Raw genomic sequence first — 543,319 nt, 5'->3', positions numbered from 1 at the left:
AAAAAGGAATGCTATTGCAGCAGGAATGTGCTGCCCAAAGGCAGGGAGAGATGAGCTCATGGTGTTTTCAGCAGGTAATCAAAGCGGGGCCTTAAATTGCCCTTTCTTGCCATTCGCTGAATGTTTGTTCCAGGGAAATAGCCAAGAAAGGGAACTCTAAAGCCTGTTCTCTGAAAATGAGGTGCCTCACAGATCTATGGGTTCATTAATTAGGTCAGTCTTTAATAGTTTCTGCAGGACGGCAAGAGATTTACTCTGAAAGACCTCTAGCCACTTCTTTATTAGTCATCCCAAGGATATGTCACAACTGTGAGCACTCAGAAGGAGCGGCTGAAATCAAGCGAAGTTGCTCTTGGCGGGACATCAGACACCAGGGAGAGTCTGATGGCCTCCTGCCATTGGCAATATCCTTTGAGGATGCGGGAGGGTGAGAGCAGGAAGAACTCTAAGAAAGAGGGCATTGAGGCTTATAAAGGAACAGTATCTCCCTGGTGCCCAGGTGTTTTTAAATATCTCTTTGACAGAGCACCAGAAACATTTCCCCGGTAATGAAGGTAGGAAAGAGGTGCCGTCCCAGATGTTAAATATAACATTTGTCGAGCTTGTGTATATGTGTGTCTGCATCTTCATGCTAAGTATTTGCAGAATGCCTCGCAAACCACTTCCAAAAAACTATGGAGAAAGACAGAAGTGTTCTGGAAATAAAAGGTGCGTAAGATACACTTTTGATTCACTTAGAAAAATCTGTAGTTTTTCCAAGGTTTCAAAATGTTTTATGCTTTTTTTTAAAAAATAAGTATTTATTTGGCTGTGTCCAGCCTTAGTTGCAGCGTGTGGGACCTTTGTTGCAGCATGCAGGATCTTTCGTGGGGCCCACAGACTCTCTAGTGTGGCGCAGGGCCTCAGTAGTTCTGGCCTACAGGCTTAGTTGCTCCTCAGCATGTGGGATCTCAGCTCCCAGACCAAGGATGGAAGCCATGTCCCCTGCATTGTAAGGCAGATTCTTAACACCTGGACCACCAGGGAAGTCCCTCAAAAAGAGTGTAAAAGCCTCTCATTTTGAAGTTAATTTTATTAACATTTATTACATGCCTACTGTGTACTGTGCACTGTGCTGGGTGATTTTACAAACAGTATCTCATTTAATTTAATCCCCTTAATCACCCCCACAGTTAGTTATTGTTATCTTCAAAGGCATTGTTATTCCCACGTGTAGATGAATAAAATGGGACTCAAGAGTTTAAATGACATGAACTTGGTGACAAACAACAGAAGTCTGAGCCAGAGTCCCACATGATAAGGAAGAGTCTCGAGGGGTCCGAAATCTACAACGATTCCATTGCAGAAGTTCCACTGGCTTTGACATAACACGAGGAACCAGCCAAATGCAGCCTGTTTAAATGGCTTATATTTACTGTATTTACCGTAACAAAGATGTATCACATATAACGTTATGCATCCTAGTAATCTATCCAGAATAACCTCCTCCTTAGTATGCATTCTGACCCATGCGTGCCTTTTTAGAAAGTGAGTGGAAACCACAGTACCTCAGTCTCCCTGTGGGTCCCTGTTGTGATCCGAGAAGGAGTTCTCTCTCCCCAGTGGCCCCTGGGCTTTTGTGTGCTTTGGATCTTATACAAGGCTTTCAACAGAATGAGGGTCATAATGTCTGGCCAGGAACTCGAACTTCCTACCTCCAGAGAGCAGAGGGACAGCATAGGGCCCTGCAGATACAGCAGCTGCCCTCAAGCTGTGGGCCCAAGGGACCACGCTCTGGTGGGGCACCCTCCCCGCATGAGGCGGGTTTCCCAAGAGACGCCGCTGTTTACACCCTGCTAGGATGCAGATACACAAATGAAACAACCCTAATATGATTAGTTTACACGCTGACACCTATCTGACTGTAGGTCTCATGGGTGAGCAAATTATACATGTTGATCTTTCTAAGGTGTGGTGACCCTTACATGCTGATGCTGATGAATGGCTGTGACCAGAACTGGGACCTCGAATCTAAATTATACATGCAATATGTAAAAGAACATATATGTAAAAGTACATATGGCAGAGTTAAATAAACAAAAAATAGTCTTGAAAAAAAATTATACACACATATTTCACACCATGACCTTGGGACTGTCAGACAATTTTAGGTGATTTAAAAAAAAAAGTAAAAGTACTTTAAAGTATGCAATCTGGAAAGCGTTCCAAATATCTTTGCTGTAGACGTTCCAGATGGTCTGATGGGGAAATGCAGTGTCTGATCAGTGAAGCGTCTGGTAGGTTACAGCACAAGGGTAGGAGTGAAGGGCATCATCCACGGAAATCCTCTCGGGTCAGCTGTTGGTGACTGCTGCTTAGGGGTCCTACCCCATGCAGACCCTGTGCACACAGTGTATTTAAACCTTGCCGCAACTCAGCCACAAAGTTGTCATTAATCCCTTTTATTATTTATTTTGTATTTTTTTAAACCTTTTTATTTTATATTCGAGTAGAGCCAATTAACAATGTTGTGATAGTTTCAGGTGGACAGCAAAGGGACTCAGCCATCCATATACACGTACCCATTCTTCCTTATCCTCCCCTCCCATCCAGGCTGCCACATTACATTGAGCAGAGTCCCCTGTGCACAGTAGGACCTTGTTGGTCCTCCATTTTAAATTCAGCAGGGTTTACATGTTGATCCCAAACTCTTTAACCACCCCTTCCTCCCATCCTTCCCCACCGGCAACCGTTAAGTTTGTTCTCTAAGTCTGCATTTTTTATTTTTTGCCACCCCACATGGCATGTGGGATCTTAGTTCCCCAACCAGCAATTGAACTCATTGATCCTGCCTTGGAAACATAGGGTCTTAACCACCAGACTGCCAGTAATTGCCACTAGACTGTCCGTAACCCCTTTTGTAGTCAAGAAAATGGAGGTTCCTCAAGGTTTGGACCTTATTCAAGCACATGCACAGCTAGGAAATGGCAGCACCAAGCTGTGCAGCCCACACTCTTCCTGGGTGCCCTGGGCTCTGCTTTCATCACCCAGCTTTTCTGAGCCACCCATTCCACACATCCTTAAAAAAAGATTTCAAGTTTTTGCCTGCCAGCACCCCCCATGCTCTGACTCTTCTCACCTTCACGGGCTTTCTGTACTGGCCTCATCCTGAAGTGGTACCCACTTTTTTGGAAAAAAATTAACTTTATAGTTTCAATTAAAAAAAAGTTTTTTTTTTAATTTATTTGGCTGCACTGGGTCTTAGTTATGGCATGAGGAATCTTTTTTAGTTGAGATCTATGTGATTTATGTGAGCTCAGTTCCCTGAGCAGGGCTCAAACCTGGGCCTCTTGCATTAGGAGCATGGAGTCTTATCCACTGGACCACCAGGGAAGTCCCTCACTTGCACTGGTACCCACTGCCCTGCCCTAGGCCGTCTCCCTCTCCCTGAGTGGGCTCGTGGAACCGACTTGTCTGTGCTACCCATGTCCAAATCTCATCTTATTTCCTTATCCTTCCATAAATCTTATGAATTAAATGTGTATGCTTTTTTCCTATTTACCTGTCCTACAACAGTTTTAACTCTTAGGTCCAGCCACAGAGTCGAGAAGGGTAGAAGGAAGTTTTTCCCTTCCTATGACGTGTCCGTGAATCCCTGAGGGTCTTGTTAAGATGCAGGTTTTGATTCAGAAGGTCTGCGGTGGGCCCTGAGACTCCACTTTCTAACCAGCTCCCAGGTGAGGCCCTACCCCTACTGGTCCAGGGATGACTTTTTGCTTTCCCAGAGCCTGCTGCTGCTAAGTCACTTCTGTCGTATCCAACTCTGTGTGACCCCATAGATGGCAGCCTACCAGGCTCCCCCGTCCCTGGGATTCTCCAGGCAAGAACACTGGAGTGGGTTGCCATTTCCTTCTCCAATGCGTGAAAGTGAAAAGTGAAAGTGAAGCCTCTCAGTCATATCCGACTCTTAGCGACCCCATGGACTACAGACCACCAGGCTCCTCCATCCATGGGATTTTCCAGGCAAGAGTACTGGAGTGGGGTGCCATTGCCTTCTCCTTCCCAGAGCCTAGATGGTATTTAAAGTTCCTGCAAGAGTTTTCCTTCTTTTCCAGCAGATGAGCCCCCAGGAGATTTGAATCAGTCAATGAGCTCTGAATTTCTGGATGAGACCAGTCCTGAGGGTGGGAGCAGATTTGGGCCAGGAGGGAGCCTACAGCTGGAAGCCCTGTACCTGAGGAGTAAGGCTGGATGCCTGAGCCTGGGCAGACGGGGGTTCTGGGTAGACTGACGGCACAGTGCAGGTGCTGGGTGTCTTGAGAGGTAATGGGGTATCTGGAATCAGGGGAGGCCAGCAAGTAACAGGCAGATAGAAACAGAGGTTGGATAAATGCCTCTTACCTTAAAATTGTGTTGAGAGATCTAGATGCTGCCTGAAACATTTTAGGAATAAAGTGAGTAGAAAAAAAAAAAGAAAAAAAAGGTAGGTTTGGGTTTAAGGGGCTTTTACTTGGGGGATACCATTTTATTTGACTGACCTCCATAAGAGTTTGGCAAAAATATATTCACCCAAAGTCACAGTGGACACAGCTGTAAAATGACCCTGGGGTCCAAGTCTCCAACTTGTCCTAAAAATCCTCCTCTCTATGCTTGTGGGATGATCAGACCGCAGAAAATGGGAACAAATCTCATTCCCAACTCCCACCTCCCAGACTTTCTATTCCTCAAGCTGAAAGTGTTTTTAAACATTTTAAACTCGGAAATTGTGAAAATTTTGAGTATAGCACAGGCATTTTAATTACATGTAAACAAACAAACAAAAGCTCATGACTACATCAAAAGAATTACATTAGTAACACACAATCAAAGCTGATTTCCAGTTAACTGGGAAAAAACTTGTGGGTCCATCAGGATTACCAAACCTGAATCCCCTCACCAGATCTCTTAGCATATTACCCTTGACTTAGGGAAGAGAATATTCAAAGTTGAAATAGAAGTGGACAAAATAACCCACAGACTTTTTTTTAATATTTTGATTTGAAGCTTGAATAATATCCAGTAATAGCACATAATAAGGGGAAATTATTATATTACAAATATTTCATAAAGTACCCCACCACTTAAACTAATTTAAAATTTAAAAGTTTAATTTAAATTTAAAATTATTTAAACTTTATTAAAATTAAAATTTATTGAAATTAAAATTTTACATTATTTAAAATTTGGGGAGAGGTAAATTTATTGTTCAGAAGGTAAAGTTATTCAACTGAAATAATTTGTGAGACATTTTTTTAAAAGAAATTTAGAAGCATAGTCCAACAGTTCTTTTTCTCCTCCAGCAGCTTCACACCCCAAAGGCATCAAATATTATGTCCATTGGGGTACATTATAATATTGCAGCTGGCCAGAGAGACTAGAAGACATCATGTCCAAAAAAAAAGAATCATGACCTTAAGTTTATTCAAGGATCCAAAGAGCTGGGAAGAATTACTATTTAGACATAACTATAAATGAACCATCTTCTATTTGATCCCTTTGTAAGAGAAGGCTCTAGGCTGAAAAAATAATTCTCTGCTTTCAACTCACCCATTTGAGGCAAACGTCATCCAGTTCCATGTAGTCTGGAAGACCAGACCAGGAGAACATTCCCCCTCCCATTTTCCTTTCCTTCTTCCTCCTTCACCCTCTCCTCTCCTCTCCCCTTTATCTGCCATCTCCAGGCTCAAGTCAAACCCTTGAAACAAAAGTCAGAAAATAGGGACAGGTATTTTTTCGTTGTTTTGTTTTTTTCCTTTATTTCTGAAGTTTCCTTTCTATCGGTGAATTTGTCTAACTTCTTACTCGCAGAAAAAGTCAATATCCTAGGGAAAAAAAAAAAAAAAAGCAAAAAAAGACTGAGCTGAGCATGCAGGACCAAAAAACAGATGTACATTCTTTATTTAAAATCATACATAATCAAAGGGAAATTTGGAGTTAAAATAAGTAAAGCTTGAACCCCAAGAGTATGACTCAAGTTTTACTTTAACTCAAAAACTACTTAAAATGAAAATTCTCAAATACACTTTTAATTTATGATTCTTTGACACATTCAAGTTCAGTGCTAAGACATGATGACAAATGAGTTGCATTTGTGTAGGTTTGTCAATGTTTTAAAGTTTTTTTGCACAGTGATTAGCTCCAGAAGAATTATTTCAAAATAACCACCTTGCACAGTCACTCAAAAAGGATCTTTTATTTCTGTTCTGGTTATACAAGACCCCAGGGCATTAGGAAAAGGACAGTTCTTTTTCATACATAAGTAGAGTCTCTCTATCACAAAAACAGGCATTCAAATTTTTTCCAGAATGTTTTGATTTTATTAAATAAATAATAAATACAGTTGCCGATATTTTTCTCAGACCAAGTGTTTAGTTGATAAGTGAGCCTGTCAGTAAGAGTCAGTCAATACTATTTTGGCTTCTTTCTTTGTGACGTGGAGTCATTTCCAGGATAACTTACAACTAAAACATTTTCTCTAGTGACAGAAAGAGTTCACTAACCTTTCAACATTGATAGTAGGTATAAATGCTCTCCCAAGTCTCGTTGTCTAGAGATGTCACCCTTGGAAGTGGGAGATTTTACTTGATGCAGCTTGTAAGTTGCATGATGCATCTTTTTACACCTGTCTACGTCTACATTCTGAGTCCTTCTCTCCCCTCTCTCCAGCCCCAGAGACGCTTACCGTGGTAGGAACTTCCTTGGTGGCTTCTTGGTATACATGTTGTTCCTGGACCAAGTTGCTGGGAAAATAACCCACGGTTCCCATTTCATCCTCAGACTGGTTGCCATAGACCTGAGTGCCCAGAAATGTAACAGAGGGGAAAGCGGATGTGATACTCTTTTAGAAACCCTCAGGCATCCTCTCTGTTGTCCATGAGAATCATATAACTACCAATGTCTTGCTTCTCAAGTTCACTCCCAGCAACTGAGTCAACCCACAGAAACTGTGTGTCTATTCTTTTGTGGCCCACTCTTACTGGTCTCTCTACTTTAGCATTGCATTGTGCCATCTGTGAGCTGCCCAGAAATCTTTTTTGGAACCCATAAATGAAGTCTGTGTCTTTTTTTGTTTTGTTTTTAAGTAAATAGACACTGTTATTTTAAAGAACTTTTAAAGGACTCTCCCCATTTTTTAAAATTCAAGTGAACAGATTCTTGAGTGCATTTCAGATTTAATTCTCCATTACTTGAGAATATATCTCTGGAGCTGGAGTTGCAGTGGGGGACAGTAAATCACTTCAGCTTCATCCCTCCCCAGGGCCCACCCATGTGTGTTTTAACTGAAGAAAGCAGATTCTTTGGAGTGAAAGAGGGTGCTAAAGTTTCCTTAAAAATATTGAAATGTAGCCTGACTGCCAGCACACATGCCTTTTACTTGGCAAATCCACTCAACTATTTTTGAATAAGGTTCAAACTCTTTGGGATGTTCATGCCCCCATGTGTTGGACTAGATTTTCTTGCCAAAACAGCAGATAAACCTATATTGGGTTTTATGATGAAGTTTTCCTTGTTTCTTTAAAATGCAATAAAAGCAAATATACATGAAGTTTTGCATAGCCACAGCTCCTCTATTGTTCTTAACAGCTAGTTTTAAATATTAAAAGGCATCGAAGATAGGTAACAGAGGAAAAGTTAAGGGCAACATATGTCAAGATATTTTAAATAATCTCGTCTTACGCTGCCAGCCCAGAATTCTCCAGCTTCATTTTCTTTTACCAGCTTTGAGTAAACATAGATCCACTGCCCCTTTTTAACGTTAATGAATCTACAGTCTGGAGCATTGTAATCTTCTTGAGCTCTCGCCAGAGAAATAGTATCTAGAAGGAAAAACCATGAAATAGTATCTTGAAGAAGAAAGCATTGACGCCTGGGTTTTATAACAGGAAAAACCACAGAGCATATCAGAAGACTAGGAAATCACAGTGACTAACACCTCCTGGTTTATAGCTCACATTCAATTCCAGAAGATAACTAAGGTTATTAAAACAGCATCCAACAGAATCTTAGCCAAGTGAATTCTTCATGCTGAGACACAAAAGGCACAGACCGGGAGAAATGACGCTAATCGCATGCACATTAGAGAAGATTCACTTCCAAATACAATTAGATTCTACGCTATTAGTGGATTTTTTTTTTCAATTATATAATAGAAAGGTAATAAAAGGCATAAAAAAGTCCTTACAGACACATTCATCATCTGCACACAGCTTCTTGGAACCAAGTCTGTCCATAAATATTCCATGCACGGCACATATGGCCACAAGACCTGGGAGGAAAAGTAACAACAGTCTTGCCATCTTCCTCTTTTGCTGTTTTTGCTTTAGCCCTTTGAGTGGAAGTGGAGACTGACTTCAGTGCTTCCTGTCTTTTATGTGAAAGCCAGACATCTGGGCGAGTCCCCTGCAGCCAGTGGGGAGGTAGCTACCCGTGCCTCGGCCTTCACAGCAGTGACGGGACTCTAGGGATTGCTCAGCATTGGATTTTCTAAAGAGACTCAAACGCTGTGTCTTTTTTTTTTTTACATACAAATGCTATCCAGAATAGTCCACTATTTTAAAAACACTTTTTATTTTATAGTGAAGTATAGCCGATTAACAATGTTGTGATAGCTTCAGGTGGACAACAAAGGGACTCAGTTATACACATACGTGTATCCTGACTCCCCCAGACTCCTCTCCCATCCACCCTGCCACATAACATTGAGCAGACTTCCCTGTGCTATACAGTATGTCCTTGTTGGTTATCCATTTTGAATTCATTCTCGAAGTCCGTAGACCTATATCTGTTTTGTAAATAAGCTCATTTGTATAATTTCTTTTTAGATCCTTCATATAAGTGATGTCATACAATATTTCTCTTTCTCTGTCTGACATACTTTACTCAGTATGACAATCCTCCACCCTTGTTAGAGTCACTTTTGCTGTGGTTTATTGCATCAGGAAGACACTGTTGAAAGAACTATGAGACTTTTAAATCATTTTAAAAATGTTTTTAGTTCAAACATCAAATGCTTTCAATGTATGAGAAGATGTACTAACCATAGAAAACTGTTGAAAATGTGATATCTATATCCTTAATACAAATAATTTTGTTTAAACATCTAATAACATCTGGATTTATATAATAGATAAGTAGAGGATGCTTACATTGACAAATCATTCATGATGGGCTCCTTAGGAGTCATGTGTATCGGGTCAGACATGGATTGTAACATGTTTAAGACCTTAGTAATGTGGGGAGATGGGGTAGGTGGTTTGGGAAAATGGAACTGGCTTTTTTCTGCCTCCTATCTTGGAGATCTTTGAAATTCAGTCTCCAATGTGCATGGCTAATAGAGAAGGGAGTAAAGCTGGAGGTTTGTGTTTCTCCTTGAACCCCCATCCCTGCCTGGCCTACTTCCAGGCATCTTTCCTGTGGGAAGAGGGGCACCGCTACAAGTCATCAAAGCCGAAGCGCTAATACCTGGCTCCATCTATTCAACAACTACTTCCTGAGCGCCTGCTATGTGCCAGGCACTGTTGTAAGCACTGGCGACAGAGTGAATTTAAAAAGACCCGGGCCCTAGGGTTTACTGTCGGGAGAAAGACACACTTGGCTGGCTGCTTGTCAGAGGGTGTTTGGGGCTACTTCTCTCTCTTAAAGTGCCCTCTCCCCCATTATTTCCAGGTTTTTTTTTTTTTTTTTGGCTGCACCATAAAGTTTGTGCCATCTTAGTTCCCCGATCAGAGATCAAACCTGCACCCTCAGCTGTGAAAGCCTGGAATCTCTAACCACTAGACCGCCAGGGAATTCCCTAGAAATCATCTTTTTTTTTTTTTTTTCCTAGAAATCATCTTTGAAAGCAGAATACCAGTGCGGTTTTTCTTTCTATAATCTGGAGGCCTGAGAGGATCTCGGGGAAAATGAAAGCATCGATCAAACCCTCTTAATCCTGATCCAGCAGCTGTTTCACAGACTGTAACAGTCTCCAGCCAGCCCTTGACACAGGCGAGTTCAAAGACAATTGCCACGTAAGAGGCACTTTCTGAAATGACTGCACAAACTCAGCCAGGCCCCCTCAAAGCAGAGTGAAACGTTGAAAAAAGCCACGCCTGAGCAGTCAAAACTAAGCCAACTAAGCTGAGGCTCAGAAGCCATCGTAGGCCGTTCAAAGGCCAAGAACTAAGAAAAGAGAGACCCCAGCCTCCCGAGGGCCACCTGAGCAGGCCTGCGATGTCCTAGGGTTCTGCAGCAGGAAGAGATGGGGTGGAAACTAGAAGCTTCTCTATAAAAGTCTACTCACAAATAGGAATTCAAACTTACAAGCCATTGTGCCTGGTAGCACACCATTTAGGGTCTGGTGGGGTGGGGGTAGGGTGGGGCTGGTGGTCCAGAGATGGACTGTGTCCTGAGCTTCCTTCCCTCCTTCTTCTGGATTTTCAGATGGACTCTCTGAACCTTTAATCCCCCAAAGACATTTTTTTTTCTTTAGTTCCTAAATTAGCTTCTCAGTCTGGGGTTCTCAAAAGTGGGGGCTGTAGCTCCTTTAGGATGCAAAAATAGGCTTGGACAAGGGGATGGGATGGAGGCAGCCTCTTTGCTGTGATGTTCAGGGCCCTGCAGGATCTGCCCACCTCCCCATGCCCTCCGGAATCATCTTCTGTCACTGTCCTTCCCTGGCTCTGTTCCTGCCACACCAGCCTCTCTGTCTTTTTTTGAAGCTCATGTCTACTTCATGCCTTTTGGGATTATTGTCTTTTCCTCCAGTTACTGGCCTTCAGGCCTCTGATGGTCAAGATGGCTCGACAGACAGACCAGTTTAACAGAGACAGTCTTGCACTCCCCCAACCCAATCTGTCCATCACGCAAAACCGTGGGACCCTGTCCTGATACATGTCTCACTGCCTGACGTGGCTTGTTCACTTTCTTGGTGGCCATTTGTCCCCCGACGCCACAGTGAAAACTCCACAAGGTGGGGACCTTTTCCATCTTGTCCATTGCTCTACCTTTAGCACCCAGAAAAATGCTTGGTATTCATAAACTGGTATTCATTGAAAGCATGCATCATCCCCCAAAATTATATGCTCAGGTGTGTACATGCATGTATATGCTTTTCCACCCCCCCGCCCCGGGAAAGTCCCTAGGTTTTATCAGACCTAAAGAGAGGCTCAGGCTTCCCTGGTTGCTCAGTGGTGAAGAATCTGCCTTCAATGCAGGAGATGTGGGAGACCTAGTTTTGATCCCTGAGTTGGGAAGATCCCCTGGAGGAGGGCAAAGAAACCTACTCCAGTATTCTTTCCTAGAGAATCCTACGGGCAGAGGAGCCTGGCGGGCTGCAGGCCATAGGGCCGTAAAGAGTGGGACACCACTGAAGAGACTTAACACACACACACACACACACACACACACACACAAAGAGAGCTTCATTACACCCTTCAAATTGAGACTCATTAACTAAATGATCAGGGCAGAGATGCTGGGGTCTTGCCACCAAAACATGGTGCCCAGACTAGCAACTTTAGCATCATTTTATAAAGTCTCTCAGACCCTACCCCAGACCTGCTAAATTGCAAACTACTTTTTACATGATATAGAAGTGATCTGTATGGACATTAAAGTTGGAGAAATGCTGCTTGCTGCTGCTGCTGCTGCTAAGTCGCTTCAGTCGTGTCCATAGACGGCAGCCCACCAGGCCCCGCCATCCCTGGGATTCTCTAGGCAAGAACACTGGAGTGGGTTGCCATTTCCTCCTCCAATGCATGAAAGTGAAAAATGAAAGTGAAGTCACTCAGTCGTGTCTGACTCTTAGCGACCCCATGGACTGCAGCCTACCAGGTTCCCCCATCTATGGGATTTTCCAGGCAAGAGTACTGGAGTGGGGTGCCATTGCCTTCTCCCAAGTGCTGCTTGAGGGCAATCAAGTACGGCACAGATTTTTAGCCAGGATTTCACATTCACTATTACGTCTTTGCTGGATTCATTTTCAAGAGACAAAATGCCTATTAAATACCCTAACAGAAAATACTTTAATAAGAACCTACTGTATAGCACAGGAAACTCAATACTCTGTAATGACCTATATGGGAAAAGAATCTAAAAGAGTGGATATACATAACACTGATTCACTTTGCTGTACAGCAGAAACTAACACAACATTGTAAACCAACCATACTCTAATAAAACTTAATTTGAAAAACATGTCCATACAGAAACCTGATTAAAAATACTTTAAGCCTTTTTACAAATTTGGCTGCGTTCAGTGTTAGCTGCAGCAGGCAGGATATTTGATCTTCATTGCGGCATGTGTGCATGCAAACTCCAAGTTGCAGCATGTGGAACCTAGTTCCCTGACCAGTGACCAAGCCCACGGTCCCTGCACTGGGAGTGTGGACTCACTGGATCACCAGAGAAGTCTCAAGCCTTTATGTTTAAAATGGAGATAGCAGGGGGAGGAGGGGATGGGACCAGCTTATAGAGCAGCACTGAAATATACACACCGCCATGTGTAACGTAGACAGCTAACAGGAAGCCACAGTATAGCACTGGGAGCTCAGCCTGGGGCTCTGAGACGACCTAGATGGGTGGGATGGGGGCGGCGGGGGGGAGGTCCAAGAGGAGGGGGTACATGGATACTTATGGCTGATTCTTGTTGTTGTATGGTGAAAAACCAACACAACATTGTTTTTTTTTTTAATTAATTAATTTATTTTTTGGAGGCTAATTACTTTACAATATTATAGTGGTTTTGCCATACATTGACATGAATCCACCACGGGTGTACACATGTTCCCCATCCTGAACCCCCCTCCCACTTCCCTCCCCATCCCATCCCTCTGGGTCATCCCAGTGCACCAGCCCTGAGCACCCTGTATCATGCATCGAACCTGGACTGGCGATTCGTTTCACATATGATAATATACATGTTTCAATGCCATTCTCCCAAACCATCCCACCCTTGCCTTCTCTCACAGAGCCCAAAAGACTGCTCTATACATCTGTGTCTCTTTTGCTGTCTTGCATACAGGGTTATTGTTACCATTTTTCTAAATTCCATATATATGCATTAGTATACTATATTGGTGTTTTTCTTTCTGGCTTACTTCACTCTGTATAATAGGTTCCAGTTTTATCCACTTCATTAGAACTGATTCAAATGTATTTTTTTTAATGGCTGAGTAATATTCCATTGTGTATATGTACCACAGCTTTCTTATCCATTCATCTGCTAATGGACATCTAGGTTGCTTCCATGTCTTGGCTATTATAAACAGTGCTGTGATGAATATTGGGGTACACGTGTCTCTTTCAATTCTGGTTTCCTTGGTGTGTATGCCCAGCAGTGGGATTGCTGGGTCATATGGCAATTTACTTGTAGTTTTTTAAGGAATCTCCACACCGTTCTCCATAGTGGCTGTACTAGTTTGGATTCCCACCAACAGTGTAAGAGGGTTTCCTTTTCTCCACATCCTCTCCAGCATTTATTGCTTGTAGACTTTTGGATAGCAGCCATTCTAACTGGCATGAAATGGCACCTCATTGTGGTTTTGATTTGCATTTCTCTGTTAATGAGTGATGTTGAGCATCTTTTCATGTGTTCCAACATGACATTGTAAAGCAATTATCCTCCAATTTAAAAAAATACAGATGTGAGCCTCTCACAATAGTTTCTGTTTTGACACTATCTTCTATTTATCAGTAGCCTGCATTTAAATCTAATCATGTAACCTACTTCATAAAGGTAGAAATCTGCTTTGTTAATTCTTAACTTTGACTCACGTTAGAATTACACACTGAGCTTGAGAAGCATTGACGACTGGGTTTCACTCCTGAAGATTGGGATTTAGTTGATGTAGTTGTAGGTTATTGTTGTTGTTAAGTCATGTCTGACTCTTTTGGGACTCCATGGACTGTTGCCCACCAGGCTCCTCTGTCCATGGGATTTCCCAGGCAAGAATAACTGGAGTGGGTTGCCACCTCCTTCTCTATCTAGATCTTCCCCAACCCAGGGTTGAACCCGAACCTCCTATATTGGCAGGCGGATTCTTTACTGCTGAGCCACCTGGGAAATCCTGTTGTAGGTAAGGTCTGAGTATTTGCAAATATCTTCCAGATGATTCTAATATGTAGCCAAAGTTGAAAGTTAAATTCAAATTGAAAACCACTATATTTAATGGTGACAACATCTGCTCTCTTCAGACATTCTGTACAGCTCCCACAGATGAGTAAGGTAAGAACAGTCAGAAGATCCTAGTTTGATTGAATCATCTTCAAAATATAGCTAATAAATATAGGAAGATTAATGGGCCTGGAGGAGAAAAATAGATTACAAGTAAGGAGATGGGGAAGGCAAGAATAAACCCAGTGCCATGGGGTTGCAGTCAGAGATACTGTTGCAAATTCATTACTTTTTAATATAATTGAATCGATATATCCATAGACATAGAGTTGTGATATCTCTATAAAATTAGGATCCTGAAAGGCTTAGGACAGGCTGAGGAACTGACAGGAGACTAAAGAGACATGACAACTACATTCAACACATGATCCTGGATTTGATTCTTGGGTCATGATTGGGACATCAATAAATCAGATGGATGCTATTTCTTGATGTTGCTGGTCATCTTAGAGTTATGTGAGAGAGTGGTCTTGTACTTAGAAAATACATCCTGAAAGATTAAGGGGTGATGAGCAACTAGGTCCACACACTCTCCCATGGTTCTGCTAGGGTGCAGGAGGGCTCCCCAAGTAAGCCACAATGGCATAGTGATTAGTTTGAATTAAAGTTACTTAAAACACAACCAGCAAGAGTGACACTCTGACCTTCATTTTTGTCCCCCAGAAAGCAGAAAATAAATCTCTCATGAGAAAGGTGTACCACTTGCATCCAAGGGTAAGACACCCTTTCCACCAGAGAGAGGGAATTCGGGTCAAGAAACTTGTATAAACCTTATTACTTCTTGAATTTACTACCAGGGACAAACTGCTTAGATTCCTCACTAATTGAGCACACAAGACCCAAGTTTCTCTGTTCTGTCAATTCATCTCTATTGTTTCTTTCTCTAAAAGGTATAAAAGTTGCCTGCTTCGACTGTTTTTATAGCTTAAGTTACAAAGGTAATATTATATTAATATTATATACAATTTGTTGAAAAACCAAGCAGAGAAAATCCTATGGATCATCTGTAAAGTAATACAATTATTTCCAAAGCAGACTTAAAAGTTGCCAAAATTAAATTTAGCATTTGCCACTAATTTAAGACAAATACTGTAATTTATAAAAAAAATTTTGAAAAAGTAAAAAAGTTTGCTTTGGCCACTATTTAGGTTCTCATTTTCATGGGACCTCTGTGCACATGAATTAACATTTGTATTTTCTGTTAATCTGTTTTGTGTCACTTTCATTATTAGTCCAGCCAGAAGAATTCAGGAGGGGTGGCGGGGAAATTTCCCCTCCTTGACAGCTCAAAAACATTTATGGGAGTTCTATGTACTTTTTCAGCTACTTTCATATAAATTGGATTTTTTCCCAAAATAAACAGCTTTCAAAAGCAATCAGATGTCACTTCTCTGTTTGAACTCTTCTCACAGAACCTACGTCCCACACAGACTTGCATGTGAATGTTCAGAGTCACTTTATTCACAATGGTCCCAAACCAGAAAGAACTCAAAATGCCCATCCACTTGCAGAACAAACTGCTGACCCATGCAATAGAGATACACCTCAAAAGCATTCTAGGGGACTCCCTTGGAGATGCAGTAGATGGGAATCCACCTGCTAATTCGGGGGTGCAGGTTTGATCCCTGGTCTGGGAGGATTCCACATGCAGAGGAGCATCTAAGCCCATGTGCCTACAGCCTGTACTCCACAGCAAGAGAAGCCACCACAGTGGAAGTCTGATGAAGCGGAGCCCCTGCTTGCCACAGCCAGAGAAAGCCTGTGTGGCAACAAAGATCCAGCACAACTAAAAATAAAAATAGCAATAATGACAACAACAAAAAAGCATTCTACAAACTTCCCTGGTGGTTCAGGGGTTAAGACTTCACACTTCCACTGCAGGCGGTGGGGTTCAATCCTTGGTAAGGCAACTAGGATCCCACATGCTGCCCAATGAGGCCAAAAAATTAAATAGGAGCATTCTAGACAGGGCACAGTTGCAGTGATAGAAAGCAGATGGGTGGTTGCCTAGGGTTGGCATGGGGACACTGCAAAGGAACACAAGAGAGCCCTTTCTCTGAGGCGTGACGGAATGCTCTGTATCTTATGACCTTAGCACAGCTGTATAAACTGCCAAAACTCACCAAATACTAAAACGGGTGAATGCTATCACTGTAAGAAACTCAGTTTACAAAATCCTCCAATAGTTCCCCATTTCGGAGTGTAAGCATGCCCTTAAAGTGGCCTACACAATCCCCTTTGCCATCCACCCTCTCCCTCCCTCCGACACCAACCACTGTGGCCAACTTCCCCTTCAACAGCCACTCAGAGCAGGGCCAGTCTGTGCTCTGAGACTAAGTACAGTCACCAAGAGCAAGCAGTGAGAAAGCGTACTAGCCACTGGGACTGCTGTGAACATACAAGAGCAGTCTTTTTTCTAATGGCTCAGTTAATATATTTTATGGACGTACATGAACTTGACAACTAAAAAGTTATTCGTAACAGTCAGACTCTGCAAGTGGTGAAGTTTAAGGAATAAAAAGTATTTTGCTTTTTCCTTACATATACATGTGGTAAAAATCTACATAAGCCTAAAAACGGTCTTTTTTTAACTTTACAATATTGTATTGGTTTTCCCATATATCAACATGAATCCGCCACAGGTATACCTGTGTTCCCCATCCTGAACCCTCCTCCCTCCTCCCTCCCCATACCATCCCTCTGGGTGGTCCCAGTGCATCAGCCCCAAGCATCCAGAATCCTGCATCAAACCTGGACTGGCAACTCGTTTCATATATATTATACGTTTCAATGCCATTCTCCCAAATCATCTCACCCTCTCCCTCTCCCCGAGTCCAAAAGACTGTTCTATACATCGGTGTCTCTTTTGCTGTCTCATATACAGGGTTATTGTTACCATCTTTCTAAATGCCATATATATGCGTTAGTATATTGTATTGGTGTTTTTCTTTCTGGCTTACTTCACTCTGTATAATAGGCTCCAATTTTAACATAAATATATTTCACAAATACATAAAAAAAACTAAGTGATAAGGAAAAGTCTTGTTTCAGAAAATATTAAAACAGGAACACAAAAAGTGATCGATAATGTCACTTTACCATGCGCTATACATAAAAAAGTGTCTACTTCTAAAAGACACCCATGGTTTTGCTAGCAGGGGATTAAACTGATAGCCTTAAGCAGAAATCAAACACTATAGAAAATGAACTTTGGAAATACCCAAGTATTGGTGTTTAAGCAGCACAATGAGGCAGCAAGATTAGGATTGGCAACCATTGGGTTAGACTGCTAGTCTTCAAAAAGATTAAACATCTTTCCTTTGGAGGTCATTCAATCAAGAGGTATTAACTGAGCAGGTATTCCTTAGGAAACACCCTATCTCAAGAGGGTAAGAGTATAAGATGTGAAGTCTGAAGACAATATTCCCTTTTTCTGTTTTCCCAGAAAACATTTAATATAGTTACTCTTAAATGGTCTTTATTCAAGTAAAAAATGAATGAAAAGATTTGTGAAATGCCTACTACTGGCTCGTTTATTTGACTCTGAAGATGAAATTCAGATCCTGCCCAGGTCTCGTTTTCTTCTAATATGCAGGATGATCATCATTACTATTAGTACAAGTAAAAGTATTAGTATTAGTACAAGTATTAGTAAAAAAGGGACTTCCCTAGTGGTGCAGAGGCTAAGACTCTGTGCTCCCGAAGCAGCAGGGCCCAGATTCGATTCATTCTCAGGGAACTAGATCCTACATGCCACAACAAAAGATCCCACATGCTGCAACTAAGACTCAGTGCAGCCAAATAAATAAATACATGAATGAATAACACACAAAAATGAGCTCCAGGATGGCAGTTCATATGCATAAAAAAAAACACAGAAAATCTAAACAAGTGCTTGATCTAATTCTTTTATTAAAGTGTCTCTACCATTAGCTGTTCCGAGATAACACTAGAAAAGCATCCCATTACAGTTTATACCTTAAGATGTGTCCTAGACTAGCACCGGCATTTGATGATAGGGCAGTGGGTCAATAAATGAAATACTAGGTAAGGGATACAAATAAAAATTTTATTGTACAAAATTAAGGCCTTCACAGTTCACTAAGGCTAAACAGAGACTAGGTAATCTTTTAAATCCTTTACAAAAAGCTCACATACACTTCCGCTTTCCCAACTATTAAAATGAACTGACCAAATGTTATAAAAACGAAAGCTATAAATAACACTGAGTCCTTTAAAGACAGCTATCCCAAATGTTATTTTTTGGCATAGGTGATCTTCATGGCATGGGACGGTGTGATCTTAAATCCCTGCAGAGCATCCCTGGCAGCTCCAGCCTGTCCATCATTTTCAAATTCAACAAAAGCGATGTCATGCCTCCCAGGTACCAAACGTACTTCCTTGAAACCAGGGAACCTATAACGAATGAAAACAATGCTTATATATGTAAACAATTTATATATACGCAAATACAGAAATGACATCAAATACAAAGTGTCTATTCTGTATTTAAATTTGTTAAGCAACATCATGATATACGTCCAGGAAAATGATCACATCCCACCAAGAATCCTGAGTGGGATAAAAGAGCCTGAAATATAATTAATACCATGAAAAGAACTGCAGGAATCATGTAAGCTAATTCTATTCCTGTCACTTCATCAAAGCTTTGTCTCCTATTTTACTTATCAACTAGAATTAATAATTCAAACATTAGAGGTAATTTAGCTTCTTATTTGCTTACTCTGCATACTGGTTTCGATTCATGATTAATCCAGGAGCAAATCAATGAAGCCGTAGGAATTACTGTGTGATATACAAATGGATTCAACCCAGGGAAGTGCTATCTGTCCTGTCAGGAGGCTCTCAGAACACAGACTTGTTTATGAAATACTTACTGGTTAAACAGCATGGATAGCATCATCTCATTAGTCTCTTCTGGTAAATTATTAAGGAATAAAATATAGTTTGGAGGGTAATCAGGGACCTATTAAAAAGAAAAGGCCAAGTTAACTTATAAGTATTAAAAGTATAATAAGCCACTTTGGCTCTTACATTTAAATCTAAACTTCAGAGAATTACATTCCACAGTTTAAGGCTTATGAAATCTTACCACATCAAGCACTAAAGGTGAAAAACAGTGACCCCAGAGAAGTAAACAAAACCTAACAGTAATTAAGATTGACATTCAAATCACTTAGGAAATATTTGGAAGATTATACATCTTATCAACAGTTTTTAAGTATTAAGTATTTAATTAACAGTATTTAAAATAATATTTAAGTTTTCAGCATCTGGAGGCAGCTGGAATAGAAGGCTTTTGTCATCTGGATTACACCCCTGGTCCTAACAAACCAGAGATGGCGTGGGTGTCGCCCGCCCTCAGCTGCTTAACCCTCAGACACTCAATCCTACTGCATACTACCTCCCAGCGTGGGAGACAATTTGGGAAAAAAAAAAAGATTTCCGCTTAGTGCTACCACTACGGAGCCCTGCTCTGCAACAAGAGAAGCCACTGCAATGAGAAGCCCACACACTGCAGCTAGAGAAGAGCCCCCACGCACCACAACTAGAGAAAGTTTGTGCACAGCGACAAGACCCAACGTAGCCAAAAATAAATAAATTAAAAAAGAAAAAGATCCCATGTAGAACCTATATTTGGCAATTTTTAATGTTTTTCCCAAGTAAATGAGAGAAAATTTCATGGGAGAAAAAAAATGAAATGTAAAGAACTTAGGGCTTAGAGAATTATGTGCTGGACTATAGTTGCTGAAAGACTTCAAAGTAGTAGATAACGCAAGAAAATGCAAGTAACTTAAAATCAGAGGAGGAAACCTCAGTGGTGCAAGGAATTCCCTGGATGTAAGGATGAGTTTCCTGATAAATCTATATTGTGCTAAGTTGCTTCAGCTGTGTTTGACTCTTTGCAACCACATGGACTATAGCCACCAGGGTCCTCGGCCCATGCAATTCTCCAGGCAACAATACTGGAGCAGTTGGCCATTTCCTCCTCCAGGGGATCTTTCCAATCCTGGGATTGAACCCATGTCTCCTGCTGCTCCTGCACTGCAGGCGAATTCTGTACTGTGGAGTCACAGGGTAAAGATCTGTATCAGGAGACTTAAATATATATGTACCGAGGAAATAAGAACAAAGGTAACTATAGAACAACTTTGTTCTTTGAAAAAAGACGGGTTAGTGCTTTAGCCAATGGGAATGGATTCCAAGCAACAAGCCTGAAAAGCTTGGGGCTATATCATGTGAAGAAAACAAGCATTCTGCTTCTTATCTTTATAGAACTTAGAATATATTGTTTAATCCTGTCATTGGTCATTGTGGGAAGCAAGGAATAAAGTCAGGTTTTGTTTTCTTCTTCTTAAAGAAAAATAAAATGTTTTGAAGAAGGAGGTTCCACATTGTTGTGGCTTATACATGGAACCATTTTCAGTTTTTGGAGACATGAGGATTGTTGTACATTACTGCTATTGTTTTGTAATTTTATTTTAAAGTAAGTATCACATGAGAAAAAATATTACCTGAGGATTTGGTGTTGCATTTCCTTGGGTATTAGCTGAATTTGGTGTTCCCTAAATGAAAGAGAGTGAGAAACAGTTAAAACTTCCAATCCCTCTAAAAAAGTAGCAAGTGTTTAAAATTACTGCACTAAAAATAAGATTAACATAGATTTTTTTTATTCCATTTTATTTTGAGAATTTACATCTTAAAACTCTGACTCAAACATTTATGTATTTATATCTTGTCAAATATTTTTGAAAGGTCTATATCATAAAACTCAACCTTTAAGTTTCAAAATTATGGAGAAATATATAGGAGAAAAATCAAGGATCAGCCTTTCTCACTTTTTTTTTTTAAACAACTAGAAAAAACCCAAGCATTATACTTATTAAAACTGATTTCTAATTACTTTCAATCTGAAAGTAACTAGTTTTTGGATAATTTCACCTTTATCTGGAATTTTTAAATTAGATTTTTGAATTTATAAACTGTTCAAAGAAGGCTGATTTCAGTGGAATACTAAATAAAGATAAAATCTATAGTATTATTTATACACAGAACTTGAAAAATAAGCCAACAGATATTAACATATTTTGGATAATGATGGAGTTAAACATCATGTGAATTCAAATAAAACTGCCTGATATACAACGAAATATGAACTTTGCCCATCTTACCTGACCAGGCTTTTTGTTCACAGTTGTTGCAGTCTGTTCCACAGTTTTGGCTTTTTTCTTTTCTTTTTTCTTTTCTTTGTCAGCAAAAGTGCCACGCATTTTAGATATTATATCAGAATCTGTTTTGGCATACTGGATTCGCTGTTTTAATTATTTTTAAAAAAGTTACTTTTCATTATGCTGAAGGCTATTTACACTTGTCATTAATATTTCAAATTTCATTACACAAATATAATTTTCCTGAAGGAAATCTGTCAAGTATGCTGAGTGCCAAAAGAAAATAAATTGTGGCCCTGATTTGCAACTGAGACAAAGTTAGATTCAACTGTGTTTATTAGAAGAACAATAGATTTTCATATGGGAGAAACAGGACTTTGAAAAATCTGCACCACTGATCCTCTCTATTAAAAGATAGAGAGGAGTGCACTGGAAAGCCGTCTATGCCTTACAGGGACACTCGACAGGTCAAGATGTGCATGGAGTTTGTTACTTCTCAAGTTAAAGTTCTGAAGACTGAGAATGACTTTCCTTTGAATCTGGAATATTACTTTTAAACAAAATAACAAATAGTGGCATCAACTTAAATTTAAAAAGCTTTGAAAGGAAATAAGATGGCATCACAGCTGTGCAACCAGGCCACTTGCGTGAATAATACGCCACAGGCAGTGTAGAACTTTTCTTTCCTGGGGTCCAGAAAGCTGAAACCACCTCTCTGATCATACTGATCATACCGAGACACCAGTTCTGCAGTTCCTCTCTATAGTTGTCTTCTATGGCAAGAATTTGACCTCAGTATGAAGAGAAAAAGTGACATTTTACAATACGCAGGTTTGCTAATGTACAGCTCGGGGAACTCTACTCAGTACTCTGTGACCTAAAATGGGAGGGAAATCCAAAAAAGAGGGGATGTGTGTATACGTAGGGCTGACTCACTTGGCTGTATAGTAGAAACTAACACAACACTGCAAAGCAACTATACTCCAATAGAAACTAATTTTAAAAAATAATGAAGGTTTGAAAACAAAGAATTTGTTAAAACCAAGAGCAGCTCTTTCCTTTCTTTTATGTTAACTAGAGATGACTATATGGGGTAAACAAGAGGAGAGCAAGCCTTTCACAACATCTCCATCCCTTCAGTCCCTCAGTTGTCTCCAATTCTTTGCGACTCCATGGACCACAGCATGCCAGGCCTCCCTGTCCATCACCAACTCCCGGAGTTCACTCAAACTCACATCCATCGAGTCAGTGATGCTATCCAGACATCTCATCCTGTCATCCCCTTCTCCTCCTGCCCCCAATCCCTCCCAGCATCAGAGTCTTTTCCAGTGAGTCAGTTCCTCGCATGAGGTGGCCAAAGTATTAGAGTTTCAGCTTCAGCATCAGTCCTTCCAATGAACACCCAGGATTGATCTCCTTTAGGATGGACTGGTTGGATCTCCTTGCAGTCCAAGGGACTCTCAAGAGTCTTCTCCAACATCACAGTTCAAAAGCATCAATTCTTTGGCACTTTCTTCACAGTCCAACTCTCACATCCATACATGACCACTGGAAAAACCACAGCCTTGAGTAGATGGACCTTTGTTGACAAAGTAATGTCTCTGCTTTTTATATGCTATCTAGGTTAGTCATAACTTTTCTTCCAAGGAGCAAGTGTCTTTTAATTTCATGGCTGCAGTCACCATCTGCAGTGATTTCGCTGCCCAAGAAAATAAAGTCTGTCACTGTTTCCACTGTTTCCCCATCTATTTGCCATGAAGTGATGGCACCAGGTGCCATAATCTTAGCTTTTTCAATGTTGAGTTTTAAGCTAGCTTTTTCGCTCTCCTCTTTCACCTTCATCAAGAGGTTATTTAGTTCTTCTTCACTTTCTGCCATAAGGGTGGTGACATCTGCATATCTGAGGTTATTGATATTTCTCCTGGCAATCTTGATTCCAGCGTGTGCTTCTTCCAGCCCAGCATTTCTCATGATGTACTCTGCATATAAGTTAAATAAGCAGGGTGACAATATACAGCCTTGACGTACCCCCTTCCCTATTTGGAACCAGTCTGTTTTTCCACGTCTAGTTTTAACTGTTGAGTCCTGACCTGCATACAGATTTCTCAAAAGGCAGGTCAGGAGGTCTGGTATTCCCATCTCTTTAAGACTTGTCCACAGTTTACTGTGATCCACACAAAGGCTTTGGCGTAGTCAATAAAGCAAAAGTAGATGTTTTTCTGGAACTCTCTGGCTTTTTTGATGATCCAAAAGATCATCTGTGTAGTCTCGCCACCTCTTCTTAATATCTTCTGCTTCTGTTAGGTCCATACCATTTCTGTCCTTTATTGTGCCCAACGTTCCCTTGGTATTTATTGCTAATTTTCTTGAAGAGATCTCTAGTCTTTCCCATTCTATTGTTTTCCATTTCTTTGCATTGATCACCAAGGAAGGCTTTCTTATCTCCTTGCTATTCTTTGAAACTCTGCATTCAAATGGGTGCATCTTTCCTTTTCTCCTCTGCCTTTCACAGCTATTTGTGAGGCCTCCTCAACCATTTTGCTTTTTTGCATTTCTTTTTCTTGGGAATGGTCTGGATCCCTGTCTCCTGTACAATGTCACGAACCTCCGTCCACAGTTCTTCAGGCACTCTATCAGATCTAATCCCTTAAATCTATTTCTCACTTCCACTGTAAAATCATAAGGGATTTGATTTAGGTCATACCTGAATGATCTGGTGGTTTTCTGTACTTTCTTCAATTGAAGCCTGAATTTGGCAATAAGAAGTTCATGATCTGAGCCACAGTCAGCTCCCGGTCTTGTTTTTGCTGACTGTATAGAGCCTCTCCATCTTTGGCTACAAAGAATATGATCAATCTGATTTCAGTGTTGAACATCTGGTGATGTCCATGTGTAGAGTCTTCTCTTATGTTGTTGGAAGAGGGTGTTTGCTGTGACCAGTGCATTCTCTTGGCAAAACTCTATTAGCCTTTGCCCTGCTTCATTCTGTACTCCAAGGCCAAACTTGCCTGTTACTCCAGGTGTTCCTTGACTTCCTACTTTTGCATTCCAATCCCCTATAATGAAATCTTTTGGGGGTGTTAGTTCTAGAAGGTCTTGTAGGTCTTCACAGAACCATTCAACTTCAGCTTCTTCAGCATTAGTGGTCAGGGCATTACAGTGGTCATCTGAGTTAAATTCACCCACTCCAGTCCATGTTAGTTTGCTGATTCCTAAAATATTGACGTTCACTCTTGCCATCTCCTGTTTGACCACTTCCAATTTGCCTTAATTCATGGACCTAACATTCCTGGTTCCTATGCAATATTGCTCTTTACAGCATCGGACTTTACTTCCATCACCAGTCATATCCACAACTGGATGCTGTTTTTGCTTTGGCTCTGTCTCTTCCCTCTTTCTGGAGTTAGTTTTCCACTGATCTCCAGTAGTATACTGAGCACCTACCAACCTGGGGAGTTCATCTTTCAGTGTCCTTTTTGCTTTTTCATACTCCATCCCTTAGGCTCCCTCTGATTGCAGGACTACCTCCAAGTGGACTTAACCCTGCCAGCCACTTTGTTATTCTTGCACATCATCATCTAACCAAAAGGAGCAGATCTGGGCTAACTGTGACTTGGTCCAGGGATTCTCTCCCAACTCCCCTGAGTCCTCATCCTTCTTCCTGACCTGAGAAGATCCTGGGTGATCTTGTACTTGTCCCTATGGCCTGTGAAAATCTCTCACCTCAGCCCTTGCTCTTAGCTGGCATCTAGAGCAGCAGTTCTCAACTTGAGGAGAATCTGCCCACCAGGACACAGCTGGCACTGCTGACTGGAGACACTGCATTGTCACGCTGAGTGGGCAGAGGCCAGAGACGCTGTTAAACACTCTCCGATGAACCACAAAGCCCAAACAATAAAAAAAAGTTATTCAGTTCAAAATGTCAAAAGTGCCAGTGTTGAAAAACAGTAGACTAAATACTGATGAGGGATAAAAATTCACCCACAGCTTAGAGAAGGCACAAGATTTATATTTATACCAGAGGTTTTATGACAGACACCCTTCGGAAGATGGTTTCACTTTACTGAGGTATTTTTGGAATTAACGAACCAACTGTACTTGAATCACAGAGAATAATTTTGTTCTGAGTTCCAAGTCATAGACAATTTTGTTCATTTCTGATCTGGTATGTTGGTGTTAAAATAGAAGAGCAACTGAAACCACCCAAGTAAATATAAACAAGATAGCTCAAGGAACATTCTTTCCCTCTTCCAGGATGCTAGAGATCTGGCAGTACCTCCTACTTTCCTGAAGCCAGAGAGGAGACCTAAAATACCTCCAATATGAGATCAGTCTAATGGGCTTGTCCCTTTGATTTTCAGTAACTAGCTGGCAAGGTGAAGCCAGTGCCAAATGCAGCAAACAATTTCCAGCTTTCCTGGACTTCAATCCCAGGCATATGCAAACGTGTCATCCCAACTTAACAAACCGTCCTAAAACCCTTTATGGGAATAAATGGCTTCTTCATACTAACGTAATTTCAGATTTAAACTAAAACCCAGTCTTATGCTACTACCAGCTGAGTTCTCAATTATGCTAATTCGTCATGCTACTGAGAAAGATAAACTGGTTTCAGGTAATGCCAATTTACTGTAAGTTGGGGTAGGTAGGTAGGTACTACCCCTTCTCAGTTTTTCTGGAATATGACTTTCCAAACATACGATGGTGGGAAACAGTCAGGTGGGAAATGATGGGAAAAGGAGAGTCGGATAGAGGATGGGCAGAAAATGTGTGGCAGTTTAACAGAAAAAAAGTGCTCAGTCCTGAATTAAACAGTGCAGTACCAAGGTCCCTGGAGCGCTGACTATGCCAACACTGCCTGCTATCGTGCGTTAGGTCTTCTCAGGACACAGACACACCCTTCCATGTGCACACGTTCTGTGGCTGCTTCTCCAACTACAAAGGCAGTTTAAGGAGCTGCAAAAGAGATCATCTGGCTCATAAAGCCTAAAATATTTACTATCTGGCCCTTTACAGATCAGATGCCTATCCTAATTGGGGGGGGGCAAATCACAATATTGGATGTCAGCAGATTAGCTTTCAAGTCCTGACGATGCCACTGGTTACAGTAACATAAGATTTCTGTGCCTGATTTTTAATTTGTAAAAAGAGATCACAGTGGTGATCTGCACTACAGATTATGGGCCAAATCCAGCCCATGGCCCATTTTTGTATGGCCTATGAATTAAGAACTTTCTTTCTTTTTACAATTTTTAAAGGATTATTTAAAAAACTACATACAAACCCAAGAATGTGCAATACAAACTCTATGTGGTCCACAAAGCTTATATTATCTGGTCCATTATAAAACAGTTTTTGCTTGCCTGTAAATTTGACCGAAAAATATTCAGTCTGCTTATTCTTTTTTTTTTTTTTAACAGGTGGTGAAATGGAACATGCACAAAAAGCCAGTTAATGGCAGAACAGAATGAGAATATGGGACCCTGAAACTCTCGGCCTTGGCTCTTTCCCCAAAACCCCTTCCCATCGCATTCCAGTTCCAGAAGAAAAGCACTAAAATCCATACCCAATGTAGAATGTACCCATTCAAACACCAAGAGACCTCTGGATTACATACTCTGTCTCCAGCCTGATCCAATCCTCTACTATCTCTGACTTATACCAATGCCTCCTGAGTTCCTTACTTTCCTTCTCACAATTCAACTTTGACCCAACACCTAAATGTGAAATCTCAGGTCACTCCTGAGTTTAAAACTGTCCTTAGATCAGTGCTTTGACTGCATAGCTTCTAAAGTACAGTATTTCACTCTAGTATTTTTTTGAAACTTCAGACTGGATTTCCTCTTTGACTCACCATTTTTGTGTTGTTTTACAAGTTTACAAGCAGAGTTTTCTTTTTAATCTTCTGAGTAATTAATCACAGGATGGTATGATCATTGACCTAGAGCCAGACATCCTGGAATGTGAAGTCAAGTGGGCCTTAGAAAGCATCACTACGAACAAAGCTAGTGGAGGTGATGGAATTCCAGTTGAGCTATTTCAAATCCTGAAAGATGATGCTCTGAAAGTGCTGCACTCAATATGCCAGCAAATTTGGAAAACTCAGCAGTGGCCACAGGATTGGAAAAGGTCCGTTTTCATTCCAATCCCAAAGAAAGGCAATGCCAAAGAATGCTCAAACTACCGCACAATTGCACTCATCTCACACACTAGTAAAGTAATGCTCAAAATTCTTCAAGCCAGGCTTCAGCAATATGTGAACCATGAACTTCCTGATGTTCAAGCTGGTTTTAGAAAAGGCAGAGGAACCAGAGATCAAATTGCCTACATCCGCTGGATCATGGAAAAAGCAAGAGAGTTCCAGAAAAACATCTATTTCTGATTTATTGACTATGCCAAAGCCTTTGACTGTGTGGACCACAATAAACTGTGGAAAATTCTGAAAGAGATGGGAATACCAGATCACCTGATCTGCCTCTTGAGAAATCTGTATGCAGGTCAAGAAGCAACAGTTAGAACTGGACATGGAACAACAGACTGGTTCCAAATAGGAAAATGAGTACGTCAAGGCTGTATATTGTCACCCTGCTTATTTAACTTATATGCAGAGTACATCATGAGAAACGCTGGACTGGAAGAAGCACGAGCTGGAATCAAGATTGCCAGGAGAAATATCAATAACCTCAGATATGCAGATGACACCACCCTTATGGCAGAAAGTGAAGAGGAACTAAAAAGCCTCTTGATGAAAGTGAAATGGAAAGTGAAAAAGTTGGCTTAAAGCTCAACATTCAGAAAACGAAGATCATGGCATCTGGTCCCATCACTTCATGGGAAACAGATGGGGAAACAGTGTCAGACTTTATTTTTGGGGGCTCCAAAATCACTGCAGATGGTGACTGCAGCCATGAAATTAAAAGACGCTTACTCCTTGGAAGGAAAGTTATGTCCAACCCTGATAGCATATTCAAATGCAGAGACATTACTCTGCCAAGAAAGGTTCGTCTAGTCAAGGCTATGGTTTTTCCTGTGGTCATGTATGGATGTGAGAGTTGGACTGTGAAGAAGGCTGAGCGCCAAAGAATTGATGCTTTTGAACTGTGGTGTTGGAAAAGACTCTTGAGAGTGCCTTGGACTGCAAGGAGATCCAACCAGTCCATTCTGAAGGAGATCAGCCCTGGGATTTCTTTGGAAGGAATGATGCTAAAGCTGAAACTCCAGTACTTTGGCCACGTCATATGAAGAGTTGACTCACTGGAAAAGTCCCTGATGCTGGGAGGGATTGGAGGCAGGAGGAGAAGGGGACGACAGAGGATGAGATGGCTGGATGGCATCACTGATTCGATGGACGTGAGTCTGGGTGAACTCCGGGAACTGGTGATGGACAGGGAGGCCTGGTGTGCTGTGATTCATGGGGTCACAAAGAGTCGGACACGACTGAGTGACTGAACTGAACTGAGTAATTAATTTCTAGTTCTTAGTTCTTTTGAGATGACAGTATTGCCTATACTGCCATTGTTCTTAAAATATTCTACATCTCCCTGTATTTTGGTTTTGCCTGTCTGAACTATCATAACTCAAGAAGTGAATATTATAAACTCTACTTCTAATGTGTTTCTATAAAAATAAATACATAAACCCCAACCCACTACACAGAAGGCAGAAAGCAATAGCCACACTGTCAAGGGTATATTTACAAATCTACCATACCATTAACAGTGATTAAAGCCAAAAGAAGATTGATTTACCATTGGTTTGCCATAAAATGGAAATCCTTGTAACTGTCTCAAGGCATTTGTAGATGAGCCCAGTTCCTTAAATATAACAAAGGCTTGTCCCCTCATCTTCATGGTCTTCAAAGCAACGATATCTACCACGTGGCCAAACTGAGAAAACAGGGCGTACAGGGATCTCTTCAATTCTGCACAAAATTAGAGGGGAAACAAGTCATTTGTGGATGCAACTATGACTGAACTTCTTCTTTAAATGAGACTGCACTGAGCGCACCCCGCTCATTTATTTATACAAAGTTACATATTTTAATCACATACTATTCCCAACGGCTGTTTAATTTTAAAAGTTTCTGAAACGATTTCATCTGAGTGAAAACAGATTTAACACATCTTCAGCCTCTACTTATTTTTAATCTTTAAAGCCTTAAAGTCTTTACACAATAAGGGATAAACCATTATTTGAGGCAGTGAGAAAGATGACTAGATGAGAACTTTTGAAGCTGTATAATTTTTAAGATGGTAGTAAATAAACACACTAGTTATTTTTAAAAAAAAAAAAAAACACTTACCTTCCTTTTTAATTTTGTCATTCATATTGTTGATATAAATTGTATGATTTGGTCTGATATCCATGTTTTGGGTTAAACTGTTCCAGTAGCCTAAAGAGACAATAAATATTCTGTTACTAAATAGGGAGGATTTGTTCACGTCATAGGGTGGCATTAAGGACACAGAACAAAGGTACTGACTTTTCAATTCTTTCAGCCCCAAATGTCAGTCTGAAAACTGAAAATATCAGTTTGGCGGTAGTCTTTAAAACCTCTCCAAAACTTGCTAGCCCTCCTTTTTAAAGAACAGAACAGTTCTCAGGCCGAAAACTTGGTGGCGCACCATATCTAGTCAATTTTTAATAATATTCCTTTATTCCATACTTTTATTTTTATAACCTATTTCTTTTATGACAAGCAAGACTGTTTTTTCCATCTGCCTAATGAAACAACTTTCCTTTTTAAACAATATTTAAAAATTGAATAGATTTAGTGAAAAATGAAAAAACAAGCTAACAAAGGCACATTCAGTAAAAATCATAAGATACAGAACATTAATGAAGTTTGCTAAGAATCCTTTCATGAGTACTCTCATAAAGCACTTCCATATTATTCCTTTATTTATATACACCATCACCGACAGTCCTGACTCCAAAGTCAAATGGAACCGACTTGAAACGCTGGTATAGTACCGCATGATGGTTAAAAACTCAGATGCTAGTGCCAATGGATCTGAATTCAAATCTTTCTATGCTTCTTACTAGCTGCTTGACTGATGGCAAGTTCCTTAATTTCACAGGTTCATATCTGTAAAATGGGGATGGTAATTTGCCCAAGAGAGCTCAGAAGACTAAATGAGATAAAATTCTTTGCAGCTTTTAGAATGAGCAGGAAGCACTTACAACAGCTGTCACTGCTGTCTGTCACAGAAGAAAGCAGGGATTCCCAGGTGGCTCAGTGGTAAAGCATCGGCCTGTCAACGCAGGAGACGAAGATCCCCTGAAGAACGAAATGGGAACCCACTCCAGTATTCCTGCCTGGGAAATACCACGGATAGAGGAGCCTGGCGGAATATAGTCCATGGGGTCGCAAAGAGTGGAACATGATTTAGCGACGAAACAAGAAGTTAATGCAAGTTCTTGCCCACGGTTACACAGGTGATACGCAGGAGGCCTGAAAATTCAACCCTTGTTTTCTGTCTCCTGCACTTTTATTTCACACCCACCACACTATTTCATTTTTCCCACTGTTTTAGTCGCGAATTGGGACCTTGCTTTATTGCCTTGGTAACCCACATATTGCTTCATTTCACGAACATTTACACTCATAGTACGTGCACAGCATAGGATGTCTGACAAGCGAAACACCTAAAGACGAGGACTGTCCTTGTGCGGGTTAATAGGTGAAAGGTAACGCTTCTCAAAGGTTTGAGACCCCTAAACTGAAACCTGGTGGACTTGAGACTCGAAGACGATGAAGAGAAGGAAGTGACAAGGATCAAACTGAGCAGGGGCGCCGGGAGTCGCCTTCCGGATTCAAAAGGGGCCTCTGGGAGGCCCCTGAGAACGCACGGCGCGCTGTAAACGCCTCGCATCCGCGAAAGTTATCCATTAACTTCACACGCGCGAGGGTGCCGCCTCTCCAGACACAGCAACATCCGCCCACGAGCTCCGCCCGAAGCCCCAGGAAGCGGCCACGCCATGCCCGGCCCCGAACTGTCCTGCCTAAGACAAGCTCTGAAGTCCAGGGGCCTCGCCAGACCCGAGCGTCAGTTTCCAGGCCTTCCTCGGCGACCCACCACGAACCCTCGGATGCATACATTCCGGCCCCAGCGCTGCGGCCCGGTTATTCTCGGCTCCCGCCAGGGGAAGGTTTGACTAAAAAGCAACCCGCAGCCAAAAGAGAGGAGAGAGCGAAGAAAAAAACCCCACCAACTCACCGAACAGGTCCACCACGTCCCGTAACAATCACGTCAGAAGCCGGAAGCGGAACCAGCCACCGGAAATTACGACACCAAGCGCCTCAATAGAAAGCCGATCAGTCAAGAAGCCGAGCCCAGAGTGGATCGATGCCCGTCGGTCTAGACCACAGTAAGTAATCGCTCTGAGCATGCGCACACCTGGTGGACGGGGAGAAAGATGTCAAGGGGAAACGGGGTAAAGGGAAAGAGGCTTGGGGGAATTCTGTGGGTTTAACTCGAATTCTAGGGGAGCGCAGTAAGAGTATAAGGACAGACGGTGATCAGTTCCGTAACCATGAGTTAGCGCTGTTCAACACAGAACATCCTGATAAACACATCTGTGGGCTTCCCTAGTGGTTCAGACGGTAAAGAATCAGCCTGCAATGCGGGAGACCTGGGTTCGATCCCTGGGTTGGGAAGATTCCCTGGAGGAGAGGGCATGGCAACCAACCCCTGTATTCTTGCCTGTGAAATCCCGTGGACAGAGGAGCGTGGTGGCCTGCACTCCATGGGGGCGGTACAGTTGGACACGAGTGGACACGACAAACACATCTGTAAGTTGAAAGCATCTGTAAGTTGCATCTGTAAGATGCAAATGAGAACACATGTAATAACACCTAACCTACCCAGCATCACACATTTAATCCAGACCTATCACAAATGTGCTCAGAACACTCACATTAGCCTTTTTGTTGTTCAGTCGCTCAGTCGTGTCCGACTTTTTTGCAACCCCATGGACTGAAGCACGCCAGCCTTCCCTGTCCTGCAGCATCTCCTGGAGCTTGCTCAAACTCATGTCCATTGAGTTGGTAATGCCATCCAACCATCTCATCCTCTGTCGTCCCCTTCTTCTCCTGCCTTCAATCTTTCCCAGCATCAGGGTCTTTCCTAATGAGTCAGTACTTCACATCCGGTGACCACCGTATTGGAACTTCAGCTTCAGCATCAGTCCTTCCAATGGATATTCAGGATTGATCTCCTTTAAGACTGACTGGTTGGATCTCCTTGCAGTCCAAGGGACTCTCAAATGTCTTCTCCAACAACACAGTTCAAAAGCATCAATTCTTCGGTGCTCAGCCTTCTTTATGGTCCAACTCTCACATCCATACATGACTACTGGAAAAAACATAATTTGACTAGATGGACCTTTGTTGGCAAAGTAATGTCTCTGCTTTTTAATATCCTGTCTAGGTTGGTCATAACTTTTCTTCCAAGGAGCAAGCGTCACCATGGGCAGTGATTTTAGAGCCCAAGAAAATATTCTCTCACTGTTTCCATTGTTCCCCCAAATGCTTGCCATGAAATGATGGTACTGGATTCCAAGACCTTCATTTTTTTGAATGTTGAGTTTTAGGCCAGCTTTTTTAGTCTCCTCTTTGACTTTCATCATGAGGCTCTTTAGTTCTTTGCTTTCGTCCATAAGAGTGGTGTCCTCTGCATATCTGAGGTTATTGATATTTCCCCCGGCAATCTTGATTCCAGCTTGTGCTCTATCCAGCCTGGCATTTGGTATGATGTACTCAGCATATAAGTTAAATAAGCAGGGTGACAATATACAGCCTTGATGTACTTCTTCCCCAATTTTGAACCAGTCCATTGTTCCATGTCCGGTTCTAACTGTTGCTTCTTGACCTGCATACGGGTTTTTCAGGAGGCAGGTCAGGTGCTCTGATATTCCCATCTCTTTAAGAATTTTCCACAGTTTGTTGTGATCCACATAGTCAAAGGCTTGAAGGTAGTCAATGAAGCTGAAGTAGATGTTTTTCTGGAATTCTCTTGCTTTTTCTATGATCCAGTGGATGTTGGCAATTTGATCTCTGGTTCCTCTGCCTTTTTAAATCCAGCTTGAACATCTGAAAGTTTTTGGTTCATGTACTGTTGAAGCCTAGCTTGGAGAATTTTGAGCATTACTTTGCTAGTGTGTGAGATGAGTGTAATTGTGCAATAGTTTGAACATTCTTTGGCATTACCTTTCTTAGGGATTGGAATTAAAACTGACCTTTTCCAGTCCTGTGGCCACTGCTGAGTTTTCCAAATTTGCTGGCATATTGAGTGCACCACTTCAGCAGCAGCATCTTTTAGGATTTGAAATAGCTCAGCTGGAATTCCATCACCTCCACTTATAGTTGGGCAAAAATCATCCATACAAAGCCAATTTTATAATAATGTGTTGAACATCACATGCAATTTGTTGAATACTACACTGAAAGTGAAAAACACAATAGCAGTACTGGTACAGTTCACCCTCATGGTCACATGACTGACTGTATTGGCGGGAAATGGAAGGATGGTCATAACTCAGGTCTCCAGGGAGTCCCTGGGAGGGGCCACCAAGTAAGCATCCTTGGCTTCATGCAGGAAAGATTTCAAGAGTCATGGTGGTAACGTGAAAGCAGGTTTATTGAGAAAGATAGACATTCCACAGGCAGAATACAGTCCTTCTCAGTTGGTGAGAGTGGAGCTGTGGTGGGGGGGTTAGTTTTTTATGGGCTAGATAATTTCATAGGCTAATAAGTGGGAGGAATAATCCAACTATTTTAGGGAAGGAGGTGTTTCTAGGACTTGGGGTATTGCCCACTTTTTTAGTCTGCGTTGAAGCTGTCATAATGGCTGTGGGCATATTATTTAGCATATGCTAATGTATCACAATGAGCATATAATGAGGCCCAGGGTCTAGTAGGGGCTTCCCAGGTGGTGCAGTGGTAAAGAACCCACCGCTAATGCAGGAGATGTAAGAGATGTGGGTTCAATCCCTGTGTCAGGAAAATCCCCTGGAGGAGGAAATGGCAATCCACTCCAGTATTCTTGCCTGGAGAATCCCATGGACAGAGGAGCCTGGTGGGCTACAGTCCATGGGGTTGCAAAGAGTGGGACACAACTAAATGACTTATAACAGCAAGGTCTACTAGATGTTGAATCTTCTGCCATCTTGGGTCTCATAGTTTCTAACCAGTTTTTGTCGTGTCTTTGATGGCTACATCATTCTTTTAATGGTTGTGCCCTGCCCCTTCCTTCCTTCTAAACTGGGAGCTGTGGTTTGCTGCCCAGCATTAGGACACAGTACCTACTGCATGTTGTTAGTACAGGAAAAGCTCAAAATTCAAGATTTGAACTTTGGTTTTTATTGAATGTGTGTCACTTTCACATCTGCATAAAGTAAAAAAATCATAAGTTGGATGATCATAAGTTGGGGGCCCTCTGATTGAAACAGAACTGGACCCTATTTTCCTTAGCCCTCACCTGGCTGTCCTGGGTCTTCCAGAGGAGCGCTGTGGTCATAACAGTATATGAGCCTGGTGCTGCTTATGGCTAGCTAACCCAAGTAGGGAATTTGGGGGACATTCCTAGCAGCTGCAAAAATCATTTGTTTTGAGGATCCTCCCTGTTTCTCCCCTCAGCACTGGCTGCCAACTTACACTTTTCCTTGGTAACATGGAACTTTGCATTTGGGTTGAGCTGATGAGCTCCAAAGCCAGGTAAGTTCACTGGTGTGCACACAGGCACCATTCCCATCTGTGAGTTCTAGCTATGTTTGGGCATTCTTGCCAATTGGTTCTAATGTCTATCTGCCATTGACGAGCATTTGTAAGTGCCAGTGCTATTTGGGAATTCTTGCCAGTTGGTTCTGATGTGTGTCGGATGTTGAGGACCATTTGTGAACACTGACTGCTATTTGGGCACTTTTGCCAATTGGTTCTGAATGATGTCTGTCTGCCGTTGAGGACCATTTGTGAGCATGAGGTGCTAGTTGGGCATTCTTGCCAATTGGTTTTGACGTCTGTCTACCGCTGAGCACCGTTTGTGAGCACTGAGTGTCATTTGGGTATTTTGACAATTGGTTCTGACATCAGGCTACCATTGAGGATCATCTGTGTTGGGCAAGTGTTCGTTTGGGACTCCGTACCAGTAACTCTCAGAGAGGGTTTATGATAGATCTGTCGTTTGGTCTGTGAGTGTATATTCCATTTGTATGATTGGTACTCTTGTTGCCTTATGTAAAATGGGCCATTTAGGTTCAATTCATTAAGAAAAATTTTAGCTATGAAATTATGACAAAAAAAGAAAGATGATTTTTTTGGACAAAGTATGGCAGCAGTATTCTTTAGACTCTTGAGAAAATTGGTTAAGATAAAACTCTTGAAGTTAAAAAAAATTGATTCTTTTGGCATATGAAGTTAGGGAAAGCTGGCTTGATAAAAAGTTTTTTTAAACCCTGAGAAATTAAAATATGACTAGGAGAAACTTTGAAGTTAATGCTTATCAGGTCCTTGAAATACAAACACAGTCCACTTTGCCTGGATCTTTAGCCCTATACTTTGCCTGGATCTTCAGCCATTACATCTACTATTGTGGGCAAGAATTGCTTAGAAGAAATGGAGTAGCCATTATAGTCAGTAAGAGTCCAAAACGCAGTATTTGGATGCAATCTCAAAAATGATAGAATGATCTCTGTTCATTTCCAAGGCAAACCATTAAATATCACAGTAATCCAAGTCTATATCCCAACCAGAAATGCTGAAGAAGCTGAAGTTAAATGGTTCTATGAAGAACTACAAGACCTTCTAGAACTAACACCCAAAAAATATGTCCTCTTCATTATAGGTGACTGGAATACAAAAGTAGGAAGTCAACAGCTACCTGAAGTAATAGGCAAATTTGGGAATAGAAAGAAATGTAAAGAAAGCTTTGGAGTACAGAATGAAGCAGGGCAAAGGCTAACAGAGTTTTGCCAAGAGAATGCACTGGTCATAGCAAACACCCTCTTCCAACAACACAAGAGAAGACTCTACACATGGACATCAGCAGATGGTCAATACCGAAATCAGATTGATTATATTCTTTGCAGCCAAAGATGGACAAGCTCTATACAGTCAGCAAAAACAAGACCAGGAGCTGACTGTGGCTCAGATCATGAACTCCTTATTGCCAAATTCAGACTTAAATTGAAGAAAGTAGGGAAAACCACCAGATCATTCAGGTATGACCTAAATCAAATCCCTTATGATTATACAGTGGAAGTGAGAAATAGATTTAAGGGATTAGATCTGATAGAAAGAGTGCCTGAAGAACTGTGGACAGAAGTTAATGACATTGTTACAGGACGCAGGGATCACGACCATCCCCAAGAAAAAGAAATGCAAAAAGGCAAAATGGTTTGTCTGAGGAGGCCTTACAAATAGCTGTGAATAGAATAGAAGTGAAAAGCAAAGGAGAAAAGGAAAGATATACCCATTTGAATGCAGAGTTCCAAAGTATAGCAAGGAGAGATAAGAAAGCCTTCCTCAGCAATCAATGCAAAGAATTAGAAGAAAACAATAGAATGGGAAAGACTAGAGATCTCTTCAAGAAAATTAGAGATACCAAGGGAAAATTACATGCAAAGATAAGCACAATAAAGGACATAAATGATATCGACCTAACAGAAGTAAAAGATATTAAGAAGTAGCAAGACTACACAGAAGAACTGTACAAAAAAGATCTTCATGACCCAGATAATCATGATGGTGTGATAATTCACCTAGAGCCAGATATCCTGGAATATGAAGTCAAGGGGGCCTTAGGAAGCATCACTATAAACAAAGCTAGTGGAAGTGATAGAATTCCAGTTGAGCTATTTCCAGTCCTAAAAGATGATGCTGTGAAAGTGGTGCACTCAGTATGCCAGCAAATTTGGAAAACTCAGCAGTGGCCTCAAGACAGGAAAAGGTCATTTTTCATTCCAATCCCAAAGAAAGGCACTGCCAAAGAATGCTCAAACTACTGCACAATTGCACTCATCTCACACACTAGCAAAGTACTGCTCAAAATACTTCAAGCCAGGCTTCAACAGTATGTGAACCGTGAACTTCCAGATGTTCAGGCTGATTTAGGAAAGGCAGAGGAACCAGAGATCAAATTGCCAACATCCACTGGATCATTGAAAAAGCAAGAGAGTTCCAGTAAAACATCTACTTTTGCTTTATTGACTATGCCAAAGCCTTTGACTGTATGGATCACAACAAACTGTTGGAAAATTCTTCAAGAGATGGGAATACCAGACCACCTGAGCTGCCTCCTGAGAAATCTGTATGCAGGTCAAGGAGCAACAGTTAGAACTGGACATGGAACAACAGACTGGTTCCAAACAGGAAAAGGAGTACGTCAAGGCTGTGTATTGTCACCCTGCTTATTTGACTTATATGCAGAGTACATCATGAGAAACGCTGGGCTGGAGGAAGCACAAGCTGGAATCAAGATTGCTGGGAGAAATATCAATAACCTGATATATGCAGATGACACCACCCTTATGGCAGAAAGCAAATAACTAAAGAGCCTCTTGATGAAAGTGAAAGAGGACAGTGAAAAAGCTGGCTTAAAACTCAACATTCAGAAAACTAAGATCATGGCATCCGGTCCCATGGGGAAACAGTGGAAAGTGACAGACTTTATTTTTTGGGGCTCCAAAATCATTGCAGATGGTGACTGCAGCCATGAAATTAAAAGATGCTTACTCCTTGGAAGGAAAGTCATGACCAACCTAGATAGCATATTGAAAAGCAGAGACATTACTTTGCCAACAAAGGTTCGTCTAGTCAAAGCTACAGTTTTTCCAGTGGTCATGTGTGGTTGTGAGAGTTGGACTGTAAAGAAAGCTGAGTGCCGAAGAATTGATGCTTTTGAACTGTGGTGTTGGAGAAGACTCTTGAGACTCCCTTGGACTGCAAGGAGATCCAACCAGTCCATTCTGAAGGAGATCAGCCCTGGGATTTCTTTGGAAGGAATGATGCTGAAGCTGAAACTCCAGTACTTTGGCCACCTCATGTGAAGAGTTGACTCATTGGAAAAGACTCTGATGCTGGGAGGGATTGAGGGCAGGAGGAGCAGGGGACGACAGAAGATGAGATGGCTGGATGGCATCACTGACTCGATGGACATGAGTCTCAGTGAACTCCAGGAGTTGGTGATGGACAGGGAGGCCTGGCATGCTGTGATTCATGGGGTCACAAAGAGTCAGACACGACGGAGCAACTGATCTGATCTGATCTGATCCTGAGGTTTCCCTGGTGGCTCGACAGTAAAGCATCTGTCTGCCATACAGGAGACCAGGGTTCTATCCCTGGGTTGGGAAGATCCCCTGGAGAAGGAAATGGCAGCCCACTCCAGTACTCTTGCCTGGAAAATCCCATGGACAGAGGAGCCTGGTGGGCTACAGTCCATAAGGTCGAAAAGAGTTGGACACAACTAAGCAACATCACTCTCTATGCAGAGGGTAGGGGTTCAATCCCTGGTCAGAGAGCTAAAACCCCACATGCCTCCTGGTCAAAAAACCAAAACATAAAACAGAAATAATAGTGTAACAAATTCAATAAAGACCAAAAAAAAAAAATGGTTCTTTAAAAAACAACGAACAAAGGCTCTGACACCAAAAAATTTGCAGCAACTAACCACGCCCCTCCCTCACCTTTCCTAGGAAGGGGCTTTGCTGAGAGGTTCCAGGGAGTTTGGAGTTTTAAGGCACGAGTCACCCATCTCCTTTCGGGACCCTTGATAAACCTTTCTCTGCTTCAAAGCCATCATTTTGGTATTGTTGTGCCTCACTGTGTGTTGGGCACATGGACTGGTGTTTGCATAACACGTTCACTCAAGTACCTTAAGTAATTAGGAAAGTGGCTGATATGTATTGAGTAAGTGAATGAAGTTTCATTAGGCAACACTGAACAAATGTGATGTGTTAGGAAGATGCACAAGTGTAGGAAATAATATTATGCAGTCACAGAAAAGCATTGTTTTATTACTTAGATGTAAAAATTTAAAAGAATGTAAACAATCCTCAGGGAAGGAGTTATGAGAAGAATAAAAAGAATATCCTTAACTCATTAAAAGAGAATATAAACTAAATAAAACCACTCTGAATAGCAAAAGACAAATTGCCCTGCGCATTAATTTTTGCATCTGAGCAATTAATTAATTCTGTTTGATGATAATGAGGAGGGTGAAACTTTATTATGTAAGTGGTTCTGGCTAAGAGCTCATTATAACTTAAAAAAGAGTAAGATAAGACTTTGCAAAGACACTCTACCAGAGCAGAAAATACCACAGGAAATGCAGAGACCTGTGGAGCCCTATACCAAAGTCATGAGTGTGGGAGTCCTGTACCAGGGTCACAGGACGAAAATCTGTGGAACTGAACAAGCCCCATAGCAACTGTTGCAGTGAACCTCCAGATCTAAACTGGCCACTTCCCTGACCCCATATGAGGTAAAACACCCACCCTATTATCCACCCTATAGCATCCTAATCAATCACCTTTCCAGCAGGAATTTTCTCTGTCATGAGGCTATAGCCACCTTGGGCTTCCCAGTTGGCACCAGTGGTAAAGAATCCGCCTGCCAATGCAGGAGACATAAGAGATGTAGGTTCGATACCTGGGTTGGGAAGATCTCCTGGAGGAGGGCACAGCAATCCGCTCCAGTATTCTTGCCTGGAGAATCCCATGGACAGAGGAACTTGATGGGCTACAGTATATAGTATTGCAAAGAGTTGGACAAGACTGAAGCAACTTAACACACACACACAGCCCTTGAAAGGCTTCGGCTCTCCCTGGATCCAGCCTGCAGTTCTAACAGCGTCCCAGCTCTAAATTCCACCTCTTGTCTGAAAATTCTTTTCCAGCCCTCGCACAGATCATGACAAGACCTAAAGACAGAGGCCTGTGGTGTTCTGTTAACCACTGAACAATGGCTACTATATATTATACTGTGAGAAGAAAATCTTCTAAGGTCACCTCAGTGGCAATGATCTGCAGGCTCCTTCCCAAGTTCTGAGAGAGCCAGTGCGTTTTCCTGTCCTTGGGCAGTTGCTGTGGGCTTTTCAATAGCCTTTTAATGGTCTGCAATGGTTTCCCTAGTGATTCGGAGAAAACAATCATTGAAAGAAGGACTGGGAAAAAAAAGGTGGGGAGATAGGAGCTTTACTGGTTTTGTGAGAAGCACTGTACCACCTGGCTACATAACTATATTAAGAGTGTTATAACACCCAAAATTGTACTGTAAAGCAACCATCACTCCGTTATAGCAAAATTCACTTGTTGAGAGGGTCAAATGTCAAAAATTCACTTTAAAAATTTGAAGAAGAGTTGATTTACAATGTTTTGTTAGTTTCAGGTGTACAGCAAAATGAGTCATATATGTATATGTTATATATATATATATATATATATACACACACACAAATATCTTTTTAATATTCTTTTCCATTACAGGTTACTACAAGCTCTTGAATATAGTTCCCCCTGCTATAGAGTAGGTCCTTGTTGTTTATCTTTTTCTATAGTAGTGTGTATCTATTAATCCCAAACCCTTAATTTGTCCCTCTCCCTGCCTTGGATAACCATAAAGTTAGTTTTCTATGTCTGTGAGTGTATTTCTGAAAAACTTGTGTTTAAAAAAATCCCAGAAGAACAAATGGATTTGCTCTGAGTTCTGCTGAGTCCAGTATCTCAAATTTCAGTTAGGCAACATGATTTACTTTACTGTGAAAGAGGATTTTTTATCAAACTAAGCCCAGAAGCAACACTATAACACTAGCTAAGCTTAATGTAGCTACTGATGATGAAACTTCTTATTTTAAGGGTAGCAGAAAAATTACCACCAACAGTTGGGAATAAAACTGTGTCAAGATATCTATATTGTAAGGCTAACTGAGGCATCTCTTGGTAACTCTGAATACAGAAGCATTTTTGTAGCTTATCTGCACGTGTTTTATGTTTCTCATTAGTGTTTTCAGTATCTTGCTGCAGTAATTTTGAGATGGAGCCATGTTTAAAGGAAAATGCATCATAAAACTGGTGGATAAATTTTGGCTTATTTATGTTACATAGAACCACAAAATCTGTGACAATTTGCTTGTATCGTCTTTTTCTCCCCAGACGGTGATTACATTAAGAAATTTATGTAGAGTGAAATTATTTTCACAACAAGCATTAAACAAATTGAGGCATTATTGTTGAGCCTCAAATCAGGTTTAACTTTCCTAGGTTGTTGGGATTATGTAGTCTGAAACTTCCTAAAACTACCCAACCCCTTGATTCAGGGAGGAAATCATTTTGTGCAACCATTTCTTTTTATTTCACTTCAGTCATTCTGTTTTACTCTTTTTGGAAATAGTCTTATATTTAGGAAAGAAAAAAAACCCATAAATGATGACTATCACCTCTGATATGTACTACTTTGTTAATAATAAGATGTCTTTCACATACATGAGAATAAGACCCTCTCCCCAGAATAGGTAGAATCTGAGACAGGCTCTGATACTGTCGGTTTCCTGTCATACGATTGTATGTCAGTATGGGTGTCAGTATGATACTGTCAGATACTGTCATACGATTCCTTACAGTTTGGAAGCAGTCGTTTGCCTTTGTAGATTCAATGACTGGGCTTTCCTGGTGGCTCGGCTGAAATATGGGAGACCTGGGTTCGATCCCTGGGTTGAAAAGATCCCCTGGAGAAGGGAAAGGCTACCCACTCCAGTATTCTGGCCTGGAGAATTCCATGGACTGTGTAGTCCATGGGGTCGCAAAGAGTTGGACACGACTGAACAACTTTCACTTTTACTTTTTTGGCAAATTGTGGGGGAAAACCTGAACTTCTTTGCTGTTCATCATTATGTATAAGTTGTGCATCTGTATGATGTATTCTGACCTCTCCTTGAAGTCCACTAAGTAACATCACAGGACTGCCATTCCCTTCAAGATTGGAAAAATATTAATAAGATGCCAGTCCCATGAGGCCCACCTAACAAGCAAGATGCTATGCAGATAAAATTATTAAGTGTAGCAGGTTTTGCTTCTATGATTCAATGCTGTAAAATTTTTTGAGTCTTGAGCCCTATGATAATTTAAAAATCAAAATTTCTAAAATGGAAAATTTAATTTCAATTATATAATTTCAAGCATAGTATGTCATTGATTTCATGGGCATACCCTAGATGTCCTAATCAGTCCAGTGCTTCTCAAATACTAACGTGTACATGGATCACCTCACCATTTTGTTAAAATCAAATTTTGATTTGGTAGAGCTGAGATAGGGGCTGAGAACTGACATTTTGAAATGCTCATGCTGCTGGTACCACATTTTAGGTTGCAAGACCCTAAACATTTCCTCTTTAAGAGTGTGTTTGGTCTACTATCCAGCGTTCCACAATAGTTAACTCTGGAGACAGAATATTTTCTTCCTATGCAAACTTTGTTGTTGTTGTGCAGTCACTCAGTTGTGTCCAACTCTTTGCGACCCCATGAACTTCAGCACCCCAGGTTTCCCTGTCCTTAACCACCTCCTAGAGCTTGCTCAAACTCATGTCCATTGAGTCAGTGATGCCATCCAACCATCTCATCTTCTGTCATCGCTTCTCCTCCTGCCTTCAGTCTTTCCCAGCATCAGGGTCTTCTCTAATGAGTCAGCTCTTCACATCAGGTGGCCAAAGTATTGGAGCTTCAGCATGAGTCCTTCCAATGAATATTCAGGATTGATTCTCTTTACAATTGACTGGTTTGATCTCCTTGCAGTCAAAGGGACTCCCAAGAGTTTTCCCCAACTTTACAGTTCAAAAACATCAATCCTTCGGCAATGCACACACAATGAAAACACAAATCAATTATTTCTTTCCAAGAGGTGCTATTTATTCTGAAACTCTCCTTTATTTGAATAGCCTTCCCCTGAGCATTTGGCTATCAGTCTTAAGTGAGAGTGAGAAAGTCCAGACTTTTTGTTCCCTCGTGACAAGAGATTGCCTAGTTGTTTGTGAGGTCCCAGGTCACCTTCTAGTTTTTGGTAGTCATTGCAACTATGCACAAACATGCTGGTTCTTTGTCTCATGAAGGGCTTCCACTTTTTTGCACTCTTGCAAATTGGCATGACCATGTAATTTGCTTTGGCCAACAAAGCATGAGGACATGAGATATGTATCACTTTTCAGGCAGCAGCATTAAAAGCCAGTGCACAATTTACTAAGTGTCCTTTTTTCTGTCTCTGTGATCTTAGAAACATGTTCGAGATGGGACCTCTGTCAAGCTTAGGTCCACGAGTGACTACAGAAATCAGAGGACAACTCCCCCCACCACAAACGTCAATTCAAATTGGTCATGTAACATAAGCAAGAGATAATTAACTAAGATTTAGGGGATATTTGGTAATGTGGCATAGCCTAACACTTGCATGCATCGGAGAAGGAAATGGCAACCCACTCCAGTGTTCTTGCCTGGAGAATCCCAAGAACGGCAGAGCCTGGTGGGCTGCCGTCTATGGGGTCGTACAGAGTCAGATACGACTGAAGCGACTTAGCAGCAGCAGCAGCAGCAACCCATCCTGACTTATGCACTAATTTAAACCATCTCTGAGAACTAATTCTTAGAAGGTTCAAAAGAGTTTTATAAAGCAGCCTCACAATTACAGACTACTTTTAAGTACATGAGAGGCTGTGTATGTGAGATCATTTCTCTTGAAAGGGAAAATCAAAGTAATGAATTTATAACTATTAATACATGATCTACCTTCTGAGTGACCTTCATTGAATAATTTAATCCCAGATTTTTTAAGCACCTATGTAAGAATAGTGTGTAAGAAAATATTTTGAAACTTAGCTGAGATAAGAATTAGTGGTTGGTAGCATTCCCACATACCTTCAGAGAAGGGTTCTGAGGAAATAAAGAGGTGTCATGCTCACATTCTAATTTTACAGTGGTCAGAGTCATCTTGAAACAAAAGACCAGGATATGTATAAAACATTTCAGGCAAGATTTAACATCATGAGACAGTTAGGATTCTTATCACAAGGAAGTTGAAAGAAAAAAAAAATGAAGCCTCCAGTTTAAATTGCAGATTATGTTCAGACAAGACAACCGTGGAAATTATTTCTGTCTGGGGAATCCAAAACAATTATGTAAATGAAGCTGGTACTTCCTATTCTATTTTGCTTAAGGTGAATGTGGGTCAGTTCAACCATTGTAAATTTCTTCAATATCCACTGGCAGAACATCATCACATGGGTTAATGAGTTTATTTAAATGGATGGCGAAAAAAATAAAAAATATAGTGTTTATCTCTTACTGATATTGAATAGTGTCCTTTTAATCACAGTCTTTTTTTTTTCAGCTTTAATATGAAGCTACTTTCTGACATTTAGAATTACCAAATTACTTCAGCTCCTGAAAGATATTAATAGAGCTTATAATACATTTTGTCACTTCAGTAGAAGGTGCTAAATAAGACTGGTCAGCATAGAAGCCTGAAAAAAATTAGTTCTAAGTTATTTCCTCATGCCTGAAATTGCAAATGTCAGGTTCCATTACAAGTGGCTAAGACAAGAGCTCCTCCCTGGCTCCCCTCAGTACAGGGTAGCCCAGAAGTCTGAGCACTCAGGCTTTGGGGTCCTCTTACCTTTATTGACCACCTACCACATTGCGCTTCCTATGTTAACTGCTGAGGTGCCACCTGCCCTGATGGAGCTTCTGGTGTCTTGGAGCTGTCAGACTAGTAAGTCAACATTTGTGAGTTGTGAGTAGCTACTGTGGATAACAAACTACCCCCAAACTTAATGGTTTAAAACAACTGCTTGATTGTATCTCATGGATTCTGTGGGTCAGGAATTCCGAGTCAGGATGTGGCTGTAGCTCTTCTTCTCCTTCGGGAGGTGCTGCTGTCACTCCACGGGACTCAGCTGGTGAGAGGGCTGCTCTAAAGGATCCCAGCAGCTGAACTCAAATGTCTGGAAGGAGGAGTGGCTAAAAGACTGAGCTTGCAATGGACTGTCAATTGGAGTGCCCAGGCATGGTGTTTTCAGCCTGGTGGTTTCAAGGCAATTGGATTTCCTACATAGGGTCTGCTTCCCTGGTGGCTCGGATATTAAAGAATCTGCCAGCAATGCAAGAGACCTGGGTTCAATCCTGGGTTGTGCAGATCCCCTGGAGAAGGCGATGGCAACCCACTCTGGAAAATCCCATGGACAGAGGAGCCTGGTGGGGCTGCAGTCCATGCGGTCACAAAGAACTGGACATGACTGAGGGACTAACACACACACACACACACACACACACAACATAGGGGCCAGATAACCCTAGACTAAGCATCTCAAGAAAATTAGGTAGAAACTTCATGGTCTTTTTGGCCTTGGACTGGAGAGTCATACAACAGAACTTTTAACAATTTCTTCTTGGTTATGAGTGAATCGTAAGGTCAGCCTAGATTCAACTGAAAGGAAACTGGATTCTATTTCATGGTATGGATGGGAATGGCAAATTCACAGTGTACAAAGTTTGTGGGAAGGAGTTACCATTATGGTCACCTTTTTTTTTATGGTAAAAAATTTATATTTAGTTAGCTGGACTCAGATGATCCCAATTTTTGGCAATATCTAAAGAATCATAGAAAGGAGCCAATTGAACATGTGTCTTCTTCTCTCCATCAGGCCTAATCAGTGTTGACCTTGGCCACATCATGGTCATAAAGCATCTGCACAGCCTGTTTGATCTGGTGCCTACTGGCCTTGACATTCAGTGAACATAAGTGAGCTGTTGCCTTCTATCTCCTTCATGGCTGACTCGGAGTTCAGGAGAAACTTGGTGATGGTATGGTGGTCAAGCTTATTTCTCCTGGGGGCGCTCTTTTGAGGATATTTGGAATGCCTTCAGAGCGCAGTGTCTTGGACCATCGAAAGGTGGGTGATATGTGGATCTTATTTATGATCATCTTTGAAAATGCAATCTATCAGAGAAAGGAAAAAGCAGAGATGGAGGGAAAGGTTTTATAAGACCTAAAGGTGAGAAGGAGCAGACAATTGAAAGATAATAATTAGGAGGAAGTCTGTAGAAGGTTCCCCAGGCAGAGTACTTCTGGCAAAGGTCCTGAGATGAAAAAGAACTTGCCAAATTTGATGAACTATAAATAAATAAACAAATAAAAAATAAACAATAGCTAGAGCATGGAGGGAGAAGGTGAGGCTTTAAAGATTAGGAGCTTAGGTAGCATCTTGTGAGCCATGTTAAGACACAGAGGCTATACTAAGAGCAATGGGAACCAGATGTTTGAGTAATGTGATCTGAGGGTTTATGTGGATCCTTCTGAATGAACTGGAATGGTCAAGTATGGACCAGGTAGGAGATGGTTGCAGTGTCCATGCTGCTGATGAGAGTGGTCTGAATTACTGTGGCAGCAGAGAGGCAGACAGATTTGAGTTCTATTTGGAAACATAACTAATAGGTCTTGCTGGTGGGAAAAAACATGATGAGGCTAGGGACTGTGAGATGTGTTAGTTTCCTAGGACCTGTAACAAATGATCACAAATTAGGTGGCTTAACAACAACAGAAATTTATTCTCACACAGTTTTGCAAGCTAGATGCCTGAAATAAAGGTGTTGGCAGGCCATGCTCTCTCTGAAGCTCTAGGGGACAATCTACTCCATGCTGTTCTCTTGGCTTTTGTGGTTTCTGGCAGGCCTGGATGCTGCTTAGCTTTGCAGACACATTGTTCTAATCTCTGCCTCAATCATCATATGGCATCTCCCCCATGTTTCTCTCTGTCTCTTCTTCTCTTTTTATAATGACACCAGTCATATTGGATGAAGCATTTACCCTACTCTAGCATGTCAAATAGACTGCCAGATATGTCTCCAAAAAGATGGGTTTGTTCAGGATCAGCAGAGAATTGCAGTTCTGCAGCTATGCCGAGCCAAGTGCAAGAGCAGAAAAGTGCTTTTATAGAGAAGGAGAGGGATGTCGGAGAGTCATAGCAAGCAAAGAATCCATGGCTTTTCACTGGCTGAGTCCTCCCCAGGAAAGAGGAGAGTCACTCTTCCTCCTGTTGGGCTCTGCTCTTGTCACAGGGCGTCAGAGCTTCCCTTTCTGGTCTCCCGACTCCATTTGATTGAGGCTTCTGTTCATTAAGTCTTTTACAAGTATGGTCTCGACTTATATCTTAATTACATCTACAAAGATTCTGTTCCTAATAAGGTCACATTCACAGGTACCAGGGGTTAGGACTTCTCAACATATCTTTAGGGGGTACAATTTAATCCACAATATGAGGAAAAGAAAGGAATAATCACGGATGCCTCCCTGTTTTCCAGGGTGAATCTTTGGGGGAATAGTGGTGCATAGTGTTGAGGTGAGAGCAAGCTGGAGGAGGCAGCTGGGAAATCAAGCATTTTATTTTGAATATATTGATCTTCAGGTGACTATGAGACACAGGTTTTGGAGGGAATCTTAGATGGGAAGCCCTATGTTGTAGGAACTGTACCCTGTTGAGGGCAGGATATCTGGCTGACAACAAAGAAAAAAGCCTAGAGCCCAGGGGACCTCCATTCCATCTCTCAAGATAAGAGAGAACATTAGGGCAATGGTGTGCAGGCAAACATGTAACAGCTAGCTTTCCAGGGGAAGGAGAGGAGAGGAAAGCCCTGAATTGGAAAGGTTGCCAATTCCCCTGGTATAAATATTCCTGTCATGGTCACAGACCTGCAAAATTCCTGAAAATGTCCAAATTGATCCTTGCATGCTGGCACAAGCTGGCTCTGGCACAGCTCGGAATTGAAGACCCTGTTTTATGCTACTAGTTATGTGAGCTGAACAATTAATTTACCCTCTCTGGGCACTGGTGTCTTTATCTATAAAACAGATGGCTGCTCCTAATGCTCCCTGCCTGCTCTCACAGAGCATGAATCCCAACAGCAACATTTTGGTTCTGTCCTGATAATAATGAGGCCCTTTGAATGGAGCACGTGGTATTTTACAATAAAACAGCTGAGCGGATAAAGTGTGGGCAGTGACACTCCTGTTCAGTGACCAGTTCCTAGAACTAGAAATGCAACATGGGGTGGGGGTGGATATTGAGGAAGGGGACATAGACTCCATTTGAGAGACGTGAAAACTTTTTCGAAGTTCATGCGAGGCCAGAGATATTCTTGTGTTCACTTTTGGAAAAAACAAACTGCCACATGAGCTTTCTAGAGGAATGTTTTTCTCATCTCTCTGGGTAGGATGTCAAGGCAACATAATCATTACTCCTTCAAGGTATCTCAAGTCTTTTGGGCTAAGGATGTGTCTCTCAGTTTTGTTTTGTTTTTTTTTTAATTTATTCTTGGCTGTGCTGGGTCTTCATTGCTGCTTGCGTTTTTCTCTAGATGTGACGAACAGTGGCTACCCTGTAGTGGGCTTCTGGTTGTGGCGGCTTCTCTTGCTGCAGAGCACTGGTTCTAGGATGCTCAGGCTTCAGTAGCTGTGACACAGGGGCTTAGCTGCTCCATGGCATGTGGGGTCTGCTGGGACCAGGGATTGAACCTGTGTCTTCTGCATTGGCACGCGGATTCTTTAGCATTGAGCCACCAAGGAAGCTTATGGATGTTTCTGATATAAAGGTCATGACAAAGGTCTTCAGTCTTTATGGGAGGATATATACTTCCTGTCCCCACAGTCTTGAGATCCACCCAGAGTCGAGAGAAGGGGGATAAACCAGACTGACCCCATAGTGACTTTCGTAAATCGTGCAGGAAGCCAAACAGTTCAGTTCAGTTCAGTTGCTCAGTCGTGTCCGACTCTTTGTGACCCCATGGATCGCAGCACGCCAGGCCTCCCTGTCCATCACCAACTCCCAGAGTTCACTCAAACTCACGTCCATCGAGTCCGTGATGCCTTCCAGCCATCTCATCCTCTGTCGTCCCCTTTTCCTCCTGCCCCCAATCCCTTCCCAGCATCAGAGTCTTTTCCAATAAGTCAACTCTTCGCATGAGGTGGCCAAAGTACTGGAGTTTCAGCTTTAGCATCATTCCTTCCAAAGAACACCCAGGACTGATCTCCTTTAGAATGGACTGGTTGGATCTCCTTGGGCTGGGTGCAAATCCCTCTCTACTAGGACACCTGTTGGGAGGGAAATGCCATTAGGAACCAGTGATTGGCCATAGTGTGCAGGCTAGGAAAGTATGGATTATACATTTCTATCCATCTGTATCAGTGGAAATGTTATGTTCCACTGCTAACAACAGAAATTCATTTGCAGTGCCTTAAATTCACAAAGGTTTATTAGTAAAAGACAACTGAAAATCAGCAGGCTAGACCAATTCCACGGTCTTCATAGATCAAATTTCCCTCTATGTTTCTGCTTTATTTTGTTGCTCTATTTTTCCACGTCCCTTCAAAAGATCATCTCTTGTTCAAGGTGGCTGCTGGAGCTCCAGCCATTATATCCACATTTCAGGTAACAGAGAGAAAGAAAAAGGAAGGCTTATCTCACTGTCTCTTAGGTGGTCTTCTCAGAAGTTTCAGTCTTTCTGTTTATATCATTTTGGACAGAACTTGGTTATATGGGATCACCTAGTTACAAACAAGGCTGGGAAATGTGCTTTGTAGTAGGAGATGTTGCCTAAGGTTTTGTTTTCTAAAGATAAAAAGTGAAAAATTAATATTTGGAGATAAGGTCCTCTTTGTCACCTTTCCTACTTGGTGGGTAAGATACCCATCAAGTTAAATGCATCGCAAAGATATATAATTGTGGTAACATTTATTCCTTTTAAGTCTCTATAAGAAATGAGAGGTTTACTTCAAAATGTGAGGTGAGAAGATTTTGTGGAATCTATTTCCCTGCTCTAAACAGTTGATGACAGCATACAAACCATGTTTTAAGCCTCCTGTAATTTCAAAGCACCTTTTGCTCTAAATGGCTGAAGTCACAGCTAATGCAAGATACATGAAGGCAGTCTGGAGTTTGGAGGATGACCCTAATTCTGAAATGTTCCATGGCTGATGCCTATGCCTTGTGTTTCTTACATAATCATGCCTCTTCTTGAAGTGCTGGCAGTTTAGGTAATTGTCAGTATTAAAATATTTGCTCAGTGTTATATAGATACAAATGTACACTCCCATCTGCACAGAAGATGTCATGAAATGTTCTAGTTTTCTCTGCCTGCAAACGTCCTACACTTACAGGCCCAGCAGAAGTCCACTTCATTCTTGAAGCTTTTCTTGGCCCCAGTGCTCTTGTCCTCTCTCCCTTCTCTGCACTCGGGGACCAACTCTACTATTTGCGTTTAACAATTAGGATCCAACACTTAGGGCTTTCCTGGTGGTTTAGCAGAAAAGAATCTGCCTGTGATGCAGGAGACATGGGTTCAATCCCTGAGTCAGGAAGATCCCCTGGAGAAGGAAATAGCAACCCACTCCAGTATTCTTGCCAGGGAAATCCCATGGACAGAAGAGCCTGGAGGGCTACATGACTTAGCAACTAAAAAAATAACAAAAACAACAACCCAACATTTAACACACAATAAGAAAATATTTAATATCAGTCCCAAACACTTGGGTGGTTAACTGTGGCCTGTTAGAGTCATATGTGTGCTGTGCTTAGTCACTCAGTCATGTCCAACTCTTTGTGACCCCATAGACTGCAGCCTGCCAGGTTCCTCTGTTCATGGGATCCTCCAGGCAAGAATACTGGAGTGGGTTGCCACACCCTCCTCCAGGGGATCTTCCCAACCCAGGAATTGAACCCAGGTCTCCTGCATTGCAGGCGGATTCTTTACCAGCTGAGCCACCAGGGAGGCCAAATGTAGAATTTTTAACTTCCCAAGTTGAGTGTGACCTATTCCTCTCATACTTTTTCTAATTACTCTGCCTTAGGCATTAAATATTTCCAGGTTGATAGTACTGTAGATGATTCTGGCAGTAAGCATCAGAAACCAGAGGAGCATAGACTAACCAACTCACTGCTTGTTTCCACTAACGGAATAAAACCCCTCACTCCACATCTCTGAATCTCAAAAGCACCACATTCCAGAATAGCTAAAATGGAAAACGCAGTCAATATTCATACATTGTTGTTGTTTAGTCACTAAGTGCAACCACTTTTGAGAACTGCTTGACTGTATTTACTAAAGCTGATCATAGGAATATTTTATGACCTGGCAACTCCACTCCAAGTTTAATGTTCAATAGACATGCAAAATTAGCAGCAACAAAATAACAAAAAATGCACTAGAAGGTTCAGAGCACTATTCATAATATTCCTGGAAACTACCCATATGTCTTTCAACAGTGTAATGCATAAGGAGATTGAGTATGTTTTTACACAATAGAACATTATATGATAACAAAAATGGACCAAGTATTGCTACATGCAACAAGATGGATAAATCTCACAAATATAATGTTGAGTGAAAAAGTCAAACATAAAATAGGCCTGTTTGGTTTCATTTATATAAATTTCAGAAACAAGCAAATCAATCTATTAGAAATCAGGATGGAGGTTGCCTGAGGTGTAAGGGGGTTGCCTTTGGAAAGAGGCACAGTGGACGCTCCTGGGCTGCTTGGGATGCTGTATTTCTTAATCTGGATGCTGCTTCCATGAGTATGAGGTCTTCCCTTTGTGAAACACAGACTGAGCCACACATTTATGATGTGTACATTTTTATCTGAGGATGTTATGCTTCAATAAAAAGCATACTAAAAAACAGACAGAAATGGTAAGTTGTGGTTGGCACGTAGTAGGTAATCACCCATCCCGACTTCTCTGTGTGCTACTAGGAAACATGAAATGAAGGGTTTATAAGAAAATCTCCAAACTTGCTTGTAGCTCTAATATCCTATGCTTCTATGATTACACTGGAAAAAGACGAGAAGAAAATTCTGACTTTAGTTCACGGTAGGAAATTCCACTTGCCAGGAAGAAGGCCCTGGGGCCAGCCAGTCTGGGCCTGAGCTGATTATGGACATGTCCCAAGCCTTTTGGGACAAGCGGTGTGTGGTGGAGCAGAGAATCTTTTTTTTTTGGTGGGGGGCCATGTGGTATGTGGAGTCTTAGTTGCCACACCCCCTTCAGTGGAACTGCAAAGCCTTAACCACTGGACTGCCACAGAAGTCCCTGGGGCAGAGCATCATTTTCTGAAGAGGTGAGAGGCAGGAGGCTGTGCCGCAGCCGTTCTTTCTGGATTTCTCCCTCACCTCTTCCGTCATCCTCTTTCTCTCTTCCCTTGTCAGCAGCTTTCCTGGCTGGCACCCTTTGCTTTTAGGGCTGACAGTTGGCTGGGACAAGGTCCCCTTTTCCTCTTACCTCGTTGGCACCTGTCTCAATTCACCTTGTTATGGTTGCTGCTCTGAGCTCATGCATCCTTTGTGTCCCACGTTCCCCACCCACCTAGTAGCTGAACCTGCCTTGTTTGCTTTTCCCGGAGGCACAAGGCGTTTCAGAATCTAAAACTTGAAACACTCTCCCTTTCTGCCTTACCTCTCAATGGCATACTTGTCAATTTCAGTGTGCTACACTACACTGAGTGCTTAGAAAAGAATAATTGAGGGAGAAAATAAAGAATTGAGGTGCTACAGATGGGCAGAGGGATCAAAGGCAGACATGGGCAGGGCACCAGCCCCTCCTATCACTTGGTGTGCAAGCAGCCTCTGCTCACACCTGGGTTACAGAAAATGCAATCACTGCCACAGGTGCTTTCCACAAGCCCCTGACCTAACAGGGATGAAGGATGCAGGCAAATGTATAGGTAATTAACAGGGAGAAACCTCAAATGAATAATAATGAATGAAACAGAAATGACACAGGGACACAGAAGGAACATGGGGTCCTCTAAGAGAGCATCGCATAAACAAAGCCTCCTGGAAGGCAGATAGGTTAAAGTTGGAAACACTTTCATTGCAATCCAAATCTGAAGTTTTTTGAGAGATTAATGGAGAATGAAAAAGGCTGGCTCCGTAATCAAGAAATACAGAGTCCAAAAGTTGGCTCTATTAGCTTTACTGGGATGGGGGCTTGTGCTGTGGAAGGGAGCAGGGACAACTGATGTAACCATATGAAGCTAAGGAAAGTTGTGAGCAAGAAGAAGTAAAATCTAGTCCACAGAGGAAGCATTATTAAAAGAAAAATCATGGACTCTTTATACTTAATGCATTTCTGTAGGAACTTGGTCACCCAATGCACAGTCCAGGCCCAGGTCCTGCCTGCTTTAGGTCCAGTCATCTGCTCGAGAGGTGGGGGAGTGGGGAAAGTGAAGAATATGGGTTTATTCCTTCCTTCTGTTCCTAAAGAATCTCTTGATAAAAGTGAAAGAGGAGAGTGAAAAAGCTGGCTTAAAACTCAACATTCAAAAAACGAAGATCATGGCATCTGGTCCCTTCACTTCATAGCAAATAGATGAGGAAACAATGGAAACAATGAGAGACTTTATTTTCTTGGGCTCCAAAATCACTGCAGATGGTGACTGCAGGCATGAAATTAAAAGATGCTTGCTCCTTGGAAGAAGGAGCAACATAGACATGACCAACATAGACAGCATTATTTAAAAGCAGGGATATTACTCTACCAACAAAGGTCCATCTAGTCAAAGCTATGGTTTTTCCAATAGTCATGTATGGATGTGAGAGTTGGACCATAAAGAGAGTTGAGAACTGAAGAATTGATGCTTTTGAACTGTGGTGCTGGAGAAGACTCTTGAGAGTCCCTTGGACTCCTAGGAGATCCAACCAGTCAATTTTAAAGGAAATCAGTCCTGAATATTCATTGGAAGGACTGATGCTGAAGTTGAAACTCCAGTACTTTGGCCACCTGATGGAAAGAACTGACTCATTGGAAAAGACCCTGATGCTGGAAAAGATGAAGGCAGGAGGAGAACGGGATGACAGAGGATGAGATGGTTGGATGGCATCACCGACTCAATGGACATGAGTTTGAGCAAGCTCCAGGAGTAGGTGATGGACAGGGAAGCCTGGTGCGCTGCAGTCCATGGGGTTGTAAATAATTGGATACGACGGAGTGACTGAACTGTGTGTCTATTCCTACTCCTGATATAAAACACCAGACAGTCATAAAACAACCTAACCCAATGCTGAAGAATGAGATAAATGTGATGGGACCTATCACATCCATTTCTAATTTCTGTGCTTTTCTGGTCCACAAACCAACTGAGGATAAACAGGGAAAAACAGCCTGAGTTCTATTAGAGCTGCATGAAGTAAAATCCTCTTGGCACTCAAGAATGCATCTCATTGCCTACTTTAAGGCTCGTTGTCTATAAAGCCTCCAAAAGATGAAAGCGATTACAAAGCTTAATAGTAAAAGTCATAAGAGCAAACACTTTTATGGGTTTCTAAGCACTTGACAGGTATGTCCTTGACAGCCACAGCTCCGTGATGGAGTTACTGGAACTGCACCCGTTTTAGAGAAATAAGGAGAGGCATATACATTTCATTCATTCTTTCACTCATGCATTCATTAAACAAACATTTCTCTTATTGCATGTCTGGATGTAGTGGGTTTGTTGCTTTGCAGGTGAGTGCTGAATGCTTGGAAGGATCAAAAGCTGTCCTTAGTCAGCTTGGGCTGCTTAACAGAGTGCCACAGACTGGGTGACTTAAAGAGCAAGATTTTATTTTCTTAAAACTCTGGAGTCTGGAAGTCCTGGAAGATATGGTTTCTACCAAGGCCTCTCTCTATGGCTTGCAAGTGGCCACCTTCTCTCCATGTCCTCACTTGGCTTTTGCTCTGAGCCTGTGTATCTCTGATGTTTCTGTGTCCTAGGACATCAGTTAACCTGATGTCCATTAGGGCCCAACTCTCAGGCATCATTTTAACTTCATCATCCCTTTAAAACCCATCTCCAAATATAGTCACTTTCTGAACATATGAAGGAGGGAAGGGCATGGACACCATTCATGCCATGACAGCTGGGAAGACAATTAGATTCCTTGACCAAGGTCATGAGACTTTAACTGCATCCCTGTAAGCTGGAGCTGGAAGCTTCCTCTTCCCTGGCGACATCAAAACTCACAAGGCTTGCAGCCTGAAACCCCAAGGACTGAGGCGGATGAGCTATAAGAAAGCATCCCACAAGTTGTTTGTTAAGCAGCCGTCCACCAGCTGCAGTACAGTGGCGGCCTGTGTGGACCAAGGAACGCAGCTGTGTCCAATTGCTCGGAGTGTTTGCTAAAAACATTGAAAAGGAAACATCTGCTTATACTATATTTTTCTTTCTTTTTTTTCCTTTGAATGGTTCAAAAGGGAATAAAGCAGATTTCAGTAACTCTGCCACCCGGAGCTGGATTTCTGCCTTCAATAATTCTTCTGTGCTTGTCACATTCATACTTGCTCTGAGGCACTTCGAACACTGCTGATTTATTCTTCCATGAATTTGAATGAAGGTAGTGCTGAGGAGCCAAGTTGTTCCTGCTCTTCAGATGGGATTTCACGGTCTATCTGCCAACTTATTAAGAGAACCTACTCTTTCCAGTTTTCCAGATTCATTCCGATTACAATTTCTCTTAGTCTTCTTAATCTTGAAATAAAGAGCTGTGGGACCCAATAGTGTATTATATCCACCAAAACATTTACTTTATTTACTTTGATCCCTCAAGACAGTGTGGAAGAACCACTTAAAAATATTTTAAAAATCATAGTTGTAAATGTGGCTGGGCAATCACAATGCACAATGCTCTGAAAATCTGCTCCCAACTTCAAATTTCTAGTTCCCTATGAAGGCAGCCAGTGATAAGAAAGTAAAGATCAGTGTATCTTCATATACAACCATTTCTCCCTCTCATTTTCAAGCCCTTTGTAAGTAGTCAACACTGGGAAACCCAGGTGTGACAGGGCATCAGAGCTACTTGTCTCAAAAGTCTGCAGAAAATGTAGTGCAGAGTCTAACTCCCTCTTGCTTTAAGTTGAAAAGGCTGCCTTTGGTGGAGAGTGAAGTGCAACCATCTGCTTAATGAGAGGTGCCCCTCTTTGCAAGGAGAGGGTCTGGGAGGACCAGAGAACGAGCATTCTGCACTGGTTCTAACATGGATTCATTCTGACTTAAGAGATCATTTTACATCCTGTTGCCTCCTGTTCCTTCTCATTAAGATGGCAGGGCTTTACCAGCTTTCTCTCTCACAGGAGTATCATGTGGAACAATTAAGGGTTAATTAACTAATTGGAGGACAACTGTGCAAGAGAGAGAATGAAGATTTATATTGTGTTTCCCTGGCTTTGGGTAAGGCCACTCCTAAATCAACTTTAATCAGAAGCTTAAGGCCTCAATTTTTCATTAGTAGTCACAACTTGAGGTTTAAAATGAACATGAATCTCTTGAATATAAAGTTTCCAAATCAGATATTTTTTTCCCTCTGCAAGACTGGTTTCTAGTACCGACTTCACTGGGTTAATCAATAAGTTATCTTGCATTAAATTTAATAACTCTTGAGTCAATGAAAATGACAAGGATTTTTTTTCTTTGCTGAATTTTGTTGTTGTATTGTTGTTTATTTAAGATAAATGGAAGAAGTCTCATTTTCAATATGAGTTTGCTTATTTCCATCTTAAAAGATGAAAACTTTCAGAGATAATCTTGGCCAAAACCCAGGATAAAGTAATGACAGACCTTGGATGGCAAGTCAACTACTTAAAAAAAAAAAAATGCTGGTTACCTGCTGATTATCCAAATGCTGGTTTTCTTGGGAGAACATGAAGCCGTATTCCCTCCCTGCTCCAACCCCCCCCACCACCGTTTTCGTCCTGGTGCGCTGTCCGATGATGGGGGATGGGCCAGGGCATACATATGTAGATCAACAGGGCTCCGTGGATGGACTTGTCTCCCTTCTGTTGAGAAGGCTCAACCTTGTAGAACTGAGGTTCAAGGGCCTGTAGCAGCTCCAGATCAGTGATTCCAGGTGGTGGCTGAACTCTGATTTCCTCACCACTTCCTACTCCAATGATAAAGGGATCTCTGACTCATGTTCTGGAGAACACAAGGCCTACTCCATTTTACAGAGCGAAGTACATTCCCACTCCCATGGCCATAACAAAGCAACTCACAAAGAAACATATGCAGAATCTACTCACTATGGAAAATCAGGTTAGTTTTATTTCATTCATTCAACCAATGTTTATTGATGATTGACATGTGACACCAACTACTAGGAGCAAAAAGAAGGTAAAGGACATGGTCTGTCTCAGTGAGGTCAAGGTTAACTCGAGGTAAGACAGCACAGCAGGCAAGAAGGTCAGGCTCAAGTCCACTGCTTTGATCTCTTCATAGGAAATCTAGTCAAAGACTAAGTGGACAGGTCGGAGGAAGAGAGATTTAAGTTTTTCTTTGGGGATTAAGTATCCACAGGCCAAATCTGGGAACACTTAGGGCTTATATTCTTGGAATAGAAATTCCTATACTTTTGCTGGGTGTGGAAGAATTTTTGTTTATGTAAATTCTCCCAGATAAAGAGTGTGTTTGCTTTTATATAACTTATGTCAGATTTCTTTTCATTAATAATGGAGTGAGAAGAGCAGCCTCCAAGATATTCCCATCCAACTCCTTCATTTTAAATGTTCAGTTCAGTTCAGTCGCTCAGTCGTGTCTGACTCTGTGACCCCATGGACTGCAGCATGCCAGGCCTCCCTGTCCATCACCAACTCCCAGAGCCTACCCAAACTCATGTCCATTGAGTTGGTGATGTAATCCAACCATCTCATCCTCTGTCATCTCCTACTCCTCCTGCCCTCAATCTTTCCCAGCATCAGGGTCTTTTCAAATGAGTCAGCTCTTCACATTAGGTGGCCAAAGTATTGGAGTTTCAGCTTCAACATCAGTCCTTCCAATGAACACCCAGGACTGATCTCCTTTAGGATGGACTGTTTGGATCTCCTTGCAGTCCAAGGGACTCTCGAGAGTCTTCTCCAGCACCACAGTTCAAAAGCATGGTTCTTTGGTACTCAGCTTTCTTCACAGTCCAACTCTCACATCCATACATGACTACTGGAAAAACCATAGCCTTGACTAGACAGACCTTTGTTGAGAAAGTAATGTCTCTGCTTTTGAATATGCTGTCTAGGTTGATCATAACTTTCCTTCCAAGGAGTAAGCGTCTTTTAATTTCATGGCTGCAATCACCATCTGCAGTGATTTTGGAGCCCAAAAAAAAGTCAGCCACTGTTTCCCCATCTATTTGCCATGAAGTGATGGGACCGGATGCCATGATCTTCGTTTTCTGAATGTTGAGCTTTAAGCCAACTTTTTCAGTCTCCTCTTTCACTTTCATCAAGAGGCTCTTTAGTTCCTCTTCCCTTTCTGCCATAAGGGTGGTGTCATCTGCATATCTGAGGTTATTGATATTTCTCCCAGCAATCTTGATTCCAGCTTATGCTTCATCCAGCCCAACGTTTCTCATGATGTACTCTGCATATAAGTTAAATAAGCAGGGTGACAATGTACAGCCTTGACGTACTCCTTTTCCTATTTGGAACCAGTCTGTTGTTCCATGTCCAGTTCTAACTGTTGCTTCCTGACCTGCATATAGGTTTCTCAAGAGGCAGGTCAGGTGGTCTGATATTCCTATGTCTTTCAGAATTTTCCACAGTTTATTGTGATCCACGAAATCTAATTCTGAACCTATATGGTTTATCCAAAGTCACACTGATTAAAAAAAAATGGTGGACTGAGTCTGGAACTCAGTTTTCCTACCCAATCTTATGATATTTCAGAATAAGAAATTACTAAGTAATTGCTGTAATTTCTCCACGATATTCTTCTCTTAATCACTTAAATTTTGTGGAGAAATCTTCAATGTGTCTGGCGGAACTGAATTCATAGATTCAATTAAAATGCGTTGGTAGATTGCAAAATGGCCATAAATTCTTTCACTCTTTGATATAGTCTTTACCTTGTGAGTGATGGTTTTTAAACAATGGGATATTAACAAGTGTGAGGCTAGCTCAGGCCTCAAGGGGGTTCATGCTTTGGGTTTTACCCTCTTTCTGCTGTTGGGGCCCAGCCTCCTCTTGAAGCAGTGGAAGCTAGCATGCAGGCTGATAAGAGAGTGGATCAGTCAGACCAGCTTTTCTATCACCTCTGCCAATAGCCCAGGCAGCCCTTGGCCAAATCATCCACTGACTACAGATGCATGAATGAGGCCAGCTGAGTTCAGCCAAGCCTCACCCAGACAGAAGAGCACCTGGTCAGTGCTTGAGCTAGATGAATGACTTGTTTTAAGCCCCATGATAGGAAGGGTGGTTCATTGCAAAACGAAAGTTAGCTAATACAGTGAATGTAAGAATGAATGATGGGGCTTCCCTGGTGGCTCAGTGGTAAAGAATCCGCCTGCCAATGCAAGAGATGTGGGTTTGATCCCTGGGTCAGGAAGATTCCCCTGGAGAAGGAAATGGCAACCCACCCCAGTCATCTTGCCTGGGAAATCCCATGAACAGAGGAGCCTGGCGGGCTATAGTTCATGGGGTCACAAAAGAGTTGGACCCTGCTTACAACTAAATATCAAAGAATGAATGATAAGCACAGAAGCAAGTTCAAGAGGGAGGAGCAGACTGTTGCAGGCAGAATAAATGGTCAAAGGATTCTTTTGAAATTGAGCCTTCCCTGGTGGTTCAGGGAACTAGATCCCACACGCTGCAACTAAGACCTGGTGCAGCCAAATAGACATTTAAAAAAACTAATCTTTATATACGAGAGCAGAACCTTCATGCTGAATTTGCTATTTTATGGAGGAAAAGGAAAAATCAGACTTTATTTTCTCTCTGTAAGAGAATCTTCCTCATGGGATGGATACAAGTTCTCTTTATACTTATTTCCTAATTTAATATCAAGTCTTGGCTAATAACTGGTCACAATTAGCATGAAATTGCAAATAAAACTTTCTATCAAAAGCACACAGACTTACACACGCGCACGCACACACACAACATGTCAGATGCAGAACTGTGCCTCCTCTTACAGGTCATTTATCTGGAAGACTGCATATTGTGGTCTTTTTTGAGCCAGAGCTCTGTTTACTGTGGATTTCTGCCAAGATAACTCTTGGCATTCTTCAAAGATTTCTCTTCTAACAAGAGCATCTCTATAATGCAATATGCTTTCAAGGAGTTGAAATATAACCCGGATAGAATATAAAGATAACTCCTTGTAATAAATAAATACAACACTATTTCCTGTTATCCCTGAGAACAAAACTTATAAAACAGTTTTTTAAAGTCTGATCAGAAAGACACAGGCTCCTGACAATATTCTGTAATTTCTTCTTGTTGCACGAAAATACAAATTATAGGAGAAATATATATTGAAAAATGAATACATAATCAGATTGGAAAACAAGAAGAGATATTTTTGGTAGATTAGAAGGAAAATAAGATTTTACCATGCAAAGTGAAAACTCATATAGGAAAGGACTTCTATAAAATGTGGGGCATTTCCAGCCTAGAGGTGGCAAAGACAGGAGTGGAAGAGGACCTAGCTGAGACACTGCAAACAGATAAGCTCAACAGGACTGAATTAGTCTGAGCAGAAGAATCTGGCATTTAGATGGGAGAGAGGGACAACACTCAGGAGGATAGAGACCAAAAGTTTTGGAAATTGCTCCTGTCCAGAAGGTGGTATGCCCTGCCCAGCAACACATCCTGTGCCCACCTGCTGCTCTCAGACCTGAAGAGACTGCGGTCCACCCCATCTGGAAGCAGATCTATGAATCCCTGAAAGGGTTGCCCTGTGAAGACAAAGTATTCCCAGAACCAGGGCAATAGGAAATCAGCAAGAATCTGCAAATATTTGAATGAATCAGCAACTGAAAAAGGGGCACCAAATGCAACAAATTAAGAAACTGAGTTACGATGGTAAACGGTAGAAGATTTTGGAATTATTATAATTCCTATTCTCAGACAGATTTAAGAAGATACTGTAGCCATGAAAACTGCTCAATTAGAGATCTAGGAAATTTTTTTAAAATATATTTTTGAAATTAACAACTAACTAATGTTTTGAGCAGCACATTAGACATTGGTGTAACATAAATCAGTGGCCTGAAAGATTAAGGTGAGGAATCCTACCAGAAAGCAGGATAAAAAGACAAAAAACAAAATTATGAGGTAGAGAAGAAAAATTAAGGGGTTTGAAGGAACAAGCCAGAAGTGCCAACGTCTAAAAAGAATTTTAGGAGAGAATAGAGTGAATGGAGTGTGAGCTCCGAAAGCAATACTAGAAAAAGAAATCACAGAATAAAGAAAAACATCACTCAAGTTGAAGAGGCCCAGTGATGTGTTATTAACAGGAGATGTATCAATAGCATAAGCATGTCAAAAGGTTGAAAATACGTAGATATAAAAGCTATAGGAGGTAAACACTACCAAAACAGAACAGAAAATCAGTATCTCTAGGCAAGTTTAGAATTGGAAAGCATTAAACGGACGAGAGAGAAGTTTTTCTGGACAATGCCACACAGTGTGTAGGTTCCTAATTCCCCAGCCAAGGACTGGAGCCACTCCCGCTGAACTGGAAGCTCAGAGTCTTAAGCTCCAAGTCTTAATCACTGGACCCAGGAGATATTCCATATGGATAAAAGGAACAACTAACCAACACAACAGTCACAAACACTAGGCCCTTTATTTCCTAGCTTTAGAATTTGTAAACAAAAATAAATAGAAGGACACAGCCTTTTAAAGAACTCATCCCAACTGATAACAGTGATTATATCTGTGGAGGATAGTGAGACTTGGTTAAATAATACTTTTTATAACTCTATATTACCTGAAATTATTTTTTTAAGTTCGATGCATCTGTGTATTGGTTTTACATTTAATACATTTTAAAATAAAGATTTTACACATATATTTTTCTTATTCCATACTTAGTAGTACCTTGAATATTTAAGCCAAGAATAATTCCAATCCTGGCCAAAACTTTCTCTTTCACCTATTAAAACCTTGTTTGTCTCTGCCACATAGACTTTATCACTAAATTTCTTATCTTTCTGCATTGCTGTTGGGTTGTTAAATAAACTTCAGTCATGTAACTTCAATCAGAGTATCGTGGACGAAAGAGTTTTTTTTTAATTATTTAGGGCTGTGCTGGGTCAATTATTAAATTATTTGAATTATTATTTTTTAATTATTTAGGGCTGCGCTGGGTCTTGGTTTTCTCTAGTTGCAGTGAGTGGGGGCTTCTCTCTTGCCGCAGTGATGGGCTTCTCACTGGGGTGGCTTCTTGCGTGGTGGAGCGCTAGCTCCAGGCATGCAGGCTTCAGGAGTCATGGTGCGCCGGCTTAGCTGCTCTGCCGCATGTGGCAAGGGATCGAACCCGTGTCCCTTGCATTGGCAGGTCTCAACCACTGGACCATCTAGGAAGTCCAAGGGATTCTTCTTACATTCTAATAGAATATTATTAATAGTATTTAGAAATACTGTTTTTAATGAATACTCATTATGTGGTACCATATGCATTATTTCATTAATCTTCTCAATAACCTTTTAGAACAAGTACTGTTAAACAGTTCCCATTTTACAGATGAGACAACTGAGCTTTTAGGCAGAGTAAATGACTTGTCCATTTACTGAGAGCAAATTCTGAGAGCAAGTAAGAACTGAAGGAACCAGTATTTGAAAGTAAATCTGCTTGACTCAGGACTCTGAGTTATAATCATTGTGAACAAGCCTGGGCTCATAGAAACTGCTCATCACGTTTCACTGATTAATCTATTATTTCATGTCTCATGGACAGTCATCAGATTGCAACACCATATGGTGTCATGAGGAGGGAGTTGAATCAGAGAATCTGAAGGGTCATAATGAATCAGAGAATCTGAAAGGTCAATAATTTTAAGCCTAAGTATCTTGAGTTTGATTATTTGACTGCTGAGGAGAGTGAGAGTAAGAAAGTAGTTCAAGGTCACAGAGCTGGACCCTGAAACAGCTAAGATGGGAACTAGGCTCCCTTGGATCCAAGTGCAGCTCCGTAGAAAGAAACATCAGAGGCCGTGGCTCCTGCAGCTTCTTGGCAGCCCTCCTTCAGCATTCCTCCCTGCAGCCCTTCTTGCTGCCCTGTCCCTCTGGGATACCTTGTGGGGCACCCTTCCAGTCTTGGAGCCCCAGCACGTAAATCACTGTGTGGAGTGTCTGTAAGGGCACCATAGGGATTCACTGCAGGTGACTTTTTTTTAAGGTGCTAAAATAAAAAATGATTCCCAGAGCAGAATGCAAGACTGTCAGATACTCAGAGAGTTGCAGAGGGGAGAAAACCAGAGAATAATCACAAATCATAGAGGGAGAACAGAGAGATCCTGAAAAGTTCTGGAAGGCAGAAGAACGGGGACTACATATGGGACAGAATGGATTCAGATGTCAGCATGCAGACTGGATGGGAATAATTCCAGAACCTTCTGCTGGGATTTCTGGGCAGTTTCTCCTTGTGCTTTTGTGGTTTCGTTGTGTGTGAGCAGTCACAATTAGAAATTTTGGTGTTTATCCAATGTAGAAACAATAGTCAGACTTATAAAGGAAAATGGCTTTTTCTTTTTATTTAATTTTAAAACGTTCTATTTAAGCCATGTATTTCAAATGTATAGAAGAATTTCAGAAATGAAACAATGAAGACCTGCATACCTTTTGTCTAGATTTGCCAAAAGTATTAGGTTGGCCAAATATTCATTTGGTTTTTTTTCATAAAATGTTATGGAAAAAACTGAACTTTTTGTCCAACCCAATATTTTGCCTCACATATCTATGCATTTTTTCCTGTGTCTTTTTTTTTTTTTAATCTTGCTGAACCACTTCAGAACTTCAGACATCATAACCCTTTACCTGTAAATACTTTAGCCCACATATCCTAAGAAGGAGGGCATTCCCTTCTGTAATTACAATACCATTATCAATTCCTGGTTGTTTTACTACATTGATAAAATATGATTATCAAATAGACAGCCTGTATTCAAATTACAGCAATTCTCTCAATTGTGTTCTTTCATCTCTGGTCAAACATTGCATATAGTTGACATTTCTCTTTAATCTGGAGTAGTTCCTCAGCCTTTCTTTGTTCTTTACAACCTTGACATTTTGAAGAGGATGATTTGGTTTTGTCTGGTGTTTTCTCACGATGAGAGTCATTCAGTATTTATGGCAAGCATGCCACAGAAGTGAGGCTGTGCCCAAAGGAAACAGCTTTAATCACAATATTTTTATATGATATTCATCCTGTCGGATACACTGTTTATTGAGTTCCAGGAGTATGGTGCTAAATGACATCGGATTAGCCATAAAGCAAGCCCAGAAGAGAGAACACACACTCAAAAGGCAGGTCCTGCCACTGACTATATTTTCAACTGCATTCAGTATGGAAAGCAACTCACCCTCTACCCAAGTCATGTTACACTGACCTCTTTGTTTCTACCATAGTGACATCACTGATTAATTAATTCTCTTAAGAATTAATTCTCTAAAGAAGGAAGGGAAGGGTCTACTTGGAACATTACTCCCTGTTTTAATTGGTCCATAAATGAAAAACTTGGAACTTTCATCACCAAACATAGTAATTTCCTTTTGGAATCATCAATCCTCAAAGGATTTCAAAAGTTAGAATAATTTAATCAACTTCCCATTTCTCTCCACTTAAATTTAAAAAATGATGAGGTGAGATATCACATGTAATGATAGCCATGTCATTATGTATTTATAGGGTGTTTGTGTTAAGGGCACATTTCATCTGAGAAGCTCATAATACTGAGTTCTGAAGACTGAAAAACGCCGCCTCTGTTGACTGGTTTCTGTTTTCCAAGCTTGTCCTCTTCTCTCCATGCACCTGCCACACCCTTGCAAGCCTCTACCATCCTACTCAAGATTCTTCTGTTTCCTAACTGCATCCAGCACTCTTGCTCCCCACAATCCAATTTTCACCCAGCAGGCATCATGACTCCCCTAAAATGCACCTCACGTCATGCTGCTTTTCTGCCTGATACTGTTCAGTGACTTCCTCTTTATTGCATTTACTTAAAACCCAGATGCCCTACCACAGGCAACAGGACTGACCCTCGTACCTTTCCCTGCCTCTCCTGTTCTCTCCTGTCAGCCAGGTCCAGCCACATTAACTCTTCTGTTCTTTGAGTGAACCTGTCTCCTCACCTAAGGGCATTTACACTTGCTGATCTGTCTGCTTGGAATCTACTTTCTTTGACTTGATCCTTGAGGGTTCCTTCTTGACATTTGGATTTCAGCCCAAATGTCACCTCATCACAGAGGCTTTCAAACATACTGGAGTCCCACAAGCAACAAATTTAATTGGTTTAATTAGTTCATGATTTTGTTTTTAAAGCTGTCCAAGTGACGCTAATATGCATCTTGAATAACTGTACTAATGTAATGAAACTAAAGTTATAAAAAATGACCAGTGCAGCTGAAAAAGCATTTATGGGAATCCGTGTATTTGTATCTTAATTCTGATTCCACTACCTTCTAGCTTTTTGGCCTTGAGAAACCTCAGTGTCCTCATCTGCATAATAGGGCAGTAGTAATATTGGGTTGGCCAAAAAGTTCATTTGGGTTTTTCCATAACATCTTACAGAAGAACCTGAATGAAATTTTGGGCCAACCCAATACCTAATGCATAGGGTTTGCCAGTATAAGAAATAACATTTTTAAAGTGTATATTAAAAGAGAATTAAAAGAAATAGTGTATCAAAATTGTAAGAAATAGTCAAGACCAAATTAAAGTGCTTGGATATGCACAATGGGATGATAAAACTATTTTTTAAATAAATTTATTTAAAATATTAATTAACTAATTTATTTTGGCTGTGCTGGGTCTTCATTGCTGCACAGGCTTTTCTCTAGGTGTAGTGAGTGGGGGCCACTCTCTAGTTGCGTGCACAGGCTTCTCACCGTGGCGGCTTCTTTTGTTGTGCAGCAGGGGGCTCTAGGCTGTGCGGGCTCAATAGCTGCAGTCCCTGGGCTCTAGATCACAGGCTCAATAGCTGTAGTGCATTGGCTTAACTGCTCCATAGCATGTGGGATCTTTCCAGACCAGGGATCACATCCCTGTCTCCTGCATTGGCAGGTGGATTCTTGACCACTGAGCCATCAGGGGAGCCCGATAAAAGTATTTAAAAAGTGTTTACTATGAAAGTCAAGATACATATTTGTACATATGCATACATATGCCATGTTTATAGTAATGTTATTCACAATAGCCAAAGTCAGAAGCAACCCCAGTGTCCATCAACAAAATGAATGGATAGACAAAATGTGCTACATACATACAGTGGAATATTATTCAGTCATAAGAAGGAAGGAAATCCTGAAACTTGCTGTAACCTGGAAGAAACTTAAAGCCATGATGCTAAGTGAAAGAACGATAAATACTGCATGAGTTTATATGAAAGACCTAGAATAGTCAAATTCATAGAGACAGAAAGGGAATTGTGGTTGCAAAGAACTAAGGGGAGGGGGGCCTGGGGTATTGTTTAATGAGGACAGAATTTCAACAAGGAAAGATGAAAAAGGTCTGTAGATGGAGAATGGTGATGGTTGAACAAAAATGTAAATGTATGTAATGCAGCTGAATTGCACACTAAACATGGTAAATTTTGTGCTATTGTATTTTACCACAGTTTTTAAAAAGTTAAAATAATGGTTTTGTTTTATGGGGAAAGGAAACAAGACATCCTAATTGGGATGAGACTGTGGGATCCATAGTCACTAGGGAGGTTCTGTTCATTGAGGTGCGTGGTGTTCACAAGGGCATTTGCTTTGTAATAGCTCATTGTCTGTTTTATTTGATTTTCTGTCTACGTTTTATTTTATAGCAAAAAGGTTTTTTTGAAATAAAATAATAATATATAAAACACTTGGAATCGTGCTTAGCATAGAGACAGCCCTCCATGCACGTGAGTTATTATTGCTGTTACTCTGTGAATCATCGCCGTCTCTGCCTCTTTCCACCCACCTCCACCACCACCTCCCAGCACGGTGATCTGCTAAATTAATGGGGACAGCACTGGACCCAGAGAGCCTGCCTGACTGAACCTGAGGCCTCCTAGCCTGATGGAAGAGGCAAAAAACCCCCAAGCTGGACCTCAGTGCTGGGAGCAAATGGTAATCATATGGGGTCATGGGGTGGCATCAGTTCGGGTGCCTTCTCAGGGGGAAGGAGGGAGGCCATGCCTATTCTTAACAGAAAGAAGCTGAGTTAATCTCCAGGGTACATTTTCTGTTTTGGCACTCCATGCTCAGCTTGGATGAGGGGCATGAAAATTGGTGACCAATCTGAGATGAGGAGCTAATAAATATGTCAGGTTATCAGTGCTGGAGGCATTCAGAGCAAAAAGAAATAGCCTTGAAAAATGAATGAGGTTTGGAAGGACACAGGGAAGATGGCAAAGGAATGGCTTTCCAGGAGCCAACATCAAGAGGAACTGGCTGGCATATTATAATTGGTGAAAAGGCCAGCTGGCACCAGAGGGACACACGGGGGATATCATTAGACAGGTCGCCTGGAGCCAGATGCAGGATGGCCTTGGATTCAGGTAGAGAAATTCACATCTGAAATGATGGGATATAGGGGGTCCATGGGAATTTTTTGAGCAGATGTAGTGAAAAGATTTTTTTTCAGCAGCTGCCCTCAAGAAAGTTGGAAGGGGCTGGCAAGGGACAAGCTTGTGAGACACAATAAAGACTTATTTGGAAAGAAAATCAACAAGACTTGATACCTAACTGGATATGAGGAATGAGGAAAAAATATTTCTAGTCTGAATTAAGGAAGATGAGCCGTGTCCGTCACAAGATTAGACTCTATTGTTTTTTTCTGGGTTCTAGACAATCTCAACTTGGCCTGCACAATTGAATCATCTAGTGAAGCGAGTGGAGTTGCTCAGTCATGTCTGACTCTTGGTGACCCCATGGACTGTAGCCAAGGCTCCAGTCCATGGAATTTTCTAGGCAAGAGTCCTGGAGTGGGTTGCCATTTCCTTCTCCAGGGGATCAAACCTGGGTCTCCCACATTGCGGGCAGATGCTTTACCGACTGAACCAGCAGGGAATCATCTAGAGACTGTATCAAAATACAGATTGATTCAATGTATCTGGGGGAAATTCTCCATTGTTTTTCTGGCCATGCCTCACATCATGGGGGATCTTAGTTTTCCATCCAGGGGTCAAACCTGCACCCCCTGCATTGGAAGCACAGGTCTTTATCCATTTGACCTCAAGGGAAGTCCCAGAATTCTCCATTTCTAACAGACTCCCTGGTAGCTGAGATGGTAAAGAATCTGCCTGCAATGCAGGAGACCTGGGTTTGATCCCTGGCTTGGGAAGTTCCCCTGGGGAAGGGACTGGCAACCCGTTCTAGTATTTTTGCCTGGGAAATCCCACAGAGGAGTCTGGCGGGCTATGCCCCATAGGATGGCAAAGAATCCGACACAACTGAGTGACATTCACACTCACACAACAGGTTCCCTGATGCTGCTGGTCCACAGATCAACCACACTTTGAGATACAAAGGTTTAAAATAGTCATTTCCAACTTGGCAGTGCACAGAGTCTTCTGGGGAGCTTTAAAACATTCAAACAGCCAGACCAGACCCCTTCAGTCAGCATCTCTGGGTGGTGAGCTATAGGCATCAAGGTTTCTAAAGCTCTCCAGGAGGTTCACACCCACAGCCTAGGTGAATTGGGCTTTAGTCCTTCTGGATTGTGGAGGTTAAAATAACACATTTAAAGTCTTCAACGGTTTCCTGGATATATTCTCCAGGGAAAATGACTTGACTGAGATTCTTTTTGGAGTGGTTCAATAATTAGCCTATTTAAACCTGTGTGCATCCAATAATCTATAACAACAAAAATCGAATTGTCCCTTAAAATGAAGGTACCTGAGCAAAATAACTGGTAGTGGATCGTTAATGCTGCTGCAGCGAGCACATTTCTTTTAACTGCATGGTGGGAGATGTCCTACAATGCCTGCAAAGCTGTGTGATTTAAGAGCGTGAATGCACGGTGCAGAAGCCGCTGAATCACCTCAGCTCATCAAAGAAGCTTCTCTGAGGGCTATTTTGAAGACTCCCTGCTGGGTCTTCAGTCCACATTTCTGTACATCCATCTCTGAATGGTCAGGCCACTGCTCCCAACTCCACAGGTTCCTGGACTCAGCTCCCCGTTAGCCTTACCATGCTGCAGACACACACAGGCAAGTCCTGTACCGTGAAGCAATTAAAGTCCTTTGCAACAGACTGCAGATTGTGGTTGTGAAAGAGTGCTTCACCCAGAGCTTTCTCCTAGCACCTTGGGATTTATAGCAAGTGGCTATAAATCTTTCTTTCTCCTGGGTAGTAGAATGACACAATGCCCATGCTGGGCAGAGAAATTTACGAGGCGGGGCCTAGACCCTCAGCACACAAGCCCTTTCAATCAGATTTCTGCTGGGCAGCCTGGCATTGAGATGCAGAGCGAGAGCAGTTCCTCCCTAGTGCACAGAGAGGCAGTGTGGTATCATGCCAAGAGCCTCAGTGCAGGAACCATTGGGCCTGTTTCTTGCTTGAGTCTTGTGTTTTAGTGGCCAGAGTTTCCTCAATTATAAATCTGGAATTAGATGGCTTTCTTTGTGAGATTATTATGGTCAGAGATATGTTGGTAAATGTTTAACAACTATCAGCATGGCAAAAAACCCTGACTTGTACAGTTTGCCCATTTCCATGGTGTAAATATCCCCAACCTGGCCTGTTTCAAACTGTCAACCCGTGGGAGCATGCTGTTATGCAGTATTTCCTCCATTCAGATACAACAGACATAAATTCAAGGACACAGATAATAGTAATATGTAGTAAAATAATTAGGATGTATTGAGTTTTGCAAATTCATCATCTTTTAAAAATATAATTTGTTTCATTTTAAGTTGCTGCTGCTGCTGCTATGTCGCTTCAGTTGTGTCCAACTCTGTGTGACCCCTTAGATGGCAGCTTAACATAGCTTAATTTTTGCCACAATTTTGGACGGTAAAGAATCTGCCTATAATGGCAGGAGGCCTGGGTTTGATTTCTGGGTCAGGAAGATCCCCTGGAGAAGGGAATGGCAACCCACTCCAGTATTTTTGCCTGGAGAATCCCATGGACAGAGACACCTAATGGGCTACACTCCATTGGGTTGCAAAGGGTCAGACCTGATTGAGTGACTAACACATACATAGCTTAATTTTTAATAATGGATGTCCTAAAAATCAGCTCACAAAATTCCTAAAATTTTAAGTTGGCTCTCACAAGCCAGCAGAAGATGGTTCCAGGAATGTCCCGGATGTGATAATTTAATCAAACGACGTGTAAAAACATCTAGCACACTCACTAGGCATTTGTTTGCTAGGGCTGTCGTAACAAAATCACAGATGAGGAGACTAACAAGAGAAATTTATTTCTTCACAGTTCTGGAGCCTGGAGACCCAAGTTTAAGGTGTTGGCAAGGTTGTTTTTTCCTGAGGCCTCTCTTTGGCTTGCAGTTGGCAGCCTCCTTGCTATGTCCTCACATGGTCGTTCCTCCTGCTTATACAACCCTGGTGTTTCTTCCTCTTCTTAAAAGGACACCAATCCAGTTGATTTAAGGCCCCACCTTTATGAATTCATTTAACCTTAATTATCTCTTTAAAGGGCCTATCTCCCAATATAGTCAGTCATATTGAGAATTAGGGCTTCAACATAGAAATTGGAGGAGGTTGGTGGACATGAGTCAGTCAATAGCATCATTTGGTAAATATTGGTTGTATGTAAATAGAAAAGGTTCAACGATGAGCAGAGAAGGCCTCATCTCTTCTTTTACAGGTATTACGTCTCTTATAGATCTTATGTTGTTGTTCAGTCGCTAAGTCATGTCCGACTCTTTGTGACCCCATGGACTGCAGCATGCCAGGTTTCTCTGTGCTTCACTATCTCCTGGAGTTTGCTCAAGTTGATGTCCATTGAGTCAGTGATGCCATCCAACCATCACATCCTCTGTTGCCTCCTTCTCCTCTTGCTCTCAATTATTCCCAGCATTCCCAGGGTCTTTTCCACTGAGTTGGCTCTTCCTATCAGGTGGCCAAAGTGTTGGAGCTTCAGCATCAGTCCTTCCAATGAATATTCAGGGTTGATTTCCTTTAGGATTGACTGGTCTGATCTCCTTGCAGTCCAAGGGATTCTCAAGCATCTTCTCCAGCACCACAGTTCGAAAGCATCTGTTCTTCAGCACTCAGCCTTCTTTATGGTCCAACTCTCACATCTATACCCAACTACTGGAAAAACCATAACTTTGACTCTGCGGACCTTTGTCAGCAAAGTAGTGTCTCTGCTTCTTAATATGCTGTCTAGGTTTGTCATCGGAGAAGACAATGGCACCCCACTCCAGTACTCTTGCCTGGAAAATCCCATGGACGGAGAGGCCTGGTGGGCTGCAGTCCATGGGGTCGCTAGGAGTCGGACATGACTGAGCGACTTAACTTTCACTTGTCACTTTCATGCATTGGAGAAGGAAATGGCAACCCACTCCAGTGTTCTTGCCTGGAGAATCCCAGGGACCGGGGAACCTGGTGGGCTGCTGTCTCTGGGGTCGCACAGAGTCGGACACGACTGAAGCAACTTAGCAGCAGCAGCAGCAGGTTTGTCATAGCTTTCCTTCCAAGGAGCAAGAGTCTTTTAATTCATGGCTGCAATCACTGGTGGTGGTGATTTTGGAATCCAAGAAAATAAAATCTGTCACTGCTTCCTCTTCTATTTGCCATGAAGTGATGGGACTGGATGCTGTAATCTTAGTTTTTTTTAATGTTGAATTTCAAGCCAGCTTTTTCACTCTCCTCTTTCACCCTCATCATGAGGCTCTTTAGATCCTATAGGTAAAGACAAGACGTAGGCTATGCCAAAATAAACTTTGCCTGGGGGTCTGACCTCGCCATGCTCTCAGGCTCATGTGCATATGGTCCAGTAAAGTACAAAGGGCTGTACAAGTGGGATATTGCTGTTGTGGGTCATTATTTCCTTTCTGCCATGGCTGGTTGCTTTAGTACAAACTAAAAATTTTCTCTAACTGCCCTTAGGGATGTTGTGTGTACAATAGTCTATCGTGGGTAAGTCCATTATGGGTGTATAATTACTTATGTTTTGTGCTTTCTAGTTCTTTATAGAGGCTATGAAGCATGGAGGTTATGAGTTCAATCTCTAAATCCAGAATGCCTGGATTTGAATCTCAGCTCCACAGTTATATTGTGGTTTTTTTTTTTAACTTGGATAGACTTTTATTTATATACCAAAAGGAAAACCAATATTTACTTAAAGTCACCTAATCCATATTTCCAACAGTGAAAGTGTTTAGTTTGCACATATTACATTTTCACATCTCATTACAGTTGCCGTAGAAGTTAAAGCCATCATCCAAAGACCACCAGGAATACAAACATCATTCAAATGTTTAGGTTTATTTAGCTTCCTGTAGCAATGGAGAAGGCAATGGCACCCCACTCCAGTACTCTTGCCTGGAAAATCCCAAGGATGGAGGAGCCTGGTGGGCTACAGTCCATGGGGTCGCTACGAGTCGGACACGACTGAGTGACTTCACTTTCACTTTTCACTTTCATGCATTGGAGAAGGAAATGGCAACCCACTCCAGTGTTCTTGCTTGGAGAATCCCAGGGATGGCGGAGCCTGGTGGGCCGCCGTCTATGGGGTCACACAGAGTTGGACACGACTCAAGTGACTTAGCAGCAGCAGCAGCAGCTTCCTGTAGCAAAGGAAAGCATACCCCAAAGAAACCACAGACTTCTGCGTAAGAAGGAATTAGGATGGGATTGCAGTGGGGTTGGGCTTGTTGTGAGTATTTCTAGAAAGTTTGAAGGAAGTTGGGGGTGACAGTTTTGGATAGGACCTGTCAGTACTAGTGGATCATGCAGTGATTGGGCATCAGAATCATTTTTATTTGGAGGACAAGAGTATTAAGGCAAGGCTAAAGTTGCAAGTGGTAAAGAAGCTATAGTCACTTGTCTTCATTGTAAGAAGAAAGTGTTCAGTCATCTTTGTGTTTCTAGAGTGTCCTTGTCTTTGTCTTATTTAAAATATTGTCACACCGTGAACTTATATGATGATCATGTGTATTTGAGCACTGTTCATTTCAACTGGGATCATTACAGCCTATTGCCTCCTGGGGTGTTTCTTACAAGTATCTCAATATAGCATTCTTAGCACTACTTAGAAATAATATTTATTAAACAGGCAACTATTTAATACATGAGTATATTGTGATTATCATTGCATGATATATGTAGGTCAAATCATACTCTACAACTTATACAGTGCTGCATGTCAATTATATATCAATGAAACTGGAGGAAAAGACGAGTAAAGAAGCATATGCAATACCATTTCACACCTATCTTGTGAGATACACACACACATATTATCGTGATAAGTGTACTTCAATACAATTGTGGGTTTTGTAATTCTATATGTATTTCATTTTTTGCATTTAAAAACATTGTTCTGAGAAAGAATTTGTAGGTTTCTTCCAACTGTCAAAGAAACCCATGGATTTCAGAAGTTTAAGAGCATCTGATAGCCCAACTCTGATTCTAGAAGTCGGGAAACATGTGCAAGAAGACAAGTAGATTTCCTGAAGTTATACCAAAAGTCAGGGGCAAAGCAGGGATCAAGATCCACTTCTTCTCCCTCCTTGCTGGTGCTGCTAAGTCGCTTCAGTCGTGTCCGACTCTGCGACCCCATAGATGGCAGCCCACCAGGCTCCCCCGTCCCTGGGATTCTCCAGGCAAGAACACTGGAGTGGGTTGCCATTTCCTTCTCCCTCATTAGGAGGCAGCAAATAAAAGGGAAAAAAGCACAGGCTTTGGAGACCAATAGACCAGCATTTGTTGGGATAATAATACTTTCTTAGCTTGGGTCTCTTTAAGAATAAAACACTTGGCAAAACTTCCTCTTAATGTTTTATCAAGGGGTGCAACCCCAGGGTGCCAAGAGGGAAGGGGAGAGAAAAGTGAGACTGAGATGGAAGAAAAGCGAACGCCAGGAGTTGGATTACTAAATTCGCTGCAAGAAAAAGCAGACAGATGTTCAGTCATAAGGATGCCCACCAGCAACAAAGCATCAAAGTCACAGTAAGAGAGAAGACACCGAGGGGACACCAAGTCCCACATCAACAGCCTGGAACATGCTGTTTTCCCACCCCATGGTAGGGGAACACAGGGAAATTTGGCAAGAACACATTTGTGAGTTAACAGGAGATAAGTTGATAGTGGCAACAAGATTCTCCATCAGGAGATATTTGGAACTCAGAAAATTTGGAAAGGTGCATAAATTGGACCTCACTTGAATCACTCTCTTATATCATTGTGGTTAGGATCAGAAATAGAGCACTGAGCTAAAAAACAAATCCCCAAATATGCAATGTAATTGCAGCACACACCTGCTCTGTGTTCTTTCCACCGTAACTTAGAAGCTTCCCTTAATGACCTTTCCTCAAGAAGGAGCTCAGAATGTGACAGTCTCTTCCTTAAAAGTGGTCCTCAGACATGGTTGCACGTTGAACTCAGCGGGAGAATTTTCAAAAATAATGATGACTGGGTCCCACCCTGGTGATTCTGGCTCTGTTGGTTTGTGGTTTAAGCTGGGCATCAGCCGATCTCAAAGGAGGGTTTGGGTTATGATCGCACTTGCTTAATTGACAAACTGACAGCTTGGAGTTCTTTAGTGGATCTTAATTTTATTCTTTAGTTCAATTCTCTACATTCCTTGGATTCATTTTACTTGAAAATTCCACTCTGATTGCACCTTCTCTGTGGCCTAGGCTAAAAGTTCCCTGACATTCTTACTGTTCCTTTCTGTCTCCATAGCTATGTCTGAAGGCACTCAGGGATGGGTCAAGAGGGCCTCAGAAAGCAATTTCTGCTTGTATCCACTTCATAGCATGCAGCGCACGCAACGCTACCATTTCTTCCATCACTGCTGTCTGTGCATGCAAACGTCCCACCTGCTGATTGAGACCCTGCTCTAGGCATTTCAATAGGAATAAATCTAAAGCATTAGCGGCCATTGCCAATAGAAGGTCACTTGGCAATGAAAGGGACAAATCTCTAAAGTTATCAGTAAAATTGAGAATTCAGGATACCTAAACTCATAAGGGAGAAGGCCATGGCACCCCACTCTAGTTCTCTTGCCTGGAAAATCCCATGGATGGCGAAGCCTGGTAGGCTGCAGTCCCTGGGGTCACTAAGAGTCAGACGCGACTGAGCGACTTCACTTTCACTTTTCACTTTCATGCATTGGAGAAGGAAATGGCAACCCACTCCAGTGTTCTTGCCTAGAGAATCCCAGGGATGGGGGAGCCTGGTGGGCTGCCGTCTCTGGGGTCGCAGAGTCGGACACGACTGAAGCGACTTAGCAGCAGTAGCAGCAGAAACTCATAAGATCTCAGACTTTAGGGAAAAGGGGGTGAGTTACTTGGACCAATCCTCTCCACATTGTATAAGTTCTCTTCTACAACATTCTTGCAGATACCAAATGCCAAAGCATTTTATTTATGTAAATAAGGTTAGGGACTTCCTTGGTGGTCCAGTGGTTTAGACTCCACTCTTCCAATGCAGGGGGCGCACATTTGATCCCTGGCTGGGGAACTAAGATCTCACATGTATGTGGTGTGGCTAAAAAATATAAAATAAAATAAGACAGAATCACACAGCTTTAAAAAAGCAAGTTTAAGCCCCAACTTTTCAAAAACATACCTAGTGGATAAAATGCAGACCAGTAGAGGTCCTGATGAAGTTCACCAGATGGTGAAAATGAAAGTATTAGTCACTCAGATGTGCCTGACTCTTTTCAACTCCATGGACTTTAGCCTGCCAGGCTTCTCTGTCCATGGATTCCTCCAGGCAAGAATACTGGGGTGGGTTGCCATTTCCTTCTCCAGGGGATCTTCCCAACCCAGGACTGAGCCCAGGTCTCTTGGATGGCAAGCAGATTCTTTACCATGGGAACCACCAGGGAAGCCACGCCAGGTGGTAGTGACGCAGAGCACAGCAAAGCTGCTGGGTGTGATGAGAAGCACCCAAGACACTGCGAGTCTGCATACAAATGCAGGAGATTGTTATTCAGGATATGTGCAAAGAGTTGCCTTTTTGCTATTCAAAAGGCACCAAAATTGAAAAATGGGATACATGTATCCCATTGTTCATTGCAGCGCTATTTACAATAGCTAGAACATGGAAGAAACCTAGATGTCCATCGACTGATGAATGGATAAAGAAGTTGTGGTACATATACACAATGGGATATTACTCAGCCATGAAAAGGAATTCATTTGAGTCAGTTCTGATGAGGTGGATGGACCTAGAACCTGTTGTACATAGTGAAGTGAGTCAGAAAGAAAAAGATAAAAATTGTATTCTAACACATATTGAATCTAGAAGAATGGTACTGAAGAACTTATTAGGGCAGCAATGGAGAAAGAGACATAGAGAATAAACTTATGGACATGGGGAGAGGGGAGGAGAGGGTGAGATGTATGGAAAGAGTAACATGGAAACTTACCTTACCATATATAAAACAGATAGCCAATAGGAATTTGCTGTATAGCTTAGGAAACTCAAACAGGGGCTCTGTATCAACCTAAAGGGGTGGTATGGGGAGGGAGTTAGGAGGGAGGTTCAAAAGGGAGGGGCTATATGTATACCTATGGCTGATTCATGTTGAGGTTTGACAGAAAACAACAAAATTCTGTAAAGCAATTATCCTTCAATAAAAGAATAAATTTTTAAAATGGCACTTTCTCATTTGAAGTGTTGAGGAAATCAGTATGCTGTAGTGACTGAGGCATTCAGAAGCTCAAGGCACAATAGAGAATGACCTCCCCCCCCACCCCGCCCCCAAATACATGGGTCAAAATCAAAGCTCTAGTCCTGTGTATAAGAGCAGAGGCTTGGGAAGTCCACAAGGCAAGAACTTAGCCTTGCTCCCGAGAGAGATGGAAGGTTATTGTTGGTTCAAAGAATGAGAGAAAACATCAAAGTTTAAAAACAAACATTCAAACTTTAGAATAGTTATCTGCTACATCCAGATCAGTAAGACATAATTTCTTTTTATTCTCCACTTGGAAATAACATTCAAACCAGATGTGGAAATAGAAGAGAGGTTGACTGGCATAACACAGTTCCCTCCACCCCTTCCACTTCCACTTCCTTAGTTTGCTATTTGGGCATAAGGAAGTGTATGCAAGGGCTTCCCCGGTGGCTCAGCGGTAAAGAATCCTCCTGCAAAGCAGGAGCCACATGAGATGTGGGCTCCATCCCTGAGCCAGGAAGATCCCCTGGAGAAGGGCATGGCGACCCACTCCAGTATCCTTGCCTGGAGAATCCCACGGACAGAGGAGGCTGGTGGGCTACAGTCCGTACAGACACACAGAGTCAGACATGACTGAAGTGACGCAGCACGCATGCAGAAGCATATGCAAAGTTTATCACCCTTTATTTTTGTCATAAAACTGAAACAAGCTTTTATGCAGTACCTACAATACTCAGCCGACTATGGTAAGAATGGTGACTGAAACACATCTTTACTATTTTAATATTCAATTCAGTTCAACCTGTGAACTCAGCCTTTGGCTGGGCCCCTGGGTGCCCAGCTGTCCCCATGTCTGGGACTAATCCTGGTTTGGGCTCTGAAAGTCCTGCATCCTGAGAACCTCTCACTCTCAGGCAAACTGGGACAGTTGGTCACTCTGGGCACTGAGGAAACGACCAAAGAAATGTTTCTAAACTTAAGGAATTTACAACTTACTTAGATTTAAAATTAAGGAGTTTACAACTTAGATTTTCTTAAAAAGAAATGAAAGCTGTACATTACACTGACAGATAGCAATTCAAGAAAGAGTGTGATTAATACAAGCTTGCTGTGTGATTAATATGGAGTAATATTGAAAAGGGGGCTATGGAAGTGCTTATGAAAATAAGTGCTTCAAAGGAAGGAGAGATGAGTTAGCTTTGACGTTCTTAGAGTTTTCAAGTGTTGAGTCAAGTATTTATTGAGGGACAAACAGTGCTAATGTCAAACAAGGTACACCTCTGCCTCGAGACGTGGTTTCTAGTCTCTGTACCACTAATCCTCCCATTATTGTGAGAAAATCACTTAAACTCTCTGAATTCTGGTTTTCATATCTATAAAACGGGTGTTATAACCTTATTTGTCTATCTCTTAAGGATGTTGGGAGGCTCATATGAGATGAGAGGTATATATAGGAACATTTTGAAAACTATAGAATGGAATACAAATTTAAGGGGGTAGGTAATGTTATAATTGCTGATGGATAATAAATCCATAGTGTGGATTTCAGTGGTCTAGAACTATGTTGGCCAATACAACATAGCCACTAGTGGTTATTTGAATTTAAATTTAAGTTAATTAAAGCTAAATTCAAATTTAAACATTTGTTGCTCAGTCACCCTACTCACATTCCAACTGCTTGATAACTATACCTGGCTGGAGGTTGCTCTATTGGTCAATACAGAGAATATTTCCATTACTGCAGAAAGTTTTACTGGACCAAGCTGATCTGGAAATAAATGATTGAAATTTTATATCTGAAATATGGTAATACCGTGTCTTTGAGGTGGGACATTTCTGCATAAGAGCGGGACAGTTATAATGACCCCAAACCCTCTGGCCACAATCAGGTTGAAGTGGCTATGACTTCTGTTCACCAGATGGTTCAGTTCTCTTTCTCTTCTGGGTACATGGTGGCATGCTACTTCCTAGAGCCCCAGGTGGTCGATTGGCAACCATGATCAATTCTGGGCGATAAGCTGTGAGCACAACTGATGCATGTCACTGCTAGACTGAACATGTAATTATTGTTATTATTGGTTGCACTGCAAGGTTTGTGGGATCTTAGTTCCCCAAGCAGGGACTGAACCTTCACACTCGGCAGTGAAAGCGTGGAGTCCTAACCACTGGACGACCAGGGAACTGCCAAGCATTTAATAACTGATGGAAAGACATCCAGGGTGCTCGCTTGCTCTCTTTCTCCTCTTCTATAGTTACTAAAAACTTCCCAGATGATGGCTGTTGACCATCCTGGGTCCTGAAGGGAGACTAGATGAACAAAGGCAGAGATCATTTCCCAGCTGACCCTTGAGGGACACACAGAAGGGGCAGTAAATCAACCTTTGCTTGTGTAAGCCACTAGAATTTAGGGACTGTTTGTTATCATGGCATGGCTTAGCCTTTCCTGACTGATACATTCATCTTGAGGTACGAACAGAAAGAGACATAATGGGTTAGATTTCTGATCCCAGTTATTCTCTAGCCCAGATCATTCACCAAAACACACACACTCAGACCCAAATGCACCTGTAATAAAAACAGAACAAAACAAGAACAACACAGCACAGCCCCGCTACCCACAAATGCACGCAAGCTGCACTGTCTCACTTCTTTGCCAAGGGAGGATTCAAAGCAATTTGTAACCCGTTTACCACAGCTCGATTTCAGAAATAGACTATGATGTTCCCATTTTCTTTTATGAGGCTCTGGATATTATCATGTCATGAGGACTCAAATTGATGTAACTGGAATCTGAGTTTCCCAGGGCGGGCTTCATACCCTGTTTACCAAGATGTTTACCCTGTTTACCTCTTGTCTTGGTCTCTGCAACTGCCAAAGGAGGAAGCAAGAAGGATAGTCTTCTCAAGTGAGATGATTTCCCCTCCCCTAAGGAAGTGTGGGATGCCTTGAGCTAATGGCAGAAAATACTTAATTTTTGAAGAATGGAAGGGAATATATTGGTTCAAATTATACATATTTTGCTGCCTGATCCCAAAGCAAAGATTCCATTTTAAGACGCCAGTCAGCAATTTAGCTTTTGAAACACATCATGTATTATACTAAAGAGGTGCCGTTGGGAAAACTTTATGAAGAAACTGCACAAATCTTATCTTTCTATGCAAATGTGTTGAAGCATCCCCATGGACGAGGATGCAATACTCTACCTGATGCTTCTCTTCCTGTTCACCAGCAATGCTCAACCCAGCGTCTACCCCCCATTTCCACCCCACCCCCGCCTTCCACTCAATTCTGTAAAGCACAGGGCCTGTTGGCAGGATTATCTGCTGTCATAGCTATGGAGAGTCCACAAGAAAAAGGAAGGTACCTAGGGCACTGTGCCAAGCGCTCTCTCACATGAGCTTTTCTCTTTCACAAGACTCTGGAAGAGTAGCTGCCGTGATCTCCACTCTCCACAGGAGAAAACCAAGGCTTTGAGACATTGCCTAACACGTCTGTGGTAGACTCGCCACTCACATACACCTGCTGACATCAGATCAGAGGCATCTGTCACCTCTGGCCTGGTTTTCTCCGGCTGGAGAAGCAAACAGCCCACACAGAGCAGCACAGAAAGGCTAGAGTGTTTGCACCCCTGGGAGCAGTCCCTGGGCCACATGGAGAGATGTCAATGGATAAAGCCTCCAGCTTCCTCTCCTCCTGTGTGGGGTGATGCTGAGGCATGCTCTGCACAGCACCCTGGAGTCCCCCAGCAGGAAGGAGACAGTTGCCCATAGCAGTAAATTTCTCATTCCCGTGCCTTTTCGAGGTCTCCTTCCCCTCCCCTCCTCTCTTTCCCATCCTGTATGTGCACTTCTTGGAAGCACCTCCCCAGGTAACTACTTGCCCTCAAGACTTGTTCTCAGAACCTCCTTTCAGATAGGACCCAACATTAGACAATGTAATGAACAGATGCTAGAGCCAAGATTCAAATTCATTTGACTCAATATTTTCTACATCAAGGAGGAGAGAGAATTTTTCATATGGTCTCTTGTCTCCCCTCCAGGCCATTGTGGTGGACACTCCACTGGCCAGATTAGAGCAGGGGGTCACCATCCTCACCAAGGACCCCTGTGCTCCCCAGGGCCCTGACTTGATCCTTCCCAAGAAGCAGCCTCAGAAAGACTTCTTGGCCCTTGAGCATCTGGGAAAATGGGTATCATGACAGACAGGTATCATTTCTGAGAATGCATGAAGAGTTTGGAGGGAAGGTTTCTGGAAACTGGGCATATGACTCATGTATAAACAGCCAGCGTGGTTGGGAAGGAGAAACGTCACTCTGCTCATACCTGTTTCCTCGTAGTCACAGCATAGCTGCAGGGCCATTGACAGTGGCATCTGCATTTGCCCGCTCTGGTCAGGGGCCAGGAACCCAATGACCTGTGGTTGGAAACTCCCTGCAAGGATGAAGTTCCTTTACAGATCAATCACAGCAAGTCATTTCAAGATGGAAGGATTACCCAAACTACTGAAGAATGATTACCTTTCACTGTAGCTTTTAGTGTTGACACCTCGCCCAATTTAATCCTACTAGTCAAGTCTAGTTGGGAAAAATCACCACTGTGACTGCCTTCACAAGCAATGGGGACACATTAGGGTTAAGAGCCCAGCCACCAGAGAAGGCGGCATTGCCTGGCACAATTTGGACCAGACTTGGAACTTAATAAATACACAGGAAATTTAGTCAAGGTTTTACTTTAAGTCTGGTAAGTTGCGTGAACTAAGGCCAAATGATCTAGTTTTTGAAAAAGAGGGATGATAGGAAGAGGTGATAAATAGCCAGAAGAATGTCAGTTCACAGATGTCTGCTGCCTTGATATCCTTGAGATTCTATCTTTCTACAGCTACCCTTTTCCCTTTAAAAAAAAAAAATCATGGGAGTATAGTTGATTTAAAATGTTGTGTTCCCTTTTCCTTCATATTCAAAAAATGGTTTAAAATGGCTTCATATTAAAAGTGGTTTGTGACATTTAAAAATCATTTAAGTAGATCTTATAATTTTTCATTACTAGAAAAACTAATTTGTAACCAGTGTTTGCTGATGGATGTTAACTAAATTTATTGTTGTGATCATTTTGCAATACATACAAATACTGAGTCTTTACACTGTAAACCTGGAAATAACGTTAAATGTAAGTTATATCTTGTTGTTTCATCAGTAATTTGTGTCTGATTCTTTGCAACCCCATGGGCTCCAGATTGATAGGCTTCCCTGTCTTTCACTGTCTCCCAGTGAGTGAGTGAAGTCACTCAGTTGTGTCTGACTCTTTGTGACCCCATGGACTGTAGTTTGCCAGGCTCTTCCATCCATGGGATTTTCCAGGCAAGAGTACTGGAGTGGGTTGCCATTTCCTTCCCCAGAGGATCTTCCCGACCCAGGGATCAAACCCAGGTCTCCTGTGTTGTAGGCAGATGTTTTACCATCTGAGCCACCAGGGAAGTCCCCAGAGTTGGCTCAAACTCATGTCCATTGAGTTGGTGATGCCATACAACCATCTCATGCTCTTTTACCCCCTTCTCTTCCTGCCTTCAATCTTGCCCGGCATCAGGGTCTTTTCCAATAGGTCAGCTCTTCGAAGCAGGTGGTCAAAGTATTGGAGCTTCAGCTTCAGCATCAGTCCTTCCAATGAATATTCAGGGTTGATATCTAAAATTTTTAAAATGGCTTGTGTAATTTCAAGAAGCTCCCTTGGGCCAGAGATGGGATAATCTGAGCACCTAATAAATAACAGGATAATGACAAATATAATAACTTGACAAATTTGTTTGAATACATGAGTTCATAATAATTTAAAATTATTTGGAGACCTTTGAGGGGTTGAAGTGAACCAACACACTGTTCCCTGGTGGCTCAGCTGGTAAAGAATCTGCCTGCAGTACAGGAGATCCTGGTTCAATCCCTGGCTTGGGATGATCCCCTGGAGAAGGGACAGGCTACCCACTCCAGTATTCTTGGGTTTCCCTGGTGGCTCAGCTGGTAAAGAATCTGCCTGCAGTACAGGAGACCCTGGTTCAATTCCTGGCTTGGGATGATCCCCTGGAGAAGGGATAGGCTACCCACTCCAGTATTCTTGGGTTTCTCTGGTGGCTCAGCTGGTAAAGAATCTGCCTGCAGTACAGGAGACCCTGGTTCAATTCCTGGCTTGAGATCATCCCCTGGAGAAGGGATAGGCTACCCACTCCAGTATTCTTGGGTTTCTCTGGTGGCTCAGATGGTAAAGAATCTGCCTGCAGTACAGGAGACCCTAGTTCAATTCCTGGCTTGGGATGATCCCCTGGAGAAGGGACAGGCTACCCACTCCAGTATTCTTGGGTTTCTCTGGTGGCTCAGCTGGTAAAGAATCTGCCTGCAATACAGGAGACCCTGGTTCAATCCCTGGGTTGGGATGATCCCCTGGAGAAGGGACAGGCTACCCACTCCAGTATTCTTGGGTTTCTCTGGTGGCTCAGCTGGTAAAGAATCTGCCTGCAGTACAGGAGACCCTGGTTCAATTCCTGGCTTGGGATGATCCCCTGGAGAAGGGATAGGCTACCCACTCCAGTATTCTTGGGTTTCTCTGGTGGCTCAGATGGTAAAGAATCTGCCTGCAATACAGGAGACCTGGGTTCGATCCCTGGGTTGAGAAGATCCCTTGGAGAAGGGCATGACAAACCACTCCAGTATTCTTGCCTGGAGAAACCCATGGACAGAGGAGCCTGGTGGGCTACAGTTCATAGGGTCACAAAGAGTGGGACATGACTGAGCAAGTAAGCACAGCATGCACACAGCACAAGTGAAGGGAATGAGTCAGTTAGAAAAGGGTGAAAACAGCAGAAACTAACAGAAAAGCAACTACACTCCAATAAAAATTAATTTTAAAACTATGAAAAAGTCCTATGCCCTGTATAAATTAATAAATATGAAACCTTGTCAATTAAATAGAGTTGGGTGACCAGAAGGGCAGCTGTCATACCCTGTAACAATAGCAGAGCTCAACAGAAGACAGAAAGACTCTTCATTCCTGGCAAGAACTCAGACAGTGAAAACTCAATAGTCTCTCTCTTCCCTACAGCCCCCCCAACTTCCTCATCCCTTCTATAAAAGCGCTCTCCTTGCCTTGCTATCTGGGGAGCTAGCATGAGGCTCATCATAGTTGCAGACCTTGAATTGCAATTCTCTGCTGATCCTGAATAAACCCATCTTTACTGGAGGAATATCTGGCAGTCTATTTGTCTCATGTCAACAGCCCCATGCCATGCACTCACAGAGGTTCTGGCAGGTCACCACCGAGTCTTGTTGGGGAGGCAGTCTTTCTCCTGAAGCAATCCTCCCTGCCATATGCCCTTCCTTCCCCACTGTTGCCTTTGACACCCAGCTCCTCCTGCTTCCACAGTTGCGACCTTCCTTCTGTGTCCTCAGCCCATGCTGGACACAAGGGTCTTCCTTCTTTTCCCAAACACTCCACTCTCATGAGGCAATTCCATTTAATTGAATTCTTGGGGAAATGGGGGCAGAAGGAAGCACAAAAAAACAAATTAAAACTGAATCTTCATTTTGAACTACATTGACCGCATTCGCTCCTTGGGAAATTTCTTCCATCTTTGGTCGATTTTCGTTATCTACAGATGGATGAATACATGTCATCTGTGTATCTTGGGTTCCCTCCCCACCCTTTAAAAATGTTTACTTATTTGGATGCCTTGGGTCTTTGTTGGATCACGTGGGATGTCTTGTTGAGGCAAGCATACTTAGTTGCTTCATGAGGCACATGGGATGTTATTTCCTCACCAGAGATTGTACCAGCGTCCCCTGCATTGGCAGGTGGATTCTTAAATACTGGACCCACAGGGAGGTTCCTGCCCCCACACCTTTTTATTAACTTCTTTTCAAATATCCTTCAAAATCCTTCTCCCAGTTACCACTAGCCCCTACCAGCCTCTTCAAACTTTCTTAAGCTTTTTATTTTTTTTTAATTTAACTTTATTTATTTTAATTAGAGGCTAATTACTTTACAATATTGTATTGGTTTTGCCATATATCAACATGAATCCGCCACGGGTGTACACGTGTTCCCAATCCTGAACCCCCCTCCCACCTCCCTCCCCATACCATCCCTTTGGGTCATCCCAGTGCACCAGCCCCAAGCTTCCTGTATATCATATAAGAAATGAATTGCCAGGCCAGGTTCAATGCAGGATACAGGAAGCTTTTTATTTTTAAAGGCAAACATGTTAACCCTTCCTTGATTAAATCTCTTCTCATCCAGATTATGCCCTGGAGAACTTGGCGTATATATAATCAAATATGCCCATTAAAATTGCTTTTCTTAAAAACAAGATGCATTTCTCACTAAATAGAATTCTGGTTTCTTGAGGGTCTGACTCAAACCCCAGTCAGGTTTCTTATTTTCAATTTTCTCATTATAGTGAAAAGTCTCTAAAATTTTTAAAGGCTTAATTTCAAGTACTCGTTGGTGCTGTTAATCAAAGATGCAGTATGTATACATTTCAAACAAATGCTGTTCATCAGCCGCCAACTATGTTTTATTTTGTGTGGTCTGTTTCCCCCACAGGCACCAGCCCTCACCTTTTACCCAAACGGCAGGTTTCCAGCTTTGTTCATTGTAGTATTAGTTTATGACCTTTGAAAACAGACTGTTGCTTTGCTTGGGAAAAAAATCTAATTACTGTAGTTAAATGAACTGGAATTAATTAAGTTGTGGGTACTTGACATTTATAGTTAATTAGTCTTATCTATCATAAAAAGAAAAATTGGGCTTTTTAATCTTTCTGTTTTATCAACCATGCTGAAAATCCATATCGTTTTTAGAAGCATGTGTGCATGGGGTGGGGTGAGAGGACCAAGTCTCACAGCCTGTTTGACCCCGAAGAAAACACAAGATGCTACTGAACTATGGCTAGAAACTTCTTAGCTGGAGAGAATCCTCGAAAAAGAATCATGGGCTTCTGCATTGCTGAACAGGGACTTTGGAGACAGCCTAGACTAGGGACCTTTGCACAGAAAATTTGCTCAATTGAGGAAAGGAGCACTGTCCTCAGTGCTTACTTGCTTGTTTTTTTTAAATATTAAAAAATTATTTATTCATTTGGCTGTGTCAGGTCTTAGTTGTGGCATGTGGGATGTAGTTCCTGACCATGGGTCAAACCTGGGTCTTCTGTATGGGAAGCATGGAGTCTTAGCCACTGGACCATAGGGAAAGTCCCAACGATTTTTTTTTTTTTCATGTGGACTATTTTTAAAGTCTTTATTGAATCAACCCTGAATACTCTTTGGGAGGACTTATGCTGTAGCGGAAGCTCCTAGACTTTGGCCATCTGATGCGAACAGCTAACTCACTGGAAAAGACCCTGATGCTGGAAAAGATTGAAGGCAGAAGGAGAAGAGGGCAAAAGAGTATTAGATGGTTGGATGGCATCACTGATTCAATGGACATGAACTTGGGTAAACTCCTGGAGATGGTGAGGGACAGGGAAGCCTAGAGTGCTGCAGTCCATGGGGTCTTGAAGAGTTGGACATGACTTGGTGAATGAACAACATTTTTAAATTCTTTATTGAATTTGTTAGAATATTGCTTCTTCTTCTTCTTTTTTTTTTTTTTTTACATTTTACTTTTTGGGCCATGAGGCAGATTAGCTCCCCGACCAGGGGTCAAACCTGCACCCCTTGCGTTGGAAGGGGAAATCTTAGCCACTGGACCACCAGGGATGAGCTTATGTGTTGAGTCTCATTTCCTTGAGAGTCCCACACTTTCTTTCCATCCCCATGTGTCCAATGTGAACAGCATCCCACCACCAACCAGGGGATGAATTTCTAAGAGCTCATGTGAGGTTTGCTGAAGGTACCTGAAGTCCATGATCCTTCAGCCTTTCTGGTCCACTCCCCGGGGGTGGAAGGGATAATCTGCGAGGGAGTGAGTCTATAGTGTCATCATGTCTTTATTTGTTCACAGAAGTGGAAAGAAACATGAAAGGACAAGGGACTTGTCTTGTTTCTGTGACCCTATAAATAAGCCATAACTGCCTTCCAGGAAGGCTGGGACACTTCATATTTTCATCAGCAGTGTATGAAATGATGCTTCTCCCTGGTGTTATATTGATGTTATAGCTCTTTTTCTTTATAGGTTTTCAATCTGATGGATGTAAAATAAAACTTTGTTGTTAGGGTAAATTGCATTTCCTTGATGACTAGTGAATTTAGCATCTTTTCATATGTGTATTGACCATTTGACAGTAACCATTAGAGTCTAAACTGTATATTCTTGGGTTTTATTATTAAGAATCATTATTTGGCTGGTGTCAGGTCTTGGTTACAGCATGTGGGATCTTAGTTCCCTGACCAGGGATTGAACCCATGTTCCCTGCATTGCAAGGCAGATTCTTAACCACTGGACCACCAGGGAAATTTCCCTAAACTGGTTTTTGTTTTTGTTTTTAATTAATTTATCTGGCTGCTCTGGGTTTTAGTTGTGGCATGTGGGGTCTTTAGTTGTGGCATGTGGGCTCTAGTTACCTGACCAGGGATTGAACCTGGGCCCCCTGCATGGGGAGCACAGAGTCTTAGCCACTGGACTACTGGGGAAGTCCTTAAATTGTATATTCTTGATAAATCAGTTCCATTCCCAGAAACACAAAAATCCACTGAAATAACACCAACATATGTAAATACTTATATTATAACAGCATTGTTCATAACTAAAAACTAGACATGGGTCAGTCAATATCCACTAACAGAGAAGAGCTTGGAGAAATTATGATGTATCTATACCATGAAATGGGGCTTCCCTGGTGTCTCAGTGGTAAAGAATCTGCCTGCCAAGGCAGGAGATGCAAGAGACATAGGTTTGATCCCTGGGTTGGGAAGATTCCCTAGAGAAGGAAATGGCACCCTACTCCAGTATTCTTGCCTGAAAAATTCCATGGACAGAAGAGTCCATCAGGCTATAGTCCTTGGGGTCACAAAGAGTCAGACATGACAGCAACTGAGGACAATACCATGAAATAGTATACAGGCATTAAGAAAGAACAAATTTTTAAAAAATTTAAAAAAGAAAAGAAAGAACAAATTGTGGCATACAAAGACTTCTGTACAGTGTTATTGAATGAGTAAAGTAAGAAGCAGAAACTAGGTATAATATCATCCCATTTGGGGATGCAGTACCGTCCTTGGACCCAGAGCCCTGGGTCTTGTACATCAGAGGCCTTGCTCTGGTCCTTTTCCAGAGTGGATGTGTGCAGGGCTCAGGAAATGTGCCCATGAAGATACCCTGTGCTTCCATTCAGACCCTGGGACCCTCTGCATGAACCTCTTCCCTTGGTCTTTACTCTCAAGTGTGACCATGCTAAGTTAGGCACCCCTAGGCCTGAGGGGTGGCTTTTGGTGGAGGATGTGAATGGGACTTAAGCTCGAAGGCCAGGTATCCATGTGTATTGGTACAAGGTCCTTTGCTGTGCGGGATGGAATCAGGCTAAGAAGCCAAGGAGGCGACCACAGGCTGAGTCTCCATTTGGGTTCTTGCCACAGTCAAACAAATATGGCAGGCAGGCCACCCACAGACATGGTGCCATGGACCAACAACCAGGACACTGAGTGAGTGAGCGTGGGAAGTTGTTCCGTGCTGCCACCCAGGAGTTGTCCAGTCCAGCCCGAACATATTGTTCTTTTTCTGTTCATTGTTTAGGCAAAGATACTGTTCCTAGCAGAGTGTCTTTCAGGATGCTGCACACTGAGAGAATGTAGGCCCCAGACAATAACTGTACCTCTAGAGAGGAAGGATGCCGCACACTGAGAGAATGTAGGCCCCAGACAATAACTGTACGTCTAGAGAGAAAGGATGCCGCACACTGAGAGAATGTAGGCCCCAGGCAATAACTGTACCTCTAGAGAGGAAGGATGCCGCACACTGAGAGAATGTAGGCCCCAGACAATAACTGTACCTCTAGAGAGAAAGGATGCCGCACACTGAGAGAATGTAGGCCCCAGACAATAACTGTACGTCTAGAGAGAAAGGATGCCGCACACTGAGAGAATGTAGGCCCCAGGCAATAACTGTACGTCTAGAGAGAAAGGATGCCGCACACTGAGAGAATGTAGGCCCCAGGCAATAACTGTACGTCTAGAGAGAAAGGATGCCGCACACTGAGAGAATGTAGGCCCCAGGCAATAACTGTACATCTAGAGAGAAAGGATGCCGCACACTGAGAGAATGTAGGCCCCAGACAATAACTGTACCTCTAGAGAGGAAGGATGCCGCACACTGAGAGAATGTAGGCCCCAGGCAATAACAGTACCTCTAGAGAGGAAGGATGCCGCACACTGAGAGAATGTAGGCCCCAGGCAATAACTGTACGTCTAGAGCTGTGAGCATCTGCACAGTTGGTCCTTCCTGGAGCCGCAGGCACAAGCCCAACACAGCACAAAGAGGGTGATCCAGGGGGCAGAACAGGCCTGTGATTCCAGGAAAATACCTGAAAAAGTCCTGTTCAGACCCAGAGCATGCCCCTCACCCACCTGGTTAAAGATGGGAGTTGCATCTCAGGACCCACTGAGCATCTTTCTATTCATTGACATATATGTTTACCCAGTGCAAGGTACAGATTTCTCACTCCAGACTATAAATCCATGTGCCGATGGACCTCTATACATATGTTTACACGTGGGTATCTGCATAAGGTGGTTCCTGTCTGAAGAGAAGAGTCAGGATATTGACCAAGAAAATCCAGATAAAGAACATCCCTCCCAGACTCAATTTTTAATGAGATTCTTTTCTCTCTGGTTTTATTGTGCTTCACATAAAACCTATTACAGTTCCATGGAAAAAGATGTCCCCCAATATCTTGTGTCTTACTCAAAAAGTTCAGACATTTATTTGGGCTTACAGATGATGAAAGCATTTTAAACTATTACATAATCATGACGTGTTTTAGTTGGAATGAAGCTTTTAGTTCAATAATTTTTCAAAGTTTTTTTTTTAATTCTTCCTCAAATAAGAAATAGATGATGATATAGAATATAGATCTAGCTGAATTAGAGCTGAGGACTTCTATCTTCATACACTGACTCCCCCTTCTCCATTCCCCTGTGGAAACTTCTAAGGTGAGGAGAGAACACTTGTCATCGCTAAACCCTTGACTCCTTTGAGCCTGGTCTAAATACCACTCATCAATTTACTTTTCCTTACTTTAGACAGAAAAATATAATTATTAAGAGGTTAACCTTTGGGAGTAAGTAAAGATTTATTATCGTTCAAAGTATATAAAATTTTAGGATTTTAATATAATAATAGAAATAGTGGCCAGTACTTGATGAGCACTGTAGGTCAGGCCCTGTGCCAAGCGTCTTCCCTCTGGTACCTCATGGAACTGTCTTGACAACCCTAGCAGACAGACACTAGTATTATCCTCATTTTCAGATGAGGAAACTTAGGCTTCAGTTCAGATCTATGGACCTTCATGCCAGAATCTTCACCTCTACTGTCTCCAGCAGGGGTTCTCAATTGTGGTACCACTGACCTTCGGAATCAGGTAATTCTTTGGTCCGGAGAACTGTCCTGGGCGTTGCAGGATGTTGAGCAGCAACCCTGGCCCCTCTCTACCTTCCAGATGCCAGTCTCATCCTCTCAGTTGTGGTGATCAAAAGTGCCTCCAGACTTTACCAAATGTTCCATGGAAGGCAAAATCACCCCCAGCTGGAAGACACTGGCCAACAGATAGACCAAGTGTTCATAAAATTGTTTTATGGAGTACCATCTTCACCCAGCTGCCCACATGGATCTGTCACAGGGACCGGCTAAGTCGCTGACAGAGGGCACCAAGCAATACTCTTGGGGAATTGTTGATGAAAGAAGTTTGTCCTGTGTACTCAAAGCAACAGGTGTAGGTATTGAATGTTTCCTCTCATTTCTCCATAAATGTTGGTACAAGTGTCTCACTCATGATAATTTCTTTTGGCAAAATTATATCCAATAGGAGGCAGATCCCAATCTGGGAGCCTAGAGGTGGAGCTAATGTGGGGGTTCATTGTATTTTACTTATTTTTAAAAGTATTTATTTATTTAATTTATTTATTTGGCTGTGTCATGTCTTAGGTATAGCACACTGCTGCTGCTGCTGCTAAGTTGCTTCAGTCGTGTCCGACTCTGTGCGACCCCAGAGATGGCAGCCCACCAGCCTCCCCCGTCCCTGGCATTCTCCAGGCAAGAACACTGGAGTGGATTGCCATTTCCTTCTCCAATGCATGAAAGTGAAAAGTGAAAGTGAAGTCGCTCAGTCATGTCCGACTCTTCGAGACCCCATGGACTGCAGCCTACCAGGCTCCTCTGTCCATGGGATTTGCCAGGCAAGAGTACTGGAGTGGGGTGCCATTGCCTTCTCGCATAGGGATCTTCATTGCATTCTTCAGGATCTTTCATTGCAACACACTGATTCTCTAGTTGTATCACATGGGCTTAGTTGCTCCTCTGCATGTGAGATCTTAGATCCCTGCCCAGGGATCGAGCTCATGTCATCTGCATTGAAGGCAGGTTCTTAACCACTGGACCACCAGGGAAGTCCCTGGGGGTCCATTTTAGAAGAAAGGAATAAAAATGTCAATGAGCAAAGAATGAAGCTGAAGCTGAAACTCCAATGCTTTGGCCACCTGACTCATTGGAAAAGGCCTGGATGCTGGGAAAGACTGAAGGCGGGAGGAGAAGGGGATGACAGAGGATGAGATCATTGAATGGCATCACTGACTCCATGGACATGAGTTTGAGTAAGCTCTGGGAGCTGGTGAAGGACAGGGAGGCCTAGCGTGCTGCAGTCCATGGGGGCGCAAAGAGTCGGACACGACTGAGCAACTGAACTGAACTGAAAGAAGGAAGTACAGAGCCATGGAGGCACTCATGTAAGTGAGGGGCCGCTAAGCTGAAGCTTCATTTGCTTTACAGTGGATCTGCCTCTGTGTACACAGACAAGGCCTTGGAATCCTGCCTATTTTATTCACACATAGGAAGACTTGACTCCACCGAGCATAGTCATTTAGCATTCTTTCTCATTCAGGCAGCATCACCGTTTCCTCTTTTGTGATGGCCTTGCTGTATCAGGGTGATGGAAGCTTCCTTGTCATTACCAGGATTTATGTGATCTTGTCCCAAAATATGCAATCCAAATTATGGAAGGAATTTGTCTTGCTTAGTAGCAGTTTAATATAGCTGGTGGAAAGTAAAATGGGGTAAATACTTGAAAAAGTGAGTTCTGTTTCACTGATGAAAATCATACTGCAGCTTTGAAGTAGCCAACTTTCTGACTATTAAAAAGAATTATGCTTTGCTACCCTGCTCATAAAGTGTCCCAGAGAAGTTTCTGATCAATAACTTTTCCTTTGCTTTATTAAGCACAGAAAGTGATTGGGTGGAAAAATCAACTTGATAAACCTCAGCAATAATTTAATTTGTCTTCTTTAAAATTTCTCATCCAGTCAGCGAGAGTAAAAAATGTGGTAAAAACATTAGAAAAGAGAGTGGATTGTGGTAACAAGGAAAGACAGTCTGTCCAGTAACACCATCCGCATGTCATTAATATGGTTCATACTTCATCTGGTGTTGGAAGAGAGGTGGCAGATTGCTGAAGACTGTCCTTTCCTACCCAGCAGGTCCTGCCACACTTCCCAGTTAAGAAAAACAAGCCACATCCTCCTCCTCCTCTGTTTCATATAAGCCTCCATCTGCCTTCCATTTCTGCTCTGAGAAATGTGAAACCATCGATTTCCATTCTCCCCTTGTCCCTCTGTGTCCTCTGAGAGTGGCCCAGAGTAGAAGGTAAATATTGGTAAATAAAGTTGGTTTCTAAAAGCTTGTGGAGCACCCTTGAGGAGGATGCCCCTTGGTGCCACTCCATAACCTTAGCGGGTGGATCCCTTTACCAACCAGGACATCCGTCCTCCAGCTGCTGGGCATGGTGGCAGGTGACACTGAGCACAGCTTCTGTAGAGAACTGCCCTTGGTCAAATTCCGTTCGTTTGCTAGGGCTGATGTAACAAAACACTACGGACTAAGTGGATTAAACAACAGAAATTCATCTCCTCATCGTTCTGAAGGTCACAAGTCCAGCCGAGACCACGTGTCAGAGCACTGGTTTCATTCCTAGGTCTCTCTCCTTGACTTGGAGGCGGTCATCCTCTTCTGCTATTTTCCATGGTCTTCTACGTGCGCGCGCATGTGTGTGTGTCTTTGTTCAATTTTTCCCTTCTTATAAAGACATTAGTGGTGTTGGATGACATTTTAACTTAATTATCTCTTTAAAGACCTTATCTCCAAATACAGTCACTTTCTGAGGGACTAGGAGTTAGGAATATGAATTTCAGGGAGGCAAAATTCAGCCAGTAACAAAAGGCCACCATGGTGACCCAGCTGCCCACAGCCAGTGGCTGCGATGGAGTTCAAAAAGTAGGCCCTTTTGCCTCAAGGTTAGACCAACTCTGTGGTGGTCTGTGCTCCTGAGTTCCAGGTGGGGACACGCGCCTGCTTAGCTTCTATTCCTTGTCCTATCCAGCTCCCCTCATGTCCTTTCTCCTGATTATTCTTCTCCAACAAATCACCTTCCCAAGAATATCCATCTCAGCCTCTGCTTCTAGGAGACCCTGTAAGCATATACTTATTAAGACTGATCTTAGAATCCAGGAGATGCATTTTCCAGCCATGGTTCAGCTTGCCATTTACCTTCGGACACCCTGAGCATCATTTTCCTCGCCTGTAAAATGATGGTGATGGTCAGATGCCCTCTTTAGCTCTAGCCAGCTCCTACCACCATATATGTCCAAATAGCCAGGCCAGTACCCCTTTATTTCTGTTGTTACTAAGGCATCCACTGCAAAGCTTACCTCCATAGAATTGGAGTCCTTAGCTGACACCAAGGCTCTTTTCTGATATTTTCTTCTGCTATTTTAAGTGGTTAAGCAAGAGAAATGATGAGCAGCTATGTAAACCTGCCACCAAGGTTGCCACCAGAGAGGCCCCCAGAACCTTCTCTGTCTTGACGAGACTTTAGGTAAGATCATCATATAAACTCAAATCTGTAACTGGCAAAAGAATCTCTCAAAACCCACCAAATTGCTAAGTAAGAATATACAGTACTTGTCAATGGATTAAAACCAATTTCTTTCCCCATTGGACAGGAACAAATCACTGAGGCTAACCAGGCCACTCTAAGTTTTATATTTTATCAAAACTAAAAAGTTATCAATAGCACACTACTATTTTATATACCACTCAAGAAAAAAAATTATCAATCCCAACTCAAGTAAATGCATTTTTATCAGTTAGAATTTTTTGTCCTAATGAAAGAGATTTTTTTTTATCCCTATTGAATTTTTAAACAATGGCCTTGAATTTTTTTAGCCCTGTTGAATGAATTAGATTCATTTAAGCATTTTTTTCATCAATCACTCTCAAACATTAGAAAAGCAAAGTGTTCAGGAAAAACTGTTTAAAGTACTCTTAAAAACTGTTCACATTTGGAGTTTAATTCTGAATCACTTTGTTTCCATTTTCCCAATGACTGTATTGATATTTTGTACCAGAAGAACGGGTTATGAGGCACTTGTTAAAATGTGTGCACCATGATTGTCTGTTGGATTTTCTTCCAAGCCATTGACACCATATTATAAGGTTAAAATTTTTTTCTTTTTTACTTTTCATTATGGAGAATTCTGAACAAATACAGAAGCAACAGAATAGAATAATGAGCCACAGTTCTGCATATCCATCACCCAGCAAATTCACTCACTTTCACACCTTTATCTGCCTTCTCCTCTTCTGTATAATTTTGAAACAAATGTCTGACAAATCATTTCATATGGCACATCTTTCTGACATATGTCTGAAATATCATTCATCCATAAATCTTTTAGTATATATCTTTTTTGAAAGTTTAAGTGTTTATTTTTAAATATCCAGATTCAAAGAAAGAAAATAACAAAGGTTATTAATAATCATTCCACCCAGAGATTAAAATTATTAACATTTTGGTGAGTACTCCACCAAATGTATGCTCACTTGTGTGTTCTTTATACGTGTACAGTCATCCCTTAGTATTTGTGGGGAATTGGTTCCAGGACCCTCATGGATACCAAAATCTGTGGTTGCTCAGGTTCCTCATTTAAAAAAATCTTTTAGTATATATCTTTAAAAAAATAGGATTGCTTTTAGCATACTCTTAATACCTTTTCAAACCCCCAAAATAATTCTTTAACATAATCAGATATCCAGGCAATATTCAAATTTCCAACTATCTCATAAGCGTCATGACACTTCTTGAAACTTTTTTTAAAAAAATTAGAATTCAAATCATGTTTTCACATGATAGTTTTCTGATATGTCTTTTTTTTTAAACTACAGGCTCCCTTTCATTCTCTTTCTTTTTTTCCCTTGAAATTTATTTCCTGAAGAAATTGGGTTGTTTGCCCTTGCAGAGTTTGTTGCCATCTGAATTTTGTTGATTTCATCCCTGTGGTGTAATTTAAAAGATCGCTTTGTCCCCTGTATTTCCTGTAAATTGTTTTTTTTGATCTAAAAGCGGATCACAGATAGGTTTGAATTGGGGGCAAGCACTTCATAGGTAACGCTGTATTCTTCCAGCAGGTGGCGCTATGCCTAGTTGTCTCTTATGATTAGCAGCCACTAAAGTTTCATATCAGAGCCCATTAGTTCATTAACAGGTATGCTGCGGCTGCTAAGGCGCTTCAGTTGTGTCCGACTCTGTGCGACCCCATAGATGGCAGCCCACCAGGCTCCCCCGTCCCTGGGATTCTCCAGGCAGGAATTAACAGCTATAAAATGGTGATATTCCGAATCTATAATTCCTCATCATTAAATGGTTGAAAGCTTCTGTAAAGAGAAAGTTTTTCTCATCTCCCATTTCTGCAAGTCTTAATACATGCACCAGTCAGGAATAGTCATTTCAGCAACACAGCCTGACCATGAGTGGTTGAAATAGTCATCAGCATGTATTTAAGGACCGTATGGTATGAAGATCACTGTTTCTTTAAGCACTGGGAGCTGAGAACATGTGATGCATCTCCTAATTTGTGCTCCCTTCCAGAGCACTACGTGTGTGCCTGTGTGTGTGTATTTGCCAGATGTGTATAGTGCAACTCATATAAGTTAAATGCAAATATGATGTATAATATTATACATTATAACCATTACCATGGTTGGTTTTATGTATATGTTTCTATGCCCTTTGATTATGAGCACATTACATAATCTTTGTCAACCTTGAAGTCCTCAAAGTCAAGTTTCTTACAAAAGCAATTTGCCTTGAATCCCCACCCCCAGCCCCATTCTCACCTCCCTTAACGTTAGAGCAGCCCTTAGTAGTATTCTCCCAACAGCCGAAACTGGAACCCTACGCAAAGGTGTCCTGGCTCTAGTGGCTGATGATCTCTTCTGTATTGTATTGTAAGCACTGTTTCTATGGCCCCATGTTCCTCAAACAATCCAAGCCAAGTAACTATTATTGCCTATTTTTACACATGAGAAAACTGAGGTTAAGAGATGTAAAGTGCCTCACCCATGGTAAAAGGGTTTAAAGTGAGTTCAGTGTTATTTTTTTTTTCTCTTTATTTTCCAAACATCCTCTCTAGTATCCCTATTTTTATTAATTCCATTGGAGTATAGCTGTTTTACAATGTTGTGCTAGTTTCTGCTGTACAGCAAAGTAAATGCCATGTGTATAAATATAGCCCCCTTTTTTGGATTTTCTTCCCATGTAGGTCACCACATCAGGTCAGAGCATTAAGTACAATTCCCTGGGCTATACAGTGGACTCTCATTAGTTATCTGTTTTATACATAATAGTGTACATATGTCAATCCCAGTCTCCCAATTCATCCCCCCTCTCTTCCCACCCTTGGTATCCATACATTTGTTGTCTACATCTGTGTCTCTATTTCTGATTTGCAAATAAGTTCATCTGTACCATTTTCCTAGATTCCACATATAAACAGTGTTATAGTATCCCTATTTTTAGTGTAAAAATTTTAAATTGTTACAGACGTTTAAAAGTAAATATTTTAACTTGTTACAGACAAGCATAAAAATCATAAGTGCACAGCCCAGTGAATTTTTACAAAATGAACACATCCATGTTCTTAGAAACCAGCTTGAGAAAGAGAACATGAGAACTCTAGAAGTTCCCTAGCATCCCTGCAGTTACCAGTTAACCTATAGGCAACCACTACCCAAGCTTCTGACAGCAGAGGTTCCCTTTATAGATTTTTGAACATTATATAAGTGGAAGCATGCCAAGTGTACTGTTTTCTGTCAGGCTTCTTTCACACATTATGAGATTCACCAAGCCAGGAGCTACATTTTCCAGGCTCTCTTACAGCTAGGTGGGGTCATGTGACTAGTTTGGGCCAATGGAATGTGAGGATAAGTGGATATGTATTGCATTGGAAAAGACCCTGATGCTGGGAGGGATTGGGGGCAGGAGGAGAAGGGGATGACAAAGGATGAGATGGCTGAATGGCATCACCGACTCGATGGACATGAGTTTGGGTAAACTCCAGGAATTGGTGATGGACAGGGAGGCCTGGTGTGCTGCGATTCATGGGGTTGCAAAGAGCTGGACAAGACTGAGTGACTGAACTGAACTGAACTGATCCCTATCAGACATCGGTGGGTAGTGCCTTCTCCGTATTGTCCTCAATCTTTCTGTGAAGACTCTAGAGGGTAGGTACTGGGACTGGCAATGTTGAAGCTCAAAGGAGCCTGAATTCCTGAGATACCTCTCAGATCAGGCGAGAAACCAACCAGAAATATCCACATTTGACTTTATATCACCAAGAAACAAACTTCTATTGTAGTGAGCCATAAAGGCTTGGGGTATGTTTGCTTTAGCAGCTGCCCTACCCTGATTGATATGGTTGGGTTCCTGGGTCTCTCTGTTTCTCAAAACAAAGATTGATAGGGAGAGATCCAATGTGGCAAAGAGTACTTTTTCCTCATTTTTTTTTCCCTCTTAATGAAGTGATTTCTTTAGTAAAGGAAGAGAAAACTGAATCCCTTGAGTGGCAGTCCAGGGTTAGGACTCTGAGCTTTCACTTCAGGGGGCACAGGTTTGATCTGTGGTCAGGAACTAAGAACCCACATGCCCAACGAAACTACAGAAGCCCATGCACCTGCCAGCCACAAATAAAGAAATAGTGAATGTATGAAAGACCTGAGAAACATGATTGTATTATGATGTAAAAGGTTCACATCTTGCTTCCTCTGCTTTTAAAAATTAGAAATCTTTCTTTTCTAGATCTTTGTATTTAGCCCATTCAAACATGGTGTGTGCAAGGATTATTCCAGATTTCTCATGGGTTGATTTCCTGTTTACTCCTGAAAAATATGCCTGGAGGATCCTTGTTTTTCTAGTGGCACAGAAGACAACTGAGAAGGGCATTTGAGTTTTTAATCTAGAACAGAGGTTAGCAAGCTGTTTTGGTCAAGGGCCAGATAATAAATATTTTAGACTATGTGGGTCACATACGAGCTCTGTCACATATTCATCTTTGTCTCTTTGTTCATTTATAAACCTTTAAAAATGTAAAGCTGTCTGAGCTTAAGGACTATACAAAAACAGGATGCAAGCTGGATTTGGCCTGTGGCCCATAGTTTGCCAACCCTTGGTCTAGAGCATGGATCACTTTTCTCTGGTTCCTTCTCATCTGGAGCTGAAACATTGCAGAAACAGTTTGCCTCCTAATCCGTAATCTAGAGCAAAACTCAACAGGGTCATTTACTCAACATTCTTTAGATGCTGTTGGAGACTTGAAAGTGATTCCTTTCCAGCCTCTCAGTTCAACATTCCTCAGTGAGATTATTGGTGAAGAGACACCAATAGCCAGAGGCCCAGCTGCTGTGGCTTTGAACAGCTCCTGTTTCTCATGGTGGGTTGGTCTGGACCACAGAACCCACAAAATCATGTTCTAAAGCCCTCCTGAAGCGGAGCACATCCTGGGGTATATCAACAGGAAAATGGCTCATTTCAGATGCTGGTGTACTCCAGCCTAGGACCCCTTCATCATAGTGATGTTTTCATTCAGTTCTAGACCTGGGGCCTGGAGGTAGCCTCTCCGTTCACTGTGACCTCTGAATTGGCAACCACTGGCTTCCCACACCCTTTGTACTTCTTCCCCAGGGTCCAATGTGAGGCCCTCAGGCAGGTACTAAAAAGCTACCGTGGACACTGTATAGATGTTTCTGTTTCCTCTTCCCGAGCACTTTATCTCCTCGCTGGCCCAAATGTGGTTCTGGAATAAGCAGCATCAGTTTCCCCTGGAAATTCCATAGAATGCAGACTTGGGGTCCTGCCTCAGAATTACTGAGTCAGAATCAGCATTTTTAACAAGCTCCCTTGGTGACTGGTATGCACATTGAAGTTTGAGAAGCATGGTTCTAACCTTCTCTTTGTAGATAGATTAGATACAAAGTTCTCAATTCTGGTCATATAGTTGAACCATCTAAGGAACTTTGAGACACACAAATGCCTGAACCCCAACCTCATAATTTCTAATTGTTTTAGGTGCAGGTGAGTTAGAATTACTTGGCTGCACATTAGTATCACTTGATCTGAATTAAATCAGAATCTCTGGGAGTGAGTTTTTGGTTTAGCATATCTCCCTCAGTCCCAGACCCAGACATGTGGCCAAAAACCTCCCATGTATTGTAGTGAGGGCTGAAGGGAGCCTTTGGGATGGGGCTGCTTTCCAATTATTTGTTGCTGTATTACAAAACTCCACGGCTCAGTAGCTTAAAGCAACATACTTTTTTTTTTTTTTTTCCTAGCCCATGGATCCACAATTTGGCAGGGCTCAGCAAGGGCAGTTCATCTCTGGTCCACTAAACGTCAACTGGGACCGCTCACCTGGGAACTGTAGGATTCACTTCCAAGATGGCACGCTCACATAGCTAGCAAAGTGGTGCTCTCTGTTGGTTGGGAACTCAGCCAGGATTTTGAACTGCAAGGCTTGGTAACTTTCCATGTGGTCCTCTCCGTAGGCTGCTTGAGCTTCCTTGCAGCATGGTGGCTGGGTTCCTAGAATGAGTGCTCCACCAAAGAACCAGGCTCTATGGTCTTTTATGACTTAGCCTCAGAAGTCATATTGCATCACTTCAGCCATAATCACAAGATTGAAGGAGGTGAAGTTTGATAGAATTGCTAAAGCCTGTCTATTCCAGAATTTTCCCTCCCAGTCCACTAAGGCCTGGGTTCTGATTCTGACCACTCAGTATCTTTCTCAGAATCTATGCTCAGTTGGGCTGTCAGCAGGAAGACCTGCTCACGTCCTCTTCATGTGGCTTAGGCTCCCTCACAGCATGGCAGCTGGGCTCAGAGAATGACCGTCCATCCCAAGAGCAAACATTCTGAGGAGCAGGAAGCAGAAGAATCTGGTTCTCTTACAGACCAGGTCTGGAGCAGGCCCTGCATCATTTTGCCACATTCTACAGGTAAATCAGCCACTGGGCCAACCCAGATTCTAGGGGAGAAGAAAAAAAATATCCACCTCTCAAAAGCAAATGACAAAGAATCTGTAGCCATCTTTAATCTCCCACACAAAGTGGAGCAAGTGGAAGAGCAAGCAGACTCCTTTAGGTCTTGCAAGTTTCAGAAACAGAGGGAATGTGGGATTGCTCATATAGGGCAACAGCTTGATGCTAATGTTGCCCTTTTCCTCTGCCTGGAAAAGGAACATTGTACTGTTTATCCTTCATTCATAATTTTACCAGGAAGTGCAGAAGTGTATTTTTTCATTAATCACATTTGGAACTCCATGAGCACTTTTATCTAGAAACCAAGTCTTTTGACAAATGAGCAAAGTTTTCAATTATGTGAGTGATTAACTCCCTCCCATCTGTCCCGGATCCTCCATCTGGAATGCCTATTAGTCTCGCTTAGGTCTCTTAGATCCAGCCTCCAAATCTTTTATTTATTTTTTTTAACTTGTGACTTCTATTTCTGTATTATTGCTTCTGTTTAGAGAGCAATTTTTCACTTTGTGCCCCATCTTTCCAGCTACTAACTCAACTGTCAGCAGTGACCCCTGTTTTCTATTAAATATGTCTCTTTACCAGAGTGGGGGCTGGTGAGGGTTGGAAGAGGCAGGGATAGGCACTACATCCAACATTTTTTTAATCTCTAAGATATGAAAAAAATACTATTAATTTCAAGGAGGCCCTTTGCCTATACGTGTATGCACACCCATATGTGTGCCTGTGTGTATTAACATGTGTACACAGAGATTTCCACTTACATGTGGCATTTATGAAAGATAAGTGAGCACCCCTCCCCCCTTTTTCTGGCTTTATCGAGATATGATTGACATGGAACACTGTTGAGTTTAAGGAGTACAGTGTGATGGTTACATTTATATACTGCAAAGTGATCACTGTTAGCTACCACACCTCTTACCTGTCACATCGTTATTTATTCTTTTTTTTTTTGTGGTGAGAATATTTAAGATCTACTCTCTTAGCAATCTCCAGGTAAATAGTAGAGGGTTATTAGCTATAATCATCACTAGGGCATCTTCCCCTTTTGCTGGTGTTAGGACATACCCTTCAAAACTAATTATAGCCTCTCAAAATACCTTTTAATATAGTTAACACGAATAATTAATGCTTTAATATAAAATCTAAGCCCTTAAAAATGTACACATCTGGAAAGAGCAAAACAAGTATCTTCCCACATAAGGGATACTGTATGTACCACTCAATAAAGGCAAAATTATAGTATTTTAATAGAAATGCAAGGATACAAAACAGATACGATGAACAAAATTATTAAATACTTGTTCCTTGGAGATTAATCCTGTGTAGGCTTCCTCATATCTGAGTCTCTGCCTGTAATTACTTGTGTGAAAAAATGATCTGTTTACTTGTTGAGTTGCTGAGAATAAAAAGAGAAGGTGTAGGGTGGGGTGAGTGACTGAAGTATTAGCAGTCTTGTACTGAGGGCCTGCTCTCAGTGTGACCTGGGCCAGCAGCAGCAGCATCTGGAGACTTTTTAGGGAGGAAAAGCCTTCACCTCCTCCCTCAGCCTCCCACCCCCCTGCCCCAGATCTATGGACATCAAAACACCTGGAGGTGGGGCCCAGCAACGAGTGTCTTAACAAGTCTTCCAGGAGCTTGCAAGGCACGCGCAAGTTGGAGAACAATCACTCTAATTTTAGTGTGGTCAAATAAGGGGAGGATTGCCGCTTGCAGGACAGGAAGCTGAGCTAGTAACAACGGCCAGGCTTCCTTTTCCAGCCTCAGTGCTGCACATCTTGGCGCTCATCAAACCTCTCCCAGTTCATCCTTCTACACCCTTGCGTAACTGCTTAACTCATTCTTGACATTGTTTAAAAATCACTTTAAAAAAAATATTCACTTAGACACATTTTCTACCTCTCTAGTGTCAGTTTTGGTCGTGTGTTTTCATAAACATCTATGTCTTTATTGTAGATACCCTTCTGTATTATTCATCACTAATTATTTTTATTTCCTTTTGGTTATATCTAAGATCCTTTATTTGACACAGTAATTACTTTGCTTACATTTTCCCCAGTATTTTATTATGAAAACCTTCAAACATTAAACACTTTTTTTGAAAAATTGTACAGTGAGCTCCAGACACCCACCATCTAGGTTCTACAACTTTTGATCCTTTGTTTGTTTTATCACTAACCTATCTGTCTAAACATCCCATCTTTTTCTTTTTTATTTTGGCTGCCCTGGGTCTTCGTTGCAGCCTGAGAGTTTTCCTTTGTGGTTGGAAGGCTTTTTTTTTTTCCTCTCTACTTGCTTTATGCAGGCTTCTATAGTTGCGGAGCACAGCCTCTACAGTGTGAGGGCTCAGTAGCTGCTCTGCAGCGTGTGGGATTCAGTTCCCTGCTCAGAGCTTGACTGAGGTCTGGATCCCAGCTGTGGCTGGCAATGCATCTCCAGTGAGCTCTCTCCAAAGCATCTGAGTCATTAGAGTGGTCTGGAATAGGGCTAGAAAGTCAAGGTCCATCATTACGAACGATTGGCAGTTGGCCGGGATTCTGGAGGTGACCCTGAAGCAGTAATCATTTATAACATCATCAGTCATTGGCACCTTGGTGTGCAAATGTGTATTAGATCAGCATTGGGATTAGAAGGGAAGGGGCAGGTGGAGAAAGGCTGATGGTGTGTAGGAAAAAGGGAGGGACAATTATTTTCTACAGAAAAGTCTTTGAAAGCAGAACTATAGGAAAGTGCATTGTAAGTAAGTAAGCACATGGAGTAGCTCTGGGCAGCTGGAGAAAGGATGTGATGTGTCCCTGCATTCACTCACCAGGCAGACAGAAGCGTAGAGAAAGGGATGAGGACAGCTGGACTTGCTTTAGCTTGTGTCTCATTCATTTTTCTGGCCTCATTTTCTTCTGGCTCAGCTGGTCCAGAAAGAATTGTGTTTATTTTACATTGAGAGGCTGGATCCCTTGGGTTTCTACTTGCTTTGAGCAACAGGAGAACCAAAAAAGAATGAATTCTGAATACTCTGAGAAAACAGATTTGTGGAAATACACCGGAGATGGTGTTCAAGAAGAGTTTATTCAAGCGAAACTGGAACCTTTATAACCCTGCCAAGGCCAGTGGATCCCATGGTGCTTCCCCACGGATGGGCATCCGTGCTCTGAGCCAAGAGGGGCCCATTCTCCCCTTCCAGTCTCCTCAGGAAGGCCCTAGCTCAGTCAGAAGGTAGGTAGCAGGGGAAATTCAAAGAGCTAAACCATGGACCCAACATTGTTGCCACTGCTTAACAGACCTGACGAATGATTGGGAGGAAAGGGAGGTGAAAACCCTGCCCCAGGTGAAGGCTCAGGATATTCTGAGAATTTGGGGGGGGGCTCATCCTTTCACGGTCACATGGATATTTGACAGCTGACCATCCATAGGTCAGAAGTAAGACAAGACTCAGATCAGACAGGTGAAAAGGAAATTTGTCCTACACAATTGCTTTGAGGATTTGACTTTGGAGACTAAAGGAAGAAGGGAGGGAAGAAAAGTTGTAGGTCTGAGTCCTGGGAAGATCACCCTCTTCTAGGAAAAACTGCCCAGAGTTCCATGATGCTAAACTGGCCAAATGATTTCTATCATGTCACCCCCAACTCACCACTTAGGGTGGTGTTTGTCCTTATTTGAAAATAGTCACGAAAAAGATAAAGATAAAAAAGGAAAAAAGGAACAAAAAGAAGAGAAAATATGCACAATAAAAATGCAGATTCAAAAGACAATCTGAAGAAAATGGTAAGATGGGAAATAGACCTATTTGTGTGTGCCTGAACCACACTTGTGGCAGCGTGAAGAATCCCTACACTGGTGTCCCTGGAACTGTCTTATGAATTTGCATTTTTGTTTGTGCATATATTCAAACAGCTGTTGTTGTTCAGTTCTAACTTGCGTCTGACTCTTTGCAACCCCACTGACTGCAGCGGGCCGAGTTTCTCTTTCCTCCACTATCTCCCAGAGTTTGCTCAGATTCATGTCCATTGAGTCGGTGACGCTGTGTAAATATCTCATCCTCTGCTGTCCCCTTCTCCTATTGCCTTCAGTCTTTCTCAGCATCAGAATCTTTTACAATGACTTGGCTCTTCACATTATGTGGCCAAATTATTGGAGTTTCAGCTTCAGCCAACAGTCCTTCTGATGACTATTAAGGGTTGATTTGCTTTAGGATTGACTGGTTTGGTCTCCTTGCAGTCCATGGAGTGGCTATCACTGAAATACAAAATAACAGAATATCGAAACACATCCCTAGGATGACTTGTCCAGGATGATAGAGTGGGGACATCTGCTCTGAGGGGAGCAGACACTGCCCCTTAACACTCTGAAAGCTGATGACTATTCAACTACCTACACTGTCTCCCCCTACATGTTCTATAGAAAATGATGATCCGGTGGGGTGGGGTTTGCCACTCGGCAAGTCAGGACACAGGTGAATTTTGTCTCCTGTCTTCTATATAGTTTTCCTTTTTTACATTATACTTAATATTTTATTGAAGAATAACATACATATAGAATAAACCCTAACTTTACAACTCCGCAAATTTTCACAAACTGAATTTACCAGTTTAACAAAGTAACCAAACTCAGGTCAAGCAATAGACCACCACTCACCCAGGAGCTGCTCCCCTGAAGCCCATTTTCAGGCACTAGCCCATCCCTGGGGCAAAGTCACCACTCTTCTGACATTCAGCAGTGTAATTAGATTGGCCAGAACTTTTTTCCTTTATATGAATGAAATCAGAAAGTAAGTACTTTTTCGGGGCCTAGATTCTTTCAGGGTTGTGGTGTGAATTACCTGTGTTGTTGCCTGTAATTACAGATCTCTTCTGATATTACTACTATTTTTAGTTGTATTATTTTGAGAACACTCCTAGCGGTCGATAGCCCTATTAGCTAGTAGCATTCTACTACGTGCTGTGCTGTGCTTAGTCTCGGTCGTGAATGTACCGCAGTCATCCATTCCACTGTTGATGAACCTCTGGGTTGTTTCAGTCTGGGGCTATCACAGTAATGCTGTCTTCATCTTTTCTGTATTTAATTTTTGCTGAACACATGTAACTTCGTTGGGCGTATTCAGTGAAGTGGAATCGCTGGATAATAGAGTGTTCAGGTGCTTAATTTTCATGGACATCACCAAAGTCTTCCAACGTGGTTGACCATTAGCTCTCTCTGTAATGCTTCCTTATCCCTAGTTCAGCTCCTACATTTTTGTCTAGTCCTGAACTCGAAGTTTGTCTGCTGCCTCTGACTGCCCAGGGTTTGGCTACATAGATGTACATACACCCAGACATTACACAACATCAAATATTCCAGACATTTTCCTTTGGGGAAAAAAAAAGTCTGAAAACCTACCTCTATTCCTGCAGTTCCTAAGATGTTTGGCTTATTTCCGCTAAGATCAAGTCTGTCTTCAAACGTGGGCTCTTAAAGACTAAGGGCACGTTATATCTATTCCTGCTGCAATTCTGTGCCTGGAGTTCTGGTCATTGTCTTTTGTGACTGACCTGATCACAGGCCCATCAAAGCTAGTGTGTCCTGTGCCCCAGGGCTACTGCCCCTGCCTTACAAGAGCTAGTGTGCATCACCCCGTTTACCCTGATTTCATCAACATGCGATGCTTCAGTGTCTCATCCGTTGTTCCTCCTCTCCCAGTGCCTACCCTCTGAAGATTCAGTGCCCACCAAGCAGTGTCAGGAGGCTGAGCGGCTTCTTTGGGAGAGGCAGCATCTTGCAGTCTTAGATTATGGCAGCTTTGATGAGTGGGCCTTTGGGTTCTCACCAAGGGCTCTGACAATGCTGTGCATTTCCTTGACCTCGTCACCTACCTACATAAAAAAGAGTGCTCACAGAGGAAATATTTTAGGAAGGCAGATCTTTTATCATACCTCAACTTCCATCTTTCTCTCTCTCTCTCTTTTTTTTTCACTATGCTGGGTCTTCTTGGCGGTGCACAGCGGGTGAGGGCTGAGTTGATGCACAGCATGTGGGATCTTAGTTTCCTGACCGCAGATCGAATATATGTCCCCTGCGTTGGGAAGCAGATTCTTAACCACTGGACCACCAGGGATGTCCCTTCAACTCCCATCTTGAAGCTGCTTCATTTGTGCTTCAACAACATTTAGCAGGACTCCGAGTTCCCACATTTTATTAATTCACTAATTATCTAACGATGCTGGGACTGGTTCCAGAGTAGTTTTGAGGCATGATTGAAATGCTTTTTTGTTTCTTGGGTTTTCTTTGCTGTTAAAAGTGAGTAACCTAAGAGTGCCTCATTTAGTTTATAGTGCTGTGTTGTGCTTAGTTGCTCAGTCATGTCCAACTCTTTGAGACCCCATGGACTGTAGCCTGCCAGACTCCTCTGTCCATGGGATTCTCCAGGCAAGAACACTCGAGTGGGTTGCCATGCCCTCCTCCAGGGGATCTTTCCAACCTAGGAATCGAACCAGGGTCTCCTGCATTGCAGGTGGATTCTTTACCAGCTGAGCTATCAGGGAAACCCAGTTTAGTTTACAGTAGTAGGTACGGAGGAGCCTGGTAGCCTGCAGTCCATGGGGTCGCTAAGAGTCGGACATGACTGAGCAACTTCACTTTCACTTTTCACTTTCCTGCATTGGAGAAGGAAATGGCAACCCACTCCAGTGTTCTTGCCTTGAGAATCCCAGGGACGGGGGAGCCTGGTGGGCTTCCATCTAAGGGGTCGCACAGAGTCGGCCATGACTGAAGTGACTTAGCAGCAGCAGCAGCAGTAGATACTAAACAAATTTAATTTTTATTAATAGTTATATTACTTATACATAATTTATGCTTCCATGTACAATTCAATTCAACAAATATTTATTGACCATTTATTATGTATTAAGTATTGCAAATAGGCCTTCCAAGTTGACGCTAGTAGTAAAGAACCCGCCTATCAATGCAGGGTTGGGAAGATCCCCTGGAGGAGAGCATGGAAATCCACTCCAGTATTCTTGCCTGGAGAATCAATCCCATGGACAGAGGAGCCTGGGGGGCTATGGTTCAGAGGATCAAAGAGTTGGACACAACCTAAGCAGACTTAACACACACACATTGCAAATAAGTTGTAGTTCCAGAGAATGGCATTGAAATACGTATAATATCATATATGAAATGAGTCGCCAGTCCAGGTTCAATGCACAATACTGGATGCTTGGGGCTGGTGCACTGGGATGACCCAGAGGGATGGTATGGGGAGGGAGGAGGGAGGAGGGTTCAGGATGGGGAACACATGTATACCTGTGGTGGATTCATTTCGATATTTGGCAAAACCAATACAATATTGTAAAGTTTAAAAAAAAAATAGTCCTCAGGGAAATGATTATCCTTGAGGAATTAGGAACCATCAAGGATTAGAGATACCAAGGGAAAATTTCATACAAAAATGGGCTCAATGAAGGACAGAAATGGTATGGACCTAACAGAAGCAGAAGATATTAAGAAGAGATTGCAAGAATACACAGAAGAACTGTACAAAAAAGATCTTCACGACCCAGATAATCACAATGGTGTGATCACTCACCTAGAGCCAGATATCCTGGAATGTGAAGTCAAGTGGGCCTTAGAAAGCATCACTATGAACAAAGCTAGTGGAGGTGATGGAATTCCAGTTAAGCTCTTTCAAATCCTGAAAGATGATGTTGTGAAAGTGCTGCACTCAACATGCCAGCAAATTTGGAAAACTCAGCAGTGGCCACAGGACTGGAAAAGGTCTGTTTTCATTCCAATCCCAAAGAAAGGCAATGCCAAAGAATGCTCAAACTACTGCACAATTGCACTCATCTCACACGCTAGTAAAGTAATGCTCAAAATTCTCCAAGCCAGGCTTCAGCAATATGTGAACCATGAACTTCCAGATGTTCAAGCTGGTTTTAGAAAAGGCAGAGGACCAGAGACCAAATTGCGAACATCTGCTGGATCATGGAAAAAGCAAGAGAGTTCCAGAAAAACATCTATTTCTGCTTTATTGACTATGCCAAAGCCTTTGACTGTGTGGATCACAATAAACTGTGGAAAATTCTGAAAGAGATGGGAAAACCGGACCACCTGATCTGCCTCTTGAGAAATTTGTATGCAAGTCAGGAAGCAACAGTTAGAACTGGACATGGAACAACAGACTGGTTCCAAATAGGAAAAGGAGTATGTCAAGGCTGTATATTGTCACCCTGCTTATTTAACTTATATGCAGAGTACATCATGAGAAACGCTGGACTGGAAGAAACACAAGCTGGAATCAAGATTGCAGGGAGAAATATCAATAACCTCAGATATGCAGATGACACCACCTTTATGGCAGAAAGTGAAGAGGAACTAAAAGGCCTCTTGATGAAAGTGAAAGAGGAGAGTGAAAAAGTTGTCTTAAAACTCAACATTCAGAAAACGAAGATCATGGCATCCAGTCCCATCACTTCATGGGAAATAGATGGGGAAATGGAAACAGTGTCAGACTTTATTTTTTTGGGCTCCAAAATCACTACAGATGGTGACTGCAGCCATGAAATTAAAAGACACTTACCCCTTGGAAGAAAAGTTATGACCAACCTAGATAGCATATTCAAAAGCAGAGACATTACTTTGCCAACAAAGGTCCGTCTAGTCAAGGCCATGTATGGATGTGAGAGTTGGACTGTGAAGAAAGCTGAGCACTGAAGAATTGATGCTTTTGAACTGTGTTGTTGGAGAAGACTCTTGAGAGTCCCTTGGACTGCAAGGAGATCCAACCAGTCCATTCTGAAGGAGATCAGCCCTGGGATTTCTTTGGAAGGAATGATGCTAAAGCTGAAACTCCAGTACTTTGGGCACCTCATGCGAAGAGTTGACTCATTGGAAAAGACTCTGATGCTGGGAGGGATTGTGGGCAGGAGGAGAAGGGGATAACAGAGGATGAAATGGCTGGATGGCATCACTGACTCGATGGACATGAGTCTGAGTGAACTCCGGGAGTTAGTGATGGACAGGGAAGCCTGGCGTGCTGCGATTCATGGGGTTGCAAAGAGTCTGACACGACTGAGTGACTGAACTGAACTGAAGGATTTTACCAACAATGTTCTACATTCGACTTGCCCAGAAATTGACCTTGAGACAAAATACGAGGGCTAGCTGTTTGCGAGCAATCGTAGATGTTGTTATGTTGTTGGTATCTGCCCATACCCATTACCTTGTATTTATCTGGGTAAACAGCCAACAGCTGAATAGTGGAGGATGAGGGTGGGGAGGTTGCAAAGGTCAGTCTCCTGTAACTCCAGAGTGTTACAAAGTCTTGGTCTCCAGAGTGTCCCACAGAATCCAGCTGAGGTCAGACTCTTCCTAAAACCATGCCCTTGCTCCCCGCTCCCCACCTCCATCCTGCTTCCCAGCATTCATTCAGGTTTCTGCTCAGAGCATTCCCTCAATAAAACTCTTGGGTAAGAACCCCTTGATCTATTTCTAAGGAATCTGAAAGTGGGAGGGAGTCTCAGGAAGCACAGGTGAGAGAAAAGTGAAGTGATTCCAAGAAGGAGGCCAGAAACTTCTACAATATCAATAGGTGACCGTGTGGGCAACTGGGGTTCAACTTTTCTGGGGTAGAGTCATTACATTTAGCAAATAAAAACACTCCATGAAATTTGAATGCCTGATAAACAACAAATACTTTTTTTGATTCAAGAATGTCCCATGCAATATTTAGGATAGACCTAACTGAAAAATTTTTCATTGCTTAACTGAAATTCACATTTAACCAGACATCCTGTATCTTGTCCTGCAAATGTTGTCTGCAGGTCCCTAGCTGAGAAGATGATCTGGAGCATACCTTGTCCTATTCAAGGGGTGAGGGAGCTAGGGGTATTTATCCTCCAATCCTATCCATCACTGACAAAGTGATACTCCTGATAGCATTAACTCTTTGGTGTTTCTGACTCAGTCTAGACACAGGCTGGGAGAAAGCCATCAAGTTGTGAGAAGCAAACTTACAGAAGAATGCTTTCAACAAGTGCTGGGATGGGGGGTGCGAGAGGATGTGAGCAAGACACGCACAGTGTCTGCTGCACACCGCAGCTGAAGTGAGAGGTTTTCTGAACTCCCACAAGCAAAGCAGGATGAAAAGGCCATTTGTCTTTCCTGATTTCTCTGGATGAGTTCACATTATAACCACTGTATGCAAAAGAGAGAGTCAGACTGAAAGGAATTAACTATTACATTGAATTATGGCAGGTTGAAGCGTGTGTGTTTGTGCGTGTATGTGACAGGGAGAGAGGAAAGGCAGTGTTTACTAGTCCAGAAATGGCATAAGAAAATGAAGATTTCCTGACCTGTCGTTTTCAGCAAAATAATGGTGCAATTATAGGAAGTGTCTGGGTAGTTCTAAAATTCTTTCTGAAACTAGGGACCAAGTTCTCTTTCCATCTTTAATTAGAATAATGAAGCCAAATGACTGTCTTTCCATCAGCAAGGCCAATTAGATTTTCAAAATTCTCTTTACACCAATAAGTGTCAATACTATGGATATGTATTTTTATCAGCAGTTCATTGAGTTTCCATATGCCATCTGCTCTAACACATGGGGCTTGTATATTTTCTCTTGTTTTTACAGTTCTTTGGGAATTGTTTAATCTCTAATCAAAACCAGAGAAAATGAGCCAGACATAATTTTAGTGTTATTTCTTCATTCACTGGGTAAATGTGTGTGTTCTTCTGGTCTGAAGGGCCATGGCCTCACTTGGGAAGAGTACAACTCATTCAGACAGTGGTAAAAAAGCATTCCTTCCTTTCTGGGTTTTCCTGGCTCAAATTCCAGTTTTAAATTATTGGGAATAAATGTAATTTGGTCTTGTGACATGTGATATATTCAATTGCTCTAGGGAAAAGGCATAAAATATTAATGAAGTGAAGTGTCTTTTAGTAGTATGGCAGAGGTTAGAAGTTGAATCCCATTGTTTCTTAATAACATTAATGACTTTCAGATTCTCCCCTCCGCCTGTTTTTTTGTCCTTAAAAGGACAAGGTGAGATTCTGTTAGATTAATTTTGAAAGGCAGGGTATGGACCATAGCCCAACAATGGGCCATAGCCCATTCAAACCGATCTGTGAGCCAGCTAGATTGCTGCCTCACTTGTACCGTTTCAGTCTCTAGAGGAAATATAAGCAAACGGTAGCAAAGGCCATCATGTACAATTGTACAGGTTGTCTACAAAGACACCCAGTCAAGCAGATGAATTGAAATCAAGCCATGTACCCTGGGGCAGGGCTATTTATTTCTCTGAAAAAGGGATACTTTTTCTTAATAAACACGGAGGTGGGCAGATGGACTAATGAAAATCTTAGCCATAGCCTTCAAAAAGCATGAATTCTTCTGATTTTGAGAACAAGTTATTTAGGCTTTGCTGGTGGATTTTTCACTATTACCAGTTCCACTACTGTGCTTCACTTCATGGCAGTTTATATGCAATATCTAGGATCTCTGTGCCTTGTTGCAGGGTCCTTCCCTGTGCCTCCAGAAAAATTCAGAGCAGCCTAGTTGTCCCACAGTGCAGGGGAAATTGCTGCCTGATCTCTGAGGTAGGTAGGTAACCCATCCTGGACTGCCTGTCTGCAGATTGCTTCATTAAAAAAAAATAATATTTATTTTTGATTGTGCTGGGTCTTTGTTGCTGCGCGTGGGCTTTCTCTAGTTGGGACAAGCGGGGGCCACTCTCTAGTTCCAGTATGTAGGCTTCTCATGGCGGTGGCTTCTCTTGTTGAGCACAGGCTCTAGGCACACGAACTCCATAGTTGCAGCTCAAGGGCTCTAGAGCTCAGGCTCAGTAGTTGTGACGCATAGGCTTAGCTGCTCCCCGGCATGTGGAATCTTTCTGGACCAGGTACGGAACCCATGTCCCCTGCGTTGGCAGGCAGATTCTTTACTACTGAGCCACCTAGGAAGCCCTGAGTTAGGTAGGACTTCATTCTCACAGATACATTGGAACAAGGAATTTTCCAGGCCATTTAGAACTGTCCATCACCACAGATTTCTTGACCCTCAGAGCTACCATAACAGCCTTTGCAGCTCAGTCCTTCTGGGGGATGATTTTGTGGAGACATGCTGGGATTGACTGGGGGAGACAATCCTAAGTGCCGTTTTGGTGAGTTCCATAATATAGAGTGTCCAGGAGGCTAGTGCCAATTTAAGCTTTAATTATTAATACACGGGAAGTGTAAATGCTAGAAACCTACAACAAATAGCATCTGTAAGATCAGTTATTAAAGTTTTACAGTAGTAATATGTTCCTTTTAAGTTCAACATCCCCACCTTCCTGTACTAGGTATCACTCCAGTCAGTTTCGAATGTTGTAAACTTTCATCAGCAACTGCTCAGTCATTTAGTAACTGAGGCTTCGCTTCATCCATAGGAGTTTTAATTAATTAATTAATTTTGGCTGCACTGGGTCTTAGTTGCAGCTCTTGGGCTCTTCATTGCAGCATATGTGAAGGATCAAGTTCCCTAGCCAGGGCCCGAACCCAGGCCCCTGGCATTGAGAGCTTGGAGTCTTACCCACTGGACCACAAGGGAAGTCCCCATCTGAGAGTCTTGACGCGACTCCCACAAGAAACAGCCTAATGGGACTACATGAGGCAATGGCACTGCCAAGCCAGAGGACGCTCCTGCCCATCCACCAGCCTGAGAAAGCATCACCCAGAGACGGTGGCACATGAAAACTACATATAGAATGTATTATTTAAAATGTGTGAAAGTAAGCAAGTGTCAAGTAAACGTAAGCAATCGGACTTCTGAAGGATGGGTTTTGTAGGTTGTAACGTTGATACTTCCGAAGCTGTTAAAGCTTAAAACTGCAAGAGGAGTTTTGTGCCACCCCGCGAGATCCTTTAGGAATGACATAGAACCTCCATAGATAATTGCATCTCATCTGCACAGCACATCAGGAGGGCAGCTTTTTGTCCCCACTTTACAATCCAGTAAACTGGATCTTTAGACCCGTAATGTCAACATGGTGGCCACTAGCCCTGTGTGGCTACTGAGCATCAGGTATGTGATAAGTTGGAATTGAGATTGGCTATAAACCTAAAATATATCCAAGATTTTGAAGACTTGGTAAGAAAAAAATAATATAAAGTATCTCATTAATAATTTTTTTAAAAATATTGATCACATATTGAAATAAAAAGAGCTTGGAATTGGGTTAGATAAAACATTTAAAAATTAATTCCATTTGTTTCTTTACAGTTTTCAATGTAGCCACTAGAAAATTAAAAATTATATCTGTGGCTCACATTATTTCTCTTGGACAGTGCTGTTCCAGATCAATACATCAACGCTGAACAAAAACCAATATAAATCTACTCTATGTCCTGCTATGAAGTAAGAAATTAACTGGATTGATGTGTTGTCCTTTCAGGGAGATTTGAAATTTCTAGATTTTTAAATGCTACAAAGTTTAACCAAAGGAATGTGTTTCTGATAATAGAAATTGGGGGTCTTTTGGGTGTGCAGTAACTTATTCCACTGAAAGACAAAGTCAGCCAGAATCAGGGTTGCGAGGACATCAGAAAGATCACCTCGCATCTAAGCTCTCCGGACCAGCAGCCACCAGGAGCTTCCGTTCCTTGGTTGGCCTGGAAAGTGACACCAGTACATCTGCAAAGCCATCAGTGGTGACCAGTAGCGTCAGATGAGAAACTGTCGCCAGCCTCCTTTGTTGAGGTAGGAGAGGAGAGAGGGCTAGTTTGTAAGCTCGTTTCCTCAGCTCAGTCATGCTTCTTTGACTATATTCGAAAAGCTCACAGATACCAAGAGATCCCACATAGGATCCTACCTGAGTGGAGAGATTTTTCATCTGAGAACACTGTTTAAATATGCCCTGTGCTAATATCCAGAAAAGATGAAAACTCTAGTTGGAAGAGATATCAATATTAGCACCCTTGTGTTCTTAGCAGCACTATTTACAATAGCCAAGACATGTAAACAACCTAAATATCCATCGACAGAGGAATGGATAAAGAAGACATGGTACATACAAACAACAAAATATTACCCAGCCATAAATAAAAATGAAATAATGCAATTTGCAGCAACATGTAATTTGCAGCTGCTGCTGTTGCTGCTAAATCGCTTCTGTCGTGTCCAACTCTGTGCAATCCCATAGATGCAGCCCACCAGGCCCCACCATCCCTGGGATTCTCCAGGCAAGAACACTGGAGTGGGTAGAAAGTGAAAAGTGAAAGTGAAGTCGCTGAGTCATGTCCGACTCTTAACGACCCCATGGACTGCAGCCTGCAGCTCTTCCATCCAACATGGATGGAATAGAGATTATCATACCAAGTGAAGTCAGATAGAGAAAGACAAATACCATATGATATTACTTACATGTGGAATTTAAAAAATGATACAAATGAACGTATTTACAGAGCAGAATCAGACTGATAGACATAGAAACAAATTTATGGTTACCGAAGTGGAAGGTGGGGGTAAATTAGGAGATAACAGATACACACTCGCTCAGCTGTGTCTCTTTGTGACTCCATGGACTGTAGCCTGCCAGGCTACTCTAGTGAGAAGCTACTCCCTTCTCCAGGGGATCTTCCCAACCCAAGGATAGAACCCAGATCTCCTGCATTGCAAGCAGATTCTTTACCATACACACTGCTATTGTATATGGAAAATAGAGAAACAACAGGGATCTGCTGTATAGCACAGGTAACTATATTCATTATCTTGTAATGACCTATAATAGAAAAGAGTCTGAAAAAAACATATATATTCAGCCATATTTATATATATGGCTGAATCACTTTGCTATACACCTGAAACTATCCCAACACTGTAAATCTACTATACTTCAATTTAAAAAAATTACATAAATAAGTAAATATGCCCTGTGCCTTGCTCTTCTTCCTCAGCAACTAGCTGAAGGATCTGGACAACCAAGGAGATCCGTACGTTAGCCTTGAGCCTCCACTTCCTCATCAGTAAAGTAGAAAATAACATCATCTGCCTCACAGGATTATTGTGTGATTTAACTAAGACAACAGTTATGAAAGCAGCTGCCTTGAGTTTATCAGTTAACCTTTGCTGTGTAACAAATGACTCCAAAGCTTAGTAACTTAAGCAAAAAAAATTTTCTCAAAATTCCATCATTAACCTCATTGTATTCCTGCCCTGAGCTGGTCTCACTTGGGTAGCTGCATTCAGCTTCAGGGTTGGCTGGACCATTCTCTCTCTCTCTGTCTCTCTCTCTCTCTCTCCATGTGGCCCTTCCTGCTCCAGTGGGTTAGGTTGGGCTTCCTTACATGGTTGGGGGCAGCTTTCCCAGAGGGAAAGCCCCAGTACACAAGCTCTTATCAAGTCTTTCTTCCAGTCACATTTGCTGATGTCCATTGGTGAAGGCAAGTCACACAGCCAACTCTAGACTATGACTGATGTCAACACCAGGAAGCAGGTCATTGGGGCCATTGATTAAACAATTAAACAATACCAGGCGACCGTTTATTGAGTCCTTACTATGTACCAGACACGGGGTTAAACATTTCAGATACCTATATCATCTAACTTGTTGGCAACCTGGGGAGTTGGGGGCCTTTGGCTACATTTTACAAATACAAAACTGTGGCTAAGTGAGACTGAGCAACAAGCCCAGGAATCCACCAATAGGGAGTCAATAAGCCATATGTTGTCCTGATCCCTCTAAAGTTTGTGTTCTCAAACCACTGATTACACCTCTCACTGCATATTAGGACAAGGAAGGGAAAAGGAAAGGGAAAGATTCTACTCTCTGCAGTGCCTTAAAATTACTCTCAAGGACAACCTCTGGCCAGTGTATTAGAGGGACAAAGCAAAGGGACTTCCTTGGTGGTCCAGTTGTTAAGAATCCACCTTGTAATGCAGGCGACATGAGTTCGATCCCTCGTGGAGAAACTAAGATCCCACATGCCGAGGAGAAACTAGGCCCGCATGCCACAACTGCTGAAGCCCATGCTTTGGAGACCCAACACTGCTGCTACTGAGCCACAGCTAGAGAGTCTGTGCAATGCAGCGGAGGATCTTGCACAATGCAATGAAGATCCCTTGTGCCACAGCTAAGACCCAATGCAGCCAAATGGGTAAATATTTAAAAAAATAAATAAATATAAGAAGGAAACAAAGCAGAGCGCTAAAGGAACTAGGCAGCCCAGCCTGGAGCATTTTCATCTGCCTCGCCATTTAAAGGTACATCCCTTAGCGTGAGAAACGGAGGGACAGCAGACGGATGAGGTTGGGGCGACCGCTATTTCAAGCGTCACTCCAGCCCTGAAGTTGTTGGAGGCTGATAAGGACTATGAAACCCACTGAGATTTTAGTACTATTTGATTTCCCCCTTTGCCCAATTGCATATTTATTTTTAAACCTCACACATGAGGAAGCAAAGATATTAGACAAATTACAGATTCCAACCAGCAGATAAAGTCAACAAAAGCCATCACAGACAAGCTCCAGCAGAATGGGCCTGCCGTTATCTTCCTTAGAAAATGGGATTTGACTTGAAAAGTGAGCATCTCCATAGAGAAGTAAAAATCGTCTCCTTAGATAAAAATCTCATTAATAATTCTTTTCTCAAACAAGAGGAGAGGAAGAAAAGATTTGTGGAGCTGGAGCCCACAGAAGCAGATAGCAGTGGTCCCCCGCTGCAGCCCGGAGGAGCTGGAGGAAGGCACTAAAGGTTACATGAATGAAGATCGTTAATATTCATGGCAGCATCTGGTGCTATGTTGCCAGGAGACAGTAATGAGGAAAGAGCATCTTCCAGGTCTAATGGCACCGCGGCTGCCACATCAATCCCTATGTCCCCAGAAATGAGATCTCTATCATTTGCAAACAGGGAAGTGCTGGTGGCTTGGCTGTCATTCTGGAAGGTCACTAAAAGATATGCAGATGAGCTGCTCATATTTCTCAGGCTGACACCCACCAGGCTCCCCGCATGGCTTCTCCTTTTCAGAGACACTGTCTGACACAGCAGCTCTACACACGTACAGGGAACTGGGGATCTGCTCTCGGTCTTCAGCACACGGTGAAATTCTGGCTTCTTGGTTTTCCATCCAAATATCTGCTACATACACTTTTGGGGAGGCATTTAGCCTTGTCAGGCTTGTACTCTCATAACTCCAGTGAAGGGCTTAGTTTGCCCAGCTGTGAACGTCCTAAAGATCAACAAGCTAAACACATAGTCAAAACCCCTTGGCCCTATGTTGCGTTCGGTCTCTCCCAGGAGCAGACCCTGAGACAAAGATTTGCCTTAAACAAAATGTTTGGTTCTCTCTGTGGTTATTGAGATTCTAAATGGAAGAGATGTTTCTAGATCTTTTCTGTCTTTACTTCTTGCCTATCAGGCTGAAGCTTTCCATTATATATGTTTAGAGGCCAGGTAGGTATAGAGTGCCTGTTACATTTCTATCCCCATTTCCCACTTTTCTTAGCACTTTTATGTTAACTTCTCTGCAACTTCATGGATCAAAAACTATCTCTTACTTGCTATATGTGGATGAGCACACAACGGTGAACAAAACTACACAAAATTTACACCCTTTTGGAATTACAGACTATGAATGAATATGCACATAAATTCATTCATGCAGTCAACCAGTAGTTTTTTAATCAATTGATATTTTGTTTTATTGAAGCAGAATTGACTTACAATGTTGTGTTAATTTCCTTTGTACAGCAAAGTGATTCAGTTATATATGTATACACACACATATATATATACTCTTTATTTTTAATATTCTTTTCCATTATGATTTATCATAAGATATTGACTATAGTGTTCTGTGCTATACAATAAGACTTTTTGTTTATCCATCCTATATATAAGAGCTTACATTTGCTGAGCCCAACCTCCCACTCAGTCCTTCTCCCAACCCTCTCCTCCGTGACCACCACCGGTCTGTTCTTTATATCCATGATTCTACTGCCGTTTTGTACATAGCTTCATTTGTCATATATTAGATTCCACATATAAGTGATATCATTTGGTATTTGTCTTTCTCTTTCTGACTTACTTCACTTAGTATGACAATCTCTAGTTGCAACAAATAGTTATTGATCACCTATCCTGGGTCAGGGATCCTTCTAGGCACTGAGGACCCAGCTTGGAATGAGACAGAAAATTGTGCCTTCTTGAAGATTACAACTCAGTAGGGGACAATGAAGCTTAGGAATAGAAATGCATCATCGGTGGAAATAAAGGCAATGAACTAAAATAAGAGAAGAGCAATTGATTGGGGAATGGTTATAGGATTTTCTCCTGTTATCAGGGAAGCCCTCTTGGAGGAAGTGACATTGAGCAGAGACGTGATAACATCACCTGATCACTGATGCATTGAGTCAGCTGATGCTGGCTCTTGAGAAGAGGAGACACAACTCTTCCCAACTTCACCTTCAATGACCTTACACAGGCAGCTTAAAACCAGCCATAGTGGGAAGATTTGCACGCCAGAAATCAGCAAATGCTGTGAATGAAGAATTTTTTTTTCAGATAGTCAGTCATTAACTTGTTTTTTTGTTTTTTTGTTTTTTTTTGGCTACACCATGAGGTATGTTGGGGTTTTAGCTCCCCAACCATGGATTGAACCCACACTCTCTGCATTGGAAGTTCAGAGTTTTAACTACTGGACCACAAGGGAAGTCCCAGTCATTAAGTATTTGTCAGAACTCAATTACGTACAAATATCCAGGGAAAGTGTCTTCCTGGAAGAAAGAGCATCCAGTACGAAGGCCCTGGACTGGGAGAGTCCTTTGTATGTTGAGACATATCAGGAAGGCCAGCAGACCAGCATGTCTAGAGCAATGGTTCTCATCATCTGGGAAATTTTTAGAATTACAAATTATTGGGCTCTATCTCAGGCCTACTGGATCAGAAACTCTAGGGCCAGGGCCTGGAAATCTGTTTTTAAAAAGTGTTTCTGCCACACAGAACATTTAAGAACCGCTGATCCAGAATGAGCACAATTATCAGGTAGGAAGGTGGCTTGGGTGAAGTTTGGAGACAAGGGTTGGGATTCAAATGGCAGAGTCAGAGAGGATGAGTAATGATTCCAGGGGGATAAAATCTGAAGTTAAAGCTGATGTAACTTGTTGACTACATTAGAATTCTTGAATTTGTAAATGAGAGTCCTTGTACTCAAAGAGACATATATGAAAAAGAGTTTGTTGCCTCAAGTAACAGAAAAGTCAGATAGCAGGCGTGATTGGATTCATGAACTCAAATAACATCATCCTGGCTCATCTCTCCCTTTCCCCATGGCCCATTTCCACTCTCCTCTATGTTGACATAATTCTCAGGTTGGCCATCATGTCTTTAAGCTTGCATCCTTTCTACGGTTAGCAATAACATAGGGAAGATGGTTTCTCTTTTCCAAGTGGTTCCAAGAGGAGTCTCAGAATTTAGTAATTAGGCTCACCTTAGGTCCTGTTCCCTTTGCTGGACAAACTTTGAAGGAAATAAAAATTTGTCACCCTCTTTGGTATATGCCTCTTTGGTATAAAAATTATTTTTACCTGAAAGCAATTGCTGCTGCTGCTGCTGCTAAGTCACTTCAGTTGTGTCCGACTCTGTGCAACCCCATAGACAGCAGCCCACCAGGCTTCCCTGTCCCTGGGATTCTCCAGGCAAGAACACTGGAGTGGGTTGCCATTTCCTTCTCCAATGCATGAAAGTGAAAAGTGAAAGTGAAGTCGCTCAGTTGTGTCCAACTCTAGCAACCCCATGGACGGCAGCCTACCAGGCTCCTCCATCCATGGGATTTTCTAGGCAAAAGTATTGGAGTGGGGTGCCATTGCCTTCTCCATGAAAGCAATTAAAAGTAGTAAATGCATAAAAATCTCCCCCTTTCTGCCTAAAAGCAGGAAATCAATTCTCCTTTTACTGGAGACAGACTTATCAACCCTGCAATGGTACCAGTGGAATCTGCAAGCAAATGTTAAATTTACCTAGTTGTTTCTTCACCATTTATTAGCCACAGCCCAAACCCCTGTATCTAACCAATTCTTCACAGATGTATTATTTCTTTGTCTAAAGGGTTTAAAATCTGCCCATTCTGGTTACTTCTTCAGCTCTTCATTCTCTTTGGAAGGTTCTAATGCACATATAAAATTTTTATAAAATGAGTATGTTTTTCTCTTGTTAATTTCTATCGGCTTAATTTTCAGACCCAGCCAGCCACCCTAACAGGACTGAAGAAAGCTTTTTCTTTCCCAACAACTTCTTGGGGGACCCATAGAATACACTGATTGGCCAGTACTGGATCATGTGACCACCATTAAGGAAGTGAGGGTCATCTTCAAGTAAACTCAAGGCCAAGAGGAGGAGTAGTTTCCTAAAAGAAAAGATAATTTACCTGGAAGGGTAAATGATGAAAGATCAAATTAACCAACATCCAGATGGTAAAGTAGGTAAGACAAATATTTTAGTATTTGTGGGCAAGTCAAGGTAGGGGCTTCCCTGGTGGCTCAGATAGAAACGAATCTGCTTGCAATGCAGGACACCCAGGCTTGATCCCTGGGTTGGGAAGATCCCCTGGAGAATGGCAGGGGATGGCAACCCACTCCAGTATTCTTTCCTAGAGAATTCCATGGACAGAGGAGCCTGGCAAGCTACAGTCCATGGGGTTGCAAAGAGTTGGACACAACTGACCGACTAACACATACACACAAGATGACTGACTTAGACTGCTAATGACGAATAAATGTCTAACCACTCTCAGAATTCTTTCTAGTTCACTTTCTCATTCAGTCAGTCTTGGAGATCTCTTTTTAGATGGTTCTATGTCAACTCTCATAAAGAAAGTGTTTAGAAACCAGAGTTGAGAAATAAGATTACTTACATTTTCTTTACTTGCCAAAGTGTTTAGTGCAGACACCAAACTAATATAAAATTTTAAAAGTCTTGGAATTTGGAAATCTTAACCCTTCCTTCCTTCACAAAGCCCTGAAAGTAAAACTCTGGTTCACTCTCCCCACCCTCCATCTGTTATCCTGACATTCAGTTACCACTAAAGGGAAATGGGGGAGCCAAATTGATGCCCTCCAGGAGACCAAAGCTCTGCAGAGCTCCCCACAGCCCAGTGAAGTCATCAATCTTCGAGTCTGCACAGCCCACAGTGGAAACAGGGGACTAAGAGTCTGAAGCTGGGGCAGCAGGACTACAAACGGGATGTGGCTGGACGGGATTAGGAAAGCTCCCCACCAGGAGCTAACTCAATTTTGATACATGTCAGCTTGCAGAGCCCTGCCCCACGGTGCAGTGATGACCACACAGCAGAGAAAGAGAGAGGAGCAAGCTAGGTTCACGGGTTGGCAGGCTGGCTGCCCTAGCAGGACCTCCCAAGGGGTCTGCCCTTGATGTGGACAACATGGGCTTGTGGTCCAATCCTCATCTGTGAACGTACAGGGTTGACTTACTTATTTTTCACTTCTAATCACAAACCCAACCTATCAAAGATTAGAATGTATGCCAGAATGAAGCAGTTTATTGATTTGCAGTAAAGATGCCTTTGCAGTATTCAGTGTTCAAATTCTCCATCCAAGATAGCTCTTTCCCAGGATCAAGGTAGTTGGAAAGCTAATTCAGTCACTAGAAGGATGCTCACAAGTTTTATGAGAAGGCAGAGAGAGCATCAGAGCAAAGGGATGTGGGAACTCGTGTACGATCCTTTATCCTGCACATGGTAGAGTCTAGCAGATTCACTCTGCCACAGAAGGGCAAAACTGGGGCCAGATAAGGTAGGCACCCTCTGTACTTCATATGGGTGGAAGCCGGATGAATTTCAACTGTCTCATTTTCAATTGTATTCTTATCAGCCACAAACATCCCCTGGGCATGGACTTGCTACATATAGTCTCCAAGAATGTAGTTTATCTCAAATTAATTAACTGTTCAATGATGCCTTCTTGGTGAGATTCTAGGTGACACCTTTGAGCCCTTTCAGTAATGCAGGAAACATCTCGGCTTCATCATCCAAGAGTGTTGTTCTGAAAGTCCAGTGACCTTTACTGGATTTGTCCCCGAATTCTACAGTAAACTTTGAGTCATGAAAGTTCCTGGGTGTTGGATTCCAGACCTAGGTGTTGGTTCTTTATCTAACTCCTTCTCTCCCCTCTCTTTCTTCCTTGAAGCAAGATAACTAAATCTATTCCTGTGTATACCCTCCTCTGATGGCACTGTCTCTGGCTCCAAGGGGATGGAAGGTGGGGAATCTCCTTGATGGTGATTTAAGTAATCCTGGCTAATAAAATGTGTAATTTAGGTAATCCTGACTAATAACATATAAGAGTTATGTAATCCAGGCTAATAAAATGTGAGGTCTAAGAGAAGTCATTTGGGAAGGATTCCTACTAACCTCAGAGTAAATAGCTTCATTTATTTCCACTGAACAGTTAACTGCAAATAAGATGTGGCATTGGGAGCCATTTGGAAACCATGAAGGAGTTAACCTGAAGATCTGAAAGAAAGTCGACCTTGGTGCCACTCTCTGGCAATAGTCCTTATGAGGGGTAAGATTCCCCTCACTGCTCAAGCCATTTTAAGTTGAGACTTTTGTTTCTTGTAGCTTGCAGCTCCCTCACAGGTTCATTTGGTTAATGGGTCTAGACCTACAACCAGTTGCTCTGTGTGTCTAGATCACTGAAGAGAGATCAGTTAACTTCTCTAGACTCCCATTGATTCATTTATGAAGTTGGCAAGTTGAAGGAAAGTCTTTCTTCCTTCTCTTTTAACCTTGGCATTTGGAGTTTCTGATTTCTCTTCTGTGAGATACAATGAAGAAACCCCTATTCATCTCTGCTTTTTGTTTTCTGGATTCTCAAGGCAGACAAGCTCTCTGCTCTGCTCCTTTATTCTGAGGTCTGAATTAGATGTTTGATATGTCAGGATGACCTCCTATATGATTCGTTTCTTTTGGATCATCTTAGAACCTGAAGGGGATCAGAATATGCCACCCCAAATATGCCACTTTGGTATAAGGATTATTTTGAGCTGAAGGCAACTGATTCATGAACGGTTCTCTGCTCTATCCATATCTCCTAAACTAGACATTAATTTTTCTTTGGGGAAGGTGTCCCTCTATACCAGGACAGAGAGACTGACTCTCATCTCTGGAGAAGGATTGGGAGTGGTCACACTGAGATGAATTTGCTTAAACAGACTTTACTAAAATAACCCTTCTCTTCCAATAGATTTCCTTATATATTTCCTAGCTGTTTCCCCATAATTTATCACCCCTAAGAGCCCAAAGTGAAAGTGAAAGTCACTCAGTCGTGTCTGACTCTTTGCCACCCCATGGACTATACAGTCCATGGAATTCTCCAGGCCAGAATACTGGAGTGAGTAGCCTTTCCCTTCTCCAAGGTATCTTCCCAACCCAAGGATTGAATCCAGGTCTCCCTCATCAGGTCGATTCTTTACCAGCTGAGTCACAAGGGAAGCCCAAGAATACTGGAGTGGGTAGCCTATCCCTTCTCCAGCAAATCTTCCTGACCCAGGAATCGAACCAGGGTCTTCTGCATTGCAGGTGGATTCTTTACCAACTGAGCTGTCAGGGAAGCCCAAACCCTCTTTCTTTTTTCTAGTTGCTCCTCCACAATTTATTACCCATTTGTCTAAATGGTCTATAAGCAGCCCCACCACCACTTCTGCTTAAATTCAAACTGCTTCTTTAAATTTTTACTTCTTTTTTGAGAATCTTTCATGTGTGTAAAAAATATTAGCATCAGTTTTAAAATTGTATATTTTCTTTGTTAATGTCTTTTGTCAGCTTAATTAACAGGATTCGGGAACAAAACATAAGAGGGTAGAGAGAAGTTTTTCTTTCAGACAAATTCCAACAGCTCCTAGTTTTTCTCACAAATAAAATTAGGACCTAACGACTCTAAGACACCTTCCAATCTAAACATTCCACAGATTTTAAAAATCATGGTAGGATTCATATTCAGTGATAACCTCTATTAAAATGTGGTTATGAAGTAATGTATTTATGTTTTCAAACATTCCAACTCTTACTCCACTTCTCCAAGCTCAGCTTCACGTGAAGATAAAAGATCCCCTCAGCCTTTAACCTTTCACCCAATTGTTCCAGCCACAGAAATACACTTTCTTTAGGAAGGTGAAGCCAGCCTGGAATATTCCAGTTAGTTCATGACATAGCTCATGGGGACTGGAAGAAAGGATGTTAAAGGTGGCAAATGTGTCCACCCAGGAATCAGTCGAGGAGGGAGGGTTTTGGAAAGGTACTGTAATTCATAGCCATTTTGACAAACATTGGAGCTAGACCAATGCCCTCAACACACACACACATACACACCTACACACACACACACACACACACACACACCCCTAACCAACAACCACTAATAGAGTATTTCTGGCTCTTAAGCACACCAGCCGCTTGGCCAAAAAGCTGACTAGTTGAAATATCCTGCCAACTCACAGAGAAAACCTAGCCGTTTTAAGACTGGTATTCCCCACACAGTCGCAAAGGTGAATATCTAGTTCTCGCATAAGAAAAAAAAAAAAAAAGGTCTATTGACTTCTCTGAATTGGGAAGTTAAATGCTTGAGAATCAACAATACCTCCCCAAATTACAGATTTAATATCAGATAACATTTTGATATCTAACTACCCCTTTTTCTCTTTAATTCTAGCTCCTTTTTATTTAGAAAGTTATGTAACTTGCAAGATTTATGCTCCTGCTGACTGTGTTGCAGTTTATTCAGAACACATGGGTTTTTGAGTACCAAACAGGTGCAGTATAGAGAGAAAGCTTAAAAATAAATCAACAGGAAATAACATAATACAGTTACACTAATAGCTTTTTCAGCCAGTTTCTATAACATCTTCAATTAGGTCAGGGTCCCATGAACCATTGAAAGGGGAAAATAATCATGAGCCTTTTGAAAGAACATGTTCACAATCTGATTATCTACAGGTCTGCTCTGTATGGAGTATTTTCAACTTCTCTGCTTTATGCTAGTATTGACAATGGATTTTTGTTATTCAATCTACATAAAGCAACATGGAGAAGAGTAATTTGCAAATCGGCTATTGATAATGATTTTAGATAGTTCGGTGAGAAGACGGCAGTAGGGCCATGATTGATTTGATATTAATGGGTTTGTGAGGACCGCTGAAATGGAAACAATGCTGCAGCTCAGACTGCTGCTGTCTCCCTCACCTCACCAAGGCCATCAACATGCAGGTTCCCCACTGGAAGTTAGGGTTGGGCATCTGAAGTTTGGGAGGTTGCATTGTTGGTCAGCCTGGTCTTGCCTCGTAAACACAGTCTGAGAAAAGTGCTTAGGAAGTGTGATGTAGGCTGGGGTCCCAGCAGAAGCCAACTCCTGATGCAAGTGTTGTTTGGAAGGTGATCCCAAGAGCACCAGTGGTAAAGGACCCGCCTGCCTGCCAGTGTGGAAGACATAAGAGACATGGGTTCAATCCTTGCGTTGGGAGGATCCCCTGGAGGAGGGCACAGCAACCCACTCCAGTATTCTTGCCTGGAGAATCCCCATGGACAGAGGAGCCTGGCAGGCTACTGTCCATAGGGTCACAAAGAGCTGGACATGACTGAAGCCACAGCACACCCAGGAAGCCTCCATAGTGGAGGGGAGGAGTGAGAGAAGGAGAGGAAGGAGGCTGTGCTAGTTTGGGTCCTCCAGGAAAAACAGGATAAGATGTGCAAGAGATATATTGAGAAACCACTTGTGAGGTTGAAAGTGCGGATGGAAAAAATGCAGATGGAGCAGCAGCTTGGCTATTTACAATAGCTGAGACAGGGAAGCACCCTGAGAGTTCACGGACAGATGAATGGATAAAGAAGAAGTGGTACGTATATATGATGGAATATTATTCAGCCATAAAAAAGAATGAAATATTGTCATTTGCAGGGACATGGATGAACCTAGAGATTATCATACTAAGTGAAGTGAGTCAGACAGAGGAAGACAAATGTATGATATTACTTATATGTTGAATCTTAAAAAATCATATAAATAAACTTCTTTACAAAACAGTGACTGACTCGCAGACATAGAAAACAAATTTATGGTTACCAAAGGGGAAAGGGAGGATGGGGATGGATAAGCTGGGAGTCTGTATTAACAGATACACACTACTATATATAAAATGGATACACCATCAGGTCCTACTGCGGAGCACAGGGAATTATATACAATATTTTATAATAACCTACAAAGGAAAAGAATCTGGAAAATATATATATATACGTGAATATTTAACTGAATCACTTTGCGGTTCATCTGAATCTGACACAACATTGTAAATCAACTATACTCCAATTTAAAAACTACAGGTGGAACTGCAGGTATCAGCCCTGTAGAGCAGAAGGGAGGAGGCTTGGATGGGAAAGTCTGAGACCGTGGTGCAGCTCTGAGGACGTTTTGGCGAAGCCAGTGGCAAGTCCCTGAGCCACAGTCAGCAGTTAGAAGAGCCCCATGTCTCCCACCGCTGGGTCTGCCTCAGCTTCCCTGCTGTGCTGCGCCCCGGCAGCACACAGCCCTTGGGAGGCCCAGACGTGGGGCCTACACAGTGCTGGATTTCAGAGTGCCTTTGTGGGACGTGCATCCTCCATACTCTCTGCGGTCAGAGGTCTAAGAGGTGCATTTTCACGGACAACACAGAAATCACGTCAGAGTGGGAGGGTGGGGAAGACTGAGCTTAAAACTACAGGTGAAGCACTTCCCTGGTGGTCCAGTGGTTAAGACTGCCTGCTTCCACTGTAGGGGGCAAGATCCCACATGCTGCATGGCAAGATCAAAAAATAAATAAAATAATAATAATAAGAAGAAAATAATTGTAAAAAGCTCCTGGTGAGCTCTTGGAGCTTGTGCAGCACTCACATTAGAGATGTCACATCTAAGAAGTGAGGAAGCTGGATTATTTAGTGGCTCTGGCTTATTCCTCAGGCACTTCCCACCCTGCTCTGGAAGGGCTCACAGACAGCCGCCAGGAAGAGTCCAAGATGCTTGCAGCTGGAACTAGGAAGGTGTCCACTTACACAAAGCGAGGGGTTACGGGGGTACTGCAAGTGTCCTGTGTTTCCCTGCCAAGAGGGAAGCACAGCATGTGCAAGCGTTACGTAATCTGCCCTGGGCATGTCATGTGACTGGACAGCCTGCACTGTCTTCCGCGGCCGGGTCAGCCCAGGACTCTGGGCAGTGTGTACTGGTCACTCTCCCACGTAATGAGCCAGCAGAATTCAGAGCCGTGAGTCCAGTCACAGTGAGGCAAGAGTCAGGATCCAGTCCTTCATACTGTGGGCAGCTGGGCTCACAGACTGAAATACAGGGAGAAAAACTTCCAAATGAATGTGCTTCATGTGGTCTGTCCAGCAGGGCACATACACACTTATACTAATCACTATACTTATACTCATCAGTTCCAGATCTCATTCAGGCCAAGGCTTAAACACAGCCTGATACATCCAAACATCCACTGTTGGAGGTGGTACATGAGCTGCTCTCTTTTAGGTATATACATACTTAGTTGGAGAGGAACATTTTTTTTCCTTTATCCTTCTCCAGGTTCTTTGGTTGATCTAATAATTAAATTGACATAAGACAGATTAACAGGAGAAAAAAAGATTTAATTACATATATAAAGAGGACCCCACAAGGATAATGAGACCCAAGGGTGAGTTCGAGATCGAGGCTTATATGCCATGCGAGTTGAAGAATGAGCTAGGGGCTTCAAAAGGAGAAGGGTGACCTCACAGGATGATAAGAGCAGGTCTTTAGTAATTAGATGTTTGTCCTGCCACAGAGATGGGTCATTCAGATAAAAAGTTATCTCTTAGTAATAGCTCTCCTTCTGGGTCAGGCCCCCCTATCTAAATTCTTTTAGGGACTTTAGGGTAAAAAGTTGTTTTTGTTTTGTTTCTTTGTATCTGCTGGGCTTTGACTGCTTTCATCTCAAAACAATCTGCATGCCAAAGTGGCACATATTTTTTGGGGGGACTCATTCTGATCCCCTTCAATCTCTTTAGGTATATGTTTCATATATATATATATATATATATATATATATATATATATATATATATAAACACTTAAAAATTATTTATTTATTTAGCTGCACTGGGCATGTGGGATCTAGTTCCCCCACCAGGGATCAAACCTGGGCCCCTTGCATTGGGAGCTCCGAGTGTTAGCCACTGGACAACCAGGGAAGTCCCAAACATATTATATATATGTGTGTATGTATATATATGTGTGCATATATGTATGTATATATATTTTAGATATGTATATCTCTTTTGGGTATATATATATGATATATATGCATATTTCAAGTGTTATGTATCTCTTTTAGATATATAAAATATATATCTTCATTTATATATTATAGTATATTTTATATATTATATATATATTTGTTTGAGGATAGTAACAAATTTGGCCTGGGAGTCATAGCTTTCCAATCCCTGCACTAAATTATAAAAGTTATTTCTAAGTATAGAAACTAGACTAAAGGGAGTGCATTTCTGGCGCAGGACCAAGGCAGCAATGTGGAATGTGGGTATTACAGATAATGTGGATAATATCATGACTGAGAATATTAAAGGTATTCAAGGTAGTGAGACCTGGCAGAGTCTACACTTAAATCTCCACATAGGAAGAGAGAGGTCGTGGGTAAGCGTCAGCCTCAGGGGATCAGCATCTTCTGTTTTAATTAGCGTGAAAATGGAGAAGTTAGAAGCCAGAGTCCGGAGACCGAGGTGCCAAAGTCTTAACCTTAGTTATTTTATCTTCTCCTGTTGGTTTCTCCTTTGTGACACCAGTGAGAAAACCACTATCAATGTACATTCCGGGCTTCAGAAATGCTCTGGCGGCTGTGGGGTAAGAAGATGAATTTCTTCTCTTCAGAGCCAGAAATGAATCTAGATCCAATTTAGAAACTGCAGAGAACAGAATCCTCAAAGACTCTATAGCTGTAAGCAGGGCACGCTCGATTAGAGGCACCCTAGGGTTCTCGTGCCCACTCTCTTTCTCTCTTTCTCAGTGAGATTCACAATGAAACACTTTCTTCACATGTACAGAACTTACGGAGAGCAGTTTTGGTGTTGTTATACTCCATTAACTTTGTAAGGCTACTCTTTTGGAAAATTGTTTTTGTTTATGTGCTTGAAGACAGGGGGGGAGGAAATATTCTTTTGGAAAGCTGCAGAAGCTTTTAATAGATTCAACAGCTTTTCAAAAGTACTTTAGACCACTCTGGAATAGCACACATGTTGACATAAGCTCTGTAGCACCCACTTCATAACATCTTCAAGTTTGGGCCAACAAATTCTCTTCTTTTTCACTCTGGACAGAAATAGAAGAAGTAGAAATGAAGATGAGTCAGATCCTCTGGCATATTCCCAACAGTCAGGTAATTTGGTGTGGAGATGATTCTCTTTTAAAATTAAAAAAAAAAAAAGGAACCAGAAGACACCTGTGATACCATGATGCCACACATGTTGGAAATTTACCTACAGGCTCGCCAAGCTTAGAACTTATTCTGAGGGATGACTTTGGTCATTGTCATCCAGGGAGCTGTCCAGTGAGGAGAAATGTTGAAAAAGAGAAGGGATGTCACACATTCCCAGGGTGGGAACTCCCAACAGCAGTATGAACTTCCAGGGCCTGAAACATTGGTATTAAGTTCTAATACAATGTTAAAAGCCAGTGTTTTCAGGTCATCTGTTGTGTATTACTTATTTCATTATCGATTAATGAAATGATTCATTTCCACTAATGTAGGTGAATAATTTAGAGCCATTGTCCCAAAGCAGAACTTTCCAGTCTTCTCTGCCCTTCTCTGTCCTTCCTTCTTTTTTTCTGTAATAGTTTAATTATGGTTGTCAGAAGTCACCTGATTGTAAATAGAAAGGAATTTGAGGCAGGGAGGTAGATGTTTGTAAAACCACTGGGAGCACAGCAGAAAGGCTCTTGGCTGTTTCCAGGAATGACACCAAGAACAGTCCTCCCAAAGGAGCTGCTTCCTGGCCATGGTCAGAATGCCACAAACCCTACCCACGGTCCCCCAGGACACATGGGCTCTGAAGTGATCTGGGCTCAGGAGGCCATCCTCACACCCCTTCTGCCAAGAACATGTCACCTTGGCTGTGACCCATCCTGATAAATGGGTCCCTCTGGCCTGGGACCTAGGGACCCCTTCATCAGGAGGATAAACAGAGCCTGGGACTTCTGCTGCCTCAGCGGCTGGTCAACTGCGCTGTGCTGTGGCCACAGCTCTCTGCAGAAACATCAAAGGAAAAGAAGGACTGGAGGTCTCTGTCTCACAGCTACCTTCCAAGCACCGCAGGTGTCCCTGGAGGTAACTTGGTTCCCCAAAGTGCAAGGGAGTCTTTCAAATGTGGGCTTCATCTTTCCAGCCTCTACTACTAAGGTTATTGGGGTGTAACAGAGTGGAGTGGAGTGGGCCAAACCGGAAAGTCTGCTCCACTCTGTTTTCTTGCCCAGTGACTTCATTTAGAGATCTCTCTCCCACTAAAGTAGAAATGACTGGTGGCAGCCCAAGTATTATGCTTTCCAGCTAGGTCTATATGGACTGAAAATTTAAAAATAGCAGGACTTTCAGTGTGATGAAATAAAATTTATATTTTAATGCAGGACTAAACATAAAATCTGTGCATTTGTTTGGCCCCCCTGTGCTTCCCTGGTGCCACTGGTGGTAAAGAACCCACCTGCCAATGCAGGAGACATAGGAGATGTGGGTTTGATCCCTGGGTTGGGAAGATCCCTTGGAAGAGAGCATGGCAACCCATAGTATTCTTGCCTGGAGAAGCCCATGGACAGAGGAGCCTGGTGGGCTACAGTCCATAGAGTCGCAAAGAGTCGGACACGACTGAAGCGATTCATTACAGCCCCCATCCCCCTGTGCAATGTGTATCTGTGTTACACATTAACCAGGGCTCCTCAAAGATGAGAAGATTGCCCAACCATAAAGATCAATTTTTTTTCTTTTTTCTAATGCCAGCAATGTAACTTCTTAAAACAATAGTGTTCTTTCCCAGCTCTGTAAGGAGACATGGTGACTTTCTGCTTACTTTGTATGTGCTTACCGGGACTGTGTGTCCTTGGTGAACTTTATGTGAAATATCAGTGTGTCATTTTGGTGTACAAATCTCAAAAATGTATGTGACCACACCTTCAACTTCTAACAGGGAGAACAGAGCTCAGAGCTTTCCGAGAATCTGCTTCCTGGGTTTTAATCCTTGGTTTGACTCAAATAAAATTCTTTGTTTCCCCTTAACTTGACAGTTAATTGAATTTTTGTCTATAAGTGAAAAGATAGGAAGGTACAGGATATTTATAAAATTATAGCATTTTGGGAAAATGATGTGGGTGTGCATGCATGTGTGGTCATGAATATAAATGTGTTTGTACATGTATGTGCACAAACATATACATGTATAAGACATATTTGCTTACACAAGACTATGTATGTATCCACATATGTAAATAAAATACAACATAGAAAAGGCCTAGAAGAATATACACCTCACACAGTAACAGTGATTAATGCTGGATGAAGGAATAAGGGATGATGTGAGAGGGAAATTATTAATTTTCCTAGCTTTGTTATGTTTTAAAGTCCTGTAAAGAATATATATGACTTTTTGTAATATTTTAATATTAAAACATGGTAGGGTCTTCTAGGGTGCCGATCTGTGTGATGTTCACATATGTAAGAATTCACTATACTACATATATATATATATAAAAGAATATACCTCTATACTAAGCTATGCATTCATATATATGTTTGCATAGTTTACTATAGTGGCATCAGTTCAGTTCAGTTCAGTCGCTCAGTCGTGTCCGACTCTTTGCGACCCCATGAATCGCAGCACGCCAGACCTCCCTGTCCATCACCATCTCCTGGAGTTCACTCAAACTCATGTCCATCGAGCCAGTGATGCCATCCAGCCACCCATATTCTTCAATAAAACAAAGTTGAAAACTGATGGATGATTTAAGTGAAATAGTAAAGAAAAACCTCAGACACCAGGTGTAAAAGAACCTGAGGCAGCCACACCCAAACAGTAAAAGTCACACGCCCTAAGCAAGTCATGTGACTTCTCTGAGACTCGGTTTTACTCATCTGCAAATGACATATCACAATGGTACCTATCCCAGTGCTACAGTGAGAATAAAATGAATTAATCTGTATAAATTGCTTACTGAGTGCCTAGGCACCCAATAGTAAATATGGAAAGGGTCTTCATTCTTCTCCATCAGAGTCCTTGTATTACTTTCCTAGGGTGACCATAACAAATGACCACAAGTTGGAAGGCTCAAACCAACAGAAATGTATTCTCTCATAGTTCAAGAGTCCAGAATCCAAAATAAAGGTGTTATCAGCAGGGCTGATTCCGTGTGAATATTCTGACGGAGAACCTCTCCACGCCTCTCTGTTAGCTTCTGGGGGCTGCTGGTACCCTTGGCGTTCCTTGGCCTGTATTCACATCTCTCGTCTCTGCTTCCATCCTCATGAGAGCTTCTTCCCTGTGTGTCTGTCTCCCTATGTGTCCTCTCCTCTTCTTATAAGGATGCCAGTTAGCCCACCTTCACCTAGTATGACTTCATCTTGACTAATTATATCTGAAAAGACCCTATGTCCAAATAAACTTACATTCTGTAGTTCCAGGTAGACTTAAATTTGGAGTGACACTGTCTTACTCGGGCTTTCCTGGTGGCTCAGTGGTAAAGAATCTGTCTGCAATGCAGGAAACACAGGTTCAGTACCTAGGTCAGGAAGATCCCCTGGAGGAGGGCACGGCAACCCACTCCAGCACTCTTGCCTGGAGAATCCTGTGGGCAGAGGAGCCTAGTGGGCTACCGTCCATAAGGTTGGAAAGAGTCAGACACAACTGAAGTGACTTAGCATACACACTATCTTACTCATTGCAGAAAGGCATCATTATTCAGAGATAATAAACATTTAAGGGCAGGGCAGGGGGAGTATCTCATTATCCAAACAGGCTGCCTGCAATCAGAATCTCTGACTACCCAATATTTGCAGACTTCTATTTTATTGTTTTTAATAAAAAATAAAAGTGCCAAGTGAGTATAAATCACAAAACTCTTATGGCTATGATCCAGCCTGTTGTGTTGACAGCAATATCATTTGGCATAAATAAAGCGCAAACTTTTCACCACGATCGATAATAAACAAATATTATTAATCTCCCAAGTCTTGGGTAAACTCTCTCTATTTGTTTCCCTTGATTTTAATAGGCAAGACCAGCCTCTGTGATACTTGAGGTTGCTTTTTAAATGTGCCACTAGAGGGAGAGAAGGTTGTATGTTTGTTTTTGAAGTGCATATTGCAGGATAATGAGGTTTTCTTTGTGCAATTACTGAGAGTATGAGCTCCGTGTGTGATTGCAGAGTAATTTCATCTTAATGTTGATGATGCATGCTGCACTGCAGATCAAAGCGAAACAGTATAAATCACAAGCTGTGTTCCTATTAAAAGCATATTGTTTGGATGGAGATGGGAATCTATAACAATTCAAATGCTTTCTTTAATCACTGAAGTTCAAATGCTCTCTTTAAAACTGAACTTTTGCAAAGTGAAGATGGGCGTTGCATTATACACAGAATAGCTTCTAAAAAGAACTGTGGTATAGAAATTTGAGAAGATGGAAAATGCCATCAAAAAGCTTCAAGGTATGACCTCTCAGCATTGTTTTTGGGCAACTTTGGGCACCAGGTAGCAAAGCAGTGGTCCAGCCCTGGGTAAAATAAAAGCAATAATAATTATCACTAAGTAGTACTTATTCTGTACCAGTGCTTTACATATATTAACTCATTTAACCTTCACAACAACCTTTTAAAGGAGATATTCTATCATTATCCTCATAAATGTGGAAACTGAGATCCATGTTTACAAAGGTTCTGAGCACCCAGGCTGACAGCAGGATCTGGACTCAGCCATGATGCTCTGCAGCTTCTAAGGTGAACATACGTACATACATCCTTCGTGCGCCCTAAATGCTTTCATGACATACTATACCACAGCATACTTATTGGAGTTCCTGAAATTAAAAAACAAAACTGACGATGACAAGTGCTGACAAGAATGTGGAGCAATTGAAACTCGCATCCACTACTGGTGATAATGCACAATGATTTAACCCTCCAGAAAACAGTTTGGCCATTTCTCTTGCAAAGGTAAATATAAAGGATCACATAATAGAAAGCCCAGGACCCACATCACAGGTTGCAAAAGATCATATAAAAGTCAGTATCTAGAAAACAAAAGCCACACAAGGTATTTTAACAGAGAGAATGTAATTACACAGATATTGGAAGAAAGCAAAAGGAAATTCTGAGGCAGTAACTGCAGGAAGCAGCTGCAGTATGCAGCTCCTTAGGGCTAGGGGAACAAGGGGAAGAAATCAGAGTTCGGACAGATTCTAGGAGGAGGAGCCCCATGGAGCTGGATCCAGACCTCTAAAGTGTGCGGGTGTACCGCACAGCTGTGGCAGGTCCTTCGGTGTGTGTGCGCGCGTGTGGTGGGTCCTTCTAAGGGGAGATGAGGCTGATTCTGGGAGAGCAGGATGAGGCTGAAGACTAGAGCCAACCGATGGACGCTGCTGGGGAAAGGGCTCTGGCGGGGCCATGCTGACATGCTGACAGGAATGGCAGCACAACAGGAACCAGGGCATCTCCCTCCCCCAGCTGCTGAGCACCACTTCCAGCCCTCCAATTTCCCTCTGGCTCTCTTCTTGGCAGAAGCTGCCCAGAAGCCAGGTGACAAGGAGCCTCACAGTTTGCAGAGCTCAGCGTCCCATAGCATAGAAGGGGTGGGTGGGGGCGCCCTCTGGAGCAAAGAACCTAGCATCAGTCGGAGGTGCACAGTCAGCACCCCTCACTCACTCATACGTTCAGTCATTCATTCCTCAAATATTTGTTGAGGATCAAGTACTCAGCTAAGACTCCCGTCCTGAAGGAATTACAACTAAATAAGAAAAATTAAAGCAGAATAAACTTATATGCAGAGTACATCATGAGAAACCCTGGGCTGGAAGAAGCACAAGCTGGAATCAAGATTGCTGGGAGAAATATCAATAACCTCAGATATGCAGATGACACCACCCTTATGGCACAAAGAGAAGAGGACCTAAAAAGCCTCTTGATGAAAGTGAAAGATGAGAGTGAAAAAGTTGGCTTAAAGCTCAACATTCAGAAAATGAAGATCATGGCATCCGGTCCCATCACTTCATGAGAAATAGATGGGCAAACAGTGGATACAGTGGCTGACTTTATTTTTCTGGGCTCCAAAATCACTGCAGATGGTGATTGCAGCCATGAAATTAAAAGACGCTTACTCCTTGGAAGGAAAGTTATGACCAACCTAGATAGCATATTGAAAAGCAGAGACATTACTTTGCCAACAAAGGTCTGTCTAGTCAAGGCTATGGTTTTTCCAGTAGTCATGTATGGATGTGAGAATTGGACTGTGAAGAAGGCTGAGTGCCGAAGAATTGATGCTTTTGAATTGTGGTGTTGGAGAAGACTCTTGAGAGTCCCTTGGACTTCAAGGGGATCCAACCAGTCCATTCTAGAGGAGATCAGCCCTGGGATTTCTTTGGAAGGAATGATGCTAAAGCTGAAACCCCAGTACTTTGGCCACCTCATGTGTAGAGTTGACTCATTGGAAAAGACTCTGATGCTGGGAGGGATTGTGGGCAGGAGGAGAAGGGGATGACAGAGGATGAGATGGCTGGATGGCATCACCGACTCGATGGACGTGAGTCTGAGTGAACTCCGGGAGATGGTAATGGATAGGGAGGCCTGCCGTGCTGCGATTCATGGGGTCGCAAAGAGTCGGACACGACTGAGCGACTGAACTGAACTGAACTGAAGCAGAGGTCTTTGTGGGTATTTCAGTCTGGTATAGTATCATTTCCATGGGGAAGGCACCTCTTCCAGGTGTCAAATACTTGGAACGGTAAAGCTGGAACAACATCACTTTGTATGGCATTGAGACTGGCTGTCTGCCTGGGGAAAGAAAGGACTCTGCATGCCCTCCTGACATCCCTGGGTCACTATAAGATTGGCAGGATCTGATAACTTGAGCAGCCTAGAAGGAATCTTACATGGGATTTTTAGCACAACAAATTGTATTGGCCATTTGCCCTGGGATCTCAAGTAGTCAGATCTTTCCAAATCCTCCCTATTTCCTTAAAAGGAAATTAAAAGACCTGTATTCTATTTGAAAACAGGGGTGAAATTCTGTTCCCTCTTGCCAATCATATATACAGATATTCATGTAGCAATCTTCATGAAGCTATTGATTTGACTCAATTCCCAGTTTGAGGATTGTTTTTGATTGTTCCAGCTGACGTTATGACTTTATTATGACTCCTGTAGGCAAAATGCCTTCTGGCTTAGCAGCCCTTCTTACACTCAAAAACCCTTGTTCCCCTTCCCAGTGAATTACCTTCCAACTAAAACCTGTCTCAGGCTTTGCTTTTAAGGAACCTGTTGCAAGACATCAGTTATTTCTACTAGTTCTCAAAGTGAACCCTTACAGGTACCTCCAAAGCAGTTAGGGATGGTCGTCACCTGCTGCTGGCGGGCACACTTGCATGAATGTCTCCACTCTAAGGATTACAACACTAGACGTGCTCGGAGGTTACAACCCTCCGGGACCTGGACTCTGTGCGGGGAGCTGGGAGATTGAACACATTGTACGGGCCGTCCTGGAAGGGTGACGGCCTCCATCCCATATGGAGTGCTTCCATCCTTGGCGGCCTGCGAATTGCTATCGACTCCGGGTTAAAACAGGTTTTCTAAAAGTTTCTATTGGAGTGTTGTCGATTTACTGTTCACGGGGTTCTCAAGGCGAGAAATCTGAAGTGGTTTTCCATTCTCTTCTCCAGTGGACCACATGTTGTCAGAACTCTCCAGCATGACCCGTCCGTCTCGGGTGGCCCTACATGGCATGGCTTATAGTTTCATTGAGTTGGACAAGGTGGTGATCCATGTGATCAGTTTGGTTAGTTTTCTGTGATTGTGGTTTTCATTCTGTCTGCCCTCTGATGGGTGAGGATAAGAGGCTTGTGGAAGCTTCCTGATGGGATGCACTGGCTATGGGGAAACCTGGGTCTTGCTCTGGTGGGTGGGACCATGCTCAGTAAATCTTTAATCCAATCATCTGTTGATGGGTGGGACTGTGTTCCCTCTCTGTAGTTTGGCCTGAGGCCAAACTATGCTAAGGGTAATAACAGCAGTAATGGACCTCCTTCAAAAGGACATATGCCAGCATGCCACAGCTCCCAGGACTGTTGTATTCTGTGCCCCTGACCCTGCAGCATGCCACTGTCGACCCATGCCTCTGCCAGAGACTCCTGGACACAAGGCTGAGCACCAAAGAACTGATGCTTTTGAACTGCAGTGTTGGAGAAGATTCCTGAGAGTCCCTGGGACTGCAAGGAGATCAAACTAGTCAGTCCTAAAGGAAATCAATCCTAAACATTCATTGGAAGAACTGATGATGAAGCTGAAACTCCAGTACTTTGGCCACCTCATGCGAAGGGTTGACTCATTGGAAAAGACTCTGATGCTGGGAGGGATTGGGGGCAGGAGGAGAAGGGGACGACAGAGGATGAGATGGCTGGATGGCATCACTGACTTGATGGACATGAATCTGAGTGAACTCTGGGAGTTGGTGATGGACAGGGAGGCCTGGCGTGCTGCGATTCATGGGGTCGCAAAGAGTCGGACATGACTGAGCGACTGATCTGATCTGATCTCACATCCATACATGACTACTGGAAAAACCATAGCTTTGACTAGATGGACCTTTGCTGGCAAATTGATGTCTCTGCTTTTTAATATGCTGTCTACATTTGTCATAGCTTTCCTTCCAAGAATCAAACATCTTCCAATTTCATGGCTGCAGTCACCATTCCCAGTGATTTTGGAGCCCAAGGAAAGTAAAATCTGTCACTGTTTCACTCTTTCCTTTCCTATTTGCCATAAAGTGACAGGACCATATGCCATGATCTTAGTTTTTTGAATGTTGAGTTTCAAGGCAGCTTTTTCACTCTTTCACTTTCATCAAGAGACTCTTTAGTTCCTCTTCACTTTCTGCCATTACAGAGGTATATCTGCACATCTGAGGTTGTTGATATTTCTTCCAGCAACCTTGATTCCACCTTGCGATTCATCCAGCCCAGTATTTTTCATGATGTACTCTGCATATAAGTTAAATAAGTCAGGTGACAATATATAACCTTTTACTCCTTTCCTAATGTTGAACCAGTTGGTTGTTCCATGGAAGGTTCTAACTGTTGCTTCTTGACCCACATGCAGGTTTTTCAGGAGACAGGTAAAGTGGTCTAGCAGTATTTCCCTTTAAGAATTTTCCATCACAGTTTGTTGTGATCCACACAGTCAACGGCTCTAGCATAGTCAAGGAAGGAAAAGTAGATGTTTTTCTGGACTTCCCTTGCTTTTTCTATTATCCAAAGGATGTTGGCAATTTGATCTCTGGTTCCTCTGCCTTTTCTAAACCCGGCTTGTACATCTGGAAGTTCTTGGTTCATGTATTGCTGAAGCCTAGCTTGAGGATTTTGAGCATAACCCTGCTGGCATGTGAAATGAGCACAAGTATAGGCAGTTTGAACATTCTTTGGCATTGCCTTTCTTTGGAATTGGAATGAAAACTGACCTTTTCCAGTCCTTGTGGCCAGTGCTGAGGTTTCCAAGTTTGCTTATATGGAGTGCATTATTTTAACAGCATCATTTTCTAGGATCTTAAATAACTCACCTGGAATTTGGTCACCTCCACAGAAAGAACTGTTCACACACAAATGAGCTGCTGTTGGCCTCTGTGATGCTCTGAGCAGTCTGAGAGGTGCCTGGTGCCCACCCCTAGGGTCAGGGGCAGAGGGCTGAGGGTGAAGAATGGGCTACTGGCTCTTTTCTGTTAGCTTGTTTAAAAGATGAGAATTGAAGGGAGAAGATTATGCTACCCCAAATATGCCTCTTTGGAGGCACAAGCTTGTTTTGAACTGCTAATTTTGAGAAACTGACGACACAGTTTGCAACTCTTTGCGACCCCGTGAACTGTACAGTCCATAGAGTTCTCCAGGCCAGAATATTGGAGTGGGTAGCTGTTTCCTTTTCCAGGGGATCTTCCCAACCCAGGGATCAAACCCAGGTCTCCTACATTGCAGACATATGCTTCACCAGGTAAGCCACCAGGGAAGCCCAAGGAGAAGCTCTAAAAACAGAAAAGTTACCCTTTCAGAAGGAAAATTTACATTAGAAAGAGGGCTATTGCCAGAGAGAACTTTTTGCTTGACAGACTTCCTTGCATGGCAAGGCGCCTTTGTTTATGAAACATTTACTCTTCTCACCTTCCCCTCTTGAAGCCCTGACTCCATCCATTAGCTCAGCAAGGTGTATAAGCCTCAACTGTCTGGATTTCTTTCTAGTCTCATATCTTTGTGGTGCTCTCATACATACATAATAAAAATTGTTGTTCTTTTTGTCCTGTTAACCTATCTTTTATTGCAGGGGCATCTCAGCCAAGAATTTAGCACAGAAAGAAAGTTATTCTTTCTCCTCTATGGAATAATCATGGAAGGTGTTGTCTGTGAGTGAGCTGGAGAAGCACTTTCAGACAGAGGCGGAATGAGAGAATAGAGTTTATTAGAGCGGGAGATGCTGTTAAAAGTGCAGGTTGGCTCAAGGGAGAGCTGAAGCCTTTTGAGGGCTAGTAATCAATTTGTATAGCCTTGAAACAGAGAAAATTCCTTTGGAAGGGTGGCAATAGGTGGTTGGTTAGGATGCTATTGGGTGGGAAATAGAGTGGGTGTTTTGCCTAATATGGGGTCAGGGAACTGGACAATTTTGATTAGGAGGCTCATGGCAACAGTTGCTATGGGAGATGTTTGTCCTGTGACCTTGGTATAAGGCTCCACATCTGTGACCTTGGTACAGGTCTACACAGAAAGCAAAAATAAAGCAAAATTAGAAGACAGACAGACAAGGAGGAAGGAAGGAGACAGGGAGGGAGAAAAGGAAAGAGCTCGCTACTCAGAGGCAGCATGTAGCACTCAGATCCAGCTGCAGGAGATGATCAGGGACTGAGGAGCACCATGTGAGGGCATCATCCTTTTCAGCACAGAATCCAGCCCGAAGCTTGAGAGAGACACTGAAGTCCTTTGTGAGAAGGGGACCGCATTCCCTCTAACAGGAATTCGTGGACAGGAAGAAGACACAGGAATTCGTGGACAGGACAAAGACACGGTTGCCTTAAAAGTCCACACAAAGTTGATAGTTTCCTTTCCACTTTAAAAATGTTTATTTTATTTGACTGCACTGGGTCTTAGTTGCAGAACTTGGGATCTTTAGTTAGGACACGTGCAATCTAGTTCCCTGACCAGGGATCGAATCCTGGCCCCCTTCACTGGGAGTGCAGAGTCTCAACCTCTCTCTGGACTATCAGGAAGGTCTGTCCTTTCCAGGTTGTTAAAATGCTGACTCGGCTCAAGGTTAACAACGATGCTTGGAGTGTAAGAAATCAACTAGTTCCTCAGCCTTTGGAGGAAGTTTTAATGGTATAAGTCAAGGCAGACTCAAAGCCATGCCTCTGTCTGTTTTTTAGTAATAATAATGCCATAGCTAAATTTATTTAGCACTTAACTGTGGCCAGGCTCTGGGGAAAGAACTCTCTGGGGAAAGCTCTGAGAGCTAATGTAAACCTTAACAGAGTAAAACCTTAACTCATTTAACTGCCCTTTAAGTGGATGCTTAGAATAGCAGGCAAATTAAGCCTTGGAGTACAAAATGAAGCAGGGCAAAGGCTAATAGAGTTCTGCCAAGAGAATGCACTGGTCATAGCGTTCTCTTTCCAACAACACAAGAGAAGACTCTACACATGAACATCACCAGATGGTCAACACCGAAATCAGATTGATTATATTCTTTGCAGCCAAAGATGAAGAAGCTCTCTACAGTCAAGAGAAACAAGACCGGGAGCTGACTGTGGCTCAGATCATGAACTCCTTATTGCCAAATTCAGACTTAAACTGAAGAAAGAAGGGAAAACCCCTAGACCACCCAGGTGACTTAAATCAAATCTCTTACGATTATACAGTGAAAGTGAGAAATAGATTCAAGGGATTAGATCTGATAGACAGAGTGCCTGAAGAACTATGGACGGAGATTCATGACATTGTACAGGAGACAGGGAAAAACCATTTCCAGGAAAAAGAAATGCAAAAAGGCCAAATGGTTGTCTGAGGAAGGCTTACAAATAGCTGAGAAAAGAAGAGAAGTGAAAGGCAAAGGAGAAAAGGAAAGATATACCCATTTGAATGCAGAGTTCCAAAGAATAGCAAGGAGAGATAAGAAAGCCTTCCTCAGTGATCAATGCAAAGAAATAGAGGAAAACAATAGAATGGGAAAGACTAGAGAAAATTAGAGATACCAAGGGAACATTTCATGCAAAGATGGACACAATAAATGACAGAAATGGAATGTACCTAACAGAAGCAGAGGATATTAAGAAGAGGTGGCAAGAATACATAGAAGAACTGTACAAAAAAGACCTTTATGACCCAGATAACCACAATGGTGTGACCACTCACCTAGAGCCAGACATCCTGGAATACGAAGTCAAGTGGGTCTTAGGAAGCATCACTACAAACAAAGCTAGTGGAGGCCATGAATTCCAGTTGAGCTATTTCAAACCCTAAAAGATAATGCTGTGAAAGTGCTGCACTCACTTCAGTTCAGTTCAGTCGCTCAGTTGTGTCCGACTCTTTGCGACCCCATGAACCGCAGCACGCCAGGCCTCCCTGTCCATCACCAACTCCTGGAGTCCACCCAAACCCATGTCCATCAAGTCGGTGATGCCATCCAACCATCTCATCCAATGTTGTCCCCTTCTTCTCCTATACTCAATCTTTCCCAGCATCAGGGTCTTTTGAAATGAGTCAGCTGTTCTCATCAGGTGGCCAAAGTATCGGAGTTTCAGCTTCAACATCAGTCCCTCCAATGAACACCCAGGACTGATCTCCTTTAGGATGGACTGGTTGGATCTCCTTGCAGTCCAAGGGACTCTCAAGAGTCTTCTCCAACACCACAGTTCAAAAGTATCAGTTGTTTGGTGCTCAGCTTTCTTCACAGTCCAACTCTCACATCCATACATGACCACTGGAAAAACCATAGCCTTGACTAGATGCACCTTTGTTGGCAAAGTAATGTCTCTGCTTTTGAATATGCTGTCTAGATTGGTCATAACTTTCCTTCCAAGGAGTTAGTGTCTTTTAATTTCATGGCTGCAATCACCATCTGCAGTGATTTTGGAGCCCAGAAAAATAAAGTCAGCTACTGTGTCCACTGTTTCCCCATCTATTTTCCATGAAGTGATGGGACAGGATGCCATGACCTTAGTTTTCTGAATGTTGAGTTTTAAGCCAACTTTTTCACTCTACTCTTTCACTTCATCAAGAGGCTCTTTAGTTCTTCCTCACTTTCTGCTGTAAGGGTCATGTCATCTGCATATCTGAGGTTATTGATATTTCTCCCAGCAGTCTTGATTCCAGCTTGTGCTTCTTCCAGCCCAGCGTTTCTCATGATGTAATCTATGTATAAGTTAAATAAGCAGGGTGACAATATACAGCCTTGACGTACTCCTTTTCCTATTTGGAACCAGTCTGTTGTTCCATGTCCAGTTCTAACTGTTGCTTCCTGACTTGCATATGGGTTTCTGAAGAGGCAGGTCAGGTGGTCTGCTATTCCCATCTCTTGAAGAATTTTCCAGAGTTTGTTGTGGCCTACACAGTCAAAGGCTTTGGCGTAGTCAATAAAGCAGAAGTAGATGTTATTCTGGAACTCTCTTGCTTTCTCAATGATCCAGGGGATGTTGGCAATTTGATCTCTGGTTCTTCTGCCTTTTCTAAAACCAGCTTGAACATGTGGAAGTTCACGGTTCATGTATTGCTTAAGCCTGGCTTGGAGAATTTTGAGCATTACTTTACTAGTGTGTGAGATGAGTGCAATTGTGCGGTAGTTTGGGCATTCTTTGGCATTGCCTTTGTTTGGGATTGGAATGAAAACTGACCTTTTCCAGTCCTGTGGCCACTGCTGAGTTTTCCAAATTTGCTGGCATATTGAGTGCAGCACTTTCACAGCATCATCTTCCAGGATTTGAAATAGTTCAACTGGAATTCCATCACCTCCAGTAATTTTGTTTGTAGTGATGCTTTCTAAGGCCCACTTGATTTCACATTCCAGGATGTCTGGCTCCAGGTGAGTGATCACACCATAGTGATTATCTGGGTTGTGAAGATCTTTTTTGTACAGTTCTTCTGTGTATTCTTACCACCTCTTCTTAATATCTTCTGCTTCTGTTAGGTCCCTACCATTTCTGTCCTTTATTGAGCCCATCTTTGCATGAAATGTTCCCTTGATGTCTCTAATTTTCTTGAAGAGATCTCTAGTCTTTCCCATTCTATTGTTTTCCTCTATTTCTTTGCATTGATTGCTGAGGAATGCTTTCTTGTCTCTTCTTGCTATTCTTCGGAACTCTGCACTCAACATGCCAGCAAATTTGTAAAACTCAGCAGTGGCCACAGGACTGGAAATGGTCAGTTTTCATTCCAATTCCAAACAAAGGCAATGTCGAAGAATGTTCAAACTACCGCACAATTGCACTCATCTCACACGCTAGCAAAGTAATGCTCAAAATTCTCCAAGCCAGGTTTCAGCAATATGTGAACTGTGAACTTCCAGATGTTCAAGCTGTATTTAGGAAAGGCAGAGGAACCAGAGATCAAATTGCCAACATCTGTTGGATCCTAGAAAAAGCAAGAGAGTTCCAGAATAACATCTACTTCTGCTTTATTTACTATGCCAAAGCCTTTGACTGTGTGGATAACAACAAACTGGAAAATTCTTAAAGAAATGGGAATACCAGACCACCTTACCTGCCTCCTGAGAAATCTGTATGCGGGTTAAGAAGCAACAGTTAGAACCAGATATGGAACAATGAACTGGTTCAAACTTGGGAGAGGAGTATGTCAAAGCTGTATATTGTCACCCTGCTTATTTAACTTATATGCAGAGTATAACATGCGAAATGCCAGGCTGGAAGAAGCACAAGCTGGAATCAAATTTGCTGGGAGAAATATCAATAGCCTCAGATATGCAGATGACACCACCCTTATGGCTGAAAGCAAAAGGAACTGAAGAGCCTCTTGGTGAAAGTGAAAGAGTAGAGTGAAAAAGTTGGCTTAAAACTCAACATTCAGAAAACTAAGATCATGGCTTCTGGTCCCATCACTTCATGGGAAATAGATGGGGAAACAGTGGAAACAGTGACACACTTTATTTTATAGGGGGGAGCAGCTCCAAGATCACTGCAAATGGTGACTGCAGCCATAAAATTAAAAGATGCTTGCTCCTTGGAAGAAAAGCTATACCAACTTAGACAGCATATTCAAAAGCAGAGATATTACTTTGCCAACAAAGGTCCATCTAGTCAAAACTATGGTTTTTCCAGTAGTCATGTATGGTTGTGAGAGTTGGACTATAAAGAAAGCTGAGCGCCAAAGAATTCATGCTTTTCAACTGTGTTGTTGAAGAAGACTCTTGAGAGTCCCTTGGACTGCAAGGAGATCCAACCAGTCCATCCTAAAGGAGATCAGTCCTGGGTGTTCATTGGAAAGACTGATGCTGAAGCTGAAACTCCAATACTTTGACCATCTGATGCAAAGAGCTGATTCATTAGAAAAGACCCTGATCCTGGGAAAGATCGAAGGCAGGAGAAGAAGGGGACGGCAGAGGAACAGATGGTTGAATGGCATCACCGAATCGATGAACATGAGTTTGAGCAAGCTCTGAGTGTTGATGATAGACTGGCAAGCCGAGCGTGCTGCAGTCCATGGGGTCACAAAGAGTCAGACACAATTGAGCGACTAAACTGAACTGAACTGAAGTGGGTGCTAGATTTATAGATAAGGAAACAAACAAAAAGGGTTTAATGACTTGCCTGGGGTCAGATGAATGAAGCCCCAGGAGCCCAGGAAGTCTGAGAAAGACCTTTCAGGCTGGCCCCTCCCAGGTCAGTGAAATGATGGTAAGGACCCCAGCCTGATTCTATGCCTAAGTTTTCTAGTTGATGGGGTTGAGATGGAGGAAGGAAGGAAAGGAGATAGGAGAGAGGAAAGTGGAGATCAAAGCTGGTCATTGGAATCCTGCAGACACTGAGCAGAGCAGATTGATGTGTTCTTGCCTCAGATCTCTTTAACCCACCCACATGGACGTGCTCACCTAAGCCGTATTTAACACCAAATGCTTACGGGGGAAAGAAAAAAAAAAGCATATTGGTCATGTGGGGAAAAGTAAAGAAAGAAGACCTTCCAGACGCCTCCTTCCCCACGGCCCGGGGCCAGAAGTAATTCAAGGCTCAGCTCTGTTTACCTTGGAGGGAGGAAGCGGGGGAACCTGCCTGGCCTCTCAGCCCTCAGTCTCCCCTAAACCAGGGAGAGCTGCACACCAGCTCAGGAGCCCGGGACACAGCTCACTCCCCGCGGTGGCCCACACTCAGTTCAAGCGCTGTCTCCTCGTTGAGTAGTTTCTGGTTCTCTCAAGAAGCCTTTGTCTCTCCTTTACATGTCCACCCTTCATCTGTAAAATTGATAGTTCATAGCTCTCATTCAGGTCACAAGGTTGCCCATGCCCATTGAATGGAAACCCCTCAGGCGTGCGGGCCCTTACCTGCCCCAGCACACCTGATGTGTGGTACAACATCCAGCACAAAGCAGGGACTAATAAATATTTGCTGAGTAAGTGTAGTTGGGTGGGTGTGTCAGTGAAAAAGCAAATTCATGCCAGTGCTTGGGGGAGACAAAGTGGGAACAGCGGCTTGTGCCCAGATTGTACAGTGCGTTTCTCAGCCGCCTTTGTACTTTGATGTTATTGCTCAGTCACTCAGTTGTAGTTTTGTGACTAAGTTCTAAGCAATAGGATATAAGTGAAAATTCTGCATGCGATGGCCAGGGGAGCTCCTCAGGTGCAGGGCCTGCCACTGTTTGCCTTTTCCCCTTCCTGCTGGCGAGAACAAGGGCGGAGCTCCAGCTGTCATCTAAGAGCAGTGCTGTCCAGCAGAAATACAGGGCAGGCTGCACAGGAACGCCACACACACAGTTTAAACTTTCTTGCAGCCACATTTTTAAAAGTAGAAAGAGAACCTCCCTGGTGATCCAGTAGCTAAGACTCCATGCTCCCAAATCAGGGAGCCTGGGTTCAATCCCGGGTCAGGGAACTAGATCCCACATGCTGCAGCATGAGTGCTGCAAGATCATGAGTGCTACAGTTAAAACCTGGTGCAGCCAAATAAATAAACAAATGTAGAAATAAACAGGCAAATTAAATTTTAATACTACATTTTTTCATCATAGGATTTCTTTGAAAGAAATGATGCTAAAGCTGAAACTCCAGTACTTTGGCCACCTGATGCGAAGAGTTGACTCATTGGAAAAGACTCTGATGCTGGGAGGGATTGGGGGCAGGAGGAGAAGGGGACTATGGAGGATGAGATGGCTGGATGGCATCACTGACTCAATGGACGTGAGTCTGGGTGAACTCCAGGAGTTGGTGATGGACAGGGAGGCCTGGCGTGCTGCGATTCATGGGGTCGCAAAGAGTCGGACACAACTGAGTGACTGAACTGAACTGAAGTTTTTAAAAATGTCAGTTAGGACTGTGATGTGGCTATTATGCTGGGCAGCACAGTTTCAGATCACAAGAAACAAGCTGTGCTTTAAAAATGGCAGAGCATAACCAGGACATGGAAGCAACTTAGGTGTCCATCAGCAGACGAATGGATAAGAAAGCTGTGGTACATATACATAATGGAATATTAAAAAGAATACATTTGAATCAGTTCTAAGGAGGTGGATGAAACTGGAGCCTATTATACAGAGTGAAGTAAGCCAGAAAGAAACATACCAATACAGTATACTAACACATATATATGGAATTTAGAAAGATGGTAGCAATAACCCTGTATGCGAGACAGCAAAAGAGACACAGATGTATAGAACAGTCTCTTGGACTCTGTGGGAGAAGGCGAGGGTGGGATGATCTGAGAGAATGGCATTGAAACAGGTATATTATCATATATGAAACAGATCGCCAGTCCAGGTTCGATGCATGAGACAGGGTGCTCAGGGCTGGTGCACTGGGATGACCCCGAGCGATGGGATGGGGAGGGAGGTGGGAGGGGGGTTCAGGATGGGGAACACATGTACATCTATGGCTGATTCATGTCAATGTATGGCAAAAACCACTACAATATTGTAAAGTAAAATAAATAAAATAAAATAAATAAATAAAATAAATTTTAAGAATAAATTAATAAAAGTGGCAGAGCACACAGTAGAAACAGCCTGGGTTCCTGAACATTATGGAGCTGCCCTGCCAGCACTGAGTAACTCATCTCTAGACTCCATTTACATTAGAGAGAGAGGGGAAAAAAAAACAAAAAACTTCTGTTCTCTTTTCATTTCAGTTCAGTTAAGTCACACAGTCATGCTCCATGGACTGCAGCATGCCAGGCTTCCCTGTCCATCACTAACCCCCGGAGCTTACTCAAACTCACGTCCATTGAGTCGGTGATGCCATCCAACCATCTCATCCTCTGTTGTCCCCTTCTCCTCCTGCCTTCACTCTTTCCCAGCATCAGGGTCTTTTCCAATGAGTCAGTTCTTCCCATCAGGTGGCAAAAGTATTGGAGTTTCAGCTTCAGCATCAGTCCTTCAGGCCTGATTTCCTTTAGGATGGACTGGTTGGATCTCCTTGTAGTTCAAGGGACCCTCAAGAGTCTTCTCCAACACCGCAGTTCAAAAGCATCAATTCTTCAGTGCTCAGTTTTCTTTATAGTCCAACTTTCACATCCATACATGACTACTGGAAAAACCATAGCTTTGACTAGACGGACCTTTGTTGGTAAAGTAATGTCTCTGCTTTTGAGTATGCTATCTAGGTTGGTCATAGCTTTTCTTACAGGGAGCAGCCATCTTTTAATTTCCTGGCTGCAATCACCATCTGCAGTGATTTTGGAGCCCAAGAAAATAAAAGTCTCTCGCTGTTTCCGTGGTTACCCCATCTATTTGCCATGAAGTGATGGGACCGGATGCCATGATCTTAGTTTTCTGAATGTTAATTTTTAAGCCAACTTTTTCACTCTCCTCTTTCACTTTCATTTTTCTTTAAACTTTCTACTTTGTTTAAACCATTATTATTTTTGGTTTTCCACTGCTTGTAGAGGAACTGAGTTCTAACCGCGGTCACTAACCTGTGTTTGACCTCAGCCGTGATATGAAGCACGCATGCTCAAACTAGGGGCTCTGCTGTGCTGAGCATGCAGGAGTCCATGAAAATGGACTACTGGAGACCCACACAGGGTTTGGTTTGCCTTCCCAGTGTTTGCTAAACATTTAAAAGTCCAGACTTTCAGGTGCTCTTATCAGATAACTGGCAATGCCAAGCCAGCTGTAATTGGCTGAGGCAGGGGTCCAGGTGACTCTTCCAGACAGAATCTGCCTCTCTCTTTTCTTTCTTTCATTTTTAAAAGTATTTATTTTTAGTTGTGGCCCATGGGATCTTTCATTGTGGTATGTGGACTTCCTCCTAGTTGTGGCATTCAGGCTTTGGTTCCCCAGCCATCGATCGAACCCACGTCCCCTGCACTGGAAGGAGTGTTCTTAACCATTGGACCTCCAGGAAAGTCCCCTGCCTCTCCCCTTCCTTAAAGCCGTAGGTATACCTCACTCTAACGCGTGCAGTAGACGCTGGCTCCACCCCAGGCCAATATCCCATCGTCCACCTGCCGTGAATACTACTGTTCACAGCTCTTCCTCCTCTGGGTCACTCTTCTCACTAAATGGGGGCTGCCTCCTGAGAAGTTGTGTGTCCTTCCCCACTAGGTGTTCTCCTAGCTAGTGATGGACTGACACGGATGTGCAAGAGGCGCACACTACTCCACCCTCCTCTGCTTCCTTGTCTCAAGGTGGGACCAACTCTGTGATATACCTCCTGCTCCAGCGTTCCACCTGGCACCAGGCTGAGTGCCCACCCCAGCTGAGGCCATGTTCTGGTTCAGCTCCTTCCCTCGCTCTGTCCTTTCCCCTCTCTCCCTCCCCTGAGAGTATGCAGGCAGCAAAGTAAATGCACCAAATTTCTTGTACCAGGTACAGCTTCTGAAGAAGAAGCCCCCTGTAGAAATTTGAGTTTTCAGTTCTTGGATTAGAGGGAGAACTGAAGTGTGCTGAAACAGTTAAAATATAACCTGTCTACCAGGCAGGGCTGTAGTAGCTGGCCAGCATGCTTCAGGTAGTCACAGTTAATCTTCAGAGATGAGTATAGGCTGCCAGGTTGATGGCATCATGCGGGACCCAGAATGCATTCCCACAGTGATCCGAGAGAGTTACCGTTCTGATCAAGCACTTGATTCTTTGTACTGGACACCATGGGCTTGTGCTGTGTTCAGTCACTAAGTTGTGTCTGACTTTTTGCAACCCCGTGGACTGTAGCCCACCAGACTCCTCTGTCCATGGGATTTCTCAGGCAAGACTACTGGAGTAGGTTGCCATTTCCTCCTTCAGGGATATCTTCCTGACCCAGAGATAGAACCCAAGTCTCTTTCATTGCAGGCAGATACCTTACCACTGAGCCACCTGGGAAGCCCACACCATGGGCTTACTTATCTCCTAATTATTGCCTGCCTTCTCTGTCATCAGCTAGGCAAACAGCCCATCCAGAGTCAACTCTATGAAACCAATAAGATCCCTGACTGCTGCCGGCGTGGTGTGGGTAGGAGGGAAGCCTTCCTTGACATGTGTCCTAGCAGAAGAGTTTCTTTTCTGGGTATTGGATGGCTAGCTCATTGTTCTACACTAATGAGGTCATGTTCCATCTTTGTACTCTGCTGGAAATAACTGAATCTCTGACAGCACGCCGAAGGCATCCAGGAATTTTCTAAGAGAACCTGCTGAGAGGAATGTCATTGACTGAGAGCCTCCAGCTGCTGCCAGCTTCAGATCACTCAGCATCCACGCTGAGGCCATGGTGAAACATGGCGGGGGGACTTGAGTCAGGTCATTTTTGCCAGGGGTCACCCCGCGAGCAGCTTTCTCTCTGAGGCTCCCCAGTGGTCTGGCTGTGACTTACTCAGAGCTGGAGTGCAGGCTGAGGCTCTCCTTACTCCACCCCACTCAGTTTCTCTCCCTCCCTTCCCAGGACTCCGGCAGATGCTCTCAAGGCTCTCGCCACCTACTCCTGTCTCCTCTTCCTGTTATTCTTTGCAGGCATTTCCCCCAGGAAACTTCTCAGCCTTTTCATTCTATCCTGGCATCTGTTTCTCACAGGACCCAAGCCAACATATGCAACTTAAACCTTGAGAGCTGATCCATGGAGTTGTGGGTGCAAAGTGAAGATCAAGCATAAACAAGGCATTACAATGGAATCCAAGGTAGCAACACTTAAAATTACAGGAAACACTCGTTAACTGGCATGGAAAGATGTTTATGATAAAGTAAATCGAGAAATTACATTAGTATATAGTGATGTATAATGTGTGTGTGCTTAGTCACTCAGTTGTGTCTGACTCTTTGTGACCCCATGGACTACACCCCTCCAGGCTCCTCTGTCCATGGGATTCTCCAGGCAAGATACTGGAATGGGTTGCCATTCCCTTCTCCAGGAGAACTTCCCAACCCAGGGATCGAGCCCAGGCCTCCTGAGTTCCAGGCAGATTCTTTACCATCTGCCCCACCAGGGCTAGCTCGCTAGCATATATAGTGTAAATAGTATATAGTGTATATTCCAAATTTGTTTTATGATATTTAAATATAAAAAAATTTTAGAAGACTCTACCTCAAAATGTTGTTTGCTTTGCAGAAGTCTTTGTTTTTGTCTTTTTTGCACATTTGCATTTTCAAATTTTCTCATAGTAAAAACTGTTTCAGCCTGGAAGAGGAATACCAGAGAATTTTGGGAAATTCACGCAGGTCTAAGATTCCATCGAGCCTCAGGGTTGCTCCATGAAGGGTTCCATGTAAGTACCCGGGACCGAGGGAAGAACTTGAGAGATGTGAGGGCATAAACCTGGAGGGAAGTCCCTGGAGACAGTGTGTGTGAGGTCTCCCTCCGGGTCGAAGCAGGGTGAGTCAACAGCTGTCCTCACCAGCACCGCCTGTTTGATTCTGATGTCTTTCTTCTAGGTCCCAATGGCTCTGGCTGTGTGTATTTATTACAGCTCTTTCATTCATTCAACCACAATTTATTAAGCCCTACCCTTCTCCGGTTCTGTTAAGTTCTGAGGATTCTAGAATATGGAAGACACCAACAGTGGCCTCTCGATATCCTCTCTCCTGTTAAGAAAATGCTGATTTTGTTCAAGGCAGCAGCCTGTCTGGTTACAAACCGCATGTCCCAGCCCTCCTTGCAGCTGGGAGGGGGCTGGCTCAAACTGTGGGCTCCTTTGCTCTTCATCCTCTCCCCTCTCTGGAAAGTAGATGGGGTGCTGGAGAGGAAGAGCCACCTTGGGACCCTGACATGAACATGCGGGACAAAGATTATACCAAAGACATTGGAACAAAACCTTGAAAGAATCAGTCATTGGCAGCAGCATCAAATCGCTGAGAAGGATCTCTAGACTTCTTGTTATGTAAGAGAAACAAACCTCCTAGTCTGTTTAAAGGACTGTTTGGGTGGTTTCTGTAACTTGCAACTTTACAGAATCCTAAGCGGTGCAAACAGAATGAGCCATAAACCCCGCCCTGTGTGTGGGCAGAGAGCAGACAACCAAAAGGCAACCAGGCAAACAGTGCTGTTAGCAGGGCAGAGGAGAAACATACCTGGCCCTCCGGGTGTGTGTATCAAGCACAACCCACAAGAACCAGGGGGTCAGAAAGGATTTCCTAGAAGATGCAACACTTGGGATAAGTCATGAAAGGTAAGTGGGGGTTTAGGGAGTGAAAGGGAGGGAGAGAGTGTGAATGAATGGTTCCGGGCAGAGGCTGTGTAGAATGGCTGGAGCATAGAAAGAGAGCAGTGATGCAGGAGATGAGGAAATGAAGTTGTTCAGTGGTGTGCAACTCTTTGCGATCCCATGGACTGTGTTACTTCCAGGCTCCTTCATCCGTGGAATTTTCCAGTCAAGGGTACTGGAGTGGGTTTCCATTTCCTTCTCCAGGGGATCTTCCCGACCTGAGGATTAAGCCCAGGTCTCCCACATTGCAGGCAGACACTTTACCCTCTGAGCCACCAGAGAAGCAGGAAATGAGGCCTAGGCTGCAAATCTTAGTACTCTGGCCACAGTAAGGAGCTAGATGTTTATCCTTAAGACAACGGAGCATTTCATTCTCATTTTATCAAATAGTGGCGAATGGATGGGTAGGGCAGGGTTGGGTGAAGAACATTGCTGATACTGTCACCCAGAAGAAAGGAGGCAGTGGCCAAAGCCTCAGAGGATGGAAAAGGATCGCAGGAAGGTTGAGGGGTCTGAGGGGCAGTAGGAAGCCATACCCAAGCAGCTTTGAAGCGCAAAAGTCACACAAAAGGGAGAAGCAATGATAAAAATGGAAGCATTCAGGGAGTGGCTGACCTGGGGCTGAGCCAGGAGGACTTGGTAAGGCCAGAGGTGGAAGGAACATTCAGGGATGATGCTCCATGTACCCGCACGGTGCTCCTGAGGTTTTATGGAAAGGTCAGCCGGGACAGGGACAATGGGCACGTGGTTGGAGTATATGCCAGAACAGTGTGGGCAGAGAGAAATAAAGGTGGACAGCTGTGTTTGACACAGATGACAAGGATGTCAGATGTGAGGGATTTAGCTGGTTTCCAAGAGAATTCATCTCTGCAATCCCAGCTTGGGATGAGTCACTCCACTACTAGGCAAGGGGTCCCTGCCATGTGCTCAGAAAGCTGGGTTTCAACAAGTCCTCTTGGGACTTCTAACACCTACCAAAGATTGAGCGTCACTGGGCTTGGCTGATGCTTCTCAGACTTAAATGTGCATCCCCAAGTTTCCTGGTAAGTGTAGATTTCGACTCAGTAGATCTGGGACTAGGGAGGAGAGTGTGTTTCTAATATACTTTAGGGGGACGCTGCTGTTGCTGGTCATGGACCACGCTTTGAGTAGCAAGGGTCTAGACAAAAGAACTTGTTGAGATAGTAGAGAAACAGCTTCTATACAGAGATCAGGGAATTGGCTTCTTAGCCTGCACAAGGCTGAAATGATTTACTGGCATTCTCCAAAGGACGTTGTTTCAATTTTTCTTTTTTTATTGAGGTCAAGGCACTAGAGAAATGGGCCAGCTTAGAAACAGGCGTAATTCAGGATTGTCTGCTTTTTCCTCAGCCTCGGTAATGAAATCTTCAGAGGGTGCTTGTCCCAAGGTTTCTGCCCACGTGGGATTTCCTGGGAGGTTTTCCCCTCGTCACCACCCTGCTGACATCTACAGTCTCTGCTGTATTAAGTCTGAAGGCGACACAGTGGAGGGAAGGCAGGACAAAGACACTGCTGGAGTGAGTTTACTGAAAACGGCGGAGGAGAAATGGAATTTTAAGTACAGTTGCCCCTTGGTGTCCATAGGTTATTGGTTCCAGGGCCCTGCAGATACCAAAACCCATGAATGCTCATGTCCCTTATAGGGAATAGTGTCGTATTTGTGTATAACCTCTGTACACATCCTCCCCTAGGCTTCATTTTTATTTTAAAAAGTATTTATTTATTTGGCTGCGCCAGGTCTTAGTGTATGTTCATTGTGACATGCAGGATTTTAAAAATGTATTATTACTATTTTTAGTTGCAGCACGTGTGATCTTTAGTTGTGGCACGTGGGATCCGGTTCCCTGACCAGGGATCGAATCTAGGCCCCCTGCACTGGGATCATGGAGTTTCAGCCACTGGATGGCCAGGGAAGTGCCCCTCATCTATACTTGACATCATCTTTAGATTACTTATAATACCTAATACAATGTAAATACTATGTAAATAGTTGCCAGCACATGGCAAATTCAGGTTTTGCTGTTTGGAACTTTCTGGAATTTTGTTTCCAAATATTTTCAACCCATGGTTGGTTGAATCCATGGATGTGAAACTCGCAGATTTGAAGGGATGACTGTAACTCCTGTGCTGACAAATGAACTAGAATCAATAACCAAGATTCTCCCAGTTCCTCGGAGAGCCCTCCCGGGCTGGGGGAGGGGCTGCAGTGCAGGTCACGAAGACCACTCCTCCTACGTAACTGTCAGCTGAACTTCAGTCAATTTAGTCGCTCAGTCGTATCCATCTCTTTGCAATCCCATGGACTGAAGCATGCCAGGGTTCCCTGTCCATTACCAACTCCTGGAGTTCACTCAAACTCATGTCCATCGATTTGGTGATGCCATCCAACCATCTCATCCTCTGTCATCCCCTTTTCCTCCTTTCTTCAATCCCTCCCAGCATCAAGGCCTTTTCCAATGAGTCAACTCTTCGCATGAGGTGGCCAAAGTATTGGAGTTTCAGCTTCAGCATCAGTCCTTCCAGTGAACACCCAGGACTGATCTCCTCTAGGATGGACTGGTTGGATCTCCTTGCAGTCCAAGGGACTCTCAATAGTCTTCTCCAACACCACAGTTCAAAAGCATCAATTCTTCAGTGCTCTGCTTTATTTATAGTCCAACATACATGACTACGGGAAAAACCATAGCTTTGACTAAGTGGACCTTTGTTGGCAAAGGAACATCTCTGCTTTTTAATATGCTGTCTAGGTTGGTCATAGCTTTTCTTCCAAGGAGCAAGCGTCTTTTCATTTCATGGCTGCAGTCACTATCTGCAGTAATTTTGGAGCCCAAGAAAATAAAGTCTGTCACTATTTCCATTGTTTCCTTTTCTGTTTGCCATGATGTGATGGGATCAGATGCCATGACCTTCATTTTTTGAAAGTTGAGTTTTAAGCCAACTTTTTCACTCTCCTCTTTCACTTTCATCAAGAGGCTCTTCAGTTCCTCTTCGCTTTCTGCCATAAGGGTGGTGTCATCTGCATATCTGAGGTTATTGATATTTCTCCCAGCAATCTTGATTCCAGTTTGTGCTTCATCCAGCCTGGCATTTCTGCATATAAGTTAAATAAGCAGGGTGACAATATACAGCCTTCACATACTCCTTTCCCAAGTTTGAACCAGTTCATTGTTCTGTGTCCAGTTCTAACTGTTGCTTCTTGACCTGCATATAGGTTTCTCAAGAGGCAGGTCAGGTGGTCTGGTATTCCCATCTCTTGAAGAATTTTCCACAGTTTGTTGTTAGCCACAGAGTCAAAGGCTTTGACATAGTCAAGAAAGCAGAAGTAGATGTTATTCTGGAACTCTCTTGCTTTTTCTTGGATCCAACAGATGTTGACCGTTTCATCTTTGGTTCCTCTGCCTTTCTTAAATACAGCTTGAACATCTGGATGTTCACAATTCATGTACTATTGAAGCCTGGCTTGTAGAATTTTGAGCATTACTTTGCTAGTGTGTGAGATGAGTGCAATTGTTCAGTAGTTTGAAAATTCTTTGGCATTGCCTTTGTTTGGAATTGGAATGAAAACTGACCTTTGCCAGTCCTGTGGCCACTGTTGAGTTTTCCAAATTTGCAGGCATATTAGGTGCAGCACTTTAATAGCATCACCTTTTATGATTTGAAATAGCTCAGCTAGAATTCCATCACCTCCACTATCTTTGTTTGTAGTGATGCTTCCTAAGGCTGAACTTGGTAAAGACAAAGCAAGACTTCTGTTCATACCAGCAGAACAATGGCCTCCAGATACCACAGCAGAGCCTCAGGCTAGGGAGAGACCCTTCCATCCCCATCCTCACCAAGGTTTTTTGTGTGTGCCTCTGGGCAAAGATTTCCTCACTCACAGCTTTCTCCAAGAGGAAAGCCAATGAGGAAAATGACTATAATAATAGCTCCCAGTTCAGAAAGACAAGCAGTCACAGATGCCAGTCTCTGAAATCACAACATCTCGGTTTGAGTACAAACTCCAGCATTTACTAGCTGTGTGTCCTTGGACAGGTTTCTTTACCTCTCTGTGCTTCAGTTTCTTTAACAACCAGCTCTATTTGTTCTCTCCCTTTTACCAGGCTGTGAACTAAGGACAGTAACTTCACTTTGCTCATTTTTGCCTTCTGGAAGCGTCTGATTGAGCTTAAGGTGCCTAAGTGACCATTTTAAGTTGGGACCTCCAGGCAAGAAGTGCCACTGACATTCGGGAGAAGGAGAAAGGGGTGCCTCTGTGATTGTGGCAGTTGTGTTGGGAAGGTTTGGAGAAGAAAAACTGTTCTGGCTAAAATGGCACAATCATACATTCCAGAGGAGGTGACAACTTGCAGGGGCTCAAATGATGTCATCGGGACTCAGTCTCCTTCTTTTCACTTCTAAGCCCAACTTGTCCCAGGGTAGGCTCCATCTTCCTGGAAGCTTCCTCTTCAGACCAAATGGAGTCCCCAGGCAACTCCAGCTGAAAGAGTTTCCTTTTTTAACAATTCTGAAACTCCAATACTTTGGCCACCTCATGCGAAGAGTTGACTCATTGGAGAAGACGTTGATGCTGGAAGGGATTGGGGGCAGGAGGAAAAGGGGACGACAGAGGATGAGATGGCATCACTGACTCGTTGGATGTGAGACTGGTGAACTCCGGGAGTTGGTGATGGGCAGGGAGGCCTGGCGTACTGCGATTCATGGGGTCGCAAAGAGTCGGACACGACTGAGCAACTGAACTGAACTGAACTGAAGGAAAGTCCTGGAATTGAGCCCTTAATGGGCTCTAATTGGTTCACAAGCCACGTCAGGGTCTCCTCTTATTGGTCAGGCCAGGGTCACATGCTCAGCCAGGATGCTGAATGGGGGTGGAGCCTGTTTCACCTACTACACATGGACTGAGGTTGGGGGAAGGTGATGCCCCAAGGAAATAGCAGTGTTGGTACCAGAAGTAGGCAGAAACACCCCCTGATCCTCAGAGCTTCCATCCCTGCGCCCTGGGCTTTCTGACTCTACTCACAACTCCATCCATCTTACCAGAGGAGTTGGCCATGAGCAGGCACCAGGTCACACTCCATGTCCCTCCTATCTTTCTACTGCCTGCATCTGATTCCTGAGCTCAGTAGAGTCAGGGATGATCAAAAGAGTAAATGACTCTACACACAGAGCAGCCCAGCCTAACTTGGACCTTATGGTCAACTTTTATTACATTGTTTCAATGAGAGATCCAACCAGTCGATCCTAAAGGAAATCAGTCCTGAATATTCACTAGAAGGACTGATGCTGAAGCTGAAACTCTCATCCTTTGGCCACCTGATGTGAAGAGTTGACTCATTTGAAAAGACCCTGATGCTGGGAAAGATTGAAGGCAGGAGGAGAAGGGGATGGCAGAGGATGAGATAGTTAGATGGTATCACCAACTCATTGGAGATGAGTTTGAATCAACTCCCAGAGTTGGTGATGGACAGGGAAGCCTGGCATGCTGCAGTCCATGGGATCGCAAAGAGTTGGACATGACTGAGCAATTGAACTGAACTGAACTGAATGAGAAAATGTACTGTGAGTTCCACACAACTGCTCTGCAGTTGAGATTTTGGAAAACCAGTATTAGAAGCTAGGATGCTCTTTTTCCATTTGGATCAATAACCATCGGTCAATTTTCCCACTTGGGAAAATAAAAGCAGCTGATCAGGGTGTCCTCAAGCAAAATCCATAACACTCAGTCTTGGCCCTGGATGGTAGTTTAAATGTTTCCTGCTCTGGTCACTTTGTCCACTTTTGTGACTCTCCCACTCTCACCTCTCTCCATCCGTTTCCTACTTTCAACCCCTACACCAGTCTTTCCTTCCCACTCACTCTAGCCCAACCAGGCAGCACCTCTGCCTGGAGGAAACAGTAAAGACTGTCCTCATCTTTAAAGGTCAGGGCCTCTGCTTTTCAAACAATTCTTCTGTTCATATCACAGCCAGGTCAGTCTTGGAAGCAGGAGCGGCAAGAAGAGTTGAGAAGCAGGTGTTCCAGAAGAAGGCAGCCAACAGGTAAATCACCTGAGTGAGGAGGACTTCCGGGAAAGCAGCTGTTGAAGCGGGGCCAGGAATAGAAAACAAGCTCTTGCATTGTTAAATCTAAAAAGGCTCTTTAAGCATAAGCAGGAGAAATCGTCTTTGGTGCCATGAAGGGAACAATGCACTTTGTCAGAGGGATGGGGGCGCCCACAAAACAGGAGGAAAATCTGACCAGCCATATCCCCAAAAGAACAGGAACTGATGAGAGAGTTAATTCTTAGGTAGCTTGATAAGGAGTCCTGGGCCCTCAAGGAAGATGGAGTACAGGGCCCTCAAGAAGGAGAAAGGGGTCTGGGGCTCTTAAGGTGGCGAAAAGAACAAACATTCTTTTTTTCCCTACCTTCTTTAGTCTCAGTCACATAAGATGTTATTTTCTTTAAGCCCAGAGCTGATGATTACACATCAAAACAACTCATCTTAAAAGCTGTAGTAAGGATTAAAAGATGCTTACTCCTTGGAAGGAAAGTTATGACCAACCTGCTGCTACTGCTGCTAAGTCACTTCAGTCGTGTCCAACTCTGTGCAACCCCATAGACGGCAGCCCACCAGGCTCTCCCGTCCCTGGGATTCTCCAGGCAAGAACACTGGAGTGGGTTGCCATTTTCTTCTCCAATGCATGAAAGTGAAAAGTGAAAGTGAAGTCGCTCAGTGGCATCTGACCTTCAGCGACCCCATGGACTGCAGCCTTCCAGGCTCCTCCATCCATGGGATTTTCCAGGCAAGAGTACTGGAGTGGGGTGCCATTGCCTTCTCCGTGTGACCAACCTAGATAGCATATTAAAAAGCAGAGACATTGCTTTGCCAACAAAGGTCCATCTAGTCAAGGCTATGGTTTTTCCAGTGGTCATGTATGGATGTGAGAGTAGGACTGTGAAGAAAGCTGAGCACCGAAGAATTGATGCTTTTGAACTGTGGTGTTGGAGAAGACTCTTGAGAGTCCCTTGGACTGCAAGGAGATCCAACCAGTCCATCCTAAAGGAGATCAGTCCTGGGTGTTCATTGGAAGGACTGATGCTGAAGCTGAAACTCCAATACTTTGGCCACCTCATGCGAAGAGTTGACTCATTGGAAAAGGCCCTGATGCTGGGAGGGATTGGGGGCAGGAGGAGAAGGGGTTGACAGAGGATGAAATGGCTGGATGGCATCACTGACTCGATGGTCATGAGTCTGGGTAAACTCCAGGAGTTGGTGATGGACAGGGAGGCCTGGCGTGCTGCGATTCATGGGGTTGCAAAGAGTCGGACACAACTGAGCGACTGAACTGAACTGAAGATCCATTCACATTTCACATTGCCAGGAGTCTGGTTGACCCACCTCTGAGAGCCCTTCAGTACTGTACGCAGTGGAGGGAAGTAGATTTCCCAAGGACAGCTAAGGGGCTGTTGCCGAGAGGCAGGCAAACACTGTGGTTCTCCTCTAGAGGTCTTCATGTTGTACTTAAGGTTTTCCCATTTATTTAGACTTTGGATATGCTTTTCTGAACTGTTTCTCTCGGCCTCCATGTGAACTCCAGAGACAAAGTTGTAAGTAATTCATTCAGTAAAGACATTCCCTGGGTATTTGACTAAGTGCCTGTGTCAGACCCTTGTGCTGGTCACTGCAACACAAATAAAACATCACTGTGGCCCCAAGGTTTAGATAGAGAAGGTCGATGCACTGAGACTCCGTGCAGGGGAACATGGGGCTGGTCTGCCAAGGCAGTGGAGGCTTGAGAAAACTGTGGAACCTGGCAGGTGGGGAGGTAGGGGCTCAGCTGGGAGACACTCAGGTCAGGAGTCAGCAGCATGGTGTTCTAGCCAGCTGTGGAGTACTCAGAGCAAGAACAAAGGGGGAGAGGCAGCCCCAGGCATTCTGGGTCCTTAGGAGGAGTAATATCTCAGATGCTGAGGAAGAAGTATAGTGTGGTGCTAGAAAAAGCTAGAGGGGAAATCATAGTTCAGGCCAGATCACAGGCGGCCTTTGCAGTCCATGCTAAGGACTTTGGAATGCATCTGTAGGTAAGGGGTGGGGGAGCCCTGCAAGGATTTGAGGCAGAGAAGTGATCTGATTTGCATTTCAGGACGATCCCGCTGTCCTAGGATGAAGGCTAGAAGTAGAGATAGATAACACGTTTATTGCAAAATTCTGGGCAGGGAACCAGAATTAAAGTCATAATCATGAGGGTGAAGAAGAGGCAACAGGTAGTGAGATGCGTAGCAGGAACCATCTAGGACGTAGAGCTGATTTGCTAGGAAAGGTGAGGGACAGGGAGCATCAGCCCCAGGTTTATGGCTTCGATAGAGGTGGAGGGTGATGCCATTCTCTCCAAACAGGGTCTTCACAAAAGAGGAAGAACAGGTTTAGGAGAGAAAAACACTAAATTCAGTGCCAGGTATTGGATCTTGGATGTCTGTGGGGCACCCAGGAAGTGCTTTCCCATAGAAGGTGGGATCTCAGCATCCCAGAGCTGAGAGACAGGGGTGAGTGGAGGTGGGTGTGGGTGTGGGAGAGGCTTTAGGCTTGAATGCATGGGAGTGAAGATGGAGAGGCCAGGGGAGACTGTCGGGGAGGAGGAGAGAAAGGTGTTCTCAGAAGAGGACATGCTCAACCTCAGATGCCTTGGAGAGAGCCCCTGCAGTGAAGCCTGAAAAAAGTCCCAATTGGATTTGACATTTATGAGGTCGCTGTTGACTGAAGCTAGAGACCCTTCAGTGGGGTGGTGGGGCCAGACGCTGAATTGGGGTGAGTGACAAGTCAAAGAGAGGGATCCGTGATCATAGGAAGCTAAATCCTAACCCCTCTACCTCTCACTTTGGGCCCCAAGCTGCTGGGACCAAGATGACCAGGGCTCTAGGGGATGATGAAGGTTTTCATTCATGTGTTCATCCATGGGTTTGTCAAGCGTTGTCTATAGAGGGTCTGTTGCATGCCAGGTACTGTTCTAGGCACCCAAACCCAAAAGATAAGTAAGACCAGTTGCTGCCCTAGAGACACTTATGATCTAATTGGAGGAACACACCCAAAGGTCAGACATGTAGCCGTGTGATGAAGTCCCTGCTATAACCGAGTTATTACTGAAAGGGGAAATCAAGGAAGGCTTCATGGAGAACGGGGAGGGACAAGATCAGCTTTTGTGGTTGTTTCATGCAGATAAGTGATGAATTTTCATAAACAGCACCCAGAATGAGAAACAGGCCATGACCACCCTCCAGAAGTCCCTCCTTGTCTCCTTCCAGTCACTGGTCCCTCACCGTCATGACTTCCCCACCCCCACCCTTTTTAGATTTTTTTTACACTTAAAAGGAGTATTCATTTCTCATTTGTGTTTTCTGTCTTTAGCTTGAGATTCCATTTATAAGATTCTTCTGTATCACTGCATATAGTACTGGCTGGTCACTCTCTGTTGGTCTGTTAGGAAGATGTGTAAAGATGTGAATGAGTAGATTGTGAAACTCAGTCTCTTCCTTTGCTCTGCAGTTCTGGTATATCTAATTTACAGGGAACCTTGGCTCCTTACCCGTCCCCAAATTTAAATGGGTAGGCCCAGCTCTCTCCACTCCTCACCTTTCTCCTTAAGATTCATCATCCATTTCTCACATTGCTTACAATGTTCATTTAAGTGTTCAGTTCAGTTCAGTCCCTCAGTCGTGTCCGACTCTTTGCAACCCCATGAATCGCAGCACGCCAGGCCTCCCTGTCCATCACCAATTCCCGGAGTTCACTCAGACTCACGTCCATCGAGTCAGCGATGCCATCCAGCCATCTCATCCTCTGTCGTCCCCTTCTCCTCCTGCCCGCAATCCCTTCCCACACCAGTCTTTTCCAATGAGTCAACTAACTCTTCGCACGAGGTGGCAAAGTACTGGAGTTTCAGCTTCAGCATCATTCCCTCCAAAGAAATCCCAGGGCTGATCTCCTTCAGAATGGACTGGTTGGATCTCCTTGCAGTCCAAGGGACTCTCAAGAGTCTTCTCCAACACCACAGTTCAAAAGCATCAATTCTTCAGTGCTCAGCTTTCTTCACAGTCCAACTCTTACATTCATACATGACCACAGGAAAAACCATAGCCTTGACTAGATGGACCTTTATTGGCAAAGTAATGTCTCTGCTTTTGAATATGCTATCTAGGTTGGTCATAACTTTATTTCTAAGGAGTAAGTGTCTTTTAAGTTCATGGCTGCAGTCACCATCTGCAGTGATTTTGGAGTCCCCCCCAAAAAAGTCTGACACTGTTTCCACTGTTTCCCCATTCATTTCCCATGAAGTGATGGGACCAGATGCCATGATCTTAGTTTTCTGAATGCTGAGCTTGACGCCAACTTTTTCACTCTCCTCTTTCACTTTCATCAAGAGGCTTTTTAGTTCCTCTTCATTTTCTGCCATAAGGGTGGTGTCATCTGCATATCTGAGGTTATTGATATTTCTCCTGGCAATCTTGATTCCAGCTTGTGTTTCTTCCAGCCCAGCGTTTCTCATGTTGTACTCTGCATATAAGTTAAATATGCAAGGTGACAATATACAGCCTTGACATACTCCTTTTCCTATTTGGAACCAGTCTGTTGTTCCATGTTCCATGTCTAACTGTTGCTTCCTGACCTGCCTAAAAATTTCTCAAGAGGCAGGTCAGGTGGTCTGGTATTCTTATCTCTTGAAGAATTTTCCATAGTTTATTGTCATCCACAGAGTCAAAGGCTTTGGCATAGTCAAGAAAGCAGAAATAGATGTTTTTCTGGAACTCTCTTGCTTTTTCCATGATCCAGCGGATGTTGGCAATTTGATCTCTGGTTCCTCTGCCTTTTCTAAAACCAGCTTGAACATCTGGAAGTTCACGGTTCACGTATTGCTGAAGCCTGGCTTGGAGAATTTTGAGCATTACTTTACTAGCATGTGAGATGAGTGCAATTGTGCAGTAGTTTGAACATTCTTTGGTATTGCCTTTCTTTGGGATTGGAATGAAAACGGACCTTTTCCAGTCCTGTGGCCACTGCTGAGTTTTCCAAATTTGCTGGCATATTGAGTGCAGCACTTTCACAGCATCATCTTCCAGGATTTGAAAGAGCTCAACTGGAATTCCATCACCTCCACCAGCTTTGTTCGTACTGATGCTTTCTAAGGCCCCCTTGACTTCACATTCCAGGATGTCTGGCTCTAGGTCAGTGATCACACCATCGTGATTATCTTGGTCATGAAGCTCTGTTTTGTACAGTTCTTCTGTGTATTCTTGCCACCTCTTCTTAATATCTTCTGCTTCTGTTAGGTCCCTACCATTTCTGTCCTTTATCGAGCCCATCTTTGCATGAAATGTTCCCTTGGTATCTCTAATTTTCTTGATGAGATCTCTAGTCTTTCCCATTCTGTTGTTTTCCTCTATTTCTTTGTGTTGATCGCTGAGGAAGGCTTTCTTATCTCTTCTTGCTATTCTTTGGAACTCTGCATTAACTTAACTGTAAGTTCTCTCAAATGTTCACATGTGCACATGTGTGTACATGTATGTGTGCATTTGTTTGTGTGCGTGTGTGCCTGTAGGGATGGAGCAGGGAGGGACTCTGCAGGGTTTACTCCAGCCCGTGTCCCTTTGGACAGGTGGCCGTCAGGCTGACAGGCTGTCCTGGAGAGAGACAGGCCAGCTTTCAGGCGGAACTAGGATGGACAGTGTGGGAAGTGGAGTGGTGGACGGCATGGCAGGGCGTGAATGATGAAGCCAGAGCCTAGTCTGTTGCGTAATGAAGGGACCACCCTCCAGGGAGGCCTGAGGCATTACTGTCATTCTAACTGCCAGCCTCTTGAATGCTCAGGAAGCTTGCAAATCCCAGAGCAATTCATTCCCCATTTTTGCTGGAAGAAAAATGATAAATCATACACTGGGAGGAATAAGTAATTCCTGCCTGTCTTCTTAAAAATACATCAAGACCCTACAGAGAATATGCTTTCAAACCGAGGCCTTCAGATTCCAAGCAGCCGGGTGGTTTCTTCTGCCAAGGTCTCTGCTATCTGACAGGTCCCTATAAAATTCCTGAAGGAAGAGGTTATATCACTAATAAAACCTACTCTTGGAGCCATTCTTGGCTGAGTTTTGCCCTAGGAGCCCTTTATTCTTTCCTTCATCTATTCGGAGGTTAATAAGCTCGTATTTTCAAGGGCAGCTCTAGATGTAAAGGAGCATTGGCTCTGTTCCCTCTCGACCTAGCATGAAGATTTGTTCTTTCTTAAGTTGACAGTAGAAATGTTTAGAGACCTGGCCTGCCATTTGAAAGGGCCCTCTTGTAAATTCTACAGGGCTGGGGGACTTTTGGGGAGTGGTGGGATGGGGCTCTGAAAGGTGACCAGGGACTCTTGTCTCTAAAATACATATGGGCTTTCTCTCCACAGGCATCCAATCTAGTGTTCTGCTTGCTCTGTATTTCTGAGTTTCCTTGTCTGCAAGAGTCTGATTATCTTAAAAGTTGGCAGGTTGGCCTCTGGCTCCAGCTACCTTAGAATATGGATGGAGCCAAGACCTGAAAAGTCTGTCCCAGAACTTCTAGCTCCTTAGGGGCAGAATCGGGCCTAGGCGGTTTCAGGAGTACACCCAGCATTTAAGACATGTTAATTGGGAGCAATCATTGACATGAAGGTGGAAGGAGTGTTAGAAAGTGAGCCCAGGCCACCAAACACCTGCTTCATTCCTCTTCAGAGCTAGACACCTCCAGACACCTGTGAGACCAGATAGACACTGGTGGTTAGGCCCAGAAGATGCCCGGGCTACAAGTCCAGGCTGTGTACATTATTGGATTATAATTGACATCCCTTTGCCCTCATTTGATTTTTCCCTACATTGCTTTTCTCTAAAAACATAAGTCTTTGCAGACAATGTTATAGGAGTCAGCCAAATCCATCCCTGTATATTCTCCAAGTCAACCATTGCAAATTCAGTCTCACAGAATTTTATTAAGAACCTGCTATGTGCCCTTAGAGATGACCCCTGTCTGAATTTTCATAGTCTAGCAGAGAAGATGGAACATTAAAAAATAATTAGGACAAAATGTGGGACTTCCTTGGCAGTCCAGTGGTTAAGACTTGTGCTCCCAATGCAGGGACTTGTGCTCCATCCCTGGTCAGGGAACAAAGATCCTGCATGATGTTTGGTGCAGCCAAATAACAGTAATAATAATGATAATAAATAAATACAAGTAAAAAAATAACTAGAACAAAATGTAAGCACTATATATAGCTCATTCATCCAATAAACATTTGGTGAAGATGTTGTGTCCCAGGTAACAGAGGTCATAGAAAGTATAGATGTATGAGTAGACAGTAATAGAAACATTTAGGAGCAAAGATCTCCTTTTGGGTGAAGGGAGGTGTTCTAGGTACTATAGTGCTTCCTAACAAACCCCCTGAAACCTCAGGACTTAAAATAGCCATTGTTTTAAATTCAGGCAGGGCACAGCAGAAATGGATTATCTCTGCTACTAACATCTTGAAGGACACTAAGTCTGTCCGTGACATCATGGCCCCGGACTAGAGTCATCGGAGAGTACTTCACTCAAATGTTTGGTGCCTGGACTAGAATGATCAAGGAGGAACTGACAACCTGCAGGTAGCCTTTCAGTGTGGCTTGAGCTTCTCACAGTATAGAATCTGGGTCCCAGGAGGGAATATCCCAGAACAAATGTCGGGAGAGTGAGGAATCCACAACAATTAGGAGCACACGGTGAGGCCTTTTATGACCTAGCCTCAGAAGTCTTACAGTGTCACTTCCTCTGCATCCTGCTGGTTATAAGACAGTCACTAAGGTCAACCCAGATTCAAGGGGCAAGACATGATGCCACCTCTCAATGTGAGGAACATACAAGAATTTGTAGACATGTTTTAAAACCACCACAGTAAGGGAGGATTCAGAACTTGCTATTGTCTTAATTCAAGTTTTATTTTTGCCTTCTTAGTAGCAGAACCCTTCTGTTGATCACCCAATATGCCAGAGAATAAAACCCATATACATTGTAAGGGATCAGCACACATCTAATAACTACTGATATAATCAGAATCAATGAAAAAACAGTGTTCCTGGACTGATGCTGCATTCATGTTTTCTGAAACAATACAGTGAGTAGTTTTTCTTACAACAGGGGATTATTTCTTGGGTACATTGTCCAAAAGAAAACGAAGGAAAGATAAACCAAACTCTGTATACTCAGTTTCTGAACACATACCCCCCTGTCACCTTCAACTGCTCTGCTGAGAGAGAATAAAGTGTGGTGGTTAATAGCTTAGCGCCCAAGGGCTGACTCCCTACATGACTGTGTGATCTTGCTTAGGTAACTTTGTCTCTCTGTGCCTCAGCTTCTTCAATATAGCGTGGTAATAATTTATGCCTGATTCAAAGAGTCACCATCAAGGTAAAAAGAGATCGGCCTTGAACAGTGTTTGAAAAGTAGGAAGAATTCAGTAAGTGTTAGAAATTGCAAAAAGCTAATTTTCAAAATACATAGCTTTAGAGCATTCTAGTTCTTTGGGGCATAAATCTTGCCATTTTCATGCAATGCTAGTGTAGCGTCATATGCTTAGTCAATTCTTGCTTGTTGGTTGAGTTTCATACCTTCTACAAGGAGTTGGCGCACATGTGTAATTGGAAAGGAGCAAGGCTGGGGAGAAATTTGATTTTTGAGATGTTATAGCACATATTCACGATCCAGAAATGTACTTTGATTCATTCATGACTCATTCTGTTTTCAAGGCTTTAAAAAGCAAAACTCAGTTTGAAAGTCTATTAGGGAATTGGGTAAGTAAACCAGTCTATTTTCTCACATTATTTGATACTGAAATAGTACTTGTCTAGGGAAGGCTTCTTGGAGAAGGCAATGGCACCCCACTCCAGTACTCTTGCCTGGAAAATCCCATGGGCAGAGGAGCCTGGTAGGCTGCAGTCCATGGGGTCGGTAAGAGTCGGACATGACTGAGCGACTTCACTTTCACTTTTCACTTTCATGCATTGGAGAAGGAAATGGCAACCCACTCCAGTGTTCTTGCCTGGAGAATCCCAGGGACGGGGGAGCCTGGTGGGCTGCCGTCTATGGGGTCGCACAGAGTCAGACACGACTGAAGAGACTTGGCAGCAGCAGGGAAGGCTTCTATTGTAGCTAATGTTGGGGGTGCCACTCTCTGCTCAACCTCTCCATCCATTCAGCCACTAAATCGTCACTGAGCTCCTCCACGTGCCATTGTCAATGCCAGGTGATGGGACTGTTTATGCCCATGTCCATGTCCTAAGTCCATGCCCTCGTGATGCTTACAAACTGATGGAAAGTCACAAGAAAGAAATGCAATGCTCGTAATTGCGACAAGTTCTCTGAAGAAAAACGGGTACCACGGTGATGTTTCCTGAAGAAGGCAGATGTGTATGCAGGTATGTTGGCATGCGCATGTGCGTGGGTGCTCAAACACTTATATTCGTATACATATGTGGATATCCCCAAACATCCAACATGTGCTTTAAGTTTAAGGGTATCATGAATTTTATTGTCAACAATCAGATTCAAACTGCTACTTTGATGTAATATTGTGTGTAGTCTCTTGGTATTGTGTGTGTCTATTGCTCTTTTCCAACTATTAATAATAATTGACATTTGTTGGGCACTAACAGATACTGTGTCAAAAGCTTGAATATTCCCAACACCACCCTGAGGCAGGAACTCCCATTAGCCCTAGTTCCAGATGAGGGATCGAGGCCAAGTGAGTTCAGTACCTTGTCCTAAGTCAGTCATGGGGCTTGTGTGTCTGCCCACCTGCTTTTGTGTTCCTTCAACAATCACAGTAGGAGAATGAATCCTGTGGGAGACACAGGCGTGCAGGATCTGCACAGAGAGGCAGGGAGCACACACGTGGCGACGGTTCAATGTAACGCACAAGGTGGTCTCGCGAGCAGCAGCAGTTGGCTCTTATGGGCACCACCTGGGCCCTGGCTCTCCTTGAGTGAGCCGGATTGCATCCACCATTTCAACAGCCTCTGGTGCTTGGACAGCCGCTCATCTCAGTCCGTTGCTGAGGTTAAAGACGTGAAATGCCAGATGTCTTCTGAAAACCTCTACCTGGTGGTGTCCAGCCCTTCAAGTTGAGCAGGACCACACTCGTCACCCCCCACCCCATCTCCTGTTTCTTTCCTGTTCTCTCATCACCACTTATAGCATGGGTTCCAGATTCATGTTCAAGCTTCCCCAACCCCAACACAAAGCAACTCACAAGGTGAGTGAGTGTATCTCAGAGATATTTTGTTCAAATGCTTCAACCCCGTGGCTCTTGTCCGATGATGGTGTGGCTGCCAGAGTCTTCTTGGAGATGTGTCTTTCCCCACTGACTTTTCTTGTCCCCTCATTCCTCGAAGTCTGGGTCCCTGCACAAGCACCCATCAATTCACCCGTGCCTCTCAGCTCAGGTGTTGAAAATCATTCCCATGCTTGAGATGTGAATGGCTCTGGCCACACTGAAGGGTCCAAGGGATTTCCATGGCAGAGAAACTGGGCCGAATGTCTCCTATGGGAGTGGATAACAGTGTCAGCAGATGTACCGCTCTCTGAAAACTGAACTTGCCAATTTCTCAAAAGCACTTGGATCCTCCCAGTGTCGTGCTCGCAGGTCCACCAAAGCTGGCTTCTGACTGCCCTGAAGTAATCTGTCAGGGAAGCCAGCTGCTCCAAGAGTCCAAGGCCAGCTTTCCAGAGGCCTGTGCTAAGTTAGGCTTCTGTGCAGTGTTTTGGGGCAGCTGTGTGCATGTGCCCAGTGGGTGGGCAGGCAGCACCTATAATTCCTGCGGGAGCAGGGAAAGGGTGTCCAGCCAGAGAGGAGTGAGAGGACTAAGACAGATAGTGATTGGGGTACTTTGAGAAGGACTAAATTTAAATGAAAACTGAGTTCCATATCTGCACCAAATATTAATGACCAGTAACATTTGTCAAGAAGTTAATGGGATTAACAGTATTTTACATATGGTATCGTTTAGTTCTTGTGAGAATTCCAGAAGAAGCTTCTGTTAGCCTGCTGTGTGCTTCACCTTGAGTATTTGTCATAATGACATCTATGCATTTCTTTTGAGATTTGTTAAATGGTTGTCTTCCCTATTAAACCATAAGAATCATGAGGACAAATCTTATTTTCACTCTGCGTGCTATGCCCAGCACCTACAGCAATGCCCTGGCATATGACAGGTGCTCGACTCGTACTCAGTGGATGAAGGAATTTAGTAAGTAAATGGACAACTGTATGATGAGGAAGTGATATTATATGGCAGTTACGTAAAAAATATTATCTAAGGTAAAACACATCCCTGACAAATATGCATACAGGATTTACCTTTTTGAATGAAGAGAGAGCCTATTCTTTTTATTATTATTTTACTTTATGCCTAATGCAACAGCAGACTTTTTAAAAACTTTTTGTTTTGAAATAATTATAGATTCAGAGGAAGTTGCAAAGAAATGTAACTTCCCATGTACCCTTCACTCCTCTGTCCCCCAATGTTGAAATATTACATAATTATAGTATAATTCTAAAAGAGTTTGAAAGAAGTTGTGTTCTAAAAAGAACCTGAAGACAACATCATCATCTCCAAAAGCTGTCTGCACCACACCCCTCTCCCTGACCATGTTCACTGAAGCCAAGATATGGAAACAATCTAATTGTCCATCTATGGATAAATGGATAAAGATGTGATGTGTGTATATATATATATATATTTCACCATGAAAAAGGAGATCTTGCCATTTGTGACAATATGGAATGGACCCTGATAGTATTATACTAAATGAAATAAATCAGGCTAATAAAGGCAAATACTGTATAATCTCACTTATGTGTGGAATCTAAATGAAACAAAACAACAACTACAAAATAAACTCACAGATACAGATTTGTGGTTGCTAGAGGTGAAGGGGTGGGGGGAGAGTAGGCAAAATGGATGAGGGTGGTCAAAAAGGATGTTTCTAATTATAAGAAAAATAAGTCCCAGGGATGTAACATACAGAACGGTGACAATAGTTAACAATACTGCATCCTGTATTTTATAACCGAAAATTCTTAAGAGAGTAGATCTTAAAAGTTCTCTTACACGAAATATAATGTTGTGACTTATATGTATGGTGATGGGTATAAACTAAACCTCTTGTGGTGATCATTTCACAATACATTCATATATCAAATCATTATGATGTGCCCCTAAAATGAATACAATGTTATAAGCCAATTATATCTTAAAAAAATAAGAACCCGAAGAATAGAGTAAGTGGTGCCTGACAAAGCAGATCATCTCTCTTTCACGGCAAGGCTGAGCTGCTCATCCTCTAAAACCCTCCCGTGATCTGCATGTTCCCCTCTGCACTCAACTCAGGTGAGCAAGGAGGGTGACTGACAGGCGCACATGGACCGGGACCCCAGAAGCACACTTAGCTGCTCCCACCTCTGTGTTCCCTGGAGCTTGAGAGCCAGGCCTCAGTGTTGGTTTTGCCACTTTCCTGCAATTACTGAGTCTGAGATCCTCACTCTCAGGACTCATTAACTCTAGGACTTAGAAACTAAAGCTGAGCTTTTTGCACCTGTGTGAATAGTATTTACAGTAATGGAAAATTGAATCTCTGGAGGCTGGCGTATGAGGTATTGTACCTTCCCCACCTGCTCCCTCTCTGTGTATATTCCTGCAACAAAAAATAAAAAAAAAAAACCAACTCTGGCAAACATTTGACAAATGGAAGCTTAGCACTTGTTTTTCATTTCCAGTGCACCTAAGGCGTTCTTAGTGAGGCGGACCGACCATCCATCCCATCTGCCACTCGTTAGCGTGACAGGAATTAAATGCTCTTTCCTCCAGCCAAATCAAGTTTCCCTGCGGAAGGCAGGCCTGAAACTCACAGATGGGTTGGAGGCACCTGATTTCTATAATATCCTGCTGCTGCTGCTAAGTCACTTCAATCGTGTCCGACTCTGTGTGACCCCATAGACGGCAGCCCATCAGACTCCCCCGTCCCTGGGATTCTCCAGGCAAGAACACTGGAGTGGGGTGCCATTTCCTTCTCCAATGCGTGAAAGTGAAAAGTGAAAGTGAAGTCACTCAGTCGTGTCTGACTCCTAGCGACCCCATGGACTGCAGCCCACCAGGCTCCTCCGTCCCTGGGATTCTCCAGGCGAGAGGACTGCAGTGGGTGCCTTAGCACTCATCCTGAGGTGTGGAAATTGTTTGTCTCCCTTCAGCAGACAAGATGAGAGCAGGGATCATGACTCAGGTAATTCTCTTAATGCTTGGGGATTCAGTGAAGCATGAATTAAATCAGTATTGAATGGCAATTCTTGATTTGTTCTGAATACAATTTGGGGTGATGAATTTGCCCATCTTTACCAGCCAGCTAACCTGGCTGAATTAAACCTTACGCCAACAATCCCTCATGTCTCATTATGTCCTGGCACCATCTTGCCGTTGCTTTGGGACCAGGACAGGCATGATCTGGTTTTTTCTCCTGTGTCTCTCCACTCTGCTTATGGATCAGTGTACAGGGAAGAAACGGTCCTGTCATGCAAGTGCCTTTTGGTTTCCTCAGGGTATATTCCTAGGAGTGGGATTGCTGGGTCATATGGTGGTTTTATTCCTAGTTTTTTAAGGAATCTTCATACCTTCTTCCATATGGGCTGTAAATGTAAATGTATCAATTTACATTCCCAACGATGCAAGATCATTCCCTTTTCTCTACACCCTTTCCATGTGGGCCTTTCTGGGTAAGCAAAATCTCAAGGAAATTATATATGGAGAGAATTGACTGTGCCGTTACATCCAGGGTCTATCCAAGCCTGGTAGTTTCCCAGAAAAGACAATTTAAAATTTGCTGTTTTAATTTTTTTTGTTTAGTTTATTTTTTTTATTGAAGGATAATTGATTTACAGAATTTTGCTGTTTTCTGTCAAACCTCAACATGAATCAGCCATAGGTATACATATATCCCCTCCATTTTGAAACTCCCTCCCATCTCTCTCCCCATCCCACCCCTCTAGATTGATACAGAGCCCGTCTTTGAGTTTCCTGAGCCATACAGCAAATTCCCGTTGGCTATCTATTTTATATACGGTAATGTAAGTTTCCATGTTGCTCTTTCCGTACATCTCACCCTCTTCTCCCCTCTCCCCATGTCCATAAGTCTGTTCTCTATGACTGTTTCTCCATTGCTGCCCTGTAAATAAATTCCTCAGTACCATTTTTATAGATTCTGTATATGTGCATTAGAATACAATATTTATCTTTCTTTTTCTGACTCACTTCACTCTGTATAATAGGTTCTAGGTTCATCCACCTCATCAGAACTGACTCAAATGCATTCCTTTTTATGACTGAGTAATATTCCATTGTGTATATGTACCACAACTTCTTTATCCATTCATCTGTCAATGGATATCTAAGTTGCTTCCATGTTCTAGCTATTGTAAATAGTACTACAATGAACAATGGGATACATGTGTCTTTTTCAATTTTGGTTTCCTCAGGGTATATTCCTAGGAGTGGGATTGCTGGGTCATATGGTGGTTTTATTCCTAGTTTTTTAAGGAATCTTCATACCTTCTTCCATATGGGCTGTAAATGTAAATGTATCAATTTACATTCCCAACGATGCAAGATCATTCCCTTTTCTCTACACCCTTTCCAGCATTTATTGTTTGTAGACTTGTTGATCATGGCCATTCTGACAAGTGTGAGGTGATATCTCATTGTAGTTTTGATTTGCATTTCTCTAATAATTCATGATGTTGAGCATCTTTTCATATGTTTGTTAGCCATCTGTATGTCTTCTTTGGAGAAATGTCTGTTTAGGTATTTTCACCGCTTTTTCATTGGTTGGTTGTTTTTCTGGCATTGAGTTGTATGATCTGCTTGTATATTTTGGAAGTTAATCCTTTGTCAGTTGTTTCATTTGCTATTATTTTTCTCCCATTCTGAGGTTTGTCTTTTCACCTTGCTTATAGTTTCCTTTGCTGTTAAAAAGCTTTTAAGTTTAATCAGGTCCCACTTGTTTACTTTTGTTTTTATTTCCTTTACTCTAGGAGGTGGGCCATGGGCTCTTACTTTGATTTAGGTCATCGACTGTTCTGCCTATGTTTTCCTCTAAGAGTTTCATAGTTTCTGGTCTTACATTTAGGTCTTTAATCCATTTTGAGTTTATCTTTGTGCGTGGTGTTGGAAAGTGTTCTAATTTCATTCTTTTACACGTAGCTCTCCAGTTTTCCCAGCACCATTTATTGACGAGGCTTTCTTTGCCCCATTGTATATTCTTGCCTCCTTTGTCAAAAATAAACTACCCATAGGTGCATGGGTTTATTTCTGGGCTTTCTATCTTGTTCCATTGGTCTATATTCCTGTTTTTGTGCCAGTACCATACTGTCTTGATGACTGTAGCTTTGTAGTATAATCTGAAATCAGGAAGGTTGATTCCTCCAGCTCCATTCTTCTTTTTCAAGACTGCTTTGGCTATTTGGGGTCTTTTGTGTTTCCATATGAATTGTGAAATTTTTTGCTCTAGTTCTGTGAAAAATGCCGTTGGTAAAAATGCCATTGGTAATCCACATTGAATCTGTGGATTGCATTTGGTAGTATAGTCATTTCACAATATTGATTCTTCCTACCCAGGAACATGGAATATCTCTCCATCTGTTTATGTCATCTTTGATTTCTTTCATTAGTGTCTTATAATTTTCTGTGTACAGTTCTTTTGTCTCCTTAGATAAGTTTATTCCTAGATATTTAATTCTTTTTGTTTTAATGGTGAGTGAGATTGATTCCTTATTTTCTCTTTCTGATTTTTCATTGTTAGTATATAGAAATGCAAGTGATTTCTGTGTATTGGTTTTGTATCCTGCAAATTTGTTAAATCTGCTGATTAGCTCTAGTAATTTTCTGATACTGTCTTTAGGGTTTTTTATGTACAGTATCATGTCCTCTGCAAACAGTGGGAGCTTTACTTCTTTTCTGATCTGGATTCCTTTTATTTCTTTTTCTACTCTGATTGCTGTACCTAGGATTTCCAGAGCTATGTTGAATAATTGTGGTGAAAGTGGACACCCTTGTCTTGTTCCTGATCTTAGGGGGAATGCTTTCAGTTTTTTGCCATTGAGAATAATGTTTGCTCTAGGCTTATCATATATGGCCTTTACTATGTTGAGGTAGCTTCCTTCTATGCCCACTTTTTGAAGAGTTTTAATCATAAATGTATGCTGAATTTTGTCAAAGGCTTTTTCTGCATCTACTGAGATGATCATATGGTTTTTATCTTTCAATTTGTTAATATGGTGTATCACATTGATTGATTTGTGTATATTGACGAATCTTTGCATTCCTGGAATAAACCCAACTTGCTCATGGTGTGTGAGCTTTTTGATGTGTTGCTGAATTCTGTTTGCTACAATTTTGTTGAGAATTTTTGCGTCTATGTTCATCAGTGATATTGGCCTGCAGTTTTCTTTTTTTGTGTTGTCATTGTCTGGTTTTGGTATCAGGGTGATAGTGGCCTCATAGGATGAGTTTGGAAGTGTTCCTTCCTCTGCAATTTTTTGAAAGAGTTTTAGAAGGATAGGCATTAGCTCTTCTCTAAATGTTTGATAGAATTCTCCTGTGAAGCCATCTGGCCCTGGGCTTTTGTTTTTGGGGAGATTTTTGATCACAGCTTCAATTTCAGTGCTTGTAATTGGGTTGTTCATGATTTCTGTTTCTTTCTGGTTCAGTCTTGGAAGATGGAACTTTTCTAAGAATCTGTCTGTTTCTTCCTGGTTATCCGTTTTGTTGCCATATAGTTTCTCATAATAGTCTCTTATAATCCTTTGTATTTCTGCACTGTCTGTTGTAACCTCTCATTTTCCATTTCTAATTTTGTTGATTTGATTCTTCTCTCTTCTTTTCTTGATGAGTCTAGCTAAAGGTTTGTCAATTTTGTTTATCTTCTCAAAGAACCAGCTTTTAGTTTTATTCATCTTTACTATTGTTTCTTTCATTTCTTTTTCATTTATTTCTGCTTGGATCTTTATGATTTCCTTCCTTCTACTAATTTTGGGGGTTTTTTGTTCTTCTTTTTCCAGTTGTTTTAGGTGTAAAATTAGGTTGTCTATTTGATGTTTTTCTTGTTTCTTGAGGTAGGATTGTATTGCTATAAGCTTCCCTCTTAGGACTGCTTTTGCTGCATCCCATAGGCTTTGAGTTGTCATGTTTTCATTGTCATTTGTTTCTAGAAATTTTTTTATTTCCCTTTTGATTTCTTCAGTAACCTGTTGGTTATTTAGAAACATGTTGTTTAATCTCCATGTGTTTCTGTTTATTATAGTTTTTTTCTTATAATTAATATCTAGTCTCTTAGCGTTGTGGTCAGAGGAGATGCTTGATACAATTTCAATTTTCTTAAGTTTACTGAGGTTTGATTTGTGACCCAAGATGTGGTCTATCCTGTAGATGTTTCATGTGCACTTGAGAAGAAGGTGTATTCTTCTTTGGAAGGAATGTTCTGAAGATAACAAGATCCATCTCATCTAATTTGTATCATTTAAGCCTTATGTTTCCTTATTAATTTTCTTTTTTGATGATCTGTCCATTGGTGTGAGTGGGATGTTGAAGTCTCCTACTATTATGGTGTTATTGTCTATTTCTCCTTTTATGTCTGTTTGTGTTTGTCTTATGTATTGAGGTGCTCCTATGTTGAGTGCATTCAGTTCAGTTCAGTCACTCATTTGTGTCCAACTCTTTGCAACCCCATGAACCACAGCACGCCAGGCCTCCCTGTCCATCATCATCTCCCGGAGTTCACTCAAATTCATGTCCATCGAGTCGGTGATGCCATCCAGCCATCTCATCCTCTGTCGTCCCCTTCTCCTCCAGCCCCCAATCCCTCCCAGCATCAGAGTCTTTTCCAATGAGTCAACTCTTCGCATGAGGTAGCCAAAGTACTGGAGTTTCAGCTTTAGCATCAATCCTTCTAATGAACACCCAGGACTGCCATCCTTGCATAGATATTTACAATTGTTATGTCTTCCTCTTGGATTGATCCCTTGATCATTTTGTAATGTCCTTTCTTATCTCTTGTAATTTTCTTCATTTCAGGGTCTATTTTGTCTGATATGAAGATTGCTACTTCAGCTTTCTTTTGCTTCCCATTTGCATGGAATATATTTTTCCATCCTCTCACTTTCAGTCTATATGTGTCTTTAGATTTGAAGTGGGTTTCTTGTAGACAACATATATATGGGTCTTGTTTTTGTATCCATTCAGCCAGCCTATGTCTTTTGGTTGGAGAATTTAATCTATTTACATTTAAAGTATTATTGATATATATGTTCCTATTGCCATTTTCTTAATTGTTTGGGGTTGATTTTGTAGATCTTTTTTATTCTCTTCTATTTCTTGACTATATAAGTCCATTTAACATTTGTTGTAAAGCTGGTTTGGTGGTACTGAATTCTCTTAACTTTTGCTTGTCTGAAAAGCTTTTTATTTGTCCATCAGTTTTGAATGAGATCCTTGCTGGGTACTGTAACCTTGATTGTAGATTTTTCCCTTTCAGTACTTTAAATATATCCTGCCATTCCCTTCTGGCCCACAGAGTTTCTGCTGAAAGATCAGCTATTTAACCATATGGGGTTTCCCTTGTATGTTACCTGTTGCTTCTCCCTTGCTGCTTTTAATATTCTTTCTTTGTGTTTAGTCTCTGTTAGTTTGATTAGATGTGTCTTGATGTGCTTCACCTTGCATTTATCCTGTATGGGAGTCTTTGTGCTTTTTGGACTTGATTGACTATTTCCTTTTCCATATTGAGGAAATTTTCAACTACAATCTCTTCAAAAATTTTCTCATGCCCTTTCTTTTTCTCTTTTTCCTCTGGGACCCCTATAATTTGAATGTTGGTGTGTTTGATATTGTCCCAGAGGTCTCTGAGACTATCCTCAGTTCTTTTCATTCTTTTTACTTTATTCTGCTCTTCAGAAGTTATTTCCACCATTTTATCTTCCAGCTCACTGATTCATTCTTCTGCTTTAGATATTCTGCTATTGATTCCTTCTAGAGTATTTTTAATGTCAGTAATTGTGTTGTCTCTGTATGTTTATTTTTTAATTCTTCTACATCTTTGTTGATTGATTCTTGCATTTTCTCCATTTTGTTTTCAAGGTTTTTGATCATCTTTACTATCATTATTCTGAATTCTTTTTCAGGTAGTTTGCCTATTTGCTCTTCATTTATTTGGACTTCTGTGTTTCTAGGTTGTTCCTTCATTTGGTAGTATTTCTCTGCCTTTTCATTATTTATTTTTCTAACCTATTGTGTTTGAGGCTTAAAGGTTGAATTCATTCTTCCTTTTGGTTTCTGGCCTAAGGTTGGTGCAGTGGTTTGTGTAAGCTTCATATAGGGTGAGATTTGTACTGAGCTTTTGTTTGTTTGTTTTTCCTCTGATGGGCAAGGCTAAGTGAGGTAGTAACCCTGTCTGCTGATGATTTGGTTTGTATTTTTGTTTTGTTTGTGGTTTAGATGAGGTGTCCTGCACAGGGTGCTACTGGTGGTTGGGTGATGCTGGGTCTTGTATTCAAGTGGTTTCCTTTGTGTGAGTTCTCACTACTTGATACTCCCTAGGGTTAGTTCTCTGGTAGCCTAGGGTCTTGGAGTCAGTGCTCCCATTCCAAAGGTTCAGGGCTTGATTTCTGGTCAGGAATGAAGATTTCACAAGTGGTTTGTTATGGCATTAAGTGAGATTAAAACAAATATCAAAAGGCAAGAAACCAAAGATGAACCCCAGACAAATGGCAGTTACAAAATCTGGCAAATATTAATTAAAATAATGGAATATACACATATGCATATATACCCATGAGCAAAGTCAAAACAGTCCAACAAAAATAAAGTACAGTAGACTGACCTGGCGAACAAAGTTAATCAAAAATTATATTTACCAGTTAAGAACAAAACTAACTAAAGCACAAATGGGAAGACAAGACTAAGGCAAGGTGCCAAGTGGGGAATAAAGCAATGAAAATAAAACTAACAAATATGTTGAGAGGAAAGCAAAGAAAGAAAGAATAGATGTGCAAAGTTAAATAGAGGTAGATAAAGAAGATTTATTACGTTAAAGATTAACTGCTTTAATGGGGGAAAAGAACAGTAGGGAAGGCAAACAAAGGAATAAATGTAGAAAAAATATAATAGGTTTTTTAAAAAATTAAAATTATAAAAAAGAAAAGAAAAAAAATGGAAGAAGAAAGAAAAACAGGAAAGAAAAGAAAACTCCACAGAGCTGCAAAAGTCCAACTTAGATGCAGAGGTTTATAGCAACAATAAAAAGTGTGAGTGAATATACACCTATACATACACACCCATAAGCAAAATCAAAACAGCCCAATATAAATAACGTAAATAGATCAACATGGCAAACAAAGAAAACCAAAAATTATATCTACCAGAACAAAACTAACTAAAGCACAAACTGGAAAACAAAACTAGAGCAAGGTGCCAAGTGGGGAATAAAGCAATGAAAATAAAACTAACAAGTATGTTGAGAGAAAAGCAAAGAAAGAAAAGAAAGAATAGATATGCAAAGTTAGAGGTAGATAAAGAAGATTTTCTCACTGGAAGGACTGACGTTGAAGCTGAAACTCCAATACTTTGGCCACCTGATGCGAAGAACTGACTCATTTGCTCCACATTTCCCGAACTCCAGCTCTCAGCCGCTGCGCCTTCCAGAGGACCCTCATCCCTGCCTGGGGTGTGTATGGCTGCGGCAAGGACTGTCTGATTCTCATTCTATTTAGGCTGCCACAGATCAGCTGTTTCACTCTCAGCCTTAAATGTTTCTCCTGTTACTCAGACAGTTGCCCCGACATGGGGATTGGACACCTGCTTCAGTTCCCCCGCCCGCTGAGGGCAGGTCCAGTCCTACTAACACTCCTGTTTTTCCCCTTAGTTCCTTTGTCCTACCAAGTTTTGCGTGGTTCTATGTATTCTTTTCCTCTGGTCAGGTCCTCCTGTCTGCTCTCAGCTGGTGTTCTGCATGCACTTCTGAAGGTGTAGTCCTGATGTATCATCTGTGGAGAGACATGTACTCCATGTCCACCTACTCCTCTGCCATCTTGTTCTCCTCCTGCCATTTTGCTTTAACTTAAATTATCTGACTTGGGAACTTCCCTGGTGGTTCACCAGTTAAGACTGCATTTCCCATGGAGGGACTAAATTTCAATCCCTGGTCAGAGAACTAAGACTCCACGTGCAGAGTGGCATGGCCAGAAAAGAAGATATTAAATTATCTGACTAGGTTGTCTATATAATGATCAAACTAGTCAAGGGCTTCCCTGATAGCTCAGTTGGTAAAGAATCCACCTGCAATGCAGGAGACCCCGGTTCAGTTCCTGAGTTGGGAAGATCCTATCCAAGAAGGGATAGGCTACCCAGTCCAGTAATCTTGAGCTTCTCTTGTGGCTCAGCTGATAAAAAATCCACCCATAATGTGGGAGACCTGTGTTTGATCCCTGGGTTGGGACGATCCCCTGGAGAAGGGAAAGGCTACCCACTCCAGTATTCTGGCCTGGAGAATTCCCAAGTTGTCTATATAATGATCAAGCTAATCAAATAGTTATCTATGTATTTTCATATGATTATATATACGGTGGGCCAATCTCAGATTGTACAAGGAAGTGGGACTTTTTTTCTGATTAGCTGAGAGTTTTTAAATTATTTTAAAAATATAGGCATTTTTCATTTAGTTTATTTTACTTGTGTCAACTGGGATATTCTGGGATACTTTGAAATCTTTATTCCAGGCAGCCTGCTAGGGTCACAAAAGCACAAAGGTAGACAGTCTGAATAATTCAGCTCTGTCCAAATGTGTGATTAGCCCAGAGGCTTCCCAGGCAGATAACAAGATGCCAAACTTTAAAATCAGAAATTCCTCATGCTGAGAAAAATAAGCTTGACAGTTGATTTTGTAAGCAATACTGGGTCATATCTTTTGGTACTTTTTTATTCCACAAATAATGTTACCTACCTGCCCTGTTGAACTTCTATAAACAAATACTTTTCAGGACTTCCCCAGTGATCCAATAGTTAAGAATCTGTGCTCCCAATGCAGGGGGCATGGGTTCAATCCCTGTTTGGAGAATTAAGATCTCACATGCCATATGGTGTGATCAAAATTTTTTTAAAAATTAAAACTAAATACTTGTCATGTTAGCAAAGGTCCCTAGGGCTGCCAGGGGTGAGCATCCCAAGAAGCAAAGTTGGTGTGTCTCTCAAAGACCACCCATCATTTCATTTCTTTGGTTTTGGTAGTCTGTGGTTCTACTTCATTCTGTACCATTTCTTACCAACTTATTAAGTACATATAGATCAATGGACCTCTTTCTAGGTTCCATTGGGTTAGGAGAACATGAAAAAACACCCACAGAGTTCTATCTCCTGAGGTGTTAATTTATTTAATTTAGATTAAGTTGAACCAACATGTCACCACTTGAAAGGAAATTCTTTTATAAAGGCCAGTATGTTGATTATAGAATGTGTTATATAGTTACTTTCAACATTAGCCTGAGCCTGATAAATATGGTACTCCACTGAATTAATAACTAAGTCGTTTACCAGTGGAAATGGCCCATGCAAGGTAAAGAATCCACCTGCCAATGCAAGAAACACGGGTTTGATCCCTGGGTCAGGAAGATCCCCTGGAGGAGGAAATGGCAACCTATTCCAGTATTCTTGCCTGGGAAATTCCACGGACAGAGGAACCTGGTGGGCTAAGTCCATGGGGTTGCAGAGTCAGACACCAATGAGCATACATACACACAAGTGGATGACACTGATAAAGACTTGGATTGAGCCATTTCGTGTAAAATGTGAGGCACAACAAAGATGTGGAAGTAAGCCTCCTGTTATCTTAGTGAAGAGGAGCAAGGTCTGCCATGGATAATGAATCCAGTCTTTCTGAATGTGCAATAGTATGATGATGGGTCTCTACTGGTGTAGAGTCCCAGCCAAGGGACAATTCTTTCCCAAAGTCACATACAGAACAACCACATTATTAATTTCCCTTTCCTAACATCTCCTCAATTTCTTCAAGGTGAATAGTATTACTATCAAATCTAGAAAAGTAATTCGAAGAGCCTTTCAGTATGGGTCCAGTCGCAGAGCTCTGAAATTTTTCCTGGTGCTATTAAATATAACTGTATATATTTTAGCCAAACATTATTGGAGTCTTCCTTTCCGTTTCCATAGCAGTCCGTGTGTTCATGTTATGGAACAGAAGGAAAAAATGCTTATTTCCATATTTATTTTGTGTGTCACTTCGCCCCCAAGTGATTGATCATTTAAAGCAAGTTATTGGGCATTCTTCCCTGAAAGCTGTAAATTTGTTCTCTTTCCTCTCCAATGCTGACTTTCAGTATAGCAATATATACAGTGATGTTAAAAACAAAGTCAAAACAAATAAAGCTTATACTTTTTAAAAGCAACTTTATTGACATAAAATTCATATGCCAATGCAACATAGACACTTAACATGTATAATGCAATGGTTTTAATATATTCACAGAATTATGCAAAATTCACTAATAATTTTAGAATATTATTAAAAGAAATATACCCATGAGAAGTCACCCCCCATTCTCCTTTTCCCCGACCTCTCTACTTTCTGTCTCTATACATTTGGCTATTTAACGTATTTCTTATAAATGTATTCCTATATGATCTTTTTTGATTGTTTTCTTTTCCTTATCATAATAGTTTCATCCATGCTGTAGCATGTGCTGCTGCTGCTGCTAAGTCTCTTCAGTCGTGTCCGACCCTGTGCGACCCCATAGACGGCAGCCACCAGGCTCCCCTGTCCCTGGGATTCTCCAGGAAAGAACACTGGAGTGGGTTGCCATTGCCTTCTCTGCTGTAGCATGTATTCATACTTTATTTCTTTTTATGGCTGAGTAGTATTCTGTTGTATGGATATAGCATGTTTTGTTCATCCTCTCATCAGTTATGGATATTTGGGTTGCTTTCACTTATAGGCTAATTTGAATAATATTGCTATGTATATTTGTGTATAAGTGTTTTTATAGACATGTATTTTCAGATTTCTTTAATTTTACCTTGTAATTGCTGAATTGTATGCTAAATCATACAGATTCCTTGCTGGTTCAGTGGTAAAGAACATTCCTGCCAATGCAGGAGACTTGAGTTCTATCCCTGGGTAGGGAAGATCTTCTGAAGAAGGAAATGGCAACCCACTATAGTATTCTTGCCTGGGAAATCCCATGGACAGTGGAGCCTGGCTGGTTATATTTCCTTGGGGTCGCAAAGAATCAGACATAACTTATCAACTAAACAACATTGGTAACTCTGTGTGTGATGTTTTGAGGAACTGGCAGTTTTCCAAAGTGACGAGACGTTCTCACCTGCAAAGGGTTTCAGTCTTTCCACATCTTTGCCAACATTTGTTACTGTGAGTCTTTTTGACTGCAACTGTCCTAGTGGATGTGAAGTGGGATCTCATTGCGGTTTTGATTTGCATTCCCCAATGAATAGTAATGCTGAGCATCTTTAACGTACTTGGACTATTGTATATCTTCTTTAAAGAAGTGACTATGCAGAGCCTTCGTCCATTTTTTAGATTGGGATCTTTTTACTGCCAGATTGTCTGATTCCTTTAACACACATATGATTTGTAAACATTTCAAAATATTTTCTGTACTTCTATGGGTTGTCTTTTCACTTTTTTAATGATTTACTTGGAAGAAAAAATGCTTTTAATTTTAATAAAATTCAGTATATAATTGTTTCTCTTTGACACTTGTGTTTTTGGTATCAGATCTAAAAACAATTGACTAACTCAAAGTAATAAGATTTATTCCTATGTTTTCTTCTGAGTTTTATAGTTTTTAGCTATACATTTAGGTCTAAGATTTATTTTGCATTAATGGTATAAGAAAGGAATTCAACTTCATTCTTTTACATGTGGAAATCCTATAGTCTCAGGACCATTTCTAAAGAGATTATTCTTTCCCCAAATAAATTGTCTTGGTACCCTTGTCAAAAATCAATTAACCATAGATATAAAGGCTTATTTCTGAATTCTCAATTCTGTTCCACTGACCTATATGTCTATCCTTATCTGGTACCACCCTGACTTAATTATTGTAACTTTGAAGTAAGTTTTTAAAATGGGAAGAGTGAGCCTTCTATCTTTTTTTTCTTTTTCAAGGTGGTTTTGGCTATTCTGGGTCCTTTGAATTTTCACATGAATTCTAGCATCAGTTTGGTCACTTCTGCGAGAAGGTCAGGTGGGAATCTGCAGATCAATTTGGAGTGTATTACCATATTTACTATAACATGTCTTTTATGCATAAATGCAATAGCTTTTCTTTACATCTTTTTAATTTTTTTTCAACAATGTCTTGTAGATTTCAAGGTACACATTTTTTGTGTGTTGGGCTGGATTGAAGCCTGTACTTGGGAAAAAAACAAAAAAACAAAAAACCCTGGGATGGAAAGAACTTTCGCAGCAAAGAGTCAGCAGCAACGTGATAGCTGAAAACTGCACAGTGAGTCTGGTGATGGGCTGCTGTTGATAAAGCAAGGTCAAGGGCCAGGATATTAAGGATGTGGCTTCCGAGTGAGCAGGGGTAACCTAGGGTAGCAAGTGTAAAAGTGAGGATACTGAGAGCTCTCCTGACATCCTCACTCTGTCCTGGCCCCCTTGATCCTACTGACCTGGGCATGTTTTAGCAATGGACAAGAAATGCACCAAGGGACCCTAAGTTCTTCAACATCAAGCATATCCTTAACCCTTTGCAGCAAACACTTGTCCCCACCGAGTCCATATGTCTGAGTGTCTCATTTCTGCTGACCCACCCACCAGCTAATGGGGGTCTCGGTCTCTCATAGATGGCCACCTGCAAATTCTTCAGGGTTCCTGGGTGTGTTCTATCTGACAGCTCTCTGCAGATAATGGATAAGTACAGCACCAACTTTTTCAAAAGGCAAAATACCCAGGGATAAGGTAGACCCAGAAAAGTCATTTCCCCTGGAAAGAGCTCAAGGAGATTGGAGACTGCCTGTGGTGATGAACTGATCTATAATTGTGACAAGCTGGTATTGTTCCTGAAAGCTGCAACGGGCTTCAGGCACGAGAGAGCTCAGGAAACAATCTCTCTGAAAAAGATGAAACACAGATAATGGTTTTATTTTGTCTGAAACAAACAGAAAACCACATCCCAAACCCTTTCAATCACTCTGCCATGTCATTATTCCCCTCCTTTAACACTGCTCATCACCCCTGATGGTGACAGGAAGACCTCCAGGATGGCATTTATTTCAGGGAAATGGATGTATCAGCTCCTTGTGTGACCTCGGAGGGGAAATATTTGCAAGCGGAGAAGTATCCACAGAAGCCATCCCTCTTGCTAGCTGTGTTTGGGAGTAAAGTTGACATCTTGTTGCTGGGATTAGATTTCTTTTTGAAAATAGATGTTTGGGAGAAAATGCCAATTTCTTTCCACCTTGCCCTGTCCTCTCCTCACCATCCCTATTTTCATTCAAGTTCTGCCTGGTCCCAGGATAGATATTGCTCTCTAGAATTAGCAAAGACAGAAACAGGACTGGGTATTCATCTCTGGAACTTCGCTGGTATCTGAACTTTAGGTAGCCCCTCCATGTCTTGACATCAGGCCACCCTGCTCTCATCCTGCCCCTGCCTTGGACCACCTGGTGTTGAGAACCCCCTGGGAAAGCTCTGTTTCTGCATCCCCCAGTGAGCCGATAATCTATTAGGCAAACTCTTCTTTTGGTTTCTCTTTACACTCCTATTTTCTATTAATTTTTTACAATGCAAAATCAGGCACACCCCACACTGAATATGAAGACTCTAACATTGTGAAACTTTGCAATTCCACAGTCCTCTCTGCAAAAAGAGGCAGCATGTCTAACGGATGTTTCAAATCTAGAATTTGAAGATTAGCATTTTCAAGAAGATGAAGTGTCCCTCTTGTTCTCAAAGAAGAGGTGAGTAAGCAAATTGCAAATAGATGAAATGATAGGAAATGCAGATGACCCTTGAAAAATGTGGGTTTGTGTGGGTTCACTTACATTTTTTTTTTTCAATAGCAAATACTACAGTACACTATGATCTGAAAGTTGTTAAAACCAGGGATGTAGAACTGTGGATACAAGGACTGCATAGATGGAGGGCAGACTGTAAATTTTCCACTGGGTGGAGGGTGGGTGCCCCTAACCCCCATGTTATTGAAGGGTTAGCTGTACTTGATGAGGCCCTAGTGACCATAGACACTCAAATAAATGGAGGCTCTTTTTACATAGGCATCATGAATATGTGAGTGTGTATATGTTTAGTTGTTCAGTCACCCAGTTGTGTCTGACTTTGCGACCCTGTGGACTGCAGATGCCAGGCCTCTCTGTCCCTCACTATCTCACAAAGTTTGTGAAGTTCATGTTCATTGCATCGGTGATGCCATCTAGCCATCTCTGACACCCTCTTCTCCTTTAGCTCTCAATCTTTCCCAGCATCAGGGACTTATCCAATGAGTCAGCTGTTCACATCAGATGACCAAAATACTGACGTTTTAGCTTCAGCATCAGTCCTTCCAATGAGTATTCAGGGTTGATTTCCCTTAAGATTACCTGGCTTGATCTCCTTGCTGTCCAAGGGACTCTCATGAGTCTTCTCCAGCACCATAGTTCAAAGGCATCAGTTCTTCAGCGCTCGAAGGTGTGATCACTCACATAGAGTCAAACATCCTGGAGTGTAAAGTAAAGTGGGCCTTAGGAAGCATCACTACAAACAAAGCTAGTGAAGGTCATGGAATTCCAGTTGAGTTATTTCAAATCCTAAAAGATGATGCTGTGAAAGTGCTGCACTCAATATGCCAGCAAATTTGGAAAACTCAGCAGTGGCCACAGGACTGGAAAAGGTCAGTTTTCATTCCAATCCCAAAGAAAGGCAATGCCAAAGAATGTTTAAACTACCACACAATTGCACTCATCTCACATGCTAGCAAAGTAATGCTCCAAATTCTCCAAGCGATGCTTCAAAAGTATGTGAACCAAAAACTTCCATATGTTCAAGCTGGATTTAGAAAAGGCAGAGGATTGCCAACATCCATTGGATTATAGAGAAAGTAAGGGAATCCCAGAAAAACATCTACTTCTGCTTTGTTGACTATGCCAAATTCTTTGACTGTGTGGATCACAACAAACTGTGGAAAATTCTACCAGACCACCTTACCTGTCTCCTGCAAAACCTGTATGCAGGTCAAGAAGCAATGGTTAGAACTGGACATAGAACAACAGAACTGGTTCCAAATTGGGAAAGGAGTATGTCAAGGCTGTATATTGTCACCCTGATTACATAAGTTAACTTATATGCAGAGTACATCATGCAAAATGCTGGGCTGGATGAAGCATAAGCTGGAATCAAGATTACTGGGAGAAATATCAATAACCTCAGTATGCAGATAACACTACCCTAATGGAAGAAAGTGAAGAACTAAAGAGCCTCTTGATGAAAGTGAGAGGAGAGTGAAACTTAAAACTCAACATTCACAAAACAAAGATCATGGCATTTGGTTCCATCACTTCATTGCAAATAGATGGGGAAACAATGGAAATAGTGACAGACTTTATTTTCTTGAGCTCCAAAATCACTGCAGATGGTGACTGCAGCCATGAAATTAAAAGATGCTTGCTCCTTGTAATAAAAGCTATGACCAACCTAGACAGCATATTAAAAAGCAGAGACATTCCTTTGCCAACAAAGGTCTGTCTAGTCAAAGTTATGGTTTTTCCAGTAGTCATGTATAGATGTGAGAATTGGACTATAAAGAAAGCTGAACACTGAAGAATTGATGCTTTTAAACTGTGATGCTGGAGAAGACTTCTGAGAGCCCCTTCAACTGCAAGGAGATCCAACCAGTCCATGCTAAAGGAAATCAGTCCTGAATATTCATTGGAAGGACTAATGCTGAAGCTGAAGCTTTAGTACTTTGGCCACCTGATGCAAAGAACTGATTCATTGGAAAAGACCCTGATGCTGGGAAAAATTGAAGGCGGGAAGAGAAGGGGACAACAGAGGATGAGATGGTTGGATGGCATCACCAACTTGATGAACATGTGTTTGAGCAAGCTCCAGGAGTTGGTGATGGACAGGGGAGCCTGGCGTGCTGGAGTCCATGGGCTCTCAAAGAGTTGGACATGACTGGGCAACTGAACAACAGCCACACAGTCAAAGGCTTTGACATAGTCAATGAAACAGAGGTAGATGTTTTTCTAGAATTCCCTAGCTATCTCTATGATCCGGTGAATGTTGGCAATTTGATATCTGGTTCCTCTTCCTTTTCTCAGTCTAGCTTGGACATCTGGAAGTTCTTGGTTCACATAATGCTGAAACCTAGCATGCAAGTTTTTAAGCATGACCTTACTAGCATGGGAGATGAGTGCAATTGTCTGATGGTTAGCACATTCTTTAGTACACCCCTTCTTGGGAATTGGGATGCAGATTGACCTTTTCCAGTCCTGTGGCCACTGCTGGGTCTTCCAGATTTGCTGACATACTGAATGCAGCACCTTGATGGCATCATCCTTTAGGGTTTTGAATAGTTCTACTGGAATTCTCTTGCATTCCCTAGCTCTATTAACAGCAGTGCTTCCTAAGGCCCACTTGAATTTGCTCTCCAGAATGTCTGGCTCTGGGTGGCTGATCACACCATCATAATAATCCGGTTTATTTGGATCTTTTTTGTACAATTCTTCCATGTATTGTTGCCATTTCATCTTGATCTCTTCAGCGTCTACCATGTATATACGTATGTATGTGTGCATGTATGTATGTATAATTCGTTTATGCAGACACCTGCACACATATATATATATATATATACACAGAGAGAGAGAGATCACTTAAGATTGAAGCATCCTATGATGTAGGTAATATTTATTTCTACTTTATAGATGAAACAGTTCAAACTACTTGCCCAAGGACACCCAAGACTGAGAATCCAACTCAGATGGCCCGGGTTCAATGTTTTCACCTGCTCGGTATCAGTCTCCTTTCTTCCATGGGTTCCTTTTTTTTCAGAAACAGCCTACCCCCATGTTGTGTAGTCTTCTGGGGACTGTCAGTCAAGGGGTCATGCCCTCCTCTGCCCAAAAGCAAGTAAGTGATCAAGGTCACTCTATCCTATGAGTCAGAATCCTGAAAGGAACAGCACAGTGATGGTTGGGGCCACTTCATCCCTGTGATTGTTGCACGAGAAATGGTCTCGTTTGTTCCTGCATTCCACACTCCCAAGGCCACTCCGTGCCAGCCCTTGCTGAGGGCTGCTCCTTCAGGCTGCCCCTCTGAGCTGTGAGCTTCCCTTCTGCACAGGGAGGTGGATGCGGGGGAGTGCCATCAGATCCCCTCTCCTGGGCCACAGTGGCGCTGGCCCTGAGGGCTCACAGCCAAGGCCCTCCCAGTGCTTGCCCTCAGCCACACAGAACTCCCTCACCTGGTTTAGGATCTCGTCCAGGGCACAGCCTTCAGGGGTACAAAGACCTGGCCCTCTTGGCTCAACCTGGATTACCATCAAGGGCCTCTCAGGTCCAGAGCTCCCCCTCGGATCAACGGAGTCTCCTGCTGCAGTTACAGCTCAGCTTCTTCTCCCCGCCGCCTTCACTGCCTCGCGGGTGCGGCTCCTGTGGCCACTCGCAGCAGACCTGCTGTCTGCAGACCTATACCTCAGAGTCCAGAGAACGTGGCCTAAGGCTGCAGCTCTGAGTAAACTGCCACAACCTGCTGCCAGAGAGCCCTAACCGACTCAGCCAGGCCTATGTACCTCTGCGTGAGTCTCCTAGAGCTGTCCTCACAAAGTGCCACAGACTAGGTGACTCCGACAGCAGACGGTAATCTTCTCACATTTCTGGAGGCTGAAAGTCTGAGGTGTCAACAGGGTCGGTTTCTTCTAGGCCACTCTCTGGCTCGTAGACGGCCGTCTTTCCCTTTGTCTTCCTGTGGACTTCCCTCTGTGTTCGTCTGCGTCCTGGTTTCCTTTTCTTATAAAGAAACCAGTTATGTAGGATCAGGGCCTACCTATATGACCTCATTATAATTTAACTTCCTCTCTCAAGGTCCCCTCTCCAAATACAGTTACATTTTGAGGTACTAGGGCTTCAACATATGAATTTGGGGTGGCCACTTGTCAGTCTAGAAAAACCTCTGTAGCCTGAATTCCTTCCCCACTCTACTGTTTAGCAGTATGTGGTTCAGAATCTAGGCTGTGAGTAGATGAGTCTGGATGCTTAACTCTCTTGGTGCTTAACTCTTCTCACTGCAAACTGGATACAACTGCAATGTGTGACTCTAAAAGGTAGTGAATAATATCACTGACAGTACAGGAGCTAACCAATAGAAAGTACAATTAAGATGCATCCATTTTAAGTGAATAAGAACTATTGTCTTCCTTTGAGATGTAGCCAAGCTGTCAAATCAGTGGAGGAAGGTGAATGGGTCAGGGTGCCAGGGTAACCAGCAGTCATGAAAAAATAAATCAGGTTGGAGCTTCTTTGTAATTATTATTAGTATGAAAAAGAATATCATAGGAGTTTCTTTTTGTTAATGACTTTGGTATGGAAAACACTTTCCTAAGACTGTCCCAAAGCCCAAAAGCATTTTTAAAGAGGGATCAATTTAGCCACATTAAAAACAAATTACCATCCACATCCTGAGTGATGTGCAGCTAATTAAGACTGGAAACAAAGGGAGAAGCCATGAAACCACACTGAGAAACATGCCGAAAATCGCCCCTTCTCCCCCAGACTCCTCATCCAGCATCTATAAGCCCAAGGTCCCTGACAGCACAAACTGTGTTCTTGCTTCCTGGGGGGTGTCTGCAGATCCGCTGCCCACCTGGGGCATTGCTAACCCATTCTGTCATCAGCAGGTCCAAGTGATCATGGCTTGGTCTGTGGAAACTGATGATACCTTTCCATTTGCTGCGAAAGTCAAGGCCTTTTGGCTGCTGCATCTGTATTTGTGGCTGCTGCTCCCATGGCTGCTGCCCCAGCTCCAGCCAAGGTTGTAGGATATGAAGTGTCAGACTGGAATGAGGATATGGAATTCGATCCCTCTGACTAATCACCGAATAGCAACCAACTCTGCTAAACTTTCCTTGTGAAACAAAGAAATAAAGGCTTCCATCGCTTAAAAAAGTCATGGGAATAAAAACAATAAATAAAATCAAAACTATGAAAAAATATTTATCATATGTACTACTGAAAATGTTTATTTCCCCAACTTATGAAGAATTTCTACAGGGCAACAAGGAAATGATCCAGTGAACAAATGGGCAAATGATGGAAACTATTCAGAGTTAAGGAAATACTATTAATAGAAATGATACATTTGAAAAAGTACTCAGCTTAACTAAAAATAAGAGAACGTCCTATTAAGTCAAGCTAAGACTATTGGGGGTACTGTATTTTAGCTATCACATTGGTAAAGATAAAGATCAAAAAATAAAAATTGTGAGCACTGTTGGAATTGTTCAGGATGTGGGAGCACTATGACAAAGTGTTGGTACAGGTATGCATTATTCCCTTGTCCGTGGGTGGCAACTGGTAATATCCATGAAAGTAAAAATGCACTCACCACATGACCTAGAAATTCTACAGATCTTCCCACATAGTGTGAAATAGAAGGTTCACTTCAGCAGTATTTGTAAAAGTTAATGAACCAGCAACAATTCTGGGACAAAAACTGATTGTTGAATCTCAGTATTCCTTCTTCTCTCCTTTTTTCTTAGTAGAACCCCCAATTATCCACTGATTCCCTGGATTGTGATGACATTTCCCATCTTCCCTTCCAGCTAGGTGTAGCTTCGTGACTAGTTTTGGAAAATGAGATATAACTGAACGGATTTTGTGAGCTGGGCTGTGTCCTTCTTGATAGGGAGCATGTTTGCCTTCAGGTTGGAATGCATAGATGAAGGTTGGTGCTCAAGCAGCCACCTTTAAACATGAGAAATCCATATGCTGAGAACAGAGGAACATCAAGATGAAAGCACATTCAGTCTCTGAGACTATAGTTACCAACACCCGCCCTAAGCCACCTAACTCTGCTCATCTTTCTCATGATATACACTTCTATCTTATTTAAGCCTCTAAGTCATTATTTTAGGTATGTTTAAAAAGACTTTGCTAAAATAAACCATGTGTACATATATAACATTGAGCATTAAATAACTTTTTTAAAAAATGAGGGAAATCTATTGAGGTTTACACAGTAGTACATGCAGATATGCTGAGATGAAACCTTTTACAAGATATACATTTTATGTGGAAAAAAGGCACATAAAGATGTTTTAAATTGTTATAGTTTCTGCAAAGAATAAAAATCTCTAGATTATGTGTTGTCAATTTGTAGACTACTTCTTTTTGGAAGGGCACGAGACACGGGTAACAGTAGTTAACTCTGAGCAAGGGAACTAGGGAAACAGGAAACAGAGACTTCTAGATCTATGCCCCTGGGTACCTTTAAGATTATGGGTTCCCAGGTGGCGCTAGTGGTAAAGAACCCGCCTGCAATGCAGGTGACATAAGAGACACAGGTTCGATCCCTGGTTCTTCCCAGGGCATGGCAACCCACTTCAGTATTCTTGGCTGGAGAATTCCATGGAGAGAGGAGCCTGGGAGGCTATGATCCATAGGATCGCAGAGTCTGACATGACTGAAGCGACTTAGCAGGCACTTGTGTACCTTTTGGATTTATCCTTTGTGTATGTATATCTTATTATTTATAGTAAGTAATATAATTTAGAAAAAATGAGAGGATGCAGCTGAGGATGTCTAGCATGTTCTTCTGTTTAGGGATGAGGCAGAGATATGGAAATTGCTGGGGCAGGGGGAGAGGAGGGACATATGTAACACATAGGAGGTGACCCATATGTCACAGCCTAAAGGCTGACAGGACAGCGTTAGAACCAGCAGACAGGGTGGGTGGCTATCAGCAAAGAGATGCAGAGAAAAGCCACAGGAGGGAGGAATTTGTGTAACAGTCTGAGAGGACCAGGTTCTGACTACGTGTGTTTTCTGCCCAAGACAGAAAAATCAGCCTCGGTTACTTCTAGAAAATAACACAATATGATCTGTGCATATTGTAAGGCAGAGCCAAAAAGTGATTGAATTCTCTAGGGACTGCCTAAGCGTGACAGCTTGTTTGCTGCAATGAAGCATGTTTTTCCTTCCTCCATCTTAGAGTGTTTTTGATAGATATATTCTTTTTTTTTTTTTTTTGGCTGAATCTTACAATTTTTTTTTAATTGGAGGATAATTGCTTTGTGTTGGTTTCTGCCGTACAGCAATGAGAATCAGCCATATACATATCCCCTCTCTCTGAGCCTCTTTCTCACCCCCCTACTCCACCATTCTAGATCATCACAGAGTATTGGGCTGAGTTCCCTGTGTTATATGGATGCTTCCCATTGGCTATCTATTTTTTGATAGATATATTCTTGAAAGTAGAAGCCGAGATGTTTCATCTTCTGGGTACAGAAAACACACATAACAGAGTGATTAGAGCTAGGTTACAAAGAGTTTTAAAGATGCCAGAGGAAGTGAGGAGCTGTGACATCGAGGCATCACCTGCAGCCTGGTGGCAAGTAGACTCTCACCCTTAACAAGTGTGCTAAGGAAATTGGCAAGGATGCTGCTTGAGTCATAAACAAACTAATCAAAACTGGACTGACTGAGTACAAGTAATTCCAGTCAGGATCGTTATATGAACTCCCTAATTAACAGGCACCCAAGTAGCTCTCATAAATATATATATATATATATATATATAGACAGAGATGTTTAAGATTGATTTAAGTCTTCTCTGAAGACAGCAATAAAGTCTGTGAACATGTTTATTCAGCTTCAAAAATCTGTACCACATACCTAGTGAAGTGACTTTAAAAAATTGGTGATGCCAAGTGCTCATGAGAAAACGGAGCAGTTAAAATCTCCTATGCTGCTGGTGGGAATGCAAAATGGCATAAGCTCTCTGAAAAACCATTCTGCTTAAAAAAGTAATAACGTTCAACATGGACTTAGCTAGACCAAGATATCCACTTCCTGGGTTTTTACCCCAAAGAAATGAACACTTAGATTCACATAAAACCCTATATGTGAACGTTTATAGTGGCTTTATTCATAATTGTCAAAAAACTGGAAACAGCACATGTCCTTTAACTGATAAATATACAGAATGTGGTATAATTAAGTACTACTTAGGAATCAAAAAGAAGGAACTATTTATTGATACACTCAACTACATGGATGGCTCTCAAATGTATTGTGCTTAGTGAAAGAAGCCTGACTCATACTGTATGGTCCATTTATAAGACATTCTAGAAAAGATAAACCATAGGGACAGAATACAGATTAGTGGTTGCCAGGGGTTGGAGAAGGAGGGAGGGATTTACTACAATGATGCAGACGGGAATTTTTTTTGCAGAGGTGGGTCTGAGTGATGGGACAGTTCTATATCTTGATTTTATTGGTAGCCACACAACTATAGGCATTTGTTAAGACTCATAGAACTGACTACAAAAAAGGGAAAATATTGCCATATTAAAATGTACCTCATTAAATCTGACTTTCAAATAAAAAGTCTGTAGCTTGATGGACGTTACTGTGATGATGGACGTGTTCTGAATCTCATCTGTGTGGGGGTTACATGAGTGTATATGCATGAAACAATTCATTAAGGTGTACAGTTAATATCTGTATACTTTGTGCATCCCACTGAATGGATTTTATATCTTATTTTAGAAAAAATGAAGAAGATAAAAGTGTCATAGTTGTTAAAAAACAAATTCACCCGAGTAAATTAGAAAGATCTTATTGGCTTTATTCAACAGTTCACGAGTTGGGGAACATCCCTTCTTAGCGGGAAGAAGAGAGCTTCGGAGAGCTGTACAAAGTAGAAGACTTGTATAGGCAGGAGGGGAGTGCGATGAGGAAGTTGTACTGGCAAAGAACTGATTGTGGCGAGGGCATCTCATTTTAGGGGATGTTAGGGGTTTATCAAGCAGCTTGCCTCACTAGAGCTGACAGTAGCCCTAGAAACTGGTGTAAGGTTCCATTCGGGCGTGAAGTGTGCGCTGGGACTGTAGTTACTCAGTTTAGTCACTAGGCTGTGTTTACTTTGCAGTCCTATGGACTGTAGCCTGCCAGGCTCATCTGTCCATGGGATTTCCCAGACAAAAATGCTGGAGTAGGCTGCCATTTCCTTCTCCAGGGGATCTTCCTGACCCAAGGATCGAACCTATTTCTCCTGCATTCACAAGTGGATTCTTTACTGCTGAGCCACCAGGGAAACTGTTATAAGGTAGGTATTAAATCTTGCTTTGGCCTTCCCAGGTAGCTCAGATGGTAAAGAACCTGCCTGCAATGCAGGACACCCGGGTTCAACCCGTGGGTTGGAACGATCCCCTGGAGAAGGAAATGGCAAATCCTTCCAGTATTCTTGCCTGGAGAATCCCATGGACAGAGAAGCCTGGTGGGCTACAGTCCATGGGGTTGCAAAGAGCTGGACACAACTAAGTGACTAACGGTGATCAGATGGTGACATGAGGCTTAGCATAAGTGACTCCATTTTGGGCCTATTGTCTCTCTCTCTTTCAACATAGTTAGGAGAGGAAGAGAGAGGGAGAGAGGAGGGGAATTAAATGAGTCTTTACCACCCTGATGGGGTTGATATAAGACCCCAAATATGATGTTTGATAATGACAGGTAGGAAGGTTGTGGACCCAGGACAGATGTCAACAATGTCACCCTTTGTATCGATGCATATTTGTGCTTTTTCTCTTTTTATTTAGTTCTGCTTCTGACAACTGCTTTTCCATTTCTAGCATTTTCTCCAACACATCCTGTGCTGAGGAGAAGGGCTAAAAAGAAAGAAATCCCAGCTCTGAGGACACAGACATTTGAATTCAGAGTCCAGTTTCCATACCTAGAAGCTATATGTCTTCAGAAAATTCTCCATATTTTTCATTAGGCAGGTTTTTCTAGATGAGGCACATGTGTATATAGAAGTCCTAGTAATTCAGGGATCTTCCTGAACATTATGACTCTTTCAATAACAAATTTGAAGCCTCCTATTCTGAACTAACACTTATTTTAGGGTTTTAAAGATTTCCACAGCAGTAACAGAAATCCACGGCCTCCTTATGAAGTCATCTGCACAGGGCCAATTGATTTGGATGGTAATGATTCTAATACTCTTTCCCTGGAGGGCAGTGGGGCAGAGTCCCATTTACATATTTTGTGCAGAACAGAAACTGCTGCAGCTCCTAAACAGCCCATCTCTATTCCTACAAACACAAATGTTCAACTGTGCCATCTCCACTGACTGTTGACTAGAGTCACAGGTGAGCCTGGTGGTGTACTCTTAACCCAGATGCCAAGAATACATCCATGGCCTCTGAGGTCAGAGAGAAAGGGAACTTAAACACAGTCTTGGATACATTGGAATATAGAGGTTTGGGTGGTGGTGGGGAGCGTCTCAGGTGGCCCAGTGGTAAAGAATCTGCTTGCCAATGCAGGAGATGCAGGTTCTATCCCTGGCTCGGGAAGATCCCCTGCAGGGGGAAATGGCAACCCGCTCCAGTATTCTTGCCTGGAAAATCCCATGGACAGAGGAGCCTGGCAGGCTACAGTCCATGGGGTCACAAAGAATCAGACATGACTGAGCACGCACAGGGATTTTTTTGCTTGTTTGTATTTTATATTCTGGATAGGCAGATAGTTTATTTTCAAGTAATTAGTCACTCAGAGCTTTTCGGATCCAATGTCTCTGGGTGCTGATCGTTGTGAAACTTCAACCTGCTGCCCTCAAGCCTTGGACTCAGCCCAGAGCTACGGAATGCCATGTTGGCTGCATCACTGTCTGTCACGAGCCTTGGGGCTGCTTTGCTGTGACTGGCCGCTCCTCCTTCCTTCCTTCTGTTGGTTTGAAATGCTTCCTTCTTTCGGACCAGTGATGCAGTAAAGCAAGTTACTTGGAGCTGTGCCTTCAGCAATTCGAGGTTTCAACAGTTGCAGATGGGTACACAGGGCAAAGGTTTAATCAGGTGAATCTGATGAACAAACTGTTTAGTTTCTAGGCTAGTGTTCCATGGTAGCAGATTTGTCTCCATATGTAAAGAGAGTGCAAATTACTACCCCATCATCTTCTATACCGTATTGAATTACCAATGTAATTGTCATCAGTGCTTCTGGATGTGCTGATGGCCTATTTCGTACTCGTTTGTGTTAATCAATGTTAATTACGAAGAAAGCACAGGGGTTAACGAATTATAATGCGCTTAATTAAGCCTGACAGTAACAAATGGCATAACCTTTATGTTATGACCTGGTTAGAGGAACAGAAAAGGACAAAAAATGGGCCAAAGAATCATCACATGGAAATTCATATTTATATACTGGCCATCTACAGAAACACAACTGTATAATGAGTTTACTAGTTTTGCCAATCTGGCATCACCAGGAATGCAGACAACTACTGAGACATGCTCTTTACCCTTCAAGGGTTTATACTCGGATTGGGAGAGAGACACAGAAAACCAAGTTTGAAAATTTTCCAGTGAGTAACAAGTGAGTCTGAATTCGGCAATAAGGAGTTCATGATCTGAGCCACAGTCAGTTCCCGGTCTTGTTTTTGCTGACTGTATAGAGCTTCTCCATCTTTGGCTGCAAAGAATATAATCAATCTGATTTCCACGTTGACCATCTGGTGATGTCCATGTGTAGAGTCTTCTCTTGTGTTATTGGAAGAGGGTGTTTGCTATGACCAGTGCGTTCTCTTGGCAAAACTCTATTAGGCTTTGCCCTGCTTCATTCCGTATTCCAAGGCCAAATTTGCCTGTTACCCCAGGTGTTTCTTGACTTCCTACTTTTGCATTCCAGTCCCCTATAATGAAAAGGACATCTTTTTTGGGTGTTAGTTCTAAAAGGTCTTGTCGGTCTTCATAGAACCGTTCAACTTCAGCTTCTACAGCATTACTGGTTGGGGCATAGACTTGGATTACTATGATATTGAATGGTTTGCCTTGGAAACGAACAGAGATCATTCTGTTGTTTTTGAGATTGCATCTAAGTACTGCATTTCGGACTCTTTTGTTGACCATGGTGGCTACTCCATTCCTTATAAGGGATTCCTGCCCACAGTAGAAGATATAACGGAGGTCCCTAACATTGTACAGGGGGCAGGGTTCAAGACCATACCCATGGAAAAGAAATGCAAAAAAGCAAAATGACTGTCTGGGGAGGCCTTACAAATAGCTGTGAAGAGAAGAGAAGCGAAAAGCAAAGGAGAAAAGGAAAGATATAAGCATCCGAATGCAGAGTTCCAAAGAATAGCAAGGAGAGATAAGAAAGCATTCCTCAGAGATCAATGCAAAGAAATAGAGGAAAACAACAGAATGGGAAAGACTAGAGATCTCTTCAAGAAAATCAGAGATACCAAGGGAACATTTCATGCAAAGATGGGCTCAATAAAGGACAGAAATGGTATGGACCTAACAGAAACAGAAGATTTTAAGAAGAGGTAGCAAGAATACACAGAAGAACTGTACATAAAAGAGCTTCATGACCAAGATAATCACGATGGTGTGATCACTCACCTAGAGCCAGACATCCTGGAATGTGAAGTCAAGTGGGCCTTAGAAAGCATCACTATGAAAAAAGCTAGTGGAGCTGATGGAATTCCAGTTGAAGTATTTCAAATCCTGGAAGATGATGCTGTGAAAGTGCTGCACTCAATATGCCAGCAAATTTGGAAAACTCAGCAGTGGCCACAGGACTGGAAAAGGTCAGTTTTCATTCCAATCCCAAAGAAAGGCAATGCCAAAGAATGCTCAAACTACTGCACAATTGCACTCATCTCACACACTAGTAAAGTAATGCTCAAAATTCTCCAAGCCAGGCTTCAGCAATACGTGAACCGTGGACTTCCAGATGTTCAAGCTGGTTTTAGAAAAGGCAGAGGAACCAGAGATCAAATTGCCAACACCTGTTGGATCATCGAGAAAGCAAGAGAGTTCCAGAAAAACATCTATTTCTGCTTTATTGACTATGCCAAAGCCTTTGACTATGTGGATCACAATAAACTGTGGGAAATTCTTCAAGAGATGGGAATACCAGACCACCTGATCTGCCTCTTGAGAAACCAATATGCAGGTCAGGAAGCAACAGGTAGAACTGGACATGGAACAACAGACTGGTTCCAAATAGGAAAGGGAGTACGTCAAGGCTGTATATTTTCATTCTGCTTATTTAACTTCTATATAGAGTACATCATGAGAAACACTGGGCTGGAAGAAGCACAAGCTGGAATCAAGATTGCCAGGAGAAATATCAATCACCTCAGATATGCAGATAACACCACCCTTATGGCAGAAAGTGAAGAAGAATTAAAGAGCCTCTTGTTGAAAGTGAAAGAGGAGAGTGAAAAAGTTGGCTTAAAGCTCAACATTCAGAAAACGAAGATCATGGCATCTGGTCCCATCACTTCTTGACAGATAGATGGGGAAACAGTGGAAACAGTGTCAGACTTAATATTTTTGGGCTCCAAAATCAGTGCAGATGGTGATTGCAGCCATGAAATTAAAAGACACTTATTCCTTGGAAGGAAAATTATGACCAATCTAGATAGCATATTAAAAAACAGAGACATTACTTTGCCAACAAAGGTCTGTCTAGTCAAGGCTATGGTTTTTCCTGTGGTGAGGTATGGATGTGAAAGTTGGACTGTGAATAAAGCTGAGCGCCAAAGAATTGATGCTTTTGAACTGTGTTGTTGGAGAAGACTCTTGAGAGTCCCTTGGACTGCAAGGAGATCCAACCAGTCCATTCTAAAGGAGATCAGTCCTTGGTGTTCACTGGAAGGGCTGATGCTGAAGCTGAAACTCCAATACTTTGGCCACCTCATGCGAAGAGTTGACTCATTGGAAAAGACTCTGATGCTGGGAGGGATTGGGGGCAGGAGGAGAAGGGGATGATGGAGGATGAGATAGCTGGATGCTGTCACCGACTTGATGGACATGAGTTTGAGTGAACTCCGGGAGTTGGTGATGGACAGGGAGGCTTGGCATGCTGCGATTCATGGGGTCGCAAAGAGTTGGACATGACTGAGTGACTGAACTGAACTGAATAGAAGCAGGAGATATTAAGAAGAGGTGGCAAGAATACACAGAACTATACAAAAAAGATTTTCATGACCCAGATAATCACAATGGTTTGATCACCAACCTAGAGCCAGACATCCTGGAATGTGAAGTCAAGTGGTCCTTAGGAAGCATCACTACAAACAAAGGTAGTGGAGGTGATGGAATTCCAGTTGAGCTATTTCAAATCCTGAAACTTGATGCTGTGAAAGTGTTGCACTCAGTATGCCAGCAAATTTGGAAAACTCAGCAGTGGCCACAGACTGGAAAAGCTCTGTTTTCATTCCAATCCCAAAGAAAGGCAATGCCAAAGACTGTTTAAACTACCATCCAATTGACCTCATCTCACACGCTAGTAAAGAAATGCTCAAAATTCTCCAAGTCAGGCTTCAAGAGTACATCATGAACTGTGAACTTCCAGATGTTCAAGCTGGATTTAGAAAAGGCAGAGGAACCAGAGATCAAATTGCCAACATCTGTTGGATCATCGAAAAAGCAAGAGAGTTCCAGAAAAATATCTACTTCTGCTTTATTGACTACGCCAAAGCCTTTGACTGTGTGGGCCACAACAAACTCTGGAAAATTCTTAAAGAGATGGGCATACCGGACCACCTGACCTACCTCTTGAGAAATCTGTATGCAGGTCAGGAAGCAACAGTTAGAACTGGACATGGAACAACAGACTGGTTCCACACAGGGAAAGGAGTACATCAAGCCTGTGTATTTTCACACTGCTTATTTAACTTATATGCATGAGAAACGCTGGACTGGATGAAGCACAAATTGGGATCAAGATTGCTGGGAGAAAAATCAATAACCTCAGATATGGAGATGACACCACCCTTATGGCAGAAAGTGAAGAAGAATTAAAGAGCCTCTTGATGAAAGTGAAAGGGGAGAGTGAAAAACTTGGCTTAAAACTCAACATTCAGAAAACTAAGATCATGGCATCTGGTCCCATCACTTCATGACAAACAGATGGTGAAACAGTGGAAACAGTGAGAGACTTTAGTTTTAGGGGCTCCAAAATCACTGTGGATGGTGACTGCAGCCATGAAATTAAAAGATGCTTGCTCCTTGGAAGAAAAGTTGTAATCAACCTAGACAGCATATTGAAAAGCAGAGACATTCCTTTGCCAACAAAGGTCCGTTTAGTCAAAGCTATGGCTTTTCCAGAAGTCACGTATGGATGTGAGAGTTGGACTATAAAGAAAGCTGGGCACTGAAGAATTGATGCTTTTGAACTGTGTTGTTGGAGAAGACTCTTGAGAGTCCCTTGGACTGCAAGGAGATCCAACCTCTCCATCCTAATGGAAATCAGTCCTGAATATTCATTGGAAGGACTGATGTTGAAGCTGAAACTCCAATACTCTGGCCACCTGATTCGAAGAACTGACTCACTGGAAAAGACCCTGATGCTGGGAAAGATTGAAGGCAGGAGGAGAAGGGGACGATAGGATGAGATGGTTGGATGGCACCACTGACTCAATGGACCTGGATTTGAGCAAATTCCAGAAGGTGGTGAAGGACAGGGAAGCCTGTTGGGCTACAATCCATGGAGTCACAGAGTCAGACATGACTTAGTGACTGAATAACAACAACACCCTAAACCAAATGGCTTAAATGACCACGACTGGTTTATTGTTCATGAGTCTTGTCAGGGTGGGAAAAAAAGAGCTTCCTTTACCTTCTTGAGTTGATAACCTGGGTGTGCAAATTAAACTGGCAAAACAGTTTAACAGAACGAAGTGTTCTTTTCACCATCCACTCTCAATTAAAGTTAAGGTTAGGTTATGTTAAGGGTAAGGTTAGATTAACATTAGGTTAAGGTTAAGGTTAGCTCAGGTTAGACTGAGAAGAAAGGTTTAGTTTTTATCTGCATGGAAGGCACCACTGAAAAGAAGTGAAAAAACCCAAAGCAATTAGGCACTGGAATTTATTATTTTAACAAAAGGCAGTACACTGTGGAGAAGTGACTACAAAAAGGAAAAGGGTTCTCATCTCCTAGTGGGTGTAAGGACTGGGTGGTTGTAAATCACGACAAAGTAAGTATGTGCGGGAAACAAATGGGAGATCAAAGTCAGTTTAGTAAGCTTTGTTGCCTTTCTACCTCTAGTAAGAAGGCATGTTCTTTTGGTATGGGGGAGGGAAGGAGGACCAGCTTCACCAAGGGAAATTTCTGTCCTGCTTTTTGGAAGATGTGGGAGGGCAAAAGCTCTTCCTGTGTTGGCTTATTTTTAATTGCCTTCAGATTTAAGATAATTCTTATGCCACAGTTGCATATTTTGGCATCCTGGTCCCCGTCCATCTACAGGTCAGCTTGGTGGTTCTGCTGGTCTGGACAGGCTCTGTCATTCTGGGCTGCTCCCGTACATCTCTGACCAGCTCATGAAGTGGCTGGGGCTGGCTGCTGCAAGGGGTCCCACTCCCATGTCTGGGGGTTGGCTGGCTACTGAGGGTGGCACTGGGTTTGACTGGTCATGCCATCATTCAGCAGACTAGCCTGAGCTTGCTTGCTTCACATGGCAGTGGTAGCGATCCTGGAGTAACAGGGAAAGCACAGGAAGCCTTTCCAAGCTGAGGCTGGAAGGTTAATTCTGCTGCATTCAGTGGGCCAAAGCAAGTAACCAGGCCAGCCATGCAAACAGGTGGAGAAACAGCCTCCTTTCCCTGTTTGAGCGCTGCAAAGTGACACTACCCGTACAGGGTTGTGGGGCGCGGGGAGTGTGAGAAAGTCTATCTTTATTTTTTTTTAATATTTATCATTTGGCTGTGACTGGTCTTCATTGCGGCACAGGGAATGTTCATTGCCAGGTGCTGGATCTTGGTTCAGCCTGGGGGACCTTGAGTTGTGGCATGTGGGATCCAGTTCCCGTCTAGAGATACTTCCCTGGCACTGAGAGTGTGGAATCTTAACCACTGGACCACCAGGGGAGTGCCCTGTATCACTATCTTTAAACCTCTAACACTATGCCCTAGGTAAGAGGCTCTCCTTCCTCACTATTTCTGGGGCAGAAAGAAAGAAAGGAAGAAAAGTTGCTCAGTCATGTCCAACTCTTTGTGACCCTGTGGACTACACAGCCCGTGGAATTCTCCAGGCCAGAATCCCGGAGTAGGTAGCCTTTCCCTTCTCCAGAGGATCTTTCCAACCCAGGGGTTGAACTCAGGTCTCCTGCATTGCAGGCAGATTCTTTATCAGGTGAGCCACCAGGGAAGCCCATTTCTGGGGCAGGACCCTACCTTTCCTGTCTCTGAATATTTGTTCAAGTTATTTCCTCTACCTCAGAAGTCATCTCCTCATCCATCTTCAGGCTCAAATACTGTCTGTCCTGTAAGACTTGTCTCTGCAACCAATTCATCCATGAAACTTGTCTTCATCCCTCCAACTAAATGTGGTTTCTCATTCAGAAGTTGAAATGCTTCCAGACTCTACAAAGTCCATCAATTCTGAACTCTTTTTGACCATAGGTCTAGTTATACACAATTGAAAACAATCTTTTTTTCTACCTTAGTGTATAAAATGACTGTGATTTAGGGTGATAGTTTCTATTAAATTGAATCTCTGTGATTTCTTCATTCACTTCTGCTCTAAAAGAAAACTGCCATTCATAGCTACCTGCCTATAGCTTGCCAACAAAATTACTATGTATGACTTTCAAGATTATCTTTACTGTTACTTTGGTGCTCAGGTTTCACTTTCAGGTCCCCAAGTACATTTTCTCAAATGATGGTTGCTTTCAATGTTTAGTATTTTAGGAGATTCTAAATTTACTTTAAAATTTTATGACTTAGAACATGAAAATCTTCCATGTTTGGATTTGATATCTATGATTTCTGTCTGTAATACGATTATGTATTTGTTTGAGAACCTGAAGAATAGTTACTTTAGTTTTTTGGCTCACTGCATACCTCCTAAATCCAACTTAAGTCCCATGATGTACACCCACATGAAGATATTAAGTGTGCTGTGTGATATAATGCTTGAAGTCCGTACTTGCAAATAGAAAAACAGATGGGTTTCTGAGATGTCAGTTGTATTCTATGTTCCAATTGAAGTGTGCCAGTCTGCTGTTTGTCAAGGTTTTGAAAAAGTCATACTGGTGAGAGAGTAAATCCACTTTGTTCCTTAGAGACTAGAGGAAAAATATATAACTGTACATATAGCAGATAGGAGTGTTTTTTTTTATTTTTTTCTGATAACGGCATTTCAAGATGATTCAAATATTTTGCAGTGGAGTAAACATTTCAATGCGATCTCACTTTGAAATGAAGAAGCTAGGTCTCAGGGAGTTTACATGAGTCACAGCTATTTGGCAGTACGGAGACTGTGAAACATTAGAGGAAAAAAAAGAATTCAACAATAAATGAAGACCCAAACAGGCTACATGAAAACAAGCAAACAAAAGCAAACCACACACACACACACACATGGCTTTAAGGGTGATGGGGTCAATATTCCATTCTTATTTGACAGCATTTGGGGTCTTATTAACAATTTTATTTACTTATTTTTGGCTGAGCTGGGCCTTTGTTGCTTTGCCCAGGCTTTCTCTAGCTGTGGTGCCCAGGCTTGGCATTGCAGTGGCTTGTGGAGCACAGCTCTAGGGCGTGCGGGCTTCGGTAGTCGCTGAATGTGGGCTCAACAGTTGCAGTTCCCATTCTCTAGAGCACAGGCCCAATAGTTGGGGTGCACGGGCTTAGTGGCTCTGTGACATGTGGACTCTTCTCCCACCAGGATTGAACTAGTGTCTCCTGCATTAGCAGGGGCTCCTTTTACCATTGAGCCACCAATGTTTTAACATAGGCCTCAGAATCTTTTCTTCCCTCCATCACCAATTTTTTTTTTTTTGAAACTAGAATTGCCCTTCACTCATCCAAGTGAAATGAATTTCCAAATTGTAGGTTCTGAAATGCTTTTGTGCCCTGGACCCTTTTGGTTGTCTGGTGAAATGTCATTTTCAGAATAACCTTTTTAAATGCACAAAATACACGGGATGGAAAGGAAAATCAATTTTAACGAAACACAGTGAGCAAGATATAAAAAAGATAAATTTGTGATAGACTAACACACGTGGTTATATTAAATAACAAGATGTAGTGTCAGTCTAATGAGGACCAATTTCAATGTAACAGTGACTTTTAACAATTTGAGAAAGCTGCAACAATTAAAATTGAACAGGAAATCCATAATTTCTAGAGGTGTCAAAATCTCTGGTATTACTAAAGTGAATGTTTTACTTAGAGTCTGTAACAGATATTTACACCCCGCCCCCCGGCCCCCCCCCCCCCCCCCCCCGCCCAATCCAAGTTCAGGGACCTTCTGGTAGATTTGTAATTTTGGTGTCTCTCATGAGTACCTGCTCCTGGTGAGGGACGCCCTCCACACCGATGGTGGACTTGCTGCCTTTGACCAATTCGGGAAATCGGCAAACTGAGCTACAACAGAGTCACGGGGCTTGCCATCCTGAAAGGCTGCCTCGCCCAACTAAGAAACCTCGGCTAACTTTTCGAGGCTAAGAAAGAGAAAGAAGCACAGGCTTCCCAGTAATCCCAATTGAGCCCAACCTCCAGCCCCGGGCCCCATAAATTAGGCCGCGTGAGACCAGCTGCACCCCGAGTTTGCTGGAAAAGCAGTATCTCAGGTTTCACACCAGAGCTGTCCAATCATAATCTGCCAGTTCATAAGTTTCCCCAGGTGACTTGTATAAGCGTTATTGTTTGCAAAGTACTCCAGAAACGTGTTGTTTACTTTTGACAAGTAGAGCCACCTCCTTATCTTGTCGTTCGTCTTCCCTTTGAGAGACTTCTTTCACTCTGGGTTAGAAAGAAATGTTCTCCGGCCAAGTCTCTGTCCCATCCTGCCCAGCGTGAGTCGAAGACTTTCAGCCTCACATTCAAAAGTTCCAGGAGTGCTGGGTGAGGCCAAAGTGTCTGCGGGACTGCTTTGGTCTGTTTCGTCAAATGGCGAAGTCACGAAGGGATAGAGGGCTTAGAGGCAAGAGCGGGGTGTTGGAAATGAATGAATGAACAAAACCTTCCGAAGAGCCAACCAGTGAAGCCCTAGACACAGAAAACAGCTTTTAATCTTGAACTCCTCCTGCAAGCTTGTGTAATTTGTTGTCTTTAAGAATTGGGCTGGCTTTGTCGGCTCTGGACCACTCGCGTGCTCTGTGCACTGAAGCCCCCGACCTTAATAGAGTGGTCGTTAGCAGGGGCGGCTGCGGCTCACGTAGACGATGGGACGCGCCCCCCTCCCTCGGGAAGGCGGCCAGCGCGCAGTTTGTCCCCGCGCAGCTCCCATATAAGGTTGGCTCCGCCCCTGCCCGGGTATCCCCGGCGCCGCGCTAGCTTCTCCGCCTTGTCTTTACCCCCGCCCGCCGCTACCGCGCATGCCCGGCCCGCTCCGGATTCCAGCGCGCCTAGTTTCTCCGCCTTTTGGCGGTCGAATCCGCACCCAGCTCTGCGCTCCCAAAGGGGAAAAGCCATGGGTCTCCGGGCTCTAGGAACTCGCAGGGTGCTGATTCCCGGCCAGCGTCAGGGCTCTAGGGGAACTGACGCTACGAATCCTTGTTTAAGTGTGTCACGTGTTTGCAGGCATCATCTCAAAGCATGAACCAACAACCAGGGGTTTTTCCTGATTTGTAGATAAAGCAAGAGCCTTAGAGGCGCCCAATAATGCAGACTGGGCTACCCAAAGCTAATGCTGGAGCCGAAGCTCAAACCCAGGAACCCAGCCTCCACTTTTTGTGGGCCCCCGTCATAGCTGGGCTTGTGGAAGAGCAGTGCCCCGCCCCCCGCCCCCTTTCAGCTCTCTGGGTGCCCTGGGGGTGTGAAACACCGGCAAGGAGGAGATGAGGGCAGAGCACCCTTTTGTGGCTCCATTAGGAACGTGGGAGCACATTGGCTGTTGAGTATGGGCACTGCCTTCTGTGGATTTTCCTGCCTGCCCCCACCCCCCTTCAGCTGTGAGACCGGAGGCAGGAAGGGTGGGTCGTGGGGCTGGGATGGGTGGGCTGAGAGGCCCAGAGTGGGGCAGCGGAGGAAGGCAGAATTGATGTCTTGGTTAATGTGGCCTGTGGCTCATAGATGGCCCTTGGGTGTGTGTGAACGAATGCCCCAAAGAGTGCATGCATGAGGGACTGACTGAATGAATGTGCATTCTTCGGGAGAGGGGAGCAGACAGGAGCCGGTATAGGACCTCGGACTTCACTTCTCCGACACCCTAAACCCCGGGAGAGAGTCGTTCCCACCCCTAATTCCTTGAAGATGGAACTGTAACATATATGTGCTCAGTCGCTAAGTCCTGTCGGACGCTTTGGGGCCTCATGGACTGTAGCCCACCGGTTCCTCTGTCCTTGGAATTCTCCAGGCAAGAATACTGGAGCAAGTTGCCATTTCTTTCTCTAGAGAATCTTCCCGATCCAGGGATGGAACCCCCATCTCCTGCACTGCAGGGAGATTCTTTACCACTCATTCACCTGGGAAGCCCCAACTGTAACATAAGTGCAAAAAAAGCCCAATTAAGATCTGATTTCAGACCATATAGCCATTCTTGCCGTACCCTTTTTATTTTCATTTCTTCGTATCCCTGAATTGAAGGGTCCAGAACACAGGCTCAGACAGCTTCAGAGTAGTAGAGAAGACCTGAGCAGTGGCCCACTATCAAGCTGTGATAATCTCTGTGCTCCAGTTTTAAATTGGATGAGTTAACTCCTTCCCGGTGGGGTAAAGCCAGATCCTTGGTTAGGGCTGAAAAACTGTTTTTGGTAATTTGACCTCAGGATTGTGGTTCTTGAGCTGGCCCTAAATTGCTGCGAACTCCTCTTCTTCTGCCTCCTCCCAGTTTTTTCAAGGAATGAGGTTGGGTTTTAGGCTTTCTTAAAATCGCCCCGTCCCTAGCAGCCCTGAGGCTCGAACTACCTGATTTCTTGACCTCGGAACCGGCTCCCAGGCACCCTGGCTCCGCCCCTGCGCGCCGCCCGGGCGCCGCCGGAGCGCGGAGCGCGTATCACGAGGGCCGGAGCCGCTCTGAGCATGCTCAGAGGCGGGGCCGGAGGGCAGCCGCTGCCGTGGAGTCCGGCCCGAGCGCAGGGGCGGGGGCCGGGGAAGGGGGCGGGAGCCGCGGGCAGAGTCTCGGGAGTCGCGGGCTGCGGCGGGCGCGGGATCGCGCGGGCGCACGCGGGCCGGGCCGGGATGAGCGATGGCCTCGGTCAAGGTGGCCGTGAGGGTCCGGCCCATGAATCGCAGGTGAGTACAGGGGTTGGGGCGCAGGTGGCTCCCGCACGCTTCCTCACCCGGAGGGAGCTGGTGTCCAGCTCCCCTCCAGAGCCGTCCTGGACTTGGGGTCCAGAGCCGTCCCCGGCACCCCGGGCCCGGTTGATGGCCTCTGGGGGCCTGGGGCAACTTGAAGCTTTGCTCTCGCTTTTACACTGCTCCGGAGGACACTCGGGGGGTAAAGAGTTTACGGCGCCATGAAGATTCCTGTCAACTCTTCCCGGTCCCGAAAATTTGAGGAAGTTTGCACCCTCCCCCTTTAAAAAGCATCAAGGGATCACTTTCCTGAAGGTGTAAATTCACGAGCGTGGTTACGGGGCACCAGAGCTGTGAGGCAAAGTCCCCTCAATTGTGCCAACTGAGAAGTTCTCTCACTATCATCGGTGTAACTTTTTAATTTCTTTTTTTTTTCTTAATTATTATTATTATTAATTTCTTAATAAGAGATGATTCACCGAACGTGAACCTTGACTTCTTCTGATCAGTAGTTTCGCCATCCTTAACTTCAGCTTAAAGAGTGGATGGGAAAACTTGAATAAGTTTTGCTTCCTGGGAGAAAAAATTCAAGGACACTTAAGTACACGTGTTTGAAATATGCCGATGTTAATAGGGAGGTGGTTATAATTTAATCTTGAATGTTTCTACTAAGTGATGCTTTTCAGAATGATTTGACTCTACATTCTCTGAAGAATAATCTGTTCTTCCTTTTCAGTGACTATAATCACTGGCTTTAGAATAGTTACTTTTTAAATTGGTTTAACTTTAAAGAATAAAGTGGATCCAAATGGGATATGTCCTTCCCAGTTGATAGGAGCAGTTCACCCAAGGCCATTTGTTTTTATTGGCTTCTCAAGCAAGTTGAGCATTTAACTTACCATATGACCTTTGCTACTTTTCTTGTGTTGACTTTGGAGGTCATTGTTTGTTAGTTCTGACAGGTGATTGAGGCATCAGAGGATTATTAAATCAAGAGATTGCTGGAACCTTCTTTAATTCACCTGAATCTGTTTTTCTGTTGGCAGATAGGGAGTCATTCTTCTGATTTGTAGCTATTGGAAACCCGTGCTTTTGTGATTTTTAAGTTATTTCTAAAGCTTTTTAGGGAAGAAGTTTGACTTTTTGCTAAGTCAGATACATACATTTCTATGTATATTCAGTCCTACAAAACAAATGGGCCCCATTTAGATGTTTTTAAAAGATTGTTCTTTATTTTGGATTTACATGTACAACATATGAAAGTTCTTTTCCTTCTTTGAACTAAAGAAGCTTTGGAGCACATGCTACAAGATTGTATTGAGTAATTAGAAAGCATTTATTTAGCGCCTGCCAATGCTGGAGACCTGTGTTTGATCCCTGGGTCAGGAAGATACCCTGGAGAAGGAAATGGCAACCCACTCTGGTATTCTTGCCTGGGAAATCCCATGGACAGAGGAGCCTGGCAGGCTACAGTTCATAGGGTCAAAGAGTCGGACACGACTGAGCGATTGAGCATGAGGAGGCAGAAGTCTGGCTACAGGTGGGGATGGGAAGGCTAGAAGGATCCACGGAGACAGTTTGCTGGCAGAATTGACAGGAGTTGGCAGTTCATTGGGTGGGAAGTTGGGGAGAGGGGAAGAATAGTCACTAACTGAGGTTTGATGCTTCAGAAGGTAGGAGAGGTTTGGGGAAGGTGTGTTCTCTTGGGTTTGTGAGTTTCAGGAGATGCAGTAAATGTCAAATACAAGCACAGTGTCCCACTAGAATGAGTGCTTCCCCAAGTGTTGACGAGGTTCACTGTCTGAAGTGTCCGAAGGACATCCAGTTCTTTGCTGTTGTTGAGGAGACTGGAAGAAAACACAAGTCTCAGGTGATCTGAGGATTGGCATTTGGAAATTTTTAGCATATGGATGACAGTTTAAGAATGTTACAGTGAGGTGGTGATTTCTCAGGAGGAGAAATTTTTTTTTTTTAACATTTTGTTTATCTATTTATTTGGCTGTGCTGGGTCTTAGTTTTGGCATGTAGGATCTAGTTTGCGGGATCTAGTATCTTGATACACTGACCCAGAGATCAGACCAAGGCCCCCTGCATTGGGAGCATGGAATCCTAGCCACTGGACCACCAGGGAAATTCCTAGAAACCTTATTTTTCTGTATAAAGCACAGATATACAGTAGATTAAAAAAGAAGACTGTTTACCATCAGAAGAAGAGGGAATTAGGCTGGGTGCTCGGATATGCTTCTCTGCGGGCTTCCAGGGAGATGATTGGCCTGCAGGCATGGAGGAGAACCAGCACAGCGCGTGGTCGTGAAGGGAAGGGAGAAGGGGCTCCCGGAAGAGGCAGTGGTTGCTGGTGTCTGGTGTTGCCAAGATGGAGCTCTGCTGTTGCCAGTACGTCTTTGGTCTTGGAGACGAGTGTTGATAACCTTCCAAAGAGCAATTTCAAGGAGAGAAAATGTTCCGGAAGTTGGCAGTGAAGTGGAAAGAGGTATGCTAATGGCTAACCAGAAAGGCTTGGCTTAACTCATAAGGAAAGAGTTGCAGGTTATAATATTTGTAAGAAACCATTTTTTCACCAATGAGATTGGTGGTTAGCTGAACTTCGAGTGTTGGTGACAGGATCATAAAGGGTCAGCACCTTTGAAACTTCCATGTTGGGAAATTTGACAGTAGCTGTCAAGATATGAAATTTATAAACTCTTTGGTTGAGAAATTTCATTTCTAAGATTTTATTTTATAGATTGTATTCCTATCTACCAAGATGTATGTATAAGGATACTTCTGCATCATTCTTTGTATAACAACAACAAAAATATCATAAATGACCTAAATGTACGGTAATGGGGGAATTTTAAAATTGTGGCCAAGTCATTTGGCAGAGTACAATTTAATACTTACAAAGACTCTTAGGATCTTTGTCCTAAAAAGAGTTCCAAGATAGAGAATTAGGTAAGAAAAGCAAGGTACTCACAGATGCATACACTGTTGTAGAGTTGTGTGAATGTTAAAAATGTTAAAAATGCACACACACGGCCGTATCTGTATAGAGTGATTCACAAGAAGCCTGACAGCTAACTCCGCGGAGGAGGGCTGATGAAGAGTGTATTAGGCCAGGATAGAAGACTGTTTGAGTTTTTACTTTGCTCTTGGTAGTTTTATAATTAATAATTCAAAACTTGTTTATGTAATTTTAAAGAGTTATCCAAGAAGTCATTGGCGCCACAGAAATAATTTTTAGCTCGTTGTTCAGGAGGTTTGAAGGAAGTTATTAAAAGAATTTTCCCCCAGTTTGATTGAGATGTGTTGACATATTTGTAAGTGTCAGATATACGGCCTAATAACTTGACTTGTATACATTGTGAAATAATTACCACAATAAGGTTAGTTAACATCCATCATCTCATATTGTTCCAAAAAAAAGAAAAAAATGTTTTTCCCCTTGTGATGAAAACTCTTAGGATTTACTCTCAAAACAGCTTTCAAATACTTTCCAGAGGTATTAACTATGGTCATCATGTTGTACATTATATCCCCAGGACTTATTTATCTTATAACTGAAAGTTTGTGACTTTTGACACCCATCATCCAGTCCCCCTGTTCCCTATCCCTTGCCTCTGGTAACTACAAATAGAATTCCTTTGACCTAGTTGTTGCTGTTTTTTTTTTTTTTTTTGATTCCACGTGTAAGGGCCATCTATACAGTAGTTCTCTTTCTCTGACTGTTTTCACTTGGCATAATGCCCTGAAGATTCATCTGTGTTGTTAATTTCCTTCTTCTTTTTCATGGCTGGGTAATATTCATATATTCATATTTATGTGTGTGTGTCGGTCATGTCTTCTTTATCCATTCGTCTGTTGATGGACCCTTAAGTTGTTCCTTGTCTTGGCTTTTGCAAATAAGGGTGCAAGCCCTGAAGGCAGGCAAACAGGAAGCAGCCAGTAGGAAGGAGAGGCCTGGGGTGATAGGGCGGTTGGGTTGCATCCTGTTGAAGGATGGGGCAAGGGGGTGAGATACTGACTCTAAGCCAGGAGCCTGTGTGGTCACCAGTCCTCTGAAGAGGCAGCCAGTGCTTGATTAAGGACAAAATGTGATGCGTTCTTTTTATTAATTGTCCAGGAGGAGGAAACTTCTTCCTCTCCCTCTTGGTGAGTTCTTAGTGGCTGGTCTAATAATGAAATTGACAGAAGGTTAACAGGCGGAAAAGAAACAAACTTGTAAAGAATTGACAGAGGTCAAAGAACCTTAGGTTTTGTGTGCCCAATTAGTGAGGAGTCTAAACAGGGTTTGTGGTTTCCCAGGCAAGAATACCGAAGTGGATTGCCATTTCCTTCCCCGGGGGATCTTCCTGACCCGCGCCTCCTATATTGACTGAGCCCCCAGGGAAGCCCCTTGGGTAGCACATTGAAGAAGAACAAGGTCCAGAATCCCCATCTTTGGCAGTAGGGGTGTCCTTCCACCTCCACAGGCAGGGGGTCTGCCTTTCATGTGGAGATTGGTTTCTTGCTTTCAGGGAGACAGGAGGGCCACAGTGTCCCTCATAGATTGGCCGTTTCTTAAGTAACTTTAATTTAAAACAATCAATATGTCATGGAGGTGAATTTTGGGGTGGCCCACCCTGAACCCCAGCACTACCTTGTGGTTTTTGGTTATGTGGCAGAAGTAGTAGTTTGAAGTTTGAAAAAGCCATTGCGTTCCATCAAGTAACAGCCCCTCCCTTTATTGAGCGTTTTCTCTGGACCAGTGGTGCAGAACCTCATTTAATCTTTCTCATAATATTAGCAGGTAGAGGCTGTGATTATCATGCCATTTTCCAGACTGAGGAAGATAGCTTGTCCAAAAGTCAGTTTCCTAGACAGTCACAGCTATGCTTTATAACACGAATAAAATGTCAGCAGACACTTCATTCATTCATAATTTTTGTGGGCAAAAGCTTACTATTTATGTACTGTCTCTGCCTTTTTCTTGGTGATTTCTCCCCCTGGTCTGATGCCTCATCTTTTCTTTTTCCACTGGTTTCATTTTTACAGTCTTACAAGATAGATTTTTTTTGTTTATTTACCTTCTGAAGAGCCAGCAAAATAATAATTGGGGAACTAATTTGTCCATTTCCTGTCGGTGTCAGTTGCCTGTTTTTTTTTCCTGGAAACACTAGGTGATTCTTCAGGGTCATCCATCCTATCTGGTTGATCTACTGGGGTTACATGTTCGGGGTCTGAGGGCAGACAGCCTGGGTTCCCGTCTTAGCTGTCATTTACCAGCTGGGTACCTTTGAACAAGAGACTTAATTGTCCTAAGCCCCAATTTTTACATCTGCAAAATGGTGACGATAATTATATATACCTTATAAAATCTTTTGTGAGACAAGGTCTTTTCCAAATACTTTTTACTAGGACTCACAATAAGAAACACATTTAAAATGGAAGCCCTGTAGATATGTAAAAGATTTATGAAGTGTTACATGCAATTCACTCATAGTTTCAATTTTATCCTATTCTATTCTATCTCTTTTAAAATTTTCTCTTAAAATTTTTTAAAAAGTTAATTTCTTGGCCACATCTTGGGACATGTGGGATCCTAGGTCCCTGACCAGGGATCACACCCACAGCCCCAGCAATGGAAGCCAGGAGTCTCAACTACTGGACCACTAGGGAAATCCCCCCAAATGTCTATTTTTAGGTCTACTAAATTGACTTTAAGATCTACTGATGAGTTGCAGCTGGCAGTGTGAAGAACACTCATGAGGTTCAGAAGAGATACGTGCATGGGGCAAAGCTCTACACGTGGTGCCTGGCATATAGCATGGGCTCTGTGAAGCCTGCTGCTGCTGCTAAGTCGCTTCAGTCGTGTCCGACTCTGTGCGACCCCATAGACGGCAGCCCACCAGGCTCCGCCGTCCCTGGGATTCTCCAGGCAAGATCACTGGAGTGGGTTGCCATTTCCTTCTCCAACGCATGAAAGTGAAAAGTGGAAGTGAAGTCACTCAGTCGTGTCTGACTCTTTGAGACCCCATGGACTGCAGCCCACCAGGCTCCTCCATCCATGGGATTTTCCAGGCAAGAGTACTGGAGTGGGTTGCCATGGCTGCTGTTATTATTAGAATTTCACAATTGTACCTTTATGCAATAACTTGTATTTGAAAAATGTCCCCTCCCCCCCAATTTTTTTTTGTTGGGTGCTGGCAGCAGACCAGATGTTAGCTTTGTAATGCGCTTTCTCATCTGACGAGGCAGGTCCACCCCACACCTTCTATCCATGACGGTTCTCAGCCTCTCTTCCCGATTAGCCTCTCAGGTAGAATTTGCTGTCATGTCTGTCAAGTTAAAAGGAAAAAATGCCAGTGGTTGTTTGGGGTTGATGTCGTTAGGCTCTGCTGAAGTCTTCCCATTGGAGAGCAGGTGTGGCGGGGAAGATAGCAATGCGGAGGCCTCTGCGATCTGTTTCCGCACCAGGCTCCGGTGGGCCGTGTCTGTTGAGCCGCTGCCTCGCCTTGCACCAGGCACGTGCTCACTTCTTCACCTTGGGGACTTCCTTTCCCCCTCCCACCAACTCACTGACAGAGGCTTTTCACCCCCATTTGACAGAGGGGAAACGGAACTGCCGCCCCAGATAATCAAGCGGGCTGATCAGGCTCCGCCTCCCTTCGGAGCCCTCCCCCCGGGGACTTGTTGTCCTGGGCTCGCTGATGACAGAGCTGTTGGCCTCAGGGGACGGCTGGGCTGCTGGCGGAGAAGTCAGGGCCACAGCCACACACGCTGGCAGCAACAGAACCTGCGTGTGGTTGTCAGGGGGACCTCGGGGTTCTGGAGGCTGGAGGCAGAGGTCTGTAGCTTCCCAGGGTCCCTTCGATGAGAGGGTAGAGACTCACTTGAGCCCTGAAGAAAGGGTGTCAGCGACCACCATTTAGAGAGGGTCTGTGAAGTTCTTGACTGATGCCCTTTGAAAGGCAGCACAGTCCCTCCATTCTGCAGATGAGGAGCAAGGCTCAGAGACCCAGAGAGCCTGCCTGAGGTCACATAGCTCGGTCATGGTGGAGAATGGGTTTCCCCCCCCATAGTACAGAAGGCTCAGATGAGGACACGCGGGGATGCCTGGCAGATGGCACCAAATACAGTTACCGGGGATCTTAGACAAACTGGAGATTTTGGTAAGGATTGGTTGAGAGGTTGGTAGGCAGGGTGTTCTGAGGACATTTCTTTGTTCAGCTTGGGAGTTGGGGCTTTTATAGTCCTGTCTTGTGCTGGTTAGCGTCATAGCCCTTGGCTGCGTGCAGCTGCTCATATTAACATTAAATAAGATGTAAAATGTAGTTTCTTGGCTGTACAAGTCACATTTCAAGTGCTCAGTATCTACATGTGGAACAGGGCATGTCCGTCCTTGTGGAAAGTTCCGTCAGACAGGAAGGCTGGGCTGGGCTGGGCTGGGTTTGAGCCCCAGTTCTCCTGCTTCCTCGCTCTGGGTCTTGGCGCTCTACTCAGGTGTTCTGTGCTTCCGTTTATTCACCTGTAAGGTGGAGATTGTCGCAGGAGCCCTCTCGTGGGGCTGAGATGGTTTTTGAATGAAGTAACCCTTGCTAACAGTATCAGGCCTCAGAGTAAGTGCTCTGTAAATATTGGTTGCTCTTTTTAGGCGCTGGGAGCTGCTGATGGATTTTCAGAAGTTTCATCCAATAGCAGTGTAGAGTAACACCACTATGGCTAGCAACAGTGAGCATTGGTTGACTATTTCCCAAGGGCGGTGCTAAGTGCCTTGTATGCACCGTTATCCCACTGACTTTGCTGCCACATTCTGGGCTGCAGGGCCCCGAGGCCTCAGCTCTCTGTGGAGTGGGCAGACGTTCAGGGAACTGGAGTGTGGCTGAGAGGGCTGGGACCCTGGATGAGGCTGGAGTTCTGAGTAATAGGAAAGGACATGAAATCGAAACTTATGAACAGGACCCTGAAAAAACTTTCACAATATTGTTTCGATTGTGAAAATACTGTGTGCTTATGAAAAATGTGTGTGATAAGTGTACCCAAGAAATCAAATCGAAAATTGATTGTAATTTCATGATCCAGAGATGATCCAAAATTCAGGTGCATTTGAATCCAGTCTTTTTTTTTTTTTTCCCCCTGATTGTGTAGCAACATAATGTATAACTGTTTTATATCCTGTGTTTTGCATTTGCAAGAAACATCTTGAAGACAGTCAGTAGGGCGTAGAGAGGGGAAGAGCCAGATGACTGAGTGGCTTGGGGCCCTGTTAAGTGGAGGCATGACCTTTCCCAAGGTTAGGATGTGGGCTGAGCAGGTCAGAGTAAAGGGCCACCGTGGTGAATTGAGTTGGCTTAGGATGCTGGTGGGGGATCCAGGCAGTAGGCACTCGGATGGGTAGCTGTGGGGCCCTGGGGAGACTCCCCGGGGAGCGCTGTGCTGGCGCTGACCCTGACTCATGGAGTCTGGAGCAGATGGAGGTGTTTTCCTTTCTTTTAGGAAAGACTTGACTTCCTCCGCTTTCAGGTGGACTTGACAAGTAACATGAAGCAAATGACTGGCGATGTTTTTCATACACAAAATTTAAAACTATCTTAATATGTGTGATGCACTTGCACATGTGAGTACCAGAAGTTTGAAATAATGTTAAGTGACTTGAGTATTTAGTAAGTGTAATTGGATATTAAACTTTGCTTTATTTTATTCATGACATCTGTGTGTGTGTGTTTGTGTCAGAGGTTATTTTGAAATGTCCAGTGGTGCAATGTAGAGAGAGCACTTTGGTCTAAAGCTGATTTAGCCTACACAGTTTCGTTTCACAATTAATTTTCTAAATTATTTCAATAGCTTTTTCTGTTTTTGTGGATCCTGGAATTGGGACGTAATCTTGCTAAGGCCTGTTTTGTGGGAGGAAATACGTTATACTTCTGGCCTGGGGCTGATGTGACAACGCCCCAGCACCTCCATCCCCTCCCCAGGGCAGGGCCTCCCTCTGTTCTCGATGGCCTGGATTGCCTTCTGTCTCGCTGTAGTTACAGACAGCGGCCCGCAGAAACCCCTCACGGAAAGGTAGTCCTTTTCCCCTTGGGTTCAGCCCAGTGACTCTCACCAGGCACAGGGGAGGGACTGCTGGAGGGGCCTGGGTGCGTTCCTTCACTTCCTCCGACTCTGCACCGAGCTTGTATTTCCTGCTCTGTTCTTTCCCAAGTATATTCATTATTCATTGTTGCTGCCCAGGGGAGGGGAAGGAACTGTTTCTGTGATCAGCAGTCCACTCATAGACACGTGGAGCAAATGTCAACACAGAATTTAAAGTCAGTTGAGAAAGTGCTTCACTGTAATAGTGTTGGTAAGTGATTTTTGGCACCAATTACTGTGTCTAGGCACTCACTCACTAGGAACTCTGCTAAATCCTTTACCATCATTATCTAATTTAATTCTTGACAACAGTCCACAGGAGTGAATATTTTTAGCTCCACTTTCTAGATGAGGAAACTGGGGATTAGAGAAAGATCAGGTCCTGGCTCAAATACCACTTCTTCTGAGAAGTCTTTATCAACTGCATTGGTCATCGGCTTCATGGCATTTACCATGATTGAGTTTTGTGCGTGTGCATGTGAAAGGATTTTTGTTTGGTTTCTTGTTTATCGTCTCTCTCCTTGAATGTAAACTCCATGAAAGCTGGTAACCTTGTCAGGTTTGTTCGTGGCTGTTTTCCAAGGGCCCAGAACGGTGCCTGGCAGGGATGGGCACTCAGAACATACTTGCTGCATTAATGACTGCCCCTCCTCCCAGTCGCTCAGTTCGTGGATGCATATAAGGAATCAGCATCCTTGGGATGCCTCGCGTTGCTCCCTGTGAGTGCAGGGGAATCTTGATGATCTTCCTGTCAGATGTTAGGTGATGGGGAGGTAGGAGCGGGCCAAGGAAGGGCCTCGGTAAGGACAGCTTTGGGCTTTCCCTGTGTATGAAGTTGAAAAAGTGAAACTGAAAGTGTTGGTCACTCAGTTGAGCTTGACTCACTGTGACCCCATGGACTCTTGCCTGCTAGGCTCCTCCATCCATGGGGTTCTCCAGGCAAGAATCCTGGAGTGGATAGTCCTTCTCTTCTCCAGGGGATCTTCCCAACCAGGGATTGAACTCTGGTCTCCCACATTGCAGACAGATCCTTTACCCATCTGACCCCCCAGGGAATCCTGTGTATTAAGTTAATTATACACAATATATGTCAAATTTGTTATGTATATCTCTTAAGGTTAGAGGATTGGTGGTAAAACACTCTTTCAGTGATATGTGGTTTATGGGACGGAACACTCTTGTTCCTTTGGAAAAAGTTTTTTTTTTTTTTTTTTTTTTTTAAACTTGAAATAGTTACACAGTAAAGTTCCCATATATGCTTCCCCCAGCTTCCTCTGAATCAGCATTGTATGTTACATGGTGCAGTTGTTAGGACCAAGGTATTAACAAGGGAAACCCTGGTAACTGGACATGGTTTTCCCACTAACATCTTTCTTCTGTTTTGGGATCCAGTGCAGGATCCCACATGCTATTTAGTTGCTTTGTCTCCTTAAACTCGTCTGGTCAGTGACAGTTTCTGAGACTCCAGAGAGTGCCAGTGAGTTATTTAGTAGCTGCTGTTGTTCAGTCGCTCAGTTGTGTCCGACTCTTTGTGACCCCATGGACTGTAGCATGCCAGGCTTCCCTGTTCTTCACTGTCTTGGAGTTTGCCCAAACTCATGTGCACTGAGTCAGTGATGCCATCCAACCATCTCATCCTCTGTCAGCCCCTTCTCCTCCTGTCCTCAATCTTTCCCAGCATCAGGGTCTTTTCCAGTGAGTCAGTTCTTCACATCAGGTGGCTCAAGTATTGGAGTTTCAGCATCAGTCCTTCCAATGAGTAATCAGGGTTGATTTCCTTTAGGATTGACTGGTTTGATCTCCTAGGAGATCAGCCTTCTTTATGGTCCAACCCTCTATATCTGTACCTGACTACTGGAAAAACCATAGCATTGACTAAACAGACCTTTGTTGGCAAAGTGGTGTCTTTGCTTTTTAATATGCTGTCCAGGTTTGTCACAGCTTTTCTTCCAAGAAGCACGTGTCTTTTAATTTCATGGCTGCCGTCACTGTCCGCAGTGATTTTGGAGCCCAAGAAAATAAAGTCTGTCACTGCTTCCACTTTTTCCCCATCTCTATGCCAGGAAGTGATGGGACTGGATGCCATAATCTTCATTTTCTGAATGTTGAGTTTTAAGCCAGCTTTTTCATGCTTCTTTTTCACCTTCATCAAGAGGCTCTCTTGTTCTTTTTCGATTTCTGCCATTAGGATGGTATCATCTGCATATCTGAAATTATTGACTTTTCCCCTGGCAGTCTTGATTCCAGCTTGTGCTTCATCTAGCCTGGTATTTCTCATGATGTACTCTGCATGTGAGTTAAATAAGCAGGGTGATGATATACAGCCTTGATGTGCTCCTTTCTCAGTTTTGAACCAGTGCGTTGTTCCATGTCCGGTTCTAACTGTTGCTTCTTGACCCGCATACAGGTTTCTCAGGAGGCAGGGATGGTGGTCTGGTATTCCCATTTCTTTAAGAATTTTCTATAGTTTTTTGTGATCCACAGTCAAAGGCTTCAGTGTAATCAGCAGAAGTAGATGTTTTCTGGAATTCCCTTGCTTTTTCTATGATCCAACAGATGTTCGATCTCTGGTTTCTCTGTCTTTTCTAAATCCAACTTGATATATGGAAGTTCTCAGTTCATGGAGTGTTGAAGCCCAGTTTGAAGGATTTTGAGCATTACCTTGCTAGCGTGTGAGATGAGTGCAATTGTGCAGTAGTTTGAGCATTCTTTGGCATTGCCCTTCTTTGGGATTGGAGTGTAAACTGACCTTTTCTAGTCCTGTGGCTGCTGCTGAGTTTTCCAAATTTACTAGCATATTGAGTGCAGCACTTAAACAGCATCGTCTTTTAGGATTTGAAATAGTTCAGCTGGAATTCCATCACCTCCACTAGCTTTGTTCTTAATGTCCCTCAGTTTGAATTTCTCTGACATTTTGCCATGACTAAAGTGAAGTTACTCGGTTCTGGCGTGTGGAGAATTTGTAGAATGCCATGTGAGTGCCCTTTGTCTCCTATCATGGGGGTTCATAATGCCAGTGTGTCTTTTTACTGGTGATGTTGACCTTGGTCCCTTGGTCAAGGTGGTGTCCACCGTATTGTTACATTTTTTTCCTTTTTGTAATTAATGCATATCTGAAGGAAATACTTTGCAGGAAAAGTTTTTGCCTTCCATTTCAACAGTATTTATTTATTTATTTATTTTTGCCTGTGGGAACATTTCAGATTTTCTGATAAAAGTTCTTGTGAGTGTAAGTTCATTTAAAACATTTTTCTACCTCTGAGTTAGTGAAAAAGGATTAATCATGTTTCCAATGAAGGACATTTGTGCTTTGGAAGGCTGATGACAATTGTGCAGGACTATGTACTTAAATGCTGGGCTGGAAGAAACACAAGCTGGAACCAAGATTGCTGGGAGAAATATCAATAACCTCAGATACGCAGATGACACCACTCTTATGGCAGAAAGTGGAGAGGAACTAAAAAGCCTCTTGGTGAAAGTGAAAGTGGAGAGTGAAAAAGTTGGCTTAAATCTCAACATTCAGAAAACGAAGATCATGGCATCGGTCCCATCACTTCATGGGAAATAGATGGTGAAACAGTGGAAACAGTGTCAGACTTTTATTTTTTTGGGCTCCAGAATCACTGCAGATGACGACTGCAGCCATGAAATTAAAAGATGCTTACTCCTTGGAAGGAAAGTTATGACCAACCTAGATTGCATATTCAAAAGCACAGACATTACTTTGCCAACAAAGGTTCGTCTAGTCAAGGCTATGGTTTTTCCTGTGGTCATGTATGGATGTGAGAGTTGGACTGTGAAGAAGGCTGAGTGCCGAAGAATTGATGCTTTTGAACTGTGGTGTTGGAGAAGACTCTTGAGAGTCCCTTGAAGTGCAAGGAGATCCAACCAGTCCATTCTGAAGGAGATCAGCCCTCAGATTTCTTTGGAAGGAATGATGCTAAAGCTGAAACTCCAGTACTTTGGCCACCTCATGCGAAGAGTTGACTCATTGGAAAAGACTCTGATGCTGGGAGGGATTGGGGGTAGGAGGAGAAGGGGACGACAGAGGATGAGATGGCTGGATGGCATCACTGACTCGGTGGACATGAGTTTGGGTGAACTCCGGGAGTTGGTGATGGACAGGGAGGCCTGGCGTGCTGCAGTTCATGGGGTCGCAAAGAGTTGGACATGACTGAGCGACTGAACTGAACTGATGCACTTAAAACGTCTGCAGTAAATCGTTTATCAGCTCAGTCCATGCTCATGTTTTGTACTCTCTACCGTTTCATTTTTTTTAAAAAAGATGGTTATTATCCACTAAACTGATTTTATAATTGGCAGTTTGAAAACCTTAGTGTAGTGAATCCATTATTCAGAGCAGAACTTGGTAAAATCTGATTTTTCTATGTGAGAGAACTTTGAAATTAGGATGTTACTAGAAAGTGAGTCCTCTTTCCTCTGGGAAGCTGGGGGTGGGGGTTGGGCTTTTGACCCCAAGAGGATAAGTAAAGCTTAGAATGAGAATTTTCAGCCGAAGAATCTAGGAACCTGAGCCGACCGTGGGATGTCCACTGTCAGGAGCTTTCTTTCTCAAGTCCTTGTGCCTCGTGGTCTTGGGGTCTCTTGCCTGGATGAACCTCCAGATCCTTATTTTCAGGGTTTATTAAACAGAGTCTAAGTCATCAAGGTGACTCAGCCTGGGGCACAGCTAAATTACTTTGTGAGTTCCCTCTGAGTGGGACTTAAACTTTGCCAGGGAGCTTTCAAGAAAAACCATTCAGGTTGATGGAGACTAGCTCAGAAATGAAGCACGTTGCAGAGATATAGCTTTTAAAATACTAGGTTTTGGCCTGTTCGCTTCCTTTTTGTAAAGTTAGTGTTTTTATAGGAGTTATCTCTGCTTGGTCAGATAGAAGGGCAACTATGAGAAAAAAGTCTGTAGTCCTGGGCTGGTGCTCATGTATGGTGATCCAGCTGAGATGTTTTTCTTCTGTTTTGAAAAATATTAAAAAATTTTTCATTTTGAAATAGGTACAAAAGTTACAAAAATAGCGCAGCGTTCCCATGTATTTTTCACCTTGTACAACTGTAGTATAATTAAAAACCAGGCAAGGAGCTTGATACAGTATTATTCAGTGGTCTGATGCATCCAGATTTCCCAAGTTGCCCCCATAGCACCTCTTTCTCTGGTCTAAGATCACACAAGTCATTTAGTTGTCTTGTAAAATATCTCCTTTTTTAGCTTTTCTTGTTCTTAGGGCCAACTTTGACTATACTGATACACTATATTAAAGGTGAGAATAGGTACCCACCTCCCAGGCCCCCAGTACCTCTGTCTCCTCAAAGGACTGAGGAATTCTGCCTCCTGGCATCCTTGATTATTTGAGCTGCTGACCCCTTGGTTGGATTAGTTGTTCCACGTGTCAATGAAAAGGACAGTTGGGGACCTTTAATCCTTGATGGGGCTTTTCCCCAAGAGAACCTTATTTCTAGTGTTAACTTGACCTGTACGTCCTACTAAAAGCTTTCAGATTTTCTGTTCTTTCTGATGACTAATAAATGAATTAAAGGACCAGTGGAAGGAATTTATTCTTTCTTTCCTGGAACCTAAGTGCTCTGGAATGGATTTGATTGTCTCTAATTTGATGTTGGCTGGAATTCCTCTCTCTTTTGATTATAAAGAGTCAGAGGATTTTGTGGTTGTTTCTGCTTTTACCATCTTTCTCCCTCTTCATTTTATTCTACTCTTGACTTTTGAGAGACAGCTGTTGATAATCAGTCTTGGATAAATCTGATTTATTTTCTCTACCGTCTTTTTCAGGCTTTGGCCCGTGTTTGTAGTTATTGATTTTCCATTTCTTATTCATTCCTGCCTTCACTCAGTAGACACTAAGTGCTCTCACATAAGAGAAACTGCTTTTTTTGTGTGGGATCTTTTCCTTGGAGGGACATCTCAGTACTGTGGCTGGATTAAATTAGCAGGACAGAAATTTCACTGCCTCATAATTCCAGACTTTCACACGGTGCTCAGTGAAGGTGCAAGAGAGGCATGGGTGTTGAAAGGTAGGGGAGTCAGATGCTCCCAGAGTTGCCTCCTGCTACTGCCAGTAAGTACCTGCATGGTTTTCTCAAGGATACTTTCATCTTCTGATCTCTTTTTCCTTCATCTGTACAACGAGGACAGTGATAACCTACTTGTAAGGTTATTATCACAGCGTAAGGAATTCATGGCGGTAAAGTGCTTGCACAGAGTGGGCAAGTCAGTGGTAACTTATAATTTCGTGTCGTGCCTTTTGGGATTTCACATGAGTAGTGTGATGATGGAGCAGAATCTTACATAACTCAGTAATGAGTGGACTTTGTCTGCTTGTCCCCTAGTGTTAGGGTCTCTGTGTAGATAATAACATCCAGTATATGTTGGGATAAAGGAGAATCAGTGTGAGCTCAAGTCTACAGGTAGATGTTATAACAGAAATGGAGCTCTGTGGTTTGTATAGGCTTCATGTGGTGAAGAGCGGATATTTTTCTGGTGACCTTGGCATCTGTCCAGCCATTGAGCTTTTATTGGGCTTTTTCTTTTGTCAGAGATGAACAGGCTCACGATCCCTGCCCTCCAGTAGCTCATGACCTAGTGGGAGCCATAGACACAAAGAATGTCCCCAGTTCTGTGGGTGATGGTGGGTTCTCAGGGCATGGTGGTGAGGGGCTGCAGAGGTATTGAGTGGAGCACCTTTTCAGGGCTGGGAGGGACAGCCCGGAGCACTCCACCACTGAGGGCAGGACTCTGTACACGAGTTGGCTGTGCAGACAAGGTGGGCGATGGCATTTTAAGCAGAAAGGGTCCACCGGCCCTGGGCTGGGGCGTGTGGCTGGGGAGCTGCAGTGTTGCCACGTGTCCGAAACTTCAGATGGCTGCTGCGTGCGGGCACAGGGCCGGGAGGCCCAGATTCTGGGGTCGCGCCGTCTGGACTTCATTATCGTTTCTTCCTTTTTGTTGTCCTGAAATGGTGTAACTTAAAGCTGATTCTGTAGGTAATGGGAACTGTTTTACAAATGGATGTAACACTTTTCTAACGTGTGTGAAAGCCAAGGAGTGAGACTGACAGGCAGCCCTGGGGGGGCATCAGGTGTGACTGAATACAGAGGGGTGGGAACTACTGCCTTGGAATTGGAGCAGCCCTACTTTCCCAGCCACCTGCTGCCACTGCCCATCCGTCCACCTGCCTGGCCCCCCACCCACCCATCCACTCATCCATCCATCACTCCACCCATCCACCCACCCGCAACCCGCCCTCTCCCCCCCCCCCCACTACCTACCTATCCACCGCCCCCACCCCACCTGTCCACCCCACCTGCCTGTCCACCCACCCCTCCACCCCACCCCTCCACCTGTCCACCCACCCGCCCATCCACTCATCCATCCATCCACCCACCTGCCCATCCACTTATCTATCCACTCACCCACCTGCCCATCCACTCATCTATTCACTCACCCACCTGCCCATCCACTCATCTATCCACCCACCCATCCATCCATCCATTCACCCACCCATCCATCCATTCACCCACCCATCCATCCATTCACCCACCCCACCAACCCACCCATCCATCCATCCATTTACCACCCCACCCACCCATCCATCCATCCATTCACCCACTCATCCACCCACCCATCCATCCACCCATCACTCCACCCATCCACCCACCCATCCATCCATTCACCCACCCATCCACCCACCCATCACTCCACCCATCCACCCAACCATCATTCCACCCACCCATCCATCCACCCATTCATCCACCCCACCCACCCATCCATCCATTCACCCACCCATCCACCCACCCACCCATCACTCCACCCATCCACCCACCCCACCCTCCCATCCATCCATTCATCCACCCATCCACCCACCCATCACTCCACCCATCCACCTACCCATCACTCCACCTATCCACCCATCCATCCACCCCACCCACCCACCCATCCATCCATTCACCCACCCCACCCACCCACCCATCCATCCATTCACCCACCCATCCACCCACCCACCCATCCATCCATTCACCCACCCATCCACCCACCCACCCATCCATCCACTTATCTGTCCACCCACCCATCCGTCCTCATTACCACTCACTCCCATCTACCTACTCCTTCATCTCCTCTCCCACTCATCCACCTGCCTGTCTCGCCAACTAGCTGGGAAATCTGGTTCTTTCCCTTCTTAAGAAAGAGTCAACTTAAAAAAGCAAAAAATCCTGATGCTTGGGCACCTCTTTTCTCCATCTTTTGTCTTTACCAGACCACAAACTAGATGTCAGTGTATTTCTAGAAAGAGGTTTCATTTCCCCGTCATTGATTGATTGATAGATTGATCAAACTCTGCCGGCTGTATGCCAGGTCTTGTATTAGACCAGCAGTTCCCAAAAAGTTTTGGAGATTGTTTAAAAATTATTGATGAACCCAGAGAGCTTTTGTTTTGTGGGTTATATCAGTATCTTTACCACATTGGAGGTAAAAAACATATTACTTTTATTTTTCTATATTAAAAAAAAGTGTTTATTGTTTTTAAATTTTTTTGACTGTGGTGAGTGGCATCTGGGATCTTAGTTCCCTGCCCAGGGATCGAACCCGAGTCCCCTGCACTGGAAGTGTGGAGTCGGAACCCCTGGACTACCAGGGAAACCCCAGAGCAGACATTTTTAGAAGAATATTTGAGCACATTGTCATCGCACATCTTGCAGCCTCTGGAAAACTTCACTGAGCAGTCATGAGTGAGAGTGAAAAGGCATGTGGTGTCCCAGCATCTTTATGAAAAGGGTCTGGACCTCTCCCAGTTCCCCGCCTCCCGCCCCAGACTGTGAGAAGCCGCTGGGCTGCATGTTGGGAGTCCGGTTGGGGCTCCAGCCCCGCGCAGACCCTGCGGCCGTGGGATGGCCCCGTGATGCTGTGGAAGCCTGTGATGGGGCTCAGGGCCTCGCTGAGACTTGGGGTGCTGAGAAAGGCCCTTGGAGGGAGAGGCGGCTCAGGCAGGCCTGCAGCGGGCACCGGCGAGTGTAGCGGGTAGAGGGAGCAGCGCCCAGAGGCTTCACGGGAGCAGCTGAGAGCAGTTCCTCAGGGCTCTGTTAAGGTCGCATTTGCTAGGAAGAGACCAGCAGTTTGCTTTCTCTGTGTGGCTTCAGTGTGATGTGATTTTATCCACCTGTTTAACCTCAGAGGCAGACACAGCTGCTCTCAAGTCTCTTTCCTGTGTGACTCAGGGAAGCCTGGGGCCAGGTCTCAGCACTCCTGTTGGAGAGCCTCCTATTTCAGATGCTGGGGGGGATTTGCCAAGCTTTAAAAAGGCCAACAACAGAGCCACGAAACGTGAGGGGCTGAGAAGCAGCGTGGATGGTGCAGCAGAGTGGAGGCCACATGGAAAAGCGTGATTAATCATCAGAGAACAGGAGGGCGACACTTGCGAGCTGAGGACTCGAGTTCAACAGAAGGGGCCCTGCTCACCCCATGTCACCGTATTATCAGTGAGAGTCCTTGCAAGGAGGGCCGTCTCCCCCGCTTTTCATCGCCGCCTTTGAGATGACGTCCAGACTAGAGTTGTAGGCCCTGGCCAGGTGCAACCTGAGACCTCCTTCCCCCCGTGTGGCCGTAGGAGGGGCCGCTTTATTGTGCCAGGACTCTCCGCTCAGCAGAGCCCAGAAATGAGGCCAGGCCTGTTTTGCTCTGTCTCTGTTTTACTGCAGAAAGCACGGGGGTATCAGAGGACTTTCTCACCTCAGGCCCTTCAGGCTTGATGACGAGGCGAGTGCTCTGATTTCTGTGTGTAAATTGTGGCAGGTATTTGGTTTCAAGGAATCTGGGGTGAGTTCTTGAATTAGGAGCCTGTGAATGCTGCACCAGTGCTACAGCTCGGGGAAGGGCAGTTTCTTCTTCTCGAGGTGTCTTGAGGACACTTGGGGGTGAAGATACTATCCAGGAGTCCGAAAGAATAATCAGGGAGGGTGCAGCCCACTCTGACAAGACAAAAGGAAATGAGAGAAAGTCACCTCCTGGTGGTTTCTTCAATAAACCCTTAATTCCTGAACAAATCACACCTTATTTGCTTCTGGCTGAGTGAAATTATGTATCATTAAAAGTCAGCTTGATGAGTTTCGGGGCCTCTGCCAGCTTTTCCAGGACTCTGTGGTGCTGTCCCTGCACCGTGGGTGGGAGGAGGTCATGAAATCCAGCAGAAGGTACAGGAAGTTGGAAAAGGCATGGTCGGCTCATTTAAATCTGCTGGCAGTTGGTCATCTCAAGGGTTTTACTGTTAGAGGCACAGCCCCTTCTATACAGTTTGTAGGTTTCCGGATAGGGGGCTCAGTGCCCGGGTCTGGGGAGCCAGGTGAGGGCCCGGCTGGCAGGACCCTGCGAGGAGCCTGTCCTGCTGTCGATGCGGTTGCAAGAGGGTCCTCTGCTTCCAGAGAAGTCTGAAACCCAGGTTTGTATGTTTGTATGTAAAACCTTCTGATTTCTAACATGTGATGACACGCCAGCTGCCGACACCTGCATTTCCTGCCTGACAACTGTCTTGGGCACCAAAGTGAAACAGGCTGGAAACACTGGGTAATTAACACCCCGGAACCAGCCCTCAACCAGTGATCCACGAGTATAAATTCCCCCACTCCCTCACCCTCTTGGGCACTTTGGGGTAACTTTGGGGTAACTTTGGGGTCTGTATGTCACACCATTTCCAGAGTCCCCAGGTGAAACTAAGCTCCAGCGTGCACAGTGTAACTGGCTTGATAATACACCTCTAATACACCTCTGTCCTTTTCCTGTCTCACTTCCCTTCCCTCCTACTGGCGTTTGCCAGGATTGCCTCCCACATCAATGCCATGGATTTAAAAAAAAACACACACCCCAAATTAAAGGTATTTTGTCTATTTATTTTTATAATTTTAATGAAGTATAGTTGATTTATAGTGTTGTGTTAATTTCAGGTGTACAGCACAGCGATTCAGTTATTTTCTTTTTCAAGTTCTTTTCCATTATAGGCTGTTACAAGATATCGAATATAGTTCCCTGCACCACACAGTAGGTCCTTGTTTATCTGTTTTATGTGTAGTAGTGTGTCTGTTAATCCCAAGCTTCTAATTTATACCTCCCCGCGTAGGTGTTTTAGAACGCAGCATTTATCAGTCCTTATCCCAGGTGCCACTGTAAAACCTTTGGTGTAGAATGGAGGTTTAAAATTCTTCCTCCTTTCTTTATTTTATTTAGAACTCATACACTTTGCCCTTTTCCCTCCCACTCGCCTGCATGTCAGCATGGTCCACGTTTGCCAGTCCCATGGTCAGCCACACGCATCCCTGAATCTCATCGAGCACTTAGAGATGCCGGTGCTTCCTGGTGGCCGAGAAAATCAGGAGAGAGGGCACATGGGGGCGGGAGCTCCTGGGAGACGCGGGTCTGTAGGGAGCATCTGTGGGCTCCGGGTGCCTGCGAGGCTTGGTCCTCCGCCTAGGGTCTGGGGTCTGCCCTCTGAAAGTGGCGCCCCCTCGGAGGCAGGATTGGGGATGGGTGCACAGGCCTAGTGGTCCCCAAAGCGTTGGTTGGTCACAGATGTGGAACCTCAGCCCGGCTGTTTGGATCCGAACCTCAGCTATAGCTCTGAGCACACTGCCTACCTGCGTGGGGTGGGGCAGGGTTCTCTCCTTAGCCCCAGGGATTTTGGGGCTTGCTCTTTTTCCGTCTCTCTCACCTGGTTTCTCCCAGGTCTGGGTCATGATTTGTTTTCCTTTTAGGGCTTTGGTGGTGGCCTGAGTATGGGTGAGCCCTGCCTTGCCCCTGGGACACTGAGTGGGGGGACTGGAGGAGCCAGGAGCTTGAGACACTGGCCTCCACCTGGACTGAGACTTCCCACCCCAGAGAGTTGGATTTAATGAGTATGGGGTGCAGGTGGGGTGCAGGGGGGCTCCCGGGGCAGGAGCCCTGCTGGGAGGGGATTGATGGCACTTTGCTCTGGGGACCGGATGCCTCGAGGGAGGTCTCCATGGTCTCCTCCTGTTGACGCCCTCGTGTTTCCCAGGTGAAACTCTCTGGTGCTCTACCTCCTAAGTGTCACTTTCGGTCACGATTGTGCTTCCTTTCTGGGCTGACTTTGTTTCGCGTGCTGACTGCAGCCAGGGCTCTCCTTGGTCTGGACGCTCACCCAGCTGTATGCTGGCTTGTCTTCCACAGCCTGTTTGCTCTCGTCCTCGTGGGTGATCGCGGGCAAGAGCTACGATCGTATGTCTGCATCCCTGGAGAGCCCTGTGCAGGGGAGACCAGTGTGTTTGTCCGCTGACCTCCTCCTGCCTCTGGCGACTGTTGCTCCCATTAATTGTGTGTAAGAGTGTGCATTGCACGCTTGCCCCGGGGATGGGCATGGTGCGGGAAGGATGGTGTGTCTTCAGATGGCGCGGTCTGTGTGCTCAGGAATAACCAGACCTAATCATAGATATTTAAGTGAATTTTGGTGTTTCTGATGTTCTTTTTTTTATTTTAAATAGTTAAAATTTTTTTTTATTTGTCTGCACGGGGTCATAGTTGCAGCACGTGGAGTCTTGAATCTTCATGGCAGCGTGCGGACTCTTAGTTGCAGCTTTGGGGTCTAGTGCCCTGACCCGGGATTGAACCTGGATCCCCTGCATTGGGATCTTGGATTCTTAGCCACTGGACCACAGGAAAGTCCCTGTTTCTCACATTCTTATCTTTTTTTTTACGAACTATGGCCTCTGGATTGTGTTGTTCAAATGATAAGCATTACATGCTTCAAATGATAAGCATTATATAAACAAAATTTATGAAGATCAGCTCTATGGTGGTTGCTCATTTTGTGAGATCTGGCTAGAAAATTTGGCAAAATTTGTTTTTTGGATTCCCTCCATTTCCACTTACTTTGGGAAAAGATTGGAAAGGTTTTGTTAAAATGAATGTCAGTCCCCAGAGGGCAGGAGAGGCACCGTGAATATTTGTTGAATAAATGGTTGGGTCTCGGATTTGTGGTGGAAATGAAAGGGCACTTTGGTTTTCTGCTGGTGTGGGGCCTTGTGTGGTCTGCTTTTCTCTGTCACATCTCTCAGCAAAAAATTATACATGAGGGAAGCTCAGTACTTTTATAGGCGAGGCAGCAAAGACTCAGCAAAGTTAAATGAAGTGCCAACATCTCGCAGCTACTCAGAGTCAGAATTTGCACCTAGGTCACCAAAGCGTGGTGCTCTCCTGATGATGGTTAACCCGCTCGGCTGGGCAACACCTGAGGCTGGGCCTGGTGGAAGCGCTGCGAGAGACCACGACTGCATCTCATTCTACTCCGACGCCAAGTGATGTCCTGAAGAAACAGCCCTGCAGTTGAGTATTTCGTAGCACACCCTTCTGTCAGGCATACTTAGCTGGCAGTGTTGTAAAAAGAATCAGTCTTCTCTTTACCGGCCAGCTATTGTATTTTTTTTTTTTCCTTCCTCAAAAGCTGCCACTGAGAACATTTTTCTAAAATGGAGGTAAATCTGGAAGGAGTTTTGTAGTGGTGGTGTGGGTGCAGAGCAGACAGAACTTGGTATTTCGCAGGGCTGTAGCACTAAGCTGATCTCTTTGTGCATCAGTCAACTTAATGTCTGAACACAGGAGAACAAAAGAAGTATTAATAGATCTTCTTACATTCTCATTATTATATTCTACCCCTTTTAAACTTTCACTTTAAAAGAAAAATGAATAGGTTGGTTGTGTGTTTGGAGAGGCACCCTGAAGAAGTTTGGCCACGTGCACATCCTTGCTTTTCCCCTTTCCTGTGACTCAGAATGGGGGTCCCTGTGGCTCGCTCTTGGAGTCCCAGTCACAGCTGTGGGTCTGCAGGAAGGGTGAGCTTCGTGTCTGCTTTGGAGCTGACGTCTGCCAGCTGAACTGGTGTTTATGGGGGTGTACTTACCTGTGTTTAAAAATCGAAAACATGTCATAAACTCGGAAGCATTTCCTTCACTTTAGTGCTTGAATTTAAGAAAAGTATCTTGCTTTCAGCTGTTTCGTTGATTTCATTTGCTTACTCATTCTTTCATTCATCCATTCATCCAAGTGCTCGCTGTATATAAGGACACTGCAGGTCGTGTCGGGGTAGACATCAGAAGCAGGGCATAACCTCTGCCTTTGGGAAGCATCTAGACTGGTGGGGAAAATGAGGTGTAGTGGTCCAGCCGTAAGTGGGTAGAAAGTGGCAGCTTTCGTGGTGTGTTGTGGGCTGTCACCGCCCAGATGTGGTGAGTGATGGTAGGACTTCACACAGAAGATGTTGGCTAGGGCTGTTTAAGAAGGTCTGCTGGAGGAGGAGGCTCGTTAAGCATCTTGAAGGGTAAGTGAGATGGAGGAGGAAAGCACCTTCCAGGCAGCGGGACCGGTGTGAGGGTCTTTATGTGTCTTGGAAGAAGGGCTAGTTTAGAACGGCAGGGAGCTCAGGCGACTGGTGTGGGTGGCACCTGAGGCTGGATGGGCTTCTTGTGCCCCTCCATCCAGCACCTGATGCAGCTGGTGACTTGCACCTGTTTAGACTAATCTTCCTGTGGGGTCTTTAAAGGTGCTGACCTGCCCACTGGGATCCCATGGGTGCCGAGCTTGCAGAGCTCCCACCCTTAGGAGAACGTCGCTGAAATCAAGTTGGGGTCCTGGCATGTCCTCGACGGTCCTCTGTGGCTGAATTTCTCTAACCTTTCCCAAGGCTGACTCTGGAGGAGCAACTTCGACCTGGTCACTTCACCTCTGGGGCCTTGGGTTCTTTGTGGGTGAGACCAGGGCTGGGCTGGGGCTCCTCTCTTCTGAGCCAACCCCCTCTTCTCACCTCCACGTGGTGACGAGCCTCCCCTCGGCTCTCCAGCCGTCAGCATCTTGATCTCAGGTGCTCCCCCTGAGTCGCCTCCAGAATTCCCTGAGAAAGTATCATTGTCGTCTTGAGTCTCGAGCACAGTTTGGTCCTTCAAGATTTGAGGCTTGAGTTTTGTCTCGTATGAAATTCTTGAGCTTTCAACCAGCTTATCTCAGCTGGAATCAGGGTTCCATGGCACAATTAAGCGTAACTCCCAGAGTAAGGCATCCATTATATGCAGTGAACTAACCTTGCTCTTGTGCTTTTAGAATGCTACTAGCTATGGGAAATTGAGAATATAGTTACTTGGTGTATGCACATGCTATTTTCTCTTCCCTGCTTGCTTTTTTGCTGCAAACTACATCAAAGTTTGCACGCTTTTTTGCTACCTGCTCTTTCTCCCCACGTAATGGTGTTCCTCAGTTCTGTGATGTTCTAGACTTCAGAAGAGAAGCCCCGGCTAGAAGCAGAGGTGATACCGCAGAAGGCACAACCCTGCCCTGGGTTTTTGTCCTGGAATTGGGGATTCAGAGGAAGGGAGGGCATCACTGAGCAGAGGGCGCCTGAGAAGGAGCTGGAAGGCAGTGAGGCTTCCCCACACTTTGCTACTAAGTCACTTCAGTCGTGTCCGACTCTGTGCGACCCCATAGACGGCAGCCCACCAGGCTCCCCGTCCCTGGGATTCTCCAGGCAAGAACACTGGAGTGGTTTGCCATTTCCTTCTCCAATAAATAAAAGTGAAAAGTGGAAGTGAAGTCGCTCAGTCGTGTCCGACTCTTAGCGACCCCATGGACTGCAGCCTACCAGGCTCCTCTGTCCATGGGATTTTCCAGGCAAGAGTACTGGAGTGGGGTGCCCACACTTTAGGATTCCAGTTTTTTTGGGTTGAGGAGGGCATCACGCTTGGCCATCAGTGTCTCCCAGGAGGTTAAATACCCACACCTGGTCTCCATCCTGGAGATTCTCACCTGGGAAGCCGGGGTTGGGCTCCTGAGATGATTCTGTTGCTCGGCGGGGCTTAAGAACCCAGGTTTGACCATGTTGCCTTTTGAACACATCTTTGCTCTCGCTCCTGGTCCAGTGTCTCTGTATGGCTTGTATCAGCCTCCTCGCTGGTCTCCTTGCGCTCTCTTCCTGCTCCGGAGTCTGAGCAGCAGCTTGAGGGATCATTTAAAAATGTAGCAGCGTTTTGCCCTCCCTTGTTTCCCTGTGTCTGAGGCTTCCTGTCCCACGTCCGTTCCTGGTGTCATCTGGCCCCTGCCCCCGTTTTGGCCTGTCTTGCTCCCCACCTCCCCTCCTGTAGTCCCACTAACCTTCCCTCTCTTCTCCAGACCTCTGGCTGGGTCCTGTCCCAGGTTCTCTGCCCCTGCTGTTCCTTTTACATGGGCTGCCCTCCCAGCTCTCTACCTCGCTGCAATTCAGCCCTTGCTCCCACGCCGCCCCTTGGAGAGGTCCTGTCTGACTACTTGCCTCCCCCTGCCTCTGGACACCCTTTCATTTCTTTCCAGCACTTACTAGTATCTACAATGGTATTTATTTTTTTCTAACCCCCTCCCTAAAATGAAGACTTCAGACAGTACTCTGTGTTGTTTACCACTTTATCCCTGTGCTGAGAATGCTGTTTGGCATTTGAAGGTCTCACGAATATCTGTGGACTGAAGGAATATCTGGATCTCTCCATCCGGCATCCTGGATAAGGATCTGTGGTTTAGATCTCCAGCTAAACCTTCTCTGATGATTCTGCACGTCTCAGGGTAGCTTGTTGGGTATGGAGACACTTCTGATGGTTATGCTGTCCTTCCTTCAATGGAAAGCTGAAAGCAGGTGGTGGTTCAGTTGCTCAGTCGTGTCCGACTTTGCAGCCCCATGGACTACAGCACTCCAGGCTTCCCTGTCCTTCACCATCTCCTGGAGTTTACTCAAACTCATGTCCATTGAGTCGATGATGCCATCCAACCATCTCATCTGTCGTCCCGTTCTCCTCCCCACTTCAATCTTTCCCAGCAACGGGGTCTTTTCCAGTGAGTCAGTTCTTCAAATCATGTGGCCAAAGTATGGGAGTTTCAGCATCAGCATCAGTCCTTCCAGTGAATATTCAGGAATGATTTCCTTTAGGATGGACTGATTGGATCTCCTTGCAGTCCAAGGGACTCTCAAGCGTCTTCTCCAGCACCACAGTTTGAAGGCATCAATTCTGCGGTGCTCAGCCTGAAAGCAGGTTTAAGCAGGTTTAAGGGTTGCCTTAAGGCCTGCAGCCCTGGCTCCTCACTCTCTGCTGGGGGTTTGGGGTGGCTGAAGCTGCCGCTCAACAGCACCCTCTGCAGCATCGGTTTAAGAGGACTCAGGGTGGTGGACCCTGTGCCTTCATGCACAGAGCATCCTTTGTGAAGCATGGGCTCCCTGGCTGCTTGGGTGCTGTCTGTGTGGCCTTTTGTGTCAGCCCCTCAGGGGCTCGAGGTTAGACCCGTTTCCCAGGCAGCGGGTGGTCCTGGTACCTGGCTGTACCTCCAGAACAGCCCATGGGTCAGCTGGGACCGCCGCTGGGTCTGGTCGCAGCTTACTGCCCTTTCTGCCCATCCTGGTCCCCTGTCCTCCTTTCCCAGGGCCGGACCCCAAAGGCACACCCTGCCCGCCAGGCTCCCTCAGACCGTCCGCTCCTTGGGTATCCCAGCCCGGAACAGTTGGCTCTTGCCTAATCGTTTAGATTTATTGCAAGCTCTTGCGGCCAGGGAGATTGTAAGAGGCACAGCCTGATGGATTTGTCCCACAGTGAGGGTCCTGGCCCAGCAGAGGATCTCACTTGGTCTGAGATGCTCCCAGCATTGGAGACTGGGATGCTGCCCTTGGCTTTCCGTGGACAGCCCCGGGGGAGCCCAGCAGAGCAGGCTCCCCACTGGGATGTGGGTCACGGTCCTGCTGACATACCGCTCACTGCTGTGTGGCAAGGCATGTTCCAAGATGCAGTCGGGTGATGGCCTGAAAACCCACTCCTGTGTGTCTTTGAGGAGAAAAGCCCTTGGGTTTTTTGCAAAAGTTGAGCCAATGCTTTATGATTTTTATGAACAGCAGCTAAGAGAAGTCAGCAAGATCTTTGCATGCTCAGAACCAGTTGGAAAGGCTGAGGAGTAGCCCGGGGAGAGAGGGTTGCAGGAGAGTGGCCTGCCCTGAGTTTGATTTCAAGCTTTGACATGGGCGGGCGAGGCGACACGTCTTAATGAAGCCTCTGCTACTGCAGTGGGCACGGAGGTCGCTCCCTCTCTGGGTTGGGGGAGGGAGGTGAGTATAATTGCATCTAAGTGGAAGAGCCGCAAAGTCTCATGCAATGTTTGAATGCAGTTACATTAAAACATCCGTTTATCTGAGAATTGAAGTTTATTTGGGCTTCCTGTGTTTTGTCTGGCGCCCTAATAAGGGAAAAAGTACCATTGGGTGGGGAGGAGGAGTGAACAGCTCATTGAGCATTTGGAGAGCAGGACTGCTTCCTGCAAAGGCGGGATCTCGCCTGGTTTTGAATCTTGACCTCGTGGAGCCTGGTGGACATGCGGAGGGTGGGAGTGCGGCAGAGGCAAATCGGGGTGTTGGGTGGTGGTGGTGGGGGTGTGTGTCCCCTGTGATGGGAGAGCCGGGGCAGTGAGCCCGCCGTTTGAGAACCTGGATGCACCCCAGGGTGCTTAGGAGCCACCCGATGCCTAAAGTCAGAGACTTTTTGCCTTTTCAGTTCAGTTCAGCTCAGTCACTCAGTCATGTCCGACTCTTTGCGACCCCATGAACCGCAGCACGCCAGGCCTCCCTGTCCATCACCAACTCCCAGAGTTTACCCAAACCCATGTCCATCGAGTCGGTGATGTTATCCAACCATCTCATCCTCTGTCGTCCCCTTCTCCTTCTGCCCTCAATCTTTCCCAGCATCAGGGTTTTTTGCCTTTTAATTAACTAAATTTACTTTAATCAAAGTAATATCAAATCATGCTGAATAATTCCCCTGAGGTCTTGCTCCCACTTGCTCTCCAGAGGCGACCAGCTTCGCACTTAGCATTTTGCAAGTTCAGCGGTGTTCTGTGCATCTAGAAGCATCAGTGTGCATATCCTCTCTGCTTTTTTATCTACTTATTTGCTTGCAAACTGGATGTCATCTGCGTGCTTGGTTCTTTTTCCCACTTAACAGTGTTCCTTGGACTTCTTCCCATAGTAGTACCCATGGTGGTCATGCATTCTTTTTATTTTGTATTTAGTTATATCAATTAATTTATACTTGTATTTTGTTTTTAAATTGAAGTATATAGTTGATATACAATAGTATATAAGTTACAGGTGTACAACATGCTGTTTAGTCTCTAGTTTATATCTGACTCTTTGCCACCCCATGGACAGTAGCCCACCAGGCTTCTCTGTTCATGGGATTCTCCAGGCAAGAATACTGAAGTGGGTTGCCATTTCTTTCTCCAGGGGATTTTTCCAACCCAGGGATTGATCCCGTGTCTCCTGCTCGGCAGGGAGATTCTTTACCAGTGAGCCACCTGGGAAGCCTGTACAATATAGTGGTTCACGATTGAAAAAAATTTTTTTTTTTGGAGTATACTTGATTAATGATGTATTAGTTTCTGCTGTACAGCAAAGTGGGTCACTTACATATGTATCCACTCTTTTAAAAGATTCTTTTTCCATAGAGGTCATTACCAGAGTATTGAAGAGAGTTCCCTGTGCTGTACAATAGGTTCTTTTTGTTTTAATATTTATTTATTAGGCTGCGCTGGGTCTTAGCTGCAGCACGTGGGATCTTCAGTCTTCACTGTGGCCTGTGAGATCTTTCAGTTTTGGCATGCAGACTCAGTTGCAGCTTGTGGGAGCCAGTCTCCTGCCTAGGGACTGAACCCAGGCCCCTGCATTGGGAGCGTGGCGTCTTAGCCACTGGCCTGCTGGGGCGTCCCCTGCAATAGGGGCTTTTTATCTATTTTATGTTAATAGCAGTGTGTACGTCATTCCTAGCCTTCCGGTTATCCCCCCGCCCACCTTCCTACCAGTAACTGTAAGATTGTTTTCTACATCTATGTGTTTTCTATATGTGATTCTATTTCTGTTTTGTAAATAAGTTCATTTTTACTGTTTTTTTTTTTTTTTTAGGTTCCACATATAAGAGATATCATAATATAGTGATTCACAATTTTAAAGGTTACATTTATGCATTCTTGTTAAACACAGAGTTTAAAATTTTTGCTCTTGAGTGTCCTCCTGCCCCTCAAGCGAAGGCAGTTCAAGTATTGGTTCATAGTATGTAACTCTTGAGGTGAATTTGGGAATGCTAGCTCACTTCAGAGCTAGGCTGAACGAGCCACTCTTGGGACTCTTCCAGGCTAGTGGCGCAGTTTGGGGATCTCGGCGTCACCCACCCTCGCTGTTCCGTTATGGGATGACCAAACACCATCAGCTGCACAAGGGGAATCAGTCTGAATAATTTCGAAACATTTTAAAAATACTTGAATTAACATTAGTTTTTTTTTTTCCTAACAAGTTTTCTCTACTCTCATATCTAGCAGCTGATATAATTCATCTCTTTCTCTGAGTGGATATTTTGCATCTTTTCCTTTCTCCCCCACTTCCCCCAGTATTGATCTGTAATTCAGTTTGATTATTCCAGTGGGTTCATTTGTAGCATCTTATAATCTAGTTTCCAGACCTTTCAAATAAATTACTTATTTATATGAGTGAACCATAATAGACTTTTCACTTGAGAAACCCAGTTCACCAAAGTGGCCAGGGAGAGACATAGTTCATTTTGCTCTGTTATCAAATCAATGTTCAAATAATATTTCAGGATGATTTATTTTCCTCAATATGAGAAAAATGTCAAGATTTATTTCCCATGTTTCGTAAATGTCAGAGGAAATTGACCCGAGCCTGGCGTCACGTGGATTTTAGCTGAAGGGCTGGAATACAGAGCACTGAGCTGTGGTTATGAGCATTGCCCTTGTGCAGGGGGCTCAGCTTGTGGGGTGCAGAGGAAGTGGGCTTCTTGCTTCCCTGGGACCCTCTAGACGACAGGAGAGATGACACCAGCGGGGTTGAAGCCCGTGTGGGTGGGATGAAGGGGTTTTTGAAGGTTCACAGGGTTGGGGGTCAGTCTAGACCTGGGACGAGCCTCACTCGAGGGCCTGAGTGGGGAATCTAGAAGCAGAAATGATGAGAGACCAGTGGGGAGCGTGGCCCTCAGGAGGGGAATGCCCCCGGGGAAGAGCAGTCTGCACGGGGAGTGTCCATTCAGCGCTTTGGTCTTGATCAGTTGGTCTGTCACATTCGGCAACTGTCTTACGGGCACCCACCACGCCAGCTGCAGGCGTGCACACCTGTCACATGCAGTCCTTCCTTCTGGAGGTTCACACTCGGGGGGTGAGACCAGCTCACGAGGGGCTGGGGCGGAGGCTCAGTGAAGCCTCAGGAAGATATGGAGGGCAGGCTGCACACTGCCCGGGATGTGGGGGGAGTAGTGTGGATGGTTAGGCTGAGTTGGGTCGGAAGGCCTTGGGTATAGCCAGGAGTTGGGCTTCACCCTGTGGCCCTTGGACGTTGCTATAAAGCTGGGGAACCACGTGATGCTCTGTATGTTCAGAAAGAGGGGAGGAAAAGGCTGGAGGTAAAGAGACTCGAGGAGGAGGTGGTGGCCGACCTGGGATGGTGGCAGAGGTGACCAAGGTTGGTAGCCTGGCGGTAGGTCACATGGGACTGTTGGTTGGGGGGAAGGGGAGAAGGCAAGGCTGCCCGAGGGAGTGTCATGTGGACCTCAAGCCACCCGCGATACTTAGAAGCCCTGGGGGTGCAGAAGAGGCTGGAGCAAAAGCCAGTCTCCAGGGGACGAGGAGCCTGGGTGGTAGGGTCAGCAGGGTGGAGAGAAAGGAGCCAGGGGCCGCCGCCTTCCTTTCGTCATCTCTGAAATCCTAGGAAGCCGGAGAGCTGCCTGGAATCCACCGGGGATGAGGGCATCAGGGGTTCCTTTCAGCATTTAATCACACTAGCCATCATAACCACTTTCTAGAGATTACATTGGCTTTCCCGTATTTTCCGTAACTAGATTGAGATTCACTGTCTATGGCTAAATCGCTAGCTAGCTTCTTTATAGTTATAGTGCTATTCTTAAAGATTACTTTCAGAGTAAAGATACACCTTTTTCTTACAATTTTAGTTTTTATGCTTAAGAAAGAAGCAATCTAGGAAATTGTTATTTGTGAAATTTCCTTATGGAACAGATGGCTTTCCTTATTTATCTTAATGACCTGTGCTGTGACTTAAAATGACTTCAAGCTATTGGCAGCAGCCTTACAGTGATTTTGGGAAACCGTCTGGGTATTGAGAGGGCTGGAAGCTTGGCCAGGTACTAAGGATGTGGGAGGCTGGAGATCAGGACACTCAGATGACTTCTGAGATCTGATGATGTTAGACATGTATTGCTCTTGGTTTGAAGCCACCGTACAACTCAGAACCAAGAGTCAAGACAGTGTCAGCTGACCGAGGTTATCTCCAGTTCTGTCATGAGATTTTACAAGTAAGACTTAAAGGTCGAAGTACAAAGTTAGCATGTTTCCCAGCGTAGGAAGCAGATTACATGGTGGAGTGTGTCTCGTGAGAGTAACTGAGGCCGATTATGACTTTGTCATGTTCAGACAGTGCCCCAGCCCGGCCTCCCAGTGTCAGGGGCCACCGGGGTCCCTCGGGGCTCCTGTCCCAAGAAGGTTCCGTTCAGCGGGTCTGCGGTGGACCCGAGATCCCTCATTGCTAATGAGCTCTGGGAGCTGCTGGCTCCTGGGTTGCACTTGAATAAGAAGGGTCTGAGCTGGGGTTCCCATCTTTTGGGGCACAGAGCCCTTTGAGGAACCGAGGAAACTCTGGACCCTCCGAAAAGTGAGCCTGCCACCTCCCCAACCCCATCCCATCCTGCCCCACCACCTGCTATTTCAAGGCTGTATAAACCTGTTGAAACCCACTGAGTGTCTTCAGTTTTTTTTCTTTTTTAATTTATTGGAGCATCTTCAATTTTGATTCGGACGTGGCTGGTAGAAAAGATGCTCATTCAGTCAGTATCTTCCTTAATGTCTTTACAGAGTGGATGTTAATTTAAAACTGGGCACGTACTGTCATGGCTTCCTATGGGTTTGGAGTCAATGATCCTTGGGAGAGCCCTTTAAACTTAGTGGCTCTCAAAGACCCGTGGCTTCGAGCCTGGGGCTCCTTTCCCTCTGGCTTCCCATCGATGAGAGTGGTGGGTGCCATGTGACCTGCAATTTCATTTTACTTTATTTAAATATTTTTTCCTTTATTGTTTTAATCTTTCGCATTTAGATTTATGATCCATCTCTAATTTTTGTGTATAGTGTGAGGTCTGTTCTTTTTTTTTTTTGGCCATGCCTGGTGGCACGTGGGATCTTAGTTCCCCAACCAGGGATCAAATCTGAGCCCCTTGTGTTGGGATCATGGAGTCTTAACCAGTGGACGGTCAGAGAAGTTTCTTTCTTCCTGTTTTATGAGTAAGAATTGGCTGGTGATATGAGCGCCTGTCAAGGACTAGTCCTCAGATCCCTGGGTGGTTTCTGTGCTGCTGGCAGATTATTTGTTGACAACATTAGTGGTTTTCAAGTGTAAGAGCTAAACACAGTAGACTGGCGAATGACTGAGAAATGGCCCAGGTGGAAACGGGAGGGATGTCATTAACAAAGGGAATCCTCCTGGCTTTCTCCGTGGGCAGAATGTGCTTTGGAAGTTGAATGCTGTGAAGATAAGTGTGTGTTTTCCAGCTCCATGAACATGGGGTTTCCCCAAGGCAGTTCTCACTTTTGGGTTCACAGTGGAGCTGCCCAAAGACCTGGAGGGTGGAGTGGAAGCTCCACACAGGCGAGGGGGGTTCATTTATTTGTCTCTGAGCCAGTGTTCTGTTCACCCAACCCTGGACTTCCTCAGACTGGCCTAGAGAAGCTGAATTAGGCCATGGGGATCCACTGTAGCTCTTGAATGGTGTTTACCGCAGCATACTCTTCGGGCTTGATAGTTCTGGCTGGTGTTTGTTCTGTCTCTGTTCACCCTGAGGTGGTCAGGGTGCTTCCCCTTCCCAGTTCCACCCCCTCCTAGATTATCTGAAAATAAGTCCCAGACATCATTTCACTTGAAATGTTTCAGTGTCTCTCTCTAAAAGGTCAAGACCTTGTAAGACTCAACATGATAGCATTGTTACACTTAATAATTCCTTAGTATAATCACATATCTAGTCAGACTTAATATTTCCCTCATGTCATAATTTCTAAAAATGTTTTTCTATATGAATTGAGATCCAGTCAATGGATAAATCTCTAAAATCTTTTTTAATCTATAGGTTCTGCTGGTTATCGTCATTATTGAACAACCCAGGTAGGGAAAATGACATGATGTCAGGGCCTCTTTCTTCCCCGAGACACAGTCATTTTGAAGGTGGCCACTTAATAATCCTACTATGGCCTGTAGGTGTTCAAGCGAAAGGAAGAGGTGCATGTCTCATCTCAAATCAAAAGCTCAGAGTGATTACGCTTAGTGGGGAAGGCATGTCAAAAGTCGAGATAGGCTGAAAGCTAGGCCTCTTGTGCCAAATATTTAGCCTACCTGTGAATGCAGAGGAAAAGTTCTTGAAGAAAATTAAAATTGCTGTTCCAGTGAACACATGAATAAGAAAGCAAAACAGCTTTATTGCTGATGTGGAGAAAGTTTGAGTGGTCTGGATAGAAGATCTAACTAGCTACAACATTCCCTTAATCCAGTACAAGGCCTTAACTCTCTTCCATGCTGTGAAGGCAAGGAGAGGTGAGAAGCTTCGGGAGAAAAGTTTGAAGGCAGCAGAAGTTGGATTGTGAAGTTTAAGGAAAGAAGCCGTCTCCATGACATCCAAGTGCAACGTGCAGCAGCAAATGCTGCTGATGCAGAAGATCTAGTTAAGATCATTCGTGAAGGTGGCTGCACTAAGCAGCAGATAATCAGTGTAGACACAGCAGCTTGCGATCGGAAGAAGATGTCGTTTAGGACTGCCATTGGGCGATGCAGTTGGTAACTTTAAAACGAATGCTCATTGACCATTCCAACAAATTTTAAGACCCTTTAGAATTTATGCTCCGTCTGCTCTGCCTGTGCCCTGTAAATGGAACAACCAAACCTGGATGATAGCTCATCTCTTGACAACACAGTTTACTAAATATTTTAAGCCCACTGTTGAGACCTTCTCAAAAAAAAAAGATTCCTTTCAAAATGTTACTATTCATTGCCAATGCGCCTGGTCACCCATGCCATGGAGATTAATGTTGTTTTCATGCCTGCTAACACAGTATCCATTCTGCAGCCCATGCATCAAGGAGTAACTTCCACTTTCAAGTTTTATTCTTTAAATATATTTCATAAGGCTGTAGTTGCTATAGATAGTGATTCCTTCAATGGATCTGCGCAAAGTAAATTGAAAACCTTCTGGAAAGGATTCGACATTCTAGATGCCATTAAGAACATTCATGATTCATGGGAAGAAGTCACAATACTAGCATTAGCAGGTGTTTGGAAGAGTTGATTCCAGCCCCCATGGATGATTTTGAGGAGTTCAAGACTTCAGTGGAGGAAGAAATAGTACCACTTCAGAAGTGGTAGAAATAGCAAGAGAACTGACTTAGAAGTGGAGCCTAAAGATGTGACTGAATTGCTACACCTCATGAAAGAACTCTGATGGATGGGAAGTTGCTTCTTATGGATGAGCAACGAAAGTGGTTCCTTGAGATGGAATCTACTCCTGGTGAAGATGCTGTGACGATTGTTGAAGTGACAATGGATTTAGAATATTACATAAATTTGGTTGATAAAGCGGTGTTTGAGAGGATTGGCTCCAATTTTGAGTCTGTGGTTTAAATACTATCAAATAGCATTGCATGCTACAGAGAAATTGTTCATGAAGGAAAGAGTCAGTCAGCGAGGAACACTTAATTGTTGTCATATATGAAGAAACCTGGCCTCAGTCAGCAGCCATCAACACTGAGGCAAGACCCTCCACCAGCAAAGAGATGACCATTTGTCAAAGGCTCAGATAATGGTTAGAAGTTTTTAGTCATAAAGTAATTTTAAATTAAGGTATGTACCTTGTTTTTTTTTAGGCAAAATGCTATTGCACATTTTAAACATAATTTTGACACGCTCTGGGGAACAGCAAGGTTGACGTGACTCTCTGTGTTGTGATACTCGCTTTACTGCCGTGGTCTGGAAGGAACCCACAGTATCTCTGAGGTCTGCCTGAATATTTGAATTGAATCGTCTCTAGTAAGCCCTGGCATAGCTTAGTGGAAAATGGCATTTAGATACTACTTTGGCCATAAGACTCTAGGCCTTTTCCGAGGACAAAGCTGGGGAGTACTTCTTTTCAATTTCAGATAAAATTCATCTTAGGTTTCCTGTTTAGATTTAGGACTAAGGAGTTTTTACCTTGCATCATCAATCTGTTTAAAAAAAAATTCAACCAAGTCAGTTTGAAGATCTTATTGGTTTTATTCAATGATTCATAAATCTGGCAGCATCCCCACCTGGCAAGTAGAAAGGCCCTGCCAGGAGCTGTACAAAATGGAAGGCTTTTATGGGCAGAAGGAGGCTGTGACAAGGAAGTTAAAAAAAAATGGATTATATCAGGCAAAGTCAGCTTCCCTGGGGGACTGCAGGGGTTCTTACCAGGCAGGTTACCTTAGACCAGGAATTTCCAGATGGGCTGGTTCAAGACTTACTCTTGGTAGAGGCTGAAGCTGCCTTAAGTTAGGTATTAGGTCTTGGTGGGGCTTAGCTTAAGTGACTCCATTTTGGTGTTACAGTTTCTTTTTAACAAATCTGATGTTTGTATCTCCTTTCAAACCAAAAACTTGGCTATCAAGGGCAGCAACATAATTACTCATGTATTATCCCTCATGTATTACTCATGTATTATACGCAGACAGAAATGCTAGGATAAATACACTTATTTTATCACCAAAATATGATGCCTAAAAAAAACTTGACGATTGCTTTGTATTAATAGTTCTTTTTTCCCTTAGCCTAGATTCCTCCTGCCCAAGGAATCTAGCATGAGATCTGTTCTCACTGTGCAGTGCACAGATTGATTGACTTAAACTTACTTTTGGGTTTTAGGTTATTTAATAAAAATTGTTTTATTTTTGTGCAAATTATTTTCATCATTCTAAACACGATCTACAGATCAAGATGTTTTTGTAGAAATCTAGCTTCGTTCTCCGTCTCTTCTTTCTCCCTAGGTGACCTTTTGAAAGATAAATAGGTTATCCTTTTTATCTTTAAATACAAGTAGTGGTTTCCTGTGTATACTTTTCTCCGCTTTGAATTTCCCACTCAGGGTCCCCTGGCCTCTATCCACAGCAGTACCTAGAGACCTTCCTCTCCCCATTACCAGGGACAACCCTCCTCATTGTGTGGGTGTGGGCTTGTTTATTTTAGGAGTTCTCTTAACTTTCTGTTCCAGTGTTTTCTGGGAATGCCAGTTTCTGGATGGAGGTAGAAAGAAGGTGGGGGCGGGGGGTGGCCTGGCTGCCTCTGGGAGCATCCTGGCTGTGAGCACGCACTCCTCTTCTCAGCCTTCATCCTGGATGGAGCGTAGGTGGGCGGGGCCCTCTTACCTAGAGTCAGAGCGCCACCCACGGCTCTGTCTTTGCATTTATGCTTTTTAGTAAACACAACAAAAATTGTAGAAGCACCCTTTTCTGTCCTGCCTAACCAATACTGAATTACTTGTGTTGCAGGGAAAAGGACTTGGAAGCCAAATTCATTATTCAAATGGAGAAAAGCAAAACGACCATCACAAACTTAAAGGCAAGTAGTGACCTGGCCTGGCTCCAGGTCTGTGAGTTACGTGCTTTGTTTCAGTGTTAAATGGTTTGTGGGTGAATAGGACACATCTGTTTTCACAGCTTTCTTCTCTCAGTTCAGTTAATGATGTCAGCTTGAACTTGGCTTGGGCTCGGCCACAAAGCAAATGGGTGACAGGTGATTATCTGTTACCTGTCCTGTCTCTGGTTTTGTTGGCCTTAGCTGCAGAGCCAGGCCACAGCCGGGGGAGGTGAGACCAGGCATTTTTATCCTCTATCCTATTGGGGATTTTCAGCCTGGAAATTAGCTCATTGTGGATTATTATAAGCTTTGACCCTAGATTTGTTTTCATTTTTTAAAAAGTATTTACTTTTATTTATTTATTCAGCTCTGCCAGGTCCCAGTTGTGGCACATGGGGTCTTTGATCTTCATTGTACAATGTGGGATGTAGTTCCCTGACCAGGGATGGAACCTAGGCCTCTTGCATTGGGAGTGTGGAATCTTAGCCCCTGGACCACCGGGGAAGTCCCTGTTTTCATTTTTACTGAAAGTAACTTTGTAAACCTTGCAGGAGGAGCTGGTATTACTAGTCAAAACTCAAGAGATGAAAAAATGTAAAAAACTGAAATTTTTATCTGAAAAAAAAAAAAGAAAAAAAAATCCCAGAATTTTCTGAGATGGCAGGTTCTTTTGTATTTAAAATATCCTGAATATGTTCCACTTACGGGGAAAGAAGTGAGTAAAATCAGTAATAAAGGAATCACGCCCCTAAGGACCCAAGCCCCTCCTTCTCCGAGGTTTGTCAGTAGCTCACAGGTTTGGCTTTCAGAGGCCTGCTGCCCCGCGGCCAAGTACAGATCACCCTCTGGTTGGATTTCTGTTAATTCATGGCTCAGGGGACTGGACACTTTGTAATCCAGTTTCAAAGTCATGCAACCTGATCCCCAGTGATGGAAGCCAGTAATGTGCCCATCTTCAAACAGGCCGTGCCCTGGGGGATTCCAAAGGCCTCCTCTGAGGCGCCAGTGCCCCTCGCCTGCGGCCTCTGCAGTGGAATGTCTTTCTTGCTCTGCTGACCTGCATTTCTTGTTCCTCCTGGCTCTGCCCAGCCGCACCTGGCTTCTCCTCCTCTGACCACCCACATCTTCTCCCTTGGCTCACCCTTTCTCTGCTGTTAGTTACCTTCACTTTGCTCTGCTTCTTGTGTTTTTATGTACTCACAGGGCTGTAGACAAAGTCCAATCATTCTAATAGTGTATTTACCGGAACCAGTGGGGAGAGCCGAGCATTGGATGAATATCCTTTCTTTGTGTGTTGTGGAATCTCATTTTCCGTGATTACTTTTTGAGTTTTGCAGACATTGCTTTGTTTGATACAACTGCAATAGGTGCCTGGAGTTTTAAACATTTTAATAATAAGAACCTTAAAATTTTTTCTTTTTTACAGCTTATAGTACATATAGTGCTGTTGTTGAGTCACTCAGTCGTGTCCGACTCTGTGATCCCATGGACTGCAGCATGCCAGGATTCCCTGTCCTTCACCATCTCCTGGAGTTTGTTCACATTCATGTCCATTGAGTTAATGATACCATCCAACCGTCCTATTCTTTGTCACCCCCTTCTCCTGCCCTCAATCTTTCCCAGCATCAGAGTCTTTTTCCAGTGAGTTGGCTCTTTGCATCAGGTGGCCAAAGTATTGGAGCTTCAGCATCAGTCCTTCCAATGGATATTCAGGACTGATTTCCTTTAGGATTGACTGATTTAATCTCCTTGCTGTGCAAGAGACTCTCAAGAGTCTTCTCCAGCACCACAGTTCAAAAATATCAATTCCTTGGCATTCAACCTTCTTTATGGTCCAGCCCTCACATCTGTACATGGCTACTGGAAAAACCAAAGCTTTGACTAGATAGACCTTTTTCAGCAAAGTGATGTCTGCTTTTTAATACACTGTCTAGGTTTGTCATAGCTTTTCCTCCAAGGAGCAAGCATCTTTTGATTTCATGGCTGCAGTCACTATCTGTAGTGATTTTGGAGCCCAAGAAGACAAAGTCTGTCTCTGTTTATATTTCCCCCCCATCTATTTGCCATGAAATGTTGGGACCGGATGCCATGATTTTCGCTTTTTTGACTATTGAGTTTTAAACCAGCTTTTCACTCTCCTCTTTCACCTTCATCAAGAGGCTCTTTAGTTTCTCTTCTGTTTCTGCCATAAGGGTGGTGTCATCTGCATATCTGAGGTTACTGATATTTCTCCTGGCAATCTTGATTCCAGCTTGTGCTTCATCCAGCCTGGCATTTCATATGATGTACTCTGCATATAAGTTAAATAAATAGGATGACAGTATACAGCCTTGACGTACTCCTTTCCCAATTTTGAACCAGTTCGTTGTTCCATTTAAGGTTCTAATTGTTTCTTTTTGACCTGCATATAGATTTCTCAGGAGACAAGTACGTTGTCTAAGAATTATCCAGTTTGTTAATGATCCACACAGTCAATGGCTTTAGTGTAGTCAAAGCAGCAAAAAATAGGTGTTTTTCTGGAATTCCCTTGCTTTGTCTATGATCCAACAGATGTTGGAAGTTTGATCTTTGGTTCCTTTGCCTTTCTAAACCCAGCTTGTTCATCTGGAAGTTCTTGGTTCAGGTACTGCTGAAGCCTAGCTTGAAGGATTTTGAGCATTGCCTTGCTAGCATGTGAAATGACTTCAATTGTACAGTAGTTTGATCATTCTTTGGCATTGCCTTTCTTTGGGGTTGTAGTGAAAACGGACTTTTTCCAGTCCTGTGGCCACTGCTGAGTTTTCCAAATTTGCTGGCATATTGAGTGCAGTGCTTCAACAGCATCATCTTTTAGGATTTAAAATAACTCAGCTAGAATTTCATCATCTCCACTAGCTTTGTTCGAAGTAATGCTTCTTTAGGCCCACTCGACTTCACATTCCAGGGTGACTGACTCCAGGTGAGTGACCACACTGTCATGGTTATTTAGGTCATTAAGACATTTTTGTATGATTCTTCTGTGTATTCTTGCCACCTCTTAATATCTTCTGCTTCTGTTAGGTCTGTACCGTTTCTGTCCTTTATTGTCCTCATTTTTGCATGAAGTGTTCCCTTGGTATCTCTAATTGTCTTGAAGAGATCTCTAGCATTTCCCATTGTATTGTTTTCCTCTATTTCTTTGCATTGTTCACTTAGGAAGGCTTTCTTATCTCTCCTTACCTTCTTTGGGACTCTGCATTCCAATGGATGTATCTTTCCTTTTCTCCTTTGCCTTTTGGTTCTCTTCTCAGCTATTTGTAAGGCTTCCTCAGACAGACAGTTTGCCTTTTTGCATTCCTTTTTCTTTGGGATGGTTTTGATCACCACCTCCTGTACAGTGTTATGAACCTCTATATGGTTCTTCAGGCACTCTGTCTATTGGATCTAATCCCTTGAATCTATTTGTTACTTCCACTGTATAATCATATATACCTGAATGACTTAATGGTTTTCCCTACTTTTTTCAGTTTAAGTCTGGATTTGGCAATAAAGAGTTCATGATCTGAGGAGCAGTCAGCTCCCGGTCTCGTTTTTGCTGATTGTGTGGAGTTTCTCCATCTTTGCCTGCAAAGACTATAATCAGTCTGATTTCAGTGTTGACCATCTGGCGATATCCACGTGTAGAGCCTTCTCTTGTGCTGGAAGAGGGTGTTGCTGTGACCCGTGCGTTCTCTTGGTAAAACTGTTTGCCTTTCCTCTGCTTCCTTTTTTTTTTTTTTCACTACAAGGCCAAACTTGCCTGTTACTCCAGATGTCTCTTGACTCCTACTTTTGCATTCCAGTCCCCTATGATGAAAAGGAGACATAGTGTAGTATCTGAATTACGTTGGCAAATATGATACCGATTAAATTTATTTAGCACATATCCAGGGATCTATGTGAGGCGTTGGTGGCATATGAAGATGTTTAAACATGATTTTTTTGTTCAGTTTTGGTATGTAGCAAGATAAATCAGATGTATGCAAACATATGCAATAGACTCATAATAGAATGTGTCCTGGGAGAGGCTTGTCTCTTAGGGGTGGGAGAAACTACTTCTGGATGGAGTGCCAAGGGGAGCCTTATGGAAGAGGCGGCGTCTGACTTGGAGTTTTCAGTGGGGCCAGTAGATCACACATCTGTTCTCACATTGTCATCTGTGTGAACAGCACCCCCTGGAGTTCTGCAGACTTTAGCTTTGGCCAGAATGTCAGGCTCATATAAGGTAATCATGATAAAAAGTCCAGAAAAGTTAGCTTTGGGTCGTATTGTAGAGGGCCTGAATGAGAGGCTGGGAGGAGTTCATGTTTGCTTTCTGTTCCTTCATTGAGAAGGTGGTCAGGAGGAATTAAATAGGTTTGAGTCAGGGTATAAATAATGCACATTGGCGATTGTTGTGAACTTTTTACACAGTTGTTTGTTTTTCTTTGAATTGGGTGGATTACTTGTCGGCTAGCAGTGTCCTTTACAGTATTATGGCTTTTCTAGTTGCACTGTTATGATCACAGTCTTCTCTCTCCAGATACCAGAAGGAGGGACTGGGGACTCAGGAAGAGAGCGGACCAAGACCTTCACCTACGACTTTTCTTTTTATTCTGCTGATACAGAAAGTCCAGATTATGTTTCTCAAGAAATGGTATGATGATTTCAAAAATCTCTATTTTGGTTTATTTTCATGTTGAGAAAAACATGCCTACCCTCAAACTCTTTAAAACATCATGCTAATTTTTTTTTTTTTTCTGAAAATGATTTATATAAAATTAGTCTTTGCTAACTTAGCTTTTTGGTTGTTACATAGCATGATTTCTCTTAGGCCTGAGATAAATTCCATCCCTAAAAGGTGGAGTTTTTTTTCCTCTTCCAAGCATGATCGTAATTTTTGTTTCAAAACTTGGCAGTGACTACAGTTTTAAAGGAGCTTTGCAAATAAAGCATTTTGAGGGGGACGTTTGTAGACTTACTTTATTTTACTGTGCTTTGCTTTATTATACTTTGTAGATACTCTTTTTTTATAAATTGAAGGTTGTGGCAACCTCGTGTCAAGTGAGTTTGTGTCATTTTCCAACAGCATTTGTTCAGTTGGTATCTCTGTGTCACATTTTGGTACTTCTCACAATATTTCAAACTTTTTCCATTATTATATTTGACCAGTGATCTGTCATATTACTTTTGCAACAAGATAATGACTTGTTGAAGGCTCACATGATGGTTAGTATTTTCTAGTAAGATAATATTTTTTAATTAAAGTATGTATATTATTTTTTTTAGACATTATGCTACTACACACTTAGTAGACTACTACAGTACAGTATAAACATAGCTTTTATTTGCACAGGGAACCAAAACATTTGTGAGCCTTGGTTTATTGCAGTTGTTGCCTTGTTGCGGTGATCTGAACTGGATCGCAGTGTCTTTGAGGTCTTCCTGTGTGTACTGCTAAGCCTGGTAGATTACTCATTTGACCTTGAGTCCTACCTAGATGCAGATCTTTAGGATGTAGACTTCAAACCCAAGTCACACTTCCCCTTCTTGGGTGCACCATTGTAGGTTCCAGAAAGAAGGATTCTAGAAAGAAAGATCGTTTTGCCCAGAATCTTTCTGGAACACAGAATGAAGATGGGGTTTGTCCAGGAAACCTGTGCTGTGGACTTTTGTGATCTGAAATGTATACCTGACATTGGCAGAGAACAGACCCGAAGGCCCTTCAGGGGACCATCACGTGATGAGATGTCACGTGACCAGAAGGACTAGTGGGTTTCCTTGGGTGGGACAAGCAGGTATTAGAGCAAAGTGGGGTTCTGGGGAAGCACAGTGTTATGAGAGAAACTGGTTGCATCTCTGGGCTTCTTCCTGGCTTGCTAACAGCTTCTTTCGAGATGTAGCTTCAGCTCTCCAGGTGTTAAACTGAGGGTATTAAGGGTGGTGCAAATGTGATTGCTGTTTTGGACCGTGAATTTTAAATCATGGTAACGAGGCTCAAACACATTTTTATTAATCAAAATAAGAACCATTACAATCAACACATTTTTGCCAACAAGAAATGTTTGTTTATTCCTGTAGCTTAAAAATCTGTGGCTCAGGATTCAGCAAACTCTCAGAAAGCATTTTCTGCCTCCTGCTGGTTGTGGACGCATTTTCCCTGCAAAAAAGTCGTTGAGATGCTCAAAGAAGTGGTAGAAAGTTGGTGAGAAGTCAGGTGAATGTGGCGGATGAGGCAGAGCTTTGTAGAATAATGGTTTACCTTTTGAAGTGTTGGTTATGTGACATGTGGTCAGGCGTTGTCATGGAAAAGAATTGGGCCTGTTCCGTTGACCAATGTCGAATGCAGGCATTGCAGTTTTCAGTTCATCTCATCTTTTTGCTGAGCATACTTCTCAGTTGTGATGGTTTTGCTGGGATTCAGACAGCTGTAGTGGATCAGATCGGCAGCAGACCACTGAACAGTGACCACGGCCTTTTTTTGGTGCGAGTTTGGCTTTGGGAAGTACTTTGGAGCTTCACGGTCCAACCACTGAGCTGGTTGTTGTATAAAATCCACTTTTCGTTGCACGTCCCAATCTAATTGAGAAATAGTTCATTGTTGCATAGAATAAGAGGAGATGATACTTCAGAACAACGATTTTTTTTTTTAGATTTGTGGTCAGCTCATGAGGCACCCGCTTACTGAGCTTTTTCACCTTTCCAAGTTGCTTCAAATGCTGAACGACCGTAGAATGGTTGACGCTGAGTTCTTTGGCAACTTCTTGTGTAGTTGTAAGAGGATCAGCTTTGATGATGGCTCTCAGTTGTCATTGTCAGCTTCCAATGGCTGGCCGTTGCACTTCTCATCTTCAAGGCACTCCTTTGCAGAACTTCTTGAACCACCGCTGCACTGAACATCCATTAGCAGTTCCTGGGCCAAATGTGTTACTCATGTTGTGAGTTGTCTCTGGTCCTTTCAACCCATTTTGAACTTGAGTAAGGAAATCACTCGAATTTGCTTTTTGTCTAACATCATTTCCATAGTCCAAAATAAATATAAAATATATAGCAAGTAATAAATCACTAGCAAAAGCATAAAGCGAGAAATGTGCATTAAAATGATGTATAACATAACCACATTTATTTAAGAATGTATTCCAGCCAACCTAATAGAATTCCCAACCTGGCCGTCCTACCCATGTGGTAGCATCTTGAAGTGGTATCATCATCTAGTTTCTTGTCATCTGGTGTGTCCACGTGCTGGAATCTCAGCATTGCCTGAGGAAGTGTTAGAAATGCAGAATTTCAGGGACTATTCCCGCTGAACCAAACTGCATTTTTAGAAGAACCCCAGATGACGTGCATACTCCTTAATCTGAGAAATGTAGTTGGTTTAGAAATGTTTGGTGGAGACGGCTTTCTGAGGCGATGTAAGTGCTGGGTTAGAGTTAAGATGGGCTGTGAACTTGGAGAAGTTGTTCCAAGGAAGAGCCTGGAGGGATTGGATCTGGAAGATGTCGATTCACCATCAGGGAAACGTAGACAGGACGACGGCAGAAGGAGCGGGGGCTGTGAGCAGACGGGAGGCGCCTGGCGCGCGGGAGGGGCAGGGAGACGCAGCGGGGACTGGTGTTGCTGGAATGTGCCCCGGACTCAGAAACACTGCTGGGTGTGCTGGGTGCTCGTGGCTGCTGCCTGTTTAAGCCCCTCAGGAACCAAACGAGGTCAACGTAGGTCCAATTTTCTTGTCAGAGAGACTCAGGGTAAATAACTCAGTGGATTAGATCAAGTCCGTAGATCTAATCCACTGAATTGAAAGAAAGTGAAGTCGCTCAGTTGTGTCCAACTCTTTGCAACCCCGTGGACTATAACCTACCAGGATCCTCTGTCCATGGGATTCTCCAGGCAAGAATACTGGAGTGGGTTGCCATTTCCTTCTCCAGGGGATCTTTCCAACCCAGGGCTTGAACCCGGGTCGCCCGTGTTGCGGGCAGATGCTTTACTGTCTGAGCCATGAGGGAAGCCAAACTGGGCAGCATAGAAATCCTAGGGCTGCTGTACAGGGCAGAGGAGATGCCACTGGAAGGCCTTAAGGGTATAGGAGAAAGGGTTGGTGTGTTCTCAGTGACAGGTGGACAGGGCCGCCCAGTTGAGCGAGTAAATGGGCCAGCGAGGGAATGAAGATAACTTTGGTCCTGAGATTAGTGGACTTATCAATGTTGGTAGCTAGGAGTGTGGCGAAGAACAGAATGTTACAGCTAGTGGAATCCAGACTTGGGCTTTCATGTAGGAATGGGGATGAGGTGACCGGTGTGAGACAGTTTAAGGGGAAAGCTGGTTTCCTCCCCCTCCTTAGAGCGTCTTTACCAGAGGATGAAGGAAGTACCACGAAGCCTTTCCTCCTGACTTACCCGGCTAGTGGCTGGCTTTCCCCGCATGGAACCTGGGTTTGAAGCCCCTAGGGACAGGGGCTGTGCTGAGGGAAAGCCCAGGCATGGGAGTGGTGGCCTGGACAGCAGGGCCTGGCCCCCTGGAGGTGCTTAGCATGCTTTTGCTAACCAAGAAGCCTCGTCTGTGGTTGGTGGTCCATTTATGGGAACAGGTGACAGTTCCTGGATTCAGTGAGAGGTAAGGTCAGGGAAGCAGAAACAGGAGGCAAAAATACCTGCCCAGAGTTAAAAATAGTGAGAATATGAAGAGTTCTCAACTCAGGAGCACACTTCCCAGCTTCCGGTCTGAGATTCAGATGTTTGGGTTCCTTGACTCTGAACAGTCTCAGGTTATTTATACTCACTTCAAAACTGATAAAACCTTTGAGATACGTGAGTGAATGCAGCTTTCTGGTAGAACCACATGTTAATAGAACCAGCAGAGATACAGGAAAATACCTATTTTTGCATTTTTTCCCCCAGTTTTACTGAGAAGTAGTTGACATACATCACCATGTAAGTTTAAGGTATACAGCAAGGTGGTTTGCTTTATATATCTTGTGAAATGATGACCACAGTAGGTTCAGCTGACATCCGTCTTCTCATGTAGATACAAGGAAAAGAAAAAGAAAACAATTCTCCTTGTGATGACAGCTCTTAAGATCTGCTCTCTTAACAGCTTTACTGTACACTGTGCGGCAGTGTCAGCTGTAGTCGTCACTCTTTTATGTTGCATCCTTAGTGTTTATTTCTCTGCACTGGTCATAACAAACACCCTCTTCCAACAACACAAGAGAAGACTCTATACATGGACATCACCAGATGGTCAACACCGAAATCAGATTGATTATATTCTTTGCAGCCATAGATGGAGAAGCTCTATACAGTCAGCAAAAACAAGACCAGGAGCTGACTGTGGCTCAGACCATGAACTCCTTATTGCCAAATTCAGACTTAAATTGAAAAAGTAGGGAAAACCACTAGACCATTCAGGTATGACCTAAATCAAATCCCTTATGATTATACAGTGGGAGAAGGCAATGGCACCCCACTCCAGTACTCTTGCCTGGAAAATCCCATGGACAGAGGAGCCTGGTGGGCTGCAGTCCATGGGGTCGCTAAGAGTAGGACACAACTGAGCGACTTCACTTTCACTTTTCACTTTCATCCATTTGAGAAGGTAGTGGCAACCCACTCCAGTGTTCTTGCCTGGAGAATCCCAGGGACGGGAGAGCGGCTGCCATCTAAGGGGTCGCACAGAGTCAGACACGACTGAAGTGACTTAGCAGCAGCAGCAGCAGCAGATCTGATTGATAGAGTGCCTGATGAACTATGGAATGAGGTTCCTGACATTGTACAGGAGACAGGGATCAAGACCATCCCCATGGAAAAGAAATGCAAAAAAGCAAAATGGCTGTCTGGGAAGGCCTTACAAATAGCTGTGAAAAGAAGAGAAGCGAAAAGCAAAGGAGAAAAGGAAAGATATAAACATCTGAATGCAGAGTTCCAAAGAACAGCAAGAAGAGATAAGAGAGCCTTCTTCAGCAATCAATGCAAAGAAATAGAGGAAAAAACAGAATGGGAAAGACTAGAGATCTCTTCAAGAAAATCAGAGATACCAAAGGAACATTTCATGCAAAGATGGGCTCGATAAAGGACAGTAATGGTATGGACCTAACAGAAGCAGAAGATATTAAGAAGAGATGGCAAGAATACACAGAAGAACTGTACAAAAAAGATCTTCATGACCCAAATGATCATGATGGTGTCATCACTGACCTAGAGCCAGACATCCTGGAATGTGAAGTCAAGTGGGCCTTAGAAAGCATCACTACGAACAAAGCTAGTGGAGGTGATAGAATTCCAGTTGAGCTATTCCAAATCCTGAAAGATGATGCTGTGAAAGTGCTGCACTCAATATGCCAGCAAATTTGGAAAAACTCAGCAGTGGCCACAGGACTGGAAAAGGTCCGTTTTTCATCCCAATCCCAAAGAAAAGCAATGCCAAAGAATGCTCAAACTGCCACACAATTGCACTCATCTCACATGCTAGTAAAGTAATGCTCAAAATTCTCTAAGCCAGGCTTCGGCAATACGTGAACCGTGAACTTCTTGATGTTCAAGCTGGTTTTAGAAAAGGCAGAGGAACCAGAGATCAAATTGCCAACATCTGCTGGATCATGGAAGAAGCAAGAGAGTTCCAGAAAAACATCTATTTCTGCTTTATTGACTATGCCAAAGCCTTTGACTGTGTGGATCACAGTAAACTGTGGAAAATTCTTCAAGAGATGGGAATACCAGACCACCTGATCTGCCTCTTGAGAAATTTGTATGCAGGTCAGGAAGCAACAGTTCGAACTGGACATGGAACAACAGACTGGTTCCAAATAGGAAAAGGAGTTTGTCAAGGCTGTATATTGTCACCCTGTTTATTTAACTTCTATGCAGAGTACATCATGAGAAATGCTGGACTGGAAGAAACACAAGCTGAATCAAGATTGCCGGGATAAATATCAATAACCTCAGATATGCAGATGACACCACCCTTATGGCAGAAAGTGAAGAGGAACTCAAAAGCCTCTTGATGAAAGTGAAAGTGGAGAGTGAAAAAGTTGGCTTAAAGCTCAACATTCAGAAAACGAAGATCATGGCATCCGGTCCCACCACTTCATGGGAAATAGATGGGGAAACAGTGGAAAGAGTGTCAGACTTTATTTTTTTGGGGCTCCAAAATCACTGCAGATGGTGACTGCAGCCATGAAATTAAAAGACGCTTACTCCTTGGAAGGAAAGTTATGACCAACCTAGATAGCATATTGAAAAAGCAGAGACATTACTTTGCCAACAAAGGTTCGTCTAGTCAAGGCTATGGTTTTTCCTTTGCTCATGTATGGATGTGAGAGTTGGACTGTTAGGAAGGCTGAACGCCGAGGAATTGATGCTTTTGAACTGTGGTGTTGGAGAAGACTCTTGAGAGTCCCTTGGACTGCAAGGAGATCCAACCAGTCCATTATGAAGGAGATCAGCCCTGGGATTTCTTTGGAAGGAATGATGCTAAAGCTGAAACTCCAGTACTTTGGCCACCTCATGCGAAGAGTTGACTCATTGGCAAAGACTCTGATGCTGGGAGGGATTGGGGGCAAGAGGAGAAGGGGACGACAGAGGATAAGATGGCTGGATGGCATCACTGACTCGATGGACGTGAGTCTGGGTGAACTCCGGGAGTTGGTGATGGACAGGGAGGCCTGGCGTGCTGTGATTCATGGGGTCGCAAAGAGTCGGACACGACTGAGTGACTGATCTGATCTGATCTGAGTCGGACACGACTGAGTGACTGATCTGATCTGATCTGATCTGATTTATTTCTCTAATAACTGCAGGGTTGTACCTCTTGTCCAACTTCTTCCAGTTCTCTCTCTCCCTACTTCCCACCTTTGTAATCACAAATCTCATCTCTTTTTCTGTAAGTTTGGCATTTTGGGGAAAACACCCATTTTCTACTGTGTTCAAAAGGCAATCTCCCTCACCTCTGATTTTATTAGCTGGTGGTGTGTGGGCTCATGTTTTTACGCTGGCAGATCCTGCCCAGGAGCTGAGCTGACAGGTCACACGCCGGCTGTAAACAGGGGGAAGATCACAAGCTTAGCGTGTGTGAAGTCACCCTTTGTCTTTTTCTTCTCTTTAAAAATGATTAAAATGTAAGGGCACCTTGAGACAGTATATCATGCCCGTTACTGTAGTACAAGTCAAGTTTCCGATAATGTTAAACAAATTCCAAGTAAGATGACGGTTAATATTTCTTCCTTCCAAATTAATTTTAAATTTAGAAAAAAACATCAGTGAGCAGTTAAAAGTCCATGCACATCTTGATTAAAGACCATTTAAGTAAGGTCTGATTTTCTTAATGGTTCTTCCAACTCCAAAGGGAGGCTCTGCTCTCACGCTTGCCTGTTCCTTGATTCGACCCCAGAGAAACTTGAGACCTAAAATCTCCCCCTTGACAGCTGGATGGAGAGTCTTTTGTTTGCAAGTGCCCCTCTGTGGGCAGTTGCCCTCCAGCGAGGCCCTGCCTTGCCTCCCTTTGCTCTGGAATCAGCTTTAAGCCTCTCAGCAAGCGTGGCGGGTCTCCGGGTCCCTGGCCAGGAGGGCAGCCCGTCAGCCCATCCAGCGGCCCTCCTTCCCCACCTCAGTTGGTCGACAAGTCCTTGGTGGGAGCTGCCATGGGGAGCCTGTTTCCCTGCTGGGGGACCAGAGGTGTGTGCACCGTCCCGCTGATTCTCTGGGTTCCCAGCCGACTTGAAGCTGAGACCGAGCCCGGCCTGCATCTCAGCCCCTCGGGGCCTGCGTTTTTCTGTGCCAGTTATAGGGTCCTCTCCACCAGCCCCTGCCCTACCCCCAGGCCGCCTGAGTCAGGTGGAGTACCAGTTGAGTAGATTTCTAGAGAATAAACGAAGAGTAAAGTGGCGGGTGTGGATTTTAACCCAAGGAAAGAATTCCATCTTGAAAACTTTGGGGTTTGTTTTTTATTATTGTTATTATTTTGGCCACACCCTGCGGCATGTGGGATCTGAGTTCCCTGCCCAGGAATGGAACTCAGGCCCCCTTCAGGGGAAGCGTGGAGTCTTAGCCACTGGACCACCAGGGAAGTCCCTGGGGTTTGGTTTAAATATGGTATTTTCCGTGACTTTGTTTTAGCCCCAGACAAAAGTATGAGAGATTGTTCCTTTATTCTTTGGGAAGCTTTTGGAAGGTTGTTCTTCCTCTCCACTGGCACCCTGTGAAGTGTTAAAAATGATAATCTGTCATTTGGTTTTTTGTCTGATCAGGAAGAATTAAATAAATATTTACAGTTTTCTTCCTATTCTGTATACGGTGGTGAAAACCAGCCTCTCAGATGGTTAGTCTGGAGCCCAAGGTCCCTGTGGGATTCCTGGTTCTCCTTCACGGAAGTGTGTGTGTGTGTGGATGTGTGTGGAGGGGGTGAAGGAAGGCCTTCAGCGTGGGCTCGGGCCTCCAGGCCGATGCTGAGCGGCGCGCTGCCCGGGGCTGGGGAGGTGGCTGTGGTTCCCAGCCCTGCGGCTGCTGCAGGCCCGCTGCCTCGCCTCTCCCCGGGACAGCGGACCTGGTGGCACGGCTTGCCCCAAGAGTGGGTCACGAATACAGTTGAAGGTTGAGTTAGTCATCTGACTGTGAGAAAAAGATCAGAAGATGTCAGCTCCTAAAGTGGAAGTGGATGAAACTTAAGTCAGAGTGAAGGAGGGTAATGGGAGGTCCTCCGTGGAGACGGCCTGGTTGAAGGGGTAGGCTGTACACCTCTGACGAGGAGACGAAGCCTGAACAGGAGGGCAGGACGATGGGCCGGAGGCGTCCTGGCTGACAGCCCGTGTAGGTTGGCGGGATGCTTACCTGGGGAGAGGGGAGCAGGCGGCTGGTGGTCATCAGGCTGTCTGGGGTGGGGTCTGCCCGGAGGGCCCAGGCCCCCTCGGGAAGGCGGTGTTTCTAGAGTCGGTTCAAGCAGCGTCGCTCCTGGAGACTCCGCTCTCCTGCTGGGCTGATGTGGATCCTGCCCCGGCCTGTGTGCATCCCACACCTCTTCCTGCTCTGAGAACCTGATCGCACCCCCGCTGTCTGCTGTCTCTTCATCTGCTGATGTGACTTGTTTTTGAAGGAGGGAGGTGTTCTTTGTGCCCTTGGTGTCCTGGTCCGAGAGGCCAGGAGGCAGCCTGAAAGGCAGGTGGGGGTTAGAAAGCTTTGGCTGGTCCCCTCCCTCGCTGGGGTAAGTAGGATGACTAGGCATCTCAGTTTGCTTCATTCCCATTGATCATGTAGGTCAAGCATTTGTCCTTCACTCCCTTCCATTCCCGAGTGTCCCACTGCGGTTATAGGGTACAGTGGACATGGACTCAGGACTGTGAGCACCATCACAAACCCCACAAAGCTCATCTTCCTTCGAAAATATCCAAAGAGGGAAAATCAACTGGACTCTGACTTGATGGAGCCCACCATCCCAGCCTCACCCGCACCCACCTGTCACTCAGCTCGTGAGAGCCTCTGGAGACCGATGAATAGCCGTATCCTTAAAATGATGGCATTGATTTGGCATGGTTTGGGCCATAACTTCTGGCTGCTATGACTTTCAGGTTTTGAATATTTAGTTTATGGAAGCTCTGGTGTAGAATGAATCACTTTATATGTTTATTTACTTCTGAGATGGTAAGTCACCATGCTTTAAAATTGTCTCTGCTTCTGTACATGATCGTCACTTCGCCTTGTTTGCCTTTTTATGTTTTAGGGATCTTTTGTTAACTTAAGTGGGAAAAAGGATGAGATTGCTTTTTGCTTTGTTAAGAAGTTTCTTTTTGATTAAAAGCTGGAGTACACGTATTCTGTTGTTAACAGCTCTTCAGTGATTTCTTTACATGGTATAATCCTATGAATGTAGTATTCAAGAATACTGTCAGCACTGAAGGGGCTTCTATTAAAATCCATGGTTAATTATATCTTTTTGTTTTTTTGCTTCCAGGTTTTCAAAACCCTTGGCACAGATGTCGTGAAGTCTGCGTTCGAAGGTTATAATGCTTGTGTCTTTGCGTACGGGCAGACCGGATCAGGAAAGTCATACACTATGATGGGAGACTCTGTACGTGGCTTACACTGTGTGGGAAGCAAATTTCTCATTTTCTCTTTGGACTGATGAGAATGTCCCTTTTGTCTACGTGGTTGGTACTAAACATGCTTTTCGTGTTCTCATCATTCTTTAGTAGTAAGATAAAACTCAGTAATAAGTGGGATGAAATTTCCTCTGAGAGATTTTAAAATTAGAAACAGTTTTAAGTTTATAAGCATGAATAATGGATAGGAGTCTCAGTTCCTTTTCTGTTTTTAAAGGCTTTATAATCTTATAAAAAAAAAAGTGTGCTGGGCCCGCAAGTAATTTATTCTTCTTTTCTGCCAGCCCAACAGTTTGAATAAAATTACTGAATTCTGTTCTTTTTAAAATTATTCAAAACACTTTTGCCCAAGAAAAATGTAAAAAAAAAAAAAAAAAGAATCTCATTGGTGGAAAGGTACTGCATAAATCCACTGAATACATGAAAAGTGTAAGAATTACATGGGTTATATAGAGTCTACACAGTTATAAAACACAGTGTGTAGAGTTTAGTAGTCATGCTATATAAATTAAGGACGTTAAAATTATACTTGCCCCAAAATAGACGGCAGAGAAGCTGGGAGTGATTGTAGAACCTTATCCTGTTCTGTGTTTTCTCCAGACCTGGACAGTGCTGGTGTGTTTTACTTCTCTCATGTCATGGTTTGGAAAATTGTTCACTGACTCTGAGAGTCGAGGACCTAGCAGAGCTTGGCTGGGCTTCCTGCTGGCAGGCTCAGAGGTGGCCCAGATGCTGCATGTTTGGTGGTTCGTGGGAGAAGTAATGCATTGAAGGAGGATAGGTCTTTCTGGATGAAAGCCTTTCAGCCCGTGTGTCCTGGCTCCTTAAATCCAGGCGTCTTCTTTGTAGTAGAAGTAAATGCAGTGCTGCGAATCCTCAGTCCTGAGAAGCAACGAAAAATAAGAGAAGAACCGAAGAACCGATGATTTCAAGAGTTTCACATTTCCTTTTACCATTACTCCACCCTTCCTTCTTTCCTGCTGTGCTTTGGGAAGAAAAGCCTTCTCTAAAAATGAAATTTCTGGGACTACCCCAGTGGTCCAGTGGTTAAGACTCTGAGCTTCCACTGCAGTAGGCATTGTTGTGATGCCTGGTCAGGGAACTAAGATACCACATGCCCTGTGTGGCCAAAAAATAGAAAAAAAAAAATTTTTTTTTTGCTTGTTGATTTCCTCTTAGCTAGTTTATGCATTTATAAAGCACTCACAAGTTACAGCTGTTTTTCTCTGACCTTACAATTGAGTACCATTTGAGTATTCTTTTTTTATTTGATTTTTTAAAGTAAGAACAAAAAATGTGGTGAAAGGGCCAATTTTTATTTTATAAGAATTGGTACTGATTTAATGGTGTAAAGGAAAAAAAGTTCTCCTAAACCTTGTGATGATATATATATAAATGTGTATATATATGTATATACATCTTTTTTGGGTGGGGGGAATGGGAGATTAGGTGCGAGGAGAGAGATTTCAGAAGAAAACATTGAAACCTCAGTTTGACCTTCTAACAGGAGCATTTTTCCTTGTCTTTGGTACCATTCTGAGGCTCGTCAGCTTGTCATTGCCGACTGAAACATGAATACTATAATTACACCCACGTCACATAAGTAATGTGATATACTGAAACCTTTCTGTCGAGGGAGGACAGGGTAGGAATTAGTGCATCACAGTCTGTATGTCTTAATGTGGTCATCAGCTCCTTTGTAAGACAAATAGCTTCTTTGAGGACTTCCTAAGGTTTCTGCCCAGTGTGTATTTCAGCTTTTTTTGTCCTTTGACCAGATCAAATCTTTTAACATTTGTTTTACAGCAGTAGACTCTCTGGTTTGAGAGCTAGAGAATACATCTTATGTTTGCAAGCCACGATTTAGCTGATTGACAGCTGACAACTGTCTATTACTATGGTCCCAGCATGTAGAAATTAGAAGGCTCAATCCTCTTATTTCAGAGGATAGGAAGTAGTCCTGGAAGGGTGAGTGGTGAGCCCAGGTCCCTGGGGTGGGCCTGTAGGCCCCCAGAGTCTAAGTCCACCCCAGCCCATTGCAAATGCAATCATCAGGTGCTTTTATTTCAAGTTACAGCTGAGGCACCCCTCTTTCCCACTGCAGGGCGATTCTGGCTTAATACCCCGGATCTGCGAAGGGCTCTTCAGTCAGATAAACGAAACCACCAGATGGGATGAGGCGTCTTTTCGAACTGAAGTCAGGTAGGGCCTGTGCCTTGAGTGAGTGTGTGTGAGCTTGATTCAAGGCATGAGGAATGGATACGGCCTTTGCATCCCTGAGAGGAGAGTCTCCCTTTCCCCATCCTGTGCTGTGCTGGTTGGAAGTCAAGCTCAAAGCACAAATGTGTTCAGTGACCTCCTTGGGTACCATTTGGATGAGGGCTTTGGAGGTTAGTGGAGGTAACCCAGCCTGGTCTGAAATTAATGTATGATGCTCATCTCAAATGCAGTGAGCTTTTGACCTTTCAGTTTGTACCCACTTGCCTTATTCTTTTATTTGAATAAGGTTTGTGTTATTCTTTATGTTGATTGGATCACTGTCATTCTGATCTTTAAATAAATCTGGGCGGTGGAGGTGTTTTTTCCCGCCTCTCCTTGAACTTACACCTGTGTGGAGAGGCAGTTTGGTCAGTGGTTTGGGGGCAGATATGGCAATCAGGGTATTCTCCTGGCTGCCTGAGCTCTTGGAGGCTGTGAGGCCTTGGACAGGCTGTTTAAATCACCCCAAGTCTCTGCTGCCTAATGTGTAAGACGAGGAAGATAGTACCTACCTTTGAGCTGTTGTAGGGATTAAAGGAAATAATCCCCGTAAAGTGCTGTACCTGATACGTAGTTATCTCCCATAAATGTATGCTGCTGCTGTTGTTGTTATTAGTGCCTGCAGTAATTTTACTGAATTCAACTCTGTTTGACATTTTTAGCTACTTAGAAATTTATAATGAACGTGTGAGAGATCTTCTTAGGCGGAAGTCATCCAAAACCTTCAATCTAAGAGTCCGTGAGCATCCAAAAGAGGGGCCTTATGTGGAAGGTAAGAGGGGATGTTTTCACAGCTCTTTTCTTCTTGGGAGTTTTTGTTAAGAATAATAGTTTCAGAGAAAAAGAAATGAAGGATAATGGTGACATCTAAAAAATTTAATTTTGGAGTTTAATTATAGTAAAAATTACACGTGCTGCCACTGAACGCTGGGGCTTCCCAGGTGGTACTAGTGGCAAAGACACCACCTGCCAATGCGGGAGACGTAAGAGACGTGGGGTTTGATCCCTGGGTTGGGAAGATTCCTTGGAGGAGGGCACGGCAACCCACTCCAGTACTTTTGCTTGGAGAATCCCATGGACAGAGCAGCCTGGTGGGCTATAGTCTACAGAGTCTGTAGAGTCCAGCTGTAGAGTCTGTAGAGTCTGACTCTACGGTCTATAGAGTCCGACACGACTGAAGCAAGTTAGCACGCCACTGTGCTCTATTCATTTAATGTGCTTCTACTTTACTGGCCATTAGCTGATCTTGCAGGACTTGCCAATAGATCGTGTCTACCTTTAAGAACTCCAGAAACTTATTTTCCAAAGTTTTCAGGCAAGATAAGTAACTCTATAGCTTCTTTAAATGGCGTTGCATTTCAGGGGTGTGTTTTTACTCATCTTCACGGTAACACGACTGTAGGGTGATTCTGAGACCTCTCACCTTTGGGAAGAGTGTTTGAAGTTCCCGTGCTGTGTTCTTGCCCTTTGTGTTGTGATACATTCGTCGGGTCACTGTCCATTTGGAGGACTGTCCCAAGGAGTGATGGGTAAAGGACTGGCTCCTGCAAACTGTTTTAAAAACAGGCTGGACGGAAGGCTATCCTTAGAATAGTCAGCTCTGCACATCCTCTGTGTGAGGCAGCTGAGGTGAGGCTGGAGACTAGGAATAGCACACAGACAGGCTCTCCTATCTCCTATTGTGGTGATGTCCTTCCTGCGTGTTTCATTGGAGGCAAGGCTGAGAACTGGTCATGGATTCAAAAATGTTTCTACTTCTGTTGTCTTTTTCACCTGGAAAACCAGGTGTGCTAACAGGATCCCATCTGCATTTTAGTAAATTTTCGATTGAACTTTTGTGTTTCATGCCCACAGCAAGGTGAATAACTATGTATTTGTTCCATGGAGTGTGGGATAAATACTATTGTTAATAGTTTTTAGCCTAACTGCCTTTTCCCTTTAACTGTCTTATCAAATGTTAAGACATACCATAGAGCTGGGTTTGTGGAAAGACAGGTTAATCAAGCAGGGTAAAAATCCAGAATCTACTGTCAATACTTAATGGGGATTTAGTTTCTGATAAATCTGCTATTCAAACACTGGGGGAATATGGATTATTAAGTTGTCTGGGAGGGAAAAATAAAAAATTGGCACCAGAGCTCAGTTTTTGTACTAAAGTAAATGGCAGATTTTAAATGTAAAAAGTGACATAACGACTGCAAGAAACCCTGGATTATTTTTTTCTGGAAATTTAGAGAAGGGAGGTCTTTTAAAATTTTTTACTTAAAATCCAGAAGCCATGAAATAAAAGTGTTAAATTTGAAATGCTGAAACAAAACAAAAAATGAACTTTATACTTGGTAGAAGCACCACAGGCAAAGTGAAAAAACAACTTACAAGGTGGAGAGGATATTTTCAATTCAAGTTTCAGACAAAGGACTTGTTTTCCTAATATATAAGGAGCTCCTGTAAATTATGGACAGCTCCACTGCCAAGGAGAAAAATGAACACAGAATATGACTAGGTTGTCCACAGAAATAGTGATGATTTTTAATCAGTATTTTAAAAAATTAATTTACAATGTTGTGTTAATTTCTGCTGTACAGCAGTGATTCAGTTATACATTTATACATTTATATGTATGTATGTGTGTGTATATATATACACATTAAAAAAATACTCTTTTCCATTATGGTTTATAATAGGATATTGAATATAGTCCTTAGTGCTATACAGTAGGACCTTGTTGTTTATCCCTTCTATATATAATAGCTTACATCTGCTGACCTCAGCCTCCAACTCCATTCCTCCCACAACCCCCTCACCCTTGGCAACCACCAGTCCTTGGTCCATGTCTGTGATTCTGTTTCTGTTTAATAGATAGGTTCATTTGTGCCATATTTTAGATTCCACATAGAAGTGATACCATATGGTATTTGTCTTTTTCTTTCTGACTTAATTCACTTAGCATGATAATGTCTAGTTGGATCCATGTTGCTGCACATGGCATTAATTGCGTGTGTATCTCGCATCTTGATTTACCCCTTCATCTGTTGATGGATGTCGAGGTTGTTTCCATGCCTCGGCTATTGTAGATAGTGCTGCTGCAAACATAGCGGTGCATGTATCTTGTCTGTCTGTGTGTCTAGGAATGGGATTGCTGGAGCATACGTAATTCTCCTTACAGTTTTCTGATGAACCTTTATACTGTTTCCACAGTGGCTGCACCAGCTTACATTGCCACCAGCAGAGTAGGAGGGTTCCCTTTTCTCCATATCCCCTCCAGCATTTATCTGTAGATTTTTAAAATGATGGCCATTCTGACCAGGGGTGAGGGAGTACCCTGTACTTTTGATTTGCATTTATCTAATAATGTTGAGCATCTTTTCATTTGTCTGTTGGCCACCTGGAAATACGCATGATTTTTAAATGAAGGAAAGAAAGATTGACATCACTAATAATCAGAGGAAAGCAGAATAAAAATTCTTTGAGATAGCTTCTGCTACCTGTCCCCAGCAGCTGTAAGGAACCTGATGGGACAGTGTTGGGAGACAGGCAGTCTTTTGCATTGTTATTGTTGTGTGTAAATTGCGTTCTATGGACGACAGTTCTGCAATATCCATCAACATTTTGTATATGCTTCAATCTGGAAATTCCACCTCTTAAGAATTTCAGTTAAGTTCATTTCAGTCCCTTAGTTGTGTCCGACTCCCTGTGACCCCATGGACTGCAGCACACCAGGCCTCCCTGTCCATCACCAACTCCCAGAGTTCACTCAGACTCACGTCCATCGAGTCAGTGATGCTGTCCAACCATCTCATCCTCTGTCGTCCCCTTCTCCTGTCTTCAATCTTTCTGAACATCAGGGTCTTTTCAAATGAGTCAGCTCTTCACATCAGGTGGCCAAAGTATTGGAGTTTCAGCTTTAACATCAGTCCTTCCAATGAACACCCAGGACTCATTTCCCTTAGGATGGACTGGTTGGATCTCCTTGCAGTCCAAGGGACTCTCAAGAGTCTTCTCCAATACCACAGTTCAAAAGCATCATTTCTGTGCTCAGCCCTCTTTATAGTCCACTCTCACATCCATACATGACCACTGGAAAAACCGTAGCCTTGACTAGACAGTATTCTAGGGCAATTCCCCGGCCTGAGAGAGAGAGCGCTGCTGAGGGCGTGCGGTGGGCAGAGGCGGTGGTGGGCCAAGTGCCCTTCCCCGCCTCTCTGGCCCCGCCTCCGACCCTGCTCGCCGGCGTCCACGCGCCCCGCACAGCCCCCTTGACCCCGCGCCTCGCGCCGCTACCTGGTCCGCAGACCCGCGCCCCCGTGGCCAGCCTCAGCTGGCCGCGTCGGCCATGCGCCACCCGGCCGAAGCCTCTGCGCCCACGGCGACCAACAGCGGTGGGCGACGCTGCTGAGTCGCAGAGAGCACAGCCTGGCCACCGGCCCTGCTTAACACGCTTTGCTGATTGTCCATTTTTACGAGTTTACAACTTTTTAAAGAACTTTTGTTTACAAAGCAACTTTTATTTTAAAGGCATCTCCCTTTTGTATTTAATCCAAAGAAGAAGGATGTCGGGCAATTTGCGGTTTGGTTTTGGCTTCATTTCTAAATTTTTTTCCTCTTCGTTGACTTTGGGGTTCGGATACTCCTACGACTTCGGACTCCCGAGGACCTTTTGGGCCCCCACGTTAATGAGCCACCTGGCGAGTCTGATGTGGCCGCCAGCGAGGCGCTGCTCACGTGCCTCCCCACGTTCGCGTCCGGTCGGTGGGAAGGATGAGGTGCCCCGAATGACCGCTGGCAGGAGGAGCTCCCCCACATGAAGCGGCTTCCTGGGTGCTTCCCGGCTGCCCCTACGACCTGGCAGCGGCCACCGACCTGGAGAGTGGTGGAGTTTGCGGCCGCAGCCCAGCCCTCCTGCTCTGGAGGGAGGCGGGAGAGTTCAGTGATCCTCTCCAGCTCACTGTCGCATTAGGAGCCCGTGGCTGCCATGGCGTCCTGGTAAACATCAGCCTCATTCTCGCCCTCCCCGTGGAGCAGCGGCCCTGCCAGTGTGCTCTCCACCTGCAGCCTCAGCGATTGATCCGGGCCAGGGGCGACCCGGGCTCAGCTGCCTCTGCAGCCGGGAGTCTGCACTACGTCCAACGTCTCCCTTCAACCCGGCAACAGCAGTGACGTGAGCCTCTCTGGCGGCTTCGTGGCCGCGCTTTTGCGGCCTGAATTGGACCCGGTGTGCATTCCGCTGCAGCCGCCACGTGGTGGACTGACGGGCACGTTTGCCTGAGTGCCCCTGGTAGCGAGTGCCCCTGGTTGCGAGTACCGCTCGGTCATCAGTGTTCACACAGGCAGCCCGGATGGCAGCCACTCGGTGGTGCTGGGCCCTACAGCGGCAGATCACTGCGCATGTGCCCGAAGATCGAGCGGGAGGCTGTCTCCTCGTGCACCGTTGGTCGGCCCCTCGGGGCCCGCTTGGGCACTGGACCTCCGCTTAGCAGTGGCCACCGGCTCCCTGCACACAACTTTCCCCTGGGGTGGCAGCTCCCCGGCAGGGCTACCCCGACCCTGGGTGCCGAGGAACTGCTGAGCAGCTCAGACTGTCATCCTGCCCTGCTGCTACCCCCAGGCTTCCATCCCCACCCTGTGCCCAACCACCCTCCCTTCCTGCCCGACCAGATGCAGACGCAGGTCCCACCGCGCCATGACCAAGCGCGTGCCAGGCGGTTCCTGCATGCCGGAGGAGCCCAAGCCAAGGAGGAGGAGAAGGTCATGGCCCTGGAAAAGGACGGCCTCTCACGCTTGTGATTATGCAGGCTGCGGCTAAACCTGCACGGAGAGTTCTCATCTCAAGGCACACCTGCTCACCCCACACAGGTACGAAACCTTACCACAGTGACTGGGATGGCTGAGGGTGGAAGTTCGCCCGCTCAGATGAACTGACCAGGCCCTATGGCAGACACATCGGGCAGTGTCAAGGTTCGACCACCTTGTCTTACACGTGAAGAGGCACCTTTAAGTCCCCAAACAGTGGATGTAACCCACACTGCCAGAAGAGAATTCAGCGTTTTTTACCTTTCACACTGTCTTCCTTGTGAGGGGAGGAACCCAGCTAGAAAGTACTACAATCATGGTCAAGTTCTCAAGGAGTAAACTTGTGAATGGATAATCAGGAGACACAGGAAACCAAAAGACAAACTCAAAAAAACAGATGGGGTCTGTGACTGGATCTTCTAGCATTCCAATTCTAAATCCAACTTGAATATATATTTCTGGACTTAAAACACGTGAGTTGTAAGGAGGGTGACTGGAAGTTGTGGATATCAGGGTATAAATTAGATCTGAAAGTTGGGGGGAGGGAAGACCAGAACCCCCTGAATTGTTTTGATGCAATATAAACATAAAGATCACATTGTATTCTATTTGCCTTCTAAAAGCCACTATGATGATCTTAGAAGAAGAGGAAGAAATCCAGGTACAGAAAACGGTGTTTAATAGCCTAAACGATGGTTCTTGGTAAGTCTTGGTTCTAAAGGTACCAGATGAGGCCAAAGTTCTCAAACTGCTGCTTGCTTTGACAAGGAAAATCTGTTTTGTCTTCTGATCTACATTTATGACCTAACTCCACTAAATACATCTGGTTAATCTTTTATATAGTCTGTTATACATTGTGGTTTCAGATGTGCAATAATTTGTACAATGGTTTATTCCCAAGTATGCCTTAAGCAGAACAAATGTTTTTTTCTATATAGTTCCTTGCCTTAATAAATATGTAATATAAATTTAAGCCAACTTCTATTTTGTATATTTGTAAACTACAAAGTAAAAAAATGAACATTTTGTGGAGTTTGTATTTTGCATACTCAAGGTGAGAACTAAGTTTTAAATAAATATATAATATCTGGAAAAAAAATTTGTTCTGTAGAATTATTCACATATTCATAAAAACTTGTGCACAAGATTATTTGTAGCAGCATTGCTTGTATTGAAAGCAAACTCTCAACAGTGTCTGTCATCTCAGTAGGAGGCGATTCAATTGGTTGTGGTGTATACATACCATCTAGTGCTAGTACAGTCTAGCGCTCTGCAGCCATAGAAATGAACGAGGGATCACTTTGATACACAAAATTCTTCAATGTATTTTACACAGAAAAAAGCAAGATGCAAAACAATGTGTGTGGTATGCTACCATGTGTAAAAGGGGGAAAAAGATGGTTTAATATTTATGTAATGGCCTGGCCACCTCATGCGAAGAGTTGACTCATTGGAAAAGACCCTGATGCTGGGAGGGATTGGGGGCAGGAGGAGAAGGGGACGACAGAGGATGAGATGGCTGGATGGCATCACCGACTCGATGCACATGAGTTTGGGTGAACTCCGGGTGTTGGTGATGGACAGGGATGCCTTGCTTGCTGCAATTCATGGGGTCGAAAAGAGTTGGACATGACTGACTGACTGAACTGAACTGAACTGAATGGCCTGTATACATATGGCTTATTTCTAGAAAGTTTTGGAAAAACTAAGAATGTTGGGTTGCTTGACAGGAAAGTGTGGGGTAGGTTATCAGATGGTGGAGGGGAAAGACCCTTGAACAGTGTCCTTTTTGTAGTTTTTGACTATAAGAGCATATGAATGTTTCTCAAAAAAATGAATGAAGTTTCTTTAAAAAGGATTTTAAAGAATGTGGTTGTGTTTTGCCTGGAGGTAGTGTTTTCATTTTCCCTGACTCTGACTAGGCCTAGTGATGTTGATGGTGATATCTCACGGTTATCCTGAATACTGTATGCAATAGGCGAGCCCTATCAGGAGAGGTGACCAAGGCTCAATAAGGTTAAATGATTTCTTCGTAGCCATGTGAGTCCACTGGTCAGCCACCGAGCTGGACCCGAGGCAGTTAGCTCCTGAGTCTGCATTAGGAACCACCACAGGTTTGTACAGGTGCAGATGTGTGTGCACTCAGTTGTGTCTGACTCTTTGCCACCCCATGGACTGTAGCCCGCCAGGCTCCTCTGTCCATGCAATTTCCCAGGCAAGAATTGTGGAGTATTGCCATTTCCTTCTCCAGGGGATCTTCCCCACCCAGGAATTGAACCCTCGTCTCCTGCATTGGCAAACGGATTTTTGCCACTGTGCCATTTGGGAAGCCCACAGATCTTTACAGTCGTGTATTATTTTGTAGAGGTACCTCTCTTCTTCCCTCTACTATCTATTGGGGAGATTTCTTCACCCCCTCTTTTTTTTCAGATTTATCCAAACACTTAGTTCAGAATTATGGTGATGTCGAAGAGCTTATGGACGCAGGAAACATCAACCGGACCACCGCCGCCACCGGGATGAATGACGTCAGCAGCCGGTCTCACGCCATCTTCACCATCAAGTTCACGCAGGTGAGCGCCGTCGCCCCGCCCCCGAGCGCGTAGGCAGCGCCGGCTGCGGACTGGTCTGCGCTGAGCCAGGCGCCTCAGAGGCGCCTCACTGCTGTTTTCTTGTTCTTTAGACTGTTGAGCTGTGTGATGGTTTCTCTGCCGTTGCATTTGAAATGTAGCCTGATGAAGACCCCTAAGACATATTTAGCAGGCTTCTGCCCTGTTCGCCACATTAAAAAAAAAAAAAAAAAAAAAAGGTGCTCTGTGTTTAATTAAGCCAGAGTTTTCATTGTTGCAAGCTCTGTGGTAGGTAATGGGTTGCCAGACAGAGCAGCTGGAGGCCAACGTGAGGAACTCATCACCTTGAGTGGTCTAAGGTGGGTGGTCCTTTATGGCTCCGTGGAATTCACCCCACAATGCTAATTGTGATGATATTAAAGGACAAGGGATGTTTTTAAGTATTAATGTTCTGATCTGGAGGTGGAGAGCATTTAGAACACACGTGGAAATGAAATAATGTTAGGGGGAAATAATGTTAACACCGAGGCCAGTTAAACCAATGAGCCTAAAAGTGTAGGGTCTTCTCAGCGCTCAGCACATATTAGGAGTTTGGGGGAGTCTGGCCTGTGTTAGCCATTGAGCATGTCGGGTAGAAAGACTTGCATAATTCATGAGGGGGATCAGAGAGCAAAGAAGATGAAAAAATTATCCAAGGTCAATTGAAACAACTCCTGATAAATTCTCCAGAAATGTATCTTTTATTCCGTTTACTGGTTTTTCTCCTGTTTTCTGGTTAATGTGGATTAGGATGTGGCCATCCCTAGTTCCTAAGAGGCTCGCTTTTGTAACAAAATGCAGTAATTTCTTCTTGGCATTTTGGTTCAGACTGTAAAACATGGGTTAAAAGTCTTGGGAAAGTAAGATTTTGGTAAAGTTCAGAACCAAAAAATACAGTATTTAAGATTTTTGCTATTTTATAATTGTGAAACAAATTGTATTTTAACATCAAATAACGGTTGCATGATCTTTCACATAATTGTCTATGTTTATCATATTTTGCAAAGCCATTGTGCCTGTCCTGTTCAAGATTTTAGGTGAGAACGAAACTAATTATTTGTTTACTTATATTTTTCTTTATGGAGTGAGTGCCCCTCAGGGCCTAGCTTCGTTCTCTGCCAGGGTCAGACTCAGCCCTTGTTGAATGAGTGATTTGGATAATGGAATTCGTACTTCTTCAGAAAGTTTAAGACTCACATATGGTCGGCTTCTATTGTATCCAGTATAATTATTGTAATCAGGAAGAAGCCCAATGAAACAACAAAATTAAGAATTTTTCTTAATTTTATCTACCTTTATCTACCTTAATCTACCCTGAGAGATCACAGTGAGGAGTGGGAAATAATTAGAACTTGTTTTGGTGGATTAGTCGCTGAGTCGTGTCTGACTCTTGTGACCCCATGGACAGTAGCCTGCCCAGCTCCTCTGTCTGTGAGATTCTCCAGGCAAGAATACTGGAGTGGGTTGCCATTTTCTTCTCCAGGGGATCTTCCCGACCCAGGGATCAAACCAGGGTCTCCTGCATTGTAGGCAGATTCTTTACCAACTGAGCTATGAGGGAAGCCCTTGAACTTGTGTTATAAACACACAAACATATGTGGCAGCCTGGATGGGAGGGGAGTTTGGCGGGGAATGGATCCATGTATATGTATGGCTGAGTTACTCTGATGTACACCCAAAATTATCACAGCGTTGTTAATTTATATTCTGATATAAGAGTCAAAAAAAAAAAAAAAAAGACTTAGTCAACCAAGAAGAATTTGATTGCTAAATATGTTGCCAGTCCAATGCTAGTTATCAATGAGGATGTAAAAGATTTAGTTTCTGTTAAGAAATAGTAATCTAGTTGGGGAGAGAAGATTAATAAGTATGAATGACAGAGAAGAAAAACAAACACACAATGTTATATAAACATTGGTGTCCTTTATACCTCTTCCATTTTGCATTTATATTTTACCATAGGCCAAATTTGATTCTGAAATGCCGTCTGAAACCGTGAGTAAGATCCACTTGGTCGATCTTGCGGGAAGTGAGCGGGCGGACGCCACTGGTGCCACCGGGGTCCGGCTGAAGGAAGGGGGCAACATCAACAAGTCCCTTGTGACGCTGGGAAACGTCATTTCTGCCTTAGGTAGGGTCACACTTGTCTCCTGCCTCCTCTCGTTCTCGATGCTCCATAGTGGCATGAAGAGCTTAGGTTTAATGTTTGTGTTACAAACTAGAGTAATAGCTTCAAGGTTTTTTGAAGCCAAATTCAAGAAGAAAAAAAAAAACCTTTAATAATTGTCTTTGCCTTCCCCCACCTTTTCTTTCTCCCTGCAGCTGATTTATCTCAGGATGCATCAAACCCTCTAGTAAAGAAGAAGCAAGTTTTTGTGCCTTACAGGGATTCTGTTTTGACTTGGTTGTTGAAAGACAGCCTCGGCGGAAACTCTAAAACTATCATGATAGCCAGTAAGAATTTTTGTGTTTTTTTTTTTTCTTCTCAACGTATAGTGTTTCATGTGAATTGATTATAGCTATTTTAAGTATTTCATTAGGAAGTAGCACCTCTTTATTAAAAAAAAATAGTTTTCTATTTTGAAGAAAAGTACTTACTGTGATCCGGTTTACAGTATGGTATTATTGACTCTTTTTGCCTCTTCCTGGTTCCATTAACTTGCCGTTTTCTTGGTTATGCAAACTGATGTCCGTGCAGGATGATCCTCAGTTGTGCTTAAAGTATAGGACAGAAATTTCCAACTCTGCCAACTCATGCCAACTCTAGACATAAACTAGAAATAACCCAACTTTGTTTTTCTATTTAAAAGCAGAAAATAAGGAATTTAAGATTAAGAATTGAGAGGAAAAAGTGTGGTATATATGGTAACAATAATATACATCTATATTTTCACTAATTAACAGAAAGAAGCAGAACAGAGGGGAAAATGTGCAAAGGGGAGATAACTGTTGAGAATTTCCCTTCCAGCTCCACCCCCACCCTCTTTTCTTGTCTCCATGTCTCCTCCGGCCCAAGCTGTGCAGTCCCTGTGGAGGCCAGGGGTCTTCCCAGGGGTGTGTACCCCAGATGCAATTGTGTAGTAACTTTAGCTCTAAAGTTTGTTGGGGTTAAGGTGGGGATGTAATCAACCAAAGCTTTGGGAGGAGGAGCGTTAGCTGATCTACAGCTTCTTTACAAAAGTTATCACACTCTGGGTTTTCATAGGTGGTAGGTTTTGCCAGAACTCTTTCAAAAGGATTTAAATTTCTGCTTTATCTTGAGAAGTGTAAATAGTCTTGAAATCCTCTACTTATATGTTCAACAGAGGAAACTCCCTAAGCTGCAATGGAGTGTTTCCAGTCTCGTTTTAGATTTGGTTAGATGGCTGATTCTAAACTTAAGAAGAGTGAAATGGCATTTAATTTGGCATAGTGCGCACCTTTCCTATGAGTCCCAGATAATTTGTAATATTCATGACTGCAGTAATGAATATTTAGTCTATCCAGCGACCTGGGGTTAATCTGACTTTTAAATTACAAAACAACTTTGTGTTAAATGAAACAGAGTGCTGGATAAATTATTTTTTGAATTCATTCTTCACAGCCATTTCACCTGCTGATGTCAATTACGGAGAAACCCTAAGTACTCTTCGCTATGCAAATAGAGCCAAAAACATCATCAACAAGCCTACCATTAATGAGGACGCCAACGTCAAGCTCATCCGTGAACTGCGAGCCGAAATAGCCAGACTGAAGACGCTGCTTGCCCAGGGGAATCAGGTTGGCTCTTTTCTGAGACTTACGGGTAATTTTCTTTGAGTAATGGCATCTATTTCTAGATCTTAATGAGACACTCATCTCGGGAGTCGTATTGATTTGAGTAAATAAGTGCTAAGTAAAGCTTTGAGTGAGTTAGCCCGGTCTCTCCTTAACATCACCCTCCCGTTGGCCTTCGAATTCATTATATGCTCTGTGCTTAAGATTTTATCCACTAAACCCGAGATGATTAACTACCTAATAGTTATCAATTATGGATGGAAATTTAGCATGCAGTAGGATTAGCAGCATAATCTCCATTAGTGGAAGGAAATCGAGATGCTTGGAGCAATGTTTAAAATTCTACCGAAGCATTTTATGACTTAGATGTATTTTAACAGAATGAGAGACTCCTTTGAGCCCCTTTCTGAGTCTGTCTTTGGTACTGCTCCTTACAGCAGTGGTTATAGTTACACGGGGTCCTGAGACATCCCTGTGGCCTGGCTGAGGTGATGTGCCTGGGCCCCCAGGTGATGGCGGAAACAGCCTCCCTTCAGGATCCTTTGGGGTTTTTGTGAAGGAGCCTTGTCCTTTTCACCGTAGTCTTCTGCATGGTGCGTGTAGCAAGCTACCTTCTGTGATCACAGTGTGATCCGTGCTGGTTGGTTTAGACACAGTCATGAGAGAAAGTCAGGATCACTTTTTAAAACACTCGAGTTAAAGTGGAGTTAGAAATAAAGAGGGACTTACCTGATGGTTGAGTAATTGAGACTGTGCTTCCAAAGCAGGGGGCATGGGTTTGGTCCCTGGTTGGGGAGCTAAGATCCTGCATGCTGCATGATGTGGCCAAGAAAAACACCCCCCAGCAAAACAAAATACATTTCTTCCCATTTTCCTAACCCATGAATGGATGTCTGAAGTGTATCATTAAAAAAAAAAAGAACCCAGCTTTTCTTCAAATACACAGAGCTGTCTTCAGAGCAGCGTTCCCTCCAGGAGCATGGGGCCCTTGAAGCCCTTGGCATCCTGTGAGCAGTTTGACTCATGAGACTCAACAGGCCAAGAGCCTCACAGAGTTTCCCGTGTCCTGAAAGTCCCGAGAGTTGCTGTCCTCTAAACTGGGGGACTAGAGTGGGCTGGGAGCTGATCTCTGCACCTAAAAATAGCTCCACATAATTGTACTCTTTTTTTTAATCTTTTGGGTGTGCTGCTTTGCATATGGGATTAGTACCTTGACCAGGGATTGAACCCTTGCACCCTGCATTGGCAGCTCAGAGTCTTAACCCTGGGACCACCAGGGAGGTCCCAGCTGTGCTTACTGATGGGGAAGTTCCCTGTGTGTGCGTGGAAGCCTCAGCATGACGAGTCCAGCAGCTCATGATGTTACCAGGCTCGAATCTCTGATGACGCCAGCCACCGCTGTCATGTTCATTTATGTGCTCTGTTACTGGGATCTTTTTTCAATGTTTTAAAAATATTTGTCTGAGGTAAACATATAAAGGTGATTTGATAGAGTTACCCAGACTACTGCGTGTGAAGGGAAGGACTTGGAACATTCTTGTAGTTAACATTTAGTAAGTCATGAGAATGGAGGAAAAGAGATGAGCCTGTTAAATGTTAAACTGAGGAAGTCCTCGAAAGGAGCCTTATCACACCAACAGAAGAACTTCATTCAAACTTTTACAGATCCTGTCTCAGGAATGTCTCAGAGGTGTCGTATATGCCAGTTGCCATATACTTTCTGATCTTCGCTTGTCTTTTTCTTTCATGGCCAAAGACCACCACAGTCATTAAAGGATTATTTTAGTTACTGTAGTTTTGGGGATAAGGATGGAAAAGATTGTTGTCTATTTTAGGATACAGTGAAGAACTCTGAAAAACAATACATTACAATAAAAACGAGTCCAATTTAAAATTTATTGCACCATGAAGCTATAAATTGTTGTGAGACAATACAAGCTTATCCAAAATTAATTAAATTTGTGATGCTCAATAAAATAAGCAGGGGTTCTTAAGCGCTCATTAGAAAAATCTCTGTATAAAATGTTTGGTGGCATTCTTGCTTTCCCACAGCATCCTGTTGCAGATGGCTGCTGTGGTTCGTTGAGAATGCTGTTCAAGTCAGAGCTCCATTCTGGGTTGTTGAAGTACAGCCAGATAAAAGCTCCTGCTTTTAATAATTTTATGTTTAATAATTTGCCAATGCAAAATGCCACGTGTATCAGAGTTTCAAAAGCACAGTTTAAATACAGCGAAAGATTCTGACACGTATCTGCTTCTCCTGCTGCGTAGATTATAGAGAGATAAATATGTAGTGGTGTATATGTATATATACATCCATGTGAACTCTCTGCTGAAGAGTGACACCCATTCTGAGTGTACGTATCCGTGAAGTTTCACAAGCTGTGTTCACCCATGTGACCTGCGTGCTATCAAGAAGCAGAACATTCCCCAGTGCCCTAGAAACTCTCTTCACCTTCCTCTCCTAGACCTGCCTGCCCTTCCCCTCAAGGGTACCCTCTATCCTGACTTCTTCAGGCACGGTTAGTTTTTAGTTTTGCCTCTTTTTGTTCTTTATATAAATGTAATCATGTAGTAAACACTCTTGCTCTCGCTTTTATATAAGATCAGATTTATGGAATTGCAACACAGACCTACAAAAAACCTGTTTCATAAGGTTGCAGACGTGCAAGGGTGCTGGCCTGCGGTACAGCCTGGGGAGGTGACAAGTTCAGGCAGCGGGGCTGAGGGACAAGGGGGAAAGTGACAGTGAGAGCAGAGGACAGACTGAGGGGCCTCACGCGGCCAGCGGGAGTGTGCTGGGCCCGGATGATCGTGACCAGCTTCCGTCTGAGGTCTTGTGAGATTCCTCCATGGTGGAGCGTGTGGGTTCAGATCCATGTATGAGCACCGCTGTGCTGTGCTCCATCACACGTGTGTGCGCCAGCTCACCCGTTCTGTTTGATGGGCTTTGGAGATTTTCTCTTTGCTGCTATTGCTGCTGCTGTGGACTGTCTTCTCCGTGTCTTTTTGTGAACATCCACCTTCATTTCCGGAGAAGGCAATGGCATCCCACTCCAGTACTCTTGCCTGGAAAATCCCATGGACAGAGGAGCCTGGTAGGCTGCAGTCCATGGGGTCGCTGAGGGTCGGACACGACTGAGCGACTTCACTTTCACTTTTCACTTTCATGCATTGGAGAAGGAAATGGCAACCCACTCCAGTGTTCTTGCCTGGAGAATCCCAGGGATGGGGGAGCCTGGTGGGCTGCCGTCTCTGGGGTCACACAGAGTCGGACACGACTGAAGCGACTTAGCAGCAGCAGCTTCATTTCTGTTAAATTTATACCAAAGAGTGGAGTTTGTGTCAGAAGGGGTACCTAATGTTTGGTTTTAGTAGATAACTGCAAAATAATTTTTAAAGGTTTTTATACCAACTTATATTCCACCATCAATATGTGAAAGTGCCAGGTCCTTGCCAATGCCTGGTGGGATCTGCTTTTCATCATAGGCCATTCTGATGAGGCATCGTGGTGTCATGGAATGATTGTAGTTTCTGTGTCTCCGATGATTAATGTAGTGAAGCGTTTGGATATCTTCTCTTTTCACATGTTCTCTTTTGTTATATTTAAAGCATCTTTTCAGACTTCTGCTTTGAGTTTGGCAGAGAGAAAATGTCCATTAACTTTTCTCTCTTAAATGTCTCTGAAGATAGCAAGAAAATTAACAACATAGAAATAGGCAGGAACAGTCCAGGAAACAAAGAAGGCAATGAGTTAGAGAGGTGGAAGGAGAAAGGATTTCTCATTTGTGTAGCTGAAGTCGCAGATAAACTTTGAATAATAGCTGTATAATAAAAGTGTCATTATGTGTAAACTTTCAAGGTGGACAACATCTCAGGGAGGGTCACAGAGTAAAACCAGGTGATAGGGTGTTTGTGAAGATGGGCAAAAGCAGACCAGGTAGTCAAGGAAATGTGAAAGCCTCCGTAGAGGAGAGACAATGAAAAAAAGTCATGCATATAGATGATTAACAAATGCCCTTCTAGGAATTTATTCTGTTGATACTGCCATGCATACTGTAGGCAGCTGGTATAAGATAAGTCACTGTGGCAGTGACTTATCTTCTGGTAAAGCAGAAGATGAGAAAAAACTACCAGTCCATTAAGAGGAAATTGTGGACATAAATTGTTGAATAACCACACAGTGGAGTGCTGTGCGGTGGAACTGGAGTTGTTACAAAGAATAAAATAGATTTATTTGTACTTAGTTTTTCCCAAGATTGTGAGATGAAAAAGGCAATATTCAGAATAGCGTTCATGCTGTTTATGTTTGAAAAGCAACACAAGTGTGCTTGCATATGACCAGAATAACTGCACAGTTACGTAGCAGAATGGGTGAGACGGGTTGCCCATGGCCTGGAGAGGTGGAGAGGGAGACCCCCTTCCGTTTTCCTTTCAGGTAACCTCGTCTGGAGTCCCGTGTTCTGCCTCTCAGGTTTTGAGTTACGAATGCAGTCAAAGCCCCCTGTGCCCCGCCTGGCTGTGTTTCCCTCCCCCGTCTCTGCCTTGCCTCGTCCCCCCAGGGTGAACCTGATTTGGGGGTTTATTGCGCTCACATCCATCTTTGCAACACAGATAAGGAAATGGACACAGACTGTGGCCAGCCTCCCTGTAACTGTGTGACCCAGCAGTGGTGATAAAGGAGGGTCATTTGCACGTGTCATTGTGGATAAATCTCAGAACCCTCTGGTTGGATAACCCCTCTTTTTGAACCTGTACTTGGTGCAAATTCAAAATGGAAGAGTCTTTCAGGATCTAGGGATTTAGACTGTTTGATTTTGATAAAATGTCAGCCTGTTACGTGTTTGTCTTTTTCCTTGTGTTTGCTGATTTGTGTTGCAAATGTAGTTTTACCAGGATGCTGTGGTTTTTTGAATATTACGAGGCATGTACCCTGTGGATTAAAGACTTCGTGGTGACTAACACTTTTAGGGAGGTGTGGGAAAATACTTTTCACCTCTGTTTGTTTATGTGGCAGTTTTTGATGGTTTACAGTGTCAGGACAGATCGTTCCTCTAGATTATTGGTGTACACTCATTGCCTCTGCCTTTTGTGGTTTGCATTGCAGATTGCCCTCCTGGACTCCCCCACAGCCTTAAGTATGGAGGAGAAACTTCAGCAGAATGAAGCCAGAGTAAGTGACACCTTAACTTGTTTTTGTTTTTTTTTTTTAATTGTAAGTTTCACTATTTTATTTTATTTATTTATTTTTTTAAGTTTCACTATTTTAAGTGGATACTTTTTTAGTATCGGGTTAGCCAGAAAGTTTGTTCAGGTTTGTCCACAAGATGTTACGGGAAAACCCAGAGTTTTTGGCCAGCCCAGGACTTGCTGTCTGAGATTCAGTTTCTCTCTTCATGACAGGTAACGCTCCCACCCTGTTTTTAAAGACCCACACTTGCTGACTTCTGGTGTATCTCCTGTGTCCTCTGTGACTTAATAGATGGGGTTTGTCTGGTAGTCAAGGGTTGAATCAGAGAAGGCAGTGGCACCCCACTCCAGTACTCTTGCCTGGAAAATCCCATGGACAGAGGAGCCTGGTGGGCTGCAGTCCATGGGGTCTCAAAGAGTCGGACATGACTGAGTGACTTCACTTTCACTTTTACTTTTCACTTTCACTCTCATGCATTGGAGAAGGAAATGGCACCCCACTCCAGTACCCTTACCTGGAGAATCCCAGGGATGGGGGAGCCTGGTGGGCTGCCGTCTCTGGGGTCGCACAGAGTTGGACACGACTGAAGCGACTTAGCAGCAGCAGCAGCAGCAGCAAGGGCTGAATACAGCTGAGACTGGGCCATTGCACGAGGCGGTGAGGCTGCACTTGAGGAGAGGGAGGCTGTGTTCACATGCTGGTCCCCACAGCCTCACCGTGGGGTTTTTTGGCCGTCCTTCTACTTATTAGTGGGAATTGCAGCGCTTGGAGAATCACTGAATACCCTGGGAAGGTGCTTCGCTGCTTTAAGCAAAGTGGGATCTGAGGCTGGGGGGAGAGTGTTCCGGGCGGAAGCCAGCGTCAGTGCTGGGGCTTTCTGAAAACTAGTTTCACGGATGACCTGCTTCTATACTATTTTTTTTTTTTTTCTTTTTAAAAGAAAAAGACCTTCTGTGAAAAGAGAAACAGGTATTGATAATGTTTTCAGAGTGGATTTTGTCCACTGTGCCAAGTGGTTAAAGCAGATTGAGAAAGAAAATAGGATTCTGTTGGCACAGTTCTTTCAAGAATACACAGTATTGAAGATACAAATCAAGAGTATAGTTAGGAACTTGTTGACACTTCCTGGGTAATTATGCTGATTAATTTGCTGATAATAGTATTAGTGAAAACATTAGTTTCTTAACCCCTGTTTTTCTCTTGACATTTTGTATTTTGGTACTTCAGATTTTAATTTTGAGGACTTTGATGGATGTGTCTGGATTGTGTGTGTTCATCGCTCAGTCGTATCCAACTCTTTGTTATCCTATGGACTGTCCCAACCCGCTGGCTCCTCTGTCCATGAAATTCTCCAGGCAAAGAATACTAGAGTGGGTTGCCATTCTTTCTTCAGGGGATCTTCCTGACCTAGGGATTGAACCCAGGTCTTCTGCATTGCAGGCAGAGTCTTTACCATCTGAGCCACCAGGGAAACCCTTGATGTGTCTGAATATAGTCTTAAATTATTTCTTACTGATAGTTTTCAGGAATACCTAGCAAGTTAATAGAAACCAATAAACATTTTAATTTGAATCGTTATACATGTGCGGACAGACGTGACTCTTGTTAACAACATTTTCTAAATTTTCATCTCTTCCTTTGCTGACCTTTTAAAATTGTTTGCCATCCACTTGGCTCTAAATCTTATCACCTGGTCACATTGTGAGAGGTGCTATCAGACTTTGCATTTTTTTTTCCTGAATTTTAAAAATGAAGATTATTTGGTTTAAATTCAGTGGTAAAAGAAACCCAAGGCATACTTAGAATTCTTTGAAAGCTGGAATTATTTGATTGAATTGGAAAAGGATTAATTGGCTTACGTTTCTTCAGGGAGAACTTACCTGTTGGTGAAATCCCAAAGCATGCTTTGTTAAATACTTGGTGTTTCTCAGATAAATTGCCAATGAGAATCAGTTAACTGATTATTATAAATTAGTAAATTCATCACCCCAGTCTCGTCTACGTCTGTAGGGAGAGAAGGTGTAGAAATACTCCCTCTCTGAAAGCTTTTCCAACACAAAAAGCCCGGTGACCCATGGGGCTGGCATCACTTGAGTGATGAAAGGAGAACCTGTGTGTGTGGCTGGTCCAGGGGGGTGGGCAGGACAGCCTTGCCTGACAAGTACCAGTGAGCACAAAAAGAAGTTACAGAGGCTCAGTCCTGTTTCTTCTCTTACTAAGAAGATGATAGATTTGACATTAATAACTAAAGTAGACGTGTGTGTGTGCTAAGTCACTCAGTTGTGTCTGACTCTGTGACCCCATGGACTGTAGCATGCAGGCTCTTCTGTCCGTGGGGATTCTCCAGGCAAGAATACTGGAGTGGGTTGCCATGCCCTCCTCCAGTGGATCCTTCCAACCCAGGGATCAAACCCAGGTCTCCTGCACTGCAGGCAGATTCTTTACAGTCTGAGCCTCCAGGGAAGCCCAATAATACTGGAGTGGGTAGGCTGCTTCTCCAGGGGATCTTCCCAACCCAGGAATTGAACTGGGGTCTCCTGCATTGCAGGCATATTCTTTACCAGCTGAGCTACCAGGGAAGCCCAGTTAAAGAAGCTATATTTTTAAAACCTTTTGTTTTGTATTGGGGTATAGCTGATTAACAAACAGTGTTGTGATAGTGTCAGGTGAACAGTGAAGGGATTCAGCCATACATACACATGTATGCATTCTCCCCCACACCCCCTTGCATCCAGGCTGCCACGTAACACTGAGCAGAGTCCCCTGTGCTGTACAGCAGGTCCTTGCTGGTTATCCATTTTAAATACAGCAGTGTGTACATGTCCTTCCCAAGTTCCCTAACTACCCACCCTCCTCTTTCGCCCCGGCCTGCAACCATAAGTTCATTCTCCTTCTCTAAGTCTCTTCCTGTTTTGTAAATAAGTTTATTTGTATCATTTTAAGGAAGATATTTTATTAAAAAAAAAAGCTGCCTTAGAACTCCTGTAGTTGTTTGCGGTAAGTGTTCCGTTGCTCAGCCGTGTCCAACTTTGTGACCCCAAGGACACAGCCCACTAGGCTCCTCTCTCCATGGGATTCTCCAGGCAAGAATGCTGGGCTGGGTTGCCGTTTCCTTCTCCAGGGTGTTTGTGGTAAATTGAGGAGTAAAATGTCTAGCCATTGAATGAACAAGGTGAGTGCGAAGTGTTTTGGTTTTGCTCTCGGATAAACCATCCTTCCAGTCCCTCCTTTTTAGTCAGTCATGAACACGGCCTTTGTTGAAGGTTGCTGACTCACGTCCTTTTTGTTTATGATACTTCAGGCCTGTGGAAAGCATCTTCCTCTTAGCATTGAGCACGTAATCCAGTATATTCTGTGCTTCCACTTTGACCTGGTTGAACAGGGTAACTTACTGGTAGGGAGACCAGTCAGGTGAACTGGGATGGCATCTGCTTCTGGGTGGGGAGGTGGCAGGAACACTGAAGGGAGGAAGGGAAGAGGCTTCGGGAGGGTGTGTGCCCCGCACTCCCCCAGCCCCGCAGAGGTCACTCTCTTTTAATCTGAAGTATATTCCTTTTGACAGAATCTTCCATTCTTTTTTTCTACCTCTCAATCAGGTACCACTTTACTTCTTAATGACTCACTCACTCAGGTCATTTAAAAAGTTGTGTGGAACTAGCAGAGTATTTTCATTAACTGAGAAGCTATTTCCAACTGTGCTGTGTTCGACAGTGGGGGATATTTTCTCCCTTAAGTTACTGCAGACTGGAAAGAAGCTGATTATTATCAAAAAGATATTTTTACCTTTACTAAGAGTCAATTAAAGAGCTACCTTTAAAAAAAAAAGATAAAATGATATTTATAAACCTTATTAATTAGCTACAAAAGCAGATTATCTCCTAAAAGAAAATGGCAGTTTCCAAGGTGATTTAATCATCACATCTAATTAGAAAGTAAAGTAAATCACCATTTCTTAGGACCTAAAGTATAATCAGGAAAAATTAACCCATGTAATGGGATGGTGGCATCTTTGAACTTGTAATTTTGGTTAATATCCAAGGAAGCAGCTTTTATTTAAATGCACCTTGAAAAAGACTGCTGTAAAGCTCTAGGCAGCTTGACAGATTTTTTTTCTGTTCTTTCCTTTGCCATAATGTAGGTTGTAGGGTGAGATCAGCTAGTTTGATTTATATTTGGTAATGGTACTCTGCAGCATTGCTATCTAATTTAAAAAGGTATAGTATGTTCTTCTATAATCTATAAATTTTGAAAACTTTCTTGAAGAAAATCACAGTAATTTTTTTATAGAGCAATGACATTCGTATTTTTTTTTTTTTTCTTTTAGGTTCAAGAATTGACCAAGGAATGGACAAATAAGTGGAACGAAACCCAAAATATTTTGAAAGTAAGGACTGTAAAAAGGTGTCATAATCTTACTGTGCTTGCTTCAGTAGATAAACTCTTTCCTTTCTCTGTCAAATGTGGCAGTTGTGTGCTTTGCTTAGGCTGGGACTCTGGTTTAATTTTAAAGGAACAGAAAAGGGAGCTATTAGTCATTAAAGCTGTGTGTTTAGAGACGGTGCTCATACTTAAGGCGTTTACTCTCACTTGTGGAGTTTTTTCCATTTTTGACTCAACATATGTTAAATTCTGTTTAATATTCAAGGGCTCCCACTTTGTCTTTCTGCTTTTTGTTAAACTCAATATAAAAGCAATGTGTTTAAAAAAATGTGAAATGGATAGCCAGTGGGAGTTTGATGTGTGATGCAAGGCACCCAGAGCTGGTGCTGTGTGACAGCCTGGAGCCTTGGGGTGGAAAGGGAGGTAGGAACAGGGTTCAGGAGGGAGGGGACACGTGTGCGCCTGTGGCCGGTTCATGTTGATGGCGAGGTATGGCAGAAACCATCACAATACTGTAAAGTAGTTATCCTCCAGTTAAAATGCATGAATTACAAAAAAAAAAACACTTCCCTTGGCAGTACTGTAGAGTATGTGTGCAGTGTGCTAGACTTCAGAAGTTTCCCAAGTACTAATTTCCTACTGGAATTTTTTTTTTCCTGTGTGTCTTAAAGGCTAGGCAGTGATGGGCTGCATTTTTGGCAAGATTCATGGTGAAAAGATGTCAGTAATAGCCTCCATGTTTCATACTTTATGCTTCAAAATACACGTTTCTTTGTGGTCCCATTTTTTTTTGCTGAGTTGGTAGGAAACTTGTGTCATCTGTGGAGGATCAGCCATGTCAGGTTTGAGGTTCAGCCTGGAATTTCACGCTTTGATAGCATCTGTCTGTCCTTACACATGAGAGAAGGTGATTCAGAGATGATTACTGAATCCTGGTTTTTTTTTTAAGATCTGTGGAGGTAAAACTTTCCCAGAGGACTGAGGCCTCCCTTGAATATTGGTGAGGATGATGAGGTTTAGCTGTGTGTCTTTGCAGAACCCTGACTTGGATGGCCTTCACGTGAGGAGGGAGCACCAGGTGACCATTGCACAGGGTTGAAGGGGGAGCTTTTGAAGGCTTGGGATAGCCACTGAGCTACTCGGTCTGAGAGTGGGGTCTGCATCATCTTATGAAAGCTTCCTTGTACCACGTAGGCAGCCTGGCCTGCTCTGGGGACTACAACGCTTATTGCTCACGAGCAGAGTTGAGCTGCGGTCCTCAGTAGCTGTGGATCGTGGTGGTCCCAGAGACATTCTTTCCAGCTCTGAAAAGGGCTGCAGTAAGACTTCTGCATCCAGAATTTCTTTGCTTTCCTCCCGATGATGATGATAGCATCATGTTATTTTAAGGTACTTTCTCAGTGTTTGTTTTGTTGAGAGGTTTTCATGCAGGAAAACTGAGCAAAGACTTCAGTTGCATTTCTTGAGAGTTGGGTGGGAATAAGCTCTGGCAGAGATGAAACTGTTCATCATCGTCTCTTTTGCGCCCGCTTGGAGGTGTCGGGCCGCAGCCCCGGTGTTAAGAAGCCCGATCGTTGGACCGTTCATGGCATGATGTATACTTTCCTCAGCAAATTTAATCCTGAGAGGATTAAAATCTGCTGCACATAAGGAAAAGAGAAATCAAGTCATTAGCTATTTGCAAAGCCATTGGTGTGCGTTGTGCCTTATAGCACAGGAGGCGGTACAGCAGTGAACGCGAAGATGTCAGCCCACCCTTGCTGCCGGCTCTCTCTTTGTCACTGTGCTGGGGGTTTTATGATAGCGCTGCAGAGCTGTCCACACTGAGAGTCACCATGGTGAACCCCTGAGCCTTTTCTGATGCTTTTTATCCTAATGTTATTCTGGACCCTGAAGCTAAATAAATCCTCTTCCAATTCCAGCTCTGTTTTTCATAAATCTCACTATTTTTATCTTTTATTAACTTTTGAGATGAGAAGACTAGCGAGATGTTATGTGCTCAGTGTTGAAAGTTATGAGAAGGGCTCATGATGTTTCAGATTTTTCCCTTCTTTTGACCCGGCAAGCCCTTTTTTAGATCTCTCTACTGGTTTCTGTGTTTTAAACCCGTAGTTGCTTTCTGCTCACGTTTGGTATTTTAAGAGCTGTCTTCATCTCTTATTGGTAGACAGCACCTGAGGGCTGAGGTGAAGAAAAGGGCTACTCAGATGCTTTTGAAAACATTCTTTGGAAACTGACGGGGAAAGAGGTTGCTTTGCGATGAGTTTGTGTCTGTTCAGTTTGTGAACCTTCCTGGTATTTTTGCTGCCTGACTGTTCCTTCATCAGCTCTTGTTCCAGTCAGGCTACGGAGAACCCACTCCAGTCCAGTGGCTTAAAACAACATGCACTGTCCCTCGTGCCTGTGCATATTGGCTGGTCTGGCTGGGCTTGGATTCAGGCTGCGTGTGGGTTCCAGGTCTGTCTCTCACTCTCTGGGACTGGCTGGTTGTCCTATGCGTGATCCATGGTCATGGCCAGTGTAGAAGCAGGCACACCTGGTCTCGCAAGCATATTTCAAGCGTCTGCTCATATCGTGATGGAAGCAAATCTGAACAGAAAGTCAAGCGGGGAGAAGTGTATTTCACCCACAGGGCTGTGGCAAGGGTGTAAGGGTGTAATCTTGCTTTGAGATCCGTGGTTTAATCGACCTGTGCCCCTGATAAAATACGAATCTTCAATTCTGGGACCTTGTTTTTCCACTGCATTTGCTTGTTTCTAGAGATGAGCCCAGTGAGACAGTAGATTCCCAGTATCATCTCCACCATAGCGCTGATTGTTTACTTTGCCAACTTGTCAGTATCGTCCCTTCCAAGCCCTGAATCCTGAACATCCAAGGAGAGACCTTTGGAGAGAAGACTGAGAGTGAAACCGTCTGGGGGACTGAAGGGCGATACAGGATGCTTCAGTGCCTCTTGGCACACTAGGAGCCGGCCTCGTGGCTTTTTCTTTCCTGAGCTCTCAGACGCTCAGAAACTCAGACGCTCAGAGTGACTTTGTCCCCTTCTTTGTGATCTGGTCTGGGGCTTTCCTTGCTGGGGATGAGTGAAGTCTCAGGCGTGTTGAGTGGGGTGAAGAGGGGACGAAAGGTGCTCTGATGAGATGCTGGGTGTTTGAAGCTGGGCAGGTGATGCCGTGGTGATAATTGCACGAGCCTGGGGCTTTGACCTTCCCGCTCCATCTCAGGCTTCAGTTCTCTTCCCGAGTCACTCGTGGGTCGTGACACTTACCCACAGGGTCCTGTCCCCTCATCCCCAGCTTGAAAGTCAGGGTGCATGGCAACCTCTTCCTTGTACCCGGGTCATGAGGCGAGAGGTGATAAAGTGCTTGGGATTAGGATGCAAGTAGCTGATGACAGTGTAAAGTGTGTTGACCTTGAAGAGACATTTCTTAGGAGGGTAGTAATGTGGGCTTTATCATCCTTTGCAGTTCACACTGTATATCCATTCTTTTGCCTGTTAATCTACCTTCCTCATTTTCATTAATCTTCATTTCTAGAAATTAAAGTCTAGACTCCCTTGCTAGTCCCCAGAGGCACTGAGCTCCTTCCCAGTTCCATAGTTGCATCTGCCTTTAGCTCCTGGTCTCCCCCCGCCTGGTCAGATGCCTCGCTGGTCCCTGTCCGCACTGGGTGTTGGGTTCTGGGGGTCTCCCGGCCTTTGCCTGTGCTGCTCCATCATCTCAGAATCCACCATGAAGCTCTTTGTGACCTCTCTTCTCTCCCACTTTTCAGATGGAATGATTTTATCTTCCTCTGGCATCTGTAAAGGCTTTTGGTTCTGTCTCTTTCACAGCATTCATCATAATTGGAGTTTGTGATCTTTGTTTCTCCCTCTAAGCAGGAGCAGGACCTGGGCTCGGACTGTGTCCTTATCATTCTGTGTACCAGCTCCTAGAAACTCAACTGTTTCTCACAGAGCAGGCATACAGTGAAAACTTACTGGTAGTAGTAGTATCAAGGAACTAAAGCAAAATCTTTATATTAATTTGCTAAGACTATCAGACGGAGAAGGCAATGGCACCCCACTCCAGTACTCATGCCAGGAAAATCCCAAGGACAGAGGAGCCTGGTGGGCTGCAGTCCATGGGGTCGCTAAGAGTCGGACACAACTGAGCGACTTCACTTTCACTTTTCACTTTCATGCATTGGAGAAGGAAATGGCAACCCACTCCAGTGTTCTTGCCTGGAGAATCCCAGGGATGGGGGAGCCTGGTGGGCTGCCGTCTCTGGGGTCACACAGAGTCGGACACGACTGAAGCAACTTAGCAGCAGCAGCAGGACTATCAGAACATCACAGACTTGAGGCCTAAGCAGCAGACATTTATTTGCTTGCAGTCCTGGAGGCAAGAAGACCAAGATCAAGGTCTTGCTGGAGTAGGCTTGTCCTGAAGCCTCCCTCTCTCCTTGGCTTGTGAGCACTGCCTGCCCTCTGGGCCTCATGTGGCCTTCTCTCTGTGTGCCTGCGGCCCTGGTCACCCTCTGCGGCCTAATCTCCTTTTCTTGTAAAGACATTGGTCAGATTGGACTGGGGCTCAGCCCCATGGCTTCTTTTTTAACATACTTATCTCTTTAAGGGCTATATCTCCAAAAACAACCACATCCTGAGATACTGGGGCTCCGGGGTTCAGCATTTGAGCTTTTAGGGGGACACATTTCAGTTCGGAACGGCCATGACCTGCACACACCTGCTGAGCTGGCGGGGAAGGCGATGCGCCGTGTTGCGCAGGCAGCAGCCCTGCGCTGGAGCTCCTGCCTGTGCGTTCCATCCTGTTTTCCTTATTCCATTTGAAAGGCTCAGATGCGACTGTGTTCTTCATCCTTGGAAGGAATGTGGCCGCGTTCCTGTTGATTACAGTCCGGTTCGTCCCTTGGGTCAGTTAGGTTTTGCTGCTCCGTGTATGGTTCCTGGACCAGCAGCATCAGTATCGTCCGTGTGCTGGTTGGAAGGGCAGGCGCTCTGTCTCACCGCGGGCTCCAAAGTTGGAACCTGTGTGTTAACAAGACGTCCGGCTGACGTGTCCGCACCTCCCAGTGTGTATTGGACCTGAAAAGCTGGGGCAGGAAAGGTGAGGCCATCCTGGACTCTCTTGCCCTCAGTCCGGGTTTTCCCTTCTGCTCTGACCTGTATTGTGGGGAGCTACCGAGCGGGCTGCCCTGTGCCCAGTGGGCTTTGCTGTGAGGGGTTGGAGGGAGGAACCAGACCTCTCTCATGTCATTTCCTTGAAGAATCCCTGGCGCGGTACTGCCTGGTGATACAGCCCTGACTTCCAGAATCTCCTCCTGACCTGCCCCTCCTCCTGGGGCGGTGCTGGTTTCCTGGCCTTGTCAGCTTGTGGGTGGCCTCACCAGCTCCACCGGCTGCCCAGCTCTGCCATCAGCAGGGTAACCAGCTCCCTGTCTTAAAATCCCCAGGGATGTGAACACCTGGCATTACTGTCTGATGCTGGGCACTGCCAGCTGCTCAGAATCTTCGGCTGCCCCAGTGCGTTTTTCATTCTGGCTGAATTTGTCTTTAGCTGCTATAACTGTTGGCTCTTGGAACTTAATGTCGTGATGAATTGGCTTCTACCAGGCCTGGGGTCGGTGCGTTCCCAGGGCCTTCATGTCAGCCCCTCTCTCCATGGCTTCCACGTGGCATCGGCTGCTTTGTATTTGGGATGGTTTATAAGGGGACTGGCCTGGCGTTGTACGTCTTACTGCTGATGAATTTTTTCAAGTCACGCGGAATCCCTCCATGCATTGACCCCTCACCCCCACCCCCTCTCCCCCCAACCCCACCAGTACGCACCTTTTTAGTTTGTCTGCTCAGGATGCATTTTCGTTTCTCTGTTCTAGCATCTTCTAAATGATTAAAATGGAACTTTCAGAGGTAGTTTTTAATCTGACTTTATTATCTGACTTCCAAATAACGCGTTGAGCTCTGCCCTTTGGAATAAGTCGCAGCCAGCGTGGGCCGTGCGGGCAGCTCTCGGGCGTTGGGCAGCTGGCCTGGCAGAAGGGCCCGTGGCTCTCTCTGTGCAGGTCTGTCCAGGGCCGGGCTGCTGTGCGGATGCTCACAGCCTGGAGGTTATGTTCTGTCGAATCCTGTAGCAGGGGTTATTCTTCCCAGTTCTCAGCAAACAGGGTCCCTTCCTTACTGCAGGCATGTCCTTGGATTATTCTAGCGCGTGACCAGCTTCTGTGCTTTCACAGCCCTGTGAGGGCCATCTGACTGGTTTGGCACAGGGTGTGGGGAGGAAGCAGGTTGCTCACGTGCAGAGGCTGTCCCTGCAGAGGCTTGTCCTTGAAAAGTGGGTGATGTGTTGAATTAAAGTGTCATTTTTTTTTTCCCCTAGGCATTATTTGGAGCTTTTTCTTACGATAATGTTGAATTGAATTGGAGGGTGGTACCTACTTGTATCTACATCATGATGCGTTCCTAACACATGATTTCAGCTTAACTTGTGCCAGTGTCTTAAGATTCCATCTCTGAAGAGGCAGGAGTATCTCACATGTTGACGGAGAAATTTTTCTGTTGTTGTTGTTCTTTCAGAATGTTTTGACTAATAAGAAATAGAGTAAAATGAAATTGGAATCCTTGACTGGCTTTAGATTTTCTGAGTTCAAATTTCTTGGAGAGGCATACTTTAAACCAACTTATTTCCATTTTATGATAGAATCTATCAGCTGAACTTTTGTCTCTGGAAGATTACAGAAACCTATCAAAGAATTTCCTCCTGCTGTCTGCGGTTTTCCATTTCACGGAGGAGATGTGTGCTGGGGAGGGTAATGGATTTGGAGGGAGCGTGGATTCCTGGGGCTGATGCTCGGCAGACTTGACGCCAGCCAGGTCATGGACCTCTGAATTCCTGCTGCACAGGGCCCTGGATATTCTGGTTTCTAGATAACCTACGGACAAACCAGTGGAGAGGTGACATCTTCTGTGGCCGGTGTCTCCATTTGTATCAGTTAAACTTGACCTCTTCCTGGTATAAGAACTGAACCTGGGGGTAGCTCTAGGATAGAATTCTGTTTACAGGCATTGATTTTGCTCAGCTTTCGGATGAAAGAGGAGACAACTCTTTCAGCTATGCATCACCCTCCTTATTAGAAACCATCTGGGGATTTGATGGTTCAAAATTCTGACCTTAGACAGTCACATGTACTGATTCCAACTTTATGAGAGAACTTGTTTGTCTCCCTGCTTCAGTGTGCAGACTGATGTGAATGAGTCTGTGTCTGGACAGAAGTTAACTGTCAGTACCCCTAGTGCAAAGCCCCTTGTCTTTTTGTAGTGCATTCACACATACTGCCTTGCTGGCTGGTTCTCAGTCTGAAGCAAGAGGAAAAAGACATTCAGTTCAATTCAGTTCAGTCGCTCAGTCGTGTCCGACTCTTTGCAACCCCATGAATCGCAGCACGCCAGGCCTCCCTGTCCATCACTAACTCCTGGAGTTCACTGAGACTCACGTCCATCGAGTCAGTGATGCCATCCAGCCATCTCATCCTCTGTCTTTGACTCCATCCCTTCATTCTTTCTGGAGTTATTTCTCCACTGATCTCCAGTAGCATATTGGGCACCTACTGACCTGGGGAGTACCTCTTTCACTATCCTATCATTTTGCCTTTTCATACAGTTCATGGGGTTCTCAAGGTAAGAATACTGAAGTGGTTTGCCATTCCCTTCTCCAGTGGACCACATTCTGTCAGATCTCTCCACCATGACCCGCCTGTCTTGGGTGGCCCCACGGGCATGGCTTAGTTTCATTGAGTTAGACAAGGCTTACTGCTCTTTATATATTAATGGTACGCAGTTGCTAGTTTGTTGACTTCTTTTGTTGTTAATTTCGATCAGACTCTTGTGTTCTCTGCTTTCTAAGGTTCTGCTTTTGCACCTGTTTTTTTAATATAAAAGGCGAAGTAATCAAGTTCATTGTGCTCTGAAACCGGGGTTTGATAATTAATAGAGGAGATGACTGTCGGTGCCTTTGCTCTGGAGGTTGACTGAGGATGTGGCAGAGTCAGAGGCTCAGCGAGCTGTTCCCAGGACCAGCTCTGATGCTGTTAGTAATGCCGATGCTACCTTATTTTCTGTGGCAGTTTTCATCTTGAAGGAGCTGCTCATAAATAAAAGTATTGCAAGTGTATGTAGGTTCTTCCTTTTGAATAACGTTTCTTGGAACAGAAGGCTCAGAAATAAGTCAAATGCGCCCTGTTAAATGTTGGAACCACGTGATAAATTATTTTGAATACATAGGGGATTTTCCTTCTGATGTTTTGCAGTGAGGCATGCACGCTGACGGGCTCTTACTGCATATTTATAGCTGCAGTCAGGGAGGAAAGGATTGCCTTGGTCATATGGAAGTAATGGTTTATGTGCACCTGAGCTCTCTGGAGGTGCTGAACTGTAGGAACTTGGTTTTGTTGGCAGGAAAGCTTAAACAGTGACCATTTCATGGTACAATCAGTTTATTGTTCCTGTCACCCAGAAACAACTTAACTCCCCTTGGAGGAGTCCTTGGAGTTGTGAGTTTGCAGAGGAGCAAGGAGCTGGTCCTCCTCCTGCCTGGCTTGATGCCTGTGTCTGTGCATACCCTAACCTTGGTCCCTTTGACCTTTCTGTGTCTCAGAATCTCTCTGTAAGATGCGCACAGTAATACTACCTGGCATATGAGGTGAGTCCAACGCATAGTCAGTATGGTAAGCATTACAGTAATGTTAGCCAGTTTTTCCTTTATTTTTCTTATTGAGGTACTATTGACATCTAACATTGTATTAGTTTCAAGTGTACAACATAACAGTTCAGTGTTTGTGTGTTTTGCAAAGTGATCACCACAGTAAACATAGTTAACATTCTTCAGCATCATTTCTTTTTTTTTTTTTTCACGTAATGAGAGCCTTTAAGATCTACTCTCTTAGCAACTTTCAAACATGCAAGAGGTTTTATTAACTGTACATTGCATCCCCAGGACTTATTCATCTTATAGCTGAAAGTCTGTACCTTTTGACCACGTTCACTTATTCCACTTCACATTACCACCCTGTGTAAAAAAGTGTGAAAGTGAAAGTCGTTTAGTCATGTTCAACTCTGCGACCCCGTGGACTGTAGCCCGCCAGGCTCCTGTGTCCATGAAATTCTCCAGGCAAGAATACTGGAGTGAGTTGCTATGTCTTCCTCCAAGCATCTTCCCAGCCCAGGGATTGAACCCCGGTCTCCTGCATTGGAGGCAGATTCTTGACTGTCTGAGCCACCACTGGCAGCCACCAAACCACTAATCTGTGAGATCAGGTTTTTGTTTTTTTTGTTTTTTTTCCAGATTTCACATATAGTTCACCATTTTTTTCTTGTTTTATTTTCTCCAAATCCATCTTTTCCAAATCCATATGTAAAACTGGCTTGACAATAATATATGTCTTCTCATTGGCCAGAAAAACCAGAAATTATATATACGCAAACTTTTTTAAAAAGTATAGTTTTATGCAGCTACAATGGGGCATTACTTATAAGGTATTTTATTATGTAGTGTTTTATGTTTGTTTGTTAATTTCAAATAACAGAAAACCCAGTTCCAGACTGGCTTATACTGTAAAAGAGTGGTGGTCGGGTGGTAGGGTGGGGTTTAGGCATGGTTTGATTAGGGCAACGGCTCTGCTTCTCTGGACTGTTCTTGGTTGTGCCTTTTTGGTGTAATGACTTCATCTTTAGCCTCTCGGAATGGCCGGGTGAGAGCAGCGATGATAGCTTTGTACTTACCCACCACACCATCTAAATTCAGAGAGTCTGGGTTCAGAGTCTCCAGCCAAGTTCTGAGGTTTGCACTGATTGAATGATGTATTTGTGAACCAGTCCCTGGGGCCTTGTGCTGACTCGCTTAGGCCTGGATTATCTCTGCCAGTCACTCTGATAAAGAGAATGGGTTGCGCGGGTTGGTCGAGGTGAACCAGGGCCCACCTTTGCGCTGGGGTGAGGTTACGGTGGCTGCTGTGCACTGTTGGAGCAGGGGGTACCGGTGGATCCTGGTGATGCCATCCATGTTTCCACTGGAGACGCAGAACCTGGTCACTTATACTGTGAAATATACATTGTGAAATACATGCAGGGCAAATAGAAGATGTAATGTAGTGAAGTATTCTTTTACTTCTTGAAAAGTGAAAGTGTCAAATCGCTCAGTCATGTTTGATTCTCTGTGACCCAGTGGACTGTAGCCTGCCATGCTCCTCTGTCTATGGAATTCTCTAGGCAAGAATATTGGAGTGAGTAGCCATCCCCTTCTCCAGGGCATCTTCCTGACCCAGGGATTTGAACCGTCTGAACTTCAGAGAAAATATTTTCAGCCACTTCCTTTCTGACTCAGAAGTCCCGTGTCCGGCCAGGAGACTGTGGAAGGCCCCTGAGTATCTGTACCCTCGTGGGAACATTCCACGCAGGAGAAGTCAGTCTTCTCTGGTGTTAGAATTGAACGGTGGCACACAGTGGATTCCATGTGTTTAAGCACATTTCCCTTCCTTTTCTAGACTGATTATGTGATTTTAAAAAGAGCTCTAAATGAGCGCCTGTTCTCTTCTTTGGCTTTTTGCATGTGGTTTTAAATTTGGCTTCATTTCCCGTCAACCCCTTTAACTTGATGTTTCCCAGCCCAGCCTGCCTAGCAACCGTTGCTATGAGCAGCGAGTTGGCACTGCCCTCCATCTGGAGCACAACGGCAGGTTTTAGGAGATTACTGTTCCTTAGCACCTGGGTTGATTTTGCCTTTGCATCATCTAAGGATGACCATCGTTTCTCCAAACTCCAGGCGCTAGAGTTCCAAGTCTCTTAGCAGAAGTGCTGGTTTTAGAAAGTATGTGTCTGTAAGACAGGATCATTAGCCATGGGCAGATACTGAAAAACAAATACGGACCTAGGTTGTGTGTGAATATTTATTACCAGGATATTCTGATACTTGCAAGGGGGGAGGTGGTTATAGATTTGTACTGTCTTTTATAATACTTTATATTAATAACATTGGCTTTACCAGCTAAGAACAGCCTTCCCGAGAAGTTGTCTGAGGGTCATACATGATAGGAGTGATTTCCTAACAGCTGTGATTTCTCCTTGGAAGACAAGCAACATGAACATCACCGAAGATGCTCATTTTCTTCTAGATCAAATCTACTCTGTATCAGTGTATTCTATTTAGGCTTTCCTGTCCTTGCTATTAAAGTAAAAATTACACTGGCATTTCCAGAGGATTAAGGGACTGAAATGAAACCACAGAACTTGCTATGATGCTGTTTCAGTCGCCAAGTCCAGTTTCTTATCCAAAGCAACATAAGTACCAGTTATTCCATACTTCATACCAGTTGATTTTCCATAGGGAAGTGTTTTCAGCTCAGAATCTCTTGGGGACCTTTTTAAAAGACCATTTTCTGGGCTCTCCAGTGTCATGGAATGAGAGTTGTGGGGGATGATACCTCCAAATCTCTTTTTTTAAACAGTAGCCTGGAGCCTCACAGGAGTTGGGACCCACAGGTCTAGAAAACACATCTTGATATGTTTATCATATGGGCGAAGGCTCCCAGAAGAAAGTGGCCCATGTCACTTCTTGCAGAGTTTTATAGTCCCCAAATTGCACACTCATGCAAGTGTTTGGAGATGTTGGGTGATGGCATTTGAAAAGACATTTTTCACCTGAGTAGATTATTTTTCGTTAAATAAGGTGATCTGTTCACAGGACCTTTTTAAAAAACCTCACACAGGCGTTTGAATTTATTTTTTAATTGAGATTCAACATACACAAAGTATGTACATTTGAAATGTGTGCCTTGTTGAACTTATAAAAAGGCGCATGTCTGAAGCATCCAGCTCATGCGTTTTCATCTGTGTGTGTGTCTCCCTCTAACCCACACCCAGGTCAAGATGCAGACTATTTCCTGCTCCCAGGGGTTCCCTCTTGTCCCTCCCTGGTCCTTCTTGTCCTCATCTTCCAGAGGTGTTCAGACAACTCTTAGGTAGAGGAATGTTGGCTGTCCCTGAGCTTCCTGTAGCATATTCTGTGTTTGTTTCTGTCTTCTTTCATGCAGGCTGTTGTCTTTAAGATTCATCCATGCTTTGTTTAGCAGTAGTTTCTACTGTATTATGTGACTGTACTGCACTCTATTCATTCTCCTGTTGGTTAGCTCCATTTGGGTGGTTAGCTCCAGTGTTTTGGTTATTATCTAGAAGCGTACGGAAACGTGTTTTGTTGGGTGTGTACATTCAGCAGGCCCCCCCCCCCCCTTTTCTGGCTTCCAAACCTGGTAAGAATTTGGCTACGTATACATCTGGCCAGTATTGATGGAGAAGGCAGTGGCACCCCACTCCAGTACTCTTGCCTGGAGAATCCCAGGGATGGGGGAGCCTGGTAGGCTGCCATCTGTGGGGTCACACAAAGTCGGACACGACTGAAGCGACTTAGCAGCAGCAGCAGCAGCAGTATTGATGATCAGAGTGCCCCCGATCCAAAGGTCCCTTATCTCTATCCAGGTGACTCTCAGCGTGGTCTGGGCCACAGAGCAGAGGACCCCCTGCCCCAGTGGGTCAGGTCTGGACCCAGCAGGAGCATCTCCCCCACCCCTGATCCTCCAGCAACAGATGTTTGCCTTTAGTCTGTGTGGGTTCCTCATGTAATATTTGTTTTTTTCTGTTATCATCTGAATATAGTCTAACTGGGCGGGTAACACAAATTCTAATTTCTGTAGATTTTTAGAATGATAATTTTGAAGGTCTTCAGTGAGTTGAATACATTCTTTGTGGATTTTTTTTTTTTTTCCTGCAAGTCCTCTTTTCTCACAGCTAGATATTTGATGATTTGTTTTCTATAAAGCTATAATATTATGGTATGTCTGGTTTTCCTTTGCTCAACTCTGAGGTCCAGAAGGTAGAGACATGTTTAAATTGTTTTTGGACTCTCTTAAATTGCCTTGCATTTAATATTAATAATGATAATATTAATAGGGATAATAGTGGGTAATATTTACTGCACTCTTATTGTGTGCCAGGCATTGTTCTAAGCCAGCACTGTTTAATAGAAATGTGATGCAAGCCACATATGGGAGTTTAAATTTTCTAATAGCCACATTTAAAAAGAAACAGCTGAAATTGATTTTAACAGTGCATCTTATTTAACCTGTTATATAAAAAACTTACCACTTGACATATAATAAATATAAAAATTATTAATGAGTAATATAATTTTTATAATAAGTCTTTAACATGATGTAAATTTGCAGTACCTTTGCATTTGTAGTACCTCTCAACTCAGTGTGAAATTTACATTGGATGCGCTTGATCTGTATTTTGATTTTATGAAATTTACAGTTGAAAAGTAGATTTTCATTGCAAACTGTGTTCCAAACATATTTAAAATTTTTCCAGTTGCTCAGCTGAGCACAGCTTAAAACTTAAACCCGTGAGTCGTTAGCTGCGTCTCGAATGTTTGATGGCCACACAGATGCATGACTTTAAATATTGTTTGTATTAAGTTGTTCTTCTCTGCTCAGCAACCTTGTGCAAGGTGGAAGAGTATTTATTTTCTCACTTTGCAGGCAAGGAAACTGAGGCCCAGAGGTACTCAGTTAAGGAAGGAGTAGATGAGGTCGGAATTTGAACCCTGTCTCAAAGTTGGCTCGCGACACCATTCTGCTGTCTGGTTCTTAATTGTTTCAAACTGACCTTTTAATTCCCATGTTCTAATTTATTGCCTTTTGTGTGTGTGTGTCTTTCTCTGACCTTTGTCTTTTTTATGTTTTAAAGATTGATGGAAAAAAGTTGTCTGAAAAAGGGATACTTTATTTGCCGTGAATTTGGTTATTCATCGGTGTTTTAAAAACCAACACAGGTAATGGCCACTGTTTCAGCAGCATCTGCTCTGTTATCTCCATAAATGTCAAGACAAGATTTGCTTTCTCTGAAATAATGGCTCAGGTTTCCTTTTGTGTTGTGTAATGCCCTGTCTTTAATCAGGACTCTGATGTTTTTTATTTCTACCACCGTTGGGCGTAGTCATTTCTTCTGCCTTGGCTCTCTTCTAGTCTTTTTCTATAAAACAGTCATGATTATTTCTCTGGGTATCATTTTTTTTTCCTGATGTGTTATTTGCATTTGTTCTTATGTTAATGACTTCTCTGAGCATCTTTCAGATTCTTCTTTGAACTGTATTCAACCAGCTGGGTGTTCTTGTCTCCCTTTGTAGGTAATATTTTACTATATATGAGACTTGCTTTTATACAAGTGTTCTATTGCTCTTCACTGCAGTGGTGGTTTGTTTATAAAACAGAGATCTGAAATGTGCTCTTTGCAAGGAAAAGTAGTCCAGACATGCAAAGTGTTCTCTTTTTAAGTGCAGCATAGGAGGAAGGGAAGTGTGGGGGTTCAGTGGTAGTCTTGCTGTATTTCACCCCAGTCAGCGTGCTGTGTTCCCCGTTTCTGCAGGACTGTCTTCTCCTCCTCTCTCTCTGAGGTCCCTTCTGCTGTGGGTATTGTGTGCACCTGTCGCCTTTCACTGCTTATCTCATTTGAATGAAATGGACAACAGCTGTGTCCTTTCTTGAGCTCTTACCCATTCAGGGTGGTTGCTCAATTCATTCTTTTGAAATATCTTGACCATTTTATAATTAGTTGTCTTAATTGAGGTGACAATTGAGGTGACCCAGCTTTTACGCTTGGATTTATCCTTAACTAGTTCTCGGACTTTGAGCAAATTATTCTGTCTGGGTCTCTCTCTGTTTTTTTCAGCATGACCAGGTGGGTGGTGAGATGAGCTCTCAGGATTCCTTCTGTTTAAGAAGGATGTGGGTTCTTTCTCAGGAGGCTGCATGGAATTTTCCCTGTGGGTCGCCTGTCCTGGGTATGGGCCCCTTCCCCGTTTCTCTGTCTTCAGGGGTCCCCGATGGTTTCGTCGTGCTCCACTTGCTGTGGCAGTTCTTTTGTTTTGGGCCACTCTTCCTTTGTGAATGTACCCTGGGAGCTGTTCTCAGTCTGGGCGTTTATGTGTCACATGTGTGTGCACAATGCACAAACGGTGAGTGTCCTGCCTGATGGATTTGCACGGACTGAAGGCACCCATGCAGCCCGTGTCTGGGTGAAGAAGCAGAACGTGCTCAGCCCCTGGGTGTCCCGACCATGCCCCCTTCTAGTCATCACTCCCCTCAAGAAAGATGTCTGGCTTGATTTGAGAGAAGAGTGTTGAAACATGTATATTACCGTATGTAAAATAGATGACCAGAGCAAGTTCCATGCATGAAGCAGGACACCCAAAGCCTGTGCTCTGGGATAAGCCAGAGGGAGGGATAGGGTGAGGAGGGAGGTGGGAGGGGGCTTCAGGAATGGGGGGGATACGTGTACCTGTGGCCAATTCATGTTGAGGTATGGCAGAAACCACCACTGTAGTGTAAAGTAATTAGCCTCCAATTAAAATTAATTAAAAAAATAAAAACACAGTTTGGTTTATCCTGCTTTTAAACTTTATGTGTAAGGAACCATACAGAACATAGTTTTTGTTTTTTTTTGTACTGGCTTTATTTGCTCTGCATTATGTTTGTGAGATCCATCTCTTTTTTGCAATGTTGCGTTTATTTTCATTGTTGTATAATATTATATAATGTGTAACATGGCTATATCACAGATTATTCATTATCTCTTTGAATTTGGGTTGTTTCCTGGCTTGGGCTGTTAGGAATAGTGCTGCTGTGAACCTTCTTGTCCGTGCCGTGAACGAAGGTATACATTTCTCTTGGGTGTCTGCCTAGGAGAAGAATTGCTGGGTTGTAGAGCAGGTGTCTGCTCCTCTTTAGTAGGTAGTGAAAATAGTTTTCCAAAGTTGTTGTACCATTTACACTCCTGCCTGTCATGTGTGAGAGGGCCAGTTGTCTCACCTCCTCCCCAACATTTGCTGTTTTCTATCTTTTGGGGCCATTTTCATTAGTGTGCAGTGGTATCACGTGCTGGTTCTATTTTGAATTTCCTGATGATGGTATTAAAAATTAAAACAAACTTATCATCATTTTTAATTAGCTTCATTTCTCAGATGCCTTTGCCTTAGACCTCGTCATCAAGTGCATTGTCCTGGCGTTTTCTGTCCTCCATCGCCGGGCACTGCTCCAGCCTTCTCCAGCTCCCCTCACCGGTTTGTCCATAAACTAGCTCTTCACTGCCTCCCACCACCCTCCCACACCCCGCAGTCCTGGAGAGCTGTCACTCATTCGGACAGCAGCTCTTCACAAATGCCCATTGAGGGGAGCTCCCTCCTGAGATACTGGGGGGATACCAGTGCAATGATCTGGAACCAACCCAAATCTTGCCGGGAGCGGCGGGGGTGGGGGGGGTCTTCCAGATGCAACTCACCAAATTTCCCTGTCTTTGTGGAGTTTGACTGCCCTTCCTTCTGGTCTCCCCACCCCCACAGGTCACTTTACCTGCTCTTCTAAGATAGAACTGTTACTTTTAGCTAGGTCAGCATTCTTTCTGAAAAGTTAGAGTAATAAACATAATTGTAGTTGGAAACTCCAGACAGATTTTAAATCAGTTACATCCTCATCCTCATCTTAGCGTTTTCAGTAAACATTCCCTGTACACTAAAGAAAGATCTCAGTTTTTCTGGTGGCAAAACGTCACTTGACCAGAATGTTTGTGAACATCCTGGTTTAGTGACAAAGCCCACTTGAATTATGTGAGTTATGAAAAGCTTAATTAAAAGGATTCAGCATTCCTTATGGTTTAGAATATACAAGGCCTCAGTGAATGCTCAGTCTCTGTGGGGTCTCTGGGTCCTGGTGTGCCGAAGGTTTTTTTTGAGGCCTTCAAGCGTCTCTGGCGGGTATGGAGTTAGATTCTAAACGAGATTTCGCCTCTCCTACCATCTTGCTGAGGCTTCTCCTTTGCCCTTGGATGTGGGGTATCTTTTTTGGTGGGATCCAACATTCTCCTGTCGATGGTTGCTCAGCAGTGAGTTGTAAGGTTGAAGTTCTCGCAGGAGAAGATGAGCGCATGTCCTTCTTCTCTGCCGTCTTTTCTCTCCAGGAAACAGCAAATGTTGGGGAGGAGGCGTGAATGCAGTTTAATATGTCTTTGATCAAGCTCAAGCTGTTGTCGGTGTTTAGTTGCTAACTTGTGTCCGACTCTTTGCCACCCCATGGACTGCAGCCCTCCAGGCTCTTCTGTCATGGGATTCTCCAGGCAAGAATACTGAAGTGGGTTGCTATTTCGTTCTCCAGGGGAATCTTCCCAACCCAGGTATCGAAGCCATGTCTCCTGCGTTGGCAAGTGGAGTCTTTACCGCTGAGCCAGCAGGGAGATACCTTTATATACTGCACAGTGATTTCACTCCAAATCTCCTTTGTTGAGTCTTAGTTTGTCCTGAATTTCTTAAAGTGCTGTGTCATTGCCTGTGATTTAACTAATTAAAAAAAAAATTCTCCTAGATTGTAAAGATCATCTTGTTCATAGAGCACAGAATATAGCACAAACAACCCAAGAAAGAATTTCGGTGAAACTCTTCCCTCATCCCACAAAAGAAAAACTTTTTATTTTAATGAGGAATTTGAAGCCACGAGAAATTAAATGAGTTGGTTTTGATGTTCTAGAGTTAGAAGCAGGGCTAGACTGGGTTTTTTCCTCCTAATCCAGTGCTGCTTAATTATATCTTACTTATCTTTTTAAATGGTTTCCAAATGCCTAGATTCTTAATTCCAAAGTGGTGCTTTACTTTGATAAAGAGACTATGGCTGGCCCACATCTTTTAGAATAATTTTAATATGTAAAATCTGGAGACAAGATTTAGCCCATGGCATATTTAAATCAGCAAGCCATCCTATAATGGGCTTCATCTGCATTTAAATTATTCTCCTTCAGAGATTTTTGAAGTTGGTTTTGAATAAATGGTTTGTATTATATTATTGTTATATTAAGCTGGAGTGCTTTTTGGTTAATTTTAAGAGGAGTCTTTTAATGTCTTCAAAATCTCCTAACTTCCCAGTCTGCTATTGGTAAATAAAGTTATGTTTGCATTTAAATCAAAAAAATTGGAGAACAGAGTGATTTCTTCCCCTCAAACAATTGTGTCTTCTCAATGGGTTAATATTATGAGATACTTTAAATTGGGGGTTAGAAGACAATTGAAAATCAGCAATTCCAGTTATGGAAAAAGCGATATATTTTTGAATTACACATACTCTGATTTTATAGTAGGCGGTTATCGTTATAGTAATTGGAAGGCATAGGGTGCTCCACAGTGTATTTCAGTTTCTTAGCACTAGATGTCGCTAGAGATAGGAAGAACCAGCTCTCCTCCCGTCTTTAATTCCAGGGTCTGATAGAGAAAGGACTCGGCAGGTATTGCTAAGTGGACTGGCGCCTATTTACTGGTTTCTGGATAGAGTCTGAGCGAGGTAAATTGTGAAGAGTTGAGTAGAAGGAACGTCTTTTTGCAGCCTCCTTTGGAATCGATGCTGAAAGATGTAAATATGAACCCTCACATATTTGGAGGTTATTTTCTCAATTTTTAAAACAGTTTTTCCAAAGCTGCCTCAAATCACTGGATACTATCTTATAGGTAAAAGATATATTTTTTTAATCTGGGTACTAGGTAGTCATTTTGACTAGCTTGCATTAGAAAGCTTTGTCATTTATTTGTATTTATGTATTTGTTTGCTGGTATTTGCCCCTTAAAGGACTTTTCTTCTTTTACCTCACATTTTCCTCGTTTTCAGCTCTTAGTTTTCCTTTTTCAGTTAATTAATCTTTTTCAGCTCCGGAAGTTCTGAAGAGAATTAAAACGTAGAACCCCTTGCCTCTTTCTGCCCAATTGTATGTCTGACCATATTTACTTCAGCAAAGTAACCTTGACTCTTGGGATGGTGGCTGCAGCTTTTTCCTCTTTGGTTTCTCCTGGTTTGTGAAGCAAAGAAGTTTGATAGATAATCAGAGTGAATTTTCTCCCAGCTCGTTCCTTGTTTCTGTAGAAACAGGAGGAAGGAGACAGCTGTCCTCGGTGACTGAGAGGCAGTGGATACTGAGGGTTAAGGACTTGAACACTTGAGTTCAGTTGCGTGGAATCCAGTCCCAGCCTTGCCAGTTGCTGGCTCTGTCACCTTGGGCAACTTAACTTCTCAGTGCTTCAGCTTCCTCATCTGTGAAAGAGAGGTGATGGTACTTGTCTCCTTAGGTCGTTATGAGGATTCAATGAGTTGCTTGTGAAGGCGGGCTTCCCTGTGGCTCAGTGATAAAGAATCCACCTGCAGTGCAGGGGACGCAGGTTCGTTCCCTGGGTTGGGAAGATCCCCTGGAGGAGGAAATGGCAACCCACTCCAGTATTCTTGCCGGGAGAATCCCGTGGAGAGGAGCCTGACGAGCTATAGTCCTTGGGGGTTGCAAAAAGTTGAACACGACTAGGTGACTGAGCACTTGTGAAGGCATTGAAAGGGGTGCTTGGCAATAATGTCTTAGGGCTTGTTAGGTAAAGAACTTTAGTTTCAGGCACTCTGTGGCAAATTATAAATACTAAATAATCTACAGTATCTCCAGTTTAACTAGGGAGGGACAAAGATGAATTTTTTTTTGTTTTCTCTTAGAATCTTCTCTTAGAAGAGTCTAGGGACAAACTTTGAACGGCTTTGTTGTCTTTTTGTCCATCATGGAACATTTTTGAGCACCTGCTTGGCGAGATGGATTGTGTGAACATGAATAAGACACTTTCCATCTGTTGGGGAGACCAAACTTCAAACAAATAGTGAGATAAATTGTTACAGGTTCTAGGTTAATAAGAGTTAACTCTATCAGGGAGGCATTTGACTGCAGATAACGGTACCCTTAGTGCAGAGAAAAGGTGCCTTAAGCCAGCGGAGGGTTGTTGGTTTTCCCATCCTTGGATGAGGATGACAGAGCAGGGCTGCTGCTGCTGGGGGTTCAGTGGTTTGTCCAGAACCAAGGTAGGTGAAATTCCATTGGTCTTTCTCTCAGTAGCTTCGAGACAGTTTCTGCAACTACATAATCACGTGAGATTTAGTTAGGAGGCCTGGGAATGGCAGCGGGGTGTATCTCTGCAGAGTTTATCCCTCTATTCAGCCCTGCTTCTGTCTTGCTGGGGAGGTGCGCCGTGGGGCCCCTTCTGCCTGCAGGGAAGGCTGGGAATAATGTCTTCAGCTGGGAACCCTGCCATCTCTAACAAAACTGGGATTTTGCCCAGGAGGAAGAATGGGAAAGCAGAAGACCGTTTTGACCACAAGCACTTGCGGGACCCTGTTCAAAGCACTCTTCAGGTGGTAGTAATTGGTTACAATCTTGTAACAGTCCTACTATGTGAATGCTGATGGCTCTGTTTCAGGAGGTGGAGACTGGAGTTGATAAGAAACTTGTCACACAGCTAACGAGTGAGCCGGCCAGCCGGAAATGAGTCTTAGGATTGGTGGAGGCACAGGAGGCCTTGGTCAACAGGTCAAGCCTTCTGGAAGACAATCAAAGTATTCAGAGAGGAGTTGCCCTTGAAGGCAGTGTAGAATTAAGTAGCTGCTGGGAGTCCTGGGTGGGGTGATACAGGCTTCCTGATGGCCAGGGCTCAGATGAAGCCATTACCCTGGGGTCTCGGGGCTTCCAGGGATACTGAGTGGGCTTGGAGCAGGGGGGCAGGGGGATGGGGTCCCAAGCTGGAGAAGGAGTGTGTGTCAGGTCACGGGGAACTCAGTCGCCCCCCTTTAAAGCTCTCACAGTTTCATCATTGCTTCAGGAAACATGTTCAGAGCTCATTTAAATTCTCAGTGTACATTCTGGAGACATTTCCAGTTTAGTTTCATTATCTGAGCCATCAGTGAGTCTTTTGAAGTGTCTAAGTAGTATATTGAAATTTCTTACCCATTTCTCTCATTTCACATTGAATTAATGGCGTAGAATATTTGAAATGGACAGGGCCCGAGAGCTGATCTTTCACCCGTCCTGTGCCACGGTTGGGGTGTCTGGCACCTGAACCCAGGGAGTCAGTGTCTGAGTTTAGGTCAGAAAATAATAATCTGATTGTCCAGTGCCCTTCCACCAAGCAGGGTTTCCTGAGGTGTCTTCTCTAATCCCTGTGCATCTTCTTCAGGTCCCTGATATTTGGGTAATCATATCTAACTTGTAGTTATAACAAGGGTCCTCACCAGGACACTTGGATGTGCTTCTAGTCCTAGCCCTTAGTTGAGCTCTTGCTACAGAGCAGGCACTCAGAACTGTTTGTTGATAGACTGTTCCAGTGTTAATATGGTTCCTTGGGGGAGGGGCACAATAACTCTTGTTCAAATAAAGCTGGCAGTTCTGGGTGAAAAGAATTAAACAGGTTTGTTTATGAGCCTTGTGCTCTTGCGTCTGTAGCTCTGAGGGGCTGTGCACTTCAGATGCACGTGGTTCTGAGAATGGCTGTTTGGCCCTAAGCCAGATGTCCTTTTCCAGTTTTGTGTCCAGACTTCATGAAAACCTTGTAGCCTAAATGGATTCCTTAGAACAAAAGTGCTTTTTTATTCTTTTTAGGTTGCCTTTTGGTCTTTTGCTATTAAAATAGTGAAAAATTTTTTTTGTCAAAACTCTGTTGTATTAGAAGATAGTTATGTTCCAAAAATTGAGCGACGTACCATTTCTCAGAACCTGGACTCCTCTCTGTCCGTCAGCTGCTGACCCTCAGTCGTGGGTAGGATCTGAGGTTGGCCGCCGAAACCTGTTTAGCTCCTGGAACGAGGTGCTGAGATGCCGCCTTGGCCAGTCCTTCGGGCATCCGCGCATTGGTGGCGCGTGGCCTGGGTCAGCAGGCTGAATGCAGAGTGCGTGGATCGATGACCAGCCCACTGAGGGATTCTGACTCCGCTCACACTGTGTCAAGAGCACATAACGTGATGTTGTCACGGGAATGTCGATGATACCGTGGTGCACGTCACGTGATGGGATTCGGAAAGTGTTTCCCCAGAGTGTACGGGAGCCCCTCCATTCCAGAGATTGGCTTCGGCTCTTTACTTTTGTGCCAGAGCTTGTATCACACTGGACTTAACGTTATCCCCCAGCTCCCACTTGGTAGAGCTTGGTGCTTTAGAGCATCTACTCTGAGCCTGTGAGTTTGAGGTTGAACCGTGGCTTGGTCATTTGTGAATTTGGCCAATTACTTAATCTTGATAAGCTTCATTTTAGGGCAGTGAAGCTGTTCTATGATGGGACATGTGTCAAAGACCCTAGAATATACAACACCAAGAGTGCAGACATTTTTTCCCCAGTCATGGCTGACCCTCTGAATCTCTTGACGTTGTCTTTCGTAGAGCAGAAGTTTTGAATTTTAATGAAGTCCAACTTGAAGTTTCTTTCATTGGTATTGCCTTTGGTGTTGTGTCTGAAAAGTTATCACCATGGCAGAGGTCATCTGGGGTTTCGCCCATTTTATCTTCTAGGAGTTTGATAGTTTGTGCCTTACTTTTAGATCTGTGATCTGTTTCGAGTTCCTTTTGGTTAAAGATTCCTCCATGGCCAGTGCCTCTGGACTGTGAACCTCACAGCGCCTCTCCATTGTCCCGTGTCCCCTTAGATGGGGCAGGGTGGCTGGAGTGGGCTGGGGTTGTGTGTTTCCCTTCCCACAGCAAGTTTGTTGTTCTTGTTTAGTCGGTAATTCATGTCCAACTCTTTTGTGACCCTGTGAACTATATATAGCCCACCAGACTCCTCTCTCCATGGGGTTTCCCAGGCAAGAATACTGGAGCTGGTTGCCATTCCCTTTTCCAGGGGATCTTCCACACCCAGGGATCGAATCTGTGTCTCCTGCATTGGCAGGTGGATTCTTTACTGCTGAACCACCAGGGAAGCCCTCCAGGAAGGTTAGACTCCTGTAAAAGGTTTTCTCCTTGGTAAGAAGAACCAAGGGCTTTGGCATATGTAAAAATGGCTGTTTTCCCCACTTTCTTTTGAAAGCAAGAGGGACTTTTTCTCTGATATCCTCTATGAGGATATGGGGGAGCTCTGGGAAATTATCTCACAGAGGTTTCGGGACCTTCCCGACTAGAGGCTGAGGCTTCCTGGAGCTTTTAACCAGCAGAGCTGTCCACTCTGAGCCTCCACCGTGTTGTCAGATTACCAGTTAGTTTTCATAGCCTGGCACCTTCGTCTGGGTTTCTGCTCCAGCAGGATGTGATCGTCTGTGTCTGTCTCTCCAGTCGTAAGGATACCAGTCTGGCCTGTGCCCTCATTTCTCTGATGGATCTAAGAAAAGCTGTTGGCTTTTCAGGTCCTCCCCGCCCCAGTTTTTAACTTATTGTTAGGCTGTTATGGCTTCTAAACTCCCTGCATGGTGAACTAGAAACCAGAAGTTAGCTCTTTTTTTTTCCTTTGAGATTAATCCCAGAATTGGATTCTCATTCAGGCCCTCATCATAGTCATGTTTTGCCCATTGTAATAATTTGTATTTTTGTTACAAAACTGTAGTAGTCAAACACTATGACCCCGGCATATAAACAGACATACAGACCAATGGGACAGAATTGAGAGCTCAGAACTAAGCTCATGTATATTTGATCAACTAATGTTTGATGAGGGAGCCAAGAATATTGAATGGGAAAAGATGGTGCCTTCAGTAAAAGTGGTGCTGGGGAAACTGGACATTAAAGAATAAAATTAGATGCCATCTTTTACCACTCACGAAAATAGACTTGAAATTAAAGTCTTAAATGTAAGATTGTTACTGTAATACTATTATAGGAAAACATAGGAAAGAAACTTCTAGACATTGGTCTTGGCACTGAATTTTTGGAAATAATGCACCAAAAGTGCAAGCAATAAAAGCAAAAATAAACCAGTGGGGCACCTTAAACTGTCAGTGTTTAAACTTAACGTGTCCCACTTGCTTATTTTTGCTTTTATTGCTTGCACTTTTGGTGCATTATTTCCAAAAATTCAGTGCCAAGACCAATGTCTAGAAGTTTTTATAAAAAGGCAGCCTACAGATGGGAGAAAATAATTGCAAACCAGCTATCTGATAGGGGTTAAAAACAAATGATTAAAAAATGGACAGAGGACCTGAATAGACATTTTTTCCAAAGAAGACATACAGATGCCAACAGGTACAAGAAAAGAAGCTCAACATCGCTAATCATGAGGGAAATACAAATCAAAACCACAGTTAGATGACCGCCTCATACCTGTCAGAAAGGCTCTTATCAAAGACAGAACAAGTGTTGGTGAGGATGTGAAGAGAAGAGAACATTTTGCGCTGTTGATGCAAGTGATGGGTGCAGCCACTATGGTAACAGTATGAAGGTTCCTGAAAAATTGAAAATAGAACTAGCATATGATCCAGCAGTTCCAAATCTGGGAATATGTCTGAAGGAAATAAAATCACTGTCTGGAAGAGATATCTGCACCCACATCACGGCAGCATCATTTAAAGAGCCAAGACATGGAAGTAATCTACCTGTCCATTTATGGATGAATGGATAAAGAAGATGTGAGATAGAGATCTACATAATGGAATATTCTCCAGCCATTAAAAAGAAGGAAATCTGCCTTTTGCATAAGAGGATGGACCGTGAGGGCATTATGCTAAGTGAAATCAGTGAGACAGAGAATGACAGACACTGTGTGGTCTCACATGTGGAATCTAAAAATGCTGAACTCGTAGACATTGAGAGTAAAACGGGGGTTACCAGGAGCTGGGGGAAGGGTGGGGGAACGGGGAGATGCTGGTCAAAGGGTGCAGGCCTCCAGTTATCAGGTGACTCAGTTCTAGAATCGCATGTACAGCGTGGTGACTGTAGTTAATCCAGTATCTCACACACACACACACACACACACACACACACGCACACATGAAAGTGACTCTGTGAGGTGATCGAGGTGTTAACTAACTTTATTGGGTAATTGTTTTGCAATAAGTGTGGGTGTCAAATCATCACATTGTACACATTAAACCTACATATATGTCAGTAATATCTCAATAAAGCTGGAAAAAATAATTTTATCAGTATAAACTAAACAAACTTCACTTAAACTGCTGTGTTGCCTGCCTGGCCTCCACACCTGGGTTGTGAGGTAGTGAGACCTCATGCTCTACATCTGGGTCCCTGTCGTATCATCTGTTTCACAATGTGGAGCAAAACAGACTTGGTTTCCACTGCCACTGAGCTTCCATCATTCTGATTTTCTCACACATTTCTGAAGTTTAAGGGAAGAAGGAAAGAGAAGTACAGGAGGAATGATTTCATTGTCTCTTCACTAAGACTCCCGCTTTTCTCCACCTTGGCTATGTAGACCTGAGTATGTGATGGGGTGAAATATTCTGCAGTGAAAATGTGGACGTGTTGGACACTTACTGGAGGTCTTAGTAGTGATTTTTTTCTTTCACCTTTGGATGTTGAATTAGTTAAAATAATTCATGTAGAGACTTTGTATACATGTGCGTGCCCTGGATAGGAATGAATGTGTATGTACAGACAGGTGGCCACATGTTTTAAATTAACACATTTTAAAATGATTTAAAATAAATAGTGCAGGGGCTCACTGGAATAGCCACCCACACTTTCGAGGTGTGTGGAAGGTATCACAGGAGGATGACAGAGGCTGAGGGACGGGGTGGGGTTGGCTGACGGCTTCCCATGACGAGAGAGGCTGTGGAGCTGTAAGAATCATTTCTATTCTGAACCTCTAGACTTTCCACTCATGATGGTTAAATACAAGTGCAGCCTGCAGCTCTGTGTGGAATCAGTTGGTTCTGGTTTATCTCGGGGCAGAAAATACACTGCTGCTGCTGCTGAGTTGCTTCAGTCTTGTCCGACTCTTCACGACCCCATGGACTGTAGCCTACCTGGCTCCTCCATCCGTGGGATTTTCCAGGCAAGAGTACTGGAGTGGGGTGCCATTGCCTTCTCCGAGAGAATACACTAGAATAAATGATTGCTGAAAATCGTTTCTTGTCCCAGTGTTGAGCATTTCTTTCTTCTTGGAGCTGCAAATGCTTCTCCAGGAAAGTATTCATTTTCTTGAGGCCGCTTTTGCAGCAGGATCAGAGTCCTGGTCTCATCCACATTTATTTTTAAATGGATAGATACGGGCATGAGGGTTTATCAAAGGTCAGTCCTGGAACTCATGGTGGCGAAGAACTCATCTCCTGGCCTATCTTCATCTAGTCTGAAGTTCAGCCCATCTGCTCTCCTGTGTCTGATAAATATTCAGCTGGAATAAGTTCTCAAAGAGTAAGGAAGTGCTCTCAGACCTTTGGCAAATATAATTTGATGTCATTTTGAAAGTCAGCACTTTTTGCATGACTGTTGTTTGCCATTGTGGCAGGCAGTTGGGAAACAGGTATGGGAGTAAGCAAAGGATTTCAGAGCCCAGTTTATTTGAAGAACCTGCCAGCAGGGAGCAGGGCGCCAGGGAGGAACCACTGGAGCCTGGCAGGCACGCCTGTCATAGGCTGTGGCCGTGCTGGGAGGTAGAGGCCAGGGGCCTTCTGACTCTGCACTTGCACACCTGCCTAAGAAATTTTCAGAGCGCTGCCTTCCTTGAACATTTGTAAGTTGGTGTCTATGTTTTGTTATGTATTTAATATCTGTATAAGGTGTCATTTTTGGTGGATTTCAAATATTGACATTTTAAAAGAAAATCACTCCTTTACATGAATCCAGTGAAATGTAAAACCATAGGGATTCAAAATCCACCACCATTCATGCAAAAGTAAATGAAATTTATTCACTGTCAGAAATTTTGCACTGTTTTATTTTCTCCTTGAACTTGTATATCCAGTTTGCCCTACAGAAGTTTTCCCTAGTTTAGTATATTTTTTTGTGCTTGGATGTTTTTCTTTGATCATCTTATCATAATGCCTTATAATAAAATCATGCAAATAAATTTAAATGTAATTAAGACTGTTTCCTATAACCATGAGGCTGTGATCGTTAAGAAAATTTCTTCCAGAGTGAGTGCCATCATACTTATTTGTGGTACATACTTTAAAGCAATAGAAGTATACATTTTTAAAAATTTGGTAGGTGTTCTTTCTTTTTAGAAAATGTATGATTTATTTGTTTTTTGTTCTGGGTTTTGTTGCTTTCTCTGATTGTGGCGGGTGGGCGCTGGTCTCTGTTGTGGCCCGAGGGTGTCCCTCATTGGCGGCCTCTCTTGCCGTGGAGCGTGGGCTCTCGAGCGCTGGCTCAGTAGCTGTGGCTCACGGGCTTAGTTGCTCCACAGCACGTGGAGGCATCCCAGACCGGGGACTGAACTGTGTCCCCTGCATTGGCAGGCGGGTTCTTAACCATTGGACCACCAGGGAAGTTCAGAAAGGTGTATTTTGATAACTATTAAACATTAGAAGTGCTTTCAGAGACATGTCATTTAATAAAACGTATGGGACATTCCCTTCAGGTAGATGGCTGTTCACAGGGACATCGTCAGGGGGCACAGATTTCCCCTTGATAGATCTTTTCACTTATTATATTGATGGCCGTGGAAGGAGGGCTGTTTCAGCCATGGCCTTTCATTCTTCAGAGTGGTTTTCGGAGATGAGCGAAAGGTCACGTGATGATCTCTTACAAAAATCTGTAACACTCTGTGTGGTGACCAGCTGAGACCCGGTCCTCCTTCCATTTTGTTGAAGGTTAAGAATTGGCGACCCCCCGACTTCCACAAGTCCTTTGTTACTCAGTTACTGGAACCATTCACTTTCTCAGTTTCTGGGAAGTTTACCAAAAAGACTACCCCGACGTGTCAGATGTCTATCAATGATACCTGTTGTGTTTTCACTTTAAAAGACAACTTTTAAAATTCCATATACACTGGGAAGGCTGAGAATGCATTTCTATATTATTGACTTTAAATGTAGTTTTGTCTCTGTGTGCATGCGTGTGTGTGTATGTGTAGTTAAAAACCGTGGAGCTGTAGAATTATTGTCATTCCAGTGAGAAAATGTAGGCTTTTAGTTTAAAACCATCTGCCTTCATTCTTCAGTTCAAACAGGTATGTTAATATCTATTTCTCTGTCATCTCCGTCACTTCCATTTCCCAGGTCTAAGGTAGTTAGAGGGGAGAGGTGGGGAGAGTGCCTTTGCCACCTTGAAATAAGGAGACTGTCTTCAACATGTCCTATCCATCTGCTTGCCTTGTTGTCAAGACCCTCTGGCATATCTGAATCCAGAGCATCCCAGCACAGGACCGAATACCCAGAGTCTGTCATCAGGTTCGCCCAGAGCGGAAATATGTGCCAGAAGAGAAAGGCAGGGAGTTGGCCTGATTGCGGACTCTTAGATTAAAACCAAATATTGAAAATTTCTCTTGCTTGGCATCCTGAGTGCACCGTAGAGAAGTCAGGATGGGTACCGGGTGTGTCTTGCTGGTGTGAAAGGGAAAAACAGTTGTGATAAGGAGGTGGGACAGAAGAGGGGAGTCATGGAGGGGTGTACAGCGGGCACTTTCTCAGGCAAACCCATGTTAGAAACACACATGAGAAATCAGAGGCCTGGATACGGATTCCTGTAAGTAGCCATGCTCAGTATCTTCTGAAAGGTTCCCTCCTTAGAAAACTTCCAGTTTGAGTCTCCTGCTTTTGAACAGTAATTCTCAGATACCCCCCTTTGTTCTAGGAGGCCAGAAACTTACTAAAGAATCCATGTCTTCTCTGTAATTATTCTGGTCATATGGTTCACAATTCTCTGGGATCACAGTTCTCTGGGTAGACAGTTCTGTGAGTTTTTGTTTTCATACCTAACAGCTCCTTGTTAGTAACTTATTAGGTCACCAAAACTTGATCCTTATGTGGATGAATTGGAAATTTTGGTCAGTATTCCCGTGAGGTCTGTAATTTTTAGGAAGAGCTCTGTTGTCAGTCAGGAACCTCAGTTTGGCTTGAGTTGGGTAGTGGTTTTCAATCATTGATATTCTTTGGGTTTTTAAAAATGTATAAATGATAAATTTCTTTAAGATTGGGTTCACTATGATCAATATACTTTATTATTTTTGTTAAATCTTTTTAGGTATAGTGATGGATAAAATGGGCCTGTTTATTTTAAGCAGAGGTGGCATGATTTCATTTTTTTCGTATTTTTTGATTTTTCCATGGAAGGAGGAACCAATGAGTTTCATAAGCTTTGGGTTCCTTAGTAAAGTGAGCTAAAGAAGAAAAAGTTTGGAAAACTACCCAAAAGATGCAGATTCTTCATCTTTCTCTTTGTTAATTTTGCGTATTTATATTTTCCCTCTATTGTTCGTTGTATTACAGCTTTGCCTTTCTTTTATTCCTCTATATGTACCTTCAAGTCTTGTGTTTATCTTTGTTTTCAAAGTATTAATTTCTTCTTATGTTTTATTTCCTTATTCTCTTTTTTTGATATTTAAAATTTTTTGATTATTTTGTTTTTTTGTAGAAAAATCATGTAAGGCTATACATTTTCCTTTGGGTATAAATTTGGCTGTATCCTCTGTGTTTTGCTACGTACTGTTATATTTTTGTATAGGTTTTTAATTAAAGTTTTATTTTCTTCATTGTCATAATAGATATTTAGGAGAATGTTTGCTTTAAAAGTTTCCATGATGTGGGATTTTAATTTCAGATTATTGACTTATTATTATACTTTCTTTTCAAGGTCCACTTTCTCCCTGTATCTAGGCTATATTTAGGTTAAACCCAATGCTTTTTCTGATCTTTATTGCTTCTCATCAGTGCATTTGACCACTGGTTGCCCTTTCTTCATTTTGCTATATCTCTTGGATGAATGGAAGTGTCATGCTTGGGGTGTTCATGGCTTTTGCAGGTGAATGGTAGCTGGAGTGTCTGTGGGACTCACAGTATTCTTATTAAAGCTTAAACCTTATGCTCTAGTTTCTTCCCAATCCTGGAGTTGAGAAATTTTGGTTATTTTTGGCACTTGAAGCCAACCTGCATTTAATTTTCATTTGTACTTCTTTGTGGCGAATTCTATTTATCTTAAAAGCATATTACCATGAGATGTGCAGGTATTGGCCACTTCTGTCTCCTTTTGTCTGGATCAGTAGCGAAAACTCTGTGAAATTTCCATTGTTTAGCTAGTGGCTGCTGCCCCTCTCCCGCCACCCAGTACTGCTCCTCATTTTCTCCGTTTTCATACTTACTGTTCTTTTAAATCAGGCATTTGTGAGTGGAGAGGTGAGACTGAGACAGGCGAGTTTGATAGCTACCTAGGAAATAGCGGAGCACTCAAATGGGGGGCCTTGGAGCACAGGTCAGAAGGCAGAGAAAGGCAAGAAAGGATTTGAAATGTGTCAGAAACTTAAGTGAGAGACCCTTCAGTGCACACTAATCTTAAGAAGGATTTCTGAGTTTGCCAGCCCACAGGAGATTAGGAAAAAGCAAATTAGAAGAGGGATAGGAGCTGTGAGGAGCCAGGCCCAGGTATCAGGGATAAGTGACAACCTGCTGATTTTGAAAGAGGCAGAATAATTTCAACAAATCTAAGCACTTTGATGGTGCCTTGGCTTAGGATGAAAGCAGCCTCTGCACCACCTCCACACGCTCCAACCAAAGGCACAGACCGAGTTCTGTTACAGTAGAATCATCCCAGGTGGCAGAGATGACTGCGTCCCAGGGGTAGGTGACAGCGTACTCAAGAGCCAGCAGGCTGCACTGTGCGTTTAGCGCTGCTTCCCTGGAATGCAGAACCATTTTAGAAATCGATTTAGAGCTTTTTGAAGGAAGGTCTGGACTTTCAGGGAGATTCTTGGGTGAGCACCTGACACCCAGCCCCAGCCACAGTGCTGGTCAGAGATGATGTTGGTGGATAGTTTTTCTGTTTTAGTTCTTGACCTACAGCAAATAGGCTGCCAGTTATTTCTCCAGTAAAAATGAGTTTATTCGGGATCAGCAGTTTTTTTGATTAATTAATCAATTTTGGTTGTGCTGTGTCTTCAGTTGCGGTGAGCGGGGGCTGCTCGTTATTGTGGCGTGTGGGCTTCTCGTTGAGGGGGCTTCTCTCGTGGAACGCAGGCTCTCGGGCACAGGTTCAGTAGTTGTGGTGCTTGGCCTCGGTTGCTCCAAGATAACGGGGGATCTTCCCGGACCAGGGATCCAACCTGTGTCCCTGTGTTGGCAGGAGGCTTCTTATCCGTTGTGCCACCACGAAGTCCAGGGTAGCTCTTTTAAAGACAGGTTAGAATACCGGCTTTTGGTTGGCTAGGTTGCGACAGTCTCTCATTGGCTGAGCTCTTGCCAGTCTAGAAGAGGAGGTCTTCCTTCTTTCTGCTGGGCTCTGCTTTCCTTGTGGGGCTTCCCAGGTGGCGCTAGTGGCAAAGAACCCGCCTGCCAGTGCAGGAGACATAAGAGACGCAGGTTCCATCTCTGGGTTGGGAAGATCCCCTGGAGGAGGGCATGGCAACCCACTCCAGTGTTCTTGCCTGGAGAATCCCAAGGACAGAGCAGCCTGGGGGCCATACTCCATAGGGTCGCAAAGAGACGGGCACAGCTGAGTGACTCGCCACCAACCACCACCTGCTTTCCTTGTTTGGCATAAGAGCTCCCAGTTCTGGACTCCACACTGTTTTAACTGAGGCATCCACTCATTACTTTTTACGGCTCCTGTGTCATCTCCCTTCAGTTGCAAGCTTCTTGAGGTCAGACACTGTGTTCCATGCTTCTCTGTATTACTCGGGGTAGGTCATCAATAAATGTGCCTGATAGTTTTACTGAGGAGGGCGCAATTTTCACAAGTGAGCAATACCTCTTTGCCTGTGATTAAATTTATAGTAATTTAGTTTGGCAAGAAATCATGACTTGAGGCACTTGTTTAAAAAGTGGTAATCATATAAGTGTTGGAGTTGGTGAATAGGGAATTGGTGTTTGCTTAATAGAAGTTCTAAAGAGACTTCTGATTTGACTCATTTTCATTGTTAAAAGAAAGCAAACTGGATATTAGTTATACTTCATCCGGAAGTGAATGGAAATGCCTTTTAGAATAATAAGAAAACGGATACCTTCCATTTATATTGCACCTTTCTTCCGAAGAATTCAGAGCACTTTCCAGAAATTATCTAATTAATCTCTTTTCCTGCAGCGTGGTTAGTGGCGTGTGGAGTGGTGTGTGTGTGTGTATGAGCACATTTGAACGTGAATTTCTCCCTTCCTTCTAACCCTACCTCCCTTCCTTCACTTTTCATTCCACCGAATGGAAGCTATTTTCTGAATCTAATCATGGCATGAAGTTGGCATTTTTTAAGTCTGATGTTTCAAACAGTTGCATACCATTTTAGAATATTAAGTCACATTTATTCATAAAGGCAGAGTTTTCTGGAAAAAAACAGCATATGTTATCCATGCACGTCAGACCATTTATCAAAAATCGATAATCAGAAATGCTGTTAGAACATGAATTGCGGCAGTGGCTTCCTGTTTTGGCTCTTCTAATAGGATTTGATTTCTTAATAATTGCTTTTATTTTTATGTCAACCGTTGGATGAGCAATCGCCTAGGTGACAAAAGCACGTAACAGAGGAGAAGTGAGCACTGTGAGAAGGTGAGGTGTTTCTCATTTAACGTTTTCTCTTTAGACGGAGCAACCGTATTAATTTTCTGTTGCCAGACTTGCTCACTTGGGCCGCTCTTCATGCTGTGTGTGTCCTTTTCTTTAATTGACATTCATCTTTAGCAGCCATCACCGCCTTCTTGGACCATCCTCACAGCAGCTGCATTTGGGCAGGAAAGTGGCCCAGAGCAAAACTACATGGTTTCGATCTGGGTTGTGGCAGAATCTTTAATAGATTTTTGATGGACTGAAGTAGCAGAGCGTTATGAAGTCAGACCTGTTAGCACCCCTGTTCTGCACCGCCCCCCACCACCCCCGAAACACTGGCTCTGGGCTTTCCTCTGGGTGGTGCTTTACTTGGGTAGTGCGGGTCAGCTTTTTTTCTTTTCAAAAGAGTAAAAGGATTTCACATCCATCCTTTTTCCTGTGATCTTGAAGCAGTGATGGAGGCCCGAGGACCTGTGATGGAGGTGTGGCTGAGCAGCGAAGCTTCCCTTGATTACCTCGATGCCCTGTTTCAGGTCCTTGTCCATGAAAGGGGTCAGTCCGAAGGGCTTACTCTTCTTTTTTGATTTTTCTTAGATTGTTGTTGTTCACTCACTGAGTCATGTCTCCTCTGTCCGTGGAATTCTTCAGGCAGGAATACTGTAGTGGGCTGCCATTTCCTTCTCCTGAGGATCTTCTCGACCCAGGGATCAAACCCACATCTCTTATATTTGTAGGCAGATTCTTTACCATCTGAGCCGCCAGGGGTTACTCACTTTTATTTATTTATTTGTGGTGTGACCTTTTATTTGTTTTATTTTTTTTACGGAAGTATAACTGCTTTGCAATGTCGTGTTGGTTTCTGCTGTACAACGCAGTGAGTCAGCCACATATATACACACATCCCCTCTCTGTTGAGCCTCCCTCCCATCCCCCGTCCCAGCCTGCCAGGTCGTCACAGAGCACCGAGCTGAGCTCCCTGTGCTGTACAGCAGGTTCCCACTAGCTGTTTATATGTTTATAAGCATCATGAGCTGGAAGCTTCAAGACTGCAGGAGACAAAGACTTTGCAAGGCGTGGATAGTGATCTTTTTTGTTTTCTACTTGAGACTAGAGTAGAAAACAAAACCTAACTAGTAGGTTAGGCAGCATGCACACCCAGCCTGCTCAGCTGTTTATTACTGGATCATAAACCACAGCCAGGCTTTTTATGGATGAAGCAGGTGAAGGCTTTTGAGGGCAGGTCGCATTTGGTACCCATCTTTTCCCCTTTTTCGACATCTCATAAAGCAGATGTGAAGAACAGGAAATCACAAGTCTGTGACTTCATTTGAGCAAAGGCAACCATTGAGTTTTCACTCTTGGATAAGGAGCAGTGGCTGTGATTTCTGGGCTGAGATGTTGCTTGCAGACACTTTCAACATTAGGAGTTTTCTGTCCTTTTCAGAATATGTGCAATCGTCATTTGGCAGCAGTGCACACAGATCTAGAAACAATTAGGTTACTGGCACGACTTGTATGTGTTTATGTATATGTGTGTGTATGTATATGCATGTACACATATGAAGAAGGCCCTTCTTGCAGGCCTGAAGTGTAATTTGACCAAAGGTCATCCAGAACCTGTACCAACGTAAAGGGTTGTTGATCAGCAAGAGTTGTCGGCAGTTGTCAGCAAGAGTAAGACGTTGCTGGGAAGAATAAAACCCGGGAATTGTTTTATTTGCCATGCTTGGACTGGCCTGTACATGAGAACAGTTGGGGAAATGGGTGAGGAGGGGGATTTTCCTCATTTATGATTCTGTGTCTTATTTGATATATGACTGGAATCTTCAGGGGTCATAGACTTGTTCTTACCCGGTGGCTTTAGAAATAGACACTGTCCCCCTGAAGCCCAGAGCTGTGTAGTGGGGCAGACGCTCCCATGGCTGACTGAGCCGTGGCTTCTACGCAGCGGTCTCAGCTCACTGTTGGGTAAGCGAGTTAGGTCCCATCTTTGTTCTGTTCCCGAGCCAGCTGGGGCACAGCACGCACAGTTCTGCAGGCGGGTGTGCTGTGGGGAGTAGTACAGAGTAGTGTTGGATGTCCTGCTCTCTGAAGTCAGGTTACTTAAACTCCTCTTCCAGGTGCTCTGGTTCCTAGGTGTGTAATTTGGGGAGGTTAGTTACATTTTAGCTATTAGGATATTAGTGATCTCTTTTAGTACCCATCTTTGTCTTTTTGGTGGGTCAGACAGTAATGAATCTGCCTACAATGCAGGAGACCTGGGTTCGATCCCGGGGTCAGAAAGATCCCTTGGAGGAGATCATGGCAACCCACCCCAGTATTCTTGCCTGGAGAATCCCATGGACAGAGGAGCGGGCTACAGTCTGTAGGCTCACAAAGAGACGGACATGACTGAAGTGATTTAGCACGCACCCACATGTGTGTGTGTATGTTTGTGTGTATATGTACGTGTTTTAAATTGGAATAAGAGAAAAAGCAAGGCTATTTGTAGCAGGATCCTGGAAGCCGTTTTCTGTATGCATTTTTGTTTCAAAGAAAGAAGTCTATTGCAATGGCATGAATGTCAGTTTGAGAATTTAGGCATCAGAGAGCTGTGTATTCCAAACTGGGCCTCTCAGAGAAAATCCGAGCCTGCCGTGTGTTTATCTGAATGGAGTGTGTTGAGTTGGATTCTAGATCCTTAGCTTTCCCTATATCAGGTCAGACCTTCAGAATTGTATTTCTGGACTGGATCAAATTAGCTCCCAGTACAATTGCTTCATTTGAACTGGTTTTTGGCCTCATCCCATTAACCTGTATTGAAGGACATTGTAAGAAACACCCTAGAAAGCAGGTTGACACATTTAGTGTGAGAGGTTGTCAAGGACTCGTCCTTGGGTCTCTGTGAAATCCCATGGGGACTGTTCTCTCGGGATCAGTGAAGATGGGGACTCTGCTGAGGAAGGGTTTTGTTTTAAACTCGCAGATGCTGTGAATCACCTAGCCAGGCATGTCCTCTCTTTGTATTGGCAGATAAGATGTATCGAAGGTCATAAGTTTGTCCTGCCACACAAGAAAGAATATACAGGACTTTGTGGCAGGCAGTTTGTAGCTTGCCGACCCTCCTTATTTTGGCCTACTGCCCTTTTGTCTTGTTTTTTTCCAAGACAAAATAATGAAAATATTAACAACATGTAAATAATAATTGAAATTAATAATAATCATTTTTGGATTTTGTTTTTATTGTATGCAGAGTCTTGTTCGACACTAGAGTAGAATTAAAGAAAATACATTGTTACTTTAGTTCCTGTAAACTGTTTACCTCTTGGTTTTGACACCAGTTGATAATTCTTGCCTGAATCAGTGGTTTCATGAGACGTTGCAGATTGTGTTCTACGTTTAGTATTCCTTCCTCCTTTGTTAACCGGTGCTCTTCTGTAAAGCTGAGCTTGCCCTTATCACCAGGGCGCATTTAGATCTTCTGAAAAGACAGGATATGTACATAAGTTTTTTCTGTAATTGACGTTTTTTTAAGGTAAAGAGTTGGTTTCATAGCTATTTCAAATGATGACAAACGAGGTTTTTTGTTTTTTGTTTTCTCCCCCCAGGCTTTTTCTATTCTTTTAAAAAAAATTTTTTATTGTAGTTGATTTACAAGGTTGTGTTAGTTTCAGGTACACAGCACATGCATATGTATATACACACTCTTTTTCAGGTTCTGTTCCATGATAGGTTCTTAATGTAATATTGAGTGTAGTTCCCCGTGCTATACAGTAGATTCTTATTGGTTATCTATTTGATGTATGGAAGTGTGTACGTGTTAATCCCAACCTCCAACTTTATCCTTGCCTACACCTGGCTTTTTATATTTTTTTGGCCATGCAACATGTGGGATCTTAGTTCCTTGACCAGGGATTGAACCCTACCCTCTGCATTGGAAGCACAGTCTTAACCACTGGACCACCAGAGACGTCTCAGCTTTTTCTTTTGTTGACTATTATTACAGAATATGGGATTTCCTGGCTTCAGTGCATTTAGTCAACTACAATCATTATTTTTTTTGATGTGCAGTCTCTCACAGCTTTGAGAGAACTTTGTTCTTGGTGTTTTTCAACCAGTGTTCCTGTATAACTTTATGTTCTGAAAGCTTTCTTTCTCTCTGCCAGAACAAGGTGTCCCACGCACATAGTGAACCTTTTCTGTCTGAGAGTGGAAACCAGCCCTTTCTTTAGGAGCCTTTGGTTCCTGTTGGTGATGAACTGCATTAGAGATGGACCTTGCTCCTTGCTGCTAGGGTGCTGTGCTTGTAAACTACTTAGTAAACACAGCTTTTGTGTTTAACTTGCTTGATCTCCTAATTATATGTCTTTATCTTTAACTGAAAATCTGGATTCCTAAGACCATTAACACATTATTTATTTAATTTAATCTATTTACTATTTGATTTGAAAGCTGTTTCTGTACAGCATTATTAATATTACAGCTATAATAAAATTAATGAATTTCATTTAAAATAAATTTGAGATCTTTTACCCTTAGAATGCTTTCTGTTCAGGAGGGTTGATGGTCAGAATTCTGTGTTATATGTTTACTTGAAATAATGAGTAATTGTTTATGTGGTTATCTTTTCATTTTGATGAATGATGGAATTCATTTATTTCAGTTCATATCAGTTTTAGGATTGAAAATTTAAATTACACATATTTTCCATTTTATGTGTTATATGTAAATAAAATGTATATATATGCATATGTGTTCGTTATGTAGTATATTTATGCAATTCTGTAATCTAATATAGAAAGATAATGTAGATAAATCTTTTATTTTTCCCCATAAGTAACTTTTTATTAGTTATTTATCTTTCATGGTTTTCTTTTAGAAAATAGGAATATATGAATATGCTTTGTGCTTTTGGAAAGCAAATGTAAATATGTTTTTATTGTCTACACTTATTGCAAAAGACATCAGAGGGCAGACATACTGAAACCACAATCACATACAACAGGCTGATCTGATCACACGGACCACAGCCTTGTCTAACTCAGTGAAACTAAGCCATGCCGTGTGGGGCCACCCAAGACGGCCGGGTCATGGTGGAGAGGGCTGACAGAATGTGGCCCACTGGAGAAGGGAATGGCAAACCACTTCAGTATTCTTGCCTTGAGAACCCCATGAACAGTATGAAAAGGCAAAAACATAGAACAGTGAAAGATGAACTCCCCAGGTCAGTAGGTGCCCAATATGCTACTGGAGATCAGTGGAGAAATAATTCCAGAAAGAAAGAAGGGATGGAGCCAAAGCAAAACAACACCCAGTTGTGGATGGGACTGGTGATAGAAGCAAGGTCCGATGCTGTAAAGAGCAATATTGCATAGGAACCTGGAATGTGAGGTCCATGAATCAAGGCAAATTGGAAGTGGTGAAACAAGAGATGGCAAGAGTGAACATTGACATTCTAGAAATCAGCGAACTAAGATGGACTGGAATGGGTGAATTTAACTCAAATGACCATTATATCTACTACTGTGGGCAGGAATCCCTTAAAAGAAATGGAATAGCCATCATAGCCAACAAAAGAGTCCAAAATGCAGTACTTGGATGCAATCTCAAAAACGACAGAATGATCTCTGTTCGTTTCCAAGGCAAACCATTCAATATCACGGTAATCCCAGTCTATGCCCCTACCAGTAACACTGAAGAAGCTGAAGTTGAACAGTTCTATGAAGACCTCCAAGAGCTTCTAGAACTAACACCCAAAAAAGATGTCCTTTTAGGGGACTGGAATGCAAAAGTAGGAAATCAGGAAACACCTGGAGTAACAGGCAAATTTGGCCTTGGAGTACAGAATGATGCAGGGCAAAGGCTAATAGAGTTTTTCCAAGAGAACACACTGGTCATAGCAAACACCCTCTTCCAACAACACAGGAGAAGAGTCTACACATGAACATCACCAGATGGGTGACACTGAAATCAGATTAATTATATTCTTTGCAGCCAAAGATGGAGAAGCTCTATACAGTCAGCAAAAACAAGACCAGGAGCTGACTGTGGCTCAGATCATGAACTCCTTATTGCTAAATTCAGACTGAAATTGAAAAAAGTGGAGAAAACCACTAAACCATTGAGGTATGACCTAAATCAAATTCCTTATGATTATACAGTGGAAGTGAGAAATATATTGAAGGGACTAGATCTGATAGACAGAGTGTCTGAGGAATTATGGACGGAGGTTCATGACATTGTACTAGAGACAGGAATCAAGATCATCCCCAAGAAAAAGAAATGCAAAAAGGCAAAATGGTTGTCTGAGGAGGCCTTACAAATAGCTGTGAAAACAAGAGAAGCAAAAAGCAAAGGAGAAAAGGAGAGATATACCCAGTTGAATCAAGAGTTCCAGAGAATAACAAGGAGAAATAAGAAAGCCTTCCTCAGTGGTCAATGCAAAGAAATAGAGGAAAACAATAGAATGGGAAAGACTAGAGATCTCTTCAAGAAAATTAGAGATACTAAGGGAATATTTCCGGAGAAGGCAATGGCACCCCACTCCAGTACTCTTGCCTGGAAAATCCATGGGCGGAGGAGCCTGGTAGGCTGTGGTCCATGGGGTCTCTAAGAGTCCGACACGACCGAGCGACTTCACTTTCGCTTTTTACTTGCATGTATTGGAGAAGGAAATGGCAACCCACTCCGGTATTCTTGCCTGGAGAATCCCAGGGACAGCGGAGCCTGGTGGGCTGCCATCTATGGGGTCGCACAGAGTTGGACATGACTGAAGCGACTTACCAGCAAGGGAATATTTCATGCAAAGATGAGCTCAATAAAGGACAGAAATGGTAGGGACCTAACAGAAGCAGAAGATATTCAGAAGAGGTGGCAAGAATACACAGAAGAACTGTACAAAAAGATCTTCACAACCAGATAATCACGATGGTGTGATCATTCACCTAGAGCCAGACATCCTGGAATGTGAAGTCAAGTGGGCCTTAGGAAGCATCAGTACGAACAAAGCTCGTGGAGGTGATGGAATTCCAGTTGAGCTATTTTAAATCCTGAAAGATGATGCTGTGAAAGTGCTGCACTCAATATGCCAGCAAATTTGGAAAACTCCAGCAGTGGCCACAGGACTGGAAAAGGTCAGTTTTCATTCCAATCACAAAGAAAGGCAATGCCAAAGAATGCTCAAACTACCATACAATTGCACTCATCTCACACGCTACTAAAATAATGCTTAAAATTCTCCAAGCCAGGCTTCAGCAATATGTGAACTGTGGACTCCCAGAAGTTCAGGCTGGTTTTAGAAAAGGCAGAGGAATCAGAGATCAAATTGCCAACATTTGCTGGATTATTGAAATAGCAAGAGAATTCCAGAAAAACATCTATTTCTGCTTTATTGACTATACCAAAGCCTTTGACTGTGTGGATCACAATAAACTGTGGAAAATTCTGAAAGAGATGGGCATATCAGACCACCTGACCTGCCTCTTGAGAAACCTGTATGCAGGTCAGGAAGCCACAGTTAGAACTGGACATGGAACAACAGACTGGTTCCAAATAGGAGAAGGAGTATGTCAAGGCTGTATATTGTCACCCTGCTTATTTAACTTCTATGCAGAGTACATCATGAGAAACGCTGGGCTGGAAGAAGCACAAGCTGAAATCAAGATTGCTGGGAGAAATATCAGATATGCAGATGACACCAGCCTTATGGCAGAAAGTGAAGAAGAACTAAAGAGCCTCTTGATGAAAGTGAAAGTGGATAGTGAAAAAGTTGGCTTAAAGCTCAACATTCAGAAAACTAAGCTCATGGCGTCTGGTCCCATCACTTCATGGGAAATAGGTGGGGAAATAGTGGACACAGTGTCAGACTTTATTTTTCTGGGCTCCAAAATCACTGCTGATGGTGATTGCAGCCACAAATGAAAAGACGCTTACTCCATGGAAGGAAAGTTATGACCAACCTAGACAGCATATTAAAAGGCAGAGACATTACTTTGTCAACAAAGGTCCATCTAGTCAAGGCTATGGTTTTTCCAGTCGTCATGTATGGATGTGAGAGTTGGACTATAAAGAAAGCTGAGTGCCGAAGAATTGATGCTTTTGAACTGTGGTGTTGGAGAAGACTCTTGAGAGTCTCTTGGACTGCAAGGGGACCCAAGCAGTCCATCCTAAAGGAGATCAGTCCTGAATGTTCATTGGAAGGACTGATGCTGAAGCTAAAACTCCAATACTTTGGCCACCTGATGTGAAGAGCTGACTCACTGGAAAAGACCCTGATGCTTTGCAAGATTGAGGGCAGGAAGAGAAGGGGACGACAGAGGATAAGATTGTTGGATGGCATCACGGACTCAATGGACACGGGTTCGGGTGGACTCCGGGAGTTGGTGATGGACAGGGAGGCCTGGCGTGCTGCCGTTCATGGAGTCGCAAAGAGTTGGACAGGACTGAGTGACTGAACTGAACTGTTACAAAAAATAAGACCAGAAAATATATATATTGTTCTACATCTCATTTTATTCATATATCCTACTTCTCCTTAATAGATTTTCCTCATTTTTTTATAGCTGGACAGTATGTCCTTGTGTGGATGGATATACTGTATCACAGTTTCCAGTGTCCTATGATACAGTATATCACACTGTATATCCAGTACAATGTCGATTGTCCCCCAGGGTTCTATATTACTGAGCATTTTTTCTTTAACCTTTTTGAATATAAGCAATATTATAAGGCATAACTGAGTCATGTGTGTATGTTGTGTGAGAAAACCGGCTCATACTTTTTCCTTTGAGTTCATAGGATAAAATTCTAGAAGTGAAATTCTTGAGTCAAGGATAAATTAATCTGTTAACTCTTTTCCTTAGAGGGTACCATTTTGCTTTCTCCATAGCCTGTCAGTGGTGTGTGTTGTCAAACTATAGAGTTTTGCCAGTCTGATAGATTAGAAATAGGCTGTTGTTGTGTTGATTTGCATTTCTCTTAGCGAAGTTAGAGAATGTTTTGTTTAAGGGCTAAATAGTTGTCTTAAATTCTTAATTATTTTTTCTTTTTCATCCTTCCTGGGTTCCATACATCTTCTTTTCTCTTCCTATTGTTGTCTAGTCGTTTCTTTGAATTCCTGGAATGTTTTATCGTCACCTTCTAGCATTGCAAGTGGATTTTTTCTGGTGAATTTTCTTCTGCTGAGCAATAATTTTGTTTTTCAGTCATAGATATGGCAATTTTACTTGCTTTTCGGTTCTTATTGGAATTATTTATGTTTTCCTAAGTTACTTACTAGCATCAGGGTCCTGTGAGGCTTGGGGGCTTAGAGAAGTCTTCTGGTTTTTCAGCAAAACTTGTCTCCCGCTCCTGCTACTGAAAGAGCAGCTTCTTTGCCACGAGGCACTGGCTCTTGGCTCTCTGCGCCCTCCATACCTCTTCTGTCTGCCTCACACAGCGCTGCCTGCTGCACCCTGCCCTTTGTCAGGCCTGTGCGGAGCAGCCAGCTGAGGGGAGCACCTGGCCTTCTGGTGGAAAATGCTGTTGTGCCGTTGCCCCGGGTCTGCTCTCACCATGCCCCTGTCCGCGCCCCCCCGCCCCGTCCTTCCCTGTGGCATCCTCTCCGCTGCACGCAGAGGTCACTTCGGTGCCATCAGTTCTGCTGGCTTCCCCACAGCCTCACAGTATTTGAAGTAGACATCCCAAGAGGCCTTGTTCCTTCTCCTGCTTGCTTTTCATGGTTTTTAGGAGAAATGGGAGGATTCAGTTGTGGGCAATTCCCATACTCCTCACAAACCCAGATAGATCCTCTGTATTCCCTTTAAAATAAGTAAACTTATGAGCTAAATTTTTTTTATGAGCAGTATTAATTAATTATTTTAATTTGAGGATAATTACTTTACAATATTATGGTGGTTTTTGCCATCCGTCAGCATGAGTTGGCCACAGGTATACATGTGTCCCCGGCTCCTGAACCCCCTCCCGCCTCCCTCCCCGCTGTATCCCTTTGTGTTGTTCCAGAGCACTGGCTTTGGGTGCCGTGCTTCATGCATCGAAGTTGCACAGTTCATCTGTTTGATATGTGGTAATGTACATGTTTCAGTGCTGTTCTCTCAAATCATCCCACCCTCGCCCTCTTCCACAGGGTCCAAAAGTCTGTTCTTTGGATCTGTGTCTCTTTTGCTGCCCTGTGTGTAGGATTGTTGGTACCATCTTTCCAAATTCCATATATATGTGTTAATATTCGGTATTTGTGTTTCTCTTTCTGACTTACTTCACTCTGTATAATAGGCTCCAGGTTCATCATCTGTGAGCTTATTTTTAAAATACTGAACATTAAAGCAAAATGAAACCCAGGTCTGAAAAAAAAAATAGCCGTTCCCAAACCTTTCTGCAGATATCTGTGGGGGTGTTTTGTGTGCACTGGGTGTGTGATCTTCATCACAACCAGAAGCTGGATGCTGTGAACATGAGACAGAGTTTCTCTAATGATTACTCGATATCTTAACTTCCATTTGCCGGGTTCACAAAGTAGGGATTTAAATGAACTTGACATGGCATCTGGTCCCATCACTTCATGGGAAATAGATGGGGAAACAGTGGAAACAGTGTCAGACTTTATTTTTTTGGGCTCCAAAATCACTGCAAATGGTGACTGCAGCCATGAAATTAAAAGACGCTTACTCCTTGGAAGGAAAGTTATGACCAACCTAGATAGTATATTGAAAAGCAGAGACATTACTTTGCCAACAAAGGTCCATCTAGTCAAGGCTATGGTTTTTCCAATGGTCACGTATGGATGTGAGAGTTGGACTGTGAAGAAAGCTGAGTGCCGAAGAATTGATGCCTTTGAACTGTGGTGTTGGAGAAGACTCTTGAGAGTCCCTTGGACTGCAAGGAGATCCAACCAGTCCATTCTGAAGGAGATCAGCCGTGGGATTTCTTTGGAAGGAATGATGCTAAAGCTGAAACTCCAATACTTTGGCCACCTCATGCAAAGAGTTGACTCATTGGAAAAGACCCTGATGCTGGGAGGGATTGGGGGCAGGAGCAGAAGGGGACGACAGAGGATGAGATGGCTGGATGGCATCACTGACTTGATGGACGTGAGTCTGAGTGAACTCCGGGAGTTGGTGATGGACAGGGAGGCCTGGTGTGCTGTGATTCATGGGGTCGCAAAGAGTCGGACACGACTGAGCGACTAAACTGAACTGAACTAAAATATTTTGGGAGTAAGGATTTCTTTTATTTTTTATTTTTATTTTTTGCTTGGTGATAATTATTTCAGTTTAATGCCAATGGCATAATGATCCAAAGAAAGAAGTCATCAGGCAACTTTGGAGAGGGATTTAGGGATCGTTTGTGATTTATTGGGAATCACCATCAGTGAAAATTTAAACACCAAGCAAAGCACAGTTGTGTATGCTTCATAAACTTTCCGAGTGACGAGAAGGGCTGTGTTGTTTTTTCCTGCTCCTCATTATTCTAGGAAATGTATTTTTATGTCTCTCAAGTCTAGCAGGCATCTCGCATTTGCTGCTATAAATGCCTCCCATCAGAGGGCCAAATAAGGAAGTTACAATTATAGAAATGTTTTCCCTGAAGACGTGAGCCACATGAGATGCTAATTGACTTGCTCTATTTCAGTCTTTCTCATTTGTATTTTTCTTTTTGTGTGAGCTTGGAAAGCAGCTTGCAGAGTATGTGCTGACAGGTTTATTTTCTACATAAAGTGGAAGAAACCTGGGTGTATGATTTTTGACTGACCCACAGCTGTCTGAGAAGACGCAGGCATGCAGGAGATGACGCTGTTACCATCCAGACTGCCCTGCAACACTGTTCGTATCCTCACATTACTTGTTGCTGAAAACAAACTGCAGTGTTTTTTGGTGGAAAACAGAAAGCTATAACCCGCTCACACCATTTTCCTGTTTGTTTCTCTCCAAAGAGTGGCATGTTCAAGTCTCCTCAGAATTGAACTCCTGTCAGTCCTATTGTAGATCTGAAATACTGTTTCAGTATTTGTTTCCAAATGTCACGTGTCTGTGCTCACTTGAAGCTCAGCTCAGCCCCATGTCATTGGTTGAGGTTGTACCAGATATCAGGCAGTGTTGGGTGCTGGGATTAGAAACCCCAATGAGACGCTGTCCTTGTTTTTAATGACCTTAGAGCTCAAGGAGAGAGACAGCATATCCATTTGAGAAAGTCAGATGGGAATGATAGTATTAATTGCGAAGGAGGTGTAACCTGGGGCCCTTGAGCAGAGGGACAGGCCTGTCTTGGCAGGTGTTTGCAAATGTGGTCACAGACCCCTGACCCTCTGTGGCTCTCCTGTCCTTTGCCTTATGCTGGGAAAGCTTCTGCAGTAGAACCTTGCCAACTTTAAGCCAATCACCTAATGTTTGGGTGTTTTAAGTGGAGGAAACCTGATGGATGTCTGAGCTGTGTGTGCCAACATTCAGTGGTAGAGCTGGGGCTTGCTCTTAAGGTCGTTTATGTTGTGGTGCTGGTCCTGGGTTGTACAAGCACTGACACCAGGGTGTGTGTGGCGGTATTAGTGCCTCTCCTGCCTTCATATTTATCTCCTTTATGATCTGAACTAGTACAAGTCTGTAAAATAGAAAGAGGTCCAAACTCAAATACAAGTGAACTTTTACCATTGATTAATATGAAAGTAGACTGGATTGCATTTAGAATTTCAAAACATTTCTGTCTGCTTGTCTTGTACCATGGCCCAGCCTTCCTCAGTGTATCAGTTATAAAGCTTCCTTTCCTGAAAGGTACAAATTTTTCTGTTTTTTTTTTTTTTAAACCACCTTAATTATTTAAGTTTTTTCTAGAATCTCGGCAGTTCAGTCTCGTAGTCACGCTCTTTGAAGACTGTGTTTCTGGCTCACCTTCTTGTGCTGTGGGGCCTGGCTCACGGTGGCCAGTGAGTGTTCATTGAACTAGATTATGTGAACTCAGTTTAGTTCTAGCACATACTTTTTCTGGTGATTATTCTCCCTGCCCCCACCATCTGCCATTTCATTTTCGTTTCATTTTACTGTTGTTGATGGAGGTTTTATATTCTAATATTAATAATTCTATTTAATTTACCTTTCTATTTTGACATGCAAATCCAGTTTTACAGCCTCCCTTCCAAAAATTGATAAGAACAGTCTTGATTTTGAATGGTTTCTGTGCTCGTCACTGCTGATTTTAGCCTGTAATTGCCACGTCCAGTCTACGTTTTTTTGTTTAGATCGTCTCTGATTTACCATCTTGCAGTGAGTGTGCAGACTGTCTTTTGGTGCTTCTGCTACTTCTGCAGATGGAAGGACCACGTGGGTATGGAATTTTTTTGTTCTTGATCTTCTCCCTGGAGAAGTTTTGAAGGCCACTGTCTCAGGTTTAGGAATTCACTATTGCCATGGGGAATGCCTGTTATCAGCCTAATGCTTTTTTCCTTTGTAAACATCCTTGCCTTTTATTTTGATACCTGCAGGATTTTAAAGTGCATTTCTGTAATTAAAAACTTAAACACAGTTTTTCTCCTTCTGCCTTCTTACTCAGAGAGACCTTTTCCTCCTAGGTGTTGCCTCCTTTCAGCTTCTTTCCGTCGATTCTGCAGCTTCTGTCTCATCTGTTCCCTTGTCTGCCTTTAACACAGATTTTCCATCTTCCTTCCTCTCTCACGGTCATCTCCCCACACTGTTCTCACCTCTTTACTCTTCACAGTTTGCAGGAGGGTCCCTGGTGCTGCCTCTTGTTGCCACACTTCTTGCTTGTTTGTTGTCTGTGATGTTGGTCTGTGTTGGTTTACCTTGTGGTGGTGTTGTTACTTATGTTTGTGGTTAGTTGAGCTTATTGTTCGTTATGGCTTTTACCTGTTTGGGGGTTTTCTTTGGTCCCCAACACTGCCTTCCTCCTGCTTTGTTGGAATTCTTTGCCAGACACGAGATGAAGGACTAGTCTGAGTGAACCGCCCTTTGTTAGATTCTTGGTATCTATTTGTCCTAGCTCAGCTTGCTTTCCTGGAGGGGGGATAGCCTATTCCCATTGTATTTTGTGGGGTGACTTGAGGATTTATCTAAGATAAATGGAGATATCTGTATGTTCCCTCTGGGCAGAGCTGCAGCATGATACTGCGTGGGTAGCACCCATCCCTCTTTGTCCCCTCCACCCTGTGCCAAGATAGAGCAGACAGTGGCTTGTTCCTTCCATCCCGACTGCGGGTGACGGCGAATGCAGAAAGAGAACTAGCTTTGCGGATGGCTGGCTTGGGATGATGAAATAGTTTAGGCTGCTTCAGAAAGGAGGTTGCTCCTGCCAAGAATTGGCAGTGGGGGAATGGAGAGGCAGTCTTTCTTTTGTCTGCTCTTTCTGTTTTCACTCAGACACTTACCTGTCCATAATTTCCTGGTAGAAATATCTCTCAGGATGTGACCCATCATTGCCAGTATTTCTGAATTCCAAAGTGTTTGTCAGTTTGCATTTCTTTCTGTGTTTTCATTAGTATTTCAGCGTGGACAGAGGTGAGAGTGGAAGCCGCTGGCTTCAGCAGCTGCATCAGAAGCCAGGAGCTTTGGACTTGGGGTGGACATTCTTAGTGGACCTCTCCTGTGTATGTTTCTGCAGACTTTTTCTTTCTTCAGTGAAAGTGCAGGTCACCCTCTAGGTCCCCTTCACCCGGTTCCTGTGATGAGTGAAGTTGAGGGCAGGCCTCTGATCTTAATTCAAGAAGTTCATCAGAAACATTGTGATGTATTCACATTAGAACGAGTCTTTGTGATTTATTACTTATCTGCAGCTTTCTTCTGTCTAATTGCAGAGTGGATTTCCTCAGTCCTAGTAAATCTTTTAGAACAAGAGGAAGAAAAAATGAAAAGATGTTTTAAGTGGCCCCCCTCTAAAGTAGATCAGATAACCCCCTAAAGAGATGCATTAAGCATTTTCCTCTTTTTCTGTGTTCATGTGCAGTCCATGAGTTGAAGGATTTAAAGTGCTGCTTAATCTATAAGTGGCATTTATTTTGAGTTTGAGTGTCTGCTCTGTGCTGGAACTCTGAAAGCCAAGTTAAAAAAGACCAGGTTCTTGTTCTTGAGAGGTAACGCGAGAATAAAGTTGGTGAATGTGGGTGGATTTAATTCAGTGTAAGGGTGATTTTTTTCTTTCTTTCTAATGTTTTCTTAAGTTTGCTTGCAAGTTTTCTTTGGGAGCACTTGACAGTCTGTCAAGTCTTCAGGAACCCACCATTCTACCTAGTATGCCTACTGAAGTCTTAAGCCTAAATCAGTGCAACAGTTAGGATTTAAGTGGTACGATCTCTAGGAATTAGATCAGTGTTTTCTCTGTATAGCACTTAGAGCTCATGGACCTTTTAGATAACTGGAGATTGGTAGCCATATTCTATTTCTCTCTGTTTTTTTAATTAAATTAAATGTGTAGTGTATTTTAGGGGATTGTTATAAGTTTTTAGAGTTCTGTTACTTCACTCTGTTTTAATTGGGTTAGTCCAGCAGGAATTGACGGCGCCACGGTGGCATAAGAGGGTGCAGACGTAGAAGGTTCCCATGGGTGGGCATTAATGGAATCAAGATGGTGTGGGAGCTGCCACCCGGCTCTGTCGCAGCCCCAGAGGCCGCTGTGACGCTTAACAAATGTCTGCCCAAGCCACACAGTGATTCCTTGGATTAAAGTAAAATCTAACCCCGATCTGGGGTTTTGATAAGACCACAGGGCAGTTGAAGTTGGAATTGGCTGGTGTTCCACACTGTTCTCGTTAAAATGACCATGGAACTGCTGTTATGGTTTCTTCTAAACTTCTGAATTTACCTTTTCACAAAGACGTGGCCTTCCAGCATTCCTGTTTGTTTTCTCTTTGTTTAATTGATCCACAGGGTTTTGTTTTAATGGAAGACAAGACCCTCCTTCCCTCGCTTCATCTTCCCCACTCTGTCTGGGGCACTGGTGACATCAGGGTTTGGTCCACAGACTGGTCCTCTCCTGTCAGCTGCCCATTCTGGCAGGATTGACAGAAAGAGGAGGTTGTTGGCTCTGTCCATAGTCAATGCAGGGTTGTTTTGCATTTTTTTAATATAAAATTTTATTGGCCACTGATACTTAGTAAAATACAGTAAGAATGAATTACTAGAATAATAAAATGGAAATTAAGACATACACAAAAATACAAGTCCCAATATTTTATTACTAAATTCAGTACTTCACTCTATGCTCTTAAAAAGTTTCTGAATACTTGTGTTTCTTTTCTGTGCTTGTCAAAGTGTGCATGTATCACCCTGAATCACTCCACTCTGGACCCTGTGATCCTGTAAAAAAGGACCTGACATACCTGCCCTGACTAAGAGTTGTGATTCAGTCTCTCAGTCGTGTCCACTCTTTGCGACCCCATGGGCTGCAGCATGCCAGGCTTTCCTTTCCTCCAGTAAGCGTGCAGATGGGCAAAAATGTGACACGGCACTGAGTCTGTGCATGCGTGTGCTCAGTTGCTCAGTCGTGTATGACTCTGAGACCCTATGGACTGTAGCCTGCCAGGCTCCTCTGTCCATGGGATTCTCCAAGCAAGAATACTGGAGTGGGTTGCCATGCCTTCCTCCAGGGGATCTTCCCAACCCAGGGATCAAACCCACATCTCCTGAGGCTCCTGCTTTGCAGGTGGGTTCTTTACCACTAAGGTACAGGGGAAGCCCAAAGAGCTATGAAGGCTGCTCCTTATGACATTTTACAACACTTGGAATTCTGAGTAACTTGTGACTTTTGTTTGGTATTCAAATTGCTCACTTAAAAGTGTATTTACGTTAATTCTTGTAGAGTCTGGTTAGAATGACTTCAGATTAAGGGAAACACACACACACACACATACACACATATATAGATACATATGTATGTATACATACACAGTAAAGTTAAATAAATTTATTCTCCCCCTCCAAAACCATAATAAATGCATATATGATAATTAGCACGTATCCACTTGGCCCTGGAAATACAGGAGGTTTTTTGGTCTGAATTTAGTGTAGAACTTAGCTCATTTAGAACCCAAGCCTGGAGGAGGGGTTCTGCATAGTTTCTGATGTGTACATGAGAATCAGCTGTGGATGTCTCTCTGTTCCCTCAGCCATCACTGGAGGTTCATTGTACACACAGTGGTGCTCATCTCAGCATGATATTGGCAATAGCCTGCCACCGCAAGATTCTGAGAGCCTCTTAAATGCCTGTGAAAAGACAACAGGTTAAATAAATTAGAGCTTATCCACACAACGGAATTTTATGTAAGCGTATAAAACCTCAAGAAGCTCTTTACATATTGATGCGAAATGAGCTCCAGAGACATGGTTAAGTGGAGAGAGAGCAAGGCCCAGGGCGGCACCCACTGCACCTCCGCTTGTGTACAGAAAGGGAAGCGCGGTGCAGCAGTGATGACGTGTTCGCCTGTGCCCGTGTGTCTGGGAGGACCGGGCTGGCTGGGGTGTAGGGCTGAAGGGTGATGTCACACTGCATACTCCTTTCACAGTTTGAATTTTGTTCTGGGTGTACTACTGATTAAGAAAAAAACAGTTGGAATAACACAGTCTGTTGGTAATTTTAAAAAGCAGATCTGAGAACATCATGGGAACAGCACTCCATGTGGGACAAGGTTAGACAAAGCTGTCTCGGAGAGGACCACGCCGTTTCAGTAGAGATGACTGTTTCTCAAAGGGAAATTTAGTCCTGTTGAGAAACGCCCGGTTTTGGTGATGAAGCTGTAAGCACATAACGTTAGTGAGCTTTTTACCTGGTTGTTGCAGGCACTGAGCGGCTTGGGATGTCAGTTTGCCATCTTACGTAGACTCACGTGCATTCTGAAATAAATATGAACGTGTCTTTATCCTTGCTTCTGTAAAGCTGAGAGAGCGAGCTTAAGAGCTAATCTGAGGTCACGGGTCATGAGTCGGGGCCCAGGATTGGATCCAGCAGCTGGGATGAGAGAGCCCTGGTGCTGCTCAGCACAAGCATGGAGTGCCTGTGAATAGACACTGTTCGGAAGCTCTGTGACTTAATTCTGAGGAGGTAGCCAAGGACTGACCAAGACAGAACAGCGCACGGTCGCAGCTATTCAGCCTTTGTGTTTGTAGCAGGTGCTGCCCCAGCATCATCTTTTCCTTGCACAGTTCAGTTCAGTTGCTCAGTCGTGTCTGACTCTTTGCGATCCCGTGAACTGCAGCACCCCAGGCCCCCCTGTCCATCACCAACTCCGGAGTCTACCCAGACTCACGTCCATTGAGTCAGTGATGCCATCCAACCATCTCATCCTCTGTCGTCCCCTTCTCCTCCTGTCTTCAATCTTTCCCAGCATCAGGGTCTTTTCCAGTGAGTCAGCTCTTCCCATCATGTGGCCAAAGTATTGGAGTTTCAGCTTCAGCATCAGTCCTTCCAATGAACATTCAGGACTGATCTCCTTTACGATGGACTGGTTGGGTCTCCTTGCAGTCCAAGGGACTCTCAAGAGTCTTCTCCAACACCACAGTTCAAAAGCATCAATTCTTCGGCACTCAGCTTTCTTTATAGTCCAACTCTCACATCCATACACGACCACTGGAAAAACCATAGCCTTGACTAGATGGACCTTTGTTGACAAAGTGATGTCTCTGCTTTTTAATATGCTGTCTAGGTTGGTCATAACTTTCCTTCCAAGGAGTAAGCGTCTTTTAATTTCATGGCTGCAATCACCATCAGCAGTGATTTTGGAGCCCAGAAAAATAGTCAGCCACTGTTTCCACTGTTTTCCCACCTATTTCCCATGAAGTGATGGGACCGGATGCCATGAGCTTAGTTTTCTGAATGTTGAGCTTTAAGCCAACGTTTTCACTTTCCTCTTTCACTTTCATCAAGAGGCTCTTTAGTTCTTCACTTTCTGCCATAAGGGTGGTGTCATCTGCATATCTGAGGTTATTGATATTTCTCCTGGCAATCTTGATTCCAGCTTGTGCTTCTTCCAGCCCAGTGTTTCTCATGATGTACTTTGCATATAAGTTAAATAAGCAGGGTGACAATATCCTTGCACAACAAACCAGCAATAGCAAAAATAGCAGAATTGGAGCAAAATAGCTCCTTAAGGAGTGTCTTCAGATTGAGATGACATCTCTTGTCCTACTAATGTTATTCATCACATCTTACATGATCCCACGATAGTCATCAAACAATGATAAAATGCCTACTGTGTGTGTGTGCATGCCATGGGAGGTGCAGGGAGGTGTAGGCATAGTCCTGACCTCAGTGAACTCCTGTGGAAATGACTGTAACTTGGTAAATATTTCTTTTTTTCCCCTCTTGGGCACATGAGAAATATGTTAATTATAAAACAGAGTGTTGCAGGATTCCAGTAGGGGGAATCTGCAAAGCTGGAGAAGACATCCTTTCTTTGATTGATGAACACTGCAGGTTGTTGTTATAATTTCTGTTCTGCATAATCCTCTATTTATACATAAATTTATGCATAAAAGGGTGAAAAGAATATAATATCTTTTCCTATTCTCAGTGCCAAGTTAACAGTCTTTGTTAGTCCCGTGTTGAAATTCAAGATGAGAAATGGAGTGTATGCCTGGGGCTATGTTGAATTCAACAATAAATGAGTCCCCCAGAATTCAAGGAGCTTACTCTTCGGTCAAAAGATAGACTTTGGTCTCTGTTCTAGGTGGGTAATAGTTATACATTCTGTTACTTTTCTAATGAAAATTAAAATTGTAAAGTTGATTGACTCAGTGCTTAATAGTGCTAGATGAAAAGAAACTACTTATGGTTACCATTTTTTTAAAAAAAGATGAGAGAGGGAGGATCAAACTCTTTAATCCATTGACAATGCTGCCTCTGCAAGAGGCATCTCAGTTAAATGCGGAAGGATGGATTGAGAGTATTTTTAGGACAGACATAATGGAAAGGAGACTTTTATTCCTGCAACTGAATATTCCTTCAAATAATTTGCTTAACTGCAACTGGGTATATATACAGTTTTTTCTTTGCTAGTAGAAAACTTAATAGAAAGAATCTAGGTTATTTTCTTATTAGAAATAAACTTAGTTTTAACTCATCTTAGTTCTATGAAACTTCAGATTTTAAGTGTCTCAGAAGGAAAAAAAAAAAAAAGTACCAGGTTTTAAAGTTGTAAATACCTTCAAGAAGTCACTTACCTTTATTTGTCCCGTGGGAGGCAGGGTCCTGCGTTGGCTCAGAATCCTGCTCCTGTTGTGTGTTCCCTGTGTGACACATGCACTTGGTGCTGGTGAACGAGACCCAGGAATGTGAGGAGGTGTCACTCCCCAGACTGTCACATGATGTGAGACTCTGTCCTAGCAGACTCGGGAGACGTCTCCTGCTGACTTCAGGTAAGCCGTCATGTTGTGATGGCCACTTGGCTAGGACCTCGCCTACAGTCAGCAAAAAACTGAAAATGGGCACTTCAGGCCTACAGCATAAGGAACTCATTCACCATCCTGAATGGGCCTGAAAGAGGACCCTGAGCCTCAGATGAGGGCACCGGGCGGCCAGCTCCTTGATTGTGACCCTGTAAGACCCTGAGCAGAGAACAGCTCCGCGCGGTCTCCTGACCTGGGGAAGCCCTATGCAGTACATTTGTGTTGCTTTAAGCCACTACGTTTGTGATAGTTTGTTACTCAGCAAAAGCACAGTAACACAGTTTAAAAATTTATATGTACTTTGTTGTTTCACCTTTTACAAAATTGCCCAGAGTGAATTCCTGGTGATAACTTAATATCAAAAGAAACTGTTCCTTATCTGCTCTTGTGACTGAGGCATTTGCTGTAAATTTCTGTTTTCTAGGTTATACAAGTTTATGTACTTTAGAGCAAAGAAACAGATGTTACCCATTTGGGGTGGAAATTTTTGAGAAAGTAGACAGCACACTTCTCCATTATTTTAAGCAGAGTATAGCAGCAGAAAAGCGCCTTAATCCTTGTCATGGCCGGCTTTGTTCTAAGCATTGATATGAACCATGACAGATCACTGGGAAAGGGAGATGACACCTCGCCAGGGCTGGAAAATGGTTTGTACTTGGACTGATTGGGGGAATGATTGAACCTGTGTCCCCTGCATTGCACGGCAGACTCTTAACCACTGAACCTCCAGGGAAGTCCTGTAAAACTCCTTCTCAGCCCATGGAGAATACCAATCCCGGCAGCTGGCCTGATGGGACCTTTGGTGTTGGGGAGCCTGCTCTGAGGGTGGGATGATGGGCCACATGGTATAGGTAGTATTTAACTGTGGAAGACACTGCTGGTTTCCCCAAGTAGATTGCATCCGATTGACAATATGCACATGGCTTTGTAGTGAATGAAGGACGAGGATTTTATGGTCTGGATTTTGTGATGCTTAGAAAAAGGTTGTTTGCTTGCTTTTGACTGTCGATTATGAGAAGTTAGATGTTGGTAGATAAGTGGTGGGCATGACATTTACTGGCAAAAATAATTGAAGTAGGTGATTGGTAAATGTTTTATTTTGTTTACTTTGAACAGACCAGATCACGAAACAGAGTTTATTTTTTATCTTGAAATCCATGTTTCCTTGAACAATTCTATAACCTTAGCCACATGTTTTACTTGTAAAATGCTTTTCATATGTAATTTCTCTTTTGCAAGTGGGTTGGGTTTCATATTTTAATAAACTATTGAGGCCTGTGCAGGCAGTGTTCAAGTTCTTGTTTGTGCTTTTGAAAGTCCTCCTCTTGCATAATCTGAGTGAATGTGCCCTGTTGATTTACTGTGCAATTTATCTTACTACAGGTATAATTAATAATGTTTCCAAGTATAATGTATCACTTACAGGAATACTTGTCTGAAATATTGTTGACCATAAAGGAGTATTTATACAACCAAGACATACACATATATTCCTGCTAAATTGACTGAGGGAGGAGGTGCTGGTCTTTTGGGATTGGTGTCCATGTAAAGTTATGATGTGCAGGATGTGAACTCTCATAGGGTGGGATTTGAGTGGCAGATTGGTCTTCCACTCAAATTCCACGCTATGAGAGTTCACGTCCTTCATTCCTGGAGAGTGGTTTATCTAGTCCCTCATTAAGTACCTGGTCACATCTCTCTGTGCTGGCCTCTCCTTCCTTGTCCCTGACTTTACTGCATGGCCAGGGCAGAAACTCACCTCTGTACCAATGTGTGTGCTTGACAGGTTAGCACTTCTCATGGTGTATGCTTGACATGGTGTATGGAGCTGTCCAAACAGTGTGATTCGTTAGACTCACTGGGTTTTGGTGATATTAAGTTACTAGACAAAAGAGGCGTGCACATTCTCTTCTCCACAAAAAGCAGGTTTTATTATGAACTAGGAGAAGTGGTGAGCCATTCCCTGGAGGTGTCTTTACTGACTTACCAGGATGCTTGAAGTGAGCACCTCCTCGAAGGAGATTGTGGGAAGCCAGAAGTTGGCCCCTTTCTTTTTGCTTTTCCTCCCTTTTGTTCTCCTCCTCTTCTTCCTCCTCTCTCTCTCGGTTTCTTTCTTCCATTTTTCTGTATTTCCTTCTGATACTGACACTGAAACAAGCAAAATTTCTGCACCAAGTCCTGCTGAAATTAACTTTTCACTGATTGGAGACCGCCTCCTCTTTTCTCTTTTTTTTAAATCTCTCTACTCCAATGCATGAAAGTGAAAAGTGAAAGTGAAGTCGCTCAGTCATGTCCGACTCCTAGCGACCTCCTGGACTGCTGCCTACCAGGCTCCTCCGTCCATGGGATTTTCCAGGCAAGAGTACTGGAGTGGGGTGCCATTGACTTCTCCCAGAATGATACAAAGAAGCTTCAAACTTGGGGATCTTTGCTTTAATCCTGGTTTATTTCCTGCTTAATTAAGAGCTAGGCATCCAGATGCCATGTGAAATCACAACTTCATGCAGAGGCACCCTTATGTTCTTACATAGAGTTTTAAATTTTATTTTCAAGAGCGTAATCATGATGCCTGTGGAGGATGGTAAGTTTTTCCAAAAGCGTTAATAGGTCTTTCAGGTGTGATTTCTGCTGATAAAAGGGTGACTGAAAGTTCCTTTAGTTTCTGGACACCTGAAGGTTGTCCTTCTTTTTGTTTGTTTGGCTTTTGTTTGTTTTCTCTTCAGTTTTATTGGAATGTAATTGATTCAGGTAAGAGAAACCCAAGTAAGACGGTAGGTGTTGCAAGAGGGCATCAGAGGGCAGACACACTGAAACCATAATCACAGAAAACTAGTCAATCTAATCACACTAGGACCACAGCCTTGTCTAAATCAATGAAACTAAGCCATGCCCGTGGGGCCACCCAAGATGGGCGGGTCATGGTGGAGAGGTCTGACAGAATGTGGTCCGCTGGAGAAGGGAATGGCAAACTACTTCAGTATTCTTGCCTTGAGAACCCCATGAACAGTATGAAAAGGCAAAATGATAGGATACTGAAAGAGGAACTCCCCAGGTCAGTAGGTGCCCAATATGCTACTGGAGATCAGTGGAGAAATAACTCCAGAAAGAATAAAGGGATGGAGCCAAAGCAAAAACAATACCCGATTGTGGATGTGACTGGTGATAGAAGCAAAGTCCGATGCTGTAAAGAGCAATATTGCATAGGAACCTGGAATGTGAGGTCCATGAATCAAGGCAAATTGGAAGTGGTCAAACAGGAGACGGCAAGAATGAATGTCGACATTCTAGGAATCAGCGAACTAAAATGGACTGGAATGGGTGAATTTAACTCAGATGACCATTATATCTACTACTGCGGACAGGAATCCCTCAGAAGAAATGGAGTAGCCATCATGGTCAACAAAAGAGTCTGTAATAAAGTACTTGGATGCAATCTCAAAAACGACAGAATGATCTCTGTTCATTTCCAAGGCAAACCATTCAATATCACAGTAATCCAAGTCTATGCCCCAACCAGTAACACTGAAGAAGCTGAAGTTGAACGGTTCTATGAAGACCTACAAGACCTTTTAGAACTAACACCCAAAAAAGATGTCCTTTTCATTATAGGGGACTGGAATGCAAAAGTAGGAAGTCAAGAAACACCTGGAGTAACAGGCAAATTTGGCCTTGGAATACGGAATGAAGCAGCGCAAAGACTAATAGAGTTTTGCCAAGAGAATGCACTGGTCATAACAACCTCTTCCAACAACACAAGAGAAGACTCTACACATGGACATCACCAGATGGTCAACACGGAAATCAGATTGATTATATTCTTTGCAGCCAAAGATGGAGAAGCTCTATACAGTCAACAAAAACAAGACTAGGAGCTGACTGTGGCTCAGACCATGAACTCCTTATTGCCAAATTCAGACTGAAATTGAATAAAGTAGGGAAAACCAGTAGACCATTCAGGTATGACCTAAATCAAATCCCTTATGATTATACAGTGGAAGTGAGAAATAGATTTAAGGGACTAGATCTGATAGGTAGAGTGCTTGATGAACTATGGACTGAGGTTCGTGACATTGTACAGGAGAGAGGGATCAAGACCGTCCCCATGGAAAAGAAATGCAAAAAAGCAAAATGGCTGTCTGAGGAGGCCTTACAAATAGCTGTGAAAAGAAGAGAAGCGAAAAGCAAAGGAGAAAAGGAAAGGTATAAGCATCTGAATGCAGAGTTCCAAAGAATAGCAAGAAGAGATAAGAAGGCCTTCCTCAGCGATCAATGCAAAGAAATAGAAGAAAACAACAGAATGGGAAAGACTAGAGATCTCTTCAAGAAAATTAGAGATACCAAGGGAACATTTCATGCAAAGATGGGCTCGTTAAAGGACAGAAACGGTATGGACCTAACAGATGCAGGATATATTAAGAAGAGGTGGCAGGAATACACAGGAGAACTGTACAAAAAAGATCTTCACAACCAAGATAATCACGATGGTATGATCACTGACCTAGAGCCAGACCCTGGAATGTGGAGTAGTGGGCCTTAGAAAGCATCACTACAAACAAAGCTAGTGGAGGTGATGGAATTCCAGTTGAGCTATTTCAAATCCTGAAAGATGATATGCCAGCAAATTTGGAAAACTCAGCAGTGTCCACAGGACTGGAAAAGGTCAGTTTTCATTCCAGTCCCAAAGAAAGTAATGCCAAAGAATGCTCAAACTACCGTACAATTGCACTTATTTCACATGCTAGTAAAGCAATGCTTAAATTTCTCCAAGACAGGCTTCAGCAATATGTGAACCGTGAACTTCCAGAAGTTCAAGCTGGTTTTAGAAAAGGCAGAGGAACCAGAGATCAAATTGCCAACATCCGCTGGATCATGGAAAAAGCAAGAGAGTTCCAGAAAAACATCTATTTCTGCTTTATTGACTATGCCAAAGCCTTTGACTGTGTAATCACAATAAACTGTGGAGAATTCTTCAAGAGATGGGAATACCAGACCACCTGATCTGCCTCTTGAGAAATTTGTATGCAGGTCAGAAAGCAACAGTTAGAACTGGACATGGAACAACAGACTGGTTCCAAATAGGAAAGGGAGTATGTCAAGGCTGTATATTGTCACCCTGCTTATTTAACTTCTATGCAGAGTACATCATGAGAAACGCTGGGCTGGAAGAAGCACAAGCTGGAATCAAGATTGCTGGGAGAAATATCAATAACCTCAGATATGCAGATGACACCACCCTTATGGCAGAAAGTGAAGAGGAACTCAAAAGCCTCTTGATGAAAGTGAAAGTGGAGAGTGAAAAAGTTGGCTTAAAGCTCAACATTCAGAAAACAAAGATTATGGCATCCAGTCCTATCACTTCATGGGAAGTAGATGGGGAAACAGTGGAAACAGTGTCAGACTTTATTTTTTGGGGCTCCAAAATCACTGCAGATGATGACTGCAGCCATGAAATCAAAAGACGCTTACTCCTTGGAAGGAAAGTTATGACCAACCTAGGTAGCATATTGAAAAGCAGAGACATTACTTTGCCAACAAAGGTCCATCTATTCAAGGCTGTGGTTTTTCCAGTGGTCATGTATGGATGTGAGAGTTGGACTGTGAAGAAAGCTGAGCACCGAAGAATTGATGCTTTTGAACTGTGGTGTTGGAGAAGACTCTTGAGAGTCCCTTGGACTGCAAGGAGATCCAACCAGTCCATTCTGAAGGAGATCAGCCCGGGGATTTCTTTGGAAGGAATGATGCTAAAGCTGAAACTCCAGTACTTTGGCCACCTCATGCAAAGAGTTGACTCATTGGAAAAGACTCTGATGCTGGGAGGGATTGGGGGCAGGAGGAGAAGGGGACGACAGAGGATGAGATTGCTGGATGGCATCACTGACTCGATAGACGTGAGTCTGAATGAACTCCGGAAGATGGTGATGGACAGGGAGGTCTGGCGTGCTGCGATTCTTGGGGTCGCAAAGAGTCGGAGATGACTGAGCAACTGAACAAAAACAAAATTGATTCAGAAACATTTTATTAGTTTCAGGTGTACAAATGATGATTTTATATATGTATATAATGCAAAGTGATCACCACAATAAGTTTGTTTATCATCCATCATCTCACTTGGGTACACATTTTTTTTTTTTCTCGTAATGGGTATTTTAAGATTTACCCTATTAGAAATTTTTTGATTATATGATGCAGTGTTAACTTTAGACACCAGGCTGCACATTGCACCCTCTAGCCTGTGTACTGGTAGTTTCTAACTGTGAGTGTGTACCTTTTGACCACTGTCACCCATTTCACCTCACCCCCACCCCCATCTCTGGCAACCACTGGCCTGATCTCTGTAGCTATTACTTGGGTTCATTTAGATTCAACTTATGGATGAGATCATATAGCAGTTATCTTTTTCTCACTTATTTCACTTAGCATAATGCCCTCAAGGTCCATTCTTATTGTTGCAGATGGCAGAATTTCCTTCCTTTCTTGGCCAACTGGAGAAGACAATGGCAACCCACTCCAGTATTCTTGCCTGGAGAACCCCAGGGACCGGAGCCTGGTGGCCTGCCGTCTATGGGGTCACACAGAGTCGGACACGACTGATGTGACTTAGCAGCAGCAGTAGCAGTCCATTTTGTGTGTGTGTATCACATTTTCTTTATTCATTCATGGGCTGATGGTCATTTAGGTTGTTTCCATATCTTGGTTGTTATAAATAATACTGCAGTGAATATGGATAAGATGTTTCTTTAAAGCCCTGTTTTCATTTCCTTCAGAGAAATACCCAAAAGTGGAACTGCTGGATCATATGGTAGTTCTGTTTTTAATTTTTTGAGAAACCTCAAGAAAGTACTGTTTTCCATAGTGGCTGTAGCAATTTACATTCCCACAAATAGTGCACAAGGGTTCACTTTTCTTCACATCTTCACCAACACTTGTTTCTTTTTGATAATAGCCATTCTAATGAGTGGGAGGTGATGTCATTGAGATTTTGGTTTACGTTTCCCTGGTAATTAGTGATGTTGAGCACCTTTTCATGTACAGTAGTCCTGCCTTAGATGTGGTTTTGCTTTCTAAAGTTTTAGTACCTGTGGTCAGCCTCAGTCTGAATATATTAACAGGACAATTCCAGACAGAAACAGTTCATAAGTTTTAAATTACATGCTCTTGTTAGCAGCATTGTGAACTCTTGAGCTTTTGCTTTTGTTGCCTTTGCTTTTGATTGTCATGTCCCAAAAAAATCATGCTAAGACTGATGTTAAGGAGCTTACCTTCAGTGTTTTCCTCTAGGAGTTTTATGGTTTTAGGACTTATGTTTGTCTTTAGAATTTATTTTTGTGTATGTTATAAAGTATGGGGTTAGTTTTATTTTTTACATGTGACTGTCCAGTTTTCCTAACACCATTTAATGAAGAGACTGTCTTTTCCCCATTGCATATTCTTGGCACCTTTATCATAAATTAATTAACCACTTGTGTGTGGGTTTATTTCTGGGCTTTCTGTTCTGTTGATCTATGTGTGCGTTTTTATGCCAGTATCATAATGTTTTGATTATTATAGCTTTGTAATATAGTTAGATGTCAGGAAGCATAATGCCTTCTTTAGTTTTGTTCTGTTTCAATATTGCTTTGGCTGTTCAGTCTTTTGTGGCTCCATACAAATTTTAGGATTGTTTTTTTTCTATTTCTGTGAAAAATGCCATTTGGATTTTGATAGGAATTGCATTGCACCTGGAAGATCACTTTGAGTAGAATGGACATGTAAATTTTGACAATAGTTTTTCATTCCATAAGCATGGAATATCTCTTCATTTATTTGTATCTTCAGTTTATTCATTAATAGTTTCCAGTGTACAGGTCCTTTACCTCCTTGATTAAATTTATTCTTAGTTATTTTGTTCCTTTTGATGCAAGGTAGATGTCATAGTTTTCTTAATTTCTCTTTCTGAAAGTTTGTTTTTAGGATATTGAAATGTGACTTATTTTTGTATATTGGTCTTGTGTCCTGAAACTTTACTGTATTTATTTATTAATTGTAACAGATTTTTTTGGTAGAGTTTGAGTTTTCTATATATAATACAATGTCATTTGCACATAAAGACAGTTTTATTTCTTCCTTTCCAGTTTGGATGCCTTTTATTTCTTTTTCCTTGTCTTGTTCCTGATCCTAGAGGGAAAGCTATCAGCTTTTCACTACTCAGTATCTTTGGGCAGATTTTCCATATTGAGGGCTTTTGGAGAAATGGTCTCTGGGCTTTCAGTTTGGCTGATGCATTTTTATCATTTTAGAATTCCATCTTCAGAATGTTATACAACGTACAGTAAAACTCGGCCTTGGAGATTACTTGAGATTCTTTAAAATATATTTTAAATAAGATAAATTGGAATAAATTAAGTAAATTAAGTTAAAAATTTCATATGGAAGTATATTCCTTTATTTTATTTAAAAACTCTTTATTACCTGCTTTGTATTATAAGTGTGTTTGTTATAGAAAATTGGGAAAGTGAAAAAGTATAAAGAAAAAACTGCACAGAGATGATAATCTCTGTTTCTAATTTGCATGAGTCATCTCTACTAGGCTCAGTATCTCTCTTCTTGTCTCTCTTATCTACCTCAATACATGTATTGCATTTATAATATATTCTATATTTATAAGTATATGATGTATATATTACACACACAAACCCTGCCATGGACTGCCAAAATTTGTTTGCTGAAACCCTGATTCCCAGTGTGACTATATTTGGAGGTAAGGCCTTTAGAAGGAAATTAAGGAAAGGATAAATGAGGTGTTAAGGATGGGACCGGAATCCAGCTGGCCTGTGGCCTCACCTCTCTCTCTCCCGTGAGGTGTGCACACAGGAAAGGTTGTGAAAGCACATAGTGAGACGATGGCTCTCTGTAAGCCAAGAGAGGAGGCCCCAGAATAAACTTTTTGGTGACATCTTAATCTTGAACTTCCAAGGTTCCAGAACTGTGAAAAGTCCATTTCTGTTGTTTGCACCATCTAGTCTGTGGTATTTTGTTCTGGCAGCCCAAGCTAATACACACACACACACACACACACACACTCTCGAATCATTGATATGTCCTTCACACACATTTGAAACAGAAGCTTAAGACATTTTCTATATAATCTAGCGGACGGCTTTAAGTTGACCTGGCAGGTGGTAGCAGATGCTCGTTAAGTGTGAGCTGAACGAGTTGCAGATTCTTCTGCTGGCTGGAGAATGAAGTACAGCACTTGGCCTTCTGAAATCCTGAGTGTACCCAGCAGATCAGAGGCTCATTCCTACTGGGAATACAGAAAATTATGGATGCAAAATACCTGGGAGCTTAAGAAAATACCCGTACCAGGTCCATCTTTAAATGAGATGCTTACTGAAAGAAACTGCAGGGGTAAGTGAAAGTCATTCAGTCATGTCCGACTCTTTGCGACCCCATGGACCATACAGTCCATGGAATTCTCCAGGCAAGAATACCTTTCAGGCCTCCAGGCAAGAAGGCCTTTCCCTTCTCCAGGGGATCTTCCCAACCCAGGGATCAAACCCAGGTCTCCTGCCTTGCAGGCAGATTCTTTACCAGCTGAGCCACAAGGGAAGCCCAAGAATACTGGCATGGGTAGCCTGTCCCTTCTCCAGGGGATCTTCCTGACCCAGGAATCGAACCAGGGTCTACTGCATTGCAGGCATATTCTTTACCAGCTGAGCCACAAGGGAAGCCCCTGCAGGGGTCAGGCATGGTGTTTTTAAAAACTTCTTGACTGACCTACTGGTCTAATAGTTGAAACAAGCAGGGCATGGGTGTAAAGACACTAGTCATTTTTGACTAAGATATAAGTGATCAGGCCAGATTACTGTGGTCATTGAGAGGAAGGATCCGCTGTGGGCCTGAGGAGACTCTAGGTGTTTCCTGGGGGAGGGGAAGGATGGCTAGGACTCAGGAGAGAAAGGATTTAGAGAGCTGTCCCAGGAACAAAGGCTGGAGGTGGGGATAAGTGGGACATATTTCTGTGGGTAAGAACCATGAGGAAGCCAGCTTTATAAGATCAAAGTTTAAGGCCGATGTCAGATTGGAGCTTTCTGGGTTACAATGCATCACTTAAAGTGATCCTTTCACTCTGCTCTATCATCTTGGGTTAAAGTCCATGCTGTATAAAAATGATTTAAAAAAAAAAAAAACACCCTTGTAGATCCTTCTGGTGAACCCTCCTGAGTATTTTGGGCTTCCGTTTAGGTCAGATACACTGAAGTTCTTGTGATCACAAGATCCTGCTCTACTTAAAAAGTCTAGTTAAATATTAATGCAAGGAAATTTGTTCTTGCATATTTTCACACGTAATTTCTTTAATTGGGATTATGCATTTTACATAATTTAAATCCTGACATCTGGGTAATTTGCTCAGCCAGCGAAGGACCGTTTCATCGGAGAGATCTCAGTAGCATCTCTCTGAACTGCCTGCCAGCAGTTAGCTGTTCAGCGCTTACATCAAGAATGTTGTTTCTTCAGTGGGAGGTGTGATGGAAATTGAACTGTCCCTAGGGCTTCTGTTCACTGAAAGGACAACACTAGTTCTGTTTACTGTGTAGCAGCCGGAATGCCGGGAGAGGTCTGTTTGCTAGAACTGGGGAGCAGGCGAGGAGGTTGTCAGGTTCTTCCCTTCCTGCTTCTGCCCTGGTTAGTCCAGGGCTGTTCGCCATCTGTCCTGTGTGTCTCTTTTGATCACGGGTACTAGAACATAGATTGTTTAGGGGGCGTGGGGAGCGAGGCTTTTGCATTCCTACTTCAGTTTTTATAATGTATTAGTAATAGGTGCCAATCTGACATCAACTTTCTGATGGTTGGTACAGATGTGAACACTCGTTAAATTATGATGACTATCTTTTGGAATCCAAGCCTCACATGTAAGCAACTTCCCTTATACGCTTCTGACGTCTCTGGCCATTTGAAGCATTCCTTTGAGGTTCAGGAGCTGCTTTTGCCAGGCTTGGAGTGTGCCCATAGGACTGACGCGAGACAGTCAGCCTTGGGATCAGAGCGGTAGTTGGCCCCTCGCCGACCCCCACCTGCTCTCTTGTTTCCTGAGCTTGGCGTATTGTATTTGCTTTCTGGGGGACCAGGCAGACAATAAACTCACATAACTTTGATAGGCTGGAGTGCTCTGGAAACTGATAGGATGTGGCCTGGGGAGGGAGCGGAGGGCTGCGGTTCTTCTCGTGGGAGGTGAGCTCTCTGTGAGCAGGGGCCTCGTCCGCCTGACTAGCCGGACCTTCGGGCTTCAGAGAGCAGGCAGCAGGCGGGGTACGAGCGGCTGACAGGAAGGGCAAGCTGACATGTAGGGGGAGAGTTTCTCCGCAGAGGGGCAGCGCGCGCCGAGGCCCTGCTGCGGCGAGGAGGCCTCTGGCGCCGCAGGCCGGGGGTCACGTGGAGGGTGAGGCGGGCAGAGCGAGGCGGTGGGCCGGGGCCTGCGGAGGACAGCGCGGGCGCCATTTTGTGCTAAACGCACGAGAAACCGTCGGAGGGCTCAGGGTGCCACCTCTCGGCATTCTGGGGAGAGGACCGTGGCCGTCGTGTGGAGGACGGAGTGCAGGCTGGCAAGAGACGAAGCAGGAGGACCCCTGGGGCTGTCAGAGACCACGCAGGAGGTGGTGGTGGCAGCGGCCGTGGAGACCGAAGGCCCCAGACGACTCCAGCCGCCGTGTGGGTAGAGCTGGTGGACCTGCTGAGGGTTCGCAGGGGGCTTAGAGGCACAGAGAGGGTCAGGGTGACGTCGAGGTCGCACCACTTGATCCTTTCCTTCTTTCTTCAGCCTGTGGATTGCTAAGTCTTTCTTCTCACCAGAACCATCTCTTTCCTTCATCCTCATTCGGACAGGGGTGGTTTCCAGTCCTCCCTGGCCTCTCTGGGTCTGGGGTACCTGCCAGACGCTTTCAGTGCCGGTGGATTTCCGGTCAGTCCTGGATTCTCACTGGCTGTTCCTTCCCTTCCCTGTGTTTGTAATTAAAATCTTATGATTCCAAGAGCATCAGTAGAGCTCTCACACGGAGGTTACTCATTACCAGGCAGCCTTGCAGGGACGTGGATGTGCCTCTAGGCAGCAAAGGTTGTTTTTCTTCACCTCATTGTGCTCTCTGGGAACACAGAATAAAAAGTTATTTCTTGGAGGAAAGTGGAGATCTTGACTCCTTTTTATCCCTGCCGGGTCAGGTTACATGAACAAAGGGTGGAGGAAGGTGGTGATGGTGTTGCAGGCAGTTGACAGGTACAAGCTTCATCCACTCTAGCTATCTTGGCAGCTGTTTCCTTCCTCGGTTACATGGACAGGATTCTTTCTTTGCGCACAAGGATATACAAGAAATTGAAGCTTCTGGGTGAATGCCAGTGTGTACACTTTCAGGATTTCAGAACTAATTGGTTTGTGTTGACTATGACTGTTTACCATTTGTATATTGTAAAAGAAACATGCAAATTACTTAACATTTGCTAGTCAAATTGGTGAGCTATTTTTTTAATAAGTCAGCAATATCTACTTGATGAGCTGTCTGGAAAGTATTACTGGGAAGTGTCAGGACTTTTTTCCCCTAGCAATAAAAGTCTTTTCTGGATATTTATCAGATTTTTGCAACTCTTGCAAACTCTCCAGTTTCCTTATTTCTCATTAAGAGAAGTATGTAAAACAGTTGAGAAGAGTCTTAAGGTTAGTCAGTTAACAGAGTCTATGAGGCTATTCCTTCCTTCCTAATTTCACCTCCCTTTTCTCTCTATTCCTAGTCATCCTGCACGTCCTTGCCAGGTTTGTCTTCTGTGTGTCAGCCAGTCCCTGTTTCAGAGTTCTCAGTGGCTTCCTGGTTTTTGTGGAGTGGTCTCACAGCAGAGAGTGCACTTAACTTCTGCAAACCTGACTGCAACCCCTCCTGACCACGCTGACCTGCTTGTGTGTGATGTGTGGCCAGGAGTGGACACAGACACCAGTCACACAAACCTACATGGTTTCAGGCACAGCTGGTTACATTCAACAACTACTTCAGTTGCTTTTTCTTCTGTTAAATTCAAATGAAATCACAAACAGGTTTTTTGTTTGTTTTTTTTTTCAGTCTTCCCGTCTGCCTTACTCCCTCCCTCCTCCTCACATGCAAGCCAGCCAGGTTCTTTAAGCCCCCTTCATGGCGCCCCCTTCTCTTCTGCTGCTCTAGTCAGATTTGCAGAAGTTAAGTGCACAGTCTGCTGTGAGGCAGTTCCACACAAGTCTCCTAGTTAGCGAAATGCATGATTCTTCATAAACTGAATTTCTACCAGAAAAAGGCCTGACTTTTAATTCTTGGCTAGCAACAACAACAAAAAACATGTAAAAGCACCACCTACTTACAGTGCCAAGTAATCAGCAGTGAACTGAGGGACTGCTGGTGCCTGGTGAGCTCTGCTCCCCCACCTACTCGGTGTGTGGAAACAGTTTCTGTCCCTCTGGAATTCTGAGTTCAGGTGGAGCAGACACATTGCCAGAGTTTTCCCAGTATTTCCCAGGCAAGACCTAGCTCTCAGGAAGGCTTCTCGAGAAGGAGAAACAGGCTTTCTTATTGACAAGTTTTTGTCTTGATTTTCACCTACTTTTTCGGGAAGGCTGTTGTGTTTTGGCAGACACCGGGCTAGATATTAAGGATGTGGTTGTGATGAAAACAGGGAGAATTCCTGCTGAGTCTAACGAAGGGGTGTGGAGTCACATGGGACATGCCAGTGAGTCAGGCCCTGTGGCTTCTCCCTGTAACCCCAGCAGCCCTGCCTGCTCCTCACCTGAACCCCTGGTCACGCCAGAGGAGGCACTGCTGGGGGCAGGGCTTTTTTTTTGTTTATTTAAAGATTTTTTAAAAATTTTATTTTGGATATGGGCCGTTTTAAAAGTCTTTATGAATTTGTTACAATATTGCTTCTGTTTTCTGTTTTGGTTTTCTGGACGCAAGGCATGTGGGATCTTTGTTCCCTGACCAGGGATCAAACCCCTGCCTTGGAAGTGTGGCTCCTTAACCACTGGACTGCCAGGGAAGTCCCTGAACACGGGTGTTAGAGTCAGGGTTGAAGAAAATCATTTTGAACATATTTTTGGAAATGTGATGAACGTCATGTTTAAGTGGACTCTATCTTCTTATACTTTTTGTCAGGCTATAGTTTCCTTTTTCTTCAAACACTGGTTGCCAGAAGCTTTCTTTCAATACAGAATACGTGCAGCCACACGTCTTTGACCACATTCTCTCTTTGGGACCCCGTGTGCCTGGCGTTGGGAAAGGGATTGCCAGCTCTGCTCTGTTAAATATTCCATCTTATCAAAGAGGTGTTTCATCAATTATGTATAACAGTAGATGCCACTCAATAAATATTTTATATGTGATAGATATTTTTGTCTGAAATTACTTTTTCACTTGAGCAATGATTTAAACCCTCGTTTTTAGTTTTATGAGGTGACACTTTTATAATATCATATAGTGACTGCAGCTTGAATGTCATAGAGCTTTAGGGCAGCATTAATCATAAATTCATCTGCCCCCACCCCCGATCCTCAGAAACTTTATGTTAATTCAGGTTTTACCCCTTCTGTGTGTGGAAGAAAATGTGTGTGTGTGTGAGAGAGAGAGTGTGCGTGTGTGTGTGTGTGTGTGTGTGTGCACGCTTGCTGGGGATGAGACAAGTAATGCTTTTGACCTAATGGCTCTGAAGTTATAAATTTAAAATGATTTTTAAAGTCTATGTATGAGACTTTAAGGAAGGAAAAAAAAGTGTTTTTCAGTGGGTTAAACAAAAAAGAACGTTAAATTAAGCCAAGGTGTATTCCAAGCAGTCTCTATAGTTAGAGTGAGTGGAAGCTGTTGAGAGTTTAGAATACACCCCCCCCAGCCCACCCCGCTCTCCTTTTTGGGTTATTGTGTACTTTGATGGGGAAGGGTAATACTCTCACTCTGGACCTTTGAGAACAGCCTCTCCTCTCCTTTTCACATGGACCTGGCGGCCGGGCACAGTCCATGGCTGGGAGCCACCTGCGCTGTGTGCAGCGTCGTCACAGTTCACAGCTACCAGGCCTTCCAGGGAGGACTTTGTTTTATGAAATGAGGCTGTATGATTAAATTCTATGCTGTAATATATATCTTTAAAAAAAAAATCACAGACTTTCCACTTTATGGGCAAGAGGAAAAGCGTGAATTCTGCCGGAGAAGCAGGAGTTGGGGTCGGTATGTTGAGGGTTCATTTCAGCCAGGATTTGCAAGGGCCTTGGTGTGGCGAATTTGGGAAGATGAAGCCCCCAGCCTCTCAGCCTGATATTCTGGGCCTGGTGAGGGAGCTGGCTGATAAGAGGAGTAATTGAAGAACAATGATACGCTTCATTTCCTTTTCTTGAATCTAAGTTATGCATTGGTCATTTCCTCTGCGTATCTGTTTAATGGTTGTTAAATTAAATTGCTTTCTCTCAAGTGGTGATTTTTATGTGTTTTTTTTTTTTTTTTTTTTTTTAAAAAACCATCTTTTATTTCCACTTTGCTCCGTCACCCTCTGGCCTGACTCCAGCTCCGCATGCCTGTGGTGGAGGCTCTGATGTAATATTTAAACAACACAGGATGCGTTTATTCCATCCAGGGATGTGAGGAGTGCCGGCTCTGTTTCTGGCTGTGCTGGGCTTTGGAGTCCAGAACTGGAGTGTGCTCAGCATGTCTGGCCTCACAAGGGGGTGAGGAAGGTGTTCACTCAGAGCACCCCTGCCCCAGAGCCCCCAACAGCAGCACGGGACTGCCTCCTCCACGGCTCCCGTCGGCCTGTGGTCACTGAGCCCGATGTCGTGCTCTGGGATGGGCGCAGTCTCATCAGCCCAGCCCAGCCTGCAGGCTGGTATTTCCACCTTCACTCTGCTGGAGTTTGTCTGCTTTCCACCTGTGCCCATAAGCCTGGGTTTCCAGTCTGCTATCTCAGGGCAGATGGGCCTCCCAGTCTTATCCCCAAGACCTTCCTGCCTGCATTTCTCTGAACTCTGAGTGTCTGCCCACTCACTCACTCACTCATTTGACAGATCCTCATTGAGCAGCATCTCTGTATCAGACGTGAAATTAGGCGTTGGGTTATATTCTAGTCGGGAGACAAGGGATAAGCTCTTCTGTAACGTGCAGAGAGGTAACTGCTAAGAGAGAAACAACTCAGGGTAAGAGACATTGGTGACTGTGGTCTTGTATGGGGTGGTGGGGAAGGAGGCTTTGGGGCAGAGCCCTGTGGAAGTGAGGGCCACGTTTTGTGTGCATTGAAGGCAGGCCTTCTCTCCTGAGGCAGATTTCATTCCCCAGGGAACATTTCTCGGTGTCTGGGGACATCTCAGCCTTGGGGGAGGGATGTGTCTCACTGGCATATGGAGGGCAGAGGCCAGGGGCACTCCTAAGGATCCTGCAGTGAACAGAGCGGCCCTGCATGCGGAGAACCATCTGGTTCAAAATGTCAGGCTGCCAGGGTCGGGAAACCTAGTTGGGGAAGGGAAAGAGTAAACAAGAACAGAGGAAACAGTGGCCACAAAAGCAGAAGGAACCCCCTTAGGAACCCCTGAGGTGGGAGCAGGTTTGGAGAGCAGCAAGAAGCCAGGGTTCGCGGAGAGGAGGGTGCTGGGGGCGAGTGGCAGGAGGTCAGGGAGCAGTGAGGGCACACAGAGCTCTGTAGAACCTTGCAAAGGTTTTGGCTGTGACAGAGCAAAGGAGGCCATGCAATTGACCCTTGCAGAGGAGGGGCCAGCCCTGACATCCCTCTGGCTGCAGAGGAGAGCGTGGCCCCTGGCTTGGGCACGGGCTGGAGCAGCCAGGATTACTGTGGCCGTCTTGCTGGAGGTGCTGGTGCTTGGGGCCAGGGAGCAGTGTGGTGCTGTGGTTTGTTGTTAGATTGGGCGCATATTTTGAAGCTAGAGTCAGTAATGGGTGTTGAAGGGTTTAGAGAAAGACGTGCAAAGGACAGCTTTTTTTTTTTTTTAAAACTTTTTGTTTTGTATTGGGGTATAGCTGATTAACAATGTTGTGTTAGTTTCACGTGAACAACAGAGGGACTCAGCCATACACACACACGTATCCCTCAAACTCCCCTCCCATCCAGGCTGCCACAAAGCACTGAGCAGAGTCCCATGTGCTATGCAGTAGGTCCTTATTGGTTATCCGTTTCAAATATAGCAGTGTGTAGTGTACGTGCAGTTACTCCCTAACTGTCCCTTCTCCCTATCCTTCTCCCTGGCAACCATAAGCTTGTTCTCTAAGTCTGTGAATCTTTGTTTTATAAATAAGTTCATTCGTATCTTCTCTTTTTAGATTCTGCATATAGGGGATGTCATATGATATTGCTCCTTCTCTGTCTGGCTCAGTTTACTTAATATAATATTTTCTAGATCCGTCCATTGGAGAAGGAAATGGCAACCCACTCCATTGCCTGGAGAATCCCAGGGACAGGGGAGCCTGGTGGGCTGCTGTCTATGGGGTCGCACAGGGTCAGACACGACTGAAGTGACTTAGCAGCAGCAGCAGCAGATCCATCCATGTTGCTGCAAATGGCACGATTTCATTCTTCTTAATGACTGATGAATAGTCCATGATATATGTATCACATCTCCGTAATCCATTCCTCTGTCAATGGACATTCAGTTGCTTCCATGTCTTGGCTGTTGTAAACAGTAGGACAGCCTAGTTTTTGGTCCAAGCAACTGTAAGGAAGATTGGCATTTACCGAGAAGGGCTGGTGTGCAGGTGTGGCAGGCAGTGGGAATCAAGGATTGAGCTTTCGAGGTGTTAAGTTTGAGCTGCCTGCTTGGCGTTGCCAAAGGTATATCAAGGCAGGGGGGTTTGTACACAAGGGTGGAGTTTTAAGGGAGAGGTCTGCCTTCCTTCCCCTTAATTTGAGATTTGAGCATCGTTAGCATGCAGTTGAGCTCTCTGTGTCTGTAGATTCTGCATCCATGGATTCAACCTACCACTGATGGAAAATGTTTTGGGGAAAAAAACTTCAGATAGTTCCCCAAGATAAAACTTGAACTTGCCTTGCTCCAGCAAATATTTGCATAGCATTTTCACTATGTTTGCAATGACTTGTGTAGCATTTACATTGTATTAGGTAGTATAAGTAATCTAAAGATGACTTAAAAGTATAAGGGAGGATGTGTGTGGAATATATGCAAATCATGTGTTTTTATGTAAGGGACATGAGCATCCTTGGATCTTGGTATCCAAGGAGGTCCTGGAACCAGTCCCCTCTAGGATATACAGGGATGACTGTGTAGATTGCTAGTAAATTCAGGAGACTCTCGAGTCCCTGGGATCAAAGACTCCATGAAACTGGAGAGGGCCAGAGGGAGGAAGTGGAGGACCACAAGTAGGGAAGTCTGTGGAGGTGGTTTCCTCTGAAGGGGCACAGAGAAGTTGGTGGTAGCTGGAGGGCAATGCAGGCCCAAGGGAGATGGTGGTGGTGCTTGGTGGGAGCTCTGCAGGTGGGGATGGTCAGTGGGTAGAAGGTGGTGCAGACACCAAGGGTTAGTTGCCTCTGGTCCATGGGAGATAATGCACAGGAAGGGGTTGCTGTCATAGACACGCAGAGATGGACCCTAGTCACCGGCAAGAAGAACCAACGAATCAGGAGACATCTAGAAATTAAGTGAAGTAAAGGTTCTGAAGAGGGGGAAAGATTACCTTGTAGTCAACTGGTCCCAGACCCCTTCCTCAGGAAGGCAAGATTTAAGCTTAGCTTCGTGTGAGTGTGTGTATGTGCATTTATAACATATGTATATGAATCTTTATCTGGCAATAAATGTAATTCATTTTATATTGAGCTTTTTATTTGTTCCAAGCTCGCTTTGCCCACCATATGCCAGGATTTCAGCACGAAGTTTATGATCCTTTTTTCTTGCAGTTTTTTTCGTGAGCAATAAAAGCATCGCTCATTTTTAACACTTCTGTGCTCATGCTTGTGCTCAGTCATTCTGACTCTTTGTGACCCTGTGGACTGTAGCCTGCCGGGCTCCTCTGTCCATGGGATTTCCTAGGCAAGAATACCAGAGTGGGAAAAAAAAAAAAGAATACTGGAATGGGTTGCCTTTGCTTTCTCTAGGGGATCATCCCCACCCAGGGGTCGAACCCCTGTCTCCTTCGGCTCTTACACTGCAGGTGGATTTTTTTCCACTGACCCAGTGGAGAAACCTGTGTTAAGTCTAACAAGCACCTAACAGGAAGTTCTCTTTTCCCAAAGTAACCTCTTCCTTTTCTTTCCCTCCTAATTCCAGGAACAGACTCTGGCCCTAAGGAAGGAAGGGATTGGGGTTGTTTTGGACTCCGAGCTGCCCCATCTGATCGGCATCTATGACGACCTTCTGAGCACTGGCATGATCCTGTATCACTTGAAGGTAGGAACTGCTTACCTGGAACGTCCTCAGTTTGGTTTCAGCTTTCCCTCAGACACTGGCAAGGTTTAGTGTAATACTCTGTGTCCATGAACACGCTGTGACGGGAAAGAATGTGCAACAAATCCTCGAGCTCTTTGGGGATTTTCAGCAGTTCACTGGGATTCTCTGGCATTAGAAATTCCTGTTTTATATCATCCTAAAGCTAAATGAAGATCCATTCCCTTTGCCTTCTAATTTGTAGAACCAGTAAGAGGGAGGTAAGGAACAAAAAGACAGACTTAGGAAGAAAAGCTACCAGCACCTAAACTGTGATTGCTTGTATGTACAGTTTTCCAGTCCCTCAGGTTAATTATGAAGTTGTGTCTGAAAGTCACTCAGTCATGTCCGACTCTTTGTGAGCCCTTGGACTGTAGCCCGCCAGGCTCCTCTGTCCATGGGATTTTTCAGGCAAGAATACTGGAGTGGGTTGCCATTTCCTTCTCCAGTGGATCTTCCTGACCCAGGGGTCAAACCAGGGCCCCCTCTGTTGCAGGCAGATTCTTGAACCACCAGGTCCCACCTACGTGATTGGGCCTGCTCCCAAACAGAGTAGCCGTTTCACGAGATAAGAATTTCCTTATCCGCATCAGCGGTGGGCTCTGTAACCTTGACTTCAGTATCTTTTCTGTGATCCATGACTTACAATGGGAAGAGTATCATACTGTGTTTTGCGGGCTCCCCTAAACCGTATGTTTAGACACAAAGAAACCCCTGGCTGCTGGAGGAGAGACTTGTTGGAAACGATTGGGAACAGCCATGGGATTGCAGTCACGGGCAGGTTACTGGTGCTGAAACAGGAGGCCAGCCTTGCTGAGCCCTGAGCCTCAGGAGTCCTGTGTCCTTTTCCAGATACCACGCACTGTGGCTACAGAGCCTCAGGGGACTCTGCCTGGGCCAGAGCTTGCCTACCTGTCAGCAGGTTTCTGGGGCTTCCATGAAAAATGGAGAAGAGACTGTTCTTCATGTCCTTACTAATAAATTTTGCTTGGCTTTTCTCCCTAGGAAGGTCAGACACATGTCGGCAGAGAAGATGCTTCGACAGAACAAGATATCGGTGAGAATCTTTATCAGCTTCCTCTCCCCAGTGGTTTTTAAGAAATCATTTAATGAACTTGCTTTTGAATGACTGACTTTGAAATAATTATAAAAAAGAAAACATTTGAAATGCAGCATTGATTAGAATGTATATTTCCATAATTTTGAACTCAGCTCAAATGACCAACACCGAACACTTAGTGAATAGAATGGAGCTGCGAATCCTCTCCCCATGCCCCACAGGCTTTCTGTCCTCAGCCACGTATTTCAAGTGGGCTTTCTTTAAACCACTTGGCTCTTGTCGCGGTGGAGATATCCTAATAGGTACAGATAAAAGATAGAAGATCCTTTAACAGGAAATCCTTCGCACACAGGCGAGGACAGAAAGTAGGGTACACACATGCCCAGCGTTCACACACACAGAGCAGCACTTCCTGGCTTTTCCCACAGTCTCTGTGAGGTACCCGGCTAACCGGTGCTTTAACCACTGAGCCTGGTGAGGTCTTGCCAGGCTTTATAGAGTAAATTAGAGCGTGCATGTGGTGATAGTGGACTGTGTGTCTGTGTGGTGGAGGGGGCAAGGTGGGGATTGGCAGGGGAAGAATTGTATCTTTTCAGCTGGCTTTTCAAAACGCTGCCAGTGAACTTGCTTTCTTGCCCAGTGTAAGCTGTTAATCAAGTCTACACGTATTTACTGCTCATCATGAGCTTGGGAGAGCTGGAAACCAATTCCTGGAAGTCTCTGGGTGAAACTAGGCATCAGGCCTCTTCTTTTCACCGTTAAGTTATGTGTGGACCTTAGGGTTTGTTGTACGTGATGCTGAGTGCCCAGCACACGTGTTTTCTGTGAACAGAAAAGTTCTGTTCACAGTGCAGGTCTGTGGAGCATAGTGGAAGCTGTTTGGTTTGTGCTTCTGAGCAGCTGGCCAGGACCTGCGCCTGAAATTGTGTAGGTTTGTGTGACCAGGGTTCGTGTCTGTGCCTGGCCACGTGTCAACCAGGAGGGTGGTCGGGTGCGAGTAGGTAGCCCTTGGCAGCCACACGCTCTGAGAGGTCTGTGGAGGTCAAGTTCACCTCAGGATTTCTGGAGACTTCTTGGGCCTCCCAAGATTCATGCCCTCCCACATTCACCTTTCACCTTTGGTCTGTGCTCCTGGAATGCAGTGTTGGTAAGAGTGGAGGTCACAGTAAGCCCTTGAACCATGGGGCCATCTGTCCCTCCCATTTTACTGGGACCTTCAGGTAACTGGAGGAGGAAGTTCATTCAGACTTAAGCAAAGCGTGTCAGTGGTAATCAGCTAAGTCACGTTACTCAGCTGTTTTTTCCCTGAAGGTGAAATCCTTTGTTTCAGGCGAGATCCAGACCCACTGAGTGACATGCAAGAGCTGGTTCTGTCAGTTGTGAACCAGCTGTGAACTCCTGAAGTTCAGTTTTCTCACTAAAATAAGTGTTCCCCTCACAGTTCAAACTGAGACAATAAAGGAAAGTTGGGAATCATTGCACCAGGTACCAATGCACATATTTTCTTCCTTTGTTTTCCCATCTCAGTTCTTCACGGCCTCGACTTGGAGAGTGAGCACTGCATCTTTGAGAATGTTGGGGGGACGGTGACGCTGATCCCCCTGAGTGGGTCCCAGTGCTCTGTGAACGGTGTTCAGATCACGGAGGCCACACACCTCAATCAAGGTATTGGCTTTTGGTTCTCAGTTCTTAGTACATGTCTTTTCTTAAAAACAAGTTGGTTAGGTAATGGGGAACGTGTGCATCCTAGGACTAATTACTGTTCAGGTATAAAAAGGATGGAGACTGTTGGCTTCATCAGCCTCTTCTCTGTTTTGCTGGAGTATTTCTTTATAAGATGCCCGTCGTCTTGTTGAGTTAAACGTCTGTGCTGTGGCTTAAAAGTTACTGCTGCGATGAAACTAATGACTTTAAAGGAATTTATTAAGTTAAAAAAAGTGCCCTTCAAATGCAAGTCCTTAACATGATGGCTTCTTTTAATAATTTTATTACCTTATTTATATTCTTTTTATGACCAATTGTAACTGTAACATACAGGATCTTGTATAAAATCTTTTTTTAAAATTTTGAAGTAATTTCTGTATTACAGAAAGTTTGCAAGGACTTTTTCAGGACATTTGAGAGTTAATTGCTCAGGGTCCCTGGGTACTTCAGTGTGTTTCCTTCAAGCAGTGGTGGTCTTGTACATAATTCCAAGGCAGCCGTCCACACCGAGGCAGGAACAGGCGCGTCCCCCCGCCTGACTTCAGACACCCTCTGAGCTTGCCTGTTTGTCCCAGCAGCGTCCGTCACTCTGTTTGTCCCAACAGTGTCCGTTACTCAGTTGTCCCAACAGTGTCCGTTACTCTATTGTCCCAGCAGCGCCCGTTACTCTTGCCACGTCTCTGTAATCTCCTTCAGTCTGGACATGTTCCTTGGTCTTTCCTTGACTTTCATGACTGTGGCAGTTTGGAAAACTGCAGGTCAGATACGCTGTGGGCTGTCCTGCATAAATGTAGAATTTGTCTGATGGTTCCTTGTGATTTGACGACTACCATTTTTTGACAGGAACGTCAGAGAAATGATGCTGCACTTTTCTCACGTCTTGTTACCTGATTTCTATTTGTCGCGTCACTGAGGGTATTCATGTTGATCGTTTAATTAAGGAGCAGGATGCTAGGCTTCTTCACTGTAAAGTTAATCTTCCCCCCTTTCTAGTCAATAAGGATATCGGGAGGACACTTCAGAATCGTAAATATTCTGTTCTGTGTCCTACTTGCGCCCTCTGGTTTTGACATCAGTTGGGTTTTTTGAGGAGGGAGGGGTCTGGTTTAGTTGTTATTCCGATGGCTGCCATGTGGTGGTTTCTTCTTTGTACACTTATCACTTGGCTTTTTACTGTGAGAAAGAGCTTTCTTTTATTGCTATTTATTTATTTGTTCATGTATTTAAATCAGTCAATGCCGGGGTCCAGCCCCAGCTGATCCAGGGTATTCGAAGGAGAGACGGCATAGGCGAGGGTCAGGAAACAACTGCTTAATTACACTTTAATTAAGGATACAAAGAGTAATAGAATAAGGATAGCTCAGTGAGGAAATTCAGTGGAGAAAAGCGGCTGAAATAAGGATAGCTCAGTAGGAAAATTCAGTGGAGAAAAGAGGCTGAGTAGCTTGGTTTACGCGGGAGACCAATAAAACTTCAAGACAAGAAGTTTGCACCACTTACGTAGGCCGCAGGCGTCCTTCCGTTCTCCCGAAGGAGAGGAGACACTGAGGTCTCCCCGGTCAGATCTTAGAAGCCCAGGCATAATTAGCAAGCATGGTGAGTTCCGCGCTCCAGATGGAGACTCAGCTGGAATTTGGGAGAGAGAGTGACATGGGGAGACCAAGTTTTGGTGAACAAGGCCCGCACTTTATTTTCCAAAGTAGTTTTTATACCTTAAGGTATGCATAGAGGATAATGGGGGAAGGGGTGGAGTCATGCAAGGACAGCAGTTCCTGGTTCTAATCTAAGCCAGGCTTTCAAACTTATCATATGCAAAAGTTCAGGTGATTGACATCATCTTCTGGCCCGGAGGCCTGTTAACATTTTAAGAAACTTATTTTTCTCTAAAGGTGATTATTCCAAAGTCAGGCACCAGCCTCCAAAAAACATTGGACAAAGCTGCATTTTACATTTCTATACACCCATTATATCAATCAATACACTGCCAAGGACACAGTAGGTAAGGAGTATGGAGACTTAGCAGCAAACATTGGCCCAACAAGTGAAAAACCCTTCACCAATACAATTTCTAATCAATCTTTTAACTACTCAAAGGAATCTGTGTTTAGGCAGTTTAGAACATCTCCTGCCTCTCACAGTTGGGAGGCTCTGAACAATCACATGTGGCCGGAAAAACCCATTCAGGCAGGCTAGAGGATTTCCAAAGGAGTTTGTAGGTTGAAACACTGTCACATCCAAGAATTATTAACTGGAGCTGTAAGCTAACTCTTTTTTCAGAGAGAGGTAGTGGGAGACAGCCCCCCGTAAAGTCAGAGGTGTAGGTGAAAGCACAAAGCAGAAAGTAGGCAGACTCTGGTTTTGGGGGTAGATGCTCGAGAATTTCCAGGGGGACTCCTGAGGCTCGATCCCGCCTTTGCGTATGCCGAGCCTCCTTCCTCATGACCTTTGTCATGGGCGGAGTGCCTCACGCTGGCTCCCGGCAGTGATAGAATTCCAGTTGAGCTATTACAGATCCTCACTCAATATGCAATATGCCAGCTCCCGGCAAGTCAAGTTATATGTGTTGCTATTTTATTGGTAAGTTTGGTCACTTTCAATTATTGCTTATTTTGATGCCCAAATTGTCCTGGATTTGGCCAGTGGGAATTCTTTCAAGTTGTTTTTTGTGTTCTTTTGGTTTGTCCCTATTGTCTGTAATTACTTCCGTACTTTCTGACAAATGAGGTATTCCAGGCTCATCTTTCACTTTCCTGGAATCAGCCAGTTCTGCTTCCTTTTAGTGGAGAGTGGGATTTAGAAACCAAGATCTGGGCACTACATGTGCTCCTTGCTCATTGAAGTATTGCTGCTCACATCAGAGTTAGGAAAAATATGTATGTGTGTATAACATATACAACTACACTTCTCTATCTGTTTATATTGATACATTGAAATATCTGTATTTCGGTACCTGTATTTCTAACCAGGCGTTCATACCAATACCTCTAATTCCAACCCAGTACCATAGAATTCTTTCTAGTTTTCTCCTTTTTCTTATTTGTAGCCCCTTTTTTGACGGTGATGAACTGGACTCCCGTTATATAACCAGCATCCCATCCCTTCTGCCCTCTCCTCATTCTAGGACCCTCCTCTTCTTGCTCAGGCTGTGACGCTCCACTCTGGGTCACCGGAGCCCTCACCCTTCTAGTGCAGACACAGCTTCCTCACCTCATGCCGAAACTGCCTTCCTTTCCCAGTCTGATGCTTGCCTTGTCCAGCCCTGTCTAATGGCTTTCGTACTGAACTTTGCAAGAAGGAGAGGAAGAAAGATGTCGACATTTTATCTTAAGCTCTTTTTGGTGTATTTATACATAGTTTTTATAGTTATAGTTTTTCATGTTTACATACTATAATGTATCTGTGATATAGGAATTGTACGGTTGGGGTCTGGAAAGCATGTAGTTTATTGGTGTTAGTGAAGTTATACAATAAATCAGTTGCAAGGAGTTATCTTAGAAGCAGAGTACATGGAGCATGGACGAAGTGATCACACTTTCTTAGGAAGTACATAGAGTCCATTGGAGACATTCTAAAACCCGCTGATAGAGCACCCGCCCATGGACCATCTCCAAATCATCCACCCATTCATCTAATCATTGATGTCTCCATCACTTTTCACTCTCAGTATTTTTCAGTTTCAAGGCTAATTGAGCTTGGAAGATAGCTGGTGCCCTGGAACTGGCCAGGAAGGCAGGAGTAGTTGACCAGCCGAAACAGAGGACGCAGTGAGAGCCTGGTGATCATCACCAAAGCAGCATTCCCTGCTCTTTTGCAGCCAGGACAACGGCCCTGGCAATAAGGGCAGTACTGCTTGCCAGGCAGCACTGTTAATCATGGTGAGAAGCTGTCTCTGCTGTGGGCCCAGAAAGTCACCATAACTGGCTGGCAGACAAAACGTCACCATGTAAGGCTCTTCAGTGGTAGCCCCTGCCTGGGAACACACAGGCCCGTGTGTGAACAGCAAGGCTAACTAGAGGGCACCCAGTTGACAGATGACCCCACAAATGAAATCTGTAACTGGATCTGGACCACAGCCAGACCACCTGGCTGTCCTCTGTCAGGGCCTCAGGACCTCAGGGGAGGGTCCTGCTGCTGTTGCTGCAGGCAGCGGGGTGGTGCAGGGGTCATGATGAGAGGCGAGGATGTGTCTCCCTGTCCCGCAGAACCCTCTGTGCTGGCCGTGTCTCCCTCAGTTAGGTGAGAGGGAGGTGCCCTTGTGCCGATGACGGTGTTTACTGTTAGAGAATTTTATAAGCAACTTGTACTGGTTTTCAGTATCCTTGTTAATGCATGAGTGCACCTCTGGAATCATTTTGAAATATCTCATGCTTCTGAGGTTCACTGGTGTATAAAGTGTAGATCTAATTTAATTTTTCCCCGCATTGGTATACCATTAGCATAAACCTTCCCACCAGCTCCCTTATGAAGAAACTTAGTTTACGAAAAATAAGAAGTCATGTCTGTTTCTTGGCTCTCTACTTTGTTCCAGGACTCTTGTGTTTCTACTTTTGTACCTATATCACACAGTCTTAATGCTTGTTGTGTTATGTTGCTGTTGTTACCCAGTTGCTAAGCTGTGTCCAACTCTTTGTGACCCCGTGGACTGCAGCACGCCAGGCTTCCCTATCTTCCGCTATCTCTCAGAGTCTGCTCAGATGCATGTTCATTGAGTTGGGGGTGCTGTCTAACCATCTCATCCTCTGCTGCCCCTTCTCCTTTTGCCTTCAATCTTTCCAGCATCAGGGTCTTTTCAAATGAGTCAGCTCTTTGCATCAGGTGGCCAAAGTATTCGAGTTTCAGCTTCATCATCAGTCCTAGAATACTTATATATTATATTATAATATGCTATAATTTTTGTTGTTATCTGGATAGTTTTTCTGCTATTCATGCCTCTTAATTTTTTCAAAGAAATTTTAGAATTGTTTTGTTGTGCTAAAATGTCCTTTGAGAAGTTAAGATTCTAATTTCATTCAGTTTGCTCACATTTAAAAAAAATGTATTTCCGTCTTGACACTTGGGTTTAACTATGTCTCTTCTCATATTTGAATTTTCATCTATTTTCTCCAATAAAACTGAAGATTTTTAATTTATGTGCTTGTTGAACTGTGTTTATTCATGTATACAAAATTCTGAACATAGCTGTATACATTAACTGCTCAAAAACAGAAAGGAAAAAACCCTTTCTTATATTTATTCTATAATCATCTGTTTTGATCATTTTGGGCACAAAGGGCCTTTGAAGATATTGATTTAAAACTGGGTGGAAAAGAGGCCCACAGAATTCTGTTGTCTGGCTCCAGGACTTCTGAGTGCATTGTTCTTCCAGATGCAGCCTGGTGTGTCTGTGGAATCACTCACAGGGAGTTAGAGAAGGAGTTATAGTTGAGGTTGGTTTGGGGACATTCTTTAGCATGAGCAGTGCTTGAATACAAATAGCCCACAGATGTCGGTGTCAACTGCTGGATCTACCTGGCTGTGTTGTCCGGCCAGCAGGCAGTCTCCTCCTGTGCATTCCCTGCTCCAGTCGTGTTTCCCTGGAGCTTCTAGAACTTACAGCACCCACAGTCCTGGCCACTGGATGCTGAGAAGGCTGCTGAGTGGATTCCAGTGACCACCTGCCATGTTATGGGTTAGTCTCTTGTGGATTTTCCTGGAAGCTGACTGTTATGTGTCATGATGTTTTTGTGAGAAAATGATTCCAGAGTTCTAAATGACGTATTGAAAAGGGGACTTTTAGAGCGTATCTTGTTTCATATGTGAACAGCCTAAAATTTAGTATTTTGTATTGGAGTTACCTTCCCATCATCCCATAAAAATTACTAGCTTATTCATTTAGTTCATGGAAATGGCTTATAATTCCATTGTTGTTCAGGCATTAAGTCATGTCCAACTCTTTGTGACCCCATGGACCAGAGCACGCCAAGCTTCCGAGTGAGCTCACGTTCTCGTCCACTGAGTCCGGGATGCTGTCTAATAGCGTTACTCCTTCATCATTCCATTGCCATCTGTTTATGTAACGATGATTATGTCTCTGGTTCTCCTGTGGAATGGAGCATGGGAGGTAAATAATAAATGTATCTCCTGTGCAGTGTTTTCATTAAGTGATTTTAAAATCTTAAAACTTATAAAATCCATCTGAAAAATAGCCTATTCGAGTTTTAGGAATGGCTAGAACTAAATTTTTGAACTTCACATTGAAGCTATGTCATGTCCTAGGAAAGTAGGATCCCTAATTGGCATTTAAGGTTAACTTGAATTGTCAGGATTATCTTCCCCTTCAGGGCACTCTTAATTGTTTTATTACCCTGGTGGCATGGTTTTCAGACCTGATGGGCTGAGTTCCTCTGGAATTCTACTCTGTTGCTCAGCAGCTTTCTCAGTGTGGATGTTAATGAAATTGACAGAAAAATGCTAAAGCATTAAAACACAGTGCATTAAATATAAATGCCATAGTAGGTCTTAGGACAGAGAAATGTAAGCTGACTTTATGTTTCAGGGCATTACAGAAGAGAGGTAAAATGGTAACTTAAAAAAAAAAAAACCTACACACTTTAAGACTGTAAGATCCCTTTAAGGGAAAAACGTGTACTTTTCTTTGGAAAATTAAGGGTTAGAATTCTCCATTTAAATTTTCTTGAATTTTTTTTTTTTTTTGAAGATTACTAAAGTAAGAACTGGAACATGTTTTTTAAACAGAGAAAATATGATACATTGTTTGTGGTTACAAAACATGTAGCAAAAATAAAAAGATATGAATGAGACACGTTCCTACGTCTTCAGAAATTTTGTTGAAGTATAGTTGACTTACACTATTGTGTTTAATTTCTGCTATACAGCAAAGTGACTCAGTTATACATATGTGTTCTTTTACATATTCTCTTCCATTATGGTTTGTCACAGGATATTGAATATAGTTCTCTGTGCTCCACAGTTGGGCCTTGTTATTTATCCATTCAGTAATCCCAAGCTCCCATGCCATCCCTCCTTTACTCCCCTCTCCCTTGGCAACCACAAGTCTGTTCTTTATGCCGTGAGTCTGTTTCCATTTCATACATATGTTCATTTGTGTAGTATTTTAGATTCTACATCTAAGTGATATCATATGGTGTTTGTTTTTCTCTAGGTCCATCCATGTTACTGCAAATAGCATTATTTCATTCTTTTTAATGGCTGAGTGATATTCCATTCTGTGTATGTACCACATCTCCTAGTTATCTGTTCACCTGTCGATGGATATTTAGATTGCTTCCACATCCTGGGTATTGTAACTGGTGCTGCTATGAATGTTGGGTGCATGTACCTTTTAGAATGGTGGCTTTGTCTGGGTGTATACCCAGGAGTGGGATTGCTGGATCTTATGGACACATGCCTATTTTAGGATAGTGTTAATCTTTGGAGAGAAGTGGGGAGGGGCTTAATCAGGCAGAAATTCAGGAGGATGTTCAGCTATAAGATTTTATTTTTAAAGAAAAAAAAAATCAAACTCCTCAAAAGGTATATGCACTTTATTAAAACCTAATAATAACAGGGACACAGATTAAAAACAGCAGGGTATTCATACTCCAAAAACTACCTTGGCTTTTACTCATGAAGTCATTTTTTAAAAAATTAAAAAAAATTTTTTTTTCATGAAACTATTTTTAAGTAAAGGTATCAAGAACAGAGACTGCAGATATTAAAATATAACATGATTTAACTGTATTAACTCTGGATTTCTGGTTCACTGGCAGCTTCCTATCTTTTTACCAGTCTCTAGTATATTGTTGGGCTTACCTTGTAACTCAGTTGGTAAAGAATCCGCCTACAATGCAGGAGACCCGAGTTCAATTCCTGGGTTGGGAAGGTCCCCTGGAGAGGGAAATGGCAACCCACTCCAGTATTCTTCCCTGGAGAACCCCATGGACTGTAGCCCGCCCGGCTTTTCTGTCCATGGGGTCACGAGTCAGACACGACTTAGTGTCTAAACCGCCACCACCAGTACATTGCTGGTGCTTGCGTGCTCAGTCACTCAGTCGTGCCCAACTCGCTGTGACTCTGTGGACTGTAGCCTGCCAAGCTCCTCTGCCCATGAGATTTCCCAGGCAAGAATACTGTAGTAGGTTGCCATTTTCTTCTCCAGGGAATCTTCTCAACTTAGGGATTGAACACACGTCTCCTACCTTGCAGGCAGATTCTGTATTACTGAGCCATGTGGGAAGCCCCAGTAAATATTGCTCATACTTGGTATTTAAATGTCTCTTTCATTAGTATATTAGTATTCATTTGGAAATGTGCTGGTTAGGCTGTGCCATTAAAAAGCACATCATGTAGTAATTCCCATTTCCTTATAAAAATCACTTAATACACTTGTGAATGTCAACTAATGCTAAGTCACTTCAGTCGTGTCCGACTCTGTGCGACCCCATAGACGGCAGCCCACCAGGCTCCCCCGTCCCTGGGATTCTCCAGGCAAGAACACCTAGTAGGAGATTTATCTGTGTTTAGCAGATTGTCACCATGGCAGGGGAAATTTTTTTTACCTGTATTGGTCAACTGCCTTAACTTCATTCAGATTGCATAAATAGTAGTTCCTCTGCCTTAATTACAGGAATGTTTTAATCTGGTAAAGGCATTAGAAAGAAAAGTATTTGCTAATACTCTGAAAAGTAACTGTGATGACATGTATATTGTATATGTCTAGAACTCTGCACCTGAAGCTTTTCGCCTCTTTCTTGGGTCCTTCTGGGGACAGTGGTGGGATTTGCAGCGTCGCATCTAACCTTGCTCTTCAATGGATGCGTTCTACAAAGTGTAGTTTCCCTCACTCCCATGATTCCATAGAAAGAGGAGGCCTTTGCCAGAGAATAAAGGATGCATTGACTCAGGTGTCTAATCCCTGGACCTTGGGTTGTTTTTGATAGAGTCTCAGACCTTAGTTTTTTGTTTGTTTGTTTGTTTTCCCATTTTTTCATATGTTTAATATGAAATGTACAAAAACCAAATGAGGTATCATTAAAAATGTATTCCAACATTTGTCTTATAATTGCTAGGAACTATTCTTTCTTATTTTAATTATTTTTTTTCTTTTTACTCCAGTATGTATATATTAAAGGTGATAGTCGCTAAACGTAATGAATTTTCCATTCAGCATCAGTGGACTCCCTGGTCTGGCTGGTTTGTCAGAGCCATTGCACGCTCACCTCTCCTGTGAGCAGTGCTGCAGCAAGTCCGTGCGGGACTTCACCCTTCGGTGCATCTGAATGTGTCATGCTTCAGCGCCAAAATGTACTTGCGTGTATTCCAGCTCTTGGAGGGAGCAGGTGGAGTGGAGCTCAGGAGCCTTAATAGCATTCTCATCTGCTGAAGGGCTGCTATGAATTGTTCAGTGACAAATTACAAAAGAATTTTAGTGCAACTAGAAAGGGAGGTGAATTTTCAAGCCGTTTAGCCAGGCTGTCTGGAGAACAGAAGAGACCTTCCACACTTCATGAAAAGCAGCAGATCACACTGTCTCATTTCCCCTTCAACTCCCTTGCACTTGCCCTTAAGCTGTCCTTAGACATCTTCCTCTAATTGGAGCTCCGCAAAGCTGACACCTGTCACTTGCACGTGTATGATTCCTTCAGTAGAGTCTGTTGAGCGTCAGAGACCTAACTATTCTTAAAGACTATACCCAAAGCCAGCGGTTTTAGTGTGTCCCCAGATCAGCACGGTCAGCATTACCTGGGAGCCTTTCAAAATGCAGTTTCCTGGGCCCCATCCCTGACCCACCCAATCAGAACATCTGGGGACAGGCCCAGCAATCTAGATTCTTTTGACCCCACAAGTCCTACAGGTGACTCTGATGCACACTCTAGTATGAAGACCAAGGGTGACCACACATTCTTGCCCCAGGCTTTGGCCCAGGGGACAACCATTTGTCAGTTTTTTTAAACCCTTCTCTTCTCTTGTCTGAATCATTACATTTATTATTCGTGATCTCTCACAACTGAGGCGGAGGGTGCTGCTCCACGTTGGGCAGAAGCAAAACTCGTCCTCTTGAGCAGCTTCAGACTGATGAGAAAGGAGAGATTTACCCAAAGCTGAGTTCCGAAATGAGTGAATTTGTCATAATGGTCCTTGGTGAAAAGCGACTTAGATATACTTGGCCCAAAGTGTCTAGTGAAGAATTATCTAAAGGCTGGAAAGTGGGTGAGGTGGGGAGCAGAGTAGCGGGAGACCAAGTAACCTTGGCTGCTGAGTCTTGGCAAGTTTGTAGCATTCCCAGATCCCAGGCTGGTGGCATGGATTTTCTGCAGAAGGTGCTCACCAGTCAGGGCAACAAGAACGTATTCATGGAGGTGAAGGACAGCCCAGTTTTTATGTAGTCCAGAGGAGGCTTGAGGGTGAGCCATAAAGAAAAGGAGTTGATGCAGTTAGGAGACTGTCCGTGTTTAGGGAGAGGGGAGAAGGGGGCATTTTGGAAGGAAAGCTAGAATGTGGACAGCTTGGTGGGTGTTGGAAGCAAGAGCTGAATAGTTGAGATTGTTACTGACAGGGTAAGCTGTATTGCTGGTAACAGAGAGTATGAGCTACTACGTATGAATGGAAAGAAAATGGCAGTCAGCCCTCTGTATGTGGTTTTGCATCCCAGTGAATCCAGCCAACAATTGCAGATTAAAACTATTCAGGGAAAAAGTTCCAGAAAGCAAAACTTGAAATTTTCCATGCTCTGGCGGTTATTTACATATCATTTACATTGTATTTACAACTATTTACATAGCATTTACATTCTGTTAGATACTCTAAGTAAGCTGGAGTAGTTTAAAGTGTACAGGAGGCTGTGTGTAGGTATATGCAGGTACTAGGCCCTTCTACATAAGGGACTTGAGCGTCCTGGACACTGGTCTCCCTGGGGGGGGGGGGCAGGCGGTGATCTGGACAAACCCCCATGGATACTGAAGGGCCACTGTGCTGAGAGTTTGACCACTTAATGTACTATCTTCCATTCAGTGCTGCAGAATCTAATATTTTCTTGTCTACTGTATCTCCCCCGAGGCTTTAAGAGGAAAAGATTCATCTCCCACTCACCCCACACCCACACACATGCAGCTAAAAATGGCTTTGGTGGGGATGGGACTGGCGCATCTTGAAATTTTATAAAGCTCCACACTAAACCTGTGTACACAGTTGGAGCAAATGATCCTTGTCGGTTATTTGGCTAGCAGTCTCAATAATGAAGACCGAAAATCAGTTTTCTTTATTCTCCAGAGTCCCAGAATCTAATTTGCAATTTTCACTTCACCAAAAGTGAACAAGGGGCTTCCCTGATAGCTCAGTTGGTAAAGTATCCGCCTGCAATGCAGGAGACCCTGGTTCGATTCCTGGGTCAGGAAGATCCCCTAGAGAAGGGATAGGCCACCCACTCTAGTATTCTTGGGCTTCCCTTGTGGCTCAGCTGGTAAAGAATCCACCTGCAGTGTGGGAGATCTGGGTTTGATCCCTGGGTTGGGAAGATCCTCTGGAGAAGGGAAAGGCTACCCACTCCAGTATTCTGGTGTGGAGAATTCCATGGACAGTCCATGAGGTTGCAAAGAGTCCAACACAACTGAGCGACGAAGTAAAAAAAATAAAAATAAAAAAGTGGTTTATCTAAAGCAGCAAGTTGCAAATCCACATTTGAATATAAACATTGAAAAGGAGAGTACAGGGCCCAGGTGGCTGTTTGGTAAGGTGTCACATGCATTTACATCCTTCACAAATGCTAATGGACCATCTGATGACAAGCTTTATACCTGCTATGTGTGATGCCCAGTGCAAGGCACTTACCTGAGCCAGCTGTCAGGCCCAAGCCATGTGACCTGTAAGAATGTGTTAGTGTTCATGTAAAAATTTTATACCCTCCACCAGCACCATGACAAATCTTAAGTCTTCCCTGTCTTGCTGTCCAAAACCATTTTTGAGATAGAGGGAAATTGCTATATTTCAGGTGTCTTAAAAGCTAGTGTCACAAGAGTCCAAGACCTAGGACATATTATGTCAAATGTTCTTAAGTATTGGCACATGTTAGTGGAAATTAGATTCTGTCAGGTGACGGACAGGGAGGCCTGGTGTGCTGCGATTCATGGGGTCGCAAAGAGTCGGACACGACTGAGCGACTGAACTGAACTGAACTGAGGTCCCCTAATTGGTGCTGTCATCTTAACTTATTTTAGTGTTAAGTGTTTTAAAGATCCTTTATATGACTTAAAATTATCATACACAAGGAAAGTTTCTTTTAGCTTGAACTAGGAAATGAGAGCTTCACCTGTTCTACCTCACTCAACTTTTCATGTGATACCATTCCAGAAAATTTTTCCAGACAAGAGCTTTGCTTTTCTTTTTTTTATCTTTAAACTTTTTAAAATTTATTTTTAATTGAAGGGTAATTGCTTTACCGTATTGTGTTGGTTTCTGCTGTACAACACTGTGAGTCAGCCGTAAGTATACACTTGCCCCTTGAGCCTCCCTCCCACCCCCTCATCTCACCCTGCTTTTCAGACTGTTGTCTGGAAAATGAAAACCTGTCCTTCACTGAGCATGGTTGTGCAAGGCCTTACATTGTGTGTATACTGGGGAGGAAGTTGCTGAGGAGGGGCTTTCAGAACTAGGATTAAATGCAGAATTTGGAGCCCTGAAGCAGAGTTTCAAATGGTCCCCTGTTTTTTTTGGCCAGGAAGCTCATATTACATTTGACCTTGCCCTTTTGGGAATACAGTTGTCTTATATGTTTTTATTAATGGTAACTTAGAATGAAATAATTCAGACACCATTGCCTCAGAAATATTTATTTGACACCTTTTGATTTCAAACAGTTGATTTATTTGGGCTATAGCAGAATTAGAAAAATCTCACATGAAATTTGAGGACTGTAATTAATACTGATATTAATGATTATTATCACGACACTCCTTAGAAATCAGTAGAAATGTTTATGTGATTAATTTTTTGCAGCGTGCCTGAAATATTAAGATAGAAAATCTCCTATGAAGTCTTGTTCAGTGGTTTCATTCACAGGAGACGTCAGTAAAGCTGTTTTTTCTGTTAATGAGTGTCTTTGTCTACCTTTTATAATGTTGTTTCTGCTCCATCCCCTTTTAAGACTACCTGGGATTTGTCTGTCCTCAAGTATTTAACAGGATCTCAAGGGATCTCAAAGATGCCATCATATATTTCAAGGAGGTTTAGCTACACTCTGAACATGCAAATTAAGTGCATCACAGAAAGTCTGTCTGCTGTGATTAATCGTGTTAACCTCAGATAAAGGAGTCAATCACAGTTAGAAAATTTGAGGTCTAGAAGGAAGTGCTGAGGACTTGATGAGGGCACTGAGCCCTTGAGGGTTTACTGCAGGCGGAACACAGGCGCTGGGTCTCTTACGAAGGCCTCGCACAGCCAGTCACTCTCATCCATTCCTTCGTTGCCTCTTTCCCTTCAGCTTTTTGCTTTTTAAATATACTCACAAGTCTCCTTTAAACAAAAATATCCCATGGGATCTGTCATCTCCCTGTTCCAGCCAGCATGAACTCTCTTCCTACACAGACAACTTCTTTTTCTCTTTCTGTTTTGTTTTATTGAAGTGTAGTTGATTCATGGGTCAAGTATACAGAAGAATACACAAACTTCTTCAATGAGTTGTGCACTCGGGAGACGTCGACCATGACTTCCCTGGCTTCTGAGGTTTTCCTTCTCCCCCTCTGATGGCCCTTCTCTGTTCACTGTGGGGGTTCATCCTCTTCTACTCAGCCGTTAAAAGCTGAGTTCCTTTAGGTACTTGGCATTGGGCTCTCTTGATTCCCACCTTTCTGTCCTCTCCTCAGGTGACTTTCCCACAGCTGTGGCTTCCTTTATTAGAGATGACTCAAATATATATAGAGAGATGTAGCACACTCTCACGCACACACATATATGCACATGTGTGTGTACACATATCTACCTGGTATCTGTAGAGATGCATGTGTTTATATGTACACGTGTATATGCACAGATCTTAGATAGAGATATACATATGTATGTGTGTGTAGCCATCTGTCTATATATTTTGAGGTCTGTATCTCATGTAAATGTTTTTGGTTATTGTTAGGATTAAAAAGCAATTCTTAACTTTCTAAATTTCTTAATTTCCATCATTTAACAGAATGTACTTGACAAAAACCAGGGGTTCTTTCAAAAGTATACTTGCCAACATCAGGAAAACATCTTAAAATATTCTATATTTCAGCACAGAACACCAGATTATCAAAAATACACATGTGTATGTGTGTATATATGTGTAAATATGTATATGAGTAAGTCGGTATGAAGGTGGGTAGGTTGGTAGATGGACAGATGGAGAGAGCTCCCAGCCTTTCTTCTGGAGCTTCACGCCCTTCTACCTGCAAAAGGCATCTCAAATTCATTATGTCTAAAACCAAACTCAGTATTTCTGCCCCAACCCGAGCTTGATCCTTTTCAGGTGTTCTCATTCAGTGTGAACAGCCAGCTAGTTACAAGCCAAGAGCCGTCTTCCTCACCTCCTGGGCCCTGTCTGTTGCCCAGCATGAGTCCTGGCCATGTTATCTCCAAGTGTCTCCCAGTCTTTCATTTCCCTTCCTCTTAGGCCTCCCTCCCACCCAGTGCTGAGCCGCCAGCATCTTTGACCCAGACAGCTGCAATAGTCACCTGCCTTGTTTATCTACATCTCCTCTTGCTCTCTGGTTCATTTTTCAAACAGTAGAAAGAGTTGGACTTGAAACTCAAGTCCAGTCACGTGATGCTGCTGCTGCACAAGGGCCTTCAGGGTCTTCCTGTTGCCTGGACCTGAAATTCAAGGCGCCTCACTGTGTGCTGAGGGACTCCACGTGCTTTGTCCCTCCCTGCCTCTGAAGTCTCATCTTGGGCAGTACTCTCCCTGGTTTCTGCTTCTGTGTCTCCCATCATCATCGTCTGTTCCTGTCTCTGCTGCATTTGCTCTCCTGTGCCCCCCCCCCCCGCCCCCGCCCTGCCCCGCGCTTGTCTGAGGCACTGCCTCCCGCAGGGCATCCTTCCGTAACCTCTCCCTGCGCCCCGCTCCGTTCTCAGGTGCCCCAGGAGCCGGAGGCAGCGCCTCGCTCCTTCGATTGCAGCTCTGCGTTTGCTGGTGAAGTTGTTTGCTATGTGACTTCTCTCTCCTTATTACAACTCTCTAAGGACAATGTGTGTGTCTAACTCCTTCCTCTTTGCATCCTCACCCCTAGTGCTTATCACAGTGATGAGCACAGTTAAGTGCCCACTCAGTATTTGTTGAATGAATGGATGCACAGCAGCATCTTGTAAGAAGGAAGCACAGCCAGTAAGTTTGTTCAGGAAAGGAATACAGTGGAGGAAAGAGAAGGGACCAGCCTTAACGGAGTCCCTTTTATGTGCCAAGCAGTTTTTACACATTATGTGGATGGAAGCAAGGAATAGTCACTGGTGGTTATGTTTTCTTTTATAACTCCTCAAAGAGATTTTTATGTGTATTTCATGCACATACATGTGTGGCAAGATTATTTTCATTCATTTAATACAATATGAAATATGTCTCTGAAATCCTATCCTATTTTTCCATTAACATATTTTAGCAATTTTCAACTTGCATGGCTGGACATTTGATTAACAGGAAAAAAAAATTCGATTAGAGGTAATTAACACCTCAAATGAGATTGCCTTATTAATCTCTAATGTCAGTTTAAGAGCATTAAATACACATATATCCTGGGCACGGCTGTTTGATTTTTGACTTTCTGTGTGGCACACAGTTTTGAGTCCCAGTCATAAAAGGCACGGGAAACACCTTTCTTCATTATGGTCACGGTGCCTTTCCATAATTGGGAAATATATGAATGCAGTTTTATGTGAGGAGGATAAGCAGATTGTTGCTGCTACTGCTGCTAAGTCGCTTCAGTCGTGTCCGACTCTGTGTGACCCCATAGACGGCAGCCCACCAGGCTCCCCCGTCCCTGGGATTCTCCAGGCAAGAACACTGGAGTGGGTTGCCATTTCCTTCTCCAATGCATGAAAGTGAAAAGTGAAAGGGAAGTCGCTCAGTCGTGTCCGACTCTTAGCGACCCCATGGACTGCAGGTACCAGGCTCCTCCATCCATGGGATTTTCCAGGCAAGAGTACTGGAGTGGGGTGCCATTGCCTTCTCCGAGCAGATTGTTGGGTGGATAATATCCACTGCTGCCCTTCTGAGTCTCCCCAAACTGTGTCCTTCTGCTCTTGGCTCCATTTCTGCTAAATAACAGTAGTCACCAGAACCAGTACTTTGGTTATTCCCTTGGTTGTGATCCAAACCCATTAGGTTTTAACTGTATTGAATTTGAAGCTCCTTTGAGATTCTGAGACAGTATGAGAAGTAGGCATATGGATATGCTGGTCTGAAGCTCCAGCGTGGCCATGTGGGATATTGATGCTACCTTCAGGGCCCAGGGGGAGCTGGTACCCAATAGAGACTGATGGCTGTGGCCAACCAGAAGTCACGTGCCCTGTCCAGGGGAGGCAGCAGGCAGCAGCCCAGCGACAGTACTGACCTCCTGACACCAGATCCTCTCATTTTTGAAGGGAAACCAGAAACTCAGACTTTTATGTGAGAACTATGGAGTTTTCACTGTTGATTTTTTTTTTTAATTTAAATTTGCATGGGGCACACAAAACACATCCAGGATCTGAGTTTTTTTTCTCTGACCTTTGTGTTGCAAATTCTTTTTCCTGGCTGCTAGTTCTCTGCGGTCTCCTTCTACCTCATCTGTCCAATATGGGTTCTTGCTGCTATTTCACACGCCCTGTGTTTTGGCTGGACTTGACTGTCCTTTCTCCAGACTCAGGAGACCCATCTCTGGTCTCAGGCCTAGACCCTCTCCCTGGTCACCCTCATGTGGGCACCTCTCTTGTCCTCTGCTTGTCCTTTGAGACCCAGCAGAGGACCTCGATGCCAGAGTCTGTCTCCCCATCCTGCACCCTGATGAACTCATCACTTTGATCCTTCATGGTTGAAGACTCCTCATACAAATGTCTTATCTTCACACATATGTTGCCTTCATTTTCAGGGCAAAGATTGAACATGGGGTCTGTTCTGAAGGCTTGATAGACTCTCAGGTGTGATATGTGCTTGTGTGCTAAGTTGCTTCAGTCATGTCCAACTCTGGGCAACCTACAGACTGTAGCCCACCAGGCTCCTCTGTCCATGGGATTCTCCAGGCAAGAATCCTGGAGTGGGTTGCCACGCCCTACTTCAGGCGATCTTCCCAACCCAGGGATCTAACCTGCGTCTCTTTTGACTCCTGCATTGATTGGCAGGTGGGACCAACTCAGATAGTGCATCTTTTAAATGCCTCCAGGGATGGGGAGTTCACTGCTTCCTGTGACATCTGTGCAAACTTTGGACAGCTCCGACCTTAGAAAGTGCCTTTTTGCTTATTGGCTTAGTCAAGCTGAAAGTTGCCTCCGCACCTAATGATTTTGTTACCTTTGTGCATTTACATTGCATCCTTTTGCCCTTTGTACAGTTTGGACCCTTGTCGGTCAGAAGGAGCCCTTCTTGTGTGTCTAATGTAGCCATTTCAATTTTAACAGGATTTTCACAAGAAGCAGCATCTTTACAGGAAATAGACACTCCACGTGCACGTTTTCTTTCCTGTCAAATTCTGAGGGAGATTTTAGTAACAGCGGCCTGTGCTCTGGCAGTTTCACTGTGTTTTTTCTTTTGAAAGCACCATCTTTTGAGGTTTTTGCTTTCATTGGCATTAATAAACATTTCCTAAATTGGTGACCCTATGCTTTGTTTGCTTTCCCAACATCTCTTTGGTGAACTGCTTTCTGCTTTTCTTCTCAACAGTCAAAAGTCTAATTATTTGTATATTAAGTTTTAAATCTTGTATGATTTTGTAGTACTTAAACCCCTCACTTCTGCCCTGGGTGACATAAATATTGTGACACTTGGCTGTAAAAAATAAAAGCATTTGAAGGTTTAGAATTGGCTGGTGTAAGCAGACTTTTGGGATGAAAGCCTCCTCTCATTCTTGGGAATCCCGTCTCAGCCGTGGAATTCCATGTTAGAGTGTCCTCCGCTGACCAGGTTGCTCACTGTAAACTCATTGCTATTTCTGTGTGTTCTTAGGTGCCATGATCCTCTTGGGAAGAACCAACATGTTTCGTTTTAACCACCCAAAGGAGGCCGCCAAGCTCAGGGAGAAGAGGAAGGTGAGCAGCGTGGAATCTTGGGGAGCCAAGTCCACTCTGGGGGGGGGGTGGCTGGGGGTGGGGGAAGAGGGGTCTCCTCTTTGGCTCCAGCAATTAGACTTCCTGGGGCAGGAACCAGCCCGCAGCCTGGATTGACTCCAGGGAGTTGGTTTCCCCGCGGACGGTGGGCTGGTGGAGTAGGATAGCGAGTGAGGTACCGCATGGGAGGAGACAGGTGGCTCTCCAGCCTTCTCTTAAGCCCTGCATCCCCATCCCCCGAAAGGGGGTGAACACCCTCTCATATTAAGTGGAGGGTTCCCTCTACTCGGGAGTATCTGTTTTAAGAATTACTTCCAGATCAGAATCACTTACATCCAAAACTTTGCTCATTGCTTATTTTCATTCCCAGTAAGTTGGATTTTTGATCGGGCTGTGAAGCAGAGAGGGTGTGAGTTTAGGACAGTTGAACAACTGGAAGAGATTGCAGCTTGTTTGGGTGGGGACGTCCAGGGGCGCTTGAAGCGCTAGATGGGGATGTGGGCCAAGGAGCAGAGAGGGAAGGGAAGGGGTGAGAGGGAGAGACGTCTGTCTAGCTCTAGTGCACCGTGCGGAGCTTAGATGGAGGAAGAGAATCAAGTCAGAGCAGAGATGTCTGTGCGGCAGGCACCGTGCGGAGCCTCCCTGTGAACCACTTTGTGTCCGCAGAGGCTGTTGGTGCCCCCAAGTCACAGACGAGCAAGAGAAGAGACTAAGACTGGCCTGTCCTGTGGCCAGCAAGTGGGGATCAGGGACTTGAGCCCTGAATGCCGGCCCAGATGTGTTAGCCCCTCACACGGGGTGTCAGGCTCCACCTGAGTCACAGCCCCTCACACAGGTGTCAGCCCCCCGCCCCGAGTCACACCCCTTCACACAGGGTGTCAGCCCCCCGCCCCAAGTCACACGTTCCCTCACACAGGGTGTCAGCCCCCCGCCCCAAGTCACACGTTCCCTCACACAGGTGTCAGCCCCCCGCCCCAAGTCACACGTTCCCTCACACAGGGTGTCAGCCCCATGCCCCGAGTCACAGCCCCCACGCAGGGTGTCAGCCCCCCACCCCGAGTCACTCAGTCCCTCACCCGGGGTATCAGCCCCCCGCCCCGAGTCACCCATTCCTCACCCAGGGTGTCAGCTCCCCTCCCCGAGTCACAACCCCTCACACGGGGTGTCAGGCTCCACCTGAGTCACAGCCCCTCACACAGGGTGTCCCCCCTGCCCCGAGTCACTCATTTCTCACCCAGAGCGTCAGCTCCCCTCCCTGAGTCACAGCCCTTCAGACGAGGCGTCAGCCCCCTGCCCTGAGTCTTTCAGCCCCGAGCCTCAGCCTGCTTTTCCAGGACCGCCGGATCCCCAGTGACCTAGGTGGGAATAACCAGAAAGCACAGTCCCCACCCCAGCCTTCTGTGGGCCGCTGCTTCCAGCCTCTGAGCCTCCTGTCTGCTCAGCCCGGGTCTCCCTGGAGGGCCCTTTGGGGACCCCGTTGCAGGGAGGAGACGGAAGGAAACAGGCCTGCCCGTAACCTTCTGTGGGAGCAGAGCACAGTGTTCGCTCTCCTGGTCTCCCTCCTCCTCCCTGTCCCTCTTTGTCACTCATCAGGTATGGGTGCTGCTGCCAGGGCCCTACTCCTGCCAGAGCATGGGCATGCCAGGGATGCCAGGACACCCTCTTCCCTGGATGCAGCAGCAGGTCATGGAGCCCCTTGGGGCTGAGCAGCTCCTGTGCGGGGGTGAGACCCTGCTGGCCTTAGCGTGGGGCTTGGGTTCCGGATAGACCCCGGGCCTGGCTGCCGCAGCTTCCGTCCTCAGAGGGCGCAGCTGTGTGTGGGCTCCTGGGGGTGCTGGGCCCCTCACTGCCCAGGAGAGAGGCGTGCGCACAGAGCACGGCCTTCTCCTGCTGTCGAGGTAACCGCTCTGCCCTGTGTCTGCTCTTAGAGCGGCCTTCTGTCCTCTCTCAGCTTGTCCATGAGCGACCTGTCCAAGTCCCGCGAGAACCTCTCCGCCGTCATGCTGTACAACCCAGGGTGAGTGGACAGCAGCGTCGCCTTCCCTGGGGTTGTCCCTGTGGTTGTGTTTGCTCTGTCGACCCCATTAAAGTCACTTACATAAGAAAAAAATCAGGTAAATAAAGCTTCTGCAGTCAACCCTCCTTTATCAAATGAGCCATAGCGATTTTTCAGGTTCCTTTCCAGCACTCGCTGTGTATGAGTATCCTATTATGAGAATAATCAGCCTTGGGAAGGCTCATCACGGCTTCCTTCTTGTCTTCATAGCAGTCTAATATTTTAGAGCTGACACTTGGATCACTCAGTGCACGATCCCTTTGGCTCAGGTACTTCCACTTCATTTTGTAACTGTGGTGTAATCTCAGAAACAGTTTTGGTTCTTAGGGCTTCAGAAGCCCAGGGAGTTGTGTTCACCCCTTCCAGGCTCTAGGAGACCACTGAGACCACACACGGTGGTGGTTTAAATGGACTTGGTGGTGGTGACCTTGAGCAGTTAGCTTAATTGCCCGAGCCCTCGGGTTCCATCCACGAAACGGTCACGAAAATGCCTCAAAACAGAGAAGTGAATGAAAGGACTTTGGGGTCCTTGCCAGGTGTGTGAGAGTCCATAATTTTAACTTTCCTGCAAAGAGAATCTCGTGTAAAATGGTGGAGGTAAATCTCGTAGCTAAATGTGTTAAAATTGACAACACTGCGTCTTCCGGAGCTGATGGCCCGTTGGTCCTCACTGTCCCAGGCACTGTCCTGAGTGCCTCGCCTCCGTCAGCTCCTGCATGTCACAATGCCTCTCTCTCTCTCTCACATGTAGAGAGTTCATACAGGTTTGCTTAGCAGTTTTCAGGGTCAGAGCTGTGGTGTGAGCCCAGGTCGGCCTGATTCCCAGCCTGTGCTCTGACTCTGTTCCTATCTGCCTTTCCCCACGTGGGGCATGGTTTCCCACCTGGGAACCGGTTCCATGGCCCATTGCCCCCAGCTCAGCACTTCTCACAAAGTCTAAGTACCTCGTCCCTCAGCTCAGGTCAGTCCTCCTGTTTGTGGACAGTAGACATGCCTATAAGGACTTTCTTCACTGTTGTAGCAGTTTAAAGCTGGGAGGGGGCCTTCGATCATGTTTCTGGATTCTTCTTTCTCTCGGCAAGCAGGCTGAAGCCCAGGTCCAGGTAGTAGACCATTGGCTGCAGACTCCTGGTCCCTCTCTCCTTGCGGAACTCCTGGACGTGCACACAGGCCGGCCCCTTCTATGTCAGCCCTTGCCAGCACCGTTTGTGAAGCCTTTCCATCTTAAGACAGGGTTACTGAGAAGAGTTGTGCTTGTTTAGGTAAATCTGTCTTGGACTAACCCTTGGTGATTGGTAAGACCCCTGAAACATGAAAACAGTCTCAGAGCAGCTGGGTTATTGGTACTTGGGAAGCTCGTCAGCTTGTTGGTCTTTCATTCCTCCCTGTGGTTTTAGCAGCAGCTTTCTACCATGACTGAGACTGCGTCTTTCACATGCTCACTTTATTTGGGTTTAATGTTACACACAGGTGTTTAGGGTTGTCTTCCATTTAAGAAGCACGTTCCCATCTGTTCAGTGTTGTGGGACTGCTTGAATCTTTGGGGTGTGTAGCGTGTTTACAGGGATGGATTCATCTCCCGGCTTGGAACCCATTTCCTGTCCCAGGATTCAGGTACCAGCTTTGTTGTCCTTGATGGTGACGGCTTCGACTCTGAGTAGGCTTGACAGTAACACGTGACTGTTCCATGCCTCTGAAAACAGAAAGTGATCTGCATTCAGCCTGAGCTCTGGCTGTGGGCCCCGCTCTCCCAGGCCTTACAGATGGATCTCCTCCAAACACAGGAGACTATGCTGTTCTCTTAAAAGTGATGTCGTTTTGTTGTTGTTTGCTTGTATTTAAGCTAAAGTGGTTTTTCAAAATGTCTGTGAAATGTAGGTCAGAATGTAGTAGCTTCATCCTCAGAAGTTTTCAGTGATTTTTCCTGGTCTGAAACTTAAGATCCCAGGCCTTGGTGAACCTCCCCACCCTGTTGACAGCTCAGCTCTCCATCATCCGTGCTGGACCCCACTCTACCTTCCCGCCCCTTAGTCTGGGCACCAGCCGTTCCGTTTTGGGTCCCGCTTTGTCGCTCAGACTGCCCTGGACCAGTCCTGCCTTTGGGGCTTCTCCTCTGCTAGTCCCAGAGCCTGGTGTGCCTTTGGTGGTGCTGTCTGCCCGTGCGTGAGGCGCAGTACATGCAGACTCCTCTGGATGCTGTTCCTAACTTCCTCCTCCCACGGCTTTCTCACTTGCTTGCTCATCGCTCCATCTCTGGCAGCCTTGTCTTGTTCTTTGTGATCCGCACTTGTCTGTCAGCAGGTCCTTTTTCTCAGCCCCTCCTGAGAAGCAGGCATGGTTCTCCCCTTGGGGACACAGTCCCCAGTAAGACCCCTGGTGGGCTTACAGTTCACTCCAGGGCAGCAGCCATCACAGGTCATTTATGAATAAGGGTAGAAAATGGAAATGGGATGAAAGTAGACCGTCCCGGGCAGTCCTAGATGGAGCCATCAGGAGAGGCCTCCTGAGATGGGGACATTTCTTATAAGGCTCATGCGGAGTGAGAATGATGCTTGTGTGACCGGAAGCGGGTGGGTATCTCCAGGCAAAGGAAGAGGAAACAGGCAAGTGGCATCCAACCAGGAGGTGGGGCGAGGGCAGAACAGATGGGTACAGTCACCAGAGGGCGGGATGCCGGGAGGGCAGGGGGCCAGCTGATGTGGGCCTTGGAGACCCCCGGAAAGAGTTTGGCTATTTCCCAAGAGTGCTGGGAAGCTGTTAGATGTCTTTAAGCAGTAGAGGAACGTGAAGATTAATTTACTGCAGATGTTAGTACATGCGTCATTTGGAGAAGGTAGCGTAGAAGCGAGAGACCATTTAGGAAGCTGCTGCCTTAGTCTATGTGGGAGGTACCAGTGGCTTGGGTCTGGGTGGTCATCATGGAGATGGAGCGTCATGGAATTGAGGGCTGTCCCAGGCTTTGGATTTAAACAACTGGGCAGATGGAAAACCTGCTTCTGAGGTGAGAGCAGCAGGAATGACCCCCTGGGCTGGCAATGGGGTGAGAGTTCAGTCCGTGTATCTTTCCTATTAGGGTTGGAAATTTTTAGAGGTCAAAGGCTGGTCTTACCGATTTCTGTATTCTGTAGTGTCATTCACGTAACATGCTTGATGAATGTTTAGCAAACAGATTAAGAATGAATTTATAGTGAGATACACATGTCCTTAGCTTCCCTGGTGGCTCAGATGGTAAAGTGTCTGCCTGTGATGCAGGAGACCCAGGTTCGATCCCTGGGTTGGGAAGATCCCCTGGAGAAGGAAATGCAACCCACTGTAGTACTCTTGCCTGGAAAACCCCATGGACGAAGGAGCCTGGCTACAGTCCATGGCTGTAGTCCGTAGGCTACAGTCCATGGCTGTAGTCCGTAGGCTACAGTCCATGGCTGTAGTCCGTAGGCTACAGTCCATGGGGTCACAAAGAGTCAGACATGACTGAGCGACTTCACTTCACTTCACTTCACACATGTCCTTCAAGTCGCTCTCTCAGTCATGTCCGACTCTTTGCGACCCTGTGGACTGTAGCCCACCTGGCTCCTCCGTCCATGGGATTCTCCAGGCAAGAATACTGGAGTGGGTTGCCATTTCCTTCTTCATATACATGTCCTTGGGGCTTCCCTAATAGCTCAGTTGGTAAAGAATCCACCTGCAATTCAGGAGACCCCAATTCAATTCCTGGGTCGTGAAGATCCCCTGGAGAAGGGATAGGCTACCCACTCCAGTATTCTTTGGGCTTCCCTTGTGGCTCAGCTGGTAAAGAATCCGCCTGCAATGCAGGAGACCTGGATTCGATCCCTGGGTTGGGAAGATCCCCTGGAGAAGGGAAAGGCTAACCACTCCAGTATTCTTGCCTAGAGAATTCCATGGACTGTGTAGTCCACGGGGTCGTAAAGAGTCGGACATGACTGAGCGACTTCCCCTTCACTTCGCACGTGTCCTCTGTGGGGGAGAAGGTTCTTCACTGATTCCTCTGGCACGTGTGTTCCTAATGGTGGAAAATGGCACATCATGCAGAGGGATGTGCATCTGAGGCACGAGTCAGTTCCAGAATGACACTGCAATTTGGTGGAATAACCTCAAGCTCATCTTCAAGATCCTCAGGCAAAAGGTGCGAAGAGGGCCTCATGAAGACGTGAAGACTTGGGCCAAGGCAGTCTGGGAACACAGTGAGAATCCGGCTGTGGTTGGCTGCGGAAACGGTGCTGGATGAGTGGGCGCAGCTGTGGTGACCGTTCATCCACGCATCTCGTATCTGTCGCCTTTGCAGTGCTCCTCTGTACCAATTCTAATTCAAATGACTTGATACTTCATCATACCTTCATTCCCCTGATTCTAGCTGCCCCGTCCAATTGCCACTTGCTACAGAGAACTGTTGCCCATGAATTAAAACATAATTGGAGAAAAGTCACTGCCTCTGATTTATGGGAAGCAGGCACCCTGTACAGTTTATCTGCTCCGGAACTCGGCAAAACAAAGTAGGAATAAAGCTGCACTGGCTTGTTTGTACCTTTTTTGATGGAACAGGTGTAAATTTGTTGTCATTTAGTCACTAAGTCGTGTCCAACTCTTTGCGACCCCATGGATTGTAGCCTGCCAGTCTCTGCTGTCCATGGGGTTTCCCAGGCCAGAATACTGGAGTGGATTGTGATTTCCTTCTCCAGGAGATCTTGCTGACACAGGGATAGAACCTTCATCTCCTGTGTTGCAGGCAGGTGCTTTATCACTGAGCTACCTGGGAAGCTTTGCAGGTATAAATACCTGTGACGGAGGTTAAGCACCACTGGATGAATGGAAAGGGGGGCTTCTCCCTTTCTTCTGTGCAGTCTCATTGCTGTAGGAACACGCAGCCTGTAATGAGTCGCCAGGGCCCCTGGCAGGAGGAGGTGGTGTGGAAGGCACAGCGGGGCTCTGAGGAGCCTTCCCTAGCACTTCCTTCTCCATAACTGAGGATATGAAGATGCTAGAAGTCTGTAAGATGCCTTATCTTGGAAAACAAAGCAGGTTGAACACAGCAGAAATTTAGCCCTGGACACTCATCAGGCAGAACCCCAGGTCGCTCCCCTCAGTTCTCTTTGAGGAGGTCCTATCCTGTCCAGTGAACTGGATCGTGTGCTGGGCCCTGAGAGGTCTGCAGGAAGAGAAAGTTTTGCCCTGGAGAGTAGATGCTCTGGGGGAGGAAACCAGTTGAGTGCTGGCAGGAGTCATGCTGAGTGCTAGAAGAGATAAGAAGATTCTGCAAGTCGGGGCCTGCCTGGGGAGTGCTCTGTAAGCCAAGCCAGGATGTGTGCAGTTGGCTTTGATAAACGGACGGCTGTTCTTTGGGGAGATGCACTTTGGCAGGATGGGGCAGAAGAGATGGCAGCTCAGGTTCTGCTGGCATGTTCTCAGCACCTGTGTGCAGGTAGCATTTTTACAAGTTCTGGTAGGTGTGCTTAGAATAAGGATTGTGATTAAAATGTATGGCCCAAAATACAACAGAGAATTGTTTTCTCTGTACTCGTAAGCATATGCTATCTCATGTCTTCATTCCTTTTTAAAATTGTGCTAAGATGAATCCACCTGCCAGTGTAGGAGATGCAGGAGACACAGGTTTGATACCTGGGTTGGGAATATCCCCTGGAGAAGGAAAGGGCAGCCCACTCTAGTATTCTTGCCTGGGAAATCCTCTAGACAGAGGGGCCTGGCAGGCTGCAGTCCATGGGGTCAAAGAGTTGGTCACAACTGAGCACATACACGTGTACGCAAGATACGCTTAACATGAAATTTGTCATGTTAACCATTTTAAGGGTATGGCAGTATTAAGTGTGCCACATCATTGCAGTTAACCTCCAAAACTCCATTGCTGTAAAACTGAAACTCTGTATTCATTAAATAGTATTCCAACCCCCCACCCCCCACGCCCCGTCACCCTGGCAACCACCATTCTATTGTCTGTCTCTTCTCTAGGTACCTTATATCAGTGGATTCATACAGTATTTCTTTTTGTAACTGGTATATTTTGTGTAGTATAATGTCTTCAGAGTTCATCCATTCTGTAACAGGTATCAAAATTTGTTTCTTTTTAAGGCTAAATGACATTCCATTGCATGTATATGTCATATCTTACATATTCATTCATCTGTCAGTGGACACTTGGGTTGTTTCCCCTATTGGCAGTTGTGAAAACAGTTATTTTCTGTTTTTTTCTTTTTTTTGTTTTGTTTTTGATAGTGGCCACCCTAATGGGCATGAGATGTTACCTCATTGTGGTTTTGCTTCACTCTGTTTTTCTTCCATATTCTCAAGAATATCCTATCTGGAAAATAGTGTTTGGAAATACAGAAAAATGGAAAATCTCAAGGTCTGCTCCCCCAGTAAGTAAAGTAAATAACTAATGAGAGTCAGTCTGAACCAGACATGGAACAACAGACTGATTCCAAATTGGGAAAGGAGTACATCAAGGCTGTATATTGTCACCCTGCATATTTAACTTATATGCAGAGTACATCATGTGAAATGCCAGGCTGGATGAAGCATAAGCTGGAATCAAGATTGCCGGGAGAAATATCAATAACCTCAGATATGCAGATGACACCACCCTTATGGCAGAAAGCAATGAAGAACTAAAGAGCCTCTTGATGAAATTGAAAGAGTGAAAAAGCTGGCTTAAAATTCAACATTCAAAAAACTAAGATCATAGCATCCAGTCTCATCACTTCATGGCAAATAGATGGGGAAACTACAGAAACAGTGAGAGACTTTATTTTTGGGCTCCAAAATCACTGCAGATGGTGACTTCAGCCATGAAATTAAAAGGCATTTGCTCCTTGGAAGAAAAGCTATGACCAACCTAGATAGCTTATTAAAAAGCAGAGACATTACTTTGCTGATAAAGGTTCATCTAGTCAAAGGTGTGGTTTTTCCAGTAGTCATGTATGGATGTGAGAGTTGGACTATAAAGAAAGCTGAACACTGAAGAATTGATGCTTTTGAACTATGTTCTTGGAGAAGACTCTTGAGAGTCCCTGGGGCTGCAAGGAGATCCACCCAGTCAACCCTAAAGGAAATCAGCCCTGAATATTCATTGGAAGGACTAATGCTGAAGCTGAAACTCCAATACTTTGGCCACCTGATACAACAAACTGTCTCATTGGAAAAGACCCTGATGCTGGGAAAGATTGAAGGCAGAAGGGGCCAACAGAGGATGAGATGGTTCGATGGCATCACTGACTTTGATGGACATGAATTTGAGCAAGCTCTGGAGTTGGTGATAGACAGGGAGGCCTGGTGTGCTGCAGTACATGGGGTCATATAGAGTCAGACACAACTGAGTGACTAAATTGCACTGTCCATCTGACAAGGACAGATCCAGAGATCCTGATGACCCCCTTCAAGCCCTGCCAAGTTCAGTTCAACCAGCTCACTCGCAGATATCTCAAAACCCAGTCCATGGGGTATGGATCCAGGAAGTGTTATTAGTCAAGGAGAGACGTGTTCATAATGGCACAGAGACGGAACAGTGAAGGGTGCTGAGGGCACTACAGGAAGGATGTGGAGGGGAGCTTGAACTGAGGTATCAGGGGAAGGAGCCTAGAGGCAGGCCTGGGCTGCAGAGGCGCCCCGGGCAGGAAGTGATGAGGCCTGGGTGGGTAATGGGTTGTGGGCAGGAAAGAGGGAAAAGCCATTGGCATCCATTTCTGGTTTTAGTAGTTGATTGGGTGTTGCTAGCTCCCCAGCAGAAAGGCGGATATAGGAGGAGAGGCGGGGAGGACAGTGAGCCCCGCCTTGAAAACCTGGGCCCTGGTCATGAACTTCCTTCCAGGAGGGACTGCCTGTGAGCTTGGGGTCAGCCACCATCTCCCTGTGGGGGTGCGGGGTCCAGTCCACCTGTCACAGGCCCCCGGGAAGGCGGGTCCCCTGCATCCCCTCAGCTTCTGAGTAAGGGCCCTTGTTTGTCCACCCTGAACTGGGGCTCAGACCCTTTGGTGCATGAGCGTGCTCACCGGGCAGACTTTGGTAAAGCCTGGCAGGAGTCAGGGCGCTGGTAGCCTTTGCCCTGGGCACTTGGACTCCTCTGGGATGACTCTGCATTCCGGCCGCTGTGCAGCTCACCCGGCCCTGGCTGCATGCCTGCTCCTCCCGGCATAAGTCCACGTCCCCCCGCCCTGGGCTCCATCCCACAGGCTTCAGCAGGCCTGGCCCTGGAGACACGTGAAGAGTTCGGGGTCCCTTACCCTGTATTTTGAGCATTATTTGACTAGCGTGTGACATGAGTGCAATTATGCGGTAGTTTGAGCATTCTTTGGCATTGCCTTTCTTTGGGATTGGAATGAAAACTGACGTTTTCCAGTCTTGTGGCCACTGCTGTTTTCCAAATTTGCTGGCATATGGAGTGCAGCACTTTCACAGCATCATCTTTCAGGATTTGGAATAGCTCAACTGGAATTCCATCACCTCCACTAGCTTTGTTCGTAGTGATGCTTTCTAAGGCCCACTTGACTTCACATTCCAGGATGTCTGGCTCTAGGTGAGTGATCACACCATCGTGATTATCTTGGTCGTGAAGATCTTTTTTGTATAATTCTTTGGTGTATCACTGCCACCTCCTCTTAATATCTTCTGCTTCTGTTAGGTCCATACCATTTCTGTCCTTTATTGAGCCCATCTTCGCATGAAATGTTCCCTTGGTATCTCTAATTTTCTTGACGAGACCTCTAGTCTTTCCCATTCTGTTGTTTTCCTCTATTTCTTTGCACTGATCGCTGAGGAAGGCTTTCTTATCTCTTCATGCTATTCTTTGGAACTTTGCATTCAGATGCTTATACCTTTCCTTTTCTCCTTTGCTTTTCACTTCTCTTCTTTTCACAGCTATTTGTAAGGCTTCCCCAGACAGCCATTTTGCTTTTTTGCATTTCTTTTCCATGGATATGGTCTTGATCCCTGTCTCCTGTACAATGTCATGAACCTCCGATCATAGTTCATCAAGCACTCTATGTCTCAGATCTAGTCCCTTAAATCTGTTTCTCACTTCCACTGTATAATCATAAAGGATTTGATTTAGGTCTCATACCTGAATGGTCTAGTGGTTTTCCCTACTTTCATCAATTTCCCTACTTTCTTCAATTTCAGAATTTGGCAATAAGGAGTTCATGATCTGAGCCACAGTCAGCTCCTGGTCTTGTTTTTGTTGACTGTATAGAGCTTCTCCATCTTTGGCTGCAAAGAATATAATCAATCTGATTTCGGTGTTGACCATCTGTAGAGTGATGTCCATGTGTAGAGTCTTCTCTTGTGTTGTTGGAAGAGGGTGTATGTTATGACCAGTGTGTTCTCTTGGCAAAACTCTGTTAGTCTTTGCACTGCTTCATTCTGTATTCTAAGGCCAAATTTGCCTGTTACTCCAGGTGTTTCTTGACTTCCTACTTTTGCATTCCAATCCCCTGTAATGAAAAGGACATCTTTTTTGGGTGTTAGTTCTAAAAGGTCTTGTAGGTCTTCATAGAACTGTTCAACTTCAGCTTCGTCAGTGCTACTGGTTGGGACATAGACTTGGATTACTGTGATATTGAATGGTTTGCCTTGGAAATGAACAGAGATCATTCTGTCGTTTTTGAGAATGCATCCAAGTACTGAATTTCAGACTCATTTGTTGACCATGATGGCTACTCCATTTCTTCTAAGGGATTCCTGCCCATAGTAGTAGATATAGTGGTCATCTGAGCAATACTTGAACCTTGAACTTCCAGATGTTCAAGCTGGTTTTAGAAAAGTCAGAGGAACCAGAGATCAAATTGCCAACATCCGCTGGATCATCAAAAAAGCAAGAGAGTTCCAGAAAAACATCTATTTCTGCTTTATTGACTATGCCTTTGACTGTGTGGATCACAATAAACTGTGGAAAATTCTAAAAGAGATGGGAATATCAGACCACCTGACCTGCCTCTTGAGAAATCTATATGCAGGTCAGGAAGCAACAGTTAGAACTGGACATGGAACAACAGACTGGTTCCAAATAGCAAAAAGGAGTACGTCAAGGCTGTATATTGTCACCCTGCTTATTTAACTTCTATGCAGAGTACATCATGAGAAACGCTGGGCTGGAAGAAGCACAAGCTGGAATCAAGATTGCTGGGAGAAATATCAATAACCTCAGATATGCAGATGACACCACCCTTATGGCAGAAAGTGAAGAGGAACTCAAAAGCCTCTTGATGAAAGTGAAAGTGGAGAGTGAAAAAGTTGGCTTAAAGTTCAACATTCAGAAAACTGAGATCATAGCATCTGGTCCCATCACTTCATGGGAAATAGACGGGGAAACAGTAGAAACAGTGTCAGACTTTATTTTTTGGGGCTCCAAAATCACTGCAGATGGTGACTGCAGCCATGAAATTAAAAGACGCTTACTCTTTGGAAGAAAAGTTATGACTAATCTAGATAGCATATTGAAAAGTAGAGACATTACTTTGCCAACAAAGGTCCATCTAGTCAAGGCTATGGTTTTTCCAGTGGTCATGTATGGATGTGAGAGTTGGACTGTGAAGAAAGCTGAGCGCCGAAGAATTGATGCTTTTGAACTGTGGTGTTGGAGAAGACTCTTGAGAGACCCTTGGACTGCAAGGCGATCCAACCAGTCCATTCTGAAGGAGATCAGCCCGGCGATTTCTTTGGAGGGAATGATGCTAAAGCTGAAACTCCAGTACTTTGGCCACCTCATGTGAAGGGTTGACTCATTGGAAAAGACTCTGATGCTGGGAGGGATTGGGGGCAGGAGGAGAAGGGGACGACAGAGGATGAGATGGCTGGATGGCATCACTGACCTGATGGACATGAATCTGAGTGAACTCTGGGAGTTGGTGAAGGACAGGGAGGCCTGGCGTGCTGCGATTCATGGGGTCGCAAAGAGTCGGACATGACTGAGCGCCTGAACTGAACTGAACTGAGCTACCCTGTATTTGCCTTGTCGCCTCTCTCAGGACTGGTCTGGGATCAGCATTCTCTTTTTGCTTTTAAACTTTCACGTCTTAGCCGAACTAGCTTTCTGCCTTCCTGATTCCCTAATGCTTAGTATTAGCTTAATAAAGTCAGGTACCCTACAGCATGCCTCTCCCCACCGCCCCCTACTGACACACACACCCTCTCTTCTTCTTAGTTACTCATTAAAGCCTCGTGAACACATCTTTGTTGGGTTCTTGAGTTTGAGCCGCTCCTTCCCCTTGAGCACCAGCGGCTTTCCTGTCACATCGGGAAACTTTTTCTCCCTGAATTGGCTGCACACAGGGCCTCTGCCTCTCCAGCTACCCTCTTCCAGTCTCCCACCTCTTCCAACTAGTTCATTCTGAGAATCATGGATGCTTCTCATCGTGGAGAACGTTCAGGAGGGACTTTCCTCTTTAAGTGGCCAGCGTGGTCAGTCCGTGAGAAGTAGCTGAGCTTCTGGTGTTGTCAGGATTCCATTGGCCGTGCACAGGATTCCTGGTTTCCTCTCAGGGTTTTACTGGGTTGGGGGACTACTCATGGACTTGCCCCTGGAACCGGCCACAGGATGGAGCTCACTGCAATGCCCCCCTTAACCCTTCGTGGTGACCCCAGCATGGGGCCCAGCCCCTGGTGCCTCTGGGATGCCCTCCAGGCCCCAAACACAGCCACCCATTTGTCCACTACTATCATCTTCTGTCACTTTCTGCCTTGAAATTTATGGTTTGGTTTAAGTGGACAGAACGTCTTTCACAGCTCTCTCCAGGCCAGATCCATCTATGAAACCGTCTACACATCCCTCCCACTCTCCTTCCCACGGCAAGTCCTCTTCGTCTTCCAAGGTGGGTGCGTACAGGAGTTGTCTCCTCAGAGGCATTCTGTGTGTCTCCAGTTTGAGCTCAGTGCTTCCTCTTCATTCTCTGCCAGGTGTCTGGCTCACACCTTTATCACCATAGCTTTTCCCAAGTTCACGTCATTAATGCTTTAGCCTGCTCGCCCACCAGGCTTCCTGAGAGCAGGAGCCACGCCTTACTCATCTCTGAGTCTCCAGCATCTCGCATGTAATGGGCACGTCACAGATGTTCCTGAGATGGAGACTTGGCAGCAGCAGGTGTGTCCACTCATGGGTGTCCAGGGGCCTTGTGTTTCAAATGGTCGCACACACTTTAGAGTCTCCAGTGTAGCTGGGCCTCATCTTTGTGAGGCTGTCATGCACACAGATCTACTTCTTACACATTTTGTGACTTTCTTAACTGTTACCCATTCATATATCTTTTGGTTTCCTCGGTATCATGTAGATGTGAGTATGTTTATTGCAGTAGGTTAAAAATGTTTGTTACTTAGCATCCAGTGCCTATTAGAGCAGAGCTCTCTGGAAGAATTAAATCTGGTTTGCAAATGATTATATGCAGTAAGACCCAACTCATATTCAAAGCACCTGGTCTCAACAGGCAGCCTAGTAATTCTCCAAAGAGAAGTTTTCTCCAAAAACCTGTGCTGTGCATCACAGCAAGATGTCGACTTTTAAGAAGTGACATCTTTGTTACCCAAGAACATTTAATTGGCCCAAGTGGGCACATGGTGTTGAGTATGTCGTGTCTGAGGTCCTTGTTTGGGAACTGACTGCTGGCCCACATTGCTGGCTTTCTGGAAGCCAGGGTTTGTGTGCACACATGTGTGGTGCCTGGTGCCAGAGGATTTTTGGAGGAGGCGAAGCAGCCCAGGGACTTCCTTCGGGAGGGAGCTCCACTTTGGAGAAGCGCCCAGCCAGGGTCTTTGCCAGGAAACAGTTTCACTGCAGGGAAAACATTCCTCCTCAGTGGCCCAGTGTCTTTAAGAAGAAACCAAGCCCACTCCTCAGGTGTCCTCTGTCTCACTGTGAGCCTGGAAACAGGCGACTAACTTGGCAGAGTGTGGGCACTTTCACAGCTTTTAGAAAGTGCTCAAAGCAAAATTATATGCATTCCAAGTTCATTTCAGTCTTGAAAGGAAAAAGGAGAAATTTTTATTTGTGCATTAGCTCAAATTTTTATTTAAGCACTAGCCAGTGGGGAGCCCGTTTGAATGGATATACTATATGTGGATAATTAAATTCTGAAGGGGAAAAATGCCTAGGTTTCAAATCCAGTTGGACTGAAAATAGCTAAAGTCAAAAATCACACCTGTGTTTGGCAAGTGGTCCAGGGAGCTTCATGGAGTGTAGTGTTGGGATGGGATTGGTGGGCGTCAAGGCTGGCTCAGGAGCTGTGCATGGCCCCTGACTCTGAAGGTGGTCTCAAGTCAAGTTACCTACATCAGGGGATGAAGACAGATGAGTGATGATTTTTTTGAAAATTTTTTTTTGATGTGGACCATTTTTAAAGTCTTTATTGAATTTGTTGCAATATCGTTTCTCTATTATGTTTTGGTATTTTGGCCATGAGGCATGTAGGCTGTTAGCTCCCTGACCAGGGATCGAACCCGCACTTTCTGCTTTGGCAGGATAAGTCTTTTTTTTTTTTAATTAATTAATTTATTTATTTTACTTTACAGTATTTTATTTCTTTTGCCATACATTGACTTGAATCCGCCATGAGTGTACCCATGTTCCCATCCTGAACCCCGCTCCCACCTCCCTCCCCATACCATCCCTCTGGGTCATCCCAGTGCACCAGCCCCGAGCACCCTGTATCATGCATCGAACCTGGACTAGCGATTTGTTTCACATATGATATTATACATGTTTCAATACCATCCTCCCATATCATCCCACCCTCGCCCTCTCCCACAGAGTCCAAAAGACTGTTCAATACATCTGTGTCTCTTTTGCTGTCTCGCATACAGGGTTATCGTTACCATCTTTCTAAATTCCATATATATGCATTAGTATACTGTATTGGTGTTTTTCTTTCTGGCTTACTTCACTCTATATAATAGGCTCCAGTTTCAGAGAAGTCTTAACCATTGGACTACCAGAGAAGTCCCTGAGTGATGATTATTTTTAACCTTTTTATTTTCATGTGTTCATTATGTAAAATTTTGAGATCACAAACAAGCAAAAAAGAAATCATTGCCGTGAACATGTTGCCATATATTCTTGTCTGTACTTCTGTTTGCCCCACTGTCTAGTCACGTCTGTCTTTCTCCGTGTGTGTATGTGCATATATGTGTACATATGTATACTTTTATGTTTATGTACATTTATATGTGTTCTTTTACTAGATGGGTTCACACTGGGCTTGTGGGAGCTTTTTGCACTTACGTGTCTTTTCCTCTTCATATGTGTTATCCTCTATCATTTTAAGTCCATGTGCGATCCCTTTGTATGGCCATTCCATACCTTCCTTATCTTCTGTTGGTAGGTGTTTCCGTTGTGTAGTTTGGCGCTATGATGAGCAATTGGGGTGAACACAGTTGTAGCTAAATCTTTGTGCTGATCCATGAGTATTGCTTCCTCAAGGGAGAAAAAAGTAGAATGGGATTACTAGGCCAGAGGCCATATATAATATATCCTATACACAGAAGAACTGTACGAAAAAGATCTTCACGACCCAGATAATCACGATGGTGTGATCACTGAGCTAGAGCCAGACATCCTGGATTGTGAAGTCAATTGGGTCTTAGAAAGCATCACTATGAACAAAGCTAGTGGAGGTGATGGAATTCCAGTTGAGCTATTCCAAATCCTGAAAGATGATGCTGTGAAAGTGCTGCACTCAATATGCCAGCAAATTTGGAAAACTCAGCAGTGGCCACAGGACTGGAAAAGGTCAGTTTTCATTCCAATCCCAAAGAAAGGCAATGCCAAAGAATGCTCAAACTACTGCACAATTGCACTCATCTCACACGCTAGTAAAGTAATGCTCAAAATTCTCCAAGCCAGGCTTCAGCAATATGTGAACCGTGAACTTCCACATGTTCAAGCTGGATTTAGAAAAGGCAGAGGAACCAGAGATCAAATTGCCAACATCCGCTGGATCATCAAAAAAGCAAGAGAGTTCCAGAAAAACATCTATTTCTGCTTTATTGACTATACCAAAGCCTTTGACTGTGTGGATCACAATAAACTGTGGAAAATTCTGAAAGAGATGGGAATACCAGACTACCTGATCTGCCTCTTGAGAAATTTGTATGCAGGTCAGGAAGCAACAGTTCGAACTGGACATGGAACAACAGACTGGTTCCAAATAGGAAAAGGAGTTCGTCAAGGCTGTATATTGTCACCCTGTTTATTTAACTTCTATGCAGAGTACATCATGAGAAACGCTGGGCTGGAAGAAACACAAGATGGAATCAAGATTGCCAGGAGAATTATCAATAACCTCAGATATGCAGATGACACCACCCTTATGGCAGAAAGTGAAGAGGAACTCAAAAGCCTTTTGATGAAAGTGAAAGTGGAGAGTGAAAAAGTTGGCTTAAAGCTCAACATTTAGAAAACGAAGATCATGGCATCCGGTCCCATCACTTCATGGGAAATAGATGGGGAAACAGTGGAAACAGTGTCAGACTTTATTTTTCTGGGCTCCAAAATCACTGCAGATGGTGACTGCAGCCATGAAATTAAAAGACACTTACTCCTTGGAAGGAAAGTTATGACCAACCTAGATAGCATATGCAAAAGCAGAGATATTACTTTGCCCACAAAGGTTCGTCTAGTCAAGGCTATGGTTTTTCCAGTAGTCATGTATGGATGTGAGAGTTGGACTGTGAAGAAGGCTGAGTGCCGAAGAATTGATGCTTTTGAACTGTGGTGTTGGAGAAGACTCTTGAGAGTCCCTTGGACTGCAAGGAGATCCAACCAGTCCATTCTGAAGGAGATCAGCCCGGGGATTTCTTTGGAGGGAATGATGCTAAAGCTGAAACTCCAGTACTTTGGCCACCTCATGCGAAGTGTTGACTCATTTTCAAAGACTCTGATGCTTGGAGGGATTGGGGGCAGGAGGAGAAGGGGACGACAGAGGATGAGATGGCTGGATGGTATCACTGACTTGATGGACGTGAGTCTGGGTGAACTCCGGGAGTTGGTGATGGACAGGGAGGCCTGGCGTGCTGTGATTCATGGGGTTGCAAAGAGTCGGACACGACTGAGCGACTGATCTGATCTGATTTGAAGGCTCTTAATATACATTCACAAACTGTTCTATAGGATGGTTGTACATATCACCACTATTCATTTCCTGCAAATACCGTCTGAGTTTCCCTTTGCTTGCAAACTCGAAAGGAATCCTTTTGAAGTGTAGACTGTGTCAGTACGAGCACACCCTTCTGGGTGCAGCTCTTGGCTGTCTTCACAACTAGGGTGTAGGGAATCCCCCTAGCAGGGGCTCTCTCTGCACGCATGTTCTGAGCATCCTGGTCATCAGCAGGGATCCAGCAGGCACTGGTTTGTCCTGTGCTGAGCTCCATGCTGTGTGTGGTTAGCGCCAGCCTTCCTGCTCCTTTCAAGTTAAGAGTCGGGATGGGATTTTGGAATGTAAAGCCAGAAGGAGCTAGATTCTGAATGAATAGTTCTCAAGATTGCAGTGCAGAAAGCCGGAGGCACTCAGACGCTGGTGCAGACTTCTTACCAGCAGACACTGATTGTAGGAAAAGAAAGTGGTTTCATTTTCCTTCCTCTCTCCAACCCCTTCCTGGTTTCTTCCTTAGACTCTCCTGCCTCATTTCTTTCCTCCTTCCCTCCCACTCCCCTTACCGTCTTTCAACGGGAAGGATAAATGCATCACACCAGGGAAAGAGTTAGGAGACATCAGTAACGGGGTGTGTTCTTCTGTCTGCTGAGCTTAGCTTCCCTCTCCATGCCCGTCAGCAGGATCTAATCTGTTCACTCAGCACCCAGCATAGCACTTTACTCGCCATGTAATACATGTGACCTAGGTTTTCCCCTTAATTCATACCCCATGTGGAAGGCACTTCAGAAACAGCTGGTCATAGCTGGAGATGCCCCTGGGAAGACCTGCACCTTCAGGTGTGACCATGTCCTTCCTGGGGGCCTGGGAGGGACGGTCACAGTGCTCATGGGTACAGTGTCCCGCCACCCCATCTTCCTCTGTTCTTCCCTCTCACTCTCTGGGGCTTTAAACATTGTTTTATCTTGTCTTTTTTTCCTTGCTTGACCTTTAGCGTGAGAGTTTTACGCATGTAATTGGAAATATTTCTGTTGCTGGTGATGTGGTAGTTAGTCTGTGTTTTAGCTGTGTTTTGGACTGTGTCTCTGCTGGTTTATTTTATTGGGCTTTCTATTCTTCAGAAGTTTGCCTTGCTACAAGGCTGACTTCCTTTCCCATCTCTGATCTCAGTGGTATCACTGTTTCATGGACCATTTACTTACTTGGCAGTTGCTGTAGAGCGCCTTAAATAGCTTGCAAGATGCACCGTCTTGGAGAACTTGTGATGAAGCAGCTGAAAGAAGTGAACTTCTTCCTGCCATTAACAGAGAGCAGCATCAGTTACAGGCGGGCCTCGGGGACACGGCCGGCTGGGTTCCAGAGCACTGTGATAGAGCAAATATTGCCCTATGGAGAGTCGTACCAAGTGATTGGTTTCCCCGTCCTTTTAAAAATTATCCTTGTACTGTGTTACTCCATTATATTTAGCAGTAGAGAACCTGCCTGCCAATGCAGGAGATGTAAGAGACACAGCTTCAATCTCTGGGTTGGAAAGATCCCCTGGAGAAGGGCATGGCAACCCAGTATTCTTTCTTGGGGAGTCCCATGGACAGAGGAACCTGGCAAGCTATAGTCCATAGAGTCACAAAGAGTCGGACACGACTGAAGTGACTTAGCATGCATGCACCCACTCCATTATATTGTATGTTAAGTGTGCAGTAGGATTCTGTCTAAAAAATATACATACTTTAATTTTAAAAGTTTATTACTAAAATGTGCCAAGCATCATCTTAGCCTTCAGTGAGTCATGATGTCTTTGCAGCAGTAACACAAGAGATCACTGATCAGATCACCATCACAAATAAAATAATGAGAGAGTTTTCAGTATGGAATGTATTACTAAAATGTGACACAGGCATGAAGTGAGCAAACGCTGCTGGGAAAAGAGCACTGGTTGACTTGCTTGATGTAAGGTTGCTACAAACCATCAGTTTGTTTAAGAAAAAAAAGACAGTATCTGTGGAAGTGTGATAAAGTGAGGTCTGTCTGTACTGACTTAGCCTTTTTCTTTCTTGTCCTTGAGTGTAACTCCACCGCGAGCCACTTTAGATGATGAGCTCCTTTGTTTTCCATGAGCTGTGGAGTTCCAGGCGCCATCTGTCTTCATTCGGTCCCTTTAGTCTCGCGTTGTCCGCGCAGTGGTGGCATTTCTGTTTCCCTTGTTGTGTTGATATACTTGTATGATCTAAAGCTGAATTACGCGGTAGCTGCGGAAGGGACTTGCCCTGTGCAGTGATGGATGGCAGTTACAGGCGAGGGTGGGAGGTAGTGGATTCCTCTTCCTCCTGCACAGCAGCGTGATTCTCCTCCAAAGCAGCGTCTTGTACTAATTTGATTATCTGCCACACGCTGTCTGTAACTTGTCGACTCATCTGATTAGAGCTTGCTGCCGATTCTGTCATGGGTTCCTGATGTACCTACGTGTCTGTTGTTGCTCCCAGGCCTTTGCTGGAAACGTGCTGTTGCCTCTTCTCGGCCCACTCATCCCCATGGCCATTTGCTGTTCATGTGCTAAAGCCCACGTCGTCTCTAAGATCTCGGTTTATTTGTTTTTTTTAAACTTTTACTTTTATACTGGAATGTGGCCCATGAACCATGTGATAGTTTCAGGTGCACAGCGAAGGGGCTCAGCCACACATCCTGCCCCAAAGTCTTCCTCCCGGCCTGGCTGCCACGTAGCACTGAGCAGAGTTCCCTGTGCCTTGTGGTGGGACAAGATCCCGGTCACTTAGACGGCACTTCCTCAGGGAGGCCCTGCCAACCCCAGCCCAGATTTCATTTCCCTGGCTCTTCACTCAGAGCGTTTTCTCTTATTTATTTATTTTTCATCATTAAATTTTCATCATTATTATTTTCATCATTTTGCCTGTGCTGGGTCTTCATTGCTGTCAGAGATAAAGAACAAGTTCACAACTGGGGTGAGTTTTTTTTTTTTAGTTAATTACTTTCTGGTTGCTCTGGATCTTCGTTGCTGCACGCAGGCTCTCTCTAGCTGTGGTGAGTGGGGGCTCCTCTCTAGTTGCGGTGCACAGGCTGCTCCTTAGAGTCTCTTCTCTTGTTTCGGAGCATGCCCTCTAGGGGGTGCACGCCCAGGAGTTGAGCCTCACCGGCTCTGGAGCAAGGGCTCAGTGTCTGTGAGCACAGACTCAGCTGCTGCACGTTAATATGGAATCTTCCCAGAGCAGGGTTGGAACCTGTGTCCCCTGCATTGGCAGGTGGACTCTTAACTGTTGGACCATCAGGGAACTCCTGTGGTAGTACTTAAAATAGTTGGACTGTGTCTCTCAGTGAGGACTGTGTCTCTCGGTGCAGCTCTTTGCTGGCTCTTGATCTGCGTATTTAGTAAAATATTTTCAGTATATTTAGTGAAAAGTTTTGATTTTTCTTAATAATGCGCTCCTGCTTCTACGTAAGTGTTTTGAGAAGTAATTGTTGATTGTGTGTGTGTGTGTGTGTGAACTGTTGTGCCCGAAGGAGGACCCTCCACCCCCTTCTTTTCTCCCAGATCATGATGCTAACCTTGAAAAGCTGTGTCCCACATCAGCGACCTCAGATGGTCACCATCAGCAGCCCCCAGATTTTATGATCTACTGAGGTTAGTCATCATCGTTGCTGGAGATGAGTGGAAATGAACTAGAAATTTGTAGGAGCGAAAAGGAAGTAAGACGGTTGCTATAATCAGGGTAGATTAAGAAAAATGTCTGAAACAGGTAGTTTGTCTCATTATAAATTGAAATGCTTATTACAAAAAATAACACATTCAGAAATGAATAATGTAATCACAAGTATTCACAATCCTTCCACCAAGAAATAATGACTGGTTTATATTTGTAATATTTACTTATATTTAATACTCTATATATTTAATTGTACACTGGGTACTGTAATCATGTATTATAAAGAATATTTTTAAAAAACAACATTGAGCTCACACTTGACATACAGCTCCATGTTTGGCTTTTCCTTTTACCGTTTTCCTGGAAGTTTGTGCCCAGGCCACTGAAGACTTGTCTTCCTTCCATGTTTATATCACCATGTAACTCTTGCTTCATCACTGATGACTTTTGGGACTATTTCTTCTTTTTGGCCCCATAAATTATTGGTTGTGCTCAGTCACTTCAGTCATGTTCGACTTTTCGCAACCCCATGGACTGTAGCCCGCAGGCTCCTCTGTCCTTAGGATTCTCCAGGCAAGAATACAGGAGTGGGTTCCCATGCCCTCCTCCAGAGGATCTTCCTGACCCAGGGATCAAAGCTGAGTCTCCTGCATTGCAGGCAAATTTTTTACTACTGAGCCATTGAGGAAGCTCAAATTTTTTATTACATTGCAGTTAATCAGCTTGTGTAAATCTTTTCTACTTTACTATTCTTTTTTTTTTCCTTTTTTGGCCTTGCCACGTGGCATGCGGGATCTTAGTTCTCTGACCAGGGATCCAGCTCGCACTCCCAACACTGAAAGTGTGGAGTCCTAACCACTGGGCTGGCAGGGAAGTCCCCTGCTTTACTATTTTATCAGCTAAATCCACACACCCTGGAATTCTCCATTTGACAGTGCCTTTTGCTTATATTACAGCAGCAATCAGAGGGACAGAGAGAGATGTCAGAGAGAAATAAGGAATGGAAAGCTTGAGACCTAGAAGAGGCGATGGCAGGGGCAGGCTGGGGTGGACAGGAAAACCCTGTGAGATCACAGGTGCTGCCAAGACCTCCCTCAGTCCGTGAGTTTCAAGCCCTGCCTGGTTGAGCACGTGAGCATCGTGTCCCTTGGCACTCTGTGTCAAAGGAGCACAGGTGTGCAGAGCAGACCAGAGCTCTTCACCTCAGGGGTGTCTTGCCAGGGCAGAGGAGCTGTGGTGCATTTCAGATCTTTTTCAAATGTTCAGACCCCCTCCTCTGCCCTCTCTTTCTCTGTACCCACAGATATGCACAGCTTTTCTTTTCATAAACGAACCTTTTCCTTGGTTACCCCATGTGGATCCCACCAAACCGTTTAATTAGAATCATCTACCATGTACATTTCCAGTCTGGAGATTGCTCCTGTAACTCATGGTGCATCTGTGTTCTAAGGTTGCATGATATTAAACTGTGTTGTAGGGTGTTAGTTCATGATTTGGGAATCTGTCCAAGATATGAATGAAGAGGAAAGGGTTTCTTGTGTGTGTGTGTGTTCAGCTGTGGTGTTGAAGGCCATTTACCAAGCTGTTGTGATTATGGTGAGGGGCCTTACTGGATTTTCCGTGTTTGCTGCAGTTAATCATTTTCGTCTTGAGGAGTTTGGAAGCACTGCAGGGTGTCATTTCTTAGGTCACAGAGAGCTCTGCCCTGGCTGGTGTCGTCTGCTCCTTGCCCAAGCGTTCTGTCACTCTCTCTAGCGTCAGGCTCTGAGTCTCACGACACTGACTTCAAAGCTGTCCCCAGAGCTGAATACCTGCTCTGTGCCTTGCGGAAGGCCCTCAGGTTACCGAGTCGGCTCAGTGGTCTCTATCCTCCAGGAGCCCTGGTGGACAAGACTCTGTCCGTCCTGTAGATCTGTACGGCCCTGGGGGTCTGGGCCCTGGCCCCCTTTTGGGCCACAGCTGCTCCCACTCTGTCTCTGCTCCCTGGTTCCATCGGCTTTCACCACGCTGGTCTTGTTGTGTGCTCTAGTCTTTGGCCTGGCTTCCCCCACGTGTGGCACCAACTGCATCCTCGTGGTCACGCCCTTCCCTTAGCTCTCCCCCACCCTTTCCTGACTTCAGTCTTGTTCACAGCATTTGCTACATAAAGGTCTCACCATTAGTTAGCTACCCACCTGCCCCTGCCCCAGGGGCTTCCCTGGTGGCTCAAATGGTAAAGAATCTGCCTGCAATGCAGGAGGCCTGGGTTCGATCCCTGGGTTGGGAAGATTCCCCTGGAAGAGGGCATGACAACCCACTCCAGTTTTCTTGCCTGGCAAGTTCCATGGACAGAGAAGCCTGAAGGGCTGCAGCCTGTGGGAGTCGCACTGAGCCACTAACACTTTCACTCACCCTCCTCCTTCCCCCCAAGAATGGAAGGCTTACGACGGCAGGGACTTGGTTCCTTCTGCGGAGTCTCAGGGCCTGGGACACGGATGGCGTGCTGATCCAGTGAGCTAATGATGCATGAACCACTGGCCCCTCTGCTTCGTGCTCAGAGCCTTGCTTCTTTCTTTCGTCTCCCTCCTGCTGTTTTTCTTCCACCTGATTTCCCCTCTCCCCACATCGTGGCCATCGCCCTTCTGTCCATTTGTGAAGGCCCAGCTTAGATAGACAGTGCAGCCTCCTCCTGTCCCTGCAGCTATAAATGTCCTCCCTCCACCCTGACTCCTATTAAAAATGGGACTTTCTCTTTGGGCTCCTCGCATTCCGTGTGATCGATATACACACATACTGCATTTCCCTTACGGTTCACTCTTAAGACCTGAAGGCAACTTATCCGTTCTGTATATCCGAGACGCTACCTTGCACATAGTAGGGGCTTGTTAAAGGCTTGTTGGGCGTGTGGCCGGCATGGTGAACGAAGGCGGGGACGTGCCTTGTGGAGCACTGTTCTGGCGCGTCTGACGGGGAGAGGTCCACCTTGGAACTGTGGACCACCTTTAACTCTGGGAGGCTGTGTCTGGGGTGCAGGCTGCTGTGGTTTGGTTGAGTAGGTGAGACGGAATTCTAGAGTTGAGGTAGGGATGGAGGAGGAGTAAGAAGCGGTGGACTTTTCTCTTGGCTTTGTGAAGAGGAGGTCCCCTTGGGCGTCTCCCTGAGGCTCCCCGGGCCTCAGTCTCCTGGTCTGTACAGCATCAGGAGGACAGGAGCTGGATGTAGGGGTGTGTGCCAGGTTGATGGCTTGGTCTCTTGAGTCCCATTTTGTTCTGATTACCTGTGGTCTTAGGTTTGATCAGGTAGGTCTCCTGGGTTTAACACATGGTTCTGGCTGTCTTTATTAGAGCAGGTTATGGCACTATTATGAGAAATAAGCTGCGAAGAAACTCAACTTAAAATGCTTATGGTATCAAATTTTACTATTTTTTTAAAGCCATCTTCGTTTCTTTGAGCACTTACCATTTGCAATACAGAAGGCTTAAGACTGGCTTCTGGGAAATCTTTACTAGTACTTTGTAGACCAAGGATTTGAAAGTTCATTAGAAAACCACTCCCAGAGTATTGGGGATACATTTATTATAATCTTCGACGTCTACCTTAAAGGGGTTTAATTTCACACCTTCCTAGATCAAATTGCATTGTGCAATTGATGTAAGCTCTTGGAATTACAGTTGTATGAAATCACTGTGCTACAGGATAGCATAATTTGAAGGGGAAAAGGGGGAATCTAGGAGTGATTGATGTGGCAGTTTCAGTCATCTCTACAAGTAGCTTTCTCATGCTACTTTGCATGCTAGTAGCTTTTTGTTGCTCGTAGGAAGGACTGCAGGGCCTCTCTAGGCAGAGTCTAGTCTGCAAGAATGGCCAGGTTCTTCTTTCATGAGTTGCCTTTTGCCTCCCTTGGGGTAGCATCTGGTTTCTGCTCAGCCTTTAAAGAGCATCTTGAATGACAAGGTTCTCAAGGTCAGGGAGATAGTTGGATGGGACCTGTGCAAACTCTCACACCCAAATCCAAACTTTATCTTTAGTCTTCAGATCCCCTAATCTTCGTGGGATTTGCTTTCTTTACGGTGATTTTCTTGCTGGGAAAATCCCGTGGACGGTGGAACCTGGTAGGCTATAGTCCATGGGGTTGCAAAGAGTTGAACGTGACTGAGCGGCTTCACTTTCACTTTCACGGTGATTTGAGACTGGCTGGAAGGGAGTTCCCGAGGATGGAAGGGTAGTGAGAAGATTGGCATTCTGGGCTAAACCACTACAGGACCCATTGTGGTTGTGGTCAAAATCTAGTCCCTTGTAAGGACGCAGGAGAAGGGAACCTTCTACACTAGTTCTTTCCAGCACCTTTCCATTTATCCTTTACCAGACTCTGGACTGAGTCCAAACATCCCGGCAACAGAGTGGAGATTCTTTCAAAAACGACACATGCTTGATCAGAAGCAGCTGCATAGTTTGCAGAGCTCAGTGCGTAATGAAATGTAGTATTAAGAATTTTAGGATGATGATAGCAGAGCATCACATGAGTGCAGGGCCCTGGACACCTTCACGGACTGACCACCCATGAGGTCATGCCTGGATTTGATGATAATCTGCAAGTCACATAGGAAAAAGCCCAGCCTCCCCACTGACCAAGAACCTTTCCCTTGCCTGTTCTCGTACCTCTTGTGGGGGCTGCCTCCCCTTTGGCTCGTCTCCCCCGTGGGGTGAGCGCTCCCTCCTGGTCTGAGCTCAGCATCCATGTCCCATCCATTTCCCCCTGCAACTGCCATTCAAGTGTTGACTGGGCTCCAGTGGCCACTTTGCTCCTTTCAGAAAGTGAAATGAGAGGTATCAAACTCATCACCACTGATTTTAAAGCATTAAAATTTTTCCTTTTTTCCTTTTTCTCTTTTGATAATCACAGTCTCACTTTCAGTGTAATGGTGTGAATGGAGAAATTCCCACCCCCTTGTGTTTTCATTGTCAGTAATAACAGGGATATAATTTGCAAGATGTGCAGTGATGTCTCCAAATGCTAGATGTCTTTTAATGCACAAAAGAGGTCATGTCTCATCGGATAGATTGTATGCTGTGCCTTTTTGTTGGCCCTAACACGGTGTGTGTACTTCCAACTGTCATTTAAAAACACTGAAAACAGCTGCAAAAATTATATCCTTTTGTGATTTTCCTTTTAATTATAACATTTAGGAAATTAGCATTTGGGGCCAAGATAATTCCAGTAAAGCAAGATAGTGAATTATACTTATTTAAAATGAAGCCATATTAAAGTACAATTACAGTAGATACTCTTTCCTTGATATTAACACACATTTATATTTTACAGTCTGTTGAGGTTTTGCTCTTTGAAATAATTATCATTGATTATGGAAAAAGGTGCATTTTAAAGTATGATTAGTAAATATGTAATATTTAATAGAAGCCAAACAGTACCAGCAACAGCTGATATCACCTCATATTTAAAATATAGTTCCTGACTTTGTAATTATGACTCTCTCCACAGACTATTTAGAAGTTTAAGACTGAGCATCTTTATCTGTTTAACTCTTAATTTCAAGGAAATGGAAATCTTTTTTTATCAAGGGGATCTTCTCTCTCTCTGTCTTTGACCGCTCATCTTCAGCCTGGAGGGCCCCTCCTTCTCCGCAGGTTGCTGCCGTGTCTATGGTCTTCCAGACCACCATGAGCCTGGCCACCACTGGGCTCCTTCTTGTCTCTGGGGATCACGTGCGGGAAGCAGATTTGAGCACCTACTGTGTACAGGCGCTCTGCAGATAGTTCACGGGTACCGTCTCATTCCACACCTGTCCTGGGTGACCCCATCCATCTCTGCTCGCTTCCCGCCTGGATGCTGGTGACTCTCAGGTCTGTGTCTCCGTCCTTGAGAAGCTCCAAGTGCCAGATCTCTGTATCCCCCCTGCCTGCTGGACAGCTCAGTTTGGTTGACCCTGGAACCATTAGATTCAATACATGTAAAACTGAGCTTCCTTTCTTGAAGGCAGAATAGAGACAAAGGGTGGCCTCTGGAGTCGGTTGATTCTGCCGTTTACTGGAGACATGGCATCTCTCGCGTGTGAAACGGGGGAAAGATGGCACCTAGCTCTCAGGGCCATGGTGAGAGACACGGGTGTGGACTGACTCTTCTGTGGATGCTGAGCACCCCCCGACCTGCACCACCGTGAGCACAGCCACGGCCGCCCCCGCTGCTTCTCCCCTGCCCCGCTGGGCTTCTCCTTGTCTCAGGTCACAGACGAGAGGCGGACTTGTGCACCTACTATGCGCAAGCACGCTGCAGATGTTTCATACGAACTGTCTTGTTTGATGGGATGGGTGTTTGTCTCCTTTGAGGGGATGCCTGTTATTTTCTTCTAAGTCTGTGAAAATTAAGCATCCAAGGTTAAATAACTCATGCTTAGCCTCAGGACCACTAGCCTTTGTATTCAGACCAACTGACCTTTGAGTGCAGTCTCCTGGCTGTAATGCTCTGCCTACCCACCCACTGTGTGACCCTGCCAGGAACCGTCTTTGATTCTTTCTTTCCCATCACAGCTCCCGACACAGTGCAGCCCATTGCCAGGTCCTGTCACCTTGACGACTGCACATCAGAAGATACCAGCGCTCCTTTATCCCAGTTATGTTGGGTCCTGCCTCTGTCATCTCTTGTATCCATGATGACACTGGCCTCCTGATCTATTTCTTGGCTTCTCCTCTCACCTGTTGTCTGTGAGCTCTCCAACAACCCTGTTCCAAGATACTTTTCTGCCACCATCTTTAGGGTCAAGTTCAGAGTCCTCAATATAACTTCGAAGGCCCCGCACCCTGTAGCTTCTGTAGTCCCATTGAACTTTGGATCTTGCCACCCTCCACGTGCCCCCCGCACCCCTCCCCCCAACCCAGGAAGCCAAGACATGGCTTTATGAAGCTTTTCCTGAGTTTCTTCATTGTCTCAAGGAAGACTGTCATAGCCTAGGTGGAAGTTCCCTTGAGAGTCTTGGCTTGATTCTCATCCTGCCAAATTCTGAGATCTGCTCCTGCTCTGTTTGTTACGTGTAACCCTGTCCTTCCTCACTCTGGCTCATGACTCACTGGGAGAACTTCCTGTTTTTACCCCATTGTCACTTACAGACTGGAAGCCCTGCGAGGGCAGGGGCCACAGCTTCCTTCTGAGACACTGTATCCCCTGTGCCTTGCGAAGCGCCTGGCACTGGGCTCAGTAAAACACATAGGTGCTGAGTGTCAGCCTGAAGAAGATACTGAAACTCACATGTTACGACCCTTGGAGACCTGCAGTTCCCAGCAGTTGTAGAGGTCAGCAGAGATTTTAGTACCAAATTGATTCAGGGCCTCCCTCTGCTACTTGCGTGCTCCAGGCCTCAGTTTCCTGGCTCATAAAGTGAGGATGAGACCTGCAGAGGTTAGAGGGCAAAATGAGGGCACTGCACGCTCAGTGCCTGCCAGCACCTGCGAGTTGTGAACAGTCCTGCGAGAGGGCTTTGTTGTTGGGTGGTGTCATTTTTTCTGCACCGCAGGGCACGTGCAATCTTAGTTCAGCAACCAGGGATCAGACCCATGCCCCCTGCACTGTAAGGACAGGCTCTTAACCTCTGAAACTCCAGGGGAGTTCCTAAGCCCTGTGATAGGTTTTCCTTCGAACCTCTCAGAGCAGCATTTGGCTTATGACCGTTCTTTTGTGACATTGTCAGGGGAGAGCCATGTTGTCTGCTGATGGTCACATTGAGCCAGTGTTCACAGAAAATAAAAATTGAGAATAAAGACAATTCAAGGAAAATCCTCAGGTTTTGAAAGTGTTTTAGCCAGTGATTTTTTTTTTTTTTTTTTAACTCTACCTCTAAGAAGGCTAAACTGTACTGAAGTCTTATACTAGGAATCATTCCCAAGGATCTGTTCACCATTATATAAAGAGAATGCTCATATATGAACTTTAATGAAGCCCTGCATCTACTTAGTGTAATGGCATGTAGATAAGGCTTGGAAATGAGCAGGTACTCTTCATATAGATTTATGATTGACTTCTCATGGATGACAGTAGCTATAATCTACAGATGATTTTCATTTGACAGAAAAATAAATATAATCCTAAATGATAAGTTTCAATAAAGGATTTAATATTTTTATTATGCATCATAAACTGGAAGCATTGCTCATAAAATGAATGAATTATCATGCTTTGGAAGCAGGCTGTTTTGGGTTCAAGTCCTGGTTCCTCCATGTCTTACCCTCCTGATCTTGGACAAGTTCTTTCCCATCTCTGAGCTCTGGGCTCCTGATATGTTAATGGGTTTATGCTGTGTGCTGTCTTCAGGATTTGCTGGAAGGCAGAGTAAGCAAACGTGTAAACCGCTCAGCACAGCACTCAGTTCTGCTCCTAACCCCCCAGCCCCCCACCACTGCCCCTGAGACATCTTACTCTCAGTTGTAACCCAAATTGAGTTGGTGACAGATCTGTTTGAAATTTCATTAGCTCATCGTAAAGGTAACTGTTGCCAACCTGGATTTGCATGTCATCCAAGGAAAACAGTTGACAGTGAATTTTTCCATAGTGTGGATTTTTGGCTGAATCTGCCATCCCCCATGACAAGAAAAGGTGTAAGTTTAATAATTGCAGTTCATACTGTTGAAAACGGATAGTGCAACCTTGAAGTAATGCAAGCTAGTATTTGAGAAGAAATCAACTTCTGTTATCCATATTTTAATGAATTTTAAATCGCCCAGTGACCTAGCCCCCTTTATTTTGCTACCACTGTGGTCAGTCTGTTCATCATCTCTGTAGCCCCCAGGAGCTGCTGTATCATATAATTACTGATGGTAGGTTTCTCAAGATCCTCCTGTATACAGTAGAGCCGTCTATAAAGTAGTAAAAGTATAAATTTGACTTTTGTGGGCAGTTATTATTGGCACTCAGTTATTATTAGCACTGTAATTATTTGGAAAATGTGCAAAACCTAACAGCCAACTCTGGAGTATTTGCTTGAAGAAGTGGTTGGGAGATGTGATGTGTATGAAACTACGTTTTAATTTGTGCATGACAGTTGGCTGTTAAGTATCTTACTGCTTTTCTTGTGATGTTTCCCCAGTTAATTCTCTTCTTAATTGATGTCTGTGCTCTCTCTCTCTACCTCCCTGGCAGTTTTTTCCCTATAAAAGGACCCATTTGTCTAAGGTAGAGATTCTTCATTTTTTTGTACTAACCTGTGACTAAACTGCATGGAGTCAGCATGCTTCTCATTTAGAAGTCGTCTTTAACTCTGCTTCTTCCATACAGTGGAAGTGTTTCCACTATATGGACTTTCATATAGTGTCTTTTGTTTCCTTTTCTTCAAGTAAAGTATGTTCCTTCTTGGCCTGAATTCAAGCACCTCAAAGTATGTCTAATTGCTAATCCTAGTTATAGAGCAGAGAATACGTTTTAAACTTGCTAATCCACAATGATTAAACATCATGCTTGACAAACTGATGCTCTTTGGAGAGAAAAAAAGAGTAAAAAAGCACTTTCAGAAAAGTAACTTGTTTTTCATTTGATTTTATTAGACTTGAATTTGAGCGGCAGCAGCGTGAAGAGCTTGAGAAATTAGAAAGTAAAAGGTAAGTCACGTGATATGGAGTCTTATTAACACCGCATAGGGGTGGGTGCCTGTATTGGTGTCCTAGACTGACTTCACCTGTGTCTGTGTCGTTCCCCTCTGGCTCAGTGTCCATCCATTTACACATCTGATGACTATGACTCATTTTTCTTTAGCTGGTTAATTTTACTTCATGTTTGAATTTTTAATTGTTTTTAATTACTATTTTTTTTTTTTTTTGGGCTGTGCCACACGGTACATGGGATCTTACTTCCCAGACCAGGGAATGAACCTGTGTCCCCTGCATTGGATGTGCAGAGTCTTACCCACTGGACCACCAGGACAGTCTCAGTATTTGAATTTTTAAAAATAGTTCCTCTTCAAATATTTGTGAGAGGGAATAGAGCCAGTACGCAAATTTACTACACTCATTAAATGTAATACACCAAATAATAGATGTATTCAAATTCAACTAAAAAGTATATCTTCCTTAATAATATCCTCTGAGTTTTTAAAAAGCCAAAAGAATGGCAATTCCCCTACTTATGCCTTCTCACTTTTTAAACATCTTTCTTTAACGGTGATTGGCCATTTGTATAACCTTCTCTTCTCCACCTCTGCATGTTCTCAGCTCCCTTTTCTTTTGGGGTGTGTCTGTGTGTGCACACACGTGTGTGCAGGTGTGTGTGTGTGGTTATTTAATTGATTTGGAGAGGGGTTTTTAATATGTTCTGAATATAATTCTTTGAAAAAGCTGTATTTTTTTTCCTGTTCTATATAACAAGCCAAGACATGAACCAACAACAGATACTAGCATAGAAAGTAAGGCCACAGAAAAATCTGTACCCTGGATATTTATTTCCTAGAACTTGGAGTCTGGAGGTTACAGATGAATTGGTTTAGCTCTCAGCATCATGTAAGATAGGGCTTGGGTGGGTCAGGAGAGAGACCTTGCACCCACACTCTTGCTCTAGAGGCCATCCTTCCCAACCTTGAAACACTGAGTTAGCACCCAGTGGGCACCCTTTGCTCTCTCAGACACATGACACATAGCCCCTGGAATCATGCATTTAAGTATTCTAATGGAGATTGCCATTATTTTCAATGTTATACATTAATAAACTAATATTTTGGGTCACTTGGTGATTGCCATTTGTCCTAAACTAGTGATTAAATGCTCGATAGAATGTAGTTATTTGACCTGGAACAATGAAATGTTGATTATCTTGACTTTGATATTTGACCCTGATGAGTTGAGGACAGCATAAGCATTTTTATTTAATATCATTTTGTCACTGAATTTCCACTGAGTTTTAGCCACTGGGCTGAACAGAATTATTCACATTTAAATTTAAATTGGGCACGGCTCTTTCTCTTTGAGCCCAGGGGTCTTTTAAAATTATATCATGCATAACACATTATGCTTATAGGCACTACAAAGAAATGATATCAGAGGCTACTCGAGAAGATTAGGCATATGATATGTTGGACAGTTACAGAGTAAAAAAATAAAACAGCAGGCCACTGGATATTAAAAGGAAAATGTTGTTCTCTCTCTTTTTCTTTTTTTTTTTTTAATTTTAGCGAAGGGTGTGCAGTGTTTTAAGGCCATTTCCAGGACGTATCAGTTCAGGGAGAAGTCAGAGCAGCATGTGAAGCTAGTGATCAAATAACGATCCGTCACCGCTTTGCGTTTCAGAAAACTCATAGAAGAGATGGAGGAGAAGCAGAAGTCCGACAAGGCGGCACTGGAGCGGATGCAACAGGAGGTGGAGACGCAGCGCCAGGAGACGGAGATGGCGCAGCGGCAGATCCGCAAGCAGGAGGAGAGCCTCAAACGGCGCAGCTCGCACCTGGAGAGCACCCTCAAGGACCTGCTAGCCGAGAAGGAGCGCTTCGAGGAGGCGAGGCAGCGGGAGCAGCAGGAGACGGAGCTTCAGAAGAAGAAGCAGGAGGAGGAACGCTTCCTGCGTGTCCAGGAGGAGCTCCAGCGCCTGCAGGAACTCAACAGCCACGAGAAGGCCGAGAAGGTTCAGATATTTCAGGAGCTGGAGCGACTCAAGAGGGAAAAGGAGGAGCAGTACGCCAAGCTGGAGCAGGAGAAGCAGCGGCTGGAGGAGCAGGAGCGGGAGCAGGTCCTGCGCGTGGCGCAGCTGGAGGCGCAGCTCCGCGCGAAGCAGCAGCTGCTGCAGCCGCCACGGCGCGGAGAGGCACAGCGCGCAGCCGAGGAGCGCCGACACCTGGAGGGCATCCGCACCGCCCTCCTGCAAGCCAGGGAGGCCGGGGCCGAGGCGGGCGGCGACGGCCCGGAGCTCGAGCAGGCGCAGCTGCGGTTCTTAGAGTTCAAGCGAAGGCAGCTGGCCACGCTGGCCAACATGGAGAAGGACCTGTTGCAGCAGAAGGACCTCCTGAAACGGGAGGTGGAGGAGGACCGGGAATTCCTCCGCGAGCGCTTACCATCTGGCAGCCAGGAAGAATTGAGGGGGTCGGAAAAGGAGGAGGAGGGCGGCGCGGACGTCCTCTGGGCGGCCGGAGCGGTGGAGGGGACGCAGCCGGCGGAGGGCAGGCTGCAGTGTAAGAAGCGTCAGCTCCAGGACCTCCTGCAGCAGCATTTGCCCAGGCTGTCAGAGGAGAAGCAGAGAGTCCGTGAAATCCTTGATCGAGGTCCTCTCGACCTGGACAGCACTCTCTACCTAGTGGAGAAAGAGATGGAAGAAAAGGAAGAGCAGCTCGCGCAGTACCAGGCCAGCGCCAGCCAGCTGCAGAAACTGCAGGCCACCTTCGAGTTCACGGCCAACGTGGCCCGGCAAGAGGAGAAGGTGAGGCGGAAGGAGAAGGAGATCCTGGAGTCCCGAGAGCAGCAGCAGCGCGAGGCGCTGGAGCGTGCGGTGGCGGGGCTGGAGAGGAGGCACTCCGCGCTGCAGAGGCGCTGCGCGCGGGCCGCTGGCGGCGAGCAGGCCGGGCAGGAAGCCCTGGAGAAGGACCGGGAGAGGTGAGCGCGGCCCAGGGGGCGCCTTCCAGGCCCCCGGGCGTTAGGTTGATGGCTTGGTTTCTCCCCTTGAGTGCTGTATCTCTGACTGATGCATTAGTTGATGGCTAAGCCTCATTTTCTTTTTCCTTAGAATCCTTGTTTTAGAATCACCATCCTAAAGTTGAAAAAAAAAACACACTAAAACCAAGTCCTGGTCTGTTACCTCAGTGACCTCTGATCGTGTGTATAATATTTTAATAAACATGGAATACCGAAAAGGCTTCCAGCCCGATTTCCCCGCCCTCCCCCATTCTTTTTTCTTGATCTCCACACCCCCGCTCCCTCCTCCTGCCCACACCTCAACACCTCCCTAAGGATGAGCAGCACTTACTCTGGTGAAGAACGCTCCTGAGTTCACAGGTTGTGTAGACACCGATTTCCACACCTGGCAGCGAACTGAAAAGAAACCGCCCCCCACCCCCGCCCCCGTCCACCCCCGGGGGGTTCTTAGTGTTTGATGGGAGATTTCAGGATTCTGAGTTAAAACATAAAGCTCTCCAGATGTTCTGAACGCAGGGCTCTCCAGGCTCCTTTGGTGATGACTCACTGACACTGCTTTGGAGGCTGTGAACTAGGAGCCAGCGCTGTTTCCGTGGTGAAGGAAGAGCGTTTCTCTCCCGCCACCTCTTGACTGTCCCATGCTTCCTGGAGGTGGGGCCTCAAAACAAACAAATGCGCACACTGGAGGGTGCTTTTTCTGCTAACCCTGTAGGTGTGATGCCAAGACCCTTAGCGAGACTGGCAGCCACCTGGTTTGCCAATGTCTCCAGATGTGGTGTTCTGCAAGGGGGCTTCGTCCCCTGCCCTGCTTGCCATGGATAGGCTCTTCCATCTTGGAGCTGCAGTGTTTGTCCTTACCCTTATGAGGAGGACATGGACCTTTTTCTTTAGTAATTCCAGACCCTTTGGTCTATTGGGATCTTAACTGAAGCCCCAGTACAGGGGGCTGGAAGGCTCCCTGCCTCCCTGAAGTCCTCCCCCTGCCTCCCACCCCTTCCTAGGGGCTGCAGCAGAAGCCACCTGCTGGCTTCTCAGAGCCCAGCTTGATGCGGGCAGAGGCTTGAAATCCATCCTGGTGACAAGGCAAGACCTACCGTGAGGTGTTGCTGGAGCCATCATCAGGGTCAGGACAGCCTCCTTTCAAACCGTCTGCTTAAACGATTCTCTTTACCAAGCTCCCCGGTGATTCCCTCAGGCACAACAGTGACAGATGAAACAATCAAAACCCACAAAAGCTGTGACTTCAGAGAAATAGGTCTGAGGTTTAAGAAAATGAGTGTAAGTATGTTATGTAAATGAAATTGCTGGACAAAGCTCCAGCCCCAGGAAAGGCAAAGCAGAGGAGGCGTGCTCTCAGTTTGTGCCCTGCGCTTCACAGCGAGAATGCAGTGGGGATTGGAGCCTGCTGTCCCTGGCTTCTGCCAGCCATCCTCGCTCCCTGGCCATTTACTATAAATACCAAATTCTAGCAGATACACTTTAGTGATTTCCCAATGTCAGCATTTCTCTGGAGGCTTCTAGCTCTGTGTGTTTTGATGGAGCAGATTTTGCAAAGCCCCGATGGAGGCGGGCAGATTCTCAGCACTCTGCTGTGACAGTCCTGTAGCTTTCTGGGGGTCTTGGTTTTGTGTCTTAATTATTTCTCTGGGCTCTCCTGACTGAGCCAGGGCCTGCCGTGCACCCTGACCTGACCACTTGTGAATTTCCAAAGTGCAAAATACCAGATTCACATGGAGCCAGATTCGACCAACACTGCACTGCATTTGTCTTTCTCTGCCAACTTGCTTTATGAGCTAGGCTTAATCCGTTTTCTTCTTCTTTCCCCCTCTATGGTTATATAACGACAGGGGACAAGCGTCAGGCACTTGGAAAGTGGCAGGGTTGCATCTCGACACCAGCTGGGATCCAGGTCTCATAACAGTGAGTGGGCTAGTGTTCCTTAGGACACGCTGACTGGCAAGCTTGGCTCTTTAGCCTGATGGGCCTGAATTCAGTCACGCCTGGGCCAGTGGGAGCCCAGCCTCATACATTATTGACCTTACATTAGCTGTATCGTTGGCTTTTGGAAATAAATGTTTGGTTCCAGAGCTTATGGTTTATATTAATTTCTGTAGATACTCAGTCTGTTTTCCTAGGTCTCTCTCACCTATTTCCCTTTTCCACACCCTCTGCCTTAGCCAGCGCAGATTCATGGTTTTCGTGGCTTAGTCCCCTTGTTTCTGCACCTGGTATACCGTTCACTGTCATCTCCAAATGCCAAATTCCCACTGGCCTGTGTGGACTCAATTTAGAACTGTTTTGACCTTGAAGGTTCTCCTAGATTGGCGGTTTTAAAAGATTCTTTAAAACAAAAATCTCTTTTGTCAAATAGACATCCTTGTTGGGTTATGATGTATAATCCACAACCAACAGTTTTGTTGAAGCCAGAGTTGGGTCTCAGAATTCTGCACTTGTACCTCTGAGGATTTACTGGACACAGTGGGAATACCTTTGCCCTTGATGTCGAACTCTCTCTAACTCCTGGGTGTCTGTGGCGTTTGTCCTGAAACTCTCTGTGGCTTGTTACCACCTTATACATTGTCTTATAGGTCTGCAATAACCTTTTCTACCAGAAGGTAAAGCTCCTTGGGCAGTTTTTGTCTGGATCTCCTGTGGTTTCTAGGGAAGAAGCTCAGGAGACACTGTTAATGAGTGAATTCACATAACTTCCATCTTTGTAGGTTAGAACATGAAATCCAGCAGTTGAAGCTGAAGATCTGTGAGGTTGATGGTGTTCAAAAAGGGCATCGTGGGACCTTAGAGGGAAAGCCTGCTGCTTCCAGCTTCCCATGCAGTGCAGAAAAATCTCACCCGGTCGCTCTGATGGATGAGAGGTACTGGACAGCACACTGATGCCAGGCCTGTTTCTGACGTGATTTGATGGCTCGGAGCCCTGTATTGGCCAGCTGGCCTATGGAGGGCTCTATACAAGATTATGAACAGCACTTGTCCCCAAGACATATTTGTCTTGATCAGCTGCTGCCTGGCCCCTGGTAGGGTGAGATGTCCTTTATAGGGCTCAAGACAGGATACTCGGCCAGTCAAATCAAGAATGCTGGTGCAAGTAGGTTGTGTAAGAAGGTAGAATTGTTAAAAGGTTCAGGAGGGACTTCCCTGGTGGGCCAGTGGTTTAAGAATCTGCCTTGCAACGCAGGGGACGTTTGTTCACTCCTTGGTTGGGGAACTGCGATCTCACGCGCCGTGGAGCAGCTGAGCCCGCATGCCACAGCTGCGGGATCTGTGTGCCACAGCGAAAATCCCGAGTGATGCCAGGAGGATCCCACAGGCCACAACGAAGACCCAGTGCAACCAAATAAATAAACGTTTAAAGAAAAAAGGTTTCAGAGAACCAGAAAGGAGTGATGCCAGGCCAGGTCGAGAGGAGCAGAATAGAGTTAATTGGATTGTACCAAGAAGGACCTTGTGCTGACAGATAGTTTACAGGAATCATTGGTTACAAATAGATACCGCAGAGACCGTACCATATATTCAGAATGACCATGAATAGCACGCATGCGTATCTGATGTTACTATAGAAAAAGTGATTTTCGACTTGGGTGGCATCATGAATTGATCTGTGGCTTGGAGCCTTCAGCTAATCGACCTATTCATTCTTTGCCTGTAGGAAAATTGACTGTTTTCCTCACCCCATCTATGCCATGGGGACATTTCAAGCTGGGCTGTCCAGAGCCCTGGGTACTAGCAGAGAGCTATTCACATATCAAAATGTACTCAGAACGGCACAAACCTCTGAGGGCCTTTAAATCTAGGTTGTCATCCTCTGTGGCACTTAAAATTTAAGTGAAGGTTCAGAGAGAGAATTTGTTTATAGGAGGCCTTGGCTCATAGTCAGTTATGATTTTCTTTACTGAAATGCTGAAATGTAAATACTGTATTCTATTACCCTTGCACCATTCTTTTAGGCTATTTTACCTATAATATTACTCTCTTTACCCAGCATATCAGAAAGTCGTTTAGCCATGGTCAGTAGTACAGAAATGTTTTTAGAATTATGTGTAGACTTAGATGAAACCAGGTTTTTAATTTTTTAGTGTGCTAAGATATAAACATGCAAAACAGTTCATTTAAAACAATCTGTGTAATTCAGTGTTGGTAGACCCAGGGCCGGGAGCCTAGAACTGAGAAAGCCTTGCCTCTGGGCGGCCTGAGTCACTGGAAAGATTTTGATGGACCAAAAATCCTCTGTTCTCCCTGGTTCTTCTGGGTGGATGGCTGCACTTTATATAGTTCTCCCATGTATTGTATGGCGGGCCAGATATTTGGTTGACAGCTGCCTCAAAAGTCAGCTGTTTCTGGCGTCCGCTGTCTTGGCCCTTCGCCGGGCGTTTTGGAAGGAGGAGACCTGCAAAACGCAGCGTCTCACAGCCAGGCGCAGGAAGAGACAGAGAAGGGTGAGGTGAGACGGCATGCCACCCGGTGCGGAGGTCTGCGGAGGCTGCACCCGCCTCTCTGTCTTTCCTTTTAATCCTCTGAAATGACTTGGTGTTTTGTGACAAATAATTATCACCAGTATCTGTGTGAGGAAACCGAGGCTTGGTGAGTGAAGTGCTGGGTCTCAGGGTCAGTCCCGAGACCATGGAGGGTCTCTGACTCTCTCCCTTGGCCCGCAGCAGGAGTTCTGCCCGGGACATCAGCGGGAATTTGGATGGGATAACTGAGTCTCCCTTCTGTTCCCAGGATTCGGTAATGTGTCCAGGCCTCTCTTGTTGGAAGAAAACCCTAGATAGTGAACACGTGATGTCACATTTCTTAGAAAGAAGGCAAAGGTTGGAAGCTCTGAGTTAACTGTGTTTAGCATTTAGGACAAAAAGGCTTCTGGTTGCCAAGGGTGTGGTAAGCAGGATCTCAGATGCGCTGTGTGGTTAGACGGGATCATGGACTCCCATCTCCTTGGCTTTCAGGATCAGTGCGTACATTGAAGAGGAGGTCCAGAGGCGCCTTCAGGGTCTGCACCGCGTGGTCGGTGATGGCCGTCATGAACCTGCGGACACCGTGAAGGTGAGGGAAGGAGCTGGCCATCCGCGCAGGCGTTTTCAAGATGACTTTCCATTAAGGAGCTGGGGGTGGTGATCTTTTATTTACAGTTTTTCAGTAAGAAAATTGAGATACAAAGTGTTCTCAAATAATTAAATATTACTTGGGTGGGGCTTGTTTACAGATAGTCTTATTTCAGGAGTAACTTTATTTGAACACTTTGAACTTACAGGGGGAATTCATAAGTGAATATGAAGTTTCCTAAAAGGTTTCATTTACCTCAATTTACAAAAATTCTACACATAACACCTTTCTGATCTCTCCAAAAATATAATCAATTCCGTAAGTATTTAATCCACTTGCTAAAGTATCCCAAGTAGAAATACAGTTTTGCCTTTGAGAAGATACATACTTGTCACTTGCTGATTTTTATCAAAATGAAGTCATTTCCTTCCTATCCTACAAATTAAGAAGTATCCTAAGGAAATCTTGCCTTTGTTATGCTGTGATTTTTAAGGTTAGGAATAAATGGTTCAGTTCCATTTACAGGCAGATGGATCCACACAGTCACATTGACCTTGGAAATATAAACTCTCAAGAAAGGTCATTGTTGACTGACAAGTGTGTTTCTTTAGAATTTTGTTCTCATAAATATTCTAATCAAATCAGTTTTTTTCCCTCTCTGTGAACATGCTGTAATTTAATATAGAGGGCTTTTATTTTCATTTCAGGATAATGAGAAACTCCACAATGGCACCATTCAACGTAAGCTAAAATATGAGGTAGGTAATGACTTTTCAGATTGATAGGGTCGCCTTAAATTATGGCATGCTTGTGTGATTAAATTTTCTTAATGTTTAGTTGCATAATTAGAATTTCGAAGTCCCAGTGAGATGAATGGCTAATAGTCAAGGCAAGCTATTATATGACTTAAAAATTAAACGGAATCCTGCCGGTTGCAAACTGCTCTGACTTTATTTGAATGTGTGTAGCTGTGGTAGAGACACTCTGCCCAGTTTTTCATTCGTAACAGTATCCTTTTTCTTGGTCTGGATTTAAGAGGCTGAGTTATATAATCAGAATCAGAAGAGGGGGTTTGGAAATGAACCTGAGTACTTCCCCTTGTGTTAGGAACCCTTCCTGTTTGTGGACCGTGCTGGCAATGGCACAGAGGAAACACTCTTGGTTGGGTAGCTTATTTCTCCAGTGGCTTGTCAGACCAGGGTTTATTTGGGCATACGATTTGTAAGGCTTTTCTTGTATTTTCCTCCAATGAGGGACTTGTCCTTCCCATACACCCCTAAATTCAAAAATCAAAAAAAAAACGCAAAACTAGGAGGTGGTAGAAATCTTACATCACTGAACAGAATGAGCGACAGAGAGGTGGATGTCCTACAGGAGACGGACCATCTCATCCTCCATCCGACCCATCCGGGAATAACGCTGTCTTCCTCTGAACGTCCGACTCCTCGGAAGATGACCTTGTGAAGAAAAGGACGTTGCCTCTCACTTCTTTGCATCCGCATGTCTAGCCTGTAGCAGGCTGGCCATGAGCCTTTTGTGGTCCTGGTTTGCAGACACCATGATGGTGCTCTAACCAGGGCAGATGTACACGAAGGATTCCCATGAAACAAACGGAGAGGCCAGAGAAACACACATGAGGTTGGAATACTTGTCAGTTTCTCATTCACATTAAGTATGCCCCCAGCTACTCTTACATTTTGGACATTTACTCAAGGACTTATTTTCACAACTAAATTTGCCCCCCTGGAAAATTGAATCAAAGGCCTTAGGATTCTTTTTTTTTTTTTAAGAGTAGAATATTAGACCAAGAAATGGATACTGTGGCTCAATCCCATCTAACATATTTCTGTCAAAATACTTGGCAATTTATAAGATATGAAATACGGAAATTGATGCTGTGTGTGTGAATCAGCTCCTCTATTCTGAAATCATGAGTCAATCAACATGAATGGCTTTGGTTATCGATTGAACCTCTGCATTAATCCACACGATAAAACCAATGACCGCAGGAATCTTCATTCACACAAAAAGAATCGCAAAAGATGCCACAGCCCCCTCTCACCTGTTTTTGACAGAAGAGCTGTCCTGCCCCATTGCTGCCCAGAGACGTCACTGATGCCCCTGGCCGAGAGGAGAGTGGGGAGGTGGACCAGAACCACCACCGGAGCCTGCCTGTGACCCGGATCATCCCCGGCCCCTCTGCCCACTGCTCAGCGCCAGACTGGGGAGCAAACCAGCGGGGGCCTCAGCCCTCGGAGGACGAGCCGCCACACAGCAGCAGCTGTAATAGAGGCGACTCTCGGCCAGAACACCTCAATCCCACTGAAGCCCCTCCTCTTAGCGAAAGCAGCGCCAGCGGTGCGGGACATATTCGTGGTGAGTCAGAAAGCCTCAGCGAGCCGACGAGTCCTCAAGGTGGACCCAGCCCGGGGCTCGCGTCCAGCTGGACTTGGCTGCGGCACACATCCCAGGAAGTGTCCGTGGACGGCAGGGGCGAGCAGACCTGGCGGAGCCAGCTCCTCTGCTTCATGCTCTCTGAAAGGGTCCCCCGGGCCAGTGTCCCCCCAGCGGCACTGGCCTCCAAGCTCCGCTGGGAGGAGGCAGCAGCTGGAGCGGTGAGCTCTCCGGAATCCCTGATGACTGTCGAGCCAGAAGGAAGCCGTGGGTTGGGGTTCATTTACCAGTGGGTCTCAGACCTTTACAAAGACACCAGGAGCCACCTGCTGCGGACAGGCACAGAGGCCATCAGCCAGGCCCAGCCCATGGGCAGCCTATGCGACCCCAGCCGGCTCGCCTCGCAGGCAGTGACCTTCCTCACGAGGCTGCCGATTCTGAAGCTGTCACCCCTGCACAGTCTGCTGGAGACAGGTTGGGCAGCAGCAGAAGCTCTTTCTCTCCCCAAGGAAAGTCAGGTTGGCAGCAGAGACGAGGCAGGGGCCATGGGGCGGGCGGGGAGCCTGGTGCCCTACCGAGCCCTGGGCTGGCCCGCTGGCCCCGTGGCCACTGAGTTCCCAGGCTCCTCACTGAGCTCTGTCTCCTGCCTGGAACTGGAAGGTGCCAGAAGGGGCTCCGTGTTTAAGCAGACCCTTGTGCAATTCCCAGACCAAATGCTGAAACTTCAAGAATGCCCCTTAACAGACTTCCTTGAGCTGGTGGCTGGATCCCTACCAGAACTTTGGGGCAACACGGATGTACCCCGAGGCATGTACTGGCTGGCCGTGGCCAACTGCGCGGAGCCGGCACCCCGGCCTGCGTGCTTGCTCCTGTTCTGCTCCGCCCTGTACGCCCTGGTTCTGGACCCCCCGGGCTCCGTGGGCATCTTTCACGCCCTGCCCCTCTCTGGGCTCCAGGAGATTCAGGTTGGCTTTGGTGGGCAGAGCGTTCGGCTCCTGGGCTCTGCAGAGAGTCTGCTGCTCACCGTTTTTACTTACAACAAGAACCTCTGCCAGCAGATATGCCAGGACCTCCTGTATGTCCTCGCATCTGCGTCCGAGGCCGCCACCTGCGCCGAGCATCCCTTGTTCCGGGAAGATCTGGTCCAGCTCTCCCTAGACTGGAAGGCAGAAATCCCTGACTTAGTTTTGGCAAACGGAGTCCGGTTATTATCCAGATTCCAGAATACCCTGGTGGACCTGATTTACTTCCTTCACAGGAACCTGGACGCGGATGCCCCATCTCTGGCGGAGGCTCAGCTCTTGCTCTACACGACGGTCAGAGTCGAGGGTGACTCCGGCCAAGGCCCCTGCCAGTCGCTCGTCCTTCTGAACACCCACATGGCCCTGGTGAGGGAAGACCGCGTGTTCTATCCTCGTAGCCCCACCCTGAGCTCTCCGCCCCCAGGAACGCGGTTTGATGTGGTCAGATGCCGAGCCTTAAGGGAATTCAGGTGTCTCGTCATTCCAGAGACAAAGACATCATCCACCCTCGAACTCGTCTTCCTCCAAAACCTCAGACAGCAGTCAGATTCAGGAAGCGGTGCCTCCCGGCGCCCTCAGGAAGCCTGGAAGGTCCAGCCGTGCACCGGCACCTTGGATCTGCAGGGCGGCGGGGATGTGGTCCCTGAGGTCTGGAAACTGACCTTCAACTCTCGGGACGAGGCTCTGTGGCTGACCTCACACTTGACGAGGCTCTAGGGAGGAGGCTTGTAACAGTACACTGCTTAGTTTCCTAGACTGTTCGTAGAATAAACACAGTGACAACCGTCCAGGGCTATGAATAGCTCAGTGTGGCTAATTGATTTGAAACTGGAAAAATGCAGACCTCTCTAAATTGGAAATGTAAAAATTTAAATAGCTCCTCTGAAATAAAAACAAACAATAGCTGAACACTGATAAAAGACCTTTCTCACCACCGTGCCTCACTTTCCTGAACCTCAGCCTTGTAAATCAGGTCTGCTTCATTGTTTGTGAGGTGCTGGAAGCACATAGGGGTGTGTTGATTTGTGGTCATGTACCTTGGCGTCTATCGGTTTCTGCCGGACACCAGCAGGTGGACGTGAGCTGCCTGAGCAGGTGTCTGGTCTGGCAGCGACCTTCCCAACATCCTCCACTGGCCGAGGTTAGGATAGCTCTATCTTAGAGCCCGCTAGTGAAGGCTTCTGCCAGCCTTCCCCAGGGGCCCTGAGAGTTTGAAACATCTGCCCCCTCCCATAACACGTGGGATGGAGGCAGTGCCATGCCCTGCTGGGTCTCCTTCAGGGCATCGCCTTTGTCATCCTCCGCTCAGAGTTCTGGCCCCGTCCTTTCCATCGTGTGGTTCAGTTCCTCCCTCGTCAGCTCAGTTTTGACTGTTCCCCCCCCTGGGCCATGTGGCCCCACGTTCCAGTCCTTTCTCTGAGCTTTGGCGTTTCTCTCCTAGAAAGGCTCTTCAGATCTGGGTAAGTGTCTAGGCTGCTGCAGCTGTCTCATCAGATGGAGGCTGCCCTGAAGGCATCTGGCGCTTGCCTGCCACCCCCCTGCTTCCTCTCAGCCTGCACATCCTTCTGAACCTCCCACCACAGGGCCCTGCATTCCCTGCTTCCCGGGGGGGAGCTCACGCCATGTCAGCCTGGGTCGGCTCCTCTCCCTTCCGGGTACCATCCAGCTGCCCTCTTCTTGCATAAGCGGCTTAGAGCCAGCTCTTCAGAGCCTCTCCTCTGGTGGACCCCTTCCTGTGCACCTATCTCTGGTCAACATTCCTATGAGGCAGTGTGCACGTTTTGTGTTTATGTTTTCCAGCATCTGACCCCGGGTTGCTATGCCTCTCTTCTCCTGTTTCTCAGGTGTGAGTGTTCTCCTAGCTTCCAGAGTCTCAGGAGGAAGGAGGCCCCCTCCCCATCACCCTTTCTCCTCTCTTTTGCTTCAGCTGGGGTCACGGCAGCTGCTCTGCAGTGCATCCGCAGCTCGCGACTTGGCCTTTGTTTTGGCCTGGCCTGCAAGGACCACTTTGTGTTCCGGTTGGGTCTTTGCATCACATATGGTAGAAGTGATGTAGCCCCCACACTTCATTTCTTCTCCTCGTTGTTGAGTGGGCCAGTGCCAAGCTGATCCAGAGACGGACCCTCTGCCTCTGGCCAGGAAGCACAGCTCCTCCTCCTTCCCCATCAGAGCTGACCACAACCTGCTGAACTTGCCCTGCGTTTGCAGCATTGGTTTTCCTCTCCCCAGATTCTGGGGGAGGGAGCGGGGAGAGGCAGGGCCCAGGAGACTGTGTCAGGGTCCACACTGCTGGCTGCAGCCTGGCTGGTGGTGGCCAAGCGAGGTCTTTTATGTTTTTGGAGGAAGTAGAATTCCTATGTTTTTTCCTTTTCCTGTGGAGCTTGTTTTTAACCCTTCCATAACCCCTCCCCCCGACACACAGGCACACACTCTCTCACATACACACGCATTCACACCCTTTTGCCTTATATGTGAAGACTTTTGAGTCTGTGCTAAAGACATCATTAGAATTAGTTTGTTGACACAACTGAGTGACTGAACAACAACAACTAATTAAGTGCTAAAAAAATGTTTGTTGTCTGCTTGGATGGTGGATCTTCTATCACAGAAAAAACTTCCAAAATGAACCAGAGTAGTCTTCTGATATCTTATCAATAATATTTCCCCGGATTTGAATTGAGTATTTTCTTGTATGTTCTATATAAGAACAGAGTGAATGATCATGAGGAGCAGGGAAAGCAGAGTGTAAGATGTTGGAGGAGGATAGCGTGGTTGGGAAGGAAATAGTACATAGGCGGTCTGTTTAGCAGAATGATACACATTAGACAGACGTGCTCGTCCTCACAGGTGAAGAAGCAGGATTCCACCATGTTATAAGTTATGCTCTTTAATGTCCACAGACGGAGCGTGCAGCGACGTGAGTGCTGCATTCAGATCACAGTTTCGGTTATGACAGAAGCCTGCTCTGTGAGCCACGTAGCCTGAAATGAGGGCTATGACGACAAAATAGAAGCAGCTTCCGGGCAATTCAGATTGCACCTGTCACTTCCTTTCACCTAAGCATACATTTCACCTTGAGATCAAATGTGGTCCTGATGTGAGGATCTGATTTACCGTCATGAAGTGACTGTTACGGGTGTCAGGAGGCCAGGAGAAGCCAGTGGAGGGACGTGTGTGTGCCCCCTTACCCTCCTTGGCTTCGATCCTAGGACCTCTCTCTGGCTCTCAGGTTCCTTTTCCGGGGTTCTGAGCCTGGGATGCTGCTGCAGGGGAGCAGGTGTGGCAGCTTTGGCGTCCAGCCTGAGGTACCATCTTCTCAGTGGTAATGAGTTTCTGTATCAGGAAAAAAAAAAAAGGTTCACGCATACTTCATTATGTGGCTCTTTGCATTGTCGTAATGTAGGCATAAACACTTAACATTGCAGGGCTTGTTACTGTGTTCCAGACAATACCTCTTTGAGTCCTTTTGAAATAGCAGTTTCATCTGAATTTGATTAAAATCCATTTTGCTCACAGCTGCCTGTTGTGCAGACTTGTGGATGGCAGGGTGAATTTATTTAGTCTTTGTTGAAAAACACTTCAAAACAGTTTGTCTACCCATTCTCATTACTTTAAAAAACATGTGCATGCATCCTTTGGAGAGAATGCTTATGCCTTCCAGCAGTAGTAATTACAGTAATTTTTATTTACATTCTTTTTCCTGGATGGATTAAAGTTCTGAATGATAACTGGATTAGAGCACTTTTATTAATGCTTGTTAGATAGTCAAGTGGTCTTGTTGGGCAGACTAGTTTCTAATGAGGTCGTTTTGCCGATTGAGTTACACAGCCTCCACTACTCACTTTTTAGTTAATACTGCTTCCTTCCTTAACATACCTTTTGTGATGGATGTTTTATCAGTCAGCTGTTGCCAAGTATCAGGCAACCCTCAAAATTTTAGTGACTTCCAAAAAAGAAACCTTTTATTTCTCACTAATAGTTTGTAATTGAACTGAGGCATCTCTGCTGTAGGCCAGGGTCATCTGTAACTCAGCTAGGGTTGGTCTGTACCACCTGTCTCATTTTGGGGTCTGTGTGGAAGGGGCAGTGGCCATGAACTTGATGATAGAAGCAGGAAAAGACAACCACGCGTCGTGTCTGCCAGCATCCCATTGGCCAACACAGGTCACACACCCACGTCCAAAGCCAAGGGCAAGGAAGAGCACACTCCATTCACCAAGAAGCCATGGCAAGAGTATCTTCCTCCTCTGGCTACAAGAGAGAGAATTGGGACCACACACGGATGCATTCAGTCCCGTTTCCCAAGGTTCTCTTGAAGATAAATTCAGGTAAAACTTGTAGGACCTCTCCCTGATGGAAGTGCTGAGTCTCAGTCATCAGTTGAACTTATTTCCCAATTCAGTCTTTGCTTAACCCCTCCATGGGCTGATCATTGCCTGCCTCTGAAGCAGTTTATTCACTGGGATCTGCTCTCACTGTTAGGGGCTTCCCTGGTGGCTCAGATGGTAAAGACTCCACCTGTAATGCAGGAGACCAGTTTCAATCCCTGGGTTGGGAAGATCCTCCGAGGAAAGGGATGGCTACCCACTCCAGTATTCTTGCCTGGAGAATCCCATGAAAGAGGAGCCTGGCAGGTTACAATCCATGGGTTCACAAAGAGTCAGACGCGACTGAGTGACTTTCACTTTTTCTCACTGTTAGACTGCTCTTCCCATAATTGTCCTTATTGTGACCATCTGCAGTCCATCCGTCGGTGGCCGCTCTATGGCAGAATGGAGCAGGTCTGTTCCACAATTGTATTATACCAACAGCCTTCCAAGGACACAGTGCCCTCTCGCACCTCCTCTGGTTTTTCTACTACCGCCAATGTTCTTTAGTCCCCCTACTGGTTCCTACATAACACAGATTCCGAACTACTAACATCCAGTCACTTATTAAGGATGCACTCTTGTAATTTTTTTTAAAAAACTCATCTTTATAAGAAATGAAACTGAATAATCCAGTTGGTAAGAAGGAAAGAGATTCTGTTACAAATCAGTGCTCATGATTTTCTTCTGTCATCTCATTAAAATCATTTGTTGCTGAAGATGCAGTGGATCATCATGGTAACAGTCCCGACCACCCTTTATATGGTGGTTTATAGCCTACTGAGTTCTTTCCTACATGCTATTCCTTTGGAGCCCCCCTGCTGGGATGGTAAAACTGTCGATTTCCATTTCATGTCTGAAAGGATCACTTGATTGAGAACTGGAACTCAAACCCAGACCTGACTCTTGGACGGATATTGTTGCCAAAATCATCTTCTGGTCATGCTTATTCTTGACAGTGCCTGTATACATTTTTTTCTTGATTTGTCTTTTCATAGGCATGAATGATTAGTTGGAAGAACTGCTGATTTTTTTCCTGACTTGTAACTTTTTTCTTGGAATTCTAGACATTAAAGATTATTTCTCTTTTTATAAGTTTTGTTTTACAGAAATTGGCTTACAAGTTTTGCTGCAGTTCCATTGTTTCTTGGTATACTTTACATCTCCTTTTTGCTCTCTGCATTTTGGCTCTTATAGAAGAAAAGCTGGGATATAACCATTGTGGCATATAGTACAGATAACCACGTGTCCTCCACGCTGCTCCTTCAGTTGGCAGGTTAAACAGTATACTCTACAGAAACATAGAGACATGGTGATAGAGCCCCGCCAGTCCCCCACTTTAGCTTCTCCTGGACCTGAGAATTCAGCACAGTTTGAGAAGTCAGCGACTGACTGACGAGTGGCACTTTTCGTGGGTCATTAAAGACACTGCAGAACCAGGAGGAAGATCACCTGTTTTTCCCTCCTTGGTTCTCTGCTCCTAGACTCGTGTTTGGTGATGAGAGCCACGTGACAGCTGCTGCCGTGTCCTCTAAACCCGTTATTTAGTCTTTTTTAAACCGTCCATCTAACGATGGGTTGTCCATTGTTAACGATGGGCCATTCGACTTATCTTTGGACTAGAGAAAGATGGGAACATTTTTAATTGTTTCAAGTTGAATCATTCATAAGATAGTATTTCCAAACCTTGAGACAATGTCAGTCGTCTCAGGTGTGGATGAAATAATCTACTTGTAGTAAGAATCAGAGATTCGGATTTACCATAAGGTCACTAGCCTCAAGATATTCCACATGAATCTATGTCTAGTACAGTTTGTTGTTTTCTGGCTAATTTATCCTTGATGATATATAGGTATTTAGCAAAAGAACAGAAATACTCCTTTATTTGAAAACTCATATTTCTGTGTCCTGCTGTGAGTATTCTGAAGTCACTTTAAAAGAAGGCACAGTTTGGGTTGTTTCTACACGTCGGCCAGTTGTCAGGCCCCAGCCTCGACAGGGGTCGTACTGGGATCAAGTGTGCCACGTGCCTTAGCAAATCTGGGTCAGCGGTAGGTACGGAGCCTGCTGAGTGGCATGGGGCCAGCCCCAGGTCCCTTCTTGGCACAGGGAGGCTTACCTTCTGGACAGGCATGCAAGCATGTCTTGCCTTTCTGCCACATTCCGTAAGGTACACCTGCTCACACAGGCCGCCTTCGTGTCCTGTTTCTTGTGACGTGGCTCGTACTTGAGAAGGTCCTTGCTGCCTATGCCCCAGCCCCCAGTTTTCAAACCAGGGGGTCACAGTAGGTGCCTGATGCAGAGACCTCTAATTAAAACTATCACTATGGCACATGTGGTTGAAAAAGGAAGGGTTAGAAATATGTGCTATGCTGGGAACAGAGAAAGGGGAACCGCTAGTTTTGCTAAATCTGATAAAAGCCCAGGTTTGCCTGTATTTTAGAAGCAAAGCATGGATATTTGGCTAAGAGATCACCCAGCCGTCCTGAGGCCTGACCTTGTCCTAGTTACAGCGTATACTGAATTCAACCATCTGGTTCGTAATTAGAGTGTTAGGTGAGAATGCTGATGCCTCCCTGTGGGATCGGTCCACTCCATGCCCTCTGCAGTGCAGACAGCTATTCTGGTGGATGCTAATGCCGCTTCCTATTAATTTCCTTAATTTGCTCCTTTTGAAGGAGACACAGCCTGAGTAAGGAAGAGAAGCTTCTAACCTGAATATTCAAAACATATCCTGTGATCTGTCTGCTTCCTTTGGCTGAGGACTGGACTATCGTATTTCCCTGACACTGGAAAAATAGTGTATTTGTTGACAGTGGACATTGTTTTGGCAAAAGCTATCAGAAGAAAATACTTCTCTGTATCTTATTTTAAAAAGTGGTATTTCTTGTGTATAGACATGTAATCTATGTTACTGATTATGTACTTTTCCTTGACCTTTTACTTCTAAGTAGAGCCACTCTATGGTGCATTTAAACTTGCTCGACACATCCCACGTGTTTATCCAGATCTCCTGTGAGACGAGCTTCCACGCTACAGCCTTTGATGTTTCGCCACCTCTTAGCATGCTCTGCCACTGGCTTCCCCTTCCCAGTCTAAGACTCGTCTTTGCCCCATGTAGAGAAACTGTGACTGATTCCAAAATCAGTAATTCCATAGATATTTAAAAGCTCTCACAGAAAACAGGATATGATATGATGCAGCACACATTTACAGTAAAACTCACGATATTCAAAATATAACTACTTTCAAATAAAAAAATAAATTTGGCAGACATTTGTGTTAACTTTCCTTCCTGCCCAACAGAAGTGTAGTTTAAGAGAATGTCAGGAACCTTGCACAGTATATCCTGAGAATTCAACATTTTACATCTTGTTGACTTCCAAACATAGCATCTAAAAATTCCATTGCAGCAGTGATTCAATGGAAACAGATACTCATGGTTTTTCTCTATACTTCTGCTCAAATGTCTTTGGACTCCTGACTTATTCTTCAGTTATTCATTTCTGCAGGTGTTTATTTCTCTCCACCTGTTAATATTTAATTACTGTGAAATTAGTGAGATTGAAGTAAACTGTGGTCCCAGATGTTAGTGGGAATGCTGACAATATTTCTAGTCTTTGCCATACAAAATAATGAACAGAAGTATCCTCTTCTCAATGAAGGGATCAGTTGTTCTTCACTGTCTGGTCCCAAATGGGGCAGTGGCTCTTGTATACCGTCTCGGAGAACCATTTCCTGGGGTACACGTGCGCATGCTGGGGTGGGAAGGGCTGTCCTAGATGGAGGTGAGTTGCCCGATAAGATCCATTTTCTCCCAGGTCACTGGTCTGTACAGTATTCATATACCTGTTAAATATGAAGCCAGTGGTTTTTTTCTTTAAAGGATTTATGAGCCTATGCTTCAAGCAACTTTTTTTTTTTTCATCAGGAATTTCCACTATGGTGTTTGACACCAAGGATAGCTAAAGAGAGGTATACCATTGCAATAAAATGAATGGTTTTTATCTTGGGTAACCAGCTGTGCAGTGAAAAACTAAGACGATCTAGAAGGCTCTGGTAACTTCATATCGTGCCAGGATGTTTGCAGTGTCAGCTGGATGAAAGGAGCCATCTGAGGCGAATCCCACACCTCCGTGTCTCCCAGAGACCTGCCTTTCACACCCGTAGCAAAGCTGGGCCTTTCATGCACTGCCTGGCCGAGGCGCCAAGGGCCCAGGACCCCTTCCTGCCAGAGGGAGAGGGAGCTTATTGCCCCTGTTGTCTTTTTGGTCAAGTAAGTAAATTTAATAATCTTGGGGTCTCCCATCTATTCTGTGTGTGCTGAAGTGTTTATTAGCTCAGTTTATCTCAGGTGGACAGATTTACTTTAAAATGTCTTGAAAGCTACAGAGTGAGGCCAGTCAGAGAAAGACCAATACGGTATGATATCACTTATATGTGGAATCTAAAAAATAATACAAATGAATCTGTATATAGAATAGAAACAGACTCACAGACACAGAAAACAAACATCATTACCTAGGGAAAAGATAGGATAAATTGGGAATTTGGGATTATCAGATTCCCACCATTGTATATAAAATAGACAGCAAGAACTTACTCCATACTTGGAGAACTAAATTCAGTAACTTGTAATAAACTATGATAAGAATCTGAAAAATCTTTGTAACTGGATCACTTTGTATACCTGAAACTAAGACAGTATTGTAAATCAACTCTAATTAAAGAAATAAAATACAAGAGTGGATGTGTGTGTGTGTACCTGAATCACTTTGCTGGATACCTGAAATTTCCACAGCTTTGTAAATCGACTATACTCCAATAAAAAGTTAAAAATATGTAAATTAATACATAAAGGTCATGCCAGCAGGGCAGTGGTGATATGTGTGGTCTTTCTCAGTTTGCCTGAGTTTGAGTCCTGGCTCTTAGCACTTCCCATTTTTCTAAACTCTTACACGTTACCCACCCTCTCCACATTGGGCCTCTTATCTGATAAATTGGGTGAATAATGGTTCTTGCCTCATGGGGAGTGTCATGAGGATTAAATGAAATGACACAGTTGAACTGTTCAACACAGTTCTAGGTAATAGTAAATATTCAGTGGATGCTAACTGTAATTATGATTTTAATGATTTTATTACTGCTGTTTCAAAAACATGTCTTAGTGTTTTGTAAAGCCCTCCATTGGTGTTAACAATAAGGATTGTTCAACGATCTCCTCCCGTTCACACTTAAGAGAATTCCTTTTGATTTTTTTTTTTCTTTTTGCCTCTTCCTCAAACCCCTCCTTGACACCATCCAGACCATAGACATTTGTTGGGAGCTTAGTTGATTATTAATCAGATGGAGCCTAAAAAAAAAAAACATGCTTGGGATTGTTTTAATTGTGGTTTTAAAGAGCTTTCCAAAAAAAAATAAAATAAAATAAAGAGCTTTCCGTACTATATTGTCTTATAAAAATGCCTAGAAGTTAAAACTAAAGCGAATGTGAATAAAATCTCCAGCTTTGGAGCTTTATGTACAGCAAGCAGTCTTGTAGTCTGTGAAGAAAAAAGATGTTATTCAGTGATTAAGACTTTCTGAAAAGATTCTGGCTTATACCATATATATTTTTTTTAAGTCAGGATATGTAATCTGTTCTTTTTTTTCCTGCTCATTCTTGTAAATTGAAAGGAACATCAAAGCCAGACAACATTTGGGAGTGCTTTTGCACTACCTTTGTGGACTGGTATGTCTTAAGCAGTGGTCTTTTGTCATGAGAGAGACTTAGCGTTTCTCTTTCAAAGGAAGCCATCATTTTTCTAAATAAACTCTGCTGGTTGGATGTTCTTTTCTTTGCTTGAAACTGTCTCCTCCGCCCGCCTGGGCGGGGTATTTGCAGTGCAGTGATCTTGGTCTCTCTTTGTTCTTCCATCCAATGTGCCTTTGATAGCGGATGGTTTCGCGCTCTTTGGGAGCAAATCCAGATGACCTGAAGGACCCCATCAAAATCAGTATCCCCCGCTATGTTCTCTGCGGCCAAGGGAAGGACGAGCACTTCGAGTTTGAGGTCAAGGTGAGTGTCCCTTCATCGCTCTTCTGGAGGCTGGAGGCGCGAGGCTCTGCAATGCTTTTTTTTTGGTAAAAGGAGATAACGCTACACAAGCACATGTGCTTTTGTACAATACTGGTCGTGTCCTTCTTTAAACCAGTATGTGAAAGTCTGGCCTGGAGCAGGTGGAGGGAAGTTAGCCCATAGAAGGCGGTGGTGGATGGGGCATCAGCCGACACGGACACTGCTGTCTCCTCGCAGGCCCACAGGTGAGGTCGCCAGCCACCCTGCACTGCCAGGGTTTTCCTGCTCTGGGCATAGGCGGTTCTACGCCTCGGGGAACTACCTAGTGCCCAGGCAAACCAGGACAGTCAGGCCATCCTACCACAGACTTAGGCTCCATGTTTTTTAATCTATTAGAGCAAGAATAATCATATTTATGTCACAGGGACGTTAGGTGCGTATAAAAGGCTGACTCCAGTTTTTGGTGTATGATAAAGAATAACACATCATGGCTGCTGCTGTCATCCCTACTGCTGTTTTCACTGTTGTTTCTGTTACTAGTGAGTAGGAAGCTTTCCTAGTCTGTTATTTGACTTACAGGACTTTTCAGGAAGAGACGTGCCTGTCTCCTTAACTCATCCTTCCCCAGATAGTGACTTCATCTCATTTCTAGTGGAGTCCCATCGACTCATACGCTTCATTACCTACTACTGGCCGCCATCCTCTCCTCAGGGAATTGCTGGGTAATCGCACTTCCTTTGGAGGATGAGCGAAGGTGTTGCTGTCGGGGTGTCCACTAGGATCACCAGTATCTGTCTGCAGGAGGGCCTTCCTGGAGGTGGTTTTGGTCGCCAGAGTCTGGATGTTGAGTTCTCTAAATTTGGATTCTACTGCAGCTGACTGAGTGACCCAAAGTCTTCACCTTCCTTGAGCTTCAGTTTCCTCACTGGTAAAATGAGGAAATCGGACATGACCAGGGGTTTCCAGATTTCTCTTTAGCGAACACTTTGAGCAGAGACTCTCGTATGACGACACTGTAGAAGCAGATGAGCATGGATCAGCCATGGGGGGATCCTGAAGCCAGCCAACCCTCCCCCAGCACTTCCCCCACCTCCCAGATGCCCCTCAGGGGAGCCCTGAGGCTCTGGGGGATCCCTCCCTTTAGGCGTGTGTGTTCTTTCTGTCTTCCTGGAGAAACAATGCAAATAACTTATCTAATTAATCAAAGTTTTTAGATTCTTATTTCTACCTACTGATTATCCCCCCTCCCCCGCCATGTTTTTAACAGAACTTGTCCATAATTTATATATTTGAGGTGTCTGTTAAGAAGGCATGATGTTGCGTGGCAGGAGTGGTGGTTGAATTTGGCCAGATTCTGCAGTTTCTTACTGAAATGTTCCATCATGTCCTTAACCCAGTGCTTCTACTGCCCCTGACCTAATGCCTGATTCCTGCCCCGTTTCTTTTCTCAGCCATTTGAAATTGTGTGTCTATAAGGAGAAGGCAATGGCAGCCCACTCCAGTACTCTTGCCTGGAGAATCCCATGGATGGAAGAGCCTGGTAGGCTGCAGTCCATGGGGTGGCGAACAGTCGGACACGACTGAGCAACTTCACTTTCACTTTTCACTTTCGTGCATTGAAAAAGGAAATGGCAACCCACTCCAGTGTTCTTGCCTGGAGAATCCCAGGGATGGGGGAGCCTGGTGGGCTGCCGTCTATGGGGTTGCACAGAGTCGGACATGACTGAAGCGACTTAGCAGCAGCAGCAGCAGCAGCAGCAAAGATCCATTTGGGGCTTCCCTGGCGGCTCTGCAGTAAAGAATCTGCCTGCAATGCAGGAAATGTGAGTTCAATCCCTGGGTTGGGAAGATCTAGAGGAGGAAATGGCAACCTGCTCCAGTATTCTTGCCTGGGAAATCTTATGGACAGAGGAGCCTAGTGGGCTACAGTTCATGGGGTCACAAACCAGTTGGATACAACTTAGTGACTAAAGAACAACAAAAAGTTCCATTCGTACCTATGTGTTATATGTTGGATTGGCCAAAAAGTTTGCTGTGAGTTTCTCTGTGTAAGGCATATTTGTATATATTATTTCTACATTTTTAAATTAGAGGGTAAAGAATGACTTTCACCAACTCAGAATTCTTCAAAACTCACAGCACTGGAGGACATGTAATGATTATGGTTGGTACAGAGATTTATTTTAGTGGATAAATGTGCTGCTGCTGCTGCTGCTAAGATGCTTCAGTCGTGTCCGACTCTGTGCGACCCCATAGACAGCAGCCCACCAGGCTCCCCCATCCATGGGATTTTCTAGGCAAGAGTACTGGAGTGGGGTGCCATTGCCTTCTCCAAATGTGCTAATAAAGTATAATTATTAGATTGATTTCATGAATAGAACTTAAGACATGAGTAAAGAAAATACTTAATTCTTTTTAACTGAGTTGATTTAAATGAAAATTGTAAGCAGATTACAGGCTGGCCATATGCAGATCTGGCCAAAATTGTGATTGAATTGTAAAGGCAAATTAGAGAAACCAAAGATATGAAATACCTGGAGCCTTTCAGCATCCCCGCTGCGCTCTCTGAGCTGATCAAAGCCCTGTCTGAAGGCTTGTCACTGCTCTGCTTCCTCCTGTTCCCATCCCAGGTGCTGTCATTACTAACACCAGGACTGGGCTCTTAGCATCTGCCTGGAGAATTCCCAGTTCTTTACAGAGGACGGGCTGCCTCGTGCATTCTCAGGGCGGCGGCCTGAGGGCCGCATGTTCCTGTTGGGTGCACCCTGTGCACAGCAGTATCAGGGTCCAGTCCTAGACCCAAACATGAGAATATGCTGTCCCTCCCTTGGCAGGACAGACAAACGTATCTGGGCTCCAGTAGAAGTGGAGCTGCTGGAGAAGTGCTGGGGGGTGGGTATTCCCAGGTAACCTCGCTGTGCCTCATCTGTGAAATGGGGCTGAGGGAGCCTGTGGGCTGGCTTGGTTTGAGGACTGTAAGAGCTTTTGTATGTGAAAGGCTTGGAATAGAGCCGGCCACATTCTAAGTACTGGATAAGGTGTTGAGAATGAGTGAGATTTTACTCTTGGAAATCCCTTAATGACTTTCATCTTTATGACTATTTGGGTTTTGTTGTTGTTGCTTTTCTCCCTCAGTGTTCTGAGTTTGAAAATGAACTATGCTAACCGTTTCCTGGTAGCACTAGCGGTAAAGAACCTGCCCTGCACAGCACAGGAGACACGAGACACAGGTTCCGTCCCTGGGTTGGGAAGATCCCCTGGAGGAGGAAATGGCAACCCACTCCAGTATTCTTGCCTGGAGAGTCAATGCTAAAGGAAATCAATCTTGAATATTCATTGGAGAGACTGATGCTGAAGCCGAAGCTCCAGTACTTTGGCCACCTGATGCAAAGAGCTGACTCATTGGAAAAGATCTTGATGCTGGGAAAGATTGAGGGCAGGAGGAGAAAGGTATGACACAGGATGAGAGGGTTGAATGGCATCACCTACTCAATGGACATGAGTTTGAGTAAGCTCTGGGAGTTGGTGAAGGACAGGGAAGCCTGGCGTGCTGCAGTCCAATGGGGTCGCAAAGAGTGGACACAACTGAGTGAACAACAGCAACCACCATGTCCTGCCATCACTTTATTTCATGCATAGGCAATGTTTTCTAGAACAGGTCATCACACTTAGGGTAATATTTTGACTGCTACTAAATTCTCTTGGTGAACCAATAGTTTTGAAAAGGTAAAAAATAACTATTTTTTGAAAAAATATGTTTAGTCTTAGATCTCCTTATATATAATATAATATGTAATATTAATGTATATTTTATATCAGGCTCATTTAAGGGGCCAGCTGACTCAGGTACAGGGCCCCTGGGTGTATGTCCCCAGTGGTTGAAGTCACAGGTCCCCGAGAGCCCAGGAGGACACCAGTATGCAGAGTGACAGCTGTGGAGAGCTTGTCTCCCAGCTTCTCACGCATCCTTCCCGTCCTCCACCTCCCACCTTCCCGCCCACTCTGCTGTAGGCAGAATTGATTAGTTATTTGCATTCCATCTTCCTGTCCATTTTCATTTTAACCTCCAGTCCGATCACTCCAGCTCACCAACGTGGTCTGTTCATTGCCAAACGAAGCAGTCATGATCCTTGTTAAAGGAATGTTTGAGGTTGGCTGCAGGGCCGGGGACCTGTGGGCAGAGAGGGGGCCAAAATGCTCATCTTCTGGTCCACAAGGCATCCTGAGGAACTTTCCATCACTGAACTTTAAAATGAGGGGAAAAAAAAAGTTTTTAATTCAAAAGGACATTATATCGTCTTTATTTGGGGGATTAAAAACAACTTTTATAAACTGTGAGAATGGATACGTATAAGGTTTTGGGGTTTGGTCAGATTTGTAATTTTTTAAATCAACTTCATTTAGGCATTATTTACACCCAGTGAAATACTCCATTTTAAGTATAGTTTGATGAACTTTGACATATGTGTACACCCAAATCAAGCACCCCAATCAAGGTTTAGAACTTCTCATTCACTCTAGAAATTTCCTAATACTGCAGGCAAACACTGATCTGCCGTCTGTAATTATAGATTCCTCGGGTCTGTTGTGGTGTGTGGAGGGGATGTGTGGACCAGAGGCATTCACTCTTGTGTCTGGCTGCTTCCTCTCACAGCCTTTTAGAGATGCATCCATACAGTTAAGTGTGACAATAATTTGTTTCTTGTTATTGCTTAACAGCATCCCACTGTGTGGGTACATCACAGTTGGTGGGTCAGTGTCTGTTTTGATGTTCTCATCTGACAGTACAGGAAGCTGTCATCTCCATGTCACACCATCCTCCCCTCCTTATTTTATTGACCCTGAAGGACACATGCCGGCAAGGCCCTGGGTGAAGACGTTGTTGGGTGAAGTCATACCTGCCGGTGTCTCCCAGCAGCACGTCCTTCTGGAGCTGTGTATGCGTGTGTGTCTAGGGGTGTACATCCTGCCAGCTGCTCTCAGCCACAGACAGGCTGCGGGTGTGCAGCCTGGCTCCTCTTGGCGAAGAGCACACAGTGTGCTGCGTTCCACTGACTGGCGGGCTGATCAGCTGAACGTAGTAGCTTGGTGCAAATGTAATTGCAGTTTCGGACCGTGAACTTTTAATTTATTTCAACGAGGCTCAAACACATCTTCACTAATCAAAATAGGAATGATTAGGCAACACGTTTTGGCCAATGAGAAATAAGTTCATTTATTCCTGTAGCATAAAAACCCATGCCTTGGGATTTGATGAACTCCCGGAAAGCATTTTCTGCCTCCTGCGGTTGTGGAAGTGCTTTCCCTGCAAAAAGTTGTTGAGATGCTTAAAGAAGTGGTAGTCGGTTGGCGAGCGGTCAGGTGAATGTGGTGGATGAGGCAGAGCTTTGTAGCCCAATTCGTTCAACTTCTGAAGCGTTGCTTGTGTGACATGCGGTCAGGGTGTTGTGGTGGAGAAGAACTGGGCCCTTTCTGTTGACCAGTACTGGCTCCAGCTGTTTCGGTTTGTGCATCTCATGGATTTGCCGAGCATACTTCTTCGATGTAATGGTTTTGCTGGGATTCAGAAAGCTGTAGTAGATCAGACCAGCAGCAGACCACCAGACAGTGACCATGACCTTTTTGGGGTGCAAGTTTGGGTTTGGAAACTGCTTTGGAGCTGCTTCTTGGTCCATCCACTGAGCTGGCTGTCACCGGTTGTCATATAAAATCCACTTTTATTGATTTTTGGTCAGCTGACGAGGCCTCCACTTACTGAGATTTTTCACTTTTGCACTTTGCTTCAAATGCCGAATGACCATAGTATGGTCGATGTTGATTTCTTCAGCACCTTCTCCTGTAGTTGTAAGAGGATCAGCTTCAATGATGGCTCCCAGTTGCTCGTGTCAACTTCTGATGTCTGGCCACTGCCCTCCTCATCTTCAAGGCTCTCGTGTCCTTTGTAAAGCTTCTTTAACTACTACCACACTGTATGTTCTTCAGCAGTTCCTGGGCCAAAAGTGTTGTGGATGTTGTGAGTTGTCTCCAGGGCTTTACGACCCATTTTGAACTCAAATAAGAAAATTGCTCAAATTTACTTTTTACCTAACATCATTTCCGTAGTCTAAAATAAATATAAAATACACGGCAAGTAATAAGTCATTAGCAAAAAAACATAAAGTGAGAAATGCACATTAAAATGATGTATATATAACATTACCACATTTATTTAAGAGTGTATTCCAATATCAAACAGCAGAGTTCAGCAGTGCAAAACTGCAGTTACATTTGCACCAACCTAATACCTGTACTGGTGATGTGACTGGTGAGAGAAGCAAGGTCCGATGCTGTAAAGAGCAATATTGCATAGGAACCTGGAATGTCAGGTCCATGAATCAAGGCAAATTGGAAGTGGTCAAACAAGAGATGGCAAGAGTGAATGTCGACATTCTAGGAATCAGCGAACTGAAATGGACTGGAATGGGTGAATTTAACTCAGATGACCATTATATCTACTACTGCAGGCAGGAATCCCTCAGAAGAAATGGAGTGGCCATCATGGTCAACAAAAGAGTCCGAAATGCAGTACTTGGATGCAATCTCAAAAATGACAGAATGATCTCTGTTCGTTTCCAAGGCAAACCATTCAATATCACAGTAACCCAAGTCTATGCCCCAACCAGTAATGCTGAAGAAGCTGAAGTTGAATGGTTCTATGAAGACCTACAAGACCTTTTAGAACTAACACCCAAAAAAGATGTCCTTTTCATTATAGGGGACTGGAATGCAAAAGCAGGAAGTCAAGAAACACCTGGAGTAACAGGCAAATTTGGCCTTGGAATACGGAATGAAGCACGGCAAAGACTAATAGAGTTTTCCCAAGAAAATGCACTGGTCAGAGCAAACACCCTCTTCGAACAACACAAGAGAAGACTCTATACATGGACATCACCAGATGGGCAACACCAAAATCAGATTATATTCTTTGCAGCCAAAGATAGAGAAGCTGTATACAGTCAGCAAAAACAAGACCAGGAGTTGACTGTGGCTCAGACCATGAACTCCTTATTGCCAAATTCAGACTTAAATTGAAGAAAGTAGGGAAAACCACTAGACCATTCAGGTATGACCTAAATCAAATCCCTTATGATTATACAGTGGAAGTGAGAAATAGATTTAAGGGCCTAGATCTGATAGATAGAGTGCTTGATGAACTATGATCGGAGGTTCGTGATATTGTACAGGAGAGAGGGATCAAGACCATCCCCATGGAAAAGAAATGCAAAAAAGCAAAATGGCTGTCTGGGGAGGCCTTACAAATAGCTGTGAAAAGAAGAGAAGCGAAAAGCAAAGGAGAAAAGGAAAGGTATAAGCACCTGAATGCAGAGCTCCAAAGAATAGCAAGAAGAGATAAGAAAGCCTTCTTCAGTGATCAGTGCAAAGAAATAGAGGAAAACAACAGAATGGGAAAGACTAGGGATCTCTTCAAGAAAATCAGAGATACCAAAGGAGCATTTCATGCAAACATGGGCTCAATAAAGGACAGAAATGGTATGGACCTAACAGAAGCAGAAGATATTAAGAAGAGATGTGAAGAATACACAGAAGAACTGTACAAAAAAGATCTTCATGACCCAGATAATCACGATGGTGTGATCACTGACCTAGAGCCAGACATCCTGGAATGTGAAGTCAAGTGGGCCTTAGAAAGCATCACTACGAACAAAGCTAGTGGAGGTGATGGAATTCCAGTTGAGCTATTCCAAATCCTGAAAGATGATGCTGTGAAAGTGCTGCACTCAGTATGCCAGCAAATTTGGAAAAGTCAGCAGTGGCCACAGGACTGGAAAAGGTCAGTTTTCATTCCAATCCCAAAGAAAGGCAGTGCCAAAGAATGCTCAAACTACTGCACAATTGCAGTCATTTCACACGCTAGTAAAGTAATGCTCAAAATTCTCCAAGCCAGGCTTCAGCAATATGTGAACCGTGAACTTCCTGATGTTCAAGCTGGTTTTAGAAAAGGCAGAGGAACCAGAGATCAAATTGCCAACATCCGCTGGATCATCGAAAAAGCAAGAGAGTTCCAGAAAAGCATCTATTTCTGCTTTATTGACTATGGCAAAGCCTTTGACTGTGTGAATCACAATAAACTGTGGAAAATTCTGAAAGAGATGGGAATACCAGACCACCTGATCTGCCTCTTGAGAAATTTGTATGCAGGTCAGGAAGCAACAGTTAGAACTGGACATGGAACAACAGACTGGTTCCAAATAGGAAAAGGAGTTTGTCAAGGCTGTATATTGTCACCCTGTTTATTTAACTTATATGCAGAGTACATCATGAGAAACGCTGGACTGGAAGAAACACAAGCTGGAATCAAGATTGCTGGGAGAAATATCAATAACCTCAGATATGCAGATGACACTACCTTATGGCAGAAAGTGAAGAGGAACTAAAAAGCCTTTTGATGAGAGTGAAAGTAGAGAGTGAAAAAGTTGGCTTAAAGCTCAACATTCAGAAAACGAAGAACATGGCATCTGGTCCCATCACTTCATGGGAAATAGATGGGGAAACAGTGGAAACAGTGTCAGAGTTTATTTTTCTGGGCTCCAAAATCACTGCAGATGGTGACTGCAGCCATGCAATTAAAAGATGCTTACTCCTTGGAAGGAAAGTTATGACTAACCTAGATAGCATATTCTAAAGCAGAGACATTACTTTGCCAACAAAGGTTTGTCTAGTCAAGGCTATGGTTTTTCCTGTGGTCATGTTTGGATATGAGAGTTGGACTGTGAAGAAGGCTGAGTGCCGAAGAATTGATGCTTTTGAACTGTGGTGTTGGAGAAGACTCTTGAGAGTCCCTTGGACTGCAAGGAGATCCAACCAGTGCATTCTGAAGGAGATCAGCCCTGGGATTTCTTTGGAAGGAATGATGCTAAAGCTGAAACTCCAGTACTTTGGCCACCTCATGCGAAGAGTTGACTCATTGGAAAAGACTCTGATGCTGGGAGGGATTGGGGGCAAGAGGAGAAGGGACCAACAGAGGATGAGATGGCTGGCTGGCATCACTGACTCGATGGACGTGAGTCTGAGTGAACTCTGGGAGTTGGTGATGGACAGGGAGGCCTGGCATGCTGCGATTCATGGGGTCACAAAGAGTCGGACACGACTGAGCGACTGATCTGATCTGAATACCTGTACAGTCCATGATGGCACGAAACTGCTGCCGTCACAAGTTCCTCCACTACCTGGACCACAGCAGGTCAACTTAAAACTCCTGCTTCCACTGCTTTTCAGTGATTGACACGTGAAATCAGTTACCCTGTATTATACTCAGCATCCTCAGTTAGCTAGGACCAGACTGGGTAGAATTTAATTTTTCAGTTGCATTTCCGCACGACACAGAATCTGTGCTTATGGCTAACAGAGGTGGTCATACTCTTATGTTACAGAAACAAGCCAAGGTTTCCAGCATAGTTTTAAATTCCCTACCTTAAATGTTAACATGATAATATAAAGAAATGACCTAACACTTATTTAAAAAAACAAACAAAACAACACCTTGTTTCCTGAGGGTTTTTATTCCTGTAAAATTGGAAATAACCTTTACAAGAGACTGTGTTCCTGTTTGCCTTGGAGAGCGCATCGTCCACTGCGGGGCCCCACACCCCGCCGCCCTCAGCGCCTTGCCTGCCCTCCTGCTGGCCACAGCAGCTGTCACAGCGCACCCCCACTCTCTTCTCGTTCGTTCCGGTGTTCAGCGCTGGTCTTCCCCCGCAGGTGTCCACTCCACGCACCCTCACCAGCCTGTGCAGCCCTGAGGCTCCTGCCCTTCCCCAGGGCCAGGCTGGGAATGGGTCGCCTTGCAGATGACTGTCACATGGCCCACACGAGCTGGCCCAAAGTGGATGTGATCACCGCTCAGCACTTTCTATCTCGGCCATTCTTACCGTTCCATCACGTTTATTTCTTCCATCTTCGGCCTGTCTTGTAGGTGATGGGCCTGTATTTAGCACGTCTTATGAGTTCTGCCATTTCTCACAGCTGCTTGCTTACTCAGCTGTTGTGACACATTCTGTGCGATTTGCCTGCATCTCAAAGCCTCGTCTCATCTCCTGGCTGTGCCCAGCCCCTGTCGGGCTCCGTCCATCCCCTGGAACTGAATGTGCCAGGTGGTCTGTGGGCCCCCATTGTGCTCCCTGTTTCTATACTCACAGACCTCTTGGAGTTTCCTTCCTGTCGGATCCCTGCAGGTGACTGAGTCTGCAGCCTTGCTTCAGGTTTGGACACTAACACATATCAGGCACCTGCTTTGTCCTAGGCACTTTAAAGACACTTCCCCAGCTGTGGAAAATGTACCAGAAAGGGGGTGCTATTTACATGTGATGAGCTAGGAAACTCTTAAGTGACTTGCCCGAGGCCACACAGCTACTACGTAGAGTGCTACGTCACTTCAGTCATGTCCGGCCCTTTGTGACCCCATGGACTGTAGCCTGCCAGGCTTCTCTGTCCATGGGATTTTCCAGGCAAGTATACTGGAGTGGGTTGTCATTCCCTTCGCCAGGGGATCTTCCCCGCCCAGGGATCAAACCCAAGTCACGTCTCCTGCTTTGGCAGGTGGGTTCTTTACCACTAGCACCAGTTGGGAAGCCCATAACTAAGTAGATCGAGGTACCAAATGCCCGTGGGATCAAAGCCAGCCGTTCAGGTTCCTGTGCTTACGCGTCTTCAGGGACCTCCTCAGTGTCATTGCTTCCTGCGCATTTTGGAAGCTGAGGCCACATCTTGGTGCTGCCCTCACAGGGGGACCATTTCCACAGCCTCATTTGTTTTCAAGTGTCGCCATTATTTCTGTGTGCACTTTAACTTTTATCATGAAGTCTACGCCAGGTCACGTGCACTCTGTGAACTGGGGCTGTTAAAGTTTTGCCAGACTTGGAGAATTTGATAGTGGATGGACCTGCCAGGAGAAATGCCCAGAAAATGTGCAGTTTGGGAGCTGAAGAAATCACATTTAGAGTCAGGGAAATGTCTCTTTATTTGGCAGAACAGAAATAAGAGCCATTCCGGCCTGTTAGATAAACTATGCACACATACATCTTCTAGAAGCATCCCCAACTTGGTAGAATATAAATGTTGAGAAGGATTTGTGTGTTGGCATCTGCATCTCTGCTTATTAGTAACTGATAGATGATCTCCCTGCCTGTGTATTCACAGAGGTGAGATGGATGAGCAGTCGCACGAGCTACGGTTCATCTAGATTCAAATAGTTAGTGTGTGGACTATTTTCAAACATAAATATTAAGTGGAAGAAATAAAATTAGGACTTAAAAGAATCATATATTATCCTCAATTTTTTTTTAAGCATGCCTCCCATCTCTTTGAGAATGCTGTCTTTCACTAAAAAAAAAAGAATAAACATCTTTCCTGTCCTTTATTTTAATACAAAACAACTCATCTTTCAAGTTGCTTTTACTTGGGCAGTTGTTTATCTTCACCAAGGCAATACTGAATGCATGAGAAATGATGAAGAGATGAGATTGATTCATAAGCCCAGAGGAAAAGCAGTTAGCACCTTGTGATCCTACCTTGAATTTCCATTTCAACTTTGTTTTTGCGCTATAAGAATCTATTAATATTTCTTCATTTCAGAATTTGGGGAGTTTTACATCTCTTCCTAGAATAAAATTTGTTTTAAAAGAAATCACAAAATGGTTTGAACTCCCTCTTTGTAGTTGCTGTCCACAGGTGCCCTAGCCTTTCGGTGTGTGTAATAAAAGGGTTTTTTTCAGTAAGGTGATCCTGGGCACAGCAGTACTATGTACTGAGCACCCAGCGCTCTGCTAGTTGCTTCACTTCGTTTAGTTCAGCAATAGGTTAGGTGTTAGCTATAGGTTAGGATTTTTTGGGCTCCAAAATCACTGCAGACGGTGATTGCAGCCGTGAAATTAAAAGACGCTTACTCCTTGGAAGGAAAGTTATGACCAACCTAGACAGCATATTCAAAAGCAGAGACATTACTTTGCCAACAAAGGTCCGTCTGGTCCAGCCTATGGTTTTTCCTGTGGTCGTGTGGATGCAAGAGTTGGACTGTGAAGAAGGCTGAGTGCCGAAGAATTGATGCTTTTGAACTGTGGTGTTGGAGAAGACTCTTGAGAGTCCCTTGGACTGCAAGGAGATCCAGCTAGTCCATCCTAAAGGAGATCAGTCCTGGGTGTTCATTGGAAGGACTGATGCTGAAGCTGAAACTCCAATACTTTGGCCACCTGATGCGAAGAGTTGACTCATTGGAAAAGACCCTGATGCTGGGAGGGATTGGGGGCAGGAGGAGAAGGGGACGACAGAGGATGAGATGGCTGGATGGCATCACTGACTCGATGGACGTGAGTTTGGGTGAACTCCAGGAGTTGGTGATGGACAGGGAGGCCTGGTGTGCTGCAATTCATGGGGTCGCAAAGAGTCGGGTACAACTGAGCGACTGAACTGAACTGAACTGAGGAGTCCATTTTACAGATGGAAAAACTAAGGCTGGAGGAGTTGCATAATTTCAGCAGAGTCACACAGCTAATTAGTGACTGGGCTGCAGTCAGGATCCAGGTCTTAGTCCAGAGCCTTTCATTTTCCATTCTCCAGTGATGACTGCTGAATAATTTGCATTTGGTGTTTTGCCTCTGAATATCTGAGTAATTTGAAGGAAAATTGCTTAGGCTGTCATTCTCCCAATTTACCACAATTTTAAGGTAGAATAGTCCTGCCTATTCCTCACCTGTTTCAGAGGTGTTAGGGAAGGGAGAAGTACTCCTTAGTAATGATTTTGGATTTGAAAAGCATCCATCTTATCAGAATATTCCAATCTTTCGACATTCTTTCAAATTTACTTTCAAATTACCATATGCTGCTGCTGCTAAGTCGCTTCAGTCGTGTCCAACTCTGTGCGACCCCATAGACGGCAGCACACCAGGCTCCCCTGTCCCTGGGATTCTCCAGGCAAGAAAGAATACTGGAGTGGATTGCTATTTCCTTCTCCGTATAAAGTTAAGTATATTGAGATAAGTGGTATTATCCTTATTTTGAAGGTGCATTCCTTCTGGTTATGGCAGAAGGCTGGGGTTTGGGCCAGCTCCAAAGCCTTGTTTGGTTTTGCATCACATCCTGCCATGCAGAGCGCTCTGCAACCAGCAGTGGGCTGCCAGGCTCCCGTCTGCCTGGCGCACTGGGTTCAGACCAGGTCCAGGAGCCAGAGGCTGCGAGGCACCTTCTCTACTTGCTGGTGGTGCATCTACACGGGATGTTTGGGGCGCTTCTCGCATAACAGAGCAGGGTGACGTTGTATCTGAATGGCTTTCTGGGGTCTTCCTTCTCTAAGCCCAGTAACCTCCCTTGCACGTTATCAGCAGCCGGGGGTAAATCTAGGGTTGGACCTTAGACCTCCCTCTTCCCACACACTGCGCTGCCTCTAAGACCATCTCCTCCTGCCAGGGCCCGTCATGTTCCCACAGGTGCAGAGGAGATGGGATTTCTATAGTTAGTGGGGCACTCTAGTTCAAGTTCACAGAGACACTGCAGTGGAGGGGATGCGAGCTCAGCTCAGGAACTCACGATGTGGTCAGAGGACATGGTTCAGGTGGCACCCATCCCTCCGCCTCCAGTACCCTGGACAGTCGCCGACACAGTGTCTTTTTTTCGTGTCCACTGGGCTGAGGGCTCAGCACTCCTTGGGGTCCCTAGAAAGAAAAGTACATCAGCTTTGCCGCAGTTTCCCCAGCGAGCCAGAGGAGGAAGAACGTTGTACATCTCAGAGCAAATAACAGAAAATACCCCTTTAGACAGTTAGGTTCTCTGCAAAGTACCAGTGTCCCCACTTTCCTAGATGGCCCCTGGGAGCTCCAGCTGCCCACCCCCCTGCTAAGGGTGGGGGTGTCAGCTCCAACCCCCTTCCTTGGCCTGTATCCCTACGCCTGCCTGCATAGCTGGGGACATGATGTTCAGAAACAAAAGTCTCCTCAGTTAATAGAACCCACCCTTTAAAGGCAGTTCAGAGACCACCTCTTGTTTCTTGATGTGTTTTGTTTTAGTTCTTTCTCACCTACCTGTGCTCATTCTTACTCCCAAATCGTTTATCACTAAACCAAGGCTCCTCTCTCCAAAGGAATCTGGTGAATGACATTTTTTTTTTTTAATGATTCTTTACTTTCTTATCTCCTCTAGCACCTGTTGTCCAAAAGCTTTAGACATTTATAGGTAAATCAGAGAAGGCCTGAGCTGCAGATCATTCTACTGCCCACAGTTCAAGATAGAAAAAGGGAATGGGGAAATCACAGAAAAGTGTATAATGAAGAGACTTTGGGCTCCACTGTCTTTATTATTCCTCCACTTATTGTTTAAGAAGTATTTGTTTGGTACCTGTGACACATTTTTTTTTTTAAGAACATACTAGAAGTATCAAGACATTGAGGAACAGAAGAGCTGAATAATCAGTTCACATCCTCTAAGGTCAGTGAAGTGGGAGAAAGAAGAGTACAGAGCAGGGGGGATCGTGAAGGGCACCCGGAAAGACTTAGGTTTTTTGTTCCCACGTGGGAGTGAGATGGGGAGCAGGGCGCTGGGACAAGCCCAGAGGAGCTCAGATGACGCTTTGGTAACAGGAAGTAGTACTGCTTGAGGTCGGCGCTGGGGGGTACCTGCTTTCAGGCGGAAGCCTAGGAGGCTGATGAAGGGAAGCTGGAGGGAGGGGGAAAGACGGTAGCAACAGCATCTTTCTTAGATGGGAGAAGCGACTGCTCAGAAGCTGGGCTTGGGTGACCCTAGTCATCTCAGTAAAATATCATTGTCTGTGAAAATTGAAAATGTAGAACATTTAGAAATTTTCTTCACAGAAAGTGTAATCTAGAAGGATTTAGTAGAAGTGAGTGCAGAGTTAAGGTGTGAAAGTCGCTCAGTTGTGTCCGACTCTTTGGGACTCCGTGGACTATACTCCATGGAATTCTCTAGGACAGAATACTGAAATGGGTAGCCTTTCCCTTCTCCACGGGATCTTCCCAACCGAGGGGTTGAACCCAGGTCCTCCACATTGCAAGCGAATTATCTACCAGCTGAGCCCCAGGGGAAGCCTGAGAGGACTGGAGTGCAGAGTGTGGTGTCAGTGTTGCCTGCCTTTCTGTGGAGGGGCTGTGGGACTGCCTGCAGCAGTGCTGGGCAGCACACAGGAGGGAAGGGGATCTCTGATGGGGCTCCACAGAAGGTCTAGGGAGCCAGAGAGTTCGGGGCAGGAAGAGGGACCTGGAGTTCGGCCTGGGCTCTTGGTGAGTGATCAGAGGAGGAGAAGGGCTGGGAGACCGTGGGAGGCTGGGGCATCACAGCAGAGGCAGATATCGGATGCAGCACACGCGGGTTGAGCATCCCCATTGAAAATCCCAGCACACTGGGCCGTGTGTTCTCGGAAAGCCTAAGGCGTCCTAGAGGCGGACCAGGGTGAGGAGCCCCATGTGGCCGACTGTGATTAACAGGATCTGGCTTCTCCTCCCACCTCCTGGGCAGTTCTGTTTGGTGTTTGAGGAGAATTTAATTAATGTATTAATGCTTGCTGTTACACAGATTCAAATTTTTGTAATATGTTCGTGTTTCGTCAAGCACGTTCATAGTTACGTTACTGCGTAAGACTCTATTTTTCAGAAATCTAATAAAACTTGTTTTAGTATATAGTAGGGTGATATTAGACCATTTCCTGTGAACTGGTACTGAATACAGGGAATTTCATTTGTATATACTTGATGCAGCTCCTCCAAAAGTTATTTAAAGACAAATATTGCTGAGGAGACCTCTGTGAGTAACTGCTTATTTACTTGGGGCCAGTTAGAGTATTTTTCTTTGAATGAAAAACTGTTGTTTCTCCTCTTACACAGATAGATATACACAAGCAAATAAATACTGGTGACAGGTCCTGAAACTGACAATCCCTAAACCAGCAAAATATGTATATAACATAAATTTGTGGAAAGCACTCAATTGAGAATTGTTCATAAGTGAGCACAGTTCATCTTGTGGACACATTTATGGTGTTTAAGTTGCGCTTGATCATTTTATGGCCCAGAAAAGATGGATTTGTATCTGCAGACCTGTTCAGTGAGAGAGAAGTAATGAGTTGGCTCCTCAAAGACATGCAGCATTGATGCCCAGCGTTCTCGGCGTGGAAGAGAATAGTTGCGTGTTTTGACCTGATATGTTTGCTATGCTGCTCGTCCGTCCCTCCTCTCTGCATCAGCGCCTCACCCCAGGCCCAGTTTTAATTTGGGGCAAAATAGGGCTTTAATGGCTGTTTCTCCCTTCTGTTGGGTTTCCCTGAATTCCACAGGCACTGTTTCCCCAGCCCTAGGCGTGAAGGCGTCCCCACCACAGGAAAGGGATTTGGCCGTTTTCCCACAGGGAGGTGACCACCATTTCTGTGGTACTCACAGTGGTCTTCACTCACTGCCACTGTCCACATCTTGTTTACATGTTGTGATAGATAAGGGGGAGATTTAAGTGTCTTATGTACAAAGCAGGAAGCTTGAACCTTTGTAATCCCTGTGTTAACTTGGATTCAGGTGAAAACCTCAAGGGTAAAGAATTTGGAAATCGCTGTATGCCTCAGTATAAACTTGGGTTACAAATACATAGAGAATGCACCCTAGGCTTAGTACAGAGAAAACAAACAGAAAAGATACTATTGTGTGACTAATGAAAATAGTCTTTGATTCAGAGAAACTTCAGAGAACCCACCAGAAGAGAGTTAATGGAGCCAAGATAGTGGAGCCTTACCTTCTTCGAAAAGCAGAATAACCGTAAGGACATCACTCAGAAAACCACCAGCATCTGAGCTGGTGCCAACACACAGTAGTAGCTCAATAAATTTATTGTTCAGTGAGAGCCCCTCTGCCACCACCCTAGCTACCACCAAAGGCCCGTTCTCTTAGAGGGCTTACATCTTGTAGGACAGAGAGACAGATGTCGATGGAATTACTGTTGGTTATATAAATTGATTAGGCAAAGATTAATGCTGCAATTAATGTCCTGTGACACGTGATCTGATCAGGGTGTGAGCGAGTGTCTTCCTCAGTCTCCCCCCAGCTCCACAGCCCGCCATGGCAGCGCCCGTCTCCCGTTGTGAGCCCTGGGGGCTGATACCGAGAAGCAGGAGGACGTGCATTGGGTGCTTTGGGTTGGGGGGCTCTCCCAGGGATTTTATGTTCTCTTGCTGTCTTGTCATCTTGTACCAAACACCCTGATTCTGCTGCCCGGGGAATCACTCATCCGTGCCTGTCCTGAGGATCTGGTACATGCAAGTTGTTAGAGAAACTGCTGTCCCTTATAAAGGCCTTGTTCTAGGGCCACTGTGGAAAGGAGGAATGAAACCCAAATTAGGAGGTAGATTTGAAGTATCTGTTTCATTAGTTAGAGGTTTCAAAATACAGTCTGACTTAATGAGCTGTGAAGTCAACGAGGAGGAAGAGGCTGCAGGCCAGAGTCACACAAGCTGGTGTCCAGTTATCCACATCCACATCCAGATCCCGATTGTGCTTAAGGCCATCTCTTAAGCACACAGGCCCTGCTGACTCATTGCTGCTGAGCCTGAGGACGTTTGAGATCAGCCCATCCTGAGGCTCTGCCCTCCAGCTCTTCCTCAAGGTGCTCACACTGCATCAGGTAGGTTTCTCAGGTGCAGTGAAGAGCAGCTAGAAATCCCAGCTCTCCTGGGGCTTACTCCAGCAAGGAAGAGAGCCAGAAGCGAGACGTCCAAGTAAATGTATACAAGCACATCTCGTTTTATTGCCCTTCCTAGATACTGAGGGTTTTTTGTTTTGTTCTGTTACATGGAAGGTTTGTGGCAACTTTTAAGTCATCTGATGAAGGTTAGCATTTTTCAGCAGTAAATTATTTATAATTAAGGTATGTACATTGTTTTCTTGGACGTAATATATTACGCATTTAATAGACTGCAGTGTAATATAAATGTAACTTTTATATGTATTGAGAAACTAAAAACTTGTGTGACTCCCTTTTTTTTAAACTGGAATATAATTGCTTTACAATGTTGTGTTAGTTTCTCCTGTACAACGAAGCGAATCAGTTACATGCATATATATTTATCCCCTTCCTCTTGGACCTGCCTCCCGCCCACCCCCATTCCCAGCCCTCTAGGTCACCACAGAGCACCGAGCTGAGCTCCTCGTGCTGTGTAGACAGCAGCTTCCCACTGGCTATCTATTTTATGCATGGTAGCGTATACATGTGAGTGCTACTCTCTCACTTTGTCCCACCTTCCCCTCCCCACCCCCATGTCCACAAGTCTGCTCTCTAATTCCTGCCCTGCAAATAAGTTCATCTGTACCATTTTTCTACATTCCATATATATGCATTAATATATGTTATTTGGTTTCTCTTTCTGGCTTAATTCACTCTGTATAACAGACTCTAGGTCCATCCATGTCTGTATAAATGACCCAACTTCATTCCTTTTTATGGCTGAGTAATATTCCATTGTGCAGTTGTACCGTGTCTTCTTTATCCATCCATCTGTTCATGGGTATTTAGGTTGCCTCCATGTCCTGGCTGTTGTAAATAGTGTGGCAGTGAACATTGGTGTATTTTTGAATTAAAGTTTTCTCAGGGTATGTGCCCAGGTGTGGGACTGCTGGATCATACGGGAGTTCTATTTTTAGTCTTTAAAGGTAACTCCATACTGTTCTCCATAGTGGCAGCAGTAATTTACCTTCCCACAAATAGTGCAAGACGGTTTCCTTTTCCTCATACCCTCTCCAGCATTTACTGTTTGTAGATTTTTGGTGATGGCCATTCTGACCAGTGTGAGGTGATAACTTCATGGTGGTTTTGATTTGCATTTCTCTAAAAATTAGTGATGTTGAGCATCTTTTCGTGTGTTTGTTGGCCATCCATATGTCTTGTTTGAAGGCATGTCTGTTTAGTCATGTGACTGACTTTATTGCAATATAGACTTTACTGTGGAACCCAACCCACAGTATCTGGAAGGTATGACTACCATGTTAGGTAGGAAGATGTGCTTAGTAGAAAAATACGAGGAGTAAGTATTGTGGAGATGGGGAATAAGGGGTGGTGGGGTGCAGTGGTATATCCAGAGGAGGCATCACTGAGAAAGTGAGCTTTTAAGCAAAGACTTGAAGGATGTACTAGAGCTAGTCATATGGAAAGAGCATTCCAGAAAAAGGAAAAATCACACATGTGCTTCCTGAGGCCACATTTACCATGTAACATGTTTGATGGATTCCAGAAAAGCAAGGAAGGTAGAGTGAGAAAGGGAGAGTGCAGTCACAAGGCCAAGGAGGAGACAGATTGTAGAGGTCCTTGAGGTCAGCAGAAGAACTTGAACTTGTGCCCTGAGTGAGATGGGACTCCTTGAGAGGATGTCCCATTTGAGCAAAGAAATGGCTCCATCGGGCAGGTTTTTTTTTAACAAGATAGCTTTGGCTGCTGTGTTAAGAAAGGCATGAAGGGCAGGGGGCAGTGGAGGTGATGAAGGCTCGAGGAGAAAGATGGAGTAAACTGTTGAGAAAACTCTCATCCGAGAGAGTGGAGAGTGGATGGAGTTGGGAAATGTGGTGTGACTAACTGGTGGGAGACATCCTGGCTGACTTCAGGAGGTGACTGTGACTGAAGTAGGACCGGGCGGCCGTTTGGTGGTGTGTGTTCCCGCAGCCCCGTCCTGCTAGGCAGCTGCAGGCCAGGAGTAAGCAGACAGACGGATTTAACCAAGGCTGTGGTTTAGCTTAGTCGAGGGAATTTCAAGAGCAGGACGAAGAGATTTGGGGTTGAATGTAAGGGGACGGTTGTAATGATTGCCCATGGTATTCCCGTTGGGTGAGGAAGGAACCAGGACAGAAGTCAAAGAACAGGAGGTCAGGGCATTGGAGGGATCATCTATCATTGATTTAATTACCAAGCTTCATGGCAGGAGTTCTGTAGCCTGGGAGCAGATGGCTGTGAGCAAAACCCAAGATGTTCAAGGAGCCAGGGACGCAAGTGAGGTGAATTGCCTGTGAGAAGGATGGGTTAACGGTAAGATCTGAAGGCGTGGTCTTCACGTGGGGGCGTTCAGAGAGGGCAGAGGAGCAGGGGTGTAAAAGTTGGATGGAAGCACAAGAGTATCCACCGACCTCCCAGGACGATGGGATGCAGAGTGTGGGGAGAACACAGTCCCTACTTGAGACGGCTGCAGCGGGAGGGGTCCCCTGGTGACCAGTTAGAGGGAAGGTGAAGGGGATGTTCCCGAAAGAGGCTGGGGGTGGGGGGACTTTGCAGATGATTGACTGTGAGTTGAAGAGGAACAGTGGAAGCACTCAGAGATCCAGGGAGCATTAGCATCTGAGGGAGGAGGGGCACCCAGGCTTCCTCCGCGACTTTCTGTCGATTCCAGAGTTCCAGGACAGAATGGTCTCCCTGTGAGCATCCTGCACCTTATGGCTCCCAGGTCGCAGGTGTGGTTCCATTAATTCCTGGGCTTTCTTGGCAAGCAGGCAGTATCACGCCCACCTGGTCTGTGTGCAGCCAGGGTGGCAAATGGCTTTGCTCCTGCTCTAAGGAAGCCCTCTCCCCACTTGCTGATTGTGCTCAGTGGGGCTTGTTGAGAAGGAGAGAGCCGGGGAGAAGGCCCCCAGCTGAGCTCCCAGGGGCAGAATTTCCCAACTTTAGGTGACACTGGTACCATTTTTGCTAAATGCTTTTTTGTTAACATACTTATCTTTTTTCTTTCCCTTATTTAAATATCTTTTAAAAGGAAACAGGAAGAAAGCTGCCACAATTGAAGCTTTGTTGTAAATGATGAATCTAGAGCCAGATGATGAACGTTCTGAAACGTACATCCTTGTACAACCCCAGATCATCTCATTCACCGCTTGGGGGAAATGAGCGAACTCAAGGCTCGCCCCTCCTCCTGAGGGCTCTGCATGGGTGTCCTTCCCCTGCCAATCCTGGTGGTTTGCTGATCCCTGACGTCCCTGCTCACCCTTGGAGTTTACATGTGGGCAAATCGGGCTGAATCGCCAGCCTGAGGAGGGTGTTCCTCTCAGGCGTGGGGTGAGGTTTCTGGTTCAGGAGTGTGGCCCCTGCAGAGGCCAGCATGGCAAAGAGTGTGCAGTTAACACACCTGCGGGCAGAGGCTGTTGGAGGGGCACAGGTCTAAAACGTGGGTCTTTTTCCAGGAGCAGCCCGAGGCTTCTAGGGGACTTACGGGTGGAGGTAGAATGATCAGATTCAAGTGTTAGAAAGCTCCCCTGTCAGTGGTACAGGGAAGGGATTGGAGGGGCAGCTGGGTGGGGACACTGTGGGAGGCTTGGCCAAGGCCACGTGGGACCTGGTGGTGCAGAGTGAGCCGGCGGTGGTGGCAAAGGGTGAGAAGGTAGAACCCCAAGGAAGGCGCGGGAACCGGGGCTTGTCTGACTGTGGTGTGTGGGGCAGCTGGACCAGCATCCGTCTGGCGTGGCTCGGTGGCTGGTAGTGACAGGCACTGAGATGAAGCAGAGTTCAGACCAGGGAGAATGGATGGGTTTGTTTCAGACAAGCTGACCTTGAAGTTGGTGTGCGACATCTAAAGAAAAGTCGTCTCCCAGCTGGGGACATGGGTCTGGAGCAGTGGTGCGAATGAGATGGGGATTGATGACTCAAGTGTGACCATAGAGGTTGGTGGTGTCTCCCAGCTTTTTCAGGTCCCTGTGACCTTGGTGTATGATTGATGGATGCCAGAGTGTCCACAGGACACATCATCCAGCAGGAACAGTAAGTTCCACTGCTGGTTAGAGGCTGGACTGAGAAGTCTTCCTCCAAAACAAAGCAGCTTATAGTGTGGGTTTTGACGCTAATGATCACTGAGACGCAGACAGTGTTTTCTTTTTTCATTTTTCTCTTTGTCCTCCACTTTCTCCTCCTTTGCCCCACACCCCTTCCTCCTTCTCATCCCTCTCCTTTTCTTTGCTGCTGCTTCTCTCTTGTCCATGGCAGTGGCATCTGGAACCAACACCACATTTTATATAAGAGTGTAAACGTTCTGTGTGGGCACAGCACTCTAAGAGAGAGGTTCTGCTGTGAGGTTTCCTCTCTGCGCCCCATGTGGAGAATGAGGGAACTTCTGATAAGCCCTGAAGAGGAGACTCTTTGTCGTTCACTTTACAGGGGCACATGCTGCTCATAACAAGATTTGGGAAGCAGAGATGCATGCGTCTGCAGAGCACAGTTATTATTTATAAGGCTGATTTGTGTCACTAGATTAATGTTTTCACTTCTGGAGAAATTTACATGCTAATCACTTTTTGTTAATTTGTAAATTATTTTAAAGAAACTGAGTCGCCTTTTCCTCTAATTAATGCTGGTTTGTTTCGCTTTTCCCCGTGAATAGATCACTGTCCTGGATGAGACGTGGACCGTGTTCAGACGTTACAGTCGTTTCCGGGAAATGCATAAAACACTGAAACTGAAGCATGCAGAGGTGAGTTATGACATAGTTATTTTCAATTAAGAGCATCTGTTTTCAAAAGTAGATGCCGCTGGCTGCCCTGTCAGTGCCCACTCCTTCCTCTTTAGGTATTAGCTCATGCGTGTCACCAAGTTTTACTCCAGTCACTCGTGTTTCAAAGATAGCTTTTTGATTTTTGTTCTCTGTTCCGTTTGTGTTTTACACAATTCAGACATCTTTCTGAACACAGAATTTTGAGTGATAGTAAGGAACAGTAAGTCAGTTCTATCCTTTTCATTAATTTTATGATGTATTTTAAATAAATATTTTGGTCAATTTATAACTTCTCAATCATGAGTGAGACCTATTAAAATGAAATAGTAATACATTTTTCAGTATGGATTTGCCCCTTTTTCCCGTAAAAAAAGGCTGCATTAACGCTTAGACTTCCACACGGTGAGGACTAAAGTCATAAAAGTTAGTTTGCCATCACACATGGGGGGGAGATGGATAGTAAATACGGGATTATCTAGAAGCAAGGAGGCATTTCATGCATCTGATGAGATACCCAGAGTGTGTGGACACATTAGTAGTCATTTTTTTAAAATTTGGACAAAGACTGGTTTTTTAATACTTTTCAGCAAAGGAAGGTATTCTAAAATTAATGTGTATCTTCCAAGCGATACACATTATTCTTACTTTTTGTTTGTTTTTGCTCCAATTAAAGGAAGCCTTATGTAGGCATTGCTCTTTGGGAAGTTTGGATTGAACTGACGATAAATCAATCATTAGTCATTGTCTTTTCAGCCTGCTTTCCCTAAGTATGGCTTTTTAGCCCTGTTTTTATAGTTTCTTATGATGTTCTAAAAACAATTTAATCATACATGTGTCCCTAATTTGTTTCATGTTAATTACATACTATTTCCTCCATGGCTTCTACTTTCTTTTCTCTGATACACAACATAAAGAAGAATTCCTTTTTGTAAATAAAGTGATTCCTTGATGTACAGAAGAATCTTGGGTCCAGGAAAAATTGAGTTATCTCTGAAATTCTGTTGCTAAGTCATTATCATAATAGTATTCAGTTAAAAATTGAAGAAGCTTCAGGTATGAATTTTAGCTCAGTGTTCCCAAGAGGCTTCAGTTCCGAAAGTAACTACATCAAAGTTGTTATTAAGTTTGTTTCTGCAATTTACTCTTCCTATCCCAAGTTAATTTTGACAATAAGAAGTAATTGTGTACATATTAAATGTACAGAACAACTGGTTTTTGCAGTGAGCTTTGCAGCTCATTAACTACTTGATGGTAAGTTACTCTATCAATACTTTAATAATGTATAGCTTTTCGTGTTAGCTTACTGAATTCCCACAGTAGTAGTAGGTGGAGAAGCAATTTACTTGAAACAAAAGGATACAAACTTTACCAGGAAGGCACCCCACTCCAGTACTTTTGCCTAGAAAATCCCATGGATGGAGGAGCCTGGTAGGCTGCAGTCCATGGGGTTGCGAAGAGTCAGACACGACTGAGCAACTTCACTTTCACTTTTCACTTTCATGCATTGGAGAAGGAAATGGCAACCCACTTCAGTGTTCTTGCCTGGAGAATCCCAGGGACAGAGGAGCCTGGTGGGCTGCCGTCTATGGGGTCGCACAGAGTCGGACACGACTGAAGCGACTTAGCAGCAGCAGCAGCAGTGTGTGTGGGAGAGAGAGAGAGTGTGTGTGTGTGCCTTCATTCCATTATTTATTTCACATCAGTTCTTTCAGTGCCGTTAGTTCAATGCCATTCTACATGGGCACATTTTTGTAAATTCTCATTAGTAGCAGACAAGAACCAGAATGTCTTCTCTTCTGCATCTTAAATTTATATCAGGCAGGCTTGATGATAAACCAGGAAAATATAATAATAATTGACACTTTAAAAATATGCATGCTATGTTGCAGTTACCACTTGAAGTGAGGTACAGGCATTCTAGGAAAAGTATCAGTAAACTGTAACGGGCAGAAGTAGTATAAGAACGTTTTAGGGTTGCTCTCTAATAAAATGGCATTATAGTTGAAATTTGAGGTGAGCGATACTTAAACAAATTTGCAGAGAAATAACAGACAGCTCTAATCAATGCGGTCCACTGGAGAAGGGAATGGCAAACTGCTTCAGTATTCTTGCCTTGAGAACCCCATGAACAGTATGAAAAGGCAAAATGATAGGATACTGAAAGAGGAACTCCCCAGGTCGGTAGGGGCCCAATATGCTACTGGAGATCAGTGGAGAAATAACTCCAGAAAGAATGAAGGGATGGTGCCAAAGCAAAGTCAAAAGCTGGTTGTGGATGTGACGGGTGATAGAAGCAAGGTCTGATGCTGTAAAGAGTAATATTGCATAGGAACCTGGAATGTAAGGTCCATGAATCAAGGCAAACTGGAAGTGGTTAAACAGGAGATGCAAGACTGAACGTCAACAGAACTAAAATGGATTGGAATGGGTGAATTTAACTCAGATGACTATTTTATCTGCTACTGTGGGCAGGAATCCCTTAGAAGAAATGGAGTAGCCATCATGGTCAACAAAAGAGTCCGAAATGCAGAACTTGGATGCAGTCTCAAAAACGCCAGAATGATCTCTGTTTGTTTCCAAGACAAACCATTCACTGTCACAGTTATCCAAGTCTATGCCCCAACCAATAACACTGAAGAAGCTGAAGTTGAATGGATCTATGAAGACCTACAAGACCTTTTAGAACTAACACCCAAAAAAGATGCCCTTTTCATTATAGGGGACTGGAATGCAAAAGTAGGAAGTCAGGAAACACCTGGAGTAACAGGCAAATTTGGCCTTGGAGTACAGAATGAAGCAGGGCAAAGGCTAATAGAGTTTTACCAAGAGAACACACCGGTCATAGCAAACACCTACTTCCAACAACACAAGAGAAGACTCTACACATGTACATCACCTGATGGTCAACACCGAAATCAGATTGATTAAATTCTTTGCAGCCAAAGATGAAGAAGCTCTATACAGTCAGCAAAAACAAGACCAGCAGCTGACTATGCCTCAGATCATGAATTCCATATTGCCAAATTCAGACTTAAATTGAAGAAAGTGGGGAAAATCACTAAACCATTCAAGTATGACCTAAATCAAATCCCTTATGATTATACAGTGGAAGTGAGAAATAGATTTAAGGGACTAGATCTGAGAGAGTGCCTTATGAACTACGGACAGAGGTTCGTGACATTGTACAGGAGACAGGAATCAAGACCATCCCCGTGGAAAAGAAATGCAAAAAGGCAAAATGGCTGTCTGAGGAGGCCTTACAAATAGCTGTGAAAAGAAGAGAAATGAAAACAAAGGAGAAAAGGAAAGATATACCCATTTGAATGCAGAGTTCCAAAGAATAGCAAGGAGAGGTAAGAAAGCCTTCCTCAGCAATCAATGCAAAGAAATAGAGGAAAACAACAGAATGGGAAAGACTAAAGATCCTTTCAAGAAAATTAAAGATACCAAGGGATCATTACATGCAAAGATGGGCTCAATAAAGGACAGAAATGATAGGGACCTGACAAAAGCAGAAGATATTAAGAAGAGGGGGCAAGAATACACAGAACTGTACAAAAATGATCTTCACGACCCAGATAATCACAATGTTGTGATCACTGACCTAGAGCCAGACATCCTGGAATGTGAAGTCAAGTGGGCCTTAGAAAGCATCACTACGAACAAAGCTAGTGGAGGTGATGGAATTCCAGTGGAGCTGTTTCAAATCCTGAAAGATGATGCTATGAAAGTGCTGCACTCAATATGTCAGCAAATTTGGAAAAGTCAGCAGTGGCCACAGGACTGGAAAAGGTCAGTTTTCATTCCAATCCCAAAGAAAGGCAATGCCAAAGAATGCTCAAACTACTGCACAATTGCAGTCATTTCACACGCTAGTAAAGTAATGCTCAAAATTCTCCAAGCCAGGCTTCAGCAGTATGTGAACCGTGAACTTTCAGATGTTCAAGCTGGTTTTAGAAAGGGCAGAGGAACCAGAGATCAAATTGCCAACATCCACTGGATCATCGAAACAGCAAGAGAGTTCCAGAAAAACATCTATTTCTGCTTTCTTGACTATGCCAAAGCCTTTGCGTGGATCACAATAAACTGTGGAAAATTCTGAAAGAGATAAGAATACCAGACCACCTGACCTGCCTCTTGAGAGTACGTCAAGGCTCTATACTGTCACCCTGCTTATTTAACTTATGTGCAGAGTACCTCATGAGAAACACTGGGCTGGAAGAAGCACAAGCTGGAATCAAGATTGTAGGAAGAAATATCAAGAACCTCAGATATGTAGATGACCCCACCCTTATGGCAGAAAGTGTTTTTCACTTTTCATTCTTCTTAGAATGAAAGAGCCTCTTGATGAAAGTGAAAGAGGAGTGTGAAAAAGTTAGCTTAAAGTTCAACATTCAGAAAACGAAGATCATGGCATCTGGTCCCATCACTTCATGGGAAATAGATGGGGAAACAGTGAGAGACTTAATTTTGGGGCTTCAAAATCACTGCAGATGGTGACTGCAGCCATGAAATTAAAAGACACTTACTCCTTGGAAGGAAAGTTATGACCAACCTAGATAGCATATTCGAAAGCAGAGACATTACTTTGCCAAGAAAGGTCCATCTAGTCAAGGCTATGGTTTTCCCATATGGAGGTGAAAGTTGGACTATAAAGAAAGCTGAGCACTGATGAATTGATACTTTTGAACTGTGGTGTTGGAGAAGACTCTTGAGAGTCCCTTGGACTGCGAAATCGAACCAGTCCATCCTAAAGGAGATCAGTCCTGGGTGTTCATTAGAAGGACTGATGCTGAAGCTGAAACTCCCAATACTTTGCCCACCTGATGTGAAGAGCTGACTCATTTGAAAAGACCCTGATGATGGGAAAGGTTGAAGGCAGGAGGAGAAGGGGACGACAGAGGATGAGATGGTTGGATGGCATCACCGACTCAATGCACATGAGTTTGGTTAGGCTCCGGGAGTTGGTGATGCACAGGGAGGCCTGGTGTGCTGCAGTTCACGGGGTCACAAAAAGTAGGACATGACTGAGTGACTGAGCTGACTGAATCAATGTTTTAAAGAAAATTTTAGAGCAGACACAAGCAATCTTTAAAGATAGAGTAGAAAACAACTCACCTGAGGTAAAAAATAAGTTAACTGGTGAACTGAAGCTGTTGCCTGGTACCAGGCAAAATTAATGAACAGAGATGATCCCATGTGCAAAATTATTTTCAGATGAAGAAGAGCGTATTACATACATGCTGAAAAATTTAAGTGGCTTTCAAATGAAAAAAAAATTGAGGAGGTTTCCTCCTTGATCCGGTCGTAAGTCTGTGTGGAGCAGCCCTGCACTGCGCACACAGTTGTGATGGACACAGCCACACCCATCCTCTCATGAATAGAGAAAATGAGAAATAAACAGAGAAATGAAACCCAGGAAATAAGAGGATGGTAAATAGTGTTAAGTGCCGTGGGGAAATACAACAGAGCGCTGTGATAGTGTGAGCTGGCTGGTGGGCTGCTGTAGATGGCTTGGTGAGAAAGGTGATATACAAAGAGTGAGACTGAGCTGAGATCTCGGTGCCGGAAAGAAACAGAGGCATGAAGATCTGGAGGTGAGCTCATTTGAAGGTGAGAGAACAGCAAGTGCAAAGGCCTTGGGGAGGGACCAAGCTCAACGTGTTTCCAGAATTAAAAGACCCGTAAAAAGGGACAATTGTGGTAGAGAGGAGGGCCGAGACTCAGTGGTGCCATGGGAAACCCATTACACTGGGTGCTGTAAAGGAGGGTGTGAATATCGAAGCCCAGCTGGAGTTTCCATTCTGTTAATAGGCGTCCTTTCCCAGAAGCCCATTTCCTGAAGGTGGACTCCCGATGTAAATAACGAAGACTGGAAGTTGCTTTTCCATGCTGAGTCGAGCTCCATGACATCAGTTTTTTCCTTATGAGGACAAAAAACAGTTTATGAAAGAGAAACTGCAGACAGTATGCGTGAATTTGAAAGAGAAGAGAGAATGTGAGTAGTGGTTGAAATCACATAGTGAGATCCTAAAACAGCACCGCCCGGAGAAAGGGAAGCCGAGCTAATCACAAACCCCATGGGACTGCACCAGCGCCAAGGAGCCTTTCCGTGGCCTCGGCTCCGATGGCCATCTCACCATTCACTGAGTGCATCCTGCCTAGCTGTGCTCTGCCTCTGACGTTCGTGGTCTCTGGTGGAAGTGAGAGCTTGCCTCTTGTGACACAGCCTGTGAGCAGAAGCCCAGGCAGTTCAACTCTGTTTCCTATTTCTTTTTTTTTATTGATCTTTTTTTTTTTTAAACTTTACATAATTGTATTAGTTTTGCCAAATATCAAAATGAATCCGCCACAGGTATACATGTGTTCCCCATCCTGAACCCTCCTCCCTCCTCCCTCCCCATTCCATGTTTCCTATTTCTAACCAAACAGCAATATCTGAACAGAAATGAGGAGAAGCGTCATCTCTAATACAGTAGCGTGTCATTCTGGATCACAGTCAATCTTGTTTTGCTGAGAGGACATCATTGTCCATTTAAGATTTTCAAGATGAAGCTTGAATATCAAGATGAATATCAGCTTTATTTTTTTTTTTCATAAAGTTGACATTTCTTTTGTGTAGCCTTACTTGCCGAGTGTTTGTTGGGACTTGAGATCAAGAATCTGTGCATTAGGTGTTCGTCCATTATAGTCGCTCTTATTACTGTTCGTATGACCTCCATCCCTATATCTAATGTGAATCTTCTTGACGTCATCAGCTGCCTCCAAATGGTCTGTAGGCCATGCTTCGCCCCAGGTGACCCAGGGATGATGTAAGACAGAGATCACTGCTTGCGCACAGGGCCCGGGGGGGCCTGGCAGCAGGGAACACCACAGTCCACATGGCTGTCTAAGCACTGTTCTCTCTGCCCCACCTCTCCCAGGATACATCCTGGGATATTTAGGTGGCAAGAGAAGAGACCCATGTGGGGAGGCCTGAAGAACCAGTCTGCTGTATAGAATCCTAGGCAATAAGAGAGCCACTTTCTCTGGGAGCAACTCCATGGGCAGAATGTCCAGAGTCTGCATGCAGGATATGCTGAATTTCAAGAGTCACCTCACTCGAGAAGCCTTAAGCTGTGGCTTCCTCCCAAAGAGCTGTGGCTTCCCTAGCTCACAAATAGTTGATCTACTTGTTAAGCGATGAATCATTTTCCCATGAGCAGTGGTGCCTAGTGACCGAGTTGGCATGTCACCTGATCAGGTTCCAAGAATCCACTTGATGGCACTTCAGGCAGTTTCCAGATTTTTGCCATTGTGACGACCACCCTATACATTCTGGAAGATACCTACCTATCTACAAGTGCTGACTGTCTCTGGGAAGAACTGTCGTAATTGTTTACCTGTTCTTAAGGACTCAGTTTATGAAAAAGCAAGATTAGGAAAGAGCACACAGAAACGGGGTGGACTGAGACCCCTGAGGGCCTTCACCCCCATTAGTGAGAGGGTTTTAAGAATTCCTTATGCATCATTCAGCTAAGTCTTCTAATCTCCCTGTTTATTCACTTTCATTTGCTTATTTATTTACTGTAATGTCTCCTTAAGGAGAATGATGTCAACTGAAGGGCCCCTAAGGGACGTTTTGTATACACTTGGGTGGTGAACCGATTAAAACAGGCAGGGGTTGTTGGTTATTAGGTGTAACATATGTCTGTGAAGAAAATAGAAGGAACTTAGGGGTATTTACACGCAAAGCAGACTTGTGAATTGAAAGGATAGGAAGTCAGTGGATTCCCTGAAACTCTGGGGCGTGGGGATTGTGGGCAGGGAAAAAGCAAAAATCACAGAAAAATTTAATCCTTTATTTTTTATGGTCACAAATTTCAGAATAAAAAAAGAAAACTGTTATTTGTCCTGAATAATACTGAAGATGAACAGGTTGCCTGCAGGTGACCGGGCTTGTATGTAAGCGTTACACTCAGTCTGTTTCCAGATTCACTTGTGTGTGTGGGCTGAGCGCTCACTGGGTGGAGGTGCTGCATTATTCAAGGGTTTTATAATTCTTATTTTATTTTTATTTGTTTATGTTCTGTCATCTTAGCGTTTTCCTCTGGGTCCTAAGGAGCTTTGCCTTCTGCTTTGAGTTAGTTTGTCCCCTTGATGCACTGACGTGTATTGTGCAAGATAACTCTCGTCCTGGCTTCCCTTCTCCGTGCCCCTTCATTGACCTCATATGGAATCGTCATCAGATTAAACCCTGTGTTTTCAGAGTCCACATCTATAAAATGATCATGCCACAGCTAGTTTGTAAAAGATTGTGAGCCTTGGATGAAATACGTTATTGAAAGTAACTACAAAGAATCGTGCAGTGTCTGCCAGATAGCACGCTTTTGAAATTTGGTAATGCAAATCACTGCCGCAGTGCTCTTTATATGAGAACTGTGCATTTTCCACTCTATTAAAATCAGTATAACCCTTTTAAATACCAGTGAAGTTATGTGCTAGGAAACAGAGCCCCATTAAATGTCCTTTTCTCTTTATGGATGAGGCAGAGTTTACTATTGATGTCTAATGTCTGTGAAGTTTACTTGTGGGTCCAGGTCATAGTCGGAGAGTCCATCAAGACAAAAGCATAGCTCATCCAGAAGCTGAAAAGACTATTTTAAAAGCTCATTCCCTTTCAGCCATTAGAATGAAAGATGAAGACCTTGTGTCTCATCCTGTTCCCCACTTTGGTTGAGTGGTCTGATGGGCGCTGAGTGTATTTAATGAGGTATAGGACATGGGGCTAGAAGGTCAGAGGGTCACTGAGAGAGCTGCTCCTTTTAGGAGGTCCAGAGATGCCAAGGACTTCCTTTTAGTACGTTTAACAAGGAGTCCTCCTGAGTGCTAGAGCCTAATGGACCCCTTATGCCTATAGAGAAGCATCTCGCGGTGAAAGCAGTTAAGCCTTGGAATCGATTGTTGAGGGCCCTTTTATAATCTTGGCTAATAGTGATTCTGAAGCAGGTTTGTGTTCTGCCCAGAGGCAAGAGGATGAACCATGAAAATAGGATATTTTAAGTATTAAAATGTACAATCAAAATAAATGCTAAGGGAACTTTAAGGCCCACGTGTGGTGAGAGCCTAAGTTACTGGGAACAGGCGTGCCTGTCTGCATCGTAACTGAGTTATCACAGTGAGTCTTCAGAGTCCCCTAGTGTCAGACAGGATCAGCATCTATCAGCCACATTCCCAGGGGGCCTCCTTTCTCCCCGCTGTGGAGCTGAGGGAGAAAAGCATTTTCAGAGCCTTCGAGTAGAACATGAAAGATTGCTGTGTTAGAGCAACTGTTCAGTCTCACTTCTGGCAGTCTCTGGGTGCCCAGTAAATATCACTGGGAGAAGAAAACGATTAGGCAGGAGCTTATGTCATTTGTATATGGACTTTCAGTTTGTACTGATAGAACCATTTCTCACCTTCTTGATTTCCCAAGTAATTTCCCCAAAGCAGCACCAAAAAAGGGAAAGAAAAGAAACCGGCTATTGGCTTTATATTTGTCTTAGACAGCTATCTACCATCCATCACTGAAATGCATTCTAAACAGTTTTACAACCAGCATTCCAAATTTAATATAAAAATTGCAAATCTACTCACCACCCAAACTGTAAAGCTACCAACCATAGCCACAGGGAGCATTCGGTAAGCCTTAGATAAATTCAGCTGCATCAAGCACTCAGCCTCCTTGAATTTTTAAATAGCAAACAGCTATGTAGGCAAAAAATAGAACGTTGCCAGCTCCCTGATCTGGTACGTTATCAGAGGCCCAGGTATCTCACTGTATGGCTTGTATTACACCATCCTGTCTGCCTGATAGATAATCCATATTTAAATCACTGCTTTCAAAGGTGGGTTGGGGAGAGAAAGACATCAATTAGCTAAGAAGCTTTTCTAAGATACGTGAATGCAGGCCCCAAGCTAGGAGATTCTGATTCAGTAATCTGACATGGATCTAAGGGTGTGTGTAGTTAGGGAAAAAAATAGCCCCAAATGATGCTCTTTGAATCACTGGTTAAGATGCTGCCTGTCATTTCTTTTGCATCCACCATAGGAGTGTTATTGATTTTTTATTATTATAGTCATTGTTATAGATCACCAAATCTAAAAGCTGATTTCCAGTGACAAATAATCCTGTCAAAATTAATGACAAGCAAATTTAAACCTAGACAATGAAAACAGGTTTGATAGCCTGTTTGAACACCAAAGACTATGAAACATAGATTCATACTAGGCTTTCCTATCCAGCAAGGAGACTTCTGTAACTGTGTCGGAACCATTTGCACATTATGAAACATACATACTCCAGGGGGCCTTAAAGATTGGGTAGTCCAGTTTTCATTTTAGAAATGAGATATCAAATCCCCAGAGAGAGTTTTGTTCGGAGTCACCTCAAGACTTGGGGCCCAGGCAAGGTTTATGTCTTCCGACTCCTAGGCTACTTCTTGGCCCAGAGTCTCCATGACCATGTTCACTCAAGAAGGGGGAGTTTGCAGAGCGCTCCAGACAAGACCAGAAAGAAGGTCTCTTGCCTGTGAAGATCTGTTACATAGCGAGACCCCATGGATGAAAACTAGAAATGGGGTTCCTTCTATCGAATGTCATGGCAATGACAGGTTTGTGTCACGCTCTCAGTCCCTGAAAGGGACGAATTAGTATCACAGTAACAGATGGAAAATACAGGCCTTTGAGTTAATTCAACTGCATAATTCTTCTTTAAAATGCGGATTCATTTAGATACTTGGCAAAACTAATACAATTTTGTAAAGTTTAAAAATAAAATTAAAAAAAAACAAAAAAAGAAACGAAGAGCACACAATAAATATCGATAAAGTTGAAAAAAAATGCAATATGAAGTACTCATAGATCTGAAATGTTTCTCACTTTGCAAAATTGTTGCGACATGCATGAATGTCCTCAAATCTGTCTTACCTGGCTCATAGTAAAAATGATATTGGCTTTGGGAAGAGTAGGATTTTAAATTACAGTCTTTCTACCAAATATAACAAAATCAGTGCATTCATAAGTACATTTCTTTTTTTTTTTTTGGCTGTGCCATGTGGCATGCAGGATCTTAGTTCCCCAACCAGGGATCAAACCCTGTGCCCTCCCCAGAGTGGAAGCATGGAGTCTTAACCACTGGAAGGGAAGTTCTAGTACATTTCCAGCTGTAGTTTTATACCTAGAATCTCACCAAGTTTCTGTACTTCAGTGATGGTAGGACAGCAGCTTCTGATGGTAGGATGTCCTAATTATAATTGCTGGCTGTTCCATGTGGACCACCAGCAAAAGATTCTGCCTTGTTCATTGGGCAGATCCTTAAGAGAACCTAGAATGTGCCAGGCTCTGAGCTACGCACCTAGCACGTGCTCATAAATATTGTGTGGTTCTCTCGTGTTACCACGTGCTGTGCTGTGCTTAGTTGCTCAGTCATGTCCGACTCTTTGTGACCCCCATGGACTGTAGCCTGCCAGGCTCCTCTGTCCGCGGGGATTCGCCAGGCAAGAATACTGGAGTGGGTTGCCATGCTCTCCTCCAGGGGATCTTCCCAACCCAGGGATCAAACCCAGGGATCAAATCCAGGTCTCCCACATTGCAGGTGGATTCTTTACCGTCTGAGCCACCAGGAAAGTCCAAGAATACTGGTAAGCTATCCCTTCTCCAGGGGCCCTTCCCAACCCAGGAATCAAACTGAGAGCTCCTGCATTGCAGGTGGATTCTTTACCAGCTGAGCTACCAGGGAGCTACCAGGTACCCTCATGTTACCATATCAGAGGTCTAAAGGAAGCTCATTGCTCCTTTGATTATCTAGGTTGTCCTGAAGAGTGGCCACTTCATGCCTCTAATAAGTCAAACTTGGAGGAGAATTGCATATTTGTTTGTGAGTATATTTCTCAGTGACAGCTGTTCTTATGAGGCCTTGGGAACTGCTATTAATTTTGAGTAGTCAGCAATGCTTCCCTCTTGTCAGCTGTGAGAATTATGGTAGCTCTTTGATGAGTTTTCATTATTTGCATTTCTCAAAAGCTGGAGAAGCTGAAATTTACAACCATAAACCTGCAGTATGTGGGTGTTTCAGATGCTGCCAGTTGTCCTGTAGTTACGTCTACTGGCAAAAGTTGGGTTAAAGCTGATTTGACCATATAGTTTTGCTGTGTAGAATTTTTCCTTGAGGTTTTTTTTTTTTTGGCCATGCCGTGTGGCATGTATGGTCTTAGTTCTTCCACCAGGGGTGGAACCCATGCTCCCTGCATTGAAAGTGTGGAGTCTTAACCACTAGACCACCAGGGAAGTCCCATTTCTCTCTAATCTTTAAAAAAAACTGGGTACTGTTTAGGTAGCCACATACCACAGAAGTAAAGAAAATGTCTAGTAAATGAGTAATGACAGTAAAGTACACTTTTATTAGGTGGTAACAAAAGTCAAATGTTTCCCTTTCATTAGTCAGGATTCCATACTTTATTAGTTGTTGTTCTGTTTTCCTTCAGTGATTTATAACCCAGTCTTAGCTGCTTAATTGTTATAAAACCATAAAAGATAGGTGAGGTTTTTTTATTGCTGACTTTAATTTCTTTTCCATATTAAGGCTGCTATTATTTATATCCAAAGAAACAACGATGCCATTTATCAAAACCTGTGCTGTCTGTCGCCTGCAAGACCACCTGGCTAACCTAGAGTGAACCTGGCCAAGAGAGAAAGGCTTCTAATAAAGACAGACTTTTCCATTGCATTTAATTTGTCTTTTTGATGGCAGCAGCCTAGCCGACCTATCTTATTATAATGTAATAAACATTGAAGTCAGAATTTGAGCAAGATGGCTCTTAGAAGACATTAGGCTCTGTCAATTTATTGGGAATCAAAAAGGGAAAAGGCAACTTGTAGATGAAAATTTCACACTGAGATCATTTAGAAATATCACAAAGCAGCAGAGAATGCTGACTCTATTTCTAATACACATATAGCTGGCCAACTTGATGAATAAACGGATATTCTGTTTTCATTTTCTCAAACTGAGATTCACAAGTAATTATATAAATTGGCAATGCTAGTATTATAAGGAACCACTGTCTTTTCTTACTCTGTTCATGATTCTTCCCATAGAGTTACTGTTCAGCCTAAAACTTATGGGCTTGCTTCTCAATTATGCAAAATAAAAGTTGAAAACTTGGATTTTTAGATTCCACAGTCAGAGAAAAAGAGCAAGACAGATTTCACTGAAAATCAGTAGGCTTCAAAATTATCGATTTCATTTTTTAATGGCTTTTGTTTCAATACATTTATCTTTAGAATAATGTTTTATTTACTGAATTGCAGAATGAGCTTGCCATTATGTTTCTCTTAGGTCAAAGAAATGTGCTATTTTAATCCTCATTTGTTTTCTATGTTTTACTCTGTATAATTAGATTTCACAGTATGCAATGTAGGTAACAGGGCTGTTGTTCAGTTTCCTTTCAGTGTTTTCTAGACCTGTTGTGTCTCTCACAAATATCCAGTATATTTGACCTCAATCATCATTTTTAACTTTAAGGTACAATTTTCCCATAAGAGCTCAAACATCTGCATCATTTCCCACTCCTGCTCTAAGGATAATGACTATAGCAGGAAGTGATACCATTTTAAAGGTTTTCTCATGAATACTGCATTCCCGTTTGTTTCTATCCTTTTTCAATTCTATAACCTCTTGAACGGTAACATTTCATTATTATATTGGTCTATTTTCCCATATACATGTTCACCTTACTTAAAATAAGAATGCTATGAAGATTTTACAGGAAGTAAGGTACACTCCTCAAAAGTAATATAGCCCAGTTAAGTATCTCCATGGTATCTAAAAGTGCTTCTTGTAACTCAGCGTGGAGAGATTTTAATTATTAGTACCTGAGATACAGGATTTCAGAGCTCAAAAATGAAATAATCTCAGTTCAGTTCCTTCATTTTAACAGACGATGAAACTAAGAACTAGAGACATTATACAAGCAGCTCTTTGTTGAGCTGAGACTTGAAATCTGATTGCCCTAAATCTCAGGTTATTAAAGGAAAAAGGCATACAATGTTAATTTAACTGTTTCATTAAATATATACAGAGAATAATCACTTTTTATTGTTCCTCTAAAGATGATGCATGCTCATTTATAAAAGCTTCACATAATACAAGAAGAGAGCAACAGATTACTCAAAATCATTCTCTAAATATAATTAATATTACTATTTAATGAACATTATTTAAAGTACTGAAATGGATAGGGACAGGTAAAGAGACAAATACGTAGATTGATACAAAGAAATTGAGATGAGAAGAAAAAGAATAGGAAGAATGAATAAAATTGTAACATCAGGCTCATTCTGTATATGCTATTTTTAAATGGAAACATTAAATTTATTTTACTTGAATTTAACAAAGGGAAAGAAAATCAATTAAAACTGAAGAAATTTCTGAGCTTCAAATTAAATTTTTCTCTGCCATACCCTCTAAAATAATATGTGTTTTTAAGAAAAAACAGCATGTCAGGCTTTCCTGTCCGTCACTATCTCCCAGAGTTTATTCAAATTCATGTCCTTTGTGTCAGTGATGCTATCTAACTATCTCATCCTCTGCCATCCTCTGCTCCTTTTTCTTTCAGTCTTTTCAAGCATTGGGGTTTTTTCCAATGAATTGGCTCTTTGCAGCAGGTGGTCAAAGTATGGGCGCTTCAGCTTCAGTCCTTCCAATGAATATTCAGGATGATTTCCTTTAGGATGGACTGGTTTGATCTCCATGCACTCCAAGAGACTCTCAAGAGTCTTCTCCAGCACCACAATTTTAAAGTATCAATTCTTTGGCACTTAGCCTTCTTTATGGTCCAGCTCTCACATCCATACATGACTACTGGAAAAACCATAGCTTTGGTTATATGGACCTTCACTGGCAAAGCGATGTCTCTGCTTTTTGACATGCTGTCTACGTTTGGCATAGCTTTCCTTCCAAGGAGCAAGCGTCTTTTAATTTCGTGGCTGCAGTCACCATCTGCGGTGATTTTGAAACCCAAGAAAATAAAATCTGTCACTGCTTTCACTTTTCCCCCTTCTGTTTGCCATGAAGTGGTGGGACCAGATGCCATGATCTTAGTTTTCTGAATGTTGAGTTTTAAGCCAACACTACCTTCTTTCACCCTTATCAAGAGGCTCTTTAGTTCCTCTTTGCTTTCTGTCATTAGAGTGGTATCATCTGCATATCTGAGGTTGTTGATATTTCTTCCAGCAGTCTTGATTCCAGCTTGTGATTCTTCCAACCCGGCATTTCCCATGATGTACTCTGCAAAGAAGAGAAGCGAAAAGCAAAGGAGAAAAGAAAAGATATTCCCATTTGAATGCAGAGTTCCAAAGAATAGCAAGGAGAGATAAGAAAGCCTTCCTTAGCGATCAATGCAAAGAAATAGAAGAAAACAACAGAATGGGAAAGACTAGAGATCTCTTCAAGAAAATTAAAGATACCAAGGGAACATTTCATGCAAAGATGGGCTCGATAAAGGACAGAAATGGTGTGGGCCTAACAGAAGCAGAAGATATTAAGAAGAGGTGGCAAGAATACACAGAAGAACTGTACAAAAGATCTTCATGACCCAGATAATCATGATGGTGTGATCACTCACCTAGAGCCAGACATCCTGGAATGTGAAGTCAAGTGGGTCTTAGAAAGCATCACTACGAAAAAAGCTAGTGGAGGTGATGGAATTCCAGTGGAGCTATTTCAAATCTTGAAAGATGATGCTGTGAAAGTGCTGCACTCAATATGCCAGCAAATTTGGAAAACTCAGTGGCCACAGGAATGGAAAAGGTCAGTTTTCATTCCAGTCCCAAAGAAAGGCAATGCCAAAGAATGCTCAAACTACTGCATAATTGCACTCATCTCTCACGCTAGTAAAGTAATGCCCAAAATTCTCCAAGCCAGGCTTCAGCAATATGTGAACCGTGAACTTCCAGATGTTCAAGTTGATTTTAGAAGAGGCAGAGGAACCAGAGATCAAATTGCCAACATCCGCTGGATCATCGAAACAGCAAGAGAGTGCCAGAAAAACATCTATTTCTGCTTTATTGACTATGCCAAAGCCTTTGACTGTGTGCATCACAATAAGCTGTGGAAAATTCTTCAAGAGAAGGGAATACCAGACCACCTGACCTGCCTCTTGAGAAACCTATATGCAGGTCAGGAAGCAACAGTCAGAACTGGACATGGAACAACAGACTGGTTCCAAATAGGAAAAGGAGTACTTAAAGACTGTATATTGTCACCCTGCTTATTTAACTTATATGCAGAGTACATCATGAGAAACGCTGGGCTGGAAGAAGCACAAGCTGGAATCAAGATTGCCGGGAGAAATCTCAATAACCTCAGATATGCAGATGACACCACCCTTATGGCAGAGAGTGAAGAGGAACTAAAAAGCCACCTGATGAAAGTGAAAGAGGAGAGTGAAAAAGTTGGCTTAAAGCTCAACATTCAGAAAACGAAGATCATGGTCTCTGGTCCCATCACTTCATGGGAAATAGATGGGAAAACAGTGGAAACAGTGTCAGACTTTATTTTTTTGGGCTCCAAAATCACGGCAGATGGTGATTGCAGCCATGAAATTAAAAGACGCTTAGTCCTTGGAAGGCAAGTTATGACCAACCTAAACAGCATATTGAAAAGCAGAGACATTACTTTGCCAACAAAGGTCCGTCTAGTCAAGGCTATGGTTTTTCCAGCGGTCACGTATGGATGTGAGAGTTGGACTGTGAAGAAAGCTGAGCACTGAAGAATTGATGCTTTTGAACTGTGGTGTTGGAGAAGACTCTTGAGAGTCCCTTGGACTGCAGGGAGATCCAGCCAGTCCTTCCTAAAGATCAGTCCTGGGTGTTCAGTAGAAGGACTGATGCTGAAGCTGAAACTCCAATACTTTGGCCCCCTCATGCAAAGAGTTGACCTATTGGAAAAGACCCTGATGCTGGGAGGGATTGGGGGCAGGTTGAGAAGGGGATGACAGAGGATGAGATGGCTGGATGGCATCACCGACTCAATGGACATGGGTTTTGGTGGACTCCGGGAGTTGGTGATGGACAGGGAGGTCTGGTGTGCTGTGATTCATGGGGTTGCAAAGAGTTGGACATGACTGAACGACTGAACTGAACTCTGCATATAAGTTAAATGAGCAGGGTGACAATATACCCCCTTATTGTACTCCTTTCCCAATATTGAACCAGTCCGTTGTTCCATGTCTGGTTCTAACTGTTGCTTTTTGAGTCCCGTACAGGTTTCTCAGGAGAGAAGTAAGTGGTCTGGTATACCCATCTCTCAGAATTTCCCACAGTTTGTTGTGATCTGCACAAAGGCTTTTGTGTAGTCAGTGAAGCATAAGTTACATGTTTTTCTGAAATTCCCTTGCTTTCTCCATGATCCAGTGAATGTTGACAATTTGATCTCTGGTCCCTCTGCCTTTTCTAAACCCAGTTTGTACATAGGGAAGTTCTCAGTTCACGTACTGCTACAGCCTAGCTTGAAGGATTTTGCATATCACCTTGTTAGCATATGAAATAAGTGCAGTTGTACAGTAATTTGAACATTCTTTGGCATTGCAGTTCTTTGGAATTAGAATGAAAACTGACCTTTTCCAGTCCTGGGGCCACTGCTGAGTTTTCCAAATTTGCTGGTGTATTGCGTTCAGCACTTTGAACAGCATCATCTTTTAGAATTTGCAATAGCTTGGCTGGAATTCCATCACCTCCACGGACTATGTTCATAGTGATGCTTCCTAAGGCCCACTTGACCTCATGCTCTAGGATGTCCGGCCCTAGGTGTGTGACCACACCATGTGGTTTTCCAGGTCATTAAGACATTTTTTTTGTACAGTTCTGTGTATTCTTGCCACCTCTTCTTAATCTCTTCTGCTTCTCTTGGGTCCTTACTGTTTCTGTCTTTTATCATGCCCGTCCTTGCATGAATTTTTCCTTTGATATCTCTGATTTTCTTGGTGAGATCTCCAGTCTTTCACAGTCTGCTGTTTTCCTCTATTTCTTTGCAGTATTCATTTAAGAAGGCCTTGTTATCTCTCCTTGATATTCTCTGGAACTTTGCATTCAGTTGGGTATTTCTTTCCCTTTCTCCCTTGCCTTTTGCCTCTTCTTTCCTCAGCTATTTGTAGAGCCTCTCAGATAACCATTTTGCCTTCTTGGAGTTTCTTTTTCTTGGCAATGGTTTTGATCATCGCCTGCTGTGCAGTGTTAGGAACCTCCGTCCACAGTTCTCCAGTCACTGTGCCTATCAGTTCTAATCCCTTGACTCTGTTTGTCCCCTCCACTGTATAATCATAAGGGATTTGATTTAGGTCATACCTGAAAGTTCTAGTGGTTTTCCCTACTTTTTCCATTTAAGCCTGAATTTTGCAATAAGGAGTTCGTGATCTGAGCCACTGTCAGTTCCAGGTCTTGTTTTTGGTGACTGTATAGAGCTTCTCTATCTTCGGCCACAAAGAATGTAATCAAATCTGATTTCGGTATTGACTGTTTGGTGACACCCATGTATAGAGTCGTCTCTTATATTGGAAAAGGGTGTTTGCTATGACCAGTGTGTTCTCTTGACAAAACCCTGTTACCTGTTAAAAGAGTGGGGCTTCCCTGGTGGCTCAGATAGTAAAGAATCTGCAGGCAATGCAGGAGACTCAGGGTCAATCCCTGGGGCGCAAGATCCCCTGGAGAAGGGAATGATAGACACTAGCTTTCATGTGGTGTGTTTCCATTTTATAAATTATCAATTGTGTTTCTCTCTTCTAAATGATCTTATAATAAAGATAAGATTTTCCCAGTGTATTTACTCCCACCTACCTGGTTTTAAAAATTCTATTATTTTTATATTGTCAAACTATAGTACATTTTTATATATAAATTATGCATAATTCTCTCCTAATAGTGAGTTTAAAATGAGGCAGCATTTTCTTTATCTTTCTTTCTTCATTCCTTAGAACCTTAGACTGTACTAGCTCTTGGTTGCATTTTTTTGGTCATCCAGCATGTTTTTTATTTTTTTATTTATTTTTTTAAAATTTTATTTTATTTTTTAACTTTACAATATTGTATTGGTTTTGCCATATATCAAAATGAATCCGCCACAGCCAGCATGTTTTTTAAAGGTTCACCTTGATTCGTTTTACCAGAGTTTTATCTGTTTGAGAATGTCTTCCAGTGGCCAGCACAGTTTAAAGACATTTCTGTGTTAGTTATAAACTTCTTGGACCATATTTTCTTTCCCTTACAATTGGTGCTCAGTCATGTCTGACTCTTTGGGATCCTATGGACCAAAGAGGCTCCTCTCTGCATGGGTTTTCCCAGGTCAGAATACTGACCTTCCAGGGGATCTTCTGACCCAGGGATCGAACCTGCTTCTCTTTTGTCTCCTACGTTGGTAGGCAGGTTCTTTACCACTAGCGCCACGTGGGAAGCCCTTTCCTTCCTTTAGCGCATTTCATCTTGCCTTGTTTTTTTCCTGCTCTGATAGCTAATCTGTGTTCTTATTGTTATCATTCTGACTTTTTCTTTCTTCTGCTGGGACTTTCTTTCTACTATTTTGTTGTTGTTATGTTTCTTCCATCTCTTTCTTGAGTTCTTCTTGCTTCTTTCTTTTCTTTCCTTTTATTTTTATTTTATTTTTTATTTTTTTTTTGAGCAAGTAGAGGGAGTGGGGAGGAGGGCATGGTGTCACTGGATTTTCTTTTTCCAGTCAACATTTTTCACCTTAGAACAGTCTCAGACTGGTGATCTTTTTTGTTGTTGTTGTTTTGTTTTGTTTTTTTTGGCTTTTAGCATGCTTTGTCATTTTTGTTGCAAGCTGGACACAATGTGTCCTGTGACAGCAGCTGAGGTAGACAGGCTTCAGTGTGTGGTTTTATATTTATCTGGCTACGATGTAGGCTAATTTGGGAGAGAGGAGCACCAGTGAATCATGGGGACATGGAGGGGACAGGTCCTATGGAGAGGGAGGCATCAATCTGCCATACACCTAAACCTTTGCCTGGAATTTTTCTAAGTTTTGTCCCACCAGTTTTTTCTTCACATTGAGACATACCTTTTCTTGTTTTCTGGTGTTGGCAGGGACTGTAGGGTCACTGCCTGTGACGGTGAAGCCAGGTATCTGCCCCTGGGCTGTTCTCTCACCTACACCTTGAGCAGCTCTGGGCTCTCCCCTAGCAGCCCCTGGTGGCCCCCTTGGCTTCGGGTGTCCCCCACCTTCTCCTTGTCCCCAGCTTCAGTCTTTAATCACAGCTTCATGAAATACCTACCTAGGAGTTTGGTTGCAAACTCTGGTAAGTGGCTTGTGGCCCCCAGCCTGGAGGGGCGACAGGGAAGCTGGGCTCCCTGAGGTCACGTGGCCTGCGTATGGACTTGGTGGTTTCCTACTTTGCAGTCAAAATCTTTCTTTTACTTTTCATGTGCTTTTGAGGGCAATAAGGGGAACAAATAAAAGCTTTAGTCCACTGTCTTTAACCAGAGCTGTTCCATCAAATGTTATAGTTTGTAGGAAGAGTATTAATGTTGCAATCATATTTTTTTAACATGAGACTCTCTCCATGAAAGTTAAAAGGGGAAATTGATGGGTTTTGCTCTTTATGAAACTGAAGTTTTTAAAATTTTTTTCATGGAATGGTGAACTCAAGACTTTATGATGTCACTTCTTTCCAAAGTGATCTGTTCTTTCAATACAATTGCAGTAAAAATCCCAGCATACTCTTTTTAGTAGAAATTAGCAAGCTAACTCTGGCAGAAAATGATTCTGACAGGATTTTGTACAAATAAAAAAGTTAATTTTTCCTTATTACTGAATCCCAAGTACCTTGATCATTTTCATACAAGCCAGAAATACTTATATGAGTTGTGAGGAATATAGGACATCAGGAACATTAATTTTTAGAAATGTAGGGCACTGTGTTTTCCTTTGTCAGAGGTTACAAAGGAAATGAAAGAGGAGTCTCTTCCCCATTCATGGATGTTTACTGTTCCTGACAATGTTTCTTACAGAAATCAGACTTGACTATGTGCTAGATTCAAAAAAAAATGAAGCCATAAAAATGAAAAAAATCCAACTATAAAGAACTTGAGAATAAATTGTAAATATCCAGATAATATCATTGATTTTACTTTCAGTCTTCTCTTTAACACGAGAAGCCAAACAAATAAACAGCATATGTCAGTGTATGTAGGACATGAGAGGAAAAGTCAGGGACAGTCACCTCCTTTCGGAGCCTCACTTGTACTCTTAATTTGTTGGAAATATTACTTTTCAGACAGCAACACTTTCTGCACAATAGAAATCTTTTTCCTCTTTTCGGCTCTCCCGGGCACAATTTACAATGGGTAAATTGTCCATTTTTAAAAACATATGGACAGCTTAAAGAATTCATAGTCCAGAAATGAAACCTACAGAGGATTGCTTATGCTGTTCTGCTTCAGAAGAAATGAGGTGGTCGTACTTGGAGAGAGGAAACGCTCAGGCCTCTGTTCTACTCCAGATTTCCAATTCTTCCAAGGGTTTTTCTAATATTAAAGATACAAAGGATTATAAGGATTTTTATAATGCTGAGAATGAAGAGTCAGTCCCTGCCCTTTTTTCCTCTAATCCAAGAAAAGACTATGATGGTCTTTTCTGCTTTTTTCCTTTCAAAAGATGGGCTGATGTTGAAAATGGCCCTGTAATCCATTCTGTATCAACAGCTATTGGCCCCCAGGTGGCTTTGGTGTCTCCTGTACTGTTAACTGTTTCCCCAGTTCCTTGGCTGTTGTTTCAATGCTCCGTTTGTTTGTTTGTTGGTTTTGGCCATGCCAGGAGGCACAGGGGATTGTAGCTCTCCAACCAGGGGTGGAACCCACATGCCTGGCAGTGGATGCTTGGAGTCTTAACCCCTGGACCAGGGAGGTTCCAATGTTGCTTTTTTTTAAATTTAAGATGTTTCTAGTTCTGTTTTATTTTTGAGTGCTCTAAGAAAAATATTCCTTTGAAAGAATATTGGTTTAGATGTAGCCAATCAACAGTCCCACAACTGAGAACCTTTGCCCTGGGCAGGTAAAAGCAGCTGGGAATGTATGTTCGCCCCCCAAAAAAATAAAAATAAAAACATCAGAAGTTTTATATGGAGTTTAACCTGATGGAATTGCTGATAGTCAACCATTTTTAACTTTAAAATTGGCAATTTCATCTCATTCAACCTAAGAGCTTATAGATGGCAAGGCTTAAACAGCACTGTCAAGGTTCCCTAAAAAGGAGAAATGGAGGTCGTTTCCATTCTATCAGAGGGAAGAGATTGGAGAGCTGTTTCTGATGTAAATGTAATTATTTTAATGGAGGCAATACTTCTTTTTAATACCTTGCCTCACAGCCTTGCCTTTCTCCTGCAGTTTGTTCATGTCCCAGCCCCACCTAAAGGATGTGGACCAGGTTGTGCGTGTTGAGTTATGAGTCATGTGGCAACTTTAAAAAAAAAAAAATGTATTTTAACACCAAAAACATTTTGTATTGGGGTATAGCTGATTAACAATGTTGTGGTAGTTCCAGGTACACAGCAGAGGGACTCAGCCGTACGTATACATGTGTCCATTCTCCCCCGAACTCCCCTCCCATCCAGACCGGCAGATAACATTGAGCAGGGTGCCGTCTGCTACATAATAGGTCTTTGTTGGTTATCCATCTTAATATAGCCACCCCCACCCCACCCCCAGCAAGGCATAAGTTCGTTTTCTAAGTCTGTGAGTGTCTTTCTGTTTTACTAGTTCATCCCATTTGAATCTTTTCTTTTTAGATTCCACATCTAAGGGATGTCATATGGTAGTTCTTCACGTGGCAGGTTCTGTTCCCCTTCCCTCTCTCCCTCCCTCCAACACTTCTTAAGTTTTATTATGTGTGGAGTCAGTTGACAGGAGCTGATCATCCCTGGACAGGCTTCCAGGGACCCTGCCTCCAGTCCCATCCAGTTCCCACCGTCCCCGCGATGGTCACTGACCCATCACCTTGCTGTTTCCTTGTCAGTGCAGCTCCCCTCTGAGGTTCGTGGACAGCTCTTGGTGGGCCCAGTGGCCACTGCCAGCAGCTGTTCCTCAGTTTTATGGAGGAGGGGTTATTGTCTTTCCTCTGGATCCCTGATCCTCGAGGACTCCAGTAGGGTCTTCCATACCCTGTGGATACCCTTTACAGCCTTGTTGTGAAAACCTAGAGTCAGTCCTGGTTCCTCATCTTGACTCGCCCACCTCATGACATGGAACTTTTCTAAGTCACTGAACTCTGTGTTTCTTCATCTCTGAAGTTAGATGGTTGAATATAATAGTCTTAGGATTATGTGCCTCAGTGATGTTTAAGGTTGCCCTTTTCTTCCTAAAATCTGAGCGACTGTATTACACATAGTTTATACACAGTTATTTCACAGGGTGGATCATCATGGCACAAGATACCAGCCTCCATCCCAGGATGGAGTACATACAGCCATTTGACCATGAGGAAATACAGATGCTTGCTTCCTGCCTGGTTCATCTGCCTGAGGTCCTTTCATTGCACCAGCTCTGATTGAGTGTGCAAGTGTGGCTGTGAGCTCCCCAACAGAAACCACATCATCTCATCAGCCATGTAAGAAAATGACAACGAACTGTGAAAGCATGCTTGCCAAGTTTCCAACATCACTGCATCTGAGGGGGCAACACATTTGTACAAGATGAAATCACGGCTGGATGGAGCCCAAGAGACACGTTCTGGGTACCTGTCTTCTGTAAGCTGCAACATATGGGAAGTGTGCTTATGCCAGTGAAGGCAGGGTTCCAGAAATCTCTTACTCCTTGAAACCACATCACCAATCTAGAGATGGAGAGAAGGGACCAGAGAATGTGGCATGCTGCATTCTTAGAAATTACCAGATCCCTAGTAAACAATAAGCGTAGTTAGGGTGCATTTGGTGTTGCTTCACTAAATATACCTGGTAACATTTACTACCATTGTCTGCAGGTTTGTTTTTTTTTTTTTTTTTTTCCAGCAGAGACTACTCAGGCTCAGAGAAACAAACTAGCTAGCTAATTAATGGTCATGATTCAGAATTGTCCTGTCTTACTTCCATGCCCATGGTCTTTCTCTTTACCTTCAACTGATTTCAGATATGAACAACCAAATTGAAACATTGGTGAGAAAAGGGGAAAGAGGTCCCACACCTCACTCACCCCAGATTTCACTGGTTTGATAGAAAGAGCAGTGGAGTTGGAAACTTCTGTACGACTTCAGTTAACTTTTAAAAAAGGGCTTTAATGACTTTGGATCCCTTGAAAAGAATCAAAAAGGAGAATTATGCTTAATGAGAAAAAGGCCTTATACCAATTAAAAAAATGGCCAAAAGAGTTGAGCAGGCACTCCCCATATGGTCAGTGAGCATGTGAAAAGACGCTCAGCAGCGTGGCTCGTTGGAAGAATGTAACCCTGAACCACGGCAGCGGTCATGGCACACCCACCAGAATTGCCCTGATGAGAAAGACCACAACATCAGGGGTTGGTGAGGATTTGAAGCCACTGGGTCTTGCAGTCCCTGCTGGTGGGAGTGTCGGTAGTAAAACTGTTTGGGAAGGCCGTTTGATAATTTCAGATACCATTGAACACTTGCATTCCATATGACCACCTCTAAGACTATGACCAACAGGACTCCCTGCATAACGTTTATAGGAAATATATAGGAACCTATAGAAAAAATGTTCATAGCAACACCGTGCCTAAGGGCCAAAACAGAGCCTAGCCAGATGTCCCATAACCAGATACTGAACAGACCAGTGGGATGTTCAGCCACAGGACTGAGCCAGCTACTGCTGCACGTGGTTACAGGGGTGGACCTCACACACATGAAGTAGAGCAATGACGGACGCAAAAGGGTTCATGCTGTGTGATGCTGTTTACATGAAGTTGAAAAATGGGAAACACTAAGCTGTTAGAAGTCAGGCTAACACCAGCCTTCCGCAGGGCATGTGGGGGCAGTGGGAGGGAGCACTGGGGGTTACTGGGCTCCTGGGGATGTTCTGTTCCTTGATCTGGGTGGTGGTTGCAGTGTGTTGAGATACTGAAAATTAACATGTTGTTCACTTCCGATGTATGTGTTTTTCTATATGTATATTGTCCTTTGATACTAAGTTTAAGTTTTCAAAGTCCTATATATATATATGCAGATGTTAGTTTTTAATTTTTGATTCCCACTGTGGAAATATAAATTTAAATCAGCCAAGATTTGCATATGCACAAAATAAGAATTTTGTGGCACATTGTGATCCATATTGTGGGAGAAATGTGTTGGTTTTTTTTTTTTCTCAACAATGCTTCATTGGCTTCTCAATGTATCTGAACCTGACAGGGCAAGCAAGGAAGGTAGGAAAGAAAAAGTGAATTTCATCAACACCAGCAATTATTGCTGCTCAGTATTCATTCAGCCAAAGCCACATGAGCAGGTCAGGTTTGTACCAGATTAGAGAGTTCTTACTTCTTGGAGTCTATTAGAAAACTTAACTTTCTGTTATGATTTTTCTCCTTCTGAGAACAGAAGCTTAAGAATAATACCTGTGAAATTCTAAGACCTGGCTACAACAAATTCTAAATGTTTATTCTTTAGGAAACAAGGTGAAAGACTGAAAGAGAAGTCCTCTTTTCACAAAGGCAGTCTGCATTTGCAGTAGTAGCTGAGAAAAGTCCACACGGAAAGTTGAAAGAACCACAGCAAGGGTCTAAAACTCTCTTACAAACTATGCAGGTAGTGTACTTGTTGACTTTTCAAACTTCATCTCAACACAAAAATAATTCTAGTTTAAGAAGAGGACTAAAAGAAGAACAAACTTGCGTTTTAAAAAAGGAAACTTATGAACCACCATCTGACAAAGAGTCTACTCTGTATGTGGGGCCAAACGTTGAGACTCAAGTCCATCCTTCCTTTGAGGCCCCTCCTCCTGCCTCCTGTGTGAGCCTGGTGGAGCCTCACCTGGTCTGTTTGAAGTCATACAGCTGTTTAGTGGCCAAGCAAGGCAGGACCTACCATCTTGAAACGTCTAACCTCTTTCTCTTCCCACCCCCACCCCCTGTGATAGAGATTCCAAATAATAGATTAATAATGACCCAAAGATCATAAGTATGATATTAATCTGTCTCTTATAAAATATGTATTTCAGCTCGCGACCCTTGAATTCCCTCCAAAGAAACTATTTGGAAACAAGGATGAACGTGTGATTGCTGAGAGGCGAAGTCAATTAGAGGTAACAGAATCAAGCTTTTCTTTCTGTGTGTGCAGAAAATTTGCCATCTGATTGACCAGTGAGAAGTCGTCCTCTTTAAACACTTAACGGTTCACGGATGTGAAGGTGCTGCCAATCGTTAACGCAGGAGATGGCAGTAGCAGATTGTAAAGCAATGAGATCAGTTTATTTAAAATATAAGGCCTTCCCCTCACCCCCTCTCCACTCTAACAGAGCGTTTTCCTGGGTTTTGAGGAGATACATTTATTCCAAGGATTAGGAAGCAGGTTGCGGGTGAGAACTGAATATTCACGTAGACAGATGGTTCGCAGTGCAGGATGGGGGTACGAAGCTTGCTGCCAAAAACTTGAATTAATTAACTGAAGATTTATAGTATTGCATTGCTGTTGCTTTTTCAAGATGGCTGGAAGCAAAAAGACACATACCTATTTTAGTCACGTTAGGTTTTGTTTGACTTACTTTAACTTCGTCTTCTGAGCCAGCTACATGGAAAACTTTGGTTCAACACAACTGTTGTTTTTCTGACTGCCTCTCTGCCGGCATGCATTGTTGACTGCTTTATATAGCTCGTTTTTCTCTGTAGGATAGAGCTGCTTATTTCATTGGCATCCGATACTACTAAGACAGGGTGTCCGTGCTAGGGCGTGATAGCAGGTGACTTTCCATTGTGGGCAGCTCTCTCGCCATTCTGAGCCACTGAGGCCGGCAGATAAAACTAAGCTCACTCCAGTCAACAAGCTTCCTGAGGGCCTTGCAGAGTCCCCTCTGCCACTCCTCTAAGAGGAATTAAAAAAATAAGACTTTTTGCAAATGAAACAAGAGGAGGCCTGAGCTGGCCCTTTCTGAATCGTGAAATTCTGCATAAAACTTCAGTATTGTTCTCATTCAATTGAGAGAGGCACAATTTAAAATGGCTGCCTATGGAGTGCAGTGAACACCAGTGAACCAAGGGAAATGTCCAGAGACTGGAGATTCCAGTGAGAGCCAAAATGGGGAGTGGGGACTGTGGAGAAATTGGAGGCCAGGAGACTGTGGTCCGTGAGGAGGTGGGGCATTCTAGGCTTTTAAGATCCTCAGTGTAGAACTCCTCTAAGGAAAGATGAGTTTCAGGGTGTGGCCATGCTTACGGACCGGTGAGTTAAACTGTAGAATTAAACTGTTTGAAAAGATCCAGAAACTATTACAACTGAGGTTTGGCTGGATCATTGCAGAGCTCTAAAAATCATCCTATGAGATGGCCTGACCCTGATACCCAACTGAAGAGTTTATTACATTCAAAGCAGAGATTATCGTGGTGAGCCTGCTTGGCCAAGTTCTTGTAAAGGTTTAATGGTATCGTATAAACAATGTAAAGCTCACAGTAGAACTGGTGATGGTTTTCTTTACTGAAGCCTTACCCACCTCAGTTATCTAGACTTGTCTTTAATTAAAACCTGTGCAGAATGACAGCATATGAAAACGAGTTTGTAAACCAGCGGGACATAGCTGTTGTCATCTCAGCTTACTCAGAGCTCTGAATAAATGCACCAGGTGCCAGCCGTGCCGCAACAGAGCAGGTGTGTGTGTGCTCTACGTCTGTGAGCCCAGCTCTCGGGGTCTCTTGTCTTTCCACTCCAGCTTCCAGGGCCAGAGCAAAGTTCAGGGCACCCTTTCATTCTTGGTACTCTCAGGTGGAACCCATATTTGTTCTTCCAGGATCACTGCCTAACCCTGTAGCCCTACTGAGCCATCAGCTGTTGAGCATCAGTGTTAACATCTCCACCGATACAAGCCTATGATGGTGGTTTACCTGTGGCTGTGGCATTAGTCCATATGGAATGGATTCTACACTTGGAAGGAAAACAAAGGCTTATATTTTAAATTAAGTATATTTCATCTCATGTTGACTGTTAAGTCTTAGAATATTATGTTCTTGTCAAGGAGAGAGTGTAATTCAGCTTCACTTTAATGGAAAGTTAACGTGAGATTCTTGAGTTAATTTCATGCAACTATTGTGTGATTTGTTTTTTCCAGTCTAACACCAAGAGTCACTGACTTAGTGGATTTTCATGTGAAAATTAACATGTATTTTCCCTTGAATTTCCTATGTGATTTAATTCAATATGCATTTACTTAGTTCCTGGTACATACTGGGAATAGTTTGAGGTATTACCTAGAATATCAGGGTGAATAAGCCATCTCTTTCCCTCTAAGAGCATGTGTTTACATTGGTGTATAAATACATAAGCAACATGCAGAAAGATGGATTCCAGTAGCACACATTTGTACTGGCACAACATAATATACAGAGTGTTTGCACAAGAGGAATTACCTGCCAGTTTCTAAAATCCAGAAATACAGTTTTACAAACCTCTTCAGGCCAGTGGAGCTGCACAGAGCAGCGCCATTGGATACTTACGGATGCTTCCATAAGCAAACGTCCGATTGCATTTCGGTCTTCTTTGCTGTTAAAATAGCTCCAAGATTGGGACCTCGTGTTTGAGTTTATCAGCAAAAAAAATGTCAAATGTTTTCACATGAAAGACATAGACACCTACTTTATAAATTTTTTTTTTTTTAAGTCTCTCAGTCGTGTCTGACTCTTTGCGACCCCATGGACTATACAGTCCATGGACTTCTCCAGGCCAGAATACTGGACCGGGTAGCTTTTCCCTTCTCCAAGGGATCTTCCCAACCCAGGGACTGAACCCAGGTCTCCTGGATCAAAGGTTGATTTTTTACCAGCTGAGCGCAAGGGAAGCTCAAGAATACTAGAGTGGGTAGCCTATCCATTCTCCAGTGGATCTTCCAGGCCCAGGAATTGAACTGGGGTCTCCTGCATTGCAGGCAGATTCTTTACCAACTGAGCTATCAGGGAAGCCCTACTTGTAAAAAATGTTGAAATAATTATTGTAAAGATGATGGGTAGCAACAAATTTCTGCCTCTCATGAGCTGTTCTAGAGATTAATTTTCTCACCACGGATTGAGGAATATTAGTGGTGTGTGTGGTGGTAGCCGTGAGGGTCAGAGTGTGTAGCACCACAAAAGGGCAGGAGTGAGTCATGATGTGGTGATGCCACTTGGAGAAGTGTAAATTTGTCCTCCAGAACTCACTCTTATGGACAGACTTGTGTGGGATCCACCCATCCAGAGTTATGGGGCCCACTCTGGTTTACACCTGGAGAATCTGGCCTGTTGCTGCTTTGCATCTCGTGCTCAGATGCCACCCAGCACTTCTGCTCCAGAAGAGCCATAGTCTCTGGCGGTTCTCACGTGGGCAGATCTCCCTGATGCTGCCGCTGTGGCCCCACTGAAACTAGTCAGTGTAAATGTGCATGTCGTTGACAGAGCCTGACATCCGGCAGCCGGAGGGTTTTGATAGCAACTCTCCCTGTGTGACACGCTTCCCAGCTCCCCCAGCCCTTCTAGTAACGCAGACTACTGCCCAGCAGAGAAGGTTGTGGAGGTAGCAGGAAATGACCACATCAGTCTGTCTGATGCGTTTATCTGGAGTGGAAGGGTGCTTGTTATCAGTACTCTACTTAAAGGCAGATACCATTGCCATTGGGTCGAACCTGCCATTGTTGTAGGTCAAAAATGGTGGAATGCTGGCAGTTCCCAGGCTTTCACATAGCACTACAGCGGTCTCCCATTCACTGTGTGTTTCTTACTGAGCGCCAGGCCTGGGCGAAAGGCTTGGTGCATCATGCCATTTACTCCTGCAGCCAGCTTTTGAGGGCTTCTATTATTATCCCCATTTTACAGGTGAAAACATTAAGTCTTGGGGAGGATAAAGAAGGTTGTACAGCCAGTGAGTGGCAAAGCCTCAGTCTACGCTAAAGTGTCTTCAGGGCAGGCACCTCCTCTTAACCCTCACACACTCTGAGTCTGAGGTGAAGCTGGGTCTGCCACACACTTTGTTCTGGAATGTCCGTCAGACTTCACTTCCACCTCTTTAAGACCCTTGTTACGCTCTCACTTGTATCAAAAGGTATGTTTATGTCTCAGATTTCCCCTGTTGTACTCCAGTTACTTGAAGACAGCAGAATCGACATCTAATGGAATTCTCAGTCTCCCATGATACTTTACATGCCTCACTTTCTCTGAATTTTCAGAAAATCTGCCTATATTATCTCCAGTAGATGAGTTTTTGTTTTGTTTTTGTTGACTGATGAGAGGTGCATTTTGGGTCACTAATTGCAGAAAATGTTACCATCTAACTTGAAACATTTCCACTAATCATCTTATAGTCTGTCATTCCAAGGAGTAACTCTAATTAATGAAAACAAGGGAATCTTCTAAAATAATAAAGTTTTCGAGAATAAAACCACCACCTTTGGAGACAGGTGCTCCAATTTCACCTTTGGAGAAATTTCTCGGACGTTTTCTTGAAAGTACTGGAGCAGTCAGGCTTCCCAGGCAGCTCAGTAGAAAAGAATCCACCTGCCAAGCAGTCGACTCAGGTTTGATCCCTGATATGGGAAGATCCCCTGGAGAATGAAATGGTGACTCACTCCAGTACGCTTGCCTGGGAAATCCCATGGATGGAAGAGTCTGGTGGGTCATAGTCCATGGGGTTTAATCCACAAAATGGTAATACTAATAATACCCACTTTGTAGAGTGGTTGTGAAGGTTAAATGAGAATACATGCAAAATCCTTGGATAGGTACCAGGTACATAGCCGACCCTAGAAATTCTTCTGTTAAAAATTGCTACTTTCCAATTGTCATATGACTTAGAGTTGACTTTTAAAATTAAACAAAGTTCTAATTAATGCAATAAGATAAGGATATAAAAGATTATTCAGATTCAGAAGGGAGAAATAAAGCTCTTACAAATGACATGATTGTCTCTATAGAAAATCCAAAATAACTGACAAGAAATCTCCTGAAACTGATAAGCAATTATGACAAGATCGCAGGATACAAGAACAATCACTTTCCTATATACCAGCAATGAAACATTGGAATTGAAATTAAGAACATAATAGAATGTACATTAGGACCCCAAATTAAATACTTAGGTAAAAATTCAATAGACGGTGTATAAGATCTATATGAAGAGAACTATAAAAACTCTGATGAAAGAAATCAAAGCACTAAACCAATGAAGATATAGTCCATGTTTATGGATAGGAAGACTCAATAGTATCAAGATATCAGGTCTTCCAACTTGGTCTGTGGATTCACTGCAATCCCTCAGCAAGTTATTTGTGGATATGGACAAATTGATTCTCAAGTCTGTATGGAGAACCAAAGGACCCAGGATAGCTGGTATAATACTGAAGGAGAAAAAGTTGGAGAACTGACACTACCCAGGCTTCAAAAGCTACAGTAATCCAGACTGTTTGTAAAATGCAAAACTAAAACTCCTAGAAGGAGTTTTATGTAGGAGGAAACCTAGATGACCTTGGGTATGACAGTGATTTTTCAGATACAGCATCAAAGACACAATCCATGAAAGAAGCAGTTGATAAGCTGGACTTTACTAAAACCGAAAATTTCTGCTGTACAGAAGACAATGCCAAGAGAATGAAAATACCAACCTCATACTGGGGAAAAAATATCTGCAAAAGACACATCTGATAAAAGACTCATCCAAAACATACAATGAACTTTTAAAACTCAACAATAAGAAAATGGAAAAACCCAATTAAAAATCAGGTAGAAGATCTGAACAGGCACATCACCAAAGAAGATGAACCCATGGCAAATATAGGAGGGACATCTATGAGCATCATTTGTCAGTTGGGAAATGCAAAAATGAGATAGCAGTGAGCTATCTCTGTACACCTATTAGAATGGCCAAAATCCAAAACTCCATGGATATCAGATGCCAGTCAGAAGGTGGAGCAACGGGAACTCTCCTTCATTGGTGGCAGGAATGCATGGTACCGCCACTTTTGAAGACAGTTTGGAAGTTTCTTACGAAACTAAACACACTCTTACCATACAGTTTGGCATTTGAAATCATTGGTGTTTACCCAAATGAGTTGAAAGCATATGTTCACACAAAAACCCACACATAAATGTTTATAGCAGCTTTATTCATAATTGCTAAAACTTGGAAGCAATCAAGATGTCCTTTGGAGGTGACTGGATAAATAAACTGTGGTACATCCAGACAGTGAAATATGACTAACCTTAAAAAGAAATGAGCCATCAAGTCTTGAGAAGACATGGAGGAACCTTAGATACATAGGACTAAGTGACAGAAGCCAATCTGAAAAGACGGCTTACTATATGATTCCAACCATATGACATTCTGGAAAAGCCAAAACTGCAGACCCAGTAAAAGGGTCAGGAGCGGGGAAGAATGAATAGGCAGAACACAGAGGATTTTTAAGACAGTGAAACTGCTCTGCTTGATACTGCCATGGTGGGTACATGACTTAATACATAGTCAAAGCCCACAGAATAGGGAAGAGTGAACCCTAACGTGAGCTATGGACTTTGACAATAATGTGTCTGCGTAGGTTACTAATTATAACAGATATAACCTTCTGGTGTGAGAATTTACTAGTGGTTGTGTGTAGAGAGCTGGATATGAGAAATTTTGCTTCCTCTCCACTTTTCTATTAACTTGACCTGCCTTAAAAATAAAGTTTATTTATGAGTTTTATAAATTTTTTTATAAATGTAGTCCTCACACATTGGTAACCTCCTTCCTTTCCCTTTTTTCTGCCTTCGTTTTCCTTTCACTCTGTCCTCCCTCCATCCTCTTATTTTCCTCACACATTGGTAACCTCCTTCCTTTCCCTTTTTCTGCCTTCATTTTCCTTTCACTCTGTCCTCCCTCCATCCTCTTATTTTCCTCACACATTGGTAACCTCCTTCCTTTCCCTTTCTCTGCCTTCATTTTCCTTTCACTCTGTCCTCCCTCCCTCCTCTTATTTTCCTCACACATTGGTAACCTCCTTCCTTTCCGTTTTTCTGCCTTCGTTTTCCTTTCACTCTGTCCTCCCTCCATCCTCTTATTTTCCTCACACATTGGTAACCTCCTTCCTTTCCCTTTTTCTGCCTTCATTTTCCTTTCACTCTGTCCTCCCTCCATCCTCTTATTTTCCTCACACATTGGTAACCTCCTTCCTTTCCCTTTCTCTGCCTTCATTTTCCTTTCACTCTGTCCTCCCTCCCTCCTCTTATTTTCCTCACACATTGGTAACCTCCTTCCTTTCCGTTTTTCTGCCTTCATTTTCCTTTCACTCTGTCCTCCCTCCATCCTCTTATTTTCCTCACACATTGGTAACCTCCTTCCTTTCCCTTTCTCTGCCTTCATTTTCCTTTCACTCTGTCCTCCCTCCCTCCTCTTATTTTCCTCACACATTGGTAACCTCCTTCCTTTCCCTTTTTCTGCCTTCATTTTCCTTTCACTCTGTCCTCCCTCCCTCCTCTTATTTTCCTCACACATTGGTAACCTCCTTCCTTTCCCTTTTTCTGCCTTCATTTTCCTTTCACTCTGTCCTCCCTCCATCCTCTTATTTTCCTCACACATTGGTAACCTCCTTCCTTTCCCTTTCTCTGCCTTCATTTTCCTTTCACTCTGTCCTCCCTCCCTCCTCTTATTTTCCTCACACATTGGTAACCTCCTTCCTTTCCCTTTCTCTGCCTTCATTTTCCTTTCACTCTGTCCTCCCGCCGTCCTCTTATTTTCCTCTTGTCCTTTAATTGCTTTGCTCGAGGAGGGAGGGAAGGGTGGATGGGTGGGCAGGTAGGTAGGTGAGTGGCTGAGTGAATGTGGCACTAGTACACATTTTTCTCAAGAGTTTGAGTTTTAATTATTATAAGGAAGGTGATCATCATCTAGACAAATTATATTTTTATACATAGCTTCTCTACTGCTAAGCATATAATAATGTATATTTCATTAAGAGTGACTCACTCATTACTCTGAAATTTGGAAGTCGCCATTTTATCTTTGCCAAGCACCATTTTTATTCACTTGTTCTTTCCACACTCAAGGTAGATATCTGTCTTTATGAATCAATGATTTTAAGAATATGCAAATCAATGAGGTGCCCACCCAGCACAGACCACCTTTGTAAATTAAGACATTTGAATACAGAAACGTTTCAAAATTAAAACCTTTGAATAGTGAGGGGAAAAAAAAGAAGGAAATCTCTTGTAATCACACAGAAGCATAAGCTAGGTGAGAGGACTGGTGGAATACTAATGTAACTGACAGGCATAAAGATGATCTTTCCCTGTAATTTTCATGTATCGCCACAAAGGCCTTTCCTCACTGCTGCTTGGTGCAGAGGGCCTTCACGTTCACCTGCCTTGTGTATCACTCGGGATATTCTACGTGACCTGTTGCTACTTTTAATTGCACTGTCGGTATGATATGTGAAGACTTTTTCTTCAAGGGTCGCTTATGAAATCTGAAAACGGGCTGCCCCTTCCTCTGCCCTTTTTCTCTGTTCTTTCTACCACTTTCTACAGTACTAAAACTAAGTTCCCCTTCATCTAGTCAGACAGGAAAGTTGAGATGATCTTCTGTCAAGTTAGTGTGAAGAAGCAGAAGGACTTGAGTACGTTAATTTTAGCATCAAGATAAAGTTAGAATGTCCATGTAGAAGAGAAGATCATCCTCTTTCCAGGACATGGCCCTGGTTCTCCTTGGGGCAGAGGGCCTTCTTTGGCAATCCTGTGCAACCCATTCTGGCCCCAAAGAGAAACCACCTTTACCTAAGAGTGTTGGGTTTGTTGATAGCAGGTGTTCAAAGAACTCTTAGAATCAAGGGATGTAGCCTGTAAAATGAGCAAATTTCTGCTCTGCAAAAGGATGTATAACCATCTCCAGCTTTCAGTACACTAAAGGAACTTTGAGATATCATGAGATAGAAATTGATGGCTTAGACATTTTGTTAAACTTGATTTTTTATGACAGTGTATATTACAAAAGCAGAAAGAATGATGTTATAAACCCAGTGCACCCTCTCATATCACCCAGCTTCATCATTGTCAGCATGTGACCTGTTTCGTTTCATTTCTACCTCAGTCACTATACACGCACATTCACAGGATTATTTTAAAACAAATGCCAGATACCATATTGTGTGCTTATTTCACTCAGTCTTGTCCAACTCTTTGCAACCCCATGGCCTGTAGCACACCAGGCTCCTCTATCCATGGAATTCTCCAGGCACAAATACTGGAGTGGGCAGCCATTCCTTTCTCCAGGGGATCTTCTCAATCCAGGGATTGAACCCCAGTCTCCTGCATTGCAGGGGGATTCTTTATCAACTGAACCACTAGGGATATCATATTATTTTATCCATAAATATTTTAGGATGAATCTCTTTAAAAAGTGTCTTATAATCTATAGCTTTCCCTTCCCTCTTGTTTTCTCACCATTTGTTTGTTGATGAAACCATGTCATTTATCCAGGGAATTCTCACATTTGAGGTTTTGCTGGTTGCATCCCATGGTGCCATTCACCATGTGCCTCTCAGTTCAGTTCAGTCGCTCAGTCATGTCTGACTCTTTGCGACCCCATGGACTGCAGCACACTAGGCTTCCCTGTCCGTCAGCAACTCCTGGAGCTTGTTCAAACTCATGTCCATCAAGTTGGTGATGCCATCCAACCATCTCATCCTCTGTCGTCCCCTTCTCCTCCTGCCTGCAGTCTTTCCCAGCATCATGGTCTTTTCCAATGAGTCAGTACTTCGCATCAGGTGGCCAAAGTATTAGAGTTTCAGTTTCAGCATCAGTCCTTCCAATGAATATTCAGGACTGATTTCCTTTAGGATTGACTGGTTTGATCTCCTAGCAGTCCAAGGGACTCTCAAGAGTCTTCTCCAACACCACAGTTCAACCAGTTGTTAGATTGAGTGGCTTGATGGAGTTCAAGTCTGATTTTCTGGGGCAGAAACACTGTAGAGGTGGGGCTGTTGTTCCCTCGCATCTCAGAGGAGGCATGTGATGTCTGGTGGTCTCCCTCTTGATGGTCTTTGCTGTCTGTGTTAAAGCAATCCACCATGGCAGTCACTGCCCATGCTCATGACCACTTCCTGTGCACGATTGGGCCTGTCTTGCATGTGCCAGTTGAGTGCTTCCCGTCTCCAAGGAGCTCATGGTCCTGTCGGAGCGGAGACGACTCATCAAGTAACTACTCAGACAGTCATGTACCACCTCCAAGGTTATCAGAGGACATGACTCCCAAAGCAGTTGCCCCCAAACCTGTGTGGCCAATCTTTGAATTTATCTCAAGTAGCTTTTTTTTTTTTTTTTTTTTTTTTTAAACTTTACATAATTGTATTAGTTTTGCCAAATATCAAAATGAATCCGCCACAGGTAGCTTTTTGAAAGATACAAAGTCTCAGACTGTGTTCTAGTAGATTCTGATTCAGCAAGACTGGGATGGGATCCAGGAATCTGAGTCTGCCGTAGAAAGATGAGACTGGTGTGGATGTAGACAGGGAAGGAAAAGTCAGATCCTAACGCCGTGTTCCTGACTTTGGACCTGAGCCACAGGACAGCGAGGCCCATGGAGCGCTGTATGCAGATGAGAGGAGGGCTGACATTTGACTACCCTGGAGAGCGTGGAGGGAGCAGGGGAGATGGCGGCAGCAAGAGCGGTGGCTGGGCTGTTACTGTCTCCAGAGAAGACGTGACTGTGGCCTCCAGGAGGGTGTGATGGCCGTTGGCGTGGAGGAAAGTGGGCGGATTAGAGAGACACACCAGGGGCGGAGTCAGTGTGTCTTGCCACTCTGTCGAGTGAGAGCCGAGGGCAGTGATGAAGTGAGTGTGGGTGCCCAAGACCCGCAGCATTCATCTGAACCAGACTGTGAGATTCCGTTTTACACATATTTGTGTCTTTTGCATTTCTACACACAGTCGATGACACTGAAATAGTGCTTTTTTTTTAGCTTTTCCCTAGCTTGGGGTTTAGAGGTCCCAATATGTGCGGTCGGCAGTCACAGGTCAGGGAGAGCAGTGGTTCAGAGGCTAGAGGACCAGGGGAGCTGGTGGAGTGTGTTCCATCCTGCAGGCTGATGTTTCTGTTCACACCCAGAGACGGGAAGGACCACTGTCCCTGCTCAGCACAGTCAGGCACGCATTCTTTTTACTCGGGGGAGGGTCTGCCTTTTCGTTCAGCCTATTGGGTGAGGCCCACACACGTAAGTGAGGACTGTATGCTCCACCCAGTCTGTTGACTCAGATGTTCATCTCATCCAGAAACAGCCTCACACACACACGGAAATAGCGTTTGGAGTAACGTGCCAACCCACTCCAGGATTCTTGCCTGGAAATCCCATGGATATGGAAGCCTGGCGTGCTGCAGTCCATGGGGTTGCAGAAGAGTCAGACACAATTGAGCGACTGAACAACCACCAAATATCTGGGCGCCTAGTGGCCCAGCAAGTCGACACATAGGATTAACCATGACAGAGCCCATTTCTCTTCACCCCAGATACACCTGCAGTGGTAATTTTTCCATTTTTGAGGCCTTTGACACTCTTTAACATCAGCCCCAATGAGAACCCCACCTCAGTCCCCAGTAAATCCTTGAAATCTGTCCTCTTCCTGGCTCCCACCCTCACTCACAAGGTGTTTGGGGCTTGGCAAACAACAGGGATCTCCGGCTCTTTCCTCTTGATGGAAATAGCATCAGATGAGAGGATTGCAGCACAGCCCAATACGGCGGGCTTCAGAGCTGGGCCTGCTCTGCTGTGGAGTTCAGTACTGAACATTTTTCATTTCCTGGGTCACTTTTAAAAGCAAAATGAAACGAGGCTTGAATATTACAGAATTAAACCATGGCTGGAGGATTGTTCCTGCTCTCCTCCTAGATACAGCGAGGGACCCTTCTCTATCATGTCTCATGGCCTCTGACGCAGAAGCAGGCATCCCCAGTGACGCGTGGAGCCAGTGGCCTGGCCTCCCTCCTGTTGCCCGCGCCTGGGGGAAGCTGGCCTGCTTCACTTGGAGACGGCTGTGAGCTCCAGGCTCCTGTTGACCTCACCATTTACCCTGTAGAATGAAATGCCATTTTCGTCTCTTCTCTCTGCCATCCCTTCCATTTCACACTTGCCGCAGCACATCAGGGATGGGGAGGGACGGTCTTCTAAACTGAAGCACTTAATTAGCTCCCGGCCCCGGGGGAGTGTCAGAAACGCAGCTAAAGCGGAGAGAATAGCTGTGCTGGATGATGGAAAGAAAACCCGCCTCCTTCCAGGGACACCGAGTTACTAAAATGGTTTTGGAGTTAGTGGCCGTTTGGAGTCATGTCTATGACCGTGTCATCTTTATATCATTCATTTCTAGCAGTGTTCGTGTCTGTTCAGTTCCACTTGCTCATTTCTGCCAGAAAAACTGCTTTTTCCTTTTGCCTAGGGCACACATTGTCCTGAGTGTAGATAAAAGCGTGTCGCAGTAAAATTCTAGTCCCTTCTTGGGAGCCAGGTTGTCCTTTAGGGCCCCTGATGATGATGGCATGGCCGCATCACCATCCTGTTAATCCTCACTGGAGGAGGAGACATGCAGTGGATATGTTACTAATTACAAGTAAGATAAAGCGTGATCTTGTTCTTGTTCAGGCGCTAAGTCGTGTCCTGCTCTTCGCAACTTTGTGGACTGCAGCATGGGCAGGCTTCTCTGTCCTTCATCTAATAAGATACATAGATTTAACTGTAGATTATATTATGTGAATGTGATTATAGGCATAGTTTTAGCTATATAGGTAAAGAGGTTATAGCTGTATAGCTAATAGGTGTGTAGAAAGATGTCAGTTTTAGAGATAATCAGTATTGTGTATAGATACGATTCTATAGATAGAGTTATATAATACAACACGAGGCCACTCTTGTGAAAGCGTGAAGCCCAGGAGTCCGTGGAAGGACTGCAGTGTAGCCCAGGCCCGGGGCTCTGTGCCGACAGCCGTCTCGACTTCTCCCACCAACCTGTCGCAGTCCTGCCTGGCGGGCGGGGACTCATGGGCACCTCGCTCATCTGAACGTTTTGCAGTCACTTGATGATAGATTCACTTAGGCTCAGTGCATGAAACCCCATTCACCTGAGTTCTTATCACCTAAGGTTGCAATAAAACTTGTATTATAATTCCTTTAAAAAGGACTGTTTAGCCTTAGGAAAGTAATGAGTCAGCTTGCTGTGAAATCAGAAAGTCCTCATCAGAAAACCACACGCTGAAGTCACAGTGCGAGCTCAGGGTGGGGGCAGCAGCTGGGCCAGGAGCAGAGACTGACACGCAATGCCCGGCTCCCAGCGTGGGTACCCCCCCTTTGCAGTCCTGGCTTGAGATCCCTCATCCCCCCCCAGGCCCATCCCACAGCTGATACGTGCTCCTCCCTACCCCATAGCCCCCAGGGGATGCTGGTCCTGCCCGGCAGGTCCATCATGTGCGGGCAGTGTCCCCAGGGCCCCTCAGCTCTTCTCCCCCAGCCTCCTCCAAAGCCGAGGAGGACCCAGCCCAGCTGGGAACCAGAGGGAGGCAAGGCGCTGGAGGGACCCCACAGGGAGGCTGCATGTCTTTCCGTGGGGAGCCTGCCAGCTCCCCCTCCTTTCCGGGGTGATTGGAAGTACAGTGTTCGTGTTTCTCAGCGTCCTCAGCAGGACCCAGCCCAGCCGTATGTGCACGGCTGTGACCCGCTCAGCAACAGCCCCTGTGTGGCTTTTCTTCATTTTTCTCTCTCTCTCGCTTTTCCCACCCCTTTGCTTCCATGTCCAAAGTGTGTCAGTTGCTCAGTCATGTCCGACTCTTTGCGACCCCATGGACTGTAGCGCACCAGGCTCCTCTGTCCATGGGGATTCTCCAGGCCAGAGTACTGGAGTGGCCCTCCTCCAGGGGATCTTCCCAACCCAGAGATCGATCCCAGGTCTCCTGCATTGCAGGTGGATTCTTTACCAGCTGAGCCACCAGGGAAGCCGCAAGGTCACCCCCAAATAAGTGACCCCAGTCTTTGCTCTCAGAGGATCTCACACTGCCCTTATGGGTTGGGCATATACCCTTTCTGACCATTTTGCTTTTGTTCATGTGTGTGTTTATGTGTGAAAGAGAAAGTGAGTGTGTGTGTGAGTGTGTATGTGTGAGCCTGTTGCCCTATGCTGTATGTGCACAGTTTGTAAAATCAGTGAGTCATGGATATGCTCACAGAGGCCTGGGTCACGTCCGCCCTGACCTGCATCCTCCTTTGCAGCCTCCCAGGTTGTTTCCCCTTCCTGCGCTCTGTGTTCTCCTCTTTCTTGACTTATTCCCTTGTTTCAACGGAGCACATCCCTAGGAGCTTTCTGAGAAAGGATGCACAGGAGGTGCATTTCTAGAGACATGTCTGATAAGGTCTTTCTTCACCCGCCCCTGGCTGGACAGGATATATTAGTTGGAAACCATTCCGTCCTGTAGTTTAGGGGGCTTGTTTCACGGTCTTCTGACTCCAGGGCAGGTGGCAGGCGGGTCGAAGCCATCTCGGTGCCCAGCCCTTTGTCTGTGTCATGATTCTGTCCACCTCTGTCCCCAGCATTTGGAGTGCTCAGGGGTCTTCTCTGGTGAGCAGCCCCACCCTTCTCCGGGCCTCTGTCTGCATGGACTTTATCTCGTGTCCTTCATCTGTGGGAGATTTTTGTGATTGTTTCCTCTTCTGAGGATTTTCCTTCCTGGAGTCCCACTTGCCTGTACTGAGCCTCCTGGCCTGATTGTCCTCTCACCTCCTCTCCTCTGCTTTCCTTCTCTCCCTCCCTCGGCTGGTCCTTCCCTGCAGGTTTGAGAAACTCTGTGCCATGTGGTCCCTCTCACCCTGTCATCCTTTGCTTTAAAGCAAAGGATGGTTACTTTTGCATCTTTTCATGTTATAAACCTGGAGGCCTTGCTTCTTGCTTCCAAAAATTGTTGATTTGTGTATTTCCATGGGTCAGTGTAGTTCCTCTTTGTACATCCCCTTTGCTGCAGCAGCCCAAAAAACAGGATCAGAATTCTTTCTGTGCTTTTGTTCTACTGTCTCTGTCCTGTCTCCATAAAGTTCTCTGCTCACTATTTATATCAACACTGGCGGATCATCTTTTCTCTCCTACAGACCCCCGCCCAGTCGTCATGAGGCTTTCTTAAAGACACTTCAGTCCCCTTCACTCCATTCATCAGATTTGTCTGCCGAATGAGTTGTGCTTTTCTTAGGTGACAGGTATACACCATGTCCTGGGCCCAAAAACCTTGTTTGTTGCCTTTGTAAACTGCATCTTTATTTCAGGGTTCTACTGGTTATTTGTTTTCCCTAGACAATCGTTTTCTCTTCCGTACCTGCCACTTAGGTTTTTCATAGCAGTAATGAATCAGTGTAGTCGCAGCACTTCCAGACAGTATTTGGGGGGAACAAATGGAGAAGAACATCAGTTTGTTCCAATTCCGTACAGTTTTTATCTTTATTGTTTGCTCATGTAAAGCTCTCATCCTTTTCTAGACAGGCTTATTTTTATTTCCAGCAGTTCGCTGCAAAATGTTTACATCTGTAATATTCCAGGCAACCAAAAAAAAAAAAGACTTTCTCTAATCTATTTTCTAATTGAGATCACCTGTCTCATATTATTTATAAGTGAAATTAAGAAACTGCTATTGAAATCAAGAAAAAATTGCTAATCAGAGATGAAAATGGCAGTAAATGAAGCCATCGTCTTTTTCTCAATGGGTTTTTTTCAGCCAGCTGAGGGGTCGAGGTAAGGCTCGTGCTTAAGATGCTAGTGAGTGCCGTGGGCAGTGAGGGGCCCTGTCTGTTCTGTCTCCACAGTCTGGGGTATTTATGCTTCTTGCTGTATGTTGTGATTCCCTTTTCCGCTTCCATCTATAGTGCTCATCTTCCAGTTCACAAAATTGCATTTATTTGCAGTTCCTCATCAGAAAGAACCTGGGTATATTCAAGTAATAGCACAGTCCCTATAAACTGACCTTCCTTACTTTGCCGTGCAGTTTCCTTGTGGCAGAATCTGTGGATGATGTCAGGTTAGCCCCCTGTTTCTTTGATTAAATGACCCTACTGCCGTCCCCAGGACTCCTTAACTGGCGAGGTTTCCTTTTGATCCCTACTCTCGTCTCTCTACCCACATCCTGTCAGTCCCTTTTAACTTGCACTGCACCACTTGCCCTGCCCTACAGTTGAAAACAGTCACAGATAAGAGAGGTCATGACGACTGAAAGATTGAGGCTTACAGAGTTCTGGGTTTGTTTGGCGTTTCTCCCAGCCAGACGCCAGTGTCCAGGGAAGTGCGTGTGTCTTTGTGCCCCAGGTTGGCAGCATCCTTCACTGTCTTCTGCAGGGGCTCCTTGGGTTTTAGGAGCTGTCCAGGACAGTGGTAAAGGTTTCTAAAGTTTGACTTTGAGTTATAAATTGATTTGATAAACTTCATTCTCTATAGTAAATAAGTAAAACCCTTTGAGAGAAAGAAGATCCTCTTAAACCCATGATGTTTTGTTACAAGCATGGATGTGAGAGTTGGACTGTGAAGAAAGCTGAGTGCCAAAGAACCGATGCTTTTGAACTGTGGTGTCAGAGAAGACTCTTGAGAGTCCCGTGGACTGCAAGGAGATCCAACCAGTCCATTCTGAAGGAGATCAGCCCTGGGATTTCTTTGGAAGGAATGATGCTAAAGCTGAAACTCCAGTACTTTGGCCACCTCATGCAAAGGGTTGACTCATTGGAAAAGACTGATGCTGGGAGAGATTGGGGGCAGGAGGAGAAGGGGACGACAGAGGATGAGATGGCTGGATGGCATCACTGACTTGATGGACGTGAGTCTGAGTGAACTCCGGGAGATGGTGATGGACAGGGAGGCCTGGCGTGCTGTGATTCATGAGGTTGCAAAGAGTCGGACACGACTGAGCAACTGAACTGAACTGAACTGAAGGTCCTAAGGAAAGAAAACCCATGCCTTTCATTGTCTGAGAGCTAATTACCTAATGGGCATCTCTGTGTCAGTCATCTAATTGAGTGTGTCTTTCAGGAAGCACACGGATTCAACGTATATATATTTTTCATTGAGATGCTTAACTCTGTAGGTAATATCTGTTTGGTAAAGGAATTTATTTTCATTTCCTTATATGAATTATAGACCTACTCTGTCCTCTTTGAAAATTAGAGATGGTGCTTTTAGAGAAGTTTGGTCTGGCTTTTCTCCCTGCCTTCACCTTCCCTGTCATCACCAAACCTCAGTCCCTGTGAAGGGGGTCAGTGGAGCAGATAATCCAGATCTCCAGCTAATCCTCTCTGTGGGGCAGGGTCACAGGCCCACCACTCGGGGCCACAGTCCTCTTCGTACCTGGGACGTGACCGTGGCTCCCCCCAGGGTGCAAGGCAGCATGTGGATCCTGAGAAATAACTCCCAAGGCAGAAGGATAATTTGCCAGGCAAATAGTCCCTCAAGGATCATCAGGGGCTCCTGGCCCAAAAAACAAAAAAGGAGCAGTGGGTCTACTTCCCTCAGAGTCTCCAGAGCTCACCCCCTGGCCCTGAATTCACAGACTCAGTGTTACTCAACAATGGCCCAGTTCAAGGCCATCCAAGGAACACGTGCCATCGATTATACAGAGGACCTTAGGTCAGACTTGATAGGGAAGGATCGCCCTGCTCACTCCCAGGCACAGCTGGTAGAAAGGGACGAGATTGTCATTCAGGGTCTTGAAGCGTCTCACTGCACCCTGTTCCTGGGCTGCACTAGGTGTGGAAGCTTAGGGGTGCCAGTAATTCTCAAGTGTTTTAGGACCAGTTCTTTACGTGCCTTGTAGCCAGGACATGCCACACAGCAAGTTCAGTCTGTCAGTTACGTTGGTCACTGGGAGCCGTCCTTCTCTTTCCAAATGTCAGGAACCTCTTTGAAAGCTTATGCCGTGCTGGGAGGAGTCATGAGCTTAAAAAGAAAAGAATAGGGTTTGGAGTTTGTTTTTTCCCCAGATGTCACTTTACATAATCTCATTATTCAAAATGATCTTTCAGAGGATAATTTGACTTATAGTTAGATTTGTTTAATATGATTCCCCATTTTGAAAAACTTGTGAAGTCATCCTTCTTTTAAAGCAACTCTTGAAATAAAGGGTCTGCCAGTGACTGATACTAGGAGACTTTGGGGAAAAAAAATATTCCAGATTCTTGCTGTCCTCTACTTTCCTTTGAAGGGGGAAACATTAAATACTTCCATGCTTTAAGCCCATGTAAAAGAAGAGAGAGTTAACAGATTTGCCCAACAACTTCTAGAGGACCAAACTATATAGATAATAGCGCCGATGGCTTAATAAAGACTCCTTGTGAATTGGGCCCTGGCCTAAGCGCTTTTACAGACAGTAGCTCATTTAATATTCTGATCCTTAAAAGACAGTCTGGTGAGGAAGCAGAGGAGTTCAGGGACTCTCTGTCCCTGTCCCGTAATGTCCCCACGCCCAGCGTGGTGGCTGAAGGGTTACCGAGTGCCTGAGGCGTTGGCTCACAGGGCAGAGTTGGACTCCAGCTGCGTGTGAACCCACCGGCCAACATGTGTCTCCAGGGTTCTCTTCCAGCCTCACCTCTGTGCTGAGGGTGTCAAGTTGCTCTGCATCTGTCTTTAGCCGGTTACCAATGTCTTACAAAGAGACCCAGTAAACAGAAGTCAAAGAACCAGAGTGAGCCCTGGGTGCTGGGCTCCTCCCAGCATCCTGGCATATTTTGCTTTCACCAAACAAAGTTGAGAGTGTGGCCTGTGAGACTCCGTCACTCCTGGCTCACAGGTGCACCAAATACTTGACTCCTCTCTTCTGCTCTGGAAGCCGAAAAGATGGGACTGCTGTTGACATGTGCTCTGGAGAGAGGCTCAACAAGCTTCTCAGTTCAAGCAGACCTTGACTTTCTCATGTGGCCAGTTTGTTTGTGGGGTTTCACCCTGACCTTGCTGCTCGACCTGGCTGGGTCATCAGGATCATTGAAGCTACTTAATACCCCAAGCCAAAATGTCAACCTATAAAAATTGAATATCACATGGACTTGAAATGCACATCCCTTATAAAATTTTTAAAGCTTGCTAGATTTTATTAAAATATGTGAACCAGACTGAGTATATTAAATTTATGAGTCCAACTGATGTAGTACAATAATTCAATACAATATGCTTATGTCATTAAACTCATAAAGAAGATTCTCTGAATAGCTGTAATGAATAGTTCGGATTCTGTAATCACAGACTAACATTTTCACCCTGATGAATTTTAAGTGGAAGCTCTCAGAATTCTATTTAACATCAAGAAATAAATGCCATATTTCAAATGATGACTACTTATTCTAAGTATTTACTTTAAAACCTAGGGTAGGAAAGAAGTACCTGCAAAGACAGAATTATTCATTAGAAATACGGAAAGGGTTGGAAGAGGTTGGCATGAAGTAGAATAGGACTGTAATTTATGGCTAGTCATAAATTATAAACAGAAAACAAAGAAACTTCTTCTGTTCAGGTTTGACTAATACCGTTTATTCCTTCACCTCTTACCTTTTCCCAAATATGTGTATTTTGGTAATCTCTTAGTAATAACCTACCCAAAAGTGAGTGCCTTAAAGAAACTGCCATTTTGTTGCTTATGATGCTGTGATTCTGGAACATGGGCAGGGCTCCGTCGGGCGGTTCACCTTTTCCAAGTGTCACTGTCAGGCCAGGGCACGGGTATGTGGCAGCATTTGGATCATGGCTGCACTGAAGACTGGGCTCAGCCAGGGCACCAGAACCTGCAAGGTGACCTCTTCACTCTCAGCATTACCTCCAGGGCACTCTCTAGGTTAAAGCAAGTCCCAGGACTTGTCCTGGCGGGACTCTGTGGTTCAGAGAGAAGAGAGTTTGGCAGGATACATTCTGGACCCCTGGTCTCAGACACCCCGGTGAGGAAGTAGAGGAGTTCAGAGACTGGTTGAGAACCAATCTGGTGGGCAGTGCAGAAGTGCCTCCCCCATGCTAAATTGAGCACAGTCCAGACCTGCTGGACCACTGGCCATGCCCCAAGCTCTGCTACCCCACTATGAGGCTTTATACCCACTCTGCCCTCTGCCTGGAACAGGCTTCCTTCAGAATCTTTCTCCAGTGTCTTCACAGGCTTGATTCTTACTCACCCCTCAGGTCTTGGCATGGTGAATGGTGAATCACTCAGTCGTGTCCAACTCTTTGCGACCCCATGGACTGTAGCCTACCAGGCTCCTCTGTCCATGGGATTTTCCAGGCAGTAGTACTGGAGTGGATTGCCATTTCCTTCTCCAGGGAACTTCCCGACCCAGGGATCGAACCCGGGTCTCCCACATTGTAGACAGACACTTAACCATCTGAGCCACCAGGGAAGTCCCTAGGTCTTGGCATAAATGTCTCCAATCCCCAGGGCTGCCTCTCCTAGGTGCTCCAAAAGTATCTCATTCCTATTTTTTTTTTTTTTTTTTGGAGCCATATTTTAATTCCTGCTTTCCTTGTCCAATCTCCCTGAAAAGCCTGCATGTTACTCAGGATGGAAATGAAGTTTGTCTTTTACTGAATCCCCAGCAGCACTGGCAGGAGGAAAGCTCTCAGTTAAATATTTGTTTGTTGGGTTCATGAATGGGGTCTGAAGAGAGAGGGATCAACAGAGAATAAACCTTGATTTAGTCCTTAAAGGATGAACAGGATTTAGATGATGGAAGCTCAGCACCAGGAAGAATGACTCTGAACCGTGAGATGGTGTGGGCCGCCAGGTGCCCTAGGAGGGCAGGCTCTGTGTCTGTCAACACCCATGTGCCCACTCCCCATGTCACTTCGTGGGGAGCAGGTGTGCAGTACCTGTGCAGTGGTTGAGCAAGCTGCTTGTCAAAAACTGTCCTAATTTTATCAGAGCATAGAGGACATTTGGAGGCATGTTGGTAAAGGAACCCAGCATGGTTGATCCAATGGAGACAAATTTTAGGATTCCTAAAATAGCCAGAGAAAGGTGTTCAGAGTAGAATGTATGGGAGTTTAAAACTGGGAAGACTTGACTGTGAATAATATCAACCACTTGGGTTGGTTCATTAACACGTGGCCAGTGGTGACCAGACCTCTCTGGGGTCTAGAAATATCCCAGTGTGTCTCCATCCTGGCCAGATTCATCTTCAGAGCCCATCAATCAATGATTAATTCTCCAAGTACTGCAAGGTAAATGAGACCTCTAAGTCAGCTGGACTGAGAGTTGTCTTTAAGCTGCCACCATGGCTAATGAGTTCTGGAAATGAGGAATATGCCACTGAACTGCCTTCTCTGTTAATATGTCATGGTGGAAAGGTGGCTGAAGCCCTTTTACATTTTTAAAGAACATTTCAATTTTAATAATTTCAATAACTTTAAATTAAATTATGGATTGGTGTTAAAATTTTGTAAAATGAAAAGAGCTCCACAACAATGAGATGGCCGGGAAATCATTCAGATGACACAGCTGGGGTGAAATATCGCCCGTGAAATAAGCAGTAGGCTGCAGTTACAGCCGTGAGCCCTATTAAAGCGGAAACTTTTTAATAACATAAAATGGTCATGATTTTATCCCCCCGTTAATTAAAATAGAAGGAAGGAAGCCAAAAGATAAAAAGAAAAAAAAGGTGAAGTCTTTCAAATTCTTCTGAGGCCCTATTTTCATTCCCACATCTTATACACACGCATACACATTCACACACCCACACATGCGTGTGTGGCTGCTGATTGAAATTCAGGGTAAATTCTGAGCCTACACGAGCAGGGAGGGGACAGCCCAAAGAAAGGGGCCGCATGTACATTTACATTTATACCTTAACGTTATGGGCTTAAAGGATTCTCCTTGAGAATTTCAAGGACTTCCTCACGAATCTGAAGAGCCAGTCATTTTGTCTCTTATAGTCGTTGCCCTTGTCTAAGTCCCTGTCTCCTGAGATCTCAATATTCTTACGTGGAAACAGAGGATGCAGACACCTGTCCTCCTTCTCCTTAGGCTGTCTCAGGGGTCATAGGAGCTCCTGAGCCCAGAAAGGCTTTGCAAATACCTGCAGACCCAACAGCCAGGTTCAAGGTCCCCAGGATTCTCCTGCAGACCCTGCCCTTCCCCAGGCTGAGCCCTCCACATGCTGGCCGTGCTCCCTGTTCACATCCTTCACTGAGCCTGGGTACCACACACCTTCCCTCCTTTCCCTGTTCTCAGACTTGCCCTTCCTTCCAGATGCCAGACCTGAAAGGGGAATGGCCACGAGATGGGAGCGGCCACACCATATAATGTCCCTCTGACTTCCTAGGTTTTTTCCTGGCTGAGCTGTAGAGAACAAGATCTTCCCTTTGAGCAGACTAGCGTTTCATCCAGAAGCTCCTGAGTTGAAAGGAAAAACCCAGCAGAAGCTACTTCAAGTCCAGCTTCTACCCAGGTTATTCCAGGAACTTAAGTACTTTTCCTTTTAGCCAGAGCCGACACTGAAATCGTATTATAGGTCACACATGAATCATGTTAATATAATGACCTTCATCAGAAGTGTCTAAAGTGAAGTAGCATGTAGCAGCACATTATATTTCATTTTCCCCCCCTTAATGCAATGTATTGATTGAGGTACCAGGCTAAAGCTCTAAGATAATTGACTAAGTTCTTGCAGAATTGCCCTGTATTGCTGTAGGGAGTGTGTTTCGCCTTTCAGAACTCATTAACACAGCCAACAGACCATATTAGCCTGTGTTTTTGGTTCAAAAGATTAATAATGTTTAGTGGTTGACTTTTGAAATGGTGTTGAATTTTAAAGATTGGCCCTTGTGTGTATCTGGGTTTGGAGCGGGAGTCTTCCAGCTGAATGCTTGGCTGGGAATGGACCTCTTGCATGGGCTGACCCATCTGAGACGGTATGTATGAAAGCCTCCCAGGACAGACTTTGTCCTAATAGAGGCACCCTGGGCAGATGCCCTGAGCCCACTGCAGGCCCCCACCCCCAGAACTGGGTGTGTTGTAAGTGGGAGGTTTCCTCTTATTCTTGACAGACACCTGCCGACACCCCAGGGGTGTTGATGTCAAACAGTAGGGAACAACTGTGGTCCTGGTGAGCAAGTGGGCTTGGGAATGGACAGACCAAGTGCTCTCCTGCTTCCACCCTGGGTTTCTTATGCAAACTCTTGAAATGCTCCACGGCACCAGCTCTGCAGTCTGGGAGAGGCTTGCCCCAGGTGACCCTGCATCCCTGCAGGCTCCACGTGGTATCTTGATGCGCTCTTTGGCTACATGAGCCCATCCCAGAAGAGGAAGATGAAGAGACCACCAGCCCTTTGCCCTGAGTCAGCCAGATGACCCATCCCCAAAGAATGGAGACGTATTTTTTCAGAAGGGAATCTGAATGTCATCTGGGAAGGGGAACAGGAGGAGGGTGATCGAGAAATGACCAGAGCCCAGCAAAGCACTGTGAGGAAGATCTGGGAATGTGAGCAGAGGTGCGTAGACTCTGTAGAAGGGTAGAAGCGTCACAGGAAGGAGGCCTCTGCCCCAGGTTTGCGTGGAGCATTCACTCTAGACAACCCTGCACCCCTGTCCCCATGAGAGCGCTGTCAGGCTAGACGGCAAGACGCCCAGTGCCATCAGCCCAGCCCAGTGAGATGGTAGCACCCAGAGAGGAGGCTCAGCCCGAGAAGAGGGGGCTGCGGATGGAGCCTGGGCACTGAGACCAGTCTCTGGACTCGGGAGAGCTGGGTGTGTGTCCTCACACTCCCACACGCTGTCACCTTTAGGACGGCACTTGCACCTCCTGGACTGCGGTTTTTTTTCTCTGAGAAGATGGAGATAGTAGTCGTCTCTGTCTCATACCCTCTTGTGATGTTTAAATGAAACAGCCATTAAGTGTTCTCACTGTGCCTGGACCATTGCAGGCTGTTGATCAGCGGCCTCTCTGTGAGAGGAGCGAGGCGATCGCTGGCCTGCCTGGTGCGTGCGCCTGGGGGACATCCCCAGGGAGCTCAGGGGTGAGGGCGAGTGCGAGTTAAAGGACAGAAAGAACCCCTTTGGAGAGAAGGAGTCAGGAACCTGGTGCGGGGCATCCTTGGCGATCTGTGTGCCCCTCATCCTTCTGCTGATCTCTTGTCCTCCTCTTTTGAAAGCTCATGGTCCCCTTACAGGATTTTGGTTTTGTTCTGGGGGGAGGGGGCAGTTTTTAAAACCACAAGCCATTTAACATTTTGTTTGGAGCAGACCCATGGGGGCCCATGTCTCCCAGTGACTTCTGCCTCCCCCCACCCCGCTCAAGGCCCCTGTGCAGATTGACTTAAAAAATAAATATATAGATACATACATAGATACATATACATATATACATATATATATATTTGTATATATATATATGCCTACAACCTGTAGAAGAAAGACAGTTTCTGAAATCAAGGCTCTGTGCATCAGTACTGAAGTATGCCGTAAAGATTTGTCATCTAAATTTGATTTTCCAAAAGCATTGATAAGAAAATACCTTATATTACAGTGTCGGTCCAAGCAGCTAAAAGAAACCTAGATAAATGTCTAACATATCTATTGTTCTTAAACCGTTTTTTGCCAACTTTGAAAGCAGCTCATGGTCTTCCTGGAGAAGGCAATGGCACCACACTCCAGTACTCCTGCCTGGAAAATCCCATGGACGGAGGAGCCTGGTAGGCTGCAGTCCATGGGGTTGCTAAGAGTCGGACAGGACTGAGTGGCTTCACTTTCACTTTTCACTTTCATGCATTGGAGGAGGAAATGGCAGCCCACTCCAGTGTTCTTGCCTGGAGAATCCCAGGGACAGGGGAGCCTGGTGGGCTGCCGTCTATGGGGTCGCACAGAGTTGGACACGACTAAAGCTACTTAGCAGCAGCAGAAGCATGGTCCTCCATCCCCAGCGTGGTGTGTGGTTTTCCCTCTCTCCCTCCTCTTCTTTCCACCCCCACCCCTGATCCCGCCCCATCCCCTCTCCCCATCCCCTAGCTGGCCCTTGCCTCTCTTTGGGCTCCTTCTCCTCTCAGTCCCTCCCATCTCCTCGGTTGCTCACTCTCAAGACCTCCCCAGACCCCCTCTTGCTCTGCATTCCATGTCCTGATTTGCAGTCTTACTGAAAGAAGATTGGGTTTCATCTGACTTTCCGAGGCAGGGCTGGAATGTCTCCAGCCATGGTAGGTGTAGCCACCACTCTCAGCAGCCCTGATCTGGGGTGTTTCACAGAGCAGAGACTGGATGTGACCTCCCCCTACCCCGCCACCAGGCCAGCCAGGGGTCCTGCAGGCCTTCTATGGTCCCTAACAGCTGCTGAAGCTGAAGCTCCAATACTTTGGCTATCTGATATGCAGAGCTGACTCACTGGAAAAGACCCTGATGCTGGGAAAGATTGCACGGGGAGAAAGGGGTGACGGAGGATGAGGTAGTTGGATGGCATCGCTGACTCAATGGACATGAGTTTGAGCAAGCTCAGGGAGATAATGGAGGACTGGTGCTGCAGTCCATGGGTTGCAGAGAGTTGGACGTGCCTTAGCGACTGAACAACAACAGTGGATGCAGAGATTGAAATTTGTCTGCTTTTCTTATTTTCATGGAGAGGAAGCCATGTGAAGGAAACAAATTGGATATTGGATTCCACAGACCCTTCTCCTACTTTGCCCTTCTGACCCCGATAAGCGCATAAACTCCTGGAGTCCTTGAGTTTTGTAAAAAGTAAACCGCCCTGGGGAGGTGGCTCAGTTCCTGGACTTACTTCCACACACCCGGGAGGGTGGGGGTGTCTTTGGACTCAACATTAGAGAGAGAGCTTTGACAGGAGACACTTTAATTTTCTCCCTTTGGCCACAGGTGCTGTGGAAAACACTAGGAGCACAGACAGCAGGATTTATTAATATGAATGTATGTACTTAAGTATGTATTTTATATATAATTAGGATGTATATTGATATACATGCAGTAGCAGGGTTCTAGTACATTAGACTGAGGCCTCAAGCCCTAAGGGGAAGCTTCTTTATTGTAGGAATAGTAATAAACTTGATTCACCCGACACCGTTACACAGTCGTCGATTTCATCACTGAAGAAGCTCAGACAAAAGAACCAAACCCACCGCCCCTCCGTAGCCCTCACTTCAGTAAGTGGCTGGGTATGGGCACGTGGAATACTACGCAGCAGTGAAAACGAGCAGACCACAGCACACCCACCCAGGTGCACAAGGCTCACAAGCGTCACGTTAGTGACGGTAAGCAGTGGAAACCAGATACAGAAGAGTGCACCCTGTGGGATCCCATCAGTATCAAGTTCAAAAGTTGGCAGAACTGATCGGTGGCAAAGGAAGTCAGAGCAGTGGCTACCCTGGAGGATGGAGGATGGGGAGGGCTGCCAGGGCTCTAAAAGTGTTCTCATGTTTTTAGCCCAGTGCTCAGCACACCAGTGCGTTCACTTTTTGAAAACTCATTAAGCGGTACATTCATGATGGATGCTGTTTTCTCTCTGTATGTTTCAATTTTTAAAAATGAACTCATCAATATTAGTCATCAGGGTTGCTTGTAAGCACTTTACCCCAGCTAGCAGTGGGCCCAAGACAATGGGAATTACAGAGAATGAGATGCTGTCTGTGACACCAGGCACTTTCTGCAATTTTAGTTCTTTCTTGTGTCCCCTGCCCCAGCCCTGGTCCTTTGGGTTTGTCACTCACCAGCAAGAATTTGCTCAGCCCACTGCAAGCCTGTGGCTCTCGACACAGCCAACCAAGGCCACACGTCACCTCTTCACTTCAGAGCACCTCTTCACTCCACAAAGAACACTTCCTATCACAGCCTTTCTTTGACCAAAGAAGCGGTCTAGGAAGAGGGAGCCAAGGCCACCCGATTCTGCTGAGCAGACACTCATTGCAGAGAAAAAGCTCTTCCATAATCGGTTTACAATCAGTTGGATCAGATTCCTCTCTCTGGAGGTTTCATGGAGGCGTGCTGACGCATTCATTTTAAGGAGAGCCTTCCCTGGCGACTGCTTCCTTGCTCTCTCTCTACGGGGCTTCCTCCGGTGGGGAAGGGGGATCTCCAGGACCCTCTGTTTGCACTTTATTTCTGGCTTTTACTGTTACTTCTCTTTTCATTATCCCTTCAGGCTTTCTTGGCCCTTTAAAGGGCCCCTGCTTCATGAACTGATGATGCCACATGTTGATGCATCATCTGTTCCGTCTGTCCGGTCAGAAAGCATCTGGAAGGCAGGCAGCGTGGACATTAGTCTGCGCTCGAGCATGGCCGTGGGGGCGTGGGCTGCAGGGAGCTGCTGAGGTGACGGCCGGGGTCCTGCCTCACCGCTTGGAGTGGGTGCAGTCACAGCTCACCCGCGGGGCGGCCCCAGTCCCCCTCGTGCCAGATCGGTATTTCCCCGTAACCGTGTTTGTTGGACCTGGGGTCCCTGTAGGTCAATGTTCCCGGCTTTTCTGCCCCCAGAGAAGTCAGGGCATGTTCTCTTCTGCTTCTTTGATGCAAATCAGTCCTGGAGCAAGGTGTCCATTTTCTAGCAATTGGTTTTGACACCTTCTTACCTTGACCTGCTTTTTGTTTAGAAAGCCTTCCTTGAGCGATTACCATGAGATCAGGAAATTAAGAATATTGAACACGGGTAACAGTCTGAGTTAAAAATCCTTACTGCAAGTCTCCTCTCTGGATTACTAGCCTTGCTCACCAGATAATGGGTGTTACAATAATTAAAAAGAAAAAAAAAAGAAAAGGTAGGCAGAGGCAGAGTATGAAGATAACCCGCAGTTGGGTGACGCAGGACCCCTCTGGGTGTGGTCCGAACGTCTGTCACCTTGCTCTGGTGCTGGTTTCGCAGACATCTCCGTGCGTCAGCACTCTGCAGGCCCTGCCTTAGAAGAGTACTCAGCCACTGGGCATCAGTTATACTTTCATAAAACAGAAAGAGTTCGATTTTTTAGAAACTATTAAATTACCGTACAAGTGTTAATTATTAGTAGTCCCTGTTACTGTTTTTAAGAAAGAAGCTAACAGATTTTCCTTGAGCAGAATGTCTTCTTTCAGAGGTAAATCTGAGGTGGGTTATTCATTCAGCCAGCGGAATCTGGCTTCTTCCCCCAGGCCACAGGTTCATTATCCGTGTCTCTAGTGACATTTGGGGTAAATAAGTGTTTGCACAGAGGCTTGTAGGATGTTAGCTGCCTCCCTGGCCTTCTCCTGTTAGATGCGTGCCCACCCCCTGCACCCCATTTTCAGTTACAGGTAGCCTTTGCCGTACCGGAACTGTATTAAGTATTTCTGCATGTTCTCTTTTCCGTTACCACATCTTGCTGGTGCCCGTGTCTGATTGCAGCCCCAGCATCTCGGGTCTTGGACTCAGAGCAGCTATACGAGTTTGGTGCCAGAAGAGCTGGCCAGTGCTGCCACAGACGTGCGCGAAGGTTGGGGTGGGGGTGAGCACGGGGTTCAGAGCAGTTAATCTCAGCAAGAGCTTCCTTTACTGGGTGGTCTGTAAATGTTCGTGTTTGCAGTGGACCCTCTCGCCCGCAGTGTTTCTTTTCCTTTAGTGTATAAGAAGGCTGCAAAGCACAGAGGGCCTGTGCCACTTGACACATTATTGACTAAGGACATATTAGTGCCAGAGACGTTAGTTCCTGCAGAAACCCCCCGGTCATTAAGAGTAAAAATGTGCATTTAGCATCGTGCAGACCATTAGCCGTTTTGTTCTCCTTCCTCTTAGTGGCCTTTCTGTTAGTGAGTTGGGCGGGGGGACATGACTTGGCAGGCTGCAGTCCATAGTGTTACAGAGTCAGACACAACTGGAGTGACTTAGCACATGTGACTTGACTGAAAAAGCGGGGTATTAACCTCCAGCACCGTGCTGGAAAGCAGACCCCACCCCCAGCGCCCGCTGCCCGGCAATCCCCGGGCTTGTCTACAGACAGCATGGCCTGTGCGTCAGAACCAAGAGGTGTCCCCGCACGCTGGACGCCGTGGCTGCTCCCCAGGTGGGTCCAGTGTGGGGAAGGCAGCAGAGGGGGGGTCCCTGCGCTGTTTCTAACGGCAGCGGCAGCCCCTCCGTGCCAGGAGGGGCGTTGTTCCTAGGCGTTCCTCCCCACCGACTCTTCCCTGCCCGTGTCTTGACCATGTCTTTGTCTCTCGTCTCTTCCCAGCGGTACCTCAGGGACTTTTTCAGCGTGATGCTCCAGTCGGCCACGTCCCCACTGCACATCGACAAGGTGGGGCTGACGCTATCCAAACACACCGTGTGCGAGTTCTCGCCGTTCTTCAAGAAGGGTGTCTTCGACTACAGCAGCCACGGGACGGGGTAGGACTGGAGATGGAACCTCGCCACACAGTGCCTTCTCATCCGAGCAGCCCCCGACCAGGGGCCTGGACCCCTCACCGCCTCCTCCGAGTGCCTGAGCAGAGCCGGGGCCACGCTGGCCACGGTGACACTGAGGGGCGGCTGTCCCTGCCCGTCACGGGTGAATGTGGCCTTCTCATTGTGTGCAGAGTCTGTCCTGGAGGCTCCGTCACCATGGCCCCTGGAGCCGAGCCAGCCTGGGGTTTCCCTGGTGGGTGGCTGGTCAGACCTCCCCAATGACTTTCATCTGGTTTCCCCTTTCACCAGAATACTCTTATTTTTTTTTTGTATCCCTTCCATGTGGCTGGCTGTATCCCAAGAAAAGCATTTTAAATTATTTCATTGTATTTTCCTTTTTCCCCATTTGAGGCTGAACTTTTTGTATAATCCCTAAGCACCGATGTTTACACAGAATTTCACATTCTGCAAAAGGGATTTTCAGTCCAATCATAACTGGAGTCTTCCATGCTTGACACATTGGATGTAGGTTACATCAGCTTCTATAAATCCATTGAAATAGGATATTTGTTTAATCTTGAATATTCAAGAAGTTTTTACCAAATGGCTGTCCTGCACGTTCAAGCTTTCTCTGCTAAGCACAAAATGAGCTCCTCATTGAATGCATATTTTTAAACATTTCGTTCACATTTTTGTTACTGAATCTACTGGATCTTAAGCTGCAAGACTAGAATTTACTGTAGTTTATTAACGATCCCTTAAATTACTCAGGACTTAATGTAGCATCGCACATCCATGTACAAGTAAAACTGCTTTGTTTTACTAAAGAAAAATATGAGAAGAAAAAAGGATATATATGGTATATATTGAAATGTATATAATTCTACCTATAGATTTATATGTGTACACACGCCTGTATGATAGTTATGTCAAAATATATAATTCACATGAAATTTATTAAAGGTATTTGCTTTTTTCAAGATTTAAATGGAGCTGCTATCAATATTAAATGAAGTTATGGAATCCATCCTGTAGCTTAGTTTATTTTAAGCTTGTGACATGATCATTCCTCCTGGTCTGTTTAAAAATTTATCTAATGTGCTTGGAAAGATACACAGTGTATAATTTAGCGTTTGTTTTGTGGAAGATGCGCTAACAGTAATGATTGAAGTCACAAATGAATGGGTAACAAAACAGGCCTGCATTCAGTCTTCTGGAAGATGCCTGTGCAACAGAGCTCTCCAGTCTGAAAAATGTATATTCAAAGATGCAATTATCCTGATAAGGGGGGAAATTATTATTGTACTAATTAGATATCAGAGTTTAGCATGAAAAAAATGAGGACTTTTTTTTTTTAATTGCTGCAGGAAGACTTCATATTGAGTGCTGTTGTGATTACAGGCAGAGGTTAGGGGTAATTACTGCTAGGAAATTTAAACCTAGAGATTAAAGGATAAAAAACTGAGAGATGATATCAGGTTAGCCAAAAACTTCATTTGGGTTTTTATGTACGATGTCCCCTTTTTGCTGAGTAAACTAAATGGTTTTCTTCAACTGACCAGGTCATCTGTCTCCTGCCCTTTTGGACCCGTACTGGAAGCCAGGCTCATGGCAGGTGTCTCACTAGGATCACACAGGGGACATGACAGTTTGACGAGAATAGACAGACTTGTGTTTGTAGGAAGTGCAGGAATCAGACGATGCTTTGATTCCAATTCTCAACTTAAGGTGTCAAGTTGAGGGTGGAAATCCTGGTCGGTGCTGGGCAAAGCTGGCTGTAACACATGGGCGTCACGTCACTTCTCTGAACCTCAGTCCCCATCTGAAAATGACGCTGTTGCGCAGGGTGACCTCTAGGTTCTCACCTAGCCCAGGGTGACAGGCAGAGGGACCGTCACCACTGTATGGATGCAGACTTCTAATCGGACTCAAACAGCATCTTAATCTGAGTAAAACTTGAAGGAATGCTGGCAAGCCAGTGAAAAGTCTCCTCGAAACAAGTAATGAAATCCCTTTCTGAGACGAAGAGAAGACACATGACAGAGATATCTGTCTCTGGTGATAAAATTGAAGCTTCATTAATTTGGACTAATTCAAAGGAATAAAAGAAGGCCAGCAAGTATGTATCTTATTACTTTCAAGTGTGTCAAATGACAGGTATGCTGCACTGACCGCTGAAGGCAGTTCAGAGTGAAGGGCCATCAGTTTATAAATGCTTTTGTGGTCAGTGGGACAAATCTAAGGCCCTTCAACAGAATCCTTTATTTAGGATGTTTTAGCATGTTTTCCAGAGACGGCAATGGCACCCCACTCCAGTACCCTTGCCTGGAAAATCCCATGGACGGAGGAGCCTAGTAGGCTGCAGTCCATGGGGTCGCTAAGAGTCGGACATGACTTCACTTTCACTTTTCACTTTTATGCATTGGAGAAGGAAATGGCAACCCACTCTAGTGTTCTTGCCTGGAGAATCCCAGGGACGGGGAAGCCTGGTGGGGTCGCACAGAGTTGGACACAACTGAAGCGAGTTAGCAGCAGCAGCAGCATGTCCTCCAAGGTCCTGCTTACACTCCAAAATATGTGCACCAAACTTGCGTGTAACCACAGGTGGTAGAGTGCCCTTCAGCCTGAGTCCTGCCCAGACCTTGTTTCTAAGCCAGAAAAATTCCAATTCAGCCTTGTGATTAACTTAGTCAAGTGATACGAGGTCACCCTGCCTCCTTAATGATGGACATCTAGGAGATTCCTGGCCCACAATGCAGAGACGCTCTGAAGATTCATGAACCAGGGCACTGGGCCCTTCTGTTTATGTTTGTTGGCAGGAAGAGCTCAATCTGTTCCCGACTCAGAACTCTAGACAGTGTCTTTCAGAGTCTGAACAGAAGCTTTCAGAGCCTAGTGCATCCATGAACTGGAAATGTAGCTGCTGTGGAGATACAGTTCCAGCCCCAGAGCCAGGCCATGTTGCTGATCTGGGGTCAACTTTTGCATACGGCACCCCCCCCCCCCCCCGCCATCTCCCCGGAGGCATCTCCTAGCGCACAGCTGTGCCTGGCCCACGTTGCCTCCAGTTTGCTCCTGGAGACGGGGAGCTGCGTGGCATCGTGACGCGGCTGCTTAATACTCAGTCTGCACCCACCACAGGCGACGCTCATCCCCTCCAAGAACACGCAGGTAACAACAGTTCAAGCCTGACGTGAGAGATAATATTCCGTGACATACTGCTTTCAAAGGGTGCTGGTGGAGAGGTTTTGAAATTGACCCTCTTTTACATTGCCTAAAATGGCACCTGGAGGTTTTGTGAGTCTAGAGTTGAACGTGTCTGCCGCATGAGACCTTGTTCCTCCTGTGTTCCTACACACACCGCAGGAGTGGTCCACACTTTGTTCCTGGAAAAGAGTAAGGAAAGCTAGGTAAAAGAACTCCGTGGCCAAATCCAGTGCTTCCATTATATGCACATAACCACAGCAGGTATTTATGTTTTGGAAATACTAAAGAAAGACCATTCATCTGAGGAGACTCATTCTTGACAGATTTAGCCCATATACCCTTCTTTGTACAACAGGGCTCTTTCCACCAGCAAAAAGAGGGCCTGACTGTTTACTTTTTTGTTTGGTTTAGAGTGCTTTTTATAATGCTAATATAGTAGGTGAAAAATTATTCTTTGATGATGCTCATGTTGTGAATTTTGCACATACAGAGTTATTTCCAAGTTGAAACAAATCTACCTGATTCTTAACTGCAGATTTCTAAAGCATCATATTTCAAATTGATCCCATGGTGGTACCTGAGAGTTAGCAGGACAGAGTTGGAATTGGTCAGGCTGATGCCTTCAGAAGCCTCCTGCATTAGGGAATCCAGTAGAACTGCTGCTGCTAAGTCACTTCAGTCCTGTCCAACTCTGTGCGACCCCATAGACAGCAGCCCACCAGGCTCCCCCATCCCTGGGATTCTCCAGGCAAGAACACTGGAGTGGGTTGCCATTTCCTTCTCCAATGCATGAAAGTGAAAAGTGAAAGTGAAGTCGCTCAGTCGTGTCCGACCCTCAGCGACCCCATGGACTGCAGCCTTCCAGGCTCCTCCATCCATGGGATTTTCCAGGCAGGAGTACTGGAATGGGGTGCCATTGCCTTCTCCACCAGTAGAACTAGTTACATGTAAAATAGCGGGAGGGACGTAAAGGCAGTTGATGGACCCGAAGGGGTTCAAGGATGTGAGTTTACCCTTGTTCCCTCCAGATAGCATTTGCACACACTTGTAACTGTGGAGTTACAGAACTGAGTTCTAGCTTCTAAGGCCACCCCTGCCTTTCTAAAGGATCTGCCCTCTGTGCATCTCTTGCTGAATGACTAAATACAAAATACCCTTTTTAAAAATTTTTATCGGAGTATAGTTGTTTTACAGTGTTGTGTTTCTACTGTACAGCAAAGTGAATTGGCTATAGGTGTATTTATATATCCCCTCTTTTTTTGGATTTCTTTTGCGTTTAGGTCACCACAGAGCATGGGCTTCCCTGTGCAAAATAGTAGGTTCTCATTAGTTATCTATTTTATACATAATATCAATAGCATATATATGTCAATCCCAATCTTCCAATTCATTTCACCCTGCTTTCTCCCCTTGGTATCCATACATTTGTTCTCTCATCCATTTGTATCTCCATTTCTGCTTTGCAGATAGGTTCATCTGTACCATTTTTCTAGAGCCCACTTATTAAATGCATGTGTTAAGATATGATGTTCGTTCTTCTCTTTCTTAGTTTATTCCATTTGACACTCTCTAGGTCCATCCACATCTCTGCAAATGGCACAGTTTTGTTCCTTTTTATAGCTGAGTAATATTTCATTGTGTATATGTGCCGCATCTTCTTTATCTATTTATCTGTCGATGGACGTTTAGGTTGCTGCCATATCCTGGCTGTTGTAAATAGTGCTGCAGGGAACATTGGTGTGCATGTATCTTTTGGAATTATGGTGTGGTTTTTCTCCAAGTATATGCCCAGGAGCAAGCTTGCTCAGTCAAAATGGTAGCTCTATTTGTAGTTTTTTAAAGGAGCTTCTGTACTGTTCTTCTTAGTGGCTGTACCCATTTACATTCCCACCAACAGTGTAAGAGGATTCCCTTTTCTCCACAGCTTCTCCAGAATTTGTTGTTTGTACGTTTTTTGATGATGGCCATCCAGAGTGGTGTGAGGTAACATCCTTTCTTTACCTGTACTCATGTGGTACATCTGTATTTGGAAACAAGGAGACTTTTTTCCTAAGTTACCTCTCCCACAGTTGATTCTTGCTGTAGGAATTTGAGATTTATCAGTTTGGTTTTGTTCCTTCTGCATTGCTGGAAAGGCAGACTCTTCCCCATTCAGAGAAAGAGGAGTGGATGTGTTGAAAACCGAGAGGTACTCTGGTACACAGTCGGAAATGCGCGGAGGAAGACGCGCCAGCAGAGAGCGGTGGCAGGTCAGCATCACGAAGCTGTGTGGAGGAAGACGCGCCGGCAGAAAGCATGTCGGGGCAGCATCACGAAGCATGCGGAGGAAGACGCGCCGGCAGAGAGCCGCGGCAGGTCAGCATCATGAAGCTGCGCGGAGGAAGACGCGTCGGCGGAGATCTGCGGCAGGTCAGCATCACGAAGCTGCGCGGAGGAAGACACGCCGGCAGAAAGCATGTCAGGGCAGCATCACGAAGCTCTTGGGTGCCATGAAGGCAGGTCACCAGTAAGAGAAACCATTCTCTAGAATTTAAATCCAGATTTAAAAATATTGTTAGACATCTTCACTGTTAGAAAACAGAGTTACTTTCCTCCAAGTATCAGGAAGCCTTGCTGCTGCTGCTAAGTCGCTTCAGTCGTGTCCGACTCTGTGCGACCCCATAGACGGCAGCCCACCAGGCTCCCCCGTCCCTGGGATTCTCCAGGCAAGAACACTGGAGTGGGTTGCCATTTCCTTCTCCATTGCATGAAAGTAAAAAGTGAAAGGGAAGTCGCTCAATCGTGTCCGACCCTTAGCGACCCCATGGACTGCAGCCTTCCAGGCTCCTCCGTCCATGGAATTTTTCCAGGCAAGAGTACTGGAGTGGGTTGCCATTGCCTTCTCCGATCAGGAAGCCTTACGCACAGTTAATATTTGCAGAAGTTTCTGTATTTTTCCAGTAGCCACTCAAGTTGTGCCTGAGAGCTACTCCCTGAAGAACAGCCCGGGGGCTCTGCTGCCACTGAGGCTCCTTCTCTGCCAAGCAGAGGGAAGGGAGGGAGGGAGGAGGGAACACAGCTGCTTTTGCAAAGCATCAGGGACCGTCTTCAGAGAAAGGAATCACAGTGAACAAGAAAGCCAATTTGTGGTGATTAAGAGCTTCTTGAATATTTGCACTTTGCTTAATTCCAAACTCTGAGCTTTTCTCTCCTAAACACACCCAGAAGCCTTGGAGAAGGAGGGGTTGGTTTCTGTCATTTATGACTTCTTCTCCTATGGTGTTTTGAGCCCTGATTGCAATGGATTTAATAAGAAAAGTCGGTTCACAGAGGGCACAGGCCTTCCACTGCAGAGGAATCTTAAGATGCTGGCTCTTTATCAGCTGTAAGTGGGTCGATGGGGAAGATCAAGTTTACATTCATAAGGGATTTCCCATGCCTTCAGACACAGGGCGGATGGCCCACTCCCCTTAGGGTCTGGAGTGGAGGGCCCCTCTGAAGAGCTGGTGGTCCCACACCTCTCTTTCTGGGGGACGTGCTGCGGTGTCTGCAGCTGATCTGCACTACTACTACTACATGGGGTGAGCCCTCCGGGTGTCGGTCCCTCTGCTGCCTTGTACCCTTCCGGTGCTGGGACGAGGCGGGGACAGACAGGAGGGAGGTGAGTCTGGGACAGCCCGTAAGGTAGGCACTTGCCCTACTTGAAGCCACCAGTATAAACCTGAGTCCCAGCTACCACCCCAGTCCCTTCGTGCAGCGGGAGGGTAAGGGAGGGTCAGCCCAAAGTCAGGCCCTTCTGGTGACCCTGCTGGCCACATGCTGTGTCAGGGGCCTGGCTGAGAGAGATGCACTGAGCATGCTCAGAGCTGGCTGCTCCTTCCTTGTCCTCGGTCCTCGGGGGACCAGCCTGCCCATCCGTGGCCCACCCTCCACTGGCCCATCACGCTGCACAAACTCTTCTGTGTCACTTTCTCCGTCCCGCCCAGGTCCCCGCACATGGGTGAGCCGTGTGGTCAAGGGCCTGCCCACGAGGGCTCTCAAGCCACTGAAAGCCAGATTAGTAGTGGCAGTTCCATGACGTAAACTGGGATAAAAGAAAGAGCAGGGTGGTGCTAGGAGAGAATGTACTAGAGAAATTATGGAGCCTGGGAGGCACCAAGGCTTCCCTGAGCAGGTGACGTGAGCAGAGAGATGGCCCCCAGGGGAGAAGGAAGCTGCAGCGTGAAGGGTCAGTCAGAGGGAGACAGAGGTCAGGGTGGGGGCACCTGAAAGCTGCTGCCAGGATTCTGAAAATGGGATGATGCTTCCCATCAGCTCCAGCTGTTTCGGAAGCTGATATTCCCCGGGGAAGAAGACGAGCACACAACAGCTAAGACTCAACGTTTAAAGCCACGTGCAAGAGGTGAACTTCCTGTTTGTAACAACCAAGGGGCAAGTCCAGGGCCCAGACATGCAGTCCTGTCCTGTGCCATCAAGAGGCTGGTTCTCCTGACCTTTGGCCTCTCGGGGTTCTGAGATTTCAGAGCCTCTTGCCATCAAGTAGCATGATTTCCATAGACCATCAGAAGTCCAGCTGGGAGTGGACTCCCTGCCCTGCAGAGGCTGGCAGTAAAGTTCGTGTCCTCTCTTGAGCCACCACCTCCTCCTTGCTCTGTAAACAGCAGAACAGGGTGCCGCATGCGGGCCCAGCTGTCAGGGAGTCACGTGCTAGTTGGGGGCTCAGTTTGTGCACAGTCAGGCATTGTGTCCTCCTCAAGCCTGGGGATGCCACCTGCAGCCCCACCTGGCCATCAGGCCACTTCTCCACCTTCTGAGCCTGAACTTATTCATCCCAGCTTCCCTTAAAGGAACAGATTCGTGTTAGAGTGGACAGCCTAATACCCATCCCTTGGATGAACAGAATCACCCCTTTGCTGATGTAGAGAGCAGAAGCCTCTCAGCCACCTTGAGAATGTGGCTCAGTAAAAGGGGGCCAGGTTTTCCTGATAGGGTGGCCTGCAGGCTGTTTCCATAACCCAGAGCCTGCAGAACACGTCAGCCTAGCGGTATGACCATCAGGTGCAGTTGCTATGAGTCAATGCTGTCATTCACAAGGACTGTTGCTGTTAATGCATTAATTCTCTGGGCTGTGAACTGGTGTCTCTGCTGAGGGCAAGCAGAAAGGGTCCTCCTTGGTCCCCACCAATAGGGGATCAACTGCTGTTGTCTATAGCCAGCAAGAGCTTCAAAGAGAAGCAAGAGGCCTCAGGGCCAGGGCATGTGGTCAGCCCCGTAGAGGCTGGCAGGCTGTGTCTGCCTGGCCATGCAGGTCTCAGACAACTGGGCCCAGGCACCTGCTTGCTGATGCTGGTGCTGCCCCGGAGGGCAGCAGGAGAAGGGGGCAACTGAGGAAAAGATGATTAGATAGCATCGTCAACTCGATGAACATGAATTTGAGCAAACTCCAGGAGATAGTGAAGGACAGGGAAGTCTGGTGTCCTGCAGTCCACAGGGTTGCAAAAAGTCCGACACAACTCTGAGCAACTGAATGACAACAACAACAAATGCCCTTCAGCTGTTCCGGCCCAAAGGCCTCCTTTCTCAGAGTCAGGATGGGTAAGTGGCTGAATCAAGAGCTTCGGGTCTCTCCCCTTTCCCCCAGCCTTGCATCTCTGCCCAGGGTCCTGTCATAGCAGAGACTAACTGGGAGTAGCTGGCAGAGCAGAACGCAAATGGCACCCCACTCCAGTACTCTTGCCTGGCAAATTCCATGGACGGAGGAGCCTGGTAGACTGCAGTCCATGGGGTCGCTAGGGGTCGGACATGACTGAGCGACTTCACTTTCACTTTTCACTTTCATGCATTGGAGAAGGAAATGGCAACCCACTCCAGTGCTCTTTCCTGGATAATCCCAGGGACGGGGGAGCCTGGCGGGCTGCTGTCTCTGGGGTCGCACAGAGTCAGACACGACTGAAACGACTAGGCGGCAGCAGCAGCAGCAGCAGCAGTGCCAGGGACCCAGGGCAGATGGAGGTGGGCTCGGCACTGGAGATAACTCGCTAACTGAGGTGCTTGAGTTCTTGCTCCAGTTGAAGCCTGGACCTAATACCCATCAGCTTCCAATTGATTCTTGGATAACAATCTAGAAACCATCCCGCACAGCCCATCCTGGGCCTCCTTGAGTTGCCATCTCTCCTACTTGCTGGGAGTTGATCAGGGTCTCTGCCCTCCAGGAGCTCACCTGCAAAGGTAAAATTTATTCCAAACCTTTATTGGGGGTCAAGAGACTGGACACTCCTCTCTCAAAGCAGCCACAACCATGTGTCCCTCGCAGTACGACCCTCATCACATGGGAAATGACATCACAAGCATCCCCCACCTCACCTGGACTTTGTTACAGGCTCGTTTTCTGGAATTGGAAAGAACTATTCAAAGACTCCGGGAGCACATTCCTAGAGATGCAGCCTGGCATGCTGCAGTCCATGGGGTCACAAAGAGTCAGATATGACTGAGCAACTGAGCAACAAATTCAAAGACTGCTTGAAAAAGGCAAGGAACTGAAAACATCCTAGGACACCCAGCCCTGAGCTAAAAAGACTTGGTTTTTCTCTGTTCTTCCCTTATGGGACTGAGAAAATTGCTTTGGGAGTATTCGCTCTAATTCCATGGCCCCGTAAGGTAGAGCTACCATCTGGGTAGGATGGAGATGAAGATGCTTCTGGAGCATCTGGCAAGGGAGTTCCTATGCTGTTGACTAAACGCGCGGGTTTCTTGTCTTTTTGGAGCTGGTAGTAGTTACCCTTACTAATCTGCGTTGGAGTCTCATCTGTTCCCCATGGACTCTCTGTGCAAGGTGGGTGGCTTCATCCCTTCTGCCTCTGTGATCTGAAATGCTGCTCACCTGAGAAAGTACTTCTCTGTGTTTATCTCCTTGATCAGCCATAACATTCCCAGGTACTGGGCCATGACATTGACTTTCAGAGACTGGAAATGGCTGTTTTCCCCGATGTTCTGAACTTTAGGACCTGGGAACACCTGTTTCCTAAAGAGGTTTAACAACACATGAGCAAAGACCTGGGAGGTGGACTTGGTTTTGTTTTTCCCAGTGTGTGGCAGGCTTGACGATTGCTGTTCTAAAGTCGAGGCCATATCTGCTAAGTCAGGGAGTCCCAGAGCTGTCTTCCCCTTGGAGCTTTTCTGCTCACTTGCACCAGGAGGTCCAGAAGGTAGATCAAAAGGAGATGGGCAAGGTTGGGGTGCAGAGGGTCGTGTAGAAAAAGAATTCTCAAAGAGAATTGGCTTGAGGTTGGAAATAACTTGTGAATGGCCCAGAAAAGCCCTCTGGCTCTGGGGCTCAAACTTATTTCAGTACCATGATCAAATCCTCAAGCAATGAAATGACCATTTAATACTAGCTTACTTTCCTATCTCACTCTCCAGCCAGCCCACAATGGCTGGGCTGGTGTTTGTCTATCTTCCTCCCAAAATGAAGGCTGTCCTGGAAGCTCAAACTACTTCATTTATGTTCATTAAATTTCCTGGTATCAGTGACAGATGATCAGCTCATCGGTGTGGGGTTTGACAAGTGGTGGAGGATACATCTGATCACAAGGAAAGCATCGTCTTGCAACCGTTCCAGAAGCATGGGTTGTAGCAGTCTCTGACTGCTGTTTGAGAAATAGGCTGTCACAAGCTTATCAGTGTAGACAAGCCCAAACCATCCCTGCAAATTCACGGGAACTCTATTAAAAGTGAGGAAGTCTGAACAGATCAAACATATTTTAGGAAATCTCTATATAACTAGCCATCATCCACGTGGCAAAGAGGAAATGGCAAAATGCAGAAAATGCGTTCAGACATTTGCAGGTTCGTCTTTCTCTTCCACTCCCCTTGTAACAAAAGTCTCTAGTTCAGGGTCTCCTAATTTGCGTTGTGCCCCTTTTCCTTTTCTGGGAGCAGGAAGGGTCTCGCAGAACTGAGGACACGCAGACTGAGAGTGCACGCACAGAGAATGGCCCCAGGAGAAGATTTATGAGCAGGGGGAGGGGGCGGGGGGCTGTATCCTTTGAGACATGAGGAGTTGCTGCTTCCTGAAACCCCTGCTACCCTGAAGTGAAAGTGTCAGTCATGTCTGACTAGTTGAGAGCCCGTAGACTGAAGCGACGTAGCAGAAGCAGCAGCAGCAGCAGAGTGTAACCCAAAGGCTCCTCCATCCATGGGATTTCACGGGCAAGAGTACTGGAGTGGGTTGCCATTCCCTTCTCCAGGGGATCTTCCCAACCCAGGGATCGAACCCACATCTCCTGCCTTGCAGGTGAATTCTTTAATCTGAGCCACCAGGGAAGCCCTATCCTAAGAGAAGGTCAAGGTCAGAGACAGACTCAACTTGAAGATATTTAAGTTTAAGCCTCTCACACGCACAGGCTCCTTTCAAGGTGCCAGAGTTCTCCTGGGAGGAAACAAGCCCAGCCATTCATGGGATGGGAGCAGGAGTGGGTGATCTCTGCCTCTACCGCCCCACCCTGCCCCACCACCGTTTAGGCATCACTCTTCACACCTGGAGGCCTGCAAGCACTGTGGGCAGAGCTGGCAGGCTACCTCCATCACCCACAGCAGCTGTGGGAGGTGGCTGGGGAGGGAAGGCTGTAGCTGAGTTAGACTAGTACCCAAGTCTGAGGCCCTGGGGGCTGGTGTAGGGAGATCAAAGAGCTGGTGCTTTAGGCAAGAAGCGCTGCCCATGAGGTTTGGCATCTCCAATAACAAGTTGTGATGCCAAGGAAAGTCTGTCTGTTCTCCCTGCCCATAATGTTACATCACTATCTGATGCAGAAGTGATCCAAAAAAGCAGAAAAAATAGGGTAGGAAACAAGTATTATAGAACTGAGTCGAGCAATTAAGCATTAATAATGATCTTTTAACGTAATTAAGATTCCACCCAATGGGCCCAGAAGGGGAAAATTACAGGGAAGGAAGACAGATGTGAGGTTGCAAGGGTCTCAGGTGAAGAAAGGGCAGAACATGTTAGTCCCTCAGTTGTGTCCCAACTCTTTGCAACCCCAAGGACTGTAGCCCACCAGGCTCCTCTGTCCTTGAAGTTCTCCAGGTAATGATACTGGAGTGGATTGCCATTCCTTTCTCCAGGGGATCTTCCTGACCCAGGGACCAAACCTGGGTCTCTCACAGTGCGGACAGACTGTTTACCTTCTGAGCCACCAGGGAAGCTGAAGAGAGGGCGGGGTTGGCCACAGATGGGCAGCTGGGGGGATGTTCTGGGGTGAGGGGACGTCTACGTCCTCGTTGTGGGGGTGGCTACGCCGTTATGTGTTAGAGCTCATAAAGCTGTATGTAGTGAAGAGTGAATTTTACCGCGTGTAAACGAGGTCTTACACGTATTCATTTTTTTTTTCTTACACGTATTCTGTGATTCAGTCAGTAAACTGTGCTGACTCTATTCCGTGCCACGTCTGTTTCTGTTTCCTTTGTATCAGAGACAGCTTACGAAGTCCTATGGGAGAAAATCAAAAGTGCAGCCCTAGACTCCAAGGCCTCTTGGTGAGTTGAGGTCCCGGGGTCTGACGGGCTGGAGACGCGCTTTGTCTGCACGTCTGCCCGCACCTGAGCGCACCAGCGTGCAGCTGGCAGGGACCATTCCATGGCTCATACAGCAGGCGCTCAACAGAAGTCGCGGGATAGATGGCGGGCTGCCGGCTCGCCACCCCCTCCGGCTCTGGAGCGCCTCCCTCTCCCCACCTCCTTCCCCCTTCCTCCCCACTCCGCCTTCTCCCGGTGTCTAAAATGTTTCCACCATCTCCAGGGTGAAAGACCATCAGCCCAGCATGATTCTTACAGGAAAAGGATCCAGAAGGCTTTCTTCCCAGCCTCATAATTCTTCAGGACGATGCCCGGTGGGGGGCTGTGAGAGGTCACCTGGGAACAGGAGAAGGAATTCACCAGGAGAGTTACCGAGGGCTCCCCAGGGTGTCACGCTGGGAGGGGTGGACAGTGAGGATGATCCTGGTGGGTGATGGGCCAGCAGGGCCCGGCATGCGGTGACTGCCTGGGGAGGGGTGAGTGCTGGGGCTGCTAGGCCGCTCGACAGGCCCCAGTGAGGGCTCAGACTTCATCCCCATTTCCACAGGAAAACAAGACAGTGAGCAACTGTCCGGCAGCTTCAGTGTCTCTGTCCGACTCCCTCCTGTGTACTGAGGTCAGGAGGACAAGACCCTCTGTTCACTGCTGGTTCCCCTGATTCAGTGCCCAGTGTATTCAATGGAACTGAATTGAGTGTGTGTGTATGGAGGCTGGGGGTGCTGTGTGCTAAATCGCCTTCAGTCCTGTCTCTTGGCAACCCCATCGACTGTAGCTCACTAGGCTCCTCTGTCCATGGGATACTCCCGACAAGAACACTACTATGCCCTCCTCCAGGGGATCTTCCTGACCCTGGGATCGAACCTGCGTTTCTTACATCTCTTGAGTTGGCAGGTAGGTTCTTTACCCCCTGGGGGCTGGGTAGCAATGGTGAATTCTCTAAAAGGATCCCTCAGGCTACTTCTGGAAATGGACAGGGTGGGGCGGGCAATGTGGAAGAGGCGAAAAAAGCAGTGGGACCGTGGGACAGGAACCTTAGCTGGGCAGGCTCAGTGGGGATGGAGAGCGGGGAGTGGGCGTCACAAAGGGGAACCAGGATTTGGTGGAGGAACATCAAATGTGATTCCCAAACAAAGCTGGTGAGAAAGCCCACTGCCTTCTGAAACTGCCCTGGCCCAAATACCCTGGGCCTTACAGATTTGGGAGCGAAGGAAAAGCCACATTTGGGGTTGATGGACTTCCTTACACTGGTGGGAACAGACTGTGGATGCTACCCCAAATGCCCCGGGTGGAAAGCTGCTTCCAGCTCTGAAATGTGCTGGTGTTTCTTGTTCTAAGACCAAGAATGGTGGAACACAAAGGGGAGGTTTATAACTAGAGACCCACACACACCCCAGAGGCAATAGATGCCCGCGTGTGTCTGTGGGGCATGGAAGAAGGGAGACAGTTGGCTTTCCAGGACGCTGGGAAGGGCAAAGGGCAGCCAGATGGCCCCAGCATGGGGGACCATCACGGCACACCGGAGCGTGAAATCAGGCTTCAGAGGCAGAGGAGGGCGTGGTTGAGCAGAGGCCGGGGGTGGAATCCTTAGCCAGAGGTCTGGTTGGGAGCTCGGGCAGAGGTAACCCAAAGCGTGTGTGGGCTGAAGGTGAGTGTACGCTGGGGCGTTAGTGCAGAGTCTTCCCCCAACCCCGGCTCACCGCGCACGTGTGACCCACCATCAAAGCAAGATGCGGATCCACGTCCGTCCTCCTCTGTCCCTCCAGCCCTCGGCAGGCTCAGGTCTGGCCCAACCCCTGCACCCTTCTTCCTCGCACCTCGCCCCTTTCAACTGTTTCCCCCACTGCTCCACCCAGGGGCAGAATTTATAGCCCAGGCCCCCGTGCGATCCCCAGGGCAAGAGCAGCCGAGGCAGCCTGGCCATTGGGGTGGCTCCAGTAAGCCCTGCTCATCTCACAAAGAGAATGTGCATGCACTCGGGACTGACTGAGCCGGTCTGGGGTCCACAGTTCAGTCGCTCAGTCGTGTCTGACTCTTTGCAACCCCATGAACCGCAGCACGCCAGGCCTCCCTGTCCATCACCAACTCCTGGAGTTTACTCAAACTCATGTCCATCAAGCCGGTGATGCCATTCAACCATGTCATCCTCTGTCGTCCCCTTCTCCTCCTGCCCCCAATCCCTCCCAGCATCAGAGTCTTTTCTAATGAGTCAATTCTTCGCATCAGGTGGCCAAAGTATTGGAATTTCAGCTTTAGCATCAGTCCTACCAATGAACACCCAGAACTGATTTCCTTTCGGATGGGCTGGTTGGATCTGCTTGCAGTCCAAGGGACTCTCAAGAGTCTTATCCAACACCACAGTTCAAAAGCATCAATTCTTCAGTGCTCAGCTTTCTTCACAGTCCAACTCTCACATCCATACATGACCACTGGAAAAACCATAACCTTGACTATGGACCTTTGTTGGCAGAGTAATGTCTCGGCTTTTGAATATGCTATCTAAGTTGGTCATAACTTTCCTTCCAAGGAGTAAGCGTCTTTTAATTTCATGGCTGCAGTCACCATCTGCAGTGATTTTGGAGCCCCCCAAAATAAAGTCTGACACTGTTTCCACTGTTTCCCCATCTATTTGCCATGAAGTGATGGGACCAGATGCCATGATCTTAGTTTTCTGAATGTTGAACTTTAAGCCAATTTTTTCACTCTCCTCTTTCACTTTCATCAAGAGGCTTTTTAGTTCCTCTTCACTTTCTGCCATAAGGGTGGTGTCATCTGCATATCTGAGGTTATTGATATTTCTCCTGGCAATCTTGATTCCAGCTTGTGCTTCTTCCAGCCCAGCATTTCTCATGATATACTCTGCATATAAGTTAAATAAGCAGGGTGATGATATACAGCCTTGATGTACTCCTTTTCCTATTTGGAACCAGTCTGTTGTTCCATGTCCATTTCGAACTGTTGCTTCCTGACCTGCATACAGGTTTCTCAAGAGGCAGGTCAGGTGGTCTGGTATTCCCATCTCTTGAAGAATTTTCCACAGTTTATTGTTATCCACACAGTCAAAGGCTTTGGCATAGTCAATAAAGCAGAAATAGATGTTTTTCTGGAACTTTCTTCCTTTTTCCATGATCCAGCGGATGTTGGCAATTTGATCTCTGGTTCCTCTGCCTTTTCTAAATCCAGCTTGAACATTTGGAAGTTCATGGTCCACGTATTGCTGAAGCCTGGCTTGGAGAATTTTAAGCATAACTTTACTAGCGTGTGAGATGAGTGCAATTGTGCGGTAGTTTGAGCATTCTTTGGCATCGCCTTTCTTTGGGATTGGAATCAAAACTGACCTTTTCCAGTCCTGTGGCCACTGATGAGTTTTCCAAATTTGCTGGCATATTGAGTGCAGCACTTTCATAGCATCATCTTTCAGGATTTGAAATAGCTCCACTGGAATTCCATCACCTCCACTAGCTTTGTTCATAGTGATGCTTTCTAAGGCCCACTTGACTTCACATTCCAGGATGTCTAGCTCTAGGTCAGTGATCACACCATTGTGATTATCTGGGTCATGAAGCTCTTTTTTGTACAGTTCTTCTGTGTATTCTTGCTACCTCTTCTTAATATCTTCTGCTTCTGTTAGGTCTATACCATTTCTGTCCTTTATCAAGCCCATCTTTGCATGAAATGTTCGTTTGGTATCTCTAATTTTCTTGAAGAGATCTCTACTAGTCTTTCCCATTCTGTTGTTTTCCTTTATTTCTTTGCATTGATAGCTAAGAAAGGCTTTCTTTTCTTTTTTTTTTTTTAGAATTTTAAAAATTTATTTTTTGTTTAAGTATAATTGATTTACAGTGTTGTTAGTTTCAGGTATACAGCAAAGTGATTCAGATATATATATATATATATATATTCTTTGTTTCCATTACTATTTTCAATCTTAAAATATAATTATGTGTAGGTGAGAGAGAAACTGTCCATATGGGACTTTTTTTTAAATTTTATTTTATTTTTAAACTTTACAAAATTGTATTAGTTTTGCCAAATATCAAAATGAATCCGCCACAGGTATACATGTGTTCCCCATCCTGAACCCTCCTCCCTCCTCCCTCCCCATACCATCCCTCTGGGTCGTCCCAGTGCACCAGCCCCAAGCATCCAGTGTCGTGCATTGAACCTGGACTGGCAACTCATTTCACACATGATATTTTACATAGGCTTTCTTATCTCTCCTTGCTATTCTTTGGAACTCTGCATTCAGATGCTTATATCTTTCCTTTTCTCCTTTGCTTTTCACTTTTCTTCTTTTCACAGCTATTTTTAAGACCTCCTCAGACAGCCATTTTGCTTTTTTGTATTTCTTTTTCTTGGGCATGGTCTTGATCCCTGTCTCCTGTACAATGTCACGAACCTCCATCCATAGTTCATCAGGCACTCTGTCTATCAGATCTAGTCTTTTAAATCTATTTCTTACTTCCACTGTATAATCATAAGGGATTTGATTTAGGTCATACCTGAATGGTCTAGTGGTTTTCCCTACTTTATTCAATTTAAGTCTGAATTTGGCAATAAGGAGTTCATGATCTGAGCCATAGTCAACTCCCAGTCTTGTTTTTGTTGACTGTATAGAGCTTCTCCATCTTTGGCCGCAAAGAATATAATCAATCTGATTTCGGTGTTGACCATCTTGTGAGGGCAGCATTAATTAAGGAAGACCTTGCAGGGAGGAGCCCCACAGGCTCAGCCAAAAGCTGCTGTCCACAGATGGAAGTTCCTCCATCTCTCTTCCTTGCGTGCATGTGTGGCTAAGTTGCTCAGTCGTGTCTGACTCTTTGCGACCCTTGGACTGTAGCCCATCAGGCTCCTCTGTCCATAGGATTCTCTAGGCAAGAACACTGGAGTGGGTCGCCATTCCCTTCTCCAGGGGATCTTCCCAACCCAGGGATCAAACCCACATCTCTGATGTCTCCTACACTGGCAGGTGGATTCTTTACCACCAGCGCCACCTGGGAAGCCCCCCTCTCCCTTACTCTCACTTTCTCTCTTGGAAATCTCAGCCCTACTTCCACAGGTCCACCCAAATTGTCCAAAACAACCTCCCTTACTTAAACTCAACTGAGGAGGTGTTTTAATTATATCTGCAAAATATCACAGCAACACCTGGGTAAGTGTTGGATTGGCTAACTGGGGACTGTTGCCTGACCATTACCACCCCATCAGAGAGGGCTGACCCATAGCTTAAAGCTTCCAGGCACATGCGCCCGCACCTTCCCCTGCTCCAAACCTGCTCGGAGAGCCTGACTGCTCTGCAGGGCAGGAATGAGGTTCTCCTGAGAGGCCCCTGGCGGGGCTCTGACACTGCGGTGGGGAAGCTCCTGCTCTCCAGGTACAGTTCTACAAGCGTGGGTGGAAACAGTAGCGGTGTCATTCCAGGGGCCGAGGAGCAAGCTTAGACTGGTAATCGGCATCTGTGGGCCTTTTCAGCTCTGTGATAAACTCCAGGTTCATAACTCCTGTTTAAAAAAAAAGTGGGAAACAGTCAGGGGCAAGTGAGAGGACTTTATTTCTCGTATCATTCCCTCTTTGAAAGGAAGCTTCCCAGGCTTCCCAGGTGGCTCACGTGGTAAAGAATCCGCCCGCCAGTGCAGGAGACACGGGTTCCATCCTGAGTTGGGAAGATCCCCTGGAAGAGGAAATGGTGACCGGCTCCAGCATTCTTGCCTGGAGAACCCCATGGACAGGGGAGCCTGGCGGGCCGCAGTCCATGGGGCACAAAAGAGTCAGACATGACTGAGCGACTGGGCACACACACAAAATAAAAACTAGGAGTGATCAGGCCTGCTCACTGTTCTCTCCATCTTCTTTGTCTCAGGAAAGGAAACAAATGTACATAACTGGCCACATCCTGTGGTATTTATCTCATTGTTCTTTGTTTTAGACCACCTCACCCTTCTTTATAAAAACTGATTTTCTGGATTTTTTGGGTGATTCTCCTTTAAAAAGGATCCTTCCGAAAGTAGACTAATTATGTGGTTACACTTTTTAAGACTTTCCATAAATTTCCTATCTCCTCTTGGGAACTGATTTCCCCTGGCACACTTTCAGAAATGAACTTTGTTCACCCCCCCCCGGGGCTCACTTTTGAATAACTATTCTTTTTCTCATTCTTGAACTGATTTAGTGGGAGCCTTGTGATCCTTTCTTTTGTTATTAGTGTGGTTTCTGTAATCCAAATTTGGAAAGAATTTTCTGAATATGAGGCCCCAAGAACCAGCATTTAAATTTCTCCCACCTTTTCCTCGGCTTCATTATAGTATTCATTTCAGAGATTCTTCATTCTCATCATCTGAATGGAAGCCCGTGTGCAGCAGCACAAGGAAACCAGCATGGAACCAGCGCACAGCAGGTACTCAGTAAACGGTAGTGTCTTTTTTCCCCCCAGGATCCAGTCTGCTGCTGGGCCCCAGCCTGTCTGCAGGGGGTTCTCTTTTCCTGAGATTGGTGCATTCAGGCCATGTGGGTGGCTGGTCCAGGGTAGGCAGAATCTGAAGCTCATGGTCTCACATTTGGGAGAGATACTCTGCCTTACTGCTCTGGCTCCAGCTTCAGTCTGGCCCTCTGCCGAGACCTCTCCTTCAGCATGAGGCTCCGTTTCCCTCAATGCTGGGATTGTTGGCTGGCGATGACTCTCAGTTGAGTCCCTCCCCCAGCATTGCACTTGGCTGAAGGGGTTCCCTTCCTCCAAGGCTAGGACCCGTCCCCAGGGTCAGTGCACATCCAGTGACCGCTTAATGCAGCAGGAACAAAGGGCTGGCCCCTGCGAAGGGCTGACTGAGCTCAGAGCTATTTCTGGACCAGGCCAAAGTTGTCGGTGCTCTTTCATGACATCCTGATGCCCCTTCTGCCCACACAGCTCCCCTCACTCTTTCTGTGTTTCTGTCCCAAGAGCCCTCTTCCAAAATCTAGCTGCACCCAATTCTCCATCTTAGTCTGTTTTCTAGGAAACGTAAAACTCAAAAGCTCTCAGACACTGAGTCATTCTAAACAACTGTGCTTTTATAACACTGATGGTGCGATGAACATCGCTGGCTTTTATCAGCGCAGCATCCTTACCTCCTTCTTCATGCATCCACCTCCAGATTGTCCCCTGGCCGTGGGGAGAGCCCTGCATCAGCCCTGGCTGCTTCCCCAGCCTTGGGTGTGGGCGTGGCCGAGGCCTGGCCCGTCCTGGTGCTGTGCTGCGTTGGCCGCAGTGATTGGCTGAGCGTTGACAAAGGCCTTGAGCTGGGCCAGTAACATCCTCCCCAGGATTCACACTCTAACCACTGAGGTAGAGAAGCTCCCTTTGCCCTGGAGCGCTGAACTCGTGGATGGGACAGTATTTCAGAGAAAAGTGGGATGAAAAGATAGAGAATTTGATGACATCCTTTGACCACTTTTGACCACCATCCAAAATCACTACAGATGGTGACTGCAGCCATGAAATTAAAAGACGCTTACTCCTTGGAAGGAAAGTTATGACCAACATAGATAGCATATTCAAAAGCAGAGACATTACTTTGCCAACAAAGGTTCGTCTAGTCAAGGCTATGGTTTTTCCTGTGGTCATGTATGGATGTGAGAGTTGGACTGTGAAGAAGGCTGAGTGCCGAAGAATTGATGCTTTTGAACTGTGGTGTTGGAGAAGACTCTTGAGAGTCCCTTGAAGTGCAAGGAGATCCAACCAGTCCATTCTGAAGGAGATCAGCCCTGGGATTTCTTTGGAAGAAATGATGCTAAAGCTGAAACTCCAGTACTTTGGCCACCTGATGCGAAGAGTTGACTCATTGGAAAAGACTCTGATGCTGGGAGGGATTGGGGGCAGGAGGAGAAGGGGACGACAGAGGATGAGATGGCTGGATGGCATCACTGACTCGATGGACGTGAGTCTGAGTGAACTCCGGGAATTGGTGAGGGACAGGGAGGCCTGGCGTGCTGCGATTCATGGGGTCGTAAAGAGTCAGACACGACTGAGCGACTGATCTGATCTGATCTTTGACCACCTGGATCCAGCTGGCTCTGAACCCAGGTCAACTATCAAGTTTCACTTGGGGAGTTAATGTATTCTCTTATTTACTTGATTGGATGGGTTTTTCTTGTTTGAGGCCAAAAGTGTCCCACCTGATACAGAGGTTTGCCCTTTAGCTCCCCTCAATTAATAATAATAACAGCCCCAATGAACATTTTTAATTAGAATCTTTTCTAAAGTGTATCCTTTCCTGCTTCTTAAACAGAGCTCCAGAACATGACTTTTCCCACTGGCTGGCATTTGACCCTGAGGCCCGAGACCTGCCCTGGGCTCTTGCATCTGTGTCAGCTGGACTCAGTGACTAAGACTCATGGAGTTCTCATGTAACTACACTGAGTTAAAAATCTTTCCCATTGTTGCCAGCCTGTTACTCTTTTGCAATTTCTATCTGCTATCATAGCAGTTGCTTCTAGCAACACCCATCCTTCTCTTCAGTTGCTGCTTCGATTTAGGAATCTGGTCTCTGAATTCATTTAAATTGTGTGTAAGGTAAGTAAACATACATGTTTGTGTGTGTGCATGCTAAGTCTCTTCAGTCATGTCTACTCTTTGCACCAACCTTATGGGCTAGCCTACCAGGCTTTTCTCTCCATGGGATTCTCCAGGCAAGAATACTGGAGTGGGTTGTCATGCCCTCCTCCAAGGGATCTTCCCGAGCCAGGGATCCAACCTGCGTCTCCTGTGGCTCCTGCATCACAGGCAGATTCTTTGCCACTAAGTCACCAGGGAAGCCCTAAGTGAACATAGGTTTTGAGCAAATACTTGACACTCTCCCCTCTGCCCTAAATGTATAAGTTTTTGATATGTGGACATTGGGTATTAAATATAACCAATTGCATTTTATGATTTTATACTTATCATGAGACATGTTCTTAATCAGGAAACACATGGGCTGGGAGACCTCCATGTTGGCAGGATGTGAAATAGTCAGCCATGCAACCAGAAAACTTGGTTTTATACAATAGTTTCCATCTGGCATGTTGTTCTGTTTTAAAAATAACGTTCTCAAGTGAATTCATTCTACGTGAGTCAGTGACTTTTTTGAGTCAAGAAAATTAGATTGAAACCTGTAGTAAATGGATCCAGAAAAATACTCATTAGTTTCTACAAACGCACACTGGCATTTATGCCAAGCGCTTCCTCACTTCTGTTGGTGTATCTTGTACTGTCCTCGTTACCGATCTTCCTGGGTAATGTGTATGTGACTGTGTCCAGAGACCAGAGTGGAATCCCCATCATTTGTGTACTTTCTCTGTTTGATTCTAATTGTTTTTGTTCCATGAACTTGACTTAAGGCGGCCAGAATACGATTCCCGGCTTCTGCTGGCACCAAGGACAGAGTCCGGGACCTGTGAGTACAAAGAGGCATATAGACAGGAAAGGAGATGTTTGCTTCTGTGTTGCCCTTTGTCTGTAAAGCAGAGAGCAGGTATAGAAGGGAGGAAGATGTTCCCAAGAAGGAGGAGATCTGACAGTCCCAGAGAGTCCAACATCATCAATTAGTGTGAACACAGTATGCGTCATTTTCGAGCAAAGAAAACTGCTTTTGCCAATCATTTCAGCTCCTCTTTATCACTTCCAAGGGTGTTTGTGTTGACAGTTTTTTATTTACTCTCTCTTTTTTTTTCCAGTGGTATATCAGAAATATGGCCCCATCTGGAGACAGTGCATAACTTGATGTTTTCCATGGCCCTTCCAATCAGGAGTAACTACAGCTATCAGGGGAGCACTGAAAAAATGTCAATTAGCTATAAAAGTTTCACAAACAAGCATTGTCTTCCTTTTACGAGTCCCTGGGTGCAGCTCAAAACGGAGCAATAATGTCCATAGTTAAGAATGGCTTTTGGGGGCCCTAGCATCTCTTTTCAGAGAAGGCAATGGCACCCCACTCCAGTACTTTTGCCTGGAAAATCTCATGGACGGAGGAGCCTGGTAGGCTGCAGTCCACGTGGTCGCTAAAAGTCAGATATGACTGAGCATCTTCACTTTCACTTTTCACTTTCATGCATTGGAGAAGGAAATGGCAACCCACTCCAGTGTTCTTGCCTGGAGAATCCCAGGGACGGGGGAGCCTGGTGGCTGCCATCTATGGGGTCACACAGAGTCGGACACGACTGAAGTGACTTAGCAGCAGCAGCAGCAGCATCTCTTTTTCCATTAACAATTGCTGGACACTGGTACTGGAGTCCCTGCCTGGGTGTGGTGGAGCCCAGGTAGAGTATGTGTTTTAAAAATAACTACGGCTCCTATCACACCTTTGGTATGGGGACACGGCGCTCTATGTGCAAACCACATGGCCAAGTGCATCCCTTTGGGGAGCCAGGAGTGGCGCCATCCCACCCTGCTCTCCAAGCGCCAGCTGCGTGTTTCCTCCTCATGTCTGAAAATCCCATCAATGTCATTCTGGCTCCAAGGAGGAATTAGAGAGCAGTCCGACCCCTGGTGTCACTCTCTGTGCTTGTCCAGGATCCCACCCACGTGGCCTGTATTTGCAGACACGTGCTCTGTTCTCCAGGCTGAAAAGGTAAGGAAAGTCTCTTTCCAGAAGTAAAACCAGACAGGTGTGCCCAGTGGGTGTGACCTGTCTTGGCATGTAAAAGTAATGAAATCTTGTTTACAAAACAAGGCAGCTGGCCCATGAGCTGTAGTTTGTCAATTATATTTTTTTAAAATATGGCACTGAAATAGTATTCATCTTGATTATTGTAGTTTTTGGTGCCCTTTTAATCTTGCGCCTGCGGCCAGCACCTCCCTCTTCTCTTTCTACTCCTAGCGTGGCCTCCAGCCAGAGAGGAGGTAGGTGGGGTACTTGTCCAAGGGCTCTGCTGTGTGTTGCAGGGGAATGACTTATTGCATTTAGCAGAGTCAGGGCAGAAGGATTCAGCCATGCGTGGCATGGAGGTGACATCTGGGAAGAGCACGCATCCAGAGCTTGGTTCCAGCTCTTGTTCTGTAGCCAAGTGACCCCCAGCAAGTCATCCAGCTTCTCTGAGCCTCAGACTCCAGGTCTACAAAGCTGAACCAATAATATTGACCTCCAAGTATGGCTGTAAAGAGTAAATGAGATGAAGTTTGACAAGTGGCTGGCCTCAGTAAGTGGCACTTTAACAAATGTTTGCAGAGTGAACAGAATGTGCAAACTGTTGGAGGATTTTATAGGACAAGATTGCCTTCTAATCAGCTGGACCTTTTTTATAGTTTGGGCTTCTACATCAGGTTTGTGTGATTTCTGGGCTCATGAATTCTGGGAAGATCCTGCTGGCAGCTTGGGAGCCAGCCCTGTGTAGAGGCCCCATTGATGCTGACCTGAGGCCTCCTACTGACAGTACGTGAGTGCATGAGCTCAGAGCCTGATTCCCCCTAGGTCAGCCCTTGAGATAACACCACCACAACTGATACCAAGACTGCAGGCTTGTGAGAGACCCCAAAGTAGGACCACACAGTTGAGATGCTCCTGGATTCCTGATCCACAGGAACTGGGTGATTGTACATGTGAGTGGTTTTCAGCTCCTATGTTTTGGGGTAATTTGTTACACAGCAATAGCTAACTATCACACAGTTACATCCCCACTTTGGGCCATAGCCTCTATAAAGTATTCAGAACCCAAAGGAGCCCACCAGTGAGTTGGTATAAGACTAGCAGAGGCCCCAGTGGGGACATGGGGAATCTGGAGGGTCTCTTTGACCCATTGGGCCATCAGCCCCTACTTTTCTGAACTGGGCATTGTGATCTTTCAGAAAAATCAGCCATGCAGAGAACAGTCCTGTTCAGATTAAGGTGATAGCAACAAGTTATTTAATTCTTTCTTTTGATTGGATTAGCAGTACAGGCATTGACTAGCCTCTCTCTGAGAGGAGGAAAGTTTAGCCCATCTATATTAAATCTCTTTGGCATCACTGGTTCCAGTAGCCTTCTTACGCTGCTCAAGATGCTTTGTACATTTCTGTTCTTGTTCAGGGCTGGAGGAGAAGCAGAAATGAATTCTTTTTTCTTGGCTAGGAGGACCGACCGCCTCCACCTCCCCAGCGTGATTATCAAGGCGTGTATGGCTGAGAGCCACTGAAAAAAGGCATGGATCTGCCTGAATTAGCACCCGACTTGGGTGAGCACCGGAGCAGAAACTGGCCCTCCTTTTAACACTGGCTCAGCCAGGCAGGCCAAGCCCTATAATCATCACCGATTATCTCATTCGGCCTGACTCCTGGGGGAAATCTTGGGTAAAAGCAAAGTGAATTGGATATTTGCTGCCACTCTTGTAAAAGAGGCCCCGCTTAGATTAATTTCAGTCTTGATGGTGGCCTGGAAAATGAGGCCTGGACCAGCATGGTCGAGGCGGCTGTCTGGCTCTGTGAGAAGATGCGGCTCTCATAAGCTGGTGAATGAAAGGGGTGGCTTTGGAGCCAAGCGGGGTCTTTTAACCCAGGGGATTAGTCACAGAGGGGAGGCTACTATGCATATGAGCTCGCCTGGCTGGCACATGGAAAAGGCAGATTGCTAAGGAAGATTAATTAAATAAATCCCAAGCTGCATTGTTCCTGGGTGTCCTAGGCCCCCTAGGGAGAGAGGCTGAACTAGGGCTCTTGGGGGTAGGGTCTTAGAAAGAAATGGAGAAGAAGCCCTTTTGTGGACCCTGGGTCAATCTAAGAAATCCCTAACCCTTAGCCGGAGAGGATGAATAGGCAAAACTTAAAAAGGCCAAGGGTTTATTTTAATGTCAGAGGAGGATTTGGGACCGGCAGATCCTGCTGGAGGCGCGAGGGCACGACTGAGGAACAGAGCCCTCTAACTCGAGTGCTTGGCCGGCGTCTCCCTTGCATACGGCCCACCCGGCAGGAAGTGGGGCCTTTCCGCCCGGAGGAGAGGGAACCGCGAAAGACAGGGCGCCAAACATGGTGCCAGACAGAGAAGCCGATGATGTGAAACCAGAGTGGAGTGGTCACCCTGGCTGTCAGATGAGGGCCTCGCCAGGGGAGCAAGCAGGGCCTCTGGTTGTGAACATGGTGAGGCCCTTTTGGGGAATATGTTATGGGAAAAATAATAACAATAACAGCAACATTAAACATTATTAGGTGTCTTCTGTGTTTCAGGTCAGGAGATATATATGTATATATATAAAACGAAAGAAGAACAATTATTGTTTGTAGTGTAAAATGATGTTCCACCCAGAACACTTTGGGTCCCTTTTCACCCAATTTTTAAAAATGAAATATAGTTGATTTACAATATTGTTTAAGTTTCAGGTGTACAGTACAGCAATTTAGATATATATTCACATATACATATGTGTGTCTTTTTCAGATTGTTTCGCCTTATAGAATATTACATGATATTGAGTACAGGCCCCTGAGCTACAGAGTAGGCCCTTGTTGGCTTTCTGTTTTCTACATACTACTGTGTGTCTGTAAATACCAGCCTGTTGATTTACTCTTCCCTCCTTCCCTCTTTGGTAACCATGTTTGTTTTATGACTTCTCACTCATTTACAAAGTTATTTATCTACTTCTTCTGGCTGCGCCGGGCCTCCCTGCTGCCCTTGGGCTTTCTCGTGTGGCACGTGAGGGCTGCTCTCTGGTTGTTCCCGGGCGTCTCACTGCAGTGGCTTGTCTTGTTGCGAGCACAGGCTCTCGGGTTTGGGGCCTCAGCGGTTGTGGTGCACAGGCTGAATGGCCCTATGGCACGTGGGAGCCTCCTGGACCAGGGATCGAACCTGTGTCCTCTGCATTGGAAGGTGAATGCTTAACCATTGGAACACCAGGGAAGTCCGCTTTTCACCCATTCTGTATTTTGTGCCTCTCAGCCCGGGGTGTGGTCCTACTTCTAGCCTTGAGCACCTGTAGCTGTTTTTTTTCTAAGAGTTCCTCTTGGTCTGATGGAGCTTGCTTTGCAGAGATGAAGGTGCCCCAGAATTTATGTTCAGAATTTACCTTCCTTCCCACAGCCCTGAATCAGAGGCCGATGGGTGCAGAGATAAGAGAGCACCTCTGGGTGGAGCCAACACCAAGGCATCATTTCATTCAGTAGTCCAGGGTGCCCCTCCAGGGTCAGGCCACCCTGTGCAGGACTTAGATCCGGAATTCCTCTCCTGCTAGGCTTCCTCTGTTCTTTTCTCCTGCTTCCCTCCCTAACTTCCAGTTTGTCCTGGGAGCATTTCCTTAATCCTACACATCCTCACCTTGGGATATGCTCTTGGGAAATCTAACTGAACACATTGTCCCCAGTTTGTAGGCTAGAAAACTGAAGCTTACAGTGCGATGAAGTCATTTGCTTGCCCAGCGTCACTACAGGGAATGGCTGAGCTGGGATTTAACACCAGTTCTATCTGACTCCAGAGTGTGTGTTATTTGCATCCCTTGTTGGAACGCATTTCCAAAGCGGAAGCCTCTGTATGTGGAAAGCCAGGAGGAAAAATTCTTATTGTCATTCTGTGGTTCCCTTCCAGGTGTGCTTCTTCCCCATGGGATCAAGAGTTGGTCAGATTCAAATTCAAGTTGTTCCCAAGCAACAACTCTTGGGAAACATGCAGTTGACCTGTGACGATTTCTCACTATGGTGTATTTCATTTAGTTTTGCTAAAATTTGACCCCACGAGTCAATAGATTTACCCCAGTAGAGTTGCCCTCAGAGACACAGCATCTCTGTAGTTTCTTCTACTCAGATCATTTCCTGTGCTGACTTGGTATTGGCCTGTGGACTGCATCACCATGAGGCATGATTGGCTTGTGTTGATTTCCTTGGAGAGCTAGAAGTCAGGCCACCACTGTCATGATCTTGTCATTGTTATCTGCCTGCAAAGGACTGGTTGGGCCCAGAGGTAGATAAACTTGGGCGCCCGATAGAGCTCAAGCATTGGCCTTAGGTGCCTTACCTGACATTGGAGGCAGGGACTACTGATGCCCAAAAGATGGGCAGATGCTGGGGTTAGGGATGGCTTTGGACTTAGAAACACCCGAATTACAATTCTGGTTCATAAATTAGATGTGTAGTTTCAGACAAGTTACTTGACTCATCTAAACCTATGTCCTCATCTGCAAAATGAGAATTCTAATCACCCCCAGTTTGTAGAATTGCTGTGACCTTTTTATATATGGCTTTTAGGCATTTAGGTATTTTTTACAATATTTCTTTGACTGTGTCGAGTCTTCATTGCAGCATGCAGACTTCTCTCTAGTTGTGGCATGCAGGCTCTCTGGTTGTAGCATGCAGGCTACAGAGTGTGTGGGCTCAGTCGTTGCAGTGCATGAACTTAGTTGCCCCGTGGCTTAGTTTCCTGACCAGGGATCAGACCTGTGTCCCCTGCATTGGAAGCCAGATTCTTAACCACTGGACCATCAGGGAAACCCCAGAATTGCTGCGACTTCTGAATGAAACAGTGCTTGCAAAGGTTTGGCAAACAGTCCTTTGGCCACCTGATACAAAGAGTCGACTCATAGAAAAGACCCTGATGCTGGGAAAGATTGAAGGCAGGAGGAGAAGGGGAAAAACAGAGGACGAGATGGTTGGATGGCAGGACCGACTCAATGGACATTAGTTTGAGCAAGCTCCGGGAGATGGTAAAGGACGGGTATCCTGATGTGCTGCAGGCAATGGGGTCGCAAAGTGTCAGACGTGACTGAGCAACTGAACAATGAACAACAAAGTATTTGATACTGGTCCCTGTGATTAATAGCCTAATTAGAAGTAGTTTTTGCTTATGATAAGCAAGAGGGAAAAGGCGGGAGACTGGAAAAAATATAGTTGGTGTGTCAATGTGGGTCAGCATACACTTGAACTCTAGCAAGCTTCCTGCTCACCAAACGGTTCTTGTTTTGTACCTGTAATCAGGAGGAAATCGAGGAAAGACCTGTGTTGTCAAAACACTGCTTTCTCTCAGGACCTATGCTCTCTGAAACCTGCCTAATGAGGACAGCACAAAATACAAAGCCCGTGTCTATGAATTTTTATATTCTGATGGGGCTCGGTCCCCTTCAGACTCACAGACAAATACTTAATGTTTAGGCAGAAACTGCTTGGCTCTTGATCTAAGGGCCAGAAAATTCATTTTCTACATGTGTCCAGTTGGCCTTGTCTTCTAGGTAACAGTGGCTTTTGGTTGTCATCTTGAACAGAGGCCACACAGTGTTCAGATTTGAGGTATGTCTCCTGGAGATGTGCATGCATCTCTGGGACTGCAGTAATGCTGCCCCCCACCCCCCTCAAAACATCCAAACTCCAATCAGTTATAGCAGCAGGGGCTTGTTTTCTTGCTTATGTGACTTCCGGTCAGATGGCTAGCTCTGCTTCTAGCCATGGGTTGCACGTGTGTCTTCATTCTGGGGCCCAGGCTTGTCAGAGGCAGCAGCTCTGCGGGCATCCTCTGTTCATGGTGGTCCCAGGCCCAACCGGGCAGCACACACCAAGCCTCTGCTCCAGTGACGTTGGCCAAAGTGATCATTGGGCCAAACCCAGCACCACGCATGTGGAGGAATGGACTCTGTCCAGTGAGTGCAGTGGGAGGCTTTCTGAAGTCACATGACAAAGCACGTGGATGTAGAATTTAGTTGTGAGAGCGGGAATGGAGGAGTGTAGCAATAATCAAACCTATTATATATGAGAATAATAAGACTTCACACTGGACTCAAATCTAGGACAAAAGACCATCAGAGAAAGATCAGAATACATAACACACTATTATATAAAAAATATATCAACAACCAGGACCTCCTGTATAGCACAGGGAACTATACTCAGTATTTTGTAATAACCTACAGTGGAAAAGAATCTTACAAAGAATATATGTGTGTATATATAATACATACATATCTGAATCACTTTGCCCCACACTTGAAACTAACACATCACTGTAACTTAACTATACTTTAGTCAATCAATCAGTCAATAACATTAAAAAAAAACACAAGTCTTATTTAAAGAAAAATAGAGACCAGAGTGTTAGGAGGCGCTCTGAGCATCAGTGATGCATGGGACACAGAAAATACCCTGAGGGACACCCACAGGTCTCTCGTTTCTACTGAGGATTCTAAGTGCACTGATAAAAATAAATACTCACATGTACGTACCAGGAATTAATACCGCAGAAATGATACTTCTAGGTAGATAGTCACTAGAGTGGCTGCCTGGCTAGGTTCTTGTATGACTAGAATTTCTGGGTCAAGTCACAGTTTTGTGAGTTCTGTTGGATCTCTTAGGCAAGCTTTTGTTTGTTTTTTTTTTGTCACTTGAATCATCAGAAAGTGGCTCTTAGCTAAGCTGAACATTCCTGTAAGTACATGTTGCTACGTTGCATGCATTTTTGGAAAAATTGCACCGATAGAGGCACGTGCCGGGCTCTCGTGCTCTTGGCTAACGAATGAGAGTTGGGGGTTGACTGGAGTGTGTCTGGTCCTCCATCCTGTCCCCACTCTTTTCCTAGTAGCTGTGAGAGGCAGTCATCGTGTTCAGTGGTGATCTTCAGGGAGGACCACTCCTTGCCTCTAAGGATTGAGCTAAATGGGTTGGGGGAGAGTCTCTAAAAGGCTGTGGATTTCTTATCCCATGTGCTGGACCCAGTACTTAAAGGCCCTCAGAATAGTCCTTGTGCTGACATCGCCCCATCCCTTTCTGACCCTCTGGGCACGTCCATGATGGACTACTTGCAGGATGTGGAAACACTGACTCTGCCAGGCAGCCGGGAACAGGACAGAAGGAAAGTCGGCCTTGACAGAATTGATCCTGGCCCCTGCTAATGAGAAGTGCAGCCTAAAGTGGCCAGAGTGCTCACTGGAGTGCAGTCCCGGGGTCCCTGTCTTCTCCTGCCAGAGGTTAATCGCTGGCCGTCCATGGCTGACTCTGGCCGGCAGACACAGCAGGTTTAGCTGCTGAAAGCCTGGCACTGTCTTCTTCTCTGGTCCCCCACATTTTCCTGTCTTCGGTCAACGCCCCTTCTCTCACTTGATTGACGGCTGCTCTTCGACTGGCCCTGGAGTGATATAAACCTGCAGCCTCCTCTAGCTTCCTTCTCCATCACCATGTGAATGAGGCCAATTCACAGGGTTAGAGTGAAATTTCAAGCCAATGATAATAACAGGCCAGGAGCGGGTGAGCACTTCTTGAATTTGAATCGTTTCTCTTTCTTTTCCTGCTTCTTTTTTTCTGGCTTTCCCTTTTCTTTTGCCCCATTTCTCCTTCCTCTCCCTCTTTTTGCTTCCTTCTTCTGTGGTGCTTTGATACTTGTTTTATCTCTTCGGTAAACTTCAAACAGGTGTCAGAGTCAGTGGGAGCTCTGAGTTGCTCTAGCTTACCCTGAAAGGAAAGGCGTGTTAAATGTCTCCCAGTGACCCCACCTCCCGTTTCCAGGGTGAAGAAGACAGACCTAAAAGGCACAAGAGTAGCTCAGTATCAAGGTTGTCACACTGAGTCAAGATGAGGTTCAGTACTCTCCTCTGGATTTCATCCAGAATCTCTGGATGAAAACAGAAGCTGGTTAGGCCTAAGGGACTTGGAGGCACATGGGTATCTGATGCTGTGGACCTTTGCACTCAGTGCCCAGTTTCCACTCCTTACCCTACAACCCCACTGACTACAAGGGTCCAGATAGTTTTCTGTGTCTGCATTTTAAATAACAAGAATCGAACCAGCAATCATTAGGGGCAAATGTTACACAATCAGTGAAAAGATTATTGAGTGCCAGTGCTGACCTTGAGCCCGGGGAGGGGAAACCCTTCTTTGACTTCACTGAGATTTGGGGATCAGCCCTGATCTGGATACTTACTAGCTGTAAACTTGAACATGCCATTTAATTTCCTTAAGTTTTGTTTTCTTTATTTGCAAAGTAAAGATAATTATTTCTGAACTGCCTGTTTTGAAAACATACTGTGAGTCTCCAAGTATAGACGATTTTGTCCAACAAAAACATCTCTACACCTACTATGTGTAGGGTCCATTTGGCCAGACTCTGGACAGTCAAAGATGAATATAGCAAGAACATGCTGATTATGCTAAATGATGGAACATTCCATGTGCATACCAGAGCAAATCATTATTATCACTACCTCAGGGCTGCTCCCTTTTCCCTGGAAGCAGGGGCTAGACTTCCATCAGTGCCCCCGCAACCCACACAGCTCAGAGCTCTCGGATTTCAGTAGCTACCGCAACACATATGTGCGTGCACGCTCAGTCGTGTCCGACTCTTTGTGACCCTGTGGACTCCTCTGACCCTGTGGACTCCTCTGACCCTGTGGACTCCTCTGACCCTGTGACCCTTTGTGACTCCCAGGCTCCTCTGTCCATGGGATTTTCCCAGGCAAGAATACTGGAATAAGTTGCCATTTCCTCCTCCAGGGGATCTTCCTGACCCAGGGATCGAAGCCGTGTCTCCTGCATTGGCAGGCAGATTCTTTACCACTGAACCACCCGGGAAGCCCCACTGCAGCACAGAGTACATTATCTAATGGTCATTGTTTGAAACAGAATTTTTTTTCTGTCTTTCTACATGTGCAAGTTTCAGGGATGACTCATGTATTGTTCTTGACGAAGAATCAGGATTCAAGAGGGAATTGTGAAGGACAGAATGTTAAGGAGCAAGGGCTGAATTTCTCAAGTTGCTTCATTCCCAACTTGCTTTATGGGTCTAGATGACTCACTTGTTTATTCTGAGTTTGAATTTCCCTCACTCTGTTCAGGGAAGAAGATCTTACCCCGCCTACTCCAGAGGTTTCTTGGGGAGTCAAGATAGCAATGCTTATGGAAGCATTTTTAAAAATGTATGAGCGCTAAAAAGGAAAACCTGCTGCCTACACAGGGCACCTGGAAAAGGAAGAATGAGCCAGATAAATAATTCTTTGAAAACTCACAAATATCCAGGTTTCCTGGGAAGCACACACGTGGTGTTCACCAGCAGAAAGGTTAGGGAGAATCGAGGTTTATGAGTTATTTTTAGCAGGATAAACCCAATCTGTACTAGTTGCCTATTGTAAATAAGCCTGAAATGTGTGGCTTTATGGGACACAGTGGGAAATGTCCCATAACCTATGTCATTTGTTTGTTAATTTCTGTGCTCCGCTCTGGCTTGTAAACTGAATTACAAGTGGATTTGGCATTCGGTCTGATCAATGGCCCATGCTGACTGTCACTTGCACGGTCTCTGTGTTATATCAGGTGCCATTCTAGGTGAGGAATAAGAAGGCATAGGTGTCAAAAGGAGGCCTTCTGCAACTGAAATGGCTCCTCTTCAAGCATCATACAAGATCCAGGGCAGAAACCCCCCCATATAAAACCTGAGTGGGAGCAGCCCCAATGCAGCAGAGATCTGTTGACAGTCTTGGATCTTTGAGAGGGAATGCTGTTTGGCTGGGTTTGGCAATTTCCGGTAAACTTTGAATTGGAGATAAGTCTGGTTCTAGCAGTCATCAGTGGGTCCAGCTGAGTCTTATTTGTACTGTCTTTGGGCTTTCTCCCAGACAAGGCATCAGCATTGCATCATTTCTGAGGATCACTGAGGAGATACCTGTAAAACCCAATCCAATCTTTAGGGCAAAGATCTTGTGTATGTGTGAGATCAAAGCAGGTGATAAAGATAAACTCTGTGAAATGATGTCTTTACAAACTGGTTTGTGGAGCTGCGTGAGAAAGGGAATCCCCTGGGGCTTATGCTGACTCAGTTACAATCAAAGGGGCAAGTTAGAGATGGGTCTCGGGAGGCTTTGCTGTCCCTTGGTCCATACACTGGGTGTGCTCACCAGCATCCACAGTCATTATATATTTATTTATTTTAGTTTTTATTTTATACTGGGGTTTAGTTGATCGACAATGTTGTGTTAGTTTCAGGTGTGCTGCAAAGTGATTCAGTTACACATAGACGTATATCTATTCTTTTTCAAATTCTTTCCCCATTTCGGTTATCATAGAATATTTAGCAGAGCTCCCTGTGCTATGCAGTAGGTCCTTGCTGTTTATCTATTTTATTTTATTTTTATAATGAAAACTCTTATACTTGGGATTAGCCAGCTGGACTCAGTTTAGTTGATTTCAATTTTGTTGGTAACATCCCAAGTGTCTTAGTCTGGAGCCAGTTGGACACATGCACGCCTTCTTCCCTCCGTCAGGCCTGATGAGGGTGCTGACCTTAGCCTCATCAGTGTCATAGAGCCTCTTCACGGCCTGTTTAATTTGCTGCTTGTTGGCCTTGACGTCCACACTGAACACCAGTGTGGTGTTGTCTTCTGTTTTCTTCATGGCTGACTGAGTGGAGAGGGGGAGATTGATGATGACAGAGGTCAGGTTCGTTTTTCCTGGGGGCATTCTTCCGAGGATATTTGAGTTGCCTCCTGAGCTGCAGCATTTTGGGCTGCTGGGACGTGGATGACGTCTGGATCTACTCTTTTGTTAGTGGCTGTGGATGCCTTTCAACACTGCTTCTTGGCCTTCAAGGCCTTTGCTTTGGCTTCAGCTTTGGGAGGGGCAGGGGCTGCCTTCTTTGCCTTTGGCTCCATCTTCATGAAAGGTTATCTGTTTTGAATATAGCAGTGTGCGTAGGTCAGTTCCAGACTCCCAACTTATCCCTCCCCTGCCCTCTTCCTCCCTGATACCCACAAGTTTGTCTTCTAAGTCTATGAGTCTGTTTCTGTTGGTAAATCAGTTCATTTGTATGAGTTTTTTAGATTCTATGTGAGTGATATCATATGATATTTGTGTTTCTCTGTCTGACTTAGTATGACGACCTTTAGGCTCATTCTGTTTCATTCTTTTTTGTGACTGAGTAATATTCCATTGTATATAAGTACCACATCTTGTTTATCCATTTCTCTGTCCACGGACATTTAGGTTAATTCCAGGTTTTGGCTTTTGTGCATAGTGCTGTGGTGAACA

At 44.3% G+C, this 543,319-nt stretch overlaps 3 protein-coding genes, 4 long non-coding RNA genes and 1 other non-coding gene across 22 annotated transcripts in view; 4 read left to right on the top strand and 4 right to left on the bottom strand.

The window, feature by feature from the left end:
- Positions 1 to 5,366: 5,366 nt before the first annotated feature.
- Positions 5,367 to 8,315, bottom strand: OTOR (otoraplin). The gene is made up of 4 exons (XM_055545385.1): positions 8,201 to 8,315; positions 7,696 to 7,835; positions 6,701 to 6,811; positions 5,367 to 5,840 (listed from the first exon to the last, which is right to left on the bottom strand). Exons 1-4 carry the CDS (start codon positions 8,313 to 8,315, stop codon positions 5,817 to 5,819), a joined length of 390 nt encoding a protein of 129 aa, XP_055401360.1. The 3' UTR covers positions 5,367 to 5,816.
- Positions 8,316 to 18,221: 9,906 nt separating this feature from the next.
- Positions 18,222 to 31,722, bottom strand: SNRPB2 (small nuclear ribonucleoprotein polypeptide B2). 3 transcript variants are annotated; one of them, XM_055543467.1, is made up of 8 exons: positions 31,584 to 31,722; positions 30,547 to 30,643; positions 29,666 to 29,755; positions 29,112 to 29,284; positions 21,367 to 21,507; positions 20,710 to 20,760; positions 19,072 to 19,160; positions 18,222 to 18,589 (listed from the first exon to the last, which is right to left on the bottom strand). In XM_055543467.1, exons 3-8 carry the CDS (start codon positions 29,727 to 29,729, stop codon positions 18,430 to 18,432), a joined length of 678 nt encoding a protein of 225 aa, XP_055399442.1. In that variant the 5' UTR covers positions 29,730 to 29,755; positions 30,547 to 30,643; positions 31,584 to 31,722; the 3' UTR covers positions 18,222 to 18,429. The 3 variants fall into 3 exon arrangements, with proteins under 3 accessions (XP_055399442.1, XP_055399443.1, XP_055399444.1); XM_055543468.1 differs by having other exon boundaries at positions 30,547 to 30,707; positions 31,584 to 31,717; XM_055543469.1 differs by lacking the exon at positions 30,547 to 30,643.
- Positions 31,723 to 57,329: 25,607 nt separating this feature from the next.
- On the top strand, positions 57,330 to 70,930 carry LOC129625320 (uncharacterized). 2 transcript variants are annotated; one of them, XR_008701343.1, is made up of 3 exons: positions 57,330 to 57,456; positions 67,325 to 67,454; positions 70,764 to 70,930. It is a non-coding gene; the product is annotated as an uncharacterized LOC129625320 (long non-coding RNA). The 2 variants fall into 2 exon arrangements; XR_008701344.1 differs by lacking the exon at positions 70,764 to 70,930 and adding an exon at positions 67,975 to 68,180.
- A 65,710-nt stretch (positions 70,931 to 136,640) lies between these two features.
- Positions 136,641 to 137,411, bottom strand: LOC129626175 (uncharacterized). Its single transcript, XR_008701801.1, has 2 exons — positions 137,325 to 137,411; positions 136,641 to 136,757 (listed from the first exon to the last, which is right to left on the bottom strand). It is a non-coding gene; the product is annotated as an uncharacterized LOC129626175 (long non-coding RNA).
- A 70,675-nt stretch (positions 137,412 to 208,086) lies between these two features.
- KIF16B (kinesin family member 16B) lies at positions 208,087 to 509,695 on the top strand. Of its 11 annotated transcripts, XM_055543456.1 has the most exons (28): positions 208,087 to 208,284; positions 245,024 to 245,093; positions 249,631 to 249,744; positions 260,022 to 260,138; positions 262,274 to 262,371; positions 263,091 to 263,200; positions 270,649 to 270,791; positions 272,790 to 272,958; positions 273,150 to 273,281; positions 274,411 to 274,586; positions 279,691 to 279,756; positions 284,099 to 284,158; positions 356,254 to 356,373; positions 357,415 to 357,466; positions 358,997 to 359,134; positions 377,328 to 377,410; positions 379,357 to 379,445; positions 408,362 to 408,394; positions 408,763 to 408,816; positions 410,494 to 411,786; positions 414,546 to 414,698; positions 416,787 to 416,883; positions 417,591 to 417,641; positions 430,602 to 430,724; positions 453,106 to 453,195; positions 464,831 to 464,876; positions 465,044 to 465,112; positions 465,818 to 466,989. In XM_055543456.1, exons 1-28 carry the CDS (start codon positions 208,238 to 208,240, stop codon positions 465,904 to 465,906), a joined length of 3,882 nt encoding a protein of 1,293 aa, XP_055399431.1. In that variant the 5' UTR covers positions 208,087 to 208,237; the 3' UTR covers positions 465,907 to 466,989. The 11 variants fall into 11 exon arrangements, with proteins under 11 accessions (XP_055399431.1, XP_055399429.1, XP_055399435.1 ...); XM_055543454.1 differs by lacking the exons at positions 464,831 to 464,876; positions 465,044 to 465,112; positions 465,818 to 466,989 and adding exons at positions 479,404 to 479,487; positions 508,517 to 509,695; XM_055543460.1 differs by lacking the exons at positions 464,831 to 464,876; positions 465,044 to 465,112; positions 465,818 to 466,989 and adding exons at positions 479,404 to 479,487; positions 483,233 to 484,311.
- TRNAH-GUG (transfer RNA histidin (anticodon GUG)) lies at positions 382,695 to 382,766 on the top strand. The gene has a single exon. It is a non-coding gene; the product is annotated as a tRNA-His (tRNA).
- LOC129625319 (uncharacterized) lies at positions 479,632 to 481,109 on the bottom strand. The gene is made up of 2 exons (XR_008701342.1): positions 480,889 to 481,109; positions 479,632 to 479,890 (listed from the first exon to the last, which is right to left on the bottom strand). It is a non-coding gene; the product is annotated as an uncharacterized LOC129625319 (long non-coding RNA).
- Positions 509,696 to 542,147: 32,452 nt separating the features above from the next.
- LOC129625317 (uncharacterized) overlaps positions 542,148 to 543,319 on the top strand; it is a 10,551-nt gene continuing 9,379 nt past the window's right edge. For both annotated transcript variants that reach the window (XR_008701341.1, XR_008701340.1), the window contains exon 1: positions 542,148 to 542,731. This is a non-coding gene — a long non-coding RNA (uncharacterized LOC129625317). The remainder of the gene's footprint in view (positions 542,732 to 543,319) is intronic.

This window comes from Bubalus kerabau, chromosome 13 (genome assembly GCF_029407905.1).
Source record: "Bubalus kerabau isolate K-KA32 ecotype Philippines breed swamp buffalo chromosome 13, PCC_UOA_SB_1v2, whole genome shotgun sequence".
Lineage (NCBI taxonomy): Eukaryota > Metazoa > Chordata > Mammalia > Artiodactyla > Bovidae > Bubalus > Bubalus kerabau.
Note: the sequence above shows the minus strand (reverse complement) of the source record. Positions and strands in the feature narration are given on the sequence as shown.

Coding starts and splice junctions, on each gene's coding strand:
- OTOR (XM_055545385.1), bottom strand. CDS start 8,315: ATGGCAAGACTGTTGTTACTTTTCCTCCCAGGTCTTGTGGCCATATGT. Junction 7,836..8,200: donor TGCAGATGATGAATGTGTCT/GTAAGGACTTTT, acceptor TTTTCCTTCTAG/ATACTATTTCTCTGGCGAGA. Junction 5,841..6,700: donor CCAAGGAAGTTCCTACCACG/GTAAGCGTCTCT, acceptor TTTTTTCCCTAG/GATATTGACTTTTTCTGCGA.
- SNRPB2 (XM_055543467.1), bottom strand. CDS start 29,729: ATGGATATCAGACCAAATCATACAATTTATATCAACAATATGAATGAC. Junction 20,761..21,366: donor TGAACAAAAAGCCTGGTCAG/GTAAGATGGGCA, acceptor TCTTTCATTTAG/GGAACACCAAATTCAGCTAA. Junction 19,161..20,709: donor ATGCAACACCAAATCCTCAG/GTAATATTTTTT, acceptor TCTTTTTAATAG/GTCCCTGATTACCCTCCAAA.
- KIF16B (XM_055543454.1), top strand. CDS start 208,238: ATGGCCTCGGTCAAGGTGGCCGTGAGGGTCCGGCCCATGAATCGCAG. Junction 270,792..272,789: donor TCACCATCAAGTTCACGCAG/GTGAGCGCCGTC, acceptor ATTTTACCATAG/GCCAAATTTGATTCTGAAAT. Junction 273,282..274,410: donor TAAAACTATCATGATAGCCA/GTAAGAATTTTT, acceptor CATTCTTCACAG/CCATTTCACCTGCTGATGTC.